This window comes from Bubalus kerabau, chromosome 1 (assembly GCF_029407905.1).
Source record: "Bubalus kerabau isolate K-KA32 ecotype Philippines breed swamp buffalo chromosome 1, PCC_UOA_SB_1v2, whole genome shotgun sequence".
Classification (NCBI taxonomy): domain Eukaryota; kingdom Metazoa; phylum Chordata; class Mammalia; order Artiodactyla; family Bovidae; genus Bubalus; species Bubalus kerabau.
Window position 1 is genome coordinate 7860306 of NC_073624.1, and position 501671 is coordinate 8361976.

At 43.8% G+C, this 501671-nt stretch overlaps 9 protein-coding genes, 2 long non-coding RNA genes, 2 other non-coding genes and 1 pseudogene across 32 annotated transcripts; 7 read left to right on the forward strand and 7 right to left on the reverse strand.

The window, feature by feature from the left end:
* Positions 1 to 7440: 7440 nt before the first annotated feature.
* On the reverse strand, positions 7441 to 19666 carry RBX1 (ring-box 1). 2 transcript variants are annotated; one of them, XM_055566496.1, is made up of 5 exons: positions 19483 to 19640; positions 17547 to 17625; positions 12663 to 12733; positions 9615 to 9700; positions 7441 to 7634 (listed from the first exon to the last, which is right to left on the reverse strand). In XM_055566496.1, exons 1-5 carry the CDS (start codon positions 19558 to 19560, stop codon positions 7622 to 7624), a joined length of 327 nt encoding a protein of 108 aa, XP_055422471.1. In that variant the 5' UTR covers positions 19561 to 19640; the 3' UTR covers positions 7441 to 7621. The 2 variants fall into 2 exon arrangements, with proteins under 2 accessions (XP_055422471.1, XP_055422463.1); XM_055566488.1 differs by lacking the exon at positions 12663 to 12733 and having other exon boundaries at positions 19483 to 19666.
* A 4370-nt stretch (positions 19667 to 24036) lies between these two features.
* Positions 24037 to 68362, reverse strand: XPNPEP3 (X-prolyl aminopeptidase 3). Of its 2 annotated transcripts, XM_055566507.1 has the most exons (10): positions 68032 to 68361; positions 59015 to 59131; positions 49901 to 50308; positions 47833 to 48035; positions 40361 to 40423; positions 39108 to 39221; positions 32763 to 32848; positions 31439 to 31619; positions 30246 to 30366; positions 24037 to 26650 (listed from the first exon to the last, which is right to left on the reverse strand). In XM_055566507.1, the coding sequence occupies exons 1-10, from the start codon at positions 68300 to 68302 to the stop codon at positions 26484 to 26486; spliced, it is 1731 nt and encodes a 576-aa protein (XP_055422482.1). In that variant the 5' UTR covers positions 68303 to 68361; the 3' UTR covers positions 24037 to 26483. The 2 variants fall into 2 exon arrangements, with proteins under 2 accessions (XP_055422482.1, XP_055422489.1); XM_055566514.1 differs by lacking the exon at positions 40361 to 40423 and having other exon boundaries at positions 68032 to 68362.
* On the forward strand, positions 39079 to 65320 carry DNAJB7 (DnaJ heat shock protein family (Hsp40) member B7). Of its 5 annotated transcripts, XR_008709510.1 has the most exons (7): positions 39079 to 39323; positions 44309 to 44361; positions 54869 to 54946; positions 58127 to 58224; positions 60992 to 61182; positions 64304 to 64515; positions 64711 to 65320. XR_008709510.1 is itself a non-coding variant. In XM_055566545.1 (6 exons), exon 6 carries the CDS (start codon positions 62111 to 62113, stop codon positions 62825 to 62827), a length of 717 nt encoding a protein of 238 aa, XP_055422520.1. In that variant the 5' UTR covers positions 39079 to 39323; positions 44309 to 44361; positions 54869 to 54946; positions 58127 to 58224; positions 60992 to 61182; positions 62014 to 62110; the 3' UTR covers positions 62828 to 62883. The 5 variants fall into 5 exon arrangements, 1 of the variants encoding a protein (XP_055422520.1); XR_008709513.1 differs by lacking the exon at positions 64304 to 64515 and having other exon boundaries at positions 64711 to 65317; XR_008709509.1 differs by having other exon boundaries at positions 64304 to 65314.
* Positions 68363 to 68365: 3 nt separating the features above from the next.
* Positions 68366 to 90946, forward strand: ST13 (ST13 Hsp70 interacting protein). Its single transcript, XM_055566523.1, has 12 exons — positions 68366 to 68834; positions 72795 to 72852; positions 74161 to 74236; positions 76244 to 76314; positions 79464 to 79530; positions 81924 to 82008; positions 82132 to 82242; positions 84663 to 84765; positions 86340 to 86456; positions 87317 to 87365; positions 89448 to 89581; positions 90066 to 90946. The coding sequence occupies exons 1-12, from the start codon at positions 68725 to 68727 to the stop codon at positions 90192 to 90194; spliced, it is 1110 nt and encodes a 369-aa protein (XP_055422498.1). The 5' UTR covers positions 68366 to 68724; the 3' UTR covers positions 90195 to 90946.
* Positions 90947 to 97287: 6341 nt separating this feature from the next.
* On the forward strand, positions 97288 to 139429 carry SLC25A17 (solute carrier family 25 member 17). Of its 2 annotated transcripts, XM_055566531.1 has the most exons (10): positions 97288 to 97489; positions 97916 to 98017; positions 115908 to 115968; positions 117759 to 117825; positions 119218 to 119369; positions 130831 to 130947; positions 131920 to 132065; positions 132154 to 132249; positions 134424 to 134506; positions 138366 to 139429. In XM_055566531.1, the coding sequence occupies exons 1-10, from the start codon at positions 97436 to 97438 to the stop codon at positions 138511 to 138513; spliced, it is 1026 nt and encodes a 341-aa protein (XP_055422506.1). In that variant the 5' UTR covers positions 97288 to 97435; the 3' UTR covers positions 138514 to 139429. The 2 variants fall into 2 exon arrangements, with proteins under 2 accessions (XP_055422506.1, XP_055422512.1); XM_055566537.1 differs by lacking the exon at positions 97916 to 98017 and having other exon boundaries at positions 97290 to 97489.
* LOC129642504 (U6 spliceosomal RNA) lies at positions 113162 to 113265 on the reverse strand. The gene has a single exon (XR_008709773.1). It is a non-coding gene; the product is annotated as a U6 spliceosomal RNA (small nuclear RNA).
* Positions 139430 to 188851: 49422 nt separating the features above from the next.
* Positions 188852 to 192389, reverse strand: MCHR1 (melanin concentrating hormone receptor 1). Its single transcript, XM_055566561.1, has 2 exons — positions 191679 to 192389; positions 188852 to 190464 (listed from the first exon to the last, which is right to left on the reverse strand). The coding sequence occupies exons 1-2, from the start codon at positions 191758 to 191760 to the stop codon at positions 189485 to 189487; spliced, it is 1062 nt and encodes a 353-aa protein (XP_055422536.1). The 5' UTR covers positions 191761 to 192389; the 3' UTR covers positions 188852 to 189484.
* LOC129642003 (uncharacterized) lies at positions 192075 to 203226 on the forward strand. The gene is made up of 3 exons (XR_008709518.1): positions 192075 to 192468; positions 195945 to 196070; positions 203033 to 203226. It is a non-coding gene; the product is annotated as an uncharacterized LOC129642003 (long non-coding RNA).
* Positions 202128 to 202258, forward strand: LOC129642617 (small nucleolar RNA SNORA33). Its single transcript, XR_008709870.1, has one exon. It is a non-coding gene; the product is annotated as a small nucleolar RNA SNORA33 (small nucleolar RNA).
* A 22493-nt stretch (positions 203227 to 225719) lies between the features above and the next one.
* On the reverse strand, positions 225720 to 227772 carry LOC129642110 (uncharacterized). The gene is made up of 2 exons (XR_008709541.1): positions 226443 to 227772; positions 225720 to 225909 (listed from the first exon to the last, which is right to left on the reverse strand). It is a non-coding gene; the product is annotated as an uncharacterized LOC129642110 (long non-coding RNA).
* Positions 227773 to 227863: 91 nt separating this feature from the next.
* On the forward strand, positions 227864 to 435311 carry MRTFA (myocardin related transcription factor A). 12 transcript variants are annotated; one of them, XM_055566605.1, is made up of 18 exons: positions 229802 to 229943; positions 265098 to 265160; positions 276780 to 276907; positions 306604 to 306678; positions 306839 to 307100; positions 395865 to 395930; positions 416837 to 416892; positions 419318 to 419393; positions 420064 to 420225; positions 423672 to 423847; positions 424311 to 424442; positions 426392 to 426657; positions 427167 to 427338; positions 428412 to 429626; positions 430008 to 430103; positions 430431 to 430583; positions 430848 to 430908; positions 433949 to 435311. In XM_055566605.1, the coding sequence occupies exons 4-18, from the start codon at positions 306661 to 306663 to the stop codon at positions 434449 to 434451; spliced, it is 3414 nt and encodes a 1137-aa protein (XP_055422580.1). In that variant the 5' UTR covers positions 229802 to 229943; positions 265098 to 265160; positions 276780 to 276907; positions 306604 to 306660; the 3' UTR covers positions 434452 to 435311. The 12 variants fall into 12 exon arrangements, 11 of the variants coding, with proteins under 11 accessions (XP_055422595.1, XP_055422566.1, XP_055422586.1 ...); XM_055566620.1 differs by lacking the exons at positions 229802 to 229943; positions 276780 to 276907 and adding an exon at positions 227864 to 227880; XM_055566591.1 differs by lacking the exons at positions 229802 to 229943; positions 306604 to 306678 and adding an exon at positions 228034 to 228175.
* LOC129642100 (60S ribosomal protein L23a-like) lies at positions 307038 to 413004 on the forward strand (annotated as a pseudogene).
* A 126-nt stretch (positions 435312 to 435437) lies between the features above and the next one.
* SGSM3 (small G protein signaling modulator 3) lies at positions 435438 to 468220 on the reverse strand. 2 transcript variants are annotated; one of them, XM_055566662.1, is made up of 22 exons: positions 468094 to 468220; positions 443650 to 443761; positions 443070 to 443155; positions 442634 to 442700; positions 441199 to 441395; positions 441019 to 441126; positions 440342 to 440485; positions 439930 to 440125; positions 439538 to 439683; positions 439082 to 439306; positions 438681 to 438735; positions 438401 to 438528; positions 438157 to 438312; positions 437976 to 438030; positions 437747 to 437796; positions 437433 to 437585; positions 437252 to 437322; positions 437059 to 437107; positions 436898 to 436983; positions 436271 to 436393; positions 436095 to 436155; positions 435438 to 435876 (listed from the first exon to the last, which is right to left on the reverse strand). In XM_055566662.1, exons 2-22 carry the CDS (start codon positions 443654 to 443656, stop codon positions 435796 to 435798), a joined length of 2244 nt encoding a protein of 747 aa, XP_055422637.1. In that variant the 5' UTR covers positions 443657 to 443761; positions 468094 to 468220; the 3' UTR covers positions 435438 to 435795. The 2 variants fall into 2 exon arrangements, with proteins under 2 accessions (XP_055422637.1, XP_055422643.1); XM_055566668.1 differs by having other exon boundaries at positions 443650 to 443842; positions 468094 to 468155.
* Positions 468221 to 480840: 12620 nt separating this feature from the next.
* ADSL (adenylosuccinate lyase) lies at positions 480841 to 496423 on the reverse strand. Its single transcript, XM_055566684.1, has 13 exons — positions 496203 to 496423; positions 493016 to 493219; positions 491331 to 491375; positions 490743 to 490822; positions 487821 to 487992; positions 487559 to 487605; positions 486659 to 486749; positions 486234 to 486303; positions 485942 to 486089; positions 484526 to 484616; positions 483843 to 483932; positions 483262 to 483438; positions 480841 to 481182 (listed from the first exon to the last, which is right to left on the reverse strand). The coding sequence occupies exons 1-13, from the start codon at positions 496371 to 496373 to the stop codon at positions 481096 to 481098; spliced, it is 1473 nt and encodes a 490-aa protein (XP_055422659.1). The 5' UTR covers positions 496374 to 496423; the 3' UTR covers positions 480841 to 481095.
* Between the last annotated feature and the right edge of the window lie 5248 nt (positions 496424 to 501671).

Here is a 501671-nt window from a genome sequence, read left to right on the forward strand (position 1 = left end):
AAGGAAGAGCTTTTTAAAGTTAACTAGATGATGCAGATATTTAAAGCAGGACTTCCCTGGTGGTCCAGTGGTGGATGGTCTGGCTGCCAACGTGAGGGACGTGGGTTTGACCCCTGGTCTGGGAGGATGTCACATGCCGCAGGGCAACTGAGCTGGTACCACAACTAGAGCTTGTGTTCTGGAATCCTAACTCTAGAGCCTGAGTTCTGAAATGAGAAGCCAGAGCACTGCAACTCGAGAGTAATCCTCGCTCGCCGCAACTAGAGAAAGCATGCCATAAATACATATATAAATAATAAAATCCAACAAAACAGACATATAAAGCACACAAAGATTTCCAAAGGGAGGTTGGCTTTGTCAATGGCTGTTACTAGTCAAAGTCTATTAGCCAAGGCTGCTTATTCTGCAGGGAGTAGGGATGGGCCCTGCTTACTTTTGACTCAGTGAGGCTCAGGTTTTAGGTTGCTGAGGTTAAGCCCCTTTAGAAGTCAACATATTATTTATTTGGATGTATTAATGCCATCAATCCCTTCCCAGTCCTTTCTTGCTTGCCTGGATCCACTTTTCCTCTGTCTGCCCATCTGTAATCCCAGCTCTGCTCTCTTCGATGTTGATCTCAGCAGGTGATCTAATTTTCTTTATTTCTCACTTTTCATGGTATCCCTTATACCTATTTTTAAAGATAAGGCTCCTAAGCTCAGAACCTTGTTCAGAGTCACCTCGTGTTGGTAGCAGAGTCAGGCTTTTAGCTTAAACTCATTTGACCCCTCACTATGGGAAGGCAGTGGAGATCAAGAAGGCCTTAGGGAGAAATTTGAGTAGGAGTGTGAAAATACAGATAATGCTGTATACTCAGGAGGATGGGATATAACAAAGGAAGATATAATGACAGCAGAGAGGAGCTTGGCAACTCAGATAAAGCAAGGAGAGAGACAGGCTCCTGAGCTTTACAGCATCTGCCATCTTTATAGGAACACCCAGTGGGTAAGCAATGAAGAGTGGGGTTGTCAGTATGACACAAGGGAGCTGAACACAGTCTCAGGTGTCTCCAAGATGCGTTGGGTTGGGAGTGGAGACAAGGAACCCAGCCACTGACTTTGTTCAGAAGCAAAGATCTGAGAGAGGCAGCGGTTAGGAAGATCAGATGAGGTTGTATACATGAGAACATGATGGAAATCGTGAATTTTGAGGATCATGCTTCAGCAGTTTGAGTCACTGATCTTGGTAAGTGGAGCCTTCCGGAGTCTGAAGACAACTTAGCATCTTGGTGGGGTTAGGGGGAGGGGGAATTCTTCTTTTTCTTATTTTATTTTTTAAAAAATTATTTTAAATTTCTTTTACTTTTGGTTGTGCGGGGTCTTTGTTGCTGCTCAGGCTTTCTCTCTACTTGTGGTGAGCAGGGGCTACTGTCCAGGTGTGGTGCTCGGGCTTCTCATTGTGTGGCTTCTCTTGTTTCAGAGTTCTAGGCACGTGGGCTTCAGAGTTCTAGGCATGTGGGTTTCAGAGTTATAGGCACATGGGTTTCAGGGTTCTAGGCATGTGGACCTCAGAGTTCTAGGCACGTGGGTTTCAGGGTTCTAGGCACGTGGGCTTCAGTAGTTGTAGCTCCCAGATGCTAGAGCATAGTTGTGGCTCTTGGACTTAGTTGCTCTGTGGCACGTGGGATATTCCTGGACTGGGGATCAAACCTGAGTCTCTTGAAATGTCAGGCCGATTTTTTTTTTTTCAGCACTGAGCCACAAGGGAAGCCCCCCTTTTACTTATTATTTCCCCTTTAAATGCAAGAGGAAACATAGCAAAAAACAAACAAAACATGGTGATATATGATCCACAATTTAATATGCCTAACAGCAATCTTATTTTGCATATTATCTACATTTTTTACTGGAGTATATTGTCGAATATACTACATGGGCAATCACGATGCCCATAATAATTCTGTTTCCTTTTGGCATCACATAATAAATGCTTTTATGTATTTCTTATCAGTTTTCACAATTAAAGAACATATTCTACCCTATTAAAGTTCCATCTTACAATTATTATTCCATTTGATTGTGTTAGAGCATGTCTACATGTTTATTTCTAGGCAGTTGTACTTTTGTGAAGTTTTGAAATTCGGTGAGATTTAAATATTAGTGGTGTAAAGAAAGAAATTGTTGGCAAATGTATGCTCCTTCATCTTTGCCTTGTTCCCCAACAGTTTTGAATGAATGAAGATGCCTTCTGCAGACTCTTGAGAATACAGCTCAGAAGAGTCAGAGAACATGAGTTTGTTGAAGGGGCAAAATCTTTAGACGACATAAAACTGGACCTTCTGGATTATTCTTTTCTTTTTTTTTTAATGTGAGTTATTTTATTTTATTTTTTATTTTTTTTAAATTTTATTTTATTTTTAAACTTTACAATATTGTATTGGTTTTGTCAAATATTGAAATGAATCCGCCACAGGTATACATGTGTTCCCCATCCTGAACCCTCCTCCCTCCTCCCTCCCCATACCATCCCTCTGGGTTGTCCCAGTTGCACCAGCCCCAAGCATCCAGTATCGTGCATTGAACCTGGACTGGCAACTCGTTTCATACATGATATTATACATGTTTCAATGTCATTCTCCCAAATCTTCCCACCCTCTCCCTCTCCCACAGAGTCCATAAGACTGTTCTATACATCAGTGTCTCTTTTGCTGTCTTGTATACAGGGTTATTGTTACCATCTTTCTAAATTCCATATATATGCGTTAGTATACTGTATTGGTGTTTTTCTTTCTGGCTTACTTCACTCAGTATAATAGGCTCCAGTTTCATCCACCTCATTAGAACTGATTCAAATGTATTCTTTTTAATGGCTGAGTAATACTTCATTGTGTATATGTACCATAGCTTTCTTATCCATTCATCTGCTGATGGACATCTAGGTTGCTTCCATGTCCCGGCTATTATAAACAGTGCTGCGATGAACATTGGGGTACACGTGTCTCTTTCCCTTCTGGTTTCCTCATTGTGTATGCCCAGCAGTGGAATTGCTGGATCATAAGGCAGTTCTATTTCCAGTTTTTTAAGGAATCTCCACACTGTTCTCCATAGTGGCTGTACTAGTTTGCATTCCCACCAACAGTGTAAGAGGGTTCCCAGTTCTCCACACCCTCTCCAGCATTTATTGCTTGTAGACTTTTGGATCACAGCCATTCTGACTGGCAATGTGGGTTATTTTAAAAGTCTAATTGAATTTGTTGCATTACTCTTTTTGTTTTATGTTTTGATTTTTTGGCCTCGAGGGGTCGAACCTGTACGTCCCACACTGTAAGGTGAAGACTTAACCACTGGACTAATAAACCAAGGGAAGTCCTTGGGTTATTCTTTCATGATACTTTCTATTATGTGCATGAAGTGAAGTGAAGCGGAAGTCGCTCAGTCGTGTCCAACTCTTTGTGACCCCATGGACTGCATAGTCAATGGAATTCTCCAGGCCAGAATACTGGAGTGGGTAGCCTTTCCCTTTTCCAGGGGATCTTCTCAACCCAGGATCAAACCTGGGTCTCCTGCATTGCAGGAGGATTCTTTACCAGCTGAGCCACAAGGGAAACCCAAGAATACTGGAGTGGGTAGCCTATCCCTTCTCCAGGGGATCTTCCTGACCCAGGAATTGAACCAGGGTCTCCTGCATCACAGGTGGATTCTTTACCAACTGAGCTATGAGGGAAGCCCCATGCATTCATGCTAAGTTGCTTCAGTCCTGTCTGACTCTTTGTGACCCCATGGACTGTGGCCCGTCAGGCTCCTCTGTCCACGGGATTCTCCAGGCAAGAATACTGGGATGGGTTGCTATTTTCTTCTGCAGGGGGTCTTCCCGACCCAGGGACCGAACCTGCATCTTTTAAGTCTCCTGCATTGACGGGAGGGTTATTTATCTCTAACATCCCCTGGGAAGCCACTTTCTATTATAAGGGCTCCTAAATCTCGTAGGTGAAGGGAATAATGGACACATTTCAAGAATCCAGATGATGATCAAGGCCTGAATAGTGGAGACAGAGTGGACAAAAGTGGATTTGAGAGATGCAAAATTGAAGTATAATAGATAGGACACAGTATCCACATGGATATTTGGGATGAGGGTTGAGGTGACATTAAAGATGAGTTTAATGTTTCTAGACTGTTTGTCTGGATATCAGTGTCTCTGAGCAAGATGGAGGCTATCACTTCCAGAAGGAGTTTGTTTGGCAGAACATAGAATAATTATCAAGGCATCTGAAAATAGTTCCATTCTCTGCTAAGTATAGGATGATAGGCTCTACTTTTGTGTAATGGTTAGTTTCATGTCTCAGAATGCAAAATGTAGAAACAATTAGTTTGAAAAATTGCTACTCTGAGGTTGCTCTGAAGACAGTAGAAGAAAGGGGACACTTTGGTGAAAGACACCACGCTGTTTCAGACTTCATCATAGCCTGGGTTTAGCTAGAAATATGGCCTCACTTTGGGGGAGATTTCAAAAAGTTCAGAGAAAAGAGGACACTATGATGGTGGAGGCCCTAAAGGGAGGCAGGGGCCCTGACCCTGTTTAGAGGAGTCTGGGGGAGGGCTAGCCTCTCAGGTAACCCAGCACTGAGACAAGGGAGTAGGGAGGTGGACTGGATTGGGCAGGAGGTATTCTTGGAAGGACGGAGGTTCAAGCAAATCCAGCTGAAGCTTCCACATGGCACTGGGATGAGGTCAGAGGAGCTCATGCCAGGCTGGAAAGAGAGGAACAGAAATGGGGATGTGCTTTGCGGTTACAGGTCGTGTGAGGCTCTGTATGCCATGGGGTGAAGACCCAAGTAAGAGGGCAGGGCAGTGGGCTCAGTGGGGATAAGAGGCCCTCAAAAGGTGTTTCAACAGTAGGCTGAAAAATTGGTCCGAGCAGGAAGAAAATAAAAGGCATTGAAGGAAAAAATATCACAAGAGGGACTTCCCTGGTGGTCTAATGGTTAATGACTTCTTGCTTCAGGGGAAGGGGTTCAATCCCTGGTCAGGGAACTAAGATCCCACATGCCAAGCAGTGCAGCAAAAAAAGAAACTGATCAAATAGGGGACAAAAACCAAGAAGAGAAAAGACAGGCGGCAAAGGACTCTCAGAAGAGTGTTCTGTTGGCTGAAGAAGTGAATAAAAAATGTCAGATGACATTTTCATAAAATGATGGGCTTTTTAGGACTGTTTTGAGAATGAATAAGGAAACAGTATAGATGTACCTGGCAGGGGCAGGAGGGGATTAATGATGACAGTTGAGAACCAAAGGCCTGGGCGATCGTTGCAGCAGACTGGATAGGGTAAGAAATGTTGGAGAGCTCACCGCAGCACAGGGCATGTTGGAGAATCAGGCTCGGAAAATGGGCAGCCACTGGGACCACAGCCAAAATGATGCCACAAAACTGGTCTGGGAAGGTGCTGGCTATTGAGGCTATTAAACACCGGCTGTCACAACCCATTTGGCTGTCTGCACTGGGCCTTGGGTGCTGCCAGTGCTGCTGCCCATAGCCACAAAGGATGGCAGCCCGAGTGTCTCTGATGGAGGTGGGGTACCCTACCTCTCCAGCTGCTTGGAAGCCGGAGGAGCCGCGATGAGGCACGCTCGTCTACAATGCGAAGTGAACTCTGTCCATCAAGGTAGAGATTTCCCAGCTAGTGGAAGGGGCATCAGTCAAGTTAAAGATTTGTTTCAGGTTGTAGCAAGGAGACTAACGATAACAGTTGGAGAACTGCAATTGTTTTAGAGGAAAATGAAGACAGCCTGTGCTGTCAGTGGCGATGGGAATGGAGAAGAGGGTGCAGGTTGCAGTGAGTGCAGCAGGTGAATGGAGTTTAATGACTACTTAGATGCAGAGACGAAGGGAGAGCTCAGATGCCTCTGAATGCCTGTGGCTTCAGGAATTGGAAGAGTTGCACCTCCATTAATCAGGCGAAGGTTTGATCCCTGGTCAGGGACTCCAGATCCCACAAGCTATAAGCGTAGCCAAAAAAAGAGAAGCTGGTCTTTGTGAAAGAGCGACAGAGAGAATCCCAGCAGGGATGCCCTGGTTCTAGTTATTCATTCTTAGGTCCAGCCCCTCTGTGTCCCTTTCTCCTTTCAGAGGACACAGCCCCCTGGCCCTCACAAACATTCCATGACCTAAGCAGAAGCTGGAGTTGGCTGCTCTGCAACCAAGGGTCCTTATGAATACCCAGGCAGAACTCTGCAAATATGTGACGCCAGCTGTGTGAAAACCGTTCTTCTGCATCGCTGAAGTGTCCCTGCAGTGTGAATGACCACCTGAAAGGGGTTTAAAGGAGGTGATTTCTGCCGAGGGTGGAAGGAACATCGACGGCAGCAGCCACCTGGCCCTGAGCACCTGCACTGTTGGTGGCCAAGTGGGAAAGCTGGCTTCCACCCAGGCTGGACCTCTAAGTTCTTAATTACTAAGCTAGAGGTTCTCAAACTTTTGAGTCTCAGGATCCCCTTATGATCTTAAACACTGAAGAAACCAAAGAGTTTTTATGGGGGTTGCATCTACAGATATTTACCACTATGGAAATCAAACTGAGAAATTTAAAAGATTTTAAAAGAACAAAAATCCATCACGTTAACATAAATATTTTTATTCAAAGTTTTTCAAAACAAAAGTTAGAAGAGTGGCACCGTTTTACATTTTTGCAAATCTTTTTTATATCTGACTTAGCAGAAGACAGCTGGATTCGCTGGTCTGCTTTTTCATTCAATACGTTGCTTTGGTTGAAGGAAAAAAAGAAAAATTGGCCTTGTACAGACATGCAGCCGGAAAAGGAACTTCGTGAACCTCCTGAAAGTGTTTCCATTACTCCCGCAAGTCCTCAGCACACACTTTGAGAATCACTGCAGTAAATTAACCCGCCTCTTAAAGACTAAGAGATTGAAGTAGTGTTAGAACTGGCAGTTCCGTCCACGGCCAAGGCATTTTAAACAAATTACAAAGGGTGGTGGTGAAGGGAAACCTGAATTTTCCTGTTAACTCTAAATGACACTGATTTCCAATTTGAGTTCACACATTACTCCACTGCCAGCCAAGATAACGTATTAATTTTTTTTCAAGTTAACTTTTCTAAACTAAACTGAGAAAGCGACACGTCATACACAAAGTTAACACCTGTACAGCGTTCTCACAGTTTATAAGGCCTCTTTCTGTGCCCAGATGATCCTGTTTAGTCCTTAGCAGCCACTTCACGGAGGAGGAAGAGCTCAGAGCAGAGAGACCACTCGCCCAAGATCACCATCAGCAGCCAGGCTGTGGACCAGGCTTCCTCGAGACCAAGCGACGTGCTCGCAGGACGATCCAGCTTTGGCTCTGATGAACAAACATCTCACTTTCAAAACCTGGCCTTCCACCCTAGAAAGGGGCGGGAGGGCTCTTTACTTGCATTCACTTTTTGCACATACACAAGAGACAGCGTCTGTTCTAGAATCCAACTGGATTTTATTTGACACAGAATACAGTATGGCTGCCGGAATAGCAAACTGAAAAGACAAAGCAGAAGAGACACGGTTCTATCTAATTTATAATTAAGTAACAGGAGGGCAAGTCATTCAGTGGATAACAAAAAAAACAGTTGAGCTTGATCGAAGAATTCTCTTTTTCTAGTGCCCATACCTGGAAGACAAAGTAAATTATTAATTCATTCCTTATGGTGATTCCCTGTTTGAGACTGTAACACCTGCTAAAAATATATCCGCCAATCTGGTTCAAACTTTGAAGACTGGGTTACAACCCTGGTCTCTGCCCCTTTCAGCCTACCAGCCTCCTGTAACATTGTCCCTACCACCCTCTTCATAGGGATGGTCCCCCACTCAACTGTACTCGCCTGACTCTTTCCAGGTGCCAGGCAGATGCTGGGCAGTAACAGGGAGGAGTCATAGCTGATGCTTGTGAAAGGGAGCTGCACCTGATGGCCAGTAAGTGGCTAAGACAGCTTGAATCTTCTGCCCCCCTCCCTGTGGGCCGCCTCTTCCCCTCAACTCCCGTACTCAGGCTAGTTTAGGGTAAGGCTCGTACAGAGAACAGTAACTGAACAGCCTTCAGTGTCAAAATCTATCACCAGTTCCAATTACAGCCCTGAGTCCACTGAGCACCGCAGAAAGAGAACTGTCGAGAAACTAGGTATGGATCTCAGGTCCTTTCTGATTTCCCCAGACGCCAAAATTTGGCTCCAGAAAGATTTTAACCAATGGCAGGACATTTTTTCCACATATAAGATTTCTTGAACACAGAATCCATTATTATCTTCATCTTTTGTCCTGGCTCTTAGCGGGTAGTTCGCCTCTGATGAAAATGCTTTGTCACACAGATGGAGACCAGGGCGCCAGAGCGCTGCATCACTGTTGCCATCGTCCTGAAAGGCTGCCCGATTCTTTAAGCACTCCCTATAAGAAATTCGCTTAAATATTCTCTAAAAAAGTCCTCACAGGGTACAGCTCCAGCTTGTTAGTGAGAATAACCTGGAAGTTATCCATCAGATTAAAGCATGCTGAAATGAAATTTGCTTCTTATGAATTTGCTTTCCCAGGGCACTCATAACCACAGCCAGGCAGTCACCAGCTGGATAAAGCGACAGTGTCAAGCCCAGCAGGGGGATTCTTCACACCCCCCACTCCTTAGGCCCAGCCCTGGGCACGTGTATGGGCTACGTGAGACAGTTTTGGTCCAAAACGGCACCCTGAGCCTGCTCCACGGCACAGTCAATTACAAAGGCCTCTTGAGAACTTCGAAAATCCCCCTTTCCATTAAAAATTTGATAAATTAACTGAAAATTCAACAGATAAAAAAGTGTTTCACAGAAAAATACAACAGGCATAAAACCATATGGAAAGCGGCCCAACTTTACTCAAAGTTTTAAAATATACAATTGAAAACTGATTTTCACCTGTCAGTAGCTAAGATGAAAACGTCTGATAACGGGGCACGGGCAAGAAATGGAGAATGCAGTCTTCTGCTTCACTGTTTGTAGGGGCTGTGAATTAGTACATATTCTTGGGAAAGGAAAAAATCTGACACTATCAAAAAATGGAAACATACATACTCTTAAACCAGAAATTCCTCTTTTAGGAATTACTAGTCCAGACCGACCATTTGAATTTTTGAAAATTTGCACGCCACGTATTACTTACATGCTACTACAATTAACGGCAGCAACAATAATGACTTAGTTGAGATAACCACAAACGCTGTACCAGAATTAATCCCTGTGAGATAAACCAATGAAACAGGATATAATTCTAGCCCAAAGCAAAGACAGGTGACATTAGTTAGCCCCTGGAGCCTTATTATTGATGTGATTGTGGAAATATTTAATAGCTTGCGAAATGAGAATTTGCAAGCTTCTACTACTACGTCCAAAGACCCTACCTAGATGGCTGGGAAACTCTAGGCTGCAAGTTTCTAATGTTGGTTCACCTTATGCATTTTAAACAGAGACGAGTCCTTGTCTAACCGAAAGCTAGTTTACGAACCAAGCATGTTTTATGTCTTCATCTTCTAAAACTGTGCACCCTCCAGCTTGACGTGAGTCCAAGAATGGCACTGACCACAAAGCCCAACCTTACATACAATGTTGAAACAGCCAGGGACACCTACTTTTGGAATTCCCACTCTCTGTTGTCCAACGGACACACCTGCCGTGTTTTGAGCCAGCGAGAGATGCAGTGGAAGTGAAAAGCATGCTGGAAGAAAAGATACATTTTATTAAAAATAATTCTGTGCAGGCTCAGCCATCTACGGACAATACATCTCAAGGGGAGCAGGGTGGTGATACACAGTGGCTGGAGAAGAACCATGGAAGGCAACACACAATGGGAGACAAGGGTCTACAAGGGCTTACACCCAGTTAGGTACCAGGCCACAGCCCATGAAACGTTTGCGAGGCTTCGTTCCTACCAAATGAAGCACACGTTTAGGAAGCGTGGTGGGTGTTCATGCAATGAGGTCTCTTCCCCTTTCCTAAGGTAAGATGGAGTGGGGCTCCCTGGGTCTCGTCGGCCTGGAGGGGAGGCTTGCTTTCCTCACACACAGGCAAGAGGAGGCCCTCAATCATCCGCGCATTTCAAATTGCCCACTCTTGGTCTCCAGCTCCCTCCCCATCCTGGAGAAGGGAACCCCAGGAGGAGAGGGTTCTCCTTAGCACAGGGAGGTGCATCACCCACGCAAACCACCCAGAACTGCGATGGGCACGTCCCCGACCTTCCACACCCAGCTCAACACTGCCCACAGGACTCTATTCACAGATTTGTTCATAGAGGCATTGATATTATGAAAGCTTGGTCCTTAACAAGCCTCTAGTAGTGGGTGAGACTTTGTCTTAAAAAAGGAATCAGATAAAAAAAATCAGGGTAAGAGGAAGCAGTGTGATGGACATGCTGCATGCAAGCAGCTGGAAGAGCATCAAAAGGCTAGTTCCATGATCAAGATGGGAAGTAAAAGGGCAAAAGTACCAAGAATGCTGGGTGCTAACAGGGAATGAGGAGATGGCCTTCGGATCTGGGGAAAAGGAAAGTCTGTGTGTGTTAGTGACGTGCAGATGCTGATCACAGCACTTCTGCAATGATGCTTATCCTCCAGCCCTGCTCGTGTGAGCAGCATCAGGATGGAGCAACAAGGGTCCCCGCATCTGAGCCACGACGGGTCGGCTGAGGTGGGGACTGGGGAGAAGTGCTGACACCCCAACACACAATCAAAGTTTGGGCAGGCCTGGCTTACAGCCCTGAAACCTGGTCAGTGTGTCTACCCAAACATGCATGGAACTTAAAGAACCATAATGTGGATTATCATCTGTGAAAACTGACTTTCCACACAGACAGAAACAGAATGCAGTGATGAAGACTAGAGTCCATACTAGGGCACTGGGGCTACTCAGAGGGACAAAGACTCCCAGAGTGACGGCCCTTTGCAAGATCCTTTTGTCCTGATGCTCACCCGACTTACGGTCAAAAAGAGGAAAAACAAAATTTCCCAAGGGCAGAAAGTGGAGGCATTTTTTCAATCCCCAGGCAGTGGGGACAGGCTCACCTAAGGGCATTCAGGACCCCCTTCTCCCTCCCAGCTGCCCTACTAGGCTCGGTGTTCAGGGTCCTTGTACTTGCGCCCCACCCTGAAGACGGAGGGAAAGAGGGGCTGCAAATGAGGCTGCTGGGCCAGGACAGCACCCCTGAACATCCTCGATCCCAGCTTTCCTCCTGCCAACAATCTAAGACCTATCAATGGACGTACCCAGTAGCCTCAAAACGCACTGCCTCGTGCTTTACACTTAACAGGAGGGCTATGAACACCTATCACCTCACTGGAGCCTGCAGCAACCCCGCCAAGCGTGACGGGTATTACCATCTTCATTTTACAGATGGAAAACTGAAGCCCAGATGAGTTAAGTGACGTGCCTAATTCACAGAGCCGGTCAATATCATAGAAGACCCAACCTGGGAACCCAGGACTAGTCAAAGGCTTCAGGCAAACCTGCCGCTCTTCCTGGTGGCAGGTTCTCTGAGTGGGACTCTCCTGAGTCACATTTAAGGAGCAGCGCACCGCTTTTCCTTCCACCACAAAGTGACATGGTTCTCACTCTACACCTGGATGCCACGGAGAGCAAGAGCCCGATATGCTTTATGCTTTATCCTTGAAGGTGGCACACGCAGTCCCTTGACCAACAGGGCCTACTGTGAGACTGCCAAAGGGACCTGCAGGAGGTATTCTAGGCACTTTTTTTTTTTTGAGCAGAGAAAAAGGTTTATTGCAGGGCCATGCAAGGAGATGGGTGGCTCATGCCCCACCCAAACCCTGAACTCCTTTAAGCATCTTTTTTTAAACATAAAATCATTTCATCCTGATCATGATGCTAAGCAGTCTAACAGCCCCACTTCATATGAGGCTTACAGGGGCCAATACCTTGCCCGCAGCTGCCTAGCAAGTCAGTCACAGAGACAGGGAGTGGGGGTCTGACTCGAGTGTGGTTTCTTAGGCCTGTGTCATGCTGGGAGCTCTCTGTCCCCTGGGCACAGGACACCCGGAGAGGACATTTTGAGCTCATATGACTGGGACTACATGGCTGTAAGGATGAATGTTTAACGTGCTGGAAATAACATATTTGATGCCTATTATCCTTCACAGCTGTCGCTCCCTGGAAGGCTGTACATTCAGTCCAACGATGCTGCACAAAACATTTCTGTCACGAAGCACATTTTAAAAAAACCCCAAATGCTAACTTGGTACATCTGCCCCCACCTCCACCCCGACCCCCCAGCAACACACACAGGAATGCTCAATTTATTCACCTAACTTAGTTCCACAAGACACTCAGCCTTTAAAAAAATCTGATAAGAAAGTACAGATTTCCACTAACAGAATGTTCCAACGATTGTGCCGTAGGCTTTGAAGTCAATTCTCAAAGATGAAGCCCAACAATGTTGCTGCGGATGCTGGTATACTTCATAGTTGAGACAAACTACTGCCTCTATAACTAATAATTTCTACAGGTGAATAGTACAACGGTTTTAAATGCCTTTTTTTTTTTTTTTTGCTATCTGTGTACCTTTGTGGAGAAAGGTGGGCTAGTCTTTTTTTCCCTAGTTAGTTACAAGATGGGCAAAGCAGGAGAAGCAGTACAAGCCACGCTGGGAGGAAAAGATATTGCCTTACGTTACAGACGCCCCATGCCACGGTGCACTCTTCAGAAGTAGCGGACGCCTGGTTGGCTTGACATTCTATGCCTGCGGGAACAAGAGCGACAGGATCACTGGCCCCCACGAGCAACCACCTTTGACCTCCAGTGGCTCTACCCACGCGCGAGGACATGACAGGACAGGGGGTGGTGGTGAGGGCCTCAACTGAACAGAATCTCAAGCAGTTAATTAGCATAATTGTTTTTTAATGAATGTGGAAAGGGGTGATGAACAGAGAAGGCAGAACTGACTTAATAGTACGCTTTGCAAATAATTCCTCCCCTGATTCAAAAACAGAGCAACGCAGCAAAGGGCACTTTCTAATTCTCAACGTGACCTGACTTGTCCAAATGACAGTGATTCCTCCTAATGTGGTAAATTTAGTAAATTCTTAAAGCCACCTCCTAACTCTTGGTGTTCTGAGAACTGGCGTCTTCTCTATGCGGGGTGAATGTTTGCTCTTGGGCCCTTACACCACCCAGGTTTGCCACATGAAAGCCTCATTGACAAGCTCCAGTCCCTGAAGGAGTCAGGCAGACACATGGAGCTGGTACAGAGCAAATAAAAGGGGGTGTAGAGGGCTGTGGATGCTCTGCGCGAGGACATCAGAACTCAGGTCCTCAAAGCACCGTCAGCACAGCAAGTTTGCGAGGCCGACATGTTGGAGAATTGGGGGTCATCAGCTGTGATGCTTACTGCCCCGAGATGTTTCTGACCAGTGAGTGGAACAAATTACTGCAAACTACCCGGATATCCATTTTAGAGGGGGAAGGGAGGGAACTTAAATGGAATGAAAATTTGACAGTGATCAAGAAAGGATGAGTAAAGCTCTATTGGGGATAAATATTCCAAGAACAAGAATTACTAACGTGTAATTTGCTTTCTCTGAAGGTGGTAACTAAATGGAGTCTTCTTTCTGATGAATAAAAAGCTTCGGGAAAGACTATTTAATAGGAGGCAATTATTTCAAACTTTCATAGGTGGAAGATAGTAAAACTGTAAGAAAATAATGCTGAGATGTTAACTTGGTCTTGGGAAGTGATATATAACATCATAATGCTTTTCCCCATCCTTCAAAAATATGAATGGCAAAGGATCTGAAATCACAGAACTTCTTTGCTACCCAGATTCAGTTTAAAGAGAGTAACTGGTTTTCCTTCTGAAAAAAGTGGAGAACCTAGGGTCTATGTCATATATTCAAAAATATATAGGGGGAACTTCCCTGGTGGTCCAGGGGCTACGACTTTGTGTTCCCAATGCAGGGGGCCTGGTTTGATTCCTGGTCAGGGGACTAGATCCCACATGTTGCAACTAAGACCTGGTATAGCCCAATAAATAAATGAAGATTTAAAAATATTAAAAAAAAAAGAAAAAAAAGAATGCATGGGGGCTGTGAATGTACCCTGTTCAAAGAGATGGCAGAGAAAAGAAAATCTGATGTTCTTCAAGTGGAATCCTCTCACTTAGATGTGGACTATGTATTAAGAAATTAGCTAAGTAAGAGGCACAATTATTATTATTTAATAATGAAACTGTTTCAAGGTATATTACCATGTTTAAATTTTTCTAGGTCTACATATGTTTAGGGGGCTGTCTTTCTATGCCAAGTCCAAACTAGGCTCTCAGTACTTGAATAAGGAAACAAAAATGGCTTCTATAAATAGAGAGAATGGGGGCCAAATTTGTATCTATTCTTTATCAGAAAATTCTTAACAAAGAACAAAAATAAAGTGTACAGCACAGGGAATATAGCAAACATTTTATAATCACTCCAAAGGGAGTATACGTTATACTTTCAATCACTATGTTGTGCACCTGAAACTAATAAAATATTGTAAGTCAGCTACACTTTAACAATAATTTCAAAAATCAGAGATAGGACTGCAATCTAGAATGCCAGATAAAAGGGGATAAGGCATGAAAAATTACTAAAGTGTTCTCAAAGATAAAATGTTTTCAAGCTTTTGGTTCAGAGAGTGAGCATAGGGGTTTAGTCGTTTGCTTAAACGGGGAAGAAATTGCTCACTGTCAGCCTAAAGCAGACAAAAAAGCAGCACGCAACAGGTTCTTATCAGACCCCTGCAAAGGCAGAAGTGTATTTCATGTGACTTACAAAGCTTGAGGACTTTAATACAAGGGCCATCACCACCAGAGGACTGCTAAAGAAGCAACAGCTTCTTCCCGAAGTGAAGAGATTTCACCCTTTGAAAACACTGATGGATCTTTTTTGCGGTTTTAGGTTTTTGTGGTTTTAGGAAAAGACTAACTTATGGGCAAAGGCTGGGTCTAAGCACTTCTGGACAACCCTTCATCTAGGACAAGATTACCAGAGGTAATGGAGAAAATGACACCTAGCAGATTGCATTTTTCAGCAACTCTTAAAAGCACCAAGAAGCAGGGTAATGCAAAGTGAAGTCCGAGGCCATAGTAGGACATACAGCATCAATCTGGAGGCCAAAAGGGAAGTCTTCAGACCAAGAATGCTTTACAGGTGGGTTCAACTGGAGCTCAGCCATAATTACTCATTTACTTACAACTATGTATATAATTATTCATTTAACGCCAAGCCGGAATTTGTTAGAAAATGGCCACTGCTAAATCAAGATTCTTATTTTCATCTTTAAAGAAAAGTCTTTTTTACAAGAACCATAATTCATTTTTGAAAGGAAGACAAGACCAGTTGCGGTGACCAGATTTCTCTTTAGTGTCTGTAATAAGCAGAAGGGTATGTTTCATAAGGGTAGAGACCTGAGCCCAGTCGCTGTTTTATCCTGGAGCCTTGCAAAATGCCCAGGGTGTGAATATTCATCAAGTGAATAAAACACACGATGTGAAATTACTCTGCTACAGGAATTCAATGCTCTCCTTCTGCACCCGACATTTAAAATATATGATAAAGCAGGCGTCTACCTAAAAGCCCACATCGACCCCTCAAGTGTTCAACACTAAGAGAAGACCACCAATGCCTTTGTCTGTCACTGTCTTCTCAAGAAGTGCATTCTTTTGCAACCAGAGACACACATGACTTAATCACAAGAAGTTAAAAAAAAAAGTCAGGATTATATAAAATCATTAAGGATTTATAGAAGAGAGCCTCAAGAAAGTAAAATTTTCTCTGGGAACAACTCCTTGTGAAAATGCGCAGCCAAAAAAAACCAAAAAACAAAAACCAAGGGCAAGCATGTAATCAAAAACCCCACCCAAGCACATGTAAAACCGTGCATGTGTTTTTCTGTGATGGGTCTTGTCTATCTCCATTAAACATCATGGTAGCTGCTGATCTGCTTTGACTGTTGTGTGAAAAAGTGTTAAAACAGGGTCAAAACTCAAAAGAAACCAAGGGCAGTAAATGACCAACACAGACCAAGACTACTTTCCAACACAAAATGTTTGCTTTGTACTTTCCAAGTTGCAGTGATCACAGACTGGTCCCCTATTTTGTTTCTATTCTTCACAGAGCAAGCACCTAGGGAGAAACTATTATATACTAGAACCCTACGCCCGATGCTAGAACACAGCTGTAAATAACATGGAATTATAAAGAGCCAACTAAGTTAAATGACTGCCAGAGAATCTCAAAGGAAACTACAGGACCTCTTGGAAACATTGAACAGAACTGTTGTAGCTTGTGTTTGTGTGTATGTATGGTCAGGGAGAACATCTTTGGGCAAGTTTAAGGTGAGATCTGAAGACCAGCTAGGGGTTAGTTCTGCATGATCTAGTAAGTAGCCCTGGCCACGTATGGCTACTGAGCACCTGAAATGTGGCTAGTCTGAAATGAGACGCACTGGAAGTGTAAAATGCACTTTGAAAACTTAGTATGAAAAAGAAAAAAAGTAAAATATTTCGCTTTAAAATATTGATTACATGTTGAAATTTAAAATATCCTGGATACAGGATAAAATACAAATCATCTGTTTATTAATATGAGTATCAGAAAACGTTAAATTATGTATGTGCCTGCATTTTTGACTTACACTTAGACAGTGCTGAGTCAGATAAAGATAGGGGGAGAGTGGTAGAGAAGAGATGGAGAAGATTCAAACAGGATATATAAGGGTTCTAAACAAGAGCATGGGCACTTCAAGAATGGAGAGAAAGTCAGAGGATACCAGAGTAAAGCAGGACAGCGGCTCAAGAGAAAGCCGAAGAGACAGGTAAGTCATTTAAAACTAAGTTACAACTTAAGTTCTAGAAAGCTGCACATTCTTTGTGCTATTTCTGATTTCAATCAAACCATTTTAGTATCTGGATGAAAAAATGACTGTTTCTGGTGTGATCAATGTTCTGGCCCCTATTACTCTAAGGATACTAACTTCCATCAACAATTAAAACCAAACCTGCTATGTGTTGCCCACTATGTGTAATGAAATATGTGGAAATTGAAATGAAATTTCTTTAGAGCAATGAACTGACTACCGAAGTGTCGGCAGTGATGTCCTCTCACTACATTTGGGGCTAACACTGAAAACCCACTCTTGGGCCTCTTTTCTTCATAAATTTCCCCCAGCAAAAACTAGTGCTGGACAGAACGTTTTTAGCTCAAAGTTAATTTTCTTTCCTTTACTGTTTTTGCCTTTGAGTGTGGTTACATGATGGGAAATAGGATATAGTCAATAGGACCTGGGTGTCCACAATTCATTCTAAATGTGGCCCTGCCATCTTTAGGTTGAGCAGATTTATTCTGAGAGATGGGTATGCCTGCAGGATATCATAAAAAGCTACTTTATTTGAAACTAGATGTAGAAGGCCCCAAATGCTCTGACTATATTTCTTTGTGAAGAAGAAAATTGGTCACATCAGGATAGCCGCAGTCTCTGTAACCTTCTCAACTTCCCCCCATCCTCCTTCAATTACTTACAAAGATCCATAATGTGGTTCCTGCAGATGGCACAGTTATCAACCACAATATCCCAGGCCCAGAGGGCTACTGCATTCCACTGCAAAGAGAAAACGGGGAACAATGCACTCCACTCCTCGTAACATAGACACACACACAACACAAACCACACACACACTCTAGGATTTCATGCTGCACTTACCATCTTTTTGGCCACAAGGACCACTAAACAAAAGAGCTGCTGGATATCACCTTACTCTCATTTATTATTTCAGAGAGCAAGGGCTACACTATGCACACCCATTCTCCCAACAGTTGAGTATATGAACACAGAAATGAATGTCATCTTTTAATTTTTACCTACAGTTTAGGTGGCCATGTCAATGTAAACAAATCAGGAATAATGTGTAAGTGCCTGTTTTAAGTCTAATAATCACAAACCTGAATTATTGCGCAGGCTCTCCTGGCAGTTGCAGGAGAGCTCAATTTCTGTATAAATGAATATCTGCTCTTCAAGGCAACTCTGGAACCAGGAATAGGGGAAAGCAAGGAACAGAATGAACTAAGATGATGATTGGATCATAAAATGGGTAATCATGGGATAAGCCGATAACCAATCACCCAGTGTCAGTACACACCAAGGTCATCACTTAAATCTTACAAGATAATTGCACAACAAACTTTAGAATTTTGTTTCCTATCTGCTTAGACTGTTATATTTAATTTCTGCAAGAGTTTATCTAAAAGTAGCATTTAAGTAACTCAACCTTCTGACTTCTGCAATTATAAATATTCCCAAATTCCTTTTCATCCACGAATCTGGTGCCACTTCCTAAACCTTCATCTCTTTCTAGCCTAATTCTCAGTGTCTGGTAACTTCTTCAGTACTTTTCACACGGCAGCTTCAACTTGGAGGAAAAAAAAAATCCTACTTCTATTCTTCAATATGGCTGCTGGCTGTACCTGAGCATGCAGTGCCCACAATGAAACGACAAAAAGCACCAGGAGGGGGAATATTGTCAGGGTCTAGCCAGATGTTGCAGGAACATCTTCCCCATTTCAGAGTCTTCATTTTGTACATATTTGTTTTACCTTGGTTGGGAATCGGCACTTTTCTCCCAAACTGTATAGTTGCAAACAACCGTAAGGCATTTCATGCAAAAAGACACGTTCCACACATTTCTGCTTTTCCATTTCTACCAGGTCGTTCGCAACTAGTACTCAACTCTCGCTAAATGACACAAGGTTTGAGCTCACATTTTCTTTTTAACAAATTCCACCATGCTTTTTTTTTTTTTTTTTGGACAGGGGGTTTCTGGATGTGACCGCAGGACTGGGGCAGCTTTGTGACAAACCTACAGACCTCTCAGAAGAGCCAAGAGTTACATTCGAGACACTTTTAACTTGGCAGGGGCGAGGGCCGGATAGGACTAATGGAGGCCTCGGTTAGGCGAACACCAGGTCGTGGTCCGTCAGAGGGACTCCAAGTTTCGGACAGGGGCAGGGCACGGAGATGTCCAGCCCGAGTCCTCAGAGGTCTCCAATGCGGTAGGACCTCAGGCTCCCGGCTTTCGCCGCACTGCCCCCATCCTCCACCCGCCGCAAGGCTCCGACTCCCCCCTTCCACCCACCCCACCCGCTCTTTCCCCACCCCTCCGCCACTCCAGTGACAGCTCAAGCGCTTGGCTCCTGCAGCCAAGTCGCAACCGCGCTATCTCAATAAGCACTTCCGTGATTGGCCCCTCAGCCTCTGAACGAAACCAACACCGCCACGGACAGTGGGCCGCAGCCACGCCGATCAATCCTAAGGCCCGCCCCCTGGCTTCCTTTCCTGGTACCCTGTCCCAGGAACGCCCTGAGATGAAGCCCTTTCCTCCGCTCTTCGGTCATCCTCGGGCCTGCCAGCCAGATCCGCGCCTCTCTAGCTTCCCCGAGGAAGGCGCTGGCGAGACCCAACCTTTTTCACTTCAAAGCGCTTCTTGCCCGCGCCGCTGTTGGTGCCGCTCGGGGTATCCACATCCATCGCTGCCGCCATTTTGGAAACACACGGTCTGTCGGCCGGATACTGCGCCTGCGCGCTAGGCACGCCTCGCTTCCCCTCCCACCCTGGTACCTCCTCCCTCACCCCACCCCTCACTGGCGCGCTAGGGGCAGGTAGGGGCGGAGCGTGTAGCCACGCCTCTTAAAGGCGCTGGCGCTGGTTTCCCCCCCAACCCTACCCCCTCACACACCTATCCCGCATTGGCCGAGAGGAGGCGGAGGCCGGAGTGGCTGGGGCGGGGCGGGGCGGGGCCGGGCCGACGCGAGCGAGCCGGGTGGAGACGTTCGAAAGGACTCGCTCTTGTTGCCCTCCCCCGGGAAGCCCCCAGCCACACTCTCAGCTGGGGCGGCGGCTCCTTCCTCCGCCTGCACAGCGACCTGCAGCACCGGCTCCGCCTCTCGTTTCCCGACGCCGCGCAGCACCCCCTGCCCGCTGGTCCTCGTCGCGTTTTTCCGGGGAAGGAGCAAGGGTGGGCGTCCCGCCTCCTGCTGCCGCCGAATCCTAGACCTCACACTGGGCTTTCCAAATAATGATCGGCTTTTGAACCCGGCGGAGGTGCTTACCCTCCCTGAAAGGCCGTTCGATTTCCTGATTCCAATCCGGGAAACCCTCAAGATTCAGTGGGAAGATGGTCTCCCCTCCTGCCCAGTGCCCTCCCCAGGACTGAACTGAACAGGCATTCTCCAGTCCTGCCTTCACCTGCCCATGAAGGAAGTGGACGGAGGAGGCTTAGGAGCCTGGGGAGGTGCCGGCTCCAGCCTACCCCAAATATACCAGTCCGCCCTGGAAGGGTCAGTGGTTAAAGTGCACGATTTCATCTTCACTCGCTTGAGCACACTCTTCCCATTCCTCAACGAGTGCTCATCTTTCTCCTTAATTTCAGCCCTCTTTCCTCTAGTTGCGCTATCATCGCATTTGAAGTCGCTGCACTTTTTGAAGTATTTGTGTGAGGTATTTGCCACTTATTCTTACTGATCATTCCTTAACCGCAAAAGCACCTGTACTGTCACCCTCCCATCTCTAGACCAGGCTCCACTTTTTCATCTCTAATCCTGCAGAGGTATGTCTCTGCTCGATCACTCTTAAAATCTTGTTTGAAATCTCATATTTTCTCTTACAAGAAAATTGAAGAGTAATGGATTGTGTTGACTCCACTGTTAAACCAGAATAAATAGGATTTGCTTCCTTGTCTTAATCGTAAAGAACAACAAATCTGTGGAAACACCACCACAGCTTTAACCAGACAAGAATATACAAAATTTGTGTGAGAGGAAACCGTACAAAGCAAGTTTTATTAAATTAATGATTACATTTTAGGAATTCAGTTATTTGTTTTCCTGCCGGAGTATTGGAAAACCAGAGTAAATTAAAGTATTGAGGGCATATGTATCTTCATTCAACAAATTCATTGAGTATGTACTGAGTCCTGTTGTAAATGGGAGAGATAGAGTGATGAGGAGTCAAACACCCTGTAGGGAAATAATATACGAGTCAACAAACATATCAGAAAATCGCAGGTATCAATAAGTAAAAAAAAAGTCATGAGTCTGAGGGGAGATGGAGGCAATATTAAAATAGGTGATTATATAGGGCCCCTGTGAGGAGTTAACATTTCGGCTGAATTCCTTGCAAGGGCCTAAAAGACCCTGTATGATATGCTTCCCATTCATTTTACTGAACTTTTCCCTTTAATGGTACATGTACCTTCCAACTTTTTGTTTACTCATTTATTAGATTTATTGCTTCTGTGTGTCTGGCCAAGGGAAGGAATATTTTATTATTCTCTTTATTTTTGACTGCCCTGTGCAGGTTGCAGGATCTTTGTTTCCCGACCAGGGTTTGAACCTGGGCCCTCAGCAGTGAAAGCTTGGTATCCTAGCCTGGGAATTCTCTATTGTTTTCTTTATTGATAACAAATACTCCTAGAACAGTGCTTGTGCTTGGTCTGTTGTATGTGCCCACTATGTGTTGAATGAATAAATTTGAAGCTTATGGAGCAAGGGTGGTTAAGAGATGAGACAGGCAGGTAGGGGTCAGATAAGGTGGGGATATTATTGTAGATGTTATTGGAAGGCATTGGAGGGGTACAGTGTAAGGGAGGGGACTAACGGTGACATGTGTGTGTGCACACGTGCTCAGTCATGTCTGAGTCTTTGCAACCCCCTGGACTGTAGCCCACCAGGCTCCTCTGTCCATGGTATTTTCTAGGCAAGATACTGGAGTAGGTTGCCATTTTCAGGGGATCCTCCCAATCTAGGGATTTAATACGAGTCTCTTGTGTCTCCTGCATCGACAGATGGATTCTTTACCACTGCGCCACCTGGGAAGCCCAAAAGTGACTTAATCTGATTTGAATTTTGACAATTTTTAAACTTTGTTGGAAGAAGGTATTGTAGAGATACAGGAGAGGAAGCAGCAAGAGTTTGCAAGTTGTTTGCTCTGTGAAGAGCTACAGTGGGGCTGTTCCATTAAGCTATGAAAGCCTCATGTACTGATCTCTCCTTTGGATGTTTTCCTGGCTGTGATGATTGGCCATGCCTTTCTGTATACTAGCTCCTGCTGCATAAACTTTTTGTAGACCCCATATAGATTCTTACCCTTCATAATTTTAGTTTACAATGCAATAGGCTGTTCAGTTTAGCTCTGTTCAGTTGATCCACCCATTCATTCATTCAATAGATATTCCAAAAATATTCACAGAACCTGCTGTGTGTCAACTACACCATATTGCTTTAGATATTCTAAGAACTTGGAAAAGTCCCTTTTCATCATTGAATTCACCATATGTAGCGAGAGAGGCAATAGTCAGTTAATGATAATTCCAGTGAATTTTAGGAAAGGAGAAGTAAAGGGTGCCTTGAAGCAGAAAGACTGCCTGGAAGGTAGAGGAAGTCCTCTTAGAGGAAATGGTATGAGATTGAAGGAGAGCCAGACAAAGAAGCCTGGATGCAGTGGTATGCTGGTAAATAAAACAAAAGAGCTGTTGGGACTCCCTTGGTGGTCCAGTGACTAAGATGGTAAGCACCCAATGCTGGGGGCCCAGGTTCAATCGCTGGTCAGGGCATTGGATCCCATGTGCCACAACTAACAGTCTGCACGCCACACGAAAGATCCTGTGTACAACAACTGGCACAGCCAAATGATAAATACTAAAAACAAACAAACAAACAAAACCAGTTCTTAAAAAAGAAGTCAAGTTCTGATTTGTAGCTTTAGCAGTCAGACTGCAAAATTCCCAAAAGGTTAACAGTTGCTCCTGCAAACAGATGCAGTTTGGCTCCAGCACTCACACACACTGAGGGATGTGGAAGAAGGTGCCATTCCAGGTAGAGCCAACAGCATACAGGAGGGGCTGCAAGCATAGAATGCACAGCACACTCGTAAAGAAGCCTGGAATGGCTCAAACATGAAGAGAACCAGTGAGATAAGAGTCTGCAAAGATGTGCAAGAATCAATTGTTAGCCTCTTCTCCCAGTTCCGTAAGTTGGTATCTTGAAATTGGCCATAATCGTCCTATTTATGCCATGGAAATTGGCAACTGCTACAACCAGGGATTCCCTTATCCTCCTAGAGTCAGTTGATAAACATTTACCACTGGTATGAACCAGGTCATGCAAGAATGTTTGGTAGAGCCATGCAAAGAGTTTTGCTCTTTATCTGCAGTGATGAGAAACCACTGAAGGATTTTAACCAGTCACATGGTCAGATGGGGCTCCCCAGGTGGCACTAGTGGTAAAGAACCCAGCTGCTAACGCAGGAGATATCGGATGCAGGTTCGATCCCTGGTTCAGGAAGATCCCCTAGAGGATGGCACGGCAACCCGTATTCTTGTCTGGAGACTCCTGTGTCCATAGGGTCACAAAGAGTCGAACACGCCTGAAGTGACTCAGCACAGGCTCAATAGTTGTGGTGCAGGGGCTTTGTTTCTCTGAGGCATGTGAGGTCTTCCTGGATTGGGGATTGAGTGTCTTCTGATTGGCAGGCAGATTCTTAACCACTGAGCCATCTGGGAAGGACCCCCCACCCCCGACCCCTGCCCGCCCGCCCAGTTTCCTTAAGCTGTAATCGACAGTACTGTAAGATGTTTAAAGTGTACATCCTGATGATTTGATACACGTATATATTGTGAAAAGATGTCTCCCATTAAGTTAATTAACACACCCATCACCTCACAAATTTCTTTCTTCTTTTGTGTGTGAGAACATTTAGGTTCTACTTTCTCAGCAGATTTCAATTTTACAATACAATGTTATCAAGTATAGTCACCATGTTATATGTTACATCCTTGAGTAAATCTAATCCATTGGTTCCCCCCTTCTATGACTGATAAGATTATTCCAAGTTTGCCAACATGATTTTGTGACAGTTGTCAATGAATGCTTTGTAAAACAAAATACTTTGTAAAACAAAAGTCGCATTTAAAGCTATGAACTTTAGATTTGAAAATAACACACAAACACCAACCACACATTCTTATATTGTTTTATAGTTTATTTTCAAAATGACAGTAACAAATGCTCTTCCCTTGTTGGGGAATGATGTATTTATTTTCAGTCAATAGCTCCTTAAAAAGTAACAGCATTTTGTCCAAATTGAACTTATATAATTGCACAAAAGTCAAACAAAGCATTAAGAAATGCTGGCAAAGATTGCAGTTCTCTCAGCTCCTCATGAAGCAAACCCCCAAAGGCCTGGGTTTCAGTGGAGACCCCTGACCCGAATAATACTGATGCTCACCCCGAGTTCCTCAGGCACACACAGGCGGAGGTGAGAGCAGCCAGGAAGACCCGCATGCTTTGTGATAGTGGAATTCTGCTCTACCCCTAGGGCTTAGAGATACAGTCATTAGAATTAATAAGCACTTCAGCTTGAAGTATATTTTGTTCAGGCTTAAAACACACCCTTATCAGCTTACATTCTGGGATACAGATCCCACTTCAGGAAACTAAAAAAAAAAAAAAAAAATAGGACCACACCATAAAAACCTCTTCCAAGCGAGGTCCTGTATGCTGCCACCCCGGCCCTCATGTACTTTCTAACATACATACAAAAATAAGTTACATGATCGTTGATCATATGCCAGCTGAGGGATGGTAGACAGAGTCTAACTCAAAGCCCAGCTCCTGTTTTATTGACAGCAGTTACTGGAAGGACTCTGAAGTCACGGCTGGGCTGGCGGAAAGCCGCTGTGCTGTGCTTGTGATCTGACATGGACACAGGACAGGGAGAGGCAGCATCACGCATCATGTCTGCAGTCTTTCTATTATTAAGAAAGTTTAGGAGGATGTTGGTTATGTATGTCTTAAAATATGTAACAAAGCCCATTTTTAAAATTTTAATGAGATATAGTGTCTATCTGGGGATTTAACTTATTTTATGGCTTTTAAACCCAATTAACATATAATATCTATAGTTGTTTTCCTTTTCTGACCATACGAAAGTTAATGAAAAGATAATATTTTGAAAGAAGATACACGAAGACAGCTTTAAGTCACTGTGAGAGGTACCTTCCTAACTTGGGTACAACTATGGAAGAGGAGAGTTATTATTCTACTTCTTAACTGCTGTGTTTCAAGTTAAAAAAACATAGTTATAGTTTCTTTATCACAGAGAAAAATAACAACTCCTGAATACTTTCACAGCCATAAAAGTATGTGGCAGAGGCAACAATGCTCCTCTCCTAGCCTGTTCTTCCCTAAAGCAATTATTTTCTTAAATTTATGTTCTAACAGCATGTTTTATACATTTTGGGCTCATATTCAGGTTTAAAGGAGGTGAATACACTATTTCCTAAAGCAGCCCCCTATGACTGAAGCTCCCAAATAAACCATCTGCAGGGGTCTAGCCCCGTTCACTCTGCAAACTGAGTTTAACATAACTGCATTCAATGCTGTATGGAGGGGAATGCTGGCCTTTCCCATTGCCCGTCCAGTGCTAACATCCAACAAAGGAAAGGATCAGAGGGTGTTTACAGCTACTGGCTGGGTTCCATGTTTTGCTTTTATCAGCACTAGAGGAAATCACAGAATGATAACTGGGTGCTATTCCCCTGACTCTTAACAGGGTGAGCAGAGGATCTGCCCTTGGCCAGAGAAGCAGCTTCAAGGCTGTGCTCTGAGGATCGGTGTGGTAAGAGTCTATAAAGACAGCAAGGATATCTGGGAAAGGAGTGCTCTTTAGATTGAAAACAGACAGATGGTGGTCTGGATCTAGAGCAGATACATACATACTTTTCTTTCTCTTCCATTTCCTTCCTTATCAAGAATCTAAACACCTTCCAGGTCCCAGGCAACCAAATAGTAAAAAAAAGCTCAAAAATGTTCTGTTCGATAGCTAGTGTTGCTGGAATCTGGACTGTGGCTCAGTGATGGGGCTAGAGAACACCAGTGCCCTGAGGGCTCACGTGGGCTCCTGAACAGGTAAGGCAGTATTATGGAAGGTACACACTGGCCACCCACAATCAGACAGGTGGCTTTCAATGTAGGCAGACTCTGGTGATTAGCTCTAAGTGTAAGCATTACACAAAAATTTTATGATATTAGGTAGATCTCAGGAAAAATGCAGAAGGGGAAGGACCTGGAGAGAATTTTCCACAAGTGCCAACTGGAATGCACGGACATATGTAACCAACATCTTTCCTTATATCTTAACATTAACCTTGTCTCGGTCATTAATTCTACAGAATTAATGTTAATAAAGTTGCAGTAACATATAGTCCAAAAATGCAATTTTTCCAAGTTTCTAGCCACAGAAAACAAAAAGACAACACACAGACTCACACAGACTCGCACAGCTGCAGCACTCCCCAAGGGAATGCATGAACAAGTGTCCACACAGAGACCCCGGGAAAGCACACACACACAGATGCCTGCGTCCACCCCTCCTGCACCCGAGACCCACGCGGGCTGCCGTGAGGGTCAAGAGGCCCTACTGCATATCTGTTCGATGTCCTTCATCTCTTTGGGACAATCTGCAGAAAGGACGAGCGGGGATGCCTCAGTCACCACCACATCATCCTCAATTCGTACACCAAGACCACGGAACCTCTCAGGGGCATCTTGGTCGTCCTCCGGAATATAAATTCCTGAGAAGTAGAAAAAAAGAAGTCGAATGTTTGATTCAAAAATGGCAGTGACTGGATGATTTGGGGCAAGTAAGTTAACCTCTTTGAGTTACAATTCATCTGTAAAGCCAGGATCCTAATAGTACCTACCGATAAAAATGTGGAGTGAAAGTGAGATAATAGATATAAAAATGTCTGGTATATAAACCGTCAAGACTTAAATTGAAGAAAGTAGGGAAAACCACTAGACCATTCAGGTATGACCTAAATCAAATCCCTTATGATTACACAGTGGAAGTGAGAAATAGATTTAAGGGCCTAGATCTGATAGATAGAGAGCCTGATGAACTATGGAATGAGGTTCTTGACATTGTACAGGAGACAAGGATCAAGACCATCCCCATGGAAAAGAAATGCAAAAAAGCAAAATGGCTGTCTGGGGAGGCCTTACAAATAGCTGTGAAAAGAAGAGAAGCAAAAAGCAAAGGAGAAAAGGAAAGATATAAACATTTGAATGCAGAGTTCCAAAGAATAGCAAGAAGAGATAAGAAAGCCTTCCTCAGTGATCAATGCAAAGAAATAGAGGAAAACAAGAGAATGGGAAAGACTAGAGATCTCTTCAAGAAAATTAGAGATACCAAGGGGACATTTCATGCAAAGATGGGCTCGATAAAGGACAGAAATGGTATGGACCTAGCAGAAGCAGAAGATATTAAGAAGAGGTGGCAAGAATACACAGAAGAACTGTACAAAAAAGATCTTCATGACCCAGATAATCACGATGGTGTGATCACTGACCTAGAGCCAGACATCCTGGAATGTGAAGTCAAGTGGGCCTTAGAAAGCATCACTACGAACAAAGCCAGTGGAGGTGATGGAATTCCAGTGGAGCTATTCCAAATCCTGAAAGATGATGCTGTGAAAGTGCTGCACTCAATATGCCAACAAATTTGGAAAACTCAGCAGTGGCCACAGGACTGGAAAAGGTCAGTTTTCCTTCCAATCCCAAAGAAAGGCAATGCCAAAGAATGCTCAAACTACCGCACAATTGCACTCATCTCACACGCCAGTAAAGTAATGCTCAAAATTCTCCAAGCCAGGCTTCAGCAATATGTGAACCGTGAACTTCCTGATGTTCAAGCTGGTTTTAGAAAAGGCAGAGGAACCAGAGATCAAATTGCCAATATCCACTGGATCATGGAAAAAAACAAGAGAGTTCCAGAAAAACATCTATTTCTGCTTTGTTGACTATGCCAAAGCCTTTGACTGTGTGGATCACAATAAACTGTGGAAAATTCTGAAAGAGATGGGAATACCAAACCACCTGACCTGCCTCTTGAGAAATCTGTATGCAGGTCAGGAAGCAACAGTTAGAACTGGACATGGAACAACAGACTGGTTCCAAATAGGAAAAGGAGTACGTCAAGGCTGTATATTGTCACCCTGCTTATTTAACTTATATGCAGAGTACATCATGAGAAACACTGGACTGGAAGAAACACAAGCTGGAATCAAGATTGCCGGGAGAAATATCAATAATCTCAGATATGCAGATGACACCACCCTTATGGCAGAAAGTGAAGAGGAACTAAAAAGCCTCTTGATGAAAGTGAAAGTGGAGAGTGAAAAAGTTGGCTTAAAGCTCAATATTCAGAAAACGAAGATCATGGCATCCGGTCCCATCACTTCATGGGAAATAGATGGGGAAACAGTGGAAATAGTGTCAGACTTTATTTTTTTGGGCTCCAAAATCACTGCAGATGGTGACTGCAGCCATGAAATTCAAAGACGCTTGCTCCTTGGAAGGAAAGTTATGACCAACCTAGATAGCATATTGAAAAGCAGAGACATTACTTTGCCAACAAAGGTCCGTCTAGTCAAGGCTATGGTTTTTCCTGTGGTCATGTATCGATGTGAGAGTTGGACTGTGAAGAAGGCTGAGCGCCAAAGAATTGATGCTTTTGAACTGTGGTGTTGGAGAAGACTCTTGAGAGTCCCTTGGACTGCAAGGAGATCCAACCAGTCCATTCTGAAGGAGATCAGCCCTGGGATTTCTTTGGAAGGAATGATGCTGAAGCTGAAACTCCAGTACTTTGGCCACCTCACGCGAAGAGTTGACTCATTGGAAAAGACTCTGATGCCGGGAGGGATTGGGGGCAGGAGGAGAAGGGGACGACAGAGGATGAGATGGCTGGATGGCATCACTGACTCGATGGATGTGAGTCTGAGTGAACTCCGGGAGTTTGTGATGGACAGAGAGGCCTGGCGTGCTGCGATTCATGGGGTTGCAAAGTGTCGGACACGACTGAGCGACTGAACTGAACTGAACATTACTAGAACTATTATTGTAGTTATTTTTTGTTATTAGTCTACAAGATCTCTTCAATTACAATAATGTTGATCATGATTCTGTCATGTGCTAATGGCTCAAACAGGCCACTAAAGTTACTTTATGAGTATGTCAATATATGCTGGGAACTAGTGGATTACATAAATGCATTCTTTCTTTGCTTAACAGTCCCTTGGAAGAAGGGCACTTTGCAAAAATAAGGACATAAAGAATTTTATCATGTATTTAAAAAACACTTATTAGAGATTATTAGTCTCAACAACCAGAAGCTACAGAAATACTGAAATAAGTCATAAATGTAACCGATACACATGATATAAAGAGGGAAAAAGGAAGAGTTTAATGAACATCTGAAAAATTCTAAGGCCAAGTTTCCCTTTCTAATCATAAAATCAGACAGATACCAGGTCTTTTCATTTTAAGAAACTGTAAATTTCCTGTTCTATACTCACAGATGCTGTTCTGTGATAAGAAAAGGATCAGCAAAGCAAAGTGTAGTCAAAGTCTAAGGAAGTGCCAACTTGATTGGACTAAATGGTAAACAAGGCCACAGGTAGCAACATACGCCTGGGCTCAAAGGGGAGCTTAAGAGACGTGCCCCAGCTATTAACTCACATAATTTAGATGTGAAAACGCTTGAAATTTAAGACTGAGATCTGCTTTCATGATAGAAACAGCATCTGTGTTTAAAACGAACTTGTAGTCTCCATCTTCACACTCCACCATGGCCACTACTTCTCTCCTGCCCCACGCCTACCATCATTCAAGCTGGGGAACTATCAGACTGCCCACTCTCTCTGAAGCCCAGGAGAAAGGGTCTGGATACTGAAGAGTGGAACAATGCAGGCAGTTCCATGCAGTTTGCAGAGGAGCTGCAACTATGAACGTGGGGAATCTGAGAATCTCTGGAGGAAAGTGCCAGGGGTCCACAAGCGTCAGCAGCCCACCACAAAAGGAAGACTGGTACAAACTGGTCCTGGCAAAGGTAGGGTTAAAATAAAGATTTATTTCTTAATATCTACTGATAGGAAGTATTCCCCATCTGTTGTTTATTGGAGAAGTCAAATTAAACAAATTGTGTGATGTTAAATAAAAAAGCTCAAGGAGGATCTAAAATAAAGTTCCCTTCTATACTGGAGAGATTCATTTTCCTGTTTCTTCTAATTTAATTACATTGGTTCACATAAGAAGAAAGTGTTTACCCTTCTATCTAACACTAGGATTATGTGTCCCAGGGGATGGGAGGCTGTTGGCACCTCCCCTTACCTGGCTCCACGGTGATTACCATCCCGGGCTGGAGAGGGAGGGAGCGGGGCATGTCTGGAGTGTCGTGGACGTCCATCCCCAGGTAATGGCCAACATGATGTGGGCAGTATTTTCGAGCAGCCTGGAAATGATATGACCACAGCGTTATCAGAGCAATGACCCTTAAGGGAAAAGTTGGGCCTATGTAAATCCATGAGATACGTGTCAATACTGCCCCCTGCCCTTAGCTCTGCCGCCTGTGTCATCTATCCCTGGGCTAATGCTTAAGAGACTGAAAACTGTTACCTCTTGTGTGTAATTCTGCCAATGGCATTCTATTAATAACTAATCCACATTTCCGTTCCTACCATTTCATACTACACACATACTAACTGGGGTCGCCCCAGCAATGACAACGGCAAGTGAAAATTTCTCTTCTGGGGGGGAGGGGAGATAATTATGTTAGAATAGTTCTTTTTCCAGCATGCACACATCCCTCTCAGGGAGCCTTCTCTGGAGACCCTAAGTATCTCACAGCAGCTTGTGGGGTAGGTAGGAAATGTCATACAACATAGTAATTATGAGGCATTTACCAACCTGGGTACTTCCGTCCATTATTTAAAGATTTGTTTGGCATGAACAGGAGGAATTACAGCTTCTTCCTTACTGATAAAAGAAGCCCTGGCAGTCTAACTTGGAGATAAGAGATACCTTACTGGTCTGTCTGGCTTGACCACCTGGCATCTTAATTTAAAACTGAGTCTTTAAAGTTTTCTTCAACACCATCATACTTTGGATGCAGATGAAGTTCACTAAAGACATGGCAAGTGAGGATACTGTTAAAAGTCTCAACAATGTTACTGAAGCCACACACACCTTCACCCTTTGACCCCCACTTTTTCAAAATCATTAAAAAAGAATTAAAGAGTTAACCTCTCCTCCCTTTTATGTCCTTTCCCACCTTGTCTACACCGTACTTCATTTTATGTTTTCTGAAGATTGAGCTAGTGACACAGTATGCAATGAACTGCATGTGCTGCCATCTTCTGGGAGAAAGAAGTACTGCACCTTTTGTTTTAATCTATGTTCAAAAAAGTCCCTCTTACAGCAGAATCACAAACTCCCATTTCTAAATCGAATTAGCTTTACATAGGATAAAGCCCAAGCAGCATGTCAGGTGTTCTTAAGAACTGGGATTGAAGGAAGTGAAATACCTTGAAGGGATTCTTCTCCTTAATGTTCTTTGTGATCCCCAGCTCCTTTAGCTTCTGGCTTATCAATGTCAGCATCATGCTGTAGATGTTCTCCAAGCTGGTTCCAGGGCAACAGAGGGTCAGACAATCTCTCTGGACTTCGAGAACGGCTTCATAAAGCTCTGCCTGAGGTGCCGTAAACCTGGCGACAGGGAAATCCAAGAACGAGAATTTGGAACTGCCTGATATTGCAGGAAGTTTTCTTCTAAGTTTGATTAGAAAAACTCAATGGTCAGCAGATAGACATGGTGAAGTGAGAAGATGCACCCAGCCATGAATGCAGTTAGAGGGCCAGATCAGGCTTAACCTTGATCCTTCCCATTTTTTTTAACCATTAAAAAAAACACAAATACAAACAATACCAACCAGTCAGCCAACCAACCAACCAAAGAAAAAAACAGTCTAAAGATCTACTTCTTACAGGCAAAGCAGATGTCATGGGATAAAATAGTCGATACTTTGGCTACTAGTAACTTACTAGTTTCTGCGTGTCCTTAGAAGAATCATTTTTTTAGCAGTAATGGAGGAAAACTCGAACCACTTACATCTTACCCATTACAGCTCTTCTTTCAAGGACAGACTTATAGCTGCAGTTTCTGCCAGCTTTTAGAAAGCTCTCTGGTGTCTTCAAATACTTGTTTTTATTTTTATTTTTTGCTTTTGGTTGCACCGGGTCTTTGTTGCTGCAGGCTGGCTTTCTCTAGTTGTAGAGTGGCGGCTGCCTTGTTGTGGTGTGCAGGCTTCTCATTGCGGTGGCTTCTCTTGTGGAGTGCAGGCGCCAGGCGCACAGGCTTCAGTAATTGTAGCACGCAGGCTCACTAGCTGTGGCGCACAGCTTTAGCTGCTCCATAGCATGTGGAATCTTCCCGGACCAGAGCTCAAACCTGTGTGCCCTGCACTGGCAGGAGGATTCTTATCCACTGTACCACCAGAGAAGTTCTAAATGCTGTTTTTAATATTTTGTCCAGATTCTATAATTATTATCTGTGGAGGGTTAACCTGGCCAAACTATTCTACCAAAACCTAAATATTATTTTTGCAATCAGAAAGTACAAACTTTAAATTTATTTTTTTTTAAAGTGTGTGCACATGTTAACTAGGTGTCTTTACATGCCTCGTCCTATGATATGATGAATAAAGCAGTCTCAGAAAAGAATCAGGGGCTTTGTAAAGGCAGTTAACCTGAGCTGGAGGGACCCTGTATATTTCTTTAGTCCTTTATTCCAAACATACCCATTTTCTAACTCATATTCCTAAGAAGCGGTGGGATCTGTAGCAGCCCTACCTGCCATTGACGGGCCAGGTACGAGTGATGTCACTCACGTAGCAGGAAGACTCACAGCCTCCATCCAGCAGCACCATCTCCCCATCCTGGAACAAGAATAAGACAGGTAAACAAAGGTGACTTTATGACTGTCAGTTGTATCTTCTAACTTAAACTCTTTATGCCTTTCATTAAGAAAAAAAAAGTTCCAATTTAAAGGAGACTAATCTCTGGTTCCTTCTCACAAGAAACAGCATCTAAGTGTTTCATATGAATTCACGTTGGCTCAAGAGAGACAGCACTACTGAGTGGTTAAGTGTGTTGGCTCTGGAACCATAGTGCTTGGGTTTGAATTACTAAATGTGAACATTAGCACATCATAAATATTACCTCTGTCACTATTAATTAAAAAAAAAAAACCTATGTAAGTTGGTATCCAAGGCCTTTATTCACATATAACTTACCCATTTAACTTCAGAATGTCACTCCCTCTTTTGCTCTCCATCAAAACATATGGTGGGAGCAAAAAAAGAAAAAAACAAACAAACCCCTTTGCGTAAATCTCTGTTTTACCACTTGTCACGTTATACTGAAATTTTCTGTTTATGCCTTTGAAGACAGGCCGTATCTCATTCATATCTAAATAAGCACAGAACTTGGCACACAGTAGAATAATGGTCAGATAAATACATATATAATAATGATAAGAAGAATGAATGTGGTTTTTATTTCTGGCAAAATATAGAATAAATTTTAGAAAACAACTCAGTTCTGGATAAAAATATATTCTATGAAATGTTGACATTACATCATGTAAGATGTCTTAAAGGCTTTTTTCCTTGAATAAAGACAGCCCAGAACTGAAACTAGCGCTGGGAGTGATAAGGTAAGTATTACAGTATATAGGAAAGAAAGTGTCTGCAGAGTGGGCAAGATGAGCAGGAGATTCCTTCAGTAACCCAGGACATTCACAGGGGATAACAGGCCCTGGGGCATCAGGACCCACTTCACTTCTGACAAAGGCATATGCAAATAATATTTAGAGAAAATGGCCCCCAAATTTGGGACCGCACAATTTCCCCAAAATAACAACAAGCAAACATGAGCTCACAACCAGAGGCTGTCACCGTCAAGCACGTGAGGCAGCAGGTCACAGTCAGTGAGACTCAGCAGGAACCACAAATACCAAATTCAGATCTTCCAGAATTCCAGGTAATGGAATTATCTGGAATTCATGACAGGATTGCTGTCATGAAATGTTTAAAGAAATACAGAATGGAATCACAAAGGTTAAGAAGCAACAAGCGACAACTAAAAAATAACCATGTGGATTTGAAGGGAATGGAGATAAAAATTACTGCTGAAATAAAATACTATGTGGATGGCTGAAGGTGTAGGTTAGACAAATGAAAAAATGTAGTTCCCTAGAAGACAGACCTACCAAAATCCCCTAGAATATGACAGAGACAGACAAAGCCAATGTAAACATGAAAGAAAAGTTAGCTTACTGAAAACAGAAAAGAGGTTTAACCTATCAACACGTCTAACTGAAGTCCTTGAAGGAGTGAGCAGAGAGACATAGAAGAGATGATATCTCAAGAAATGTCTGAGCATTTCCTAGAACTAATAAAGACACAAATCTACAGATTCAGGAACCAGAAAGTATCATAATGAGACATGTAAAAATAAATTTGTAATTAGAAATACAATAAAACTGAGAAATACCAAAGAAAAAGAAATCTTAATGTAGCAAAAAGAAATTTCCCAAAGTAAAATAATAATTATTTTCTTTTCTAAGATCAGCAACACTGGAAGTCAGAAAAGAGAGTAAAAATATATTAAAACTGATGACTAAAAATAACTGTCAATCTAGGATGGTTTTCTCAGCATGGCCATTTTTCAAGAATGAGAATGAAATAAAGCTGCTTTGGCTAAACGAAAGTGGAACAAGTTTATCGGCTATATAAAGGATGCTGAGGTGGAAGGAAGGTGATCCCAGGAAGGCCAGCTAAGAGGTAAGAAGGGAAGATGAACACGCAGGTAAGTTTGATTCAAGCCTCTGCCGTGACCTATTCCTGACAGCTGCACGCCACTGTGGTAAGCCCTGAGGCAGAACCACGTGCAGCCTGTGGTCTCTCTGACCACAACTGTGCCAGGCTCCTACTAGCCAGTCAACAGCAGAGACCTTCCAATACCCTGCGTTTCTCAGGGCTTGTTGGTAACCTTGCCCACTAACTTGAATTGAAAACTTTTAGATAACCAAAGCTAGACTATGACCTATAGGTTTTTGACCATTCCCCTTATTTCTTACTTGCTCTAATAACGGCAATATGTCTTCTCGCCTTATAAAGCTAGATTTGTGCTTATTCTCTAGTTTTTCAAGAATGAATACTATATTGTTTAGGAACAGGTACCCTGGTGGTAAAACTATGAAGAAAACCCAAAAAATGGTTAATAAGAGTCAGGATGATAGGAGACAGAAAGGGAGATGTGCATGTGATTGCCTAGAAGCTTCTAAGGTTCAAGCAGTGTTCTTCTTATCCTTGATGGTGGATACATGGTTGTTCATTTTATTATTATTTTAAACAGAACATTATATTTATTGTTTATAACATATGATAAATATGACAACTTTAAGAAAATACATGGAATGTAATGAAAGTGAAATATTAATTCTTAAATAATCATAATTAGAAAAGAAAAAAGGATGAAAATGAACAAATCTAGGGAATTCCCTGGTGGTCCTGTGGTTAGGACCAGGTGCTTTCAATGCCCAGGTTTGATTCCTGGTCAGGGGATTAAGATCCTATAAGTCACATGTCACAGTAAAAAAAAAAAGAGTTTAGCACCTAATTTAAGAAGCTAGAAAAAGAACAAGAGAATGAACATAAAGAGCAGAAGAGTAAAATTAACAAACGCCAGGACACAGTGTGGTAAGATAATATAAGCAAAGACAAAATAGCATTAATGATATGTGAAGTTGACTTTAACAGACTAATAAAAACCCACAAGCCTCTGCTGAGATTTCTTTGCACAGATCTTAAGTGTATAGAACTAAGTTTTGTCAAATGTATATATACCCAGGTAACCATATGCTCTTACCCAGGCAACGCCCCATCAGAAGCAACCACTGATCTGATTTCTAGCACCATAGATGAGTTTTGCTTATTCCAGAACTTCATATGAACATATGAATAGAATCATATAGTTTGCAATTTTTTTCTTTTGAGGTCATTTGCACTCTTGGTAGTGCTGTGTTTGCTCCTTTTTCTTAAGGATATACCACATGGCAACGTCCTCATCTAACATCCTAGTTACAAACCGGCTATCAACATTCTTGTACAGAGCATTTTGGGGATATATGTTTTAATTTTTCTTGGAAAAGTACCTACAAAACAAATTGCTGGTTCATAGAGATATGTACATTTACTTTTAAAGAAACTGTCTATTAAGATTAGAAAAAAAGAGAAGGCAAAAATAGTTCAAGACTGTAAAAAGGTACATAAAGGAAAACAAAAAACAAAAGGAAAGAAAAAGAACGTAAAAGTGCAAATAATTCCAAACACAAAAGATTAAAACGTAAGATAATTCTATGAATAATTTTAAAAACTTGGACAAAATGCTAGAAAAATATAATCTACAAAACTGTTTCAGGAAGAATGGAAATATAAATTGATAAAATCACTCCGGGAACATCTGGCAGTTTCTTTTTTTTGGGCCTCACTGCGTGGCATGCAGAACTTTCTCAATCAGGGATCAAACCTGAGCCCCTTGTAATGGAAACGCAGAGTTTAAACCACTGGACCACCAGGGATGTCCTAGGCATTTTCTACCAAAGTTGCACATATGCATACCCTGCTGCTGCTGCTGCTACGTCGCTTCAGTGTCTGACTCTGTGCGACCCCACAGACAGCAGACCACCAGGCTCCCCCATCCCTGGGATGCACACCCTGTGACTCAGCACCTCCACTGTTAGGTGTTCCCCAGGCAACCTTGATAACTTACATACTGTTCACAGAATATTCTTCATAATGGTAAAAACCCAGAAAACATATAAATGTCCATCTATGGAGATTTATCACATAAAGAAATTAAAACAGAAAAGTTTATAATATTTATTCATTAAAAAAATAATAAACCCATTCATTACATGCTAAAATAACATTTTTAATGAAAATAACTTTTTCTAAAAAATATTGTTAGACAAGTGGCACTGCTTTACATTTTTGCAAATCTCTATTTAGCATAGAAAAACAGAAGACAGCTAGAGTCTCATATTTGCTTCGGCATTCAATTTGGAGTGATGTTTCATGTCATAAAACCTCTGGGATACTTAACTGTACAGTTGAGAGACAGTAAGAGTGAAAAAGAGCACGTAACATCTTAGCATTCTTATGAAAACAGATTTAGCTTCATAAACCACACTTTACCTGCTATTCCACACTTCAGCAATTACAATGAACAAACTGTAGTGGCATGCAACAATATACTGTTGTATGAAAGAAGACAACATAGTATTTCAAACACATAAAGTTCAAACATAACTAAAACCAAAGCAAAGAATGTAAAACTACATTATTTATTAATTGTAAAATAAAAAGAAAAGCAAAGACATGATCACTATCAACCCTGGCAGAGTGGTTACCCTATCACGGAGAGGGGGAGCTGTCACAGGGAGGGCAAAGACCACGTGGAGGAAAGGCCGCTTGGGGGCGGGGGACACAGTAAGGCCCTATTTCAGCGGCTGACAAGTTTCTTCTGTAAAGGGCTAGATGATATTTACTTTGTGAACCATACTGTCTCTGATGCAACTACCAACTCTGCCCATGGGGTGGGGGTAGGGGAGCAGAAATCACTGTGTTCCAATCAAACTGTATTTAAAAAACAAAGTGGAAGGCTGGATTTGGCCCAGAGGGCCAGCAAGCTACAGCTTGCTGATATATTTTATTTCTTGATCTGGGTAATGGTTACATGAGTCTTTAAAATTACCCATTAAGCTCGTCCTTTATGGTCTAAGTACTTTCCCAGTAGTTGCATTTTACAATTAAGATATGTAAAAATAAATAGAAAGTCTCAGTATATTAAAGAAATTGAACCATAGTTAAAAGGCCCACAAGAGATAATATCAGGTCCAAATAATTCCACAGGACGTTCTAACCAATTTTCAAGGAACATTAATTCAAATCATTTTATAATATTAAAAAATAAACTGTTTGACACCTTGATGTGAAAACCAGAAAAAGACAGCAAGAGAAAAATTATAAGACAATCTTACTCATGTACACTAATCAGAATATACTGAACAACACACGAGCAAGTTGAAACCAGTTGTGCCACAAGATAAGATGCTTAACTTCATTGGTAATAGAGGCAATGGAAATTAAGACCACAATGAGACCACACTGTCTTATTCCAACGAAAATGATAGAAATTAAGAAGTTTGATAATAGCAAGGGATAGAGAGAATATGGTCAACAGAATTAATTATACATATATGCTGGTAGGAGTGTGAACAGATACAAATACATGGGGGAAAAAATTATTTTATCCTGCTTGAGTAAAAAGACAAGTTAAGCTCCCAAAACTACATATAGCAGTATGTAATTTTTATATAGTTCATAAAGAGGCAGAACTAATTGTTTGGGGAATCATGTCTATATGACAAAACTATTTTTTAAAAAAACCCAAGAGAATGACAAACAGGAATTTAGGATACTGCTTAGTGACCTTTGGGAAGGAGGCTGTGGGATGGCAGAGCATGAGGGTATGTAAGCAGACTGAACATACTGGCAATGTTCTTGAGTTGAGTCATTGGTTCACGGGTATTCATTAGAAAAAAAATGTATAATTTACATGTTTGCTATATTCATTTTTTTGAATTTACTGTAAATTTAAGTAGATAATTAAAAGTAGCCTTAATAAAGGAATACAAGATTCTTTACTTATAAATCACTTGGGAAGAAAAACCGTAGAATATAAGTTCCCTCACAGCTAATAAGCTATTGGTAAAATCTGCCTGCTCCCAAAATAGGCTTGGCCTGTTGCTGGCACAAGACTTCAGTGAAGAAGTTTAACCACGTGAAATGAGCAAAGGATTTAGACTAGAATAGTTGGCTCGGCACTAATGAGTTACCTAAAGTTTCTTTTCCTCTTCTGTTAAACAGGCATGTTAATAGCTGCTCCTATCTCACAGTGCTAATGTGAGGATCAAAGGATAGCATGTCTGTAAAAGCATTTTATAAACAAAGGGTTTTATAAACGGCAGTTAGCTTGTGAAAGCTGAAGGTCAGGGGGCTGTGAGGCTACAGCTGTTTCCTACTAAGGCATCTGAACCCAGGGGTAGTAGCCTGAAGGGGATCTACGTACCTTGATGAGCTGATTGTTCTTCACATAGTGCAAAGTGTTTGACCGGTTACCTCCAGCAACCACAGGTGGGTAAGCTAAGATGTCCGCACCACGGGCCCGGCATTCAAACTCAAACTGAAAAACAGCAGCAAAGTATGACAATACAGGACGGAAAAAAGGATTTCCTTAAGGCTGCCCTAGCCTAGTCTCTCTTCAACAGCCCACACCTCCATCCAAGTACGTAAGTCAATACCAGAAAACGATTCATCACATCTTTTTAACCAAAGTTTTATGCTATAATTTCAGTCCATTTCTTTTATTCTCACCCCAATACTGTCATTCAACTCTATTACTACATCTGTTCTTTTCTTCCAAGTGCTCTAACTTTCCTATGATTTTCAAAGAGTTAAGTCCTGAAGAGAGCACAGAAAACTTATGACCAGGCTGAGTACAGAGATATAGTCTAGACCCTTTACATGTTACTTTTTTTTCTTATTTAGGTAAACATTGGAATACAGCTTGCATTTTTAACAAGAGCTCTAAATTACCAATTTCAACCTTCCAAATAGCTACCAACCTACATGCTCTGGAAATGTGAAAAAGGATGCTAGGCAAATGGTAAATTCTAATTTCGCTATATCCTAGGATGAAGCTGGAGGCTGGTTTGTATCTGCTATTATCCACAGAACTGCCTCAGATTCTCTGCCTTTACATTTACTTAAACACTATGATTCTTCTTAACATCCACTTGTGAAAGTCCTTCTTTATCTGTTCTTTTCTATTTTCTCCATTTAATTGTGAAAGAAAGTAAAAGTAGCTCAGTTGTGTTCGACTCTTTGTGACCCTATGGAATAGTTCATGGAATTCTCCAGGCCAGAATACTGGAGTGGGTAGCTGTTCCCTTCTCCAGGGGATCTTCCCAACCCAGGGATCAAATCCAGGTCTCCCGCATTGCGGGCAGATTCTTTACCAGCTGAGCCACCAGGGAAACCCAAGAATACTGGAGTGGGTAGTCTACCTCTTCTCCAGCAGATCTTCCTGACCCAGGAATTGAACCGGGGTCTCCTGCATTGCAGGTGGATTCTTTACCATCTGGGCTACCAGGGTAGCTCTACATATTTTAGACTCATCTAATAAATTACCAGTGAGATTTAGGAACCAAATCCTCTTCATAGATACCCTAGTCATGTCCATGAAAGCCAACTGGATGCCATATGCAAATCAAGAAAGCACATTTGCCTCCGACAAAACTTCGCCAGGCATTTAAAGCTCACCTTAGCATAAAGAAAGCCTTCTTCCACAGGGGCTTTACTGGCAAACATGGTCTCTATAAAAGCCTGCAAAGAGAATGAAGGAAGAAAAGAACATAGACCCATTTTAACTATGTTGCTTGTCCAAACATTCAAAATACTGGAGCTCAAATGAAAAACACAGTTCTCCCCAACTTTGTTGACCTGAAGTTATGGCTTTGTGAGCACGATCATACGCTTTCCAAAGGGGAAAATATTGCTTTCTGGAATAGATGACTGATGACAGACTTAGTGGAAGGGCATTCAACCTTCCCACTTAGAATACACTGTATACTAGAATAAGCGGCACGGAAACACATTTGTCATTTATCTTTCAAATGCTTCCACAGCCTTAGAATATATGCAATTATGGATTGACTGGTCCAGCCGACAGCAGGGTTCCCCAGCCTTGGCACTATCAACATTCTGGGCCAGGTTATTCTTTGTTTGGGGGCTATGCTGTTCCATGTAGGATGACAGTAGCATTCCCTAACTGTGATAATTATATGTTGTCAAATGTCCCCTAGGGAACACAAAACTGCCCCCGGTTGAGAACCACCGGCCTACAATATCGGAGAAGGCAGTGGCACCCCACTCCAGTACTCTTGCCTGGAAAATCCCATGGACAGAGGAGCCTGGTGGGCTGCAGTCCATGGGGTCGCTAGGAATCAGACATGACTGAGCGACTTCACTTTCACGCACTGGAGAAGGAAATGGCAACCCACTCCAGTGCTCTTGCCTGGAGAATCCCAGGGACAGGGAAGCCTGGTGGGCTGCCGTCTATGGGGTCGCACAGAGTCGGACACGACTGAAGCGACTTAGCAGCAGCAGCAGGCCTACAATATAAGTAATCTAATTATTGGATTGGCTAATAAGTTCATTTGGGTTTTTCTGTACCATCTTACACAATGTGCCTTTGGTTTTATTTTGTTTTAGCTCCATTCCCCTCAAATCTTGCTTTTCTTCAACTCTACCATGAATTTATGCTCTCTTGTATTTTATGTATCCATGTAAGCTAATCAAAATCCTTTTTGAAACGAGGTCCAGTGAGGAATTACAGACATGGATGTTTACAAAGACAGAAAACATGCACACGTATAGTGCAGCTATCACAGAGAATTCCTGGGTTGGCCAAAAAGTTTGTTCAGGTTTTTCTGTAAGATTCTTTTTTTTTTTTTTTTAAATCCTTTTCTTAGTGTAACTATTCTTAGGGAAACTATTTTGCCCAAATATCAAAAGTCTTATAGAAAAACATTCTAGATTAGAATGTTGGGAACCCTGAAGGAATATAATCACTGATAGCTAGAAGTTGTTTATTAAGAAAAATAAGGGCAAATTCTCTGTTGTCATTACCAAATTGGTAGATTATAAAGGAATTACCAGACTTAATACTTCTAAGACAGCTTCCCTGTGGCTCAGATGGTAAAGAACCCACCTGTGATGTGGGAGACCCAGGTTTGATCCCTGGGTTGGGAAGAGCCCCTGGAGAAGGGAAAGGCAATCTACTCCAGTATTCTTGCCTGGAGAATCCCATGGACGCAGGAGCTTGATGGGCTACAGTCCATGGGGTCGCAGAGCTGGACATAACTGAGTGACTGATACTTCCCCTTTCCTTCAATACTTCTAAATTTTAGGACAACATTGCCTAGCACTGACCCTGGTCAAGGTCTGAAACATGCTGGTTAATAGTGCTGAGAAGAGTTTCCAAGCAGTCTGTTATCAGCTTATCAGTATTGATAACAGTGAAATTAACGGTTTGTTCTTGGATTCCCTGGGACCTCTGAAGGGCTTTGCTGCTTCATAGCAGGAATATACCAACACGATCAAAACCCTAGGATCCCTAGCTGAGATTCCTGGGGCTGCCTGGTTCCGAGGTGTTCTATGTGTGTATCTGTGGTTCCAGAGCCTCCGAGAAAATGCATCTTCCCCATCCTGACTGAGGAGGACAACAGGAGCTTGTACTCTAGACCTGGCTGATGGGTTGTTGTTGTTGTTCAGTGGTTAAGTCGTATCTGACTCTTTGCGACCCCATGGACTGCAGTGTGCCAGGCTCTCTTGTCCTTCACTAATCTCCCTGAGTTTGCTTAAATTCATGTCTGTTGAGTTGGTGATGCTATCTAACCATCTCATCCTCTGCTGCCCCCTTCTTCTGCCTTCAACCCTTCCCAGCATCAGAGTCTTTTCCAATGAATTGGCTCTTCACATCAGGTCGCCAAAGTACTGGAACTTCAGCTTTAGCATCAATCCTTCCAATGAACATTCAGGGTTGATTTCCTGAATCAACTGAAAACTTTGACTGGTTTGATCTCCTTGCAGTCTAAGGGACTCAAGAGTCTTCTCAGCACCACAATCCAAAAGCATCAATTCTTCGGTGCTCAGCCTTCTTCATGGTCCAACTCTCATATCTGTATGTGTTAGCAAAGTAATGTCTCTGCTTTTTAATACTCTGTCTAGGTTTGTCATAGCTTTCCTTCCAAGGAGCAAACGTCTTTTATATTTCATGGCTGCAGTCACCATCTTCAGTGATTTTGGAGCCCAGGAAAATAAAATCTGTCACTGCTTCCACTTCCCCCCACTTCTGTTTGCCATGAAGTAATGGGACCAGATACTATGGTCTTAGTTTTTGAATGTTGGGTTTCAAGCCAGCTTTTTCACTCTTTTTTCACCCTCATCAAGAGGCTCTTTAGTTCCTCTGCACTTCCTGCCATTAGAGTGGTATCATTTGCATATCTGAGGTTATTTTCCCTCGCAATCGTGATTTTAGCTCAAGCTTCATCCAGTCCAGTATTTTGCATGATGTACCCTGCATATAAGTTAAATAAGCTGGGTGACAATATATAGCCTTGATGTACTTCTTTCCCAACTTTGAACAGTCCATTGTTGCAGGTCTAGTTCTGTTGCTTCTTGACCACTGTACCCTTATAGTGTTATACTGTACCCTTCTCCTTTAGTAACTTAAGACTTGTAAGCACTACCACTGTCTTGAACAACTGATCCGTTTAACTGCCATTTGTTAGTACATCTGGCATCTAAATTCATTCATTTTTTTTTTTTAACCCAATATGAAATCCACATTACATAAAATTAACCAATGAACAATTCGGGGAATTCTCTGTGCTTCCACCACAGGGGGCATAGGTTTGGTTCCTGGTTGGTGGACTAACAGCCCACAAGCTGTGCCTCGTGGCCAAAAAAAAAAAAAGTGAACACTTCAGTGGCATTTAGTCTATTGACAATGCTAGGCAGCCTCCACCTCTGTCTAGTTTAAAAACATTTTCACCGCCACAAAAGAAACGCCCTACCCAATAAGCAGTTACTTTCCCCATATCCCTGTCACCCCAGCCCCTGGCAAGCATCAGTCTGCTTTTGGTTTCTATGGATTTACATATTCTGGCTATTTCACATAAACGGAACTACATAATGTGTGGCCTTTTGTGTCTGGTCTGCTTCACTTAGGATAATGGCTTCAAGGTTCATCAATGTTGTGGAATGTATCAGTATGTTATTCCTTTTTATGGCTGACCAGTATTCCACTCTATGTATAGATATAGATACTACATTTTGCTTATCCATTCATCAATGGATGGTCATAAGAGTTGTTCGCACCTTTTGGCTATTGTCAATAGTGACTCAACTTCGCTCATAGCTCAGTCGGTAAAGATTCTGCCTGAAATGCAAGAGATCTGGGTTCAATCCCTGGGTCAGGAAGACCCTCTGGAGAAGGAGATGACAACCCACTCCAGTATTCTTGCCTGGAGAATCCCACAGACAGAGGAGTCTGGCAGGCTACAGTCCACAGGGTCACAAGAATTGGACACTACTTAGTGACTAAACCACCACCACCATTGTTTAAGCACCTGTTCTTAATTCTTTTGGGTATATACCTAAGAGAAGAACTGTCAGGTCATATAATAATTGCTTAATTTTTTTCAGGAATTCCCAAGTATTTTCTACAGTGACTGAACACTTCTCCTGGTAATGTACAAGTAAGTAAATGTCGCTCAGTCGTGCCCAACTCTTTGCGACCCCATGGACTGTAGCCTACCAGGTTCCTCCGTCCATGGGATTTTCCAGGCAAGAATACCGGAGTGGGTTGCCATTTCCTTCTCCAGGAGATTTTCCCAACCCATGGATTGAACCCAGGTCTCCCGCATTGTAGGCAGACACTTTACCGTCTGAGCCACCAGGGTAACGTACAAAGGTCCCAATTTTTCCACATCCTTGCCAACAATTGTTAATTTTTTTTTTTTAATTTTTATTTAGTTATGGCTTCATTATTGCATGCAGGCTTCCTCTAGTCACGGTCAGTGGGAGCTACTCTCTCATTGTGGTGCACGGGCTTCTCATGGTGCTGGTTTCTCTTACTGCCCAAGCTCTAGAGCACAGGCCCAGCAGTGTGGTGCTCAGGCTTAGCTGCCCTGAGGCTTGTAGGATCTTCCCTGACCAGGGACTGAACCCATGTCCCCTGCACTGGCTGGTAGATTCTTTACCACTGAGCCACCAGGGAAGCCCGACATTTGTTATTTATTTTTAAATAAGGTATATTATTAAGTATGAAGCAGTATCTGATGTTGATTTGCATTTCCCAAGTGGCTAATGGTATTTAAAGCATTTTTTCATGAGCTTAGGTCATTTGTTTATCTTTGGAGAGATGTCTATTCAAGCTTCACTCACTTTATAATTGGGCTGTCCTTTTTGTTCTGGTGGCCGTGCCAAGAGGCTTGCAGGATCTTAGTTCCCCAACCAGGGATTGCACCATCACCCTCAGCAGTGACAGTGTGGAGTCCTAACCTCTAGACTATCATGGAATTTCCTTTTTTGTTTTTGAGTTGCAAGAATTCTTTACATATTCTGAATACTCGACCTTTATCAGATATATGACTTGCAAACATTTTCTCCCATTCTGGAGGTCACCTTTTTACTCTTAAAAAATGCCCTTTGAAACACAACTATTTTCAACTTTGATCAAATCCAATTTATTTATTTTTCTTTTGTTGCTTATTTTGGTGTCATATCTAATAAATTCAAATTCATAAAGATTCAGCCCTGCATTTTCTTCTAGGAGCTTTATATACTTGTAGCTCTTGAGGTTAGGTATTTGATCTATTTTGAGTTAATTTTTGTATATGGTGTGAGGTATGGGTCCAACATCTTTATTGCGCATGTGGACACCCAATTGTTCCAGCATACCTGAATTATTCTTAAAATACATAGTTAAGGAATTATTTTGAAAGAAAAAGGATGATTCTGATAAGAGGGGTGAAAATAAAACTCTTGAGCTTGGGTGACTGCCAAACCGCTGCTGGTTTGAAGTAGTACTGGCTTTTAAATCAGTGGAATCTGAAAAAGATAGAATCTGAACCTTAGCAGCTAGCATAATGGATTGGAAAGGAATCGCAAACTGACGGCAGGTATGGCTTTGGTTTGAGAAAGCTCACTCTTCTTCAGACGAGTCTCACTCACTTTGGGCAGCAGGTGGAGCTCTAACCAAAGCAACTTGCGCCACTGTTAATGAACCAGTGAGGCTTGAGACATGCTACAACTAAGATAATTCAAGTACGGCAAACTGTCTGATGGAGGACAAAAAAAAAAAAAAAAATCAGAGACCCTTATCTAGTAAGGTTTAGTACACAGAATACTATGTAAAGAACTCTGCAACTAAAAAGCAAAAAGATAAATAGTTCTATTAGAAAACAGGCAAAAGAGCTGAATGGACGTCTCCAAAGATGTTATATAAAGGTCCAATAAGCACATAGAAAGATGCTCAATGAGTGATTAGGAAAATGCTAGTCAAAACCAAAATGAGATACCATTTCTTTTGTGTGTGTGTGTGTGAAAGTTATTTATTTATTTTCGGCTGCTCTAGTCTTTGCTGCGTGTGGACTTCCTCTAGTTACAGCGAGTGGGGCTACTATCTTGTTGAGGTGTGAAGGCTACTCATCGCAGTGGCTTCTCTTGTTGCCGAGCACTGGCTCTAGGGTGCCCAGGTTTCTGCAGTTGCGGTGCATGGGCTCAGTAGTTATGGTTCATTGGCTTAGTTGCCCCGGAGCATGTGGGATCTTCCTGGACCAGGGACTGATTGAACTGACGTCCCCTGCATTGCAAGGCAGATTCTTTTTTTTTTCTGCAAGGACGATTCTTAACCACTGGACCAACAAGGAAGCCCAAGACACCATTTCACATCCATTAGGGTGGCTATCATCAAAGCAAACGAACAGAACAAAATGCCCAAACCAAAAAACAAGTGTTGGTGAGGATGCAGAGAAATTGGAACCCTTGTATACTGCTAGCAGAAATGTCAAATGGTGAAGCCACTACAGAAAACAGTTTCAAGGGAGCAATCAACGGGTGACATAAAAGGGAAAATTTAACATAATTTTGTGCCTCAAGAGATGCTTAAAGCAAGACAATACTATTTCTCTTAGTCTTGACTCAGAAGCTCCTTGGGGTGGAGGGCTCTGATGAAATCTTTCTCTTTTGATGAGCCTAAAACAGAGCTACACAATAGCCAACGTAACAAACACACTTCCCAGAGCGACATACGTTCTCAAAATGGACAAGAGATGAGAGCTCTGTGTTTGACTATATGAAGCTAGTTTTTTGGGTTTGTTTCTGATTCTCACGCCATAGGATAGATCTATTATAGAGGAGCTATGTTGGGAAGCAACCTGTGGGAATATTTAACAGGTTGAACTTGAAAAACACTGATTAATAATAATCTAAATGAACATTATGCAGTCATCAATTGTGATGATGGTTTAAAAGAGGTACCACAATATGATGGTAGAATGTCATCTACTCCATGTTGATGAGATCAAAGGTTTATACTTGGTCTCTGTGAGAGCTGTTACAGAGCAGGAATATGCCAATGAGACCAAAATCCAAAAATCCCTAGCTGAGATTCCTGGGGCTTCCTGGTTCCGAGGTGTTCTATGCATGCATTTGTGGTTCCTGAGCCCCAGAGAAAATGCACCCTGCCCGGTCCTTACTGGGGAAGGACAGCAGGAGCCTGCACTCAGCTTCTCTGGACACGGCTGTGAGACAGCCATTGGCTGTGTTAGCTATTCTCACATTAATGCTGTTGGTAAACTGTGCCCTTCTCCTGTAATAAACTGATAATTCGTAAGCATGGTCATTTTAGGTCCCATGAATCTACTTTAATAAGCTCTGCCACTATTACTGTAATTATGATAAGGAAAGGAAATAAAATGAATTAACTTATGTCGTTCCAAAGAGAAACAACTAAGATCGTGGATAAAAAGATACAAGAAGGATATCTGATTTGCCTTCCTAAGTACTGCACAAGTCTCTAGACGCACTCGGTAAACATCAAAGCAGAAGCTATATGTCCGTGTGCCGTTAAGACTACTGCCCTGGGTACACAACCTCAGGTGCCCACTGAACCCTAAAAGCTGGACTTTTTAATTTGGGAAGAAATTCTTCCGTAGGAACCATACCTGTGATGTCAGCTTCCCAGCAACCTGCATCCGTTCAATTTCTGCAGGAGATTTGATCAGCCTGAGGCGCTGTACCAGCTGCTGCACAGCCCGAACCTTATTCTTGCTCCTGGCTTTGACCTCCGCCAGCTGCTGCATGTAGTCACAGTGGAGTTGTTTGTGAGCAGGCCTCATCCAGTCATACCACAGTGTATGTGTCTCAGCTTAAAAGAGATTTAAAATAAGACAGCAACAAGAAATACCACCTGTCATAGACCTGAAGAGTCAAAACTATTTTTAAATGTGTAGTATAAACTCTCAAGGGTTGAACACTCTCTCTCAGGATCTAAAGGAATGGGTCATAAGTTATTGGGAAGGCCCTTCCTGAAAATGGCAAGATATTCTGAGACTGGATATATGGCTTTTTCTGCCCTCAAACCTCAGTGTTTTTTTGTAAAGACAATAGATGAAACTAGAGCTTTACTCAAGCTTTGATTATTTACTAACTGTTGAAGAACAACTGTGACAATTGTTCTCCACACCACACACAAGTCAGCTAGAGGTACTGTTAAATAACTGGACACAGGAGGACAGAAAAAGTACTCAGCTCACAAGCTCATGGTTAAAAGTGCTCCATCCCTGAGTTTCAGTCTCAGTACTGGTGGGAGGGGGTTTCACTGCTGATAATCCACATTCATCCAGAATACCTGTCCTCTTTCATCTGCCATGTGTTCTCATTACAGACCACCACAGTTCACCTTTCCACTTTGTAGACCCAAGGAAATGGCTGAGTTTTGCTCGAGACGTAAGATAAAGCTCACCATGAAAATTTTTTCCACTTACACCATGTCTCTATGTTTCCCCCCCTTTTTTATTTTCTGACAGAAACCTATGAGTAGTATTCCCAACAATTTAAATCTGAAGATTTCTATGTTTCATACAATGGACTTGGGACAGAAGAGGGGGGAAAAGCCCTAAAAATTTTGATTGGGTATGCATTAGTGATACAATCTCCAAAATACTTTTACCTTTTAAAATAAAAACGATTTTAAATATAGACTACATGTCAAACTCTAATCTTACTTTCAACAAAAATTTAGTTGTTGTAGTTTTTAAAAAGTAAAACAACCATGATTATTTGCTGTCATTTTATAAAATCATAGGCCAACCTTTTTAGGCTTTTAAAACCTTTTTAGATTTTAAACTTTCAATCCAGGATTGTTGGAAGCAATTTTGAAATCCTCTTTTAATTAGAAAATGACTTCAGAAATGTTTATATATCTTACAAGAATATCAGACTGAAATTTTACAATCAAATACCTTATTTTGTCTAAAATCAGTATTTTATAACTTGACCATCTATCTTATTTACCAAATTTGGCTCTAAGTGACTTTTGGACACTTTAAAAAGTTAAATACTTCCTAGAGCTGTAGATGTATAAGAATCACTAAGGATAGTTTATAATGTAGTATACATTCTGAAAAGTTCTAGAAAAGGAATCTCAAAACATTGAGTGATCACAATTCTACCAGAATAAACATAGAGAAAGTGATATTTTTTCAAGGGGCATGAACTCAACTGTGTACATGAACCACTGGAGAATCTTGTTAAAATGCAGATTCTGATAGGAGGTATGAAGTGGGGGCCACAGATTTTACACTTCCAGTGTCTAGTCTGCATTTGTTATTTCTATAATGCATCACCAGGTGTTTCTGCTGCTGGTGAAGGATAAATAATTCTTTGAGAATATTGCCCATTTTTGAAGAGTTGCAAAAGTGGTAAGATAAGTAGGCAAGCGTCAACAGACTGGTCAGTTATCTTGAAGAGTGGCCCATGTCCATCCTCCACATTAAAATCCTCTTTCTGGGATTTCACACTAGAACAGACAGTCTGTGAATAAATAATCTAATGAAGATTCAGCAAACGAATAAATGAAATCCTTAAAGTCTTATGGAAAAGCTTTATATTCTTTCACAGTGCCAAGGGAAATGTTGCCATGCTAATAGTTTTAGCAAATGAAGAACAAATGGCCAAGAAGGTCTTAGTCCCAACCTGGCCTGTGATTTGAGTTCTGCTCCTATCTGTTACCTTTCAGCTTTGGTACAAGATGTTGAAATTCCTCCAGTGTATAGGCTTCATCCACTCCAGTTAGAGCTATTGCTCCGTCGGTGCCAGATCGAGGGCCATCCCAAAGTTCTCGACTGGGGTCTCTCCGAGGCACAAAAAGCATGGCCTTGTGTGCTGGTAACTGCTTGCCAGGGAGGCTCTGAAGCACCAGAATGCTATCGGGCTCCTGGAATCCACACAGGTACAGGAAATTGTTGTCTTGGTGGAAAGTATAGGGGATATCATTGCTCATGTAGTATGTAGGGCTGGACAGCAGTACCACTGTGTGGTCTGTACCACTCTGCTCTTGTGCTTCCTTGTGGATCAGAGACATTAGTTTGTGTCTGCGAAGGGCATATTCCACCTGGGACAGTCCTGGCGTCACCTCCCCTAGAAATGACAGATAACAGTGAAGCTTTGCATTTCTATAGTGGCAGAGTATTGATATTTAAGATAGTTTAATATTAGATGGAGACACTCAAGTTCATTTCTGCAATTTATGCCCAATCTCCTCACAGCACATGGCAAAATTAAGGAGATAACCCAGGTTTCAAATTTCTATTCCATTGCAAAAATTTGGAAGAAATGATAGTTAAATGTGGTCCTGCTGAAAACTGGGATCACGACCCCTTAAGATCTTTTCCAGCTCTCTGGTTCATTCTTTTACTCATTCGCTCAAATATTTATTAATTATTATGCGGAAGGCACTCTCAGGGACACAATCCAAGTTGCCCTTAAGTTTCAATATACTAGGTGAGGAGAAGGATCACATTTTCTGTGTAAGACTTCCCCAAAAGAATATAAGTTCTTTGAAGACATCGAATTTTGTCTGTTTGCCCAATGCTATATTCTCAGGGCCCAGAATAACAACTGGAATATAGCAGGGCTTTGAATTCTAGTAATATTATCTACCTCTTGGGGTTGTCATGAGAATCAAATCTGATAAAGTAAGTGGTTCTTAAAGACTTGAAGATGTCCTAGAGAATCTTTTGAAAGCTACGGATTTATTCTGTTTACTAAACTCCGTGTAGGCACATACAAACTTTTGACATATAATTTCAAGAGTCTCAGATTCCTTTAAGCTCACCCAAACAACCCATTCTAAGAACCTTTGAAGGGTTATGTCTTAGTTCTTAATACCAGTACCTAGAAGACTGCCTGGCTACTAGCCCAGTGATGCCTGCGTGAATGCTTCACTTGTGAATGGAAATTATGCCTGCTTTCACTTCAGGTTCTCAAACAAAAGAACTACTAAAACAGTTCTTTCCTAAGCCTGCACTTAACAATATTAAGAGTAAAACAACATCTAATGCTTACTGAATGCTTACTATGTGTCTGTACTATTCTAATTATTTACATGTATCAACTTTTTGGGCTTCCCTGATGGCTCAGTGGTAAAGAATCCACCTGATAATGCAGGAGATGCAGGTTCAATCCCTGGGTTGGGAAGATCCCTTGGAAAAGGAAATGGCAACCCGTTTCAGTATTCTTGCCTGCAAAATCCCATGGACAGAGGAACCTGGTGGGCTACAGTTCAATGGGGTCACAAAGAGTTGGACATGACTTAGTAACTGAACAACAACAATCAACTTATTTAATCTTCACAATGACTTTGTGATGTGGGAAACTAATTATTATTCCCTGTGGTAGCCAGTCTCCATATGCAAGTATGAGAAAATGGCCATGAAACACTGCTGTATATAAGAAGTGAAATATCAAGATGGACAATATGTTCCCATTATTTAAAAAAAAAATTAAAGGAGAGAGGAAAAAAAGGATTTAGAAAAATTTGGAAAAGAATCACAATTTTTATAGTGGTAACCTATGGGGAATGAGATAAACTGAAATTCTCTAACATGATTTTTATATTATTTGAATTTTGCTTCAGTGAGTATATACTATTACAATTAAAATCTCAAATAAAAAGATAAAGAGGCTAAAAAAGGGACACCATGGACGGTCCACTCCATACTCATAACCTATAAGGGTTTTCTATTGTCCATTAGATCAAATTCAAACAATTAAGCTATTTTGACACTTACATTTAATATTAACATATTAATGTTCTCTACCAGGTAACTTCAACTTATCTGGCCAACACTTTTGGTAACAGCTTTACTGAGATATTTTCATACCATACAATTCACCCACGTACAAGTATAGAATTCAATGCTTTTTGGTATATTCACAGATTTGTGCAACCATTACCCAAAACAATTTGAGAAAACTTCATCACTCCAAAAAGAAGCCCCACACCAATTAGCAATCATTCTGTTTCCTCTGAATCCACCCCAGCCTTTGACAACCGCTATTTTTCGTCTCTATGGATTTGTCTATTATAGAGATTTCATATAAATAAAATTACACAATATGTGGTCTTTGGAGACTTAAACTTTTTTCTTAGTATTCCTTCAATTATTGTGAAATTAATTACTTCTAAGTCTCAAGTCCAACTTGTTCTTTCCCTATTACCTTGCTTACAATGTGCCCCTTTTCTAAAATTTCTTCTCCTTCCAAAGCAATTCCACTCCAAGACTTGAAGCTCAAGATGTTTGCTTTTAGACCCTTCTCATTCAAAACACTTTCTTAATTAACCCTGTTCATGCTCATTTGTTCCTTTGATCTACTTTTTAAAAAATTAGCTATTTCTTTTCCATACATACATCTTATAGTTGTGTATAAATGTAGTCACACCATACTGCCCCCCACCATTTCTTCATTATTTGAGCCCTCATTCCCCTTCCCTCCTTCTACTCACATTAGAGCCCCCATGGTTTGTATTCTAGTAAGTAAACTTCCCCTTTATGGATCACAGCCTTGTCATGGGGGAAGGAGCTTGCATAACTCAATGAAGCTATGAGCCATGCTGTGCAGGGCTACCCAAGATAGATGGTCATAATGAAGAGCTCTGACAAAACGTGGTTTATTGGAGAAGGGAATGGCAAGTTGCTCCAGTATTCTTGCTGTGAGAACCCCATGAACAGTATGAAAAGGCTTTTTAAAAAGATACGACACTGGAAGATGAGCGCCCCCCCCCAGGTTGGAAGGTGTCAAAAATGCTATTGGAGAAGAGCGGAGGCAGTTATGGACATGAATCTGAGCAAACTCCGGGAGATAGTGGAGGACAGAGGAGCCTGGCCTGCTACAGTCCAGGGGATCACAAAGAGTCGGACACGACTTAGTAACTAAACAACAACAACAGGACTTAGTGACTGAACAACAACATCATATCCTTTCCTGTTTTTCTCAATATTCATATAAATGCATACAAATTACCTGCATTCAGGGTTTTATGAGTCCCTAGTGTTTTACAAAAATGGGACACCACACAGTCTTTTCTTCACATTGCTTTTCTAACACAATAATACCTCATAGAAATCCCTCCCACCAACTCATCTGGCATAACTTCAACTCATTCTGCTTGATGTCTCCATATTATTTCTTGGGGCACTGTATCATAATTTCCTGATTAATTTCCCTACTGCTGGGCATTCATATAACTTTCTGCTATCATAATAAATATCTTTATACTTATCCATAGGGTGCCTTCATGCGCTATGCACACTGGTGCTTTGATTTCTGTGGGATAGCCCCAGGAGAGAAACTGGTGGATCAAAGTTCTTCGAGTTTTCCTAGTACTCATGTCCAGTACGTGCAGCTCAGTTGTTTCTGCTTACTTGGGAAGTGTCTAGTTGTTCTACCTGTAGCTGTATCCCATTAATAATTTTTAACTTTTATTTACCTACAATAGAAACACTGACATTTTTATTAACGAAACTGGGGAGAAACAAGATAGATAAATGAGGGGTCTTGTAACAATTTGAATTGGCAAAGCAACAGAGCTGGTCCTAGAAGAGCTCATAGCACATTTCTTTCTCTCAGGATTAAGTTGGCTAAGAGTACCCTAGGGCTCCACCGCAGAATACTGAACTTTGTACCAGAGCCTAAGAATAGCTTAACTATTTATCTCCCTGATAATTATTCATGTTAATTCTGTTGCTGTTACTCAATATTGGAAATTTCCCAGTTTACCACAAACAGCACATACTCTTTCCTAAAAGCAGAGGCTGCTTATAACAAGTGAATTATCTAACTTTTCCCTTTTTTGTTTTACTTTTGTCCCTTTCCTGTGCTTTACTTTTGGTTATTTCACAGCCTTAGTCCATTTAATAAAACTAAACTTAAAAAATCAATTCATTTTGTTTTTAAAAAATTTTTTGAAAGAAAACTCACAGTATTAATGATTTTAATTAATGAATGTGTTATCTCATTTTCATTATTCTGAAAAAAGATAAAAATTATTTAAAAATCAAAGCAGGATTGCAAAACCATCTTTCACATCCTTCAAGCATTCATCATTTGAATGTAATTTCATACAAATGACTATGTGAGAAATATTTAAAACACTGGCTACATTTCCCCAAGCTTACTAATTATAAACACTATAGAGTAACTATTAACTAAATGCTTCTAAACTTCTGAAATTTCAAGGAACTCTTGGTCACAACAGAAAAATTATCCAAGGAAAAACATACCTTTTCTTATCAATTGAAGGAGGGGGTAAAAGTGTGATAAAGCAATGAACTTTAACTCTACAGGTAAACCTGACAGTTATTATGACCTTTGGTCATAGAACTAACCATTATAGTCAATGAATTTCTTCAGATAAAATGGTATCTGAATAGACTTTATGGGTAATTTCATCAAACTGTAAAGTATTAAAAGGCACAACAGTCAGTATTTTGTCACTTGAAGTAAATTAAGGAGAGAGGGGCTACCCGAACAAGCTTATTTAGCCAATCAAGTGCCTAGATGTCACAATCTGGACTCTAAATAGCAAAGTCTCATAATCAATCTTGAGAGTCGGCTGCCAAGAAGAAAAGCTCTTTCAGGATATCGAGAACTGGGCCTCTGAAGACAATAAGAAAAATGTTCTTCATATTTTATCAGCCAGGCAGAAAACCCAGAGAGGAGTTTTATGAAGACTGAATATGGATGGGAAAGATGCAAGTCTTTGCTACAATCTAGGTATGTATTTTAATTACTTCCTGAAATGAACTAGGTTAGGAGTTTTTTCTTTTCTGGCTGTGCCTTGTGGCATGTGGGTTCTTAGTTCCCCTACCTGTGCCCCCTGCAGTGGAAGAGAGGAGTCTTAACCACTGAACTGCCAGGGAAGTCCCTAGGTTAAGATTTTAATATGGTCTGATTTGAAGAAGTGTCCCTGAATTCTGTTTAATATTAGGTAGCTTTTATTGTGTAATAAGAAAGAAGTGCATAGAATGATCTATTACTATATAGTTGGAAAACGGGGATAATGAAAAAGTTAACAAACATTTCCTTTACAACGTAAAACATAGATGTCTCTGAAAAAATGAAATGACCAAATAATTGAAAACATCTCTAAATGGATTTTATTTGCATATACTGAGCAAAACAAGCCAGAGAAAAAGGGTTCATACTGTATGATTTCACTTACACAAAACTCAAGAACAGGCAGAACGATCATGCTGATAGAAACGAGGCCAGTGGTTAAGGATGGAGGTGGGATTGACTAGAAGGGTTTGCGAGGACCTTCTAGGGTGATGGCAATGTTCTATATCTTGAATGGGGTATGAGTTATATTGTTGTATGTAGGTATAGGGACAATCATTATCCTTATAAAAGTAATTGTTTTTACATGAAAGCCCCAAATTATCTGGCTTTCTTGCACAATGACAAGAATGAGTTTTGAGTGATTCAGGAGACTTTTATTATTCAGTTCTTTAGAAGATTTCCAATCCTTTCCTGGGGTAGATTCATGCTAATCTTTACCCCAGAGAATTTCTTGATATGGACAAGAAATATGCACAAAGGTGTTTCTGTACTATCCATAATAGTATAAAAATCTCACCCCACTGAAATAAATCTTGATCTTTTAGATACTATTAAAGTCAACCATGTTTAACAAAACTTAAAAAAAAAAAAAATACACCCCTTGGTTAAGGCAGAACTACAACTAAACTATCACTAAACTAAAGATGATAACTAACTGGTTTTGAAACTTTCAAGCAAGAAGATTTGGGAATGATTATGTATAATCCACTCTAGAACCTTTCATCATTTTAAATATTACACTTAACAATAACCGTACAGTCTTAGCCATTATTTGATGATAAGGGACAAAAAAGTTCATGGTAAAGGCATTCCCTCAAGTTCTGGGCCACACAGTTGTGTTCTGATTATGTCCCAGTGAATCTAATCATTGCTGTAGTTGAAAGAAAACCAAGAAGTGGTTCTGCATAGGTCAGACAAGTCATTCTGATAAGCCCAACTCTTTGAATAACCCCTTTTTAAGCTCTAAACTATATCACATATTCCAAAATTAATTTTGCTTAGGAACATAAAAATGTTAGAAATATAGGTTTTTGGAAACAATACTTAATTAGGCACTAATTTTTCCTATCCTCTAGAAGGGAACTGTTGATGAAGCTACACACCTTGCAATGTCAAGGAACTATCTAAGTGTCTTTCCTGTACAGATACTGTAAAAGTAGACTCATGGTTCATAATGGTATTTAGCTCAGAATGCCACTTGCCTTCCTTCGTGGAATCCCTTTTCTTCCTGGTGATAGATACTAAGTAGAAGGCATGTTAATGATCAAGGAGGATGAACTGACATTTCTGTCTCTACATACATGGTTCTTAACACAGAGATGGCAGTGTCATAAAAAGAAGAAATAGCCTATAATGCTGACTTCTTTAAGCAAAGGACAAGTTTTAAAAATCACTGGGGGGGGTGAATCTGACTCTTTATTTCCATCTAAAGCAGTAGTACGGAGAAGGCAATGGCACCCCACTCCAGTACTCTTTCCAGTACTCAGCCTGGAAAATCCCATGGACGGAGGAGCCTGGTCAGCTGCAGTCCGTGGGGTCGCTAAGAGTCGGACACGACTGAGCGACTTAGCAGCAGCAGCAGCAGCAAAGCAGTAGTAAGCACAGCCAACACAGAACTCCTTTATCTCCCACGTCTTTCTGCTGATATCTTCCAAGTTACTGTTGCTTCAGGAAATGCACAGGTGTGGCCAAAAGAAATCCAGGGAAATTCAAAATTCAGGTGTTGATCCAGTAATTTCACTTCTAAGAATTTGGGGTTTTTCTTTTTTTGCCAAATGGCTTGTGGGATCTTAATTCCCCGACCAGGGACTGAACCTGGGCCGCCGCAGTCAAAGTACTGAGTCCTAATCACTGGACTGCCTGGGGAGTTCCACTAAGAATTTATTTTAAGGAAATAATTGATCAGTATATAGAGTGTGTATATATGCACACACGATTCTATGTAAGAAACAAGTCTAGAAAAAGAACGCTAAAATCGCAACAGTTGCTTTCTCTAAATGGTGGAGTTATGAGTAATTTTTTTAAAGAATTATGCTTATCTGCATTCTTTAATTTGCCTATAATATATGTAGAACTTGTATAATAATTAGGAAAATGACTGAGATGTTTTCCAAAAGTTTAAAGTACTGGCAAGTATTGGGAAAACATGCCGAACACGAAACCTTTGGGAGCAAAACATATCATAGAAACATAATTTTATATTTCAAACTAACAAACTGACTTTAGGTCTATAAAAGAGATTTTAAAAAAAGGATTTCATGTCTTTTAATTTTTCTTAATAACTGACTTTTCCTACACCCCACAATTATTTGAACACTTTGATAAGTTCTGCATCTCTACATGGTGGAAGATAAGTGATGAATACTTTGGAAACTGTATGTGATGGCTTCTTTCACACTGATAATTCTCTTTTCAAATTTCATCTACTTCTATCCCTTCTCACTTACACCGATCCTTACTGTCCAGGAGGATAAAGATTATGATGTGTATTCCTTTCTCCCCATAGTTATATGAACATATGAACTTGTATGTGTATACTTATTCATACTTACTTTTTACATAGTTACCATGCACGTAACAGAATTAACAGTCTAGACACAGAGGCCATCACCCTGAGGATATGATTACTAGTTTCAAGACCTGGAAAATGCAGCTTACCATGTAAAAGTATCTCACCACGAGAAATCAGTAATTTTCAAAGCTGGTAAAACTTAATGTCAAACTGAAGCTACAGGCAGGTTGACTGGATAGAGAAATATTTAAATCAGCACCAACTGTACTGCTACAAAGCTTACCTTACAGCTTTGAAAAACTCTGATTTCTTGTGTGTTTCAGTGGTGAGCTGCATTTCCTGAGTCTCAGCCGACTTCCCAGCAGGAACTCTAGTCTGATGAAGAATCAGCAACAGGAAGCCCTCACTGAGAGACACACTGGTATCATTCACTGAGTGGAGATAGTGAAAGAGCAACATATTTCCAAAGGCAATTCAGATTGTGTTAATAATCTAGGCTTACACAGTAAATACAGATTTAACTTCCCATGGCAGAAGCCTGGGAAAACCTGACTGCATTTTCTACAAAGCATTTGGTTTCATCCTATCTACTTCTTTGGGATGATATTCATTCATCATAGTTCATCACTTAACTGTCTCTTTGAAAAAACAAAACAAAGAAACCTTAGGTATGAATTTGAACAATAGTAATGACATATCTTCTAGCAGCAATATTGGAATCTTAAAGTAGAAAAAAAAAATCAGTGAGGTAAACCTTTACCAATTTATAAAAATTAGTGAAGTAAACTTTTATCAACTTTTTGCATGATCTTTATCATCTCTCAAAGCTGGGACAATCACATCTGGAAATCTTGTGTAGTCTCTATAGAAATATTTTTGTTAATACTGAAATGAGCATTTCATGTTTTCAAGAAAAATGTTTCCTAACATGTCTTTAATACAGTTCACAATGAATCGATAGTCAGAACACAGTTCTAGAAATCATGTTTTAGGAAACGTTTCTTTAAAAACATCTTGAAATACGTATTTTTTTCACTATACTTTTGAATTTTAGCCTAATCCTATTTATTCCCCTAGATGGTGCTGTCTAAACAGTACTATTAGCCCTACAGCTATTTAAATTTACATTAATTAAAAAATCCTACTGGATGGCATGGTTCTAGACAAAGCATCTGAAGAGAGAGACGGTCATTACAGTTCAAAGGCCTTACCTGGTCTGAGGAGGTGTGGGTGTGTAAAGGGGCTGGGCTGGCCTAAGTATCGGTTTGGAATCCTCCTCTCTGGGATGGGCTGCAGGGAGTATCTTCGCCGTGAACATGACAAGCATCCTGAAGGAGAAATAAGGACGATGAAATGGAACAGTGCATCTAGCTAGTCCTCACAGTACATTCACATTTATCTGTCTCCAGCAGTAGGTTGCTTTAGAAAAATGCAAATCAGTATCTCCTTCAATATTTGCATGGCCCTTCCTCTGAGCCAGCCAGAGCCTGTGTTGGGCCTCAGGGATATAGAAATAAGATTATTTTTACCTTGAGTGACTTTAGTCTACTATTACATAATAGAGGCATATACACACACAGTATGATTAGCATATGAATAAGGAGCTAAGGGAACAGAAGGAAACAAACAAAAGCAGGGAAGGGGAAGGAAGCATTTCATTGAAGTAGTGTTACGCTGTGCCCTAAAATTCAGAAAAAGTGAATGTTTTTACTGAGAATATGTGAAGTCTGGGGAAATATGCACATACTATTTCATTTAATATTGGAATGTTAGAGCTAGAAGAAATAATGTATGAAAAATGCTTAATCACAGTTAGTACACAAGAAGCTAGTAAGCTTCAATACCAGTACTGAATACTAGAGTTCAATACTCTAGTATTCAATGAGATCTATTCAGTGTGTGACTGGCACATGCTGGAAAAAACACAAGAATAACGTTAAGACTATCTGCCCTGGTCTTAAAAGAATATATAGTCTAGCGGATGTGAGACAGAGCAATGCCACATGGTGAGCACAGTGGTGGATTCATACACAAGGTTTCTGAGAGCACAAGACTAAAACAATGCTGTCTCGGTGACAGACAGGACACAGAGCTCTGGGGAACAGAGAAGCGCACAAACGGTGCTCCTGTGGGGCTGCAGAAGCAGGTGCCCCTACCCGAGCAGGAACTGGTCAAGTGAAAGCGACAAGGGGAGGGGAAGGTATCGTGAATGAGACACGAAAGGGAAGGCATGGAAGACACCGTGCTTACATGTGCGTGTGTGCTTACTAAGGGAAGAGGGACGGAAAGAGAGTTTCAGGTCAGTGCTGCTGCTGGAGGGAAAGTAAAATATCGGCAAGATAAGGATCAGACACCTAAAGGCTTTGTACACCAAACTAAGGAATTAGATTTTTAACTGTCACGAGGTTGGCATTATCGCTTTAAAAAAAATAAAAAACAAATAAGGAATTAGATTCTGAAGTAATTTGGGCAATGTTGGCTCATATGGTAAATAGTCTACCTGCAATGCAGGAGACCTGGGTTCGATCCCCAGGTTGGGAAGATCCCCTGGAGAAGGGAATGGTAACCCATTCCAGTATTCTTGCCTGGAGAATTCCATGGACAGAGGAGCCTTGCAGGCTATAGTCCACAGAGTCACAAAGAGTCAGACATGACTGAGCAACTAACACTTCCACTTTCTCATGCAGTACTTAGAAGGCTAGGATTTAAACTCAGTTTTAACTTCAAAATCTTTGCTCTTTCCCCTCCACCCTGCCACTCAGTAAGTCCTCTCTGCCAAATTCCCAATGACACAGTTAGTGCCATACAATCTCCCTGTGCACATACAATCACTCCAGCAGCAAAATGTGAAAGTCTACACAAAGTTAAAGGTTCTAGTAAGGATTATAAAGGAATGACAGTGTATGTATTTAAATTTCACTGAATACTATTCTTCCTGTGATTGTTATTTTTAATCCCTGTTCCATTAAAAAAGTTTGTCTCAGTGCCCTAAAATGGTTTTATCACTGCAATATTTTGCATGGTAGCTCCCAAAAGATATGTCTATGCTGTAATCCCCAGACCCTGTGACTGTTAATTTGGAAGAAAGGTTTCTGCAGATGTAAAACTAGATTAAAGAACTTGAGATAAAAAGATCATCCTGCATTATCTGGGTCAGTCCTAAATCCAATGACCTGTGTCCTTACAAGAGGGAGAAGAGAGACAGAAGAGAAGGAAGCAATGTAACCATGGAGGCAGAAATAGGAGTGATGTGGCCACAAGCCAAGGAATACCTAGAGCCACCAGAAGCTGAGACGTAAAGGATGGAGTCTCTCCTAGAGCCTTTGGAAGGAATGGAGCCCTGCTGACACACGATGTCAAGCTTCTGGTCTCCAGAACTGTGAGACAATGCATTTCTATGTTTTTTTTTTAATGTATTTATTTTTAAAAAATTTTGGTTGTGCTGGATCTTTGTTGCTGTGTGCGGGTTTTCTCCAGTTGTGGAGCGGGGGCTACTCTGTTGTGGTGCATGAGCTTCGCACTGGGTGGCTTTTCTCGTTGCGGAGCACGGGCTCGAGGTGCACAGGCTTCAGTGGTTGTAGCACTTGGGCTCAGCAGTTGTGGCACATGGGCTTAGTTGCTCCGTTGCGTGTGGAATCTTCCTGGACCAGGGATCGAACCTATGTTCCTTGCACTGGGGATTCTTATCCACTGGACCACCAGGGAAGTCCTCTACTGTTTTAAGCAGACATGTTTGTGTTAATTTGTTATGGTAGTCTCAGGAAACCAATATAATGACTTTCTAAGGTTGAAATAAGTATGTCAACTGCTTGAGTACTTTTTCAGAGTTCACAAATTCTTTATTTTTCCAAACCAAAACATGGAAGAACTGAGAAGTAGGTTATTAAAGCTCAGTAACCAGAGGTCATATTATGCAAGGGGCATGCTGCAGCCATACTACAACAGGTTCCACTGGTTTATGGGGCACTGTTTGAGGCTTCTAGGAAAACATGGGAGAAAACAGTCCAGAGGGTTAAGGATGGTCTGGTTTGACTCTGGACTAGCTCCATTTAGAAGGTCTGGTCCCTACACCAAGCCGGGAGTGACACCACAATGCAGCCCTCTGACATAAGCTTGTAAGTCTGCCTGCCACATAATCAGTATCCTAATGTCTCCTAGCAGTGGTCCAAGGTAATAACATGGTCCTCAATGTAAAAATGCCTATTTACAGTCACTGCCTCTACCACCAGCACCAGCAGAGCCTGAGCTGAGAGGAAACTACGGTTCTCACTCCCTAGAGCAGCCCTTTCCAACCATCTGTTAAAAACATGGTGGATTACTACGAAGTTCTAGGATTGGAGAGACATGCTTCACCTGAGGACATTAAAAAGGCTTATCGAAAAGTAGCACTTAAATGGCACCCAGACAAAAATCCAGAAAACAAAGAAGAAGCCGAGAGAAAATTCAAAGAAGTAGCTGAGGCATATGAGGTATTATCACATGATGAAAAACGGGACATTTACGATAAATATGGCAAAGAAGGATTAAATGGTGGAGGTGGAAGTGATTTCGACGATTCTTCTGAATATGGCTTCACATTCCGTAAGCCAGATGATGTCTTCAAAGAAATTTTTGGTGAAAGGGACCCATTTTCATTTCATTTCTTTGAAGACTCACTTGAAGACCTTTTAAATAATTCAAGGAGCTCCTATGGAAGCAGAAACAGAGGTGCAAGATCCTTTTTCTATACATCCAGTGAATACCCAGTTTTTGAGAGATTTTCTTCATATGATATAAGATATACACCATTTGGTTCACTGGGCCATAAGGGACTTTATTCATTTTCTTCCCTGGCATTTGATGATAGTGGGATGGACAACTACGTTACTGTTACAACTTCAGGTAAGATTGTTAATGGCAGAAATACCAATACAAAAAGAATTATTGAGGATGACCTAGAAAGAGATGAAGATGACGGTGAGTTGAAGTCCTTTCTTTTAAATGGTGTGGCAGATGAAGAGGGCTTTGCTGAAGAATGTTGTTAGAGAAGACAGTCATTTAACAATTATTCACCAAAGTCCTGCAGCCACAAACATGCAAACAATGATGAGCAGGGTATAACTTGGGTCACCAGCAACTGGAATCCCTCTATTTTCTCAGCAGGATTCAAAGAAGGTGGTAAGAGGAAAAAAAAGAAGCATAAAGAAGTACAGAAGAAGAAGTCAACTAAAAGGAATCGTTAAATTGATTCTTCAGACACATTATGTTCATATAACATTTGAACACAACTCTGTGTGTGTTTCTGTTAGTTTTGTAGATAATATTTAATACTACACTAAGATTATGTTTTTAACGTGCTTAGCAGGATTGCAGACATCTGATGAGTGGTCGTTTGGATTAGATTTGTTAGAAAAAGATGAATTGTGGTAACAGTGATATTAAGAGTTCAGAAAACAGCAACATTTTACTTTTAGTTTTTGAGATAAATGCTTATATGGGCTTCCCTCATAGCTGATCCACCTGCAATGCAGGAGACCCCGGTTGAGTGAGAGAGTGAGTGAAGTCGCTCAGTCGTGTCCGACTCTGCGACCCCATGGACTGTAGCCCAACAGGCTCCTCTGTCCATGGGATTCTCCAGGCAAGAATACTGGAGTGGGTTGCCATTTCCTTCTCCAGGGGATCTTCCCGACCCAGGGATCGAACCCAGGTCTCCCGCATTGCAGGCAGACGCTTTAATCTCTGAGCCACCAGGGAAGCCCAAGGGATAGGCTACCCACTCCAGTATTCTTGGGTTTCCCTTATGGCTCATATGGTAAAGAATCTGCCTGCAATGCTTATATATTATATATATCATATACATGCTTATATATTATGAAGCTTTTCTTTAGTCAAGTCTATAATCTATAATCATTCCTTTGATCTAATTAAAGCTACTTTACAGACTTCTGACATACATAAAGCATTAGCAGCTAAAAATGTATTAAAACACATGGGTTCAGTCTACATAGTTATTAACGAGATGACTTTTTTCAGTGATCACAGAGCACTTCAGACACAACTTAAGACACTATAAATTAAAAATGAACGTATAAAAGCATTTTAAGTTAAAAATAGCTACACTTATATCTGGACGCCTATGTTCATAGCACACTTATTCACAAAAGCCAAGAGGTGGAGCCAGTCCAAATGTCAATTGACAGATGGATGGATAAATATTTATACATATAGGCATACACAGATTCTGAATTCAGCCTCAAAAAGTAAGGAAACCTTGTCACATGTGACAACATGGATGAACTTTGAGACATTATGATTCTACTTATACGAGGTATCTACAGTCAAATTTATGGCAATAGAAAGTGGAAATACGGTTACTGGGGCTGCAGGGAGGAGGAGACAGCACTGTTAGTGGATACAGATTTAGATTTGCAAGATGAAAAAGTTCCGGAGATCTTTTCACAACTGTTTATTTAAAAATTATTAACATGGTAAATTTGATGTTACATGTATTTTACATGCAGAAGGCAATGGCAACCCACTCCAGTACTCCTGCCTGGAAAATCCCATGGATGGAAGAGCCTGGAAACCCAGTCCATGGGCTCGCGAAGAGTCGGACACGACTGAAGTGACTTAGCAGCAGCAGCAGACAGACTTTTAACTGGCTACCGGGCTTCCCAGGTGGTGCTAGTGGTCAAGAACTCAGCTGTCAATGCAGGAGACCTAAGAGATGCAGGTTTGATCCCTGGGTGGGGAAGATCCCCTGGAAAAGGGAACGGCAACCCACTCCGGTATTCTTGCCTGGAGAATCCTATGGACAGAGGGGCCTGGTGGGCTACAGTCTGTAGGGTCGCAGAGTCAGACACAACTGAAGAGACAGCATGCATGCACGTATTTTAACACATTTTTTTTTTTTTTTTTTCTTTTAAAGCCAGACTTATCCTGGGTTCTTCACAGAGCAATGTGGCTGTATCATGCATGGGTGGCCATCAGTGACTTATACTAGATGGGAAACTTTCTAATTTTTTGAGTATGTACACAGGATATAAAAATACATTACTCTAAGATACCAGCTTTAGCCATCGCAACCTAGGCTTATGATGGAAGAAAAACAGATGAGTTTCAGAGTTACAGATATATCAGATATTCAGCAACTGGTTTGAGCTCAATGTTTTTATGTATTTGCTTCCTTTAAATGAATTTAATTTCAACACAATTACTTCTTAGCTTCCTGTAATTATTTCATTTTCAAAATACACTGCTTCCATCCTATTATTTTTATTCTTTCACTCATTCAATGGTATTTTTTGAGTACCCACTATTTGTGAGGTAGTATCCTAGGTATCTGGGATACAATAATGAACAAACAAAAAACTTTTAGCTGTCACAGAGCTTAGACTGGAGAGAGACAATAAACAAATACTAAGTAAAATATGTTAGTCATAGGTGTAAGTAAAAAAAATCAGGGGAAGGACATAGAAGTTTCGGAGCAAGAGCGTTGACATTTCAGCCAAGGTAGCCAGGGTGAAATGATGGTTACACGTGAGAAAAGATCTCAATGAAATGAAGGAGTCAGCCATGTGGATATTTGGTCAAAGAGGGTTCCAGGTAGCAGGACTAGCAAGTCCAATGTCCCTAAAGCATGTTGTATAAGGTGCATGAGGAACGTGGAGGAGATCCACGTCGCCCTTTCTGAGAGCAATCAGGTGAAGTATGAAAGGTGACAGAAGTCCATAGTATGCAATGACTTCCAGATCACAGTATAAACTACGGTATAACATTTGGGACAGGAAGCCACTGGAGGCCCTGAGGAGAAGAGTGACATACTCCGACACACTTAAACAGGCCCACTATGGCAGCTGTAAGTAGGACGTGCCTGGCCGTCCAGTGGTTAAGACTTCACACTTCCACTGCAGGGAGCAGCTGGGGAACTAAGATCCGGTTGCCAAGAGTCAGATACAACTTGGCCACTTGACAATACTGCCTTTCTTGAGCTCCCATGTCACTTGAGTCAAGACTCTAATCACCATCCTTTGCTATATTCTCATTTGTTGCTTCTCTATCATCTGACTAGACTGTAACTCTAGGCAAGTGGAGATTCGTCCAGAATGACTCCCTAACTCAAAAGTTATTGACTCAAGTTATTCTGGCTCAAAAAAAGTTCCCAAAGAACTCTACTAAGCTAGAGTAAGACCTAGCACAAGTATAACAGGAAAAGGACTATATGGCAAATCACAAAACACTCCTGATTTGCTACTTGTGATACTGTGTTAGTTTCAGTTCTCTATCAGTAAACTATTTGCTCTAACTTACTGGACTTGTGAAGATCCGATGAGATCATTCATTCAGAAAGCCTCTATATGTATGGTGGTGGTTTAGTTGCTAAGTCAACTGAGACCCCATGGTCTTAAGACCCCATGGACTGCAGCCCGGCAGGCTCCTCTGGCCATCGGATTTTCCAGGCCAAGAATACTGGAGTGGGTTGCCATTTCCTTCTCCGGGGGATCTTCCCGACCCGGGGATTGAACCCAGCTCTCCTGAACTGCAGGCAGATTCTTCACTGAGCTACCAGGGAATTCCCCTATATATGTATATTATGATATTAATAGAAGAGGTAGTTAAATTTACTTATTCTACTGAGGCAAAATGAAGAATGATAAACACATTTTTCAAAGATCTTAGTGTGTATAATCCAGTAAACTAAAAACTTAAACTACAGTCACTCAGTAGTGTTCAACTCTTTGCGACCCCATGTACTATACAGTCCATGGAATTCTCCAGGACAGAATACTGAAGTGGGTGGCCAGCCTTTCCCTTTTCCAGGGGATCTTCCCAACCTAGGGATTGAACCCAGGTCTCCTGCATTGCAGGTGGATTCTTTACCAGCTGAGCCACCATGGAAGCCCTGGTGTAATTCAGTACCTTGTCCTAAACCTTGATTAATCAGGTTTCACACAAAGCCTCAACAAATACAAAAAAAGAAAAGTCACAAGTAAATCAGTGGTTCCAGCTCTAAATCATAAGCTATGGCCTTTGTGTTCAAGACTGACTAACAGCGTATCTATTCACCTACTCTCGATGATCTCGGGACAGATTTCTGCAGCCTAGCTATTAGAAGCAAAGAGCAAGTTCTGTGCACTGAACAATTATTACTTTTTATTTTCATATTTTAGAGTTAGGAGTAAGTCTTGCTATAATCACCATCCCACTGTCAATAAATTCAAGTATGAAAGTGAAGTCGCTCAGTCGTGTCCGACTCTTTGTGGCCCCATGGACTGTAGCCTACCAGGCTCCTCTGTCCATGGGATTTTCCAGGCAATAGTACCGGAGTAGATTGCCATTTCCTTCTCCAGGGGATCTTCCCGACCCAGGGATCGAACCCGGGTCTCCCGCATTGTAGACAGACGCTTTACCGTCTGAGCCACCAGGGAAGTCCAAATTCAAGTATAGCAACACAATAAATAAATGCCAAGACACGGTTTTGGTGTCACAGACCACATGCTCTGATGCACACATTATTCATCTATCGCCCCCAAAAACTAAAATATGATTCAATGGCAGATCTGCTTGAAAGGCAGATGATTCAACCTTCACTGAACAAGTTTTCATGTTCATTGCATAAATTCCTCACGATATAATACACCGTAAAAATACCCCCCCCCCCCCACATATTCCCAGAATACTCTACCTTGCCTTTACAAGCAAAACTTTCCGACATAAAAAGCTTCAGGAGTATTTCCAAACATTACCTCTTCCAAGAGGAACAACTCAAAGGATTTGTATTATTAAACGTAACGTTTCACGTCCATTTCGTGAGAGCCAGCTCTCACGTCAACTCTTTGAAAACACGAAAATACGATTTTAAGTTATCCTAAACTTACTAGGTTATCCTAACAAGAGCTACCTGATGCGAGACACCTTGTCACCAGAACAAGTGTGATAACAGACACAAGTTTCTTGAGTCCGCATGACTTAGCCCCTCGGGGAAGACAGCACATCCTTTTCTCTCTGCATGCATTTCAACTCCCAGAATGCCTCAACGGGAGAGAGAACACCGGGCCCACCCTTTGTCAGGGGCAGTAGGAGGAAGAGAAGAAATTCGAGGAGTGCACAAAGGGTTTGGGCGTGGAAGTCCCGGTAGAACGGTCCGCCGAAGCAGGGGTCGCCTGAGACCAACTTAGATCCCGCTTGGCGCGCCTCAGGCTTCGCAGAGCAAGCTCCGGAGGGGACACTGTGGGAGGTTAAGTCTAACCTGAGAGGTTGCGGGCGCTTGCTACCGCGGGAACAAGCCTAGTTGCAGAGAATAGCCAACGCATAACTGCCACGCCAGGAGGGAAACGAGGAAACCTGCCGGAGAAGCGGTCGCCAGCAGGGCTGCGTCGCCAGGAAACCTGGCCAGGCGCCCCTCCCCTTCCGGCCGGCGCCGCTCGCCGGGCTTTCCTCCCACAGCGGCGCAGTATGTTTACGTCACGCCCGGATCTGTGAGGGACGCTCCGGCCGGAGGGCCATCTTGGTGGCGTCATGGCATCATGTTCTATTTAACGGTCACACTCAAGAGACTATTCTATTCTAAATGACTCCCCACAGAGGCTAACAGCTTCCGCCTCCTTGAAAGCACCAGATAGGAGGATGATCCCTCTAGAGCACCGGTTCTTGAGTTAATATAAGAATGAGTGTATGGAGAGGCAGGCAACAGCACGAACAGCCACGCTTCTAGAAGGTTCTGAGCAGTGCGCAGGGCAGCGGCAGAGGGAGTAGGAATGAACATGCGAAGGACCCGGGGTCACGAGACCGTTGGGTGGGCGGAGCCAGCGGCCGGGGAGGTTCTAGTCTGTTCTGCCTCGCGGCAGCCGCCCCCTTTACGCGGTCACGCTGAAGTAGCGCCCGGGCCTGGAATCGGGCCGCCGCCCTCGCCGCGCCCGCCGCCTCCCGCCACTGCTAAACTATGGACCCCCGCAAAGTGAGCGAGCTTCGAGCCTTCGTGAAAATGTGTAAGCAGGACCCGAGCGTTCTGCACACCGAGGAAATGCGCTTCCTGAGGGAGTGGGTGGAGAGGTGAGACCCGGGCCTGAGGACCGTTGGGGGGAGGGAAGAGGGACGGCCGGAGCGGGTGCTGGGCCCCGAGCTGGCGCGGAGTGGAGGAGCGGGGAGCTCGGCGGCGGGGCTCGCTCCCTGGAGGCCACCTCGAGGGGCTAATGGAGGATCGGGACGCTTAGATGGTTCAGAGGCACGGAAAGAAATGGCAGAGCTGGGTTCCCTGCACCCTGAGGTGGCCAGGGGTGTGTCTTCGTCGACATACGGAGATGCGGAGTGTTGCGGGGACCTGGACACTGTAGACGTGAGGCGGGGAGGGGGGAGGGCCGCAAGACGGCTCTTTAGCGTGGAGTTGTTTTTCTTGCCGTCTCTGGTGTCCTGTTGAGGTCGCAGTAACACAAAGCAACTCTTACACGCACTATGCTCTTAAAAATTAGTGTGGTTAATAAGTTACGGTTCAAGTGATAACTATGCGATTAAGATTCTAAGTGCGTAGAGTTATTTTGTGAATCACTTCTTGTCCTTTGGTAGTGGCAGTTCCATCACTTCAAACACTGTAAAAAAAATGATTTTTTAAGAACCCGCTTGTTAACACCGTCTGTTCTTGTTATCTGTAACTCCAGAGTACGTCGCTACGAGCGTGAAATTAATTGAACAGGCATTGTGCCAGATGCTAGCTATGAAACAGTATGAGAACAGTCTATTGAGTAATACAAATGAATAAACACAGAAACTCGTTTTGATATTTAGAGGTTAGTATTCTGCGTTTTGGAGGGGAACTTAAGGAAGAAAGGGAACCCTTCCCCGAGATCATTTTTTAAAATCAATACCTCTGGTGAGGAATTTGAAAGAGATGACATACAAAATTGCATCTCACGGTGATACGTAGCGACAGTACAAAGAAACGAGACCCTTAAAAGGTACTACCCTAAACACTGATCTGTTTGCTTCAGTAAGATTTTTATAGGGAAAGATGCACCAACGATTAGCCAACATTTGAAAGACTAATTCTTCCAATGAGCTTGTTGTAATGAAGAGATTTAAGTTCAAATCCATCAACGTTGTTTGTGGTGGGATAGTCTTTTTTTTTTTCTGTTTCAGTTTCTCAGTACTTGTTTACCCATACCAGTTTTCTCGCTACTGTAAGATTTCTGCTCCTGATATTTATGTAAAATTCTGAGCACACTTAAAGTTAGTTACTGTAGTAGTTTAGTAACAATTGTTAACAGGTAAGAATACTATTTTGCAAATTCTCCTTTTTGACAGAAAAAAGCCCATAAGAGTTGCAGTTAGATTTTCAGGACTAGAAACTGAGATCTAGATTTTAGTTGTTTATTGCATAACTTGATCCAAAAGTGTCACTTAAGGTATTTGTGTCCTTTCCTCTTATTATCCATTCTTTAGAGGAAGGAGCCTACAATTAGTCCAAGTTCTTAAAATTGCAGGAAAGGGGGACCTATACTGAAGAAAGCAAGCACTGGCATCAAAAGTGAACCGTATACCCAGTGGATACATGGTTTGTGCCACCACTAGAGGGGTAGAGAGGACCCTGGAGAAAAGTTAAAACATATCTGAGAACATTGTTGTAACTTATCCCGGAGAGCTGGTCGCTGTGTAAGAGAATTCTGATTTAAGGTCTGAAAAATACTCTTAAGGTGTCGTTTAAAAAAAAAATAACCTTGTGTCTTACTTGAATGTTTCCCATAGGTAATTCCAGTTTTTCTTTCTTGTTCTTTTTACATTTTTCTTTTGGTAGACTAAATTGTTGGCTTAAGTGTGGAACGAAGGGTCTTTTTTCTGATTCTGAACACACCTGATTCTGAACGTTTAAGTTGAGGTACTAACCTACAAGCTTTTGTTATTTGTTTCCATCTAAATTTAAACTTAAATGGTTGTGGTCTCTGAAGTGTTTTAATTCCTCTCTTTTCTGCTTTCATATCAGCCTTCTTAAAGCAGTCCAAGGTTATAGTAGATTGGGCTGAATGTGGAGACTTGGAAGGTCTAAGAATATTCCTAAACCTAATGCTACTTTAGGTTTCCATTTCAGGTTTTCCTCCACTCCAGTACTAAATTAGTCATGGATACCGGGACTTAGACAGTCTCTTTGCTTATTTGCCATAATTTCTACCATTATTTATACCTTTAAACTTCATTTAGTTTTAAGAATTTATAAGTTTAATATACTGGACAAAGAAATACGAAGAAAAAAATTTTGGCTCGGTAGCTAGTGGGAATTGGGGAGGCTACATTCTTTGCCAGAAATATGTTTTGGAATATTTTTGTTTCTCTAGAGGCAGAAGTGTTTTCTGATGCTCTTTTCTCCTATTTGACAACTCGGTCTACATTCTATCTTGTAGGTGCTTTTTATCCTTTAATTTTATGGTAATTTAAGATAAAAGGGAGTATCTTTGTATTCTGGTCTCCAGCACAATACATGGACTGTTGCTCTTCAGCAAATACTCTTTTTTTGTCTTTTTAAAAAATATATATATTTTATTGAAATACAGTTTCAGGTGCGCAGCAAGGTGATTCAGTTATACATATATTTTAAAATTATTTTCCATTATGTGTTAGTTGCTTGGTCGTGTCTGACTCTTCATGACCTCATGGACTGTGGCCCTTCAGGCTCCTCTGTCCATGGGATTCTCCAGGCAAGAATACTGGAGTGGGTTGCCATTTCCTTTTCCAATAGTTCTCTGTGCTATATAGTAAACTTTTGTTTCAGCAAATATTTTAAATGAAGTGAACCGAATGCATTTGTACTGTCAGTGAATTTAGAATATAGCACCCAGTTTTTTGTACATGTGTGTCAGTAACTATAGCAGAGTAGACTGAATGTTACCAAAGAGAATTATGACTGAAGTCTTCTGTGATCCCACATGAGAAGGTCTCTGCACTAGTCCTACGTAAACGCCTGTATTGACAAAGTCCAGTTTGCAATTTTGACAGGGAACTAGCTTGTTTTCAATCTTGGAAGCATAAAATAAAACTTGTGTACCTATAAATGGGTGTTACCTTCCAGTAGTTAACTAGAATTTGGAGTGTGAGAAATTCTAAATCTAGTTTATGAATAAACCCTCTTGGGTTTTCCTCCCAAGTGTTAAATTTTTTGGAAACTGTTTCTAGCTTGCAAACAGAATGCAAGTGTAGTATGAAGAACTTTTTTCCTGAACTATTTCCAACACTGTCCCCAGTGCCATTTGTGTGTTTTCTACAAACAAGGACTGTCCTTTGCAGTGCAGTCGTCAGCTCAGGAAGCTGATGCATTAATATTATCTAGTCTGCAGAATGACATGTTGCGCTTTGTCGTCATGTCTCTTTGTTCTGAAATAGTACTTCAGTCCTACTGATTTTCATGACCTTGGCAATTTTTAATATTATGAGCCAGTTGTTTTATAGAACTTATCTCAATTTGGGTTTGTCTGATCTTTCCTTAGGGTTAGATTTTGTTTACTACATTACTTGGCAGGACTGTTACCTTCCAAGGTTTTTTTTTTTTTTTTTTTAATTGGAGGCCAGTTACTTTACAATATTGCAGTGGTTTTTGCCATACTCTCCCAAGGTTTTAACATGAATTAAACTGTTAGGACTGTGTTTGGATGTCACCCTAAATACATTCTGGAATGCTGCATTTTGAAACTTACTTAGTTTAAGAATCCTAGTGTCTTCATTAAAATTTAACTGAAAAGAACTCATATTTGATTATTATGTTCTTTTGAAAAGTTATTTTTAAAGAATTTTGTCCTGTTTGTATGCTTGTTCCTTATCATTAAATCCCTTCACTCTGCTGAATTGCATGCTTAGTGTTTTGGATTGTGTAATGATTTAGTGATTGGTACACAGGAGCCATTTTTCATTATCAGTGTCAAAGATACTGAGTAATTGAAGATTCTTTTTGATACCTATCACATTAAATAGAATGGGAAAGGTGCACATTTAATTTTAGTTTTCTAAATATATTTTTTTCTCATCTTCCTCAAGCATGGGGGGTAAAATACCACCTGCTGCTCATAAAACTAAATTGGAAGAAAATACCAAGGTAAGTTATGAATTTCATTTGTATGTTTAGTGATAAAGTACTATAAGGTTTCTTAGGAATGTTTTTCACCTGCTGCCCTCAAATTACCACCCCTGATTTCTCCAAGAAATCACTTGGAAATATCTTGGTAAAATTTCTATTTTGCGGTCAAATCTCTGTAATCTGATTTGACACTTAGAATGTGGGGTTGAATATTCACTGTGTTGTAAAATAAGTGAGAATAAATGCTGGATGCATGTTATATGCATGAACTGGAAGTGGTAAGCTCTGTAATTGTAGGCATTTGCAGTCTTCATCATTTGGGGTGGGGGAGGGCAATGCCGCATGTCTTGCTGGATCTTACTTCCCCACTGAGGATGAAACCTGGCACTGCAGTGAATCCTAACCTTTGGGCCTCTGGGGTATTCCCGTTCATAATTATCATTTTTTAGCACGTAGTATAGTATTTTTGTAGGTACTTTATTAATATTTGGAAAGTAAATGGAAAAACAGCCCAAATTTGTTGCGCTCTATTTTTTCTGCCTACTACCTGAGGGATATTTCTGAGTGTGATTCAGGGTGTTGCTTTAGCATATTTGCCAAAAAGGTGTGTACAGTAGGGAGGTTGCTGGGGGAGGTTACTAGTAGCTAAAGTTTAGAGATGAGGGTGGGGGAAGAGTGCTCTCTAAAGAATTCTTTTTTCTCTTATTTTGTGCCTCTATGTCTAGAAGGTTTTCCCCCCTCAGAATTTTCTCGTTAGCTGTCTTAAATTGATAAGAAAATTTGCCGTTTTATTATTTAACGTTATCTTTGAAGGGTGAAATGAGAGAAGTAAAGGCTCCAGAAATAGTTAATTCTTTTTTTAGATGAGTCATTTGTCAGGTTTGGTAGATTCTGAGCCCTAGATAGGCTATTTTGCCATATGATAAATATGTATGAAGATAAAATTGTGTTTAATATGTATCTTTGCTAAAAACTTTATTTTGCAAAAGTAATGTGTTTGATTATGGAGAGTTGTGGACTGTAGTGCCTGGTAAGGGATAATATGTGGTATATCCACTTTATTAGCTTCCTAAAATCTTAACATTTTTAAAATTCTAAAACTCATTGTCTAAATGGTTTGGATAAGGGAGTGGACCTAAACTTAACTTAAAAAGAGCAATAAAAATAGAAAACTAAAAGTAGTTTACCAAACACAACAAGAAAGAACATTAACAACTGAAATGTAATGCATGTGAATAGTATATATATAAATCTGTATAAATTAATAGAATATATATTGGGTGTGTTATTAAATGCTGATAGCATTGTTTGCCTTCCCTTTGCTAGGAAGAAAAAACAGATAGTAAGAAGGCGGAGGAAAACATAAAGACAGACGAACCATCAAGTGAGGAAAGTGACCTGGGTGAGGAGACGGTAGTTAGTGTGTATTTGATAATATAATATGATCACTATAATATGATCCTGTGTTGATTTTTTGTACTAGATGACTAATCAGTGCTAATAGTAGTATAGCATGAACTACATATGAAACTTGAAGTTTTCTTCTAGTAGCCACATTTTAAAAATTAAAAACAGTTGAAATTAATTCAAATAATGGATTTAGACTAATATGTAAAATGTTATTAGCATTTCGACATGTGATCAGTGTGGAAAAATTATTAATGAGCTGTTTTTCCATTTTTCATACTGGGTCTTCACATTCAGAGTATTTAAGTATTTATAGTATATCTCAATGCAGATGTTATATTTTTGTTGGAAATACTTGATCAGTATTCAGACTTCATGAAATTTGTAAAAAAAAAAATTTGTAGAAAAAGTTGAGTCACATACCCAGGTTTTTCTAGATGTGTGTAAAAGTTTTCAAATAACTGAATCAAGTACCAAAAAATTGTTTTCCTTTAGTATCTGCATCTATGTTAGTAATATTGGTTCAGTTTAGAAGAATTGATGTGTCATGGGCCTGGGGTTTTATTTGGTTTTGTTTTTTCAGACTGCAGACTGATAAATTTCTTCATAAATTTGGAGGTCCTTTGAGACTATAAATATATACCCTAGTTATTAATTGGATAGTCTCTTAATTCATAGAACCTATGTAAAAGCTAAAAAAAATACTTAAAATTTTTAAAATTTCGAATTGGTTCTTGATCTTTGGTATGTTGGAAAGGGCTTGTTTGTGGGTTTAATCAGATCTTTTACTTATTGTAAAATATTTTTTAGTCTTAGAGTTTTATGAAAATTACCATGACTATAATAATTCCTACAAAATTAAGCATTTTGTGCTTGAATTAAGCTGGTGGCTCAGCAGGTAAAGAATCTGCCTGCAGTGAAGAAGATGAGAGTTCAGTTCAGTCCCTGGGTCGGAAAGATCCCCTGGAGGAGGAAATGGCAACCCACTCCAGTATTCTTGACTGGAGAATTCCATGGACAGAGGAGCCTGGTGGGCTATAGTCCATGGTGTTGCAGAGAGTCAGACACAACTGAGTGCACACACACACAAGCTCAGTTCCTGTTAAAAATTAATTAAAGTTTTTTTTGTTGGATGTGAATTCTGATTTCAGGTAGCTAACTTTAATTTCATTCTTTTTTGACTGTTTAGAGGAAACTGCTTTTATCAAATTCACTTTGCTAAATATGTTTCCTAATACTGTATCAGTAGTATGTGCTGTGCTAAGTCACTTCAGTTGTATCTGACCCTTTATGACCGTAGCCCTCCAGGCTCCTCTGTCCATGGGATTCTCCAGGCAAGGATACTGGAGTGGGTTGCCATGCCCTTCTCTAGGGGGTCTTTCTTACCCAGAGATTGAACCCAAATCTCTTTTGTCCTGCATTGGCAGGCGGGCTCTTTACCACAAGTGCCACCTGGGAAGCCCTGTCAGTAGTATACCTTTAGTTTAAAATTTATCCGTTCTGTTTTCAAAGACAGAAAATGGTAAAAAAATATTTTACCATGATTTACAAGAGTTTCACAGTAACTTGTGCTATCTGCGTAAAATTAAAAAAAAAACAAAAAGCATAGTGTGTTGGTATGTAGAACAGGGTATTTGCATTGATTCGGTTTGTTGACATTGACTAAAGCAGTCGTGTGTCTGTGTGTAATACGTACTAGGAATAGTGACTCTGCTCTTGGCAGGGTACCTACTACAATGTTATAACATACCTTACATTATGTGCCTGTTAAAATGAAATGTAATCTTACCAAAACAATAGGATTGTGTTTTGCAAGAAAATATTTTAGTATATCGGTTTAAATAAAACTAACAAAGTAAAATATTTAAGTTAACCTAGAGTAAAATGTTTCAGTTTATCAGTTACACAAGCCAAGGTTAATTAGTTTTTAATAGCCTCCTGTGGCCAGTGGCTACTATATTGGATAGCACAGCTCTTACTGGCATTTTCTTAACTTTGACAGAAATTGACAATGAAGGTGTGATTGAACCAGACACTGATGCACCTCAAGAAATGGGAGATGAAAATGTAGAGGTAAAGTCAATGGCTTGTTTTCTATTTGCTCTCAGGACTGTGAAAGCTTACCTGTTGCAGTTATCTTATGATGTGTTTCTCCTAGGAAAAGGGCATGTTAAATCTTACTCTGACTTAAGGCATCTAGGAAAGCATTTGTTACTTAAAATATTTGGGAAAACTCCCTGTATTTTTTATCATACTCTAACAAAATGCTTGTTTTCTGTTAACCTGTTTCAGTTTCACATCTGGTTGAACTGCTCTTGAAACCATAGAGTTCACCTCACATTTATTTCTACAAGTGAAATTGCCTGTTAATGGGATATCTAGTACCAGTTGTTTTCTAAAATGATTTTGTCACAGCACACTGTATTAATCTCAAGGTGGTGAAAATTGATTCTTGGGAGGCGGATCTTGAAAAAAACCTTTAGGTGTTACAGTGGTTAGTAGTATTCCAAAGATCGTAACACATTAACATGTATGGAGTATGTTTGCACAATTAAAATGGAGGAGGTAAGAAGTAAGGGGAAAATGCCTAGTAAGCTTTTTTGGGGGTTGATAATGAAATGGAGCTTGAGAAACAGTGTAATATACTAATCATAGCTTAAAAAATTGGTTCAGGCCCTCATCACTACTTAATATTGTCATATTTCAACATTGCCGTACTTACTTTGTAAAATGGTGGTGTTCATCTCAGTGTGTCTAGGTTTATAATACTTTGTATTTATCCTACTTGGGATTTACTAGGCATCTTAAATCCTAGGGTGGTTAACTTTTTTTTTTTAAGCTCTGGAGTATTTACAGCTAGTATCTCTTTCAAAAATGGCTTCTTTCCCATTCTCTCTACTATCACTCAGGAGCCGTAGTTAGACACGTTAGACCTTTTCATCATTAAGTTCCATCTCTTTAACACTGATGAATTATGTATGCTTTCTTTGTCTAATCAGCTGTTCTATCAAAGTTGGAATTTGAATGCTTGTTTTTCATTTTGATATTTTTGCTTTGATTTTTATTTTAAAGATGACTTGGTTATTTATAAGTGTCTTGCTCCTTACTCATTTTCAGATCTTGCCTTAATAGTCTCAAAACACATTAAATTTTTTTTATCACATTGTTTTGCTGGTCTTATTCTCCTGTAATTTTTCCTGATTCTTGCTCATTGAGGTACTTTGTTTATTGTGGTTCACGTGCGAGAGAGAGACTGTGTGTGTGGATGTTTTATGGAAAGTTTTTGAGGCCTAAATAGAAGGTGTGTTTCTCTGGAGAGGGATATGTTTGCTTCCATCAACACTCTGATTTGGTGCTACTGACTCAAGGGCCACTTTAAAATTTTCATGGTTTTTTCCTTGCATGTTTAACTACACAAGTAATGTGACTGTGGTTATGAATTTTCAGTGGAGATTTCTTTTTCTCCTCACTGCACAGCCCTCCTTCTTTGCACAGGTTTATGTTTGGAATAGGCGTTTGGGGTTCCCGACAGGTTCTGGAGGCTCTCTGAGCAGGCAGCATTCATTGTGTCACCTGAATCTAGACTTTGGTTCATGTGTCCTGCACTATCTTCAAAAACAGAATTGCAAGGTCACCAGGTTTGGTACCTTCTATAGTGTTAAAAGCAGATGGAGTGCCTGGCACCTGGCTGAATTTCATGTCTTCATTTAATCTTGTTCTTTGAGGGTTTCTACATTCTTAGGTCATAGATGGCTTTTGAAAGGTGTGCTTTAGACTTGTTCAGAGTATCGTGTGTACCATTTTGCTATAAACTGAAGGTATCTTTTTGCAAATTATCCTGGCTGTGCAGGATATTTTACTATCTGACAAGCATGTTTTCCTTTGTTCTTTTTAAAAGGGTTTTTTAGTTTGTCCAAAACTTGTATGAATTTTTGTTGGAATTGCTTTTAATTTATTGAGTAGCTTAGGGTTAGATTGATGCAGTCAATAGATTTTTCATGAGCATAGTGTTTATCTGTGTCCTTTAACAGAATTTTATCTCTCACCCCTTCCCCTCCCTTGAAAGTCTTGTGTGCTCTTAGAATGGTATCCTCTTCTGTTGTATTTTAGAATTGACTTTTACAGATGTGGAAGAACTCTGGGTTTATATTTTATGTAGCTTTTGTTTCTGAGAACTTCATTGAATTGTCATAGCAATAGGTATAAAGACAGCTTGGTATTTTCCTTCCAGTTTTTAAATCTGTCAAATCATTTTCTTAATGAATTAGCCAGCATATTTTATAGTGATGGTGATAGAGTGGATTTTTGTTTGTTAAATTGCTTCTTGTAGGACATTTGCTAATCTTTGTAGTGTCAACATCTTGTACAGTGTCTTGTTCTGTCTAGTATAGGTGCTCATGGATGGTTATTGGACCAAAAGAATGAGACATTTTTCTTGTGAAGATTCAACCCTCTTAGGAACTAACTTTTTCACTTGTGAGGAGACTGGGTTTTATAGTACAGGCATGCCTCCAAGATATTGTGAGTTAGGTTTCAGACCCTTAGGATAAAGTGAGTCACACAAATTTTTTTGTGCATATAAGAAGTTTTCTTGACACTATACTGTAGTCTGTTAAGTGTGCCATAGCATTATGTCTTTAAAAATGTGCATACCTTAATTTAAAAGTACTTTATTGCTAAAAAAAATTGGCCATCTGAGGCTTCAGCAAGTCATAGTAGTAACATCACAGATCACCATAGCAAATACAACACAAAGTGAGCAAGTGCTGTTGGAAAAACACCTCCTGTAGACTCCGAGGGTTGCCAGAAACCCTCAGTTTGTAAAAGGTGTAATGTTTTTTTGCAAAGTACAATTTTAAAAAAGCTATGCCTGTACTTGTGAATAACTAGAAAAGATTTGAAAAAAAACTAGGGTGGGAAAAACCTGCTCTGATCGGGATGGAGGGAAGCAAAAATCATGTCTAGGGCAGAGTATAGGGAGTGAAATGTATTGTTTAGTATGAAAGATTAAAATGTATCCTGTAAAAAATAAAAAATAAAAATAAAATGTATCCTGTATAATTTCTTACTAATTATTTATCATAATTATCCTCTCTATTCCCTGAAGACCAGAGTCGAATGAATGAAAATGGGAGTTGTGATTACTACACCCCTAAGAAAATCCAAATTGTTTCCTCTTTCTCTTTGCTTTTCTACTGAGTTGATCTTCAATTTCCCCCTAGATAACTGAGGAGATGATGGATCAGGCAAATGATAAAAAAGTGGCTGCCATTGATGCCCTAAATGATGGTGAGTGTTGTTGTTTTTTTTTCTCTTTGCTATATTTCTGTAGTAGTCTGAATATTCTCTTCTGCTGCAGTAACTGTTAATAATGGGAAAGTGAAAGGGAATTTAAATTTTTTGAGTATTTTGTGCTGGAGAAGAAAGTGTCCTGTTCTCCATTCAGCTCTTGCCCATTGATAGAGAAGCTGAAATGAGCACTCAAGTATCATTATCTTGCCTCAGAGTGTAGACAGATCCTGATTGTCACTCCAAGACTGGGCTTTCCTGACTATAGTTTAGTGTTTTTCCCCTGACAAGAGGCTTTTAAAAGGTGGATGACTTCACCCCGAAGGGTATTAGATCAGTGAGCCTCAACTTTTTACATAGTAAAACCCTTGACAAATACTGTCCATTGACATAACAGTCTTGTTCTAGTCTCTGCATGTTAGAACCTCTTCAGAAAATCCTATCAGAATGGGAGAGTGCTGATAGTATTAAGTATATTGTTTAATTACTTAAAATGTATAACAACAAATTATTAACTGGGTGCTGAGCAGACCCCTTGAGAACTGTGGTGTAGTGCCACAGTGCCATTGCTGAATAGATGCTGTTGGATAATGCTGTTGTGATTTGGACTTCATCGACTCAGATGACTAAAGTTTTATTTTAAATGGTTTCCACGCCATCAGGGAAGGCCCTAGAATGAGTTCAGTACTGACTGTTATTCAGGTTCCTTTTTACTATTGCAGTTACCTTAATCGGTTGTCTACCTGAAACGTCTCTGTTGCTTTTTGTTCACTGTTCCTAGGTTATTCGTACTTAGAACTTGTTTTTATTGTTACACACTCCTTTGCTTGTAACCTGCAATTAACTTTTGCATACATTTTGAAGATAATTATAGCATTAGACCTGCTAGAGTCAGATCCCATATTTGCCGTCCCAGCCTTGTTCTCTTTTTGACTATTAATCTTCCATTTTCACTTTCCTTCACTGTTCCTTTACTTGTGCTTTACTGCTTCTGTATAAAGGTCTTCTTCACCTATTTCAACTTTTAATTTGTACCCAGCAATTTGTCCCAGCTACTTCTCTTCCTGACCATTCCTTTTCCACAATAATCTTTTCTTAATTGCCCTGCCCCCTAGGATTTCTGTTTGCCTAGCAGAATGAGGAGTGGTTAGATTCTAGATATATTTTAAAAGTAGAGACAGAGGGGTTTTGGTTTCAGATTGTGCAGTCAAGAATAACTGCAAGAACTGGGGCTTGAGGGTAGATCAGCAGTTTCCACACTGCAACCTCATGTTTTTATAGAGTTGGTGGAACAGAGCCACACCCATTTATGTTTTGTTGGAGGCTGCTTTCCCACTAAAACTGCAGAGCTGAATAGTTAGATTGTTAGTCTGCAAAGCCTGAAAATTATTAAATGGCCCTTTCTAGAAAATGTTGCTGACCTCTAAACTAGACTGAACGAAGGAGCCATTTAGTTTATAAAGTCAAAATCTTTGTCTCTAATATATTTACTTGTGTTATCCTATTATATATATAAAAAGTGTTTAGTTGAGAATGTAGGGTAGGGGAATAGATTTGGAGATGGGGTAGGAATTAAGAGTTTCATTTTGAACGTGGTAGATGTGAATTGCTTGTTAGACATCCAAATCTAATTTCTAATAGACATTTGTAGGAGTAACTGATAAGACAGAACATTTTTCTGCATTGTTTCATGAGTTCTGTTAAGGTCCTTAACACTTGAGTTAACTGGGTAAAGATTTTTCATAGTGAATTGTGGCCTTTACTTTAAAACTGTTTGTTTTGTCTCACTGGTTTCCTGTGTATTATGTTTATTTATTAACTGACTTGACTGAAGGTACTAATAAACAAAAGAAGCAACTATGAGAATGGGATACTGAAAATGAATTTAAAATACGGATATGGTCTCTCGTCAGTTCTAGTCCACCCCCCCGCCCTTTTTTTTGGCTTGTGAACCATCTCTGCTATGTATAGTTTATTGGTCTCTGATATGTTTAGTTTTTTTTTTTTTAATTTCTATATCAGCCTCATGAATGTAGTATGGGTACTTTTTTGTAAGTTTAATTTTATCCTTTTAATGGATAGAAGAAAATTAATTAATGGAATAAAATTGCCTTAGCCTTTGATTTTATCTTAATTTAAAAAGTCAGTAAGTCCTACCAAGAGCGTGGTATTCTGATATTTTTAAGGGGGGTTGTGTTCCCCAAAATTATCTCTTGTCTTGGGTGACTTACAGTATAGGTCTAGTAAAGATTTGCTTTGAAGAGCTACTTTTGTGTATTAATTTAGAAACTAGTCTTCTATTGGACTAAAAGGGGAATGTGAAAGGCTAATAAAAGAGATAAACAGTTAATATTTTTTATCCACTATTTCTCAATAAACTTGTTTCACTTTAGGTGAACTACAGAAAGCCATTGACTTGTTCACAGATGCCATTAAGCTAAATCCTCGTTTGGCTATTCTGTATGCCAAGAGAGCCAGGTGAGAAATCTAAATAAAAGAGCTAATTTCTGCTTATTTGTTTAGATAGAATTGCTTCTGTGGCAATCCTAAAGATGTTATTGTTTGAAATGAATACTTTTTAATACCAAACTTGTTTTTTAGTGTCTTCATCAAATTACAGAAGCCAAATGCTGCCATCCGAGACTGTGACAGAGCTATTGAAATAAATCCTGATTCAGCTCAGCCATACAAGTGGCGAGGGAAAGCGCACAGGTAAATAACAGAACCTAGTTATTTTCAGAGCTCTTTAAATTTAAAATCTGGTATTTTAATATACCTTCTTTTTATTTAAAAAAAAGAAACCTAATGTGGTACATGCCTAATATGTAAAACTGAGAGACTCTATGTCATAAGGAACAAGTAAGAAAATAAGAATTCTTTTCACTTCTTCCATTCAGTGAATATCAGTGTTAACATCTTTGGCCACATGTAGCCAAGGATTTTTCTCAAAGTTATCTCTAAGAAAAGAGAGTAACTTTATATCAGTGTCTTACAAACTTTCTCTTATTTTAAGACTTTGTCATTGTAACTTAACATTAAACAACCAGTATATTATGGAAGAAGGAATACAGCAACTTGCAACTACTTCAATCACTGCTCGGTAACATGAACTATCAGATAAAGGGGAAAATAAATGAATTTCACCCAGATTAGTAATCAGACCTGAAAGCAAAGTTTAATATGTGGATAAGTCTTTGTGGTTTGGGACCTATTGTATTAAGTGACTCAGTAAAGTAGCTCTAATGATTATGAAGACAATGTTAAAGATACAGGTAAAAGATTGGAAAATTGTTATTAATGCTCTCTGGGTATACGAAAGGTCATGCATTGCTGTAGATTGTCTTGAAGACCCCATTTGTCTTTGAGCACTTCTTTGTCTTCTGGTACAAGAACTCATTCTGTACTTTGACTTGGAATAGACCATTTCTTTAAGAAATCATGGTTTGTTTTAGTGGGACTATTTTGTGGAAAACTGAAGTTTGGCCACTAGGTATGTTTATTGTTTCCAGGATATCATCACTGTCATTTCAGTTAACTTAAATAATGTTCTTGGGGTGAAAAGTTTAAAAATTTTGAGTATATACTGACATTTTCAATTAAAATTCAGCATTAAATGTTTTCCCTTTTGTATTTTTTGACAGTATTCTCCTAGAATCATGCCTTAAAAAATAATACACCCTCTAAGTGGGGTTTTGTTTATTTTTTTTGGTAGTTTTTTCTTATCCTTAGAATACATCTCACTTAAGATATAGTCAAAATACTATTTTAAAAATTACTTGCGTAAATTTTTCCTGCATGGTTAATGTTGTCAATGTGATAAACAAGTAGCCTCTTTTTATTTCTGTTTGTGTTCAGGGTTAGGGCTTGCTTTATTTCTGTCGTTTCTTATTTGAGTATGTGAAACACTTGCATGTTTAAAGAGTCAAAACTGAGTTAATAGGTATACCCAGAGAAGTCTCATTTCCATTGCTATCCTCTACTCCATTTGGAGAATCCCATGGACGGAGGAGCCTGGTGGGCTACAGTCCATGGGGTTGCAAAGAGTCGGACACAACTGAGCGACTTCATTCACTCACTCACCAAACTTTAGTTTCTTATTCATCTTCTATTTTAAATAAAATGTGTACGCATGTATTGTTTCTTATCGCATATAGAAAGTAGCATGTTAAATACACATCATGTTAACTGTTTTTTGTTTCTTTGTTTTTGAGAGGCAAGGGCTCATGTTCACCACATATGGGAGGCCTGTTGGGGAGAAGGTGGCAGGTGGCACAGCCACCTTATACAGCATGCCATACTGGTCCACTGTCAGACCAGTGATGGCCTCGGCTCCATTGCCCCCCAGGCTGTCTCTGGCTCCTGCCTGGCTCTGCCCGGCCACCACAACCCTTGGGGACCATTCAGAGGCATCACTGGAGGGTGTGTGGTTAGTTGAGCAGCTGGTGGTTCTCCCCATATCCTTGTTGGTCACGGGGAGGTCTCTTTTTTTGGTGGAAGGCATTCCTGACTCCTCTCATGAACAGATTTCATACTGCTTTGTGGTGTTCCTGGATCCTGGAAAGGGTCGGCTTACTCCTTGGGGCGTCAGAAGGGGCGGCTTTGTGACTGCCTTGCACCCCTCTGTGCTGTTGGCTGGAGCACCCACATCTGAGCTTCCAGTGGGGCTTCTGAGCAGCTGTAATAAGAAGCAGTGCCCTCCCCACTGGCTTGGGAGCCAGCCCATCTTAACGGCGCTCCCTGGGCTCCTCCTGCTGGTTCCGGAGCCGCTACATCAGCTACCGCCGCCATCCCTAGCCCCAGAGCCACCCCACACCCCTTAACTCTGTTTTTGATGAGTTGAAAGTTGTGGCTCTACATAATTTTTTAAAATATATTCTGAATTAAAAAGAAATTTTTTTAAAGTTTTTAAACATTTTTTAGTAAAACAGCTTCCCAGTTACCATAGAGGAAATAAACTCATACTAAATTTTTATAGAGTGGAAATGTAATAATTAAATTAGTTCATGAAAATTTGTAGTTCATTATCTAACTTAAACCTCTTCTGTTACAGTCCTTTTTTTATAAGAAAGACACTGTGCTACATAAATGAATATGGATAAAGGCCTCCAGAAATGACTTTAAATCTGTTTCAGACTTCTGGGCCATTGGGAAGAAGCTGCCCATGATCTTGCCCTTGCCTGTAAGCTGGATTATGATGAAGATGCTAGTGCAGTGCTGAAGGAAGTTCAACCAAGGGTATGTTAAAGTAAAGGAAGGGAAAGTCATTACGGTGATACTCCTTGGCTCTGTTACTTAACCCTTGGCAGTAAATTTACTGCAGATGCAAAGAAACGACCATTAGAAGTTATAATCTGTAATCACTTAAATTTGTGTTGAATTCAGGAACTCTCATTGAGTTTTCATGCTTTAATTTCTCATGCAGTTATTTACAGCAAGCTCTGCAGGCCTGCAAAGTTAGAACCAGAAAGTTAGAAATGGTAAAGGGGGCATCAACTTTATAGCAAAGGAGAAAACAGAAAATCTAAAAAATGTGACCCAAGATTGAGTCTGGTCTATCTGTATTTCTGTCTAAAATTGTTAGTTAAAATAACTTAGTGTATCTATATGGCAAATCTTTCCTTTTGTGTGAAATTCCACTCTGAAGAATTTACTCTCAAAGACTTGAAGATAGTGGAAGTTTTATTAAATTTAATCTGTCAGATGATTTGATTTTCTTTCTTTTTGTAACAGGGCTAAATTAACAGGGTTACTGAGTGAAATATTCTAGAACACAAAGTTTTTAAATAATCATGAAGAAGCTAAAGTAACAGTTGAATATGAATCTTACATTTCTATTCTATGAATAAATGCTAGATTCCAAGTATTTGACAAGTACTGTGTACTAGTGCCTGGCTGATTCTTATAGTTAAAACTAACATACTTCTCTTCCTTGCCCCTTCATTTGATTGATGAGGAAAACTTAAGTATAATTAAACTATGGGAAATAACTGCTATATGTGTTCCCAGTCTCTGCCTTCCCATGGCAGGTATCGGGCAAGAATTGTCATGCAATCTGACATCTGTTTATCATCTTTGCACTAGTTAATTGTTTGAAATTTTTAACACTCCTCTAACTTCAAATCCCAGCCTCTTTTCTCTGGGTCACAGTTGATAAGCCTCTGCTGTGCTTAGTCACTCAGTCGTGTCCTACTCAAAATTTTTAGACCCTGTGGACTGTAGCCCGCCAGGCTCCTCCCTCCATGGGAATTCTCCAGGCAAGCATACTGGAGTGGGTTGCCATGTCCTCCTCCAGGGAATCTTCCCAGCCCAGGATTCGAACCCAGTTCTCCTGCATTGCATTCTTTACCATCTGAGCCACCAGGGAAGCCCAAAAATACTGGAGTTGGTATCCTGTCCCTTCTCCAGGGGATCTTCCCGATCCAGGAATCGAGCTGGGGTCTCCTACGTTGCGGGCAGATTCTTTACCAGCTGAGCTGCCAGGGAAGCCCACACCTCATCACTGAGGTTCTAAGTCTCCCTGCTTGGTCATGGTAGCTCTAAGAAGATCTGCCTGCACGTGAACTGTAGCTGCCCAAACATGGTTGCCTCTTCACACCCTTTAATGGTGGCCTCATTAACCCAAAATTTATCCACCGTCTCCTTGTGCCTGAGTTAGGTCTTTTTCTGTAAGATAAACCTAATTTTTCAGAACTGTGTGTTAAGTTTACTCTTTCCCCAAAGAAAAATAATTCTTTAACAAAACCATTGATTTGTGTTGACCTTATTCCATTTTCAGAGAAGACGTTTTTCTGTGACTGTTTCTTTCCTAGGCCCAGAAAATTGCTGAACATCGGAGAAAGTATGAGCGAAAACGTGAAGAGCGTGAGATCAAAGAAAGAATAGAAAGGGTTAAGAAGGCTCGGGAAGAACATGAGAGAGCCCAGAGGGTAAGATTTCTGTACCTAAACCATTAAAGAGAAATATAGTAGATTAGACTTTTTTGGATATCATTCTAATGCCTGGCCTTTTTAAAATAAAAAGAGCTGGCTGCAGTTCTATAGGATAGTGATACTACTTAAAAGGAGGTTTTCCTTCCCTTCATTGCTTAGTCTTCAAGTTTTTAAGTGAGTTTTTATAGCACCAATTTATATCCTTGCTTGTGTTCTCCTAAAATCAAGACTTCTTCCTGGCCAGGTAATTAATTTAAAACTTGGCAGTGTTATTTGCTTTGTTTAGAATGCATGCCCTGATATTTTAAGTTTTATAAACCTTCTGTTTTGGTAGTGAATTCATAGCTATTTAAAATTGACTCATTACTTCTTAGTTTTAGTTCCAAGTCACAGATACTACTTAAAATCATTACCAAAAGTTACGCTAGGTTGCTTCAGTCATGTCCCGACTCGCTGAGACCCTGTGGACTACTGTAGCCTGCCAGGCTCCTCTGTCCATGGGATTCTCCAGGCAAGAATACTGGAGTGGGTTGCCGTGCCCTCCTCCAGGGGATCTTCCCGACCCAGAGTTTGAACCTGCTCTTACGTCTACTGCATTGGCAGGCGGGTTCTTTACCACTAGCTTCCACCTGGGAAGCCCACCAAAAGTAATAACTTCCTCATTGAGAATCCAACTAAAAATTGGTTTTTTGAGGAATGGGTTGTTGTCTTTAGCCCAATATTGCCTTTTGAAACTTGTCATTCTTGTACGTCTTCTAGCGAGTTTATTTTACAGTTTTTTCATGGTTTGTATGGATAAGGTAGGCATGGACAGCAGACTTCTTAACTATGTAATTTATTTCCTTTTCATATTAAAGGAGGAAGAAGCCAGAAGACAATCAGGATCTCAGTATGGCTCTTTTCCAGGTATTTTGAAAGAAAAATTAAAATTCCTAATATTGTAGATAATTGGGGATTATTCTCATTTTGGGGCTCAGGTGTGTATATTGTATTTAGTACCATTAGTCCCTGGGAAAGTTTCATTCTTGGTAAAATTTTGTTATTGGAAATACAGTATATTATTTTCCTACAAGCCTTGAATAGTAGCAGTGAAAGTGTTAGTCACTCAGTGGTGTCCAACTCTTTGCAACCCCATGGACTGAAGCCCTCCAGGCTCCTTCTGTTCATAGGATTCTCCAGGCAAGAGTACTGGAGTGGGTTGCCATTCCCTTCTCAAGGGGATCTTCCTGACCCAGGGATCAAACCTGGGTCTCCTACATTGCAGGCAGGTTCTTTAGCTTCTTTACTGTCTGAGCCACCAGCAGAGGCCTCTGCAATACAGGTAGAAGAGCTGTTAAAAGGTACTCAGTATATTTTTGGATACTTTCTGAATTGAGGCAGTGTGACGTTTATGTAAAGATGAAGAGTTTTTTTTTAGTTTGTCATTGTAATGGGGAATCGGCAGCTTCCAAGTAACTAGCTTTCTTCTGAAGGGTTATAGAGGCAGCTACACACCACCTCTCTACTTAGAATTTACATGATCAGAGGCTAGAAAAGGTAGCTGCTGTTGTGAAAGGTCATGTGCCGGCAACTGAAAAGGGGTGGGGATGACTTGAAGCAAAAGCAAGAAAATAAATTTTAGCTCATGGCTTACTTTTTGTTTATAATACCTCATATCAGGTTCCTTATTTTAGAAAATGACCACTAATGTGGGCTAGCACTTGAGATAATTTTTTGTTTGCTGGGCTTTATTACATAGATTTGACAAGCAGACTGGCTCACTGTTGTTGCCTTGGGTCAGTAATTTTTGTGGAGACTAGTTAAGTCACAGCAGCATAGGAAGCTAGAAGTTGTTCTCAGGTCTCCTTATCTGATTAGGTCTCCTTACCTGTGATTGTTAGTTATTTATGGGCATGTTTGAATTGTTGAGACAGATGGAAATCACTTTGTTGTATATATTTCTTCTTTAGAGTAGCTTTACTTAAAATGACTTGATCCATAGAATATGTTAATGTTACCTGTATTTCTCTCTAGGATGTCCCTATATTATTATAGTGTGTTAATTGTGATTTTAGAATATCTCCAGTGAATGTAAAGATTTATGGTAGTGAAAAATGGAGTAGAAAAATTTGAGTTTATAATCTAAAAATATACTAGAATTAGATTGTTTTTTGTTAGAACTTTTTTTTCACTTTCAGAAATTTTGATGCAATTTGGGTGAAGATTTAAAAATCCATAGGCTTTTTTTTTTCCCCCTTAAATTTTGGCCACGTTGTGTGGCTTAAAGGATCTCAGTTCCCTGACCAGGGATTGAACCCAGGCCACGGCAATGAAGACATCAAATTCTAACCACTAGATCACCAGGGAACTTCCAAAAATCCACAACTTTTTATAACATGTATTTAGGGTAGTTCTTGAAGGAATAACTGCTTAGAAGAATATTGCTTTTAAGAAGAAAAAAACACGAATTAACTTTAAATTGAAACAGATGAATAATATTAAAGACTGAGAAGATGACTTATTAACACTTTTTAATTTTATTTCTTCTCTTTTAAAAAATACTTATTTTTAATTGGAGGATGATTGCTTTACAATATTGTATCAGTTTCTGCCATATGTCAACATTGGTGTGTGTTCTGTCACTTTGCTACTTCATGGATTACAGCCCACCAGGCTCCTCTGTCCATCAGATTTCCCATGCGAATACCGGAGTGGGTTGCCATTTCCTTCTCCAATATCAACATTAGACTTTTTAATTTTATAATATTAGCTTTCTCTATAGTTTTGTTACTAGGGAAAAAGTATTTACAGCCTTATTTTTAAAGAGAAAATGTGATGATAAAAATTACGTCTTGTATCATCCAGTTTGAATGTTCAGACTATTTAGTGTTCAGCAGCATCCTTGTTCTTTGTGCATGCATATGTGTTTTATCAGAAGGAAATAATATACTCTCAGACTACTTGGGAATATGGTTGGTGTCTATACAGATCTCTCATTTATTCTTGCAGGCGGCTTTCCTGGGGGAATGCCTGGTAATTTTCCTGGAGGAATGCCTGGAATGGCAGGGGGAATGCCTGGAATGCCGGGAATGCCTGGCCTCAATGAAATTCTTAGTGATCCAGAGGTCCTTGCAGCCATGCAGGTAAGACTTGGAAGAACAAAGTTGAACTTTATATCATTAAAGCATTTCTTTCAAATATTAAGGTTACTCTGATAGCCATATTTTACTGAGCTGAATTATGTAGTCGTGACATTCATTTTCTGTTTTTCAGAATGAGTAGTTTAAGTTTTTAAAAAGCAGTCTATAGGGAATACTCTGCAATAGTTGGTAATTATATCCAGTTGTCCTTTTCTTTCTATCAAAATTGTATACCTTTTTTTTCAGTTGTCTTGAGTGACATAGTTGAGTTTGACTTTGAAGTGCGCATTAATAATATTTATGCTTCAGGGGCTTGTCCAAATCTGAGTTGATTTAGCCATGAGGAAGGTTGGAGGAGGATTGCTTTCAGTGTTGTGTCGGTTTCTGCCTTTTATCAGAACTATAGGTCTAAGAGATAGGATTTAGGATAATAAAATTGATGACCCATAGAATATTTTTTTAATACTACATATACCTTTCTTTGCAGGATCCAGAAGTTATGGTGGCCTTCCAGGATGTGGCCCAGAACCCGGCAAATATGTCAAAATATCAGAGCAACCCAAAGGTTATGAATCTCATCAGTAAATTGTCGGCCAAATTTGGAGGTCAAGCATAATGCCCTTCTGACATAAAGCCCTGCTGGAGGAAAAGCAACTTAAATCACCTAATGGATGTTGCAATAATACAAACCAGTGTACCTCTGACCTTCTCATGAAGAAAGCTGGGGTGCTTTGAAGATAATCCCTACCCCTTTGCCCCAAATGCAGCTGAAAACATTTTACAGCAGTTTGCCATTAGGGTATTCATTCAGATAATGTTTTCCTACTAGAAATTTAAAACTTTAAGCAATTTTTAAACCTTAAAAATATTTAAAATTAAAAAGGTGTATTAACCCCTACATTTTTCTTTACTAATGATTTTGATTTTTTCCTTTGAATTAATTAGGCAAGTAAGATACATCAGTGTGGAAGATTTATTGTTACAAGTTTGAGTGAAATAAAGATTTGTTAGTGGGAGGCAAATAACAGCATTTAAATAGATAAAGTTTGAATTGGACATATGGTTACTGAGGCATTTTGATTTGTCTTTTTAATTGCTTTGTTGTTACCATCTTAAATGATCTGCTTCTGGAACTCTTGGGACCACCAGTATTGCAGTAGGACCTGGGGAGGGACTGGAAGTACTTGGCAGGGCAGCAGCTGTCTTACTACATTTTATATCACATGTCCCCTTGTGCACATGCAGTTAAATCTTACACTGTGGTGAAGGGATGGTTTTTATAATGCTGCAGTAAAATTGGATTACTTAGCTCTGTTCTTGTCTGATACCTAAAATAAATTGTTTCGTATTTCCACATAGGGGAAATAAGGGAATGTTTTCCTTTCTGTATTTCTGTGTTTAAAAATGTCCTTTTCACATCAGAAAATGCCCAGTTCTTTGTCCGCTTTTTCTGCTCGTTTTCACAGTTTTTTCCTCCTACTCTTCTTGGGCTAAAGATGGTCCTTTTTCACGAATATCACTGCTGTCATCATTCATAGCATAATTATACAGGCATATTTAACGCTGGGTTTAATATTTAATACAGTGACAATGTAGGGTAATACCCATAATAGCTTCAGTTTCTTACCTGGCGAAGAGATTTCATATTTAAGTGTTAGATTTTCTCTTTGATGAAATCGTAACATATCAAAGGGCCTTGGAAGAAGGGATTCCCTTTGATGTTTGGTCTCCTACTTAGGTCATACCTATTGCAGTTTGAGTTTATCTTGTAGTATTAATCTTTGGAGAAGTTTGAATTAATTGATACACAGAGAGGGAAACTTGACTTCCTAATCACTGAAGAATTAATGAGATTCATGATGATTCTTCATTGTGAAGTTGTCAGCATTGTGAAAGATTCATTGTTCTATTCAGTTTTTAAATACTGCAACTCTCTTTACTCCCCTTCCCTCTCTTCCAAGGATAAAGAAAATGATTTTCTGTTGTACATCCAATTCTTACATTAAATGAGACTTAAGTCCAAGCACTGTAACAGGAATTGCTAGGTTTCTACTTACTATCTTTCAAAGTAAAGTGCCAGTGTTTAACAGAAATTTCAAGGGATGAGACCCCCTATACTTTGCTTATTTGAGGAATCGGAGCAGTGAAGTAAACTCCATGGAACACATTTCTGAAATCATAAGTTAATTCAGGTTCTCACCCTTTGCTGTATACAAGCAAATAGAAATGCATCAATGAAGTGAGAAAAAACTGCTGATTGAGCATGCGTTTGAAACCCTTTAGAAATACTCAGCGTATAAACCTGAATTTGAGCTTGCTGATGCTCTTTTTGTTAACGTGTGTTCTCCATTCTCAAAATCTCCAGTGTTTGTGCTGTGAGTACCTCAGGACCAGCTACTGCTGGATTTTTTATTTGATTTATACATTACCTAAGTATGTTCTAACATAAGTGGGTAAAAGTAAAATTGTTTTCCTGAAAATGTATCCTGTGCTTTTAGATTTCTAAGTTAATATAAAGTACGTACTCCTTTCATTAGGAACTCAACATCATAACATCATTTCTACACCAGAAATGTCCTTTTCTTGTGCCAATGATGCTATAAAAAGGAGAAGTAAAGGAATTTTTTTCTGCTTAAAAATACATAGTTACTGGATATTTCTAGCTACATTAAAAATAAAGTATGGCTTCAAACTGAATATTGACTGTTCCCACCACCGTCACTCCCCTTTTTTTTCAGCACATGTCCTATATTTTTTATGTGTCTTATCACTCATCCTAAGGTATTTTGTAAGCACAGTATACTTTAGATTATACAGTGTTGTTAAGAGCTTTTCATATCCTCAGGTAGCAGTTCAGAGGTAAGCAGCTCTGCCATATTTAGAAACAGGAGAGGGCATCAAGGAAGCCTATGCTGAGATACTTTAAAAAATGGGAAACTAAATGTTCATTTGAAGGGCACTGGTTAAGTGAGGAATGTCACATCATTGGTTGTGATGAAGTGCTTATTAGTCCACTTGTAACGGGCCCTATAGTTGAGTTGTTCATACTTTAAAAAATGGGAAACTAAATGTTCATTTGAAGGGCACTGGTTAAGTGAGGAATGTCACATCATTGGTTGTGATGAAGTGCTTATTAGTCCACTTGTAACGGGCCCTATAGTTGAGTTGTTCAGTTGTATCTGACTCTGTGAGCCCATGGACTGCAGCACGCCAGGCTTCCCTGTCCATCACCACCTCCCGGAGCCTGCTCAGACTCATGTCCATCGAGTCGGCGATGTCATCCAACCAATAAGGGACTGAAAAAATTCGTTTTAAAAACTGGTGCAGTGATTTTAAAATTAAATGTGTAGCAATATTTATAACCAATAAAGCACACTTTAAGTGAAGTGCATGCGTTAAGTAGGCAAACATAGTTAATGATAGCCGATAAAGCGAAACTGAAGAAGGTGTGTTGATTTGGCGAAAGCTTTAAAACCATGGCTTGTAAGTAAATAGGTGGAACCAGAGTAGTGAAGAGGTAAATAGCATAAATGTGTATAAATACTATGAAAATCTATGTTCTTTAGTACACTCATCTCACTGGGACATTTTCAGGTTGTGTAACCTGACCACATGCAAGTGTAGAAATGAACAAGAAGGTGATCAGTTCTAAGTTCCTGTTTTATTTTGTACTGATAATACAGATGTGAACAGAAGGAGGCTAAAGATTTAATATACTGTTTCTATAGTGTGAGACTTAATGCTTGTATAGTTCAGGGAGCTCTCTTTTAAGAAAAGTAGTACATAATTAGGAATACTGAGATGTGAAATTATTTTTTGACAGCTGGTATGCAAAAGATTTCACAGATGGACATGCTGTCTGCATATCATACTGTACAAACGGGAAATAAGAAAAATTGTGTTCAATTACTGCTATAAAAGGATTCATAAAGTGTGTTTATAAGTCCATATGCTACATAATGCAGTGTGTTCTTGAGAGAGCTTCCAAATTAAGTAGAAGTCCACAAGGGCTGAGTCCTCCGATTAACGGCGGACAAGGTTCTGTGTTCCAGTGCAGAATCCTACCTTCGTTTGACTTTTGGACCTGCACCTTCATGTCATGACTCTAGGGAGTGGTGGGAGTATTCCTGGGAGAGATTCCTAAAACAAGAGGTCTAGCAATAACATGTTAATACATATGAATAGGTATTCCTAAATCCAGCAATCTCCCCAACTTGCTTGTAACTTAGCTGTGGTCACTGTAGCAACACTAAATGTGCATGCTTAGTCGCTCAGTCATGTCTGACTCTGCGACCCTGTGGGCTGTAGCCCGTCTGTCTCTCTGTCCGTGGGGATTCTCCAGGCAAGAGAACAGGAGTGGGTTGCCATGCCCTTCTCCAGGGGATCTTCCCAACCCAGGGATGGAACCCAGGTCTCGCATTGCAGAAGGATTCTTTACTGTCTGCGTCTTAACCAGTAGCAATTGAAATATTTTCAAATTTTGTGAAAACAGGACCAGGTAAACACTGTTAGCGCCCTCTCCTGGGAGTAAATGTGATAAAAGGCGTAAAACATTGGGCCTCTGGCTGTAATAAGCAGTCAGTTCAGTTCAGTCGCTCTTGTCGCTCTGTTGTGTCTCTCTGCGACCCCGTGGACTGCAGCACGCCAGGCTTCTCTGTCCATCACCAACTCTCAGAGCCTACTCAAACTCATGTCCATCGCGTCAGTGATGCCATCCAACCATCTCATCCTCTCGTTCCCTTCTCCTCCCGCGTTCAATTCTTTCCCAGCATCAGGGTCTTTTCAAAGGAGTCAGCTCTTGGCATCAGGTGGCCTAAGTATTGGAGTTTCAGCTTCAACATCAGTCCTTCCAATGAATATTCAGGACTGATTTCCTTTAGGATTGACTGGCTGGGTCTCCTTGCAGTCCAAGGGACTCTCAAGAGTCTTCTTCAACATAAGGCACTCAGCTTTTTTTATAGTTCAACTCTCACATCCATACATGACTACTGGAAAAACCATAGCTTTGACTACACAGACCTTTGTTGGTAAAGTAATGTCTCTGCTTTTTAATATGCTGTCTAGGTTGGTCATAGCTTTTCTTCCAAGGAGCAAGCATCTTTTAATTTCATGGCTGCAGTCACCATCTGCACTGATTTTGGAGCCCAAACAAAATCTCTGTTTCCATTGTTTTTCCATCTACTTGCCATGAAGTGATGGGACCAGATGCCATAATCTAAGTTTTCTGAATGTTGAGCTTTAAGCCAACTTTTTCATTTTCATCAACAGGCTCTTTAGTTCTTCACTTTCTGCCATAAGGGTGGTGTCATCTGCATATCTGAGGTTATTGATATTTCTCCCGGCAATCTTGATTCCAGCTTGTGCTTCTTCCAGCCCAGCATTTCTCATGATGCACTACTCTGCATATAAGTTAAATAAGCAGGGTGACAATATACAGCCTGGACATACTCCTTTCCCAATTTGGAACCAGTCTGTTGTTCATGTCCAGTTCTAACTGTTGCTTCCTGACCTGCATACAGATTTCTCAGGAGGCAGAAAAGGTGGTCTGGTATTTCCATCTCTTTAAGGATTTTCCACAGTTTGCTGTGATCCACACAGTCAAAGGCTTTGGCATAGTCAATAAAGCAGAAATTGATGTTTTTCTGGAACTCTCTTGCTTTTTTGATGATCCAGCGGATGTTGGCAATTTGATCTCTGGTTCCTCTGCCTTTTCTAAATTCAGCTTGAACATCTGGAAGCTCATGGTTCATGTACTATTGAAGCCTGGCTTGGAGAATTTTGAGCATTACTTCGCTACTGTATGAGATGAGTGCAATTGTGTGGTAGTTTGAACATTCTTTGGCATTGCCTTTCTTTGGGATTGGAATGAAATCTGACCTTTTCCAGTCCTGTGGCTACTGCTGAGTTTTCCAAATTGGCTGATATAGTGAGTGCAGCACTTTCACAGCATCATCTTTTAGGATTTGAAATAGCTCAACTGGAATTCCATCACCTCCACTGGCTTTGTTCGTAGTGATGCTTCCTAAGGCCCACTCGACTTTGCATTCCAGGATGTTTGGCTCTAGGTGAGTGATCACACCATCGTCGTTATCTGGGTCATGAAGATCTTTTTTGTACAGTTCTGTGTATTCTTGCCACCTCTTCTTAATATCTTCTGCTTCTGTTAGGTCCATACCATTTCTGTCCTTTATTGTGCCCATCTTTGCATGAAATGTTCCCTTGGTATCTCTAATATTCTTGTAGAGATGTCTAGTCTTTCCCATTTTATTGTTTTCCTCTATTTCTTTGCATTGATCACTGAGGAAGGCTTTCTTCTTTCTCCTTGCTATTCTTTGGAACTCTGCATTCAAATAGGAGTATCTTTGCGTTTCTTCTCTGCCTTTAGCTTCTCTTCTTTTCTTAGCTATTTGTAAGGCTTCGTGAGACAACCATTTTGCCTTTTTGCATTTCTTTTTCTTGGGGATGGTCTGGATCACTGCCTCCTGTACAGTGTTATGAACCTCCATCCATAGTTTTTCAGGCACTCTATCAGATCTAATCCCTTGAATCTATTTGTCACTTCCACTATATAATTGTAAGGGATTTTATTTAGGTCATACCTGAATGGTCTAGTGGTTTTCTCTGCTTTCTTCAATTTCAGTCTGAATTTGGCAATAAGGAGTTAACGATCTGAGCCACAGTCAGCTCCTGGTCTTGTTTTTGCTGACTGTGTAGAGCTGCTCCATCTTTGGCTGCAAAGAATATAATCAATCTGATTTCCGTATTGACAATCTGGTGATGTCCATATGTAGAGTCTTCTCTTGTGTTGTTGGAAGAGGGTGTTTGCTATCACTTGTGCATTCTCTTGGCAAAACTGTTAGCCTTTGACCTGCTTCATTTTGTACTCCAAGGCCAAATTTGCCTGTTACTCCAAGTAGCTCTTGACTTCCTACTTTTGCATTCCAGTCAAGGACTATCAATCAGCAAGGGTATTATGAAAGTAAACTCGATGGTTCTGAAACTGGCAGAGACCAATGACGATGGTACCTAAGTGACTGAAGTTGAAGTCCTGAACCCTGGTGTCACAGTATGTTGTGGGTGAGGGGTAGAATGTGGTTTTTCTAATTTTGTGTAGTTTATTTTCACTTAGCAATATGGAATTTCCGTCGGCATTTTTTTTCTTCAGTATTTTCTAAAGTAGTTTAAATTTACATAAATTAACTTTTGTAATCCTAGCAGTATTAACACTGTCATTTCACAAAGGAGGAAACCAATAGGTTAAAAAATTTTTACGAGGTGCCAACTAGTTTGTTCCCACCTCCATCTGATCATTTTGATTTCCTGAAGCTCAAGTTCTCTTCCCACGAGGGTTTTTCAGAGGGGAGAACATTGCCCAATCAACATGTATGTCTTCTTGACGAAAACGTGACTAAAAATACTAGCTAGAGAAAATATGAGTAAAGTCTTAGAGAAACAGGAAGATGAGACCCCATCTTGCTTGTCTCCAGCTAGTCTTATGAAGAGATGTGGAGAGGAAAAAAGGTTTTCTGAAGTCCCCAGTGTTGGAGTAGGTGTAAAGCACCACCGGGCAGATCGCGACAACGCGAGGAAACAACAGTTGACCTCCCGGGTGCAGAGTTTCCGCGAGACCCAACGCTCCACGTGAACGCCGCAGCACCACTCTGCCCCGCCCTGCGCCAGCGCCGGGCCAGGAGACGCGGGCGCCCCGCGACCCGGAAATGGTTGTTCTGGAGGAGGCGGGCCTGAGGGGGTGGAGCTTGTGACGCTCCTGCCCGGTACTCTGGCGCTAGTTTCGCCAGTCGATTTGGCTTCAGCTTCTGCTGGGAAACTGCAGCCGGGTTTGCAGGAACCGCACTTATGTCTTCCGTGCTGTCCTACGAAAGCCTGGTCCACGCCGTGGCGGGAGCCGTGGTGAGGCGGGGTCTTCATGCCCGGGCCACTGCGGGGTGTGGGGCTTCTCTGAGGCCAGACCAGGCTTTGGCTGGGGTATGGGGATGACAAGGCGATCGTGTCGTGACTGGGGCGTAGAGGAATGGGGCATAAGCTAAATGTTGCTGGGAGAATTTGGTGTAAAGGCCGACACCCTCTCCGCTCCTGGCTACAGTATCTGGGATGTGTGTATGTGTGGCGGGGGAGGGGGGAAGTGTGTGTCCCACACACCCACAAGGAGGAAGATATTGTTGTTCTCTTTGCCATCTGAAATTTAAAGGGCAGTCGTCCCCCTGTCCCACCCCACCGGGCGCACAAACTTTGACTGGACCAGAGGAAAACCTAGGTGTGAAGCTGTGTTGCTTAATCACATTCTTAACCAGTCTCTTTTCACACACTAAACTGCAGGTGAGAGGCAGAACCCAGGAGGGATACATACCTCTGGCCAATATTGTTGGCAGAAGATACCATTTTTTTTTAAGTCAAGAGCAAAGTTGCTTTCTACCGCAGGTGTGGTTTACTATGAGTAATGCTCTTGGTTCTTGAGCTTCTGGATGTCTCACTTCCATTTGACACCACTCTTTTGGTTCGGTACCTTCCTCTCTGGTTCTCATCCTGGTTCTCATTCTGGCTCTCTGCTTTCCTACATCCTTCTCTAGCTGTCAGTATGCACCTGACATCACTGGGACTTCAGAGGCATATAACTGGCAGAATCTTGTCCTCTTCAGTTCAGTTCAGTCGCTCAGTCGTGTCCGACTCTTGGCGACCCCATGAATCGCAGCAGGCCAGGCCTCCCTGTCCATCACCAACTCCCAGAATTTACTCAAACTCACGTCCATCGAGTCAGTGATGCCATCCAGCCATCTCATCCTCTGTCGTCCCCTTCTCCTCCTGCCCCCAACTCCTCCCAGCATCAGGGTCTTTTCCAATGAGTCAACTCTTCCCATGAGGTGGCCAAAGTACTGGAGTTTCAGCTTTAGCATCCGTCCTTCCAATGAACACCCAGGACTGATCTCCTTTAGAATGGACTGGTTGGATCTCCTTACAGTCCAAGGGACTCTCAAGCGTCTTCTCCAACACCACAGTTCAAAAGCATTGGAGCTCATGTTCTGTGCAGACTAATGGAGGCTGAGCCCCAACTCCATCCTTGTTAGATAAGTGGCCTAAAAACTTTACTTTTGTAATCTTTAAATGGAGGCACTGACACCTACCTCACAGAGTTGTTATGTGAATTAGATGACACAGTAGTTGATGGAAGTGCCTGATTTAGGAGTCCTAGTTCGCTCAGACCAGAAGAGCCTTTCAGCTAGGGTAAAGGTGCTGAAATGGAAGCTTGCTTGATATACCCTAGGATAGGCCTGGAGACCTTTGGAGTGGAGAAGCAAAGGGGGGCAAACAGGTTTCAGGAGACCAAATTGTGTGAGAATTTTAACCCTGAGTGTGAAAGGCAGCTGGCTAGCTGTTAGAGCAAGTTATTTTGAGCATGCAGCAACTTGCTGACTTACATTTTAAACATGATCACCATGGCTGCTCTGTTGACAGTAGACTGTAAGGGAACAAGGGTGAAGGCACGGAAACCATCAGCCCGCCAGGATGGTAGCAGTGGAGATGGTGAGAAGAGCTCATTCACCTGGAATATATTTCTAAGATAGAGCTACCAGGGCTTTGATGGTAGATTGGATGTGGGATGTAATAGAATAAGCGCTGGTTGACTCCCAAGTGTTTTGGCCTTGAGCAACTGGAAGGATTATATTTCCATTTACTGAGATGGTGAAGACTATAAAGGAGCAGCTTCTGGGGGAAAGATGAGAATGGTTTTGGGTTTTATTTTTATTTATTTTTACTTCTTGGCCATGCCACTCAGCATGCAGGACCTTAGTTCCTGGGCTCGGGATTGAGCCTGTATGCCCTGCGTTGGAAACTCAGAGTCTTAACCGCTGGACCACCAGGGAAATCCCTGGGTTTGGTTTTTGATAGTTAAGTTTGAAATGCCAAAGAGTAGTCATGAGACTAGATGAGCTCACCAAAGAAATGAGTTTTGTGAATGGAGGAGAAAAGTCTCAAAGGATTAGCCTGGAAGCAATGAGAGGACTAGCAAAGGAGACTTGGAGAAGGCAATGGCACCCCACTCCAGTACTCTTGCCTGGAAAATCCCATGGACGGAGGAGCCTGGTAGGCTGCAGTCCATGGGGTCGCTAAGAGTCGGGCACGACTGAGCAACTTCACTTTCACTTTTCACTTTCATGCATTGGAGAAGGAAATGGCAACCCACTCCAGTGTTCTTGCCTGGAGAATCCCAGGGGCGGTGGAGCCTGGTGGGCTGCCGTCTATGGGATTGCATAGAGTCAGGCACGACTGAAGCGACTTAGCAGCAGCAGCAGCAGCAGCAGCAAAGGAGACTAAGGAAAGGCTGCATTGGGTAGGAGGTGAACTATTAATAAGAGAATGTGGTGTTCTGAGAGTTGCACGCAGGAGGGTATAGACCAACTGGGTCAGATGCTGCTGATGAGTCAAATAAGATGAGGACTGAGGATCAACCGTTGGATTTATCAATCTGTTTATCAACATGATAAATCCAGTGGTTAACTGAGAAGACTTGTTTTGGTGGATTTGTAGGGTGAATAGTTGCAGTGCATCAAAGAGAATGAGATTGGGAAGATGGGAAATGTTTCTTCTCCTTTCTTTTTCTTAATAAATAGCCATTCATTCAACATCTTTATTGAGAGCTTTTTATGTGCCATGCACTGATTTAGGTGCTAGAAATAGAGTGGAGAACAAAAGGCTTTTTCTTTACAAAGTTTGCTTTCTAGTGGGGAAGTCAAGACAATAATTGACTAAGTCAAAAAACAGATTTTATGTAGTGTTAAGTTTTATGAGAGAAATAAAATAAGGGTTAACAAACTTTTTCTTTAAGGAGGCAGCTGGTAAATAATTTAGGCGTATGGTCTCTGGCAAAGCTACTCATCCCTGCCAAGATAGTCTGAAAGCAGTCATTGACAATAATGGACGGAGCAGTGTTCTGATGAAATCTTAGTTTACAAAACCAGTCATTGCATAGACTTGACTCTTGTGGCTAGTTTTCTGAGTTCTGCTGTAGGCAGTAATTGGGGGTAGAGATGATATATCTTATTTTAACCTGCAAAGGCATTTCTATTTTTTTCTGTCTTGTTTCCTATTTTTCTCGTGTTAACAATTCTGCTTGAAATTAAGCACCTGGAATTTTCAATGGTTTTTCTTTCTCCCATAAGCTATGTTAGATTATCTACTAGATATACTTTTGTAAGAATAATTTCTTTTCCTCTTGCTTTCTGGAACCTGTTAGAATGAGAAATTGCATTGTGTTTTGTTGCTTTATTGAATATCAGGCTGAGAGTGGTTCTCTTAACTCTTTGCAAATTTCTATTTTAAGGATAAACTTCACAACATGGACCTGCTTTCTTCTAATTGCTACCAAAGGAAAACAGTTTCACCACAAAATGTCACTACATTTGATGAGAAAAATGGCATTACTTTTAATGTATAGTACTGTGGTTTAATTGACTCATGTTTAGTTAAATGCCTTGGCCATATACAAAGTTTTGAGATGATCCAGGAGAGCATAGGGGTTAGGAGCACTTGAGTGCCTGAGTGCCTGACTTGAGCAAGGCAGCCTGTATCAGAAATGCTGGCAGTTTCCCTCACCAGCTTTTTGTCTTTGATATAAACTGGTGTAATTACTTGTTGCTTCTCCCTGAAAGATTGTTAGGTCATTGTTTAAGATGTTGATTTACAGCCTTTTTGAGTGGACATGTTTCATGTTTGCTTAGTCACTTTTTTCCAGGTTCTATGCTTTCTCACCTCAAGTGTGGTGTATGCGCATACACATAACACTTTGAAAGTTAAACAGATTAGTGATTTGGAGTGCTTTATGGTACATTTTGGTATAATTGCAGATAATCTCAAGTATTTGAGAACCAGAATTGTCCTGTTTCAGGAGAATGCTTTATGGCTAGTCGATGACTGTTGCCTGATACAATTAATGGCCTCATATGTAAATAATTCTCAAAATTTTGAGTATAACTGGATTTATAGTTGTATATTTTTGGTTCTCATATTAGCTTCCAAAGGTAGACTTTATTTGAAGAAATGTACATTTGTAATTAAAAGGAGATTTTATTAGTCTAGAATTTGAAAAGTGAGATTGGTTGGAATTGTCTAGGGGGTTTAGATGCTGAAACAGACATTGGGATTATAATGATAATAATTAATCGGTAGCTTTCAAGAGACTTCTTTTTCCCTATTGTTTATTTAAAATAAAAAAATTAATTGCATAATTTGTTTTAAAAGAATTACATTTCATTGAATAAATGCTGATGGTTAAAGAATTCAAGTCTTATAGAAATATGAAAGTTTTCCTTTCTCCTTGCCTTTTACCTTTTATTGTTCTGTGACTCAAAGCTCAGACAGAGCCATCCTTAGAACTGTGTAAGAAAGCTTATTCAGAGCACTTTTCACCAGTTGGTGTCAAAAGAGACAATTAAGCACAACTCTCTGACTCCTGGGCTTGTGAGGTAGCACCAGTGGTAGAGAACCTGTCTGCCCATGCAGGAGGCGTAAGAGAAGCAGGTTCAATCCCTGGGTCTGGAAGATCTCCTGGAGGAGGGATGGCAACCCTCTCCAGTGTTACTGCCTGGAGAATCCAGTGGACAGAGGAGCCTGGTGGGCTACAGTCCATATGGTTGCAAAGAGTCGGACTTGACTGAAGCAACAGGCACACAGGCACATCTGACTCTTACATACTTAAGTGGACTTTTTACCTTGTAGGCTCACTACCTGCCTTTTAGAAATAGAAACCAAGCAGAACTTGTTGATTTTCTGTCCAAGGCCTCTGGATATGAAGGTCATGGGAAAGTCCCTGTCTTCGGGAAGCTCTTCTTAGGTGTGTAGTGGTGGTGTATAGTCAACGCTATGGTTTTTCCAGTGGTCATGTATGGATGTGAGAGTTGAACCTTAAAGAAGGCTGAGGGCCGAAGAATTGATGCTTTTGAACTGTGGTGTTGGAGAAGACTGTTAAGAGTCCCTTGGACTGCAAGGAGATCCAACCTGTCCATCCTAAAGGAAATCAGTCCTGAATATTCGTTGAAAGGACTGATACTGAAGCTGAAGTGCCAATACTTTGGCCACCTGATGCGAAGAAATGACTCATTAGAGACAACCCTGATGCTGGGAAAGATTGAAGGCAGGAGGAGAAGGGGGCGACAGAGGATGAGATGGCTGGATGGCATCACCGACTCTATGGACATGAGTTTGAGCAAGCTCCGTGAGTTGGTGATAGACAGGGAAGCCTGGTGTGCTGCAGTTCGTGGGGTCGCAAAGAGTCAGACACGACTGAACGACTCAACTGAACTAAATTGTAGGTTTGGGGAAGGTTGTACAGTTCAATCGCTCAAGGTATCTTATCTACCACCTCAAGGTATCTTATCTACCACCAAGATAAGACCTTGGTGGTACCTAGGAAGAGGTGGTGGGTTGCCCCTGTGAAGGTGATGGGAAGCCCCCAAGGCTGACATATTACCAAGATTGTGCACAGTGGAAAGAGGTAAAGAAAATCAGCCCACACACAGGAAAAGAGAATGTTGCTGTGTGGCCCAAAACATGAGATATCCACTGTATCATGTTGTTAAAAAGACTTCAGAAATGATTGATTTTTTAATAAAAAATATTCTTGTCATATGAGTATTCCATGCTGCTGCTGCTAAGTTGCTTCAGTCGTGTCCGACTCTGCAACCCCATAGACGGCAGCCCACCAGGGTCCCCCATCTCTGGGATTCTGCAGTCAAGAACACTGGAGTGGGTTGCCATTTCCTTCTCCAATGCATGAAAGTGAAAAGTGAAAGTGAAGTTGCTCAGTCGTGTCCGACTCTGTGCGACCCCATAGACGGCAGCCCACCAGGCTCCTCCGTCCATGGGATTTTCCAGGCAAGAGTACTGGAGTGGGTGAGTATTCCATAATTGATGAATATTTTGCATTGTTTCTGACTTTTCACTGTGGTAAATATTCAGTACAAATGTTAATGTGACCTCACGCCACCGCATTATGAAGGAACTGTGGGATTATTTGGTTACGATTTGGAGGAAGACACGACTATCTGTGTCATCTTGGGTTGTTCATGTTTTCTCTTTGAACTTGAGTTTTCTGAGCTATAAAATGGAAACTTTGCTTACTGGGTCCTCCCGAGAAGTCAGTGTGGTAACACTTGTGGAGTACCTATCTCAATACCTGTGATAATGTGGTAAAGCCATACTCATTCGTTTCTTTATCAGATGTATTCTTGAAAATGCAGCATTTGGCCGATTTTAGAAATTCAGTGGAATTGAAATTTTCTCTCATCTTATGTGGTCAGCTCTGTCCATTCACTTGTGACAGATGACCTCGCCTTTTGCTCTAGATAAAATAGCGGCTACTTGGGATGAGCTTTCTAACGTTTCCATTTTTTCTAATTACAGAATCAGCTACAGTTGCCCTCAGTATTTCCTTCATTGTGCTGATCTCAGGAAAGACGGATGTGGCTGGATTCTGCTACCTTTGATCTTGATCCTCCCCTCTTACATTACCCACAGTTATCTTCTGGGACTTTGCTCCGTTCATTTTTCCTTCTTTCCTGTAACTTTAACCTTTTCCCAGTGTTTTTCCCTTCAGCTCTGTCCTGTAATGTAACCACACTGGTCTGGTTGAGAAACTGCCCTCTTAGGTGCTGCTCATTCTCCTTCCTTTGATGCTAAGTTTATTTAATGACTAGTCTGTACTCACTGCCTTCCCTCCTCATCCTATTCTGATCACTGGACCTGCTGTCCCACAGACCAACACTGACTTCCAAATGGCTTAGTCTCCTGACTGTTTTTCATTTTTATTTAACTCAGCTTTGTAGTATTTCATACTGTTGACCCTCCTACCTTCTTAAAGCTCCTTCTGAAAGAGCCGTATTTTTTTAATGAATTTACTGAATAACAATTGCTCTTTTGGAAGGAATGTAAGTCAGATCAGATCAGTCGCTCAGTCGTGTCCGACTCTTTGCAACCCCATGAATCGCAGCAGGCCAGGCCTCCCTGTCCATCACCGACTCCCGGAGTTCACTGAGACTCAGTCCATCGAGTCAACGATGCCATCCAGCCATCTCATCCTCTGTCGTCCCCTTCTCCTCCTGTCCCCAATCCCTCCCAGCATGAGAGTCTTTTCCAGTGAGTCAACTCTTCCCATGAGGTGGCCAAAGTACTGGAGTTTCAGCTTTAGCATCATTCCTTCCAAAGAAATCCCATTGCTAATTTTAGGGCCCTGATTAATATTGAGCCCTACTGCTAAAAAATGCTATAAAAAGTACATACAGAGAGCAGCATTTCTTGAGTGCCAGCTGTGTGCCTAGTATGATATTGGGTCTTTCCATAAGTTAATTCTTACCTCTTACAGCAGTCCCCACAGTTTTTATTGGTCCCCGGTTTACAAATGAGGAAATCAAGGCATGGAGATTTGAAGTAATTTATGTGTGTACTCTAGCTGGCACTTGAACCTCAGTTTATTTTGTTCCAAAGCCCATGCTTCTTCTGACACTCAGGTATGTTTAAGCCTTCTGTTTACCTTGTATATTTGTGTTATCAGTATGAGGGTTAGCTTGATTGTTGTATCAGGGGAAAGACTTATATTAACTCTGGTTAGGTGAAGAACATTTTTTAATATGAAAGCCACAAGTGGCTTTCATTTTTGAAATTTCGTTAGCTCGAGATCTACCACTGACAGTGTATTTTAGTTGTTTTTCTTTTTAAAATAATCCTTCTGTCCAGTAATGCTGTGTACTGTATTAGAAAATGCTGTACACTGGTTTCAGGGGTGCTCCTCTGACTCAACCACCATTTCTGGAGTCCTCTGGAAATTCGCTTTGGAACTAGCATTGCATTTGGTTGGGTTGGGGGATTGTTTTTCATCCTTCAGGAGAGAATTAGCATTTTGGAAATGGTTGAATTTGGTTGGTCGGCCAACCCAAACATCATTGTTCATGCTGAAAGGGCACGATACTCTGCTTCTGTGTTTATATGTCCCCCTGTCTTGGTATTTCCAGAAAATTGTACATGCTTACGAAGCCAAGCCTTGACCAGGCTCACCCCACTGTTTCCTTCTGACTTTGTGGTGTTAAGTACCTCACTTCAACTCCATGTGTGTTTGTGTCATTCAAATTAAAAGGTAGACTGGATATTTATTGACCTTTTACAGGAGAGACATAGCCCAGAAAATGAATAAACTATCTGTTTTGGACATATAACCTGAAACGTAGATATTGATACATTATTAAGGAATCCAGGTGCTGACGATGGGATTGTTCACAATAGAGAGAACCAGAAATGCCCAAGAACTTAGGCAAAAAGTAATCTGTATGACTCTGCTTGCCATTTTTATCTCTGGCTGTGATTTGTCTCCTATCTGCAGTATGGTGTTGCCAACTGCCTGAAGGTTTTGTTTTCTGTTTAGTCATTAATTAATTAGTTAAAAGTTCCTGTCCATAGTCTTAATAAGGAAGATAAACTCATTAACAACTAGATACCGTACAGTGTTGCAGCTGCTGCCGCTGCTGCCAAGTCGCTTCAGTCGTGTCCGACTCTGTGCGACTCCATAGATGGCAGCCCACCAGGCTCCCAGTGACTGGGATATATAGTACGTCCCCTTCATATGAATCTTCAACTTGAGAGCTTTCAGAGATGCAGATACGTGTTCCATCACTGTCAGGTGTGAGTGAAATGGCAGCTTGCCCTCCGTTGCTGACGATCCTTCAGCTCTGCATCTCCTACCCCTCCCTCCCCTAGCCAGTAACTCCTTGCTTGTTCACTCAGTGCCAGACCCTGCATGCCAGCCGTCCTACTGTCCTGCTGTCCTTTTCAAGGTCCTGTACTATAAGGTTAAAAGTGTTTTCTTTATTTTTTGTGTTTTTATGTATATTTGCGTGACCAGTATTATAAACCTATTACAGAACAGTACTATAGAGCCGATGGTGTTAGTTGGGTGCCTAGGCTAACTTTGTTGAACTAATGAACAAATTGGACTTAAGAACTCACCCTTGGAACAGAGCTCGTTTGTATGTAGTGGATTTACTGTAGTAGAATTTTGTACCTGGGATATATAATACTGCTCAAACTCAAGTGAGAGCGTACTTAATTTTTCATCATCTGAAATTCACTGTGCCCAAGACTGAACTAGTAATTTCTTAAAACTATATCATTTACATTTTCTATTTTTCTGTCTATGTCCTGTCAGTTTTCTGTCTATTTTCTATTTCTGTTTTCCTCTTTTCATTTACCTATTTCTGTCAATGGTATCTTCATTTCTCTGCCTCTCCCATCTCTCTTTCGATCCACATCCAATAAATGAGCAGATACTATTGATTCTTCTATAGTTCTCCTGGCAGACATTCCTTCTCTATTTTCCTAGCCACCTCTCAAAGTGATTCAAAGCCTTATTATTTTAAATCAGATGTATTGATACTTTGCTAAAGCAGTGTTTGTATTTGTGCTCTGGTCTTTCTGGTTGAAACTCTTGAGGCTGTGTGGATGGCCCCTTATAATGCCTCTGGTGTGTCTTTTAATCAGATACTTGTGTACCAAGAGCCTAACTTCAGATTCTGGGTTTTTTCCTCCCTGATTTTGTCATTGTCCTCATTTTCATATTTGGGATAAAGTGGTAGTTATTTTATGTTTGCTCTGATTTACTTTTGCTTGGTATTTGTTACTGTACAAAATTTTGTAAATTTTTTGGAGCAGGGGGATTAAGTTAAGAATGAATTTCTAGTTCACTTGTTAAATATCCAAGGAACATAGAAGAGAGGTGGTGGATGCTTAGGGGTAATTGATTCAAAATGTGAATATATATGTTTGGGAATTAAACACATTATTGAATGATCTGTGGGTTAAAGAAGAAATCAAATGGAAATAAAAAAGCATTTAAAACTGAGTGATAGGGAATTTCTGGTGGTCCAGTGGTTAGGGCTCTGTGCTTTCACTGTGGAGGGAATAGGCTCAATCCCTGGTTGAGGAACTGAGATCCCACAAGCTGTGAGGTGCAACCATACACACACACACAAAAGACCGACTAGAATTACTTAGTGCAGACTTCACATTTAAAAAAAAACAACTGATAGCTCAGATGGCGCATACTAAAACTTGTAGCTACACTAAAAACAAGTCATTGAAAAAAGTCCCTAAGTAAGTGGGAAGACGTCCTCTGAATAAGTGGGTTGGAAAACATTACTGTTAAGGTGGCAGTGCTTCCTAAGAGGATCTACCAGATTTGACATACTCCGTATCAAAATTCCAATTTGCTTTTTTGCAGAAATTGACAAGATGATCCTAAAGTTTATATGAAAACTCAAGGCATCCAGAGTAGCCAAAATAATCTTGGGGAAGAAAAATTTGGAGGACTCTTAGAATCCCGATTTCAAACTTAGTACAGAGCTACAGTAATCAAGAGACTGGTATTGGCATAAGGATAGACAGGCAGATCAACAGAGCAGCACTGAGAATCCAAAAAAATAAACCTCCAAACTTGTGTTTAGTTGACTTTTGGCAAGGACACCAAGGAACGTCAATGGGGAAAGAACAGTCTCTCCAATAAGTTGTGCAGGGACAGTGGGACATCCACATGCAACAGAATGAAGCTGGACCCCAGCTTCACGCCACACAAAAATTAACACAAAATGATCCTCAGACATAAATGTAAGAACTCAAACTACAAAACTGTTAGATGAAGACATTGACATAAATCTTCATGACCTTGGATTAGGCAGTGGTTTCTTAGATACAACACCAAAAGCACAAGTAATAAATATATACATTGGACTTGATCTGAATTAAGACTGTGCTTCAAATACTATTAAGAAAGGAAAAACAACAGAATGAAGAACATATTCGCAAGTCTGATTTGCAATATCTGATAAAGTGTCTAGCCTCCAGAATATGTAAAGAATGTTTGCAGCTCATTAATAGAAAGGCAAATAGCCTAATTTAAAAATGCACAAATGGGACTTCCCTGGTGGTCCAGTGGTTAAGAATATGCCTTGTAATGAAGGGGATATGGGTTCGACCCCTGGCCCGGGAAGATCCCACAAACTGAGGAGCAACTAAGCCCGTGTGCCTAGAGTCCTTGCTTTGCAACAAGAGAAGCCACCACAATGAGAAGCCCAGACTCATCACTAGAGAAAGCCCGTATGCAGCAACAAAGACCCACCATAGTCAAAAAGTAAAAATTAATAACTTCAAAAAAAATGCACAAAGGATTTGAATAGACATTTCTCTTGTGAAGATATATTAGTAGCCAATAAATACATGAAATGCAAGTTATCAGAGAGATGCAAATCAAAACCACAATGAGATACTATTTCACATCCAGTAGGATGGCTATACAACCCACTCCAGTACTCTTGCCTGGAAAATCCCATGGATGGACGAGCCTGGTGGGCTGCAGTCCATGGGGTCGCTAAGAGTCAGACACAACTGAGCAACTTCAGTTTCACTTTTCACTTTCATGCATTGGAGAAGGAAAGGGCAACCCACTCCAGTGTTCTTGCCTGGAGAATCCCAGGGACGGGGAAGCCTGGTGGGCTGCTGTCTATGGGGTCGCACAGAGTTGGACACGGCTAAGCGATTTAGCAGCAGCAGCAGCAGCAGCAGGATGGCTATAATTAAAAGCACAGATAATGACAAGTGTTGCAAGGGTATGGAGAAACTTGAAACCTCATGTTTTGTTGTTGGGAATATAAAATTGTGTTGTCACTGTGGAAAACTGTTAGGTCCTCAAAATGTCAAACATAATTACCATATGACCCAGCAATTCCACTGCTAGAGAATTGAAGACATAATGTAAAACTTTGTATACAAATGTTCATAGCAGCATTATTCATAAAGCCAAAAAGTGGAAATAACCCAAATTACCAACTGATGAAAAGATAAGCAGAAGGTGATTTATCCATATAATAGAATATTTTTCAACCACAATAGAGAATGAAGTTCTGATTCTATAACATGGAGGAACCTCGAAAGAAGCCAGTCAGAAAATCATGTGTTATTTGGTTCCATTTACATGAAATGTATAGAACAGGCAAAAGAGAGACAGAAAATAGGTTAGTGGTAGCCAGCGTGTGAGAGGAAGAGAAAATGAAGAGTGACAGCTAAAAAAAAAAAAAAAAGAGTGACTGCTAATGGGAATGGGTTTTCTTTTAAAGTGATAAAAATGTTCTGGAGTTAGCTAGTGGTGAATGTTGTACAACTTTGTGAATATCTGAAAAAACCAGAGTTGAAAAGGAAAGCGGTCAGGTACAGCGAAAATACCTAGATGGAAAGGAGTAACTTTTAAAATCAAGTTTGGAAAAGAAGAAAGACCTAAAACCAATGAGCTGAGCATCCATCTCAAGATGTTAGATAAGGATATAAGTTCACAAAGGAAAAGGGAGGTAATAAAGAGAAGAATCAGTAAAATAGAAAATAGAAACACAAAATGTTCTGCCATGTGGTATGTTTTCAGTTATTTGTTGAGAATGGAAATTTGGTTACGAAAATAAAACAGTATATGATTGCATGTTGGTAAAATAATGATTTCACCCACCCCTAACAAAAATCTGTTAAGCCATGGTATAATCATTATTGTCTTAAAGGTGAAGAAAGATGCTCTATTCCAGTAAGTTCCAAATCTACATTTCTGTCCCAGAGTCTCAGAAACTCCAGATGGATCTGGCTGCCTGCTGGATATCTTCATATAGAAGTCTTTGAGGCATTTAAAAGTCAGGCTTCCATGGTAGCTCATCTGGTAAAGGCGCCTGCAATGCAGGAGACCCTGGTTCGATTCCTGGGTCTGAAAGATTGGGCTTCCTTGGTGGCTGAGATGGTAAAGAGTCTACCTGTAGGGCATGAAACTTGTCATCGATTCCTGTGTTGGGAAGGAAATGGCAACCCACTGCAGTATTCTTGCCAGGAAAATTCCATGGATGGATAAGCCTGGCAGGCTACAGTCCATGGGGTCACAAAGAGTCAGATACGACTGAGTGACTTCATTCACTTTTAATGCAAAAGCCAAGCTCAATATGCTTTTCCCGAAGTTGTTCCTCCTGCAGTATTTACCATCTTAGTTCATGACTACACGCTCACTGTTTTTTTTTTTAAGCCAGAGGCCCGGGGGTTGTCCTTGAAACTCCACTTCCTCTCCCCACATCTGTCCAGTCGGTCACTAGAATAGTCCTTAATATACTCAGCAGAAGCCTTTGACTTGACCTCTACTTACCCCCAGACTTTTGTTCCCTTCTTAGTCATGCTCTCTGTATTCTGACGATAATAGCCTTTGAATTTCCAGGATGTTCAGGTCACTTCCAGACTTGACTTGGTTTTCCTTTCAGAATTCTATTAAATGTTTTTCTCATCTAGTATCTCTGTTACTTAAAAAAAAAAAAAACAACACCAACCAAACCCAAGCCTCTAATAAATGATTCCCCTAAGGTATTAATTATAGGCTATATTTATTTTTTCTAGAATTATTTGCCTTTTGTAGAGTTTCGTGGAAAGTTTCGTGGAAAGGTTGTGTCCAACCCAAAAGTTTGGGATGTTTTCAATTTCTTACATAACACGGGTATACCATCAGCTGAAAAGGATATTAGAAGTGATATGTTCAATAATTAAGTTTATTAATAATGTACTATTTTTCATATTTAATGGCATGTTTATAACAGAAGTTCTCAAGACTATCTGGTCTCATAATTTCTTTATACTCTTAGGAATTATTGCAGACTCTGAAGAGGTTTTACTTATTTGGTAATAATTTTCAATATTTATTGTTCTAGAAATTAAAGCTGGGAAATCATAAAGATACTTATCTGCTAAAAATATTAAGCCTGTTACATGTTAACATACATAGCATTTTTAAAACCATATTTTCCCCTCCATTAGTAAGAGTGGCATTGTTTTGTATTTTTGCAAATCTCTCTAATACTTAATAGAAGATAACTGGATCCTTTTATCTGCTTCTGCATTCAGTCTGTTACAATATTATACATCACAGAGCCTCTGGAAAGCTTCACTACACACTGTGAAAAAATGAGAATTAAAAAAAGGCAAAAAAAAATGGAATTATGCAGTTGTAGTTTATGAAAACAGCTTTGATCCTGCAGACCCCTGGAAAGGGTTAGGGGACTTTCAAGGATCCCCCAGCCCATTGCTTTGAGAATCTCTACACTGTCTTATTCTCTTGTATTCTGATGTCTTTTTTTTTTTTTTTAATTTCCTTCTCATTTCAAAACTAAAGCCAACACATGCTTATTGTTTAAAAATAATAATTATACAGAGATACATCCCAAGGGAGTTGTTAATCCCTCTCCCTATATAATCCCTATTAAGAATTTCCCAATTGTGTGTGTGGGTTAGTATTGTGTATATATGTACACTTTTACAAGTAGAAGAGAAAAATGCAAAGTTGCTTATGTCTTGATTGAAAAAAAGATTGAGAACTGAGGTAGAACAGTGAACAGTAGAACCTGGAGTTCAAGAGACCTGGGTTCTGGCTGCCTCTGCCCCACTGGCTTTCAGCAGACTTCTTAGTGATGCTGTGATCCCCGTTGTGGCTCAGTGGTAAAGAATCTGCCCGCAGTGCAGGAGACTTGGGTTCAATCCCTGTGTCAGGAAGATCCCCTGGAGAAGGAAATGGCAACCTGCTCCAGTATTTTTGCCTGGAGAATCCCATGGACAGAGGAGCCTGGCCGTCTACAGTTTATAGAGGCGCAAAAGAGTCGGACATGACTTAGCAACTAAACAACAACAACTCAACCCTGGCCAGGCTCCTTGGTGTGCAGGGAAAGGGTCTGCAGTGCCAGGTGACCTGTAAGGACTTTTCCACCTCCAAGTGCCAATGTGGTGTAGAAATTGTTTTCCCAGCACCAAATGGTTAAATGGCAGAAGAGGATGGTAGAATGTTTTGACTCAGAATGTTTGGTTTTGGTGAGTTAGAAGAAGGTTGTTTCTGGGAAAGAGAGTCTTTTAAATTGTAATTGTTGTCAACAACAGAACTCCCACTCAGAAGGTTAGAATTCCGTGGGACTCAGATAATAGATTGATTTATATGCCTCTCTGGCACCTTGTGTAGTTATCTTCCCAGTATTTTGTGGTGTCTAATTTTATGTAAGTGAGAAGACAGTCTTAGAGAAAAAAACAACACTGAGTATTTATGAAGAGCGGAATTTAATTCAAATTTCTGAAAAAGTCGTAAGACTGTAGCTTAACATAAGACTTTCATGTATAGAATTATGAAAACAGTCATCTGTGTGTTTACTTGGTGAGGAGACAAATAGAGCAAGTCCCCAAAGTACCGAATAGCTATGTTCTCAATTTACCTTTATCATTTGCAATATACTTTCTCATAGATATTAAGTTTATTTGTAGCTGGATACAGCTGTACTTTTGTTATTAATCACAGGCTACCAGGTCGAATGGTGTAAAACAAGCAGGTCAGAAGTCAGATACACAGCCCACGAGCTTAAATTAAAATGTCAATGTGTTCCTTTCTGGAAGCCCGAGGAGAAAATCCATTTCTTTGGTTTTTTTGGCTTCTAGACGCTGCCCACATTTCTTGGCTAGTGGCCCCTTTGTCCATCTTTAAAAAAAAAAAATATGGAATGCTTCACAAATTTGTGTGCCATCCCTGCGCAGGGGCCATGCTAATCTCTGTATAATTCCAAATTTAGTATATGTGCTGCCAAAGCAAGCACCCTTTGTGCATCTTAAAGCCAGCAATAATGGGCTGAGTCCTCTTGCCTCACTCCCACCTACTCTTCTACTTTTAAAGACCTTTATTGGGCCCACTCAGATAATCCAGAATAATCTCTCTGTTTTAAGATCAGCTGATTGGCAAAGTGACCTGCCATGTAATGTAACATGTTCACAGGTAACTGGGGGTTAGAATCTTTGAGGGGGCTATGATTCTGCCTACTCTATCTACCTTCTGTGCATTTTGGTTTGTGGTTTCTTATTTCAAAACAGCCTTACTCTGTTATCCTTTTAATTTCTAATCCACCAATTAGATTCCTTTTTGTTTTTCTACAAAGCACTTTTATATTAATGTTATAAATCTTCTCTCAGTATTAGTGATTGGAATGCAGAGGAGGCAGTGATGGGTTTTCAGTTTACCATCTGGATCCAGTCTTTCCAGTACTATTATATTTTTTAAGTGTTTTTTAATTTTATAGATCTGAGTTTTTTATGCTAGTCCTAGAGGAGGTAGTAGACCTTTGAGCTCTTTGGACTGACTGTTCTCTTTATCTTGGTACAAGATATACTTTAAGATTTCAAGATTGGAGGAGGCCATGGCAACCCACTTCAGTATTCTTGCCTGGAGAAGCCCATGGACAGAGGAGCCTGGTGGGGTACAGTCCATAGGGTCGCAAAGAGTTGGACAGGACTGAAGCGACTTAGCACACACACAGGGCAGGGTCTTCTAAGTTAGAAAACCTCAGGTGTCTAGTTAAAGCTGACAGGGAAGAAGGATGGAGGTGATCCAATTGTTTGAGGAAGTAGTTTCCAGGCAGGACTTTTCTGTCTGGAGCCGCCGTGTCTACGCAATAGCCTGCATAGATGAACTACTGCAGCATGATAGGCAGTAAACTAACCTTGATACGTGTTCACCAGCTTTCCAGCCCCCGTTTTTCTTAGAAATTGCTTGTAAGGTGAGCAGAGATGCCAGGAGAATAGATTTGTAGACTGTACACCTTTACAGATCCAGAGTTACTTAAAACATTAAATATTATCTAGTTCTTATTAGGAAAGATCATTTGATGTGGGAGCCATCAGCATAGCATAAATAGCTGAGTTCAGTTCAGTCACTCAGTCGTGTCCGACTCTTTGCGACCCCATGAACCGCAGCACGCCAGGCCTCCCTGTCCATCACCAACTCCCGGAGTTCACCCAGACTCATGTCCATCGAGTCGGTGATGCCATCCAGCCATCTAATCCTGTGTCGTCCCCTTCTCCTTCTGCCCCCAATCCTTCCCAGCATCAGAGATAGCTGAAAGTAGATTGAATTTAATAAACATTTAAGAATCGATGATATTCAGAGATAAATAGATGTTCTCACAATCGGGTGGAAGAGTGAGATTTCACCGCAGCCTGAATGCTCTGAGGCATAAACAAGTGCTGTGGGAACACAGAGGACCTGATGGCTGGCGGTAATAACATTTAATCTGAGTTTCTAAGAGTAACTAATAGGACAATACAGTATTCTCCCTTGTCAGACAGGCTCATCTACAAACAGATAAGAGACTTAGCACATTTTTGTTCTTATCTTTAAAGTTGACTTAGTTTCGCATTGTTGTCATGATAAAAATTTTCTGTGTTACCGTTATTAGATCAATAGCCTAAAACTTGATCTTATGCCCAAGAATGTACACCAGAGGGGTCTGCATCTAGGTTGATAACCATAAACCCACCTGGGGATTTCATGCATATGATTTTATCCCTAACTGTATGCTTCTGGTTTTTGTCTGTCTTAGGGCTTTATGAATGAAAAGACTGGTTGTTGGCTTCTTATTTTCCCCCACTGATAATTTTTGTCATTGGATTCTCTTGGATGAATTATTTATAGAAGTTTTAGCAAAGATATTTCCCCTCTTTTATTTAAAACCAAGCTGCTGGTGCTGCTAAGTCGCTTCAGTCGTGTCCAACTCTGTGTGACCCCATAGATGGCAGCCCACCAGGCTCCCCCGTCCCTGGGATTCTCCAGGCAAGAACACTGGAGTGGGTTGCCATTTCCTTCTCCAATGCATGAAAGGGAAAAGTGAAAGGGAAGTCGCTCAGTCGTGTCTGACTCTTATTGACCCCATGGACTGCAGCCCACCAGACTTCTCCATCCATGGGATTTTCCAGGCAAGAGTACTGGAGTGGAGTGCCATTGCCTTGTCAGTTAAAACCAAGCAGACAGAGCTATTTTAAAGAACAATATGATCCTTAACCCTCTTTTACTTTGTGGTGAATGTATTATTAAGGAGAGAGTATAAAAATACGTATCTGATTACTAGATTTTTTGGTTTCTTGGGTTATCAGAGGAGAGCATAGGAGCAGTAACTGACCATAAATGGTTAAAAATCCATTTACCTGCTGTCTTTGACATGTGTCCAAGGTTGTAAATCCCTAAATTTGTCATCTCCAGGGACCCACTACATTTTCTTTTTCAATATCAGAAAGAGATTTCTTCTATCTGTTCAAGTATGTAACTAACAGAAGTTTGAACAATAATGATCCCAGTAGATTAAAATAATCTGTATATTTGTTCTCTGAAAATTTGATTTGACCCATTGATAGCAACGAACTTATGTTCATGTAAAAGTTGTGGCTCATTATTTTCGTGATAACTTTTCAGGGAAGCATGACAGCAATGACAGTATTTTTTCCCTTGGATACAGCTCGACTTCGACTTCAGGGTGAGTATCTTATTGTCATCACATTCCTGTTGATTTGATATCAGGAAGCAAACTTATTTCTCTACTAAATTCTAAATTAACATAAGGATATTCTGTTTCATTAGTATCTGCTGTTGTCCATTTTCACTGACTTTAAAGACTGGTCATCACTGCTATTTCCTAATTAACAGAGAGGTGTTTGTGAATGAGTCATAGCCTCAGCCATTTTCTAATCTGAGAGACCTGAGTGGGTTTGCATTAGTCATTTTGAATCATTACAGTTTGTTCTGATAAACAGTATGACTTTTGAAAGGCAGAATGTAGAGGATTTTTTTTTTTTTTTCACTAGGAGTAGATTTTCTGGAAAGAGAACAGAGAATAGGAAACATGGACCCACACATCATTATCATTGCTCTTCTAGGCATGGAGTTCTAGGCGCCCCCCCCCCCCATTTCACTTTATATTTGTAAATTCTACTTGTTTTTTCCTCAGTATTTTTCAACTTGAAATTATAAACCTATTACCAAACTTACATTAAGAGATAAGAGTAAGATTAGCTTTGAATAAACTAATTGCTATGTTAAAACCCTTCATGACTACTGTTTAATTAATTTTAGAGATTTTGGGCAGGTAGTACTTTTACATGACTTGAAACCTAAAATACATAAAAAGATAGATAGTACAGTGGAAAAAATCTCACTCTAGTCTGCCTCCTTTTCTCTCCGCTATAGATTATATCTTTTCTTAGTCTCTCAAATAGCCCTGAGAGTCTTTATGGACTAACAAGCAAATGATATATATTCTCAATTTTCTCTTTCTTACTCAAAAAGCATACTTTTCACACTATTCCATATCTTGCATTTTTTGGATGCCTTCCAAATCAGGTTCCTAGGGGCTTCTTGATCCTTCCGGTTGTAGAGTGGTCCATGGCACGGCTGCAGCATAACCTGTGTACCTCTGCACTGTTAGAGATTCTTTGATTATTTCTCCTCTTTTGTCCAATAGACTTGTTCATATGTCGTTCTGTTTCTGTAAATTCTGTGGGATAAATCCCTGGAAGTGGGGTTGTCGGATCAAAGTGTGAGTATTTGTAATCTTGATGGTTATCGTCAGGTGCCTTATACAGTGTTTCCTAGTTTGTCATCTCACAAGCTATGCAGGTACCAATTTTCTTAAGTAATTCGTTCATTTTCCCATTTTTAGATTTTCAAAATGTTCAGATATGGGTAGGAAATTTGAAATTAAAGTAGGTTTTGTTTTCGTTGAGAATGCCAAGAAAAGTAGAGTTCTCCTTTTAAGACCTTTTTTTTTTTTAGATTAGGAAACAGAGCCCAAGGCTAACATTTTGAAAGCTTGAATTTTAATCCTGGCTCTGCTGCCAACCACATGTGTCTTTCACAGTGTTGTGTCTATAACCTCTTCTCTAAAAGGGAAATGGTAATTTATTTTCTCTCTACTTGATAAGATATTAAGATAAAAATGAGAATATATAACTTTGAAAAAAAAAAACCAACAGAAGAGCCCTAAGAAATACAAAAAAATAAATTTCTCCTTTTACATCTTTTACTTTGGAAATCAGGTATTGAATTAAAATGTTTTATGGTTCATGGATAACAGTTAAAACCCAGGGAATCAGCAGTTGAGAATTTAGCCCACGGGAACACAGGAGAATCATTGAATTCTGAGGCAAACCAGGGAGCCCAGAGATTGAAAGATTGCTCAGGCGAGGTCAATGGCCTCTCAGTGAAATTTGTCAGTGCTGAAGATAACAATTCTCAAAGGATTTATCTTTAAACTCTTTGATCTTGTAGTTGATGAGAAAAGAAAGTCCAAAACGACACACATGGTGCTCCTGGAGATCATTAAAGAAGAAGGCCTGTGAGTACTACCGTCTCGTTCATCTTTGTCAGATGGAGCAGCTCACTGGGAGATTCCTGGGCGTCTGTCGTGTCTCTGCTCACTCTCTATCCATTTCTCATAGCCTCGTTGTGTTGTGAATTTGTAATTGCCTGACTTTTAACTACATAGTTATTTTCACTTCCTTGAAGGTCTGTGGTTGGCCATTATAATTCTTGATCACAGAGACGTCACATGAAACCTATGCTTTGTTTTATGTACAGTAAGTTGAAGGAGGTGATAGCTGTTTGATTCATTCCTATCAGATACATTCAGACCTGTGTACCTTTTAAAAAGCTTTTAATTTGGAAATAATTTCAAATTTACAAAAAGCTGCAAAGCTAAAATAGTGTTAATACAAAGAATACCAGTATGTACTTTACCCAGGTTGACCCGTTGTTGACACTTTCTTTCCTATTTGTTTTTTCCATTTCTGCTCATGCTTTCTCCTTCCCCCTCCGCCCGCCCCATCCTTCTTCCTTTACTACACAGACACACAACACACACAAGTTTTTTCAGAATTATTTGTAAGTAAGTTATATACCGTACATCAAGCCCCTTACCCCTATGACTGACATTTTCAAAAAGTGTGGACCTTCTCCTGTTATTTTTCCTTAAATAAAATGTTTCTCATTTTAAGTTTGCCTCAAGTTTCTTCATGATTAGCCTGAATCTATGCATTCTTGGGCAGAATAACATGTAGGTGAAATTGTGTCCTTCTTGGGATGTCCCATCTAGAGTCACATGTTGTCCACTTGCCCTTTACTAGTTAATTACGATTTCTTAGATTTCAGTTAACCACTGAATAATTTTATTTTTCCTCTCTTGCACCTGTAAGCAGTCTATGAGGAAATACTTAATTTAGTATTATAGAGACTCAGAAGTGCCGTGGTTTCCAGTCGATTCCTTAGTTATTTTGGTGGTCACATTGTCCCAGCTGTGGCCAGTGTGAGCCCCTGCAGTCTGATTCCCATGCCTTTATGTCCCAATCACTTTTTTTGGATGCCCCCGTCACTTCTGTTCTGAATTTACTTAATTTTAAATGTTCTTGCCCTGGAATAAAGTGAATGATGCTATATTAACTAACAGTCATGAGAAAATTGTCTCTAATTTTATATAGTAATTTCTAAAGGAAATCAAGGGGGGGAATCAGTAAATCAGTCATTGAATGTATGTTGTTTCCTGGTATCTTTAATGCTAGAAAAGATTTCTTGGGCATCCTCAGAAGGTAGGATATGTGTACAGTTTGAAGTATATTTTGATATAGGAATGAACTTTGAGAATATGTGAATGATGATCAGCCTTTTCTAGGACTTTCTTTTCTAGAGGCTTCTGTCCCACATCTTTACTTTGCTTATTGTGTTCTTCTCCTAGCCTGGCACCATATCGAGGGTGGTTTCCAGTTATCTCCAGTCTCTGCTGCTCCAATTTTGTATATTTCTACACTTTTAATAGCCTCAAAGCAGTCTGGGTCAAAGGTCAACATTCTACTACTGGAAAAGATCTGGTAGTTGGATTTGTTGCAGGTAACTTTAAGTTTTCTGAATATAAGGTGTTTTTATATTTTATTGTTTATATTGTATTCATATACCCTCTATGAGGTTATTTTAACACACAGTAATACTACAAAGAATGTAATTAGTTTTCTAACTTGAGTCTGTGTGTGTGTATAGTAAAAATGCATAACATAAGATTTACCATCTTAACATTTTTTAAGTGTACATTTCAGTAGTAGGTTTATTCACATTATTGTGAAAACAGATCTCTATAACATTTTCATCTTACAAATAAGAAGCTGCTGCTGCTTAAGTCACTTCAGTCGTGTCCGACTCTGTGCGAGCCCATAGATGGCAGCCCACCAGGCTCCCCCATCCCTGGGATTCTCCAGGCAAGAACACTGGAGTGGGTTGCCATTTCCTTCTCCAATGCATGAAAGTGAAAAGTGAAAGTGAAGTCACTCAGTCGTGTCCAACCCTCAGTGACCCCATGGACTGCAGCCTTCCAGGCTCCTCCGTCCATGGGATTTTCCAGGCAAGAGTACTGGAGTGCGGTGACATTGCCTTCTCCAAAATAAGAAGCTCTATACCCATTAAACAGCAATTCCCCTTTCCACCCTCCCCCCAGCCCCTGGTAACTCCAGTTCTGCTTTCTGTTTGTATGAATTTGACTACTTTCAATGCCTCATGTAAGTGGAATCGTACAGTATTTGTCTCTTTTTTTGACTAATTTATTTCACTCGGAATAATGTGTACTCAAGGTTCATTGATGCTTAGGATGTGACAGGATTTCCTTGTTTTATAAGGGTGAATGGTATTCTGTTATATGTATATACCGAATTCTGTTTATCCATTCACCCACTGATGGACACTGGGGTTGTTCCCACCTCCTGATTACTGTGAATAGTTGCTGCTGTGAGCGTGGGTTGTATGAATCTCTCTGAGTCCCTGCTTTCAGTTCTTCTGGATATGTTCCAAGCAGTGAGATTCCCGGATTATATGGCAATTCATTTTTTAATTTTGAGAGGAACTACTGTGCTGTTTCCCACAGTGGTTGCACCTTTTCATAATCCTGCCAGCAGTTGGTTCCAGTTTCTCCACATCTTCATCAACACTTGTTATTTTCTGGTTTTTTTTTTTCATCATAATGAGAGCGAAATAATAGTTCACTGTGGTTTTGATATGCAGTTTTCTGATGATAGTAATGTTGAGCATCTTTTCATCTGAAGCTGAGCATCTTTGGAGAAATGTCTATTCAAATCTTTTGCTCCTTTTTTTGAGTTATTTGATTTTTTGCTGTTGAGCTATAAGTATTCTTTATATATTCTGAATACTAGCCCCTTATTGGATATATGATTTACACATATTTTCTCCCATTCTGTGGGTTGCCTTTCACTCTGTTGGTTATGTCGTTTAATGCTCAAAAGTTTTTGAGTTTGATATTATGCCATTTGCTTGTTTTTCCTTTTTGCCTGTGCTTTAGGTGTCATGTCCAAGAAATCATTGCTAAGTTTAATGCCATGAAAGCTTTTCTCCTAATTTTTGTCTAGGAGTTATATAGTTTTAAGTCTTTAATCCGTTTAGAGTTACTTTCTGTGTGTGGTGTCAGATAAGGATTCAACTTCATGCTTTTGTGTGTGAATGTCCAGTTTTCTTAACACCATTTGTTGATGTGACTACACTGTCCATTACCCCACTGGCACCCTTGTAAAGATCAGTTGACCATATATGGAAAATTTTATTTCTGAGCTAACTTGGCTTGTTTTTATCTTCTCAATCGGAGAAGAGGGTCAATTATCCCTGTTTAGTAGCTTGTGCCCGGAATTTATGGACATTAAGATCTCTTTTTTTAAAAAATGAAAATTACAGTACCTTTCCTGCTTATTTTCTGGGGGGTTTTGTTTGTTTTGTTTTTTGGACTGAGATGTTTAACATGAACAGGACTGGCTACATAATTTCCAGGGTCCAGTGTAAACTGAAAATGCAGGACTCCTGTTCACAATTGATTAAGGATTCCAAGATGGTTGACAGTGAAGCCTTACACCAAGCACGAGACAGGGTTGCACACGCGTGAAGCCCACTCTGAGTGTGAAAGCGTTTAGTCAGGTGTGACAAAGAGATCTTAATGCACAGCTCAGTGTAGTCAGTATCATCATAGTCGTTAATCCTTTTGGGGTTCATAGGAGAAAGAGGGTCCTTTTTGGCTGGGAGATATCTGCATATAGAAAGCCGTGGCTCTTGAACTGAGCCTTGGCAGAATTAGTAGCACTTGGAGATAAGTGGTGGTGGTTTTCCGATGGAGGGAATTGAGAGAATACAGGACCTTGTTTAGAACAGTGAGCTCTGCAATTTAGTGAGTGAGTAAAGTGAGTATAGGAACATGAGCAGTAAGTTGGAGAGTTAAGGAGCCTGATTTTAGAAGTCTTTGGATCCTTGTCACCTGAGGTTTCAGAAGAGCTGGGAAGCCATTAACCTGATATTGTGAATATTTAGTTACTGTCCATTTCTTCTTAGTGGAATATGAGCACTATAAGATATAGAGCAGTATCTTATGTATACTTCATATGTATAAGGTATATATTACATATGTAAGATAATATATATTGCAGTTATATATCTGTGTTTAGTTATTATATGGAGAAGGCAATGGCACCCCACTCCAGTACTCTTGCCTGGAAAATCCCATGGATGGAGAAGTCTGGTGGGCTGCAGCCCATGGGGTCGCTAAGAGTTGGACACCACTGAGCGACTTCCCTTCCCTTTAGTTATTATATGGGCTTCCCTTGTGGCTCAGCTGGTAAAGAATCCACCCGCAACGCCAGAGACCTGGGTTCAATCCCTGGGTTCGGAAGATCCCCTGGAGAAGGGAAAGGCTACCCACTCCAGTGTTCTGGCCTGGAAAATTCCATGGACTGTATAGTCCATGGAGTTGCGAAGGGTTGGATACGACTGAGCTACTTTCAGTTTCACTTTAGTTATTATATATACATATATATTCATATACATATATATTGTTATATATATATTCCCCCTTCCTTGCTAAATTTTCAGTAAGAACAATTTCTAACTTGTAGTAGGAGCTCAATAAATATTTGCTGAATAAATAATTTGTTGAATTAATCAGAGTTTTATTAAAGAAATGGGAAAAAAGTAAATCTATTTCCTTTTGTGTGTGTGCTTATCCATTTAGTTTGTATCTCAATTAATTTATTTAAATGTTGTCCATTTAGTGTTGGTATTTTGTGGACTTACTTTTTGATATATTCTTTGAAAAATTACAGATTTGGAAGCTGCACAACTGAATAATGTAAATGTCCAATTGAAATGAAAATGATTTGACTGAAAAACAGTAACCAGGCCAAGAGTATTCATGGCCCCCAGTTCTTCTCTTCACCTGTATGAGACCACTGCTATTTTTTATTTGGTCTCTGAGCCTTTCTTATGCTTAATAGTCTTATTTTAGTCTCTAGTTGATTTTTATATAATAAACTTTCCCTTGAGCCAACTTTATTTTTTTAAATTGAGATATAATTGACATGTAATATTATATTAATTTCAGGTATACAACATAATGATTCAGTATTTGTGTATATTGTGAAATTAACACCACAACAAATCTGGTTAACATCCATCATCACACATATTTACAAATTTATTTCTTTTCTTGTGGTAAGAACTTTTAAGGTTTGTTCTCAGTAACTTTTAAGTATACAATACAATTTTATTAAGTATTGTCACCTTGTACATTATATCCCCATGACTTATTTATTTTATAACTGGAAGTTTTCTACCTTTTGACTACCCTCACCCCCAACCCTGGGCTTCCCAGGTGGCTCAGTGGCTAAAGAATGCACCTGCCAATTCTGGCCTTGAGTTCGATCCCTGGGTGAGGAAGATCCCCTGGAGGAGGGCATGGCAGCCCTCTCCAGTATTCTTGCCTTGAGAATCCCACGGACAGGGGAGCCTGAAGAGCTACAGTCTATAGGGTTGCAAAGAACTGGACACGACTGAAAGCGACTGAGCACGCATACACAGACTTCCAACCTCAGCCAGACCAGCTTTCAAATAAAGAGTGTAATGCACTTTCTCTGAGGAAATGAATGAATAAGTAGGTAGCTCCGGACAGAAATCTGGAGGTCTTCATAGAGAGTGCTCTCTTTCCCTCCGTGTCTGCTCAGGCTTCATGAACCACTGGTCTGTCTCTTAAAGATCTCTTGAATGCATGCCCTCTTCTCCATGTCCATAACTGTTTCCCCAAATCAAGTATTACTATCCCTCATCTGGACCATTGCTCTGCTATGATCTCCTTGCTTCTCAAGTCTTTCTCACTAACACACTTTGCACAGTTCTGCTCAGGTGGCCTTTCTAGAAGAATAGTTTTCAGACACTTATAATTTGAAGAACTCAGGTTTGAAATTTGTTCACTGAAAAAAAAAATCAGAATAGATCCAGCCTATAGAGAGGGAATCTTCTTTTTTACATAACTGCAACAAATGGCAGTCTGGTATGATCTTTTACTCTTGAGACCAAATGTTTGTAATACCTTGATTATATTAGTTTCCATATATATTTACATTGAAAAGGTTATGTCTCACTGTCAGGGACTAACCTAGGTACCTTTCCATGAAACTACTATTTTATGAAATATAGGATGAAATCTTCTCCCTTGTGGTTGTCCAGAGCTGTTTGTTTGCTGTGTCTGGCACACCACCCCTTGTTACATTCTCTCACTGTGAAGTGAGAGTCGCTCAGGCGTGTCCGACTCTTTGTAACCCCAGGGACCATGCAGTCCATGGAATTCTCCAGGCCAGAATACTGGAGTGGGTAGCTGTTCCCTTCTCCAGGGGATCCCAGTCCAGGGATCGAACCCAGGTCTCTCACACTGCAGGCGGATTCTTTACCATCTGAGCCAACCAGGGAAGCCCTACATGCTCTCACTATACTCTGCTGATTTCCTTTCTGACTCTTACACAATTTACAGTTATAGTAGATTCTCCCACACCTAAAACAGCTAGCCCCGTATGGTAGGGTGGTTAGCTTTTAAGTCAGTAGGAGTCAGTAGGAGTATGGAATGTCATAAATGGCCCATGTGCCTTAAATATTTTATTTTAACCTAAGATATATGAATATATACTTCTCTAATTTTCTGTATGGCCAAGGCATATCCACTCACTGATGGGAGTTTTGTGCTTTTTTTTCTGGTATGAAAGTGAAAGTCACTCAGTCGCGTCCGACTCTTTGTGACCCCATGGACTGTACAGTCCATGGAATTCTCCAGGCCAGAATACTGGAGTGGGTAGCCTTTTCCTTCTCCAGGGGATCTTCCCAACCCAGGGATCGAACCCAGGTCTCCTGCATTGCAGGCAGATTGCTTACCAGCTGAGCCACAATAACCTGTGCCTATAAATGCTTTGTCTACTGTAACAGATATGACCAACATAAACAGGTTTGAGAAAAGGCATAATTCACTCTTGGTAAGCCTCGGCCCCCGTGGGATGGAAGTAAAAGAGCATGGGCACACTAGAGCGTAGCCTCCAGGCCGCAGGAGTCAATGCGCCTTGGCCTCTGTCAGAATGTCCGTAAAGGGAAAGAGGAACACAGGTTTATCTGGTGAGTCCAGTATGTGGAACTGGTTAAAAGAGAGCCCACTGTATTGGTATCATTCTCATTCATTTATTAATACATTCTGAACTGTTTTCTTGAGAGTGTAAGAAAAGAATGGAATTGACGTACAGTTAGAACCCACGGATCTGCGTGGATTGTGAACATCATCTATTACACGTCTTGTCAGAGAAGCGGTTGAGAACTGCTGTTCTGAGGTCTGAATCGGATTGTTAGGCCCAGCCTCAAACCCTTCAGTCCCTGCCGCCTGCTGATAGGATGACGTCACAGCACCCTCAGCTGAGAAGACAATACCCGCCTCCTACACGTGCAGGATAAGGGTCTCCCGTACCACATCTGCTGTGGTACTGCTTCCCTCCCTAGCTTGGCTTTCCTGTGCCTGTCCTCCCAGGCCGTGATTCCTTCCTCGCCAGCTGCTATTGTCAGCCTGAAGCAGCCTTACTGCTCTTTTTTGTCCTGTTAACTCCTATTCATCCTTTTATTCTCCGCTCACGCCACCTCCTCTTCAGGAAGCCTTCCCTGTTTCTCATACCCACCACCCCCAGGTTTCATTCTGGGTTAGGTGCCCACCCTCTGTGCTTCAACTCAGTGTATACCTCTAAGTGCTTACGCTACTGGATAACAGTAGTCTGCATATTTGTCTTTTATCTTTTACTGCTGCTGCTGCTGCTGCTAAGTTGCTTAGACCCTCCTTAAAGGCAGAAATTACTTTAAAAAAAAAACTCTGACTCTGCATATCTAGTACCTTAATGCAGTGGCTGATACACAGAAAGTGCTGATTAAATGTTGAATGAATTAAATTTTTAATGTTGTTTAAGTCAATTCAAAAGACTGCAGTCTTCCCCATTTTCTTAAGTGGCAACTCTCATCTTCTAGTTGCCCTACCAAGAGTCTTGAATTCATCCTCTTTCTCTCTGACCCCACCCCCAGTCCATGAATGAATCCTATTTCCTGTTTCTTCATATGGTATCTAGCAGTTAGGCCCTTTCCCCTGCTTGTACTACCTGAGCCCAAACCACAATTGAATCCTGCCAGGATTATCCTCAGAGTCTCCTAACTGATGGCCTGCTTCCTTCTTTGTCCCCTTCAATACGTGTTCAACACAGCTGCCAGTGTGATCACACTAAAGCATAGATGGATTGTATTATTCCTCTGTTCAGAGGCCTCCAGTTGCTTCCCTTCTGACTCAGAATAAAAGCCAGAGTCCCCAGAGCCCAGTTTGTCCTGCCCACCTGTCCGTGCCCCTCACACCACTACGGCCACGCCAGCCTCTTCTCCCTGAACTGTCCCAGAATACTTCTCCCTCGGGGCCCGTGAACTTGAAGCTTTTTCCTCTTCCTGGTTCCTGCGTGGTTCGCTCCCTCACCTCCTGTAAAGTTTTTCTCCGAATGGCTACACTGTCTAAAATGGAGTCCCTTTCTATCACCAAAACTCTATCTCCCTCCTCTACTTAAATTTTCTCCTTAACTTTATCCTCTGACATACTACGTATTTTCCTTATTTATCCTGTCTTACACTATTAGAACATAAGCTTCACAAGGACAGAGATTTTCATTTTTTATGTACCTGTTGTATCATCAGCACCTACTTAGCACGTAACATTGTAGGGGAAAACCCGAACAAATTTTTTTTGCCAACCCAATAGTAGACACACAGTGCATATTTGATGAGCAAACCATAGGTGACTTACTTGCAGGTCATAAACATTTACTTCTCCTAAAATACACATAAAGTCACTTAAGAATTGCTAATTGGGCTTCCCTGGTGGGGATCAGTGCCAATGCAAGAGACTCAGGTTCTATCCCTGGGTCAGGAAGATCCCCTAGAGAAGAAAATGGCAACCTACTCCAGTATTCTTGCCTAGAGAATCCTATGGACAGAGTAGCCTGGCGGGCTACAGTCTGTGGGGTTGCAAAGAGTCAGACACAACTTAGTGACAGGCTAACTTTTTACTCTTCAATTCATATCTCAGGTAATTAAACACCTACTGGCTGGTTTTATATGTTTCCACTTGCTTTAAGAAGGTAGATTTAATACCAATAAGAATAAAACTTCTAACTGCTCTTGGAAAGAATAGACTTTTTGGGGTGATAATGAATTCCTGTCTTTTGAGGTTTTCAAAAATAAAGTGAAAGTGAAGTTGCTCAGTCGTGTCCAACCCTTTGCGACCCCATGGACTGCAGCCTGCCAGGCTCCTCTGTCCATGGGATTTTCCAGGCAACAATACTGGAGTGGGCTGCTATTTCCTTCTCCAGGGGATCTTCCCAACCCAGGGATCAAACCCAGGTCTCCCACATTGTAGGCAGATGCTTTTACCATCTGAGCCACATGGGAAGTCCCAAAAATAAAGTGAATAATCACCAATCCACTTGGTGATTGCATTAGGTCCATGGGGAACATGTGACTGTGTCTAGAGATATTTTTGGTTGTCACAACCAGAGGATGCTACTGGCATCTAGTGGCTAGAGGGCCAGAGACACTGCTCAACACCCTACACATCTGCACCCCTGCCCCGCCCCAGACGTGAGTAGTGGCACAGTTGAGAGACCCTTGATTAAATGATTTGTATAGTCCTTAATGATTCTGAGATTCTTTGATTATAGGTCCTCTCTTTTTCTGAAGGTAGGGAATTCCTTGGAAATTACTGTTAGGAGTTTTAAACTTCTCCTCGTAACATGTTTTTATATCTTAATGCCTACGAATTTTTGTTTGTTTGTTTGGCTGCACTGCGGGGCTTGTGGTATCTTAGTTCCCTGACCAGGATGAACCCCTGCCCCTCAGTGGAAGCGCCGAGTCCTAACCACTGGACCCAGGGAATTCCCCAGTGCCTGCGCATTTTTACGAGAACAGCTTTTTTCTCTTCCTTCTGTGAGCCCGGTCATTGTATTACCATCACTGTAGGAATGAGTTACATCATCTCCCAGGAGAACTAGGCACAGGTGCTATTGTTATTCCGGCTCTAATAGAAACTTAGATTTGTTACTATTTATTGTATTTTCACAGGAAAAAACCCATGTAGCTTAATACCCTGGAGAAGAATTTGAGCCCAGAACCTGACAGATAGCATAAATGAAGATACTTGCCATTTTTATGAAATTGGAATTTTTGTCCATAACTCTTTTTGAGTGCCAATGGTATTATCATTGTTGCGACAGTTGAGATTAATTTCCTGCCTTTATGCCTTAAATCTGGTAAGGCAGGCTTGTTCCTGCAGTGTATCAAGTCGCATTCCTTTGTAGGGAGCCAAACTCTTAGATTGGTGACCTTGATCTGCCATTTTCTTGTCTCAGCGGTCATTGCACATGTTCCCCAGAAGAGCACCCAATTAATGTTCTCTGTTTTTGTTTTCTGTCCTTAACTCAGGAGACTCACTGCTAATAAAACTTCGTTTTCAAGATTTCAGAAGTAAATAGCTGTGTTCCAGTTATTCCCTGAATCAGTGAATGATTTTAGTATGTTCAGTAGCTATTCTTCATCTCTTATTTTTGATTGTGTTTTCCGGTAAATTATTTTTTACGAACAAAGAAAGAAAATAGAATCACTCGAATTGGAAAGAGAACAGTCTCCTATTCTTAAGTAGGTAAAGTATTGGTATATTCATCTTCGAGCTGAAATAACAGCCATGACTTGTAACTGGTGAAATTTCCTACACGTAAATAAGCAGACCACTTTCTTTATTCTGCAGCCATACCCATCGTGCCTTACTAAGAGTTCAAACCGCTCATCATATTCTTTTTTGCAGCTGGTTTTTCCTCCACAGAGAAATGTCCTTTGCTTGCTTATATAGGGTGCAAGTTTTTGTCTTGGATCCTCAAGTGTTTTCTCAGAATTCATAAAATGAAAGTGGTTAAAAAGTAACCTCTCCATCTATTTGGCTTACAGTATGAACAAAGATCTTCTCAGATAAAAAGCTTTGAAGTACAGAATGTTCTTACAAGGACTTTATATTCTCTTCTTTAAATGAGATGATGCATTTTTGTACTTGACATTGTCCTTAGAATCCTCTCAGTCTTTCAGTTCATGTGGGTAACGGGATAATGTAAGCAGAGTCCTGAATAATGGCTAAATCTTCATCTTGGCTGCATTTCCTCTGACCTGTTCTGTGTGTGCCTACCTCTCGAATAGAACATGAAGGGAATTTTGATTTCCAAAGAATTTCTTTAATGGGCAACCTATTGCGTTTGTTTAGAAAGGTGTTTGCACTGCAGTACCCACAGAAGCTTGTGATCTCTGGTTCTGAGCTTGCCTGTCTTCGTCTAAAACAAAAGCAGCAGACTGCTCAGTAGTACTTTCCACTCTGATTTTTCTGACTGTTGGTTTTTTTGTTAAGTGATGTGTACATTATATTGAATAGGAATACATTATAAAGTCTGGGCAGATTAGTGTGTATTGATACTCTTTTATCTTGGCCTCTTGGGCACTGGTGTGTTTTTAAAATGAGACTTGCAAGAATCTTAGTTATGACTTTTTCAGATTGTGACCAGTATCTTGACAATGTATGAAGATTTTGAGTCATAACTAAAGATGACTCCTTGGTGTTATACGAAAAATTCTAACAAATACAACTCATAAAATGATAATGCCTTTTGAGAAATATGTTCTCATAATGTTCCTGAGAGAGAGGTGCCAAAATGTCTTGCATTCCACTAATGAAAATTCAGGATTTGGATTTCCTGGCATTTTCACCGAGTTTATTAACTTTGGTGTTATCTGTATAGTATGTTTGAAATTCCTTAAATCAAAACATCCTTAATCTTGCTTTGTTGCTGTGGTTGTTGTTTCTTTTTTGATTGCACCATGCGGCTTGCGTGATCTTAGTTCCCAGACTAGGGACTGAACCCGTGCTGCTTGCAGTGGAAGCGCCGAGTCCTAACCCTGGACCCCAGGGGATTCCCAATCCTGTTTCTAAAAGATTTCTCTTCTTTATGATTGTGCCTCTCACTTCTTCTGAGCGTGGCCCGATAGCTTGGTATATGGTTGTTTGCTGAGTTTGTTCATTAGTTTACTTGTTAAATGTTTATTTAACACACATTTATAAAGTATATACTGTGCGTCAGGCACTTTTATTACAAGTCTGTCTGGTATTTTTCTCTAATCATTTCAGGACTGATGAGGAATGTCTTAATATCTCAAGATGGTGCTAAAATTGGGATCGTGTGTTTTCAAAACAGAAGCACCTGGCTCGTTGTATTGTTCCACTCTGAGGCCACCTTGGGTGGCCAAGATCCCCATCCTTAAGCTTGTAAGAATCACGATGCTTGTGAAGCTGTTGCAGGTGTTTTTGTGATGGTTCATAACGACTGCTTGCTGCCTGCCTGTCCTAATTCCCCAAGTGATGAGGAACTCTTCTGTGAGCCTCTAGTCCCTGTTGAAGTCCTTTCAAATGTCACACTTTCTCCCACCTGTCTTTTATGGTACTGGATCCATACTCACTTAAAACCATGTGAGCTACTTACACGAGAGTTGGAAGGTGTGTATTTTATGTGATATTGTCATGGACTTATTTAGCATGTGATCAAGAAATCAGTTCCCCCTTCTGAAAGCTGTTTTTAAAAACTGTGTTTAAAACTGTATCAAAATTGCTACTTTGGATGCTGCATAAGTTGACAGATTGCCTCCTGGTGTACAAAGGAGGAAACTCCGCACTCTCTCACGTGGAGAGGCGCTGCTGCCGGCCAGCCCGCTCTCAGCAAGGCTTCTGAATTGCTTCTAACAGTGGTGGCTTGTGTTGTACCCTGGCACAAAGGGACACCTTACCTCAGGTCTCCTAGTAGGTCAGCAGAAAAATAACTGGAACATGAATGTGTTTAGCTTTAACATAAAGGTTACATTTTGCTTTCCCTTTGTCTCGCCCGGTTTCTCTTCACAGGGGTGGTGAATGTGCTGCTCACAACTCCACTCTGGGTGGTAAACACCAGACTGAAGCTGCAAGGGGCAAAATTTAGGAATGAAGACATTGTACCGACCAACTACAGTGGTATCATTGGTGAGTGTCTTTTGGATGTGTTCCTTTTTAAAAGTTCTCTTTTCTCTTTGTATCTAGAATTTATCACCATGATAAAGCTACATTAACGGACAGCCTCAAATCTCAATGTCCAACAGTAAGCATTTGTTTAGCTCCTGTGTCTGTGGATTGGCAAGGATTTGATTCATCTAATATGACTCCAGCCTAGGATTCTCAGCTCCATGTGTCTCTCTTCCATTTCCTGGGACCAGCCTCAGGATATTCTTCTCTTGGTGATAGCAAAAGCACAGGAAGACACGCCTGATCATACAAGCATATTTCAAGCCCCCGTTTGCATCTTGTCTATTACCATCGTCTTGGCCAACACACTCCCAATGGCCAAGCCTCAAGACAAGGGGTAGAGAAATATACCCGTGGAGTATAGCCCATAGAGCGAAGGTGGGAGAGGATGAATATTTCTGAAGAATAATTTGCTACTTTTTCTCCCCCAGTGTTATCTTTGGATAAAGATACAAAATTAGTGTCTGATATTTTTGAGCTTCTACTTTTTAATAGTATCACACTGCCAGGTTCTTCTTTCCCATCTTTCCCTCTTTATAATGAGGACAGTGATTTTCTTAAAAGGCAGTCCTATAAAATGAACTCCGGAGAACTGTCTTGTCTTTTTCTGTACTGGCCTTCACTGTGAAACCCACAGGCTGTCGTTCCCCATTCTGTCTGTGTAATACAGAGAGCTCAGTGGTGGAGATGGTCAGTACCGAGGAAAACTTGACCTGCTAACCCCAGATTTTTCAGGAAGGGTTGCCAAAAATTGAAGTTAGTCTCTCAATAACTCAGTGACTGTCAGTATCTGATGATTCTCCAGAAGCAGTTAACAGATTAACTTGTCATTGCCAGAAGGAAATCTTGATAGAATCAATCTGGCCTGTGTTCTGGGCACGTTGTCTTTCTAGTTAGGAGATTGTCCTCAAAGGTCCTTGATTTCTCGCTTAGATGCTTTTCACCAGATCATCCGGGATGAAGGGATCCTGGCTTTATGGAACGGCACCTTTCCCTCCCTGCTGCTGGTCTTTAATCCCGCCATCCAGTTCATGTTCTACGAAGGCTTAAAACGGCAGCTTTTAAAGAAGCGAACGAAGGTAAGCCCTGATCTTGAAAGCCGCAAACAACCCCTGACCCCTTCTCACTGTGTAGACTGATGCAGTTCGTTCTTTCTTTGCCTTGCAGCTTTCTTCCCTGGATGTGTTCCTCATTGGCGCAATTGCCAAAGCAGTCGCCACCACGGTCACCTATCCTTTGCAGACAGTACAATCAATTCTGAGGGTGAGTGCTGGGCTTCTCCTGCATTTAGACGGACAACATTCTAAAATAATGTGGTTTCTTTGTTCGAAGCAGTGTTAATAAAGCCGTGAAGTGCTCCAGAGCATTTCTCAGCCAATTTCCCGTTGTTTGATATTTTGCTGACTAGTCAGGCTGTCAGTTGGTTTTCTCTTTGGTTTGGAACAAAGTTTACACTTTGAATTTCTTCGGTCACCTGCTGTCTCAGAAAATCCAAGTATGGAGGAAGTTCTTTAAAGACCTCAGGAACATAATAAGTTTGCTTCCTTCACATTCAAGTTGATTGGCCTGGTGCATAGGGTGGATTTCCCTTTACAGAATCAGAGATTCATTCAGAAGGAATGAATGATTTAGCTTTTCTGAAGTATTTTCAAATTTCTAGTTTTTCATTCATTCAATTATTTATTCTTTGACATATTTTTTAAGTACCCATTCTACAAGCAACTGGGGTGCATGTGGTGAATAAAAGCCATAGTCCCTGCCCTTAGGAGTTAACCGAAGAGAGCGCGAACAGGTAAATCAGCATAAATAAGTAACTGCAAATTGAGGAAGGAGCTATCAAGGAAGTAAGCCACATTCTGTAATTTAGTGGAGAGGGCCACAGTGGGGATCTCAGATGGCATGATTGGGGTGGGTCCTCTGAGGAGCCCTGTGTAAATCAAGACTTAAAGGAAAGTAAGGACCCAGCCATGCAAAGAGCAGAAGAAAGAGCTTTCCAGGTAGAGGGAATATGGTGTACTAAGAGCTTGATGAATCCTAGCAACTGAAAGGGAGGCCACTGTGGCTGGAGGTGGCTCAAAAGGAGATCAGAAAAGAAGCAGGATGGCTATGAGTGATGACTGGATTTTATTCTCACTGCAGTAGGAAACTGTTGCAAGGCTTTAGACAAGAATAATGTGATCTCATTTATAATTTGAGAAGACTACTATGACTATTCAGGATAAGAGAAAAGGGAGTTTCAGGTTAGGAGGCTATTTCGGTCACATGTGAGATGCAGTGGTGGCCTGGACTAAGATGGTAGTGGAAAGGGAGGGATTCAAGTTGTGTTTGGGAGAAAAAATTCAAAGGACTTAAACTGATGAGTAAAATGGAGGCGTTAATGAAAGTATTTTAGTTTGAAAAGATTATTCCCTTCTGTTAAAAGTATTTTTACCAGTGGACTATTTTTCAATTGGTACTTAATATAAAGAATTTCAGTTGCAGTCAAATAAGTGTATTTTGATATTTTTATAATAGAAACATAACATGAAGAGCTTGGACTACAGAGGTTCTAACTGATTAATGTTTGTCATAACTTCTTAAAAGACTGGAAGCCATTCCATCAGTATCTAAATCTTCATCCTGGGCATGATTTTTTCTTTTGAGGTAGAATTTTCCCCATGATTCTCTGTAAAAATGAAAATTCTCATGCTTGCTTCATTGAAAAAAAATTCTTATTTTCACTTATTTCATTGAAATATTTCATTTGTTTCATTGAAAAAAAGAGGATTAATGAAATCTAAATACTAAAAGAGCCACCAGGGGCTTCCTTAGTGGTTCAGATGGTAAAGAATCTGCCTGCAGTACAGGAGATCCAGGTTCAATCCCTGGGTCAGGAAGATCCCTCTGGAGAAGGGAATGGCAACACGCTCCAGTATTCTTGCCTGGAGAATTCCATGGACAGAGGAGCCTGGTGGGCTACAGTCCACTGGGTTGCAAAAGAGTCGGACACGACTGAGCAGCTAACACTTTCACTTTCACGTATTAAAAGGGTATTTTTATTACCATGTGCTGTAAGATGTTACTCCAACATAAGTGGAAATTAAGATTAAAAAAAAGTGATAACAGGGCTTCCCTGGTAGCACAGTGGTAAAGAGCCCACCTGCCAAACGCGGGAGACGCGGGTTTGATTCCCCTGGGAAGGTCCTGCATGCCGTGGAGCAGTTAAGCCTGCGCGCCACAACTGTTGAGCCTGTGCTCGGCAACAAGAGGAGCCGCCGCAGTGAGAAGCCCAGCCACTGCAACCAGAGGGTAGCCCCGCTCAGTGCAGCCAGAGAGCAGCCCGCACCCAGCGACGGAGACACAGCACAGCAAAAAAAGAAACAAGTAAATAAGTAAAATTTTTTAAAAAAGAAAGCGGTAACAGATGGTAATTATTTATCTTGTTCCTTCTTCCTTAGTTTGGACGTCACAGACTCAACCCAGAAAACAGAACACTGGGGAGTCTTCGGAACATTCTCTATCTCCTTCACCAGCGAGTAAGGTGAGCTTTGTAGATGTTTCACATTCTGTCCTCTCTTTTAACAGTTGTCTCTGCCAAGAAGTGGTTGGATTTGCTTATCTTGTATTTTTGCCTTGGCAGCGGCATCCTGAAAACTTCTCCCTTGCCTGCTGTGCTCAGACATTTCTCATTTAGGAGCTTAGTGACACATGAGAGCATTTAGGGAAATTGTGGAAAAGTTCATGTCCTTGGTTCTTCATTAGTTACAAATATTCAGGACTTTTTTAGAAAGGGAATCCTCCAGTGAAATCCTGCCATTTGCAACAACATGGATGAACCTTGAGTGTTTTGTTAAGTGAAATAAGTCAGGCTGAGAAAGACAGATACTGTGTGCTTTCACTCGATATGGAATCTGCAGACAAACAAACTCATCAGTGCTGAGAACAGATTGGTAGCTACCAAAGAGGAAGAGGGTTTGAGGGTGGGCAAAGTGGGTGAAAGGAGTCAGCTGTATGGTAACGGCTGATTATGGGACCTGTGGTGGCGATCAGTGTGCAGTGTATAGAGATGTCAAGTTATAACGCTGTACACCTGAACCGTGGGATTTCCCTGATAGCCCAGTTGGTAAAGAATCCGCCTGCAATGCAGGAGACCCCGGTTCAATTCCTGGATCGGGAAGATCTGCTGGAGAAGGGATAGACTACCTACTCTAGTATTCTTGGGCTTTCCTTATGGCTCAGCTGGTAAAGAATCTGCCTGCAATGCAGGAGACCTGGGTTCGATCCCTGGGTTGGGAAGATCCACTGGAGAAGGGAAGGGATAGCCACTCCACTGTTGTGGCCTGGAGAATTGCATGGACTGTCTAGTGCATGGGGTCGCACAGAGTCGTGCATGACCGAGCGACTTTCACACCTGAAACAAAGGAGAGCCCTCCTCTAATCTAATACAGAGACGGCTCTGCTGAGTAGTGCTCCATCGATCACGTATCCCAAAACCCCTTGTTAGAAATAAGCAGGTGTCAGAGAGCCGCAGTCACATGGGGAGGGGAGGAGGGCAGGCGGAGGAGCAACAGCTGTCGCCAGAGCCACGACCACAGTGGTGATGATGGCCGGGCATTAGCGCTCTTGAGCTATTATGTGGCAGACACTAAGCCAGATGCTCTACTTGCGTCATCTCACTTAATCCTCACAACAGCCCTTTGAGGCAGGTACTGCCGTCATCTCCCCATTGCATTTAAAGGGGAAATCAAATAGGTCAGCACCTTTGAGGCAGAAGCTATTATAACTTTATTACTGTTCCTAGAGGTAAGATATTTTAAACTAAGTTTATTATAAAAATAGAATATGCTTGGGATAAAAAAATCAAAGATAAAGAATTGGTGTAAAGCTAAAAAAGCAAAAATGCCGATCATACCAAGTGTTGGCAAGAATGAGGCAACTAGAACTTTCCTATGCTGGTGGGAATTAAGAATGGCACAAGCATTTTGGAATGCAGTGTGGCATTTTCTTATAAAGTTAAACATACTCCGCCTATAGACCCAGCCATTCCCTTTCAAGGTGTTTACCGAAGACAAATGAAACATGTCTACACAAAGACCTGTGCATAAATGTGAGTAACAGCTTTATTTGTTAGAGTCAAAAACTGGAAACATACCAAATGTCCATCATTGAATGAGTAGGTACAAGTTGTGATACACCTGTACAGTGGGATACTGTTCAGAAAGGAAAAAGAAATAATTATTGATACGTGCAAAAATGTAGGTGGATCTCAGAATAGTTCTGCTGAGTAAAAGAGATCAGACAGAAAAGAATTCATATTGTATGATTCCACTTTTATGAAACCACTTGCCAGTGCAGGAGATGGAAGAGATGTGGGTTCAATCCCTGGGTTAGGAAGATCCCTTGGGGAAGGAAATGGCAACCCACTCCAGTATTCTTGCCTGGGAGCTTCCATGGACAGAGGAGCCTGGTGAGCTGCAGTCCTTAGGGTCGCAAAAGAGTTGGACACGACTGTGCACACACACGCTCATCACTCAGACTTAGAAAATGATCTACAGGGACGGCAAAGGAGCGTGAGGACAGCGTCCTCCTGGGGATGACGGATGGTGGGCACGTTCATGACCCTGAACGTGGTGATGGCTCACGGATGTACCCATCAGTCAAAGCTCGTCAAATGGGGGTCATTTAAACGTCAGTAAAGCTATAAATACATGCATATCTACACTGTTTTCTGTCTCTTTTCCAGGAGATAGTCACCATTAACAAAAAGTATGTGTATTTCCAAAATACTGTATAAAAAACATATATTTTCCGCTCCCTTTCCAGCCCCCTCTCCTCTCTGGAGAATAGTAGGTGGTGCTGGAAATGCCCAGCTTCTGATCTTTGCTTGGTCTTTCTGGTGACCAGCCCCACCCAGGAGTCCAGCAGGAACCACCTCATTAGAACAGAAGACACTGCTCTCACCCAGGACTTAAGGGATTTAGGAGCTCTGTGTCTAGGAGCAAAGACCAATGGTTAGAATAAAGAAATGTTCCTAGTGTTCTTTTCACTTAGGAAATTATAAGCAAGAGCTTCTAGAACTCTGTGCCAGGAACAGAGGACAGGGACTAATAGATTTTTTTTTTCTCTGTTATCTCCTAGCAGACCTCACCTTGAGAAATACCAAGGTGGAGTTTCTTGGGTTTCTTGGGGGAACATAAGTTAGCCAATGAACTAGAAATTCATGAGTCAAAGCTTTTCATTTCTATTTATCACACGATTCACTCCAAATAATGGGTTTTCACACATAGCAAGTATGTAAAATGTAGAATAGCTCCTGAATGGAGCACTTGACTTTTAATATCTCAGTCCGCATGCGTGCTACATAGAGCCCTGGAGTTGCTGATGAACTAGCAGATGAGATTAATTCACTCTCAATAATTAGCTCTGGAGACATCATTTACTCAGCTTCTGTTTCTAGCTGAAGCATTCTTCTCTGTGGTTGGAGCAGTCGTTCTAAAGGGCTGGTGTCCAGGCGGGCCTTGTCATCCTCATCACCTGGGATCTTATTAGCAATACAGATTCATGAGTCCCATCCCAGGCTTAATGCTTCGGAAACTCCGTGGATAGGACCCAGCAATCTGTGGATCACCGAGCCTTCCCAGTGATTGTGACATACACTAAATTTGAGAACCACTGAGTTAAAAGGTCAAATGTACAGAAAGACTCGGTATTGGAGAGATTTTCATTCCTGTCACTTTCTCTAGTTCTGTTCAGGCTGCAATGATCTAAACCAATTGGCAGCTCTCCTACCATTTAGGGACTGTTGCTGCTGCTGCTGCTAAGTCACTTCAGTCGTGTCCAACTCTGTGAGACCCCGTAGACGGAAGCCCACCAGGCTCCCCCATCTCTGGGGTTCTCCAGGCAAGAACACTGGAGTGGGTTGCCATTTCCTTCTCCAGTGCATGAAAGTGAAAAGTGAAAGTGAAGTCGCTCAGTCATGTCCGACTCTTAGCGACCCCATGGACTGCAGCCTACCAGGCTCCTCCGTCCATGGGATTTTCCAGGCAAGAGTACTGGAGTGGGACTGTTAGGTTGAAATAACTTTGTTGAGAGAGCCTTAAAAAGTCAAGATCTAAAAGTTCTTTGTTAATCTTAGATGTTGGCATTAAAATGGTTTTAGGATTTTAGGATCTGGACCCTCTCTGTGAGAACCTATCATCATTCTGTTGATTAATCATGGCTTTGAAGAAATAATCAACTTTTATCAATTCCCAAGCACCTTCAAAGATAAAGTACTTAAGTAACAGAAGTCCGTTAATATCTAAAACTTTGATTGCTTCTTTTGATCCTAAGAAGAAGCCTTTGCAAAGTAGTATGTTTCTTTGAAAACCTTTTGTTTTTTCCTCACCCCTTCCTTTCAGGCGTTTTGGAATTGTGGGACTCTACAAAGGCCTTGAAGCCAAGCTGCTGCAGACAGTCCTGACTGCTGCTCTCATGTTCCTCGTTTACGAGAAACTGACGGCTGCCACCTTCATGGTCATGGGGCTGAAGAGCACGCGCAAGCACTGAGGCACCTCTCAGCCCCCGGCGCTCGGAAGTGCTCCAGACGGGGGCGTGATTCCACTGTACTTGCCCCTTCCTCTGAGAAGTCTACCCTCATTGGCTTGAGATGCATCCAAGGGTACATACACATGCAGGGTTGTAGCCAGCTTGACTCATTACCAACTTAACTTTTTTGATGGTTGGTTGAGTTTTGGGGAGGAGGTTGGACCAATGGCCATATGAAAAGAACACATGATAGAAAACCTAAAAATGAAACTCGATGGGGATTTATTGATTTTCCTGAAGGGAATGGACTATTGCTCTCATGTATAATCTTCTCTAGTTAAAGTCTTTTTTAAATTTACCAGCTATTCTCTTTCCCTGAACCACCCCCCGGCTCCAGGTTCTACAACCAATTTGCTACCATGTAATTCTCTTGGTATTCTCCTCCTATATACTTTTGCACGTCTCCATCTTGGTATTTTCCTCACTAAAAGTGTTGTGACTATGCCACAGGCATGCCTATTATTCTTGAGCTTTTTTTCTCCTGATTCAGGAAAGATATCTTCTTTAGTGTGTGAGCTATTTATTTTGTGGGGGAAATGAAAATAATTAATTCCAAATGATTCTCTTATAAACTGTTTGTAAGCATCACTTATTCTTTCGTATCTGACATAATTAAAAAATATTTATTTTGAATCAACCTTTTCATTACAGAATTTGAGGTTTTGTGTTCATCCATATGGGCCCCAGTAAATTGTAAGCACAAAAGTGATTCTTCGAATTTGCCCTTTAGAGTATTACATTGGGTTTACAACCAGCTGGTAAAAATCACAGAAAAGGGAAAGGGAGCAGATACCTTGTTTAGGCTCTGGAATACTGTCTTCTTTTATAAACTCATGGTAGAGGCTGTATATTTTGAGAATAAACTTCTGGTTAAGGTTATTTCCGTTTGAAAATGTTGCTTAGAGTCCTGCTACTCAAAGTGTGGGTCCCAAACAGTAGCATCTACATCACCTTGGGAGCTTGTTGGACATGCCATCCCAGACCTTCTGAATCATCTTTTGTGTTTTAACAAGATACTCATGTGATCTGTACTCATCAAAGTTCAAGAGAACTTAGAGCTCCTGACTCCACCGAAGATGCAGTTGGTTTCAATTATGGAAACCAAACATCGATATCGAAGGAAGGGTAGACTAATGTACTGTATTAGAGCATCCTGTGAAAAGACCAGAAGTTCTGTCATCATTTACGTCCACCTCACAGCGCATGTTCAGGTTGGTAGGACTTTCATTATGTGGTCAGCAATGAATTTTGACGTCTCAAGGCACTCAAGAAGCAAACCCTCTTGACATGAGTAGAACAGCAGCTTTTTTAGACTTTATTTTAGCCCCTATATCAAAATGACAGGTTTTTCATTTATAAGTCTTATTCAGTCAATTAGAGTAATAATGAAGGGTCTATGTCTATTCTATACTAGTATTTAAGTTCAATTTTGAGAGTGGAAATTTATTTTCTCTCATCCTGATGGTAATTTCAAAATACATGATTATTAGACTAGTAATAATCAAAAGATCATTGTGTTGTTCTAGAAAACAAAACCTATGAGGAACTCGTAATCAGAGAACTAGACTGAACACTTCTCTAAAAGCTAGAGAATTGGCCCCACTAACTGCTTTTTATTTTATTTATATATTTTATTTTTTGAAGTGTGTGTGTGTGAATGTGTCAAGGCTTGAGTGGGGAGCTTGGGGGAAGAATGACCATAAAGATGCCATGTGTACTTTTGTTATTATTTTAATTTTTAATTTTGATGTTCACTTTGGAACTTGAATTTTGAGCTCAGGGTATTATGAATTGTTGGTATGTTAAAATAATTCCCAAGTCAGGATATATAGTTATATTGGATGTTTATGATGTGGGAATGTATCTGATGCTTCTTTTTTATCTGATTTTATGAGGAAACAATTTCACTTTGAGGTTTATGTTCCCTGTGGAAGCTAAGCTCACTATGAGTTAATAACTCACCCAGTTTTATAACCTTTGATTGTTAATAAGTTGCTTGAGAAAACTAAGGAGCTGAATTCTATACTAGGGGAAGGGAAGACTTTCTTTCTGATTCTTTATGCAGTTTCTCTAGAAAATGAGGATTAAGAATCTTAGAGATTATGTTAGAAAATTTCATCTGTAAGCATTTAATCTGTGCTTTAAAGTGGACATTAAATGTCCATTCTTGTCTATTTTACTGTTAAGTTTGAAACACAGAAATAGAATTTACCATCAGAACATAAGCAGTTGGAGTTAGAATCTTGGGTTTTATTCTCAGCTCTGCCACTAACAAGTTATGTCATCTTATGTTTCAGCTTTTTTATAAGTGGAGGCAATAATACAATCGATCCATCTCAGAGGGTATTTGAGAGCTCATAATGTCAGCTAAATCCCTTTATGATCGTGGGAGAAGGAAGATCTGAGTGAAACTTGTAACAAGCCCAGATTTATATGGCAATTTCCCTTCTTAAAGCTTATACACTTTCTCATTTTATAATCCCAATACCTCTGTGAAATAGGGGGCAAGTAACCATATTCCCATTTAATTAATAAGGAAATTGAGACAGCTATCAAATGACTTGCCTGGTTGGAGCCAGGACTAGAGTTGGGTTTCCTGCAGTCTAGTGTAATGATTACGAGAATGGGTTCTGGAGTTAGACCTAAGTTCAACTCTGGTCTTGCTCTACCAGCTGTGGGAACAAGGCAATTGCCAAACTGGTGTAAAACTCAGTTTTCTCAACTATGAAATGGAGATGATGATAAACCTACCTCATAGGGTGATTGCGAAGATTGAATGAGATCATATATATAAATTTCCTAGCACAAGGCTTGCCATATAGGAAGAGCTAGATAAATATTAGTGACGACTATTACTACAATATTATTATTGATGAAGGATGTGACTGAATAGATGCAACTGTAGTTCAGCGGAAAGCACTCTGGGTTTTGAGTCAGATCTAGGTGCAGAGTTTCATTCTGTCACTTAAAAGCATTGTGGCGTGGAGTCACAGATGTAGAGGATGGACTTGCCATGGGGAACAAGGGTAGGGATGGATTGGGAGATTGGGGCTGATATGTGCATACACTATATATAAAATAGATGGCTAATTGGGGCCTACTGTATAGCACAGGAAACTACTCAATACTCTGTAACTACCTATATAGGAATAGAAACTAAAAAAGTGTGGATATGTGTATGTGTGTAGCTGATTTACTTTGCTATATAGCAGAAACTGGCATGGAACTGTGAATCAGCTATACTCCAATGAAGATTAATTTTTTAAAAAAAGCACTGTAGCCACAGACAAGTCATTTCCTCTCCTTTCTTAGTCTTTATGTGTTTATCTTTCCAATAGAAATGATTACCAGGCAAGGCTATTTTATATGTGTGTGTGTGTGTGTATAATTGTGTGTGTGTATAATTTTTTAATTTTTAGAACCAGCCTTGCAAGGTAATCACTTCTGTTGGCTGGATGAGGATGTACATGTATATGTGTGTGTGTGCTTAGTCGCCCAGTCATGTCCAACTCTGTGACCCCATGGGCTGTAGCCCTCCAGACTCTTCTGTCTATGGGCATTCTCCAGGCAAGAATACTGGAATAGGTTTCCATGCCTTCCTTCAGGGCATGCCCTCCTTCCCAACCCAGGTCTCCTTCACTGTAGGCAGATTTACCAACTGAGCCACCAGGGAAGCCCATATATATGTATATATGCATCTGGCAGAGTATATGACATATAAATGTGCTTAATAAATGCCAAGGTTTTCCACTCAGATGTAATTGACATATAACATTTTATTAGTTTCAGATGTACAACGGAGTGATTTCATATAGGTATATATTGCAAAATGATCACCACAGTAAGTCTAGAAAACATCTACCACCAAAACATGCACCAGATAAATGCTGTTTAAACCAAGAAAGCCAACTATATTTTACTTTGAGGCAGTGTTTCATCTTCCCATTTGTTTTGTTAGTGAACATTTCTTTTCTGGAAGGCTTTTGTGTACCTCATCAAAAGTGAAGCCAAAAAAAAAAAAAAAAAGTGAAGCCAAACCCAGTAATTTTATGTTTTAACCACTACAAGAGTCCCTTGGACAGCAAGGAGATCAACCAGTCAACTCTAAAGGAAATCAACCCTGAATAGTCATTGGAAGGACTGATGCCGAAGCTCCAGTACTTCGGCCACCTGATGCGAATAGTCAGCTCATTGAAAAGAGCCAACTCATCTTTTCCTAATACTGGGAAAGATTGAGGGCAGGAGGAGAAGGGGGTGACAGAGGATGAGATGGTTAGATGGTATCACCAACTCAATGGACATGAGTTTGAGCAAACTCCGGGAGATAGTGAAGGACAGGGAAGCCTAACATGCTGCAGTCCATGGGGTTGCAAAGTGTCGGACACGACTGAGTGAATAAACTGACTGACTGACTAGACGGTAAAGAATATGCCTTCAATGCAGGGGATCCAGGTTCAATCCCAGGGTCGCAAAGATCCCCTGGAGAAGGAAATGGCAACCCACTCCAGTATTCTTGCCTGGAGAATTCCATGGACAGAGGAGACTGGTGGGCTACAGTCCAGGAGGTTGCAAAGAGTTGGACACAACTGAGTGACTAACACTTTTCTTTAGTGACTGAACAATAATCCAACATTCAGATGAAGGCACCCAAATGTTTATCAGTTCATCAGTAAAATATGAACTGGTTCAGTAGCACAGAGTCACTGGCTGAGTTTCTGTCTCATCTTGGCTCTCTAGAAAAGCTAAAGAATTGTGACTTCATGGCACCAAATGCCACATGTCTCTGGAGAGCCCTGCTTCTGGGCTGATGAATTACTTACCTAGCAGTGTTGACTGTCACCAGAATACCAAAGATATACAAAGGCTCACTTGTAGAATATTTTTATATGCAGGAAATGCAACTGATGTGACCACACAGGATTTTTACTATAGAAATGATTGGACCTTGGGTTAGTGCTTTCTTTATGGGGCATACTGGTAGCCCCTGAAAATTATGTTCCTTGAGACACAAGAGACAAGAAAATAACTTACCGTGGACTGCATGAGAAAAGAGAAGATAGAAAATAACTATAAAGACAGAGTGGAGAGGAAATTAGGAGACGGATATGAGGGTCAGGGGGAGGTGGGGACAAGGCACCAGTGCCTAGCATAGCACTCAAGGAAGCCTGCTCAAAAAATGCTCATAGACTAGGCAGTGAACTGTGGAACCCACCAAATGAGATCCAGTCTGGGGAAAGGGAAGGAAAACTTGGTTTGGACCTAACCGTGAGAATGGGTAATGGAATTTCTGTGTGTAGAGTGCCTGGTAAATGCCAGGCACAATGAACTTACATATATCTTGATACCTTTGTAATAACTCTAAACACATGGGATTGATTCCCATTAACAGATAAGATAGGTAAGGTTTCAAGGGTAATTTATCTGTGGTCACTCAATGACTGAGGGTCAGGATTTAAAATTTAGGCTGACCAGAACTTTCTACATTGCCACACCACATTCTTCGGATGTCCCTAAAAGTAAGCCTTCTGAGCCAGTGTGTGCATTCCCTTTTCAAACCTAGAGGAATGTGATTGAAGATGTGTAACTCTTTCTGTAATGAACTGTAGCACCTCTATATGGTGCTACAAGGTTCAAGGGAAGCCTCTGGCCTCTGAATCCAAGGGTGGCTCCATAAATCCAAGTCTTTCTCCTATTCTTGGTGGAGATTAGGAATCAGCTCTTCCTGGAAGCCTTTCTGGAATTTTGTGTTCTCCTACCTACCTACCTCCAAAGACTTCTGTGCACCTGTACTGTTTTGTATGGGCTTCCCTGGTGGCTCAGCGGTAAAGAATCTGCCTGCCAATGCAGGGGTCACAGGTTCAAACCCTGGTTCGGGAAGACCCCACATGTCGTGGAGCCACTAAGCCTGTGCGCCACAACTATTGAGCCTGTGCTCTAGAGCCCGGGAGCCACAACTAGTGAATGCCACGTGCCTAGAGCCCGTGCTCCACAAGAGAAACCACTGCAATGAGAAGCCCACGCATCACAGCTGGGCAGTAGCTCCCACTATGCAACTGGAGAAGACCCGCGCACAGCAGCGAAGACCCAGCACAGCCATAAATAAATCTTTTTTAAAAAATTGAGAAAGTCCTTTCTATTTCTCTTTTAATTTACAGCTAGTTTATAGGTATGACATTTACAGATTTTTTTTCTAATGCATTCATTCTCACTTTATTCTCTCTATTGAAATGATTAATTACTTTTGTACTGTACAGATGGAGAAGTGAGACACAGGTCTGGCTCAGGTCGCATAGCAAAGGATTGGGAGTCAAAAACAGGAGTTCCGGCCCCCTGGTAGTCTATCCAGTAAGCTTTCACTGGCTTGTACTGCTTGGAGGTTTAAAGTTTTTATTTTAGTTTTGGAGATATTTTTGGTTATAAAAAATAACACACAGTCATTAAAATTTTTCAGAAAATACAGAAAAGAAGAATGAAGTGAGTAAAGATATATTCCTGTATGCCTGTGTTTATATATATCTTCGTATATTCTTACTGCCCAGAAATCACTGCTAATATTTCACTATATCTATTTTCGGACTTGTTTAAATACATAAATTCACAGATATATTTAGGTAGGATTTTTAAAATGAGATCAGACTGTGCCTAACTTTGTAACTTTTTGATCTCATATATAACTTGCTGTCAATAAATATGTCATAGTTTGTTATGTAAAATTGCATTGTATGAATGTACCATTATCTAGTTAGACTCCTATTGATGGGCTTCTGGGTTGTTTCCAATTTTTTGCTATTATGAATAATGTGATAAAATCCTTTATATATGATTCCCTTTATATTTTCTGATTACTTCTTTAAGAAAAAATTTCCAGGAGTCCAGTTCCTGGGTTAGAAAGGTATGCCTCTTGCAAATTATATTATTAAATTAAAACTTCATCCTGTCTATTCTTTTTATTTTCATTATCAAGCATTTTCTGGGACTTCCCTAGTGGTCCAGTGGCTAGGATTCCATGCTCCCAGCACAGGGGTCCCGGGTTCGAGCCCTGATCAGGGAACTAGATCCCACATACCACAATTAAGTTCGCAAGCCACAGCTAAAGCTCTCACATGCCACAGCTAAAATCACACACGCTGCAACCAAGACCCAGCACAGCCAAATAAATAAATATTTTTTAAAAATAAAATTCTCCCTTCCTTAAAAAGAAAAAGAAACTTCTTTTCTTCACCTCTACTTTGACAAACAGCAGGAGAAATTCCATTCTGGGTGTGACAGGGAAGAAAAGTTGTATGCCAGGGGCTAAGCTTTATATGCTTTTTCATTTAATTCTTGTAACAATCCTATGAAATTCAGAGTTAGGTGTATCAAAAGTAATTGTTACAGGAGTTTCAATTTGCTGAAAATTACATTTCTTCCGACAGATGACTGGGATCATTGAACAGCACATGCTGATGCGTAATAATTTATTGAGCACCTACTATGCTCCAGTTGCCATACTAGGTGCTTTACATAAACTGTCTTATTTAAGCCTGCTACCGAGGTGCCAAAGCTGGCATACTTTCCACAGTTTTTTCCCTTCGAGCTTTGGTTCTGAGTCTGCATCCCAGCTCCCGAGTCTTTGTTAGGTGGCGAATTCTAGAGGGCAGGGACTTACTCTGAATCATTCCCTAGATCACCCGTGAACATGGGGTCACTCTGGGCATGTGCAACTGTAGAAATGCTTTAAGATGATGATCGTTACGAAAGTCCAAGGAGACTTTTACTATTTATCTTTTATTGACTTTTTACTTAATTAGTAAGCTGTTTGATAGAAGATGGCTGTGTTTTGGTTTTGTTTTAAACAACTGCAGCTATGGAAAACCTTTATGCCACCAGAGGGCATTGCAGTCAGCCTCCTTTATCATCATCATAAATCCCTGCAGTCACTGTGGCTGATCCATATTGATGTATGCCAGAAACCAATGCAATATTGTAATTATCTTTCAATTAAAAATAAATAAATAAATGAATCACTGCTGTCAGAGATGCTGAGAGAAACTTGTTCCCAAATAAACTAAAAAAGGCAGAATTCTTAGGCATGATGAGCAATCAGCATAGGGCCCGTGGCTTGCACTTGGTGGAGCGCTACTTTGAAGAGCCTTTTTAATCTATAAAAGTGAAGAATGGAGTAGGTAGTATTTGCTGAAATTATATTATTTTACTTTTTCCTTTCCCCAGGCCTATGCCTAAACTTTTAATTCATTATGCACAATTTATAATCTTCTCTTGGCCAGATATTAAAGCCGGCTGCTCTGTCTCAATAGGAATTGAAGGCAGAGAACCAATGGACACAGTTTTTGTCCAGGAGCGTCCACCGCTTTACTGGTCTCTATTGACACTAATAAAAACTTGCAAAATGGGCTGAGCCACAGCTGAGTAATTCGCTTGTTTGTGTTCACCATCTGATAGAATTGCTGATAGGCAGGGAAATGATTAAAAGGCAGAGCCGGAGGGAAAAGAGATCAAAGGCATTCTGATAATCCATGAATTTAAAAATTAGTTTAAATCTTTACTATTATTTTTTTTTCTATAAACAGGTACATCTTACCATATAATTTGAAATACATTTTCAAAGTATTGAGGCTTCTAAGATGTAGCCAACTAGAGCTCTGTCCCCTAGGAACATTTGAGATATTTATTTCACAAATACTTTTCAGTATATTTGATAAAGACTGGGGCATACAGATATGAATAATAATCTTTATATATTGCTTTGCAGTGTATAGAACAATCTGGCATCTTAGAGAAGGAAATGGTAACCCACTCCAGTGTTCTTGCCTGGAGAATCCCATGGACAGAGGAGTCTGGTGGGCTACAGTCCATGGGGTTCACAGAGTCAGACACAACTGAACGGCTAACACTTTCACTAAGGCTTTCAAGTCTTATGAATCCTAGCATCTTTCCCTAAGGTATGATTTATGCAGTAATACCTGTGTTAAAAAAGAACAGGCTCATCATTTGAGTGTCAAGCTTTGTCTCTAACACAAAGGTCTCTGTGCTTTTTTTTTTCTTTGGTATTTGTGGAACATAGAACCCGGGCTAGAGCTCTATCAAGTAACTTCTGCATTAAGTTCTATTTCTCTGTTTACTTACCTACCTCCATGGATAGATTAAGGGCTCAAAACCCCACCACCATTACTGTGTCCCAAGTGTGATTTGTCCACTGAGTATATGTATTGAGGGGGAGGTGGGGTATAGTGTAGAATTTAGAGAGTGCCTAAAGTTGCAATCCCTGGGATAATGCGTGTTTTGACAGAAGTAACACATGGCTAGAGTAGGCAATGGCACCCCACTCCAGTACTCTTGCCTGGAGAATCCCAGGGATGGGGGAGCCTGGTGGGCTGCCGTCTATGGGGTCGCACAGAGTCGGACACGACTGAAGTGACGCAGCAGCAGCAGCAGCAACACATGGCTGCTCCAAAGTTCTGTGTCTTGGTAGTTTCCGCACACTAAATGCAACATGGTACATGTACTCCTTAGTCTGAACTGAATGAGGTGCGAGATGTGTCCAGAGAGAAGGGAGCTGTGGAGTAAATGCATAAGCTCGGGAGTGTGTAAGCAGAGAGAATACTGTGGAATTAAAACAAGAATGCTGGCGTCACCCTTACCACGTGTTATTTTTCCTCTGTTGCTCCGAGTCCTGGAGCACAGTTTTCATCTTTGTGTCTCGAGTACCTAAGCGAAGACTTAATAATAAAGGTGCTTAATAAGTATTGTTGTCTTGTGCCAAAGGTATGCTGTTAATCAAGAAGTCAACAAAGAATGTTTGAGCCGTGCCACCTGCCAGCTCTCTGCTAAGTAACGGGGATACACTGTGAGGAGAATAGACAAGGCCCCTGTCCTTGTGGGACTTGTGTTGGGATGGAGGGAGGCATGACTGTACAAGCCAGTAGGGGATTTTAGACACAGATAAGTGCTGGAAACAACATAACACAGAAGCATATCCATCTGACATAGTCTAATGAATTTTTTTGGACTGCTGGGTCTTCGTTGCTTCCCGTGGGCTACGCGCACACGAGTAGGGACTGCTCTCTAGTTCTGGTGCCTGGGCTTCTCCTTGCAATGGCTTCTCTTGTTGCAGAGCACGGGCTCTAAGGCTCATGAGCTTCAGTAATTGTGGCACATGGGATTTGTTGCCCTGAGACATGTGGGATCTTCCTGGATCAGGGATTGAACCCATGTTCTCTACACTGGCAGGGAGATTCTTTTTTTTTAATTAATTAATTAATTTAAATTGGAGGCTAATTACTTTACAGTATTGCAGTGGTTTTTTTTGCCATACACTGACATGAATCAGCCACGGGTGTACATGTGACCCCCCATCCCAAACTCCCCTCCACCTCCCTTCCCATCCCAACCCTCTGGGTTGTCCCAGTACACCGGCTTTAAGTGCCCTGTTTCATGCATCGAACTTGGATTGGTCATCTGTTTCACATATGGTGATATACATGTTTCAATGCTATTCTCTAATCATCTCACCCTCGCCTTCTCCCACAGAGTCCAAAAGTGTGTTCTATGCATCTGTGTCTCTTTTGCTGTCTCGCGTATAGGGCCATCATTGCCATTTTCCTAAATTCCATATATATGCATTAATATACTGTATTGTTCAAGCTGGTTTTAGAAAAGGCAGAGGAACCAGAGATCAAATTGCCAACATCCCCTGGATCATGGAAAAAGGAAGAGAGTTCCAGAAAAACATCTATTTCTGCTTTATGGACTATGCCAAAGCCTTTGACTGTGTGGATCATGATAAACTGTGGAAAATTCTGAAAGAGATGGGAATACCAGACCACCTGACCTGCCTCTTGAGAATCCTATATGCAGGTCAGGAAGCAACAGTTAGAACTGGACATGGAACAACAGACTGGTTCCAAATAGGAAAAGGAGTATGTCAAGGCTGTATACTGTCACCCTGCTTATTTAACTTCTATGCAGAGTACATCATGAGAAACACTGGGCTGGAAGAAGCACAAGCTGGAATCAAGATTGCCAGGAGAAATATCAATAATCTCAGATATGCAGATGACACCACCCTTATGGCAGAAAGTGAAGAGGAACTAAAAAGCCTCTTGATGAAAGTGAAAGAGGAGAGTGAAAAAGTTGGCTTAAAGCTCAACATTCAGAAAACTAAGATCATGGCATCTGGTCCCCTCACTTCATGGGAAATAGATGGGGAAACAGTGGAAACAGTGTTGGACTTTATTTTCTGGGGCTCCAAAATCACTGCAGATGGTGACTGCAGCCATGAAATTCAAAGACGCTTACTCCTTAGAAGGAAAGTTATGACCAACCTAGATAGCATATTGAAAAGCAGAGATATTACTTTGCCAACAAAGGTCCATCTAGTCAAGGTTATGGTTTTTCCAGTAGTCATGTGTGGATGTGAAAGTTGGACTGTGAAGAAAGCTGAGCGCCAAAGAATTGATGCTTTTGAACTGTGGTGTTGGAGAAGACTCCTGAGAGTCCCTTGGAGTGCAAGGAAATCCAACCAGTCCATTCTAAAGGAGATCAGTCCTGGGTGTTCTTTGGAAGGACTGATGCTAAAGCTGAAACTCCAATACTTTGGCCATCTCATGCGAAGAATAGACTCATTGGAAAAGACTCTGATGCTGGGAGGGGCTGGGGGCAGGAGGAGAAGGGGACGACAGAGGATGAGATGGCTGGATGGCATCACCGACTAGATAGACATGAGTTTGAGTGAACTCTGGGAGTTGGTGATGGACAGGGAGGCCTGGTGTGCTGCAATTCATGGAGTCACAAAGAGTTGGACACGACTGAGCAACTGAACTGAACTGAACTGATACTGTATTGGTGTTTTTCTTTCTGACTTACTTCACTCTGTATAATAGGCTCCAGTTTCATCTATCTCATTAGAACTGATTCAAATGCTCTTGTTTTAATAGCTGAGTAATATTCCATTATGTATATGTACCACAACTTCCTTATCTATTCGTCTGGCAGGCAGATTCTTAACCACTGGACCACCAAGGAAGTCCTCTAATGATATGTTAGTTACCAGCATCTTTGTGAGAGAGATTATTCAAACAATGTGTGCGAATGCTGATATGAGCAAGGTAGGAGAGTATCAGAGCAGGAGAACCTGAAGCCATGCAGAGATAGAAAAGGGGTAGAATACAATACCATGTCACCAGCTAAGGGACTTTATATATTAAATGTGTATGTATGTATTGTTATCATAATTGAGACTTTTCCCTCAGCTTTGCGTCTTTGTATTTGTCTATGTGGCAGATTCTAGGTCCAGCAGGTAGTGTCTACAGATTGCCATGATTCCACTCCTGCTCACGAACTTCATGCCCTTTCCCCACCTATATCAGTTCAGTTCAGTTTAAAGGTGGTGCTAACGGTACTGAACCTACCTGCCAATGCAGGAGAATAAGAGACCCAAGTTCGACCCTTGAGTTGGAAGGACCCACTGGAGGAGGGCATAGCAACCCACTCCAGTATTCTTCCCTGGAGACTTTCCTGGACAGAGGAGCCTGGCAGGCTCCAGTCCATAGGGTCTCACAGAGTGGGACACGACTGAAGCGACTTAGCAGGCACACAAGCTTAGGTCTAAAGTGGCTGGTCAACAGGTACAAGGGACTTAGTATACTGGGTGAGAAACCCAAAGCCCTTTCACATCTAGTCTTAGATGTGAAGACTAGACTTAACATCTCCCTGCCTTTCTAAATACTATTTCTTGGGACCTCCCTGGCAGTCCAATGTGTTTAAGACTCCACCTTCCACTGCACAGTGTCGATCCCTCGTCCAGGAACTAAAAGTACAGCTAAATATCACCTGTGTCATCTAGCCTTCCAGCTACACCATGCTGTTTATGACTCCTTTTCTTTGCATGTGTTTTTTTCTTCCCTGAAGCAGACTGCTCAAGTGCTTATTAGTACCACTTTCTCTTTCTTCACTAGTGACAAAAACCCGTTTTATTGAGTCGTGACTATGTTCATAGTTAAATAACACATTTCCCAACCTTTTGTACAGATGACAATGCCCTCCTCCCCTCCTCTCCTTTTCCTTCTTAATTGGCAAAAGTTATACATGAATACATTCTGGTCATACAGGCTTCAGACAATACAAATGTACACCTTTGACCTGCTTGCCACCAAGAAGTAATTGCCTCTAACAGTTTGATATACAACCTAACAATACCCTTCTATGAATTTAAATCATTTTGTTTTCTACATAGTCATCCAACATTTTTGATTCCTATTTCCTCAGTCATGTTCATCTAGCCTTTTTTAATTGTGGAATTTCAAGGCATATTTTTAAAAATATGTTTTTTTCTAAGGAAAAGAAATTCTGAAAATTTAGATTAGAAGAGCCTTTGGGGATGCACTGCCCTTTCACCTTCAATCATGTCTCTCCTGATTTTGAGTTCTTGTTTTTCAAAGAATGGTGAAAATCTGTTTTCTCCCTTGGTCTTCTAGCAGCCAGATGAAAGTGAGGTCATCATGACTGTATCATCAGTCATGATAATACAGAGAGGAAGCACTTCACCTTCCTTAGGATAGAGGCACCTGGCTAAGGAGACAATGGGCCTAAAGATCTCAGGTTGACCTGTAATTTCTAGTCCCAAACATCTACCAAATATAGAGCATTATTGCAGTAAAGGCACTGGAGAGGGAATGCTCCGGTTGTCCAGAGGTTAGAGTTCTGTGCTTTCGTTGACAAGAGCCCCAAGTTCAACCCCTGGTCAGAGAACTAAGATCCCACATGCCCTGCAGTGTGGCCAAAAAAAGCAGGAATTGCAGAAACACTATGGGGTGTATGAAGAAATATGAGGCAATCCTAGCCCCCAAGAAGCTTGCAATTTATTTTGGAAGATCACCAAAAATACAAAATTGTTTGATCTTATATAAAAATTAGTATCTATAGGGACTTCCCTGGTGGTCCAGGGGCTAAGACTCCATGCTCACAATGCAGGGGCCCCGGGTTCAGTCCCTGGTCAGGGAACTAGATCCCACATACCACAACTAAGACCCAGTTCAGTTCAGTTCAGTCACTCAGTCGTGTCCGACTCTTTGAGACCCCATGGACTGCAGCATGCCAGACTTCCCTGTCCATCACCAACTCCCAGAGCTTGCTCAGACTCATGTCCATCGAGTTAGTGATGCCATCCAACCATCTCATCCTCTGTCATCCCCTTCTCCTCCTGCCTTCAATCTTTCCCAGCATCAGAGTCTTTTCCAAGGAGTCAGTTCTTCGCATCAGGTGGCCAAACTATTGGAGTTTCAGCTTCAGCATCAGTCCTTCCAATGAATATTTAGGACTGATTTCCTTTAGTATGGACTGGTTTGATCTCCTTGCAGTCCAAGGGACTCTCCAGAGTCTTCTCTAACACCTTTTTTTCAAAAGCATCAATTCTTTGGCGCTCAGCTTTCTTTATAGTCCATGTATAGTCCATATACGTGACTACTGGAAAAACCATAGCTTTGACTAGACTTTTGTTGGACTTTTGTTGGCAAAGTAGTATCTCTGCTTTTTAATGTGCTGTCTAGGTTTATCATAGCTTTTCTTCCAAGGAGTAAGCGTCTTTTAATTCCATGGCTGCAGTCACCATCTGCAGTGATTTTGGAGCCCCCAAAAATTGAGTCTGTCACTGTTTCCATTGTTTCCCCATCTATTTGCCATGAAGTGATGGGACCAGATGTCGTGATCTTCGTTTTTTTGAATGTTAAGTTTTAAGCCAACTTTTCCCTCTCCTCTTTCACTTTCATCAAGAGGCTCTTTAGTTTTTCTTCACTTTCGGCCATAAGGGTGGTGTCATCTGTATATCTGAGGTTATTGATATTTCTCCTGGCAATCTTAATTCCAGCTTGTGCTTCATCCAGCCTTGCATTTTGAATGATGTATTCTGTATATAAGTTAAATAAGCAGGGTGACAATATACAGCCTTGACGTACTCCTTTCTCAATTTGGAACCAGCCTGTTGTTCTATGTCCGGTTCTAACTGTTGCTTCGTGACCTGCATACAGATTTCTCAGGAGGCAGGTCAGGTGGTCTGGTATTCCCATCTCTTTCAGAATTTTCCACAGTTTGTTGTGATCCACACAGCCAAAGGCTTTGGCATAGTCAATAAAGCAGAAGTAGATATTTTTCTGGAACTCTCTTGCTTTTTTTATGATCCAACAGATGTTGGCAATTTCATCTCTGGTTCCTCTTCCTTTTCTAAATCCAGCTTGAATATCTGGAAGTTCACAGTTCATGTACTACTGAAGCCTGGCATGGAGAATTTTGAGCATTACTTTGCTAGTGTGTGAGATGAGTGCAATTGTGCAGTAGTCTGAACATTCTTTGACTTTGCCTTTCTTTGGGATTGGAATGAAAACTGACCTTTTGCAATCCTGTGGCCACTGTTGAGTTTTCCAAATTTGCTGACATGTTGAGTGCAGCACTTTAAAAGCATCATCTGTTAGGATTTGAAATAGCTCAACTGGAATTCCATCACCTCCACTAGCTTTGTTCATAGTGATGCTTCCTAAGTCCCACTTGACTTTGTATTCCAGGATTTCTGGCTCTAGGTGAGTGATCACACCATCATGGTTATCTGAGTCATGAAGATTTTTTTTTTGGTACAGTTCTTCTGTGTATTCTTGCCACCTCTTCTTAATATCTTCTGCTTCCATTAGATCCATACCATACATACCATATGAAGACCCAGTGCAGCCAAATAAATAAATAACCTTTTTTTTTTTTTTTTAAGTAGTATCTGTAGGCAGTTCTCTAATGGTCAAGTGGTTAGGACTTGAGGCTGTCACTGCTGAGGGCCTGGGTTCAATCTCTGGTCAGGAACTAAGATCCTACAAGCTGCATGGCACTGTCTGAAGAAAAGGGTAGTATCTATGATCTTCCTATATTGTAATTTCTTCATATGTAAATATCTCATTGGTGCAGCTAGATTGTGAACTGCACAAAAACAGAGATTGCATCCTGTGTTCCACTGCATATTCCAACATGGAAGCTCCTGGTTTGGATTAAAGGAGATACTGAGTTATACAGATGATAATGTTCTCGAGTTTAAGCCTGTCTCTTCGATCAACAATGGGCTTATCTGGAAAGGAGATAGTATCAGTCGCCAGAGGTTTACTGTAGGGCGTCTGTGCGCCGTCAGGAGGCATGAAGTCCAGGCGTGGATCGGCTGTAGAGCAAGCACACACCGTGTCTTATGTTCCTCCTCCTCTTTCCCTCTGGCTCCAGCCAAGTGGGCAGAAAGGTGAAAAGGAAAACATGGATTCAGCTGTGAGAGTCACAGGTGTGCTCTGTCAGTGACTTGTGTGAACCACTCTCTCCTGGCACATTTAATTCTGAGCAGAAAAGAAGACTGGGGTTCCCCAGCTCACGTGGGATTGTGACGTGACACCAGGCAACACCACCCACTGAATGACAGTCAGAGTTGTGTGCAACCATCATATCCCCTGATTATGCTTTCTTCCCAAGCTAACCCACCCCTTTAGTGCCTAGTTCTAGACCCAATCCTGTTGCAGCAATGTGAACTTTGACATGTTTTCTAGTCCATACTCCTTACACCTCGGCAAATTTTACCAATTTAAATTACTCCCAGTTGTGACGTAATGTAAAATTCCCTACCTTATTTATACAGATTTCCTCACTGAAGAAAACTTGGGCCAGTTAGATACATGGATGAAGAAAAAAAGTCACCTAGAGTTCTACCACTCCAGAACAACCATTGTTAATATTCAGTGTTGTTGTTGTTCGGTCACTCATTCATGTCTGACTGTTGGCGAACCTATGGACTGTAGCCCGCCAGGCTCCTCTGTCCCTGGGATTCTCCAGGCAAGAATACTGGAGCAGGTTGCCATGTCCTTCTCCAGGGGATCTTTCTAACCTAGGCATCAAATCCGCATCTTCTGCTGGGTGGCAAATTCTTTACGACTGAGCCACCTGGAATGCCCAACATTTAGAGTATTTCTCATTTATGTTCCCGTGTGTATAGTCATAAAACTAGGATTAGATGACATAATTACAGTTTTTTTAGTTTTTAAAAAAATGTTATTGACATATAGTTGGAAAAGACCCTGATACTGGGAAAGATTGAAGGCAAAAGAAGAAAAGGGTGGCAGAGGATGAGATGGTTAGATAGCACTACCAACTCAATGCACATGAATCTGAGTGAGCTCTGGGAGATAGTGAAGGACAGGGAAGCCTGATGTGCTGCAGTCCATGGGGTCGCAAAGAGTCAGACACGACTTAGTGCCTGAACCACAAAGTTGATGTACAAGGTTGTGTTCATTTCTGCTGTACAGCAAAGTAGCTCAGTTATATGTATACTCTTTTCTATTCTGGTTTATCACAGGATACTGAATACAGTTCCCCATAGCTACAGTTTTAAATCATAGTGTAAAAGGCAAGTTATACATACTATTTTTGTCACGCTACATCAGATTATACCTATAGTTCCGTTGTTATGACATGGTTTGATAAACATAATTTTTAACAGTCCACCCCATTTTTCATGCAAACCAATGGATGCTAAGGATATTCACATCTCACAAATTAGGAACCAGTGAGGGAGTGGGGAGAAAACTCAGTAGTCTTCTGTCCAAACTGCTTCCCTCAGGAAGAAGAGTCAGAGACATCTCAGACTCCACCTCATGACTGAGACTCAGACTGGCCCCAAGCCTGCTCAATCTTCAATCTCAGCTCTGCAGAGACCTGGCTGGGTGACCCCAAGCAAGATGCTTTGCCTTAGTTTTCCCATCTGCAAAATCAAGATGCTGCCGCTCCTTCCTCCTAGGGTTTTCAGGAGGATTAAATGAGCTAATATATGCAAACTGCATAGAACAGTGCCTGGCAAATCCTAAGTGTTATGTAAGTGTTGGCTGTTTTTCTTAGTCGTGGCTGGAGGTCCTAGAGTGAGATTGGGGGCCTGGCAATATTTTTATTTTCTATGCCTCTGTGATTTAATGGAGCTTCCCTGATGGCTCAGACAGTAAAAAATCTGCCGGCAATTCAGAGACCCCACCCAATTTGATCCCTGGGTCAGGAACATCCCCTGGAGAAGGGAATGGCAACCCACTCCAGTATTTTTGCCTAGAGAATTCCACGGACAGAGTAGCCTGGCGAGCTACAGGGCATAGGGTCGCAAAGAGTGGGACACGACTGAGTGACTAACACACCCTGTGAGTTAATAGCTTTTATGCCCTTAGATGAGGTCTTCTATTTCACTTAGGGACAAATATGTTGTTGCTTCAGTATGAATATTAGAATGTAATTTAATTAAGAAGAAAAAGAAACAGATTCCGGGGGAAAAAAATCTTTCATAAACTTAGCATATCATTAATGATTTTTTTCTCTCAAAAATGCCAAAAGCCTGATTCCTCTCTGTAAGTATGCCACAGAGTTCTCCTAGAACTCTGCTATACCAGCTGGTAAAAACCTCTCACATGGCCTTCTACGTGAGCTCTGTGATCACTCTCACAACATTTGCTTCTAGAAGGTCATCTCATCTAAGTTGCTTTTCCAAGAACTCAGGCAGGAAATTGAGTTGTTTTCTAAATCATCCCTGAGTATGATAGCAAGCTCACTGGATGAACTAGGGTCAGGAGACTTGGATTCGAATCCTAGCTGCTTTCTTTCTTTTAAATTTTTATTTGTTCCTTTTTGGCTGCGCTGAGTCTTCGTTGATGCGCTCAGGCTTTCTCTAGTTGGCAGTGATTGGGGGCTACTCCTCGTTGCCGTGTGTGGGCTCCTCATTGTTGTGGCTTCTCTTGTTGCAGAACAAAGGCTTTAGGCCGCTTGGATTCAGTAGTTGTGGTACACAGGCTGTTGACCTGAGGCATCTGGGATCTTCCCGGACCAGGAATTGAACCCCTGTCCCCTGCATTGGCAGACAGACTCTTAACCACTGGACCACCAAGGAAGTCTCCTAGTAGCTTTCTTAGTTCTTTCGCTGATTGTCTGAGTGGCTTTTGGCAAATCACAAGACACCATTGAAGCTTGGTTTTCTTTTCTATAAATGAGAATGGGTATTGTCCATAACAGCCTTGGAAGGATGCTAGAAGACTAGATTAAATACAATAATATGCAAGAGAGTGTGGTAGAAATTAAAAAGCATCATGTGGCTGTGTCATTCTTATTATTAGGTGGAATAACATAAACTTCCTAATCTGATCCCCATCTGAAAGGGGTTTTGTTTTTTTCATTCTCCACCATGTCTCCTTTGTGTGCCTTCTGGAAGCATGCCATGTCCAATAGCTGAAGATGCATCACAATGAACAGATAATTGCAGTGTCCAGCTTTGTGTTTTTTCCTGGCTCCCATAATGAACCAGCCTGTTAATTTCCATCCAAGGGAAGCAGGCTGATTATTTTTTATCAGATCTTGTTCTGTCACATTCATTAATTGTAAGTTCCAAAGGAAAACTTTTCTATTTAAGCCAAGATCTACATCTCATGTGATTAGCATGAGCCTCTTCAGGCACCTACTGTGTGGTGTGCTCCCCAAGAGGTAGGCTTGTAGCTATGGTAACTGAAGCCTCCTCCAGACCCACGGATAGTCTGTGGATAAGGCAGGGGCAGTGCTGACTGTTGATTTCTCTCTTCTTCACTGTAGTTCTGAATCCCCTGGGGATGTTGGTGGGATTACTGAGAGCTGACTCCCTTGACTCTCAACTATGTCTTTTGTTCTTTTGATAGCCTGCATGCGTGCTAGGTTGCTTCAGTCGTGTCTGACTCTTTGTGACCCTATGGACTGTAGCCCGCCAGGCTCCTCTGTCCTTGGGATTCTCCAGGCAAGAATACTGAAGTGGGTTGCCATTTCCTCCTTCAGGGGATCTTCCGGACCCAGAGTTCCAACCTGGGTCTCCTGGGTCTCCTGTGTCTCCTACACTGACAGGTGGGTTCTTTACCACTAATGCCACTTAGGAAGCCCCCTTTTAATAGCACTAGATGTCAAATGAGAGAAGAGAGTACACCGAGAATTGCATGTTTTACTATCCTTGTGCCCAAATGATCTACAGCACTGAGCACAATACCCACACCCAGCAAGAATCAGGATTCGGTTATTTATGGGTCAAAAAACATTGATTGAGGGGACTTCCCTGGTGGGCCAGTGGCTAAGACTCTGCACTCCCAGTGCAGGGGGCCCATGTTCAATCCCTGCTCAGAGAACTGGATCCCACATTCTGCAGCATTCACCTCTACCAAACCTGTTTCCAGGTTCAGTTCTGTACTGGTACTGCTTCCACACCAGTAGTAGAAATACAGTTCAGTTTCTCAGTAAGAGTGGTCGTGGTGATCTGTCTCCCTCTCCCTTGCCCAGTCCTTCTCGAGAACTGCGAGGATTTGCCAAAAGGCTGGCAGGGGTCAGGGCTGAACCCACACTGTGGCCAGATTTGAACTTGAATTCGGTGTTATTTGATCAGCCTTTTTTAGGTATTCTAACCACATGCCAAGCGTATGCTGAGTGCCGGAAAAACAGAAATAAATGGGACCTGGCCTCTGTCTGTGGTTCATGATTCAGTGGGGAACACAGATGTGGAGTGACGACTATGAGGAGCTCGGTCAGGGCTACAGAGTGCTGTGGGAATGTGCCTGCCGGGCCCGTCTCCACACCCCTTCCTTTGCGCTTGCTGGTACCATGCAGAAGATGCTATTCCTCACCTTTTTCACTTGGATGATTCCCCGGCTGACCTTCCAAATTCAATTCCAAGGTCATCTTCTCTTGAAAGCTTTCCTGATAGTCTACCCTCAAACCTGTTTTCCCAGAGCCCTACGTTAAATTGTTGGCTTGCTTGTCCAGTTCACCATTTTTGACTCTAGGCTATGTTTAGCACCATGCTTAGCACAAAATTAATTGGGCCCTTGAGGACTGACTCATCTGATTCACACAAAGCAAACTCACAGGGATCTAACCTATTAAACAGGGAGTCATTTTCCTCATCTCCTGGGGGTGGGGAGGACAGGAAACAGGGAGCAGAGGAGAAGGCCAAAACTTTGCAAGCCCCCTCGTGGGGCTCCCCGACTGTCTGAAGCACACCTCTGTTCCATGGCAGAAGCATGGGAGCCTTCTTCCAGCCGGACTCTGAGAACCCCGAGGGCAAGGGCAGGGGCTTGATGACGATGGAAAAAAGGGAACAGGGATCCTCCCTGGCGGCTTATTGGTGTGGGAGTTAATTTTATGTCAACATGGCTAGGCTACAGTACCAGTTGTACGGTCAAACAACAGTCTATATGTTGCTGTGAAGACATTTTTCAGATATGATGAACATTTATATCTGTAGACTTTGAGTAAAGCAGATTACCCTCCATAATGTGGGTGGGCCTCATTCAGCCAGTAGAAGCCCTTAAGAAAATAGACTGGGGACTTCCCTGGTGGTCCAGTGGCTAAGACTCCCAAGGCAAGGGGCCTGGGTTCATCCCTGGTCAGGGAACTAGATCCCACATACCGCAACTAAACTATGGTGTTGGAGAAGACTCTTGAGAGTCCCTAGAACTGCAAGGAGATCCAACCAGTCCATCCTAAAGGAAATCAATCCTGAATATTCACTGGAAGGACTGATGGCGAAGCTGAAACTCCAATACTTTGGCCACCTGATGTGAAGAACTAACTCCTTGGAAAAGACCCTGGGAAATGCTGGGAAAGATTGAAGGCAGGAGGAGAAGGGGACAACAGAGGATGAGATGGTTGGATGGCACCACTGACTCAAAGAACATGAGTTTGAGTAAACTCCGGGAATTGGTGATGGACAGGGAGGCCTGGTGTGCTGCAGTCCACGGGGTCGCAAAGAGTTGGACACGACTGAGCAACTGAACTGAACTGATCCGCAACTAAGAGTTCACACACTAAAACTAAAGATCCCTCATGCCACAGTGAAGATTGATGATCCTGTGTGCCAAAACTAAGACCTGGGGCAGCCAAATAAATATATATTTTTAAATTTTATTTATTTATTTGGCTGCTCCGGGTCTTAGTTGTAGCATGTGGGATCTAGGTCCCTGACCAGGGATCGAACCTGGGCCCCCTGCACTGAGAGCTCAGAGTCTTAGCCACTGGACTACCAGGGAAGTCCCCAAATAAATATTTTTTAAAAAAGAGAGAGAGAAAAGACTGAGCTCCCAGAGAAGGAAGGAATTCTGCCTCCAGCTGTCTTAGGACTCAAGACTGCAACACTGATTCCTGCCAGAATTCCCAGCCTGCCGACCTTCACTGCAGACTTCCAACTTGTCAGCCCCCATCACTACAGAAGCCAATTTTTAAAAATAAATCTCTCTCTATAAATAGATCTTTCAGTTCTGTTTCTCTGGAAACCTCGACTAAAACCTTCAGTCTCACATGGGAACTTATGATAGATCCACAAGAATTAGTACTCTGAAAGCTGTGGACTTTTAGTTAAAGTCATCAAATCTTAAGCTTTTAGACTTGAAAGCACTCTAAAAAGTTATCAAAATTACAGTTTTATTTTGTTATTGAGAAAACTAAGGCTCAGAGAGGCCAAGTTTCCTATCCAAAGTCACCCAGCAGAGAAGTAATTATAATAGATGGAGCTGGCAACTGGTCCTCTGACATCTCACTTTTTCTCAAAAGAACATCAGTGAAAAATGAAATATATAATGTCATCATACTGTGCCTTGATTTTATGATGGCACAAGTGATAAGTATCCTTTCAGGATCTGATTTACATGTAAAAGAGTCATTCTGTTTCCACTATAGAGAATAAAAATGGGAAGGGGCACTGTAGAGTAACTGCTAAGGGGTGTCTTCCTGCTGTCTTTCAAAATTCATAGGCTGTCACTAACCACATCTAAGGGTACAGCTTGGGACTTCCCTGGCGGTCCAGGGGCTAAGGCTCCTTTCTCCCAATACAGGGGGTCTGGGTTTGATCCCTGGTTGGGGAACTAGATCCCACATGCTGCAATTAAGAGTTTGCATGCCACAACTAATACCCGGTGAAGCCAATAAACAAATAAATAAAAATTAAAATAAAATTTAAAAGTGTGCTGCCTGCCCTGTGGGAAAGTGTTGAATAACAGAGGGGTAGCTGAAATCAGGAGGCTCCAAGATCTTTCCTAGTTTTAGTAGTAGGAGTAGGAATAAGTGCTTCTCTTAGAATTAGTTGGGGCAAAAAAAAACCTCATCATCCATGAGAGTTTGAGGATTTCCTTAAGCAGGTGTCACTAAATGGAGTTTGCAATCTAGTTTACTTTATAAACTTGTTAATCCATCTCCTTGCTTCTGCAATTCCCCCAGCCCACATTTTGAAACACACCAGGAAGACATTCTTTTTTAAAATTCATATTTATTGGGATATGTTGCTGTGCTTAGTCACTCAGTCGTGTCCAACGCTTTGTGACCCCGTGGACTGCAGCCCTCCAGGCTCCTCTGTTCATGGGGATTCTCCAGGCAAGAATAGTGGAATGGGTTGCCATTCCCTCCTCCAGGGGATCTTCCTGATCCAGGGATCGAACCCAGGTCTCTCAAATTGCAGGCGGAGTCTTTACTGTCTGAGCCACCGGGGTATAGTTGATTTAAAATGTTGTGACAGTTTCTGCTGTCCAGCAAAGTGAATTGTTTATACATATATCCACTCTTTTTTATTTATTTATTTTGGGTCTTCACTGCGGTGTGCAGGCTTCTCATTGCGTCGGCTTCTCGTGCTCAGAGCAGAAGCTCTAGGCGTGCCGGCTTCAGTAGGTTCTGCTCACAGGCTCTAGATCGTGGGCTCAGTAGTTGTAGCACACAGAGCCCCCGCATGTGGAATCTTCCCAGACTAGAGCGAACCCACATCCCCTGCACTGGCGGGCAGATTCTGATCCACTGCGCCACCAGGGAAGTCCCCACTCTTTTTCAGATTGTTTTCCCATACATGTCATTACACAGTGTTGAGTAGAATTCCTTGTACTGTAAGTAGGTCCTTATTAGTTATCTGTTTTATATATAGTTGTGTGTATATATCACAGTTATTCTTTTTAATGTTTGGAATTCACTCATCAGAAGCTGAATCATCTTTGTTAAGTATTGTCCTGGACACGTGATGAAATTTGCCAGTTTTGGGGAAGAGGCTGGCAAAATTGTTGTAACATCCTGGTTTATAAAATTCTTGTGGGAGGATTTGATTGAGATGGTGGAGTAGGAGGCACTAGGAATGTCTCCCCACCTGGACAACAACTGCACGGGCACATCTGTCTCATGTAACTGATATTTTAAAACTCTTGAGCTTGCTGAAGCCTTGCAACTTTCAGGCTTTAGCCCAAAAAGAGTATTAAAAAAAAAAAAGTTTTTCCCATTTAAAAAACTTGTAAAATACAACAAAATTTACCGTTTAGACCATTTTAAGTGCACAGTTTAGTGATATTAAATACACTCGTAATGTTCTGCCGCCATCAGCACCATTCATAGGCATAGCCCTCGTCGTTATGTAAAACTGAAAATCTGTACCCATTAAACACCAGCTCCTTATCCCTCCCTCTCCCCAGCCCCTGGCAACTACCATTCTACTTTCTGTCTCTGGATTTGACTCCTCTAGAGTCCTCCTACGAGAGGGATCATACAATATTATCTTTCTGTGACTGGCTAATTTCTCTAGGGGTAATGTCCTCGGGGCTCATCCATGTTGTAGCAAATGTGAGAACTTCCTTGCCTCATGCAAAGGAAAACAGACTTTCTGCATTCTGCTTTATATAGAAATTCCTTATGATTTTAGGTGTGAGTTTGATCAGTGTGAAGCAGATGACTCAGTCCCTAAAAACCTGATCCATTTTGTATGCACTAGGAAAGGTCTGTTTCTTCACTTGTTCAATTTTTGATAGACGTTGATTGAGCACCTGCATTAGGACCAGACGCTAAGAGGTGCTCAGAGTACAAAGAGGAATAATATAGCCTGTGTCCTGAAGTAACAGTGTGTGTACATGCCCAGGCTCCTCTGCCCTTGGGATTTTTTCAGGCAAGAATACTAGAGTGTGTTGTTGCCATGTTCTCCTCCAGGAGATTTTCCCGACCCAGGGATGGAACCCATGTCTCCTGCATTGCAGGGGAATTCTTTACCCCCTGAGCATCAAGGAAGCCCAAAAGCCCTGAAGTAAGGGGGTCCCTATAGTAAGTAAGGAGATAAACTGAAAAACCTTTAAAGCTCCTTTTATAAAAATAGGCATTTTTACAAAAAATTTATTTGGTTGTGCTGGGTCTTAGTTGCAGCATGCAGGATCTTTAGTTGCGATGAGCAAACTCTGAATTGCAACACGTGGGGTCCCGTTCCCTGACCAGGAATCCAACCCGGGCCCCTGGTGGCCGCTGGACCACCAGGGAAGTCCCAAATCACAGCTTCTGGATGCTGGCAGACTCCACCCTCCCCATCACTGAATCCTCTGTCTCCCAGCAGTACCAAAATTTTTCACTTGCCTTTGTCAGGGCAAGTGACAAGGGAGCCAGGGTCCAGAAGGCCTAAAGAGAATTAATTTTTTACTGATTTTTACAGCGGGGAAAGCAGAAATCGATATAATGAATATTACTTTTCAACCAAGTTTGCCAGCACTTTGGGAGACTCTTAGTATAGGAATGAAAGTATCAGTGGCCATTAAAGTGATATAAAGTGAGGTAGCATTTCGTTTTTGTGGTGTGATTATCTTTATCTCCAACTCTTTCATTAGTTCTCTGGAGAAATTGGGTTGTAATTTACTCAAACATCTTTTATTTCATTTTCAGTGGATGCACACTTATCTGTGATGGCGTAACTCCAAGGAGAGTATTGCAGCTCACTTAACAGGACAGAAAGAAGACAGGGTCCTGGGCCTGCTCACGAGCCCAAGAAAGGCCATGGAGTCCACAGCCCTGGCTCTGCTCTGTTAGGAGTGAGGAATTTTGGCCAAGTTAGTCCATATTTCTGACCCTCCATTTCAACACCTGTAAGATGCCCCCTGGGAAGTTTAAAGAAAGGACTAAGAGCAAGAGCACCAAAGAATTGATGCTTTCAAATTATGGTGCTGGAGAAGATGCCTGAGAGTTCCTTGGACTGCAAGGAGATCAAACCAGTTAATCTAAAAGGAAATCAACCCTGAATATTCACTGGATGGACTGATGCCGAAGTTGAATCTCCAATACTTTGGCCACCTGATGCAAGGAGCTGACTCATTGGAAAAGACACTGATGCTGGGAAAGATTGAAGGCAAAAGGACAGGAGGGCAGCAGAGGATAAGATGTTTGGATAGCATCAATGGACATGAATTTGAGCAAACTCCGGGAAACAGAGGAGGACACAGGAGGCTGGTGTGCTGCAGTCCATGAGGTCTCAAAGAGTCAGACACAACTTAGTAACTGAACAAGAGCCCATGGTGGGTCTCCCAACAATATCTTGATTTTGTTTTCTTTGTGTGTGTGTGTTAGTTGCTAAGTCGTGTCCGACTCTTTGTGATTCCATGGACAGTAGCCCATCAGGCTCCTCTGTCCATGGGATTTCCCAGGCAAGAATACTGGAGTGGGTTGCCTCTAGCCTGCAACTATTTATGTTTATAAGATGTTTGATCAAGGTTGAGGTTGTACTTTTTGCAAATTTTTAATTCTTTACACAGTTTCTAAAAGTTATATTCCATTGACAGTTATTATAAAATACTAGTTATATTCCTTATGTTGTACAGTACATCCTGGCAGTACCTTGATTTTGAAGTGGGGACTCTCCCACTCTTAGCCCCGTACTCTAAAGGAGGAAACACTCTGTCGACCTCCAGTCGTGGCTCCTGGTTGGTTTAGGATCAACGTGTGTGTGTGTGCTTAATCGCTCAGTCATGTCCGACTCTTTGTGACCCCATGGACTGTAGCCCACCAGGCTGCTCTGTCCATGGGCGTCTCTAAGCAAGAATACTGGGTGGGTTGCTGTGCCCTGCTCCAAGGATCTTCCCAACCCAGAGATTGAACCCGAGTCCCCTTTGTCTTCTGCATTGGCAGGTGGGTTCTTTACCACTGAAGCCACCTCAAAGCCCTAGGAACCAACATACCACCACTCCAGTCAGCAATCACAGCATAGCGCTACTGCTGGGCGCATACCTTAGTCAGAGCTGAGGGGAGACAAAGGAACGTGGGCTGGGGGTTTCTGGAAGGAAAACCTTCTTCCATCCATGTGGACTTGAACAAGGAAACCTGTGACCCCAGGGGCGGCTGACAGCCCTTCAGACCATAAGGGAAGAGCTTGCCTGGAAGTGGAGCCCTTCCCAGACTCCTCTCACCTGAAGCCTTCGCTGTCCTAGACCATTCGTCTACTTTGTTATTTCAGCCAGTGTGAGATGAGTTTTGTTTCCTACAGCATCTGGTCCTAATTGATGGTCGTGGGTTGAATGGTGGTCCCCCAAATGATACGTTTACATCTAAACTCCTGGACCTATGAATGTCCCTTATTTGAAAAAATAAAAAAGGTCTTTGCAGATGTAATTGAGTTAAGGATCTTGAACCAAGCATCCTGGATTGACCTGTAGGAGAATAAATGTCTGTTTTTGTTTTATTATTTAAAATTTTTTTAAGATTTTTTTTTTTTGAGATGGGCCATTTTTAAAGTCTGGGGCTTCGCAGGCGGCTCTAGTGGTAAAGAACCTGCCTGCCACTTCAGGAGCTGTAAGAGACGGGAGTTTGATCCCTGGGTCGGGAAGATCCTCTGAAAGAGGAAATGGCAACCCACTCCAGTATTCTTGCCTGGAGAATCCCATGAACAGAGGAACCTGGCGGGCTACATACAGTCCATAGGGTTGCAAAGAGTTGGACACACGCACACATTTTTAAAATCTATTGAGTTTGTTACAATATTGCTTCAATTCTATGTTTTGGTTTTTTTGCAGCAGGTCATATGAGATCTTAGCTCCCTCACCCGGGATTAAACCCACACTCTCTGCATTGGAAGGTAAAGTCTTAACCACTGGACCACCAGGGACGTCCCACGTCTGTTGTTCTAAACCACCAAGTATGGTTTCCCTGGTGGCTTAGATGGTAAAGAATCTGCCTGCAATGCTGGAGACCTGGGTTCAGTCCCTGGGTCAGGAAGATCCCATGGAGAAGGGAATGGCAACCCACTCCAGTATTCTTGCCTGGAGAATCCCATGGACAGAGAAGCCCGGTGGGCTACAGTCCATGGGGTCGCAAAGAGTTGGACACGACTGAGGGACTTTCACTTCACTTCACTCACCCCAAGAAACAAATACACTGATCAATGTGCATTTAGAAATATTACTGTCCTTTTCTTTACGTACATTTAACTTCTTTTTATGCCTTTCCCATTCCCTTTCCTTAAAAGGGCTGAAATAGTCACGCTTGAGCCAGGCTGCCTTGGTTACATAACAGCTTGGTCACGTCCTAGCTGTGTCACTTTCAGCAAACTACCTCACCTCTCTGTGCCTCAGTTTCCTCTTCTGTAAAATGTCTTTACTAGAACTAAAGGGGTAGGTGCTTAGAATCGTGCCTGGCATGCAGTGACCAGTACACGAAAGTGGTGGTCATTATGTATTCTCCCCTGTCCTAAGACTTATTTCCTCCCCTCATCAGAATGCTGCTTCTTCATGGTAATGAGTCCAGTTTTGTTTGTGCTTAGATTTTTAAAATTATTATTACTTGTGATTCATTCACCTCATTATGCTTTTAGGCCAGCAACATGGGGGAATTGTCGCTCAGAAAACTATGAACAAACCAAGCCCAGGGGGATCTTACTAAGCAGGCATACTTAATGATTGGAAAGGTCAACAATCCACACCATTAGCAAAACAGAGAGACAAAGAACCTGATTTAACTAAAAAGCTGTTCAATACAGTGGCTCTAATTGGCGCTCTCTCTTTCTCTGCACTTCCCTTTGAAATACGCATTTCAAAGGACATAAATAATTTAATTGATTTTCAGAATAACTGACTTGTTTTTGGCAGGTGTTTCTATGTTTGTTTGGTTTGTGGAGGGGGTAGATGCTGGGAGAAGGAAGGTTTAAGGCAACTTCTGACTATCCTATTTTCCAAATTTAAAGTCAGCATTTGTTTCTAAAGCAATTGTTGCCTCCCTTGCTTCAAAGGAATGTAAAAGTAGGCCTTATCTTAAAAATCACTTAGCTTAGAATGGCACAGCAGCTTTTATGATGGTTCCTCATCCAGAACCTGGCAATGTCATAAAGTGTTTAATTTACTAGTTCAGCTGGACTTTCAGAGCTCTCCTCCCACGTTGCATTAGCAGCTGTTGCTGTTAAGTCACTTCAGTCTTGTCCTACTCTGTGCGACCCCACAACTGCAGCCCACCCGGCTCCCCCGTCCCTGGGATTCTCCAGGCAAGAACACTGGAGTGGGTGGCCATTTCCTTCTCCAATGCATGAAAGTGAAAAGTGAAAGTGAAGTCGCTCAGTCATGTCCGACTCTTAGCGACCCCATGGACTGCAGCCCACCAGGCTCCTCCGCTCATGGGATTTTCCAGGCAAGAGTACTGGAGTGGGGTGCCATCGCCTTCTCCTGCATTAGCAGCTGGGTGTTCCCAATTCTCTGCCCATCTACAGGGCCTGCTCATCTTAAGACTGGGCTGTGTTCTTTTCCGTTCACTCTCTGCTTCAGAGAAATGGAAAAGGAGAGAAGGACAGATATGTCTGTTTCTCAAAGCAATTTCTTTACCATATTTGCAAACTGAAGAGTCTTTCAGCATACACCTTGGCATTGCTGAAAGCCCTGGTTTAGGTAACAACGGATTTCCTAAAACAGGGAGATTTTAAAAAAAGAAAATAAGTACTTCACTTAGTTTTGGCCACTCTGGGTCTTTGTCGCTGCACTCAAGCTTTCTCTAGTTGCGGTGAGCAGGGGTGACTCTTCGTCGAGGTGCGCGGGCTTCTCATCACGGGGCCTTTTCTTGTGGAGCACCAGCTCCAGGGCACTCGGGCTTTAGTAGTCGCAGCACATGGGCTCTGTAGTTGCAGTTCCCGGGCTGTAGAGCACGACTCAATAGGTGTGGCTCAGGGGCTCAGTTGCTTCATGGCATATGGGATCTTCCCAGACCAGGGATCCAACCCATGTCACCTGCATTGGCAGGTGAATTCTTAACCACTGGACCACCAAGGGAGTCCTCAATTTGCATCTTTCATGATCACTGCAAACTTCGAGACAGATCAGGGAAAGAACAGATTATTCAGGAAGCAGCTGACAGTTTCAGATTGATACGGGACTACTCTGAATAAAGAAGACAGATCTGTCAGCAAAAGGACCTGTCAGGATGAACAGAACTGCCCCTTTGTTGGGGCCCCGAAGGAAGGCTGTGGAGCAGCAGGAGGCTGAGGAGACAGGAGACAGCTCAGTTCTGGCAGCAGGAAATTGCCTGGGGAAGATGGATTTGCTTAGTGCCATTATTAGACCAGAAAAGGCTTTGTGCGGAGGCTTTTGTGTGTGTTCGACTCACCCAGGTCATCCCACCTAATGTATTCTTAGCTCCCCTCTTGTTCATCAAGCAGTCACAGGCAGGGACACTTAAACAATGGCCCACGAAGCCTGACTTCCTGAAAGACTCCGATAATCTTTTATTGATACAAAATACACCTCCAGGGCAGATCTAAGCTCTCCTAGGCAGGGGCTGCTAGGGGGTGGGGATGGGGCTAGGACAGGGCTGTAACAACACCCCATGGGTACCCAAGAGAGACATACACAACCCCCAGGGTCCCTCTCTCCAGCCTCAGCTCCCTGGTGTTCCCATTCCTACAGTGGAATAAGCCAGATCAGAGAAGTTACCTGACTTGTGGCACCCCACAGCTAATGGATGGCAGAGATGGTATTATGGATTGGAGTGTGATCCCATCCGGCCCCCAGAAAAAGATGTGTTGAAGTTCTACCCACAGTAGCTCAGAATGTGATCTTACTTGGAAACTGGTTTGTGGCAGAGGTCATTAGTTAAGACGAGGTCATACTGGATTAAGGTGAGCCCTTAATCGAACGTAACTGTGTGCTTATGAGGAGAGATGCACAGGAGAAGACGGCTGTGTGACAAGGAGGCAGGTTGGACTGGTGCATCTACTGGCCAAGGAACGTTGGCAAACACCAGGGGCCAGATGAACAAGGAAGGATGCTTTCCTGCTGCTCTCAGAGGGAGCATGCCACTGTCAACACCTCGACTTTGGACTTCTAGCCTCCGGAACTTATGAGGTGATACATTTCTGTTGTTTTAAGTGACTCACTTTGTGGTCCTTTGTTACGCCAGCCCTGGAAACCAACGTAGATGGCAGCGTGGTTTTCCCATTGACGCCACCAGGACACAGAGGGAACCACGTGGGATGCTGAGATCAGTAACATCCACACCTGCACGCCCACCTCAGACCCGTCTCGTGAGGTCGTGGTAGAAGGTCAACACTGTTGGCTTAAAAAAACTGTACAAAGTGAGAGTTGTGAGTTAAGTTTTATTTGGGGCAAAATGAGAACTGCAGTCCAGCAGACAACACCTCAGATAGCTCTGAGAAACTGCTCCAAAGAGACGGGGCCGGGAGGGGAGGATGTATGGATTTTGATGAAGGGACAGTACGTACAATCAGGTACATATTTCCCCAGGTTTCTTCTAGTCATGAGAAACAGATCACCATGAAAGACTTTAGTGCTCTTCTAGATATGAGGAGATACAAGAGTTGGGCTCATACACTCAGCTCCTGAGGGTGTCTAACTCTCTGAAGACCTATCCTGCCAGCTTTTCCCCCAAGCACGGGTGCCTCACTTCTCTTCTCTACCCTGAACTTTCAGGGGTGTTGAAAATCAGCAGCTACAGCAGCACAAGGTTGAATCCTTATAGAGGTAGATGGCAAGCGCTCGTGGCAAGTGCCAATTTGTAGTTGACCCTCTTCAGTTGAAAAGCAGGAAGGCCAAACTCCTTCCTAGAGGGACCCTTGTGAAACTGCAGAAATGCTTCTCGGGGGTGCTCTGAGCCACTCTGGTTCTTTATGTTTTACTGCAGAAAGAATTCAGCGAGACACACAGTGATAGATAAGAAATAATTTATTAAAATAGGATGTTTGTGAGGCTTACAAGCCCATGGGCAAAAGGATGCCACCCTGAGAACTTAGTGGGCTGTAGTTTTGGGGTTTTTTTTTTCTGCAAGGGCAGGTGAGTGGGTGGGTTACAGTTTTATAATCAAAAGACAAGTGGGGAGGAGGAGGAGACCACCTTTTTCCTCATCAGCTTATCCTCCACGTCAGGTGGGTGAGTTTTCTTGTCCCTGCATGGTCAAAGTGGGGTTGTCATGGCATAAAGGAAATAAGCAAAAAGGTGGTAACATACACAAAAATACGGCAAATATGTATAATGTCACCCTTTCCTTATAGTTTTGTTTTTGGTGCTCACAGAAGAGCATGTCCTAGGAATCATTAACTTTCCGACCTCACTGGGCTGGATGTGGGTTTCATGCCAGCACTGTTTTCTTGTTTGGGGGCATGTCTCTTGCTTCTGTTGCACGGTTTTGTCACTAAGCCAGCCTGTTTGGTTTTGTGGTTAAGCAAACCTGTTTTCTTAAGTGATCATTGACTTACAGAGGTCTTCCGTACTTTCTTCGTTACTTACGATCCCTTCGTAGGATTAACTATTTAATCACCTACTTTGCCCCTATCATTGTAAACACCATGCTTTTATAAAGACAGGAAGGAGAGGAAAGCGTCACAGTTAAGCCTCAGAGAAGCAAGACCTGAGACGGTGGTGCTCATACAAGGGATTTATTAAGGAAAGAGTCTCAAGAGAAACCCTTAAGGGCAAGGTGCTGGGCAAAGATGTGGTTTACAGAAGTCCAGCCTCGGACTTCCCTAGTGGTCCAGTGGTAAAAATGTCTGCCGGCCAATGCAGGAAACAAGCATTTGATTCCTGTTCCGGGAAGATTCCACGTGCTGCAGGGCAACTCAGCCCACGTGCCACAAATACTGAAGCCTGTGCACCTGCAGCCTGTGCTCCACAAGAGAAGCCACTGCAGAGAGAGGCCCTCGCACCGCAGCTAGAGAGCAGCCTCCACTCGCTGCAACTAGAGAAAAGCCCACGTAGCAACGAAGACCCAGCACAGTCAAAAACAAATGAATGAATAAATAAAAATTAAAAAAAAAGAAGTCCAGCCTCAGCCTGACCCCATGGGGAGCTCTGGAGCATAAATTGTCACACAGAGGTGGTTGCCTGAAAAGGCAAGGGGTTTCATCGTGGCTGTAACCTCCCAGCATCGCCTCGGCCAAAAGCGAGCTTTTAGAGGAGCGCGAAGGTGTGAGCCGTGAGCAGCCAACACCTGCAGCGCTGGGGATGGGGGCGCCCAGGACGACGGCAGCATCGGCTCGGCGCTGGGATGTGGGCATCAGGCGAGTCCCGGCTCTGCCGGCCACTGGCCGTGCTCAGGCTGTCCCTGTCTGCGCACTGCTCACTTAGACATGGGAAGAGATGGGACAATGAGGGGATGGGGTATGGGCAGAGAAGGAATAATAGCAAGAGGTTTATCAAAGCCTTTTCTTTCTGGTGTGACTCTGAAGGAGTACGGAGTGTAGGAGTAAAAAAAATAAAAAAGCGGGTGCTGGTCAACTTCGTCACGATTTAATGGTCAGTGTTCCAAAAACAACAACACAGCCTTTGACTTCTTCTTCCTCCGAAACTCATTACTTAAACTGAAGTTTGACTAAAAGTCAAAATACCTTAAGGAAAAAAGATTTGGATCAGTTAATGAGTGCAGGGTTGTTTATAAGTCGGGAGGATCCCGGGATGCTTAGAACACACTGGGTGTGTGTGTGACATAATGCCCTCCTTCCCCATCCGTACACCTCAGCGAAACGGGACAAAACAAAATGAAACAAGGCCTTCCTTGCTTCTACATTCCAGGATAAAGGAAAGGGCTGAAGCCCTTGCTTGATTGGTGGGGTTGGGAGGCAGGGGGCGGTGCATGGGGAAACTGCAGAGGAGACTCGCTTCTGTTCACAGGCAGGACGTTCCCTTGGTGAGCTTGATTCTGGGGACTGTGCAACTTCGGAGCTTCTTCAGGGCTGGCCTGGGGCCCTTGGTCCCTGCTTATTCACCTTCTCTCACCCAGTTTATTTGCTGCCTCCATGATCTGGGAGGCCAGCCAGTTTCCATCTTCATGTCACTGGCAATGGAAGTAAGGACAGGGCTGGACATGCTGGCACAGTCTGCCCCCTGCCCCCTCATGGTGCCACCTGCTCACATACACCTCCCGAGGAGGCCCTTCTTGTCTCTCCCTCTCTGCTCAGCCCGCAGGGCTTCCTGCATTCTCCCCACTTCCCTACCCCCTGCCCCGGTGACCTGGTTGGGGACCAGCCCCCACTAGAAGCCACGCCTCTCCGTGCTCCCCAGCCTCCCTCACACTTTCATTCATGTTACGGTGCATGTGGCCAATAGTAGTCTGCTTGGTGGGGGCAGGGAGGTTGTCGTTTTTGGTTTTTTTAACATCCTTCAAAGTGCTAAGCTGAAAATCTTACTCCTAGTTTCATTGTTTTCCCTCCCTTTCTTTTCTTTTCTTCTTCTTTTTTTTTTATATTTATTTGTCTGGCTGCACGGGGTCTTCCTTGTGGAGTGTGAACTTGTAGTTGCAGCATATGGAATCTAGTTCCCTGACCAGGGATCAAACCTGGGCCCCCTGCACTGGGAGCGCAGAGTCTTAGCCACTCAACCACCAAGGAAGTCCATCTTTCCTTTTATTTGTTTACTCTCCCTTCAATTCCCAAAGCTATCTTTTTTATTCCATGACATCGCACACATTTTTCTAAGCCATCTCAAGTTCTTTGGGTAATGAAGAAGTACCAGTAAACATATATGTACATAAACACATAAACATACATAAACATAAACACAAGTAAAATACAAATTTGAGTTGAGCACCCAGAATCAGGGGCCTGCAGTGGCTCAGCTGTAAAGATTCCACCTGGAATGCAGAAGACACAGGAGATCCTGGTTCGATCTCTGGGTCGCGAAGATCCCCTGAAGGAGGGCATGGTAATCCACTCCAGTATTCTTATTGGAGAATCCCATGGACAGAGGAGTCTGCCAGGCTATACTGTCCATAGGGTTGCAAAGAGTCAGACACAACTGAAGTGACTTAGCACGCACACACCCAGAGTCAGACTTCACCTCTCTTAAACCCACTCGACTCAGGGTGGGTCAACATAGGCTCCCTGTCCCTGAGCCTCTTGTGAGATCCGCTCCCAGAAGCTGACCCTCTGTGGCCTAGGAGCCAGCTTTGCATTTGCTCCAGGAGATATTCTAGTCCATCAAAATGCTTCCAGGTGTTCCTGCCCCAGACAAAGGCTGAGGAAAAATCTGACTCTACTCCCACATTCTGCAAAGTCCTCACAGGGAGAGGGGAAGGCGAGGTGAGGAGTCAGGGAGGAGGAAGAGGAAAGGGCTCTTGGTGGCTGCCCTCTGCCCTACATGAGGCCCCAGGGTCCTCTTAGGGCAGCTGCCCACCCTCCTGCCATCTTTCAGCTGCGAGCCCCAGTCCCTGCATCCCACCCACCAGCATTCTTTTGCATCAGTGTGAGAAAGCAATTTGCATCCAACCAGCAGAATTAAGTAAGATAGATGGAGGCGGCCTGCCTTCTCATCTCAGAAACCCTTTTCATCTTTCAGAGGCTGCTGTGCAGAAGGTGGATAGAGTGGTCTTGTTTTAATGTGGCCCCTGCAGGCTGAGTTTCGTTTTATGATCTGTCTGCCTTAGAGATGCCGAGTAAGTGAACAGCTGGGAATGCTGCAGGCTGAGCACCCACCTGCCTTGAACCTTTACCCCGTGGCCTCTAGTTCCTGCACAGGGTGGCTGTTTTAGGTCAGAGGGAGGACCAGGTCTTCGTGTGATACCTGGGATGGCATGGGGTCCCTGGGGTGCTACGGAAAATGGGATTCCGGTGGCATCAGCTGCATCTGGATGGCTACTCTCTCCCAGGGTCCCTCCTCTGGGATGGAGAGCTATCCGAAGAGCAGAGAAGCCACGAGCTGTCCCTGTCGCAGAGCCAAGGGCCATCTTTGCCAACTTCAGTGTCTTTACCTGCAAAATGGGTATTTAATATTCCTGGGCTCATAGAGTTGTTGGGAGGATCAAATAATAATAGCTGGTGCTTTAATAGTCTCATTACATGCTGGTCATTCTAAATGAGACTATTAAAGCACCAGCTATTATTATTTAATCTTCCCAACTCTGTGAGCCCAGAAATATTAAATACCCACTTTGCAGGTAAAGACACTCTGAGCCCAAGAACTCATTTAATCTTTACAACACTCTTAGCTATTATTATCTCCATTTTTCAGAGGAGGAAACTGAGGATTGGGGAGCTTAAGCAATGTGTCCAAGTTTACAAAGCTAGAGAGTGACAGAGCTGAGATTTTTAACCCAAGTAATCTTGCCCCAGGGGCTTCTGAGGTGGTAAAGAACCCACCTGCCAACTCAGGAGATGCAACAGACTCAGTTTCGATCCCTGGGCACGGAAGATCCCCTGGAGAAGGAAATGGCAACCCACTCCAGTATTCCTGCCTGGAAAATTCCATGGACAGAGGAGCCTGGTGGGGTACAGTCCGTGGGGTCGTAAGAGTCGGACACGACTGAGCAGGGACATACACACAATGTTTACTTAAATGTTGCTTCTTCTTTGTTTCGCACTGGAGCCAAGAGTTTCATCAGGGAGGAGGTGAGCTGATGGCTGGGTGGCCTTGCCCTCCTCCTGGTGGCCTAGCCAGAGACTGCCCTTTCTAATCTGTTCTTCTGCTTTGTCGGTAACTGTCTCAAGCGGGTGGTTTTGAGAGCCTTTTGACTGTTATTAAGAGCCTTGATTGAGAGCCTTGATAACTGTTATTATTTTCCAGCACAACGCAAAGCATGCTTTTAAAAAAGGAATTTGAACATTACAGTAACTTTGAAAATGAAATTCCTTCATAAACTGCTCTTCCAAGTGTGGTACCTGATTTGGCATCTCCTGGGAACTGGCCAGAAATGCAGAGTCTCAGGCCCCTTCCAGCATGACCTGCTGAATGAGAACCTGCCTTTGACTGGATCCCACTGACTCACAGGCTCCTGAGAGTGAGACGAGCCAGCTGCAACCCTCCTGTCCACAAGCCTGGCGAAGACAATAATGTCATCGGTTGTGTGTGCACTTAAGAGCCATTTAAAATGTGCACTCTTCTAACCTCTTCCAGTCATTACCTGCAATTTTCAGGCCTTGTCTAAAACCAAAATCCTCATCAATGTCATTCAGCAGGAAGCTAATAAAGACATCATTATCTTGTCTGTCAGCTGCCCCTCTTGCCCCGTCTCCAACCCCAGCAGTCACGGTGATGGTTCTAAAACATAAACCGATCACATCACTCTCCCGCTTAGACTCCTGCCATGCCTTTCCCTGGGAGCGCAGTCCTCGCCCTCTGCTGCCTATTTCTGACATGCTGACCTTCTCTTTTGGGCCATCTGGATCTTTGCACTCTAGCTTCTGTGCATGGATGCCCTTTCCTCCTTCCTCCCAGCTGGTCCCTTTTCATCCTTCATGTCTCAGCTTAAATGTCACCTCCTCAGAGGTGTGAGATGAAATGACCATATGGGGAAAGCACGCCCTTGCTCTTTATCACAGCTCATGTCAGTCACCAGCCATGGTCAGGACTGTCTCTCTGGAGGAGTGTAAATCCCACAAGGGCAGAGACCATCCTGTGTGCCTGCTCTCCCTTGGACCCTTGTACTTGGCACAGCATCTCAATAAACATCTATTGAATTAATGCCTGCTTTCTAGAGACCAGGTATCTGAATATCATCACCTTGTTTGTACGGACTTGTTGAAATTATTAAAATAATAGATCCTAATTTTATATATAGTTAAACTCTGCAGAAACTCTGCAGAAAGGAATAAATGAAAAGTAACATCTTTTTCCCCCTCAATTCCTTCCAACTGCAAAAGTAACCAATGAGGGACTTCCCTGGCAGTTCAGTGGTTGAGAATCAGCCTTCCATTGCACAGGATGTGGGTTTGATCCCTAGTCCAGGAACTAAGATCCCACATGCTGCAGGGCAACCAAGCCCACATGTGGCGACTACTAAGCCCTTGAGCTCTAGAGCCCGTGCACCATGACAAAGACCCGGTGCAGCCAAAAGAAAGTAACCACTGATAGCTTATTTTGTCGCCTTCCATAACTTCAGAACCCTTTAGAAAGGCACACTAACAAGATCACGCTGTAACTATTAATTCTATTCTGCAACTTGCATTTCTTTAAAATTGTGGTAAAATCCACATACCATAAAATTTGCCACCTTAACCATTTCTAAGTGGACAGTTCAGTCGGGTTAAGTACATTCAGGCTGATGTGCAGCCAGTATCCAGAACTGAAACTCTATCTCCCCATTTACCCCTCCCCCAGCCCCTGCAATCACCATTCTACTCTCTGTGTTTATGAGTTTGAACAACTGGCCTTTTGAACTTAACTATGAGAAGGAAACGGAGAAGGCAATAGCAACCCACTCCAGTACTCTTGCCTGGAAAATCCCATGGATGGAGGAGCCTGGTAGGCTGCAGTCCATGGGGTCGCTAAGAGTCGGACACGACTGAAGTGACTTAGCTTGAGAAGGAAATGGCAACCCACTCCAGTATTCTTGCCTGGGAAATCCCCTGGACAGAGGAGTCTGGCGGGCTACAGTCCATGGGGTTGCAGAGAGTTGGACGTGACTTAGAAACTAAACAACTACAGTGCATCTTGCCATGGGGGCCCATGGAATCTGGCTTGCTCTTCCTACACCCACATAGCACTGTCAAGCCACAGCTGATATTTAACCAGTGAAACAAAGGTGGCTCCCGGTTTGGAGTGACTACAGACAATGCTGCAATGCCAGGGTTAAACCCCCCAAGCTATAAAGTCAAAGGGTATGTACTTCTTGTCTGCCAAACTGCTGCCCAAGGAAGTTGACCAGTTGGCCGCAGAGGAAGAGGGGGCTCTTCCCAGTGTGCTAGGGGAACACTGACTGAAACCATCCACTCTGGCTAGACACCACAGTAACCATTTGCAAGAGTTATTTTATAACAGGAGGTCCTGGTAAGAAACAGAACTAGCAAGCCACCACCAACCGGAAGAATTTGGGAAAGGTCAAAAGGAGACACCACGTGTCCTACCAACTTCCCAGAATCCTCCTCGATGGACTCCATCTTGACTGAGTGGTGTGTGTGCCGCCAGGAAGGACATCGAGTCAGAATGATTGACCAGATACAACCTGGAAACTAATCCCATTACCATAAAACCCCAAGACTGTGAGCCACACGTGGCAGAGCAGACCTCCTGGGTTCCCTTACCCTCCTGCTCTCCGCCCCGGTGCCCCTTCCCAGTAAAGTCTCTTGGTTGGGCAGCATGTGTCTCCTCAGACCATTTATTTCTAAGTGTTAGACAAGAGCCCGCTCTTCAGCCCTGGAAGGTGACCCCCTTCCTGCAGCAGAGGAGAACTAAGTAAATACCGTCCCATCCCAGAGCCAGGTCTTGAAGGGAGGGGAGAAGCCCAAGGGGGTGAGTTGGTGGCAAGACGGGGAATGGAGCTGCTAGATGTATACACAGGAGGAAGTCAAATTCAAAAACCATATAATGAGTGGACTTGGGAAGCAGCTCGTTGCTGTGGCAACCCCATTCCCCTGCTGCCAGGAGCGGGTTTCTTTCCTCTGAACCTGGCGGGAGCTCCTCTCCCTCAATATCACTTAAGAAAGACAGAGTTGGGTGTCCTTTTACTGAGATCAGTGTGCAGTTTCTGACAGTGACTCCCCATCACTGACCCGCTGTGATTCTCAGCGGTCCTCTACAGGCAAGGCACTCGGGCCCCATTCCCACAGTGGACAGATGCCCTGCGTATGTCGCCCAAGACCCTGATGTAATGGGGCCCACAGAGATGCCAGGGGGGCTGAGCCCCCAAGGACTGTTCTTTTCCCTTCACAAGAAAAGGTTTTCTAAATTTTTGTTTCTTTAAGATTGCCAAAGGTCAAGGTCAGCGGAAGCTTGCTTGAGCTGGCCCCTTCAACCAATTTCCGGTTCTGAGTCACTTTGCTCTGCTTCCTGCAGGGTATTTAACCCTGAACGTGCTGATTGGGTTAGAGCTGGGAGAGGGGGCGGCAGAAGGATGGATGGCAGAATTAAGTTAAACCACTTTTACCTGTTCCTGCATCAACGCTAGACACACGGTGTACACGCCCTCCTCTGAACCTTTTAACTGCTCAGTAAGGTGGGAATTATTGTCCCCATAACCCTCCAAAGTTTAAATGCTTTGCCCAAGATCTCCATGCAGGAGTATGAACGGGCTTCTGTCTGGGTCTCAGGCTCACATTCTCACCCCCAATCCCAGGAGACAATTTAGGGACGCAAACCAGGCAACAGAGGGCTGGCTCCTCTAGGATGAGATGGCAGCCAACTTTAAATCTCCCCCTAAGCAAAGGGATCGGGGCTTCCCTGGTGGCTCAGATGGTGAAGAAGCCACCTGTCAATGCAGGAGATGCAGGTTCGACCCCTGGGTCAGGAGGATCCCCTGGAGAAGGATATGGCAACCCACTCCAGTATTCTTGCCTGGGAAAATCTCATGGACAGAGGAGGCTGGCAGGCTACAATCCATGGAGTCGCAAAGGAGTCAGACACAATTTAGCAACTAAACAACAGCAAAGCAAAGGGGTCTATGGGGATGTGACTTACCAGGATCACTGGTCCCTTCTTCCTTTAATCAGGCAGCGGGTTAAGTGGGGACATGCGGGATGTGGAGGTTCTGATCCAAACCAGCTGTGGCTCCTGACCTGGTGTGAACCCCAGCCTCAGAACACAAACATGGGGAAATGGTGCCTCTGGATTTTGTTTGTGTTTTGTACAAACACCTAGCGCTTTGGGGAGGTTTAAGTGAACCGAGGGGCAGGCTTTCTGACTGTCACTTTTAAAATCCAACAGCCCAGGTCTCTCTCTCACCTGGTGCTTCTTCTTAGCCTCCAGGGTATGTGACAGTACTGATTTGTACTCTTGAATTTGATTTTCCTACATCCTCCCCCCGAGGCAGCCATCCCCGGAGAGTCCCTGGGGAATTGTGCTCCACTCACACTAACGTTTCATCTCCAAATTCCAGACCCCCAAGAACCCTCTGCCGCAAGCCCTGCCCCCACCCCCTCCAGCAGCCGTAGAATCGTAGAATTGTTGCTTCCAGCCTCTGGAGCCCTGCCAGGGTGACCGTGGCCTGGGAAGCAGGAGCACAGATTAATACTCAAGAAAAAAAATGCCCTGACAAACGTAGCTTCTCAGTTGCCTGTGACTGAGTTGATGAGCCCCTGCTCGCCTGCGGGGAAGTAGGAAGGAGCCCTAATTTGCCGATTCATGGTGCCACAGCGTCTTCCAGCTTAATTTGTCTCCAGTGGATGACTCAGTTCTCTTAGGGTACATGCTCAGTCCTTTTAAGTTTCTCCTCTTTTTCTGCTGTCATTGTCTGTGATGGTGGTGGCTGCGTCCACAGAGTATCACCCGAGGGCCTTCTGGAGTGCCCTGACACCCACTGCTGGAAACTTGCCCCGTGCATGAGGGCCCCCACAAGAGTAATAGCTCTCTTTTTCACACACGTGTAAATTTTAAAAATTGGCCACATCATCTGGTATGTGGGGTCCCAGTTCCCCAACCAGAGATCGAACCCCAACCCCCTGCATTGGAAGTGCAGAGTCTTCACCACTGGACCAGCAGGGAGATCCCAGGAGGGATCCTGCCCTGAGACCTTAAGGGCCCCTAGGCCCTTCAGCCCCTCCAATCTCCTTGCCAGACCCGAGTTATCTCAGGACGCCTGCAGCCGTGGGGAGTGGGTCATTCATCTGGCCATTTTTCTTCCTCCATGTAGCTCTTCTCCCCTCTGACCTGCTGCACCCAGCTCTCACCCAATATGGATCTCCTCCAAGGGATTCAAATAGAAAAAGAGTCAAGAAACAAGTACTTTCATCTGTCCCCTCAACCCCTGGCTTTGGCCAGAAGGAGGACCTAGACCACGTGTTGGACCTCCTACGTCCCTGGCCCCTGCCTTTCTGCATGGTTGTCCTGGGGCCATGCCCACTGCATCATACCCTGACTTGCTTCTGTCCAGGCTCAGGACACAACTCTGGGTGACCTAGGCCACCCACCAGGCCTGTCTGAGTATCTTAATGCCTGCTTCCATTATTTAGAACACCCTTTTCTTTCTTGGTAAAGATTGGCTTTCAAGGTTATTCCCTTGTTTTATACTCAGGAATATATTTTTGGATGTTCAAAGCTTAGCACTTCCTCGTCCTCTTTGCATTCCTAAGCCTCTTCAGGCAGAAGAGGAGGGACATTACCCGAGAAAGCACCTGGATGTCTTTCAACTGGCATCTCCCCAGTCCACCTGCTTATACAATGAGGCCTATATGAGTTTCTCCCGCCTGAAGTTCTGAGTTCTGTCCTTTCAACCGTTGATTTTGGAGCAACTTTTTCATTAGCAGTTTTGTTTTTTTCAAAGACCTTTTCTTTAAATGACATTGCTTTTGCTCTGCCATAGCTGTCCTCCCCACCATGGTCAAAATATCCTGGGAGAGTTGTTCCTAATGCTTCAGAACCCACCAAGGTCAACCAACAACCTCTCTACTTCTAAATCCAAGCCCTGAATTCGTTTCCTAGGCCTGCTGGGACAAGGTACCAAACTGGATAGCTGAAAACAACAAAAAAGAGAGAGAAATTTATTCTTTTACAGTTCTGAAGGCCCCAAAACTCAAAATCAAGTTGTTGGGCAGGATACGTTCCTTCCAGGACCTTCCAAGGGAGAAGACATCCCACGCCTGTCTCCCACTCTTTCTGTCTCTTGGCTCATGACGCATCACTCTAGTCTCTGCCTCAGGCTTCACGTGCTTGCCCTCCGTGTATCTCTGTGTCTAAAATCTCCTTCTCTTTTAATAAAAACCCAAGGTCATGGAGAAGGAAATGGCAACCTGCTCCAGTAGTCTCACCTGGGAAATCCCATGGACAGAGGAGCCTGGCGGGCTATATAGTCCAGGGAATCACAAAAGAGTCAGGCGCAACTGAGTGACTAAAACAACAATTTAATAGGGATTGCACTGAATCTGTAGATATTTTTATAAAACATAATTTAGGACTTCCCTGGTGGTCCAGTGGATAAGAATCCACCTGCCAATGCAGGGGACATGGGTTCAGTCTCTGGTGTGGGAAGATTCCACATGCCTCAGGGCCACCAAGTCCATGTGCCATAATTACTGAGCCCTCGTTCTCGAGCCCAAGAGCCCAACTACTAAAGCCTGCCCACTCCTGTGCTAAAGCCTTTGCTCCAGAACAAGAGAAGCCGCCCCAATGAGCAGGCCATGCACCGCAAGTAGAGAGTATCCCCCACTCACGGCAACAAGCAGTAGTGAAGACCCAGTACAGCATAAAGACTAAAGCAAAAACCCAAGGACATCGCTCACAGGGTTTAGGACCCACCCTGAGTTCAGGATCATCTCATCCTGAGATCCTTAAGTTAATTATATCTGCATATCTGCAAAGACCCAGAACAGGTTAAAGTCTCAGGTGTTGAGGCTTAAGACTTGGACATACCTTTCTGGAAGACAACATTCAACCCATGACACATCCTTTTCAGCCCTCAACTTGACCTCTCTGCAGCATCTGGCGCTCTGATTCACTTTGTCTTGGAAACTGTCCTTTCCATTGACTTCCAGGCTGTCAAGCTCTCCAGGTTGTCCTCTTATCGCTCCAGCTGATCCCCAGGTTCCTCTCCTGGTTTCTCTTCTTCTGCCCAGCCCTGAAAGGTGAAGATCCCTAAGATTCTGTCCTGTCCTTAGCAGGCCCTGCCTGTTTTCACTCTGACAGTGGGCACTGTGCCTCCTCACAGCCGTCTGGGGTCTTCTGTCTGACTTGGCTGTCAGATACCCAGATTCCTGCATTACCAGGGTTCCTCTTCAGGCACTGGGGAGGAGATTATAAACCTTCCAGATTTATGTGCTGTGTTTTATGTGCGTGTGCCAATGGGCACTAAGGGGGAAGGATCCAGAGTTTTCATCAGGTTCAAGGTTAAAGATTCTTTCCTGTGCAGAATTCTCCACAGTAATCACCTGGCTTCCTGGCTGGCCTCTCAATCTTCTTTGATTCTCCTACCTGTCCTTTGCCCATTCTCTTTTCCACACCACCCTCTCTAATTATTGAGACCCTTCCTGGCGGGATGTCTATTGTCTTTTTGCCCATCACACTTCTTTCTACTTAAGGTGATATAGATTCTCTTTTTCTTTTCAGAACTACAAAACACACATATACACAGAATGGGCCTGCCGGTGACGTAACCCCACTCGGGTGAACATGTGACCTACTTCAGCCAATAAGAGTGTTCCATGTTCCTAGATCTTATGCATGGTTGGGTGGAAGGGGAAGGTGGGTAACTCACGGGGGACCATTCAGAAGCTTTTTCGGGTTTTGAAACAGATGTTGGAGGGAAAGATGGCAAGAACATGTCAGGTGGCAGGACTGAAGTCCTGGCTAATATCCTGTAGTTGCTGCCTGTGAGGACAATACAAGTTCACACAACTGCTGGAGGTCATCTTTGCTACTACACTGGGGACCCCGTCACTTGAGAAGGAGGCAACAGAGAGGAAAACTGAGCCAAGCAATGGAGAGAGAGAGGGTATGGGGAAGACAGAAAGGGAGAGTCTGTCCTGAGGACAGAGCTTGAGCTGTTGGATCCAGTCATGACTGAAAGCTTAGCAAGCTCTGAACTTTTCCACTATCTAGGCCAGAATTTTTTGCTCAAATCAATTGAGTTGGATATTTGTCATTTAGATCTAAAAAGGCTCTTACCAATTGTCTTAGCTTGGGCTGCTGAAATAAAACACCATAGACGCGGTGGCTTAAACAACAGACAATTTATTTCTCACAGCTCTGGAGGCTGGAAGTCCAAGATCAAAGTGCTGGCTGATTTATTTCCTGGTGAGAGCTCTTTTCCTGGTTTGTAAATGGCTGCCTTCCCACTGCGTCCTCACGTGGCCTCTCCTTGGTGTGTGTGAGTGGAGAGAGAGAGTCTTATCAGGGCACTAATCGTCTCATGAAAACCCTACCCTCATGACCTCATCTAAACATAATCACGAGGACTTCTCTGGTGGTGGAGTGGTTAAGAATCGACCTTGGAATGTAGGGGACTCAGGTTCCATCCCTGGTCAGGGAACTAAAATCCCACACGCCTTGGAGCAACTAAGCCAATGTGCCACAACTACTGAGTCTGAGAGCCACAGCCAGAGAGTTAGTGCACTGCAGTGAAAGATCCTGCACGGCATAAGACCCAGCCCAAAAGAATAATAATAATTACCTCCTAAGGGCCCATGTACAAATACCATCACATGGGTTAGGCTCTCCACATATGAATTTTGGGCAAAGACAAGTCAGTCCACAATACCAACCTAATCTTTAAAATGTTCATATCTTTCTTTTATTAAAAAAATTTTTACTTGGCTGTGCTGGATCTTAGTTGCAGCAGGAGGGATCAGATCCCACATGCTGAAACTAAGAGTTCGAATGCTGCAACTAAAATGTTCATATCTTTCTTATCAGGACTTCCTAACTGCAAATAATAGAAAGCCCAACTGAAATAGCTGTTAAAATAAAGGGAACTTATTGACTCCTATAATAATACAGTTCAAGAGCATCCTAGCTTCAGGTAAGGCTGATCAAGGCCCAAACAATGTCAACTGATTCTCACCCTCTCTCTTTCAGCTCTGATACTTCTGAACTGGCTTCATTCTCAGGAAGGTTTTACCCTAGCTTTACTCCAAGGTGGCTGCTGGCAGTTCATGGAGCCGTGTGCTTCCTGGGTCAGGTCTAGAGTAGGGGGTTGGGAGGTACCCTGTTCAGTAGCTCTAAACAGAGAAGAATCAACACTTTCCTTCCCAGAAATCCTGGCTGACTTCTTACTTCCCATTGGTTGTTCTCACCTCCCCTGAATGAACCACTGTGAACACGGAGATGGGATAGCGACTGGTTAAAGCCAGTTGGGCCCCATCTGTGGAGCTAGGGTGGGGTTTGTACTTCCTAAACCAGGAAGATTTAGGTTGGAAGCTTAGGACATTATCAGGAGGGTTAACAGAACAGTTGCTTAAACAAATAGGGATTTATTTTCTTGCACACCTAGAAGCCTGGAGGTTGATGTTGGTTCAGCAAGTCATTGATGCCCTTGGGGACCCATGTTCTCTTGGTCTTCCTGACCCATCAGCCCTGGAGCATTGGTTTGCATTCTTGTACTTGTCACTTCATGATCTCAAGAGAGTGGCTGCAGCTCTGGTTGATGCATCTGCATTCAAGGCAGGGAGAAAGGAGGAAGAGCCCAGATGCTACCAACCTGATCTGTTTCCTTTAGGCAGGGAAGCAAAATGTTTTCTAGAATTCCCCACAGCAGACTTCTGCTTAGGTCCTGTTTTTGTTTTGATTTTTAAAAAACCTGTTTCTTAAGGAAACACATAGAACGGAAACACAATTTTGCATTTTCCATATTCAAAGTGGACCTTATTGGTTTTCTCCTTAAGCTCCTTTCCATTGATTGATTAGGATTTGCTGTTAATTGATTAGGATTGATTGATTAGGATCAGTTTTAGGATTCGCACGAGAAGAGACAATTCACACAGCTAGCATCCTTGCCTTCTGTCCTCATAGAGGTATATTCAGCTCTTTTGTGAGACATTCTGGAAGATGGAGGAATTTTATCTTAAAACTGACCAAGCCTTCACTGTGTAAGACACTTGCATCATTGAGGATTCAAGCTGTGATTTGAATTCTGTGACATTTTTATAAAGGTAAAATGTTACCACTACTTTAATTGCTGCTATAAATAGCTTTCTAATGTGGAAGACTCATTGCTTAACTCTAAGACTTTGGAATTTTCATTTTTTAAAAGGATATATAAGGCTACCCTTTTATAATAAATTTTAATTCAATACGTCAGTTACAAATTGGCACTTGCCATGGGCGCTTGCCATCCACCTCTACAAGGATTAAATCATGTGCTGCTGCAGCGGCTGATTTTCAACCACCCCTGAAAGGAGTTCAAAGTGGGGAGCAGAAATGAGGCACTCTCTGTTGGGCTGATGGGGGGTCTTCAGGGAGTTGGATATGTTCAGAAGCCGATTTTATGAGCCTAAATCTTGTACCTCCTCATATCTAGAAAAGCGTTAAAATCCTTCATGATGATGACTGGTCCTCATGACCAGCAGAAAGCTTCTACAAAATATACGTGCTTTGATTGCATTGTGCATGTACTCCCCCTTTACCAAAATCACATATACACTAACGCTCCCCCCTGCCTCTCTGGAGCAGTTCCTCAGAGCTAACGCAAGTGCTGTCTTCAGGCTGCAGTCCTCATTTTGCCCCCCAATAAAATGTGACTCGCAACGCTCACATTGTGCAATATTTCAAGTCGACATAGAGCAAGATTAATCACCTAATAAGTGGCATAACTTGGAAGTTTTATAGGCGCCCAGAGAATGACTGACTCATTGCAGGCTGGAGAGGACTGGGAAGGCTTTGTGCGCAAGTAGGAACTGAGCTGGAGTAGAAGGTGGGTAGGATTCAGGCAGGCACTGGGGTGTGTGCATGCTCAGTTGCTTAGTTGTGTCTGACTCTTTGCAACCTTTTAGACTGTAGCCTGCGTGGTTCCTCTGTCCATGGGATTTCCTGGCAAGAATACTGGAGTGGGTAGCTACTGTCCTTTGCCAGGGGATCTTCCTGACCTAGGGACCTAACTCTCATCTTCTGCACTGGCAGGTGGATTCTTAACTGCTGAGCCATCACCTTGGGGCAGAGAGGTCAAATCCCAGGGCAGAGGCAGGGCTTGTAAGTCAGTTGCAATCAATCAGAGAAGGGAAAGAACATGGAGCCACCCATGGAGCTTCATGGAGGACAGGATAGGAAAAGTAATATAATTAACAATGAACATGGTTAAATTGTATGCTTTCTGTGTCTAGCAGAAATTTAAAAATCACCTTTTTAGAATTATGTTGCAGGGAATTCCCTGGCGGTCCAGTGGTTTGGATGCGGTGTTTTCACCGCCAATGTCACACGTTCCATCACTGGTGGGGGAACTAAGATCCTACAAGCTGTGCGGTGCCACCAACCAAATAAAAATAAATAAACAAATAAGTATGCTGCAATATAGTACTTATTGCTCCCGAACAAGTGTTGCAAGTATAAATACTTTCAGGAACCAGGGGAAACAAAAGTGACTCAGACCGAGCTTTAGACAGTAGGGAGTGGTGGCAGGGATTGCAGCAAACTTGGGAGGATTTGCTTTCTCTAAAAGAGGGGGTCACTGCTCAGCCCCAGCCAGCTGTGGTCCCCAGTGACAACCATGATCTTACATCCAATGGGCCCTTCCATGCCTCATCCATCTGACGTCCTGGACAGCTTTGGTCTGGCTAACCACTGCTCCTTAAATGACTCTTCTCTTGTTTCTATGATGCCACAATGTCTGATTTCCTTCTACTTCTCTGGCCATTTCTTACTTACATCTTACAGATGTCTCTACTGGCTTGACTGTTCCTTCTCTGTTCAACCTCTGCATGGAAATGTCAAGCCTCTTTCCCTCTGACTCTTCACTCACTCTTTCCTTAGACCATCCCATCTCCCTAGAGGCCAGTGACTTCCAAGTTTCTATTTCTCCTTCATCCTCCACAGCCAGCTCATCCCAGGCCCTGTGGCTTCTGCTTTACAAATGTATCTCACATATGTGCTTCTTTCTCCATCTCCACTGCCGCCGCTCTAATCCAGGATGTTTCCATTGCCTGGACCACTGCTGTAGACGCCAGTCTGTTTAGCTGACTGCTGGATTGGGCTGGGGAAAGACATGTTGGTGAGAGTTGCCCCCACCCCCATGATAACTTCTCTGTCCCCTTTTCCCTCTCCAGCCATGAGTTCACCTCTCCCCAGTCCTCTCCCCTCGGTTCTGTCTACATCACCACCCCCTCACGTTCCTGTCTCAACCCACTTTGCTTCAACTTCAGTTTTCAATATGGCGTTGAGAGTCTCTGGGGCCTTCAGCAGGTCCTTCACCTGCCCACTCACCCGCCTGTAGCCTTGGTCCCCTGCATTTCCTGGGAGAGGCCATCTCACCTATTTCCTCTCCTAGATTCCTCCTTGAAGGGGGAGGGGGTGGGGAAGACAGACCCAGGGAAGCCTTCCACAGGCAAACCAGATACAGGAAAAGCTCCTTTTGCAGAACTAGTGGGTAGGGGTTGCCTTAAGGCTCCCATAAGAGTTGCTTTTCTTTTGTACATCTCAAGTAGATTTGGAGCTTACCTGTGACAGCTAAAGACCCCACTATTAGAGGGTAAGGAAAACTAACTATCCCCACCCCTTACCTCCCCAATTCCCCATGCGCTGGGTGGAATGGAATGCAAGAGGGAAATACTAATACTAATGATTAGTAAAAGCTCCCCAGGACCCAAAGAAGCTGCCCAGAAGTTTGCTAAACAGGCTACCTGCTGCAACTCCGCAGTGAAAATTGAGGACCAAGAAGAGGCTCTGCTGATGCACCTGCTTTGAGGATGTGTCTGGATGAATCAGGACTCACAGTTTGCTCCCACTGTCTCATCCACGTCTTCATGCAGGACTCCTGGCTCCGGGCTTTTCTCTTGAAGAAGCTGAGACGCAGCATCCTTGGCTGCCGCCCAGCGGCCCCATCTGTAATCTTCCTGCTCAACGTGGCTCACGATCTTCGCAGCCGCAGCAAGAGGCAGGCTCAGGTTCAGGCTGCCCCAAGAAGCCAGCCCTGCAACTTGTGACTCAGCGGAGGAGGTGGTGGGTGGGACTCGTTACAGCTGGCAATGGTAACAACCAAGCGCTTTTGAGCAGAAGATGGGAAGCTGAGTCCGAGAACAAGCCTGGCAGCGAATTTTTCGTTTAATGAATTCACAGTAATTCCATTTTTGTCATCTTCCCTGTGGGTTTAGACATGCAGATCCCCTGCTTCTTGCTTCCTACAATGCAGCCTGAACCAAGGTCTGGATTCCACAGCCAAGAGACCCCTCCTTCCCTATTTGGCCACCCACCCTCATTGCTTCCCCCCAACCCTCAGGCCCAAGCAATTATACAGGAGCATCCAGAGAGATGTGGGTGGAGATTTTCCTTTATTCGTTTTTTTTTTTTTTTAACTTCAGAGAGAAAGGACTGGAGCAAAAAGCTGATGTCCAAAGCTCCAGGCCTTAGAATGAACCCTGAACGTGCAGGACCCTGATGGGTGTCACTCTGGATCTGGTGACTGACAAATGCACCCCATGGAGACAATGTCCTCACAGCTGCAAAGCCCCCTCACCCCTCCCCATTTTTCTTAATTTCAAAGCCCCCACCCGCACCCACCCGATAGCCTTGTCATTCCCGGGTAGTAGATCTCCCAGCAAATTGGGCTTTTACCTCTGTGGGCTCAGAGCCCCATCCCCACCCCCCAGAGAAACATGCATCGCTTAGAGATAAAGGGAAAGTGACACAGGATGCTTGAATCTGGAGAGCCCGCATGCTTTATTCTTCATCATCCTCCAGCTTGGGAGAAAGGATGCCTTCCATCCTACCCATAAGAGACAAGAAAGGGCACTGAGGCTCTGGCACCTTTCCCATCTCCCCAGGGCCCTGTGCTGTACCGCTGTGCACACCCCAGCCCTGCCTGATTTTAACAAATTTGGCCAGAAGCCTTCTACTTCTCCTCTTGGGAAAAAGACATGTGAGAGCTAGCAGGTGTAGGGCTCAGTGAACATTTAAACCAGTCTTCCTGCTCAGTGTCTGTTCAACCTGAAGGTCCATCCAGCTCTCGGAAGGAGATTTCTAATGCTTGGAGCCCCCAAACCCGGCGCTAAGCCTCCCCAGTGGTCTGTGACCACCTCTCACCACCCCGTCTCCCCACAACCTCCCAGAGCGGTCTTGGGTTGCTCTCAGCGTCTCTCCCCACGGTCTGCTGTGGAGTCCTGACGTGGAGGTGCCCAGGGTGGCAGGGGGAAGCGTCAGGCGCCCTTGCTTTCTGTCCTCTCCTCATCAGCTGTCTGGGCATTGCTGACGGTGCGGAGCTGCCCCTGGGCCGCTGGCTTCACCGACAGGACCAGGCGTTTCCGGAACGTCTCACAGAGCACGATGTACACAAAGGGATTGAGGCAGCTGTTGGCATAGCCCAAGCTGATGGCCGCGTTGTACAGGTAGACAAAGGTGAGCGTCGGGCGGCTGAGAGACAGCTGGGTCAGCTGAAGCACGTAGTAGGGCGCCCAGCACACGAAGAAGACCAGGCAGATGGCGATGGCCGTGCGGGTCACCCTCTTTGTTCGCAGCCGGATGCTGCGTTGAGAGACGGGGGCCACGGAGGACGTCATGCGCTGCAGGATCCTCACGTAGGCAGCCGTGATGACCACGAAGGGCAGGGCAAAGGCCAGGAAAAACTGGTACAGGGTGAACCAGTAGAGGTCAGTGTCTGGGTTGGGCAGGCGGATGCCGCAGCCCACGGTGCCCCCTGGGAAGGGGATCAGCCTGGCATAGAGCCACACGGGGGTGATACTGATGAAGGACAGGGCCCACAGGAGGCAGATCACCAGGGTGGCCACAGAGGGCTTCCGGAACTTGGTGGAGGAGATGGGGTGGACGGTGGCCAGGTAGCGGTCAATGGCCATGGCGGTCAGGATGTAGGTGCTGGTGAACTGGCTGTTGGCGTCCATGGCCGTGATGAGGGTACACATGGTCTCGCCAAAGTGCCAGACTCCATTGCCCATGAGCTGGTGGATCATGAAGGGCATGCCCAGGAGGAAGAGGAGGTCCACCACTGAGAGGTTGATGATGAAGATGTCTGGGACATTGCTGAACCAGTGCAGCTTGGACTTCTTCACCACCGCGAAGATGACCGTGGAGTTCCCGACAATGCCCAGGAGGCAGATGGTACCAAACACCGAAGGCATGATGATGTTGATGTAGGAGATGCTCCCTGTGCGAGGAGGCAGCCCTGGGGACAGAAGGAGCAAGGGTCGGCCATTCGACATGGACTCTGCTCTCCGAGGGCTGAACTCCTACTGGCATGCTCAGCCTCCAGCCATGCGCCTGCCCACCTCTCTATCTACCTGCCATTTCAGCTCAGGGCCCATCTTTCATCTGGAATCTTCCCTGCCATCCTCCCTGCCCACACGGCTGCTAAACCTAACCCCGTGCCCTCCTGCACCGGCTCCCTGCTCAATCCCACCAGAGTCTCCCACGCCAACTGTTCATTAAAGGACCAGTCCCTTTGCCTCCTGCGTTTTCTCAGAAGGCACAGCGTCACGAACCACAGCTGTCTGCAGAGAACGGTTCTGTGGACCTCGGGGCTTCACCAGGAAACATTATCGAAATAGCCAGCAGGACACGAACGTGTGTGCATGTGTGGGTGCGAGCATGTGTTTCCTCGTTTCCTATTTGCAGCCCTGCTCATTTCATTTTAGGAGTCGCTGGTTGGAAGCCCTGCGCTGATTCCTGGGGATCTCTGTGGGTAACTGTCTCATGGAGGCTTTTGGCCATTAGGCCCACAGCCCCCCCCTCTCCTGGGTCCCTATCTTCTGAGCCTGGGCTTTCCGAGTGACTAGACTGAACCTGTGTGCCGCAGCCCAGCAACCCAAGAATTTTCTCCATGCAAACCTTTCCTCTGTTTTCTTCTCTTCCCCTTCAAAGCTAGAATTCCAGGGCATCTCAGCGCTGGAAATGTCAGGAAACGTCTTTCACCAGCAAAGTTAATCCCCTCGCATCTCTGGGAGTTATTCCTTCCCACGCCTCTTTCGGGGAGGAGGCAGTAAGGATGTTTCAGACCCCACCAGATCACGTAGTTCAAGTGAAAAAACCAAGGGGATGGGTGAATGAGTGAGCTTCCAGCCATCTCCCTACATACAGCCCTCCAGTTTCTCTTGCTTTTGTAGCCTGGAATTTTTCTGGCAAAGCATCTTTGGAACTCCTCAGCAGCCCTCCCCTGCCTCCGTCGCGGCTGGCCAACATCCGAGGCTAGCATGCCTCTGCCCCTGCCCCTTCCTCCCCGTAGTCCCCTTCTCCCCTGGCCCTCCGGGAGGGCAGACTGCCCATCTCATTCCCAAGAACTGGCATAAAGTTTCGCAAGCAGTTTAGCTCAGAGGTGAAACCTTCCTGTTTCCCACCCTCAGCGGCGCAGAGGAGGGAGGCCCGCCCTCCAGCGCATCTCACCGGCCGAAGTGAGGTTATCAGGGCTCTCCGAGGTGTTGCTGGCATTGGGGCCGGTGGGCAGCAGCGAGGCTTCCAGGTCCATCCCGCCAGCGCCGGGGGTGCCCGCTCGCCCGTCCACCCACGCAGGCTGCCGCAGCCTCCCGCGCCGGTCCCGAGTCCGGGCCCCAGGAGCCCCGCAGTCCGGAAGGGGGGTCTTCCTCGGGCTGCCCGGCAGTCTCCGCCGCCTGCGATCCCCACTGCTCTCCCCTCCCTCCTTCCCCGGCTCCCACTGACATCACCTAGACACATTAACATTCGGAGGCAGATGCGCGTTAACCTCTTCAGTCCTGCGCCGCAGCTCTGGCTTCCGACTGCCTGCAGAGCCCAGCCGGCCGGTCAACCCCATCGGGGACCGGGCTTCCTTCCCTCCTGCACGTGGGGCCGTGTCTCCTGTGCCACCGGGGGTGCTGCTGGCTGCCCGCGAGGCTCCAGTCTCTCCAGAGGCAATGGGCTGCCTCCCTGTGGAGGAGGAAGGGAGCCTGGCCCAGCCCCTCACCCCCGGTAGCCTGGGCCTGGGCCGCTGGGCAGGGGCTGGGGTCGCTGTGCTGGGAGCTTGGGAAGGGAAGGCTTGGACCACTGGCATGCCCGCCTCCAGGACACCCAAGGCCCCTTCCCAGCGCCCCATGGATTCCAAACTGTGGAGTTGCTGGCTGTTGAGCCGTTTGGCTGGTGCTCAGAGGTGACTCAGAGAAGGCGATGGCACCCCACTCCAGTACTCTTGCCTGGAAAATCCCATGGACAGAGGAACCTGGTAGGCTGCAGTCCATGAGGTCGCGAAGAGTTGGACACAACTGAGCGACTTCACTTTCACTTTTCACTTTCATGCATTGGAGAGGGAAATGGCAACCCACTCCAGTGTTCTTGCCTGGAGAATCCCAGGGACGGGGGAGCCTGGTGGGCTGCCATCTATGGGGTCACACAGAGTTGGACACGACTGAAGTGACTTAGCAGCAGCAGCAGCAGAGGTGATTCAGGTCACCCCAAGCTGGTGATGCCCAGGGACTTGGGACCAGAAGAGGACAAACTCCTTTCTTCCCTGGGATCAGCAGGGACCAGGCTTATAGAGGTTTTAGTTTTCTAAATGTTCTGAGGTCCTTGAGGGTTTACCTGGAACTCCTTGAGACAAATTTCAGAGCAAAGACCCCGAAAGAGATCCTTGCTCAGTCACTTCAGTCATGTCCAACTCTTTGCGACCCCATGGACTTAGCCCACCAGGCTCTTCTATCCATGGCATGCTCCAGGCAAGAATACTGGAGTGGGTTGCCATGCCCTCCTCCAGGGGATCTGCCCAACCCAGGGATCGAACCCGAGTCTCCTGCAGCTCCTGCATTGCAGGCAGATTCTTTACTGCTGAGCCACCCAGGAATCCCAAAAGAGATCCTGAGGACCAGCCTAAGAGGGCAAAGCATTGAGTGAATTCTCTGCAGAGGCTGCTGCCAGGTTCTGATTTGGCAGGTCAGGCGGGGAGGGGCCTGAGACTCTGCATTTCAGACAGGTTCCCAGGAGATGCCAAACCAGGTACAACACTTGGAAGAGCAGTTTATGAAGGGCTTTCATTTCCAAAGTTGCTGTAATGTTCAAATTCCTTTTTTTAAAAGCATGGTTTGCTATGTACTGGAAAATAATAACAGTTATTAAGATATTTTTAAAAGGCTCTCAAAACCACCTGCTTGAGATGGTTACTGACAAAGTAGAAGTACAGAGTAGAAAGGGCAGTCTCTGGCTAGGCCACCAGGAGGAGGGCAAGGCCACCCAGCCATCAGCTCACCTCCTCCTGATGAAACTCTTGGCTCCAGTGCGAAACAAAGAAGAAACAACGTTTAAGTAAACTCTGTGTGCATGTCGGCGCTCAATCAGGTCCGATTCTTTTGCGACCCCATGGACTGTAGCCCACCAGGCTCTTCCGTCCATGGGATTCTCCAGGCAAGAATGCTGGAGTGAGTTGCCATTTCCTTTTCCAGGGGATCTTCCTGACCCAGGGATGGAACCATGTCTCCTGCATTGGCAGGTGGATTCTTTGCTACTGAGCCACCAGGGAAGCCCAAAGGGGAGGGTAGCAGGTGGAAAGTGCAGAAGGGGAAATTCTATCAGGCCTCAGTCATCGTCCTGGGACAAGGACTTATGTGTACATAGCTTTTCCAAGTGATGACACAAGGAGCAGGCGTGAGGAAGCGAGGACAACGGGAAAGGGAAAAGGGACAAAGCTCAGAGAAGGTGCTTTATCACCATCGCTGCTGTGGACAAGGGGAGCTTGCATTTACCAGGATCCTTGAAAAGGGCATGGACTGTTTCCCAGAATCGTCTGCTTTTTCCCAGTTGCCTCGACCCCCAGTGGTTGAGTGTTGCCGCTGGGGTGTTAACACTGCACTCCTGGGAGCATGGGAGGAGCAGACTCCTGCTGCATCAGATGCAGCAGAAAGCAAAAAGATGTGCAGCTCACGCTTGAGGCGAGAGGCTGTCAGTGCAAGGTGAATCTCGTGCGGGAGCCCAGAGGCTTCTGGGAGAAAAGCAGACAGACACAAGGTGCGTGCTGGAGGTGAGACACATCAGCTCCAGACCAGTTAAGCCCGCACACACCTGTCTGCTGCAGCTGGAGCTGGAGTCAGAGGTGACCGAGGGAGATGTGACACGGGGGGACAGAAGCACCCGATATAGAAGACTATTGCAGGGCTTCTCTGGGGCTTTTCCCTGGGATAAAGCATCCACCTGCCAATGCAAGAGACATGGGTTTGACTCCTGACCCAGGAAGATCCCAGATGCCGTGGAGCAGCTAAGCCCGTGCACCACAGCTACTGAAGCCCTCACACCCTAGATCCGCAACAAGAGAAGCCTCTACAATGAGAAGCCCGCACAGCGCAACGAAAGAGTAGTCCCCACTCGCTGCAACCAGAGAAAAGCCTGAGCAGCAACGAAGACCCAGCACAGCTAAAAATAAATAAACAAATGGAATTATTATTATTTTTTAAAGAAGACTACGGCAATAATCCAATTGAAATAGGATGGTATCTTAGATTGGGGAGATGGGAGTTAGGAGAAATGGTGGGTGTTTGTACATTATGTAGAGCCCTGAGGGTTTGCTGAAGTTTGAACCAGAAACATACAGGAGAAAGAAGTATCAGGGATGACTCCAAATGCCTGGCAGAGGGGAGATCGGGAAGACTGTAAGAGGAGATGATTTGGAGGAGAAATGCAGTATTCTGTTTGGATATGTTACATTTGAGATGGCTGTTAACATCTGTGTGAAAAGGTTGGGTAGTTTTGGATGTGAGTCAGAAGTTCCAGGGAGAGGTCACGCTTGGAGCTATGAAGTTAAATTGATGACACCGAAGGAGCTTACCTAAAGTGAGGGTGACTGGAAAAGAGATTCCAGGACTCAGCCCTGGAGCATTTCAGAGTTTACAGGTTGCAGAAACGAGCCTTATAGCCTGCTGTTTCCTCCTGTTTCACCTGCCGTAGTCTTCCCACCTCCATCTATCCATCTGTCCACCCTTTCATCCAGCAGATCTGGATGAAATCTGGTTGAGCCTCTGTTATACCAAGTACTGTGTTAGGCTCTGTGGATGCAGTGGAGAAAAACAAACAAAAAAAAAACACACAAAAAAAACGAGTGACTTTTATCCAGGAGCTTCAATGACAGAGTTGGGAGAGACAGATAATAATAAGTCAGACAACAAGAGGAGGCCATGGCAACCCACTCCAGTATTCTTGCCTGGAAATCCCATGGACAGAAGAACCTGGCGGGCTACAGTTCATAGGCTCGCACAGAGTCAGACATGATTGAAGCGACTTAGCATGCACGCACAAGCCAATAAGTAAACAAGATATCCTGCTCAAGGCTTCAATCCAGATGAGTCCTGGTAACTTAATCATGAAGGGATTTAAGTGTTTATGAGAGAACAGCTATGGAATCATGCCAGGGAAAATGTCTCTGCCTGACTGGAGAAATTTAAACCATGACCGAGCAGCCAGGGGACCTGGAACAGAAGGCTTTAGCTTCCTGGCCTGTCATGCTGGGGGTGGGGTGGAGTGGAGGGGGTGAATGCTGAGTCAGTCAGTCCACAATGGCAGATGATTCGTGTGGTAGGGAACGAATGGGATGATGGGAGTGACTGGGGTCCTTTAGAGAGGAGAGTCAAGGATGTCCTCTTTAAGGAAGCATTCAGGTAGAAACTTCAGCATCCATTCCATTACAAATGATCAATTTAAACCATATCTCCTTTCTGCTAGTGACTGAGAGCTGAGCATCCCTCCTGGATACCGACGTGTACCTCTTCAAATCCTCTCGGCCACATCTAATTTTTATTCCATCCATTGCTACAATGACCCTGCTCTGCAGTCTCCAACCAGTTTCAGGTACAGGTGTGGGTAAGACCTGACCGTGCTGTGTCCCAGGCCCGCACCACGTGCTATCTACCCTCAACCCCAATCCTCTCTGTGGCTGTCACAACTTAGACTAGGGGATCCCAGGGAATGCCCATGCTGGAGTGACCTGGAAGTACAGGAAGAGTTCACTCCTTAGGGCAAACCCTTGGCCAATGTAGTGTGGAAGCCATGGAAAGATGCTTTTCCTGTTTCCCCCTTTTCCTGAGACACATTTCACATGGTTTCTCAGGGATCCCATGGAATGTAGCATCTGGTCACTTGTAACAGTGGATGAGCCCATGTGTGCCTGTGTGCGTTCTGAGATGCTTCAGTTGTGTCCAACTGTTTGTAACCCTGTGGACTGTAACCCACCAGGCTCCTCTGTTCTGGGCATTCTCCAGGCAAGAGTACTGGAGTGGGTTGCCATGCCCTCCTCCAGGGGATCTTCCTGACCCAGGGATCGAACCTGCGTCTCTTATGTCTCCTGCATTGGCAGGCGGGTTCTTCACCACTAGCGCCACCTGGGAAGCCCAGATGAACCCATACTGCTCATCACCTCCTCCTGAGAATGGAAATTTTGACCTACTTTGCTCCAAGCCATCTGACTCTTGACCTGCCCCTCCTAGCGCAGTCATGAGGTAGATTCAGCCTAAGTATAGCAATGAACCCTTCCCCTCCCATCCCTGTGCCCCCACTCACCATGCCTTACTCAGGGGACCCCATATCTCCCAGACCCCCCCATGGTGACACCCACCCGCCCTGTACTTTCCAGGACTTGACCACTGTCTGCATGTGTTGAAGTCTTACTAGGGTTGCGGCATCGATTCTCACTTGCTCCCCTCTCTCCTGCCTCACCCCTTCCACTCTACTCCCACCGAACAGCAGGAGTAATCTCGTTAAGATAGACATTTCCAGGGGACTTCCCTGGTATTCTAGTGGTTAGAACTTGGTGCTTTTGCTGCCTGGGCCCGGGTTTGATCCCTAGTCAGGGAACTAAGATCCCACAAGCCATGCAGCGCAGTCAAAAAAAAAAAAAGAGAGAGAGAGAGAGAAAGAAAGAAAGAAAGAAATTGCATCATCCTATACTGCTGAAAACACTTCAGTGGCTCCCAGCTGCTTTCAAAATAAAGTCACCCTTCCTAATGGAATGTAATGGACACGACACTCTTTGGTACCCAGAAGTTGATCTCGCAGAAAACCACAGCCTTGAGAAAAGCTCTGGGAGTGGCAGCACCACTAAGCAGCCCTTGGTGGGAGCTGCTGGTGGGAAAAAGGCTTCCTTATTTCTGTGGGGATGTGAGACCCTGGGGTGGGAGAAAGCAAGTGGCAGCACTTATTTCCATAGAAAAGTGAGCATGGTTATCGTAATAGAATGGTTATCGTAATAGATGGGACCAGTGGAGTTATCCAGATGATTGCCCTGCAGAGGCTGATGTAACTGATTGATCATAAATAGATGAGTGGCCCACCCACTAAGTTCCTACTTGATTTGTATATCTGAAAAAAACCCTTCAAGTCTGGTCAGCAGATCTCTCACTTTAGTCCACTTGGCTCTACTAATCAGGGTGTGAGTTAAAGTGGATCAAGTAGTAAATGGACGTGTTGTTTTTTTTTCCCTCCAGTATGGCCAATGTTTCTTTTATTTTGTTTTTACTAAAAAAAAAAAAAAAAAAAGGTCATACTATAAAATTTTGCACATGGCTTTTTTCTGTTGAAGCTCCTTCCACATCAGCATATACCATATATCCATTAAAAAAAAAAAAAAAAAAAAACTACATTCATTGTTTTAAATGGATCCTAGAGGGTAGAGCCAGACATCTTGGAATGTGAAGTCAAGTGGGCCTTGGGAAGCATCACTACGAACAAAGCTAGTGGAGGTGATGGAATTCCAGTTGAGCTATTTCGAATCCTAAAAGACGATGCTGTGAAAGTGCTGTACTCAATATGTCAGCAAATTTGGAAAACTCAGCAGTGGCCACAGGACTGGAAAAGGTCAGTTTTCCTTCCAATCCCAAAGAAAGGCAATGCCAAAGAATGCTCAAACTACTGCTCAATTGTATTCATCTCACATGCTAGTAAAGTAATGCTCAAAATTCTCCAAGCCAGACTTCAGCAATACGTGAACCGTGAACTTCCAGATGTTCAAGCTGGTTTTAGAAAAGGCAGAGGAACCAGAGACCAAATTGCCAACATTGGATGGATCATCGAAAAACCAAGAGAGTTCCAGAAAAACTTCTATTTCTGCTTCATTGACTATGACAAAGCCTTTGACTGTGTGGATCACAATAAACTGTGGAAAATTCTTAAAGAGATGGGAATACCAGACTACCTGACCTGCCTCTTGAGAAACCTGTATGCAGGTCAGGAAGCAACAGTTAGAACTGGACATGGAACAACAGACTGGTTCCAAATCAGAAAAGGAGTATGTCAAGGCTGTATATTGTCACCCTGCTTATTTAACTTATATGCAGAGTACATCATGAGAAATGCTGGGCTGGATGAAGCACAAGCTGGAATCAAGATTGCCAGGAGAAATATCAATAACCTCAGATATGCAGATGACACCACCCTTATGGCAGAAAGTCAAGAAGAACTAAAGAACCTCTTGATGAAAGTGAAAGAGAAGAGTAAAAAAGTTGTCTGAAAGCTCAACATTCAGAAAACTAAGATCATGGCATCCAGTCCCATCACTTCATGGCAAATAGATGGGGGAAACAGTGGAAACAGTGGCTGACTTTATTTTGGGGGACTCCAAAATCACTGCAGATGGTGATTGCAGCCATGAAATTAAAAGACACTTACCTCCTTGGAAGGAAAGTTATGACCAACCTAGACAGCATATTAAAAAGCAGAGATGTTATTTTGTCAACAAAGGTCCGTCTAGTCAAGGCTATGGTTTTTCTTGTGGTCATGTATGGATGTGAGAGTTGGACTGTGAAGAAAGCTGAGCGCTGAAGAATTGATGCTTTTGAACTGTGGTGTTGGAGAAGACTCTTGAGAGTCCCTTGGACTTCAAGGAGATCCAACCAGTCCATCCTAAAGGAGATCAGTCCTGGGTGTTCATTGGAAGGACTGATGTTGAAGCTGAAACTGCAATACTTTGGCCACCTCATGCAAAGAGCTGACTCATTTGAAAGGACCCTGATGCTGGGAAAGATTGAGGGCAGGAGGAGAAGGGGATGACAGAGCATGAGATGGCTGGATGGCATCATCGACTCAATGGACATGGGTTTGAGTGGACTCCGGGAGTTGGTGATGGACAGGGGGGCCTGGTGTGCTGCAATTCATGGGGTTGCCAAGAGTCGGACATGACTGAGCGACTGGACTGAAGGGGGTGGATCCACTTCCCTGGTGGTCCAGTGGCTAAGACTATGTTCTCCCAGTGCAGGGGCCCAGGGGTTCAACCCCTAGTCAGGGACCTAGATTCCACATGTCACAACTAAGAGTTCACATGACACAATCAAAAAAAAAAAAAAAAGATTCCACAAGCTACAACTAAAAAGGCCCCACATGCCACAATGAGATCGAAGATCCTTTGTGCCCCGACTGAGACCCAGTGCAGCCAAATAAATAAATAAATATTTTTAAGTGGATCCTATTAATATTACATGTATATATCAGAGTTTAGTTAGCCACCTCCCTAGTGACGGGCATGTCAATGACTCAGTTCTATTATTTTGGCATAGGATGCTGCATATGGACTTCCTTCTCCAGGTAATAAATTGAGTTTGACTAGACTGACTTCCAAACAGTCCCCATGGATCTCCAAAGCTTTCTGTTTCCCTGCCCCTGCATCTGTAGCTGGAATAGGTATCCCCAGCCATTGACAGAACTACTGTATTGGCTCCTGGATTGGCAGAGTAAGGGATTCGATGAGGACAGAAGTCAAATGGAGATCCCTCCTCACTAAAGTGATAAGCTAAAAGCAATACTGCACCCCCGGGGGACTGGAGAGAGTAATGGTGTCATCAAGGCCTTTAAACAGGCTGGGTGGTGATTTTATCACATCCTGCTCTCAGTGTGGCCAGTGGAGAAGGCAGATGGGTGTCAGAGAATGCCAGTGGGTTACTGTAAACGCAATTATGTGGCGACTCCAATTGCAGCTGTTATTTCAGATGTGGAATCGTTGCCGGGGAAAATAAATACAGTCCCTGACACCTGGGATGGAGTTATTGATCTAGCAAATGCCATCTTCTGTATTGCAAGAAGCAGAAAAAAATCAGAAACTGCTTTAATTTGTCAGAGACATTGGCACACCTTTGCCATCTCGCCTCGGGATTTCGTTATCTCTTTTGATGGTTCTTCAATTCTCAGATTTTGAACACTTCATCGTCACACGAGACAGTATGCTATGTTGATGACATCATGAGCTAGGGCCTGGAGAGTGGAAAGGAGCAGATGCCAGAGGTGTGAGACAAATGCCGTGAAAATATGAAGGCCTGACATCTCAGGAAAGGTTTGGGGTCCGGCGTTCTGAATGTGTCACGGTTTTCCCTCCAAAAGTAAAGCACCGTTTACCTGACATCTCCTACCACAAAGGAGGGGCCCCCAGAGACCCTGGAAACAGGAGCAACAATTCCTAAAAGGAGCAGAGAGCAGAGGGGGTGCTGGACATGCAAAACCCAGGGGAGCCTAATCCACCCAGTCATCTCTGTTAGCCTGGCATGCCTTGCATGCAGGGACTGTGACCCTTATTCTGGTGTTAGGTCACGGCTGCCATGTCAGTCAGTGGATTCTTAGCATAGCCCTGGTCCCCTCTGCAGCCTGGCACCCCATTTTAGACATTTGCACTGTACCCTACACTTTTTCTTCATGGGGATTCCCAAGTGGTGCAGTAGTAAAGAATCTGCCTGCCAAAGCAAGAGACAAAAGAGATGCAGGGTTCAATCCCTGGGTCAGGAAGATCACCTGGAAGAGGACATGGCAACCCACTCCGGTATTCTTACCTGGGAAATCCCATGGATGGAGGTACCTGGTGGGCTACAGCCTAAGGGGTCGCGGTGTCGGACACAACTGACACAGTTGTGACAGTGCACACCTGCACTTTTACTTCATAGCAGTCACCAGAATCGTAAGCAGACATTTATTTATTGAGTGGTTGATGGTTTAATGCCTTTCCCTCACTAGGTTATAACTTCCAGGGAGGCAAAGCCCACGTCTGCCCTATCTCACTGTACCTCCTGCACCTCACACAGCGCCGGGCACCCAACAGGCTTTCAGTCAACGTGGGGAGGATGAATGGCTAGTAGAGGAATCTCCGTGAAAGCCCCGGGTGCAGAGGTGGGCAGAAGGGAGCAGAATGCAAGCAATACTGGCCGTGCTCCCTGACCCGAGGCTCGCCTCCACCCCAGCGCTTCCCACCAGCCTGGCAGCAGTGGTTGTCATGCCCCTGGGCAGGCCGTGGGTGCCGGTCAGCTGTGAGGCAACCCAGAGACCACAGGCCCTCTCTGATTGTGAGGAAAACAAACGAGATCACCTTCAGGGGTAGAGATTCATCCTGAGATTCACAGAAATCCCAAGGAAGCGTGGGAAAGCAGCTACATGAAATTCTGACACGTGTGACCACAGGGTTGAACTTGGAAGGCATGACACCAAGTGAAAGAAGCCAGATCAATGAAACAAACAAAGCCATGAATGATTCCGCTCATGTGAGGCACCTGGAGCTGTCAAATTTATAGCGACAAGGAGTAGAGCGGTGGTTTCCCGGGGCTGAGGGAAGGAGGCACGAGGAGTTAGGATGTAAGTGGTACAAAGCTTCAGTGTGGGAGGATGAAAAAGTTCTGGAGATGGATGGTGGAGATGGCTGAACAACAGTGTGAGTGGACGTGATGCCACTGAACCGTACGCTGAAAAATTGTTAAAGTCAATTTTTGTATGTTGTTTTGGCCACACCTTGTGGCCTGTGGGACCTTAGTTTCCCAACCAGGGATTGAACCCATGTTTCCTGCAGTTGGAAGTGCAGAGTCTTAACCACGGGGCCACCAGGGAAGTCCCAGAGTGAATTTCCTGTTATGTATATTTTATCACAATTTAAAAATATGTTAAACAAACCCAGTCAATGAATCTGCTTACCTGAATGTGTTTCTGCAGAAATTTGGAAAATGCTGGTAAAAGGAAAGCCATGTTATAAGCCTTAAAAACACTGAAAGTCATTAAGGTCCCTGAAAATGGCTATAAGACTTTTTTTTTTCTTTTTTAAAATATATTTATTTATTTATTTTTAATAAATTTATTTCTTTTAATTGGAGGCTAATTACTTTACAATATTGTATTGGTTTTGCCATACATTGACATGAATCAGCCGTTGGTGTACATGTTTCCCCCATCCTGAACCCCACTCCCCCATCCCGCCCCATCCCATCCTTCAGGGTTGTCGCAATGCACCAGCCCTGAGCATCCTGTCTCATGCATCGACCCTGGACTGGCAATCTATTTCACATATGGTAATATACATGTTTCAGTGCTTTTCTCACAAATCATCCCACCCTCGCCTTCTCCCACTGAGTCCAAAAGTCTGTTCTTTACATCTGTGTCTCTTTTGCTGTCTCATGTATAGGGTCATCGTGACCATCTTTCTAAATTCCATATACATGCGTTAATATACTGTACTGATGTTTTTCTTTCTGACTTACTTCACTCTGTATAGTAGGCTCCAGTTTCATTCACCTCATTAGAACTGATTCAAATGCATTATTTTTAATAGCTGAGTAATTGTTAACTCTGGGAGTTGGTGATGGACAGGGAGGCCTGCCGTGTTGCAGTTCATGGGGTAGCAAAGAGTCGGACACAACTGAGCAACTGAACTGAACTGAATATTCGCTATGACATTTTAATGATGGAAAGCATTGTCAAAAGACATGTGCTAATTTTTGTTAAAGCTTTGCTTTAACTCGTGCTAACTACTTAGCCAAATTTCTGAATGTTAGTAAAATTGTTTTTTCTTTTTTTTTTAGGGTTTTGGTGAAGAGTTTCAAGCCAAGGATGTCATCAAGGAGTACTTCAAATGCAAGAAATGATCAAATTTAAAAAATGGAGCTCTTGTTCCTCAAAAAATAAAAGTATGTTAAACAGTTTAAGAATGGTATCACATACAGTAATTCAGTCAAGAGCTTTTTATAAGATTTCAAAAAGCTTTCAAAAGTTTTCAAATATGTCATATTCTTATAAATTGCAGCTCCATTTCATGTTCAGTTAAATATCTTTTCTTGATAAACAAGGAAAAACGGAAACACCACCACCACTCTGGGCCCCAGAGATTGCAACACATAAAGCCACTTGGAGACTGGGGGCACCCAGTCTATGTTATTCAATCTGAGGTTTTTTTTTTTTTTTTTTTTTGCCTCTCTTCCCTGGTAGCTCAGACGATAAAGAATCCGGCTGCCAATTCAGGGGACCTGGGTTCAATTCCCTAGGTTGGGAAGATTCCCTGGAGAAGGGAATGGCTACCCACTCCCACTCCTGGAAGAAAAGTTATGACCAACCTAGATAGCATATTGAAAAGTGGAGACATTACTTTGCCAACAAAGGTCCATCTAGTCAAGGCTATGGTTTTTCCAGTGGTCATGTATGGATGTGAGAGTTGGACTGTGAAGAAGGCTGAGCGCCGAAGAATTGATGCTTTTGAACTGTGGTGTTGGAGAAGACTCCTGAGAGTCCCTTGGACTGCAAGGAGACCCAACTAGTCCATTCTAAAGGAGATCAGTCCTGGGTGTTTGCTGGAAGGACTGATGCTAAAGCTGAAACTCCAGTACTTTGGCCACCTCATGTGAAGAGTTGACTCATTGGAAAAGACTCTGATGCTGGAAGTGATTGGGGGCAGGAGGATAAGGGGATGACAGAGGATGAGATGGCTGGATGGCATCTTCTATGGGGAGATGAAAATATTCCACAATTTGTTGTGGTGATATTTGTGTCACTCTGTGAATAAAAACAAAACAAAATACAACAACATTGAATTGTACACTTCAAGAGGATTCTTTTATGGTCTGTGAACTATATCTCAATACATCTGTTTTGAGGGCTTCCCTAATGGCTCAGCAGAGAAGGCAATGGCACCCCACTCTTGCCTGGAAAATCCCATGGACAGAGGAGCCTGGTAGGCTGCAGTCATAGGGTCGCTAAGAGTCAGACACGACTGAGTGACTTCACTTTCCCTTTTCACTTTCATGCATTGGAGAGGGAAATGGCAACCCACTCCAGTGTTCTTGCCTGGAGAATCCCAGGGACGGCGGAGCCTGGTGGGCTGTTGTCTGTGGGGTTACACAGAGTTGGACATGACTGAAGCGACTTAGCAGCAGCAGTAGCAGCTAATGGATTAGATGGTAAGGAATCTGCCTGCAATGCACGAGACCTGGGTTTAATCCCTGGGTCTGGAAGATCCCCTGGAGAAGGGAATGGAAACCTACTCCAGTATTTTGAAAGCACTGGTGGGAGTTGGAGGGCTGTGGCCACAGGAAGGGTGGAGAAACACAGTCTCTTCTATTCTCAGGACAAATGTCTGTTCTTTGTCTCCCTCTCTGCCCTGCCTCTTGGGAACCTCATCCAGCTATTGCTACATCTCGCCAACCTTTCGGGGGATATTGGGGCTGCCCACGGGAACCACTGTGAACACTCTGTGCTGAAAGGGACTTCCTGGGAATGCCTTGGCCATCCAAATTGCAGAGTGAAGCTGGATCTCAGCTGATTCTGCTGACGATGTTGGAGTCGGTCCTCGGGTGAGTTGACACCTTAGCTCTGCTGCTGACTTGCTATGTCATCCAGTAAGTCCCGACCGACCTAATCAGTGCCAAGCGGGAACTGGGGTCAAAAGAGCCTGAGGAATTCTTGCTGTGGGCTTCTTTTTTTTTTTTTTTTTTTTTTGCAAAACGACTGTAACTTAGTATTTGCACAGCCTTTTTTGCACACGGATGTTATCTTAGTTGACCCCGTGGAATAGAAATGATCCCAGTGCAGATGTGGAAATAGGGCCTCGGTGGGCTGAGTGACCTTCCCAGAGTTGTCCAGCTGGCACAGTGGTGCTGGGCCGTAGGCCCAGGCCTTTGGCTTTGCTGACTCCAAATCCTGCGTTCATTCCTCTCCATGGGACTCCCTTGTGACGACATTTCTTTCTATTTCTAAAATGCCTACGTCAAGAAAACAACTTTCAAATTGCTCCCGACTCCTGCGTTTCCCTCAGCGCCTGGAGACAGCCCTTCTCTGGCCATCACTCTCTGGCCATTTGCCTGCTGGTGGCCTCTTGCTCACTTCAGTGCTGCAGAGCATCGGGGCCCTTGGTTGCACCCATCCAAACAGGGCCGGGCCGCCTCACCCCATGACGGTGCTGAATGTCTGCAGAAAGGGCTGAAGTGGGGTGGAAGGAAAGTCCAGTTCCTTTTTACTTTTTTTTTTTGGAGTATAATTGGTTTATAGTGTTGTTAGCTTCTGGTGAACAATGAAGTGAATCAGCTATATATATACATATATCCAGGCTTCCCTGATAGCTCTGTGGTAAAGAACCCACCTGCAATGCAGGAGAGCCCAGTTTGATTCCTGTGTTGGGAAGATCCACTGGAGAAGGGATAGGCTGCCCACTAGAGTATTTTTGGGCTTCCCTGGTGGCTCAGCTGGCAATGTGGGAGACCTGGGTTCAATCCCTAGGTTGGGAAGATCCCCTGGAGAAGGGAAAGGCTACCCACTCCAGTATTCTGGCCTGGAGAATTCCATGAACTGTATATACTCATGGGGTCGCAAAGAGTCGGACACTACCGAGTGACTTTCACACATATATATACATATACACACACACACACACACACACATATATGCATGCGTATGTGCTAAGTCACTTCAGTCATGTTCAACTCTTGTGATCCTATGGACTGCAGCCTGCCAGGCCCCTATGTCCATGGCATTCTCCAGGCAAGAACACTGGAGTGGATTACCATTTCTTACTCCAGGGGATCTTCCTGACCCAGGGATCAAACCCACACCTTACTTCTACATGCATTGGCAGGTGGGTTCTTTACCACTAGCACCACCTGGGAAGCCTGGGAGGCCTACACACACACACACACACACACACACACACAGGGCTTCCCTGGTGGCTCCGATGGTAAAGAAGCTGCCTGCAATGCAGGAGACTTGGGTTTAATCCCTGGGTCAGGAAGATCCCTTGGAGAAGGGAATGGCAACTCATTCTAGTATTCTTGCCTGGAGAATCCCATGGACAGAGGAGCCTAGCAGGCTACAGTCCATGGGATTGCAAAGAGTCGGACATGACTGAGTGACTAACACACACACATACACATGCACACACGCACACATATGCTTGGGCTTCCTTGGTGGGTTAGTGATAAAGAATCCACCTTCCAATGCAGAAGACATGGGTTTGATCCCTGGGTAGAGAAGATTCCCTGGAGAAGGAAATGGCTACCCACTCCTGTGGGTATATCTTGCCTGGAGAACCCCATAGACAGAGGAGCCTGGCTGGCTACAGTCCATGGGGTCGCAAAAGAGTTGGACACGACTTAGCGACTGAACAACAACAGCAACGGTATATATACAAACATACATACCCTCTCCCTCCTGGCTTCCCTCCCATCTTTCCCCTTCCCACCCCACCCTCCTGGATCATCGCAGAGCACAGAGCCGAGCTCCCTGTGCTACGCAGCAGGTATATTCGCTTTCTGTTTTACCCATGGCAGTGTATTTATATTAAGCCTAATCTCCCAGTTCATCCCCCCTCCCATCCCCAGGCCCCACCATGTCTACACGTCCGTTCTCTACACTTGCGTGAGATTCCAGTTCTTTTCAAAAGAACTTGAATCCCCGGTCTTTTAGTATGGCACACAGGACCTTCATGACCTGGCCCCGCCCACCCCTGTGACAGCCCAGTGTCCTACCTAAACAGCTTAGCCTTCCTGGAAAGTGCCACGTTCTCCTATAACTGTTGCACACATTGACGCCTTAGGTCGTTCTTTGCTTGTCCACCTCCTGAGCTGTTCTACAAGATGCCCCAGAAGGACCTTCTCCTCCAGGAAGTCCCCTGCCCCCTAGCTCCCTTCTGCTCCCTAGCCCATCCTCCACCAGACATCCAGCGTGAGGAACATCAGAGCAGAGGCCGTTGGCATCACCTCCCCTCCACCCCTTCCAGGTGGCTCCACCAGGCTGGTGCTCCCATCCTCCAGCTGCTGAGAGTGAGGGCTCCGAGGCCTCGTGGCCACCCCAGCTGTCCCCTCATGTGGAGGATTGTCCTTGGCTGGCAGGAGCCTCCTTGCCAGGCAGGTTGCCACTCCCAAAAGCCAGTAGCCAAAGCCTGAAAGAGACGTCAGAAAGGTTCCCCTTGATTCGAAGAGAACTGTTCCACAGCTGTGTCCAGAGCCCACATTCCTGCAGACACACACGCACACACACACACACCCTCTAGTCTCAGTCAAGGCTAGCCTGACCTGAGGCCTCCTGCTTGGCAATGACCTCCTTCACTTCTCCCCCGGGTTCCTTCCTTTAATAAACCCCAGGTCCCTGTACCATCACATTCCGTTACGATGAACAATTTTCTTATTGTGTCCAGACCAGACTCTGTGCTCCCTGAAGGCAGAGACAAAAGCCTATTTACTGGGAGGGCCTCACACCCTAGTTGGGGACCTGGCAGAGAGCAGGTGCTCCGTGTTTGTGCTCCATCCAGTTTCTGAGCGGTTGTGGCAAGCACTCCCCATCTTCCCTTTCTGTCTCCCCTATTTTCTGTCCTCCAGGACCCCCTCCTAACTGAGCCTCCCTCTTCTCTTCCTCTCCTCCCCTCCAAGGGATAGATAGATCCCCTAGTCCTGCTCCTTGACCCTTAGATTTGAAGGAAAGAGATGGGCAGAGCTGGAGGGTGGATGGGGCCAGGGTGAAGACAGCTCCCACCCCCCAACCAGGGACCAGCGCTGGTGTGAGGGGGTCACCAGCTCCCACTGCTGCCACGGATTTCCCCTCCCTTGCTTTCCGAGCTTCTTGACTTCATAAACACTTTAGGAGCCATGGTGCTCCCACTCTTTTTCATTCATTCCACCCACTCGCGGCACCAACCCCGTCACAGGAGGAATGTCTTGGCTCCCAGGCTTGTTAACTTTCCAGGCAGCAACCAGCTCACGTAGCCGCTGAGTCAGTGCGGTGTCAGCGGCCCGGGAGGGAGGCCTTGCGAGGCTGACTCAGATGGAGCGGGTGGGTCTCAGCAGAGGCCTCCTCCTGCTGCACAGAGCGGAGGAGCAGGGACCAAATTCACCCTGAGAGGCTTGCCCCGGGGAGGCTTCTCTCACCTAATTCCCCACAGTCAATCGTGCACTGTTTTTGTGACCCCACGTCCATCCTCGTCATTTCCCTCTGCAGCCCCAGCAGCCCTTGGGCTTCCAGCAGGTAACTCAGCAGCTCCCGCATAACCGTGATGACTGGTCCAGGGCCAGACAGGTGACCTGTCAGAGCCAGTGAGCGATACTGAGACTCAGGTTCAAAATTCTGGGACAAAGGTGCTTGCTCCTTTTAGCTGGACTTGAAACCAGAGAGGATAGTAGGATTAGAGCCGCTGACTCCAGCTTGCTACCAAGTGAAATCTGAGACGGAAGCCACCCCTATGGAAGAGAGAGAGAGAAGTGAAGAGAAACTGAGTCTTGATTTTATCCTAGAGTCCTGAGTTTAGCCATACCTGAAGCTGCGTTAATACAAGGACTTTGGGACTTGGTAAAAGAAGATGCCTGCCAATGCAGGAAACATAGGCGACGCGGGCTGGATTCCTGGGTCGGGGAGATCCCCTGGAGGAGGAAACAGCAACCTGCTTCAGTATTCTTGCCTGGAAAATTCCATGGACAGAAGAGCTTGGTGGGCTGCAGTATGTGGGTCGCAAAGAGTCAGACAAGACAGCACAGCAGCACAACTCAGTATACTCCTTTCACTTAAGTCAATCTGGGTTGAGTTTTCTGTCACTTTCTTGTCAAAAGAATTCTAATCAATACAGGTATTTGCTACCCTATCTACCCAATTCTAAGACATGAGTGAAAGTCGCTTAGTCGTGTCCGACACTTTGCAACTGCATGGACTACAGAGTCTATGGAATTCTCCAGGCTAGAATACTGGAGTGGGTAGCCTTTCCCTTCTCCAGGGGATCTTCCCAACCCAGGGATCGAATCCAGGTCTCCCGCATTGCAGGCGGATTCTTTACCAGCTGAGCCACAAGGGAAGCCTAAGACATGCATAACTTCCTATATTTTAACATCTCTGACATTGGGATTGTGTCTTAGAATCAAATGTCAAAGTCCTGATGGGAACATCATTGTTTGCAAATGTGAGAAATTGAACACAGCAGCCCATATTGTCTTTCCTTCATCTGAGTTGGATGCACTGTTGGTACGGCACGTACTGAATTTGGTACTATTTAAAATGTCTGAAAATATCATGGTGTGATTCAGCATTCAGATAAAAGTGATGACGGGGAAAGGCACGGATATGGAGCAACAGGGAGGGAAACTGATACCAAATGAAACAGAGTTTTCTCTTTAGAGAGAGGACTACTCTTCTCTTATGAAACAACAGCAAGTGCTTGGCAGAACCTGAGATAGGAAGAAGCTGAGGGACAGGCAGGAGATGGTGAAGCACGGGGAAGCCTGCTGTGCTGTAGCCCATGGGGGTGCAAAGAGTAGGAGATGACTGAGTGACTGAACTACAAAGGCAAGAAGACAAACTAGAAACAGGAGTTGTGTTACATTTTGCTCCTAAGATGTGGGCAAAAAGTCTACATGGGAGCCAGTGCTCAGTCGCTTCAGTCGTGTCCGACTCTTCACGACCCTATGGACTGTAGCCCGCCAGGCTCCTCTGTCTATGGGATTCTCCAGGCAAGAATATTAGAGTGGGTTGCCATTTTTTCTTCTCCAGGGGATCTTTCCAACCCAGGGATTGAACCCGCATCTCCTGCATTGCAGGTAGATTCTTTACCACTGAGCCACCAGGGAAGCTCACACACCAAGCAATGGAACCTAATTGGGAGAAATTGCCAATCTTGCAGAAGAAATGAGAGAAATCTCCAAGCCAGGAGAATTGCCATGACTGGTTTATGACTTGTCCAGCACTATTGTTAAGACATGTTGTCACCATGCAGTTGGTGTTTTTTTGTTTGTTTCTTAGTGGTACATCTTATAACCATTGGAATATGTTCAGTTCAGTTCAGTTGCTCAGTCATGACCGACTCAGCGACCCCATGAACCGCAGCATGCCAGGCATCCCTGTCCATTACCAACTCCCGGAGTTTACCCAAACTCATGTCCATTGAGTTGGTGATGCCATCCAACCATCTCATCCTCTGTCGTCCCCTTCTCCTTCCGCCCTCAATCTTTCCCAGCGTCAGGGTCTTTTCAAATCAGTCAGTTCTTCACATAAGGTGGTCCAAGTATTGGAGTTTCAGCTTCAACATCAGTCCTTCCAATGAACACCCAGGACTGGTTGGATCTCCTTGCAGTCCAAGGGACTCTCAAGAGTCTTCTCCAACATCACAGTTCAAAAGCATCAGTTCTTCTGTGCTCAGCTTTCTTTATAGTCCAACTCTCACATCCATACATGACTACTGGAAAAACCATAGTCTTGACTAGACGGACCTTTGTTGACAAAGTAATATCTCTGCTTTTTAATATGCTGTCTAGGTTGGTTGTAACTTTCCTTCCAAGGAGTAAGTGTCTTTTAATTTCATGGCTGCAATCACCATCTGCAGTGATTTTGGAGCCCCCCAAAAAAGTCAGCCACTGTTTCCATTGTTTCCCCATCAATTTGCCGTGAGGTGATGGGACCAGATGCCATGATCTTAGTTATATGTTATCACTCCCATTTTGCAAAAGTGCTGTTAAAGTCACTTGCCCAATGGATGGACCTAGAGATTGTCATACTGAAAGAAGTAGGTCAGACAGAGAAAGACACATATCATATGATATCACTTATGAAAGTGAAAGTCACTCAGTTGTGTCTGACTCTTTGCAACCCTGTGGACTATACAGTCTGTGGAATTCTCTCAGCCAGAATACTGGAGTGGGTTGCCATACCCTCCTCTAGGGGATCTTCCCCACCCAGGGATTAAACCCAGGTCTCCCGCATTGCAGACAGATTCTTTACCATCTGAGCCACAAGGGAAGCCGAGAATACTGGAGTGGGTAGCCTATCTCTTATCCTGTGGATCTTCTGGACCCAGGAATAAAACCAGGGTCTCCTGCATTGCAGGTGGATTCTTTACCAACTGAGCTATCAGAGAAGCCTGTTATCACTTATATGTGGAATCTAAAAAAAAATAAAAAATGATACAAATAACCCTATTGACAAAAGTTGAAAGCAGACTCACGCTTACCAAGGGGGAAGGAGGTGGGGATAAACTGGGAGATTAGGATGGATGTGTACACACTACTGTTTATAAAAGATAACTTATAAGAACCTGCTGTAGAGCACGGGGAACTGTGTTCAGTGTTCTGTAATGACCTATATGCGAACAGAGTCAAAGAGAGTGGATACATGTATGTGTATGGCCGATTCACTTTGCTGTACAGCAGAGACTAACAGAACATTGTAAATCCACTAGACTCCAATAAAAAGTTAATTTAATAAATTGAAAATAAAATGCAAAATAAGTAAATCACGTCACTTGCTCAGTGTCACAGGCTAGATCTGACACCATGAACCTGAGCGTTACATCACACACACACCCGACCCCAGGAGGGCCCAGGTTCTCAGCAGTCAAGGAGGGTATAGAACTGAGGCCACGCCTACCATCCCTCACCTGTCGTGTGTCCTGACCTAGGTTGGCTGAGAGGACATGGAATCAGGTGGCTTCCCTATCCTGGCCTCCAGGACTATTTGTTCTCAGTTTGAGTTCACTAGCTCAGCCTTAAGAATTTTCTCCTGCTCCCTGATGAATTTCTGTGTCTACAGTTTTGAGTAACACCAGTAGGCTGTGCTTGGATTGTAGTTTTTCCTTGTCTAAGCACTTTTTAACATCTTTGCATAAAACAAGACTTCCATAAAGATAATATACTCACTTCTTCATAAATAAGGTAATAGTAACATTCCTACTAGAGTTATCTTTCTGTTAAAGCTAATAGAAAAACAATAGATGATACTTACCAAGAGGTGGCAAGGACTGTGTTTCAATTTACAGACTCTGGACGCAGGCTTGAGCTCAAAGCCTGTTCTGCCACTGACTAGCTATGTGACCCTGGGCAGGTCACTTGAACACTCTGTTTTCTCATTTGTAAAATTAGGAAAATAACAGTAAGCAATAGCTTCCATCTCACAGAGATGCTGTGAGGCTCAAATGGGACCATGTATATAAGGCCCCAGAGCCTAGCACGCACACTAATTTATTTCACAACCCTGAGGCAACCCTGACCATGTACCGGCACTACTGATTTCCCAGGATAATTCAGGGGACGGCTGTAAGGATTCAGTTCAGTTCAGTCGCTCAGTCATGTCCGACTCTTTGCGACCCCATGAATCGCAGCACACCAGGCCTCCCTATCCATCACCAACTCCCAGAGTTCACTCAAACTCACATCCATTGAGTCAGTGATGCCATCCAGCCATCTCATCCCCTGTCATCCCCTTCTCCTTCTGCCTTCAATCTTTCCCAGCATCAGAGTCTTTTCCAATGAGTCATCTCTTCGCATGAGGTGGCCAAAGTACTGGAGTTTCAGCTTTAGCATCATTCCTTCCAAAGAAATCCCAGGGCTGATCTCCTTCAGAATGGACTGGTTGGATCTCCTTGCTGTCCAAGGGACTCTCAAGAGTCTTCTCCAACACCACAGTTCAAAAACATCCATTCTTTGGTGTTCAGCTTTCTTCATAGTCCAACTCTCACATCCATACACGACCACTGGAAAAAACATAGCCTTGACTAGATGGACCTTTGTTGGCAAAGTAATGTCTCTGCTTTTCAGTATGCTATCTAGGTTGGTCATTACTTTCCTTCCAAGGAGTAAGCATCTTTTAATTTCATGGCTGCAATCACCAACTGCAGTGATTTTAGAGCCCCCCAAAATAAAGTCTGACACTGTTTCCACTGTTTCCCCATCTATTTCCCATGAAGTGATGGGACCAGATGCCATGATCTTTGTTTTCTGAATGTTGAGCTTTAAGCCAACTGTTTCACTCTCCTCTTTAACTTTCATCAAGAGGCTTTTTAGTTCCTCTTCACTTTCTGCTATAAGGGTGATGTCATCTGCACATCTGAGGTTATTGATATTTCTCCCAGCAATCTTGATTCCAGCTTGTGCTTCCTCCAGCCCAGCGTTTCTCATGATGTACTCTGCATATAAGTTAAATAAGCAGGGTGACAATATACAGCCTTGACGTAGATTAGATAAGTCCATGTCTGTCAGGTATGAACCTCATCTCCTAGACTCAGCATGGCCCAGTAATTCCTCACTTCCTTCTTAGCTCTTTTACACTTTTAAGAAGATATTTTGTCCTGTGTTTTAAGTTATTCGTAGTGGGCATGTTGGTGTGATTTTCCACCATGACCAGAATGATAACATTCATTATTTATTGTCTTTCCCCATCCTCCACTTTGCCTCAAATAAAATGTGAGTTCCAGGAGGCAGAGGCTTTTACCTTTGTTCACTGATGAAACCCAAGTACCTAGACCAGCGCTTGGCTTATAATAGGCATTTAAATTTTTTTAATTCATTTTATTTTGTCTGTGCTGGGTACTCGTGTTCATTGCTGTGTGTGGGCTTTCTCTAGTTGCAGCAAGCAGGGGCTGCTCTCACGTTGTGCTGCACCTCTCACGGCGATGGCTCCTCTTGTTGCAGAGCACGGACTCTAGAGTTCGGGCTTCCGTAGTTTGCGAGCGACGGCTTATTTTCCCCATGGCAGGCGAAGTCTTCCCAGACCAGGGGTTGAACCCAAGTCCCTCGCATTGGCAGGTGGATTCTTAACCATTGGACCACCAGGGAAGTCTTCTCGTCATTTTTTATTCAGCCAGTGGATAGGTATTTACTGAGCACCTACTATGGACCAACTCAGACTTGGAGAAGTGCACTCCTGGCGAGAAGGGGCACGGGCCTCCCAAGAGCTTCCTAAAAGATGGGTAGGGACTTGCTGCAGGGCAGTTGGGAAAAGCAGGCCTTTTGAGAGGTGACAGAATCTGGGTGATGAAATAAAATTCTTATTTTAAGGCAAGACAAGAAAACTTTAAACAAAAATTTTCTCTGCTCATTTGGACATCCTCCCCTCCAGTGTGCACTAGGCATCTGCATTATGTGCTAATCAGACCTCCCCCAAGGCAGCGGCTGGTGCTCAGTCGTGTTCAACTCTTAGTGACCCCGTGGACTGTAGCCCTCCAGGCCCCTTGTCCATGGGTTCTCCAGGCAAGAATACTGGAGTGGGCTGCCATGCCCTCCTCCAGGGGACCTTCCCCACCCAGGGATCGAACCCGCATCTACTGCATTGCAGGTGATTCTTCACCGCTGATCCGTTGGGGAAGCCCAGCAAACACCTGTTAAACCATAAAGATCTATTTTTCTTCTTCTGGCACCAGCCATATAACTCCTTAGAAGATGACATCATTTAAAAAAATATTTTATTTATTTATTTACTTATGTGGCTGCGTCCGGTCTTAGTTGGGGCATGTGGGAGATTCAAGGGGGGGTGACACCCCAGGACCCCCACCTTTCCTACTCCCCACCGTGTTGCAGTGTAACCTGAAGATTCTTTACACCCAGGCACTTGGGAGAATCCTAGCTGTCCTCAGGTCTTCTGGGGCAGGGCGGGGGGGTGGGGGGTGGTGCTCACTTCTCTCCCATGTGAGTTTATCAAGGAATTTTCTTCCTGAACAAATAAACAGTGCTTCTCCTGAAAGGAATGCCAGTGAGTATGATTTTCTGCCTTTAATCACCATCAGGTTTACATCACAGCTTTTAAAAAATATATATTTATTTAAAAAAATTTTAGGGTACACCCTACGACATGTGGGATCCAAGTTTCATGACCAGGGATTAAACACGTGCCCCCTGCTTTAGGAATGCAGAGTCAACCACTGGACCACCAGAGAAGTCTCTAGACCACAGCTTTAAGTTCTTTAATTCTCATTAATCATCCCAACCCTTCAGAAAAGGCAGAACACACTGTGTTGTGGAGAGATAGACACAGGTGAGAGGCAGAAGCAATAAGCTCTGGCCTGGGGACTTTGGGAAGAAGGTGACACGGCCCAGGTAGTCCAGACTCTGACTCACACGGAGGGGCAGGGTGGTCCCCAGCTGTGCTGGGAGTGAGGGACCCACACATGCAGTGAAGACTGGGCAGACCTGAGCAGACGTCCACACTCCCACTGTGAGTCAGAGGAAGCAAAGGCTGAAGGCTGTTACCCTAGGCATATTTAGCCCTCATTTTACAAGGGACAAGACTGATCCCCAGGGACACTCGGTAAATGACCTGAGGTTGCCTGGCCAGCAAGGCGGAGCCAGGTTGGGAACCACACCTGCCTCTCTCTCTGCCTCTCTGCTCTTGAGTTTCTGACAAAGTGTCTGTTTCCTACCGCTCTCACCAGGCGCATTTGGTTCACCTGTGGGGAGCTGGAGCCTTTGAGTGTCTATGATTGATTAGCATGACTCTAATCAGCATTTTTGCTGCTGGTGGTTTTTAATGCACTCCAGTTTTCTGAGACTTGGGAAGCAGCCAGACCTTGAGTACCCCTGTCCATTCAAGCAAGGCAAGATAACCACTTGAGCATGAATTTATAGAATAGCAGCCCCTACAGGCACAGAGTACATTAAGGTTGTATACTGTCACCCTGCTTACTTAACTTATATGCAGAGTACATCAGGCGAAATGCTGGGCTGGATGAAGCACAAGCTGGAATCAAGATCACCGGGAGAAGTATCAGTAACCTCAGATATACAGATGACACCACCCTTATGGCAGAAAGTGAAGAGGAACTAAAGAGCCTCTTGATGAAATTGAAAGAGGAGAGTGAAATATCTGGCCTAAAACCCAACATTCAAAAAACTAAGATCATGACATCCGGTCCCATAACTTCATGGCAGATAGATAGGGAAACAATGCCAGACTTTATTTTCTTGGGCTCAAAAAACACTGCAGATGGTGACTGTAACCATGAAATTAAAAGACACTTGCTCCTTGGAAGAAAACCTATGACCAACCTAGACAGCATATTAAAAAGCAGAAACATTACTTTGCCAACAAAGGTCCATATAGTCAAAGCTATGGTTTTTCCAGTAGTCATGTATGGATGTGAGAGTTGGACCATAAAGAAAGCTGAGTGCCGAAGAATGGATGCTTTTGAACTGTGGTGTTGGAGAAGACTCTTGAGAGTCCCTTGGACAGCAAGGAGATCCAACCAGTCAATTCTAATGGAGGTTGGTCCTAAATATTCATTGGAAGGACTGATGCTGAAACTGAGGCTCCAATACTTTGGCCACTTGATGTGAAGAACTGACTCATTGGAAAAGACCCTGATGTTGGGAAAGATTGAAGGCAGGAGGAGGAGGGGGCGACAGAGGATGAGATGTTCGGATGGCAACGATGGACATGAGCTTGAGTAAGCTCTGGGAGTTGGTGATGGACAGGGAAGCCTGGCGTGCTGCAGTCCATGGGGTCACAAAGAGTTGGACATGACTGAGTGACTGAACTGAACTGAACAGGCAGGGAAAACATAGGACACTGGCCGAGTCAGGTGGGACTTCTTAGGGAGAGAAACCAGTACAACTGGGTCTCCAATTCAGAGCACAAACAGAGCTCCTAACTAGTTGCTGGAGTCCTTACCTCCCCACCAATCCCAGTTTGCAATTTGCCCCCTGAAGCAGAGGGCTTCAGGCATGGCTCACCCAGAGGCGTGCATGATATCCTGAGAACCTTGCCTCTCTCCTCACCTTTTGGTTCTGCTTGTCATTGCTGGGCTTTATTCCTAAGTCGCTTAGTTGCTCAGTCGTGTCCAACTCTTTGTGACCGTTTGGACTATCCCCCGCCAGGCTGCTGTCTTCATGGGATTCTCCAGCCAAGAATACTGGAGTGGATTGCCATTTTCTCCTCCAGGGGATCTTTCTGACTCAGGGATCGAACCAGTGTCTACTGTATCTCCTGCATTGCAGGCAGATTCTTTACCTACTGAGCCATCAGGGAATACCTTTAATCCTAAGTTTTCTCTTGCCACCTGACCAAAAGGTGGCCACTGGCAGCTCTAAGCCTACCTTGTCCTCATGGCTTATGAAGTTAGAGAAGACAGCATCTCTTCTTAATGTCTCTGGCTGGAGTCCCAGCCAAGGAGCATTCAGACTGGTCTGGTTTGGTTGCTTCCCTCTCCCGGGGTATTCAGTAGGTTGGCCAGAATTTTGATTGTATGGGCTCTTTGGGAGTAAGAAGCAATGCTCAAATCCACTGAAAGAGTACAGACTGAGAAAGATTTCAAGGAACTAGGCGTGGGTTATTCCATAGAAGGTCTACAGAGCTGGCATCCACTTGACCTTCTGGGTGCCACCTTCTGGCACCCAGAGGTGGCACCCAGAAGGTTTCAGCCAGATGGCTTCTGGCTTCAAAGGATAATGCAAAACTCAAATGAGTGTAAACAGCGAGGAAATGTATTTATTAGGTCACACAACTCAAAGTCCAGCGGTGGATCAGCCTCCAGGGGTGGTAAAATCAGCTGCTCAATAAAGCTGATTGAGGGGCAAACGATGGTCATTTCAACAAATGGTGCTGGGACAACTGAATGTACACACACGGATGAATGTGAGCCGTCACCTCATGCCACGCGCAGAAACAGACTCAAAATGGACCACGGACGTGAATGTAAAAACTAAAACTATAAAGCTTCTAGACGAAAATATGTGAGAAAACCTTCATGATCTTGATTTTAGGCAAAGATCTCTTCTATATGACATCAAAAGCACAACCTAAGGGACTTCTGTGGTAGTCTAGTGGCTAAGAACCCACCTTGCAATACAGGGGACGCAGGTTCAACCTCTGGTCAGGGAACTAAGATCCCACATGCTGCAGGGCAACTAACTAAGCCCGCACACCACAAGGAAAGATCCTGCACAATGTACCTAAGACCCAGCACAGCCAAATAAACAAATACACATTTTTAAGGAGCACCATCCTAAAGAGCATAAGAAAAAACTTATAAATTGGGACTTTATCAACAAACTATTTTTTCAAAAGGTACCATTAAAAAAGTAAAAGACAAGCCACAGAACTGAATATTTACAAATAAAAAATTTAGCCAAAAGGGAAATTCCCTGGTAGTTCAGTGGTTAGGACTTTCCACTCCAGAAGTAATGGACTCGATCCCTGGTCAGGGGACTAAGGTCCCACATGCTATGGGGTGTGGCCAAAATTTTTTAAAATATAAATAAATAGATGTGTGTGCTTGCAAAGTCACTTCAGTCATGTGTGACTCTTTGTGACCCTGTGGACCACAGTCCGCCAGGTTCCTCTGTCCATGGGGTTCTCCAGGCAAGAACACTGGAGTGGGTTGCCATTGCCTTCTCCAGGGGATCTTCCCCACCCAGGGATTGAACCCACATCTCTTAAGTCTCCTGTGTTGGCAAGCAGGTTCTGTACCACTGGTGCCACCTGGGAAGCCCCCACATAAAGAGATAATTAAATAAATAAACATATACAACACTTACCATATGACCCAAGCAATACTACTCCTAGGTATCTATCCAAGAGAAGTGAAGATGTTCACAGCAGCTTTGTTCACAACAGCCCCAAACTAGCGGCAGTGTAAATGTCCATCAGCTTGTGAATAGATCAACATGTTATACGGGTACCTTAACAGACAATTATCCTCCAAATGAAATTTTTCTGTGCGAGGTAGTTTAGAACACTGGTTAAAGGACTCTGGACTTACTTGCTCTGTACCCTCAACACACTTTAATTCCCTGAGCCTCACTCTTTTCATCTATAAAACTGCAATATGAATACTTACCTCATACAAGTACAGAGAGAATTAAATGAGGAAGTGCAGATAATGTACCTCAACTAGTGCTCAAAACAGCTGTTTCTGTATCAATTTTACTCGAACAATTAGGGAAAAGTCATGACATTTAAAAGGGAATTTAATTATTCACTTTTATATGTAAACAAAAATAGATACACATGTATATGGTCATCCCATATATGGAAAAATACATATTTATTACTCCTACCTCACACCATACCAAAAATAATTTCTAGAAGGATTGCAGTTCTGAAGCTAAAATAAATAAGTAAAGTTTTTAAAAGAAAACATATAAAAATATCTCTGACTTTGCAATAGGCACATCTTTTGCAAACAGGAAACAAAAACTGTCAATCATGAGTGAAAAAAACCTTTAATGAATTCTATGAAAACTAAGAAACTGTGTTCACCAAAAGACACCATTATGGGAGCAAAAAGACAACTCACAAGTATTCTCTCTATATATATCTGATAAAGGTCTCAAAGTCAGAATTTTAAAAGAACTACAAATCAATAAGGAAAAGATAGAAAACCCAAGAGAAAAATGGGCAAAGATTTGAACAGCCAATTCAGAAAAGAAGCTATACAAAAGCCAAATACGGAAAGGGTCTTGACTTCATTACTCTCTAGGGAAATGCAAATAAACTAGAGTGTAATACCACTCCACTTGACCGGAGAAAGTAAAAAGGATAAAAAATATAAAGTCTAGACAAAGATGGGAAGGAACAAGAACTCTCTGAGTGGCAGTTGCTCCAATCACTTTAGAAACTAACGAGGAGGAGACACTGAAGCTGAAACTGCCTCCCCTATGAGCCAGCAAATGCACTCTCAGCAGAAATACAGGCATGTGTGTGCTTTTCTTCTGTTTCAATACAGGTGAGTCATCTTTGCATTTTAATGTCTGTTTTGCTAATAATTAATTTTTATGACTTTAAAAGGGTATACTATGAGTTAGTTACTGCTACAATAATTCTACAAACCAAGCCACTCTACAATTCACTGGCTCACAGGTCTATGCTGCTGCTTATTGCTTCAGTCGTGTCCGACTCTTTGCAACCCCATGGACTGTAGCCCACCAGACTCCTCTGTCCATGGCGATTCTCCAGGCAAGAATACTGGAGTGGGTTGCCATGCCCTCCTCCAGGGAATCTTCCCAACCCAGGGATGGAATCCAGGTCTCCTGCACTGCAGGTGGATCCTTTACCATCCGAGCCACCAGGGAAGCCCAAGAATACTGGAGTGGGTAGCCTATCCCTTCTCCAGGGGAACTTCCTGACCCAGGAATCCAACCAGGGTCTCCTGCATTATAGGCAGATTCTTTACCAGCTGAGCTACCAGGGAAGCCTTTGCAGGTCTATAGGTCGGGTAGAAAGTTCTGCTGAACCTGGCCGTTGTAGACATGTCCATGTTAAACAAAAGACACGGATATGAATATTCATAGCAGCACAGTGTGCTGAAACAACACACTGAAACAACCCATGTCAGCTGAATGGATAAATTTATTTTAATAGATTCATACCATGTAATAAGAATGAACAAACTATAATCACACACAAAGATTATGGCCTAACCTCACTAACATAGCTCACAGTAAAGTAAACCAGACTTAAAATACCTTGGAGTGTATTCATTTCATTTATATACAGAACAAAAATAGAACTAATCTATGCTGTTGGACATCAAGACAGAGGTACCTCGCGGTGGCAGTGAACAGAGGGGGCATGGTGGGAACTCTGGTCTTGTTCTCTCTCTTGATCTGGGTGCCGGTTAAACGTGTGTTGGCTTGTGAAAATCCTTTGAGCTATAAGGTCAAATATCCCTTCTCTGTACACTTCTGAAGTGTCTATATGTCGATAAAAGGAAACAGAACAAAATCAAATATGGATATATTATGACATCGAATTCGAAATATGCCCAAACAAGAGCCTTACGGAAACCATGCTTGCTGCAGGGCTTCTGGCTTCTCCTAGCAGCCGTTGTAATCCTTTCTATGAAGTTTCTTTGGTGGGAACCTCTGAAGGTGCCATTTCCATTTCCCATGGTGAGGTTTTGAGGGCCATTGTCAGGAGCCCTCCACCCAGAGCTTCTCGAAGGGGCTGGGGTTCCAGGCTCCTGGGCCAGTGCTCACGGGACTGGGGCGAGGCCAGTGAGACGTGGCAGGGCAAGGGCATGGTCAGAGCCTGTCTGTTCTGTACTTGAAATTTTGCTCATCATTTTTTGCCATTAATTTCGTTTTCTTTTTTTTTTTTGTTAAATTATTGTCTTGATTATTGAGGGTTTTCTTTTGGCGTCCACTTAAAGTTTGTGTCTGAGTCTCCTTGCCTTAGACTATGACAGCCTGGTTGGTCAGCTTTAATTTAAGAAAAAAGAAAGAAAAATCTCTGCTAGTTTTTATTTTTGAAGCAAAATCTTCATGTTCCCCAAGCTGTAAGAAGTTTCAGTTGGGTTTCACTCTCACCCTTTACCCACAGTACGAGTTCTTTCATCTGAGTAAGGAAGGGGCTACTAACAACTTTTCACCACCAGGATGCGCCAAAGAACCGTTGATAAAGCCCAACTCGCAAGGTGTCAGCCGGGAGACGTTCCCCAGGCTGGATTCCTTTTCTCTGACAAAAACCCATCCATTTTGTGATTCGCTGTCTCTCTATAAGGGACTGTTTCCAGGAGGCTCCAAATACATGAGCCAAATTCAATATAAGAGTATGCTTGGATTCTGTCCCCAGAATATCCAAGTAAGAATATTTATATTGGCTGCAGTGATCAGAAAGCCAGAATAAAGTCCCATGGGGGTTTGAGCTGGTCAGACTTGAGTTTAAATCCTGGCTTGTGTAATGTGGAGCAAGGTATCTTGATAGGGTGACGAACCCTCTGAATTTGCCTGGAGTTGTCCTGGTTTTGGGCTACCCAGGTGGCTCAGTGGGTAAAGAATCCACCTGCAGTGCAGGAGACCCGGGTTCAGTCCCTGGGTTGGAAAGATTCCCTGGAGGAGGGCATGGCAATCCACTCCAGTATTCTTGCCTGGAGAATCCCCATGGACATAGGAGCCTGGAGGGCTGCAGTCCATGAGATTGCAAAAAGCCAGATACAACTGAAGCAACTACGCACGTACGCACGTCATGGTTTTAGCACCGAGAGTCCTGCAGCCCAGTCTCAGTTCCTGCAAACTACTCGCTTGACCCTCAGTTTTTCTGATCTGTAAGATGGACATGGGCTTCCCTAGTGGCTCAGTGGTAAAGAACCCGCTTGCCAATGCAGGAGACCTGGGTTTGATCCCTGGGTCCAGAAGATCCCCTGGGGTAGCAAATGGCAACCTACTCCAGTATTCTTGCCTAGGAAATCCCACGGACAGAGAAAGCCTGTAGTCCATAGGGTCACAAAGAGTTGGACACGACTTAGCGACTAAAAAACAAGAGGGACATGATGTCAGGACCTCATTGGGTGAACTGAATGAGTGAATGATGTACCTAGTAGGTGCTGAATAAAAGAATCTGCCTGCAATGCCGGAGACGCAGGAGACATAGGTTCAGTTCCTGAGTCAGGAAGATCCCCTGGAGGAAGGCATGGCAACACACTCCAGTGTTCTTGCCTGGAGAATCTCACAGACTGAGGAGCCTGGCGGGCGACAGTCCATGGGGTTGCAAAGAGGTAGACACAACTGAGCAGCTAAGCACATACACAGTACTGCAGAGGGCTGCAGGCATGGCCTGAGTTCCTTTGAAACCATTTAAACAGAGCCCCAGAGTTTTTATCGCCCTGCTCATGCATTCAATTCAATTACAACAATATTTGCTGAGTGCTTATTAAGTATCAAGAAATTGTTAGCGGTTTAGCAATTATGGGCACATTTTTTCAAATGCTTGACACTTTTCAAGGATGTTATGATCTCTGGGGACAAGCAAAGACAAAGTGGTTATAGAGCAGAGGGGAAAAAATAATCCAAGGCCATTGCCAGCGCCCTCATGGATCCTAACTTAACTCTTGATTGGAAAACAGTTGTGGTCTCCTAACTTATCCCCTCAATCCCATTTCAGTCTCCTTCCAATCCAATCAACTATCAGGTTGCTCTTAAGACACAGTTTGGATCCTGTTTTCAAATGTCCAATGCCCATCTGGTCTTGGCATTCTTTCCTTTTTACAACAGGGCTTCTGCCAAGGCTTGAAAGCCTTATCTCTCAAACAAGCCAGACAACTCCCTTGCTCAGATATGCCCCATATTGTCCTTCCTCCATGCTGTTACTCACAGTGCTCCCTAAGCTGGAGGGCCACGCCTCACTCCCTCCTTTCAAACCTAAACTCCTTCACGTGCTCTTACTGGGTTCTACCAGACACGAGCTCTCCCTTCTCTGATTTCATTTCTACCATCCTTACAGCATTGTTCAGATTGGTGCCATTTATAGTGCCAGGAGAAATATCAATAACCTCAGATATGCAGATGACACCACCCTTATGGCAGAAAGCGAAGAGGAACTAAAGAGCCTCTTGATGAGACTGAAAGAGGAGAGTAAAAAGTTGGCTTAAAACTCAACATTCAGAACACTAAGAACATGGCGTCCGGTCCATCACTTCATGGCAAATAGATGGGGAAACAATGGAAATGGTGAAAACCTTTATTTTTTTGGGCTCCAAAATCACTGCAGATGGTGACTGCAGCCATGAAATTAAAAGATGCTTACTCCTTGGAAGAAAAGTTATGACCAACCTGCTGCTAAGTCACTTCAGTCGTGTGCGACTCTGTGCAACCCCATAGACTGCAGCCCACCAGGCTCCCCCGTCCCTGGGATTCTCCAGGCAAGAACACTGGAGTGGGTTGCCATTTCCTTCTCCAGTGCATGAAAGTGAAAAGTGAAAGTGAAGTCGCTCAGTCGTGTCTGACTCTGTGCGACCCCATGGACTGCAGCCTACCAGGCTCCTCCATCCATGGGATTTTCCAGGCAAGAGTACTGGAGTGGGGTGCCATTGCCTTCTCCATGACCAACCTAGACAGCATATTAAAAAGCAGAGACATTACTTTGCCAACAAAGGTCTGTCTTGTCAAAGCTATGGTTTCTCCAGTAATCATGTATGGATGTGAGAGTTGGACTATAAAGAAAGCTGAGTACTGAAGTACTGATGCTTTTGAACTGTGGTGCTGGAGAAGACTCTTGAGAGTCCCTTGGACTGCAAGGATATCCAACCAGTCCATCCTAAGGGAAATCAGTCCTGAATATTCATTGGAAGGACTGATGCTGAAGCTGAAACTCCAATACTTTGGCCACCTGATGTGAAGAACTGACTCCTTTGAAAAGACCCTGATGCTGGGAAAGATTGAAGGCTGGAGGAGAAGGGGATGACAGAGGATGAGATGGTTGGATGGCATCATTGACTCAATGGACATGAGTTTGATCAAGCTCTGGGAGTTGGTGATGAACAGGGAAGCCTGGTGTGCTGCAGTCCATGGGGTTGCAAAGAGTTAGACACAACTGAATGACTGAACTGAACTGATTGTCCCTATTCTTGATTGCAGACCAGGATTGTCTATTTCACTTTTTAATACCTCCTCTAGTTCCTTCTGTGTAGCCAATGGATGTTTATTGAATTTCAGCCAGAGTTTTCATTTTAGTATCTGTACCCTGGCTTTGGTAGTTTTTGGTTGTGTGATAGCAAATCAAGTTCCTTAATTAACCTGTCTCAGTTTCCTCATCGAACAACGAGGATCATAATAGCATTCACCTCAGGTGAATTTCACAAGAATGAAAGAAGATAATGCATTCAGAATGCTTAGCAGTGTGCTTGGCACTTTAGAGCCATGGATTATCAGAGAAGGGAAGGATTCATTTAGACCGGAGGAAGAGTGGAGGGCTTCCTGGAGGAAGTGAAATGTGAGCTAGGATATAAATACGTAAAGATAAAAGAGAAGATATTTAGGGAGAGGGACCAATCTGAACAAAAACTTAAGAAGAAACAGGGAAAAGCAAGAAGAGCTCAGGATAGGGCTGATCAAGACCTGGGAAATGGAAGTGTCCTGGTGGTCCAGTGGTTAGGACTCCCTGCTTTCAGTGCTGTGGCCCAGGTTCAATCCCTGGTCAGAAACAAATATCCTGCAAACCATGAAAGTGTTAGTTGCTCAGTTGTGTCCGGCTCTCTGTGACTTCATGACTGTGGCCTGCCAGGCTCCTCTGTCCATGGAATTCTCCAGGCAAGAATACTGGAATGGGTAGCCATTCCCTTCTCCAGAGCATCTTCCTGACCCAGGGATCAAACCCAGGTCTCCTGTATTGCAGGCAGATTCTTTACCAACTGAGCCACCAGGTAAGCCCACAAACCATGTGGCGTGGCTAAAAAACAAAACAAAACAAGACCTGGGAAATACCTTTGAAGAGATTCCCCAGGAAGAGAGACAGCAAGGAAAAGGACAGGTGGGGTAAATCTTTTAGGGTGATGGATTAGCAGATTGGAAGGAGGGGGAAATGGGTCTCTAGCAGTTTGTTGAAGGTTTCTGTCATTGGATTTGCCCATTTCAGCAACAGCAGCAAAATTAGAAGTGGCAAGTTACATGGGTGACAGAATCGAATCGGCCTGTGTTTACAGCAATTTGCAGCAAAGGATGGAAATGCACGAAATGACAACTACTGCTAATTACTAGGAGGGTGAAGCTAAAAATCCCATATTTGTGTTAATTAATTAAAGGTGTACAAAAAAGAGTGAATTTGGCTTAGTAGGAGATTGGGGGGTGGGTGGGTGGGAAGGAGTAAAGGAAAGAGGGTGGAAAAGGTTGGTGACAAAGTCAGTTTGAGCCACAGGTTCAGGCAGCCACTAAGCCTGGTGATGGAACCTTGCAGTGTGCTCATGGATGGAGGGGTCAGATCAAGGAAGGCCAAGGTTTCACTGTGCTCTGTGCTGGTCTCATCACACCTGGGTGTTTAAAGTAGTCACATTTTGGCTTCAGTGAACGAAAACCCAAGTGGAAAGGGAATGAATTGGCACCCAGGGTTAGACCCACACGGTGCCCCTTCCAAGTTTCTTTAACAGGCCAGTTCACCCATCCCCCAGCGGCTGTACTGGCAGCAAAGGGTTCCCAGATGCCCCAAATTCTGGAGAATTGCCCTCAGCTGAAGGGACTAGCGTTGGGGAACTTAACCCCTTCAGAGCCCATGGCTAGTGACTGAGCAAGATTGGGCAACACAAAGCGGCCTCGTGGTGGGGATAACCACGTGGCATGGTTTATGCGCCAGAGCTCTCTGGGGTGGATCAGGCCAAGAGATTATTTGAGCCTTACTTGGCTCTTTTCCTTTCCCTGCTCAACTTCCTCCCTTATAGGTTTTTCCTCCCTCAATAATTCCATTTACAGAATCTCCCTTATAGGCAAGGCTCTAAGGACCCTGACTTCAGACATCTGTGAAGTCAGCCAGAAAATGGCTGGACCCAGGCTCTCCAACAGTCATCACCTGCTGGGGCCTTTACGGTGTCTCAGCTCTGATAGTTCGCAGGTTCTCACGTGGACTTTATTCTCAAGCACATTATTTCCTGTGGTCTCCGGGTCAGTCCCAGGTGCAGAGCTGGACAGTTCGGCAGCCTCACTGCAAGAACTTCTCCTTCCTAATAGTTTCAACAAAGGATCCAGGAATTCCAATTGTACCGCCTTGGGTTACCTGCCTTTCTCTAAATCAGTCTCTGCAGATGGTGGAGGTGGGGAGGGGTGAGCAGTGCTTTGATCAGGACTGGGTTGGAGTCAGCTCCTTGGCCGAGTGTGGGGAGGAGTGGTTCCCCAGGGGAAAATTAGGGTCCTCTTTCCAGAAGAGAAGATGTCTGATGGAAGGACAAAAATAGCACATGTCCCTGACGTGCTCGTGTGCGGTCATGTCCAACTGGACTGTCGCCTGCCAGGCTGCTCTGTGCATGGGATTCCCCAGGCAAGAATACTGGAGTGGGTGCTATTTCCTATTCCAGGGGATCCTTCTGACCCAGGGATCGAACCCGTGTCTCTTGAGTTTCCTGCATTGGCAGGCAGGGTTCTTTATCACTAGCGCCACCTGAGAAGCCCCACAGTATAATCCAGGGAAAAAAACAAGAGTCAAATTGAAAGCAGAGATCATTAAGTGCTCTAGATACAAGTTTCATTAATTATTTTACTTTTGTGAAAACCTTCCTGCATTGCATTACCAATAAAAAATAAATAAAACCCACCACCAGCCATTTCTATCTTCATGTCTGTATCCCTAATAGAGCCTGACAAACTGAAGATGTCCCCACAAAGTCCCTAGGAGAGTGTGGTGCATGGAAGCCATCGTCTGAGGAATGGTGACAAGAAGACTTAATCTCTGTTGTTTTGGGGACTGGTAAGAGGGTGTGGGAAAGGCAGCTTGCTGGTCATCTTCAAATATTTGGAATGTTGTCATGACAAACTGGGATTAGACGTGCCCTGTGTTATCTTCAGGGGATGACATTAGGATTTACGGTCAGAAACTAGAGGGAGGCGGATCATCCATAAGAAATATATATGCACACCATATATATGATATTCACACACACACTCACACACACACACACACTATATACACACACACACACACACACACACAATTTGTCTTAAGAAAAGGAGAGGCCTGTTTGAGAGGTGGTGAGTTTGCCATGTCTGGGAAGCTGAGTGGGATGTTACCCTGTTCATGGCTAATAACATATGCTGTGGGACTTCCCCAGCCATCCAGTGGTTAAGACTCTGCTCCCCAATGCTGGTGGCCTGGGTTCGATTCCTGGTTGGGAAACCAAGATCCCACATGCCATGGGGTGTGGCCAAAAAGTGGGAAAAAAAAAAAAAAAAAAAAACAACAAAACACACAGCTGTGTTTCCCTCTCCCCGCCCCGGCTATTTCCTGAAGGCTGAGGGTAGGTAGACGCCATTGGGAATGCGCCAGCCCGGTCTTGTCTTAGGGAAACCTGCCCCACGCCAGTAATTTCCACCGGCAGGACTTTTGCCTCATACCTCTGGGCCCTCTAGTTAGTCATGCTGCTGGGGATTGGCTGCATGGTCACCCCAGCATGTGCCTTCATGTCCCCCAGTTCGGTGAGAGAGCACCCCCAGGGCAGTGATGACTTCGTTTGTCTTACCCCCTCAAGAAATATTTGCTGAATAAATAATTTTATCAAGACTTTCATGGAGGAATTCTTGCCTTGGAGGAAGGTATGTGACTAAAGGGCCACAGGGCTCCTGCCTGAACTACAAGATTCTATGACCAGCGGTGATACTGAACTTGAAATTTACAAGATAGATGAATAACTGGGAAGACCCGGGCGCCCCTTAGGCTTTTGCAGCAGTTGGAGGGGGATAGGCACCCTCTCCTGCCTTACCTCTGAGAGTGACACCAATGGGCAGCCTCGGGAAGCTTTTGGGGGAGAATAGGGGGTGTAGTAAGAATTACTCTGGGATGTAAAACGATCTGCCTCTTTTCAGTCTGTATGCCATCACGCCGCTCCTTCCTAAACCTGCAAGAATGCTCTAGCCCCTTCTTCCTGTAGCTGCCCGTTACTCCCCCCTCCTTACTCTGTCTGGTGACACCATCCCCAGGAAGCTTTCGGGAAAGCACTTCCCCCTCTTTCCACCCCGCCAAGTTGCAGTTATTTAGCCTTTTCTGGGCTCCCGCCCATTGCTGGGGGGAGGGGAAGCAAATGGCTCGCTTCCCTCGAGGCACTCACCGCAGGGAACCTGGTTTTCCTTGTTTCTCTCTCCCTTTTAGCCCGCTTTCTTTCTCCTTGTTGAAGTCATGGACCAAGTCCCTGTGTGGCCTTTGCGCCTAACGCAGCACGCGCACACACACACCCCGCACCCCCACCCCGACCCCACACCCCTTCGCTACGAGAGTGGATGCCGGAGAGAGGAGGACATCAATCAGCATCTTATAATTATAGAATTACAAGAGTCGTCTAGTGCAGTCCTTCCTTTTACAGATGCTCTTCCTGAAGTCTCCTGATACAGGGTTTTGGGTTCATTCAGTCTTTTTTTCTTGAAGCCCAAAGCACTTTTGCTGTTAATGATCTCAACATTCTGGGCAGGTAAAGTTGGGGTAGGTGGGTGCCGGTATCCTCCCGTTTACTGTAGTGGAAACTGACTCAAAGAAACGAGACGACGGGCTTCGGTGGGGCGGGGGCTGTAACGGGAACTCAGGGCTCCGGGCCAGTGCGGAATTTATTGTGTCTCCTTTTGGGAAGCGTGAAATTAAGTAATCGATTTATGAGCCCCAGGCGGGGATCCTTCAGCCCCCTAAAAGGATTGTGATGGGGTCTGGAGGATTAATGCATTAAGCTCTGGCAGCATTGACCCCTTGGCAACTTGGCCAAGTCTGGCAGGGTCCGCCGCCCTTGCCTTGACTGGATGACCATTGGGTTGCGGCCTCTTTAAGGCCCCAGCGCCCCGCCTCCGGCTCGTCTCCGACCTCCTCCCACCTCCTCACCGCCACTCCACCAGTTCCAGACTTTCCTCGACAATGAGGTCATCTCCCCGCTGCCCATTGGCTACGCTGGGCCGTCAGTCACAGGAAGTCCCGCCGCCACGCTCGCCACCCTTGTATTCCTCCCTTGCCCTCCCTCCTTTTAGTCCGTGGTTCCCGGCCTCCACGAGGCCTCAGATTGGTCAGCACTGCTGTCACTCCTTCAGCGGGCGTGGCGTGGTGGGGGGTGCGGGAGGCGGGTGTGGTAGGAGGACCCGCAGCTTCCGTGCCTGAGAGGAGCCGGCCAAGGCCGTGTCTGTGGTGTCCCCGCGGCGGCAGCGGTGAGCGCGACCGTCCCATCCTTCCCACCCTCTCAGCTCCGCTCGCTGCACGCCCTCCGCTCGCGCCGACTTATCCACAGCTCCGCGCGTCCCTGCTGGACGCTGAGCCTCGGGAGGAGACACGCGCGGTTGAGAGCCGGAGCGGGGACCGCCGCGGAGCCCGGCCCGGGAGGAGAGCCAGGCGGTGAGTGAGAGTCCGGGCAGGGACCCCTCCCCCACCGCTGCCCCGCCCCGAGCATCCTTTCTCCGGGCGACCCCGCCGCGCGCGCCCTCCGGGGGTCTGGCTGTGGGCCGGCCTCGCCCCTCGGCCCCTTCCCCACCGTCGCCCCGCTTCCCCAGGCTGGGGTCGTAGAGCCGGGACGGGCGGCGTGGGGGCGCGGGCGGTCGGTGCACCTGTGCGCGGCGGGGCCGTGCCGCGGGGGTGTGGAGGCACGGAGGTTCCCGCCCCCGCGGCGTCCCGGGCGTTTCGTGACTGCAGGGACCAGGTGTCTGTCGGGTGCTTTCTCCTGGATCTTGTGTAGACCCTTAGGATCCATGTGCAGTTCCCAGGATTCCCAAGCAAGGAAGTCTGACCTGGACTTGTTGATGCCTGTTTGGCTACCTGAATGCTGCCAGGTGTAAGAGATCTGGCACATCTGAAACTTTCCCCTCCAACAAAATGTTTGTCAGGACACTTCTAGTATATTCCCTAGCCTGGCGAGATGCAGGAGCATTGATCCTCTGTAGTTGCTAGGGCTGAAGTTTTCCAGTCAGATTCTCAAACCTGCCATTTGCCAGCTGTGTAATCTTGGGCCTCAGTTTTCTCATCTGAAAATTGGGGGTAATAATAGTATCCATCATGGAGTCGTTGTAGGAGTTAAAATGTTTGACACTGCGCTTGCCCACCTTAGTAAAGGCCCAAGCAGTGTTTGTTTTTGTGACACTGAGAACCACGATAGACCAGCATGTGTGTGTAAGCACCAGGCCAACTTGGCTTTGTCAGGGTTTCTCTGTTTTCTCTCTGTTATGCAGCATAACTAACGGGCAGTTTGGTGGACAGTTAACTGCTTACCAGCCTATACTTGGCATGAAGTGTGCGTGGACAGGAATGTGAAATATGTCACTTAACTCTAGGAGTGAAATCACACCTCGTGTCCTGCATGTTTACATACTTTAAAATCCATAAGATGTCTGAAATGCGCCGCCTGCCCCCCCACCGCCGAGTTGCCAGTTTTTGAGCTCTTTTCAGGGTCTTCCACCTGAAGCCAAGGTCTGAAGCAGAATCTCTATTTAAAATAAGAAGTTAAATTTGCGTGTCTTACTTTGGAAGATCCCCCCAGATTCCACATTTCACTTATGCAGTTTTACTGTTGAAAAGCAGCCACCTCCCAGGGATGAGGTGACAGCCAGCTGGCCCACAGCCCTATGACTGTAGGGTGGGGAACCTTTGGCTGAAAGTTACTAAGCTAAATTTTGCCTGGTGGTGGTCACATTTTTCACAGCGAATCAAAGGGCTTTATGATCCTCAGTTTCTTAATGAAGTGTTTTAGAAAGAAGCAAACCATTACTGCTTTTTTCAAAAACACATGCATAGGAAAACCGGCTGTAGTATAGTTCCAGCATTTGCTTCAGTTCTTTGCCAGTAACTCTTAAGAAGAGCTCCTGTTTAAAAAGGCTTCCAAAAGCCACATCCATTAGGATACCATTTTTTATTTAGAATGAAATCATGTGAGAGTATTCTGTATTGCATAAGCCAAAAGTATTTAATGCAGACTTTCTGAGTCCTTAGTGCTATGTCGAGTGTTATGAGGAAGGGATCAGAAGCACAGAGGAGCATCTCGGCCCATAAAGGGCAAAAACAAAGTTTGGTCACCCAGGAGTGATCCGGGTACTGCTTGAGTAGTGACTTCACTCATTCATTCAGTTTTTGTTTCATGCCTGTAACGTGCCAGGTGTTTTTCTAAAAGCTGAGGCTATGAAATGAGTGAGGCGTATGTTCCCTCCTCATGAGGAACTCACAGTCTAGTGGGAGAGACGGATGTGACAGGTAACTGTAACACACTGAGATAAACGCCAGGTACAAACCCAGAATCGTGTGGGAGAGTCGAGGGAACGCTTCCTGTGGACTTCAAGGAGAGGATGGCCTTTGAGCTGAATCTTTTATTCATTAGATAAAAGAGAGGAAGATCATTCCAGAGAGGAATAACTAAACTTAAAAACTGACAACTGTTTGGACCATAAGTACAAGCCCTAGGTAAGGGGTAAGAAAACTGACATTCTGCCACGCTCACTCCGTAACAGGCATCAAGCTAGGCTTTTAATGCATTGCTTAATCCTCACAGTGATTCTGTGAGGTAGATTTTACTTCCACTTCAGGATATGGAAACTGAGGCTCAGGGTGTTAAAGAATTTATCTAAGGTTACACAGTGAGGGACAGAGCCAGGACTGGAATTCCTAATTTAAAAGTGTAGTGAGCTTTTTTTTTCTTTTAACACTCTGTTTTGTTGTAGAAGTACTAAATAATACAATATACTTCAGTTAAAAATTGCTTTCTGTGAAACAAATTCATATTTGATTGAGTTGCTTGGACTTGTATAATGAATATAGGCTATTTTTTAAAAAATCAAATGGTATTTATTTTACACTCATAAATGTGATATTTGCTAAAAATCATGGCCCATGAAAACCTTCAGTAAAAACAGAGAATACAGAGACAGATTTAAGTGGGGGCACTTTAGGAAGTAAACAGGTATGGACTTTTCTTGAGGCTGCAGCTTCAATATTTATTTAAATATAAAAGAAAAACATATGCAGACATACAGCCAATTAAATAGACATGATGAAAGGGGTGAAATAATTTTTGAATATTTAAATTTTAAAAGGGGGAAACTAGAATTTTGCAGTCCTGTTAACAAAGATTGTTTTATTATATTTAGAGAGACCACTGTGGCAAGGGCATACAGTGGACTGTAAGCTCCATAAGGGCAAGGATGTTTCTTTGTTTTGTTGTCAGCTTCAAGGGCGGTTCTGGGACACAGCAGATGCTCAGAAGTCTATTTCAGAAGGCCTTTGAGACAGAAAAGGGAGGACATTGATAGAGTACAGATGAAGTACTTTAGGCATAGGGAATAGTTTGTTAATGGATATGTTTTGGAAGAAAAGGAACAGTGGACAAAGGGGAATAGTCTGCTGGCACAGTTCAACAAATATGGGCACTGTTTATTTCTAAGGCTTCAGGGAGCTTTGAGAATTAAGAAAACAGTCTATGCTCTTAAGGAGCTTCCAGTGTTAGAGAGTAAGTGTCTGGTATTAGCTGTCTACTGCTGTCAATTGCCGTGTAACAGTTATCCCCAAAGATAGGGCTTAAGATGGCAATAAACATTTATTACCTCTCACAGGTTCTGTGAGTTAGGAGTTCAGGAGCAGATGGGCTGAGTGGTTTCAGGCTCAGGGGATCTCCAGAGATTGCAGTAATATGTCAGCTGGGTTGCAGTCCTCCAAAGGCTTGACTGAGGCTGGCAGATCCTCTGTCAGGGAGGCTAATCTGTATGGCTGGCAAGTTGATGCCAGCTATGGGGGGAGGTCTCTGTTTCTCTCCACGTTGGCCCCTCCACAGAGCTACTTCTGCCTGCCCCCCAGCACGGCCACTGGCTTCCCCCTGAGCGAGTAATCCAGTAGACCACACCGCATCATCTTTTATGACTTAGCTTCAGAAGTCACATAGCATCCTTCCTCCAGCATTCTGTAGGCCACTCGTTGCAGGAAGTGACTACACAGGGATGTAAATACCAGGAGGTGAGGGGTCAGCTTGGAGGCGGCCTGCCATAGTGGGAAGCATAGAAAAAGCTAAGTGTTGGAAGAAAGCACAGGGTGCTGGGGTAGGGGAGGGAAAGAGGGAGAGGGGAGGGAGGACTCAGAGGAGGGAGAGATTACCTTTGGGATGATGAGGGAATTGGGAAAGTTTTCATTGTTTGAATAGATAGTTGCAAATATTTATTGTGCGCTTACTGTGTGCCTTCCACATGGTAGGCTCAGTTATGGAGGTGGACACTGAATTGGGGCCACCTGAATGTTTTTAAGTAGCCTAGACCAGCATTGACACTAAGGACAAATATTTGATCTTTATGTATAAGGTGAAGGTGGAGTCATTTTTCTGATGTTGAAGAAAACAGTCACTTATCAGAGAGATAGACAAGCAGTTACAGAGTGTGAGTAGTTAAGAGGATAAATACTAGAGCCAGACCTTCTGGGTTCGAGTCCTGGATCCACCGCTTGCCAGCTCTGTGTGTGGTACTGTGATACTTCTGCTACTTTATCTTCTCAGTGACTCACTAACTGTAAAATGGTGGTGATAATGATGTCTGCTTTATATTTTGCTCTGAGGATCGAAAAACTTAAATATGCCAAGTCCTTGGAACACCTTTACATGCATCATCATCATCATGATTATTTTTCGGCAGTAACACAGATCTGACATGACTGAATGAGGTTGGAGGCAGAGATGAATGAATATAAAATGATGTATTCAGAAGGAGGCATTTAGATGTCAATCATTGCTGCTTCAGCATCACTTTTTCCAGTTCAGATACCTACATCTTGATAGATTTTATTTCGCCAGTTAGAGTGAAAGCAGTGATTTTATTAGTTGAACTCCACAGTTAAACAGGACCTCAGGAGGTACACAATTTGCCCACCAACACATTGTTGACCGGGATATTTTTGCAGAAACTAACGCCTGTGGCATTAATGTGTCTCTGGTCAATAATGTGTTAAGGGTATCTCATACCCTCTTGTTGTCCCTCTAAATTCCTAGGACCTTTGTCTGCAGAATGGGTTTAGTCAGAAGCACTTCTTACAGTTTCACAGGCTTCAAGAGAGCTTAGAGGTGGATCTAGGCCCCAAAGTAAAAATACCTAGAATGAGAACTTTTGTGAGTCACACAAAACTGAGTCACAGAAGAATCTGCAAAATTCTTAAAGTTATTAACTTACGACTTTTGTGAAGAGGAAAGATAAGTGAACTCCATGTTGCTAAAGGTGTTGAAGCAGGAATTGGTTGACCTGCCAGGGTGCCTTAGTTAGTTGCTAGCATTCATCGCTCAGTTGTGTATGACTCTTTGCAAGTCCATGGACTAGAGCCTGTCAGGCTCCTCTGTCCATGGAATTCTCCAGGCAAGAATACTGGAGTGGGTTGTCATGCTCTCTCGCCAGGAACCTTCCCTGACCCAGGGATCCAACCTGGGTCTCCTGCATTGCAGGCAGATTCTTTACTATCTGAGCCACCAGGGTGCCTTGGGTGGAGCTAATTGCTTAAGTTGCCTTCAGTTCTGCGGTTCAGTGACTCAAGTCCAACTCGCATTGTTTAGTTGAAGTGAGGCTCTGAGAAATTAAATGATTTGAAGTTCCACCACTGTCCAGTGGCTGCGCTGGAGCAGTTCCTCACCCTTTGTTTAAGACAGGCTCACACAGCAGTAACAAAAGGCCTACAGAATCCTAGGAAGACAGAGTTGTGAAAAAAAATGTTTTTTCTTTTCTTCAGATACTGTATTTTTCCTTTTGTGTATATTTGATTCATTTGCTTCTTCACTTACTCTTGTTAATAAGCATTAAGAAATCATTCTCTGTATAAATGAGTACAAGTAATCAGTAATTTGGGTAGCTCATTTTAAAATCTGGAGTGTATCCTCTGTTTGTTACTGAATTTGAAAACAGGTGGGCTATTTTCAGGTTTTTGACCTCTGAAATTGTGAGAATTAAAGGTCAGTTTGGTTTTCTGAAAAATCTTTGTTTTGGTATCAAAATTAAAAGTGAAAGTGAAGTCACTCAGTCATGTCCAACCCTTTGTGATCCCATGGACTGTAGCCTACCAGGCTCCTCTGTCCATGGGATTTTCCAGGTAATAGTACTGGAGTGGATTGCCATTTCCTTCTCCGGGGGATCTTCCCAACCCAGGGATCTCCCGCATCGAACCCGGGTCTCCCGCATTGTAGACAGACGCTTTACCGTCTGAGCCACCAAGGAAGTCAAATTAAAAGTGTCCCGGGTATAATTTGAAAAAAAAAAAAAAATTCTAAACTTCCTATCCAGAGAGAGTAAAATAATTAGGTAACATGTCAAGTGTAAGGGCAGGAGCAGAGCTAGATACGAACAGTTATCAGTTGTGTAACCCTAGACTCACCATCTAACCGTCTGTGACTCGCTTTCCTCATCTGTAACATGGAGTTAATAATTCTTAAAACATGAGGTGGTTATGAGTATGGAGAAATGTAAAGGCGAGTAACAGTGATGTGTGCTTTATTAGTCATCGTGTTGCCTTATTAATCCTCCCACCAGCTCTGTGAAGTAAGTAACAGCACCATTTTGCAGATGACAGTACAGAAGCTTGGAGAGATGAACTAAGTTACCGCAGTCGAGACTGGAACTCAGGTCTGGCTGTGAGTTAAAGACGGCGACTCCCCACCGTTGTATGTTGTTGTTCAGTCCCAAGTCCTGTGCCTCCAGTAAATGTTTGTTCCTTTTCACTTTCTTTTGCATGGTTAGTGAAAATGTCTATACAGTGAGAATTTTTTATGGTAGTAATCACAGTGTTATAGCTCTCAAAATATTCTTTGGGATATTCCTTATATGCATTCAGTATCTTACTGCCATTCCTGAAATGGAAAGCTATAACAGTGACTTCACTTCAGTTGCACAGTAGATACTTACTAAATAAGGGCATACCAGAGTATCCAAATTAAAACTTTTTGGTCAGTGTTTCACTATCTTTGTGACTGTAAATGGTGTAAGTTATGCCAGAGTCTCTTAATCGTGGTTAATTTGTACATATTTTCACTACCACAGAATTGACAGGAATGTGGAAATTTGCCCTCTCATAGTTTAGGACCCGCCATATTGCATGTTGGTATTAGAATGGTGTTATCGTAGTTGAAACTGGCTTTATCGTTGATTTTATATTTTATTAAATGATGGATATCTTTAAAGTCTTTTAAAATTTGCCACATATATGTTGTCTTGTTTTTTTTATTTTTTTTTTTTAGGTAGAGATGGGGAAAGAATTGAGAAATGGAGAATGGAGAGTTTGGGCTATTTTCTTTCTTATTCTTTATACATGTTATAATCACTTTCAATGAACAATCACTTGAACTGAAGCTTCCATTCAGGGACCATTACATTCTTTATTTCTTACATACCAGCTTAATGCCCTGAGGTCATGCAGTGAAGGCAAAGATGTTGTTTTTTTGGGTTTTCTTTGGGTGATGTAAAACATCACCCAAAGGTGGTGTTTTAAATTATATTTTATGGATTCAGTGAATCATTTCACATCATCTTGTTGATATTTTCTTTCTCTTCAGATTTTTTTTTTCCTGGGTTGGGGGTGTGTGGGGTGTGTGGTACTGGAATAGGAATAATAGGGAGCCAAGAATATAATGAGATCATAGGCTAGTAATTTGAAATTAAATAAATTTAAAAATATTTCCTTTACTTAGTAGAAGTTCGTAGGATGATGTGGTTCATACGTGTGATATCTGTCATGAATCTTTGTATGCACTGAATCAGTTATTTGTTTAATCATGTTCATGACTCAGTCACTCTGGAGCGTAATTGACCTCCCCCTCGCCCCTCTTTTGGCTTCACCTGAAAGCTGATTCTGAAGGTGAACCTAGCAGAAACAGTATGTGTGAAAACTGGGTATGACTTGTAGAATTTGGACAAGCTATTCATGACGTTTTATTTTCAACGAGTTTAATAACCTGTTGGGTGCCTAAATAAAACTGAGTTAATTATAGTGTAACCTTTTGTTCTATTTGGAGAGTGTTAAGGGATTTTTGAATACCCTCCAAAATTCACCTTCATCAAGTGAGCTTAGAAAGCTCTTTCTAGAGCAGGAATTCTCAAAACTTTATTTGCATGACAGTTCCTCCTCCTCCTCGCCACTCTTTTTTTTTTTTTTTTTTAAAGCCTAGTAGATTTTCCCTGCTGTTTGGAGATAGTAGTGATGAGTTTTAGACTTGAATGCACCTGTTTTCAGCTGTGGCTCTACTGCTCATTGGCTTTGTGATCTTGGGCAAGGGAATTAATCTTTGTCAATCTCTTGTTTCCTCGTAGGATAGATGTAAGGGGTAAATAAAGTTACGTGTAAAGCATTTAGCACATAATAGGCATTTAATTTGGAGAAGAAAATGGCAGCCCACTCCAGTGTTCTTGCCTGGAGGATCCCCGGGACGGCGGAGCCTGGTGGGCTGCCATCTCTGGGGTCACACAGAGTCAGACATGACTGAAGCGACTTAGCAGCAGCAGCAGCAGCAGGCATTTAATTCTTGTTAAGTTTCATAGCACCCAGAATTTTTCTTTTGTAGCACAAGTCCCAATTGCAGCTAAATTGTTATGTAGTTATTTTATGTTTTTCTTCTAGTAAACTTCAGGAGGCTGTCTCTTCATGACTCTCTTCCTGGCATGCAGCATAGTGATTGGCAGGGCATATGATAAATGCTCAGTAAATGCTTGTTGAATGAATGAAAGTAAAGTGGTAATGTTTCTTCTGGTTAATCAGGTCAGAGCTTTGGAGTCATTTTCTCTTTCTTTCCCACTTCACATTCACTCCATTGGCAAATCCTCTTAGCTTCTTCCATATGCATGATCTGATCACTTCTTACCACCTCCCTTGTCTAAGCCATCTGTATTACTTTCCTGTGGCTGCTATAACGAATTACCAGAAACTTGGTGTCTTAAAAAGACAGTGCATATTTATTCTCTCACAGCTCTGAAGGTCAGATGTCTAAAACCAGTTTCACTGGGCTGAAATCAAGGTGTCAGCTGCAGTGCTGCAGTCCTTCTAGAAGTCTTAGGGGAGTCTGTTCCTCACCTCTTCCAGCTTCTGGTGACTGCTGGCATTCCTTGGCTTGAGGTGGTGTCTCTTCAGTCTTCAGGGCCAGCATTTTCAAATGTCTCTCTGCACGTCTTCTCCTCTGTTTGTCCCGTCTCTCCCTGCCTGTTTTATAAAGAAATTGCATTTAAGGCTCACCCAGATAATCCAGAATAATTGCTCCATCTCAAGATCCTTAGCTTAATCACGGCTGCAAAGATCACCCTCCTTTTCTGACATATGAGTTCCAGTGTTAGGATACGAAGGATGTGGATATCTCTTATGGTACCATTTTCAGTCTGCCGCATTCTGCCCTTTGAACCTCAAAGATTCATATTTGTCCCACAAGCGAAATACATTCATCCCATTCCGACATTCCAGAGTCTCAACCCATTGCAGCATCAAGTCCAGAATCTCATCTAAATATCATCAGCTCAAAAGTCCAAAAATCTCATCATCTAAATCAGGTAGAGGTGAGACTCTGGGTGTGATCCATCTTGGGGAAAAATTTCTATCTGTGCGCCTGGGAAACTTGAAAACGAGTTATGTGTTCCCAAACTACAGTGGTGGACATGCAAAATATGACCGTCATGGACGTTCCCAAATCCAAAAAGGAGGAGATACAAGGAATAAGTGTGTCACTGGTCCCAGGCAGTTTCGAATTCAGCAGGGAAAATTTCTCAGGTTGCAATGCCTGGAAGTAATCTTTTGTGGCCAGGGACCCTGCCCTCTGGGCCTTTGGCTCTGGCTTCTGGGCCCAAGTCTCAGTTCTTAGAGTTATCCTTACTTTTTCTTGAAGGGTAAGTAGTGCATATTTTCAACTGAGTAGTTTTATTAGTAGTTAAATTGCCTGTAGAATTTTGGTAGTCTGACCGTCTTTCTTTTACTTTATTCTCTTTCTGCCCCTTTCAGGCCAAGCTGGCAGTGTTTCTGCTGATAAAACATTCTCAGAAACCTTTGAGTCTCCTGTGTGTATCTCAGGGACTCTTGTCATGAGACAAGAGGTCCTCCAGTCTCGCATTGCTTCCTAGCTCCTGCTTAGGCGGTTGGGTGAGGGTCCCTGCGTCACGTGTGCAATCCTTCAGCACTGATGAAAGGTTGTCCACACACTCTTGGCTTTTTCTCCATAGCAGTGCTTTCTTAATAGGGTATCTCCTAATTTTAGTGTTTTTGTGATCTAGACAAGCTGAGAATTTCCCAAATCATCATGTCCTGGTTTCTTTTAACATTTCGCCCATCTGTTTATCTTTCCTCTTGCATTTTGCCATAAGCAACAAGAAAAAACCAGGTCACATCTTCAACTTGTTGCTTGAAAATCTCTTTAGCTAAATACTGAAGTTCATTGCTTATCCTTGCTAAATATCCAACTTTTCCTTTTCATACAACTTCTGGACAGAGTTCACATAAGTTTTTGTTTTTTTTGCCACTATCTAAAAAGGATTATTTTTCCTTCAGTTCTTAATAATGTTCCTCATTTTCTAATGAGCTCTCACCAGAAGCACCTTTAATGTTTGTTTTTTACCAGCTTTCTGTTTATGATGACATATGTATTCTATTAAATGAGATAGACTTTATTTGTTGTGCTTCTCACTTCCTCCTGAGCTCTTACCAGGAATGTTTTCAATATCCATATTTCTACGAACAGTCTGTTTAAGGCAATCTAGGCTCTAACGGAGAAGGCAGTGGCAACCCACTCCAGTACTCTTGCTTGGAAACTCCCATGGATGGAGGAGCCTGGTAGGCTGCAGTTCATGGGGTCTCGAAGAGTCGGACATGACTGAGCGACTTCACTTTCACTTTTCACTTTCATGCTTTGGAGAAGGAAATAGCAACCCACTCCAGTGTTCTTGCCTGGAGAATCCCAGGGATGGAGGAGCTTGCTGGCCTGCCGTCTATGGGGTCGCACAGAGTTGGACATGACTGAAGCGACTTAGCAGCAGCAGCAGCGGGCTCTTTAAATTAGCTTCTCAAAATCTTTCCAGCTTCCATGCAGTATTCAGTTTCAAAGTCCCATTCCATATTTTAAAGAATTTGTTATAGCAGCACCCTACTTCAAGATACCAAAATCTGTATCAGTCAGTGTTCAACCAGAGAAACAGAACCAGTAGGAGATTAGGTGGTTTATTGTAAGGATTTATTGAGAAACCTGCATTAGAACTGGACATGGAACAACAGACTGGTTCCAAATAGGAAAAGGAGTACGTCAAGGCTGTATACTGTCACCCTGCTTATTTAACTTATATGCAGAGTACATCATGAGAAACGCTGGGCTGGAAGAAGCACAAGCTGGAATCAAGATTGCCAGGAGAAATATCAATAACCTCAGACATGCAGATGACACCACCCTTATGGCAGAAAGTGAAGAGGAACTAAAAAGCTTCTTGATGAAAGTGAAAGAGGAGGGTGAGAAAGTTGGCTTAAAGCTCAACATTCAGGACACGAAGATCATGGCATCTGGTCCCATCACTTCATGGGAAGTAGATGGGGAAACAGTGTCAGACTTTATTTTTTTGGGCTCCAAAATCACTGCAGATGGTGATTGCAGCCATGAAATTAAAAGACGCTTACTCCTTGGAAGGCAAGTTATGACCAACCTAGATAGCATATTGAAAAGCAGAGACATTACTTTTGTCAATAAAGGTCTGTCTAGTCAAGGCTATGGTTTTTTCAGTAGTCATGTATGGATGTGAAAGTTGGACTGTGAAGAAAGCTGAGCACTGAAGAATTGATGCTTTTGAATTGTGGTGTTGTAGAAGACTCTTGAGAGTCCCTTGGACTGCAAGGAGATCCAACCAGTCCATCCTAAAGGAGATCAGCCCTGGGTGTTCATTGGAAGGACTGATGCTAAAGCTGAAGCTCCAGTACTTTGGCCACCTCATGCGAAGAGTTGACTCATTGGAAAAGACTCTGATGCTGGGAGGGATTTGGGGCAGGAGGAGAAGGGGATGACAGAGGATGAGATGGCTGGATGGCATCACCAACTCGATGGACATGAGTTTGAGTGAACTCCGGGAGTTGGTGATGGACAGGGAGGCCCGGCGTGCTGCAGTTCATGGGGTCGCAGAGTCGGACACGACAGAGCGACTGAACTGAACTGATTCCTTACGTGGTTGTGGTGGCTGGCTAGGCAACTGGAACATTCATAGGCTAGGCTGTCAAGAAGGACAGATTGGAACTCTCAGCAGAAACTAAAGTTGGTATTGAAGGTGAAATTTCTCCTTCTGAGAAACCTGCTCTTAAGGCCTTTTATCTGATGGATTCAGGCCCACCTGGATCATCTAGAATAATCTCCTTTCCTTGAAGCCACCTGATTATGAATGTTAATCACATTTGCAAAATACCTTCAAAAGCAACACTTAGGTTGGTGTTTGAATAACTGGGGACCTTAGCCTAACCATGTAGACAGAACTCTGTGTGTATGTACGCTTAGTCGTGTCCAACTCTTTGCGACCCTATGGATTGTAGCCTGGTAGGCTCCTCTGTCCATGGGATTTTCCAGGCAGTAATACTGGAGTGGATTGCCATTTCCTTCTCCAGGGGATCTTCCCTGCCCAAGGATTGAAACTGCATCTCCTTCGTGTCCTGTATTGGCAGGCGGATTCTTTACCACTGAGTCACCTGGGACGTTCAGACACAACTGACCATCACTGTCGTATTGTTATCTCTTGCTTAGATTATTGCAGTAGCTTCCTTTGAACTTGACTCCCTGCTTCTGCCCTTGACTTCTTACGCCGTGCTGTCCACATACGTCCTAAGTTTTATCATTTGCTCTCCAGAGACAGTTTCACGATCGCCCCCGCCCTTAGCTCACTGTACAGCAGCCCCCCTGGATTCCTCGCTATTCCTGGGTTGTGTCGGGTCTTTATGTTGGCTGTTTTCCTCTGCCTGAAATCCCGATCCCTGGATCTTCACATGTTTTACTTCCTTACTCTTTTCAGATCTTTGCTCAGATGTCACATTTTTAGACCATCATGTATAAAAAAGCCACTTTACTCCCAAATCCCAGGCTTTCCTGATTTCCCTTACCCTGCTTCACTTTCTCCACAGAACTATTCAGCCCGTGGCGTCTGTCTGTCTGTTGTCTGTCTCCTGCCACTAGACGATAGTCTCTTCAAGGGGCAGCTACCTTGTTTTGTTTATTGTTTCCTAAGTACCATCAGTACTTGGCGTGTAGTAGGTGCTTCATTGGAGAAGGCAATGGCACCCCACTCCAGTACTCTTGCCTGGGGAATCCCATGGATGGAGGAGCCTGGTAGGCTGCAGTCCATGGGGTCGCTAAGAGTCGGACACAAGTGAGCGACTTCCCTTTCACTTTTCCCTTTCATGCATTGGAGAAGGAAATGGCAACCCACTCCAGTACTCTTGCCTGGAGAATCCCAGGGACGGGGGAGCCTGGTGGGCTGCCATCTATGGGGTCACACAGAGTCCGACACGACTGAAGCGACTTAGCAGCAGCAGCAGGTGCTTCATAAATATTTTTTGAATGAAAAAGTGAAGGAATGGATATTTTCATTTATATTTTCCCTCTCATGTGGTATTGAACATAGTTGATCACTTTCTTTCTTGAACCATTTTCTGTTCTTGCTATGACATTATTCAGGCTTCGCTGGGGCTCAGCAGTGAAGAACCCGTCTGCCAGTGCCGGAGACCCTGGTTCCATCCCTCGGTGGTTAAGATCCCCTGGAGAAGGAAATGGCAACGCACTCCAGTACTCTTGCCTGGGAAAGCCCTTGGACAGAGGAGTCTGGGGGGCCACTAGTTCTTCACCTAGTACCTTATCCCTTCTTTCTACCTCTCCTGCAGTAGTTTCTCAGCCTCTTGCTAGCTCTTCTTCACCCTGACCCAAGTGTGGGATTTTCTCAGGACTCTGGCTCAAACCCTCAAACCTCTTACTCTCTCTATAAGAGATCTTATCTAGTTCCATAGCTTTAAACACCAACTATATGCTGATGATTCCCAAATGTGTCTATCTTTTTTAATACAAATCACTTTGCCACTTCTACTTGGATGTCTCACGGACATCTCAAATTTACATTTCAAACTAAACTTTTAACCTTCCTTGCCTCTTGTCAGAGTTGTTCCTAGTCCAGTGTTCTCCTCCATTTCTGTGAATGGTGCCTCTGTCTGCATAAGTTACATAAGCCAGAATTCAGAGGGTCATCTCTGACATATTCTTGAATCCTTTCATCCATTCCATCATCAATTTCTATTAATAATCACTCTATAAATATTATCTCATTTGTCAACTTCTCATTTCTTCTACTAAAGCCACTCTAGTCCAAGCCATGCCCTTTCCAGGACCACTTCAATAAATTCTTGGCTAATTTTCCTGCTTACATCCTTCCCTGTAACCATAATCATTTCTCCACACCGAAGCCCAAGTTTCAAATGCAGGTCTAATCACATCACCAGTCCTTGTTCCCTAGCCTTTCTCTGTAGGTTCCAAGCAGATAACTTATATGAATGGAATTGGATAGGTCAGAGGTTTTATACGGAATGGTAGGAACTACTGCAGTTGGAGAGAAGAACGTGCCCTGTCTAGAGAGGGCAGCCAGTACTCAGTGTTGATTTATTGTTGGCATTTGGGAAATATAGATCCAGAGTTGCTGATCTTCTAATTTTTTTCCCAGGGGAGCCAGAAGTCTGGATTTTTTTTAATTGTGAATGACAACCAGTTTGAATTGAAAAATTTTCTATACTTAGGAATACATTTAATGAAAAATATAAAAAAACTTTTACATTGAAAATCACAAAACATGGCTGAGAAAAAGAAGACCCAAATAAGTGGAGATGTACCATGTTAATGGTTTGAAAGACCCAGTGTTGTTAAATAGTCCAGTAGTCCCAAAATAATCTATTAAGATGCAGTGTGTTTACAGACTAAATTCCTGAAGGCTTCCTTTTTGAGGGGGGGGGGGGCAGGGGCGGGGTGTGTGGAAATTGACATGCTGAATCTAAAATATGTGAAACTGTGAAGAATTTACGATAGCCAAACTATTTAGAAGTGAGGGAATAAACTTAGATGACTTAAATTACCTGATTTTAGGACTTACTGTATAACTAGAGTAATAAAGACACTGTGGTATTGGTATTAAAAAAAATGTTGATCATTGACCACTATAGAGTCTTGAAAGGGACATATATGATCAGTTGATTTTTCAGCAAAGGCCAAAACATAATTCAGGGGGGAAAGGATAGTCTTGTCAAAAAATGTTGCTAGAACAGTTGGATGGATATTTGTATGTAAAGAAATGCCTTAATCCTTATCTGACACTATGCAGAAGAATTAATTTGAAGTGACTCATAAACCTAAATATACAAACTGAAGCCATAAAATGTATAGGCAAAATTATAAGAGAAAATCTTTGTGGCCTTGAAATAGGCAAAGATTGTTTTAGGACCCAGAAAGCTCTAACCAACCATAGAAGAAAAAAATTGGTAAGTCAGACCTTTATCAAAAGTAAAACTTTCTGTTCTGTAAAATACATTGTAAGAAAATGAAAAGGTAAATCACAGACTGGAAGGAAATATTACAAACACACATATGCTGCATATGTACACACACACATACCTATGACTTGAATCCAGAATATATAAAACATTTTAAAATTCAGTAATGTAACAAATGGCCCTGTTAAAAATGAGCAGAAGTTTGAAGAGACCCTTTACAGAAGAAAATATATATGAATGTCTGAAAGCATATGAATAGGTGCCCAACATCATTAGTTACCAGGGAAGTAAAAATTAAAAACACAGTGAGATAGCACTTCATACCCACAAGGGTAGCTAAAATTAAAAAAAAAAAAAAAAATCCAAGTATTGGTGAGGATTTGAAAAGCTAGAATTAATCTGTGTTGCTGGTGGGAGCGTGAAATGGTACAACCACTTTGGAAAACAACTGGTCAGTTTCTCCTAAAGTTAAACTCGTACTTACCATGCAACCCAGCCATCCTGCACTTTAGTGTTTATTAAAGAGAAATGAAACCATATTCACAGAAAGACACATTAATTTTCATAGTACCTAATAGCCGAAAAACCGGAAACAGTCCAAATACCATCGTCAGAAGGTCAATAGATAAACCAATAGATAAAACAGTGGATTATCAGTTTATGCAACAATGTGAATGAATCTCAAAAACATGTTGAGTGAAAGTAAGAAATGAAAGAGAACTTACTGTATGGTTTCATTTATATTGAAGTTTTAGAATAAGTGAAATTAGTAACGAAAATTAGGTCAGTGGTTGGCCTGGTGATGAGTGTGGAGACTGACTGCAAAATGACAATGACATGAGGGACGATGGGAATGTTTTTTCTTGCTTAGGCGTGGTGACAGCACAATAGTGTACATTTGTCAAAACTCATTGAACTTCTTGGAAATGTACACTTCAAATGTGTGCATTTTATTGTGAGTAAATTATGCCTCAGAGTTTATTTAAAAAATACTGTACAGGTCAACACTCTGGACTAGACAAAGGTTGTTTGCCTGCCAAATTTGGTTGAGGTCAGCCAGTTTCTAACAGCTGATCTCTACCCCCACCCACACATGCACTGCAGGAGTGCCTGGCCTGTAATAGGCCTTCAAATTTCTGTTTAAGGAGTTGCAGCTCCATTGTAAGAAAATATCCCATCCTTCAGCTTCCTGCAATTTTCTGACTCCAGTCATTATGAAGTTAAGTGGCCTCTCTTGGCCAAAGTACCTTGAGGACAGATCATATATATATGTATATGTGTGTATATATATATACACACACATATGAAAATTATGTTTGGCACAAAAGCAGAGACTGCATAAGCTCTTCTTGCTTAGAATCTGTTTCAGCTTCTATTTCTTTGTCTTGAGCATTTACACTCTGCCTTCAGTGCAGAAGATGCAGGTTTGATCCCTGGGTCGGGAAGATCCCCTGGAGAAGGAAATGGCAACCCACTCCAGTGTTCTTGCCTGGGAAATCCCATGGACAGAGGGCCTGGCAAGCTACAGTCCATGGGGTTGCAAAAAAGTCGGACATGACTTAGTGACGAAACAACAAAGCAGAATTATTACGTTTTTTCAACCAGAACTTTAAAAAGCACTAGTTATCATTCTGTTCTGATACTTGGTACCTTCCTTTGATAGTGCTGCTCTGAATTCTCCAAGTAACCTTCCTGCCCTTCCCTAAACTATGTCCTTGGCCATTTTAAAAGTTAGCCTGAGGCTTAACTGTACAGAAAAACTTTCCTTGATCAATACAGCCTCAAACTTGTTTTCACACTCTCCTCTCCCTGTAGTACTCTTATTATTTCTCTTTCTTTTTTTTTGGCCAAGTCACGAGGTGTGCAGGATATTAGTTCCCCGACCAGGGATCGAACCCATGCCCCCTGTGCCGAGTCCTACCTCTGGACTTCCAGGGAATTTCTCATTTCTCTGTCTTTTAACTTAACATTTCTTTTTTTCACCAAGACCTTTTCTTCCTGTTGACATTGTAGTTCACTGAGAGTGGGGAGGGGTAGCTGTACTATTTTCTCTGTGTATCTAAGATCTGTACCAGGTGGGTTTAATAACTAAAAGAATATTGACGGTACATTCTTCTGTGAAGGTAAATAACGAGCAACTCAAAGCCCATAATGGTTAGAAGTATAGTACTTTAGATACTGGACCTAGGTCTTTTCTCCACCTTTTCTTGGCATAAGCCCCTGGAAAGGAAGCCAGGGAGATTAAGAGTTGCCTCTATCTGATAATAGCCCAGAAACTTAAGAGGAGGCAGTTCCCACAGCAGCAATCTGAGTCCAGTAAGAGAGCTTAATGAACTGCCTGTACCTGTACAATTATAAGAGTTTGTCTCTGTGCTGAGGTATCAGAGGAACTGATGAAAAGAAAGTTAATAGGATTATGAGAATGAGGAAAAAAGAAGTGGGGATTGGAATTGCATAGTGTGTAATCTTGATAGTTCCAGTTCTAGTTCAGTCGCTCAGTCGTGTCCAACTCTTTGTGACCCCATGAACCGCAGCACGCCAGGCCTCCCTGTCCATCACCAACTCCCAGAGTCCACTCAAACACATGTCCTTTGAGTCAGTGATGCCATCCAACCATCTCATCCTCTGTCATCCCCTTCTCCTCCTGCCCTCAATCTTTCCCAGCATCAGGGTCTTTTCAAACAAGTCAGCTCTTCGCATCAGGTGGCCAAAGTATTGGAGTTTCAGCTTCAACGTCAGTCCTTCCAATGAATATTCAGGACCGATTTCCTTTAGGATGGACTGGTTGGATCTCCTTGCAGTCCAAGGCACTCTCAAGAGTCTTTTCCAACACCATAGTTGAAAAGCATCAATTCTTCGGCACTCAGCTTTCTTTATAGTCCAACTCTCACATCCATACATGACCACTGGAAAAACCATAGCCTTGATTAGACGGACATTTGTTGACAAAGTAATGTCTCTGCTTTTCAGTATGCTGTCTAGGTTTCATAACTTTCCTTCCAAGGAGTAAGCATCTTTTAATTTCATGGCTTGCAGTCACCATCTACAATGATTTTGGAGCCCAGAAAAATAAAGTCAGCCATTGTTTCCACTGTTTCCCCATCCATTTGCCATGAAGTGATGGGACCAGATGCCATGATCTTTGTTTTCTAAATGTTGAGCTTTAAGCCAACTTTTCCACTCTCCTCATCAAGAGGCTCTTTAGTTCTTCACTTTCTTCCTTAAGGGTGGTGTCACCTGCATATCTGAGGTTATTAATATTTCTCCCAGCAATCTTGATTCCAGCTTGTGCTTCCTCCAGCCCAGCGTTTCTCATGATGTCCTCTGCATATGAGTTAAATAAGCAGGGTGACAATATGCAGCCTTGATGTACTCCTTTTCCTATTTGGAACCAGTCTGTTGTTCCATGTCCAGTTCTGCTTCCTGACCTGCATACAGGTTTCTCAAGAGGCAGGTCAGGTGGTCTGGTATGCCCATCTCTTTCAGAATTTGCCACAGTTTCTTGTGATCCACACAGTCAAAGGCTTTGGCATAGTCAATAAAGCAGAAATAGATGTTTTTCTGGAACCCTCTTGCTTTTTCGATGATCCATCAGATGTTGGCAATTTGATCTCTGGTTCCTCTGCCTTTTCTAAAACCAGCTTGAACATCTGGAAGTTCAGGGTTCACGAATTGCTAAAGCCTGGCTTGGAGAATTTTAAGCATTACTTTACTAGCATGTGAGATGAGTGCAATTGTGCGGTGGTTTGAGCATTCTTTAGCACTGCCTTTCTTTGGGATTAGAGTGAAAACTGACCTTTTCCAGTCCTGTGGCCACTGCTGAGTTTTCCAAATTTGCTGGCATATTGAGTGCAGCACTTTCACAGCATATCTTTCAGGATTTGAAATAGCTCAACTGGAATTCCATCACCTCCACTAGCTTTGTTCGTAGTGATGCTTCCTAAGGCCCACTTGACTTCACATTCCAGGATGTCTGGCTCTAGGTGAGTGATCACACCATCGTGATTATCTGGGTTGTGAAGATCTTTTTTGTACAGTTCTTCTGTGTATTCTTGCCACCTCTTCTTAATATCTTCTGCTTCTGTTAGGTCCCTACCATTTCTGTCGTTTATTGAGCCCATCCTTGCATGAAATGTTCCCTTGATATCTAATTTTCTTGAAGAGATCTCTAGTCTTTCCCATTCTATTGTTTTCCTCTATTTCTTTACATTGATCGCTGAGCAAGGTTTTCTTACCTCTCCTTGCTATTTTTTGGAACTCTGCATTCAAATGGGTATATCTTTCCTTTTCTCCTTTGCTTTTCACTTCTCTTCTTTTCACAGCTATTTGTAAGGCCTCCTCAGACAGCCATTTTGCTTTTTTGCATTTCTTGGGGATGGTCTTGATTCCTGTCTCCTGTACAATGTCACGAACCTCATTCCATAGTTCATCAGGCACTCTATCAGATCTAGTCCCTTAAATCAATTTTTCACTTCCACTGTATAATCATAAGGGATTTGATTTAGGTCATACCTGAATGGTCTAGTGGTTTTCTCCACTTTCTTCAATTTAAGTCTGAATTTGGCAATAAGGAGTTCACGATCTGAGCCACAGTCAGCTCACGGTCTTATTTTTGCTGACTGTATAGAGCTTCTCCATCTTTGACTGCAAAGAATATAATCAATCTCATTTCAGTGTCGACCATCCAGTGATGTCCATGTGTAGAGTCTTCTCTCGTGTTGTTGGAAGATGGTGTTTGCTATGACTAGTGCGTTCTCTTGGCAAAACTCTATTAGCCTTTGCCCTGCTTCATTCTGTACTCCAAGGCCAAGTTTGCCTGTTACTCCAGGTGTTTCTTGACTTCCTACTTTTGCATTCCAGTCCCCTATAATGAAAAGGACATCTTTTTTGGGTGTTAGTTCTAGAAGGTCTTGTAGGTCTTCATAGAACCGTTCAACTTCAGCTTCTTCAGCATTACTGGTTGGGGCATAGGCTTGGATTACTGTGATATTGAATGGTTTGCCTTGGAAATGAACAGAGATCATTCTGTCGTTTTTGAGATTGCATCCAGGTACTGCATTTCGGACTCTTTTGTTGACTGTGTTGACTACTCCATTTCTTCTAAGGGATTCCTGGCTGCAGTAGTAGATATAATGGTCATCTGCGTTAAATTCCCTCATTCCAGTCCATCTTAGTTCACTGATTCCTAGAATGTCGATGTTCACTTTTGCCATCTCCTGTTTGACCACTTCCAATTTGCCTTGATTCATGGAGTTAACATTCCAAGTTCCTATGCAATATTGCTCTTTCCAGCATCGAACCTTGCTTCTATCACCAGTCCCATCCACAACTGGGTGTTGTTTTTGCTTTGCCTCCATCCCTTCATTCCTTCTCGAGTTATTTCTCCACTATCTCCAGTAGCATATTGGGCACCTACTGACCTGGGGAGGTCATCTTTCAGTGCCCTATCTTTTTGCCTTTTCATACTGTTTCTGGGGTTCTCAAGGCAAGAATACTGAAGTGGTTTGCCATTCCCTTCTCCAGTGGACCACATTCTGTCAGACCTCTCCACCATTTTATTTTATTTTATTTTGTTTTATTTTTTTTTTTTTTTGAGTTTGTCCCAAATTTTTTTTTTTTAATTTTATTTTTAAACTTTACATAACTGTATTAGATTAGAAAGATCTGTTATACTTGTTTTCTGCTTATGCCTGTGCTAGAATTAGTATCATACTGAATAAAGAGGACAGTGGTTTCTGCTTTTCAGAATATATTGTTTCAAATCCCTATTATATTTGAAGGACTCAGAATCTTGTTTAGTTACTTCACTATCTAAGATTAAATTTACTTTCTTTGTAGATTCCCACTGACACTTCACAAGCATTGCAGTTTCTCTACATCCTTACCAATGCTTGTTATTTTCTGTTTTGTTTTTTTTTTTCTTAGTAGATATCCTAATGGTATCTCTGAGATGGTAGTCTTTTTACATATTTAGTGTTTTCATATATGATTGGTGGCATAATGTTGCCTCTGTAGTTATTATCACATTACTGTTCTTTCACAGCACTTATCAGTCATACCTGCAGTGCTTTTTTTGTTTTTTAGTTGTTACCATAAGAGCAGGGACCTTGTCTGCCTGCATCACTAGTATCTCTAGGGCTGAGACAGAACTTGATCACTTATAGTTGCTCAGCGAGTATTTGATGAATGAATGAATGGAAAGTAGAGAGGCATCGTATAGTGGTTGAAACCAAAGACTTTGGCATCAGACAGACTTGGGTTTGAATCCTGGTTTCCTTATTTATAAAATGGTTTGATAGTGCCTTCCTCATAGGATTGTGGTGAGATTAAATGAGATTACATATGTAAAACGCTTGGTGCTGCACCTGGCACGTTGTGATTATCTGAGAAGTGGCGGCTTTTATTAGTAGAGAGAGGTCAGCTGGCCAACGGGGCATCAGTAGGCTTGGGACTTAAAAAAAAAAAACACCTCATTTTGTCACTAATAAGCTGTGTAATATTGAACAAGTTTTCTAACATCTAATTTTTTCCCTCTGTAAGAGCATTAAGTTAGATGACCCCTAAAAAGCCCTTCTGTGATTTCATTTGATCCTTAAATTTATCACGATGTTCATTCCAGCAGTCATTACCATTTCACACTGTCTCAACTTTAATTAGGGTAGGAGGTTGTTAATCTTGGTCTGAATCTCAGAAGCATCTAAATGATAGAATTAATTTCAAAGAATGTTTTATAGAGAAGATCATCCCATTTCAAAAGTTAAACCATTAAAATAGTTGAAGACTCATTTGGCCCTCCATGAGGTGTTTAGCAATGATCTAAATAATACGCCAGGTTGTGTGTGGCCACTCCGGGATCATAGAAATGGAGGAACGCAGATCGTAATGTCGATTGCAGCAGCAGTTCGGTGGTTTTGCTGGGTTGTGTTGCACTCAACTCTTAGACTTGCGTTAAAGATAACTTTTTGTCCATTGTTCTGCTGCTGACTGCTGGAATAAATAAAATCATTTTTAAAAGAAGACTTTTGACTTCTGAAATGTTGCTGGCTGTGTCCCTGTTTTTCTTAGCAAATATGGGCCCAGATATTTAAACTCAGTCTGGTTGGATTTGAGAGGAAGAGAATTTCATTAGTTTTCCCAACTAAGTAAAATGGTATGACTCCATCCAGCATTTTTTTTTTTTTTTTTGGTGCAAATGATTCAGAGCAGATAATGGAAGAAGCTTGTTTTTTATTGAGAATTTTATGCTAGCCACTGTTGGGTGCTTTCGTGTCTGCTGTCTCATTTGGTTTTGTTTGTTGATGGAATAGTGTTGCTCAGTGTCACCAGCCTAAATCACTCATGGACAGTCCTGCAGTGGTTTTATGTGAGCCCCTATAAGCTTTTCTTAGGGAGTCACTGCTGCTAACCCCAAGAAAGGACCAGTATACACTGCCTTCAAGCAGAAGCTCTTTTGGTTTCATTAAAGGCAAATAACTTGGGTAACTTTTGCCATCAAACTCCCTGGTCTCTTCAGAGGTGCTTTCTGGTGGTCTGCAAGTAGGAATCCTAAACGCTTTCCTCGCTGAAGAAATAGTACAGTTGGTGATTAGACCCCCAGATGAAACACACACACGTATGTGTAAACTTCCTCATCTGTTAGTCCATTAGTCATGTGGAAGACTTTCTGTGATTTAGATCTGTGTTTAAACATTTGTTTAGTGTAAGGGCCATGGAAGCCACTTGATAGTTGTGTGACCCTGAGCTAGTACCGCCTTCTCTGGGCCTGTGTCCTCATCCGTTAGAGGGGGATATAATTCTCTCATAGGAGTGACGTCAAGATGAGTGACGTAACATAGGGAAAGCCCCACAGATGTGGTACTGTCCGTTGCTCCTCTTTCCATTCTGTTTTTGAAATGACAGTAAAATCTCTTTGAGCATAACTTGGTTTGTTAATGCCTTTGTCAGAGTTGCTTATTCACATGTCACAGGGATTGACAGTGAAATTTATTTTTCTTTCCTTATCAATTACAAATGCTATTAGAAATTTATTCTTGTTCAGACTTTGGAATGACGAAAGTTTCTTAAAAGCAGAATTAAGTGAGCTTGCTTTAGACATCCTTCTGAGATCTAGCCAACTTGGACAGAATTAGAATTGCGTTCATAGTGGAGTTCTCACCTGGAACATAGTTGGCGGTAAGAAAGGTTGTGCAATCACATGCCTTATCAGATGCTCAGTAAGTTTATTGTTGCCTGAAAAACTGGAGGAAGTTCCCTCCTCCTTTCTTTTCCGTCAAGAAGCTGATTGTGGATTAGGAGATGAGTAAATGAAAATGAATCTGACTTTGGCAATTGGAGAATGAGAAAAATGCTAACCCCGGGCATCTAGGCTTGTTTCAGCTTCCCAGGGAGCTCCTCAGAGGTCTCGACCTATGGGTAGTAAGTGCTCAAAACAAAACAAAAACTGTACCGTGGAGCCTGGACTTGGTAGGGTCATTTAAAAGATTTCAGGTTGATAATGGGGATGCAGAGGTGATTTTCACTGGCCAGATCAATTCTGGTGTTTTGGTTTTACTCATCTGAAATTCTTCTGGGTAAACATTATTGTTCTTTTTGAATGCATTCTTTCCAGAGTAGCAGGAATGATCTTAAAAACACAAATTGAATCCTGTCATTTCTCTCTGTGAAACCCTCACCTCCAGCTGTCTCCCATCACACTTAGAGTGGAATGCACATTTCTTCTGTGACCCGCATCCCACACACGCCTTGTCTGCACTCACCTCACAGCATGGGCCGTTTCCCTCAGTCAGCCACGCAGTCATCCCTTGGTCTCTCTTCAGTGGTCCAGCTTTCCTTACCACCGTATTTAAAAAGTAGGCGCTTTCTGCCGCAGATTTCCTTCTTTGTTCTCTTCTATAACCTGGTAACGATTTGTACTTAGTTTTCTTCTTGATGGCTTGCTTACTTGCTTGTTTTTGTCTTTCTGTGCTCTGAAATTATGAACTCTATGAGGGCAGAGACCATGATTTTTGTCTAGCACGTGTTGGCTTGTGGTAGGCTTTAAATAAATATTCATTGAATGGCAGTGTGATAATTTCTGCTTTACAGGGAAACAGGTACTTTAGTTTATAGATGAGTGGACATCTTCCTACTGACCTTAATCTACAAGATGATAAAGGTCACCATGCGGCCTTTTTTAGGTGCATTGTTTCCCTGGTTGCATTTTGTTTAAATTAATTTAGATGGTTCTTGGTAACTTTTTCCTGGCCAGAGTTGGATTAGCTCTTCTTCTTGTTTGGTCTGTGGCACTGTGTGCTCACCCCTTTCATAAAACAGGTCACCACTGGATTTTATCATTGTGTCCTCAGAACTCAGCTTAGTGCCTGGCACCTGCTAGCTGTGCTTGGTAAGTATTTGTTCAGTGAAAACTAAGTGTTAGAATTGAGATATATATATTAAGAACAGTTTTTACTCTGGTAGATTATGGGGCTCACTGTTTCCAAGAATCACTTTGTTCTTTGTTACTCAGGTTCTCCAGATCATGACATAAGTTAAAAAAAAATCAAATCTTTTTAATGGACTACATTTCAAACACACGTGTAAGTAAAGAGACTAATAAAATCAACCGCCACCGTGGATCTACCACCCAGCTTCAACAGTTATCAACACATGACCAATCTTGTTTAACCTTACTCCCCTCTTCCGCCTCAGTATTTAAAAACAAATCCCAGAATTATATCATTTCATCTGTAAATACTTCAGAAGGGTATAATCAATTTAAGAACCAGCTAACTTTTGGAAAAACCTGACAGAAAAATTCCATTTGCCTCCTTGAATCTAATTGTAGATGCCAGCTGGTGAATTTCCATGTGCTAAACCACTCCCAAGGCCTGACTCATTATTGAAAGCGTATACTGCATTGTAATTGCTGAGATAGCGGCAGTTTGCTGAGATATGTTATCCTGATGAAGTATGTTTCTGTTGGATGTAGAGAGATTACAAATAAGTGAAAACAAGTGAAATAAGTGAAAATAAGTCAGAGATAAGTTTTTTCCTTTAGTTGTTGTTCAGCGTTCAGTTGCTGCCCTATGAACTGCAGTATGCCAGACTCCCTTGTCCTTCACTATCTCCTGGAGTTTACTCAAACTCATGTCCGTTGAGTCGGTGAGACTGTCTAACCATCCATCCCTTTGCTTCCCTCTTCTCCTTTTGCCTTCTATTTTCCCCAGCATTGGGGTCTTTTCCAGTGAGTCAGCTTTTCACATCAGGTGGCCAAAGTAATGGAGCTTCTTAGCATCCAGCTTTAGCATCAGTGTTTCCAATGAATATTCAGGGTTGATTTCCTTTAAGATTGACTGGTTTGATCTTGCAGTCCAAGGGACTCTCATGAGTATTTTCCAGCTCCAGAGTTAGAAAGCATCAATACTTTGGTGCTCAGCTTTCCTTATGGTCCAACTCTCGTGTCCGTACATGACTACTGGAAAAACCATGGTGATGGTGGTTTAGTTGGTTAAGTCATGTCCAGCTCTATAGAAACCCCATGGACTGTAGCCTGCTAGGCTCCTCTGTCCATGGAATTCTCCAGGCAAGAATACTGGAGTGGGTTGCCATTTCCTTCTCCAGGGGATCTTCCCAACCCAGGAATTGAACCCTGCTCTCCTGCCTTGCAGGCAGATTCTTTACCGACTGAGCTGCGAGGGAAGCCCATAGCTTTGACTATACGGACCTTTGTTGGCAAAGTGATGTTTCTGTTTTTTCCTTTGGAGAGGTATAAAGACAGATACTTTTGACACGGTGCTTTACAGGCCTTTGAGATTCTGTCTGGAAGATGAAGATGAAATATGGTGTGTGGATTAACAATTTCCCACAGTACTTTGTGGCTGGATTCCTGAGAGTCACAGTTAGCCATAAAATGGAAAATAAGAGTGCTGGCAGACTTAGACCTGGAAAGACTCCTAAGCCTTGGTAGGCGGAAGGGTTAGAACCTGGGCCAGCAGAAAAGACACACAGCTTGGAAGTGGTTATGGTTAGTTTTATTCTAGAAGTTAAAGTTGTAGATCTCTTAGATCTCTGTAAATAGCCTAGGTGAAATAAAATTTCCTTTAGGACAGGAATATAAGACACTGTTTTCTTTCAGCAAATATTTTAAAGGATTAAGTACTATTTTTAAAAAATTTGGAGATTGGCATTGAGTGAATGGTTGGACTGGAACAGTGTTCTCCTGTGATTCTAATGTTTTGTGGAAAAGAAATGGAAGGGGGGATGTAAATGATCGTAACAGCCTTTAACTAGTTTGGTGTTTAGGTGCTGTTTTAGTTGCTGAGTGAAGTCTAACTTTCTGCGACCCCATGCACTGTAGCCCACCAGGCTTCTCTGTCCATGAGATTTCCCAGGCCACAATACTGGAGTGGGTTGCCATTTCCTTCTCCAAGGGATTTTCCTGACCCTGAGATCTAACCCAAGGTCTCCTGCAGGTGGATTCATCACCACCGAGCCCCCTGGGAAGCCCAAGTGCTTGCTGTAACAAACCACATGAGAGAACAAGACCCTGATTCTAAGAGGCTTCAAGGCCTGTCCCTGCAAGGGTCACAGCCTTGCTTTCTCCTTGCCCGGAAGCACCAGATGAGTCTTCTTTTTATAGCATTGGTAGGAGATGGTGAGTGTGGTGATCCTGGGATGATTCTTGACAATTTATTTTGAATGTTTTGGCAATTTGTTTTGCTTTTTTATTCCTGCCTTTGAACTCCCATAACCAGTAGTTAATGCCTGTAATAAAAAGTACGTAGCACACAATGCCTTGAATAGGGATTTTGTCATAATCATCTGTGTATCCTTAGCATCTAGCACATGGTCACTTGGAAAATATTTGTTGACACATGATGGTCTGTTTCCAGCCCTGAGATGAAGTGATTTTTCAATTTCTCCTGTGGCCTTGACTCAGAATGTGGGTCACGCTAGCCCTGTGTCGGCCCCTCTCTCCGTTGTTCAGTCTGGGTGCGTTTGTTCCCAGGCTCCGGTCTGTTCTCTTCTTTGGGGACCTTCTAGGGAAATCTTGTGTTTGGAACAAGGGGAGCCTGTGAGACTGGAGGTGATCGATCATGTTAGGGCTCTTCCAGCTGCCATCTGGATGAAGAACTCAGTGTTGAATGAAGAATTCAGATGCCAGGAGCTCCTTGTGTTTGTCGTTCTACCTCATTTACTGTGATTTGACCCCATATCTGTAACTGTGGTGTGGAATAGATTTCAGTCTTGATTTGCCCCCACCACTTCTGAGTCCCTTTATCCTCATCTACCTTTTCTTTTTCTTCCCTAAAGCACTCGTTACATTTTAAGATCTATGCAGTTTACTTATTATATTTATTATTATTTTTTATGTCTCTGTCAGAATATAAGCTCTGAGAGAGCAAGGATCTGTGTCTTTCGCAATCACTGATGTGTCTTTGCAGCTACAGTGCCTGCATGTAGTAGGCCTTCACTAAATGGTTGTTGAATAAATAAATGAACTGTGAGCTATTGAACTGTTTCTTTTGCTTAAATCCATGTTTTTGAAGTACCTAGAGCCTATACCAACAAAGCGGTTTATATATTTGAATATATCAGCAGTAACATCTCCTCATGGTCATTCTGGAAGGTAGGTGGTATTATCTTTTTTTTTTTTTTTTTTTAGCATCTCTGAGCCTCAGAGAAGCTGAGCAATTTATTCCAAGATCATATGACTAATGAAGGTTGGAACTGACATACAAATCCGGATCTGACTCCAAAGCCTACGTTCTCTGCTGCCATATTATATCTTCTTAAACCATTCATTCAATAAATATTTATCTAGTGCCTACCAGGTTCTAGGCACCTTAGGCAGTCAAATAGCAGTTTATTGTGGGATACTAACCAAAGTCTTTTAAATTCTGTCATCTTCGTTGTATTCTTTATGAGCGATGAGAGGTTTAATGTGTTTATTTCATTTATCTGCAAGCTCTTCTTAAATGCAGGTAAAAATAGGCATGAAAATGCCTCTGATAAAACTTTGGTTATCCAGAGATCAATTTGCTGTCATTTTCAAGCATCCAGAAGAGTTCTGAACCCAAAATTAAGAAAAAGAAAAGCAAGTGCCTTAGATAGTCAAGAAAGAAAGAACTTTTGAGCATGTTGACAATTCCTGCGAAGACTTGCATGCCAAAAGTGCTGTGAGTAGTCACTTCTTCCAGAAATTGAGGGAGCTTGTTGATTAAACTGGCAATGTCTAGTTATAAATAGGTCAGCATTTCTTGAGAAGAAAGCCAAAAAACCTAGGTGAAAGGATATTAAGACATGCAGAGAAGGCAGAGTGGAGAATGGTGGTAGTCAGCGTAGGCGAGGTTTGAAGTGACTGGGACGCAGAATGAGTGGTGGACTCTTGAGAACCTCGATAAAGAGCCAGATCAGACACTTCTTTGTGGGTCAGAGTGGACCAGTGCCATAGGAACACCTTCAAATGCAAAGTGTTTTGAAGCCATAGATATAAGAATCCTCTCCTTTGAATGCAAATGAAAACCACAGTGAGTTACCACTTCACATCCTTTAGGATGACTATTACCAAAAAACTGTGAGGAGGAAAAACTGGAACCTAGGTATCCCAGTTGTAACACGGTGTAGCCACTGCGGAAAACAGTTTTGTGTTTCTTCAAAAAGTTAAGCACAGAACTGCCATAGGTACAGCAATTCTACTTCTAAGCAAATACCCAAAAGAATTGAAAGAAGGGACTTAACACTTGTACACCAGTGTTCACAGCAGCATTATTCATAGTAGTTACAAGATAGAAACAACCCAGATGTCCCTCCGCTGGTGAATGGATAAATAAAATGTGCTATGTACACACAATGGAACATTGTTCTGCCTTCAGAAAGAAGGAAATTCTGAAACAACGTACAACATGGAAAGCTTGAAGATAACTACACTGTGTGAAAGAAGCCAGGCACAAAAGGACAAATATTGTATGATTTCTCTCACACGAAGTACCTGGAATAGGTAAATTCATAAAGACAGAAAGTAAACTAGTGTTAGTGGGGGCTCAAGGGAGGGGAAATGGGGAATTACTGTGTAATGAGTACAGAGTTACTGTTTGGGATGATGAAACAGTTTTGGAGGTGAATAGTGGTGATGGTCCCACAACATTGTAAATCGAATGCCCCTGAATTTTACAGTTAAACGTGGTTAAAATGGTAAATTTTATGTCTTGTTTGTTTTACCGTGGGCTTCCCAGGCGGCTCAGTGGTAAAGAATCCACCTGCCAGTGCAGGAGACGTGGGTTTGATCCCTGGTTTGGGAAGATCCCGTGAAGGAGGAAATGGCAACCCACTCTAGTATTCTTGCCTGGGAAATCTTACGGACAGAGGAGCCTGGCGGGTTACAGTCCATGGGGGTCACAGTCGGACACAACTTAGTGACTAAACAACAGCAACAGTATTTTACCATGCATATGTACAAGAAACCTCTCCTCTCGTGTGTGCACTTGAGTGGAAGTGTGTGTGGGGAGGGTACAAACGTGCGGTGCCACAGTGAGGCCCGGTCTCCACATTCAGTGATGGTGGAGATGTGCTGTCTCTGGTGGGGTGATAACCATTAAGTCGTTCTACTGCAGCTGTATTTGTAAGCACAGGAGAGTGATCCAGTTGTTAAGTGAGTGTTAACTGACAAGAACCTTGATATCCTTTCTTGAAAGAAGTACTGGGGGACTGGGTGGGAAAGAGACCTACTTTTCACGATGCATTCATTGTACTGCGAGGTTTTTCAAAACCATAATTGTATATTACCTATTTTGAAAAATTAAAATAATTTATTATGGAGAAAAAGCAAGGAATAGTAATATTAATTTTATTCTGTTTAAGAAAATAGGAACGTATGCATTTATTAAAACTTGCTGCAGATGTGTTAGAGTCAGGTTTGAGATCTAAAAAATGATTAGAACTCAGAGACAAATGGACTCCTCCTCTGCAAATCCACTTGTAATAGGGCTTTGTTGCGATTCACGCTCCACCCATCATCTCTGCCAGTACCACCTTACAGTGTTAGGAGAATCACATAAGACAGTAGATGTCCAGACACCTGGAAAACTATAAAGTGAGTTTTGCTTTGCAGTTTCAAAAAGTGATCACTGTATCTGCCCATCTGGAGCTACGACTTCAGTCTTCATACACAGTGAGGTGGGCGATGCTTCCATGATTTGTTATGGAGTGCTGGCAGGGGAAGGTGAAACTGGGAACTTTAATAGAGTTGGAAACTCTCCATCTGCATGGAGGGTTTGAGATTTTAGTTTTTTATTTGTAAGTTATGTCTGTGTTCTAGTGCCTTAGCAAGGGATTCCTGGGTAGCACAGTGTAAAGAATCCACCTGCCAATGCAGGAGACTCAAGAGATGTGGGTTTTATCTCTGGCTTGGAAAGATCCCCTGGAGTAGGAAATGGCAGCCCACAGTAGTATCCTTGCCTGGAGAATCCCATGGATAGAGGAGCCTGGTGGGCTACAGTCCGGGGGCCGCAGAGTCGGACAGGACTGAGTGGTGGAGCATGTACACACGGGCATGTGCTAGGTGACTGCTGCGGCCGTGCTGATCATCGGACTGCGTAGGCCTCACCCAGCCCTTCCTCCATCGCATGTGTGTATATATAGTGCATATGGTTTTGCTTCTTTTTTCCTCTTGTCATCTTAATTAAATGTTATCTTAACTGTTTTTAAAATTTTCTGTCCAAGTTAAATTGGTAATAGGAAAGGAAGGGCTTTTGCTGCTTGTAAAAGGCTGCAGAGTATATGGCTGCTCATGTTTCCAGTCTCTTGTAGAGGAGGTTATAGGCTTGTCTGGGAACAGTGGTCTTTCTTGACTCTCACTTTGAGGCTCTCTAGTATTAATAGTTTCAGCCAGTACCAGCACTTTGAGGGGGCTTGCATGGACTGACATTTCTCACTTCCTTTCTTGTTCCAGGAGGCCCAATCCACTTAATGCTCTTATCTTTGGAAGTGGAAGAAAGAACAGATAGAGGAATCAGGCAAAAATCAGGTTTAGATTTTTCTTCTAGGTGTTCAGTTTGAGGAGCTATGTAACCATACCTTGTAGATGAGCTTGTGTAAAAACTGTCGTTCATTTATTAAATTTAAAATTGTTTTTCTCCTCCTTCTTTGATATCAGACAAACATTTATACTGATTTTTCTTCCTTTTTTCGTTTTCCTTCCATTTTATTTTTGTTACTTTTCTTCTGTTTTTTGCATCTCTTTCCCCCCAAATTAAAGTGAGACAATAGCATTCTTTGAAAAGAAATGTTTGTTTGAAAGATGACCCTGGATTCTGTGAAATTACTTTTTTTTTTGGCAGGAAGTTTATGTTTTAAAAGATAAGGATAATGTCATCTTAGATTGTAAAAATTATTCCCATACCCTTTGGAATGTGAGAAAAACTTTTTAAAGCTAAACTCCTAGCAAAGATTCTATGTAAGCAGGTGTTGAGCCAAAAGCATTGAAAATAACTGCTGTAATTTTTCTGTTGCTCAAGTTTTTAAGGGACAGCATTTTCACATCTTTAGGGTGCAGATTTAGTTTTTAAATTCTTTTCAGTTAGTGAATTAGTGTAGGTATTTAAACTTTTTTTCATTGTAATTTCCAAAACATGTTCTGTCTTGATAAAACAGTGTGTTAGGTAGTTTGGAGTAGAATAAATTAATTGGATTAGTAATCAGATTCTGGTCCCCGTCTCCCTGTTATCAGGTCATTGAACCCTTTCTGCTCTGGTTCCCCAACTGAGATGGAAGGGATCGGATGTGTGAGCTTGTGAGGTTTATTTATAAAAATTCAGTCATTTCAGTTTTATTGGCATTTTTCTAAAGCTGATAAAAGAGTAAAAAAGTTCTGCTTATAATACTGTTCATATAAAGCACTTAATTTGTTTCAATATAAAGTAAGTTAGACTGGATTCTGAAGGGGTTTAGTCAGTGGATGACTAAAACAACTTTTTTATGAGATGGTCTCATGTAGAAATCAGTTTCAAAATACTTTCTCTGACAACTTGGAACTTAGAAACCAGGATCTCATTTTAAGTGAGATTAATCATTGTAGGCAATCTGTCATTAGCACATATCTTATTTCTATTATGATATTTTAAAATAGTAACTCAGAACTATTTGGTTGACTTGTTCTGCTATGGCTTTCACCGAAAGACTATTGCTATAGTCATTCTCCCTGACTGAGTTCCTTTTCCTGAGAATAAAGGATTGAGCTCATACCTTTGCACAACTATCGAGAGAGTATTTTAAGCTTGGCATGTTCAAACCTGGCTGACTCAATTAGTATGTGGACAAACCAGCACATTAGAACATTTTTTAAGTTCCAAGCCACAAATTGTGCTTTCAATGAACACAGACCTCTATAAAGTGAATACTTAAGCCTTGAATAGCACAGACATTCAAAATGCCCCTTGCCGTGGGTGATTCATTGCCAGTGAGGCTCCTGCTTGGCCGGCACTTTTCTTCCTCTGCTGGAAGCAGTGTCAGGAGCAGAGTCAAGAGAGGGTCTGGTCCTTTGGCACTCTGCTACCCTCTGCTTTGGGCAGAGAAAAAGGCTGCTGTCTTACTTCTTAAACTCTTACCATATGGAAAGTTTCTATAAATAAACCTTGAATTTATGATTGGTCTTCTAAATTTGTAACCTCTACCATCTGTGACTAAAGCCAGTATAAATACCTATTTAAACATACATACGTCTTCCCAGGTGGCTCAGCAGTAAAGAATCCTCCTGCTGAGCAAGAGACATGAGTTCCATCCCTGGATCGGGAAGATTTCCTGGAGAAGGAAATGGCAGCTCGCTCCAGTATTCCTGCCTGGAAAATCCCATGGACAGAGTAGTCTGGCAGACTGCAGTCCATGGGGTCACAAAGAGTTGGACCTGACTTAGAAACTAAACAACTGCATTCAAGTTGGATCATTTCAGTGAGAAAGATCACCATCCACAATATCTAAATAGTCAATTCACTTAATTTTACCTTTGTCCATTGCATGGATGAGGACCTTATTTTTTTATCAAGCAAAAACTAGTCAGCTGGTTGTGTTTGGTGAATCCACTTTGACTTTTTTGTGCATGAATTGTTGGTATAATTATGTAGCATACATATTCATGAAGATGTTAAAGTACATTAAATTTCTGACAAACTGAATTGTTTAAATGTACTAAATAACTGACTTTTTAGTCTTTTTAATATTTTAATTTTTTAGCTGCTCCATGGGGCATGTGGAATCTTAGTTCCCCTGACCAGGAATTGAACCTATGCCCCCTGCAGTGGAAGTGCAGAGTCTTAACCACTGGACCACCACCGAAGTCCTGATTTTTTAGAGGAATCCTATCGTTATTCATTTTGTAAATTTGAGTCTGTCGGACCTTCAGTCAACAAGTGCATAATTGGCACCTATTACGTGCCAGACACTAGGTCTTGGGGGATATAGGGTCATATAAAAGATGTTACCTGTTCAAGTAAGAGATGAGCGAAAAAGAAACCTGAGGACAGGAGAATGTTTTATCGTCCTGGTGGAGAAATGGACAAATGCCGTTCCATGCAGGTATGGCAGAGAGGCCAGTAGATTAACTCTGGAGAATTGGAAAAGGTTATAGAAAAATGTTTCAGTGGAATCTTGAATAACAGTATTTATAACAGAGGTTATATTTTATTGAGTACCTACTCTGTATTAGGATTAGTTAATGTTACCTACCAGGGAAAAAGTCTGGGGTTGGGGAGTGGGGGAACTTTCAAGGCAATAGGAGAAACAACAGAGCTATCAAAGATTGTGTATTCTAGAAGGAAGAATTTGGACATGATTAATGAGGAGGGGGAGAGAGGCCAGTGGACAAGGGCAAAGGCTGGTGAGACTGGATGGGATCAGATGATGAAGGACCCGGATCGACTGTCTCTGCCTCATGGTTTTGTTCTCGTTTCCATGCCCGTAGGGCGTTTCTCCTGTCTGCCTTTTTTTTTTTTTTTTAAATGTCCAACTTTAGAGCACTTCTTCTGTGAAGCTTTCCTTTGCTTTTCCCAAAGGTTACTGATTTTTTTTTTTAACTGAATGATTGCACAGAGAGAGTGTACATTATAATAGGACATTCCATTTCTTGGACTGTTTCTTGGATTTAGTATGATCTCCCCAACTAGTTTCTCAACTCCTGTAGGACAGAGACTGAATCCTGTTTAACACCTAGTGTAGTGCTCAGCTCACCATGGGGACTTAATAAATATAAAATGAATGGATGAATTTGGAACATTTTATAAACATCAACCATTGAGACAGCCCAGCAACAGTGGTTGAGATTGCCTACATTTTAAAAATTTTTTGAGATTGCCTGCATTTTTAAGAGGCATTTCTTAACACTAATAAGAACAATTTTCCCATTCTTTTGTTTTCCTCTATTTCTTTGCATTGATTGCTGAGGAAGGCTTGCTTATCTCCTCTTGCTATTCTTTAGAACTCTGCATTCAGATGCTTATATCTTTCCTTTTCTCCTTTGCTTTTGGCTTCTCGTCTCAAAGAGTCGGACACGACTGAGCGACGGAACTGAACTGAAAGAGCAATTTTCAGAGGTACAGGTTAGTTGTCATTTGTATGTAAAATGAATTGATCAATATCTCATAGGGTTGTGAGAATTAAATTAATTAGTACATTTAAGCACTTAGAATAGTGCCTAGCATATAGTTAGTGTTCAATCAGTATTACCTGTATCTAACTCCACGTTCAGTTCAGTTCAGTCGCTCAGTCGTGTCCGACTCTTTGCGACCCAATGAATCGCAGCACGCCAGGCCTCCCTGTCCATCACCAACTCCCGGAGTTCACTGAGACTCACGTCCATCGACTCTATGATGCCATCCAGCCGTCTCATCCTCTGTCGTCCCCTTCTCCTCCTGCCCCCAATATCTGGGCCTTTTTGCCAGTGACACTCAGCTGCTGTTGTGGGTGTGGAGAGAATAGGAAGCAGATAAAAAGCTGGTCACCTCTGAAACCAAGCTCCTTGTAGGAACTGGAAGAACTGCTTATATGGCATGAACTTTTATTTTTCTGTTTGTGTTTTAGTGATCGAAGGGGTATGATTGGCATGGAATTGAATTTCATCTGTCTGTGGGAGTTGTAAACAAGGTAGGTCCCAGGTTTATTTACACTTTCCTGCCTTCTTCTCTAAGGTGTTTGTTAGTGTTTTCAGTTCTACTGAACTTGGATTGATTGAATTTGGTTATTTTTTAGGGAAATACTCATCGTGGCCCCGTAATGGCCCTGTGATAGTTTGTCTAGTGTTGTGGACTACGTCTAGGGTCTTGTCAGAGGGTATTGAATGCCAGTAAGCAGCACAACCAAGTTAAAATTCTGGTAGTCATAGAACTGAACCATGAAATCACACACAAACGCACACCCACACACACCCCACTGGCCCACTCCCCATGACCTACTCCTGAGGAGTCACAAGGTCTTGTATTGGAGTCATTGTAGAAACTAGCTCGAGGTAGTGGGAGATGACAGGCCAGCTAATTGTTCTGGTCACTAAAACTCAGTAGCCTGTCTGGTGACTAGATGCAATCAAAGGGCGTATCGTGACAGTGGCCAGGCCATGCTGACAACTCTAACTCCAGCCAGTTATTGCTGACAGCTATACATTTTGTTCCTGAGGACAGAATCGTCTGTCCGTCTGCAACCACTAGAGTTTGATTTGACACACACAGCATGCTTGTGTTCCTATCTTAAGCTCCGGAGCCTGAACAAAAGTACACCAGTTGTGACTTTGACTTATTTATCTGTCTTGTATCAGATGCCCACAAAGAATTATAGACGGCAGCTTTGTGCAGCTCTGCAAGCCTATTTCTGGCAGAACATTTCCTGTCAAAGCAGAGATGAGTGCCGTTGCACGTAGTTTTAGTTTTCCATATTCTTAGGTGTGTGGAGACCCCTTTCCTCGGGGCAGGAAACTTGGATCATTTGGAGGGTGAAATTGGTCACCAAAAAAACAATGGCAGTACTCCCCGTGATCTTCCAACCAGGAACCCTGGGAGCTTGACCGTGGGGTTCTGTGGGCTGACGACAGTAATCTGGGCTCTTGCTGCACCTGCACTTAGAATAGGTTCTCGAGACCGGTTTCCAGTCCCAAAGAACGGGACAGCTGGTACCTTGCTGCGGGGGAAAAACAGGCGAGCCACTTCCTGTAGCAGAAGGGAGGGAGGCAGAGAGAGTAAAATTTAACTTTTGCAAAACAGCCTTCATCATCATCTGGTGGCCTGAATTTTCAGAGTCTGATCCAGGTGTGCAGTCAGGAAACTATCTTTTTTTATTCGCCTGCTTTTTATTGGGGTATAACGAACAGGAACTATTTTATGGAAATACTCTAAGAATTAATGGAAAGGAAAGAAACATTTATTGACTGCCTACTGAAGGTTAGGCATGGTACTGTAAACTTTAAAGTTCATCAGTATCACAATTTTTCAAGTCTAGATGGATTAACACCATGAATATCACTGTCTTGAACTGTTTTGACTCTTATTATACACAGAGGAGATAGAATTATACATTAATAGGTTATTTCATTTGTATCTGCTGGAACATTCTTTTATGGAGGAAGAGAGAAAATACCTACATGCCATGGCTTTTTGTTTTTATTTTCTGGGCTTGCTACTGATTTAGCCAAAGTCAGAGAGGAGACACACAGGTCTGAAATTAGAGACACCTGCGCTGTTTTGGAAGCTGAGACTTGACCCAGGATTTGCTGGAGTTGGTGCCAGGGGAGGTCAGAGTAGGTTAATATTTTCATACCTCAAAGCAAATGTGAATTATGGTTGTTTGTAGGTGCATTTTTGCTTGATCTTTGTAGTTACAAATAGGGTAAATATTTTAAAATACAGTATTGCTGTTTTGGGAAACTTCCGCAAAAGTCCCTGAACCAATGCAAATTAATATTCTCCAAAAATACCAAAAAATACCCCATGTAGATGTTTTGACTGACTGAGGGAATTGACTGATTGTCATCAGACATGTAAAGAAATTACCATAGGTTCTTTTAAAACAATTTGATTTCCTGCTTTCAAATTTTTAAAAATTCTTCTCAGAGGGGCTACCATCTCTGTATCTCAGCACATGCAGTAATGTGAGATTAGAATAAATTGTTATTCTCTTCTGGGGAAAGGAAAGTGAGGAGGATAGGAAAGTAAGCTGAAGTGTTCCTTCTCCTTAATGCCACGTTTAAGATTTCCAAATCTATTGTCTTTATACTCTTAAGATAGGAAGATTTTGTGGTCTTTGCCAGGTCTATAGTTACCCAGAGATGCAATACTATTCTTCATTGGGCTGAAGTGAAAACATTAGTATTTCTTAATCTATGAAAAATTTCCTTTTTATTTTCCTGTCAAATGAATTACTGTACTTTTCCTCTTGGCTACTTCCTTTCTTTAGTCAGAGAAACTCTAATAGTGTAATTTTCCCTCCATACTTCAGCAAACAGATACCACTTAAAAAAAAACACAACAGCCTTATTGAGGCCTAATTTATATACTGCAAAATTTGTCTTTTTGAAGTGTACAGTTCAATGATTTTTAGCAGATTTGTAGAGTTGTGTAATCATTGCATGACAGTGGTACTTTTCCAGCACCCCAAAAAGATCTCTTGTAAACACCACTTTTTAACTTCCTTTAAAGTCATCCATAAATTTTGTTAAGTTCTGCACCAAATTTAATCTTCCTATAAAGTTTCCTAGCATTCTTTCGCATGTGTTCTTTCCCCCTTTTATTTTTATATTAGTTTCTTATTGTACATCAAATTTAACCATCTTTTTGTCATTTTAAGTGCATTCTCTCACCACTTTTAAAATTGGAGAAATTTCCCCATACAGAGGCCTGTGCGTTTCCTTCTCGGACAGGGAATGAAGGAGTAGCCTCTGTACTTGCTGCTGTCACTTCATATCTCTGCTCACTCTTTAACCAGCTGCAGTTGTTCACCGCGCATTGTGCCAGCCCTGAGGGTGTTGTGTGTGTTAGTGGGGAGGGCTGCTGAAGTCCAGCCTGAGCCCTGCTTATCAATCTACGTGCCCACCCAAAGAATACGTCTTTTTTGAATTTGCATTTAGGTACCCTGTGGTCTCACTGAAGTCACCAGTCACTATTTTTTCCATATTGCCAAATCAGTGAATCCTTTATTTTTTTAATTAAAAAATATTTGGAAAAAAAAAAAAATATTTGGCTGCGATGGGTCTTCGTTGCGGCAGGCAGGATCTTTAATTGCAGTGTACAAACTCTTAGTTATGGCTTGTGGGATCTAGTTTCCTGACCAGGGATCAAACCCTTGCCTTGGAAGTGCAGAGTCTCAGCCACTGGGCCACCAGGGAAGTCCCAAATCAGTGAATATTTCTTTCTTTATATTAATTGGTTCATCAGGTATTTGTTGAGCCCCTTCTGTGTGCGCCAGGCACTGTGTTGGGGAAGGACCCCTCTGAGGCATTTGACACTTTTATACACACACACACGCACATAAATCTTTTATATATATATCTTCTTTGACTTTGTATCTCCAGTGCCTAATAATAACAAAAAAAAGCAGCTAGCTATTCTCTACTGGGTTGTTTAGTATATGCCAGGCAGCATTCTAGCATTTTACATGTATTGTGTCATTTAATCTTCACAGCAGCTCTTTAAAGTAAGTACTGTTATTATCTTCCCTTTAAAAATGAGGATATCAAAGCACTAAGACATTTAGTAATTGGCCGAAAGTTACTCCAATAGCACGTAGTGGAGTTGCGATTTCGTAAAGCTAGGATTCAAACCTGGGCACTGATTCCAGAGTCTTATTTTTATTGTGTATTGCGGCCATGGAGTCTGACACACACATATATTTAATAAATACTGGTGAATGAGTGAACACTCACCTTTTGTGCACACTGGGCTTTTACTTTAGAGATGCGGTGTTGAAGTTCTGTCAGCAGCACGCTTGTGCTTGAGGTTATACGAAAAGGAAGACGGGTTTAAGTTGCAGTGGCCTGAATTCCTATCTTACTCTCTGACTTCTGCTTCTTGATTTATTGCTCCTTCCTTTTTCCATGAAGAATGGTTCTGTTATTCTATCTTAATCCTTTAGGTAATGTTCACATTAAGTAAACAGTATTGACGTATTATCACCATCTAACTTATAGTCCACATTGTGTATTTCCCCAGTTGTTCTAATACTGTTCTTTATAGGTTACTTTAAACATTTTGAAATCTAGAATTCAGTCAAGAAATATATTGCATTTAGGTGTCATATTTGTTGTTGAGTCACTGTCGTGTCTGACTCTTTGTGACCCCATGGACTGCAGCACACTCCTCTGTCCTCCACTGTTTCCCAGTTTGCTTAGATTCATGTCCATTGTGTCGGTTATGCTATCTAACCATGTCATCGTCTGCCACCCTCTTCTCTTTCTCCATTGCCTTCAATCTTTCCCAGCATCAGGGGCTTTTCCAAAGAGTTGGCGTCATATATCGTACTCCATACTAGTCCCTTAGCTCTCTTTTAGGAAGGGGGAGGTGTCTTCCATGACAACAGCATTTTGGGAACCCAGTTATTTTGCATAATATCCCTTATTTGAATTTATCTGTTCCTTCTTGAATAACTTCAGGGTAGATATTGTAGGCAGGATGTTTTGTCCTTCTCAGTGCTTAACATCAGGAGGCCCACGATGTTAGTTTCATTATCAGTGATGTTATATCTCACTCTTGGTTAAGTTTTCGTGTGCCAGATTTATCCATTATAAATTTGCCTTTTCCCCTTTGCAGTGTATAATCTATTAGGGTAATAATAGTAATTTCCTTTTATATATCTTGAAGTAATGAAGTATCACGTGGTTGTTAAAATAGAAATGCCTCTTGGGCCTTCCCTGGTTGTCCAGTGGCTAAGACTCTGAGCTCCCAATGCAGGCATCCCTGGTTCGATCCCTGGTCAGGGAACTAGATCCCACATGCTGCAACTGAAAGATCCCATGAGCTGCAACTGGGACTTGGTCTAGCCAAATAAGTAAAGATTTTTTTTTTTGGAACAAAATGCCTCTAAGCCACACCAAACAGGCTAACAATGTTTAAAAACAGTATTATGTGCAAGGCAGCATGTGCAAAATGGAGTTCAGAGTTCATTTAATTTGAGCTTCTTTGTAATGTGAACTTTTAAGTGCAGAGTTTAAATATGATTGCTTAAGAGCCTTGGGATGAAAATCTAATTTTTCTTGGGTCATAGGCATTTTTGTTGATAACCTTTTCATAGTTAACTTTAGTGTATTCAACATTTTTCATAGTTTTCAGATAAATTCTTCCCTGCTCTTAAAAATCCTTTCCTCCAGTGTTATTAGTGCCTTGAAATGATACAGCTCTCAGTGAGGGCCCTGGAGTTGATCTGGATCTGAATCCTATCTCAGCCACTTAATCACTAGATGGTCTTGAACAAGTTATTTAACCTTCCTGTACCTCAGTTTCCCCTCCTATAAGCTTTCTGCAGGTGTTAAATGAGCATTTGGCATGGTTTCTGGACACAGGTGTTTAGGAAGTGTTATATATTCTTCTCAATCTGATAAGACTTGTCACATATTACTCAGTGACTTTTCTCTTAAGTCCGTGCACCACACACACACACACACACACAAATGTACCTGTAGACTTGGTCCAAGCAAATAATCTTAGGCGTTTTTTTTGTAATTCTGTCTCATCCTTCTGTATTGAATAGAAACTTTTAAGTTAAAATACTTATAGAATCCATGTTAACCTTCTTCCCTCCCCTCCCTTAAATGTCTACATTTGCTGTATCCCACTTTGAAAATAACAGCCAGGAACTGCCTAGCACTAGAAGAAAAGTGGTAGATATTCTTTCTACTTCAGACCACATGATCTTAATACTTCCATGGAAATGTTTAAATTCAAGGCACTGATAGCTGCCCAGCGTTTCTGCCCTGAGTTGGAGGCTGCAGTTCATTGTGTGGTCGTCACACTTAACTAAGGAGAATCCTTGGTATTTTTTGGTGGTTCTCCGTTGGAAAGGCATCATGTCTGCAGAGGGCATGTGGAAGGGTATGGGCGCGCGTTTGGTTGTCACAGTGCCTGTTGGGGGGAGCAGGAGATGCGGCACTGGGATTTGGTCAGGGTTCAGGATAACAGTCCAAAACAGGGAATTCCCATCCACAGCGGCAGTGGTGGTGCTGTTGAGAAAGGGAGCTAATTGAACCTAGAAGACTGTCGACTTGGCAGATAATGTTTTACTTTTACCCTCAGTTATTTACAAACGGTTATTGCTTAAGGCAGGAAGTTTTCTGAAAAGAACTTTTCAGAGCTGTAGTATATCATCTCTGAATTCTTCAACGAGAAGTAGGCGTATTATTTGGGAGAGTAAGGTATTTTCCTGAAAAATCTGAAAGCATTGCCATTGTGAATGTGCATTGGTGGTGTTTAATCCCTAAAGTTAGGAGCAGTTAAATGGTTAGAATGGTTTAGTGGCTAAAGAAAATTAGCATTATGTTCCTTTAGTAATCTGTGTATCTCCATGGTTAGTAGAAACAACATAATTTGTGCCTAACATTCCAGTAATGCTTGAATATTGCTTGTGCTATTCTTTTTTAAAAAAAGACCAAATGATGTATTTTTTTGGCAGATGAATATGTTTATAGTAGGTATCTACTTGAACTTGTTGTAGCTTGTTTCACTTGAGCCTAATGTAGAACTTTGACAAAGATTTTAGGGAAGATAAGTATTCTCAATTTCCTAAGGAATGTTACACAAAATTTTTTGGACTGTGACTCATAGTTGGAGACATATTTTATATTAGAATCCAGTTATACAATTAGTATACGGATATCTGAAACCAAAGTTTCATGGAATAATACTCTTACTACATGTGGTACAGTCTGATAGTATCTATCTTATTTAGTTTAAAATGCTGACCTTGGTCTATTAAGTTGATTTTGTGACCTTCGTATTACAAATTGCAATATGAAAAATACTGCTGTAGGATATAAAGTCATGAGATTGTAACCCGAGGTAGAGGGATGGTATGGGGAGGGAGGAGGGAGGAGGGTTCAGGATGGGGAACACATGTATACCTGTGGCGGATTCATTTTGATATTTGGCAAAACTAATACAATTATGTAAAGTTTAAAAATAAAATAAAATTAAAAAAAATATATATGTATATTTTCACATAGTTGAGATTATATTAAGATTATATTAATATGCTCCTTAGTAAAATTCAGAAATTATAACAATCTATTTTTAAGATAAAAAATATAAAGCTTGCAGGATATTTTATCATACGCATACATTTAATTAATCAATTTTTTATTGTTGGCCATTTAGACGGTTACTAAATTCACACTGATAAAAAAATACCATAAAATCTGGGACTTTCCTGGTGGTGCAGTGGTCTTGCCTTGCAATGCAGGGGACTTGGTATTGGATCCCTGGTTGGGGAACTAAGATTCCGCACGTCGAGAGGCCACTGAGACTGCATACCACAACTAGAGAGAAGCCTGTATGCCCCAATGAAAGATCCTACGTGTGGAAACTAAGACCTAACACAGCCAAAAATAATAAATAAAATTTTTTTAAAATACCATGAAATCTAACATCTGTTAAGTAAAAAAGGGTGTATATTTGCTGAGTTTGAAATATATTAGAATAAAATTATTTTTAAAAGAAAAAAAAATAAAATATTTCCCAATTATGTCTGTGTCTTAAAATGTTTTTTTTAATTATTATGTAAGAACACTTAAAATGAGATATATCCTGTAACAGATTTTTAAAGTGTACAGGACAGTGGTATCTATACGCACAGCGTTGTATGCAGATCTTTAGAACTTATTCATCTTGCACACAGAACTAAATTTTGATGGGTACCTTTCGCTTTAAGGTTCTCCCTAGCCTCTAGTAAGCACCTTTCTGTTCTATGAGGTTGACAGTCTTCATACCACATATGAGTGGGATCATGTGTTCTTTGTGCTTCTGTGGCTGGCTTATTACACTTAGTAAAGTGTCTTCAGGGTTCATCTGTGTTGCTGCGTATTACAGGGAGTTTCTTTCTTTTTTAAGCTTGAATCATATCCCATTGTATGTATATATCACCTTTTAATTGATATTAAAAACTGGCTATTTGTTGTTTTTTGTGGTTCAGTATGAATTTTAGAATTGTTTTTTCTCTTTCTATAAAAAATGCCATTGAGACTTTAATAGGGATTGCATTGAATATGTGATCTCTTTGGGTAGTATTGACATTTAAACAATATTAAGTCTTCCAATCCATGAACATGAGATGTCTTTCCATTTGTTTGTGTCTTTAATTTCTGTTGTCAATGTTTTATAGTCTTTCACGTCCTCAGTTTTGTTTCTTAGTGTTTTATTCTTTCTGATGCTGTTGTAAATGGGATTCTTAATTTCCTTTTTAGGTATTTTGTTTATTAATGTACATTAATTTTGTACCCTGCAGCTTTACTATATTTATTAGTTCTAATAGTTTGGGGTTTTGGTGGAGTCCATAGGTTGTCTGTATATAAAAACATGTTATCTGCAAACAGGTCCAGTTTTGCTTCTTACTTTCTGACTTGGATGCCTTTTATTTTTTTTCTTGCCCAGTTGCTTTGCCTGGGACTTCTGGTACTCTGTCAAGTAGAAATGGTGAGAGTGGGCATCCCTGCCTTGTGCCTGATCTTAGTATCCAGTTTCAGGTTTTCACTGTTGAGTATGATGTTAGCTGTGGGCTTTTTCTGTATGGCTTTCCTTATGTTAAAGTAATTTCCATTTATTCCTAGTTTGTTGAACATTTTTTTTTAATCATGAAAGAGGGTTGAATTTTATCAGATGCTTTTTCTGCATCTGTTGAGGGGATCATGTGGTTTTTATTAATTTTTTAAAAATGCTATGTGTCATATTAATTGATTTGTGTATGTGGAACTATCCTTCAGATCAGCTCAGTCGCTCAGTCGTGTCCGACTCTTTGTGACCCCATGGACTGCAGCACATCAGGCCTCCCTGTCCATCGCCAACTCCCAGAGTTTACTCAAACTCATGTCCGTTGAGTCGGTGATGCCATCCAACCATCTCATCCTCTGTCATCCTCTTCTCCTCCTGCCCTCAACCTTTCCCAGCATCAGGGTCTTTTCAGATGAGTCAGTTCTTCACATCAGGTGGCCAGAGGATTGGAGTTTCAGCTTCAGCATCAGTCCTTCCAATGAATATTCAGGACTTATTTCCTTTAGGAAGGACTGGTTGGATCTCCTTGCAGACCAAGGGACTCTGAAGAGTCTTCTCCAGCACCACAATTCAAAAGCATCAATTCTTCGGTGCTCAGCTTTCTTTATAGTCCAACTCTCACATCCATACACGAGCACTGGAAAAACCATAGCCTTGGCTAGATGGACCTTTGTTGGCAAAGGAATGTCTCTGCTTTTGAATATGCTGTCTAGGTTGGTCGTAACTTTCCTTCCAAGGAGTAAGTGTCTTTTAATTTCATGGCTGCAGTCACCATCTGCAGTGATTTTGGAGCCTCCCAAAAATAAAGTCTGTCACTGTGTCCACTGTTTCCCCATCTATTTGCCATGAAGTGATGGGACCAGTTGCCATGATCTTAGTTTTCTGAATGTTGGGTTTTAAGCCAATTTTTTAACTCTCTTTCACTTTCATCAAGAGGCTTTTTAGTTCCTCTTCACTTTCTGCCATAAGGGTTGTGTCATCTGCATATCTAAGGTTATTGATATTTCTCCCAGCAATCTTGATTCCAGCTTGTGCTTCATCCAGCCTGGCATTTCTTATGATGTACTCGGCGTATAAGTTAAATAAGTTATCCTTGCATCCCAGAAATATCTATTTACTCCACTACTGACCTTGGCTAAGCCACCTTCATTTCTCTTAGACTTCTCCAGTAGCCTCCTAATTGCACTCCCTGTTTCCTCTCATGTTCTACCCCCATTCAACTCTGTTCTCCTTTCCACTGTGTGAAGGATGGTTTAATTTTTTTTTTTTGCCATGCAGCACAGCCTCTGGGATTTTAGTTCACTGACCAGTGTAGAGTCCTAACCCCTGGACCACCAGGGAATTCCCTGAAGATGATTTAAAAATATTATTCTGGTCACACTATCCCACTGACTATTGCTTTTTTTTTTATACTTCTAGTCTATGCGTTTTAATAAAACTTTAAAAATTAAAAGTTAAGGTAATCACCATTTTCAGATATCTAGAACAAGTTACGTCATGGAGCCCTCTTGTTCAGTAATGTTGAGGCCTAAACAGAGTCTTCCCATCCTTGTTTGTTCATTTGCTATTCCCACAACCCTGCTATGCTCACCTCATTTGCAGTGTACCACTTGACCCCTTTTTTTGATCTACTCTTTCTTTCAGATTGGCAGAAATGGTAGCTGCTCTGCATTTTGCTGTAACTTTTTTTGGAAGTGGGTGGTAAGCTAATGTGAGAGGAGATTTGGCATTTTAGAAGGCAAGATAGTGTGCTGAATCAAATAGCCCAGAATCTTCCATACCTATTTCATCATTTGTTTGCAGGAAAGGAACATGGATGTATGGAAATGCAGAGTTGGGAGTCAGGAGGTTTGGGTTCTCCTCCTGGCTTTGCCATTAATTCATCTGGTGACATTGAGCAAATTGCTAATAACTCTTCTGAGCTTTAGTTTCTTCATCATCTGAAATCATTGAATCCTGAAGCTTTCTTCATACCCTAAAATTCAGCAATTCTACCACCTTTTGACAAGGTTTTGAGACAGTCTCTTTATCTACTCAGCCATCCTGAATCTGAATGCCTCAAAGAAGGAAAGTAAGTTTTAGTCTATCACACTCTATTATTATGATGGAATATTTCCAAAATTGTGGTTATAAAATAGTATGAACTTGTAAAATACAACAGATAACCAATAATTATATACTGTATTTTTTACCACTGTGGGGGTGAAAAATGTGGATAAGCAGTTGCTTCCTGTGCACTTTCTGTGAAATGCTCTGTGGTCATCATTGTATGATCCACTTTAAAGAGCCTGTTGGGTTCTGCTTTACTGTGTTTTACTTGAGTCGCAAGGCTTATTTCTTACGCCATTCTCTTTGTATTATGTTTGTGCCTGGAGTGTATGTAATTAAGCCAGAGGTAAAGCTGGAGAATTCATTGCTTTGAGAGTTGGAAACACTCCACTTACATCCTGAGGCAGTTTTGCAGGAGAATTTGGCACCAGAAAAGCTAAGGATACCAAAGTTATGACAGCCCTGTTGTAAGCTGGGCCCCTGGTGTCACATACGGAGCTCAGGTTTCCTTATTACACCTTTTGTTTTCCATTAAACAATGTAGCTTTCTCTGAGGTACTAGTGAGCTGTCCAGTGTCTGTATTTGCTTTCAGGTTATCTGGAAGATTGGTGGACATCCATTAACATCCTGTGGAAATAGTTGCAAAACAAAATTCTGGTGTTTTAACCAGTAGATTGCTGGCACTCAGGCTCTTTAGGCTCTTTCACAGCCCTATTTGTTAAAGGCTGTTTACCTCATTTGGTAAAAGAGATAGAACATGTGCCCTAAAATCTGTCATCTGTTTCATTCCAGTGAGGCACTTACCATTGCAGTGCCTAGTGAAGGCTACCATATCCAGCTCACCCCTAAGTACTCGTGGCCAGATTACCATCGGCATTTTTTAAAGAGAAAGAACAGTGAACTGCATACTGTGTGTCTGTATGACAGTATCTCAAAGAAACTTGTATCTCAAAGAAACTTATGGTATTCATATGTTGTTAGGTAGGACTGCTCTGATTTGTGCGCAAACCGTGACTTTTCAAGGGCACTGAAGTTGGACTAGACTGCCTCCGTCATCAGAGAAGGGTGTGCGTGTGTGACTACTGATGGCTACGGAGTTCCTTTTTAAGGTGATGAAGTGTTCTGCAATTAGATAGTGGTGATGGACACACAGTTTTGTGAATGTACGAAAGACCAATTAATTGTCCATTTTAAAAGGGCAAATTTTATGGTATGGTATGTGAGTTATAGCCCAGTAAAAGTGTTATTTTTTTTTTTAAGAGAAGGACCAAATTATCTGTCTATGGGTAAGATGTCTACCTTTTTTGCTGGATAAAGCTGTATGAAATTTTAGCACATTGGATGCTTTTATTAAAGATACTGTATATCATAATTTTTCTAAAGGCTTATGCCAACTTGAAAATCATAATTATAAAGGAGATTTTGTTTTATTGAAAGACTGAATGTGAAATTCAAAATTCTGTAGTGCATGGCTCCATGGGTGAGCATGGGAAAGGAGCAGATTTATATAGTGACCTAGAAATAGGAACATGACAGAAGAGAAGGCATGCTCGTCTAACAAAACAGTAAAAATTGGCTCATTCTCAGATAATGAGATGCTGTTTCACACGCTTGAATAGTGCAAGTATATCTAAAGTTTGACACGGCTGTGGGGAAGAGAAACCCTAATACGCTGTAGAGGGATGTGTAGTTTTTGGCAAGATTTTGTGAAGTTGGAAATGAACAAATCCTAGGAACAGCAATTAAAGGGATATATAACTCTGCAAAGTGAACCTTGCACTTAGCAAAAGGATACATGTACAATCATTTTTATTTCAGTTAAATTTGTAATAGGAAAAATTTAGAAACAAATGATCAGACTACAGAGGAATGGATAATAAATATTGCAATGGTATTTCAGTGCAATTTATTACTGTTATACAGGCAAAATGGACAAACCAGGTCTACCTGTGTCCACATAGGCAACTCTTGGAAACATTTTGTTCAGAAAAAAGAAAGCAAGTCACAAAAAGTTAAATGTGATACTACTTACAAATGTTAAAATAAAATAATCTGTGTTGTCTGTGGATCAACATATATTCTGAAAATTTATGTTTTTAAAAACATGGTTTAGAAGAAGATACATGAATTTTAGCAGGACTTTTACTTCTGAATAGACAGAGTGCCTGAAGAACTATGATTAGAAGGCAAAATAGTTGTCTGAGGAGGCCTTACAGATACCTGACAGAAGAAAAGTGAAAAGCAGAGGAAAAAAGGAAAGATGTACTCATCTGAATGCCGAGTTCCAAAGAATAGCAAGGAGAGATAAGAAAGCCTTCCTAAGTGAACAATGCGAAGAAATAGAAAAAACAATAGAATGGAAATAACTGGAGATCACGTCAAGAAAATCAGAGATATCAAGGGAACACTTCATGCAAAGATGAGCACAATAAAGGACAGAAATGGTGTGGACCTAACAGAAGCAGAAGATATTAAGAAGAGGTGGCAAGAATACACAGAAGAACTGTACCAAAAAGGTCTTAATGACCTGGATAACTTGAGATGGTGTGATCATTCACCTAGAGCCAGACATCCTGGAGTGTGAAGTCAAGTGGGCCTTAGGAAGCATCACTACGAACAAAGCTAGTGGAGGTGATGAAATTCCAGTTGAGCTATTTCATATCCTAAAAGATGATGCTGTGAAAGTGCTGCACTCAGTATGCCAGCAAATTTGGAAAATTCAGCAGTGGCCACAGGACTGGAAAAGGTCAGTTTTCATTCCAATCCCAAAGAAGGGCAATGCCAAAGAATATACAAACTACCTCACAGTTGCACTCATTTCACATACTGGCAAGGTAGAACTCCAGACCCTCCAAGCTAGGCTTCCACAGTACATGACCCAAGAAATTCCATATGTTCAAGGTGGATTTAGAAAAGGCAGAAGAACCAGAGATCAAATTGCCAACATCTGTTGGATCATAGAAAAAGCAAGGGAATTCCAGAAAAACATCTGCTTCATTGACTACAGCCTTTGACTGTGTGGATCACAACAAACTGTGGAAAATTCTTCAAGAGATGGGAATACCAGACCACCTTACCTGCCTCCTGGGAAATCTATATGCAGGTAAAGAAGCAACAGTTAGAACCAGACATGGAACAACAGACTGGTTCTAAATTGGGAAAGGAATACGTCAAGGCTGTATATTGTCACCCTGCTTATTTAACTTACATACAGACTACATCATGCGAAATGCCAGGCTGGATGAATCGCATGCTGGAATCAAGATTGCCAGGAAAAATATCAGTAACCTCAGATATACGAATGACACCACCCTTATGGCAGAAAGTGAAGAAGAACTAAAGAGGCTCTTGATGAAGGTGAAGAATGAGAGTGAAAAGGCGGCTTAAAACTCAACATTCAAAACACTAAGATCATGGCATTTGGTCCCATGACTTCATGGAAGACAGATGGGGAAAAAATGGAAACAGTGACAGACTTTATTTTCTTGGGCTCCAGAATCTCTGCAGATGATGACTGCAGCCATGAAATTAAAAGCTGTGACCAACCTAGACAACATATTAAAAAGCAGAGACATCACTTTGCCAACAAAGGTCCCTGTAGTCAAAGCTATGGTTTTTCCAGTAGTCATGTATGGATGTGAGAGTTGGACCATAAAGAAAAGCTGGGCATCAAAGAATTGATGCTTTTGAACTATGGTGCTGGTGAAGACTCTTGAGAATCCCTTGAACAGCAAGGAGATCCAGCCAGTCCATCCTAAAGGAAATCAGTCCTGAATATTCGTTGGAAGGACTGATGCTGAAGCCGAAGGTCCAGTACTTTGGCCACCTGATGTGAAGAGCTGACTCATTGGAAAAGACCCTGATGCTGGAAGGATTGAGGGCGGGAGAAGGGGATGGCAGAGGATGAGATGGTTGGATGGCATTGACTCAATGGACAGGAGTTTGAGCAAGCTCCTGGAGATAGTCAAGGGTGGAGAAACCTGGCTTGCTGCAGTCCATGGGGTTGTAAAGACTCGGACTTGACTGAGCAACTCAACAACGATAACAGCAAGGCAGAGAGTATGGTAGAATGAGCAGGAAAACCAAGTTACCTGAGTTTTCTGTTTCAATAAAAAAAAAGTCAGAAGCAAATATGGCCATGTGTTATAATTGTTGTATTTGAGTTTGCTATATTACACTTTACTGTATTTTAAATTCTCTCATAACTAAAAATAAAAATCAAATAAGTGAAAGAAAATTGTATAGCATCAGTTTAAAAAAATCAGTTGGCCTACACATTTTTCCTCAATGTGTTCATAATTACAGTCAAAGAAATGATCCATTGCTAATGGTCATAAATTTTAGAGAAGTGCAAAAAGTGTATGTGCTGTGAGTTATGTCATATTTTAATTTAAAAATACTCATGTCCATATTTGAATATTTTTTCTTGATTGAGAAATGCTTTATCAACATTAGTGTTACACAGATAGCACATTAGTTACTAGTCTGAGTTCTTAAGAAAGGTGCATGAGTTTTTATGTTTTATGGTTAGAACTTGGCTTTTCCTCTGTGAGAGCACTTGTGTTTTCTGGTCTTTGTGTGGGAATGCTGCCTGGGAAGGGGCATGGAGCTCCCTTCACGTGCTCTTTCACATACTTTGAGGAAGACTGTCAACTACTGTGATACTGGCAGGCACCTATGTCATTGTTTGACTTAAAAGTTGATTTATTGATAATATTATTTTTAGTAAACCCTTACTGTATATAATGAGAAAGTGTAAATCACCAGATGGAAGTGTACTTTTGAAGAGCTCCTAGGGATAGAACTTCTTGCATCTGAACAATGGAGTGAGGAATAGATGATGATTAATTATTTTAGCTACTCAGCTTAAACAAACCTTAGAGAAATAGCACAAGATGCTGCTGCTGCTAAGTCGCTTCAGTCGTGTCTTACTCTGTGCGACCCCATAGACGGCAGCCCACCAGGCTCCCCCGTCCCTGGGATTCTCCAGGCAAGAACACTGGAGTGGGTTGCCATTGCCTTCTCCAATGCGTGAAAGTGAAGTCGCTCAGTCGTGCCCAACCTTCAGCGACCCCATGGACTGCAGCCCACCAGGCTCCTCCGTCCATGGGATTTTCCAGGCAAGAGTACTGGAGTGGGTTGCCATTGCCTTCTCCGATAGCACAAGATATGTGTGCCTTTATAAGACTCAGGAATTCTTCAGTATTTATCTTTTAATTTGGCCATGCCTCATGGCATGTGGGATCTTAGTTCCCCTGCCCGGGGAATGAACCCATATCCCCTACATTGGAAGCACAGACTCTTAACCATTGGACTGACAGGGAAGTCCCAGTATTTATCTTTTAAGTAACAGGCTTGGCTCTGGATATTCTCCCTAATAATCCCAGTTTCCTTTCTGTCACTGTTAGAGGTAAGGATGTGACTAGGATCTCTTCTGTTTAGTGTAGAGAATATCCTCTTCCTAGTTTCCCTTTTTTCCAAGAAATGATTTGAGTTTTTATATTTTAGATTGAGTTTTCAAGTTAGACTTTCCCCTAGAGAAGTATCATTATTTTTTTAAAATTGCAGTATAATTGACATGTAACATTATATGAGTTTCAGGTATACAGCATAATGATTTGGTATCTGTATCTATTGTGAAATGAATACCTCAGTAAGTGTAGTTAACATCTGCCACCATACATAGTTACAGTTTTTTTGTCTTGTGATGTGAACTTTTTTTTTACAGTCTTAGTACCTTTCAAATAGGCAGTACAGTATTATTAACTGCAGTCACCATGCTGTACGTTATATCCCATGACTTACTTCTCTTATAACGGGAAGTTTGTACTTTTTCTGACCTCCTTTACTCATTTTGCCCACCCTTTCACCCAGCTCTGGCACTCACCAATATGGTCTCTGTATCTATGAGCTGTTTGTTTCTTTGTTTGAATCTTTAATTCCAGATATGAATGAGATCATCTGATATCTTTCTCTGTCTGACTTATTTCACTTAGCATAATGCCCTTAGGGTTCATCCATGTTGTCACAAATGTCAAGATTTCATTCTTTTTCATGGCTGAGTAATATTCCATTGTTTATTTTTAAAACTGTGTTTTCTTTATCCATTCATCCCTCAATGGACATGTAGGTGTTTCCGCGTCTTGGCTGTTGCAAATCATGCTGCATTGAACATGAAGGTGCATATATCTTTTCAAGTTTTTCTGTTTTCTTGCGAGAAATACCCAGAAGTGGAATTGTGTGATCATGTTATTCGTTCTGTTTTTAATTTTTAGGAGAACCTTCCATACTGTTTTCCACAGTGGCTGCACCAGTTTTCATTGTCACCAGCAGAGCACGAGGGTTCCCTTTTCTCCACATTTTCCCCAGTACTTGTTATTTCTTAATTTTTTGATGATAGCTATTTTAATAGATGTGAGATAGTATCACATTGTGGTTTTGATTTGCATTTCCCTGATAATTAGTGATAACTGAGCATCTTTTCATGTACCTGTTCTCCATCTGTATGTCTTCTTTGAAATAATGTCTGTTCCTGTAATGCTCCCCTCCTTTTTTTATCAAGGTTTTTTTAACTGTTGAGTTGAATGAGTTCTTCATATATTTTTAATATTAACTCCTTATCAGATATTTGATTTGCAGTGATTTTCTCCGTTCAGTTGGTTGTCTTTTTAATTTGCTGGTGGTTTCCTTTTTGGATGCTTTTTAGATTTAGTGTAGTCCCATGGATCAATTTTTGCTTTTGCTATCTTTTCTTTTGGTGGAAAAAAGTAATTGCCAAGGCCAATGTCAAGAAATTTACCACCTGTGTCATCCTCTAGGAGTTCTACGGTTTCGGGTCTTCCATTCAAGTCTTCAGTCCGTTTTGAGTTGGTTTTGTGTGTGGTGTAAGGTAGTGGCTCAGTTTTATTCTTTTTCATGTGCTGTTCAGTTTTCCCAACAGCATTTCCTTAAGAGACTGTCCTTTCCCCATTGCACATTCTTGGCTCCTTTAGGGCAGTGTGCTTTGAGCTGGGATATGTGCTTGGGGGAGAGCAGTGCTGTTGAAAAGATCATGAACTCTTGAGGCATTTTTCAGGACAATAATTTAAAGAGATCAGATTTAAATTCAGTAAGGATGGTTTTCTCTGTCTCTGCTCTTTGCTTTTCTGCCTAGCTTTTGAAGGCATGTCAGTACTCTAGAGACATTTAGAAGTGTTTACATAAATATGCCATGTTGGGGGCCAACGGTGGTGTTTGTTTATTTTGCTGCATTTGGTCATTATCAACTTAAAATGGTTAATGTCTTCTATATATACAACATTCTTTAAGGATGTCCTCTCCCCCACTGCAAAATGAGGTCCTTCAAGTTAGAAGCACACTCATGTCAGGAATGTTTGGGCTTCTCAGCTGTAATCTTGTTTCATTAATTATCTTAATAGTGACAGGAAACAAACTACTTCAGTTAAATGTTATATTGGATTTTTTTCCCGGTAGACATTTTTGTGTTTTTTAAAGATGCATTTAACTCATTGATGGTAGGGATCTGGCACTGTGCAAAGAAAATTTGTGTAATCTCCCCAAACTCCATTTGTGGGAAAAGTGGAAGTTTAAGCCAAAACCTGACTTGGAAACATAGTTTCTCTAGGGGATTTCAGATTTCTATCATGATTTAGAATCTCTTGGATTATCCCATAAAAAGGTGGGAAAAGTAAGGTTTATGGTAGAAGTGGAAAACTTTTATGCTATTAAAAATTTATCAGCATTCATTTACAAGTTACTGAGATCAGTAAAAAGCACCTTTTTTAAAAAGAAAAATTGCATCTGTATTTGTTGTCAGAATGCTGCATAAGAATGCTACCAAAGAATGGAATATAATATATTTAAATGAGAGAAATGCATAAAAATAGTGTTTGTTGAATTCTTACTCTGTCAGCACTGCTTTAGGTGCTTTTCATGTATTATCTCATTTAGTCCTCGGGGTAACTGAACATCCTTAGTTCCTCCATAAGGGTTAGTGCTCAGCCTAAGGTCGCACAGCCTAGTAAGTGGTAGTGTAGGCGTGTGAAGTCAGGCTCTTTGACTAAAATACTCATGTTCTTCATCACCATATTGGCTTGATAAAGTCACTATAGATTATTTATATCAACTGAATTTCAAGTAGGTGAGCTATAGAGATTGTTGTTGTTCAGTTGAAAATTTGTGACTGACTTTGCAGCCCTGTGGACTGCAGCACTCGAGGCTTCCCTGTCCTTCACTGTCTCCTGAAGTTTGCTCAAGTTTATGTCCATTGCGTCTGTGATGCTGTCTAACTGTCTCATCCTCTGTCGGCCTGTTTTCCTTTTACCTTTTATTTTTCTCAGCATCAGGGTCTTTTCCAGTGAGTTGATTCTTCGCATCAGGTGGCCAAAGTAGTGGAGCTTCAATTTCAGCATCTGTCCTTTCAATTAATACCAGGGTTGATTTCCTTTACGATTAACTGGTTTGGTCTCCTTGCATATGCAGGCCACAAACACGTTTTGAATCAGAGGTGTGAAACTGTGTCTAGTATTTAACAAATCATTTTACTTCTTACTACTACTTATCTGGAGAGCAAATTCTTAAAAAAAAAAAAAAGAAAGAAAGGAAAAAAAAGGACTATTTTTAAATAGTACTATTTTTCAGTTTAAAATTTACCCTAAAGTGAGTATTTTTTTGTGAAAAGTATCTGAACACATCTCAATATTTTATATCTAAATCTAGAACTTTGACTTATATGAGTCTGTATGAGGTAGTTAATTAAACCATTCCACCAATATTTATTGAGCAGTTGAGCATCTTCTTTACAAGGCCCTGTACTAGCTGGTTGGGAACAAACTGGGGAGGGAGTTAACATTTATTGTACACTTGTATTCCAGTTGGTCTTAAGGTCTTCATCTCACTAATCCTTATAATAACCCTGTTATGTAGGTCTTATCCTCATTTTATAGTACAGGAGACTTGAGGCATAGAGAATTTAAGCTTTTGTAACCTAAATAACAGCTCTGAAATTGGAATCGAAGTCTGCCTGACAGAACAATCCATGCTCCTTTTCTGACTCACTGAGCTGTCTTGTGTGTGAATGTGTTCCCTTTTTCTAAAAGCTGCTTATAATCTAGTCCAGGAGTTTGCAAAGTGGAGCCTTGAGATGGACTGCTGGGGGTTCCTGATTTACTTTCAGAACTGTTTGTGCTGATACTAAGATGTTCTCTCTCATTTCACTGTGTTGCTAGTTACATTGATGATGCAGAAGCAGTGATGGGTAAGACTGCTGGCACCTTAGCATGAATTGAGGGAGTGGCCCCAACTGTGCTCAGAGTTGTGTTGTTTTTTTTTTTAACCACTGTGCACTTACAGGGAAAGGAAAAAGTGGTTTCACTTACAAATGTCCTTGATACAGCAGTGCGAGTTTTTACTTATTTGGACCCGGTAGTGTAGTGTATATACCTTTTTTTAATAAAAAATTGAGATATAGATCACACATAAAATTCACTTTTAAAAGTGTACAATTCCTTATTTTTTAGTATGTTAACAAGGTTGTATAATTATTACCCACTGTCCAATTCCAGAACATCTTCATTACCCCCGAAGAAACCCAATACCTGTTGGCAGTTACCATTCTTCCCTGACCCCCAGCACCAAGCAACTGCTAATCTACTTTCTGTTTGTATGGATTTTCCTATGCTATATTACTCCATTTGTATGGAATATATGTTGTCTTTTATGTCTGGCTTCTTTCACTGAACAGTGTTTTCAAAGTTCATCTGTGTACTAGCTACTGCCTCATTCTTTCTCTAAACAGCTTTGATGAGATACAATTCAAATCCTACACAATTCACCCATTTAAAGGGTACAGTCCAGTGTTTTTCAGTATATTCACAGATCTCTGGAACCATTACCACAGTTGATTTTAGAATCTTTTTATCACCTCAAAAGAAACCTGTACCACTTGGTTATCACTGTCTCGCAGTCTCCCTGCTCCTTTCCAAATAAAGAACCACTGGTTTACTGTCTCCATAGATTTCCTTGTTCTAGACTTTCATATGAACAGAATCATGTAGTATGATTTCAGAATCTTTCCATTTTCTCCACATCCTCACCAAGATTTGTTTTAATCTGATTTTTTGGTTCCAGCAATCCTAATGGGTGTGATGTGGTATCTCATCGTGGTTTTGGTTTTATTTCATACTCCCTAATGACTAATGATGCCCAGCATCTTTTTATGTGTTTATTGGCTGTTTATATGCTTTATTTGGAGAAGTGTATATTCAAAACCTTTGCCCATTTAAAGATTGATTTATTTGCTCTTTTATTATCAAATTAAGAGTTCTTTATATATTCTGGATATTAATGCCTTATCAGATATATAATTTGTATTTTCTCCCATTCTTGTAGGGGAAATCACTTCTTGATTGTATCACTTGATGCACAGAATTTAAACATTTTGATCATCCAGTTAATTTTTTTCTTTGGTTGTGGTTTAGGTATCATAGCTAAGAAATCATTTAATTGAAAGTATGAAGATTTACACCTATGTTTTTTTGTTAGAAGTGTATATTTTTAAACTTACATTCAGATCTTTGATTCATTTTGAGTTAATGTTTATATATGGTGTGAAGTAGCAGTTCAGCTTCATTCTCATGTGAATATCCACTTGTCCCAGCACCATTTGTTGAAAGGATTGTTCTTCTCCTCATTGAGCTGACGTGGCATTAATTGTTCATTGGTCTGACCCAGTAAATTCGGGGCTGGGGTGATTTTTTAGGTCCAGTCTTTGTGGCTTGTCCTAGTCCAGAAGAGGCTCTTCTTAGCTGTCTCTTTCTCTGGTCCGTTACTAGTGAGTTACCTGACCTATGGTTTAATTTGTTGCTCCTGATTAAGAGGAGCTATTTTTCAAGAAGTTCCTTAGGCCTGAATTTCCTACAGTCTGTTTCAAATAAAGCCAGTTTCTTTGGGAGAGCTTTGGAGCTTTCATATCTTATGGACTGCTTCTCCCCCTGGACAGAATCTCTGAGTCATTACTCTGGATGTTGGCCAGGATTGTATTGGGTTAGGGTTAGGGTTTTTTCATAAAAACCCAAATGAACTTCTTGGCAAACCTGATAGCTTTTTGCCTAATTGGCTTGTCTGTCCTGGCATGGAGCTGTTGCCCTATGAGCTGGGGAGAATACAGCCCAGGCCACAGGATTCTTGGACTGCTGCATCTTGGAGAGAGCCTCTCTCCTATGGATAGGGCTGGGTGGAGGAAGAGACCCCATTATCTCCTGGTCCCAATCATCAGGAATTTAGCCTCTTCAGGTTGGAGTTGTAAAAGATGAGAAATCCTGTGGTCTTCTCCTTCTAGTGAGTGGCTGGGAGCTAAGGAGAAGAGGAGTACCTTCTGCTTAGTCACACCCAACTGGAGTGAAGCTCCATTACACTGACTCTGGAGTAGTGTATAAAAGCTCAAATGCCACAGATGTACTCTGTTAGCAAACGGTAGTCGATTCTCTTGAATAACTACTTCTTTATTTGCTGTTTGCCTCTAGGACCATTTCCAGAGACTTAATTTTTCTTTTTAGTAATTTTCACTAGCTTTGCTTATTTTCCAGGGGTGTTTGCTCTTGGGCCCCCTCATACTAAGATCCCAGAAGTTGAAATCTGTAATTTACACTCTGGTTGGGATTAATATCAACTTGATTTCAGTAGTATCATTTTGCTCCTGTATAGCTCTGCTCCCCTTTCCCTTCTGCTGTTAATGTCACAAATTACAACCCAGATTTATAATTCTTACTTTATACAGTTGTCTTTTCAGAGACAAGAGAAGCAAAATGCATTTATATTCTCTTTAATGTTTACCTATATAGTTGTCTTTATAGATATTTTTTATTTCTTCGTGTGGATTTGAATTATTCTCTAGTGTCTTTTCATTTCACACTGAAGGACTCCTTTTAGTATTGTGAGGCAAGTCTGCTGGCAACAAATTTCCTCAATTTTTTTCCCCCTCAGAATGTCTTTAATTTTTCCTTCATTTTTGAAGGGTAGTGTTGCTTAATATAGAATCCTTTACAGGCTTTTTTTCTTTCAGAACTTTGAATATACCATCCCACTGCCTTCTGTCTTCTTGGGTTTCTGTTGAGAAGTCATCTGTTATTTGTATTGAGTATCTTGTACATGAAGACTCACTTTTTCTTTCTGCTCTCAAGATTTTTTGTCTTTTTATAATTTGAATATGATGTGTCTGGGTGTGGATCTTTTTCAGTTTACCCTACTTAGAGTTCATTGACCTTCTTGAATGTGTGGGTTAACATTTTTCATCATATGTGAGAAATTTTCATCCATTACTTCTTCATATTCTTTCCATCCCTTTTTCTCTCTTCTTCTGGGATTCCCATTATACATATGTTGGACTTGGTGTTTCATAGGTCTCAGGGGACATTATCATTTTTCTTCATTCCTCAGATTGTATTACTTCAGTTAATTGATTTTCAAGTTCATTGATTTTTTTTTTCCTTTTGCCTTGCTCAGCTGTTTCCTCCAATGAATATTTCACCTCAGTTATTCTATTTTTTTTTTTCAAAATTTCAGTTTGGTTCTTTTTTATAATTTCTAATAGTGAGACGTTATTCTCCTGCTTTAGGTTTTTTGTTGTTGTTGTTAAGGCATAGTTTCCTTTTTAGCTCTTTGAACATATCTGAAACAGCTGGTTTAAGACCTTTTTCTTGTTTATTAACCAAGTCGTGTCTGACTCTTCCCAACCCCATGGACTGCAGCACGCCAGGCTTCCCCGCCCTTCACCATCTCCCGGAGCTTGCTCAAACTCACATCCATTGAGTCGGTGATGCCATCCAACCATCTCGTCATCTGTCATTCCCTTCTCCTCCTGCCTTCAATCTTTCCCAGCATCAGAGTCTTTTCTAATGAGTCTGCTCTTCACATCAGGTGGCCAAAATATTGAAGCTTCATGTCAGTCCTCCCAAAGGTAGTCAAATTGATGGGTTTGATCTCCTTGCTCTCCAGGGGACTCTCAAGATCTTCTTTATCATCACAGTTTGAAAGCACCAATTCTTCAGCACTCTGCCTTCTTTACTGTCCAGCTCTCACATCCATACATGACTACTGGAAAGACCATAGCCTTGACTGTATGGACCTCAGCATCTTCAGAATGTCGGCAAAATGATGTCTTTGCTTTTTAACAATGGTTTGTCATAGCTTTCTTGCCAAGAAGCAATTGTCTTTTTATTTCATGGCTGCAGTCACCATCCAAAGTGATTTTAGAGCCCAAGAAGAGGAACTCTGTTACTGCTTTCACCTTTTCCTCTTCTGTTTGCCATGAAGTGATGGGACTGGATGCCATGATCTTAGTTTTTTAATATTGAGTTTTAAGCTGTCTTTTTCACTCGCCTCCTTCACCCTCATTAAGAGGCTCTTTAGTTCCTCTTCGCTTTCTGCTTTTAGAGTGGTATCATCCACGTATCTGAGGCTGTTGGTATTTCTCCCGGCAGTCTTGATTCCAGCTTGCAACTCATCCAGCCTGGCATTTCACATGATATGCTCTGCGTATAAGTTAAATAAACAGGGTGACAATAAACAGCCTTGTCATACTCCTTTCTAAGACTTGAACCAGTCAGTTGTTTCATACAATGTTCTAAGTATTGCTTCTTGACCCACAAATAGGTTTCTCAGGAGACAGATAAGATGGTCTGGTATTCCTATCTCTTTGAGAGTTTTCCATGGTCTGTTACGATCCACACAGTCAAAGGCTTTAGCATAGTCAGTGAAACAGGTAGATGTTTTTCTGGAATTCCCTTACTTTCTCTATGATCCAGTGAATGTTGACAATTTGATCTCTGTAATAGGTATAAATTCAAGCTTTGGGCTTCCTCAGGGATAGTTTCTTTTGCTATCCTCAGCATCTTCAGCATGCATTTTCTGCTTTATAATCTGAAGTGCTCGGGCTCCAGCCATACAATCTGTATTCTAGCTGTCAGGAAGGGGGAAGGGCTGAAGACTTGCTTGAAAAGTGAAAGTGAAAATGTTAGTCACTCAGTCATGTCCAGCTCTTTGTGACCCCATGGACTGTAGCCCGCCAGGCTCCTCCGTCCATGTGATTCTCCAGGCAAGAATACTGGAGTGGTTTGCCCTTTCCTTCTCCAGGGGATCTTCCCAACCCAGGGACTGAACCTGGGTCTCCCACATTGCAGGCAGATTCTTTACCCCTGAGCCACCAGTGAAGCCCCGAACATGTGCTTATTCCCTTTATACTTCCTAGAAGTTCTACATGGTACTTTCACTTAGAAACCATTGGCCAGAATGTTATACCTGATTTCAAGGGAGGCTGGGAATTGTAGTCACTAATCTGCATTGCCATTTGCCTCAGTCTTTTATTACTAAGAAGAGGAGAATTGATTTGGGGGTGTAATTAGGATTTTTTGTTTTTTAAATCATAGTCTGCCCCTTTGGTTTTTCTAATATATATGCCTACCCTTCTTTTCATATGTGCAACACATTCACCTCATCCTAAGAGAAACTCCCCCAATGTTTTATTCAGTTACGGCATTCAGTTCAAAGCCCAGGATGTCTGAGTAATGTATGGTCTTCTTTGGTGGGTATGGTTCAGGGCTTATAAACTAAAAGACAAGGTAACTGTGCCCCAAGTAAGTAGTGTACAATAGGTGTAATAGAATTGTAATAACAGTAAAAAAACCACCATTTGGAAAATTTCTATCTTTTTATTGATATTCTTTATTTGGTTAGACATGGTTCTCATGCTTCCTTTAGTTTTTTAGACATGGTTTCAGAAAAGGGGAGGATTGGTAACATAAAATTCTCTGGTTTATAGCAATTATTAAGTGCTACTGTGTAGTAGTATATTTGAAGACTTTCTGTCCTGACAGAGGAACAAATTTCTGGATGAAACGTGGTTTTTAAGTTTGATAACTCTGGTCTTTTCCTTACTCACCTTTGTGCTTTGCCTGTCTCCACCCTATCTTAGCTTAATGGCAGTCACGGTGAGGCTGTCTGAACCAGTTGGCTCCCCACTGGTCCCCCCACCCCCATTTTGTTTTGGCAGTTGGGTTCATAGCCTTTATATGGCAGAGGTCCAGTCTTATCTCCATTTGGCAGTCACCTCTTTTAACTGTACCATTTTGGAGTGTGGAATGGTTTCCTCTTTCTACCCTATAAGGCTCCAAAGTGAGAGGCTTTTAGTCAATTGAGATTGCAGGCCACAGGGAAGAGAACACCTTCCTTAGCAATGATATGTTCCCTTATATCTCTTCTTATTAACTAACTTGCTCTAGTTGTTTACCTCTCATTTTTTCTTTTCTTTTTTTTTAAACTTTTTGTTTTGTATTGGGGTCTAGCCAGCTAAGAATGTTGTGGTAGTTTCAGGTGAACAGCAGAAGGGATTCAGCCACACATGCCCATGTATCCATTCTCCCCCAGGCTCTCCTCCCACCCGGGTTGCCATGTGTATTAATAACATTCACCGGAGTTCATGTGCTATACAGTAGGTCCTTGTTGTCTTTTACCCCTCCTCGCTTATATAAATTGTTGAAAGTGGCAAGAAGCAGCCAACACATAAAACATCCTGAATCTTTCCTGTTTCCCTTGAAGCATTCCAGTATAATCAGGTAGTGCTTTAATGAGGTGTTTTCTCACTGCGTAACAGTCATCACTAGCTTTTCAGTCTTCAGTATCTGAAGGCTCACAGCAAATGTTATGCTCTTTTGCGTGAAGCATTCTCTTCCTGACACCAGATTATGTATTAGCATTATGTTCAAGCATTTGCAACCCCCTGGCTCAGTGGTGAAGAATCTGCCTGCAGTGCAGGAGATGTGGGTTTGATCCCCAGTCGGGAAGATCCCCTGGAGAAGAGAATGGCTACCCACTCCAGTATTCTTGCCTGGAGAATCATATGGACAGAGGAGGCTGGTGTGTTTCAGTCCATGGGGTCGCAAAGAGTTGGACACGACTGAGCAACTACCACTTTCACTTTTTTTCAAAAGTAAAATAATAGTGACTTTAAATATGATATAAGTTTATTGTCATTTTATGTAAAAGATGGAGAAGGCAATGGCACCCCACTCCAGTATTCTTGCCTGGAAAATCCCATGGATGGAGGAGCCTGGTAGGCTGCAGTCCATGGGGTCGCTAAGAGTCGGGCACTACTTAGTGACTTCACTTTCACTTTTCACTTTCATGCACTGGAGAAGGCAATGGCAACCCACTCCAGTGTTCTTGCCTGGAGAATCCCAGGGACGGGGGAGCCTGGTGGGCTGCCGTCTATGGGGTCGCACAGAGTCGGACACGACTGAAGTGACTTAGCAGTAGCAGTAGCATGTAAAAGAAGTCCAGATATGGGTAACCCAGGACTGGTGTGGTGCTAAGAAGACAACAGAAGCTTTCTGTGCTGCTGTACACTTACCTTTTCTTCTTCTATATCCACATCGTGTTGCCTGCACAGACACCTTCAAAATGCACTGTGTTAACTGCTGGCTGCTGCTGTGTGTCTTAGCGTTTTACGAATTCTACAGCATCTGCTCTTAGATATAGTTGTAAAGTGGAGAGTCCCACAGTGCTTTGGAGAACACTTTCATTGTGTTTTTTGTTTGGGAAATGGATTTCTTTGCCTGTAGTCTTTTTTCCCTCTTTATTTCAGGGCTTTAAATATAATTGTACCGAAGTTAACATATTTCCTGACGTCTGTTACATTTTATCCCAACAGAACTTCTCAGCACCTTTTTCAAAATATTAATTGGCTGAGAGTAATACTATTTGAAGCAAGAGGCTGTCAGAAGGGAAGAATAATGGACCATGACTTAGCTGTTTTTGTTTGAGATTTATTATATTTCCAGAGATTCTGCCTTGATTGAAGCCATTGATGACCATGAGCAACTGAGAATATATTTTTAAACACAAATTCTGCACTGTTTACTGTGAAGGTAATGTGAAGAGCCAGTGCTCTGATATGGTATACCATACCATACCAAAGATGGTAACTGATCTTGTCAGAATAGATTCATTTAATTAATAGGGTAGCTTTTATAATTAAAGTGTAATCAGAAGAGTAAAGGATAAGTATGATGGTGACATAGGCTTCTCAGGTGGCACAGTGATAAAGAATCCGCCTGCAATGCAGGAGATGTGGGTTCGACCCCTGGGTCGAAAGATTCCCTGGAGAAGGAAATGGCAACCCATTCCAGTATTCTTGCCTGGGAAATCCCGTGGACAGAGGAGTCTGGCGGGCTGCAGTCCATGGGGTTGTAAAGAGTCGGACGTGACTTAGCGACTAAGCATGCATGCCTGCCCGCGTGCTGGCGACATCCTTGGTGTTTCATTGCAAATGCGGCAAGTGCTGTCGTAGATGTACGTTGTCCTGAGGGTCCCTCGTTGCAGCACCAGTGGGTGCCTAGAAGCTGTAGTCTGGCCTCTTCTCCTTGACCCACAGACACTCGAGTCTTCAGTGTACTTCTTCTCTGCGAGCGTGTTCCTGTATTTGGATTTGAGTTTGCTGGAGTCCTATAAAATTGTGACAGTTTCTGGATTTTTTTTCTTCTTTTTATGGCCGGATATTTCATTCTCAGTGTTTTGAAATGTTTGATCAAGGATTTAGGAAATATCCATGGCTCATTTTATAAGGAAGGGAGCATACTCTTAAGATATGGGGAGAGAGCTCTTTGGGGAACCTAAGGACGTGAGCCTCTGGCCCTGGAAACAGTGCTTCTCCTCAAACACTCCATTGTAGTGTGGAGACAAAGCGTGGTTCTGTACACGCCTCCCTCTCCCTCCAACTGCTGCTTGTCTTCACCCTCGATGAGGTTTGTCTCAACAAGTTTCTCATTCCAAAGTCAGTATGTTCAAAAATAACTAATTTTTTTCATATTGTTCATACCTGAACAGCATCGCTAGGGCAGATTTTCTATACTGTGGCCTGGCAGCATTTCAGGTTGTCTTGACTTATTGGAGTGTAAGGTTTTAGTGTCAAAGAGGAGGTGACAGAAGAACTCCTGCCTTAAAGTGTCTCATGACGGATTATGCAGTTTCGTAGGTGAAATTACATGTATGTTCAGATCATATTTAAGTTTATTCAGATATTTTATACATAGCGTGTGGACTTCTAGACATCCGTCATTCTTTCTCTTAGAGAAGAAACTTCTAAAAGACAAATAGAATTCCACAGTTAAAAATCAGAATGCACTTGAGTACCGCAGAAGAGGGATTAGGAATCATAAGGAAAGCATATCTGTAGTGTTTGTGGGCATGAGTATAGTTCAAGGAATGTAATGAAGTCATCTTGCCAGAATAGTGCTTTAAATCTCAGGCAGCCTTTTCTTGGGGGTGGGGGGAGATGGAATTGGAGATGGGTTAAGGCAAATTGTCAAATTTCTATTAAATATTCGCATGCAAAAAAAAAAAGGCTACCTGGTAGTTAAACTCTGTACTTCTCAAGGATAACTTCTCATAATATCTTTTAAGAGAACAGGACAGAGAGTAAGAATTTTTATTCAGAGTGACTTGCCCAAGGTCATATCACCAAACTCAGTGATACAAGTTATTAAGATGCAGGTCACATATTATAACTTTTCTCTGAAACAGTGTTATTGCAGTTGTCTCTAGGGGGCCAGGCAGAACATACCAAACTCGAAAATCAGGCAGCAGACTAAGGTGAACAGTTTCCCCTACAATCTGTTCTCTGTGCAGCTGTCAAAATGATCTTTCAAAAACATACATCAGATCATATCACTCCATTGCTTAAAACCTCATGGGGCATACGGTGTTTCATAGAATGTACTTCTCTACCCTCTTCCTCTGCTCCCTGCCCAGGCTGGTCTTTAATTCCTTTGAGATGTCAAGCTCGTTCCCGCCTCATGGCCTTTGAACTTGTACATGCTGTTTCCTCTGCATGGTAGACTGCTGCTTGTCAAATTCAGGTAGTGTCAGATTGTGTAGTGGTTGGAAGCATGGGTTCTGAAACCTCATTGCCTGCGTTCAAGTTACTGTTTAACCTCTCGGTGCCTTCATTTCCTGAACTGTGAAAAATTGGATAATATAAGTAAATACCTCTTAATGTTGTAAAGGTTGAATACACACATATGAAGTGTCTCACACAGATAGGTGCTCATTAAGTGTTGGCTGTTATTCAAGTCTCAGGTCAGATCTTATCTCCTCAGTGAGACCTTTCTTGAGCATTTAATTTAAATCAGCCATCCCACACCCCCCATAAAGTTATGGTTACCTGAAATTATTTTACTGTGTATTTATTTTTGTGTCTGTGTCTCTTTCATTGTAATGTAGAGCTCCATGAAAGAAGGAATATTTTCTCTTGCACTCCCAGTGCCTAGAACAATGCCTGATATTCAATATATATTTGTTGGGAGAATTAATGGAAGTCAGATCCATCCCAGAAGGCCCTCTTAGTGACATTGGGACTGAAGGCAGTTAGTGTTGCTCAGTGAAGGGTGTTCCCATGTGTACCCACCACCTCTAGGTTGTGGTCTCGGCCGTGGATATCTGGCAGGGGCTTGTAGAGAATGGTGTGGAGAGGTGATACAAAGAAAAAGATGAACCTGCAGATAAAACATATATTTTACTTTTCTTGATTCTAAATGTTTTTATTTATTTCTCCTGCTTCCAGCTGGTAAGTTCATGTCCTTTTTATAAGCCCTTGCGCTTACTTGTGTCTTTAAGTTTGGGGACAGCTGGTTGCCCCTCAGCATTATAAAGTTACAGCTTTATTGAGCTTCTTCTAAAATAGTGTGAGTAGAAAGTACCGATATGTAATTAGATACTCAGCTGTATATGATAATTTTAGGAATCAGAGGGATGGTCTAAACCTCAAAGTAGGCAATGTGAGACTGGGCCTTCCTGAGTATCCACCAGAGTCAGGTATGATAACAATTTACCGTTCCCTTGTATCTGTGCCTCTGCCTTTTCCTCTTACTGTCTTTTTTTTTTTTTTCTGTTTTCTTCCTATTCTTATATTCCTTTTTGTTTCTGTCCTTCTACTCATGTCCATGTTTTCCATATGTATATGAGTGAAAATGTTAGTCACTCAGTCGTGTCCAATGCTTTGTGACCCTGTGGACTATGTAGCTCTCCAGGCTCTTCTGTCCATGGAATTCTCTTGGCAAGAATACTGGAGTAATAGCAAATGAAACAACTGACAAAGGATTAATTTCCAAAATATACAAGCAGCTCCTACAACTCAATACCAGAAAAACAAACAACCCAGTTAAAAAGTGGGAAAAAGACCTAAACAGACATTTCTCCAAAGAAGACATACAGATGGCTAACTAACACATGAAGAAATGCTCAACGTTGCTCATTATTAGAGAAGTTAAAATCAAACTACGATGAGGTATCTCCTGACACCAACCAGAATGGCCATCGTCAAAAAGTCTACAAATGATTAATGCTGGAGAGGGTGTGGGGAAAAGGGAATGCTCTTGCACTGTTGGTGGGAATGTAAATTGATACAGCCACTATGGAAGACATGGAGATTCCTTAAAAAAGTAGGAATAAACCACCATTGACCCAGCAATCCCACTCCTAGGCATACACCCTGAGGAAACCAAAATTGAAAAAGACACATGGACTCCAGCATTCATTGCAGCACTATTTACAGTAGCTAGAACATGGAAGCAACCTAGATGTCCATCAACAGATGCATGGATAAGGAAGTTGTGGTACATAGACACAATGGACTATTACTCAGCCATAACAAGGAACACATTTGAGTCAGTTCTAATGAAGTGGATGAACCGAGAACCTATTTATGCAGAGTGAAGTAAGTCAGAAAGAGAAAGATAAACATCGTATTCTAACACATATATACGGAATCTAGAAAAATGGTATTGAAGAGTTTATTTACAGGGCAGCAGTGGAGAAACAGACATAGAGAATAGACTTATGGACATGGGGAGAGGGGAGGAGAGGGTGAGATGCATGGAAAGAGTAGCATGGAAACCTACGTTGCCATATATAAAATAGATAGCCAACAGGCATTTGCTGTATGGCTCAGGAAACTCAAACAGGGGCTCTGTATCAACCTAGATGGGTGGGAAGGGAAGGAAAATGGGAGGGAGGATCAAAAGGGAGGGAATATATGTATACCTATGTCTGATTCATGTTGAGACTTGACAGAAAACAACAAAATTCTGAAAAGCAATTATCCTTCAATTAAAAAATAAATTTAAAAAAAGTAAAAAAAAAAAAAAAAAATACTGACATGGATTGCTATGCCCTTCTCCAGGGGATCTTCCTGACACTGAATTGAACTTGGGTCTCCCTCATTGCAGGCAGATTCTTTACTGTCTGAACCACCAGGGAACTGAAATGATGTTTCTATTGTCTCACTTTGGCTCTTGCATCCAGTACCCAAGATCACATTCATTATCCCCTCAGGTAGAGGTCGTCCTCCTCTCTTCCCTGTTTCTATTAGCAGAATTAGTGTTCTGCAGTCATTCTGGCTTAAAACCACGGTATCATCTTTGATACCTCCTTTTCTTCACTGCCCCCATAACCAAATACAAACCAATTGTATCACTTATAAATTCTTTATCATTAACTCAGCAGAGATTTGACTTTCTGCTCTGTGCCAGGTATGGCTCCGTGTTGTGTGTGACAGTTCCTTTCTGCATTTACTACTGCAATTCAGGATTTCAGTAAGTTATTCTTTGCCTAATGAAAGTAGCTTTGTAACTTTTTTCCCAACCTCATAGTCCTTTTTGCCAATCCAGTATTTATTCCACTGCCAGATTAATCCTCCAAAACATGGTTTGATCATGGTGTTCCCTACTTTAAATTTTTATTTCATTTTATATTGAACTGTAGTTGATGTATTCCTGTTTCCTAGAGTGAAGCTCAGCTTGCTATTCTAGGCATATCTCATGTAGCTTGTATGTGATTGCTCTTTTAGAACATCTTCCACACCTTTTCACACCCATGTTTTTGTTTAGGCTATTCTTTTTCCTGGAAGAATATAAGCTCCCTGAGGGCAGGAATTTGTTTTATTCATTGTAGCATCCCTCAGCACCCAGAAGAATACCTGGCATGGAGTAGGTACTCAGTAGATATTTATTGAGAGAATGAATAAAAAAACAAGTGAATCTTGTCAGTAGTACCCGTTTAAAAGTATTTATTGATGTATAGTTGATTTATAATCTCTTAATTTCTGCTGTACAGCAAAGTGACTCAGTTAATATATATATACTTTTCCAAATATTTTTCCATTCTGGTTTATCACAGGATACCAAATAAAGTTCCCTGTGGTATACAGCAGGACCTTGTTGTTTATCAAGTCTCTGTATAATCCCAAATGCCTAGTACTTCCCTCCCCTGTGCTTCCCTCCCTATTGACAACCATGAGTCTATTCTGCATGTGTGTGAGCCTATTTCTGTTTTGTGCGTGCACGTGTGCTAAGTTGCTTCAGTCGTGTCTGACTCATGGCAACCCCATGGACTGTAGCCTGCCAGGCTCCTCTGTCCATGGGATTCTCCAGGTAAGAATACTGGCGTGCGTTGCCATGCCCTCCTCCAGGGGATCTTCCCCACCCAGGGATTGAACCCATGTCTCTTACATCTCCTGCCTTGGCAGATGGATTCTTTACCACCTGGGAAGCCCCATTCTGTTCTGTAATACTGTCCATTTTTTATGACTGTTCTCCAACTTTAGTGTCTTAGGAACCTTTTCTGATCTTGTGTGTATTTTTATTTAAACATAAATACCTACCTGTGACAGAACCGTTTTCTCTTTTTTTTTGTATCAGTGCTGACTGTGTATATGTCATGTGGTTTCCATGAGGTTAATATAGTCAGTAGATGAGCAAATGTTCATTGAGTTCTATTCCATGTCAAGTATAATATCCAGGTACTTGAGTCAAAAAGACGGTAGGACAGAATCTCTTTCCTCAGTGCACTTGACTGCCTAGTGGAGGGTCAGTCTGTTTTAATAGTAGTAAAAGCAAGCAGTGAGAAGCAAGCCCAGGATATTATGGAAACATAGCCTGTTGGCAAGTGATAATAGGGAGGAGAAGGTGGGTTGCAGAAGAGGCGATTCTAGGCGGTCACAAGTAGAAAGCAGCGGTAGCTGCTTAGAGGGGAGAAATGAGAAGTGAAGCAGGTGCTCTGAAGGGCCCTGCTCTGCTGTTACTGAAGAGGCAGTTCTCCATTGTTAGCTTTTACATGTTTTGTTGGAATAAGAGGAAAGACTTTGATGGCTGATTCCCTGTAGAATGATTGGGAGGAGCTGAAAACCTGAAGTGAGCAAAAGCTGAAGATCCAGGGAAGTTTTCTGAAAAAAAAAAAAAAAAAAAAAAATTACTTGGGTGGTAAAGTTTGTTACTTGAAATGCCTTCCTACTTGAGTGATAGGCTATATAAGCAATTCCAGTTTGAAAATAATTTTTTCTGAGAATTTGAAAGTATATTCTATCTCGGTTTCCAGTGCTGGTGTTAAGAAATCCGATGTCATTTACTGTGTCTCCCAGTGTAGGTAAGGCATTTGGGCGGGGCTTAGCTCGGGGGATTCTTCTGTTCCACGTGGTGTTAACTTGGTCCACATGGTGTCATTCAGCAGGTGACTGGGCCTGCCTAGTGGGTATAAGAGAGTACCTGCCTGCCACTTTGGTGGGGGTATCTGGAAGGCTAGTCTTAGCTAGGTCCCTGTCTTTTCAGTGTAGTCTTGAGACCTCTCTTTATGGCCTGTCCATCAGAATAGTTGAACTTCTGGGAGTGCAAGGCTTACACAGTAAGAGTTTTAAAGATTTGGTTTATCTGTTAAAGTAAATCGAGGGGAATAAAAGTAAAAATCTGTACAGCTAAAAAAAAGTTCATTAATTGATTTTAAAAACCACTTTTTATACAGAGAAACTTTTTTTGAAAAGAACCATATCATTTGGTTGTGTGAAACTCTCTTATCACAGGTCATAATACAAAATCATGATAGTGTATACTTTTTCAGATTTATCAGCTGTCTGCCTGAGCTCTTCCATTTCTCTGACACATTTTGTGCCGTTGCTTCTGGTTACATATGCCGCTCGGCACCAGCAGAAGGCAGGCGGCCCACAAAGGGGGTGGGGAGGAGAAAAGATGAGGCGGAACCGGGCCAGCAGGAGAGGGAAACAGATGGGTTGTGGGAGATGACCCTGCCCCCACGCTGTTTTGGTTCTGGCTGCTACTGATCGAATGTGAATCAGCAGCCAAGAAATGGAAGTTGGTGATTCCATGATGAAAAAGAAAGTTTGGCTTTGGACTCAGTAGAAGTGTAAATTCACACCACTAAAACGTGATGCAGATTTTTTTCTCTTGGTTATTTTAATTACCTTTCCTTTGAGATATTTCGGAAGGTATTTTGAGACATAACTTTAAAATTTTTCTAAATAGCATTATACATATAATCTGAGATAAATATTACTCTTTCAGCTTTTCTTTTTCATGCAAATTGTACAGTAAATAAAATTTTAGGAGTATTCAAGAACTGGTAGACTTAATCTATGATGGCAATGCCTCAGCATTTTTGGTTCTTGTCTCTGGATTCCCAGTTGACTAGGACTTTCTCCTGTGGGCTGTTTAAAAGTGAGTAGAAAGTAGGTATGTTTGCTGGAGAAATAAATCTTCCCAGTGTATATATTTCATGCTAAATATTCTCTCTCTTCGTTTGTCAGTGCTTGCAATTGACTTTTGTTTGGCTTATTTTCTAAGGTGAAGATTAAGGAAACCTTGCTTTATGTCTTATCAGGTCTTTACTTTGTTCTATGGAAGACTCTTGTTTAAAAAAAATTTTTTTTAAATTATAAGAATGTTAGCAAACACACACCAGTATAGAGAGAACAATAGTATAATCAATCTCCATATGCCCAATATAAAGCTTCAGCAGTTACCAGTGTTGGGCCACCCTTGTTTCATCTGTTCCGCCTGCCCCTAATGATTTTTTATGGAAGAATTTTATTGTAATACCATCTAATGTTAGCATTTTAAAAGAAATCTTTCAATTAAATTGAAATCAATTAACTTGAAATCTTTCAATTAAATACTACTATAGCATGTAACTTGCTGGTAAAATGTGTGGTAAACTATATAGGTATGTAAGATTTTCATGTGACTTCTTCAAGCCCTTAATAATATTATAAATACGGAACTTAATCCCTTTACCAGTTCAGCTGGTAAAGAATCTGCATGCAATGTGGGAGACCTGGGTTCAATCCCTGGGTTGGGACGATCCCCTGGAGAAGGGAAAGGCTACCCACTCCAGTATGAATTCCATGGACTGTATAGTTCATGGGGTTGCAAAGAGCAGGACATGACTGAGCAACTTTCACAATCAGGTGCTAAACTATTAAAATAAATTCTGAATGGAACACTGAATAAAAGTTTTTCAAACTGCATTTTCTTTCAAGATAGTGGCAGGCAGTCATGGTCCAGGTCATTACAGAATTTGATATTCCTTTCTGTAATCTACTAAAAATGCATGAGTAAAAACCATCACTTTTTAACCTCATTTTTCTTCATGCCTGGACTTGGTTTGACTTTCTTTGAGGGGCCATATTCTGGTTTCTTTTAAAGAGAAATCTTTTTTTTTTTAAAAAAAAAGAAGTATCAGCTATGTGTATTAAGTACATACCAGAATTACAGACTTATGCAGTTTAACTTCATTTGCTTCATTAAAAAAATCATGATATCATGTGATGGGTGGATCTTTATTGTCTTTTGGGAGCAGTAACACATGTGAATGTCAGATCTCTGCATCTTAGCAATAATAATTTTCTAATTCAAAGTAATAGGAATAAGGTTGTTCTGAATTACTGAAAAATAAATTTAAGGGTACTTTAAAGAATAGACAATTTATTCTTTCAAACTCAGTGACTAATATGGGTTAGTTTAGTAAATTATTTCTTAAGCAGAGATCTTGCCAAGCTATTTCAAAATTATTGTGGTAAAAAACACATGCTACTAAAGTTACCATCTTAATCATTTTTAAGTGGATAGCTCAGTTCAGTTCAGTCGCTCAGTCGTGTCCAACTCTTTGCGACCCCATGAATCTCAGCACGCCAGGCCTCCCTGTCCATCACCAACTCCCCGAGTTCACTCAGACTCACGTCCATCGAGTCGGTGATGCCATCCAGCCATCTCATCCTCTGTTGTCCCCTTCTCCTCCTGCCCCCAATCCCTCCAGCATCAGAGTCTTTTCCAATGAGTCAGCTCTTCGCACGAGGTGGCCAAAGTACTGGAGTTTCAGCTTTAGCATCATTCCTTCCAAAGAACACCCAGCGCTGATCTCCTTTAAAATGGACTGGTTGGATCTCCTTGCAGTCCAAGGGACTCTCAACAGTCTTCTCCAACACCACAGTTCAAAATAAGTATATTCACATTATTGTCCAACAGATCTCTAGAATTTTTGCATCTTACAAAGCTGAAACTCCACATTGAGAAACACTATTGCCAGGCCATTTTAAATGCAAAAATAGCTCATTTGAAATGAGAAATACATTTGAAATGAGAAATGTTAACATTGACGTATTAACATTGATTGTGTTATGTGTTAGTCTCTTTTGTAATTGTGTTAACAATTATATATTATAAGGCAGTATTTTAGTTTTTCTCTTAATCTGGTAAACACTATAAAATTATTGACATTCTTTTATCCTACCCCTCCTTCAAGTAGCATAAAATTTTTCTTAATCTCATACTTGGTTGGAGACTCACTGATATCAGTGAAGTCTGAAATAAGGAGATTTTGCTGTTTTGTTAAGAACTTTTTATATGAAAGTATGATTCTGCCCCAGCAGCTTACCTGGAGTACTTGAATGAGGTTTGCTGATTCCTGTCCAATCTTATATCATTCAGATTTTCCTCGAGACCTGCCTGTCTTGGTCCCCAGATTATCTTTTAAGTGTCTTTCATTTGCTTTTGTCTTACGGACAAGTGTTTATCAAGTGGATGTTAAATGTGCAGATACTATTTGCAGGGTCTGTCTGCTGTGTACACACACAGCTGTTAGCATCTCAGTTAAACTTCTCCTTTTCTAATGAGAGGTATGAACTCATATAGTCTATAATGACTTAGCAAATGTCTTTTCCCAGTTTTATTGAGATATAATGGATAACATAGCACTGTATAAGTTTAAGGTGTAAGGTGTACGTAATGACTTGACTTACATATACTGTGAAATGTTTACCACAATCAGTTTTGTTAACATTCATCGTCGCATATAAATGAAAAATTTTTTCTTCTTTGTGATGAGAGCTCTTAGGATATATGGCATATTTGAAAGTTTTTAAAGAAGTATAACAGTGTTAGCTCTACTTATGATTAGAAGTTTGTATTTTTGACAACCTTCATCCAATTCCTCCACCTCCCACCCCCACTTATGGTAACTACAAGTGTGATCTTTTTTGTGTGTGAGTTTTTATTTTTGTTTTGTTTTTTAGATTTCATATATTTGTCTTTTTCTGACTTATTTAACTTAGCTTGATATGCTCAAGGTCTCTCTGTATTTTTGCAAATAGCAGTATTTCCTTCTTTTTTGTGGCTGAGTAATATTCCAGTGTATCTTCACAACTCTAAAGTTGAAGTTTTGGTACTATCCTGCTCCTCCTTTCCTTAGGACTCATTTAGGTGGATTGGGAGAAGAGAGAGAGAGAGAGTGAGTGTGTGTGTGTGTTTAAACTCACTTCTCGGTGCCATCATCTATGTGCGTTTGTGTGTCTGTGTGAGCATGCTCATATGTTTCAGGGTAATTGAGGATTCTATCCTAAGGAGTTTGAGTCTCAAAGGATTACCCCCCCCACCCTGTTTTTTTTTTTAATCTAAAATTTCACTGATTTATACTTCAGTGAAATTGAATCCAACTTTACAGAGAAGTTTCAGTCCAGCTCCCTAGCCTGTCAGACTCAAAACCTCCTCTTCTGTCCTCTGTGGATATTAAAACCTAAGCTGTATGGCCACCAAGACCAGCAGCTTCCCCAGAGCCAACCCTGTGCCGCACAGCATCTTGACTACTTTCGTGTCATCGCTGTGATTCCTAGTTCCTGCCTCATTCCTGGAGCCAGGGGTTTCTCTACTTTCTTGTTAGTTCAGCTATGCATTTAAAACACTTGTTCAGTTTTATCCAGCATTTCTAGGTGTTTTATAGCTAAGAAACATTCAGACTACCTGGTCCCTGCCTCATTGCTAGGAATCGAAATTGGCCTCTTCACTTGACAAAATAGACTGGAACCCAAAGATGGGACCTGAGGCCACACAGCATGTCTGAGAAACACTTAGGCTCTGGGCCTCCTGATTGGTTTCTCTCTCCTGCAGGGGACAAGGAAAGATGTGGCTCAGTCATGAACTCAAGTGACTTTTGACAGACCCTAAGCCCACGCCCCACTGCCCGGAGCCTGTCTGGGGATGGAGAGCACAGGGTCTGTCCCACAGAGTTTGGGGAAGGGCTGCAGATGCAGGGGTGGCGGAGGGCAGGGGCAGACGTGGCTCAGGGAGAGGCTGGGCACTCAGGCTTCCTGGAGCCAGGCTGCAGCTCCTCCATGTGGTACACGGAGAGCCGGCCCACACCCCCCCACACAGAGCTCTTCTCCCCTCAAAGGATTTTTGAATAACATAAAATTGAATTTTTTAGTCTGAAAAGGCTCCTGTTAAGGAAAGCAAACATGCTATTAGCAAACAAGCCAGATGGATTAATCATGTATAACAATTGTTTTCTCCCGGTACACATAGAGACATGGCTTAAATGATGGTAATCATAGACAAGATGGGCAAAATTCTTTGAAGGTCAGATTCTGGATTTTCTTGGTAGGCATTTGTTATTATATAATTCCTAAAATTTTTCAAACCGTTTAACAGTTGTTTTCCAGTGTTTGCCCGTACTGTCTCTTAGACTGTTGAGTTCCTAATATATATTTTTTCTTTTGAACACCCCTCACTCACTCTCTTTCATCCTTTTTGGAGTAGAGAGTCCTTCTTAATATCCCTGTTCTTCTTAATGTCAAACCCCTCCCCCTTTAATTGCTCTTACCTGGATCATTTCCTTTCCTTTGTATTTTATGAGGATCAACCAGAACTACAGTTAGCTTTGGGCACAGTGAAAGCTTTACATGAAGGTGGATGTGATGATCCTTTTCGTTTTCAATGTCTTTCTTCATTTCATGGCTTTCCAATATTTTGGTGATTTCTTCATCTGAAGCACATTAGATGCAAGTCCTCACTAAAGTCTTCAGGGAGCCCCTAGGTCCTCTTTTTAGATTAAGAATTATAGCCTTTTCATGATAAAAAGCAATATATGTTTTAGAGAAAATTTGGAAACTAAAAATTTTCATAGTCCAACGAATAAAACCCATTTTGTGTTTTGGTAAACTTCCTCATGGCTTCAGTTGGTAAAGAATCTGCCTGCGGTGCAGGAGACCCTGGTTTGATCCCTGAGTTGGGAAGATCCCCTGGAGAAGGAAATGGCAACCCACTCCAGTATTCTTGCCTGGAAATCCCATGGACAGAGGAGCCTGGTGGGCTATAGTCCATGAAGTCACAAAGAGTTGGACATGACTGAGTGACTCTTTATGGTCTTTTTCCCCCTGTGTAATATTTTTATATGAGTATGTATTTTTATATCTTACTTTTTAAAACTTTAAATAAATATTTTCTGCATTTTAAATGATTTGAAAAAAATCTTATTCATAATTCCACAGGATTTGGTGGGTGAATATAGTCTTAATTCCCTTAACCATTAATTCTCATGTGTTTGAAAAGACTTTCATGTTATTTGTATTCTTTTTCATTTTTAAAGATCTTTTTCTTATGTTGCTGTGTGTTTTGCATTTTAGTATCCCATTCCTGGGTACTATGATTAAATATTCAGGTAGGTTAAAATATTTGAGCTAAAAACCAAAACCACTGCTTTGAAAAGATAATATGCACCTCAGTGTTCATAACATCATTATTTACACTTGGCAAGATATGGAAACAACCTAAGTGCCTATCAACAGATGAGTGGATAAGGAAGACATGATACACACGCATATATATATATACATACACGTACATATACATATGTGTGTGTGTACACACACGCATATAAACACACAGTGGAACACTATTCAGCCACGAAAAAGAACAGATTTTTTTTGCCGTTTGCAGCAACATGGATGGACTTGGAGGGCATTTTGTTAAGTAAAATAAGTCATAGAAAGACAAGTATTGTATGATATCACTTACATGTGGAATCTAAAAATGTGCAATCAACTAGTGAATATAACAAAAAAGAAGCAGACGCACAGATATAGGGAATAAGCTAGTGGTTTCCAGTGGGGGCTGGTGGGGGTGGAGAGGCAATATGGATGGAAGAGGAATGGGAGGTACAGACTGTTGGGTGTTTGATACGATCAAGGATGTAGTGTACAAAACGGGGAATATAGCCAGTATTTAGATGGAAAGTAACCTCTAAAAGTTGTATAAAAATTTTAAAAAATTTGAGCAATTATCCATTATCAAACAAACATCTCCATATTTCTATGTGGAATCTAGTGGTTAAGGATTCTTTTCTTAAAGAAATTTTCTCCCTCAGATTAAGTTGGTACAATATACTTTAATATCTTCTACTCATGAAGTGTTATTTCTCAAGATATTTTTCCTTAGTAGTTGGAAAGTAACCATGACCTCATAGCTCTTTCTCCTTGCTACTGTTTCTTTTTATCCTATGAGGCATGTGTGTGCGTTGGTTTTTCTTATTTCTGTAGTATTTTATTTATTTAAAAATTTATTTTAATTGGAGGATAATACTTTAGAATATTGTGATGTTTTTTGCCATGTATTGACATGTTTGTGCATTGGTTTTATTTCAGTTGTACACTGTCCTCCTGAGTGATACAGTTGAGGACAGTTGCCAGACTTGAAATCTCATGCACTCTGTGAGCATGGTAAATATTAATTTAATAATAATGCTAGCTTACGTTACAAAAAGCTTTTTAAGAATAGTGGTAGCGCACCAGTGATATAATATTAGTATTCAGCATTCTGTACTCAGTGGAATTGTCTCTTTTCCACATCTGAACTTTTCGTTTCCTTGTCCGTTTCCAGGTTGCCATCACGAAAGCCAAGGTGGATTTCTCCAGTGTAGTGTGCCTGCCCCCTTCCGTCATTGCTGTGAATGGGCTGGACGGAGGAGGGGCCGGCGAGAATGACGATGAACCCGTTCTGGTGTCCCTGTCGGCGGCTCCCAGCCCCCAGAGCGAGGCTGTTGCCAATGAACTGCAGGAGCTCTCCTTGCAGCCCGAGCTGACCCTCGGCCTCCACCCTGGCAGGAATCCCAATTTGCCTCCACTTAGTGAGCGGAAGAATGGTGAGTAGATATGGAATTATTGAATTGCATGATTTGAACGAAGGTCTTCATGTTTATAATGTCATAGATCCTTACTTTATGTCTCTTGGAAGTTTCTTATAATTTTACTATTTCTTATAAAATGGAGAAATAATAAGTTTAGATGATCACTGTAAGCCCGGCATTTCCTGCCTGGATTACCATAATTAGGTTCTATTTTTTTTTTCCTACTTCTTTGCTTCTCCTTATGTAGTAATATTTCTCACTTTGTAAACCCATATACACATTTATGTAATACTTATATTAATTGGGGAGCCAAATTGTTTTGGCTAATCTTGCCCTTTTAATTTTCCATAATTTTAGAATCAGCTTGTGAAGTTCTACAAGAAAACTCATTGAGATTTTTTTCCTCCAAATGAAAAATTTCAAACATAGAATGAAGTAGAGAGTTTTGCAACGCACACCTTTATATCCATCACTCAGATTCTACCATTAACATTTTATAATATTTTCTTTATAATAGATCTATCTATCCCTCAGTGCATCAGTCCACCTTATTTTTTGGATGCATTTCAAAGTAAATTGCAGACATTAGTACATTTCCATTTTATCAAAGTATAACATTGATACAGAATAACACAAATTGTAAAGCATTGTGGTTGTTGAGTTATCATAAAGTGAATATACATGCATAATTACTACTTAAGGAAGAAATAAAACATTTCCAGCACCCCAGAACCACCCCTTGTGCTTCTTCCCAATCAGTATTCTCTCCCCTGCCCAGGGAAAACTGCCATCCTGACTTTTAACATAATAGGTTAGCTAATAGGTTAGCATTGTTTGTCTCTAAACTTGGGGCTTCCTTGGTGGCTCAGACGCTAAGGAATCCGCCTGCAGTGTAGGAGACCTGGGTTCAATCCCTGGGTCAGGACGATCCCCTGGAGAAGGGAATGGATATCCGCCCCAGTATTCTTGTTGGAGAACCCCGTGAACAGAGAAGCCTGCCGGCTGCAGTCCATGGGGTCACAAAGAGCTGGACACAACTGAGCGACAGCACGCACGCAAACTTGATGTGGACGGAATTGGCATTCCTTTGGTGGCTTCTTTTATGTTTTTGAAATTTTTTTGTTGAATTGTGTGTGGCTGTAGTTTATTTTCATTGCTGTATAAACCATTTCATGATTGTAATTTGTTCATTTTTACTTTTGATGGATATTTGGTTTGTTTTAGTTTGAGGCTATTACGAATCATGCTGCTGTGGAGTTCTTGTACATGTCTTTGGGTGTACTTGTTGGGATTTTGATTTTAAGGGGGGAAATATACATTGTAAATATTGGGTCTTCCTGTCCATTTAGTTAGCTTTGTATCTCTGGTTAAATAGGCCTTCTTTAATATTTATGCACTGGTTTTATAATTTTTTTCCACAGAAGTCATGCAAATATTTTATTAGTTTGTTCCCTGATGTCTTTTTCTTGGGCAGACATTATAAGTGGTATATTTTTATAAAATATGTTTTGACTGTTTGATCAGATCAGATCAGTCGCTCAGTCATGTCCGACTTTGCGACCCCATGAATCGCAGCACGCCAGGCCTCCCTGTCCATCACCAACTCCCGGAGTTCACTCAGACTCACGTCCATCGAGTCAGTGATGCCATCCAGCCATCTCATCCTCTGTCGTCCCCTTCTCCTCTTGCCCCCAATCCCTCCCAGCATCAGAGTCTTTTCCAATGAGTCAACTCTTCGCATGAGGTGGCCAAAGGACTGGAGTTTCAGCTTTAGCATCATTCCTTCCAAAGAAATCCCAGGGCTGATCTCCTTCAGAATGGACTGGTTGGATCTCCTTGCAGTCCAAGGGACTCTCAAGAGTCTTCTCCAACACCACAGTTCAAAAGCATCAATTCTTTGGTGCTCAGCCTTCTTCACAGTCCAACTCTCACATCCATACATGACCACAGGAAAAACCATAGCCTTGACTAGATGAACCTTTGTTGGCAAAGTAATGTCTCTGCTTTTGAATATGCTATCTAGGTTGGTCATAACTTTCCTTCCAAGGAGTAAGTGTCTTTTAATTTCATGGTGTACCGAACACCAAACCTTTTCAGATCTCCTCTGACTTTTCTACATCCATGGCCTCCATTTCCACCCCCTCTACCCTCTGCTGCTTTCTTACTAACTCTTACTTGTCCTTCAGTATTCTCTTCGGACATCACTCCCTCTGAGAAGCTGCCGCCACTCGTATCCAGTGGTAGGTGTAGCGCTTTGTGTTTGCCCATTGCCCTTTGTCGTCGTACTTCTTCATCTCCCTGTGTGGTAATTGGCGTTCTCCACTCAGCTGAGTCTGAAGTCAGTCATTGTCACACTCCTCTCAGAACCCTTCAGTGACTTGCCATGAGACTTAGGATGAAATCATAGTTCTAATGAGGTGGTCCTGGAATCACCTCTGACCTGATTGCTCACCTCTGTTCCCCAGCTCATTCTGTTCCAGCCACGGTTACTTCCCTGCTGTTTCTTGAACGGGTCAAGTATGGTTCCGCCCCAGGACCTCGATACTTGTCCCGTTACTGAAGTTCCTGCACAAATGTCATTTTTTTGGGAGGCCTTTCCCACCTATCTTATCTAAGATAGCACCTCCTGTGACTCTGTGTCCTGCTTTGCTTTTCTCTAAGCACTTACTATGACTTGTATGTGTGGATTTGTACGTGTGTGGATATATCTTTATTATCTGTATTCCCCATCTGTGATAGTATTTACATTTCATGAGGCTAGAAACTTTTTTGTTTACGGTATATATTCTACTCTTGGTTCATAGTGGGCACCCAGTAAATATTTGTTGAATAAATAGGTGAATGGTTTACATGTTTGTGGCAAGAACTCTGTTTTACATCCATAGTGGGAAATGTAGTGGAAACTCAAGCATTTTTTATTTTGGGAAATAGTGGACGCTCGAGCAATTGTTTGTGTTCTTTTCCCATTTCTAATTTCTACTTATTTCCCCAAGATGGCAGAAAGTTCAGCTTATTTATATTGTAAGGGGAAAGAGTTAGTCCAGAGGGAAAAGCTGGAGACAGAAAAAGAGAAAGGGTGACTGATGGAACAAAGTTCCTGGGAGATGTGAAAGGATGGGATCCAAAAGATACTGGCTCTGCCTTGAGTGTGAGTGGGGACCAGCATTCCTCTGGGATGGGAGGAACGGCAGTGCAGGGGGCGACGGGGGCAGACAGCAAAGCTCTCGTCTCTTGGGCAGGAAGGGGCGAAATTGGTGCAGACAGCTGCGATGGTCTCAGGGAGTAGGAGGCAGCGGTCGCTGTTGAGGCGGAGGCGTTGGTGTGTCTTCAGCCTTTCTCTCTCAGTTCTTTGTCATATAAATCAGCCAATCCCCACCCCCCCGCCATTTTGAATAACAGCAATTCCCTTCCCTTTATAGTCAAGCTCCTAAAAGAGGAATTTATGGTTACTGTCTCTACTTTCCCGCCTTCTGGCCTCTGTCCCTGCCTCTCTTCAGAAGCTGCCATTGCCAAAATCATTAGTGTTCGTTTTGTTGTGGATCAGATAGGGACTCTTTATTCTGTTTGACCTCAGTGCAGCATTTGGTTGGCCACCGCCCCCCACCCCGAAACTTTTTCTCCAGTGCTGTCTGTGACACTGCTCTTCACTGGTTTTACTTTTTTTTTTGTAGTACAAACTCCTTTTATTACACAGAAAGGTGCTAATACCACACAATGAAAACAACTGTCCTGAATCTCCTATGCAGTCCAATTTCCTTTTTAAAAAATTTGATTAAATAGACAATGGGAATTATTATCCCCACCTGACAGAAACTGTTGTTGTCATTCAGTTGCTCAGTCGTGTCTGACCCTTTGAGCCTCCATGGACTGCAGCACGCCAGGCTTCCCCGTCCCTCACTATCTCTCAGAGCTTGCTCACACTCATGTCCATTGAGTCAGTGATGCCATAAACTTGATCTTGCTAGTCACTCCTCTGCACAGATCTTTTTACTGTTTTCTCTGCTCACCTCTCCCTTTCATGGATCACAGCCTTGTCGTGGTGAAGTGGCTTGCGTAAGTCAGTGAAGCTATGAGCCATGCCATGCAAGGCCACACAAGATGTACAACTCAGAGTGGAGAGTCCTGACAAAACATGGTCCACTGGAGGAGGGAATGGCAAACCACTCCAGTATTCTTGCTGCAAGAACCCCATGGACAATATGAAAAGGCACAAAGTATATGACACTGGAAGATGAGCCCTGCAGGTGGAAAGTGTCCAGTATGCTACTGGGGGAGAGCAGAGGGCAGTTACTAATAGTTGCAGAAAGAATGACGTGGCTGGGCCGAAGTGGAAATGATGCTCACTTGTGGATGTGTCTGGTGGTGAAAGTAATAGTCCGATGCTGTAAAGAACAGTATTGCATAGGAACCTGGAGTGTTAGGTCCATGAATCGAGGTGAATTGGATGTGGTAGATGGGTCGATAGCATCACCGACTCAGTGGACATGAATTGAGCAAACCCTGGGAGATAGCGAAGGACAGAAGAGCCTAGAGTGCTGCAGTCCATGGGGTCACAAAGAGTCGGACGCGACTTATTGACTGAACAACAACATCGACAACTACTCACCTCTTAAATTTTATTACTCTCCAGTGTTCAGCTGTGGAGTTTCCTTGCTTCTTACTTGGTATCTGTACCCTCAGTGGTGTTCCCCAGAATTCTGGCTTTAACCACCATTATATTGCCATTGACTCCATATTCTCTTTCCAGGCCATGTCTCTGCCCTGAGTCCAGACTCTTACGCTTGGCTGCCTTGTGTCTTCACTGGATGTGCTACAGACTGAATATGCTCAGAGCAAAACTCGTCATCTTATTGCTGTTACTCCTGAATTCTTCATTGTAGGAACTGGGACCACCTTTTACCCAGATGTTCAGAACAAGGAGTTGTTTTGTTTTCTTTCTGAATGAAATCTTAAAGAGTTTCATTTGTTTCATAATCAGATAAAGTATAGGAAAAAAGAAAAGAAAAATTCCCTCGTAACTATGCAGTTCAGTGATAGCCAGTAGGAGCAGTTAGTATATTTTTTGTCATTTTTTGTTTGTTCATTTGTTTACTCTTACACATACATACTCTGCATAAATTAGTTTCGTGTAGTATTATTTTATGAGATTTTGCTATATCATTCAGCTGTCTTAGAAAACATTTTTCTCTGCTTGATATTTGAATTGTGTGCGTATACAGCATTCAGCCAGTCTCCTTTGAAACTCTTGCCTTGGTTTTATTTTATGTTATAAATAAAGCTGCAGTAAACATCTTGGTGTAAATCTTGGTGTAAGTAACTGCAGGACAGACTTGCAGGATGAAAAGATAAGGATGTAAAGGAGAGTGTCCTTCTGATGGCAAACACAGCATGTTTGGGTATGAAGTTTTTAATTTTAAAGTCATTATTTCCAAATTATCCTCCAGAAGTAATTTTTTATTCCATCTTCTTTCTCCTCTTTCCTCCCAGCTACCGATTCTTGTAAATTTCACAATGGTCATTTCTACTGAATTCATTCTTTTCTTGCAGTCCCTGTGGCTGACACTTAGTTTGACCTCTTAATAATGTCACATTTGGATTACTCCAAGAATGGCCTTCTAACTCATGTCTCCTTGTTTTAGATCTTGTCCCTGTGGCCCCTGGGATGATCTTTCTAAGACATAAATGAGGTTGATGCTCTCCATCATGAAATCCCTTCAGTTCAGTTCAGTCGTGTCCAACTCTTTGTGACCCCATGAATCGCAGCATGCCAGGCCTTCCTGTCCATCACCAACTCTCGGAGTTTACCCAAACTCATGTCCATCAAGTCCCTTAGCGGATCCCAATTCCTCCCCTTGTTCTCATCCTGGCAGACCTTCACAGCCAGCTTCTGCCCCGCCCCTCGTCTCTTCCTGCTCACAATAAAATATTTAGGTTTTCCTGTAAGAGACACTTCCACAGCTCAGTTCCACTTCATATCCTCTTTTTCCTTCCTGGAAGAACCTTCTTCCTCCTCCTCTTCTGACTCTTGTTTCTTTCAAGTCTGGAACCAGGGGAAGGTGCTGCTTCCTTCAGGACTTCTTCCTCAGACTCTCAGGTTACAGGCTTGCCCTTTGTGTTCTTCAGAAGAACCCTGTGCATAATTACCTACTTATTTGTTACCATATTTGACTAGATGAGAAACTTTGTGAAAGGAAGGGTTATGTTTTATTTATTGTGGTATCTTTCAGTTCAGTTGCTCAGTCTTGTCGGACTCTTTGCGACCCCATGGAATGCAGCACGCAAGGCCCCCTTGTCCATCACCAGCTCCCGGAGTTTACCCAAACTCATGTCCATTGAGTTGGTGATGCCTTCCAACCATCTCATCCTCTGTCATCCCCTTCTCCTCCCGCCTTCAATCTTTCCCAGCATCAGGGTCTTTTCAAATGAGTCAGTTCTTTGCATCAGGTGGTCAAAGTATTGGAGTTTCAGCTTCAGCATCAGTTCTTGCCATGAATATTCAGGACTGATTTCCTTTAGGGTGAACTGGTTGGATCTCTCTGCAGTCCAAGGGACTCTCAAGAGTCTTCTCCAACACCACAGTTCAAAAGCATCAATGCTTCAGTGCTCAGCTTTCTCTATAGTCCAATTCTCACATCCATACATGACTACTGGAAAAACCATAGCCTTGACTAGATGGACCTTTGTTGGCAAAGTAATGTCTCTGCTTTTGAATATGCTATCTAGGTTGCCATGAAATTAAAAGATGCTTACTCCTTGGAAGGAAAGTTATGACCAACCTAGATAGCATATTCAAAAGCAGAGACATTACTTTGCCAACAAAGGTTCATCTAGTCAAGGCTATGGTTTTTCCTGTGGTCATGTATGGATGTGAGAGTTGGACTGTGAAGAAGGCTGAGCGCCAAAGAATTGATGCTTTTGAACTGTGGTGTTGGAGAAGACTCTTGAGAGTCCCTTGGACGGCAAGGAGATCCAACCAGTCCATTCTAAAGGAGATCAGCCCTGGGATTTCTTTGGAAGGAATGATACTAAAGCTGAAACTCCAGTACTTTGGCCACCTCATGCGAAGAGTTGACTCATTGGAAAAGACTCTGATGCTGGGAGGGATTGGGGGCAGGAGGAGAAGGGGACGACAGAGGATGAGATGGCTGGATGGCATCAATGACTCAATGGACATGAGTCTGGGTGAACTCCAGGAGTTGGTGATGGACAGGGAGGCCTGGCATGCTGCGATTCATGGGGTCGCAAAGAGTCAGACACGACTGAGCGACTGATCTCATCTGATCTGATCTAGGTTGGTCATAACTTTCCTTCCAAGCAATAAGCGTCTTTTAATTTCATGGTTGCAGTTACCATCTGCAGGGATTTTGGAGCCCAAAAAAATAAAGTCTGACACTGTTTCCACTGTTTCCCCATCTGTTTCCCATGAAGTGATGGGACTGGATGCCATGATCTAAGTTTTCTAAATGTTGAGCTTTAAGCCAACTTTTTCACTCTTCTCTTTCACTTTCATCAAGAGGCTCTTTAGTTCTCCACTTTCTGCCATAAGGGTGGTGTCATCTGCATATCTGAGGTTATTGATATTTCTCCTGGCAGTCTTGATACCACCTTGTGCTTCATCCAGCCCAGCGTTTCTCATGATGTACTCTGCATATAAGTTAAATAAGCAGGGTGACAATATACAGCCTTGACATACTCCTTTTCCTATTTGGAACCAGTCTGTTGTTCCATGTCCAGTTCTAACTGTTGCTTCCTGACCTGCATACAGATTTCTCAGAGGCAGGTCAGGTGGTCTGGTATTCCCATCTCTTTGAGAATTTTCAACAGTTTATTGTGATCCACACAGTCAAAGGCTTTGGCATAGTCAATAAAACAGAAATAGATGTTTTTCTGGAACTCTCTTGCTTTTTCGATGATCCAGTGGATGTTGGCAACTTCATTTCTGGTCTCTTTGCCTTTTCTAAAACCAGCTTGAACATCTGAAAGTTCATGGTTCATGTACTGTTGAAGCCTGGCTTGGAGAATTTTGAGCATTACTTTACTAGCGTGTGAGATGAGTGCAGTTGCGAGTGAGATGAGTGGTATCTTTAGTGTCTAGCCAAAAACTCTAATGTACTTACGAATCAAGAAGTGAAAGTTGTTCAGTTGTGTCTGACTCTTTGTGACCCCATGTACTGTACAGTCCATGGAATTCTCCAGGCCAGAATTCTGGAGTGGGTTGTCTTTCCCTTCTCCAGGGGATCTTCCCAACCAAGGAATTGAACCCAGGTCTCCCTTATTGCCAGCTAAGCCACCAGGGAAGCCCAAGTAGCCTGTCCCTTCTCTAGCGGATCTTCCCAACCCAGGAATCAAATTGGGGTCTCCTGCATTGCAGGTAGATTCTTTACCAACTGAGCTGTCAGGGAGTCAAGAAGGGTGCTTGTTAAATGCAGATTCTGATTCTGTAATCTGGGTGAGGCCCAAGATTTTGCATTGAAAAAAATTTTTTTTATTGAAGTGTAGTCAATATACAATGTTGTGTTAATTTCTACTGTACAGCAAAGTAATTCAGATATAAATTTATGTACATATTCTTTTTCATCATGGTTTATCACAGCGTATTGAATATAGTTTCCTATCCTATAGTAGGACCTTGTTTATCCATAGAGATTCTGCATTTCTAACCAGTATCCACTGGCGATGCTAGTGCTGTTAATCTGAGTATCAAGGTGTTTGGTAAATGTTTGTGGAATGTGTGAGCAAATGAGTAAGTGGTGAAACAAACTATTAACTCACTGAAACACTGATTTATTAGATCTGAGCAATTAATAAAGTGATTATTGACTCTTGCTGGACAGAAAAAAATAACTTGTTTAATTTATGGTTTAGACTATTTGAAAGAAAGACTGAGTCCATTTCTTTACAGGTGAAGTATTTTGTGGAGTCATTGATAAAACATTTAGACCAGAAGTCTTAACTACTTTTTTTAAGTTGAAGATCTCTGTAAGTTTGAAATTACATATATAAGTCCAATGTGTACAACAGCTGCTTGGGTTGGCAGAAACCTGTATGAAGGAGCCAGAGCCCTGCTTGCTTGGCACCCTGCCCTTCAGGCTGCTCTTGAAAGGGCACAAGTTGAAAACTTCTGATCTAGGTCATCTGTCTCTGTTAGTTTGAGCTGTGTCTAAGCCAGCCTCTTCAGTTGCTAGAATGGTCTCCTAACTGCCAGGAGCGCCATATTCATTCATTGTGATCTTGCTTATAGGAGAATCTGGATACTTACAATTGACAAACACAATGGTTTGTACAGCATAATTGTCATTTTGGCAGGAGAAAATAAACCCCCCAAATTGAAATTGTATTCAACATTAGAAAGAAAACAGTGGTGAAATATTGGTATTAGAATAATGCTGAAGAAGAGGGGACAGGCTTAATAAAGAAATAATCTATAAGAAGTTTGACTACAGAAAAATACCTTAGGGAATGTACAGCAATGGCCAGGAATACTAAGTGCTTGGCAGAAATCGTTAAAATGACTATCAAAATCAGATTCTGTTATTATAGGGGGGAAATAGGAGTTATTAATCAAGTTAAGAAAACTAGAAAGTTGCAGAAGAGCTGTGTCCATGGTGAAAGATCTGACTAGTTTCTTTTTTATTCCATCCAGGAGCCAGCAGGTGAATATCTGGACCGGGGTGGTGGTGTTAGCATCTGGTTGTGTTGCTTTCCTGGCTATAATTGGGTCTTCTGTTTGTTCATCTTAGTGGTGCTTCTTTCTGTCAAAAGGGGAAAATTATTATATTTTGCAGTAGGTCTGTTTTGCACGGTTATTGGTAGGGAGGTAAAGGTAAGAGCAGAAATGGAAAATCCCTGAGGGGATTATGAAACTGGGAAGTGTGATTTTCTAGAGCAAAATAATTTCTGGGGTTTAGAGGAGGTACTTTTTCATGGATGATGTATTCTATGTTGAAAAGGTGGAGTGAAGTTTTGCTTCTTCTCAGATCTTTCTTTTAGAAGCTTATCTTATATGGAAACTCACTGGTTGAGCAAGGATTCTTATGGAGCAGGCAGGCAAAGTCCTGATACTTCAGTTTCCTTAACAGGGGAATTGGAATTCTGTTGCGAGGAGGTGCCTTTGGTTAACCCGACCTTTACTGACCTAATTGGAAAAAGTTGGGAGAGTGATTCAAGGTGTATTTTAGTCCTCAGTCGTCTTCTAAAAGATAAGTTTGACGTACCTGTAGATTCTCTCCAGCCTGGGCTTGGAGAAGCCTGGAAAAAACTCTCTAATGATCTAACACCGTCCCCTTTGGCTCCAGCTACAGGAGTTCTGGCACACATTGAATGAATGTGTCATGATGGAAAATTTAAGTTTTACTTTGCTTCTTCCTTTAATGGCGCAGTACTCTTTGGCTGTCTCTTCCTTACGAATCCACCCCTTATTTATACTGATAAGTCTTTCAAGTATGAATGAGTTTCAGAACTGGCTGAGACTGCATAAAGCCTGCTTTCAAGAGCCTCTAGGATGAGAGCTGAAATACTATTTGCCCCCTTTTCTCATTGCAAGTATATTACATTTTAGTTACCTTATAGGTTTTGTGGGGAACCCTGGGAATTTTGCCATATTTCATCTTTCATGGCCTTTGTGGGAAAGTACATTCCATATTCCAAATGATCAAATTACAAATGAAGTTTTGGAATATAATCCATTTATATGCTTGGGACTTGCTTATACCCTAAGAGGTGTGCCTCTTGAAGTTTGGGTGTTACGGATTTAAGACACAATAAATAGTAGTTACGGAATGGTTTACTGGGAAGGCATTACAGACAAATAGTTAGATAATTTAATGGATGACAAGTTCATAAATGCTTCTAAGAGAAAGCTGGTATTTTGGAGATTGTATCTTGACCTTTTATATTATCCTTGACTCTTTAAATTTTATTTCAGGACAGTCATTAGTACCTTCCTACAATCCTGCTCCTTTTCACTACTATGACCAGTATGGAAATGATTATTCAACAGATATTTATAAAGTGCCCAAGGAAGATGTTGTATACTGAAGAATAACTTGGACCTCAGCTACTAGTTTTTCCTTTATTGCTAAGTTTAATTTAAATTCATTCATTTGGCCGCATCAGGTGTTGGTTCCAACACGCGGGCTCGGTAGTTGCAGCACATGGAGTCTAGTGGCGGCTCAGCAGCTGTGGCTTGGGCTTACTTGCTCCGCAGCACTTGGGATCTTAGTTTTCCAACCTAGGGTTGAACTCCTGTCCCCTGCATTGCAAGGCAGATTCTTGACCACTGGACCACCAGGGAAGCCCCCTCTCCTGTACTTTAATGAGCAAACCATTAGCTGTTTTATCAGAGCTAACCAATACCAAATTTCTGTTTTTCTTTCCCATGTTAGGTGCTACAGACTAAATCACCACCACCACCATCCTCTATATTTTGGACTTTCCTCAAAGCTCAGTTGATAAAGAATCTGCCTGCAATGCAGGAGGCCCGGGCTCGATCCCTGGGTTGGGAAGATCCCCTGGAGAAGGAAATGGCAACCCACTCCAGTATTCATGCTTGGAGAATCCCATGGACAGAGGAGCCTGGCAGGCTACAGTCCACGGGGTCACAAGAGTTGAAAACGACTTAGCGACTAAACCACCAGCCGCCACCACCACATACTAAATAATAGGCTAGTCTGTTGATGGGGAATAATTTTGGGGGTCACAGACAGAGGTTGAATACCAGGCACCATTTTGCCAATGGTAAGATTAACCTTTCCCTGTTCCTGCTTGGTCCCCCTAGCATCCCCTTGGTTGCTTTCCTGAACTTCTTATGTGCTAGGTAACAGATCCATGTTTGGTTATTAAAGCTGTAGAGAACGTCATATGACTTGAATTTTTATATTTTACATTCTCATTATTGAGAAAATACTTTTCTCCAACCCACCAAGGATTGAGTAAATAAAAACTTGAACTATCACCCACAATAAATTTTTATCTGTACCTGTAGGAACCTTTATTTCTGAATCACAGATTGTTCATGATCCAGCAGTTTATGAATATACTTAGAGAACAACAGGACAGAACATCTGAAGTTAGATCTGCATAGCTGAAAAGTCTTCTTACACTAATCACTCCCCTTAGAATTAGATTGGTGGTATGTATTTTACCAGGTGGCGCTAGTGGTAAAAACCAGCCTGCCAATGCTGGAGACACAGAGAGACACAGGTTCGATCCCTGGATCAGAAAGATCCGCTGGAGGAGGACATGGCAATCCACTCTAGTATTCTTGCCTGGAGAAACCCATGAACAGAGGAGCCTGGCTGGCTGCAGTTCATAGGGTCACACAGAGTTGGACACAACCGAAGCGACTTTGCATGTATTTTACCATTCACGTCTTTTTCTCTTTTTTTTTTGGACAAGGCGATAACATATACACAGAAAAGTACATAAATCACTGTAGTTTACAGAATAACCATAAAACAAAGAGCTGTGTAACCACTACTTAGTTCAATAATAGCTCATTGTGAGTCCCGCAGAAGCCTCCCATATGCTCTTCTCTGATTACAACACCATCTCTTCTTCCTAGGAGGAACCACTATTCTGACTCCTTGAAAATAATTTGTTCTACCCACTATAAACATATTTCTAAGCAATGTAGTTTAGTTGAAGTTTATGTGAATGGCATGATTATATCTTCTTTCGCTCAGTGTTGTTGTTCAGTTGCTGCTGCTAAGTCGCTTCAGTCGTGTCCAACTCTGTGCAACCCCATAGACGGTGGCCCACCAGGCTCCCCCGTCCCTGGGATTCTTCAGGCAAGAACACTGGAGTGGGTTGCCATTTTCTTCTCCAATGCATGAAAGGGAAAATTGAAAGTGAAGTCGCTCAGTCGTGTCCAACTCGTTGCGACCCCATGGTCTGCAGCCTACCAGGCTCTTCTGTCCATTGGATTTTCCAGGCAAGAGTACTGGAGTGGGGTGCCATTGCCTTCTCCTGTTCAGTTGCTAAGTTGGCCCAACTCTTTGCAACCCCAGGGACTGCAGTGCACCAGGCTTCCCTGTCCTTCACTGTCTCCTGGAGTTTGCTCAAACTCATGTCTGTTGTGTCAGTGATGCTATCCAACCATCTCATCCTCTGTCTCCCTCTTCTCCTCCCCTCAATCTTTCCCAGCATCAGGGTCTTTTCCAATGAGTTGGCTCTTCACATCAGGTGGCCAAAGTATTGGAGCTTCAGCTTCAGCATCAGTCCTTCCAATGAATATTCAGGGTTGATTTCCTTTAGGATGGACTGGTTTGATCTCTTTGCTGTCAAAGGGACTCTCCAGAGTCTTCCCCAGCACCAGAGTTTGAAAGCATCAGTTCTTCGGCGCTCAGCTTTCTTTATGGTCCAATTCTCACATCCATACATGACTATTGGAAAAACTTAGCTTTGACTATATGGACCTTAGTCAGTAAAGTGATATCTCTGCTTTTGAATATGCTGTCTAGGTTGGTCACAGCTTTTCTTCCAAGGAGCAAGCATCTTTTAATTTCATGGCTGCAGTCACTGCAGTGGTTTTGGAGCTCAAGAAAGTAAAATCTGTCACTGTTTCCACTTTTCCCCTTCTATTTGCCATGAAGTGATGGGACTGGATTCCATGATCTTAGTTTCTTGAATGTTGAATTTTAAGCCAGCTTTTTCACTCTCATTTTTCACCCTCATCAAAAGGCTCTTGTGTTCCTCTTCACTTTCTGCCAACAGAATGGTATCATCTGCATATCTGAGGTTGTTGGTATTTCTCCCAGCAATCTTGATTCCAGCTTGTGATTTATCCAGTCTGGCATTTCGCATGATATACTCTGCATACAAATAAGCAGGGTGACAATATGCAGCCTTAATGTACTCCTTTCCCAGTTCGGAACCAGTCCGTTGATCCATGTTCGGTTATAACTGTTACTTCTTGACTTGCATACAGGTTTTTCAGGAGACAGGTAAAGTGATCTGGTATTCCCATCTCTTTAAGAATTTTCCACAGTTTGTTGTGATCCACACAGTCAGAGGTTTTTAGTGTAGTCAATGAAGCAGAAATAGATGTTTTTCTAGAATTACCTTGCTTTTTCTATGATCCAGTGGATGTTGGCAATTTTACCTCTGATTCCTCTGCCTTTTCTAAATCCAGCTTGTGCATCTGAAAGTTCTTGAATCACGAACTGATGAAACCTAGCTTGAAGGGTTTTGAGAGTATTACCTTGCTAGTGTATGAAATGAATGCAATTGTGCGATAGTTTGAACATTCTTTGGCATTGCCTTTCTTTGAGATTGGAATGAAAGCTTACCTTTTCCAATCCTGTGGCCACACAGTCTTAACCACTGTACCTCCAGGGAATTCCCTCTCCATTTATTTAGATTTTCCGAATCTCCTAATGAGGTTTTTATAATTTTCTGTGTGGTGGTTTTACACATCTTTTGTTAGATTTATTTTTTAAAGTTTCGTATGTTTTAATACTGTTGCAGTATCATTTAATTTTTTCTTTAACTTTCTAAGTTCTGTTGCTGATCCCAAGTATTTTTCTGGAAGAAATAACAGGTGTAAGTTTGTATGTGTCTTTATAGGCTCTGCTGGGTGGAATGAGAAGAGTTATATAAAGAGAAATGAACAGAATAGAATGGGAGTGAAAAGGACACGTTCGTAAAGGACACATTTGTTCCCCTTTCATAGATTTTTCTCCTTTGTGTAAAACTTAGGAAATACTCATTTGTTTTCCATAGGTGTAGCCTGTGGAAGAAAGGGCAGATAATGTTGTTTTTTTCCTTCGAGGGTACACTGTGCCCTTTCATGCTTTAGTGTTGTACAGGAGGTACTAATTAACTGCTGGGAAAAGTAAAAAGTTTTGAGTGGGCAGTTTCTGATCCAAATTATATTATTTTCTTGGAGAAAGGAGTTTTGTTACTTAGGTTCCTCAGGAAGCCTGGTTGTTAAGGGTTTTTTAGATTAGCCAATGTGAAAAATACCCAGATCTTAAGCATGTTAGTTCATTAAGCAGTTCTCTTTGTAATGTGATTTCGAGAATTTCATAACCTATTTCATCTCAGTACTAAGAGAGAATCAATTTCCCGTTCCTGAGTATTCATCACATGTTGTGCTACTGCTGCTGATAAGTCGCTTCAGTTGTGTCCGACTCTGTGCGACCCCATAGACGGCAGCCCACCAGGCTCCCCCGTCCCTGGGATTCTCCAGGCAAGAACACTGGAGTGGGTTGCCATTTCCTTCTCCAATGCAGGAAAGTGAAAAGTGAAAGGGAAGTGGCTCAGTCGTGTCCGACTCTTCGTGACCCCATGAACTGCAGCCTACCAGGCTCCTCCGTCCATGGGATTTTCCAGGCAAGAGTACTGGAGTGGGGTGCCATTGCGTCTCCAGAGCATGTTGCGCTAGGCGCCTGGAAAACATACTAGGTAGAGTCTCCCTCAAAACAAACAAGCACACATAAGATTAACTCCTGTCTCCCAGAGAAAATTCCTCTTGCTGCTGCTGCTAAGTCGCTTCAGTCGTGTCCGACTCTGTGCGACCCCATAGACAGCAGCCTACCAGGCTCCCTCATCCCTGGGATTCTCCAGGCAAGAACACTGGAGTGGGTTGCCATTTCCTCCTCCAATGCATGAAAGTGAAAAGTGAAAGTGAAGTCACTCAGTCATATCCGACCCTTAGCGACCCCATGGACTGCAGCCCACCAGACTCCCCCGTCCATGGGATTTTCTAGGCAAGAGTACTAGAGTGGGGTGCCACATGGTTTATTTCCCTGTAGTCTTCTTCTAAATGTATGTTTGAAAAAAATAACTGAGCTAGTACTATAGACCAGAGAAGGCAATGGCACCCCACTCCAGTACTCTTGCCTGGAAAATCCCATGGACGGGGGAGTCTGGTGGGCTGCAGTCCATGGGGTCGCAAAGAGTTGGACACGACTGAGCAACTTCACTTTCACTTTTCCCTTTCATGAATTGGAGGAGGAAATGGCAACCCACTCCAGCGTTCTTGCCTGGAGAATCCCAGGGACGGGGGAGCCTGGTGGGCTGCCGTCTGTAGGGTCGCACAGAGTCGGACACGACTGAAGCGACTTAGCAGCAGCAGCAGCAGCAGCAGTACTATAGACTCAACTGTCATTTTTTTTTATTTAGCATTGTAACTCAAGATTTTTCAGTCACTGAAATATTTTTTTATTAACAGCCTTTCATTATGTGTAAAACTTATGTTCTGTATCATCATTGAGTTAATTTCCCCACTGATTGGACCTTTGAATCATTCTCTTTTTTTGCACTTACACTGATACTTGGTTGAACATTTTTAAAGTCTTTCTGCATTTTGAGTTATTTCCTTAGAAGTGAAATACTGGCTTAAAGAATTTGACCATTTTAACACTGAAAAAATTTATTTTTTAGTGAGTAGTGAGCATCACCTGTATGCTCAGTATTGGACAGCAAATAAGGAAGAAGACAGATAAGGTTTTCATTGTCATGGAATTTAGTGAAAGAGAAAGATTAAACAATTATACAAGCTGATTCATAGTTAGAAATTTTGGGAAGTGCTTGGGGGGAGAAAAGCACAAGATGTCGTATGGAAGAGCAAATCAGTGGTGATGGTTCTAATTTGGGGGGTGGTGGGAGTGGTCAGGAAAGGCCTCTTTGCGGAAGCGACATTTAGACTGATAACCAAAGCACAAGTAGTGTGTGATTGGCCCATCTAAGGAAAGAGGGCATAGCCTGTGTTAAGACTGGGGGAGAGGAGGAGGTGGGGAAAGGGGTCTGGGACAAGGGTTCTGGGGAAAACTCGGAACAGAAGAACTGAACAAATATCCTTCTGTCAGTGGAGAGAGAGAAAGAGAGAGATGTGAAATAAGTAGGTAGTAAGGGGCCTTTCTAGGTCGTATTAACAATTGAAGTTCTTGAGAAACACGTTGTCTTGTTCCATTCCAAAACGACCCACCAATGAACACGTCTGTCAACCCTGTTTGAGTACCTGGCTCATTTAATAGCATTCATAGTCTTATTTGTGAAGGACTTTGCTGATGAGATTGTTGAAATGTTTTCATTTCAGTTTGTATTTCTTTGATAATTATTGAAGAGTAATCTTTCCCCAAATGTTTGTCATCATTTTTGACCATTCCATCTGTTACTAAATGGACCATTCCTTTCTCACTAAAATGTCATTTTTAAGGTTCTCCCACAAGTACTCAAGTGACAGACTGGGAACCACTTGTCAGGAATTGAAAGAAGAGTTTCTGACATGTCTCTCACTCTTAGTTCTCTGAATAAGGGGCTGGATTTGGTCAAAACTGGGTTTCTTATGGCTGTATTATTTTATGATTCATGGGTATACAAGTGTGTTGAGTTGGGAACTGGAAAAGAAACTGATAAAACTCTGGTGACTTTTAAGAGCCAGCTCACATCATCTTTCTTTAAGGAGCAATCCAGGTCTCTGGTAACCAGAACCAGTTGCTGCTGCTTTTATGTTTGTTTAGCTTTTTGTTTGTACTCTTATTTAATTCGACTCTTTGTTTCTTCTGTTTGTTCGTTAGAGATTTTCTACCTTCATGATGAGTTCCTCAAAGGCAGAGGCGGTGGCGTGCGGTTCATCCTTGTGTTTCTGCCTTCACTGGTGTTGACACCATACACAATGACGATATTTCCAACCTGCCATGTAAATAAGCTAGCTGGCTGTTTATATTTATGGCTATCATACTCCTTAACGTTGACTGTCCTTTGAAAAATTAGCTGGAGGAATAGCCTTTGTCTGCTCTGAGACTGAGGAATAGCATACCTATGGTAATGTGTGAGCCTCCCAGGTTGACGGGTCTTGGCTGGGTTTTTCATCAGTGGTCCGTTGTGTTCACAGGAAGTGGAAGCTGCCCAGGACCTGTAACAACTTGTCTGGGTGTTGGGTTTTGTTATCTTTTGGGTGTTTTCACTTTGCCCAACACCAGGTGTCTGGGGGAGAGACCTAACTGGTTGGAGCCTGTAAAAATTCAGTGTGATGACGATCTTTGTAGAGTTGAACCTCAGTAAACTCCTGCAAATACTTGTGAGAACCCGAATCAGTGGGATCTCGTCTGATCTTCAAAGCTGAGCAGGGTTGGGCCTGGTTGGTACTCGGGAGAAATGGACATGGGAACAAGATTACATTTCTGTGTTCTGAAATCCCACAGATATCACAGAAAGGCATTCTTAATTTTGTGTATACCTGTGTATATTCCATTCTCTCATAGAAACTGCTGTCAGTTGTTAGAGAATCTGCCCGCTCTCAGTGCTTAAAGGACTGCTTGGTTTGTTAGGTGAGCCAGGCTCTGGGCTTCTCCGGTTTCTCCTACTCATGGCCTCCAGTTTGAGCATTTTCCTTGCTATTAGCAGTTAACATTACTGAGGTTTTTATTGTGAATGTCCTTTTTTATGTTAACCCTGTGCCTCAGTACTGTGGATAATTTCAGTCTTCCTCATCTAAGGTTTCTAGTTAATGGCACTTCAGCATGTGTTCTAATGAAAACTGGAGCAGAACACCTGCCTTTTCTGGGTAGGTAGGGATTCTTTTGTTATGAACTTCTCCCATGCTATTACAATTTGCTGAGATAAATAGGGCTTGTCATTCCATTTGGCGTACATTTATGAATGCTGTCACATGTTAGGCACTGTGTGAGCTCTGTTCACACAGAGACATTAAACCACATGGTAAGGAGCAGTAATAGAGTTGGGCACAGGTTCTTAGGGAGCATCAGTGAGAGGTATTCAGCACATCTGTGGAGGGTGTGATCCCAGAGGCTTTCTGGCGAAGGCAGCAGTTAAACTGAGTTTTGAAGGATGAATAAGAGTCAGTTGGTAGCAAGGATGTGTTTTAATTGAGGCAAGGCTGGGGAGAAGGAGTGCAGTTAAGAAGCTGTTGCTGAAGTACACACTGCCACCTGTGAGATATTCTGGTGAGAAACTTGAACCTGAATTGGATCATGACTCTATCTAACTCCTAACTTACTGGCTATAAAGGGATTGAGCAGCATGTTAAATGACATCTTAGGGATACAGTTAGCAAAGCCCAAACTTGGGGAAGCTATCTGGTTATTTTCAACGAATTAAGTACAGAAAAAGAGGAAGTAGTAATCTGTAGATTAAAAGAGCTTTAAGAGGAAATTCCCTGGCAGTCTAGTGGTTAGGACTTGGAATGCCTGGGGCCCAAGTTTGATCTCGTGTCAAGGAACTAAAATCCCACAGGCTGGGTGGTGTGGCAAAAAAAAAAGAGATTTAAGAGACATATTAATGAAATGCCGTATGTTGCCCTGTTGGACTCTGATTTGAATAAATCGTCTCTAAAGAATTTATGAGACAGGAGGGAACATTTGAACATCTACTGAATAGTTGGATAATATTGAACAATTTTTAAAATTTAGGTGTTGTAATGGTAGTATAATTATTTAAGGAAATAGTTCTTCTCTTCAAGGTATAAAATAAAGATGACTTGTCTGACTCTTTGTATCTCCATGGACTATATAGCCCGTCAGGCTCCTCTGTCCATGGGATTCTCCAGGCAAGAACACTGGAGTGGGTTGCCATTTCCTTCTCCAGGGGGTCTTCCTGACCCAGGGATCAAACCCGGGTCTCCTGCATTGGCAGGCGGGTTCTTTACCACTCGTGCCACCTGGGAAGCCCGCATGGTCCAGAGTGATCCAGAATTGGCTGGGTGCCAGGGGGAGCAAGCATGTATTGATACATTTTGAAGCTGAGTGATGAGCTACATAAGCTGCTTATTTTGCCTTTCTTTCTTGCTTTGTGTTTGTTCGCACTATTCTGTAATGTTTTTAAAAAGCTGTTACTGTGCTCCAGGCAAGAACTATTAGGGACCTAAAATAAAGCACTGGTTGTAGAGGTGGAACAAAAGGAATAAGTTATAAGATAAAAAGATGGATTTGAGGAATAAGTTATAAGGTAATTAGTTAAAGTTGAATGTTTGGGGCTGGAGGGAAGGAGGGGGTTTAAGTTGATGGTTTAGAGCCTGAGCACTGTTCCCTAAGTTATGGCACATGGAAGCCACGTATCCTGAGGACTTGGTGCGGAGCAGTGGTATTGCAAGTTTGCTTTTGTACATACTGAGTTTAGGACAGCCAAGCCAGGGAGCAGTGCATGGTTGGTAGTTTACAAGTAAAGACAAAGCAAGATACAGATGAGTATGTAGGTGGTGGTAAACCTTAAGAAAGGCTGAGGTTGCCCTGGGAGAATGTGTGCAAGAGGAAAGGAAGGGGTGCAGAGGGGTAGAGAGAGAGGAGCCAGTTAGAATTCTGAGAGGAGAAGTCTGAGAGAGGATTTTTAAAGGAAGTCAAGGAAATAGGAAGTTTTAGGAAGAGTATGGAAATCGTGACAGATCCAGGAGGAAAGTCAAGTAGGATAAGAGCTTGTCCAGTTCCTCTTACTTATGAACATTAAAGGCCTTTGGGGAGCTGGTGGTAGGTGGGACAGCTTTATGAGTAAACTATATTTACTACCCTGCAGTTGTTAGTCCTTTTAGAGTAGATTAATAGAGATTGTAGACCATATGAAATTTGTGCTAATTAGCTTAGAGTGTTATGATTAAAAGCGGAAGAGCTTTTATTTTGTTGGGAATTAAGATCATTACCCTTCATTCCCTTGGTGTCATCCACTTGAAAATCATGTTCACTTGTGCAGAGACCTTTTCCAAGTTTACTCTAGCTCCCTTTCTGTGAAATTTTGCTAAATTGCCCCAGAATTAGTGGATCAGAAGCTGAGTTCAGAGTTTAGCAATTGTGACGCCTGTTTTAAATGCAGTTTTCCCAGTGAGTCCCATGCTGTGCTGTTACTCTTCAGGGTGAATGCAAAATCCTAGCGGTAGGCAAAGATGGTGTTGCTTACTGGTTTCTTTTCTTTTTTTTTTAAGATTAATTTTTTGGATTTCCGTTTTAAAAACTTTTTGTTTAGCTCTTTTTATCCCAAAGTGCAGATGAAATAAATGACTGTGGAGTTGCTGTGAAGAGTTAGCAGATCGGTTGAACTGTGATTGTTTATGTTACTAGCAGCACATGACCATCAGCACTGTATCTCTGTGGGGCTGGAATATGGACAGTTGTTGCATTCTGAGAAAAGTTTTGGCAGGAGGGAAATAGCCCTGTGCCCCTCCTACCATCTTCTCTGCTGGAATCTTAAAGTTTGTATTTATTTTCCTGTAAGTACAGAATTGTGAGAACCTGTCTTGTTTGAAAAACCCTCACGTAGCAAATTGTCCAGCCCACATAGGGACACAGGGATGACTCAAGCTGTTCGGGATTCTTTTCCTTTTGTTGGTAACCTCTGACCAGAGAATTTACCCATTTTTCATAAGACAGTTTGAGAGCTTGGTGGAGAGAAGGGGCCAGTGAGAATGCTTCTCTTCCCAGAGCGTGGCTGCCGCTCCGTTGCCTGTTGAGTCATTCCCACAGCTCTATATAGAGCTTTTCTGGCTTTTCTTTTAAACATGATGTTCTTGGAGTGGGAAAGAAAGGAAGTTTTTTTTTCTCCTCCACAGACTCCCCCACCCCAAATCTGCGCTGCTCACTCTCTTCTAGTAACAGTATTGCCCTCAGTCGTTCTGAGACTGTTTTCTCTTTTCAGGCCTCTCAGCACTTTCATTTATCATTGTGTGACTATGTGAGCATTAAGGCATTTGCTGGGCTTGGTTCCCCCAGTAGGCTTTCAAGATGTCACTTAACCAGAAAAACGGAGGCCTTCTGGTTAACCATACCAAAAATGGATTTCTAGTTTTCAGCTATTTTAAAGTTAATCAGATAAGCTAAAAGACATCTTACTATCCTTATTAAGACTATCAGTAAAATGTGCTGTGAAGAGAATGAATGTTTTTAATTTTGTATAAATGAAAATTGCTATCATTTGACAGGATTTTAGTTTCTTTTCGTTTCTGTGATGAAAGGTTAAAATGTCCACATACGTTTTTATTCAGATCTTGCTCTCTGCTAGTGGAAAATGACTTGACATTTCTTTATGAGGAAAGGGAAATTCTTATTTCTGTAACTGTCTTCGTGTGTGTTTCAAACATCCAGTCAGATCATACAGCATTTTAGAAGAGTCAAATAACATCAGTAAGTTGTCTGTTCACACAGCCCTTGTCTTACACAGGCACAAGTAAGGAGCTCTTTTAAGGGGTTGGCAGATCGAAAAGACAGATTATAGCTCTGGAATGTATTCAGATGACTTTTTGAAACAGATATTTTAATTGGAGAGGGGGTGGAGAAATATTTGTGCTTCTGTAGTTAAATATTCAACTTCCTTAGCCTGTTATCTATAAATACCACAGTTGAGAAAGCCGTTGGAACGCTTTTTCAGAAAATAACTCACAGTACATATTTATTTGTGTGTATGTGTTTATATGTGCCTTATCCCCATCCATTCTCCCATTCACGGGTCAGTAATCAGGCTGTGTCTTTCATAAGATTGAGTTGTTCGGATTATGTTTAATCTGTTCTAAACTGCATTAGCAGCAGAGTCCCTTACACTAAGGTTTTCAACAAAACCTCATCTTCTGTTGTTGAAAAGAGAGGAAGATGAAAAAGCAGTTGATGTGTTTTCTGAAGGTCTCTTTCTGTACCTCTCTTCCCACCACCCCCAGAGCCGCACAGCAAGGGGAGGAGCTTCTTACTGCTCTAGCCACACTTCATATGTCTTAACTTGAGTGCTGTTTGGTTTCCTGTCGGCAGTAAATCAGCTCTGTGCCATCTTGACTTGCGTGAAGAGTGGATGAATTGGTAACTGCACTCAGAAGAGGAGTGAGTTCTCACAGTCTGATTTGAACATAAGGTGTGAGACTGAATTTATGAAAGCTTCGGTATCCTCTGAAGACAACATCTTCTGTGACTTTGTTTTTTTTCTTCATGATGTCTGTGGGCTGTTGTTTCTGAGAAGAATCTGTCATGACGCTACTGGACCCTGAGATGTTAATGATGGCTGTACAGTCCGGTAATTCCCATATTTCCTGCAAATCCTTTTTGCCTTAGCTTTCTTAAAAGCACTGGGCACATTGGCACTAGGACTGGATGGAGATGAGGAGGAAGGCAAAGGGAGGGCAAATATAAATTGTCCAGTAAATGTACTGCATTTTCAGATTTTTATTGTAAAACATAATTTTCTCTTGATTGCAAATTCTGGATCTTCAGACATAGCTTTGGATTAGATGCTTATCAATCTTAAGACTGCTCAGTGAGGAGACATGTAAGGGAAGCTACTTGTCTTCTTTAATTAGGTATTCTGTGATTGTGGTGGTGCTGCTTTTAATATAATTAAATTGTTTTTGCTGTTTTGAACAGTCCTGTATTTAGTCACTAATCTATACTTTTTTTTAATGACTCTGTGAAAGCTTGTCTTAACATTTTTCCTTAGCTGTAATTTCTCTTTTGTGGCAAACCTTCTATCTGTATCATCTTTGGGTTCTTTGTGGGATGCTCTTGTTAACATGTAGGGTTGGGAATCTTTTAAGTTTTGAAGATGAAGGAAGTTGGAGCAAGGAGGCAGTCAACAGAAGGAATGCGGGATTTCTGAGGTTCTTTCTCTTGAACAGTTTTCCCAACTCAAAAGTGTCTTTTAAAACATTAAAAAAAAATTCCAGTTTGTTTTTAATAATTTCTTTTACTTTCAGTGCCCTTAAATTTGTAAGTTAGATATCTAAAAATAGAGAATGTTCTTTGGTTATTTTTAGACGTCTACTAAAATGTAGCCTGTAGTGTTTTCCTGTTTCAGAGACTATCTCGAAAGATTCATACAAGTGGCATTTGGGGACCTCTTCCCATCCACTGGCCTTTACTCAAAGGAAGATGAGCCTCCTTGGTGCTGGCAGACGCTGTCTCTGGCAGAACTGGTCTCACTGCTCTCCTCGGGGAGCACTTAGGTGTTATGCTGCCAGACACAGATCTCCATCTGAAGACCGAGTCAGGTGCTGTCGGGTTACGCTTTAGGACAGAGTGTGGACAAAAGGAAAGACCGCCACTGTCCTGTTCTTTCTGGTTTTATGGATGACCTTGACTGAGTCATGTATTAGTTGAGTCTTTCTGTTCATATATGCTGTGTATTCCAAGTCCCTTTCCTTTTCCTCCCACAGATCTGTTGAGCTTTGTGTTCTAAACAAGATTGTGTGCTTATCTGAACGTTTCCCATCTGTCTTTGATGAAATAGTTCCCAGTTAAAGTGACTCAGATTTTCTTACCACTGCTCTGTATCTTCGTTCTCTGCTGTATGTGGGCAAGGGCATATTTTATTTTAGGGAGTACAAGTTAGCCTTTGGACTCTCTCTCCCTTCTTTATTCATCTTGTTACCTACAGATCATCTCAGTCCAGTAACTTCTTAGTAAATATAAATAAATGTTTGCTTTCCTCTGAGCTGGGGTCTCACTGTTCTTGCCGAGTAAGGGAAAGGGGCTTACTTAGTATTTTCTTGTCTTGCCCAAGAGCCATTTTTCTAATGACATATGTTGGGTAGGGCTAGCCACCCATCTGTTGGACCAGCTACTTCATAAAACTTTCAAAGGATAGTAGTATGTTAGACAAGGGTGGGTGAAATTGACAAGGGTGTTGGATACAGGTAGAATGAAAGGTCTGCAGAGACTAGCATGTATACGAACCTCTTTCTTTTGTGTATGTTCTTAAAAGTAGAGAAACTGGGTATAGAAAGAAGTAATAGCAAACTGATATCTCTAGTACTTGTGGTTCCTAAATGTTCAAAAAGCTTAGCACTGTGTTGTTTTGTGAAATTGTTACTGTTTTCTTCTTATGCTCTAGCCATTATATTGGATTGTAATAGTAAATGACAGACATATCTATGATAGGAAATGAAAAAGCATCTCTTATGAAGTTTTAATTAAAAAAAAAAAAAAAGGCCTGTCATTTTTTTTTTTTTCCTAAAAAACTAAAGACAAAATTTAGGCTATCTGTGTGAGCCATGAGTGAGTTTCGCAGGCATAAAGTATTTGGATCTCCATGAATATAGGCTTTATAGGTGAAACTACTGTTTAATGAAATGCTCAAGGTAATGAAAGCAATTTAGACAAGATGCACGATATAAGATTTTTACCCTAAGTTAAACTTTAAGATACTGAATGTTAGAGCCAAGTTCCAGGGTACACTGTGTGTTTATATCAACTTTCGTTTGGTATTTGGAGCTTAGAGATTTGGGTGAGGCATACTTACATATAGACTTTGATCCTCCTCACTGCTGGTGGTCTCCTTCTAACCCTTTGAGATCCAGTTTAGCTGCAGCGTTTTTGTGACGCCTCTCTCAATAGAATCAGCCCTTCCTTCTCTGTTTCTGCAGCACTGCCTTTACAGTGTAGACTGTAGACTGTAGATTATCATTTTCCTGTCTGCCTAATTAGATTATTAGCTTCTCAAAAGCAATACAGTATATTCATCTCTGTGTTGGCTCCTGACATGTATTTTTTTAATTTTAAGTGAAGAAATCTGGTTTGACATACCTCCCCTAATAAATAGGTGTAAGCCTTTTAAATCAAGATTTTGCCGAAGTATTTTAAGATCTGTTGTCATATTAAGACATGAAGCCTCTAACCGCCATCTGTATCTTAGCCAGCCCTTGCCTACAGCACGTGAAAGCATAGCTCTCAAAACCGAAGTTCTTCTCGCGTCTCAGGATGTGCAGTGTGCCGGTCTGTCAGCCTGTGATGTGTGCTGGTGAACCCAGGTGTTCTCATCAAGACACAGTGAGAGGATTAAAGCACCTGTCACCGCTGTGGCACCCTATCTGCATCAGTGTGATTAGAAAGCTAATGATCTGAGAGGGACATTTGGGATTTCTGGAGCTAAGACTAAGGGGATATTGGGGTACAGCGTTGACTCTGGTATGTTTTAGAACCAAGGAGTGCTGGGGCTTGGTTGTTGATAGCTACTGTGTGAGGCTTTGATCCGGCACGCCCTGTGCCTGCATACAGCTGATGCGGTCTCCTTATTAGTTTGTAACTCTGCAGCAGGGGGTGGGTTTCTGTGTGGAGAAGAGGACTGAAGCGGTTTCTTAGGTATGTGTGATCACATGACATATACCTGATTGTGCTGTGGCCCAGTTAGGGAGCCAGTCTATTGTTTCCATATCTCTTGTGGGCATATCTGCGCATCCCCACCCACTCACGCACACACAGACAACACACTCCATCCACACCCTACACCCGCCTCCCCTCTCTTGTCTCTGTACAGGATGTCTCTGGAAGGATCTATCTGTCTGCACATGAGCTGTCTCTGGAAGGACTGTAAGGAGCTGGTAACAGTTACTGCCTCAGGGAAAAGGGATGGAAGCTGGGAGGTTGGGACGGCAGAGACTTCTTGCTCCACAAAACAGTGGAGTCCTCATTTAAGTTCATTATGATTATGTTGTTCAGTTGCTAAGTCGTGTCTGACTCTTTGCAACCCCATGGACTGTAGCACGTCAGGTTTCTCTGCCCTCCGCTATCTCCTGGAGTTTGCTCAGGTTCATATCCATTGAGTCAGCGATGCTATCTAACTGTCTCATCCTCTGCCGCCCCCTTCTCCTTTTGGGATACCCTGTAATTGTGAAGGAATACACAGAGTGCATATTACAAGGGTATATAGAACACATAGGCCCATGGACACAGTATCCAGCCTGAGAAATGCAGCACAATATACACTGAAGTCCCCTAAGTACCCTCTTCAATTTGTCCCTTAGGAAACTTTTGTTAGTTTGCTTTTAACTTAACGTACCTTTAAAAATTTTTGTGTGTGTATCGTGTACGTGTGCTTTAGTTGCTCGCTTGTGTCTGACTCTTCTCTCTGACTCTTTGCAACCCCATGGACTGAAGCCCGCCAGGCTCCTCTGTCCATGGGGATTCTCCAGGCAAGAATCCTGGAGTGGGTTGCCATGCCCTTCTCCAGGGGATTCTCCCAACCCAGGGATCGAACCCAGGTTTCCCTCAGTGCAGGCGGATTCTTTACTGTCTGAGTCACCAGGGAAGCATACATGCTACCGTACAGAAGTGTTTCCTAGGTCTGTTTACTCTCTCTTTCCTTGATGTCTGTACACTTAATTCCTGTATATTCATTTAACTTCTAGTTCCCTGATCATTACAGTTTGTCTCTGACCTGTATATTATAATAGTATGGGTTAGAGCGAGAGGAGTAGTAATTCATAAAAATAAAGTTAAAGGAAAACGGTGGGCAGACAACTTGTGCCCTTTTTGATGATACGTTAGTGTTTAAATGAACCATCTGTTTGGGTTCACATCACTCTGGAGTAAAAAACTCCAGAACCTCCAGCAATAATTACCTTTTGATTCTACTGATACTCTAAATATTAGTGCAGGCTTTTAAATATACATATATATATATATATATATTTGTTTATATTTAAGAAATTTTAGAGCTTGAAGGAAACATTAGGCATTTTTTTGTCCTCTCCTTAAGATGAGAAATACTCCAATACTTTGGCCACTTGATGCAAAGAAGTGACTCATTTGAAAAGACCCTCATGCTGGGAAAGATTGAAGGCAGGAGGAGAAGGGGAAGACAGAGGATGAGATGGTTGGCTGGCATCACTGACTCAACGGACATGAGTTTGAGTAAACTCTGGAAGTTGGTGATGCACGGGGAGGCCTGGTGTGCTGCAATCCATGAGGTTGCAAAGAGTCAGACATGACTGAGAGACTGAACTGAACTAAGATGAGGAAATTGGCTGGTTGAGATTATTTCCTGTAGTCACATGATTAACTAGTGGCCAACACAGAAGGAGAATTCATTTACCTACTCCCATGTCGGTGCTCTTTCTAAAACATACTCACAGAGAAACCCTCAGAGACCTTTAATGTATGAGATTGTTTATAATTTTCCCCAGAGATCTTGGTTTTCTTTGGGTTTTTCCATCGTGGGTTTCCATCACTTCTCAGATTAACTCACATCTTAAGAGGTGGAGATAAAATCCAGTGCCTGGGGTCCACCTCTTGCCCCTGGGAAGTGGAGGCAGATGCTGCAGGCTCTGTGATCCCTGGTGGACCTCCCTCTTGCCTTGCCGTCTCTGGCCTGGCTGATGATCTCATACCTTGATGGTGATATCAGAAGACAGGTAGGCAGACAGACCGACGCTGTCATCAGCATTCTGGACTACATCTTACTGCCCTTTCTCCGGCTGTTAATGTATCCGAGGTCCCCTTAGAGTTAGGGCCTAGATCAAAGGAATTGGAATTCATCTGTCTGTCTCTATCTTTTCTTCTTCCCTTTTGTTTCCTTTTGGATGAGGCAGGCTGTCAAGACCATGAACCACAGTTTTAGCTTTATTACAGCCGTGCCAAATTAAATAAAGATGAGTCTCGTACACTCTTGTTTTTTTTGGAACTTCACTTTTATGATTACCACATGCATTATTTTTGAAAGGATTTTCTTTATACTAACAAGGGGGAAAAAATTAAAAACCTCCCGCTCTGCCATCAACAACAAAAAACAACATTCTCTGCCTTGCTCTCACCAAGCCAAAGGGCAGTGTCAGGCTGAGCTCATGATGTTAGGGGGCTGGGGCACACTTAATCTCAGGGCAGGCACATAAGTGGGGTGGCGGCAGCAGTCTGGTGAGTACAGAGGGCCTTGAAAAGAGGTGTCTGTGGCAGTTACATAGTGAAAATAAACTCAGCAGTGAAATTTTTATAGTGTGTCATAATTTTAAAGTGTTTTATATATAATATCTTATTTGATTGTCTCAACACCTTTGAGGTATCTGTATCTTCTCGTTTATAGGGTAGAGCACTGAGGTTCAGAGAGGCTTCGGGGCACATAGTAAGAGATGGAAAATATGTTTAAATTTAGGTGTTTTACTTGAAACACTGCTCGCTTATGTGTTCCATGTAAAATGAAAGTCAGATTGTGTCCCTGCTCACTGAGAACCTGCCCCGGGTTCTCAGTCACAGATGCGGCCCCTGTCCTTACTGTGCCTTCAGGGTCCCAGCCCTGTCCTCTCAGACTGCACTCCGCCTCCTCTTCCCTTGCCGCTGCTGGCCCAGCCGTGCCAGCCTCACTTGTCCTGCAGACCTTGGGCAGTGCTCCTGTTTCAGGGCTTGCCTGCTGGCTGGCTGTTCTTTCTGCTTGGAACACTCTCTGCTGGGTAGCCTCATGGTCTGCTGCCTCACCTCCTTCATAACTTTTTTCCACGTCACTTTCTTAGTTAGGTCTTCCCTGACCACCCTGTTTTTAAAAATTCTACTTTTATTTGTCTTCATACTGCTTGCCATCTGATAGAATACAGTCATCCCTTGATGGGGATTGGTTCCAGCCCACCCCCACCCCAGTACTAAAATTCATGGATGCGCAAGTCCCTTCTATAAAACGGTAGGGTATTTGCATGTAACCTATACACATTTCGAATCATGTCTAGATTACTTACAATACCTAATGCAAAGTTAACGTTATAGAAAGAGTTGCCTGCGCCGCAAATTAAAGTTTTGGTTTTGGGGACTTTCTGAATTTTTTTTCCCCCGAATATTTTTGTTCTGTGTGCAGTTCAATCTGTGGATGCGGAGCCTGTGGATATGGAGGCCTGACTAATGTGATTTGTTTATTCGTTTATTGGATACTGCTGTCTTTCCCTACTAGAAAATAAATACCTCAAAGTAGGAGATTTTTCTGTCTTGTTTTCTACTGTGTTTTCAGTACCTATAAAGGTACCCATTGCATAGTATGCACTTCATAATTCTTGAAAAAATGATTTACCAAAAAACTTGGAATATGTTTTAGGCAAGTATGTTCCTGGAAACATGTCTTTCAAGCATCCTGTGTAGCATGCACTGCAGTAGCTAGTGCGGAGGTTTTCAGAATGTGGTCTCGGGCCCTCTGGGCACCCCTGAGACCTTTTCAGTGGACGTGAGCTGGAAGCTCTTTACATACTTCCATGTGAGTGCCCAGTCGCTTCAGTCACGTCCAGCTCTTTGTGACCCCATTGACTGTAGTCCGCCAAGCTCCTCTGTCCATGAAATTTCCCAGGCAAGAGTCCTGGAGTGGGTTGCCATGCCCTCCTCCAGGGAGTCTTCCTGACCCAGGGATCGAACCTGAGTCTCCTGAACTTCCTGCACTTCAGATAGATTCTTTACCACTGAGCCACTGGGGGAACCCTTATATGTTTATCAGATCAGATCAGTCGTCAGTCGTGTCCGACTCTTTGTGACCCCATGAATCGCAGCTTGCCAGGCCTCCCTGTCCATCACCAACTCCCGGAGTTCACCCAGACTCACGTCCATCGAGTCAGTGATGCCATCCAGCCATCTCATCCTCTGTCGTCCCCTTCTCCTCCTGCCCCCAATCCCTCCCAGCATCAGAGTCTTTTCCAAAGGGTCAACTCTTCGCATGAGGTGGCCAAAGTACTGCAGTTTCAGCTTTAGCATCAGTCCTTCCAAAGAAATCCCAGGGCTGGTCTCCTTCAGAATGGACTGGTTGGATCTCCTTGCCGTCCAAGGGACTCTCAAGAGTCTTCTCCAACACCACAGTTCAAAAGCATCAATTCTTCGGCACTCAGCCTTCTTCACAGTCCAGCTCTCACATCCATACATGACCACAGGAAAAACCATAGCCTTGACTAGACGAACCTTTGTTGGCAAAGTAATGTCTCTGCTTTTGAATATGCTCTCTAGGTTGGTCATAACTTTCCTTCCAAGGAGTAAGCATCTTTTAATTTCATGGCTGCAGCCACCATCTGTAGTGATTTTGGAGCCCAGAAAAATAAAGTCTGACACCGTTTCCACTGTTTCCCCATCTATTTCCCATGAAGTGGTGGGACCGGATGCCATGATCTTTGTTTTCTGAATGTTGAGCTTTAAGCCAACTTTTTCACTCTCGACTTTCACTCTCATCAAGAGGCTTTTGAGTTCCTCTTCACTTTCTGCCATAAGGGTGGTGTCATCTGCATATCTGAAGTTATTGATATTTCTCCCGGCAATCTTGATTCCAGCTTGTGTTTCTTCCAGTCCAGCGTTTCTCATGATGTACTCTGCATATAAGTTAAATAAACAGGGTGACAATGTACAGCCTTGACGTACTCCTTTTCCTATTTGGAACCAGTCTGTTGTTCCATGTCCAGTTCTAACTGTTGCTTCCTGATCTGCATACAAATTTCTCAAGAGGCAGATCAGGTGGTCTGGTATTCCCATCTCTTTCAGAATTTTCCACAGTTTATTGTGATCCACACAGTCAAAGGCTTTGGCATAGTCAATAAAGCAGAAATAGATGTTTTTCTGGAACTCTCTTGCTTTTTCTATGATCCAGCGGATGTTGGCAATTTGATCTCTGGTTCCTCTGCCTTTTCTCAAACCAGCTTGAACATCAGGAAGTTCACGGTTCACATATTGCTGAAGCCTGGCTTGGAGAATTTTGAGCATTACTTTACTAGCGTGTGAGATGAGTGCAATTGTGCGGTAGTTTGAGCATTCTTTGGCATTGCCTTTCTTTGGGATTGGAAGGAAAACTGACCTTTTCCAGTCCTGTGGCCACTGCTGAGTTTTCCAAATTTGCTGGCATGTTGAGTGCAGCACTTTCACAGCATCATCTTTCAGGATTTGGAATAGCTTATATGTTTATACTTACGTGTTATTTGCCTTTTTCACTATTGGTGTCTCGTGAGTGTGCTGTGTGGTTTTCTAGATGTACGTGGTGGTATGATGATATCCCAGCAGCTTGAATGCAGTATCAGGGATGAGCATTCAGCTGTCTTAGTTGTATGTTAAAGAGATTTGCAAAAATAAATGATAAAATGATATTTTTACTATTATTTTTTATTTTGGAAAGTATTTTTTCATAAAAATATGTTAACATGTAGTGGGTTTATTGCTTTTTTAAAGAATAAATATTTTAAATGTTTTCAGTTTTAACTTATTGTATGATAAGTAGTAATAGATGTAACTCATATACACAAAAGCTCTTCAAAATTGTCAGTAACTGTAAGAGAGTAAAAGAGTCCTGATGTCAAAAAGGTTGAGAAGAATAGTATAGTTTTTAAGAGCATAGACTTTGGAATCCAAGTTGTCTCTTTTTTTAAGCTCTGCTAGCTGTGTGACCTTGGGCAATTGCTTAACCTCTCTGTGCCTGTTGCTGCATCTGGGTTTTTTGTGTTTTTTTTTTTAATGCTAATAGTATTAGTACCAATCCCAGGAAGTTGTTGTAAGTATTAAATGATTGAATGTGTGTAAAATACTTCTAACGATTCTTGGTGTATAATAAATGCTATATGTTTTTTGATGTTATTGTGGTTGTTTTTCTGTTGTTGGGATTTTGAATACTATAGATGCAGGTAGTTTTTTATTTCTTCCTGGATATTCTGACAACTTGTCACAACTCACTTGATACTTGACAACTCATAAATTAAAAAAAAATAATAAAAAACCTTCTTTAACCTTGAAGTACTTCAGGAAATTTGTTCTAAACATATTTTAAAAGATATGTAAGATTTATATATAAGGATGCTCAGAGCAGTATTCTTTATAATAGAAAAAAACAAAAACGGAAACAACCTATACTTTAGCAGTAGAGTATTGGTTAAATAACTTACCATATAGTCACATAATTGGTACTAATACACATAGGTTTTTTTAAAGATGTGAGAAAATGTTTGCCATTTATCCATATAACCCTAAAGAAATGGCTATAGAGATGATATACCTCAGAATATTAATATATGTCCCTGGTTAACTGGGATTTCTTTCTTCTTTGTTTTCCTATATCTTAAGCATATGTTTCTGTTGTGTATTAAAATAAAACTCATATTAAATAGCATGAGCACGTAGGTAGTTGAGGGAGGCAGAAAATGGCTGGGTGTATAGTGTCTTGGATCAGGAGCTTGAATTGTTGATTCGGGACCTCTGTCTTCAAAGCAGTCCACCTTCCAAAGAGTGTTAAAGAGGCACTCCATCCCACTAGGCTGTTCCTTCTGACCGGTCTAGTTTGTATAAATTTCTTTTATATCTTTTGCCTTTGTTTCTGCTTTGTAAGATTTATTGAAATTTATCTTCAGTGTTTGTATTAGGTCATATTCTTGCCAGAGCTGTAGATTCTCTGCATACGAACTTAGTCACAATTCGCTGAGCCTTTCCGAAGTTTTGATGACCTACAAAAAACACTAATTTTTTTCTGTTTGTTTTTGATGGGTAAGAAAACTGAGTTCTGTTAGCCATAAAATAATGGTGGTGATATAAAACGTTTTAACCATTTGAAAGTACATTTCTGTAATATATTTTCTTTGACTTTAGGGTAGGTGTGGGGATCTTTTTAACAATCCTTCTACTCCTTGTCAGAAAGCCCAAACTCATATTGCCTTATCTTTGCTTTGTAGATAGGAACTGAAGTACTTATGCTGAAGAATTGAGTGTTAATTAAATTGACCTTGATTTTCTTAGGAGAAACATTTAGATTATATTCCTCAAATCAGTGCCATAAGACTAATTGATAAAATATTTGGCTGTGTAGAGTATTGAAAATTTATGGTGTGAACATTAATTAGGCTATCCAAACAGATGCTGTAACCTTGCTAGCACTTCTAACACCCTGCTACTCAAAGTGTGTTCCAAGGACCAGCATCATCTGTATCATCTGGGAACTTGTTAGGAATACAGTCTCAGGCTCCACCTCAGATGGGTATTCAGAGTTTTTATTTTCACAAGATCCTCAGGTGCATATTAAAGTTGAGGAGTGTTGTTCCAACAGATACTTTATTTTTATTGACTTTGTTTTGGAGGTGAACAGGTGAAAGAGAAAAACAATCTGTTGGTGTTTGTTTTTTTGTTTTTTAAGAAATAAACCATTGATACATAAAACAGCTCTCCAGAGAATCATGGAAAGTGGAAAACCTAATCCCAAAAGGTTACATATGTGATTCCATCTGTATAACACTCTTGAAATGGCAGAATTATAGAGAACAGATTGATGGCTGTCAGGAGCTAAGATGGGGTGATGCTGGTGTGGTTTAGTCGCTAAGTTTTGTCCATTTCTTGTGACCCCATGGACTGTATAGCCTGCCAGACTCCTCTGTCCCTGGAATTTTTCAGGCATGGATACTGGAGTAGGTTGCCATTTCCTTCTCCAGGGAATCTTCCCCACCCAGAGATTGAACCTGTGTCTCCTGCATTGAAGGTAGATTCTTTACAGACTGAGCCCCCAGGGAAGCAGGGGTGATGCTGGGAGGAAAGTAATTGTGGCTATCAAAAGTCACCATGGAGGATCCTTATAGTGATGGAATTTTCTGTATCCTGACTGTATCAGTGTCAGTATCCTGGTTGTAATGTTGCAGTATAGTTTTACAAGCTGTTAACATTGAGGGGAACTGGGTGAAGGATAAGCTGATCTCTAAATTATTTCTTACAGATGGGTAGGAATGTATAATCATCTTAAAATAAAAATTTAAGAAAACTCAGTTTGGCATCTTTTTAAAACATTGATCAGAGTTACCATATAACCTAGAAATTCTCCTCATAGGTATATACCTGAGAAAATTGAAAACACTGCTCCACACAAAAACTCATCCATAAGCATTCATAGCAACCTTAGGCCAAAGTGAGTCTGGAGGAGAGTGGATGCATGTGTATGTATGATTGAGTCCCTCCACTGTTCCTCTGAAACTATCACAGCATTGTTAATCAGCTGTACCCAAAACAAAATAAAAAGTGTAAATTAAAAAAAAAAAAGTAGCCCCAAGTGGAAACAACTCAAATGTCTGTCACTTAATGAATGGATGAACAAAATGTAGTATATCCTTACAATGAAAAGGAATGAAATACTAATTGATGAACCTTGAAAACATTCCAAGTGAAAGAAGACAAGCACAGAAGGCCACGTATTATATAATTCCATTTATGTGAAATGTCCAGAATAGGCAAATCCATAGGGATAGTATAGCCGTTGCCAGGGCTTGGTGGTGGGGGATGGGACAGTGATGAGGAATGACTGGTAAGAGATGTGGGTTTCTTGGGGGTGGTGATGGTTGTACAACTATAGGAATATATGAAAAACTGCTGAACTTTACTCTCTGAGTGAATTGAATAGTATGTGAATTATATCACAATTAAAAAATAAGTCTGAGAACAAATTGCAGATTTCTCTAGAGTGATGTAATTGTTAAACACATTTCTGACCTTTTCCTATTTTAGAATATCTGAATTAAATGCTCTTGTCCTAAATTTCCTTTCTATATTGGGATGTCATAGTCAAAGCTATGGTTTTTCCAGTAGTCATGTGTGGATATGAGAGTTGGACTAGAAAGAAAGCTAAAGTTTGAAGAATTGATGTTTTGAACTGTGTGCTGGAGAAGACTCTTGAGAGTCCCTTGGACTGCAAGAAGATCAAACCAGTCAGTCCTAAAGGAAATCAGTCCTAAATATTCATTGGAAGGACTGTTGCTGAAGCTTAAACTTCAATACTTTGGCCACCTGATGTGAAGAATTGACTCATTGGAAAAGACCCCGATGCTGAGAAAGATTGGAGGCAGGAGAAGGGGACGACAGAGGATGAGATGGTTGGATGGCATCACCGACTGGATGGACATGAGTTTGAGCAAGCTCTGGGAGTTAGTGATGGACAGGGAAGCCTGGCGTGCTGCAGTCCATGGGGTCACAAAGAGTTGGACACGACTGAGCAAGTGAACTAAACTGTTAGGATGACCTTTCCTCCACATTTAATCCTTCATACAAGCCCTAACTTTTGCCTAGAAGCTTCCCTCTTTTTAATAGTGATTCTTGTATTTGTTCACAAGGATTAGAAAGGATGCTATTTTGAATTGCAGTGTAGCAAGATTTCAGATTCTACACCATGGCCGAAACCAGTGTCCCGTGTTTGAAACTAAGGAAAAAAGAGTTGGACAGGACTTGGTGACTGAACAGCAACTAGAGTGACAGATAGCCTATCAGTTGTTGCCTGGGACCGAGAAGAGAAGATAACTAACTACAAAAGGACATAGGAGCACTTTGGGGCGCGGCAAGGGGAGATGTCAAATTTCTTGATTGTCATAGTGGTTATGCAAGTGGATACGTTTGTCAAAAGGCATTGAACTTCGGTGCTTAAAATTCAGGAGCCTATTGTATCTAGATTAAACTTCAATAAAATTGATTTCAGAAACTTGTAACATTATCTCTGATTGTTTTAAGCTTAAAGTCATATTTATGTTAAAACTCTTTTTAATACAGGCTAACAGATGTTAAAAAAAAATTAACTTGGGGACTCTGACTTCTGTTGCTAAGGTCTGTCTCCCTTTTCCATCTAGTCAGTTTACACCGTGAAATTAGATTGATCATTTTCATTCAGACTGTGCTCTTGTGCTTTTGAACTTACATGATTCTGTTGCTCTGCTTTTCAAAACCAATGAGTGGGTGTGATTATTCTAAAAAAATTTAAGTTTACGGAACATTGTATTGGCTACTGTTGCCTTTTTCCTTTTATGTGCAACAGAAAAACGTTCCATTGGATATAACAAGTCAGGTTGATTGCCTTTCACCTTCATACACTCTGGACTACCCCGGGCTAATTCGGGCACCAGGAGGTTGGAGTTAAAACTACTCTTAAAGGAAGTAAGCCGAAAGGAGAAAAGGAGGTAGCCCTGCTAGGTAGTGGTTAAAACAAATGAAATGCAGCAAAACCCCAAGTGTGTGAACTTCTTTCACAGCCCCATCACCTCTGTCTCACTGGTCTCTTGTCAGCAAGTGTGCCTTATCACACAAAAACCTCCAAGGTGTGAGAACGGCTGTGGAAGACAGTCTCTAAGTTAGCAAAAGCATCTCTGTACGTGGTTCCTGAGCTTTCTCCCTGAGGTTTTCTTCCCTCACCCTCCCTCTTTTCTTGGGCCTGACCGTGCCTAAACCCAGTGCTAGAGTATTTCCCCATTTAAAAGTCTCCACAGGTGAAGGGATTTTTAAATTACTTGTTCCCTTAAGCATAGGCCAGACAGCCTTATATTTTAAAAACAAATCATTAAAAACTAGTAGAGATCAGAAATTATATTCAGTATCTTTTAATAACCTGTAATGGAAAATAATCTGAAAATGTATATGTAAAACTGAATCTCTTTGCTGTAGACCTGAAACTAACACCATATTGTAAATCAACTATACTTCAGTAAGAAACCCATTAATATGTTAACATAAATAACATGTTTTAAGAAAAATAGCTCTATTTTCTAAAATAAAAATTAGTAAGATAAGGTCATTGTTTTACATTTTTGCAAACATCCTTAATATGTAGCTTGATAGAAGAAAGGTAAAAAAAAAAACAAAACAAAATACTAGAGACCACATAGGAAAATACAACAAACCACAGAATATAAGAAACACATTTATAGAGTATGGAATTCTAAATATATTTTGTAAAAAAAAAACTCCAGCAAAAATATAGACATCTATTTAAAATAAAATAATAGTACCTAACACATGGGATTTACCACGTGCCAGACGGTATTCCAAGCTCCTTGCGTGTATTAAATAACTCTTGCAACAACTGTGTGAGATGGGATCTCTTATTATCCCACTTTACAGATGATGAAATTACGGGTTAAAGTAGAAAAGGAATCTGTCCACACACCTGGTAAGTGGCCTGGTTTCAGAATCCATGCTCTTTACCACTATATTATATTGTTTCCATGTGAACTTTTATGCCCCAGTTCTATGGTACCTCTTGACAGGCTGTCCGGCTTGTCTTGTTGCCTTGTGTTGTTCTTCCATTACACAGACAGTCTTTTTTACCGTCTTCCCTCCCTCTTTATCCTCCACTCCCCCCACCCTAAGCACAGTGTGACCTAATTGTTAAACACGTTTCTGACCTTTTCCTCTTTTTGAATATCTGAATTAAATGCTCTTGTCCTAAATCTCCTCTCTACATCGGGATGACCTTTTCCCCCTACATTTAACCCTTAATACAAGCCCTAGCCTTTGCCTTGAAGCTTCCCTCTTTTTAACAGTGATTCTTGTACCTGTTCACGAGGATTAGAAAGGATGCTATTTTGAATTGCAGTGTAGCAAGATTTCAGACTCTGCACCCATGGCCAAAACCAGCGTCATATGTTTGAAACTAAGCAAAACCTCTTGAATGTCTTGCCATAAACGTGCATTAGAAATTTTTTCCGATGTAGCAAATGGTTTCTGTGAGTAGGAAATAAATTTAAACCTGTATATCTTTAGAGTAGAAACATTTTCCATGTGAAGGTCCTTGCTAACCCTGGTAAGAAAAAAGGTCCCTTGCCTCTTTCCCCCTTTTCTTCTGAACTCTATAGTACAGAGCTTTCAGAACGTCTTGACAGCTGGGTTTTGTATCTGCTAAGTCAGTCCATGAGGTGTCTGCAAATAATCTTCCATTAGTTTTATGCTAAAGATCCCCTTGCAGCTTGGCTTTTAGTCAACTGACTCAGTGTTACTAAATGTATTATATTGAATCTCAGCTAAGGTGGTAGTATGAATGTTTTTAGAAAAGTCTTGATAAATTTGAAGGAAAAAGTGTATTTTTTGATGTACTCTTAGAATTTCCTAGGCGGTACGTGAAAAGTGTCTGAGAATCTAGAAAACCATGTGGTCCCCTGCATAGGGTCATAAGCTAGCTCAGATAGTTTAGAAGAAGAGCTTAGATACCTAGTTCTGAATTCCATATTTGTATTCATGAAATAGTAGGCGAGTTTCTCAGTGTGCGTGGTTCATTTTATCTGTCCCTGTCTACTTCTCCAGTGGCACCTTCTGCTCGTTTTCCTTTTTTTGCTTTCTAGGTTCCATCCACACCTCTCCTTCCTTAGTGTTTCAGAGACTGCCCCTCTACCGTACCCCCCCCCCTGGTTATTTTCATTCTTTCTCATTCTCTCTTCTTGATTTATACTTGGAGATTATATCTTTACTTATGTGACTATTTGATTAATGTGTGGTTCCCTCAGTACTTCATCAACTCTATGAAGGCCTCACCTGATTCTTTCAATTTTATCTTAATTTTAATTTTATTTTACCTGTTATTGTTAATTTTGTTTTATTTTATATCTAGCATCTACTTAGTTTGCTGGGTAGTAGCTGCTGCATAAATGTACATTAATGAGTGAATGAAGTTAACATGAAATATTGGAGACATTGGGAAGATAAAAGCCACTCTTGGAACATTTGGTATTAGGTTCTCCAACCCAAGTATTTCTCGAAGAGCAAGCACATCCCTAGTAACCCGCTAAGGATGACTCTCCAGTTCCTTTATAAGATGTAGAGGGTCAAGGATTTTGGTACCATCTTTCCCTCTCCATCATTCACTTTGAGAAAAGTCATTCTCGGCTTTTGTGAAATTGTCAAGATATATAAACTACGGAGTATTTGTATCTCTATCACTAAATACACTTCGGCCCCAGATTGGACCGAAGTTATCTCTTGCTTCAAGTGAGGAGCTAGTACATATTTGGGAGCATTATGTTTTGGCTAATTGATTAGAGGATTTAATTTTTTTATTTTTAATATACTTAGTTTTATCTCAGGCCTTGTGAGATCATTATGGTATATTTAAGTCAAAGGACTTAACTATTTTTAGTAAGTGGCAAGGATTCATTTTGAAATTTAAAAGCTCAGGCTCAAACCAAGAGTTGAGTGTTTGACTACTTCTGCTGCTTGCCCGTTGATTTCTTACCTCCTGTTTCTCAGAGTGCTTTTGGAGGTGAAGATTGACAAGTTTTGTGAGATACAAGGTGCTGCTGAAAGCTCTTGTCTCAGTGGACTCAGTTTCAAAAATTCATAAGGACATTAGACAGCTTTAAACTTGGTGTGTTTGTAGTGGGACTAAAGTACCACAAAAGACTTCTTTCCTTGAAAAACTTTCCTTTCTTCTAATTTCTTTCTTTTGTTACTTTAGGGTTTCTAAATCTTCTGTTTTCTTTGGAGATGTTTGGAAATTTCTTTTCCTAGTAAAGGGGTTACATAAAATAAGATTTAGAAAATTTATTGTTTAACAAATGCTCTTGTAAACTATTCTTAATAAAGACAGATTAGTTAAAGTTTACAAATTACTTTTAAGATGCAGATTGCTAAGTGGTGGTGTTATGCGTTCTTTGCTTTCCAGAGTGTCATCCCTTTTAGCCCTGTAGCTACATATCAAGAGGCTACATGTTCAATCATAAAGCATTAGCTTCTGCCAACATTACATCAGCTCTGCAAAACCTCATTGGCTAATTATCCCCTGGGACTAGAACATGGATTTGGCAGCTTGTGAAAGCTGCTATTTCCAATTTCTCCCTTCCTGGCTGTGACATATCCCAAAGGAATGAAGTTGAGAAATAACCATCTTCTTCTGAAAGCTCTCAGCCTCTCATTCCCACAGTAGTTCTCATGGTCAGGGATAGAAGGTCCCTTCTTCCACTTGAGGAGTCCTCGTAGCTGATGATATAGACTTCACGTAGTGGCCAAAGCACCCTGAATGAGCCATGGAAGAGTGATGACAAGGAGCCTTGCATCTCTTGAGAAATGTTTCTGGGTGGCTGTCTACAATGATCCTAGTGCTTTGGTTGGGATCTTCTTTATATTACCGAAGTCAAAGAAGCTAGAAGTCCTGGATTGGGAACCGTGTGTGATTATCATCTGTGTCAGCTGACATTCTGTGTAAGAATTAGTGTAGACATTTAACACCTCCTTTAATGAGCATCTATAAAGTAACTTTCTTGAGAGCAGCTGTGGATAGTTGAAAGAACTGTATGATCTTAAGCAATACTCTTAATCTCTTTTAGTCTCAATATTTTCACCAAAAATAAAGATGCTGTACTTGCATCATTTTCTCCAGAAGGTATCATAAGGGTGGGATGAGATTGTACACATGAAACATGTCACCAAGATCGCCACTGACCTACTCCGCACCCTGTGCAGGGGGCCCATTTAGGTTTCCCCTTACTTGACCTTTCTTCACCATTTGACCCTATTCAGTGCTCTCTTCTTATTCTGTACTGCTCAGGGTTCTTTTCTGTAGTCTTGGTTAACCTAAGCATAAAACCGGGTTTTTGGAGGAGTCTTGGATAGTTACATCCATTGGATCATCAAAAAAAGCAAGAGAGTTCCAGAAAAATATCTACTCCTGCTTTATTGACTATGCCAAAGCCTTTGACTGTGTGGATCAAAACAGACTGTGGAAAGATGGAATACCAGACCACCTTACCTGCCTCTTGAGAAATCTGTATGCAGGTCAAGAAGCAACAGTTAAAACTGGACATGGAGCAAAAGACTGGTTCCAAATTGGGAAAGGAGTACGTCAAGGCTATATATTGTTACCCTGCTTATTTAACTTGTATGCAGAGTACATCATGAGAAATGCTGGTCTGGATGAAGCACAAGCTGGAATCAAGAGTGCCAGAAGAAATATCAATAACCTCAGATATGCAGATGACACCACCCTTATGGCAGAAAGTGAAGAGGAACTGAAGAGCCTCTTGATGAAGAAAGAGGAGAGTGAAAAAGTTGGCTTAAAATGCAACATTCAGAAAACTAAGATCATGGCATCCAGTCCCCTCACTTCATGGCAAATAGATGGGGAAACAATGGAAACAGTGAGAGACTTTATTTTTTTGGGCTCCAGAATCACTGCAGATGGTGACTGCAGCCAAGAAATTAAAAGACACTTGCTCCTTGGAAGAAAAGCTATAACAAACCTAGACAGCATATTAAAAAGCAGAGAAGGTCCATCTAGTCAAAGCTATGGTTCTTCCAGTAGTCATGTATGGATGTGGGAGTTGGACTATAGAGCAAGCTGAGCGCTGAAGTATTGATGCTTTGGAACTGTGGTGTTGGAGAAGACTCTTGAGAGTCCCTTGGACTGCAAGGAGATCCAACCAGTCCCCCTAAAGGAAATCAGTCCTGAATATTCATTGGAAGGTGAAGCTGAAACTCCAATACTTTGGCCACCTGATGTGAAGAACTGACTCATTTGAAAAGACCCTGATGCTGGGAAAGATTGAAGGCGGGAGGAGAAGGGGACGACAGAGGATGAGATGGTTAGATGGCATCACCGACTTGATGGACATGATTTTGAGCAAGCTCCGGGAGTTAGCGATGGACAGGGAAGCCTGGCGTGCTGCAGTCCATGGGGTCGCAAAGAGTCGGACATGACTGAGTGACTGAACTGAATTGAACTGGATAGTTATTATTATTGGATAGTGCACAGCCTTAATAAGACGTGAAAGTGAAAGTGTTAGTCTCTCAGTCGTGTCTGAATCTTTGTGACCACACAGATTGGACTGTAGTCCACCGAATCTTCTGTTCATGGGATTTCTCGGGCATGAATACTGGAGTGGGTTGCCATTCCTTTCTCCAAAGGATTTTCCTGACCCAGGCATCAAACTTGGGTCTCCCACATTGCAGGCAGATTCTTCACCATCTGAGCCACCAGGGAAGGACTTAATAAGGAGGCTGGTTATCAAAGGTCAGAAAGTGAGCGAGGTGAGACGTAGCAAAGACCAAGTCCCAAAACTTGTCTGCTGAGAACTCTGGCTGGCACTGCTGCTGGCGTGGTCTCCAGGGAGCGCCTGCAGCCTTTGGCAGTGTCACCAGGAGATACTTGCCACAGTGCTGTGGGTAATTTCTGAGTGTATTTTCCATCTTTGTGTCATTTTCCCCAATTTTTCAGTACTCTAAATGGGAGGATCTGATTGGCTGGATGTGGGCTGTATCTGTGAGCCAGATGCCAGGGGGCTGAGACGGGGACTCTGTGTTCCTCTGCAGCTTCTGTAGTAGGAAGAGAGGCCTGCCTTCCCCTATCTAGGAATTTACCCCAAATAGGAAAGGTATTCAGATCTGGGCAACTCAACTATAGACACCATTCTCTCTTTAACTTGCCTTCTACTTCTCTGTCCACTATTCAGTCTCTTCTTCAGTCTTCTCTTCTTCCTGTCCCTTAAATGTCAGGTTTTCCCAGGGATAATCCTTGACCCATTTTCTTCTCAGTTTTCATGTTCTCTCTAGCAACGTCATCCCAACTCATGGCTTCAGCTCCTGCTTCTTCAGGATGTCCACACCTGTATCTCTAGCCCCACCGTATTTCCTGAGCTTCGTTTAATCTACTGCGTCTTCCCACTGGACATCTAGGTGGCCACATGCACTTCAGGCTGGTACACATTTAAAGTTGCTGTTACCTGTCCCTGTGACGACCCTTTATTCCCTACCGTGGGAGCATTGGTCTCACCAGGAAATCGGGAGTCATTCTCAGTTCCTGTTTGCTGGGATTCCTCACATCTGTTTGGACTCTGAGCTCTGTAGGCTCTACCTTTACTTTGACTTCTCATATCTTGTCCCACTGCCCTAGATCCGACTGTCATGGTTTCTCACTATAGTTCAGGGAACCTTCTTTTTGGTCTCTCTGCCTGAAATCTGGCTCTTCTCTAATTTGGTCTTCATATAGCTGCCAATATACTTTTTCTGACAATCAATTCTAGTCATTTTATTCTCCTCAGAATGCTTCAGTTTCTAATAGTTTACCCTATTCAGACTTTGATACTCAAGCTATTATATTGTTTATTTGGCCTCTGATTTGGTTGTCTCCTGTCACTTCTAACTTCACAGTCTCCAGCAATGATGAACTGCTTTTAGTTTCCAGAACATTCTGTGCTCTTCTAATTTTCTGTTCCTTTGCATACAATCTTCCCTCTGCCTTGACCATTCCTGTCTCCATTTGTCAGCCTACTGACTTCTGCTTTTAAGTCCCAACTCCAGGGCTCCCTCTTCCGAGATGCATGCTGTCTTTGACTCCAGATGGGGTTAGTGCTCCTCCTCTTGTGCTCTCCCTCTGCTTGGGACAGACCACCTGCAATGCAGGAGACCTGGTTTCAACCCCTGAGTTGGGAAGATACCTTGGAGAAGGGAAGGGCAACCCACCCCAGTACTCTTGCTTGGAAAATCCCATGGACAGAGGAGTCTGGTGGGCTGCAGTCCATGGGGTCACAAAGAGTCAGACACGACTGAGTGACTAACACACCAGAAGGTTAATTTTCTTATGTCATTGTTCCTAGCAGATCTCAGCAGTAAGCTCCTTGAGTGTAGGGGTGGCGTCTTATTTCTCTGTCCTCAGTTCCTGTTACACAGCATACCTGTCATAGTCATTTTTATTTAAGGACTAAATGAATGAAAGCATTTTGAAAGTGAAGTGCTGTACAAATGTAACCGTATTTTTAACAGTTGCATTTTCCTGTATGCATTAGGCCTTTCCTGACTCTGAATTTCTGTGATCTGTAGATCAGGTCTGAGGGTACTGTTCTGGTTTTGTTTCATTCTTCTCTCTGTCTGCAGATGACCAGAGGTCCAGGAGCCCTCCCAACCCCTCAGATGAGTTTGCCTTCTCTGTGATCAGCCTGATGCTCTTTCCCTGAGAAGTTGATTAAACATCCTTCACTTTGGTTTTCCCAGCCTTCCACCTTGATACATATTTTGATCCTAAATAATGATTTGCTTCACGTGTGACTCCATTTCTTTACCCCACCGCCACAAGTTTGACTACTTGGCTTTAGTTGCTCTAGTTACCATAAGTTATATAGTGGCTGGAAATGTACACAGTATTAGTATTCTGGAGCTTCTCTCAAGGACCTCAAGAACGTCTGTCCATTTGGCTGGACTGCTGCTCCTGCAGCTGCCTTCTCTCCCACCCTGCAGTTCTCATCCCAGTTCTGTGCTCCTACTTGTGGCCTTGGCAGACCAGAGAGTCTATAGTTGAATTTCACGCACCCTTTATTTTTTAGAGCTTGGCTGTTGTCTCTTGATTTATTGCACTGGGAAGAATAAGTTTTTATTTATTTATTTTTTCTTGTTCCTCCCTCTGAGGGAGCCTGCGTCATTGAGAAATGTTTAACCTCGTGGCCTTGCATTGGGGCTGGAAATCTGCCTGAGGGAACTTGAACTGGTAGTGTTTTTACTCAGATTCCTCCTTATGAGGGGGGTGGGGGGATTTCAGCAGGGCCTGCCAAGACAGAAAGATGTTGGGAAATTTTTTTTAATAGCAAAGTATTTGAGGAGTTTTTCGGAGAGATGCTTAGGCATTTTGAAATCCCTCTGGGAGCAAGCTGTAGTTTCTACCAGGTAAAAACAAAAATTCAGGATGAAAAACAGCTTTTCAGGTATTTGGTGTGTTGTGATAAGAAAACTTTGACTAGTTGGATGAGAACGAGAACCTAAGCAGAGAGTCTGAGGAGTTAGAAACTTTGACCTAGGGAGAGTAGTGGTAGGCCGAGGCAGATCTCTGTGGACTGTGGGAAGAATTTGGCTCTTTATCAATTCTGGATTAGCCCAAGAGTCGATCATCCCAGGGATTTTCTTTGGCAAGCCTCTCTTTGAAATTCTTACTGATGTTGTCACTCTGTTCTATTTACAAAAGCACTTTGTTGATACAAACAAGGTATTTGCCCAGTGAGAGAGTTCAAATAGATGATCTTTTGTGCCCAAACAATGATCTCCCTATTAGGAGAAGGTGTGAACCAGCAAAGGTTTAGAATATGACTCCCTCTGCTTATTTTTATCTTTGTGTCACTGATGAGGAAAAGTTATACAGTTGTTTGTCAGTATGGAATGATAAGCTGGGAAAGCCTTAGACCCTGACAAGCGAAGACTTGTGCAGCTAGACCATTTGTGGCAACCTTGTGACTACCTGTGCAACTGGCAACAACCACAGTATTTAATATGAGTATAGGTGTGGCCGGACCAACAGGTTGTCTCTCTGTGCGCTGGCTTTTCTGTTATTCTGGGTGATCGAGGGTTGATAATGTGCATGGGCTAATGAGATCTCTTAATCAGCAAGTATTTATTTATTACTGATTTTATATACACACACATACATATACATATATATATATATATATATATATGCATGTAACACTCTGCTAGGATTCCTCAGAAGTGTAAAGGAATGATTCTGAGACTCAACAGATTTCTTGTTGGAGATACTGTGGTTATTGAGGATTATAAAATCCTAAGAAAAAAGAAGGAAATGAGGTTAGGAAAACTTCACAGTGGAGATAAGATTAGCGCTGGACCTTAGAGGAAAAGTACTGTTAGAGTAGATGAGGAGTCGAAGGCGGGAAGGTTTGAATCCCATGCTGTTCAGGCAGATGGAGTATCCTAAGGCAAGCTTTGGAAACTAGACGAGGCTGCTATGTAAGAAAGAATAAGGCTTTCACCTTGATCAGAATAGGAGGTACAGGAAAGCTGGAAGAGAAGACTGGGTTGAAAAGGTAATAAGGAGCTGGATAATTGAAGATCCCGAATGTTAAATTGGACAGTTTGGCCTTAAACGGATAGTGGGGAGTCATTTTAAACTCTTGAGTAATTATTTATCAGTCCATTTCTTTCAGTAATTATCTTTTGAAGTTTTTGTTAATCATAGATTCATAGGCAGTTGTAAGATATAATACAGAGAGGTCCCTTGTACACAATAATTACTTTTTTTTTTAAGAGCAAAATTTGTAAGCGTCACTTGAAAGCTCACATAAACCTGTAAAGATATGGCTGCTTTTCACCAGCATACAGGAAAAGGACACATATATACATCATTTTTAATAGATACTGTATAGCAAAATATGAAGCGTGTAATGTGTGTCCTGGGGGCAGGGCTCTTAGAGAAGCAATGAATTGCTTTGGGCTGGGATTTGGGGAAGGCTGCATGGTGCCAGTGCCATGTGAAATGGTTCTCTCAGCCCCTGGCATATCCCAGGGCCATGCCAGGGTACAGTGGTGAACAACACAGACATGGCTCTTGTCCTCGTGCAGCCTGAAGTTTATTGGTGAAGGCAGACCAGTAATTACAGTAACAGAGAATGGGAGTCATAATGGGAAATTCAGAGTGCCATGGGAGAGCAGGGCAGAGGGATCCCAACAAAGCCAGGGTATGTTGCAGGAAGGCCTCTTAGAGGGATGTTTAAGCAGTGATCTGAGGGATGGTCCAGCAGAAAGAACAATGTGAAGATCTGACGGTGGGAAGTAAAACAGCACCTTCAAGGAGCTCATGGGCTTCTGTTACAGCTGTGTGTAGAGATGGTGGAATATCATAGATTTGAGGGTGGGCTCTAGAACCTGTCTTCTCGGATTTACATTCCTGGCCCTACTGCTTACTGATTGCCCTTGGACAGTTATTTAGTTGTGCCTCAGTTTCCCCATCTGAAAACAAGCATAGCAGTAATTCCTACCCCACAGATTACAGACATGTAACGCCCCTAGATTAGTGCATGGCGCATAGCCAGTGCTCAGCGCATACTAGCTAGTCCTGCTGTCGCTGTGACTACAGCTATAAAACATAAAATGGTAAATGGTAAGAGTAGCTCACAGATACGAGGGCGTTTTAAAAGTCATGTTAGGAGTTTAGACGGTATCCTAAGAGCAGTGTAATGTGTGTCCTGGGGGCAGGGCTTTCAGTAGAGACATGACATCAGACTTGCACTTTAGAAAAATTCTTCTGGTTTCAGTGGAGAAGATGAATTGAAGGGGCCTAAGAAAGAACCCACCTGCCAGTGGAGGAGACACAGGTTTGATCCCTGGGTGGGGAAGATCCCCTGGAGTAGGAAATGGTAACCCACTCCAGTATTCTTGCCTGGAGAATCCCATGGACAGAGGAGCCTGGCAGGTGCCAGTCCTTAGAGTTGTATGGAGTTGGACATGACAGAAGCCGCTGTGCACGCACCGAAGAAAGATGGCAGGGAGACCAAGTAAGGAGCAGTCTTAGGATCCAGGTGAGGGGCCATAGTCTTGAAGAAACGGTTTGGTTGAAGAGGCCACGTAGACTTCCCAGTTCTGGAGGTAGATCTCTCATGGAGTTTAGGTTCTGTTGGTAAGAGGGAGGCCTAAAAGGGAGGTAGTGACAATGAGATATTAGGAATGATAAGTGCTGTTTCAAAAAGTAGAGAAAGGGGATGGATGATAAGAGCTTGTAACTAATTTAGAAATGGTGGTCATGGGAATTCCCTGGCAGTCCAGTGGTTAAGACTCCGCGCTTTTACTCCCCAGGGTGTGGGTTCAGGCCCTAATTGAGGAACTAAGATCCTACAAACTGTGGGGTGAGGCCTAAGAAAAAAAAGAAAAAAAAAAATGGTGGTCAAGGAGGGCCTTTCTGAGGAAGTGACATTTAAGCAGAGATGTGAAGGAAGTGAGGGTTTTTCCTGGGGAAACACTTTCCAGGCACAAGTGTGATCATGCTTAGCATGTTCGCTAGCAAGGACTGTAGGGGAATATTAGTGAGGAACGCATGTGCCACAAGAACAGAGATCCTGTTCACCTAGAATTGCCTTGAGCAGACCTGGCATGTACCCTCAACAAATACTTGCTGAATGAATGGATGGGCAGATAGATTGGATTTCAAATGAATGAACAAATAAATGATACATTCTCCCAAATAAGTCTGGAAGCCAGGAAGAGGGGGAGAAAGTTGTAGGTAAGCCTCCCAACTAGTGCTTTTTTCTTAGGACAGATTAAGAGAAAGGGCTCTGGAGCTAGACCTCAGATCCTGGCTTTGCCATATGCTAGATGTATGACCTTAGGCAAATTACTTATCTTCTTGGTGCCTCAGTTGCTTCATCTGAAAAATGGGAACAACAGTGGTGCCTTCCTCATAGCATCATTGCAGAGTTTCTCAGCCTCAGCACCGTCGACGTTGGGGGCTGGGTCATCCATGTGGGGGAGTCGTGGAGGCAGTCCTGTGCTTTGTAGAGTGTTCAGCAGTTCACCTGGCCGCTGTACCTACTAGATGCCAGTAGCACCCTCCAGTGTAACAAGCAAGCATGTCCCCAGATATTTCCATTTGTCTCCTTCTGGGCAAAGTCACCCTGAGTGAGAACCCTGGGTTTGTGTGAGGATTAAAGGAGTTGATATGTGTAGAGCATCGAGAACAGTACCTGGCAAGTGAGCTGTTACTAAAATTAGCATAGTGGTTTCTAGGGAAGAATAAGTGTTTCTCCTAGACAGTTTAGTTTCCCATTTGATTAAGTAAATGACAAAAACTTTAAAGCACAGATGCTGATGGAGTATTTGAAAATGGATTTGTCTGTCTCCAATTAAATTTATTTATACATACTATCACTTTCTGTGGGTTGAACTTGTTGCTTCATTCAGGAACCCCTGGCCCTACCTTTAGATACAAAAAGTATCTCAATTGGAAGTTTCTTTAATGTGGAGGAATGTTAACAATAGGTTCTTGCCATAGAAACTGTAATTTGGGGCCACTTTTTTATAATGTAAGAATTTGGTTTCTAATATTAACATGCACTTCTGTTTGGGTACACAGTGGTTTTCAACAGCTGTTAATGGAAACCACCATCTATCCTAGTCAACTCACTAGCCATAATCAGCGTGATCAGTATTTATTGTATTTGGCTGTTGAAGAATTGAAATAATAGTGTGTACAAGAACGTTTTGTGGTTTTAAATTTTTTTCCAGTTTCATTGGGAAACAATTGACATATACCACTGTGTAAATTTAAAGCAAACAGCATGATGGTTTGGTTTACATATATTCTGAGATGATTACCAAAATAGCTTGAGCAAACATCCGGATATCTTCTCATATGGTACAATAAAAAGTAAGATGAAAAGAAAAAAGGAAAAAAAATTCTTGTTGTGATGAGAACTCTTAGGATTTACTCTCTTAACAACTCTCCTGTATTTCATATAGCACTGTTAACTATAGTTATCCTGTTGCAGTCATGGTTATATTTTATAGAGTCAGTTTTTGTGTGTTTCATCTGTGCTTGCTGGTAGCTGGTGCATTGGGTTAACTTTTTGTAAGTAGTGTTTACCTTCTGTATATCTTAACTCTGCTTATGCTGTGAAAGTGGTGATAAATTGGGGAGGATGTTGTTGTTTTAGAAACATGGTATAGAAAAACATCAACTGATGAATGTGGCAGTCAGAGTGAGATAATTGAATAAATCTTTTGAAGTCATAAAATCAGGAACAGGACAGGGATGCTCCCACTTGGCACTTTATTCAACACAGTATTTGTAATCTTAGCTACAGTAATCAGACAAGAAAAATAAATAAAAGGAATCTGAATTGGAAAGGAAGAAGTAAAACTGTCACTGTTTGCAAATGACATGATACTATACATAGAAAATCCTAAAGATGCCATCAGAAAACTATTGAAGCTCATCAGTGAATTTGGTAAAGGTTTTGGATATAAAATTAATATACAGAAATCTTATATTTATATACAAGATATACACTAACAGTGAACTATCAGAAGTGAAGGAAACAATTATTTTTACCATCACATCAAAAAGAATGAAATACCAAAGAATGAACCTGCCTAAGGTGGTAAAAGACCTGTCCTCAGAAAACTATAAGATACTGTTGGAAGAAATTGAAGACGACACAAACACATGGAAAGATATACTGTGTTCTTGGATTGGAAGAATTACTATTGTTAAAATGACCATACCAGCAACGCATAGTTTCAGTGCAATCCCTATCAAATTATCAGTGGCATTTTTCACTGAACTAGAACGCATAGTTTAAAAATTTGTATGGAAGCACAAAAGACCCCAAATAGCAAAACAGTCCTGGGAAAAAAAGAACAGAGCTGGAGGAATCACAATCATAGTCCTTGGCTTCAGACTATATACAAAGCTACAGTACACAAAACAGACACATGGATCAGTGGGACAGAATATAAAGCCCAGAAATACACACATGCGCTTCTGGTCAATTAGTCTATGACAGAGGAGGCAAGAATGTATGTGGTGCTGAGAGAACTGGATAGTTTCATGTAAAAGAGTGAAATTAGAACGTTCCCTAACATCATAAACAAAAATAAAATCAGTAGATTAAAGACATAAAGGTAAGACTGAAAGCCTTAGAACTCCTAGAAGAAAACATAGGTAGACCACTCTGACATAAATCATAGCAATATATTTTTGAATCTGTCTCCTCAAACAAAGGAAATAAAAGCAAAAATAAACAGATAGGACCTAATTAAACTTAAAAAGCTTTTGCACAGCAAAGGGAACCATTCGCAAAATGAAAAGACAGCTGGCTGAATAGGAGAGAATATTTGCAAATGATGTGACTGATAAGAGGTTAGTATCCAAATTCTATAAAAAGTTAATACAACTCAACATAAAAAAAAAAAGTAAACAGCCCAACTTTAAAATGGGCAGGAGACCTGAATAGACATTTTCCCAAAGATGCAGATGGCCAACAGGTTCATGAAAAGATGCTCAACATTGCTAATCATCAGGGAAGTGCAAATCAAAACCACAGTGAGATGTTACCTCACACCGGTCAGAATGGCTGTCATCAAAAAGAACACAAATGACATATTGATGGGGATGTGGAAAAAAGGGAATCCTCGGATACTGTTTCTGGGAACTTATCAAAATTGATGAGTTTTTGTGTAGCCATTTCAGTATTGAAGATGTAAGAAAAAAAGCAACACTTTTGGCATACTATGCTTTATTATTTCAAGAAAGGTAAAAACACAACTGAAACACAAAAAAGAATTTGGAATAAAAGGTAAGGTTAAAAATGAAACTGAAAAGGTAAAAATGCAACTGAAACCAAAAAAAAAAAAGTGTATGGAGAAGGTACTGTGACTGACTGAACATGTCAAAGTGGCTTGCGAAGTTTAATGCTAGAGATACCTTGCTGGACAATGCTTCACCATCAATCATGTAGGCCAGTTGAAGTTGATAGCGATCAAATCAAGACATTAATTAAGAACAATCAGCATTTCAACATGACCTACTCCAAATACCCAAATCAGGTTTTGAAAATCATTTGCACCCGCTTGGTTATGGTAATCATTTTGATGTTTGGGTTCCATGTAAGTTAAGCGAGAAAGACCTTGACTATATTTTTGCATGCAATTTTCTACTGAAGCGTAATGAAAATGTTCTGGTTTTAAAACATATTTTGATGGGCAATGAAAAGTAGATACTGTATAATAGTGTGGAACGGAAGAGATCATGGAGCAAATGAAATGAACCACACCCAAAGTCGGTCTTCATCTAGAGAAAGTGCTGTCATGTATATGGTGGGACTGGAAGGGAGTCCTCTATTATGAGCTCCTTTTGGAAAAGGGGACAATTAATTCTAACAAGTACTGCTCCCAGTTAGACCAAGTGAAGGCAGTATTTGATGAAAAGCATCCAGAATTAGTCAACAGAAAACCTCTGATCTTCATCGGATAATACAAGACTGCGTGTTTCTTTGATGACCAGGCAGAAACTGTTGCAGCTTGGCTGAGGGGTTATGATTCATCTGTCTTATTCACCAGACATTGCACCTTCAGATTTCCATTTGTTTCCATCTTTACAAAATTCTTGTATGGAAAAGCTTTCAGTTCCCTGAAAGACGGTAAAAGGCACCAGGAACAGTTCTTTGCTCAAACAGATGAAAAGTTTTGGGGATATGGAATTATGAAGTTGCCTGAAAAATGGCAGAAGGTAATGGAACAAAGTGGTGAATATCTTGTCCAGTAAAGTTCTTCGTGAAAATGACAAATGTATCTTTTGTTTTTACTTAAAAACTGAAGGAACCTTTTGGCCAATCCAGTACTTTAACATAGTCAGACATTTCCCATATCAGAGGATATTGTATTCGTTTTGTTTCTTTCTCTTTTGCTATTACAAGCTTGTTGCAGTAAACGTCCTTTTTACATATGTTTTGTTTTTATTTCTGTGGTGCCTATTTTTTGGAGTGGGACTGATGAGTTAAAGAGAATATGTATTTTTAAGTTCCATAAATGCAGTATTCAAATTGTTTTTTAGACTATAATGCTTCCCATTCCACTGGTCCTGTATGACAGTACCATTTTCCCCACCTCTCTGTTCGACGTAGGTATTATAAACCCTTAAACGTTTTTGACTCGTCTAATGGTTATGATGTGATAGTTTGTTGTTCATTTGTGTGTGCATGCTAAGTCACTTCACTTGTGTCCGACTCGTTGCAACCCCATGGACTGTAGCCCGCCAGGCTTCTCTGTCTTTGGAATTCTCCAGGCAAGAATACTGAAGTGGGTTGCCATGCCCTCCTCCAGGGGATCTTCTTGACCCAGGAATCAAACCCACATCTCTTATGGCTTCTTTACCACTGCACCATCTTGGAAACCACTGGTGTTAATTTAATCTCTCTCCAATCAGGACTTTGGTTAGGATTCTTAACAGGTTTGCTGAGTAAGCCATGTGAAAGCCCACCTTCTTTGGACACTGCAGCCACATCTTGAGATGCAAGTGACGTGGATTGTGAGGGACCAGGGGATGAATACAGTAGTTTGTTAACAGTAGAAAGTTGGGCTTTTGGATTCTAAGATGTGTTAATGTGAAAATGTTGCATAACACTGGGTTTTGCTGGGACATATGTCTTTATGTGAGTACAAAATCTTCTTCCCGAGATCCCTGACAAACTACCTCGCAGCAGAGATCATTTTTCTAGGGAAGTTTAGCATAGTGGTAAGCAGGTCACATTTGAGAAGGGACTGTATTTTATGTACCATATTTTATCAGGGAATTAATGTCATAGTGTAGTAAAATTTATATTGTGAATAATTTTTTTAGCTTTATAATTAACTGTGTTGACAGTAATGGTAAGTACCAAGTATTGACTGCCTCCCTTGTAGTAGGCACTTTAAATAGTCATCTCATTTAGCTCCAACAGCAGTCCTTCAAGTTAAGTAAAATTTTGCCTTGAGTTAAACTGGAACCTAGCTAGAAACCTAGCTAGAAACCTAGCTAGAAACTAAACTTGAACCTAGCTGATAAGTGCTAGAGCTCAGGGCTGTACCTTCAACTTAAGAGCTCCTAAACTATGAAAACCATGCAGTCTCTTGATTAGATACAGTGTGAAAGAGCTTGGATAAGACTCATGAATAATTTTTTAAACTCTATTTTAACATAAACACAGACCACCACAGTCTAGACCTTATCACTACTAGGGGCTAATTTGAGTTTGACCTTTTACCACTTGCCTTTGTCTGGGATCTGGCAGCGATGACAACATTGCTAAGGGTTCAGTAATTAGTGAGCATCTGGTTGAAAGATAGTGGGTTAGATTCTGTGGGTATTTGATAATGTTTACTGAGTATGGAGAAGCTCTGTAGTTAGCAAAAACAAGATTGGGAGCTGACTGTGGCTCAGATCATGAATTCCTTATTGCCAAATTCAGACTTAAATTGAAGAAAGTAGGGAAAACCACTAGACCATTCAGGTATGACCTAAATCAAATCCCTTATGACTCTACAGTGGAAGTGAGAAATAGATTTAAGGGACTAGATTTGATAGACAGAGTGCCTGATGAACTGTGGATGGAGGTTTGTGACATTGTACAGAAGACAGATATCAAGACCATCCCCAGGAAAAAGAAATGCAAAAAAGCAAAATGGCTGTCTGAGGAGGCCTTACAAATAGCTGTGAAAATAAGAGAAGCAAAAAGCAAAGAAGAAAAGGAAAGATATTCCCATCTGAATGCAGAGTTCCAAAAAATAGCAAGTAGAGATAAGAAAGCCTTCCTCAGCGATCAATGCAAAGAAATAGAGGAAGACAGTAGAATGGGAAAGACTAGAGATCTCTTCAAGAAAATTAGAGATACCAAGGGAACATTTCATGCAAAGATGGGCTCAATAAAGGACAGAAATGGTATGGACCTAACAGAAGCAGAAGATATTAAGAAGAGGTGGTAAGAATACACAGAAGAACTGTACAAAAAAGATCTTCACAACCCAGATAATCACGATGGTGTGATCACTCACACTCACCTAGAGCCAGACATCCTGAAAAGTGAAGTCAAGTGGGCCTTAGAAAGCATTACTACGAACAAAGCTAGTGGTGGTAATGGAATTCCAGTTGAGCTATTTCAGATCCTAAAAGATGATGCTGTCAAAGTGCTACACTCAATATGCCAGCAAATTTGGAAAACTCAGCAGTGGCCACAGGACTGGAAAAGGTCAGTTTTCCTTCCAATCCCAAAGAAAGGCAATGCCAAAGAATGCTCAAACTACCACACAATTGCAGTCATCTCACACGCTAGTAAACTAATGCTCAAAATTCTCCAAGCCAGGCTTCAGCAATATGTGAACTGTGAACTTCCAGATGTTCAAGCTGGTTTTAGGAAAGGCAGAGGAACCAGAGATCAAATTGCCAACGTCTGCTGGATCGTGGTAAAAGCAAGAGAGTTTCAGAAAAACATCTATTTCTGCTTTATTGACTATGCCAAAGCCTTTGACTGTGTGGATCACAATAAACTGTGGAAAATTCTGAAGGAGATGGGAATACCAGACCACCCACCTGACCTGCCTCTTGAGAAACCTGTATGCAGATCAGGAAGCAACAGTTAGAACTGGACATGGAACAACAGACTGGTTCCAAATAGGAAAAGGAGTACGTCAAGGCTGTATATTGTCACCCTGCTTATTTAACTTCTATGCAGAGTACATCATGAGAAACGCTGGACTGGAAGAAACACAAGCTGGAATCAAGATTGCTGGGAGAAATATCAATAACCTCACATGTGCAGATGACAACACTGTCATGGCAGAAAGTGAAGAGGAACTAAAAAGCCTCTTGATGAAAGTGAAAGAGAAGAGTGAAAACGTTGGCTTAAAGTGCAACATTCAGAAAACTAAGATCATGGCATCCAATCCCATCACTTCATGGCAAATAGATGGGGAAACAGTGTCAGACTTTATTTTTGGGGGCTCCAAAATCACTACAGATAGTGATTGCAGCCATGAAATTAGAAGATGCTTACTCCTTAGAAGGAAGGTTATGACCAACCTAGATAGCATATTGAAAAGCAGAGACATTACTTTGTCAACAAAGGTCCGTCTAGTCAAGGCTTATGGTTTTTCCAGTGGTCATGTATGGATGTGAGAGTTGGTACTCTAAGGAAAGCTGAGTGCCGAAGAATTGATGCTTTTGAACTGTGGTGTTGGAGAAGACTCTCGAGAATCCCTTGGACTGCAAGGAGATCCAACCAGTCCATCCTAAAGGAGATCAGTCCTGGGTGGTCTTTGGAAGGACTGACGGGGAACACGTGTATACCTGTGGTGGATTCATGTTAATATATTCCAAAACCAATACAATATTGTAAAGTTAAAAAAAAAAAAAAAGAACTGACAGTATTTCAAGTAAAAAAAAAAAACAACAAGAAAACCTCCAATACTTTGGCCACCTGATGAGAAGAACTGACTCATTTGAAAAGACCCTGATGCTGGGAAAGATTGAGGGCAGGAGGAGAAGGGGATGACAGATGATGAGATGGTTGGATGGCATCACTGACTCAATGGACATGGGTTTGGGTAGACTCCAGCAGTTGGTGATGGATAGGGAGGCCTGGTGTGCTGCGGTTCATGGGGTCGCAGAGTCGGACAAGACTGAGCAACTGAACTGAACTGAGTATCTGTTGGATAGAGCCCTGTTTTATTTTATGGCAAAATAAAATAATCAAGATGTTAATCCTTTTCAACAAATAGTTTAACATTCAGCTCAAGATAGACTTGGTCATTATACTACAAAATAAGAGAAAATGTTATGCTTATCCTTATAAGAATGTACAGCAGGTGGAGTGACCAGAGCTTTCAGAGGATAATTGAGGAAGGTTTCTTGCAATAGGTAAGTTTTGAGCCAGGGTTTTTTTTTTTTTTTTTTTTTTTTTGAGCCAGGGTTTTAAGACAATGCACGTGAATAGTTGGCATATCTGAGTTTCCTAGAAGATTGTATACTCAAGAGTCAACTTCAACTTGGAATATTTCATAATTTTAAAGTGTCCCTTATCACATATCTTGAGATTCTAAATTGAGGATTCTGTTTGATCAAACCCTTTGCTAGGTTCTCACTTAGTTAAGTGACTATTTTGCTATGCCTCTCTTTGTCATTTTGATTGCTTGAATTTGTGGGAATGAAGTTTATTATAAGACTTGGATTCAGAAAATAATTTTTTAGTTCTCTGTTGCTTTTCATTAAAATGTAAGGTTTAGAGGTAATTTTAACTTTTCTTTACCATTCACCTAGTTTTACTACTCAGAAAAGTTACTATTTCCTTTTTTAAGTCTAATTTTAAAAGACCTATTTCTTAATTAGTCACGCATATGAATAATGTTATATGTTCCTTTGTTGTCATTTAGTTGCTAAGTTGCGTCTGACTCTTTGGGATCCTGTGGACTGTAGCTCACCAGGCTCCTATGTCCGTGGGATTTCTCAGGCAAGAATACAGAAGTGGGTTGCTGTTTCCTTCTCCAGGGAGTCTTTCCAACCCAGGGGTCAACCTGAATCTGCTTTGTTGGCAGGTGGATTCTTCACCACCGAGCCACCTGGGAAGCACATAGTCCCTATGTATGCAAACCAAAAAAGTGAAGCCCTCCTAAAAGTATTTAAGAGCACTCTTTAGCAAACACATTCTTTTAACAACAACAACAGGAGAAAGTTACTGTTTTCTAAAAGGCTGATGTATTGATACATTGGCCTGACTTCTGACCAGATGCAGCATTTATCCTGAAATTTTCTGAGAATTTGAGACCTAAGAAATTTGAGGAATCTAGGTTAATTTTTTTTTTAATTACAAAGCAAGTGGTGGTCAATTTTTAATTTTTAAAATTAATTTTCAATTATAGAACAATATAATATTTGTTTCCTTAAAATAACAAAGTTGTACAGAGAAGCCCCAATCCAGCTTTGAACTTTCTTAACCATTTATCTTTAAAGCTCTGAAATGAATTGCATGCATCTACGTGCTGAATCACTTCAGTCGGGTCTGACTCTGCAACCCCACGGACTGCAACCCCAAAGCCCTCGAGGCTCCTTTGTCCATGGGATTCTCTAGGCAAGAATACTGGAGTGGGTTGCCGTTTCCTTCTCTAGGGAATCTTCCAGATTCTTGCATCTCTTTTGTCTCTGCATTGGCAGGCGGGTTCTTTATTAATTAGTTAGTTCAGTTGCTCAATTGTTTCCAACTCTTTGTGACCCCATGGACTGCAGCACTCCAGGCTTCCCTGTCCATCACCAGCTCCTGGAGCTTGCTCAAACTCATGTCCATCGAGTTTGTGATGCCATCCAACTATCTCATCCTCTGTTGTCCCCTTCTCCTCCCGCCTTCAATCTTTCCCAGCATCAGGGTCTTTTCCAAGGAGTCAGTTCTTCGCATCAGGTAGCCAATGTATTGGAGTTTCAGCTTCAGCATCAGTCCTTCCAATGAATATTCAGGACTTATTTCCTTTAGGATGGCCTGGTTGGATCTCCTTGCAGTCTAAGGGACTCTCAAGAGTCTTGTCCAACACCACAGTTCAAAAGCATCAATTCCTCTGTGCTCAGCTTTCTTTATAGTCCAACTCTCACATCCATACATGACTACTGGAAAAACCATAGCCTTGACTAGATGGACCTTTGTTGGCAAAGTAATGTCTCTGCTTTTGAATATGCTGTCTAGTTTGGTCATAGCTTTTCTTCCAAGGAGCAAGTGTCTTTGGCTGCAGCCACCACCTGCAGTGATTTTGGAGCTCAAGAAAATAATGTCTGTCACTATTTCCATTGTTTCCCCATCTATTTGCCATTGATCTTCATTTTTTGAAGGTTGAGTTTTAAGCCAGCTTTTCATTCTCCTCTCACTTTCATCAAGAGGCTCTTCAGTTCCTCTTCACTTTCTGCCATAAGGGTGGTGTCATCTGCATATCTGAGGTTATTGATATTTCTCCTGGCAATCTTGATTCCAGTGTGCTTCATCCAGCCCGGCATTTCGCATGATGTACTCTGCATATAAGTTAAATAAGCAGGATGACAATATACAACCTTGACGTACTCCTTTCCCGATTTGGAACCAGTCTGTTGTTCCATGTCCAGTTCTAACTGTTGCTTCTTGACCTGCATACAGATTTCTCAGGAGGCAAGTAAGGTGGTCTGGTTTTCCCATCTCTCTAAGAATTTTCCACAGTTTGTTGTGATCCACAGAGTCAAAGGCTTTGGTGTAATCAATAAAGCAGAAGTAGATGTTTTTCTGGAATTTGCTTGCTTTTTCTGTGATCCAACAAGATATTGGCAATTTGATCTCTGGTTCCTCTGCCTTTTCTAAATCCAACCTGAACATCTGGAAGTTCTTGGCTCAGGTACTGTTGAAGCCTGGCTTGGAGAATTTTGAACATTACTTTGCTAGCCTGTGAGATGAGTGCAATTGTGTGGTAGTTTGAGCATTCTTTGACATCGCCCTTCTTTGGCATTGGAATGAAAACTGACCTTTTCCAGTCCTGTGGCCATGCCTGAGTTTTCCAAATTTGCTGGCATGTTGAGTGCAGCACTTTAACAGCATCATCATTTAGGATCTGAAATAGCTCAACTGGAATTCCATCACATTATTAATTGTTCTTATTGAAATTTAACTGAATCTTTTCAGTGGGTCTCTGCAACCTTAGTTTATTTCTTTTTAAATATCCTAGGAAGTGTTGATACTTTCTTTGCAGTACAGTCTTGATAAAATTTTTTTTGGTTATTGAATAATATCAATCTCAGGTTAAGATGTTTGATGGACTCTAGTCTTTTTAAAATTATGAAGCATTGCAAATTGGAATTGACTGTCTGAGTATAAGAAGTTCAATGAACTCACTATCCTAGGGTTCTTCCTGGTGATCGACTGGTTTAGACTCTGAGCTCACAGTGCAGAGGGCATGAGTTTGATCCCTAGTCAGGGGACTAAGATCCTGCATGTTACAGGGAATGGCAAAAAATAAATAAATAAATAAACTCAGTATCTTAAAGGGCTAAAGCTTCTTCCAGCCAGCACGTTACAGACACCATGTAGTTCAGTGGCTGCCCTGTGTGTACTGTCTGCAGACTGGGTCTCGTGTGTGTCTGTATGGGCTAGAGAATTGATGTCTGTGACAGAAAACATGTAACCCTGGTGAGTGAGTCTCCACTGAGCACCCTGAATTCCAGGAAAAATGTCTGGATTTGCAGAAGAATTAACATGCAGTATACTCTTGCTTCAGTGGAGAAAAGTGAAGGGAGATAACTTTGTGCTGGAGGAGTTCTAGCAGCTTTTGACTTTGAAAAATATGAAGAATCAAAGACATATGATAAGAATCAAAGACAATGAAGTAATGAGAAAGAGCCAGCAGAAATGTAGTTTGACATTGGCTAATAGATTTTTCCCTGGAACTGTGCACTGATAACTTGGTTGCTAGTTTATAATATGGGCAGCTTGTTTGGCTGGTGGCATCTGGGCTGCTGAGGAAGAGCAGATGGTGGTATGCGAGAGGCTAGCACAGACTCTTGGATTCCTTGCCTCATTGGCTCAGCACCCCACTACCTAAAGGGAAGAACCTGCCTTTGTGGTTTCTTTAGGCTCGTCTTGCTGATACACAGCGCAGCCTGGAGACCTTGAAGAAAAACGGAGCACGGCGGGGATGTCTGTCGTTCAGAAGCTTCTCTAGCTGCTGCCTTCCCTGTGCACTAATGACAGGAGGAGACTGGAGGAAACTAGCTCCAAAAGGGGGCCCTCTGTAGCATGAGGTGGGCAGAAAGACCCTGGGGTTCCCTGGAAGGATGACAGTTACCTCCAGGGCACTGTCTGTATAAAGAAGACTGTAAACCACTAAAGAGAGAAAGAGCCATAAAAGTGCGGTACTCTTTCTGTTTATAAATGTAGACTTTTACTTCAGTTTAAAAAAAAAAATGTAAACTATACTTGAAATTCTTCTGTTTGGGCTGAAGTATCACTGCCTGGTTTCACTGTAGAGGGAAATTTAAGGAGGAAGGTTTAAATAAAATCCTTTTGGCCTTTACAGTCTGGGGTCCCAAGGAAGACAGTTTCTTTTTGTGTTGTACAAAGTCATTTGTAAAAACTAAACATTTTAAAAAGATGGTTAAAACATTTTTGAGTATGTGATTTTAGGAAGGTTGCAGCCTCTTATTTTTTTCCTTGAAAAGCATGTTAATCGGTGTGCCTCTTTCTCCTCAAGGCATCATTGCTCAAGAAAGGCACATCCAGTTAGAAAACTCTTCTGTCTCGGCCTTTCTGTTTCAGAAAGTGGTGCTTGCGGGACCCGGTCAGCCTGCTCCCCGATGGTGTGCCGACTGCTTATCCATGCTCTGTTGTCTCTGGTCTTTGCATGACTCAGTGTTAGTCAGAGTCCAAACGAAGGAATCCCAGGGGAGATTGTGACTGGCTCCCTTTTTTGGGTGATAGCTTTTATTTAATTTACTCGGTCATGTAATGTAGGCAGATATTAACAGTTTGAGAAATCCTAAAGGAATGTCAGTTCCAAGCACAACATCTTTATAAGAAAACAGTTGTGAATTCACTAAAATGTGAATTTAGTTAAACAGATTTTTTTACCTTGTTCTCCCTATTTTGTGCTCAGGGTAATTTTGTCTGTTTAATGGGAAATCGTGGGCTGCCCTAAAAGTGGAAGACTGAAGTTGAACAACAGTGGAAAGAACCACTTGCTGAACATTTTCTGTACCTGTGGCATACTGACTGTTGATTGATTGTCTCACTAAATTCACCCTAAAACCACATGAATTTGGTGATGTTACCCCCATTTTTAGGAGGGACGAAAGCTCAGAGACGTTAAGTGACTTACTCAAAGCCAGACTGGTGGTAGGCGGTAAAAGCCAGAGTTTGAACAAAGATCTGTCTGGTTCCAAGTGCAAAGCGCTCAGCCTCCTGTCACATTGCCGCTATCATGCTTCAGAGGGTAGAGAATCTCAGTAGATCTTGGACAGACGAAAAAGCAGTCTGGTTCTCTGGTGGTTCATTTGCTTACTCTCTGTGTCTCCCCTTCTTCCCCAGCACCTAGCATGTGCATAACGCACACTCAATAAATATTTACTGAAAGAACAATAACCATGGAAAATGGAAGTGAAAGGACATTTTTGTAAAATTTTTGCAACTATATGCTGTATTTGTAAGTATAGTAAAGTACATCTTAGACTAATATTTATCACGTTTATTCATGGCACATATAGATATTTGAAGAAGAATAAAACATTTACAGTTCTATATGATTTCTGGAGATTATCAACAGCCTGACCTCTCATTTCCCTCCTCCTAACCAGCCTCCCCACTGAGAGAGTCTTGATTCTCTTTATTTCACACTGCTCTTAGATTGTCCTTTCCTTCTCTCTCTCCTCCATTGCCCAAGAAATTATTGTCACATCTTTGCTTTTGTACCTTCCTCTCCCTTTGATTGCAATTCCTTTCCCCATCTTTTTGGTTTGACTTTTAAAACAAAACAAAACATTCAGGTCTTGGCTTGCGTGTCTTCTCTGACTCCTTCCAACCTAATTAGTTCCCCTCTTTATGTTCCTCTCAGAGTACTTGTCATGCTGATGATTGTATAATTGGGTACACGTCTGTCTGTTTCTTTGAACAGCCTGTATTGTAAGCTCCATGAGGGGAGTGAATAGAATGTTTTTATGTCTGTGTCGTGGTGCCTGGTTCCTGGTAGGCAGACAGTAAATATGGAATGAAAAATAAATAAACGGTGTAGCTTGCACAGTTCCACCATACATCTTATAGAACCATTCCATTTTAGAAATGGAGCCTCTTAGCTCTAGCGCCTCCCATTTAGAGATGAGGATGATGCTCTGCAGTCCTACAACTAAGTAGTTAATAATTAGGTGCACAGCTGAAAAACAGAGCTCCCGAGTTCTAGCCCAGTGTCCTTTCTTTCATTGTTTTTTTTTTTTTAAAAGGATTTTTTTGCTTATTATAAAGGCAGTAGTTGTTTAATGTAGAAAATTTAGAAGATACAGATAAACAAAAGGGAAAAGTAGAAAATAAAAACATCCTATTCCCACCACCATCCAGACATGTTTATCTGTGTGTTCTGTGACTGTGTGATGACCGCAGCGTGCATTTACTGAATCCCATGTTTAGGACAGGCACTGTCATAAGTGCTTTGTAGGTATTTCATCATTTATGATAGCACCCCTGTGGGATGAATACTGTTATCCGCATTTTCCAGATGAGGAAATGAAGGCATACAGATGTTATCTGAAGGTCATGCAGCTGGAAAGTGGTAGAGAGAGACAAGATTTAAACCCAGGCAGTCTAGCTCTAGAGCTTATATTCTTAACTCTTATATTCTTAACTGTGATTCCATTCTGTCTCTATGCATATTATTTCATAATCTTTTTTTTTTAATTGAGATCAGTGTATATACAGTAATGGGCACCCTTTCTAGGAGTACAGTTTAGTACATCTTGGTAAAAGGCAAGCAACAACCACAACCAAGAGATAGACTATTTCCATCAAAAATACTCCCAGCTTCTGGCAACCACTGATCTTATTTCTGCCCTTACAGTTTTGCCTCTTCTTGAATTTCATATAAATGTGTGGCCTTTCGTGTTTGTCTTGTTTCACTTAGCACAGTGCTTCTCAGGTCATATGTACTGATGTCTATACCTGCAGTTCAGGGATTTTTTAAAAATCACTGAATAATATTTCATTGTATGGATACACCACAATTTTTATTCTGTTCACAAGTTAAAGGACATTTGGATTTCCCCCCTCCCTAGTTTTTGGCAATAAAACTGCTCTGAGTATTCATGTCCAGCTCTTTATGTGGTCATTTGTTTTCATTTCCCTTTGTTTGAATACTCAGGAATGAGATTACTGGGTTGTATAAGTTTAACTTTCCAAAGTGGCATTATCATTTTGCATTCTACCCAGTGTCTGAAAGTCCCAGTTGCTCCCCATCCTCGCCAGCAAATTATTTCATCAGTAGTATTTGTATTCTGATGCGGGCTACATCCATGGGGTTGCAAAGAGTCAGACATGATTGAGCAACTTAACACTTTCATTTTTTCATTAGCCAAATAAATCTCTTTGCACAGTCTTGTTGGGAAAAGTTGTTGCTTAAATTAAGGATTTCTGATATTTTTTCTTTTTCATTTCCCATTTTCTTTCCTTTCCATTTTACAAATGTTTATTGATCATCCTGCCATGCAGGGGGGTGGATGAGGATGAGTGAGTCTACTCGGAGCCCTCCATTTGGTCCCTGGAGTGGAGGCTATGCACGTGATGGTGATGCCGTAGATTATTAAATGACACTTAGACTTCACCTGTTTTCCTGTTGGAACAAATTGCTCTGCATGGAGGTTTTTGCTTCTGTGTCTCTGCCCTGTATGCCTTGCACAGCTTTCAAGTGCGTATGAACCTTGTGAGGAGAGGAAGAGGTGCCACATCGGGCACCAGCTGTGCCGCCAGCCTTTCACCACCACCTGCTTCAGGTGGAAATGCCAGGGAGTATCATGGTGGCAGCTGTTGCTGTAATGAGCTGGGTAGGGTTTTCAGCTCACTGTTCGTATACTCGCCCCAGTTGCCTCCTCAGTGACTTGCATGATGGGACTGTGACGTCTAAGGAGCAGAATCAGATGGTGAGAGAAACTGAGGCCGACGAGGCAGGCGTGTGGCTCTTACCTGTGGATCTCGGGCTCGGGGCTGCCATTGTTGTTGCAGGGCACTGTCTCTGACGTCAGTCAGCTTAAGAGCCTTTCTTTTCTTTCTAAAGGAGCAAGTCAAGTATGTCTCGAGCTGTATTTTTATCAGCAAAATACTTTGCTAAGAAATGTGTCTCTTCACTCATTTCGTTCATTCATTGGGCACCTTTACTAGCTAACCACTGTTTGTGGTTCCCTTCTTAGTGTTGTGATATGGCTTGTTTCAAAGTAAATTCTTTGAGTTTTTCTCTTAGTATCTTCCCCTCCTCCCAGTTTGATATCTTTGATCTATAAACATTTTAAAAGCAAATGTCAAGTGAAATAAAATAGTATTATAGCTCCTTGTTCCACTTTGGTGCGACTTTGCACAAGAAAGGAGGGAGGAGGAGGAGAGAAGAGAGCTGGGTCATGTGATGCTGCTTGTCTGGCAGAAGCCTTTTGGTTCTGAGCAGAGAAACCAACTGTTTACTATTTTGGGTGAATGAGGTTGGTTGGTTGCTACGAGCATTTTCTCTCAGGGAACCCTCCTGTCTTCCAGCTCTACACGTCAAAATCATCCCAGTGCTGCTTTTTGGCATTTGGGCAGGGGAGGGAGGTGTCTGTGTCGAGGCCCAGTGCTGACAGGAAGAAATGTTTTCCAGGAGACTTACTGATTCTGACCTCCTGCTGCCACTGCCTTTAATGCCACACTCCCTAAGTAAACTTGGGGTCTGGCTGTTCTTGCAGCCCCAAGGGCTGCAGAAATGAAGTACGCACTTTAACTAAAAGAGCCATGCTAATCAGATTTACTGCACATAATAAATGGACTCTTTAAAGAGCGAGGGCAGGAGGATGAGTTTGTTGCAACACTGGCCTTTGGAGTCTCACCTCTCCCCCAGCGTGCTGGAGGAGAGGGCCAGGATTTATCAGCCCACCTGCAGGATCCTGCCGCTCCCATGGATTGTCCTGAAGCCGGGGAAGGACAGCCGCTCAGCCATGTGCCTGGCCCCTTATCACAGTTTACGGGAAGGTTGGCGTATTTGTCCCTTGGGGATTTGCATGTATTTTTTGTCTTCGCCTCTGTTTACTGCTGTCTTTTTTATCCCCTCCCTGTTTCTCTATAGCCATGCACGCTTTGACTTTGGATGGTTTATTCTTTGGATGGTTTTTATTGAAGCTTATTGAACACTAAGCAGATAGATAACTGAGCAGGGACCTATAGGGTGTATTTCATGACCTGATGGGACAGTGTCTAGGATGTTTCACTTTATTACTCCTTTCCTTTCACCCGTGCAGAGCTCGTGTATCAAATTGAGATTATGGAAGAAGAAAGAAAAGTCTTTTCTTTAGTAAGGTGGGATTCTTCCCATGTATGTAGATCAAACACAGTGTTTTTATTAGTAAAACATACACTGGCCATGAGTACTATACTAATCAGTAGGAGCTGTTGATGATGACTTCAGTTTCTTCTATTAAGTACTGAAAGCAGATAGATAACCTCTAAGAGCTTGTAACACTAAGACACCATAATTTAAAATAAAATAACACTTGAAAGGTTCTTATTTATATTGCATGTTAGTTTTGGTTAGGGTGGACAGTTTGAACTAGCCTTGCAGTCTTTTGTGTAATTGCAGAATTAGAATCATATCCAAGTCTATGGAAGATAGCAGGAAACTATTTATAAGGGAACACCCATAAGGAGTTTTCCTTGAGACCATCTCTTGGAGTTCTGGCGGGGGGGAATATTGAAACTGCTGGAAAAAAAAGTCTTTCAGAGGGTTTCTGGGTTATGAAAAATAGGAGGATACAGACTTGATCCAAATTCTATCAAATGTGGATGGAAAAGAATTATTAACATTTACCTTCTCCTAGCTTGGAAATCTTCTATTATCCATTATCAGAATTTAAATACAGTCTCTACTATTGGTCACATAAATTCTGCTTCTCTAAAAACTTGGATATAACTTTTGAATTTTTGAGATTTCTTTGGGACTTTACTAACATTTGACAGGATGAGTTGAGCATGTGGCATCACAATGAATGAGTTCATTGAAGAGGACATGAATGTTTATTGGTGCCCGGTTTGCAAAGAGAATACTTTAAAAAACTGGTTGAGAGGCAGTTGATTTTTCTTTGACTATCTAGATGTGTTCTGGACTAATGTCAAGGGAACACCATGGCAACATTAGTGGGAAGACTGAGAGGCAGAGAAAATATGACTCAGGACTTAAGACTTTGTGCTGCTCTGTTGACTTTTTATATTCCAGGGGACTGTGGTGTTTTAGATTCCCAGTCTGATCATTACGAGCATCTTTAAATGCAGGAGTATATAGGAAATAGAAATGCAGAGTTCTTTTCATAAGTAGGGTCAGAATGGTAGTTTAGACAACTGTCCTAAGCAATTGACTGTATGTTTTTCTGGCTTTAAACCACGTTTAGAACCCTGTATTTAGAATTCTGTATGTCTTCCTGATCTCAAGTAGACTTATATTTTACTTTCTACAAATATATATAAACATTGTTTTTTTTTTTAATATTATCATTTTGTAAACTGCAGAAAAGAAATAGGCTGTGCATTAGATAGAAAAGATGCTTGATGTTACTTCTTTCGAGGTGAAGCAGGTGTCTGAAGAGTAAAGATAGTTCTTCCTTTAAATACTCAAAAGAAACTCAGTGGAAATAACTTCCTACTCTTGTGCTTTATTATTATCAATAAATCTTGAATAATATTTTTTCTTCTTTCATAGTTTCTTAATTGTCTTTTCTTTTTCTTAATAAAAAAGTAGATTCTAAAAGCTGGCACATGTTTTTAGAGATAATTGTTTATAGGAGGCCATGTGTAACACTTTTCTCATTGCTTTAGCTGACAGTTGGAAATGGCTAGAAGGATAGAGACCAACCTTTTTTATTACCTTTTATGGCATTAGGACCTGTGGTTTTCTTTATTGACAGACTTTGGCAAGGATCAGATCTGCATTTTGGGGGAGGAGTGAGCTTGCAGGATTGATCAGCCTCGAAAGATTGACGTTTTGTAGTTTAATACAACCTTCTGTTGCAGTGTTGCCCAGTACCACTGCTGTTCTGTCCACTATGGTAACCACTAGACACACATAGCTTTGGAGACTTGAAATGTGGTTGGAGTGACTCAGAAAATGTATTTTTAATTTTATTTAATTTTAAATAGCGTATGTGGCAAGTAGCTACCACATTGAATAGCACAGTTCTAGACCCTTCACATTCTGACCTTAGCCTGCTTTCTAGCTACCTTCTACCACTCCTTTCAACGGACTTAATGCTCCAGCTAAGCTGCAGTGTGTTGATCACATGTTTACCCTTCCAGTGTTTCGTAGGCCAGGTCTTGGCTCATGCTGTGTATCTTTAGTTTTTTGTGGTCCTTCAATGATTGTGTGCATGCTACTGCTCCAGGGAAGCTTACCTAATTCTTTTTGTACTCAAGTGATTTATTATCTGCAGTCTCTTAAAGCACTTATAATACTGTGTTTGATTACAGTGATTTTGTTTTACATTTCCTGTCTTCTCCATTATATTTATATATTCCTTGGGAGGCCTTATATGGTTGCTGTGATTGTACATATGTGACAAACTTAGCCTATTCTCCTTTTCCCCCTCCAGAATGCTTAGCAAAGTGCATTTATACACATGTGTATTTGTGTTCAGTTGTGTCTAATTCATTGCGACCCCAAGAACTGTGGCACACCAGGCTTCTCTGTCCATGGAATTTTCCAGGCAAGAATACTGGAGTGGGTTGCCATTTCCTACTCCAGGGATCTTCATCGGCCCTGTGTCTCCTGCATCTGCAGGCAGACTGTACACCACTGAGCCACCTGGGAAGCCCAGTGTCTATTCATAAAAGGCGGTTGCTGTGCATTAGCTGAGTCTGTTAAGGTTATTGTGCGCTAGGGGGCAGTATCATGCCCATAAGCAAAATGCGCTGTGTGTCCCAAAGTGATAGGTTTGGAGCACTCTGTCCTAATTCACTTTTATTCAATCTCATATTAATAATTATAGCCTTCAGAAGGAACTCACATCTTTTAGTTGTCAGTGATATTAATAACCTTTTCACATAATTGTCTTGAATTAGATTCAAAATATGATGTCAGGAGGATCCCCTGGAGAAGGAAATGGCAACCCACTCCAGTATTCTTGCCTGGGAAATCCCATGAACTGAGGAGCCTGGTGGGCTACAGTCCATGGGGTCACAAAAGAGTCGGATGTGACTTAGTGACTAAACAACAGCAACAATGATGTTGGAACAGGAGACTGGTGAGATTCTTTGTAGTGCATCTAGGAAACACTGGCCAAGGCATTAGGTGTCAGAGATAACTTCCTTGAGGGCAGAAGCCTTTTTATGTTAGACAGCTAGAGCTCGACACTGAGCCAGTAGTCAAGAACCTGAAGTTCTTGGTTTGATCTTGCCAGTGAGGAGCTTGGCTAAATGACTCTAAGCTGGGCAGACCAGTTTCTTTCATTGTGTAGTGAGTATAATATCTGCTCTCCCAACTGATAAGATTGTATGTGTGAAAGTAGCTTTGTAAAGTATTATATAAACATATTGGGTTATTTTCCTTCTTAATTCCTACCTTTTACCAAGACATGTACATAGTGATTGATTATATTTATGACGTTAATTTTTTACATTTTATGTAAACCATTTACTCTGTTAAAGGTGGCTGAGAGAGAGATTGATGCAGTTACTCCCACTAGAATGCACACACTGAGAAGTGATTATTGTCACAATAGTTTGGTTAAAATATATCCTGTCTTTTGATGTTATGCAGCTTTAAAATTGGGCTTCGCGGTGGCTCAGCTGTAAAGAATCCGCCTGCCAATGCAGGAGACATGAGTTCAATCCCTGGCTGAGGAAGATCCCCTGGAGAAAAAAAATAGCAACCCATTCTGGTATTCTTATCTGGGAAATCCCATGAATAGAGGAGCCCGGCAGGCTCCAATCCATGGGGTCAGAAGAGTCAGACAGGACTTAGCAACTAAACAATAGCAACCACAAGCCTTAAAATTAACTATATGTGATGTATGTAAATTGCAACCCACTCCAGTGTTCTTGCCTGGAGAATCCCAGGGACGGGGGAGCCTGGTGGGCTGCCATCTATGGGGTCACACAGAGTCAGACACGACTGAAGTGACTTAGCAGCCGCAGATGTATGTGTGTGTAAACTATGTATATATAGTTTAGATTCTTTCTCAGTGTCCTCTGTAATGGATTTATCTTTGTGTATCTTCTACCCTTCTTAATACTTAAAATATTCAGAATGAGTCAACTATTCTGAGGTGTTTTTTTTTTTTAACTCATTATAGAAAACCATGTTTTGGAAATATGTATTAGGATATGTTCTTACAAGGTTTATGGGTTAGAAAAGGAGCAGTCCGTTCTTGAAGGAGGATAGGGTACTGGTTGCTTTTTGCTGAGAACAGCCATCAGCCTGGAGCCTTCTCTAGTAAATCATTAGCTGCATCAAATAAAATGTTCAGCCGAAGTTCACGCAATCTCACAGTTACTAAATGCTCTTGCCAAAGAGAGTTGCAGTCCTAATATCTGCAATCGAATCACTTCCTGTTCAGGCTTGCAGGTGGGGGAAACTGTCTGAAGCTGCAGTCCTGTAAGATTAGTTATAAAGAGCATGCCTTGGTGAGAGCGGCCTTAGTGATAAAAGTGACAGGCTAGCAAGTGGGGGGCTGCAGAGGCTACCCCGCGGATCCCGGGACTAACCAGACTTTGAGGTATGGATCAGGATATGCAAGCGCACTCCAGTGGGGCCACCTACTGAAAGCTCTTCTAGGGCATTCAGATATGTGCTGAGCACACTCGGGCACGGGGCCAGGCAGATGGCACATTCCTGCACCGGCCTTCGGAGGCCCGCCAGGCTCCAGAGCTAGCGTTGGAGGCGTGGCTCTGCTCTGGAGCGGACAGCCTGCGGGCCTGCGTTTCATCCAGCGTCTGGTCCTCCCCGCTTGAGAGGACACCCTGGGACTTGGTTTGGTCTCCGAGTCTACCTAGGGGTTGGCACATACACTCATCCCCTTGCCCCTGCTCCATCGTGGAACGTTGATTTTCATTGTCTGCACAGCCCCAGAACTGTCTCACATCCTCTAGTGATTCCTCCAGACTGGGGGTGACCCAGGTTAGCCTTTGTGATGCTGCAGCTCCCCCTAGCCCTCCCCCAGCCTGTCGTCATTGACCCACATTTTTAGGTTTGACTAAACCTTCCATCCGAGAATAGGTGGGGCTCAAGTGAGGCTGCAGTCCCCCGTCCCTTTATTTTGCTTTGGTGCATCCTTTGGACTGTGTAAAGGAAATTCGGGTGTGATACACAACTTGGGCTTCACCTTACCCCCTCTCCCCGCCCTTTTCCTGTTGCCCTTTTGATTTGTTTTAATCTGATACTGAGCCTCTCCTCCCCCCAGTCACTCACCAGTGGAGTCTCCGAAGCTATTTCTGTCGGTTTAATGATCCCCAGCTGTTGCTGTAGTTCTGGTTGCTTTCATGCCCCAGAGAGGCAGAAGAGCCAGAGACAGAGGGGTCTTGCTTGTGTATCACACAGTGTGTCAAACACGTCGAATGCACTTTTCTGAAACAACTACAAGGAGACTTCTTAGGGAGGGATGTTATTAATACTGGGATGATTTGAAAGTGCAGGAGGAAGGAAGCTATAAGCTGGTATCCGGGATAATTTAAAAATAAGCATTCTGCTAAAAGGCGTGGCACCCTCTGCCGTCACTCAGAATCATGCTAGAAGGTGCGGTGTGTGGTCACTGGGTAATCGGTTGGTCCCTTTGCATTCTACTTCCATTTTAGCTTTGGAGCTGCACTGTCCCCTCTGACCCATTGTATATGTTGAAGAGCCAAACATCTAAATTAAAAGGAGGTTTCTGTGATGGGAAAACAGAGAGAAATCATTCCTGAAGTGGCGAGAAGGCATGGATTTCAGTTCTGCTTTAACTTAATGCAGGTTTGTTTCGTAAAATTCTGTGTAAAACCTGCAGTAATGAAATGCTCCACTTGCAAACCTGACCACAGAAACTTCAGGAAATACAGAGTTGCAGTTCTCCTAACAACCTGACCGCCCTTAGAGTTACTCACATGTTTACTTTTGTGATGTCTTTACTAAGTAAGCCTGGGGGGATGGGGCATGGGAAAATCCTACAGTAGTTAGATGGGCTACTGTATTTTAATAGACTGACTTTTCTGATCTTGAGAATTTTAACTCTTCCAACAATTTTAGCTGATAGAGTTGTAGCTTTCACACCTCATATACTACATGAAATTTAATTTTATGGATCTCGTTCTTCTGCAGAAAAGAATTTTGCTGCTGTTGTTCAGTTGCCCAGTCGTGTCCTACTCTTTGTGACCCCAGGGACTGCAGCACGCCATGTGGGGCCTACCTGTGCCTCACCATCTCCCAAAGTTTGCCCAGCTCCATGTCCATTGCATCAGTGACGCCATCCAGCCATCTCATCCTCTAACACCCTTTTCTCCTTCTGCCCTCAATCTTTCCCACATCAGGGACTTTTCCAATGAGTTGGGTATTTGCATCAGGTGACCAGAATACTTGAGCTTCAGCTTCAGCGTCAGTCCTTCCAGTGAATATCCAGGGTTGATTTCCCTTAAGATTGATGGCCTCCTTTATCAGTCATGATTATCCCACCATGTTGTGTTTTCAAATCCATATTATAAAGATACAGAAGGAATAAATGCTGTCATATAGTTTTAAGAGAAAACTTTTTGGGCTCACTTCTGGCTTGCTGTGGAAGAACTACCCTGTTCCAAGTTTTGAATCTGTTCGCCTGTCACCTGCCCACAGCAAAGTTGGGTGCACATGCACAGGGCATGCATGCTCCATCACTTCAGTCACATCCAACTCTTTGTGACCCTATGGACTGTAGCCCGCCAGGCTCCTCTGTCCATGGGATTCTCCAGGCAAGGATACTGGAGTAGGTTGCCAAGCCCTCCTCCTCCAGGGGAATCTTCCCGACCCAGGGATCGAACCCATGTCTCCTGCATCTCCTGCATTATGGGCAGGTTCCTTACCACTGAGCCACCTATGAAGCCCCCACCAGTTATACGGCAGGGAAATAGCAAGTGAGATTTGAAGCGGCCCATGTTTTCTGGGTGAACGTGCAGAACTAACGTGACAGGAAAAGTGCTGTTCTGGCGCCTTTAAAGCTGGAAGGGCTTGTTCAGACGGCCCTGCCAGTCTAAAGGAAGCACATTCTCAGTTTATCTCCATCTTTCAGACGTGTGGTGCAAGTACACGTTATTCTCAGGTCTTCTGTGATGGGTTGTTTGAGCGCTTCCTTGTTGATCCTCCGGCAAGAGACTGAAGACATTGAAGTGGCTGGCAGTTTGCAATCTGTCTGCTGCAGTTAGAAAAGATCATTTCAGGGGTGTGATGAGCAGCTACCCAAAATGAAATGGTGAGCCTCAGGTTTTTGAGGACGTGGGAGTTTAATTTATTTGCTTACTTATGTGTAATTATTAGTATTTTTGCCATGACTCTGGCATTAAATATGATGTAATAGAAAAAGCACAGACTTTGGGATCAGACCAACTTGTGTTTGAACTCTGGCTCTACCTCTTACTAGCTGTGCAAACAGTAATTAACCTCTTTGAACCTCTTCTTCTTCGTCTATAGAATAGAGGCAGTACGTACCTTAAGTAGCTGCCGAGATTGAATGAGTCCCTGTAGTAGGGTACCCAACTCAGTGACTGCATAGTAAAGTTCAGTGTGTTCAATTCATTTCTTAAGTCTCAGTTTCTTTCTCAAGACAAGTCTTTTCTAACTTTGGTGCCTTTGCATTTGCTATTTTTGTTGCCTGGAATATTCTTTTCTCCAGATCTTTTCATGGTTTCTCATATTATCTAGATTTCTGCATCTGTCTCCTGAGAAGGGCCTTGCCTGTGAACTCAGTATAACATGACCACCCAACCTCTCTCTCTTTCCTCTTATTCTGCTGTATTTTTCTTCATATAATGTCCACTGTAAGTTATATAACTTATTTACTATGTTTTCCACAGTAGAACATACACTGTGTGAGGGCAGGGATGCCATCTGTCCATGTTACTGCTATATCACCTGACACAGTGCCTAGCGCATAGTAGGTGCCTGATAAATATTAGTTTGATTAATGAATGAATGAGTCAACCCAGAACCTCCCTAGTACCAGGAAAGAGCCCCTGGCAGGTTGCAGAGAGGTAATTGTACCAGGAAGCAGGTGCTCTCCGCCTGTTCAGCATGGATGTTCCCGCATTTGAGCTCCAAGTGGAAAGTGGGCCTGTGGAGTTCTCTGGGATCCTACCAGACTGCCTCCCACCTCTGGGAGGAGCCCCTTGAATGACCTTTACAAGTGACCACTGTTATCTATAGTCTCTGTTTCTGTTGGAATTTGAATAGAGGGAGCCTTTTCAATTCTGGAGTTCTGAAATGCCATATGCTATTAGCTGAAATCACCTGGACTTTCCCCTGGTTCATAAGAATATAGATCATTTTTTTCCAGTCACTCATGCAGATAACACTACTAATACAGTGTCATTTTTAAAAGTGTGGAACTGGTGTGTATTGTGGAAGAAGAGAAGCACAATATGTAATAGTGGTCATGAGCTCAGCTTGTCAGTTGAGATAGAGCTGGGCTCCAGTTTCTGCTCTCTACCCTTTACCTACCCTATGACCTTGGGTAATTGCTTAATTTCCCTAAGGTTCAATTTCCTCATCTACAAATAGTATAATCATAACATCTTCCACATAGCTTTGTTTCAAGAATTAAATAAGATGATGCATGCATGTTTCCACCATTTTATAAGTATTATTACACAATACAGAGAGAGCCCTTTTATTTTTCATACTTCAGTAGTTCAAGTTAAATTTTCACAAGCTTATCTTTTGTAAATTACCAGATTTACCAACCCAGGAGAATACCTCATCACTGCCTGTCTCTCTGCTGGTATTCAGATTAAATAGAAGATATTTATCTTTTTTTGATAATATTATTTCTCATTTCTAAAGCAGATTATTTGAGAGATCATATTTGCATATTTCATCAACATTACATATTAAGTCATATTTACACACTGTTTAGAGAGATGAGACATTTGTGGGATTTTGAAAGGGTTGAATGAGCATATCACTAAAATAGTGATTTTGGTATGTGTAGTTTTTAAAGAATTAGGTATTCCTGTCTTCAAGTCTTCAACGTTATATTGTTTATTGTATTTGTTTATGCCACAAATCATTTTATAATTTGAATTTATTAGACTGTTATTTGTTACAACTAATCATTTATAGGAATTAGTAATTTCTTTCTGTCCAACACATGGTAGCACTTCAGTTTGAAAAACCTGACTCTGAATATGTTTTCATAATTGATTCATACATCTCTCTGAAAGGAGAGTCGAAGTCATGGGTTTCTAAAATAAGCTTTTTGTTTCGGAATAATTTTGCACTTACAAAAAGGTTGCACAGATGGAACAGGGAGCTCTCGTATACCGTTCACTGGCTGCCCCAAATGTTAGCATCTTGCATACCTGTGGTGCATTTGTCAAAACTAAGATTAACTTTGGTTACACTGCTAAGTAAACTCCACGCTTTATTTAGATCTCATTTGTTTTCCCACTCATCTCCTTTTTCTGTTCCAAGATCCAGTCTGGGATACCGCAGTGCATTTGGCCATATGATTTTTAGATGGTGGATCAGTAGGATCTCAGAGAAAATCAACTTTTCCTTCTCTCACCTCTACTTCCTCCTTTTTGTCTTTACTCCGTATCTGACTTTTAGCAGGTCCTTCTTTCTCTGGCAACAAATAAAGGGACCCTTCTGGGTCCGTTAACCACTGTTTTGGTATTGACAGCTCAGAATTTCAGGCGTGTGCTTTGAACACTTACTGTACATTTAATTTTATTAATGAATGAGTGCTGATTCTTCTGCCTTTCTCTGTCTCTCACTCCTTATGCATACCAGGTCGTCTGGAGTCTGGGAACAGAGTGTGCTGCTTCACTCACTGCGTGTCCCAGAACTGCCTTCCAGAAGCCTTCCAGAAGGAAGCAGTTCTCCCCTCCTCTTCCCTCTCCCCCTCCCCTCTGCCCCACACAACTTGGGGTGTGATTTTAAACAAGGAGCTTTTTATATAAGGCCCTTTTACTCTGCAAAATAGAGTTTCTCTTTGGGGGTATGGTACCAGGTTACACTCCTAGCAATTCTTGCTCCTCTCCAAGAGAAAAGCTATCTGATGTAAAGACCTCTAGTGAGACATTTATAGTCTGTGATACGGTTTTACAAAGCACTTTTCACATACATGAGGTTTTTTGGAGCTTCAAAGGGCAGGAGTTATTTTACCAAATTGTATTACAGTGAGAAAAATTGAGGCTAAAAGAAATCCAGTGACTTGATTAGGTAGCAGCAGAGCCGGGACTGGAACCCCTGCCTTCCCATTCTTCCATGTTTTGGGTCTACCCTTAAAGGTTAGTACTGTTTAAAATACTGTTGTTTACATTAAAAGCACAGGCCAGAAATACATTTTTAGTGCCATGTACACTATGCTAGGCTTCCCCGGTGGCTCAGATGGTAAAGCATCTGCCTGCCATGTGGGAGACCCAGGTTCGATCCCTGGGTTGGGAAGATCCTCTGGAGAAGGAAATGGCAACCCACTCCAGTACCCTTGCCTGGAAAATCCCATGGATGGAAGAGCCTTGTATGCTACAGTCCATGGGGTCGCAAAGAGTCAGACACAACTGAGCGACTTCACTCACACTGTGCTAATTGTTCAGGCTGATATTCCAAGTTGAAGGAAGAAAATCATGAAACGGTCTAGAAGGCTTGAAAAACTCTGTATAAGGAGCAGGAGAAGAAAACATTACAGGGATGCTGTAGGACGGGGCAGAAGTTGAGAGCCAGGACGCGGAGAGGCAGGGGAGAGCAGTGGGGCGCAGAGGCCTCCCCCTGTCTGTCACATCTCTGTAGCGTCTGCAGGAAGGACTTACAAGAGGCTGCAGTAAATAGGGGCCCACAGGAATGGTACTTTCGGGAATGATATCAGAAAATTACTTGAAACATCAGTCCAGGCTAATCATGAGGATGAAATATTCTTAAGGCCCAAATAGTTCACTTGTCCTACCCCATGTAGAAAGGCTCTTGTTTCTCTTTCTCTGTGACTTCCAGCGTCGGGTAGCATCACCTTTGTACTCGCTTAGCACCTACAAATACATAACTATTTGAGTTTTTAAGAAACCAGCACTTCCTTTTTTATTATTTATGCACACGTGTATCACACGTGAGACCAAATGACTTGGAAATTGTCAGGGGCCCCAGTAGTAGGGCATGTGTGCTACTAAAGTTGCATTTTCCTGTGACTTAAGTAAAAATCTGTATTACATCAGTATCTTTCTCATTGCATCCTAATTATTCACTTTTGAGACCATTTTTCCCCCATTAGACTTAAGATTCCTCGAGCATGAGAACCATGTCTGTATTTCTAGCACCCAGCCCTAGCTTTGAGAGTACAGAATAATGTTTGAATGCATGAATTGAATTGTGGGCCCCATCAAACCACTTGGTTGGGATGTGGTATCTGAGTAATGTTTTCTTTGAAAATACTCTTCACTCTTATGCACACCTATTTGATGGTTATTGCCCTCCAACAGCCACTGAAGGCAGAGACTCTGTCTAGTGGCTGCTTTATCCCCCCAGCAAGCTCAGTGTCTGGCACAGGCAGTAGATCCTCAGGTTTCTTGAGTGAACGCCAAGGAAAGTTTTGACAAGGAGCTGAGGAATAACTGAATAAGGCATGAATATGAAGTACATAGGCATGCTCACCAACAAATGTGTGCGCCCTCAAGCAGCTAAGCAAATATATGTAAAATGAATAAATGAAACTATGTCTTAACTTATTTTAAGACAGCTTACCCTGAGGTCTCTGTTTCTCACTGAGTGTTAGTATCTTAGATAATTGACTGTCACAGTGAAGACGAGAGGTGGAACGTTAGTTATCGCAGAATATTAAAGAAGTAACTGTGGATTCCAGAGTCTGAATCCTTCATTCTTTATTCTTTCTTATAAAACGTTAATCACAACTTGTACTTACGTATGTGCAGTTTGATGTCTTGTTTCCCACTGGACTGAAAGCTTTATGTGAGCAGAGACCATAGTTGTCTCCAGCCTACTAGCACAGACCCTAACATATTTATTTAGTGAATATGTTAGGTAAGTGGATGGGAGAATGCATGGAGGAGAACTCCTTGCTCATCTTGACCCCCAATCACTATTTTGGAGGTGATGCTGTAAAATAACCCAGGCAGCAGAAATGAAGAATAAATACCCTCCTCTGGGGGCACCTTCACTTACTTTTAAAAATAATTTAAAAATTGAGATATAATTGACATAAACACCTTCACCTACCTTTATTCATATATTCTAATAATGAAACGAGTGAGCATACAGAGAATAGTCTGGTTTTCAGTGATGGGTGATTTTGCAGTTTATAGAATAAACGGAAGTATAAAAATACACCAGTGGGGGACACATGTACACCCATGGCTGATTCATGTGAATGTATGGTAAAAACCACTACAATATTGTAAAGTAATTAGCCTCCAATTAAAAAAAATAATTTACAAAAACAGACAAACAAAATACACCAATAGCATCAGTGTAATTCACTGCTGCAGAGATGAATTTTCTAATTACGAGCATGCTAAGCTTGCTCATAAAACCTACATTGTTCCTTCTCTCATCTTCCTGGTAAAACACATTCTCCAGTTTGAAGCTAGGGGTGGTGGTATCTATTGCTGAACTGAATTGTATTTGTTTATTTCTTCTGGGATTGATATCTGAACGTTAATGAGGAGAAAAAAATGTACCAGTTATTATGAAATCAGACTTTGGGGATTTATAGAAGGAACAGAATTTGGAGTAAGAATATATACTATCTAAAATTAGTTTTAACAGTATTCTAAATGCGCTAGGCTGTGTTCAGAATAGAACTTAGGAGATATTACATCATATCAAGTGCATTAGATTTAGATCAAAGACTCACAGAAACGAGTCGAGAGAGACCAGATTTTCTCTTTATGAGGTGGTTCTTTCACCATTCTTTTCCCCTTGACAAACCTTCAATAGTAGAGAACACATGTACCCCAGTGTTTGTTGCAGCGCTGTTTACAGTAGCTAGGACATGGAAGCAACCTAGATATCCATCGACAGGTGAATGGATAAAGAAGCTGTAGTACATACGTACAATGGAATACTACTCAGCCATAAAAGGAACGCATTTGAGTCAGTTCCGATGAGGTGGATGAACCTAGAGCCAGTTATACAGAGTGAAATAAGTCAGAGAAAAACAAATATTGTATATTAAAGCATAAATATGGAATCTAGAAAAATGGTACTGATGAACTTAACAGGGAAGCCGTGGTGACGCAGACATAGAGAACAGACTTGTGGAGAAGGGCAGGGACGAGGAAAGAGAAGGTGAAATGAATGGAGAGAGCAGCATGAAAGCATAATCACTACATGTGTAAAACAGATGGCCAATGGAAGTTTGCCGAATGACTCAGGGAACTTAAAGTGGGGCTGTGTAACAACCTGGAGGAGTGGGAAAGGGTGGGGAGGTGGAAGGGAGATTCAGGGAGGAGGAGACATATGTACACCTATGGTTAATTCATGTTGATGTATGACAGAAAACAAACCAATATCACAAATAATAATGAAATGTAATTTTTAAAAATGACAAATAATTTTTCCAGAAGAAATGTGTTAGAAAATGGGAGTCCTCTCCTGTTACAAACTTTTGAACAAATTTGAAACAAAATTTTTAACTTAAAAACACTGAACATTGTTCAGTGCACAACAAAAGATGATGTGCTCTGTTGTCATTCAGTCGCTAAGTCATTGTATTGACTTTGGCAACCCCATGAACTGCATTGGTGAGCATGCTCTTTACTACTAAGCTACCTAGGAAGCCCGCGATGTGCTTTAAAAGCACTTAATTGGGACTGTCAAAAGAAAGGTGAATTAAATCTGCTTAATACTAGTTACTTGGGTTTTCCAGGTGTCGTAGTGGTAAAGAATCCACCTGCCAGTGCAGGAGACATAAAAGACTCGGGTTTGATCCCTAGGCTATAGTCCATGGGGTCACAGAGTCAGACACGACTGAACACACACGTCAGCTCACCCAGCTCAAGTACTAGATACTCAACCTGATTTATGATTTGCATCATGAACATGGATGCAACATGTTTAATTTTCCAGAGTAAAGTGAATTTAAGTTAGACCAAACTATCATTAAATGGGGCAGCAGTTCTTAACCTGACACTGCATTAGAATCACGTGGCAAGTTTTTGAAAAACCCTGATTCCCAAGCCTCACTCCAGACCAATTAAAAACATTATCCATGAACTTATGGTTGAGGGGTGCGGAAGGGTGGGGAGGAGGGATAGGTTGGGAGTTTGGGATTGACAGATACACACTGCTGTATTTAAAATAGATAACACAAGGACCTACTGTAAAAAATAAGTAAATTTTAAGAATTCTCAGATAATTTTATTTGTGAAGTAAGTGTTGAGAATCACTGGAGTGGGGAAATAATGCAAGGATAAAAATTCAGCAGATTTGGTTCTAGTCCTGGCTTCTGCTTTCTAATATTTTGTTGAGAATTTTTGTGTCAGTATTTATAAGCTGTGTTGTTCTGTTGTTTTGTTGTGGTCTCTTTCTGGCTTTGGTATCAGAGTAACTAATAGAGTTAGTTGGGAAGTGTTCCTTTCTCTGTTTTCTGAAACAGTTCTTAAAGGATTATTACTAATTCTTCTGTTAAATTTTTGGTAAAATTTACCAGTGAAGCCATCTGAGCCTGAATTTTCTTTTGAGGAAGATTTTAAATTAACAAGTCAATCTCTGCTTTTTATACGTCTGTCTGGATATTCTGTTTTTTGGGTGTGTTTTTTTTTTTTGGCATCAATTTCAATAGTCTGTGCCTGTCTAGGAACTGGTTCACTTTATCTGAGTTATCTAATTTGTTGACATGTGGTTCTTCATGGTATCTCTGTTAACTTGGTTAATTTCTATAGTTGGTGATAATGTCTCCTCTTACATTCCTGATTTTATCTCTCTTTTCTTGATTGTTCTAACTAAACATTTATCAATTTTGTTAATCTTTGTAGACAGCAAATTTGTGGTTCTATTGGTTTTCTCTATTTTCTACATAATTGCTTTATAATTTAAAGCAGTGGCATCACCGACTCAATGGCGATGAGTTTGGGTAAACTCTGGGAGTTGGTGATGGACAGGGAGGGCTGGCGTGCTGCAGTCCATGGCATTGCAAAGAGTCAGACACGACTTTTGCGTGTCTGACTTTCATTTAACTTTCATTCTTCTACGTACTTGGGTTTAGTTGCACTTCTTTTCTAACTTCTGATAGTCAAGTTTTTCTTTATAGCATGTGTTTGAAGTCTTCCTTCTATTCTCATACAAACATTTAAATCTATGAATTTCCCTCTAAGCATTAGTTTAGATATAGCCCATAAATTTTTTTATGTTCAGTTCAAAATACTTTCTAATGTCTCTATTATTTTTCCTTTGACCCATTGGCTATTTCATGATTTCAGTCGCTCAGTCGTGTCCGACTCTTTGCGATGCCATGGACTGCAGCACGCCAGCCCTCCCTGTCCATCACCAACTCCCAGAGTTTACCCAAACTCATCTCCATTGAGTTGGTGATGCCATCCAACAATCTCATCCTCTCTCCTCCCCTTCTCCTGCTGCCTTCAATCATTCCCAGCATCAGGGTCTTTTTCAAGGAGTCAGTTCTTCACATCAGGTGGCCAAAATATTGGAGTTTCAGCTTCAGTGTCAGTCCTTCCAATGAACACCCAGGACTGATCTCCTTTAGGATGGACTGGTTGGATCTCCTTGCAGTCCAAGGGACTCACAAAAGTCTTCTCCAACATCACAATTTGAAAGCATCAATTCTTCGGCACTCAGCTTTCTTTATAGTCCAATTCTCACATCCATACATGACTACTGGAAGAACCATAGCCTTGACTAGACGGACCTTTGTTGGCAAAGTAATGTCTCTGCTTTTTAATATGTTGATTAGGTTGGTCATAGCTTTTCTTCCAAGGAGCAAGTATGTTTTAATTCCATGGCTGCAGTCACCATCTGCAGTAATTTTGGAGCCCCCCAAAATAAAATCTCTGTTTCCCCATCTATTTGCCATGAAATGATGGAACCAAACACCATGATCTTAGTTTTCTGAATGTTGAGCTTTAAGCCAAGTTTTTCACTCTCCTCTTTCACTTTCATCAAGAGGCTCTTTAGTTCTTTGCTTTCTGCCATAGGGTGGTGTCATCTGCATATCTGAGGTTATTGATATTTCTCCCTGCAATCTTGATTCCAGCTTGTGCTTCCTCCAGCCCAGCATTTCTCATGATGTACTCTGCATATAAGTTAAATAAGCAGGGCGACAGTATACAGCCTCGACGTACTCCTTTTCCTATTTGGAACCAATCTGTTGTTCCATGTCCAGTTCTAACTTTGCTTCCTGACCTGCATACAGAGTTTTCAAGAGGCAGGTCAGGTGGTCTGGTATTCCCATCTCTTTCAGAATTTTCCACAGTTTATTGTGATCCACACAGTCAGAGGCTTTGGCATAGTCAATAAATCAGAAATAGATGTTTTTCTGAAACTCTCATGCTTTTTCGATGATCCAGCAGATGTTAGCAATTTGATCTCTGGTTCCTCTGCCTTTTCTAAAACCAGCTTGAACATCTGGAGGTTCACAGCTCACGTATTGTTTAAGCCTGGCTTGGAGAATTTTGAGTATTACTTTACTAGTGTGTGAGATGAGTGCAATTGTGCAGTAGTTTGAGCGTTCTTTGGCATTGCCTTTCTTTGGGATTGGAATGAACACTGACCTTTTCCAGTCCTGTGGCTGCTGCTGAGTTTTCCAAATTTGCTGGCATATTGAATGCAGCATTTTCACAGCATCATCTTTCAGGATTTGAAATAGCTCAACTGGAATTCTATCACCCCCACTAGCTTTGTTCATAGTGATGCTTCCTAAGGCCCACTTGACTTCACTTTCCAGGATGTCTGGCTCTAGGTGAGTGTGAGTGATCACACCATTGTGATTATCTGGGTTGTGAAGATCTTTTTTGTACAGTTCTTCTGTGTATTCTTGCCACCTCTTCTTAATATCTTCTGCTTCTGTTAGGTCCATACCATTTCTGTCCTTTATTGAGCCCATCTTTGCATGAAATGTTCTCTTGATATCTCTAATTTTCTTGAAGAGATAGATCTCTAGTCTTTCCCATTCTACTGTTTTCCTCTATTTCTTTGCATTGATCGCTGAGGAAGGCTTTCTTATCTCTCCTTGCTATTCTTTGGAACTGCATTCAGATGGGTATATCTTTCCTTTTCTTCTTTGCTTTTCACTTCTCTTCTTTTCACAGCTATTTGTAAGGCCTCCTCAGACAGCCATTTTGCTTTTTTGCATTTCTTTTTCTTGGGGGTGGTCTTGATCCCTGTCTCCTGTACAGTGTCACCAACCTCCATCCATAGTTCATCAGGCACTCTATCAGATCTAGTCCCTTAAATCTGTTTCCCACTTCTACTGTATAATCATAAGGGATTTGATGTAGGTCATACCTGAATGGTCTAGTGGTTTTCCCTACTTTCTTCAATTTAAGTCTGAATTTGGCAATAAGGAGTTCATGGTCTGAGCCACAGTCAGCTCCCGATCTTGTTTTTGCTGACTGTATAGAGCTTTTCTATCTTTGGCTGCAAAGAATATAATCAATCTGATTTTAGAGTGTGTTATTTAATTTCTCCATATTTTTGAATTTCTCAGATTTTCTTCTGTTGTTAGTTTCTAATTTAATTTCATTGTAGTCAAAGAATGTACTTTGTATCATTTAAATTCATTTAACCTTATTGAAAGTCGTTTTATGGCCTAGTATATGATCTGTCCTAGAGCCCGTTCCATGTATGCTTGAGAAGAATCTGTGTTCTTTGGTTGTTGGGTGGAGTGTATTCAAGTCTTGACGTTCTTGTAGATTTTCTGCATATTTGTTCATTATCAAGAACGAGGTTGATTGTAATTCATGAGTAGATAAATCAAACATTCCTTATTCTAAATCATGTAAGTATCATGAAGTTGAATTAAAATGGAGAAATCTTCTAGTATTAGTTGTATCTTAGGAATACCAGGAATGACATCTAATTTATTTTCTAGTGTATTCATCCTTTATTTTAGTATCTTACTATAGCGATCACTTTTAATCCTCATGAAAACTCATAATTTCAGACTCAACTCCAACCAGGCCAGTCTTTCAGTTGATCATTTCTGGGTTTCTGTATCCTCCTTGGAACTATGAGAACCTCCATGGCTTAGAGTCAGATATCTTGGTGGGGGTTTGGGGTGGGGAGAAAAGATTTTTGAGAAGGCTTGTTTGCCTTTTGCCCTCTTCAAGCATATAAACCTCACTGAGTTTCTAATACAGCACTGCCTTTTTGGGCTAACTTGTAGTATCTAGTCAAGGAGCATCTCCTTTATTCCCAAAATCAGCAAGTTTATTTTGGAGCCTTTTCATAACATAAATATTCTGAAAAGTTGCAATCAAATTCATGGTCTTTTGATTAGGTTTAAAGTTTCATATCCAGATTTAAAGAATGGAGAAAAAGATTTATCAGTGTTTCTGACAGAGCTGAGGTAATGGGACGTTCCTGCAGTCAGAATCTTCATTGAAGAGGTCTTTGTCCTGAGCAAGGATGGTACACGGGGAGGGGTTTTGCTCTTTCCCAGTTATTCCTGTACTAACTCTTTGCTCTTCTCTTCTATTTCCCTCATAACTCACACTTCCCCTCCCTATTCTAGAAGTCTTGGGGAAACCAGTAATGGGTGAGAATACAAATGAGGTAGGAGCAACCTGCTGAGCTGCACACCTCCCTTCCCAGTAAAATACAGAACTTCTGACCAGTGGGAGCCACAGAGCCAGACTTGGGAATACACCACCTGATTGATTCAATTGTTTGATACATTCAGTCCTTGGGCATCAGCCCTTGAATACCATTGGCATACCTCTGTGGTCTTACCGGGCAGAAGAATGTCAGGTTCCTCCCCTTGCTCTAATTTCCTGAGTGGCCAGTTGTTCAAATAGCAGTTGATCACCTTTATTTGAAATAGATTGAAAACTTGGTTCTTTTCATGGGGAACAGAGAACCTCAGGTTCCCCACTTTATGGTTTGTTTCTTTTCTTTCAACCCTTTACTGGCAGGCAGCTCAATTGATTCACCAGGCATCAGCTTCAAAGACATCTGTTCATCTATATATAATAGGCTGCTTGCACAGACGCATTTAAAACCAGATGCTATATTAAATTTGTGGAATTCAGTAACAGTGAAGGTATAAAGACTTGTGCTTGTACATAAATAGGTATTTTTGTTTAGTTTTTTATTAGGGACTGGAGAGGAAATCTAAATGGTTATATACACTAACATAGAATTTATTGCATTCCTACTTTTAAAAATTGCCTTGATCTAGCACTGTTTGAAAATAATCACTTGAACTAGTGTTAGCTTTACTTGGTGAGGGTGGTTTGTATTAAATTATGTTCTCTTAAATATGCTCCTGATTTGACTACCTTTTGCAGTGAATACATAATATATGACTCTTATGGTATTTAAATTATTGAATGATTTCTTCTAAAATGAATAATCCCAAGGCCTAGAAACATAAAGGCATTTTATTTAGACTGCTTAGAATTAAGAGGAATTAAGATAGACTAAGGAAAGGGGAACGGAGAAGGCAATGGCACCCCACTCCAGTACTCTTGCCTGGAGATCCCATGGACAGAGGAGCCTGGTAGGCTGCAGTCCATGGGGTCACTAGGAGTCGGACACGACTGAGCGACTTCACTTTCACTTTTCACTTTCCTGCATTGGAGAAGGAAATGGCAACCCACTCCAGTGTTCTTGCCTGGAGAATCCCAGGGACGAGGGAGCCTGGTGGGCTGCTGTCTATGGGGTCGCACAGAGTTGGACACGACTGAAGTGACTTAGCAGCAGCAGCAGCAAGGAAAGGGGAAATTCATGTAAATACTGTTTCTTTGTGGTCAGACATCTCAGAAGAAGGATTTTGTATATATACACAGCCAAACAGATACCGTACACCATAATTCTGAATTTGCTGCTTATTTTCCTCCTTATAAACATTGTTAGGGTGAGCAGGGATTATGCAATGTATGAAATAATACATACCTACTATCAGGTTGTAGCAGTACCCAGGGCATACTGACACAGGGTTAATTCTATTACGTGAATGGGAAACTTGGTCAGATTTCAGATTAGACTAGAGTTTGGTATTAACTGCTGAGAGGCACAAATGGAATTTTCAGATAACTGAACTTTAATTTCATTTAGTTTGAGATGGAAAAGGTTTATTAGATGAATCTTCCCCTTTGAACTAGAGCCATTAAAAAAAAAAGCAACTAAACTCCATGAATCATAGACTTACCCTTTTGCTTTCATGAAGCAAGAAGTTTTTCAGTCAAGAAGTTTGCATAATGGATTCCTTATGGCCCTATCTGTATATGGGTTTTTGGAAAGGCGCGAATTGCTATTTCAGAACTATTCTTGGATAATAGACGTATTTTTCATTCATTATTGTTTTTTTGAAGTGTTCAGACTTACTGCATTAGGTTTCCCTGTTCTCTGAAATGAAATAAGTTTGATATATTTAATCATTTTCCAGTAACTCATCTTATACTGGGCCTTAGAAACACTGTAAAAGCTAAGAGATTCCCCTTTCCCCTCTTACTTTATTCTGCCTGGCCCTCCTCTTTCTTCCAAGGAAACATGGCACAGTATTAAGTATTTCCCTTCACTTTAGAATCACAGAGACCTGATGTGAATCGTAGTTCCTGCACTTTTGAGCCATTTGACCCAAGGCAAAAGTTTAAAGGTTTGATCCTTAGTTTTTTCATCTGTAAAATGGAGATAATAATTGTAATATCCCCACAGGGCTTTCTTTTTTTTTTTTAAGTATGTCAGTCATTTAATATAGGACTGACACGTAGCAACACTCAATGATTCCTCTTATAATTTTATTATTACTGTTGCTGCTGATCTATAATTTATTCTGAAATCAAGTTCTTAATTTAAATTTATTTTACTGAAGCTGATCTCCTAGACTTCTTTGTCCCTGGCCTGAATCATCTATGTCCCTCAGCCCCTTTGTCTGTCTTGGCACAGAATGAACCCAGGCAATCACACTCCGGGCCTGTTATCTTAGCAGCACAGGCTTTCAGGAGATCCTGGAGAAACAGAGAAGTGGGGAGCCCAGGTTCTGGAATCAGAATGCTTGAGTTCAGAACCTGTTGTACCTCTATTAGTGGATAACCTTAGGGAAATTACTTAATCTCTCTGGGCCTCATTTTCCTTGCCTGTAAAGTAGGATAATAATACCTGTTCTGTCCATTGGTTCTATCAGTGTTAGCTATTAGTGTGGCTGTTGCCACTTTTATCTTTTATTCTGCAAGGCTTTCTTAATTTTAACAGTGTTAATTTGTAAATGATAATAATACCCACCTATTTAGATTTCTCTGACTGTATGTATCATCATTTAGAGATGCAGTTCAATTTAAGAAACAGTTGTCAAATACCTACTGTGTACTGAGTGCTATTGGTTGGGAGAGCATCATAGATTAATAAGATACATTCCCTATCCTCGAGGAGTTTACATTTATTTGGAGGTGAGTATTACACAGGGCAAAATATCTCTATACTTTTTATAACAGATACAAGGTAGTTCATCAGAGGCCTGGAGTAATTCTCAGTTGGGAAAGTCAGGTGAAGAAGTGATGAGGTAGGCATTTCCAGGTGAAGTGAACTGTGAGTAATTGGACAATCCGGACTGTGACGACTTAGAATGGGTGAGGGCTTCCCCGGTGGCCCAGATGGTAAAGAATCTGTCTATAACGCGGGAGACTGGGGTTCAATCCCTGGGTTGGGAAGACCAGTGCTATCACTGCAGCATGAGAAGATGCAGTAAACTTGATAAAATAGGAGTGTAAGGAGCTAGCAGAGTTGAAGTTGGCTTGAAAATTTTAGTGGTAGTACTGGGGAGGAGGATGGTGATACCCTTAAAGAGAAAAAGGATGGACTGTTGATTAGATTTGAGGAGTGGGGTGGGGAAGAGATGGCTCAGCAGGTAAAGAATCTACCTGCTATGCAGAAGACACTGGAGATGCAGGTTCCATCCCGGGGTCTGGGAAGATCCCCTGGAGAAAGAAACGGCAACCCACTCCAGTATTCTTGCCTGAAAAATCCCGTGGACAGAGGAGCCTGGCGGGCTGCAATCCAGTGAGTCACAAAGAGTCGGACAGGACTGAGCGACTAGGCACAAGCAGTAGGTTTTGGACCTGCTGGATTTGAGGGTAGTCAGGAGACTGGTTACAGGTCTGCCATCTGGGGAGGCTGTCTTAAAACTGCTTTGTGGATGGGAAAGACAGACGTTAGGGTAATGTGATTCCACATAGATACAGGTCGCCCTCAGATGGGACTTGCAGGACCTTAGAATGAAGACTTATCACAGAAAGGAACTTCCCTTGGCCCGTGAGAGCCTCTCAACCTTCCTTTTCCGAACATGTTCTCACTTCGCCTCTGATTGGAGGCCTTGATCATTCCGCATGTTGTGCAGTGGTAATAATACCCTTTAGGTTTCACTCACATTTGAAATAAAGATAATTGGCTTTTAACTTAAAAAAATTCCTATTAACTTGTTACATCAAGTGGTGTTGCCAGAGTAGAAATAGGAGAAAACCCCCTCATCACCCTCCCCTAGCCCGGATGTGCTTTGACTCACCTAGCTTTGTGTTTCACGTCAACAGAAGAAGGATCGAAATGCAGAGGAAGAGGCAGAGAAGAGTTGTCTTAATGGGAAAATAGTTTCTGGCCCAGGGAAGTGCATTGCTTGGTGAAAACAGGTATAATTTTTAGATCCAAAAGAGAAGATTTTACAAATAACCAATACTCCCTGATCTGTAACTCACTACACTTAACTGTGATAAACATTTGCCACCAGGAGGAAGGCGTAGAGCAGCTAGAAAAAGCCTTTTCTGCTGGGCGGTGGTCCTCATTATGTTTTCTTAGAGTTAAGAATTTGTGTTTTTTCAGTCCTGGAGGAGGACACAGTGTTGTAGGAGGTTTTGAGCAATAGGCAAGACTCTGGTACTTTGTGGATTGTTATCGCCCTGCAAGACCCTTCGCAACTTCCTCTCGCCGCCCACAGCAGAATACGGAAGCCCTGCTGTATCAGGCCACTTCTGCAATTACAGCCACAGTTACCGGGGATCCTTCTTTCACACTACACCCTTGTGTGTCGAGGCTTTCTTTGCATTTGAAAATGTGTCTTTTGTGGTGGAACGGCTGCCTGAGCCTTCATCTCCCCTTTCTCTTTGCTGTCCTGCAGTGCTGCAGTTGAAGCTCCAGCAGCGCCGGACTCGGGAGGAGCTGGTGAGCCAAGGGATCATGCCGCGTAAGTACCCCCTGCCTCTCAGCCCCTGATGGAGGTGCTTTGGGGACGCAGTGTGTGTACCCAGCGTGCCACGGGAAGCACCTAACAGAAAACAGGGCCACCGGGCTCGTTTCTCGCTCCTTTCTTTGTCACGCTTTCCCAAGTTCAGGGCCTCTCACTTGGCCATAGTTAAGAGACCTGTGCTCATTGATCAAGTTCAGAGAAACAGCGTTCGGCTTACGGGTGCCATTGAATCACCCTTAGCTTGTGAGCTGCACCTTTAAAAGGGTTTCTCCGCCCTGTGCCACTTCCCTTTCTAGGAGGAACACATCGTGAGCTGGGGTTCTGTGAGGGAGCGCTCTCCCCTCGTGTGTTTAGCCTGAATGTTGGGGTGCTTGGGGAGGGATGGCCCTTTCTCACCTAGTATTCCAAGTCAGCCCCAGTTTTGTTTAGAGTGAGAGCCTCACATACCCTAGCCTGGTGTAACTGGAGTCATTGATGGGGTATCGCAGGGTGGGGCTCGGTGCACAACCGCATCACTGGGGAGAAATAAACCCATCTTGGAATCTATTCAAAGTAAGAAAATTTGCCTTTAATACCAGCAGCCTTATAAAACAAGCGGAAGCTGACACCAGCAGGGTTTTGCTCTTTTTGACATTTCTTTTTGAGTCATCTGTGGAGAGCTTAGGCTCTCCCTCTTCGTTTTTTTTATCTTTGTGTGTTCCTGCTACTTGGGCACAGCTGAATGAAATAAAAATTTATATATCGTTTACCACTTCCAGCTTCATAGTGGAAGGACTGATGTTTTAATTTTTTAAACCTTAACTCAGTGCCTACTAACCTGCTGCCGCTGTATCTTGCTAGTTCTCACTCATTCATTCACAGTATTTGGCTAACTGGTATGTGCCTACTGATGCAGCAAGATAAACCCAGCTCCTGCTCTCAGGAGTTTTGCACTTACTAAGTAGACTGATAACATAACAAACAGGGAGACAAATAAACTAACACTGTTGCTTCAGAACATGGTAAGTGCTCTGAAGTGAATGTAACCGGTTGGCATATTAACAGATAACAGGGATGAGAGGGGATCACTTTGAAGAAGTTGGTCAAGAAAGGCCTCCTCGAGAAGGAAGTATCTGAGCTGAGATCTGAAGGGTTAGTTGGGGTCAGTCATTCAGAAGCAGAAAGAGGGCCCAGGAAGAAGGGAAAGCAAGTCTGAGGGCCCAGCGCGGTTAAGAGCCTGGCATGTTTGAACACATCAAGGAAGCCATGGTTGCTGGGCCTGGTGAGTGAGGGCAGAGTGAGGGCCAGCTAAGATAGGCAGGCTGGGCAGGGCCTGAACTAGAGCCCTGTCAACCGCACGGAGGAGGTAGATTCTACTCTAAGTGCAATGGGAGGCCATCGAAGACATTCAAGCAAGTGAAGACAGGATCTGATTGACCTCGTGGTGATGTCAGATCCATTTCTAAGAGCTGGAACTTCATAGCAAGTATAAAGATCCTGAGGTCTGTTTCTGTCCTAAGCATCAGCCAGGAGATTCAAGTCTCAAGTTTATTTTTTTTTAAATTGCAGTTAACTACCAAACCATTTGCCCACATGCTGTTTCCTCTGACCTTGCAGTGAAGGACTCTTCTCCTTAAAGTGTGGGTCTGTTAATGTGCTCAGGTAGAGTGGTGGTGTGCTTTTATAAAACACCCCAAATCTGCCAGTCTCCAAACCTTGTAGAGGAACAAGTCACCCCGTATCAGTCTCATTGTCCCTTTTGCCAAGGACATCCTGTGTTTCGGATCTGTTTTTTGCCTGTGATAATTCTAGGTGCTCTAGAGATTAAAGAAATGTTCAGCATGGGACCTGCCCTTAAGACACTTCACAGTTTATCTGGCTGGTAGGATTCGCCGGTACACAACACAAGAGCGGCTCAGTGCTGAGCTGTGGGCAGTGCTAGTTCTGGGCACATAGTGCTGCTTCTCGGAATCGGTAGTATGTTCAGGGTCTAAAAACCACTCGGAGGGTGAGGGCCTTACATTTTTTTGCAGCCTTTCATTTGATACCAGGGACTACTGGAGATAACTGCTTAGTAGGATTTATTGTGTCGCATTTCTTACAGGATTCTGTGCTGTTAAGACAAACGATGCTTGAGTATTGCAGTTATTTGCTTAGATGTTTGTCTCTCCAGTTAGACTGTGAGCTCCTTGAGGAGGTATCTTATTTATATTTCTGCCCCCAGTACCTGGCACTGAATGAATGAATGAATGAAGACAGCCAATTGTAAAATGGTGTGTGTATGAGAGAGAAAGAGAGAATGAAAGACAGACAGAAACAGATACTACTTAACTGCAAACTTGTTGGAATTCTGGGCATGGAATTTGAAACAACACTCCTGTTCTCCCAGGAGCTCAGATTCTAAAATATTCTGAGTGTCTAATTGTGTACTTTGGGTGGTTCTCTGCATCTGTGAAGTGAGAGTAACTGCCCTTCCTGTAGGAATAGAAACGCCCTGCTTCTGTGAGAATATCGCATTTTCCCTTATAACACATGCCACCTTCAACGATGGGCACAGCTTGTTTTTCAGCTTTTCCAGTGAAGAAAGTAGGTAGCAAACTCTCAGATTGTGAGAGAGGGAGTGTTGAGGCCTAGGAAGAGCTCCAGGTGTGAAGTGCCCTGCTAGACGGGGCCCAGAGTTCCCAAAGATGAGCTTCCCAGCCCCTCACCCTCTGAGTAACCCCACTTCCTCACCACAGCCCCTCGCCACCACCGTAACTCCTGTTATAATCTGGGACATTCTCTGCCTCCCTGACACCCCCACCAATTCCATGGTCATCCTTTGCTCACGTCTTTTAAAAGAAAATGTGAGTAGTGCTGGGGGCAAATCGTAACTGATGAGCAATTTGTTGGTTATTGAAGACTGGGCGATCTGGAAAGATAGCATCTGGTTTGAAGTGCCTGTTTCACTTCCATCTTGCTGGCCTGAGGAGTTTCTGAAAAGTGCCTTTATGTTTAAGTTACCTGTACAACTTATGAAAGTCGTTAAAGACCCTTAAACCAGGGGAAAGGAGCAGTGTAGTCATGGCCGTATTCTGCCTCATCAGTTTCTGTTTATGTCTTTTGTCCAATTCATCGCGTCCCGATCTTTGTGTAGCTCTGGGAAGAAAAACTCACCCACCTTGTTTCACAGAGCATTCCCACAGCTCCCACAGGGGTCTCTGGCTTCCAGTCTGGACATCATGTCTGCAGGGCATGATGTTTTCAGTGGCTGCCCTGCCTTCAGGGTTGTTGGTAGTTTTGCATATTGTTCAGAGTTGGGCAGTGGCCTTCCCATAGATTTCAGGGGATTTAAGGACCTCCCTGGTGGCTCAGATGGTAAAGCGTCTGTCTACAATGCGGGAGACCCAGATTCGAGCCCTGGGTTGGGAAGATCCCCTGGAGAAGGAAATGGCAACCCACTCCAGTACTGTTGCCTGGAAAATCCCATGGACAGAGGAGCCTGGTAGGCTACAGTCTATGGGGTCGCAGAGAGTCAGACACGACTGAGCAACTTCACTAAGAGCCTCTCAATTCCCATACACCTCTTTCTACTGCTTGATACGCTCTGCTCATGGCATCTGAACTACGGGGTCTAGAAGTTGGTGGTTTCTAATGTGTTTTTAAATAGGGTCATTTCTCAGAATCCCTCATTCTCATCATATAAACCTGTGTCTCAAATGTAACACTACTTAAACCGTACCAAGTGCAGAGTGCCAGATAGCAAAGAATTACATATTCTAGGTCCTATGCTTTCTTTCCTGATGTCTGAAGCTCTGCATATCTTGAGGGAACAGGAGCGATGGCACAGATAGGAAGCTGGTGTTCAAGTCCAGAAATTAAGGAATGCCTCTGTATTTCAGATGAAAAGTCATAGAAGAGGCGGGTCCTGTGTGGTTCACTTTGTTTCCAAACAGAGTTTCCCCACAGCCTCTCTCTCTGACATTTAAAGTTGTACAAGCCAGAAAGTTAAGGTGAAAACTAAGAAAAATATTCTGGCAGTCAGGGCTGCTGCAGAGGAATAACCTTTTAAAGGAAAACATGGACATTCTCCTGACCCAAACAAATGACAGATAAATTTCCTGTAATCTTCCTAGATATGAGAGAAGAGCCTAATTTGTCTCTTCCCTCTCAGCCTCTTGTTATTCTCCTGTGAGCCCTTGAAGAAAAGCAGAGATCACATTTTCTAATGCCTCAGTTACCCCTTACCAGTTCATTATTGCCCCATATGCATATAGTAGGAAAACCTTGGTACCTTGGCAAGCCCATGAGGAAATCATCTGTTTATCCAATAGGTTAGGGACTTCCCTCTGTATTTCTTGGGTGAGTTTTTTTTGTTTGTTTGTTTTGTCTTGTTTTCATTTTAAATGGTGTTTCTGCGCACCTAGCCACTGCCCCTGGTGACACTTTCTTCTGAATTGTTGGGAGAATACATACACAGTGTGAAGGCATCACAACTCAGGGCAGCCAGGGTCGATCCAGAGGCCTCTCAATCGGGCTGGGCCCTGAGAGGCACTCAGACTTGCTGCTGGGTGAGAAAGTGAACCAGTGGTCAGCGCGTTTGATTGGTTTGTGGCTCTGCTAGTAGGCCCCATGTTCTCACATTGAAACTGGAAAAAAATGGTCTCGTGTGATGGAGTTCCTGCAGCTCTGTTTCTAATAAGCTTTACCACATCTTGACTCCTGACCCTTCAGTTCTGCAGTCCGACCCCTTTGTCAGCTTCAGCTGTCGGTGTTGGCCAAGTGCTGCACAGAGACCCAGTTGCTTAAACTGGCATTTTACTGGGTCCCACGTCAGCTGAAAATCTCCTGTTCATCTGAGTATAGCAGTCTCTGTACCAGGAAGAAATTTCTTCTAAACTCTGACAAAAGATTATTTAATGGCTGAAAGTGTCAGGGTTAATTATTATGATCTCTTTTCCTCTGTAGCTGAATTTCTTAATAATAATATTTTTGTTATTTGTAACTTGGGAATTATTTCTTATATTATTCTTCATCAAAGGTATATAAACCTTGTTTCAAGATTCTCTTTCCTGAGTACATATGGATAAAATCCATTTTGGTGAAGCTCTTTTAAAAATAACTCTTGGTGTTCATAACCCCTGAGAAGATAAACCAACCCCAGGCCTCAAAATTTCTTGTAATAAAAGAAAGGAGCTGTGATTTAACTTTGTAATTCTCAGTCCATCTTTATTAAATAATGAGATCCATGGCATCTTTTCCCCAAGTTTCCATGAATTCTAAAGAACTAGCCCCCCTCCACACCAGCCCTGTCCAGTAGCACTTTCAGTGTTGATACAAGTGTTCTGTGTCACCAGCCGTACCCACAGGTACTCCCGAGCACTTAGATGTGGCTAGCTTGAGTGAAGAGCTGGATTTTTAAATTTATTTTATTTAATTTAAATGGTCACATGTGGGTGGTGGCTGTAGTATTAGACAATAGGATTTTAGGCTTTATTCGGCCACTTAGAAACAAGGTGACTTCGGACAGCTCATTTCACTTTTCTGAATTCAAATTCTACTTTTATAAAATTCTTATCTGAACATGGAAAAAACCTTAAATGTCCATCAACAGATATATGGATAAAGAAGATATTCTGCACACACACTGGAATACTACTCAGCCACAAAAAAGAGCGAAGTGATGCCATCTGTAGCAACATTAATGAGCCTAGAGATTATCATACTAAGTAAAATAAGGCAGAAAGAAAGGCAAATACCGTATGATGTCACTTTCTGTGGAATCTGAAGTATGACACAAATGAAACAAACAGACGCACAGATGTAGACAGCGGCCTTGTGGTTGCCAAGGAGCGGGGAGGCGAGGGACAGATGGACTGGGAGTTTGGGATTGGCAGATGTCAGCTATAATATATATATGTATAACTGATTCACTTTGCTCCACACCAGACAACACAACATTGTCAATCAACTATACTTCAATAAAATAAGTGAAAAAAATAAAATGCTTCTCTACCCCACAGTTAATTTTGGAGATAAATGAGAGGATACGTGGTTCCTGCTTTTGAGATACGGGCAGAATTATTTGCAGTGAGTGGAGCTTTCGCTTGGATCTGCCATTCGGGTATCTGAAAGTAGCTTTTAATATATATAGCTCATTAACTTCTGTGAAAACCAGTGTTTGGACACAGGAACTGTCCTTCAGTAAATAAAATTCTCCTTAATTTCACTTTCCTCTCTACTCTTGGATTAAAAAACAGTTGCTGAGGGACTTCCCTAGAGGAAGACTGTGCACTTCCACTGTAGGGGCGCAGATTTGATCCCTGTTTGGGGAAGTAAGATCCCACGTGCCTTGAGGCACAGCCAGTAAAATAAGAGCAATTTGCTGAAAATCGTTGAGAGTCAGAGAACCACTAGCCACACACAGTACTCTGTTAAGGTTCTCTTTCGGTTGAATATTGGCAGGACTACTCTTTTATTAGCTTGCCCTCTTCATGGTAATTTTTTTTTTTTTTAATCTCTTTTAAAACAAGTAAGTGGATAGGTTGGAAATAATGTATATATTTTTAATTTCTGGGCAGCTTGCCAAGAGACTGAAGTGTTCACCAGCGGGGACCCAGTGGTGATTCCAGCACAGATGAGGGTCTAGTTTGCGGACAAATTGCTCACTTTTTAAAAAGCTTATAAAGATGGAAGATGACAGAATTGTAGGCTGAAAGGAAATGTTGTTTGTTTTGATTTGAAGTGAAGTGTTAGTGTGTGTGAGGCATTCTTTCTGAGAGGATCTTGCGTAGCTGATGCGTTTGGGTGAGAGTGGGCTCTCCCCTGGGCCTCGGCCCTTGCCTGTGTGCTCCAGTCCACTTGGGAGTCACAGAAGCTCTGTGTGGTCGTCTCTGAATAGCTGTCCCTGTGAGCCAGAAAAGTCTGGACAGGATTGACCTGTACCCCTTTCCAGCAAGAGCTCAGAAAAAGACCTCCTCCAAAGCCTGCAGTTTGCACCCGGCTCCAGCCCAGGCGGGGACCCCGGGCCTGTGCTTCTCAGGGGCTCACTCTCACAGCTGTTAGTGTGGTCCCCTTGGCGCTTTCAGATACATAGATATCTTTGAGTGAAAGAGCTAGTTTATTTCTGCTTTTTCTTTTTAATTGAGATATGGCTGGTATACATGATATTTGTTTCAGATGTACAACATTACTTTTTTTTTTAAAAGCAGAGAAGTCTGGCTATCTGAGATGCTGTATCCTCAGCTCAGGAGTGAGACCATTTCACTCTAGTTGGATCCCAGGTTTACAGGACATTTGAGAAACGCCACGGTCAAGCGTGTGTTCCAGGATCGGGGCTAACCTGATCCTGGATTTGAAGCTGAAGGAAGACTGTGTTACCATATGGCCTCAGGAATCTTCTCTTTCATCTCAGGAGAAGACCAGCTGGGCATGTCACTCCCTGGCATTTCATGTTGCCTTTCTGAGAGGTCCTGGAGAAGGAAATGGGAGCCCACTCCAGTATTCTTGCCTGGAAAATCCCATGGACGGCGGAGCCTCGTAGGCTACCGTCCATGGGGTCGCAAAAAGTCGGACACGACTGAGCGACTTCACTTTCTGAGAGGCAGCAGCCTTCTTGTCTCTCTTCCTGCTGCTGTAGGTCACCAGCAGTGTGTGTTCCGACGTCAGGGGTCAGTGACTAGCGCGGAACTGCCTCCTTGTCCAGTTGCTATCAAATCCTAAAATAACTCTAGAATGAGTTGTATGTTCCATGCATTTTCCTTGTTGAATCTGAGGAGGAATCCAACAGGGAGCTGTCTTGGACAGACCATCAGAAGTAGTCTTCCTGATACAGGTTCTTGATACAGTTTAATACCTAAAATGTATAATAGGTATTCAGTTTCATTTAATAGTTTTGGAAGTATCTGTTGCTGCTAAGTCGCTTCAGTCGTGTCCGACTCTGTGCGACCCCATAGACGGAAGCACCAGGCTCCCCCGTCCCTGGGATTCTCCAGGCAAGAACACTGGAGTGGATTGTCATTTCCTTCTCCAATGCAGGAAAGTGAAAAGTGAAAGTGAAGTCGCTCAGTCGTGTCCGACTCCTAGTGACCCCGTGGACTACAGCCTACCAGGCTCCTCCATCCATGGGGTTTTCCAGGCAAGAGTACTGGAGTGGGGTGCCATTGCCTTCTCCCGAAGTATCTGAGATGGTTTTAAAGATAGTATCTGAGATACTTTGCCATATCTTTTCAAGATAGTGAAGGAGTTTAAGTTACTTGTTGAAGCTATGTACTAACTTTTCTTAAACAATGAAATCCTAAAGAATTACGCATTCGGGGGAGCCCTGATGGATATCTGATGATGGTGGTGATTTAAAATCCTTCAGCCTAATGGGAGGTTATTTGCAGAGGAGCGGAGGTGATTCAGAGCTTGTATCTAACAGGTAACCTAGACATTTTGGTTATGGGGCTTCAAAAAGGAATGTCTGTGTGTGCTGCAGCATGAACTGTGTATTGGAATGACGGACTGATCTGGAGCGCTAGGCTGGGCTGTGGTGTGAAAGCTGGATACAAACAGGCCTGGCATGTAGGCCAAAGACAGACTTGGAAGGCCAAGTTCAGAATATTTGACCCCTCACATTTTAAGCTTTTGAAATTCACTGTACCTGTTGGTATTCATGCCATGCAGAATTGTGTGATGACTTTTACCTCCCAGTCTCAAGTCTTTTGCCCTGTCAGTGGGGTCAAGGTTGAAGACCCGGGAGCAGCTTGCACTTCTGAAAAGGAAAAGCTGCGCATCCTTAAGCCTCCGTTTTTGACCTTCGTGCTTGGTAGTTGGCTCCCCTGCTGGTTTGGGTGGGGTGACAGCCCAAGTGCCGAAACAGGGGTGGTTGGCCAGCCTGCTACCAAAACAGGATGTGTGTGGAGCACGTTTTCTGCCTGTTAGTGGGGATCCTTGCTTGCCCTGGAGTGCGTGATCTTTCCCCATAGCCCATCACCAAAGCTTTTTCTTTGACTCTCCTGGACTTAGTTCTGGTTTTCATTGTCATGGCCAGTCCCTGGACTGTCGACCCAGCTCTTTGGTTAATATCATTATTGCTGGTTATTTTTGTAGACACTTTGGCATGACAGATAAAAACAGAAAGACAAAAAATGGAAGTCAGCCCCAGTTAGCTCTCAGCATTTGACTCCACACCCACACGTTCTCTTCAGAAGTAGAATGGCACAGAAAAAAAAAATAAGTTTAAAACAGTAACAATGCCAGAAGCTTATTAAGCAGAGCTTCCAGCAGATGGTGGAGCATTTTCACTGTAATGCTGAGAACCACTGCCGCAGGGGCCTGTATAGTTGCCGTTTTGTGGATGAGGATACCGAAGAGTGGAGGATCAGAGGCCTTGCCTGAGGTCACAGCACCAGTGGAAGACAGAGGTAGATCCAATCCGGGTCTTCTGGCTCCAAACCCCAGGCTGATTCCTGAAGGTCACAGTCTAATGATTCTTACTGATAGTGGAATTTCATGATGATGACCTGATGTAAGCTCACCAAAATGTCAACTTTGTAAATATTAAAAATTGAGAACAGTGTCAGATCAAGAACCAGGGTTGGCGGGGAAAGTGAAAGTTAGTAGGGAGGGTGTATGTGAAAGTTACTCCATCATTTTAAAGCCATCTGTTAAAATTGCTTCCAAGTTGCTGCTCCTGTATGCTGGCTTGAAGGCCGTGGGCATCTCTTCTCTGTCTTAACTCTTAGTTAAATCAGAGGTTCTGAATTTTTTTTTTTTTTTTTGGTGCCACTGATGCTCCTTGGGAAATCTTGCATGTCCTCTCACTAGGCGGTTTCCCAGGCAAGTAACCCAGAACTCAGCACACAATTTCCAGGGATTCACAGATGATCTAAAGTAGTACAGCGTGCCCCAGGTTAAGAGCCCCTGCTCTGCCTGGATATGGAGTCCCAGGGAAAACGGTTGCCCTAATGGTGTTGTGAACCCAGTGACACAGCAGCCTCCGAGCTCCCCACCCGCTCGCCCTAGAGCAAGGGCCGCGTTTCTGGAGCTGCCTTCCATGGAGTGGGATTGCCAGGCCAGTCCCAGCAGCAGCATATGGAGTCCATCCTGGCTGAAGCAGGTCCTCGTCAGAGTGTGAGGAAAACGGCAAACGGGCAAACAGCCGCCGATGCGTTGACTCTCAGAAATACGTACTTTGCAGGTTGAAACACTGGCCCTGAAAGGGCTCAGGAGATTCAACTCCACCAGTCTGTGGGTGCCTGCGCCGCCAGCAGAGATGCAGTCCTGAGTTAACTGTTCAGAAAAGTTATCCAGACCTGACTCGGCATACTGTGCAGTCACGTAGCCCCCGGTGGTGGGGAGTGAGCAAGTAAAATCCTTTTTTCTCATCTGCAGTGTCACCTCTCCCCTGCCTTCTGGACTAGGGAGACAGGGGCTTTCACATTTTACTGGCACCAGCCTCCTCGAAGAGCTTTTATTAAAGATTAAAATTCCTGAAGCTCAGAAATCTGCGTTAGATTCTTACTCTCCAAGACTTCCTAAGCAAGTACCCTCCAAGACTTCTGGAACCCCACTTGGGGAAACACTGGACTAGGGTCGCAGGCCTCGCTCCCCTTGATGGCATAGAATGCTGCTGTTCACCTCGCCGCAGGAGTCCTGGAGTGGAGGGTAGCCCCGTCCACCTGAGTCAGGAGTCAGTGATGGATCTCCCAAGACAGTTGAGGTTGTTGCAGTGTGCCTGAGCGCAGGCAGCTGGTGCCCCTCGTCTCCAGTGCTGGGAAAAGCCCACCTCGCTGCCGCCCGAGTGGCCTTGCCCTGCGGCTGGGGTGAGTTGGGCAGAGTTCCTGCGCTGCCCAGACCCATGTGACAGACTTCTGTGCCGGGGCCATGGGACATGGCAGAATTCACTTTGGAGGGAATCTGATTATATAGCGACTCCCTCTGCTCTGTTGAGCCCTCTGAGAGAGGGCTGATGGAGAGAGGGGTGGGGAGCTGTGTGCCCCTTGACATGGCCCGAGGTCGCGTCTCAAGTCCTCCTTTCTGTCCCGTTGCCAGTATTTGAGCGAATGATGAGGCGGCGTTTGTCTCCAGAGGAAGAGCCAGGACAGGAAAGCAAAATATAGAAGACCAGATTAAAATCTCTGGTGGTGGTTACTTTTTGGTAACTTAAAAAAACAAAACAACTCAATCAGAGAAGTATGTTTCCTCTGAACCACTCCCACCCTCCTCCTACCTGGCTTATGTGGAAATAGACACACACGAAAAGCTCTGGATTTGGACATCAGGAGAACTAGAGCCTGGTCTTCGTTCTGCAGCCGATTAGGATGTGACCCCACGCAAGTCAGTTCCTTTATAAAGTGTGGAAACAGCAGGTACTCAGGAGCTCACATCAGGCCATTTCCATCTTGAAAACCTTAGGGAAAACACACAGAAACTGTTCACAGCAGATCCCGGGAGCCACTTTATCCATGGCAAGGTTGACGGGCACAATCCCGCTTTATTTCTTCTCTCCATTTCATTTTCTCTAGTACCCCTGGAGAAGAGAGCAAAGTCCTGAGCCCTCCAAGGCCCTGTGCAGCTCCCCTCTTCCTGCGTCTCCTCCCACTCTTCCCACGTCACTCTGCTCTGCCAGCCTGGCCACTTGGCGGGTTCTGCCCCAGGCCACTCTGCTTGCTGCTCTCCTGCCTGCAGGGCTCATTCCCCCTCCTCTGGGTCTCAGCCCTGGCATCACAGCAGCATCACACCAGGAAGTCTTTCCCTGACCACAGTGTATAAATCCTGTCCCATCACTCTCTGTCACCCATACCCAGCTCTGTATTCCTCAGAGCCTGTATTGCTTCCTCCTGTGGTAGGTGTTTATATGTCTGACACCTCATTCTTCAGTGGAGTGTAAGCTCCATGAGAACATGGACATCCCAGCGCCAGCTGACACATGGGCTCTCAGTTAACATGCATGGGGAGTGTTAGCACTTCGTGACGTCTGGGGGGACAACACCTCTTGAATCCACGTCTCCTCTCCTCCTCCTCCATGTGTTAAAATGGCTTTCTGCCCCTTATACCTCACTGGCATCACTCTGAGACTGCTGGCCTTGTCCTAAGTATCATGATCCTCTGGAAACTTGGCTAGCCTTGTTTTGTCTGACCTGCCCACTGTCGGCATCTCTTTTTCTTGAAGCTTAGTTTCTGTATCTGCTTTGCATTGCTTTCTCCCACCCCTGTGAGCCTTCTCAGGTTCTTTTGCTGGGCTCTCTTTATCACCTCTGCTTAAATGCCAAGATTTTCTTAAGATTCATCCTGGGAAGTGTTTTCTTCCATCTCTCCATGACATATATCACATCCCTAGATGATGCCGTATGCATGCACACACACACATGTACACACATGTGTGCATGCACGCACACACACACACCGCTTGCACATCTCTTGAGAGGATGTCTCACAATCAGCTCACATCCAGCATGGCCCCCAGTAAGCATAGTCTCTTATGTAATGCCCCAGGCTTATTCCTCCTGTATCCTTTCTCTGGGAATATTGATGGCATGACCATGTACTTGGTCACCCCATATTTTTCTTCTGAAAAATGGCCTCTTGATCTCTACTAGAGTGATCGTGTAAAAATGCAGTTCTCAATATTTTGCGATTCTCAACGTAATAACTGATTCCAGGAAGGTATTGTCAATAGATGCTAAAAGCATGAAGTGCTTAGGGAACAGGATTTTCACAAGGCCTCCAAGTGTTACCCCACAGATTATGTATTAATTACAGAGGGGGAGTGCTTCCTTCAGAATGAGGAGAGCTGGGGTCACCTTTCACACTCAGCACTGCAGTCCGTTGGGCAGCACGGCATTGCGTGTGCCGCTGATGCTGAAAAGTGCACTCAGCTCTGTGCTCTTCCTGCCAAAAACATTTAACCTAAATCTAATCATGGGGAAGCAGCCAAATTCAGATTATATGACATTCTTTCCACAGGACAAGCTGGTTTAGACACACTTAAGGCAGCATCAGGAAAAGTGAAAAAGGCAAGAGTTCCGTTTCAGATTGAGACTGAGTAGTAAACAATTAAATGTTGTGCATGATTCTTGATTACATCTTGGATTAAGGGGGAAAATCCAAACAGCTGTAGAAGACATGTGAGGGGCGGTTGAAATTCAAACACAGACTGTACTTTAGACTATATGATTGAATAATGTTCATTTTCTGAGGTGTGCTAAAGATATTTTAGTTACAAAGGAGAATGTCTTTATTCTTAAGAAATGCATATGTAGAATTTAGGGATAAAATATTATGATTGGCAGTCATCACTCTGTATCTACAGGTGGTGGATTCAACCAACCACAGATTGAAAATATTTGGGGGAAAAAATCCCAGAAAGTTCCCAAAACCAAAACTTGAATTGTCCACACACTGGAAACTATTTGCATAGCAGTCGCTTTTAGGGGTCATAAGTGGAGATGATTTAAAGTACATGGGGGCTTTTCATGAAGATGGCGCTGAAGGCGAAGGAGGAAGCCCCTGCCCCTCCTAAAGCTGAAGCCAAAGCAAAGGCTTTGAAGGCCAAGAAAGCAGTGTTGAAAGATGTCCACAGCCGCAAAAAAAAAAAATAAGATCCGGACGTCACCCACCTTCCGGCGGCCCAAAACACTGCGGTTCAGGAGGCAGCCCAAATATCCTCGGAAGAGCGCCCCAGGAGAAACAAACTTGACCACCATGCTATCATCAAATTCCCCCTCACCACCGGGTCAGCCACGAAGAAATTAAAAGACAACAACACCCTGGTATCCATTGTCGATGTCAAGGCCAACAAGCGCCAGATTAAACAGGCTGTGAAGAAGCTCTATGACATGGACGTGGCTAAGGTCAATACTCTGATCAGGCCTGATGGAGAGAAGAAGGCATATGTTCGACTGGCTCCTGACTATGATGCTTTGGATGTTGCCAACAAAATTGGGATCATCTAAACTGAGTCCAGCTGGCTAATTCCAAATATAAAAGTTTTAACTATGTAAAAAAATAATAATTTTTAAAAAGTAATAAAAAAAGTACATGGGGGAATGTGCGTAGATATGTGCATTTTGTGTAAGGAGCTTGAGCGTCTGTGGGCTTTGGTGTCCATGGGGGATCCTGGAGCCAGTCACCTGCAGATGCCAAGGGACGACTGACTGCAGCTCACTTTCAAGTGATTTCATCAACAAACCAGCAAAACCGTGTGTGTGTGTGCACGTGTGCACAGGAGAGGAACACAAATATGGCTGAAAGGTGCCCGGCGAGTCTAGGTCACAGTTGTAAGGTTGGTTATTACTTGCCCTTTCAGTGATCTGTAAGTTTGAAAAGTTGAGAATTAAAAGCGGCTAGTGCAGGGAAGAGTGAGGAGCCTGTGAGTGCAGACGTGCACAGTGAAATGAATACACAACCAGTTACTAGGTGTGTTTCTCCTCACTTAGTTTTTTTTGTCCACTTAATTTTTGACACAAAACATCAAGTTGGAAATAACTCCACACCCCTCGTGTACTTGGTCACGCCCCTCGCCTGGGTGGTGGGATGTTTGATGGGATGGCCTCCATGGCCTCTGATGAGGCAGAGAACTGCTCTCACTCAGATTGTCTCTCCTCTGTCTGCTTTCACGGTTTTGCCTGTGTTTTAGCTTTCAGAAGTTTAGTTGTGATGTATCAGATCAGATCAGATCAGTCGCTCAGTCGTGTCCGACTCTTTGTGACCCCATGAATCGCAGCACGCCAGGGCTCCCTGTCCATCACCAACTCCCGGAGTTCACTCAGACTCACGTCCATCGAGTCAGTGATGCCATCCAGCCATCTCATCCTCTGTCGTCCCCTTCTCCTCTTGCCCCCAATCCCTCCCAGCATCAGAGTCTTTTCCAATGAGTCAACTCTTCCCATGAGGTGGCCAAAGTACTGGAGTTTCAGCTTTAGCGTCATTCCTTCCAAAGAAATCCCTGGGCTGATCTCCTTCAGAATGGACTGGTTGGATCTCCTTGCAGTCCAAGGGACTCTCAAGAGTCTTCTCCAACACCACAGTTCAAAAGCATCAATTCTTCAGCACTCAGCGTTCTTCACAGTCCAACTTTCACATCCATACATGACCACAGGAAAAACCATAGCCTTGACTAGACGAACCTTTGTTGGCAAAGTAATGTCTCTGCTTTTGAATATGCTATCTAGGTTGGTCATAACTTTCCTTCCAAGGAGTAAGCGTCTTTTAATTTCATGGCTGCAGTCACCATCTGTAGTGATTTTGGAGCCCAGAAAAATAAAGTCTGGCACTGTTTCCACTGCCTGGCATGTATTTCTTTGACTTTAACTCGTTTGGGATTTACTCAGCTTCTTGAATGTGTAGGCTTACGTCTCTTGCCAAATTTGGGAAGTTTTCAGCCATTTATTTAAGTACCTTTCCTATCCATCTTTTTCCTCCCCTTCCAAAGCTTGGATGACATGATGTTAGACGTTTTTGTGGGTTGGAGGTGAGCTTGTAATGGTGGAAGTCCTGACTCCTCACCAGTGCTCCCCTGACAGTCCCCTCAGAGGGGACGGGGTCTCCTTACTGCTAGCGGGGACGTGGCTCCCCACATGGTCTGCACTTACTTCTTGGGTTGGGGCAGCTTCCTCCTCGGCCTCCTTCGACGCCCCGTGGCAGGAGGACTGGGACGCTTCATCACAGCCGTGGAGGGCTGGAAGTCTAGACTCCCCCTTGGCCTTTCCTGGCAGGGGTGGGGCTTTCACAGTGGTGTCTGGCCGGAGTAGATTGATTATTGTCTAAGCGCTCTCTTGCTGGGATGCCCTTTTCCTGGTCCTGTGCCTAGCGAGGGTAGGTTTTGTTGGGGCTTTTTTGTCCACTTCCATCAGCATCTCCAGGTTGCTGGCTTCTTCAGCTCCAAGTCTGGGATGTATGAGGCAAAAAGGAAACTCGAGGGACCCACCACTGTGTCCTTCTTCGGATTCCAAAGTCCCTGGCCAGTCTGTCACCTTCTCTCCACCTTTGAGAACCTATATTATAAGGTCTGGGGTGTTCATTTGTAGTCAGTGGGAGGAGTACAGGAAAGTATGTCTTCTCGGCTCCCCTGATGCAGCCCTGTGACGGCTCATTAGAGTTCTTCAAGGGCTGGGCCCTCCCCGGCCCCCCAAGCCTTGTGGTCGCCACATGAATGCCCCCGACCCGCCACGTCAGACCACTTGTAGTCCCGTGAAGCTGCTGTGCTCTCGGGTGACCGGCCCACTCCCTTCCTTGTCTGCCTGTGGTATTTCTATTCCCTTCATTTGGGTTTTCTCTGTAAATCTACCCGGACAGTTGAAACACTTCTTTCCTCAGGCAGAATTTTGCCTCTTCTGTCTCATGTAGTCATTTCAGTTACCTCTGCACCTATACTTGTCTCTTATGGTGTCATTATTTGTCTTTTTCTGACCAGACCGTGAGCTGCCGTAGAGGGCTGGGGCTCCATCCTGTGCATCCTTGTCCTCAGTAACTAGCGCAGTAGCTGCTTAAGAATGCTTTATTAGATAGATGGATGGATCTGGCTCTCGTTTCCCACCTGAGTTGTTAAATACGTTTGTTCCCCATTCCCTCACCCCTCTGCCACACACACCAGCCCCCACTGATGCCCTGTGCGCAGGGCTGCTGCTTCTGCCGTGGACAGAGAGCCCCCAGGCTTGCCTGGCCCATCACACTCTGTTGACCTCGCTGAGGTGTCCTGTGATCGCAGCCTTTGATTCCTCTGCACACAGCATCGGTGGTGAGCTTTAGTTCTAGCATGGTATCTTCTTGAGAATGGGAACGATCATTTTTGTGTTTATTATGTCAGCACCTAATAAAGTGCCATTCAGACCCAGGCACCTAATAAATATTCCTAAATGACAGTGGTGAGAAAATGAGTCTTGGTCATTCGTTGCTGTCGTTCTTGCTGAAAAGCATTCCCCGAAGTGCCCTGTGGCTTGCAGGAGGCGTTGCGTTGTCTGCGTCTGGGGCTGGTGGTGGGAGAGCGCTGCGCCCCCCTGCTGGGGAGGTCCTGAAGGCTGCTTGCACTCACGCTTCTGTGCACTCGGTCCATGTCCTGAGAACTGCACCCAGCACAGCACTCAGCTGCCCCTGGGAAGCAAAAATCTCCTTTCCTTTGAGAAAGGAAATTGAAGCAGTTTCTTCTCTTTTTAGGTCACAAATGACCTCAGTTAAGGCAGCAGATCTGTTCAGGGAGAAGGAAGATGGGCGCTGAAGAGAAGGAACACAGTATATGGCTGGTGCTTAGAGCCAGCCGGGGCCGAAACTGGGATCAGGAGCACCGCACCGCTTAGCCACTTGGCGTGTTTGATTTCCTCGCTGCTGTTTCCTTTCAGTGCGTGTTTGCACTCCTCCCTGTGTCCACACAAAGCCGTGCAAGCATCTCAGGAAACCAGTTTCGAGAAGATGGAAATGAAGAGTCCCGTTTCACTGCCCAGTGACACCACACATGTGTGTTCTTGTGGACAGCCGTGCGCAGTTCTTGGGCTTGCATTGGTTTGGGGAGGGGTACGTCTCTTTCAGAGACAGCCTTCTTGGAGTTTCTGGGAAAATAAAAGTTCCAAGTGAGCAGTGCCTGGGCTCCTCGGGCAAAGCCATTAAGGCAGTCTTGCGCAGGAAGACGCGAGTCTAAGGTGAACACCACCCTCGGACTCAGACACACACTTAAGATTAACTTTTGAGTCTTTGGGGATTTTCCACAACTCGTAGAGGCCTGAACTTTGTAATGTATTTTCTGTGTTGCTCTGCTTCCTTGTAGTCTCGTTCCTTAGTGGACAAGCGTGTGGTGATCATGGCTTGACACTGCCACCTGCTTCCGTATCAAGAAAGGCCAGGGCTTTGCGTTATCACCCCTACCCCTCACTAGGCGACCCTCCATAGCCACGGCTTCTAGCAAAGCTGACCGGACATGTTCAGGGGTGGCCTCTCCACCACATACCCCAGTCTTCCAAGAGCACTGGCTACCCAGCTCCAGGCGTCCCCAAACGGGCCTCAGAAGCGCCTTCTAGGAGTCCCGACAAGAGGGGCCATCGCCCCCTCCTTTGCCTTCCTGGAAGTGGCTCTCGAATTCGCTGAACTTGCTCTCAGAGAGCAGAATTAGACATGGGGAGCGCAGAGTGGTCTCTTCAGGGGCTGACAGTCCTCGCCTGTCACCGGGTTGGGGTCCAGTACCTGGTGAACGGCCTCACGGGTCACCGCAGTGTTGGTTTCCTCACGTGTAGAACTGGAAGAGTGGCACCTGCCTTGTGGTGGTTAAGATTCAGTGAGATTATAATGTCATAAAATGAAGCCATCTTTGGGGATCAGTGATCATTGTGTTGAATTTTTTGCGGGGGTCTTCACTTCTGGTTCTTTTGCTCAAGCTCTGAGCAACTGCCGAGCTCCTCTGGTCTTCTCGTTCCCCTCCTGGCTCATCTCCTGGAATTGGTGCTGGAGGCTGCGCCTTCAGCCTCATGTGGGCTCATCTTTCTGACTGTGGCTCTGGGACCTGCAGTCACTGCACCCCTCCTCTGAGCCTCCCTCCCAGCGTTTGTGCTCAGCATGGTGGTCAAGCCGGCCTCGCCACACCGCCTGCCCTCTGCCCTGCTTCTCAGCCTTCCTGCCTCCACATCCAGTGGAGTCATCCTTCTCCACCTTCTGAAGAAGTTAAGAAGCCCCCCAGAGGAGAGAGAGAACGCCGACTGAGGGTGAGAGAGGATGGGGTTGAGAACCTTACTCTGCCACTCACTGCCTTTCCTCCCGTTTCTGAGCCTGCCCACGGCCGTAAGACAACACTGCACACCACGTGGAGTCACTAGGAACATTCGACTGGACAGCACTTCAAAGTGTCCAGAATGGTGCTCGCCACAGCACCTCGCCAGCACGAAGATGGAGCCATGCAGGAAGTCAGCTGCACCTGACGCGCATCCCCACTCCTGACCACACGTGCTGGTGGGCCGGAGGGTGACACAGGCCTTTGCCGTCGGGAACGTCTGTGCAGCGTGAGCTGGCGCCCAGAGACTGGGTGTGTGCCTGCCCCCGTGGACTGCAGAGTAGGCTCTTGCGCGACCGGCACCAAGACTGCTGCAGAAACGCACTAGCCCCTGTGGGGATCTAACGCAGGGCTCAGCCAGATCACCATGCAGGGTGCCAGCAGCACCCTACCCACGGCGGTGAGGGCGCCCCCGGCCCCAGAGCGCTGTCACTCTCAGAAGTGGGCGGAGTCCACTCTGCAGAAGAAGACGAGACCCAGAGAGCAGGCGATCCCCCCCGTCAAACCAGCAGCGACAGGAACACAGACGTTCTGTCGGGGACCCCTGAGGTTTCAAACCCAGATGAGAGCTTAATCCTGGCTGCTCAAGGGAAAGTTCAGAGCTCACAGAGTCCTCCGGTTTTCTGTCACCAGGGTACAACTGTATGTCCATTCCACGTGGAATAGCCAGTAGATCACCAAATGAGCCACACGCTGGGTGCCTTTGGCGGCTCTGGGGTTACCTTCAGGGAGGAAAGCAGGACACGGGCCCCTGCCGTGCCCGAGGGAGCTGGCTGGCAGTAAATTAGAAAGATACTGGTGCAATCCTCCGGAGTGTCAGACAGCGATGAGCTGTGGAGGAGAAGAAGGCAGAAGGACAGCTGGGGGCGGGGCGGCAGACGCTGAGTTTCCCTCTGCTTCTCGGTCCTTACTGTCCTCCGCAAGGGCTGTGTGTGTGCCCTGCTGTCCGTCACCCCGCGCCCAGCAGGGCTCTTGGAGGCTGATGCTGGACTTGCACCAGCTGTACTCAGCAGAAGCAGATGCAGGCTGGCCTGCTGGCCCGCAGAGATGCCCAGACCTTCAGACCGGAGCTGGGCGGGCTCTGGGAGCTTGGTGAGGGAGCCTGTGTGCTGGTTTTCCTTAGACATCATTTGCTAAGTCTAGAGCTCCCCCTGCTGTTTAGGAGGTGGGGTGCTCTCAGGTGACCTTTCAAAAATGATGCTTTTAAAAAAATTACTGCGGGGACGTTTGGCACTTCCTTCTGGTTCGGCTGCTATTGAGGCCCAGCCCGGGGTGGGGTGGGGCGGCGGGGGGCAGGGGCCCCAGCAGGATGGGGTCAAGTCTGTGCTCTGGCTACTTTTAGCGTCTCCTCACCCTGCTCTCCCACCACAGCCGGCAGCCCCTTCCACACCGTCTCACAGCTGCTCTGAAACCGTAGGGCGGCAGAACTGAAACTGACCCCCGTCTGGTGAATTTCTTGAAGTGAGCCAGGCCATCCGTTCCCTGTTCAAGCTCAGGGTATCCCCACTCATCATTTGCTGAACTGGCTTCACAGTGCTGCTTTGTAGAGGGTCTGATTCTGGTCTCCCTGCCCCCAGCATGCTTTGCCGAGTGGCGAGCTGTGGCCCGTGGGGTGGTTGCCCCAGAATAGTGCCAGGTCCCTGACGGGGCTCCAGGGGGGCCTTCTGGTCAGCCGCTGGTTGTGTGTACCGCAGTCAGCCATACGAGCCCCCTGAAGGTTTTAGTCCTTCAGGATGAAATGCAAGTTAATTTTAGCAGCACTATTACCACCAGCTGAACCGAAGAAGGAAAGGGCACCAAGAGGACATGCGTCCTTTTGGTTGAGCTGCCTCAGTCACACCATTTGGTCATGTGGTTCCTGATGAGGTTAAAGGAGGACAGTGGGGGCGCCTGGCTTGCAGGGGTACTCTGTGTCCCCATCTTCCAGGGTCGGTGGCTCCGTAAGGGTTGTGTTAGGGTTACGTTCCATGGGTGCACCTTAGCAGTAACCATTCCCCATGAGAATGAAATCGCCAGGATTGTAGTGATGGGGCAGCTGAGCCGTAAAGATGCCTGCTTCCTCAGGCGCCCCCTTGTCCTTCCCATCAGCCGATGTGAATAGCGCTGCTGAAGTGAACTTGAATTAAAGATGCCTTCTCCACTGTAAACTGCAGCAGTAGACGCGACGCTTCACTCTGATGTAATTATTGTACGGTTCTTCTCCCAACAGCTTTGAAAAGTCCAGCTGCATTTCACGAGCAGAGAAGGAGCTTGGAGCGGGCCAGGGTAAGGCATCCTTCTTCCCAGGCCCCACAGCCCCGCCAGAACCCACTGTGCTGCTGCCATCCCCCCGGTCTGGCGTGGTCCCCGGTCAGCCCCAGCCTCACGGTTCTAAACAGAAAGCTCTGCCTTTCCGCTTCATCCCGCCCCAGTGCCTGCCAGCATGAAGGTTCGGACTGTGATCAGAATGACCGTCCTCCTCTGGTACATCTAAGGGTGTGTCATGGGCGCCAGCCTCCTCTGGGTTTGGAGACCACTGGTATTTTCCAAACTTGAATTCTACTTGGCCTCTGGCAGCTGTTAGGACATGAACACCGGCCACGGGAAAGCTTGCTGAGTGGTGGGCCTGGAGACCTCCCTGTTGCCTGAGCAGCCAGGGTCCACTGGAGGCCGTGGAAGCAGAAGCTGGGCCCTGGGCGCCGGCTCACGCTGCCGCACCTGCTTGCTGCTCTGTCCCCCTCGGTTTCAGTTCCCCCAGGGGCCTAGAGGGGTAGTCTGCTGCCTGGCGTGGGTGGAGATGGGGAAGTGGCCAGAGCGTGCTTCCCCGTCTCGGCCCGGCACTTTTTCTTTTATGTAAAAGACAAGGGAGGAGAACCTCCCCTGATGGAGGCTCACAGGCTGCCCGGGACCCACAGCTCTGTCAGAGACTGAATCATTTACCTCCAGGGCTCACCTTACGGTCTTCTGTTTTTATCTTATTTTTAACCAATTTCTAAGGAAAATGATGATGAATTCTTAGAGTGAGCAGGAAGAATGAGGGCCTGGGTGCTGGGAACGAAAGGAGTGACTGGGTGCACTGTTAGCTGGCCGGAGGAAGAGGGAATTCAAGGAATGGCCTTGCCCGCACCTTCCACCCAGTCTTAAGACTTGGTGCCACTTCTTGGCCTGCTTCTCCAAGGCAAGGAGTAAATGTGACCTGATTAGAAAAGGTGCTAGTTGACAGGTGCAATTCTGTCCTTTTCGTGTTTAGGTTCACTGCAGCTCTTATGCAGAGAAGGCGATGGCACCCCACTCCAGTACTCTTGCCTGGAAAATCCCATGGACAGAGGAGCTTGATGGGCTACAGTCCATGGGGTCGCTAAGAGTCGGACACGACTGAGCGACTTCACTTTCACTTTTCACTTTCATGCATTGGAGAAGGAAATGGCAACCCACTCCAGTGTTCTTGCCTGGAGAATCCCAGGGATGGCGGAGCCTGGTGGGCTGCCGTCTGTGGGGTCGCACAGAGTCGGACACGACTGAAGCGACTTAGCGGCGGCAGCAGCTCTTATGAATTAGGCGTCTATCTTCACCTTAACAGATGCAGCTAAGAGAGGTTAGCTAACTTGTCCAGCTAGTCGGTGGCAGCCAGGGTGAAACCTTGGTCTGTGGACTCCAGCTGTTTCTTCCTCAGTACCTGGGCCTCCTCCCGCTGCTGTCCGTGAAGACCGGCTCCGGCCAGAGTCTGCTGTGCTTTCTTCTCCAGCAGCCAGGGCAGCACTTCTGCCCACCACAGATGGGTGACAGGCCCTGAGCCCACGGCCGCCATAAGCCGTCTCCTGGGAGCTCGGCACCACAGGGCTAGGGCCATAGCCAGGCCAGGGAGCAAGTCTTGACCTTGCTGCAGGCGTGACGTCTGCTCTGCCACTTTATTCTCCATCCTGTTCTACTCTACCTGCCTCTGCTCTGTCTCGTCCTGCCCTGTCCTCTCCTAACATGTGCTGGGTAGGAGAGGTGATGATCTTGGCTGATGGTTTGGAAAATTCTGGTGCAAAGCTTAAGAACACAGGCTCTAGAGTGAGACGGATCCAGGGTCACATACACATTATACCAGGAGCGCTGGGTAGTGGGCTGGCTCCAGGACTGTCGGGGAAATGGTTTAATTTGCCTGGAGTCTCATAAGTGCAGAAATGAGGACATTAGACTTTAAGGAACTAGAACCATGACACCACGTATCAAAATTAGTTCAGAGTGAACAGAAAATGCTGTGGTGTCGGGCAGTGCCAAAGATTTTGAAATAAGATGCAAAGTTATATTCAGTATGATTAGAGCTCTGCAAAATTAAACCTATCTTCTGCATGGAAGAATGACTAGAAACAAATATCCCTAAGTACTAACAGTGGATAATTACATGTTTTTTTTATTGTTGTCTAATTTTTAAGTTTTCTTTAATGAACTCATATTACTTTTGTGATAATAAAAGTGAAAGATTAGAACATATGTTAGTAGTTCAGCCTCAGAGAGACAGACGGTCCTCACAGGTGGGCGAAGCCCTCAGCAGGTGCACTGAGAGTGGGTGCACCCTCCCCAGGCCTCGGGGCCCAGCAGTGTCCAGGCTGGGCTCCTGGGGCGGCCGAGGTCACCCACTGAAGCCACGGCTGCCTTTTGGTCTTGTCCAGGCCTTAAGCTTGTGACCTGCGTCTGAGAGCTGCTTGGTGTGTTTTTTCTGCAGACAGAGGACTACCTGAAACGGAAGATCCGTTCCCGGCCGGAGAGATCGGAGCTGGTCAGAATGCACATTTTGGAAGGTGTGTTAGGCTGGGAAGTGCCTCTTCATGCAGGCCCTCTTGCCCACTGTTTCCACCCTGCGCCACCCACGCTGCTTCTTCACTCTTTCTCGTTGCCCCCATTCCTCACAAAAACGGGGTGTGCAGTCCTCTCCCCCAGATCTGTCTCTAGCGTGATTTACTTCCACTCATTCGTGCATTTACTCGGTATTACTCCAGCAGCTGTGCAGTACAAGCGAGGTCATCCCAGACAAACTCTGCTTGCCCCCGCCCACACACGTCTTTCCTCGTTCTAGGGAAGGAAAGGTTTGGGCTTGAGTCTATCCATTTTTTGTTTGGTTTAGAACCCACTTTGGAGTTGGAAGAAGACTTTCCTAGTCTGAACCCTGCACGTGGCAGGAAGCCACTGAGGGGGAAGACACCGAGGCCCAGAGCAGGGAGGCAGATTGTCCCCTGCAGCAAGCCCCGTCGTCTGGGCCTGCTGTGCCTAGTGACCACGGCTGGGTGTGACCACACACTGTCCTCAGTGGGGCCCCCTCCCTCTGTCCTCGTGAAACTTCACACCGGGTCCCCCACTCTGCCTGGTTCTGCTGTTCTCTGCTCCTTCCCTGGCAGGAAGGGGAGGTGCCCTGGGGTTTCAGGGCAGAGCCCGCTCACCCCTGTATCCTCCTCCACCCTCTCCCACATGCAGAGACCTCGGCTGAGCCCTCCCTCCAGGCCAAGCAGCTGAAGCTGAAGAGAGCCAGGCTGGCAGATGACCTCAATGAGAAGATCGCGCAGAGGCCTGGCCCCATGGAGCTGGTGGAGAAGAATATCCTGCCCGTGGAGTCCAGCCTGAAGGAGGCCATCATTGGTGAGGAGCCAGGCCTCCCTGCATGGACCCGCGAGCCGGCGCAGGGGGAGGGCCGCCGGGCTGCTTGCTCCCTAACTTCCTGCTTAGCGTGGGGCGGGGGAGCCGAGGCGTGGAGAACCAGAACCTGACAAACGGGTCATGCGAGCCTGGGTCAGTGCCCATGGCCCCATGGATCGGCGCCGTGCCGGAACAGCTAAGCCAGTAACCGAGGCCTCCGTCCGCTCCCCATCTCTGAACCCAGGGGTCGCCCCTCTTTCTCAGAGAAGGTGGGTAGGTGTGAGGGTTGGTGTGCACGAGCACGTGGAGATGCCGAGAACTAGAAACCGTGCCTGCTGCTGCTTTTCACTCGTGAAGCCCCCTCTGGGAGCCTGACCCTTTGCCCAGATAGTTCGCTTACAAAGGCCGACAGACCTGGGCGGCGGGCTAGGTGCGTGGACACGGCCCTGCGAGGTGGACCACGCCCCTGGTCCTTACAGAGCTCAAGCCCAAGTGCAGACCCAAGCAGGGAAGTAGGCCCCAGTGGACCGAGGGCCACTCGGCCCGGCCCCGATGGTGGGGGTTGGCGTCAGAGGAGGTGAGGCCAAGGTGGGGGTGCAGGCCAAGCAGGAATTGAAGTGTCTGCGGGGGAGGAGGAACACCTGCACGTTGACCTCGAAGGGGGGTGTCAGGAAGGGGCAGGGGGCGCTGCAGAGCCCTGTGGCCACGGTCAGGCGTGCGCCCCTGATCCCCTCACCGCCGCGGTGAGGGGACAGACGTGCTTCTGTAGCTGCTATGGGCCTGAGATCTGGCCTGGGAGGCAGCTGGAGTGCTCCCACCATAAGTGTGAGCTGGGTCTCTGGGCAGGGTTGGCTCAAGGCAGGCCGGGTGGGGCCCGGGTCAGCAGAGGCAGGTCTGGGCCTCACCTGCACCAGTGCAGAGGTGGGCTGAGCTGGGGGTCTCAGTACCCTCTTCCCTGCATTCCCCACCTCGCCCAGGTGTTCATCTCGCCTGTGTCAGTGTTCAGTCGCTCAGTCGTGTCCGACTCTGCGACCCCATGGACAGCAGCACGCCAGGCCTCCCTCACTAACTCCCGGAGTCCACCCAAACGCAGGTCTGTTGAGTCAGTGGCGCCATCCAGCCTCTCATGTCAGTGTGCTCCCCCCAGATCTCCAGCACATTCTGCCGCAGCCCCTAGTTACGGCCAGTGTTTGGGCCGAGGTCAGTCTGGACTCTCCCGCCATCCCAGATCTGATAAATGTTTGCCAGGAGTTGGCCGGGCTCCAGGCCTGCGTGAGCCTGGCCATCACAGACACAGAACACACGGCTGCTGCCCTGCACGGGCTCGGCCTGCCGGGAGAAGGCTGTGGTGTGCACCAGTGACGTCTGCCTCTTGCTCCCGGGCACAGGTGGTGCTGCCTGCTGAGAAAGGCCCGGGCCCTGTGACTTGGGATCCGAGTCACCTGCCTTCCGGGAGCTCACAGGCTCCGCCTGGCGCAGTCCTAGCTGCCTGGGGAGGCTCGGGAAAGGGCTGTGCCGTTGGCAGTGATGTTCATGATAGAGCAGCTGGCCCTGCTGTTGTGGACAGCGCAGGACGGTGGGCACGTGGCCAGGCAGCCGGGGCTCGTCCAAGCCGGACGGGGAGGGCGGCGGGGCGGGGAGGTTGCACGGCTGATGCGCATGATTGGGGTCAGCCTGGAGGTTGAGTCCATGCACCGAGTAGAGCAGGTACTGAGGGCCATTCCAGGCGGAGGGGCAGTGTGAGCAGTGGCCTGGAGGCCTGGGAAGCTGGTGTGTTTGGCAGCGAGATCGTCACTGGTGGCTGGAGAGAAAGGGCCGTTCTCCAGCAGTGGTCATGAGGTGGAGGGGTGGGCAGGGGGCAGATGTCATCCGTTGTTCAAGAGGAGTGGGTAGGGTGGTCAGGAAGGATATTTAGGCTGAGATGCGGGCAGGTTTAGGGCTGAGAGGATGCGTCACGGGCAGGTTGTGGAGGTGGGAGGATGGGAGGAGGAGGCAGAGGTTGGGGAGCCTGCTGAGGGTGGGGGCCCGGGAGGGGCCTTGCAGATGGTCCCTGTCACCGCAGATTCCCCCACACACTCAGGCGCTTAACACTCACACACCTACTTCCAGTTGACCTGGAAGAGTTGTGTAAAAGCCCCAGAAGTCTTCCCTGAGCCTGGCCCCCTCAGCATCCAGGCTTCCGTCTAGCAAAGCATTGGCTGTGCCCCACAGCCTGGACTGTGAACTCCCTCAGGGCAGGACCCTGCAGTGACCCCTGGACTGAATTGGGGTGGACCCGAGGCTCCTCTGTCCACTCCCTGGTCCTGGTGGTCGCCTCTCTGGGAGTGGGAGGCCAGGGGAGGAACCTGGGCCTCGAGCGGCTGGCAGGAGGCACACGGTGGTCAGGAGGCTGTGCCCCCTCGGAGCTCCAGTCAAGGGCAGGTGAGGGGGGCCAGGAGGGCCACCCTGGCAGGTTGCGGCGGAGGGGGGGGGGTGTAAGCTCAGGGGCCTCCTGTCCAGGTTCCCGTGTCCTCGGGTCACGGCCCTGGAGGGGGAGCGCTCCAGGTTGTTCCTCTTCCTCGTCTGTGGTGTGGCCCCCACTCACCCCTGCGCCTGGTTCCTCTGTGTGGACGGTGGCTCGTGCCACGCTTCTCTTCTGACCGTGCTGGCCGCGGGGTTGTGACAGGAGTCCTGAAACACCGTGCTTGTCCGTCCCCTTTTTCCCCTCCCTCTGCGCCTGGGATTCCCACGCCAGGCCCCCCAACCCGGGCGCACAGGCCTCCAGGCCCTGTGCCCTCACAGGGGGGAGGGCGGGTGGTGGCCTCGCTGCCCCGGGCCCTGGGGCTTTGAGAGCCACTGGCCCTGCTTCACCTGGGCGAGCAGGCGGCCCTCCTCCCCTCCTCTGCCCTGCCCTGCCCTCTACCTGCACAACTGCCAGAGGCTGAAGAGTGGTCTGTTCCTGGTCTTCAGGGAGTCAGGCAGCCCAGGGGAGGAGCTGCACCCCCATAGCTGTTCGCGACTCCTTCAGCCCTCCTCGCAGGGTCCCCGGGGTGGAAATATAGTGCCTGCAACAGCCAGGAAACAGGAGGTGGAGGCGGCGACAGGCTTGGGAGGGAGGGCAGACATTCACCGTGAAGACCAAACACGGGTGCGTCTTGTCTTAGAGGGCAGAGGACGGGCGAAGATGGGAGGGCTGAGAGGAGCAGCCTCCAGGGTGGCGGTGCGAGGGGGCCTAGCGGGCAAGCAGTCAGGCCTCTCCTGCCGAGGCAGCACCGTGAGGGCCGGTAGGACTGGCTCTCCTGGCCTTCACTTTGGGGCTGTGAGGACGAGCTTTCCTCCAGTTCGTTTGGGTACAAGAGGCAGGGCAGCTGCCAGTTGCCTCCTCCTGCTGCCCGCAGGGCGAGAGGACAGCCTCTGGCTGGGGAACAGGGCCCTCAGCCGAGGAGTCTCACCCGGGCCTTGGCTTTCAGTGGGCCAGGTGAACTACCCGAAGGTAGCAGACAGCTCGTCCTTCGACGAGGACAGCAGCGATGCCTTATCCCCCGAGCAGCCCGCCAGCCACGAGTCCCAGGGCTCGGTGCCGTCGCCCCTGGAAGCCCGAGTCAGCGAGCCGCCGCCCAGTGCCACCTCTGTGTCCCCCGCTCAGGTGAGCTTCCTCCTCCACTCCCCCGGGGCCCAGACCTGCTGGAGCAGCCCCTGCGAGGTCTCTCCCTGGGGCCAGGTGGGGCAGGGAAGCCGGGAGGTGCTGGCCTGCTAGCTCGGGTGGAGGGTGTTGGCAGTGGGCCTTTGGAGTTACATTTGGAGGCCTCCCTGCCGCCCTGTGTCCCCTCGTGCAGAACAGCTGCCTTTCCTGAGTGTGTGCAGGTCCGTGACACATTCTCCACCTTCTGCTCCCCCTTTTCTAGTCCCCCCTCCCGCTGCCACCCTGGAGGCTGCTCTTCTCAGCCTTCCTTCCTCTGCCCTCAACATCGACCATCAGAGGGGGTACGACCGTCAGAGGGGGTGACAGTCGCCCACCTCCGGGCGGACCAGGAAGGGTTGCAGCACCAGCTGGAGCCTGGAGGTGGTGCAGGTTCTGGGGTGTCCTCACGTCCCCATCTCTCTCCCAGGTTGTGTCTCAGCTCCCCGTGGGCCCAGAGTCCGGAGAAACACTGTTCCTGGCAGAGCAGCCTCCTCTGCCTCCCAGCCTCACCAACGGAACCACGGTCCCCGCCGCCAAGCCCCTCCCCACCCTCATCAAGGTACAGACAGACCCCCAGCCCACTGCCCCCCGCCCCTGATGCCTCGCTGACTCCAGTGTGGGGACAGTGTCGGAGTGGGGGTGCTCACCCTCTCCTCCTGGTCAGGGACCAGCAAAGGTCACTACGGGGCTACAGGCGGCCTGCTCACTCCCTCCGTGGACAGGGGCCGCAGTCACGGCCCCAGTGTACTGAGCGCAGGGCAGGCTGTCACTCCTGCCCGCCCCATGCACGGCCTCGTGAGACCTTAAGGGGATCGAGTAGCGAGATGGTGGCCCATGGTCACTGGCCAGCTGTGCTGGGAGTTCGTCTTCATTTTCTTTCTCCGAGTCCTGATGTGAAATACCTGAGGGGCCCCAGTTAGCCTCAGCCCATGAGACACCCACGGGCACCTTTGCACGGGGACTCGGTGCTGGATCCTGAGGTTGAGTTCAGCAGCACCATGAGCCAGCGTCTGGGCCTCCCCGCCCAGCCGAGTCTCCTGCCTCAGCCTCTGGGGCCTTGGCCCTGCCTGCCCCCTCCAGCCTGTGCTTCGCTCCTGCTGGGCAGGGGCCCTTCCTTCCAGCCCCACTTGCTTCTGCGCTTGACTGATTTCTGAAGTCCCTCCGCGTAGGCCCTGGCCTGGAGTCTCAGGCCACCCACGTTCCTCTCCCGCTGCTCACAGCCTTGGCCGAGCCCTCTCTGTGTCTCCAGGTGCTCCTAGTCCCTTTGGGCTGGCGCCCCACCCTGGTCCTGCTCCTCCCGGCCTGCGGAGCTCGCGTGCCCCATGGCTCCTGGCCGCTCCCTAGGCAGCCAGCCGCACCTTCCTTGTCTCTGTGGTCCGTTCCCGACTGGCCCAGACATCTGAGGTTTTCCCCCAGATTTCCTCCCCCAGACATGCCCCTTGTCACAGGTCTCATGCCTGCCTCTGCCCACCTCTCCTCTGTGAGAACCGTGTGTGTGTCTTTATCTAACTTCCTCTTTTCTGGAAGCGCCTCGGCCTCTGGCTCCACAGCCCCGCTGTGAACCCTCCTGCAGAGGAGCCCCAGCTGCCTTTGACCGCTTGGGTCGCTCTCTTCTCTGGGTGGCTTCCCTGGGCTCCCTGTCTGCCTCCCTTTCAGTGAGGTGCTCCTGGGCCATTCTCGGCCTCTTTCTCACACCCTTGGCCTTGCTGGGCCCTCTCCTCGGGCCCCTGTCCGTCCTCTGGGGTGCGCTCTGGCCCCAGCGGCCCCTCGCTTTCTCCCCCTCTCTCCACACCCAGGCCACCCAACCCTCTTCCCCACCACCATGGAGGGGCTGCCGTCAGAGCTCAGAACCCTGAACCGTGTAGCTGCTCGGCTGCCGCAGCTCTGCTGCCCCTTCTTCCCCTAGTTGGTCACCTCTTTCCTCATCCTGTCAGTCCCTACGGCCCCCTAACCAGACTCCCACTGACCCCGCACGGAGTCTCTGCTCTTCCCCTCTGCTGGTCTCTGTGCAGATGCTGCGAGGCCCTCTTGGTCCTGCCCGGCCCGTTCCCTGCTCACATGCCCCACTCAGCTCCACCCGCCCTCACCCCAGAGGACCCTCAAGGCCCAGCAGGAGGCCGCCCTGTGTGCCGGCTGTGGGTGCACGAACAGGAGCTTTTGGAGTCTTGGGCTTGGATCTCGGCTCCTTTGTGGGCAAGATCACAGCCACTGTGTGACCTCAAGCCACTGACTGCGCTGAGCCGCTTCTTCATCTTCCAGTAGACACGCCGGCTCCTGGCAAGGCAGGGTTCTCGCCAGTCTCTTTCACCCCGTGTCCTGTTCCTGCTGGAAGCTCTGTGAAGAGCAGGGCACGTCACAGCACCGCGCCCCCATCAGCCCTCGCCCCCTCCTGGGCACCAAGGAGGCCTCTTCTTTGGGAAGGGTGTTATCTGGCAGGGCAGGGTGGACGCACAGCCCTCACAGGAGACGCCCAGGCCCCTGACGGTGCCCTCTGTCTCACGCCCCCAGCAAAGCCAACCCAAGTCTGCCAGTGAGAAGTCACAGCGCAGCAAGAAGGCCAAGGAGCTGAAGCCAAAGGTGAAGAAGCTCAAGTACCACCAGTATATCCCCCCGGACCAAAAGCAGGACAAGGGGGCTCCTCCCATGGACTCCTCCTACGCCAAGATCCTGCAGCAGCAGCAGCTCTTCCTGCAGCTGCAGATCCTCAACCAGCAGCAGCAGCAGCAGCAGCAGCAGCACTACAACTACCAGACCATCCTGCCCGCACCGCCCAAGTAGGTGCCGCCCTGCCGCTCACGGGCCGCCTGCCCACAGGCCCCGCCCGCCCACAGGCCCCGCCCGCCCACAGGCCCCGCCCAAGTAGGTGTCGCCCCACCCACTCATAGGCCCCGCCCACCCAAGTAGGTGCCGCCCTGCCCACTCACAGGCCATGCCCATGGGCCTCCCCCACCGCCCATAGGCTCTGCCCAAGTAGGTGCCACCCTGCTGCTCACAGGCCCTGCCCGCCCACGGGCTCTGCCTGCCCACAGGTCCTGCCCAAGTAGGTGCCATCCCGCCCACTCAAGGCCCCACCCAAATAGGTGCCACCCTGCCCGCCCACAGGCCTGGTGATCGGTGATTCGGTGATGTGTGGGTGACCCTGGACTGTCAGGGACCCTTGGGTCCCTGTCCCATCGGAGTGGTCTGGGAGCAGGGCCCTTCCCTGTGCCCCTCTCCAGCTGGCCCAGCAGAGGCCGAGGGTGACGCCTGGCATGGGCTCATTCCTGTGCTTTCTTCCTCTCAGGCCGGCAGGGGAGGCTCTGGGCAGCGCTGGGGGCGCCCCGACGCGCAGCCTTTCCACTACCAGCAGCAGCTCCGGCTCGGGCACCCCTGGACCCAGTGGGCTGGTCCGACAGAACAGCACCTCGCTGACAGGCAAGCCGGGGGCCCTGCCCGCCAACCTGGATGACATGAAGGTAGGTGGTTACGCCCTGGTGGCCTTGGCTGCTGCCAGCCTGGCCTCTCGTGGGGCCGTCAGGTGCTTGGCATTAGGCAGGGAAGGTGGCCGGCTGGGGACTATAGCCACGGAAGGCAGAGCGGGGCTCTGGACTCTGGTCTCCTGCAGCGGAGGCACCTGGAGCCTGCCTGGAGGCTCGCCTGGCTCTGCTCATCATGGTTGTTGTCATTAAAGACGCCAGCTGGTGTTCATCCCGGGCGTGGGCTCACCGAGCACTTGTGTGCCTCTGATTTCCCAGCCTCCCATGCAGTGTAAGGAACGGGGATGTCACCCTGGCTTCAGGGTGAGCAGGCCAAGGCCTGGGGCAGGGGGTGGACAGGCTTGCCCGAGGTCACAGGCCCAGGTGGTGGTCGAGCCAGGGCTCAGGTCAGGGCTCCTCTGCAGCACTGCCCTTTCCTCATGGCTCCTGACATCTCGCTGAACCTGCTCTGTGAGCGCTGCGTCCACCTAGGAGAGAGCGGCCGCACTTGGGGCACCGACCCCACTGTGTCCTGGGCCTTGGGAGTGGGAGATGCCCAGGCCTGGCCCGCGCTCTCTGCCCTGGTCAGAAGGGGGATGGATCACATTCTCCCTCGAGAGTTTGTGCCCTGGACTAGCCTGCTCCCTCCTAGTCATGACCCGGGTCCCAGCAAGACACAGCCCTTGGGCGAGGAGCTGAACACGGGCCTCGGTGTCCTCGAGACCCGGCCCTCACTCCTAGCTCTGCCCACCATGACATCACCAGTATGACCCCCAAGGGGTCATTTCACTGTCCTGAGCTCAATTTTCTCATCTGTAAGATGCAGTGAGTTCACTCAAGTGTTGGTTGAGCACAGGCTGGGGCTGGAGACAACTGAGGACATGTCCTGCCCAGCTGAGGGGCGAGGACAGGGAGGAGGGGCAGCAGAAGCAGGCCTCTTTCTCCAGGGTGTGGGAGGGCTGGGGCTTGGTGTGTCTGAAGTGGCCGGTGGGGCCCAGACAGACGAGGCCCAGTGCTTGGAAGCTGGTCTTGCTCCCCGCCCCCTGGCAGCCCTGACTCCCGTGCCCTTGCAGGTGGCAGAGCTGAAGCAGGAGCTGAAGTTGCGGTCACTGCCCGTCTCAGGCACCAAGACAGACCTGATTGAACGCCTGCGTGCCTACCAGGAGCAGGTCACCCCTGCCAGCCCCGGAGCGCCCAAGGCCCCTGCCACCTCCCTCCTGCCCAAGGCGGGCGAGGTGGTGGTCGCCTTCCCCACCGCCCGGCTCAGCACGGGGCCCGCCCTGGTGGCAGCGGGCCTGGCCCCGGCTGAGGTGGTGGTGGCCACGGTGACCAGCAACGGTGTGGTGAAGTTCGGCAGCACAGGCTCCACGCCCCCTGTGTCTCCCACCCCCTCAGAGCGGTCGCTGCTCAGCACAGGCGATGAGAACTCCACGCCGGGGGACAGCTTTGGCGAGATGGTGACGTCCCCAGTGACCCAGCTCACGCTGCAGGCCTCGCCGCTGCAGGTCCTTGTGAAGGAGGAGGGCCCCCGCCCCGGGGCCTGCTGCCGGAGCCCGGGGGTGCGGGCCGAGCTGGAGGGCCGGGATAAGGACCAGATGCTGCAGGAAAAGGACAAGCAGATAGAGGAGCTGACGCGCATGCTCCGGCAGAAGCAGCAGCTGGTGGAGTGGCTCAGGCTGCAGCTGGAGCAGGAGAAGCGGGCCCAGCAGCCGACCCCGGCCCCCGCCCCGCTCACCCTGGGCCCCGCGGTGAAGCAGGAGAGCAACCTGGCTAGCTGCCAGCTCAGCCGGCGGCCCCCGGGCCCTGAGCTCCCCTTCAGCCCCAGCCTCGCGGCCCCTGCCGCCCCCCACGCAGACGCCCGCACCCTGGTGTCCCCAGCTGTGGTGGTGAAGCAGGAGGCTGTGGGGTCCGAGCCTGAGCCGGCCCCGGCCCTGGTCACTCTGGGCCCCGCAGTGAAGCAGGAGAACAGCTTCACCAGCTGCCAGCTGAGCCGGCAGCCCCCAGGCCCCGAGCTCCCCTTCAGCCCCAGCCTCGCGGCCCCCGCCGCCCCCCACGCAGACGCGTGTGCCCTTGCGCCCCCGGTCGTGGTGGTGAAGCAGGAAGCTGTGCCGCCAGAGCCTGAACCAGCCCCGGCCTCGCAGCTGCTGCTGGGCCCACAGGGCCCCAGCCTCGTCAAGGGGGTCACACCGCCCCCGCTCCTCACTGACTCCGCAGGGACCCATCTTGTCCTCACCGTGACCAAGAAGAACACAGACAGCCCTGGCCTGGCCAGCGGGAGCCCCCAGCAGGTACCTGGGGCAGGGGGTACAGAATCCGCAGGAGGGCGAGAGGGCGTTCAGTGACAGTGGCCGGTTCACAGGTGCCCCCAGGGGGGCAGATTGTGCTCATGTCCTTGGATCGTCCCTTTCAGCCCTCCTAAACGAGGGCTGCCCACCCGAGGTCACCCACGCGGGGCTGAGACTGCGTGGGAGTTGGGGAGGTTGGGGCCCCTGTGTGAGACCCCCAGCCTTGCAGGTGGAGCTGTGAGGGCCTGCTCCCGGCTGCGGCCCTTAGTGTCAGAGCTTGTTTGTGGCCCCACCAGGCGGGCCACTCCTGCCCCTGCTGCAGGGTGGCGTGTGCCCAGGAGGGGGGACGGGGCCTGATGGGAGCCCGGCCCCTCTTCCCCTCAGAGAGGCCAGCTGTCTCCCAGCAAGGTGACGCTGGCAGCTGGCTCCCTGCTGCCGCCGCCCTCACAGCCCAGACCGTCCACTCAGCCTGGTCCAAAGGTAAGCCTGCTTTAGGCTTTGTGTAGCCTTGCCCTGCAGGGCTTGGGGGGTGGGGCCGGTGACAGGTCCTGGGGACTCGGGAAGGGACCTGGGCCCTGAGCAGAAGCTCTGGGGAGGGGAAGGGCGGTCAGCTTGGCGCCCCTGCCTGTGCCCTGGGACCCCAGAGAGCCACTCGTCCTCGCAGGGGTGTCCACGAAACTCCCCGAGAGCACATGCATCCGCACCGCCCGCTGGCCTAGGCGGAGGTGGACGCTCCCCGCCTTGCCTGCCTGGCATGGGCCCCGGGCTGCCGCCCTCAGCCGGCCATGGTTCTCTGTCCTCCTTCAGCCCCTGTCCCAGCCTGAGTCTCCAGCTCCCGGCCCCCCAGGCCACATGGACCTGGAGCCCCCACCCCAGCCCCTGTTTGGGACCCCTGCTTCTCAGCCGAAGAAGGAGCCGCCTGGCTACGAGGAAGCCGTGAGCCAGCAGCCCAGGCGGCAGGTAAAGAGGGTGGCCGGGGGCCCGCGGAGTGGGTGGTCACAGTCCCCCGGGTCTTGTGGGAGTGGGGTTGGCTGGAGCCAGCCTTCTGGGTCCAAGAGGCCTTGGAGATGGGGTGTCGGGGCAGGAGAGAGGGTGGGCTGCAGGAGCCTGGGCGCAGCCCACCGGGGCCTAACTGCTGGCTCAGAGCCGGGAGGGTCTGTGCTCTGAGTCCGGCTGGGGCTCCCTGTTGTAGGTCTTCATCTTTTTCTGGTCTTTGGCCCACAGGAAAATGGTTCCTCGAGCCAGCAGATGGATGACCTGTTTGACATTCTGATTCAGAGTGGAGGTAAAGTTGAGGCCCCACGCTGCCTGTCCCTGCCCTCCTGCCTGCCCCGTGTCTCTAGCCTGGGCTTGGGTGATTGGGTTTGGTTTGGTTCTTGACACAGTGCCTGGGGGGCTTGGTGAGTACTTAGGAGGCAGCAGCGTGTGAGACGCGTCCCAGAAGCTGGCAGGGCCCCCTGTGGGGGTGCATCTTCAGCACACGTTTGTTGTATCCTGAGCCCTGGGCGCTGTGCCCGCAGCCCAGGGTGAGGCAGTGAGAGAGAGATGCCCACCTCAGCAGGGCTTGCAGCCTATTGTGGGGAGGTGATGGAGAAATAAGACAAACTGTCCTTCGTCGGAGCGTCAAAAAAAGCAGGGGAGGCAAGGGTCCCAGGTGCGAGGTGTGGTCGGGGTCAGGGTTGCTGGGCAGGTGCTGTTCAGCGCTGCAGGGCAGACTGGAGCGGGTGTGGGTGGTCCAGACGCCTGGGGGCGCCAGGCTGAGACACGGGGACCCTAGGTGACGCTGGGAGCCATAGCACAGCTTCGCGTGAAGGGTGGCTCCTCTGGAAGGGCAGACTGGGAGGCTGATGATCCAGGAGAGCAGGGTGTGAGGGGGGCCACAAGAGAGCTGAGTCCAGGAGTGTCCGCAGAGCGCCAGTTCAGTTTCCTGTGGCTTAGTTAGGTGTGTGGCCAGGGGACACGGCAGCCAGGGGCCTGGTGTTAGCAGCAGCGTGAGTGCCCCGGGGCGTGGGCGCCTCAGTCCCTAGACTGAATGGAGGGGCCACAAGGCCAGGCCAGGGGAGTCTGGGCTGAAGGCAGGAGTCAGGGGGTTGCTGGTGTCCTGACGGCACTCAGAGCGGTGAGGCTGGGTGTGCAGAGAGGAGGAAGTGGCGGTGGGGAGGGGTGGTGGTTCAAGCTGCTGAGGCTGATCAGGGGGCAGAAGGGGAGCTGCACCCTCAAGAGGATCAAGGCCCAGGGCCGCTGAGTGCTGCTCAGGAAAGCTGGGGACCGAGACCTGGCCCCGGGCCGTGGTGGCGGCCGCCAGTGACCTCAGCCCGGATAGTGGGTCGGCGGCCAGAGCCTGCCTGAAGCTGGTTGGAGAGGCTGGGCTGTGGGAGACAGCAGGTCTAGACCGCTCTCTGCAGGAGGTCCCCTGCAAAGGGGTGGGTGTGGAAAGGAGGCATGTTTGCCTGCTGGTGGGACGAGCTGGTGGTCTGGAGGCGAAGGAGACCCCAGGGGCGTGTCTGCGTGGGCAGAGAAATAGGCAGCTTCTCTCCTGAGGGATTTAATTGTGTCAGTAGGAAGAGCAACGGCTCATCAGCTTGGACAGTTTAATGTGGTGGATTTTACCTCAATTACAAAAAAATCGAGGTCACTGGTTTTGATCTCGGGGAGACTCCCTGGATTGCAGGATCTGCAGTAGGGGCCTGGGGTGCATTTCTAATAAAGGCGGGTGGCGCTGAGGTTCCGGGAGGGCAGGGCTGCCAGAAGAGGGGCTGTGGGAAGCCGAGAAGAAGAGACGGCAGAGGAGGAAGCTGGGGCTGTTTGCCCCCAGAGGGCCACAGGGCCGTGGAGGAGGGCGTCAGCAGCAGGGGCGCGCAGGCGAGCTGAGGGAGAAGGAGGCGGGGAGCGGGGCTGGGCGTCTGGCGCTCAGTTGGGACAGGACCTAGAGGGCCAAGGAGCAAGCCTGGTTTCTGCATTAATTTTTTTTTTATTGGGATAAGACATATGGAACCTGGTTTTCCATCATAATCATCTTTGAAAGGTGCAAACTCAGCAGCATGAAGTTCATTTTCATCATTGTGCAGCAGTCGCTGCTCCGTTTCTAGGGCTCTTGCGTCGTCCCGTGCTGACAGTCACCTTCACACACTAACTCCGTTTCCCCCCGGTTTTCTGCTTCCTGTCTCTGTGAATGACTGTTCTAAATCTGTGTGAGTGCAGTCATACGCTATTTCTCCTTTTGTTTCTGGCTGGCTTCACTTAGCATAATATCCTCAAGGTTTTCTTCCGTGTCGCAGCTTTTACCAGAATTTCTTTTGTGCTGAATAGTGTTCCATGGTGTCAGTACCAATGTGTTTATCCCTTCATCCACTTTTGGCTGTTTCTGCCTTTTGGCTGTTGTGAACAACGCTGTCAAGAGCGCTGGTATCTGAGTCCGCGTTTCCGTTCTTTGGGGCGCGCACCTAGAGGTGGGGCTGCCGGATCAGTCATTCTGTGCTTTTCACGTTTTGAGGGACTGCAGGACTGCTTTCCACACAGCTGCACTATTTTCATTCACACCAGCCACTCACAAGGGTTCCCGTTGGTCCACATCCTTGCCAACACTTACTTTCAAATTTTTGTCTTTCCCTGATGATTACTAGTGTTGAGCATCTTGGCTTCCCTGGTGGCTCAGCGGTTAAAGCGCCTGCCTGGAATGCGGGAGACCGGGGTTCGATCCCTGGGAAAATTCCCTGGAGAAGGAATTGGCAGCCCACTCCAGTATTCTTGCCTGGAGAATCCCATGGACAGCGGAGCCTGGTGGGCTACAGTCCATGGGGTCATAAAGAGTCAGACACAACTGAGTGACTTCACTTTTCACTTTTTCATGTGCTTACAGCCGCCTGTGTATATTCTGGAGAAATGTCTTGATTTCTTGGTCCATTTTCCAGTTGGGTTTTGTTGTGTTCTAGGAGTTATTCTGGATATCAGTCACCTACCCAGATACACGGTTTGCAAATATTTTCTCCCATTCCATGGCTTGTCTTTTCACTTAACTTTTTTGAAGTATAGTTGCTGTATGGTCTTTTCATTTTCAATAGTGATCTTTGATGTACAGAGTTTTAAGTTTTTATGTAGGCCAGTTTATTTTTTCTTTGCCTATGCCTTTGGTGTTACAACCAAGAAATCACTACTGACTTCAGTGTCACAAAGATGTTCCCTTTTCTTCTTTTATAGTTTTGGCTCCTAAATCTAGATCTTTGACCCATTTTGAATTAATATTTGTACGTGCTATAAGGGGAAGCTCCAATTGCAGGTCACACTCAGGCTGGCTTCTGACGCCCCTTTGCTTTCTTGATTGGCAGAGATCTCAGCGGATTTCAAGGAGCCAGGGAAAGAGAAGGCGCCCCCAACAGCAGCCTGCGGCTCGCCCCTGGCCGCCCAGCCCTCGCCCGTGGCCGAGCTCCCTCAGGCTGCCCCGCTGCCGTCGGGCTCGCCGGCCCTGCCTGGGCGCCTGGAGGACTTCCTGGAGAGCAGCACAGGGCTGCCGCTGCTGACTGGCGGGCACGAGGGACCGGAGCCCCTCTCCCTCATCGACGACCTCCACAGCCAGATGCTGAGCAGCTCCGCCATCCTGGACCACCCCCCATCCCCCATGGACACCTCGGAATTGCACTTTGCGCCTGAGCCCAGCGGTGTGGGCCTGGACTTGGCTGACGGGCACCTGGACAGCATGGACTGGCTGGAGCTGTCCTCGGGCGGGCCGGTGCTCAGCCTGGCCCCGCTCAGCACCACGGCCCCCAGCCTCTTCTCCACGGACTTCCTCGACGGCCACGACTTACAGCTGCACTGGGACTCCTGCTTGTAGCTCCGGGGGGTGGGAGGGCTAGAGGCCCCGAGAACTCTGGGGCGCCCGGCACTTTCCAGCCCCATCCCGCCCCTCCGTGAGGCCGGAAGTCCTGACAATCACAGGCCCTGCCTGCTCCAGGGAGGCGGTGCCGGGACCCACCCCGGGCTCCGGGAGGCCTGCACGGGCCGGGCTTTTCTATTTGACCTCCTTCTGTGAGGTCGGGGTGCACTTGCTGGCTGCGGTCTGCTCAGGAGGCGAGGCCCGGGGCTGAGGCAGAGGCAGAGCCAGAGCCCGCGTGTCTTCTTCCTCCGAGGGGGCACGGGCTGGGCCTCTACCTCACCATCCTCGCGGCGCCAACACCAGCGTCCCAGGCTTCCCGGGAGGGGCTCCCTGCATCTTAGTGTCTTGGTGTAGTGCAGCCATGTGTGGTTGGTGGCAGTTTCTGTACAGGTGTACATACCTCTGTTATATATATTGCCATACGTATACACATATCTCGGCGGGGGTGGATGAGGCCGCCCCCGCCTTCTGCACACGCAAGGGCCTGGAGACCACCGCTCCCAGGGCCGGGCGGGGCTCACCGCGGCCCCGCCCATCACTTGTGTTTGACGTGTAGCCACCTCGCCACAGCCTGAGCCCCACCCTCCTGCTTCCTGCTCCTTATCAGTGCCACGAGGGCGGGGCGCTTCCTGCCCACATTCCGTCTGCTGCCTCACTGCAGCCACCACGGCCCGGGCGGGGGAGCCCGAGACGGCCCTCAGGCTCTGGCCGCCGCCGCCGCCTGCCCCTCACGGTCATCCACGGGACTAGGGGTGGCGTCACCAAAACCGGAGGTGGGACAGCTGTGTGAACTTTTTAAAATAAAAACAAAAACACCTCTTGCTGGTCCATGTCGTTCAATCCACGTTAGACGAGACGTGGGTGGTAGGGCTGGGTCCCAGGTGTCCACGCTGTGACCCTGACACCACTTCCCAGCCCTGGCTGGATGGGAGACGGGGAGGTGCTTTCTCAAAGACAAGAGTTTATTTATAAATCACGGAGGCCCAGGAGCCTTCAGCCACCCCACCCTCTTCCTGAGCAAAACCTGACAGCCCAGAGCTGGCGCGCCACCCCCTCACGAGGTTTTTGGTCGGCACCATGGAGCTGGGCACCCCCGCCTGTTCCTGCCACCCTCTGCCCTCCTCTGCCACTCTGACCACCGCCTCCCCCCCCCCGACCACGGTGCCCAGTCAGAACGCTGGAGCCTGTCTTCCCCTCGACCCTGCAGCTTGGGGCTGGCCAGGGCCGGCCGTTCTCTCCTCGCTTTGTGGGGGGCGGGGGGGGGTCGGCGCCTGGGTGAGACAGGGCCCCTGGAGGAGCATGTCACCCGTCGATGTCCCAGCTGAAGAGGTGGTGCTTCACCAGCATGTCCTGGACGCCCTCCTTCAAGGGCTTCTTCTCCTCCTGCACGAGACAGCCCTCCTGTCATGGCTGCTGGGCACACGGCGAGGAAGCCAGGTGGCAGGGCCAGGGTGGTCGCTGCAGGTGGCGCCAGTACTCGGACCCCGCCCCCTCCCCCAGGCCTCGGCCACCCGGAAACGCTTGGGGGAGGCGGCCCCCGGCACCGATGCCAGCCTGCCCCACCCGCCACAGTCCCCTGGGAGGCAGGCCCCACCACCCACCTCTCTCTTTGCAGGAAGCTCCCAGTCCTGGGAGAGGCTGAAAGCGAAGCAGCAGAGGACCCTGGAGGGCGAAGGGGGGGGCTGTCAGACGCTGGCAAGGCTCAGCCCACACCCCCACCCCCCCATACCTCCCCCACACCCCGGGCTGGGCCTGCAGGAGCCCAGGGTCTCCTCACCGCAGCTCACACTTGATCTGGACCCAGCCGGGGCTGCGCAGGAAGGACCAGGGCTGGTACCACTTCTCCACCGTGGGCAGGCTGGAGCAGAGCACCTCCAGCCACAGGTGCAGCACCTGCTCGCTAGGGGCAGGGAGGGCACCTGCTCAGAGGCCCGTGCCCCCGACCTCTCACCGCCCCTCCTGCGTCTGAGGCTCCGTCACCACCTCCCTCAGCCCTGCTGGTCGCTCAGCCTGTGACGCGCCTGCTCGCTGGCCAGCAGCCCCACGGCATGCTCTGAGCTCATCGCGGGGGGGCCCCCGCCCCCAGGTCAGCGCGGCCTGGACGCCGCCCCTCTGCCTAGTGGCAAGTCCAGAAACCCCACGCTCAGCCTGGCCCGCTGGAGGCCGGCATCCCTCAGCCTGCAGCCAGGTCCCCGGTGAGCCCTGACCGCTCACCTCACTGGAACCAGTGCTTCACCAGCCCCAGTGCCCCTCCCTGCCAAGCGGTGGCTGGTCTCACACTGGAGGACAATCTTCCGGAGCCACCCTGGCCGCCGCCCACCTCCGTCGCCCAGCTCAGCCCCGCCCCCGGTGGGGGCACGCGCACACACACACAGCCCCCGCTCACGGGGGCGCACACACTCACTTGAGCCCCACGCAGATGAGGGAGCGGAGCTTCACGTCCATTTGTGCGTGTGCGGCGTCGTGGGTCACGTTAACAGACTGCACAGCCTGGGGGGCACAGTGGTCACTCAGGTGTCCCCAGCTGCCCACCCTAGAGGCCAGTCCGCCCGCGGCCCCCCTTACCCGGTAGAGCAGCTCCTCTGGGGTCAGGACTTTGCCATCTTCATCCAACCTGAGGGGGGACCAGAGCTGCCCACACCGCCCTGGTGGGCTTGGGCCACGCCCTCCCTCCATCCCTGGCCCCAGGCTGCCAGGAGGGCTTGGGCCCCAGGCTGCCGAGAGGGTGACCTGCAGGAGGACGCAGGCACCAGGTTACCTGTACGTCTTGCACAGCACCAGGCGCGAGTACACGGAGTCGAAGTCTCTCTCGACCTCCCGGCCCGCTGCCTGGGGGCACGGTGAGTGTCAGCGACCCGAGGGTAGATACCAGGTCAGAGCCACAGAGTCCGGCTGAGCAGGTCACCTCCCCACCAGCTCCACGGGGTCCGGACACTCACCTCCTCGATGAACAGCCAGGGGTGGCAGGCGCCCCCGAGCAGTGAAGGCTTCTTCAGTCCGTGTTCAAATAGGGCCTTGAGGGCCGGGCAGAGGGTCCCTCGCACTAGGTCTGTGACCCCCTCCGTCACAGCATCGTCCCCCGCGATGGAGTACTGAGGGGGGAGGATGGGGTCTGAGGGCCCCAGCCAGCCCCTCCCCATCCTCACAAGCGCTCCACACGCCCAGGGGGACAGCCTGGGGCCAGGAGGGCGCCAGCCTTGGGGTAGAAGGGGCATGGCCCCCGGGGACAGGCCCACCTCGTGTGCGCGCTCACCTCCTTGCTCCGCTCATCCAGGACTTCCACGAACTTGGCTGGAAACCAGCCTGGGGGAGAAGCAGAGCCCGTGAGGCGCGCGGCTCTGCGTCCTGAGGTCTCCCACCCTCCACGGGGCTGAGGACACAGGGCGACAGAGACACTGAGCAAACCCAGCGCCGCCGCAGCTTCACGGCCTGGCCCACCCTCCCGCCGGCCCGGCACGACACGGACCAGACGGAGGCCTCACCTCTCAGGCCGTTCAGCTCGCCCACCCAGCAGTGCTCGTCCTTCTGAGAGACGATCTGCCAAGGAAAAGCGTGGGAAGCTCGGCTCCAGCTGCCCAGCTTTGTCCTGGGTCAGAGCTCTGGCCAGGCGAGGGCTTGGCCACCCCACCCGCTGCCAAGGGAAGGCGCCCACTCCCCACTCACCGTGATGATGTCGTTCTTGCGGAAGCCCAGCTCGTCGTCGTCATGGCGCTCGAAGTCCAGCAGGGCCTTGGCTCGGCGCGGGTGGCCGCGCGAGCAGGCCACGTAGTTCTCGTGGTCCCGCTGGTGGCTCTCCATGCTGTAGTCCGGGGTCAGCTCCTGCCAGGGCGGCAGAAAGGCCACTGCTCAGGCCAGGGCAGCGGGGCCCGGTCAAGCCCTGCACCCAGGGCTGGGCCCCGAGACTCACCACATTGCAGTTCTTGGGGTCCGCGCACTGGAAGTGGCGGGCCACACGCAGGATGGCTTCCCGAAGGTCAGCCACCAGCTCCGTCTGCTTGATGTTCTTGGCCTTCATCGCCTCCAGGTCATCCTCCCCTACGAGGCCCAGAGACCAATGGCAGCCGTGGCCGTGCCCCATCCCGACTCCAAGGAAGGGCAGAGTCCACATGGGGTGTGAGTCTGATCACCCCCATCACCCCACTTTCAGAGCCCAGCCCAGCGCCCGGCCACAAGCACGGAGCTCTCACCAAAGAGCAGCGATGTGATGCCAGACTTCCTCCGCTGAGTCCTGCGGCGGACCACCTGTGGGCACGAAGTCAGGTCAGCAGGGCCAGGCACCCAGCACCCAGACCACCTGTGGGCATGAAGTCAGGTCAGCGGGGCTGGGCACCCAGCAGCCAGATGGCACCCCAGCACAGGAGGAGGCCCGGCCAGCATCTCACTCATGCTGCCTTCTCTGACGTGGCCTCTGACGCCAGCTCTGAGGGTCAGATCAAGCCTGGGTCTATCCTACGCCCAAACAGGGTAGCTCTTGGCAGAGACGTGCCAAGGCCAAAGCGGTGGTCCCTCCACAGCGGTGGTCCAGCCAGGCCGGGCCCTGGGAGCTGAGGGGCGGAGGTGAGCGGGGCCTCCTCCCTCCCACGCCCACCTGAGAGAGGCCAGTGGTGGCGGGGGCGCCCAGGAGCTGGCCCTGGTCGGCCAGGAGGTAGGCCAGGTGCTTGCGGCGCTGGGTCTCCACGGCCACGGCGGTGAGCGAGCCCGCCAGCCGCATAGCCTCCGCCAGCAGCAGGTCCGCGTCCTCCAGCTGTGACGGGATGTCTGACAGCGTGTTGAAGATGGAGGCCGAGTTCTCCGACTGGATCAGCTCGTCCTCCTGGGCCAGGCGAAGGGCGGGTGTCACCGCCTGGAGGACCCAAGCCACCAGGGAGACTTCCCTGCATGGTCAAGCTGAGCACAAGGAGGCCCTGCCCCTGAGAGACACCCCCGCTCCCTGGATGGGCCGGTGCTCAGGCCGCAGGAGGCTGCGACCCGGACCAGGGAGGCGGAGGGCCGGCCCTGCGGGGCTGCCAAGGAGCCACCTCTGACGCCGGGGCTGGGCCGTCACCTTGAGGCGCAGCATGCCCAACGTGGCCTGGAACAGCACCAGGGAGCCCTCGTAGAAAAACAGGTCCCAGAGGCGGAGCAGCAGGCGGATGTGCACCACGCTGGCGAAGGCCGTGAGGAACCAGTGCAGCGTGATGAGCGACAGCTCTGTGGACACACGGCGGGGCAGGGGCGGTGGGCACGGGGCCGCCAGAACGGGCGTCCCCCAGGCCCGCGAGCTGTGGAGGAGGCGGGGTGGCAGAGAGCAAGAGAGCTGCGCAGGGGGGCACGCCCCCTTCTCCCTCCCGAGCTGCCAGGTGCCATCCTTGGCCACGTCCTGAGGCCTCAGACCCGCGGCACCTAAGCCCAAGCTGGGACCCCAGGATCCAGAGCAGAGGCGGGTCGGGCCCTCACCAATGTCGTGCTCCTGGAGCAGCCTGTCCAGGCGAGGCAAGTACTGGACGATGAGGTGCCGCAGGACGCGCTGGTCCGTCTGCACGCCCAGCAGGGTGGTGCTGAAGTAGGAGGCAGGGAGCAGGTCCTCGATGATGGCGCACATCATCCAGAAGGCGTCATCCTCCTCCAGGAAGAGCAGGAGGCAGGCAGCCACCTGGCAGGGCAGGGGGACAAGGGGCATCTACCCAGGTCTCCACACACTGTCGGGGGGACCCATCAGAGTAAGGTGGCCTCTGTGGGCGTCATGCCACAGACCATGTGCCCGCCTCAGGCACCTGGCGGCCCTCTCCCTCCTCCCAACGCCCCCGCCACTCTCTCCTCCCCGCCTCCCACCCCAATGGTGAGGTGGGTCACCCCAGGCTGTGCTCACCATGCCCGTGCCCTGGCAGTAGCCGATCTCCGGGTAGAGCCAGGCCAGCGCTCGGAGCACCCTGCGCAGGCGGGGCACCCCGACGCCGCTCACGTGGGCGAAGCAGGCGTTGCTGGGCATGGTGCGGAGCAGGTCCTTCTCGATCTGCCGGCAGCCCGCCCACAACAAGAGCCCGTGAGGCGCAGCTGCCGCGGCACAGCCTCCGCACCCCCGACACCGAGACCCCCGGGGAGGAGGCCAGGGACCCCTGTGTGGGGCAAACCTCAGGTTGGCTTCTCTCCCAGGAAGAGGGGGTCCTCAGGCCCTGGGTCAAAGTTAACCCTCCTCCCTTGGGGATGAGAGCCCAGCTGGTGTGCAGCTGAGGCCACGTGGTTCACGGGGATCTTCTCAACTAAACTACAGAAGCCTGGGGCTTGAGCCAGAGCTATGGAATGAGAATCTCTGGAAAGAAGCCTGGAAACCTGCATTTAAAGTCTCCAGGGGACCCTAATATGCACCGGGTATGGTGACCTTTCTGACTATTCCCCCAACCCCTAGAGCAACCACGGGAGAAGCTGGCTCCAGGCACGGGTGTCGGGGTGAAAGGACTACCCAGGGCTGCCTCCGGCCGCAGAGCTCTCCTGGGCCACCCCTGAGGGGCCTCCCCCCACTCTTTGCCCCCCACCCCAGGGCCTCACCTGCTTGGCAGCAATGGTCTCATCGTTGGAGCTGTTCTTCACGATCTCTCGGTAGGACAGTTCGGAGTTCCTCTTCTTCTGCAGGGCCCCAGACAGCCGCATCCACAGCTGAGGAGGGGGCACGGCACTCAGTCCCCGTGGGGCCCCGATCCCCATGGCCTCCGTGGGCCCCCGCCTCACCTGTGGCCTCATGCTATGGGGGACCCCGGCCAGCACCAGGGAGCGGAGCTTCTCCGAGCGTGGCAGGGAGACGGCGATCTTGTCCCAGGTGAGGTCCCCCACGTCGTGGTTGTGGGTGAACTCCAGGTGGGCCTGCCAGCGCAGCCTCTGGGGCGGGTCCTCCAGCAGCTGGCCGGAATAGGGGGTGCCATCTGCGTCTGTGGGGAGGGGGACAGCAACCCCGCTGTCTGTGCTCCGAGAGCAGAGGGCCAGGCTCGGGGTCCACTGCCCAGAGCTCACTGCTGAAACCCAGGGTACCCTTTCCAGTCACTTCCCTGGCACTTCCCTGGCACCCTGAACAGCAAATCTGCGCTCTTCACTGTCTCCCCCAAACCAGACCCATGAGCCCACCGTCCCTGCTCCCTAGGTGTTCACCCTTCTGCCCTGAAAATCCTGTTGGCCTCGTCTTTGTCGAGGATCAATAAACATCTAAACACTGTCCCCGTCAGGATACAGAATACTCCCATCATACTAGAAAGTTCCATGCTCCTCTCAGGTGCAGCTTTTAACTCACAAATGCCTGCCTGTGAACCCGACTACAACGAAGACTCGTCAGAACCGCAAACGCGCGGCCTGCAGACGGCCGGTCTCGGTCAGTTATCTGGCTGGGGGCAGGCCGCCCTGGGTTCTGGCAGACGGCCTCCCAAGCGCCCATGTGGCGACCGACAGCAGCAAGCAGTGGGGATAGCCTGGGGTTCGCTTACAGAAGACCGGTCACAGATACACAATGACCAGCCCATTGCAATGGGTCAGTACACAGTCACAGAAAATATTCTTTAAAGAATATCTTAACTGACAGACAAAATGCTCATAGAATAAGGTGAAGAGATATAAGAACAATATAAAAACATGTATATGATACCATCTTAGTTATGAAAGGTACAGACGAATACTCACAAAGCCAGGAAAAAAACACACTGAAATGTCAGCAGTTATCTGCAGGTTGTAGGATTACGGATTGTTTTAATCTTTACATATTGATGTATTTTTAAAATTCTTTATAATGAACATTATTGCTTTTATTATCATATTACGATCAATAAAATTAATCTTAAAAACAAAAACTGGGAATTCCTGGTGGTCCAGTGGCTAGGACTGAGCACTTTCATTGCCAAGGGCCTGAGTTCAATCCCTGGTTGGGGAACTAAGAATCCACAAGCTGTGCAGAGTAGCAAAGAAAAGAAAAAAGGGAACCTCGCCCCTCTCCAAAACCAAAAATATCCTGGAGGACTCCGTATACTTGTAATAGCATCAGCATCAGATGTGGCTTTGTCCATGATTCTAGAACATCGGGGTGAAACATCCAGAGCCCGAGGCCACCACAGTGTCATCGGTCACAGAGCTGGTGCTCCCCAACAAGGACGGGGCAGGTTACCCCCGAGGGGCTCAGTCTCACCTTCCTTGTCCACGCGGAACCCGAACTCATCATAGCAGAACTCTGGCTGCTCCACGGCGGCCTCCTCCTAGAGCCGGGGGCGGGAAGGTCAGCCCTGCTGCACTCCTCCCAGCCTCCCCTGAAGCCTCCTGTGGGAGGCTCTCAGCTACGGGGCCAATGACCCTCTCGAATTCTCCCAGCATTTTCCTCGAGGTCAAAGATAATAAGGTCAAGGCAAGAAACACATTTTATGTGTTTTCTGTCCCCATAATACCGAGAGCAGAGGTCATACTTTTTCTCCAACCTAATGGTTGATTCACAGAGGATGTGGAGCTAAGAAGCTGTCTCTGGGGCCCCATGTGAATACAGGGGAGCGGCTCCCCTCCCAGGACACCTGCAGCAGGTGGTGGCCCCCCGGGTGCCCCAGCGTGGGGCAGAGCTGCTGAGCCTGCTGTACCTGCGCGTACTTGGCCAGGATCTCCTGGGGCCACATACTCGGAGTCAGGGCTGAGAAGGGGCCATTGGCAGAAGGTACGTGACTTCCTAAAAGCAGGGAAGACCAGGAATAGGAGATAAACATAATGCAGAGTATTCAGGGGGGAAATTCAAGTTGAGACACCCCCTTCTCTACCCCCACCCCCCACCATTAAAGGACTGGACCATCCAGAGTGGGATGGATGGGGGAGGGGAGAAAGCTAGCAATGTGCAACTTTTGGAGGCAGTTACAGGAGACCAGCGGTGTGCTCCAGACGGAACCGGACCCCCTCCCCAGCTCTCCTTCACCTGCGTATGAGGACTGCAGGGAGAGGGGAACAGGGACTCGGGGAAACTGACGAGACAGTGGCAGTAACCCTCCCAGAGACCTGTCAGAAGACTTCCTCCTCCCTCCACTTCTGACCTGGACAGTTCATGTGACCCTCAAAGGTCCATGGGAAACAAGCCTAGTTCCCTCCCACCAGGAAGATCCTCTTGGGTAAGACTCCCTTCCCCCTGGAGGGCCTGTCACCCCATTTCCAAGCCAGGCCCCTGCCTCCCACCTGACATTGTGCGGAGAGGACAGGAGAATCTTCTGCAGATCCAGACTGGGGTTTCCTAGCCTAGTGTCTCAGAGCTGGGAGGCTCCTCAAGTGTCATCTGGTCCAGAAACATCTGCTTGGGCAGGAGTGCAAAGGGGAAAGTCATCCACCGCAGCCCCTCTGCAGGGGTCCTTTCTGTACATAGACTGATATGCTGGTCCAGGGCGGTGGCAAGGTAAATGTTTGACAGGGAAAGAAAAGTCTCGGTTGAAAGAAAAAGTCTACTGTTCTCAACATTTCGTCCAAGAGGAAAACACTGTGAAGAAGCTATGAAACTGTTGTTCTCAACAGCTCTGTGGGCCAAGAGGAGAGCCTGCTCAGTCCCTGCACTCCTAAGGCTGGAGAGGACCACACAGACAGACTTCCTGATGCTCTACGCTCAAGCAAACATTCCTAAAACAGAAGACAAAAACCAGACACCGCCGAAACTTCCGTGAATAGGTTCCTCCGAGCCAGAATTTTTGAGGAATCACTTAGAACACGTCTGAGTCAGTACCTCCACTCACCTGACTCTGGCGTTTCCACTTCATCCACCACACTTTCCAGCACCTCATGGCTGGAAAACCATGAAGTTGTAATCTAACTAAATCTCCTGTTATTGTTTAAACCCTTGCCTTTCTCTTTTTGTCCTCGTAAAAAAGTGACTCAACATTAAAAAGACAAATAGCCCAATTTTTAAAAACAGGCTTAAGATCTGAACAGACATTTCTCCAAAGAACAGATGTTAAGTAGCCAGTGAGCATGTACAAAGATGTTCAACATCATTAGTCACCAGGAAAATGCACATCAGAACCACAGTGAGAGACCACGTCACAGCCACGAGGACGGCTGTAATCAGAAAGGCAATGATTAGTGCTGGTGACGATGTGGCGAAACTGGAAGCCTCATCTGCTGCTGGTGGGAACGTCAGAGGGCGGAGCTGCTGTGGAAAGCACTCTGACGCTCCTCAAAAGGTGAGATGTAGGGTTACCATATGACCCCAGAATTCCACTCCTAGTTATTTACCCACAGAAGTTAAAACAAGTATCCACACAGACAACTGTACACGGAGGTTTACAGCAGAATGACGCATTCGAGCCAAAATGCAGAAACAACCCGTGTGTCCAAGAACTGGTGCAGGGGTATATGGAATGCACAGAATATCCATACAACGGAATGTCATTCAGCTGTAAAAAGGAATGAAGTGCTGATGATACTATACCATTGGGGAATCTTCAAAACAGTAGGCTCAGTTAAAGAAGCCCGTCACAAGAGGATGAATATTGGTATGATTCTATTTAAAAGAAATATCCAGCAGAAGCAAATCCCCAGTTACAGAAAGTAGATTAGTGACTGCCAGGGGCTGGAGGAGAGGGGAAGGCAGAAGGCAGGGGAAGGATGCGTGCGGGGTATCTATCTGTGGAGGTGAAAACTGGTCTGGAATTGGAGAGTGGTGATTAGCCACACAACAGCAAGAAATATTCAAACCACTAAATTATCCACTTTAAAAGTAGTGAACTTTGTAGCATGTGATTTGTATCTCAATTTTAAAACAATAAATAATCAACCGAGGCATCAGCACTCAGGGCTTCCTCTCACTTTCTAACCTGCTCCCTTTAGAACTAGAAAGAACCTATCATCACCTACTTGAGCCTCAACAGAAATGCAGTTTCTCAGTCTTTTTCTGAATGAAGCCTTTCACTTCTAACCGTGAAACGAAAGGAAAATAACATAAACGGAAGATAACCATGAGGCCGTGGCTGAAATCTTTTAGGACAAGTGCCCTCTGGGTTTTGGAACTACACCCGCCCAGCCCTGAACACCCTTCCGCCATTCTCAGGTGACAGGAGCGTGCAGGTGACAGCTGCTGGCTTCATCTCCCCCCTGCTGTCTGCACAGGGTTCTGGGTAAGCGCGAAGGGTCAGCTGAGTGAGAGAGAAACAAAAAGGAAAGTCAAAGAACCATCGAGGGCACCCTGAGAAAACATCAGCCTATGGACCCTTTACTCCAGCATACATTGAAAATTAGGCACATGAAAAACATCTTAGCTCTCTTTAAAGACACACTTGCAAATCTGGGGCCAAAACTAATCAGCTTGTCCCAAGGGCAGTTCAGCTGGGTCACCAGCCCCTCCTCCTGCCCAGACACAACCTAACTGGGCCATGTATGAGCTAAATGCTCATCATGACGGCCCACCTGGGAGGCAGCCCTCCTGCTTCCAGATAAGTCCTGCTGAGAAACAGATGGCAGAACCCACTTCCCTAATGGGCCAGCCGCCCTAGACCTGTCTGTCTGCTTTGCAAGAGGAAGACGTAATGTCTTCCTTCAGTGTGACAGGTATGCAGGGCCTGGTTTGAATCAGAATTCTGTGATGGATGGAGCAAGTATTTTTACATTAAAGCAAGAAGTTCTTAAAATCATGTCAGCATGCATCCTCACAGCATATTTTGACGCAGATTATCTCCAGTCCTCACACATGAGAAACAAGCCGAGAGGAGACCCACGTGCAGTCTCCCAAACGGACCCTGATAACCGTCTCCAGCATGGCACCTGCTGAGAGGCTGTCGGTCAGCCACCAGCTCAGCAGTGCTGGGGAAGAACCCCCGAGCTCGGCCATGCCGCTGCGGCCCGGAGCCCTGGGCGAGCACGCTGCTGTGGCATCAGCCTTAGGAGAGCGCGGCTTTCCAGCTCATCCTCTGCCACCTTCGTGCAGGGCCAGACAGTGCTGCGGATCAAGTGAAGACCTCTCTGGTCAGACAGATGTGCATTCACACCCCAGCTCTGCGGCTCCCCGCTTATAAGCTTGGGCACATTCACATCACTTGTTCGAATATCAATTTTCTTCTCCACAGACTGGATAGAATAACAGTACCTACCTACGTCCTAAAGTGGTTATGAGGATGGCGTGAAAACACCATCTGCCCTGACACACAGCAAATGCTCAGGAAGCATCGGGCGATAAGCAGTCCTCCTCCTAACCTCTGGAAGGTTACTGTTAATTACTGGACCCTCGACACTGAGGTTACTAAAGGCCGTATGGCAACTGCTGAAAACCATCCATTACAAGCTCAAAAAACAACAACTTCCTATGGTTCAGTGCAACACATGCCAGTTGAGATCATCAGAAGCACTCCTCACCAGCACCTCAGAGGCAGTGACCTGGCTGTTTCCTCCAGAAGGGCCGAGGACGTGCGGAGGAAGCGGGTGCTGCTGTGGAGGACGGAGCGGGCTGGGAAGGCAGTTCTCAGCATGCAGCTCCCTTTCCCCACCTTGGCTTGCCCCTTGTTGGTTCAGTCACTCAGCAGTTACTGAGCGCCGCCAAGAGACAAGCATGGCTATCAGGGCCAAGATGCAAAAATGAAAAACGCAAGTCCCCACAATTACATCCCAACAGAGACTCAGCGAACACAGAAGCAGCTGTCAGACGGTGCTACCTACAGTCCTGAGGGGAAGGTGCAGAAGTGTCAGGAGAAAGGGGCCATGTAGCTAACGTGATCAGGAAAAGTTCTCTGAGGATTAGGTGACATCCAAGCAAAGACCCAAACAGAAGGCAGTGGGAGACCAAGTCCTGTGGCTCCGGAGGCAGGAGGGTCCAGGCGGCAGGCGCAGCAGGGAGGGGCGTGGCAGGTGGCGGCAGCTGCAGGGGCGGCCGGCTCAGGGGGCCTTCAGCGCGCAGACAGCCGGGTCTCATTCTTCTACCGGCTCTAAGCAGCGGTGAGCCCCAATCTGACTCAGGATTTAAAAGTTCTCTCTGGCTGCTGTGCAGAGAAGACTGCAGGGCATGGGGTGGTGACGTGGTAGGAATGATGTTGGCTTTGCTATTGTGGGAACAGTGAGAACAGGCCAGACTCTGGATATATTTTAAAGACTCTCTGAAAATTATATATATAGGCCATTTCTCTCACTAACTGCCCCCGAATCCCTGAGTTCCCAGCAGGAGCTGGAAGTGCTCTCACTAATCCGGGCAGGCAGGTTTTCCAGCTTCCGGCTGCTGTGGGAACCTTCCTGAAAGCAGCCATCTGGGAGCTGGCGGGAGCACCAGCACCGGTGGCCCTGCTGCTGCCACAGGGGCACTAAGAGGCAGAAGCTTGAATAGCAACGAATATAATGGAAGCAGATTAAAACACGTAAATGCAATTCTTAAAATTACCTTTTGATCCAGTAATATTCTCCTGGAAACTTAAGGAAATAATTCAATAGAAGCGAAAAAGTATGTGCATGAAAAGGTCTACTTCAGCATCATCTATATAACAAAAACATGACAACAATTTATATGTCAAATATTATAGGAATTAATAAGATCTGGGTATATTGACACTGTAAAATGTGATATAATCATTTCATATTCCGGTTACGGACTTCTGCTTCTGGCCGAGATGGAGCTATAAGGAATTGGATTTACTTTCCCAACCCGAACAGCTAAAAAGCCAAAAAGATACATGAAACTATGGCTTCTAAACACTGGACGACAGGCCGCACAGGACAGTGAAGCCAGGGAGAGAGAGAACAATTGAGCTGAGCCCTGTGATCACCTGGAGCGAGTCTGCAGTCAGGACTGAGCGCCCAGGAGGGCCGAGGAGCTGCTGAGAGCTAAAAGCCACCAAAGCAGCCTGAATATGTAGACCCGAGACCTGCAGAGAGAACTCCAGAAATCTGCGGACAGCACCCTCAAATCTTCAGTGAAAAGTGTGTGTGTGTGTGTAAGCTACCCAAGGTTGGGAAGACAGCCACCTGCAAGGAATGTGAGGAATAATACCTGAAGCTCACCCTACTGAGTCATCGTGATTGTATTTTCCTTTTCAGAAATTCACTTAAATTTTAAGAACTTTTCATCTATGTTCATAAAGAAGGCTTGATTGTAGTTTTCTTTCCTAGTAACACCTTTCTTGGGTTTGCTATCAGGATGGTATCTGCTTTACAGAATGATACGGAATTAGTCTTTCCTCCTCCATTTTAAGGAAAAGATTGTGTAGAAACTGGCACTATTTCTTCCTCAAATGTTGAAATAAAATCACCAATCAAGTCTCTGGTGCCTGGAGTTTCTTTCATGGAAAAATTTTCAACTACAATTTTTTAATAGAGATAAGGCTATTCCGATTATCTATTTCTCTTGAGTGAGCTTTAATGGTTTGTGTACTTTCAAGGAATTTGACTATTATCCAAGTTGTTGAATTTATTGGTAAATTGAGCCCAAAGTATGCAGAAGAAAAAGACAAACAATAAAGATAGCCACAAAAATCAGTACAATAGAAAGCCAAAAAGAGAGAGAAAAATCAATGAAACCAAAATCTGTTCCTCTGACATCAATAAAATCAAACTGATCAGACTGAACAGGAAAACAAGACACAGATTGCCAGTATTATCAGGAATGGAAGAAGATACACTACTATAGGCCCTGTAGGCATTAACAGGGTAATAAGAGAATATCCTGAACAACTTCTGCCAGTAAGTTCTACAATGCATAAAATTAATACCATCATGACCAAGTAGACTTTATCTTGGGAATGCAAGATAAGTTGTTTAATATTTAAAAATCAATGTAATTCAGTATATCAACAGACTGAAGAAGAAAAACTGTATGATTATCTCAATAGATGCAGAAGAAACATTTCACAGAAGTCAACATCCATTCATGATAAAAACTCTTGGCGATCTAGAAATAGAGGAAACTTTCTTATCCTAATAAAAGGCATCTACAAAAATCCTACAGTTAGTATCATACTTAAAGATAAATGCCTGAATGCTGTCCCCCTAAGATTGCGAACAACGATAAGATTCAACATAATGCCAATCAAAGTCCCAGTGGGATATTTTGCTAAAACGGACAAACTGATTTTAAAAGCTAAATGGATAGGTAAAAGAATAAAAATACTCAAAATATCAATAATTTGGAAAAGCAGAAAGTTGGAGAATTCACACTACCTGATTTCAATACTTACCATAAAACTATTGGGTTGATCAGAAAGTTCATTCAAATTTGTCCATAATACATTATGGAAAAACCTGAATGAACTTTTTGGCCAACCCAACACATGACACTGGCAACAGGAAAGACACACAGATCAATGGAACAGAAGAGGTGATCAGCAGCAGACCCATACACGTGCTCAAGTAAAGCTTTGAATTGATTTGTGTCCCCCATAAAAAGGTATGTTGAAGTTCCATTCCTCGGTACCTCAGAATATGACCTTATTTGGAGAATGGGTCTTTGCTGATTTAACCAACTTAAGACGACCTCATTAAGGTGAGCCCTAATCCATTATATCTGATGTCTTTTAAAAAGGGGGAATTTGGGCACAGATATGAGAGAGAGATGATATGAAGAGATGGAAGAACACCATGTGGAGCACAGACTGGAATTATGGTACAATAAGCCAAAGGACGCCTGGGGTTACTAGAAGCTGGAAGAAACAAGGAAGGATCCTCCCCTACAGGTTTCAGAGTGAGCATGGCCTTGCTGACACCTTGATTTCAGATTCCTGGCCTCCAAAACTGAGACAATATTACTGTTGTTCTAAGTCACTCGGTTTGTGATACTTTATTATGGCAGCCCTAGGAAAGTAATTAATTTTCAACAAAAATACAAATGCAATTCAATGGGGAAAGGGCAGTCTTGTCAACAAATGGGCCTAGAAAAATCACTACAAAACTTCTAAAAGAATGGACTTCCCTAAGTAGTCCAGCAGTTGAGAATCCGCCTGCCAATGCAAGAGACACGGGCTCAACCCCTGGTCGGAGATGATCCCACATGTCAGGGAGCAATTAATCCTGTGCGCCACAGCTGTTGAAGCCTGTGCACCCAGAGGCCACGGTCCGCAACAAGAGACGCCCGTGTGCCGCAACTACAGAAAGTCCACACACAGCTACGAAGACCCAGTGCAGCCAAAAAATTTCTAGAACAGGAGAAAATGTTTGTGATCTTGGTTATGCAAAGATTTCTTAGCTATTACACTATAAAGCATGATATATAAAAGAAAACATTTGATTAGATTATCAGAAGCCACACATGGTAGAAACTATGTCCACATCACACATTTGATAAAGAACATGTAACCGGAATATAAGGAATTCTGAAAACTCAGTAAGCTAGAAACAAACAATCCAATTTAAAAGAGAAAATGGGCAAAAGATTTGAACAGGAGCATTACCAAAGATACAAAGATGACAAACATCCAGAAAGATACACAACACCCATGAGTCATTAAGGAAGGCAAATTAAAACCACAATGAGATTATACCACACACACATTACACAGCTAGATTAAAAAGCAAACCACCAGCACCACCTGACCATCAAGCGCTGATGAGGATGCACAGCGACTAGTGTTCTCACTCACTGCTGGCGGGAATGCAAAATTTTGGAAGAGCGTTTGGCAGATTCTTATAAAGTTAGACATATACTTAACCATATAACCCAACAAACCCATTCCTAGGTATGTTTATCTAAGGGAAATGAAACTTTTGTTTACACAAAAACCTGCGTGAAAAGGTTTTTGGCAGCTGCGACTGCCAGAATCTGAAAACGCAAATATCCTTTAACTGGTGAATGGATGGATAAACAATTGTGGTACATCTATGTAAATAAAAAACTACTGAACACTCAACACAGATGAATTTTCTTTCTTTTTTTTCTTTTAATTTTTACAGTAGGCCCTTGTTGATTACCTGGTTTAAATACAGCAGTGTGTACCCATTAACCCCAAACTCCCAATCTATCCCTATCCTCCAGTCTCCCTCATTCTCTAAATCTACAAGTCTGTTTGTTTTGTAAATAAGTTCATTTTATCTTTTTTTTTTTTAAGATTCTGCACATAAGCAATAATCATGTATTTGTCTTTCTCCATCTGACCTACTTTACTTAGTATTATTATCTCCAGGTCCACCCAGGTTGCTGCAAATGGCATTATATCATTCTTTTTTACGGCTGAGGAGTATTCCATTGTGTATATAAACCATGGCTCTATCCATTCGTCTTTCAATGGACATTTAGGTTGCTTCTATGTCTTGGCTACTGTAAATAGTGCTGCTATGAACACTGGGGTGCTCGCATCTTTTCAAATTAAGGTTTTCCCCAGGTATATGCTTCAGGAGTGGGATTGCTAGATCATGAAGTAACTATATTTAGTTTTTTAAGGAACCTCAATACTGTTTTTCCATAGAGGCTGCATCAATTTACATTCCCACCAACAGTGCAGGAGGTTTCCCTTTTCACCACACCCTCTCCAGCATTTATCACTCGCAGCCTTTTTAAAGACGGCCATATGACTGGTCATATCTTTTTTCCTTCTCATTGTATTCATGGGATTCTAAAGGCAAGAATACTGAAGTGGTGTGCTATTCCCTTCTCCAGTGGACCATGTTTTGTCAGGCTCTGACTGGAAGGGACATATCCTTCAGCCACTCCAGGCAGCCAGACGACATGCCGGTGCCCCGGTTGCCCCACTGCTGGTTCTCGTTGAGGATGCAACCTTCACCAGGTGTTGGCCAACATGCCGCCTGGGTTTCCAGTGGTCATGCACAGAGGTGAGAGTTGGACTATAAAGAAGGCTGAGCACTGAAGAATCAATGCTTTTGAACTGTGGTGCTGGAGAAGACTCTTGAGAGTCCCTTAGACTGCAAGGAGATCCAACCAGTCCATCCTAAAGGAGATCAGTCCTAAATATTCATTGGAAGGACTGATGCTGAAACTGAAGCTGCAATACTTTGGCCACCAGATGCAAAGAGCTGACTCTTTGGAAAAGACCCTGATGCTGGGAAGATTGAGGGCAGGAGGAGAAGGGGACGACAGAGGATGAGATGGTTGGATGGCACCACTGAGTCGATGGACAGGAGTTTGAGCAAACTCTGGGAGTTGGTGAAGGACAGGGAAGCCTGGCGTGCTGTAGTCCATAGGGTCGCAAAGAATCGGACACGACTGAGCGACTGAACTGAACAGGTTCATTGGAAGCAGAAGCCTGGGGCAGGGGCTGGTAAAGGACCAGCTCCAGTTCAGCGGCATCACTGACTCAATGGATGTGAACTTGAGCAAACTCCAGGAAAGAGTGAAGGACAGGCAAGCCTGGTGTGCTGCAGTTCATGGGGCTGCAGAGAGACACAACTTAGTGACTGAACAATTCTGACTGGTGTGAAGTGATACCTCATTGTAGTTTTGATTTGCATTTCTCTAATAATTAGTGATGTTGAGCATCTTTTCAGGTGCCTACTGACCATCTGTCTGTCTTCTTTGGAGAACTATCTATTTAGGTATTTTGCACATTTTTGATTGGGTTTTTGTTGTTGTTGTTGTTGTTATGGAGTTGTATGAGCTGTTTGCATATTTTGGAAAAAATTACACTCTTTTCAGTCACACCATTCGCAAATACTTGCTCCCATTCCGTAGGCTGCCTTCTCATCTTATTGAGGATGTCCTTTACTGTGCAAAAGCTTGTAAGTTTCATTAGGTCCCATTTGTTCATTTTTACTTTTATTTCTTTTGCCTCGGGAGCTAATAAAACATTGGTACAATTTATTAGAGAGCTTTAATTTTTAACGGTGAGGGTGGAAGTCTAACCGGGAACAGAAGAAAAATGGAGTAGATCATGAAGATGTGATTTCAGCCATTTAAAATGTATTTAATACACACACATTGAAGGTAATATAAAAAGAATATGCCTGGGTTAAGTGGTAGGAGTATGGGACTTCCTCATTTTGATTTTAAATGTTCTTTTTGAAAAAGTACAGAAGTATTGTGTTTAAAAATAATTACACCACATCAAAACATTTGTACACAATGTTTGTACACAAACATTTGTACATTTGAACATTTGTACACAAATGTTCACAACAGCATTATTTATAATAGCCCAGAAGTGGAAACAATTCAAACGCCCATCAAGTGATGAATGGATGAACAAAACGTGGTATACCAATACACTGGAATCAAGCTCTGACACGTGCCGATGTGGAGGAGCGCGCCTGGCTCTGTCCCTGGGATTTCCCAGAGAAAAACACTTGAGTGGGTGGCCATGTCCTCCTCCAGGCGCTCTTTCTGATTCAGGGATTGAATCTGGGTCTCCTGTGAGCCACCTGGGAAGCCCTGGTATATCTATACATTGGAATACATTATTCTTCCTAAAAACGAATCACGTATTGACACATGTGCCAACATGGCTGAACCTTGAAAACATGCTCAGTGAAAGCAGTCAGTCACAAAAGACCACACAACATGTAATTCTATTTATATAAATTGCTCAGAATAGGCAAATCCAGAGAGACAGAAGGTAGATTAGTGGCTGCAGGGGCTGGAGGGAGGGGGAAACAGAAAATTACTGCTAGCGGATATGCAGTTTCTTTTGGGGTGATAAAGTATTCTGGAATTAGTAATGGTTACACAAAAGTGAATACACTGAAAACCTCTGAATTGTATACTTTAAAAGGGTAACTTTCATGGTACATGAATTATATCTCAATTTTAAAAGACTACAGCTTAAGTACAGAACACTGAGGAATAAGAATGTGTTCTCCTTGTGTTTTCTGAGGTCCGCAAATGAAGCCTGAACTTACACCAGCTATGCAGTTTCTTATCTTGCCTTCCTCCTCCTCCTTCCCTCTAGATATTACTTATCACCTTAAGTATCCATCTTCAATGTTCATTCAAAACCAAAAAAAGCAAATGCGAAAAAAAGGTGCAAACTATTAGACATAGTTTATGTGTAACCGTGAAAAGAACCCCTTTCTTTCTCATTTATAATTAGAGTGAAAGTGAAGTCGCTCAGTCGTGTCCGACTCTTTGTGACCCCATGGACTGTAGCCCACCGGGCTCCTCCATCCATGGAATTTTCTAGGCAAGAATACTGGAGTGGGTTGCCATTTCCTTCTCCAGGGGATCTTCCCAACGCAGGGATAGAACCCGGGTCTCCTGCATAGTGGGCAGAAGATTTACTGTCTGAGCCACCAGAGAATCCCAATTATAACTAACACTTCACTAAAACTGCTCAGCATGAATCTCGCTTCTTAGCAGCAGGTGTGAAGTCAGGAACTCCCTGAGCTGCTAAAAGGTAAAGTCCGTCATTTTTCAAGTTACTGTAACAAGACTTCCCTCAAAGGTCAAAGTAATCACTGGAAAAAGAACTGACAACACTTAGAAACCAGATTTTCAAGGTTATTTTTGTTTTTTAAGCTAAACAGAATCCCCAGGTATCTGCCTTCACATGGGGCTGTAGCAGCTTTCCACCACAGTGATGTGAAACACCTTCCCTAAAGCAAAAGCTACTAAAAGCAGTTTAAAGGAAAAGAGAAGCTTATAAACCAGGAGACCAGAAAAGTACATCAATTTGCAAGACAGGCTCTAAGGGGGAAGAACGCTATTTCTGAATCTAGTTGTACAGAAATGCCCCCTGTCCCCTGAGTTTTCTCCGCAGCCTGGACGTTTACTTGGTCTCCTGCCACATTTGAGCTAAGGTCAGGGAGGACAGGGGCTCTCAGGGCCAGCAGCTCAGGTGCGCTTCTTCCTAACACTCTGGGCACTTTGCTCTTTTCCACTGAGAACATGAAGGACAGACTTAAGTGGCAGCGGGACAAATGTAGCCACAGGTCAGAAGACAATCTCGGAGCATAAACACAGTCACTGGTTTATATTCTGGGAAGGGAAGTTTGGGACTCTCCTCTGAGCTTTGTAATTATACTAACACAATGACATTAACAGAAATCAAATTTTAAAAAATTCTGCCACAAGTTTGCCAGTTCAATAAGTCACATTTTCTTCCTTCCTCTCCTCACTTTAGTTTTTTTTCTATACATAGTCCTCTTATATTTTAGATTTTGAAATATTTTTATCTACTGAACATTAAATTATCATTTCCCCAGTAATTATGCAGTCTTTGTTCTGTAATTTACTAATGTAGTCATCTTTTGATACAATGTTTAGGCACCCAACAGCAATTTTTGTACTAAGAACAGTGTTGTGAGGAACTTGACCTTCAAAGATTTTTTTAAATGAAGTTAATGCATCTGTTATTCTCCAATTAAAAATAAAAATAAAATAATAAAATGTATGTGTTGTGCTTAGTCGCTCAGTCCTGTCTGACTCTCTGTGATCCCATGGACTGTAGCCCCCCAAGCTTCTCTGTCCATGGGGATTCTCAAGACAAGAAAACTGGAGTGGGTTGCCATGCCCTAAAAAATGTGTCTTTTCTACTGTATAGTGTCAGTTTTGTAAAACAGAAATAAGGACTAGATTAAGAATTGTTGGCTAGAGTTTAATATGATGCCACTTGAAGCATGGTAATTAACCTAATGACCCCTAAAGGAACCTAAAATTGTATATTATAATAACAGCACAATGGAAAATTACTATTTTAATAGTTGGCTCCAGAATGCTTCCCAGAGACAAGGTTTACCTCTGTTTGGGAAAATATTCTGATAAGCTCCTTAAAGGTGGAAGGTAAACCCTGAAGACGCAGATTAGAAAAGGAGAGATCTATCAATTGCCTAGCAAAGAAAATTAATGGAAATTTGGAGGTAGGGGAGAAGAGAAAACAGGGGTTACAGAGGGGAAGGGACGGAGCCCAGGAACGGGGAGGAGCCGCCTCCTCCAGGACAGAGCGACCCATAAGGCAGCAGCACGCGACACGTGTGGAGGCAGCGCAGCCTTGGGGGTGGGCCAAACGCCTCTTAAGGAAAGGGCGATCCAAAATCCAATTTCACTTATGGTCTTAATTGCAAGGTATTGGCCCTTTGTCTTCCATACCTTCAGTAAAGCCTGCTCTACTCATAAGATCCTTAACTGTGCGGGAAATCAAAGAAAGGTCTGGAAGTAGGGACAATAATGAAAACCTGGTGAAGGGTGCTGGCCTTCTCACGTAACAAGGGATACAGGACTTACGTCCATTTTATTGACACGTCAAGATAAGTGATTTAGACTGATAATGTACGTAATGCAAGTTTTATTAGCTTATTTCTTTGGCATATAAAGTAACTACTTTTATATAACTTTTATTTCTGTAAAAACACAAGTGAAACTTCAGCAATACTACAGAGTTTAGTTCCCTGACTCTACAGTATTGTTCCCTCACCTTAAATGAGCGCCATCAGTGGTTCTTAAACTGCAGAGCATACTGGGATCACCTAGAGGGCTTCTTGCAGTGTGGGAGACCCAGGTTCAATCCCAGGGTTAGGAAGATCCCCTGGAGGAGGGCATGGCAACCCATTCCAGTGTTCTTGCCTGGAGAATTCCATGGACAGAGGAGCCTGGTGGGCTACAGTCCATGGGGTCACAGAGAGTTGGACACGACTATCACTTCAGAAGGCTTCTTACGACCCAGGTCGCTGAGGCCAACTCCCAGAACTTTGATTCTGCAGATCTGGGTAGGGCTTGAGAAGTTGCTGGGTGACACTGATGCTGCTGGTCCAGGAAATACACTGGGAGAATCGCTGAAGTCCACCTGTTACAGTTTTTTTGAATTTTAGTTCAGATGTGCCTCCTCTAACGTGTTCCCTTCCACCTTCCATGCCCCCTTCCTTCCTTCTCCGACAGAATTAATCACTGTATATACTACTATTGTTGTTGTTTCAGTCACTAAGTCGAATTGGACTCTTTTGGGGATCCCATGGACTGTGTAGCCCAGCAGGCTCCTCTGTCCATGGGATTTCCCAGGCAAGAATACTGGAGTGGGTTCCCATTTCCTTCTCCAGGGGATCTTCCCCACACAGGGATGGAACCTGAGTCCCCTACAGTGGCAGGCGGATTCTTCACCACTGAGCCACCTGGGAGGCCCCCAGCCTCCTGCTTCTTATTTCATACTGCAGGTGCATTGTGATTTCTGGATGCACTACCCATCTGATGTAGGCCAGAGCCCAGCGCCTGACCTGTGGCAGGGAGTGGACTGTTTGATGAATGGAGGCGACACTAAACTCCTGGAAGATTCCCCACAAACAACAAGCTCCTTTTTAAGTTCTTGGGCTTGGCCCTTTCTGCTCCTGCTGCTTGTAACGCCTCCACTTCATCTGACTTTTCATTACTCAAGGCTCTGCTCAGGCATTTCCTCCTCCAGGAAGCTTCCACCACCCACCTTGCTTCTGGTCTGTGTCAGATGCCCCTATTTTTCTCTAATATAACCTATCTATATCATATTTATCTTAATAATAGCCACCATTCACTGCAAGCTTTCTAATCCAATAAGCAAGGTTGGATTAAAACCTTTAGAGGCTCTTAGGTCCAGCAATTCCCACTTCTGGGAATTTATCCTATACTTAAGAAATGTGACTTATACAAGGTAACTCCCTACAGCACGGTTTGGGGCAACAAAACTTTAGGTGGTAAAATATTAGAAAACCTAAATTTCCATCAGCAGGGGATCAATTAAATAGTTAAATGAACTAATACATCTATATAATGAAATAGTGTGCAGCTATGAAAAAGGATGGGTTAGCTATCTGTGCAATGATAGGGAATGATCTCTGAGATACATTGCAAAATGAATAAATCAAGCAGAAAAACAGTGAGAGGAATGGTAAATAGTTGTGCAGAAAAGGGAGGAAGTTTTCACATAAATACAAGGCTGTATGTGAGAAGAACTAAGTAGCAGATTTTTTTTACTTGGTAACCTTTTGTACTTTTGAATTCTGACCCATTTTAATGTGTTACCTATTTAAACAAATAGGGCTAAACATAAAAAAAAAAAAAAGACCTTCAGATAGCCATAGAATAAAAAAGATTGGGGTGCTCCCTATTTAATTCAACATAAAAAATGAGTATGAGGAAGTTCAACAATACTCACCATCTTTTCCAAGATGACTTTTGCTATATTAAATGAAATGCCCAGTGTCAAGTTCTTTCCATTTTCTCTGTTTTGTCTCTGCTTTATTAGTGCTCAGCTCAGGCCTGGTGTACTAAAGGGTCACCCCACACTGCTGCTGGGCATTAGATCCACAAAGACATTTCAGTTCTTACCACACGTGCTCTCTCAGTAGCAGGAGCGCGCCTTGCAGTAACCCCTTCCTTCTTCCTGAAGCTCCCTTTCCAGGGCCAGTGTCATAACCTCAGGGCTTCCTCTGGTCCTTCCCGCTCTCCTTCTTAAGTCTCCTTCCCCAGTTTCACCTCCTCTGCTACTTCTTAAGGTGCCTTAATGGTTGGTCCTAAACCCTCCCTGGTTCCCTGCACCCTGGTTTACTCTTGGCTTCATTTAACATCTACAGACAGATGACGCCAATTTCTATCCCCAGGACACCTTCTCTCTGAACTTCAGGCTGGCATGTCCAGCTGCCCACTGGGTCAGTCCTCCACATCCTTCAAATTTACTGCAGTCCAGAACTAAGTTGTCAGCTCCCTTGGAAACCCGGGAAACTCAGGAAGCTGGCATCACTGCATAGCCACCACTCCTTTCTCCAGCTGGACCTGAGCATCGAGGTCCATGGAGTCCTGGTCTCCCCACCTCCACCTCTGAGGCCCTTCCTGATGTTTTCTGAAGCTTCCTTTTTCTCTTCAACTTGCTGCTGCTTTTCAGCTGGGGCTGTGGTCATTCTCCCTCACAGTTACTGTAAGACTCCCACAGGATCTCTCTCTCTAGTCTTGCCCCCTGCCCTCCACACCCCATCTACTCTCTACCTTGCACAGAAATCCCTTTAAATGCAACAATTTCCTTCTCTCCTTTAAAACTCTTTCTTCCCTCGAATTTTTGGGGAAAATCCCACATTTGTTAACTTGGCTTATGAGACTGCATGACCTAGTGGTCCCCGCTGACCATTCCAGCCTCAGCTCTCAGCCCTTGACACTCGTGTGATGCTCTGGCCACAGCACCCTTCTTTTAGACCTCAGAACCCACCACTTTCTCCTAGGGCAGGCTGCTAAATGAAGCAAGTACCAAAATACGGAAAGAAAGCCACAAGACTTGAGCCCCATCGAACATCATGGTAAAGTGGCTTGTGGCGCTAATCTAGAATTGGCTCCCCCCTTCTAAGTCACCCCAATCATGCTTGTTGAAAACACGTTTATTATTCACACTATTCTTCACCTGCCTAGTGAATAAAGACACCCAAACTTCTCAGCTGCCTCCTCCCAAACTGGCATTAGCAAAAGAGCAAAATGACCTAGGAACCAACCCCATTCTGCGCTCCACTCCCACAGGCTTACAGCTGGGCTGCTTCCTCATCCCTGAGTCAATATTTTCTTTGTGACCATAGTTAGTGTTCCTTTAGGCAAGATTTAGGCCTGACTGCACAAGGTAGAGATCAGACTGAAACAGAAGAGGGAAGCAGGATCCTCCCTCCAGAACTCCACAAGCCTAGGCACACCGTCCCTTTCCTGCACAGCAGCACCAGGTACCTGAGGCTCTCCTGTGCTGACGCCACAGCAGGCCCCCTCTCTCCAGGTCCTCCTGTAAACTAACCACCCAGGGTCATCTGGGCACTTCCCTGGGTACCTCCCAGGATCATTCCCCTAAGACTTACGGCCTGGAAGCACCTGGACTGTGGCAAGGAAAAGAGAAGCAAGGTAGTGCCTGGATCTTGTCAGTCCCACCACCAGGGCTGGGGAGCAACACCTGCCTTAGAAGTAAAATGAAGTAAATTAACGGGTAGCTAACCTCAACTCAACATTCTGGTAGCTCTAGAAATATGTAGACAAGAGTTTTTGAGAAAAATAAAGCTCCTTGAGCGCTGACTGGCAAAAAAAAAAAAAAAGAGGGGGACACAAAAAAATTTTAAGCTTTATATTAACATAGAAGCTTAGGGCACTTAAAAGGAACAAATCATAAATATAGTTAACGAAATCTCTATTCCTCATATAATCAAACCACAGAATTCAAATAACTAAGTCACTTATTTAGCCATACCACCTATATCATTACTGGGAATTTTTTATTTGCAGAGATGAAAACACCTCCCTACTAACTTTAAAGTATGGTAATCCAGTCCTATGTACTTTGTGGCAGTCAGCAGATGGAGGTCATTAGAGGGGAGAGAGAATGAAAGAAAGAAAACTAACATTTGTTAGCATTTACCCAAACTTGCTAAGCACTCTTCATTTTAAACTTGAGGAAAGCGGGGCTCTGAGAGGTTAAGCATCTTGCATCAATCACCGGTGAGTCAGAAGTGACTCCTAAGTGGTCCCTCTCTACCACACCGACTAGCACAGCCGAGTCGTCAGTTCTTGTTCTGGGAAGACCCTGAAGCCACTTGTGTGCGTGTAAGAACGTGCACCTTGACTTGGGCATAGAGCCCAGGGGAGCCAGGCAGGGTCAAAACATGACATTTGCTGAACTGTACTAAGAAACATAAAGTTCTTTTTTCAAAGCTTTTTTTGTTTTGGTTGCACCATGTGGCCTGTGGGATCTAGTTCCCCAACCAGGAATCGAATCCATTACCCCTACAGGAGAAGCATGGAGTCTTAATCAGTGAACCACAGGGGAGCCCTGAGAAACAGAAATTTTTGTGACAATTCCAAATTCAATACAAATTAGGAGAGAATCCCCATACTACAATCTGCACCTACATTTAGAGATCATTAGCTTCTTTAGTACCGGGTGTGGGACAAACACTCTTAAAACAGGGTCACGGATGATGCAGTTAGAAGAATCCTTTGCGTTCATCTCCCTCTTTTTTCAAAAGAAAGAAACTGCGGCCAAAGAGGCCAAAAGACTAATTTAAAGCTATACAGTAGAGACACAGCTGGACCAGAAGCTAAATCTTCTATTTCTGCTACCCCACCTCAAACTGAATAAAAAACTTGGGAACAACTTAGGAACAGGCAAAATGGATTACACTCAGATCAGCAGCAGCACCATTGGAAATTCCAGGAAAGATGTCAGAGGAAGCTGTCATCCTGCTGTTGTAAAACATCAGCGTTAGGCAGACCATACCTGTCCTGCCTTTAATGGCCTGCCTTCCATTAAATAATCTGCAATGTTTTGGGCAGCTCTTTATATCTCATACTTAACACTGCCGATTTCATCCACCAGGTCCACATACTAACTCCCACATCATAGGAAGTGACACGACCATGTTGAGCCGACACTGAAACTGAAACTGACACCGACACCGGCCTTGTCCAGCTCCAGGCAAGTCCTCCTCAGGCTCTGCCCACGCTCCTCTTGTCATGACCAGGAAACGAGCTACTCGAGTTACTTATCTTCCCTGTTGCTCAGCAGCTTCATTCCTCTCCAGCTGACCTGGCGGATGCTTCCTCAGAGCTTTCAAGCCTTTCCCATGTTTCTCCAGGCCCACCACAGCTCCCTGCTGCCAGCGTTCCCAGCTCATGGCCTGGTTGCCAGCTTCACAGAGCTGTGGTCACTAGGCTTAGCTTCCTCAGCGTCCTCCTTCACCCAGTCAACACTGCTCTGTCTTTTCACCTTTTCCTCTTTCACTCGTCCTCTCCTCTTGGGGGAAGAAGTAGCCTCCCTCTCTTCCCGGGTTGACTCCTCCACCCACAAGACCTTTCAGTCCACCTCCTTGACAGCATCTTCAATCTCTTCCTCCTCTCCACTGGCTTCACGTCTGGTGCACACAGTACTCAGATCTCCTGTATCCTTAAGTAGAATAAACCACAACAAAGCCGCTCTCCCTGGACCCACTCAAGTCTCCTACTTCTCTCTTTTTCCCTGCCTCACTGCCATAGTTTCAAAAGCAGACTAGAATTCTGCTCCCTCACCAGTCAGCCCATATTTGAAGCTTCTCCTCATACCGCCTAGACTTTCTAAGGTTTCCAGTGGTTTCCTTGTCACCATATGGAATCCTCTTCCTTTGGCCTCATTTCCTTAAACTCCCTGCAGGATTTGAATCTGCTGACTTGCATGGGTTCCTTGAAGCTGCTTTCCTAGGACACTGACTACACGGGTTCTTCTTCTCTACTTGCTCCTAGGCAGGCTCCTCTTCTTCCTCGACTCCCCCAAAACATTCCCCAAATTGGTCTTCTCTTTTTTAATCCATTCCTAATGGATTACTACTGGGGAATCCATTTCTGTCCCTTTTGGGGATTCAGCTCTCACTGCCATACAGATAAGCTATAAATCTCTATCTGTAGTCATGACGACAGTCCTGCTATCTCCAACTCCCTGCTGTTGGATGACTTCAGTTGACTTATCCCATAACACATCAAATCTGTATTTCTCACACAAATCTATTTTTATTCCATCCCAGATGATTCTTTCGATTTTCTCCATTTCTTCTTCAGGACACTCATATTCTAACTTTAGGGTAATTTCTGGCTCCTATGTTTCTTTTGTTCCCAACACTGACTGAGTTGCAAAGTCTATTGATTTTATCTTTAAAATATTTCTAGGCATCTCTTTCCACTGCCATGACCAAGACCTGGCCACTTTTCGGAGCCACTGTAAAAGTCTCCTAACAGGTTTCTGCGCCTCCAGACTCTGCCTCCATCCATTCATGTTAAACAAACACTACACTAATATTTCCTGAAGCACAGCCCCAATTATCTGGTTCTCTCATCTTCTTCAGTGCTCCCCAATCTACCTGTTGGCTCGGCTCTTGTTTTCCCTTCACATACCCTCCTTGCTGGTATCCATAGTGCTTCCTCTGCTTAGAAAGCCACCTCCCATTTCCAAATGTCCACAGTCTACCAGTCTTACAGTGCTCAGCTTAAATGACACTCCTGTGAAACTTTCCCTAGTCCTTTCTCTCAACATTTATGTTTTGTGTTGAGGAACTATTCATTCATTCAACATACATTTACTGAGTGCCGACTATGTGCCAGGCAGTGTTCTAAGTGATGGGCAATGATCAAAACCGACGAAAGTCTCTTTTTTTCAGGGTCTGGCATTCTAGAGGGGAAACAGGTGATTAAAAAAATAAGAAACCACTGGACTTCCCTGGTGGTACAGTGGTTGAGAATTCGCCTGCCAATGCAAGGGACACGGGTTCAATCCCTGGACCAAGAAGATTCTACAAGCCTCAGAGCAATTAAGCCCATGCGGCACATCTATTGAAGCCCCCGCACCCTAGAGCCTGTGTTCCCCAACAAGAGAAGCCACAGCCACGAGAAGCCTGCATACCACAACGAAGACAGTTCCCACTCGCTTTAACTAGAGAAAGCCTGCACAGCAACCAAGACCCAGTGCAACCAAAAATAAATAATTAAAAAAAAGAAACCACACTGAATGCCAGGTGATGAGCATCACTACAGAGGAAAATGAATCAGGAACGGGACCAGGCAATTTCAAGAAGTTGCTACTTTGAAGCAGGTGTTCAGGGAAGGCTCAATGAGAAGGTGATGTGAAGAACATAAGGCGCTGGGTGAAGCAGGGGTGTGGGGCGGAGACAACAGGAAACCAGGCTGGCACCGTGGGGAAAGGCAAGACCAGTCTGTTCTAGAACAATCTCTAGGGCCCAGAGTCTGGAGACTTAGATTTCAATCACAGAATCATTATCTCAGAGTTGAGGAGAACTTTACAGATCATTTAGTACAACTACCCATTAGATTATTAAACACCTTTATTACATCTCTCAGGTATCCATCTTGTCACCACCTCCTCACCTTAAGTGGGCATAATACTAATATACAGGATGGTTGTGAAGACTGAGTTAATATATATAAAATTCTTAGAACTATGCCAAGTCTATGGTAAACACCCAATAAACACTAGCTATTATTGAGTGGTGACAGTAGGAGTAACCACCCTAGTTTTAGAGATGAGCAAAATGAGGCATTGGGAAGTTATATTACTTGTGTTAAGTTTTCAAAGTTTAAAGTGGTAGAGCCAGAATTTGAACTTTATTGTAGGTGCTAATTAATTACTACATCCTACTGACTTCAAAAGTGGAACAAAAGGTGGTATTTGGACTTTAATCCTATAACCTCAAGTCACACAAATTAAGGATATTTACAAATGAAACTCAAACACAAGAAGAGGGAAATCATCTGTTGCTGCATGTCTTTAGAATATTAGCTGGGAGGCTAACTAGATATCGAGAAGGCCAGAACAGTTGTATGATTTTGTTAAGGAAAAAAAAAATCTATTAGTCCTAATTGGAAATCAAGCCTTGCCCAAGAATAAGCCTGCTGATAACTGGGTTGGTGCTTTCAATCTCATTTTTCATGTTACTCTTACTGGTAAAGGTACGTAATGATTCCAAAGAAATTAACTTCCAAAAACAATTTACAACATTAGCAGAAAAAAAAACCAAACACATCACAAACAATTAGAAAAAGCAGAGATGTGTTTATAACTGGAAAAGAAGCATAATATTAGAAGTGAAAACACCGTTATCACCTAACTGTACCTACGGAAAAGAGGTGAATGTCTCTCTTCTAAATTGTGAGCATAAATTACAAGCCTAAATGTTCAAAAAGGGGAGGTGAGTATGCGTGTACTATTTCAAACAACGGTGTCTTCAAAAATCAGTTCTTAAACCACACTGATGGCCACTCACTACTTCAGTCTCACTGTGCTGCTGGGAGTATGAACAACTCCCACGTGCTGAACAACACCCTATGAGGTAGTCACACCACAGACATTTAATGACCACTGTTCCAGAAGAGAGGAGGTGGTGAAAAACACAAAGCCCTGCTTTCACAGCGCTGACACTGTACGCAGGTATAAGGAAGAAATTAAGGCTCAGTTGCCAGACCTGTCAGACTCTAAAGCCTACACCGCATGCTTCAACTGTATCATCTCACACTGGCGAGATGCACCTTCTCCTAAAAAGCCACACCTGGCCATGCAGTCCTGACACCGCTGTCTGCAGCGTAGGCGCTCTCTCTGTCAGCAGTCCAGTGTCGCCTTCTCAGTGGGCTGTTCCTCCCCCACTCCCAAAGCAAAGACTGCTTGGTCAAGGGCTAGCATACATTGACATGTATGAAATTCTTTTTCTCCCTCATTAGCTCCTAAACTCTCTCAGGACAAGGATTATATCTCAGCCTCTTTTTAAGTCTAGAAGATGGTACATACAATAAGTATTCAATCAAGGGCAGAGTGGAGTTCATGAGAACAATTTTAATAGAATCAACAGTGGAGGCCAGCCTGCAAGGAACTAAGGACTAAAGGGAAGAGAAGGACATAGAGTTTTTTTTTTGTTTTTTTTTTTTAAGAACAAATGTAGAAAGGAAACAGATGGAGAAAAACAGCACTGTGAAGAAGTAACGTGGCCACAGTACAGTGGCTTATTTTGTTTTTAAGAATGAGAAAGATTTGAATGAATGTGTTGGGAGGGTAGTACAACGCAGTACAAAGAGCAGAGGTGTCAGCATTAGAGACCTGAATTTGCATTCTGGCCCTGTCACGACATCTGCAGACTACTTAAGCTCTGTATTTACACACATACAAAATGACAGTGGTAACACCCGCACCTCACTGTGACGGTCACAGCACTAAGTGAACAGGAGACATTCAATAAGTGGTGCTAATCACTATGACCCTATGTGGAAGCCTGGACTCTGGTGTTCTAAACCTCCCACGTCGTCTGTGCTTTCGCCCAGATTTCCTGTCTCACTCCACGTGTAATATGTGAAGGCAAAGAAACAGGGTCCTCATTTCTCCTGTGCGCCACCCTCCATGCTATTCCACTTCCTCGTGACAGACTACATGAGCTCCTGAATGGCTGCTGCGGGAAATCAGTGATGTCACCAGCTAAGGAAGAGAGACAAACTGCAGAATAAGCAGATCACACTGGCTTTAAATTATCAAATGTACCAGATTTTGAGCTCCTGCCAAAACATTCATTGAGAACTGAGAAAAGAGAAATCAAAAACACAAGCACACAGAACACTGTTTAAGTTTCAAAGCCATCAAGGTGTCCCCAGCATCCACTCTGGGCACAGAGAGAAGGCAGTATGATAAAACATCATCCCTGAGGTCCTTTCTCAGCATTTTACTCTGATGTCAGATTCATTATAAGTTTCCCAAATGACAAGATTAGTATTTAAATAATTTTTGTTCACAGTCATTTATTTATTTTGTCGTGCCACGCAGTTTGGGGGATTTTAGTTCCTTCACCAGGGACTGAACTCCGGCCCTCAGCAACGAGAGAGTGGAGTCCTAACCACTGGACGGCCAGAGAAGTCCCTAAAGCCGTTTAAAGTTAATGCTCATGGATTGTGTTCACCTGTTACCTATATCTGGCCAAGAGCAACACCCTACCTCAGCCCTCTCTCCCAGATCTCACATCCCCGTGCTTAACAAGGTATATGGAAGTGGGCAAAAGCCCAGGTTAATGTAATAAGTAATGATGAAAAGGCTACTGGCACCTGGGATTATCAAAATATAGGAAAGATGTCTTTTATTACAATCAATTACCAGCTAATCAAGGACTACAGAAATAAACATGTAAAACAAGAAAATATAACTATCATTTAGCGTTCCAAGACAACTGGAAGATGGAAAAGAGATGAGGAGGAAAAACAGCAGGAAATACATGTGTTATCTACAAACTTGATCACAAACAATCACAAAAGCTTCAAGTAACCAAGCGGAGGCTGAAAATTCAGTTTTTGTGAAACAGGGTCTGATTAGGAACTTGAATTTACCACGGATGAATAAGAAAGAAGGGTAAAGAATATTCCAGACAGCTCTAAACATCTCACCAGAAAGCAAAAAAAAAAAAAAAAAAAAAAAAGCCATGAAACCCACCACAAATCACATAGGCAGCACAAGACTGGAAAACAAGGTAACAGTCATTCGTTACGGAAAAGAAACTTCAAATCATCCTTTCCCCCCATATAAAAAGCATCCTGAATCATTATTCCATGAGAATCATTTTCAAAACTCCAATCCTAACCACACAGGCTGATCCTGGATAATAAGCGCCTCACTTTCTCCAGTGTTCAGATCAGATCAGATCAGATCAGTTGCTCAGTCGTGTCCGACTCTTTCCGATCCCATGAATCGCAGCACGCCAGGCCTCCCTGTCCATCACCAACTCACAACACACAATAAGTACAGTGAGTTCTGAGTCTGACCAGAATCTAAGCCTGTGTTCTGACCCCAGACCTGAATATTCAACGTCAAGTTCCAAGTCACACCTGAGGAAGACTTTGCTGCGGTAAATGTATCCGAGGCTGCCGTTCCTTCAAAGAAAAGGGCCCCGGCGTGAGGTGCGGTTTCTGTAAACTGCTCCCAGCGGCGGGAGGGGATGTATTCGGCCTCGAGCCCCCAGGGCGCTTCAGCTCGGACGCCGGGGACCCCCACCTCTCGCTGAGCCGGCTGAGGTCGGGGGTTCCCGACCCCGGGAGGCCACCCCCGCCCCGAGCACCGCCCTCGCCTCGCAGGCCCCGCACCCGACCTCACCAAGCCCGCGACTGGAGACCGCCGGCCTAGACCCCCATCCCGTGCGCCTGACAAGCGAGGGCCCGGCCGGCCCGCGGCAGCGCCTCCCGGCTTCTCTGCCCGTCAGTCCGCCAGTCCGTGCGTCAGTCGGTCTCTCCATAGCCCCCGCGTCTCCACCGGGGGTGCATGTGTGGGCTCCGGGCCCCGCAGACCCAGAGGGTCGCCACCCACTCACCTGCCCGGCGGGGGATGTCCAGCTGCCTCACCGCCGCGCGCCGCCGCCTCCACGGTGCCAACCCTGCACTGGCTAGCGCGGCTCGGCCCCTGTCAGCGCTTGGCTGCGCCACCACGCACGCGCGCGGGGCCGAGCGGACGGTCGCGGGGCATTCTGGGGGCTGTAGTCTTTTGGGTCCGCCGGGCGGGAGCGGCGGCGGGGTCTGCGAGCCTCTGGACCCGGCACACCAAGCTCTTTTCGAAGCCGACGCTGCGTCTTCCAGCGGGCGGCAGGGGTGGGAGGTGTGACCTTCGAAGCCCAGTTTTGGCTTGGCGAGGCCCACTTGGCCTCCCGTCTGCACTGCAGCCCGAGGAGTTAGGGGAATATTGGGGTGGGTCTGTGGTCAGGCTGTGGGACAGACGCTCCAGGGCTGTGGGAAGGAGCGGCTTACTTGATATTCATTTTCTAAATATTTAAGCGCCTTCTTTATGAGTGTACAAACACCCTGCTTATGTAACTTATATGCAGAGTAGTACATCATGATAAATGCTAGGCTGGAGGAAGCACAAGCTGAAATCAAGATTGCTGGGAGAAATATCAATAACCTCAGATATGCAGATGACACCACCCTTATGGCAGAAAGTGAAGAAGAACTAAATAGCCTCTTGAGGAAAGTGAAAGAGGAGAGTGAAAAAGTTGGCTTAAAGCTCAACATTCAGAAAACTAAGATCATGGGATCTGGTCCCATCAGATCAGATCAGATCAGTGGTTCAGTCGTGTCCGACTCTTTGTGACCCCATGAATCGCAGCATGCCAGGCCTCCCTGTCCATCACCAACTCCCGGAGTTCACTCAGACTCACGTCCATCGAGTCAGTGATGCCATCCAGCCATCTCATCCTCTGTCGTCCCCTTCTCCTCCTGCCCCCAATCCCTCCCAGCATCAGAGTCTTTTCCAATGAGTCAACTCTTCGCATGAGGTGGTCAAAGTACTGGAGTTTCAGCTTTAGCATCATTCCTTCCAAAGAAATCCCAGGGCTGATCTCCTTCAGAATGGACTGGTTGGATCTCCTTGCCGTCCAAGGGACTCTCAAGAGTCTTCTCCAACACCACAGTTCAAAAGCATCAATTGTTCGTTGCTCAGCTTTCTTCACAGTCCAGCTCTCACATCCATACATGACCACAGGAAAAACCATAGCCTTGACTAGACGAACCTTTGTTGACAAAGTAATGTCTCTGCTTTTGAATATGCTATCTAGGTTGGCCATAACTTTCCTTCCAAGGAGTAAGCGTCTTTTAATTTCATGGCTGCAGTCACCATCTGTAGTGATTTTGGAGCCCAGAAAAATAAAGTCTGACACTGTTTCCACTGTTTCCCCATCTATTTCCCATGAAGTGGTGGGACCGGATGCCATGATCTTCGTTTTCTGAATGTTGAGCTTTAAGCCAACTTTTTCACTCTCGACTTTCACTCTCATCAAGAGGCTTTTTAGTTCCTCTTCACTTTCTGCCATAAGGGTGGTGTCATCTGCCTATCTGAGGTTATTGATATTTCTCCCGGCAATCTTGATTCCAGCTTGTGTTTCTTCCAGTCCAGCATTTCTCATGATATACTCTGCATAGAAGTTAAATAAACAGGGTGACAATATACAGCCTTGACGAACTCCTTTTCCTATTTGGAACCAGTCTGTTGTTCCATGTCCAGTTCTAACTGTTGCTTCCTGACCTGCATACAAATTTCTCAAGAGGCAGATCAGGTGGTCTGGTATGCCCATCTCTTGAAGAATTTTCCACAGTTGATTGTGATCCACACAGTCAAAGGCTTTGGCATAGTCAATAAAGCAGAAATAGATGTTTTTCTGGAACTCTCTTGCTTTTTCCATGATCCAGTGGATGTTGGCAATTTGATCTCTGGTTCCTCTGCCTTTTCTAAAACCAGCTTGAACATCAGGAAGTTCACGGTTCACATATTGCTGAAGCCTGGCTTGGAGAATTTTGAGCATTACTTTACTAGTGTGTGAGATGAGTGCAATTGTGCGGTAGTTTGAGCATTCTTTGGCATTGCCTTTCTTTGGGATTGGAATGAAAACTGACCTTTTCCAGTCCCGTGGCCACTGCTGAGTTTTCCAAATGTGCTGGCATATTGAGTGCAGAACTTTCACAGCATCATCTTTCAGGATTTGGAATAGCTCAACTGGAATTCCATCACCTCTACTAGCTTTGTTCGTAGTGATGCTTTCTAAGGCCCACTTGACTTCACATTCCAGGATGTCTGGCTCTAGGTCAGTGATCACACCATCGTGATTATCTGGGTCGTGAAGATATTTTTTGTACAGTTCTTCTGTGTATTCTTGCCATCTCTTCTTTTTTTTTTTTTTTTCAACCTAAAGTTTATTTTTACTTTTTTTACTTTTTTTTTTTGGAACTAAACAATTTTTTTTTAATTTTATTTTATTTTTAAACTTTACATAACTGTATTAGTTTTGCCAAATATCAAAATGAATCCGCCACAGGTATACATGTGTTCCCCATCCTGAACCCTCCTCCCTCCTCCCTCCCCATTCCATCCCTCTGGGTCGTCCCAGTGCACCAGCCCCAAGCATCCAGTATCATGCATCGAACCTGGATTGGCAACTCGTTTCATACATGATATTTTACATGTTTCAATGCCATTCTCCCAAATCTTCCCACCCTCTCCCTCTCTTACAGAGTCCATAAGACTGTTCTATACATCAGTGTCTCTTTTGCTGTCTCGTACACAGGGTTATTGTTACCATCTTTCTAAATTCCATATATATGCGTTAGTATACTGTATTGGTGTTTTTCTTTCTGGCTTACTTCACTCTGTATAATAGGCTCCAGTTTCATCCACCTCATTAGAACTGATTCAAATGTATTCTTTTTAATGGCTGAATAATACTCCATTGTGTATATGTACCACAGCTTTCTTATCCATTCATCTGCTGATGGACATCTAGGTTGCTTCCATGTCCTGGCTATTATAAACAGTGCTGCGATGAACATTGGGGTACACGTGTCTCTTTCCCTTCTGGTTTCCTCAGTGTGTATGCCCAGCAGTGGGATTGCTGGATCATAAGGCAGGTCTATTTCCAGTTTTTTAAGGAATCTCCACACTGTTCTCCATAGTGGCTGTACTAGTTTGCATTCCCACCAACAGTGTAAGAGGGTTCCCTTTTCTTCTGCTTCTGTTAGGTCCATACCATTTCTGTCCTTTATTGAGCCCATCTTTGCATGAAATGTTCCTTTGGTATCTCTGATTTTCTTGAAGAGATCCCTAGTCTTTCCCATTCTGTTGTTTTCCTCTATTTCTTTGCATTGATCGCTGAAGAAGGCTTTCTTATCTCTTCTTGCTATTCTTTGGAACTCTGCATTCAGATGTTTATATCTTTCCTTTTCTTCTTTGCTTTTCGCTTCTCTTCTTTTCACAGCTATTTGTAAGGCCTCCCCAGACAGCCATTTTGCTTTTTTGCATTTCTTTTCCATGGGAATGGTCTTGATCCCTGTCTCCTGTACAATGTCACGAACCTCATTCCATAGCTCATCAGGCACTCTATCTATCAGATCTAGGCCCTTAAATCTATTTCTCACTTCCACTGTATAATCATAAGGGATTTGATTTAGGTCATACCTGAATGGTCTAGTGGTTTTCCCCACTTTCTTCAATTTAAGTCTGAATTTGGCAATAAGGAGTTCATGGTCTGAGCCACAGTCAGCTCCTGGTCTTGTTTTTGCTGACTGTATAGAGCTTCTCCATCTTTGGCTGCAATGAATATAATCAATCTGATTTTGGTGTTGACCATCTAGTGATGTCCATGTATTGAGTCTTCTCTTGTGTTGTTGGAAGAGGGTGTTTGTTATGACCAGTGCATTTTCTTGGCAAAACTCTATTAGTCTTTGCCCTGCCCACGGGCGTGCCAAAGCGCAGGTGGCTGCGACGGCCGGGTGCGCCAAGCACGGCCGAGAGGAGCCACCCCATGGCCAAAGTCAGGGGCAGAAGCTGGGAGGACCCCATGCCCGAAGGGCGGCGGCCAAGAGGAGTTACCCCATGTCCGATGTCAGGGGCAGCGGCCCAGAGTACCAGACTGCGATGGCGTAGGAACGGCCGAGAGGAGCTACCCCGCGTCCGAGGTCAAGGGCGGCAACGAGAGGAGTTACCCCGCGTCCGAGGTCAGGGGTGGCGGCCGGGAGGAGCTACCCCACGCCCCAAGCCCGAGGCCAGGGGCGGTGGCCGGGAGGACCAACCCCAAGTCCAAGGAGCCGTGGCTGCGCGGGCACAGGAGGGCCTAGAGGAGCTATCCTGCGTTGAAGGTCAGGAAGGGCGGTGGTGAGGAGATACCCCTTGTCCAAGGTAAGGAGCAATGGCTGCGCTTTGCTGGAGCAGCCCTGAAGAGATACCCCACGCCCAAGGTAAGAGAAACCCAAATAAGACGGTAGGTGTTGCAAGAGGGCATCAGAGGGCAAACACACTGAAACCATACTCACAGAAAACTAGTCAATCTAATCACACTAGGACCACAGCCTTGTCTAACTCAATGAAACTAAGCCATGCCCGTGGGGCAACTCAAGACGGGCGGGTCATGGTGGAGAGATTTGACAGAATATGGTCCACTGGAGAAGGGAATGGCAAACCACTTCAGTATTCTTGCCTTGAGAACCCCATGAACAGTATGAAAAGGCAAAATGATAGGATACTGAAAGAGGAACTTCCCAGGTCAGTAGGTGCCCAATATGCTACTGGAGATCAGGGGAGAAATAACTCCAGAAAGAATGAAGGGATGGAGCCAAAGCAAAAACAATACCCAGCTGTGGATGTGACTGGTGATAGAAGCAAGGTCCATTGCTGTAAAGAGCAATATTGCATAGGAACCTGGAATATCAGGTCCATGAATCAAGGCAAATTGGAAGCGGTCAAACAAGAGATGGCAAGAGTGAATGTCGACATTCTAGGAATCAGCGAACTGAAATGGACTGGAATGGGTGAATTTAACTCAGATGACCATTATATCTACTACTGCGGGCAGGAATCCCTCAGAAGAAATGGAGTGGCCATCATGGTCAACAAAAGAGTCCGAAATGCAGTACTTGGATGCAATCTCAAAAATGACAGAATGATCTCTGTTTGTTTCCAAGGCAAACCATTCAATATTACAGTAATCCAAGTCTATGCCCCAACCAGTAACGCTGAAGAAGCTGAAGTTGAACGGTTCTATGAAGACCTACAAGACCTTTTAGAACTGACACCCAAAGAAGATGTCCTTTTCATTATAGGGGACTGGAATGCAAAAGTAGGAAGTCAAGAAACACCTGGCGTAACAGGCAAATTTGGCCTTGGAATACAGAATGAAGCAGGGCAAAGGCTAATAGAGTTTTGCCAAGAAAATGCACTGGTCCCATCACTTCATGGCAAATAGATGGAAAAACAGTGGAAACAGTGGCTGACTTTATTTTTCTGGGCTCCAAAATTACTGCAGATGGTGATTGCAGCCATGAAATTAAAAGACACTCACTCCTTGGAAGGAAAGTTATGACCAACCTAGATTGCATATTAAAAAGCAGAGACATTACTTTGTCAACAAAGGTCCGTCTAAAGGCTATGGTTTTTCCAGTAGTCATGTATGGATGTGAGAGTTGGACTATAAAGAAAGCTGAGCACCGAAGAATTGATGCTTTTGAACTGTGGTGTTGGAGAAGACTCTTGAGAGTCCCTTGGACTGCAAGGAGATCCAGCCAGTCCATCCTAAAGGAGATCAGTCCTGGGTGTTCATTGGAGGGACTGATGTTGAAGCTGAAACTCCAATACTTTGGCCACCTGATGCAAAGAGCTGACTCCTTTGAAAAGACCCTGATGCTGGGAAAGAGTGAGGGCAGGAGGAGAAGGGGATGACAGAGGAAGAGACAGCTAGATGGCATCACCGACTCAATGGACATGGGTTTGGGTGGACTCCGGGAGTTGGTGATGGACAGGGAGGTCTGGCATGCTGCAGTTCATGGGGTCACAGAGCTGGACACAACTGAGCAACTGAACTGAAACCAGTCCTAGACCAGTCTGACCCACTCTTACATAATTCACAAGTTGGTTGAGGTCTTTTGGGCAAATACAGTGAGGGTGTAGTCAGAGGTCTGCATTTCAGTCTATCAACCACGGTAACTTTTGGCTCAGCCATAAAATGAGAACATGAACCTATGGTTATTGTGAGAACTACTTGCTATTTGAGAAAATGTTAAAGTACAGTATGACTGAACAGTCCATGAAGGTAGCTGGGCCCATCTCCATTTGATATCTAGGTCCCAGTTGACATCAGGCTTTAGTTTAAAAAAAAAATAAAACACTTCCCATGTTTTAGAAAGGTCACCAAAAGCTACAACAGAATTACAGGAATATTTTTCTAGAAACTTCACCCTTACTCGGAAGAGAAAGACTACAATTTAGCTTGAGAGCTGCTTATTAACCTAAGCTCAAATTCCTAAGGGTATTCCAAGGTGGGAATGATGCAGTGAATTAATGGGAACCACAGATGAAATCTACAAAACACAAGGCATTCTCAGTCATGACCTCATAGTATTATGCTCACTTTACAAAGCACTTTCATGTTATTCACAACACTCCTGTGGTAAAAGTGGGGCAAATTTTATGCTTACAGTTTTACAGAGAACTTGGCCAAATTCATGAGAACTGATAAGTGGCTGAAGAACTGCAGAAACAGAGGGTCAACTTTAAAGTTACATGTGGATTTTCAACCACACAGAGGTCAGTGCCCCATGTGGTTCAAGGGTCAACTGTCCTTGGCCCTGGCACTATCCTCGTTACAGCTTTATGAAGCCCTGTCTGAGGGGTAACACTTTCCCGTAGTTTTAAACCTCTCAGTGCCCTAGAGCCATATCAATGAAAGGCTACATCATGTGTGGATGGAAACTTTACTTTTGAAGCATTCGTGGTTCCAGGCTCCCTCTCAACCTCATCTGGGTCTCCTTTGATAGGAACTTATTATTTCCTAGGAAACTCCCATGGGGAAAGTCCTGTCCTTACAAGAGGGGTCTGCAGTAGCTTCCAAGTACTCCTTTGAGCCCCTCCTGCCACACCAGCTTGCTCTGGGAGTCATTCACCTGGCCACAACTTCTGGCCCACTATGGAGGAGGAAGGCCGACTACCACCATGATATAAGAGAACTTTCAGTACAAAATAGGGCATTAGAATCTGAAAGGGCAGCTCTAACTGACTTTTCTAAAGCCAGAGGACCTTGTTACACAAGAAGATATAGAGGGCCTCCTGTTTCGCGCCACCCAAAGGTCTCATTTGGCCTTTTGTCCAATAGTCACCAACACATCATCTCATCCTCTGAAGTGCGCACGTTGAAATTGGAGCCAGAAATCCAACTCAATTCCTTCTTGAGTTTGTACATTTCATGATTGTACTTTTTACCAGGGCAAATCACCACCCATACTTACCACTTAAACCATCCCCCCTGCAACCCTCTCCAAAAATTTGGCCTCTAAGAATCTTTCTGTACAGTACACAGCACTTAATGAGGTAAGCATAGGGTCACACCAGATCCAGAACTGAAAATCCAAATTTTGCTTTTACTTCTAGTTTATGGTGGTGCTAGTGGTTAAGAACCCACCTGCCAATGCAGGAGACGTAAGAGATTAGGGTTCGATCCCTGGGTTGGGAAGATCCCCTGGAGGAGGAAATGGCAACCCACTCCAGTATTCATGCCTGAAGAGTTTTATGGACAGAGGAGCCTGGTGGGCTATAGTCCATGGTGTCACAAAGAGTCGGACACAACTGAAGTGACTTAGCACATACACACATTCAGAAATAGCTAAATTTTGTGTCTTTATCTCTAATAAAGAACATACCTTGTAAGTAATGTATATGAATTCCAGTATTTTTCATCTTTTTTCTTTTGGTTACGCCATGTGACATGTGGGATCGTAGTTCCCCAACCAGGGATTAAACCTGGACCCTTAGCAGTGAGAGCACAGAGTCCTAACCTGTGGACCACTAGGGAATTATGAATTTCAGTATTTTTAAAATGTATCATGACTAAATATAATTTCTGCTCCAGATAGAGTCCTGGAACAGAAAAAGGTTATTAGCTAAAAATTAAGGACTTTAACATATCAAAATTGGTTAATAACTGTGAAATGGTATATATGATATTAATAATAAGGGAAACCAATCAGTATATATGGAAACTCTATTTTATATGCAGTTTTCCTGTAAATCTAAAACTTTTCTAAAATTTAAATAAAAATTGCATCAAAACTTGAAAAAAAATGCACAGAAGCAAAAAGACAATATAAAACACCTAGGAATAAGTCTGATTAAGGAGGTAAAAGACCTGTTCTTGCAAAACTATGACGCTGCTGAAAGAAACGGAAGATGAAACAAACAGATGGAAAGATATACCATGTTCATGGATTGGAAGAATATTGTTAAAATGACCATACTTACCCAAGGGAATTTACAGATTAAATGCAATCCCTATCAAAATATCAGTGACATTTTTCACAGAACTAGAACAATTTTCATGGAAAAATAAAACAAAACATCCCAAATAGCCAAAACAATCCTAGGAAAGAACTAAACTGGAGGTATCATACTGCCTAATTTCAAACTATACTGCACAGCTAGTCATCAAGACAGTCTAGTACTGACCCAAAACCAGAGCCGTAGGCCAATGGGCAGAACAGAGAGCCCAGAAACTGTCCACTCATGCGGACAATTAATCTACAACAAAGGAGGCAAGAATACAAATGGGGAAAAGACAGCCTCTCCAATAGTGTTGGGAAAACTGGATAGCTACATGCAAAAGAATTTGCACTGTTATGGGGAACGTAAATTGGGGCAGTCACTATCGAAAACAGTATGGAGTTTCCTCAAAAAATTAAAAATAGAACTACCATATGATCTAGCAATTCCACCCCTAATTAGAAAAGATATATGCACCCCTATGCTCATCGCAGTATTATGTATAATAGCCAAAATATGGAAGCAACCCAAGTGCCCATCAATAGGTGGGTAATGATGATTTGGTAAAGACACAATGGGATATTACTCAGAATGAAATCTTGCCATTTGCAACAACATGGATGGATTTGGAGATTACTATACTAAGTGAAGTAAGTCAGCAGACAAGTATTGTAGGGTTTCACTTATATTTGGAATCTAAAAACAAAAGAACGTAATAAAAGAGTCACAGAGAACAATCAGGTGGTTGCCAGGAGGGAGGGGGTAAGGAGAGAGAAGTTAAGAAGTACAAACTTCCAGTTGCAAAATAAATGAGTCATGGGTATGAAATGTACAGTGTGAGGAATATAGTTAATAAATGTGTAATATCTTTTATGGTGATAAATCGTAACCAGACATTGTGGCGATCACTTTGAAACGCATAAAAATATTAAATCAATGTTGATTAACAGGAACTAACATAGTGTTGTAGGACAATTATATTTCAAAAACAAACTCATAGGGAAAACATCAGACTTTCGGTTACCAGATGTAAGGAGTGGGAGCAAGGAGACCTGGTTGAAGGCAGTCAAAAGGTACAAACGTCTTTGGACTTCCCTGGTGGTCCAGTGGTGAAGGCTGCACTTCCACTGCGTGGGGCGCAAGTTCAACCCCTGGTCTGGGAAGTTCTACATGCCGACCAGCTCACCCCTGCCCCTGCCCCCCAAAAATGTATAAACTTCCACTTATAAAGAAGATCTAGGGGTATATTGGAGAAAGAAATGGCAACCCACTCCAGTATTCTTGTCTGGAGAATCCCAGGGACTGGGGAGCCTGGTGGGCTGCCATCTACGGGGTCACAGAGTCGGACATGACTGAAGGGACTTAGCAGCAGCAGGGGTACATTGTACAACACGATAAATACAATTAACACTGTTTATGTGTGCACTTAGTCATGTCTGACTCTTTATAAACCTACAGACGGTGGCCCAACAGGCTCTTTTGTCCATGGGATTTCCCGGGCAAGCATACTGGAGTGGGTTGCCATTTTCTTCTCCAGGGAATCTTTCTGACCCAGGAATCAAATATGAGTTTACTTCGTCTCCTGCACTAGGTGAATTCTTTACCACTGCACCACCCGGGAGGCCATAATTAACACTGCTGTATGTTACATATGAAAGTTGTTAGGAGAGGAAATCCCAAGCGTTCTCATTAGAAAAATATTTTTAATTAAAACAATTTATGTTTACCAAGCTTATTGTGAGGTCATTATGCTGTTTGTACACCTTAAAATTATACAGAGCTGTATGTCAATTATACCTCAATGAAACTGGAAGAAAATCCCCTTAAACTCATTATCCAAGAAACCACAGTTTCATTAATGTAGCTTTCTAGTCTTTTTTTAACAACTTTTTACTATTCATTTTTGATGTTGACACGTCCTCCATTCTCTGGTTGGTTCAAGTTTAGGATGCACACACCCCTGGTAGGCGGACGAAACCAACAGCAGCATCAGGTCTCAGCCTGTTCCCCAACTAACCATCAAGAAGGTTGGCAAGCTCTCCTGGGCTTGGAAAGGAAAATGACCTTCTCTGAGTACTTTCTTCACGTCAGACCCTGGGTTTACCTCACTCTTCTGGAGGTAGGAAGCACCTAACCTCTGTGCTTCCACTGCAGGACACCAGGCTCTCCTGGCTATCATATGGCACCCCACTCCAGTACTCTTGCCTGGAAAATCCCATGGATGGAGGAGCCTGGTGGGCTGCATGCAGTCCATGGGGTCGCTAAGAGTCAGACACGACTGAGCGACTTCACTTTACTTTTCACTTTCATGCATTGGAGCAGGAAATGGCAACCCACTCCAGTGTTCTTGCCTGGAGAATCTCAGGGATGGGGGAGCCTGGTGGGCTGCCGTCTATGGGGTCGCAGAGTTGGACACGACTGAAGCGACAGCAGAGGCAGGGAAAGAGGGCAGTGACTGCCCAGGTATCTGACTGCAGCTGGCCCCACAGCCTGCCCAGACCCTGATTTCTGGATGGTTCAGATTCTAATATCTGGTGGTTCAGATCCTGGGGTTTCTTGCATCACTGGTTAACTGAATTCAATCTAATTTTCGAGACGCCATGTTCTCTCCTCAGCCAACCTGCCACCCACCCAAATGTCTTTAATAAAAATGTTAAAATAACAAACTGCACTTAAGAATATATCACAAGTATATAAAAATAAAACCAAAAGAGAATGAAAAAAAGGAAATCCGCCCACTCCAATAGCCCAGAAAGGAAAACCAGCCAAACCACAGATCACTAGCAATCAGAATTGTCAGAACAAGACTGGCATTCTATTTCCTTATTTGCTATGAGGAAATTAATTAACTAAAATCCATGGTGTCCAGTATCCTGCCCACCCCCCCACCTCCCGCCCCGTGTGTGTACTAGCAGCTCTCAGATTGCAGATGCTCTGGTAGCACCTGCTTCCTCTCTGGCAGCCCGTACTGGAGAAGGAAGTAGATGTGTGTCTGAACAGCACTCTGTGATTAATCACTTGGGTCACAGATCTAGTAGTTTCAAACATCCCTCCCAGACTCTCATGAGAGGACTAACAGAGAAATCAAATTGTTTCTGGAAGAACCGAAATGCCACATGGTGGTCCATGCCTGCCGGTCACCCTGAACTGTACTTTAGATTTGACTTTAAGGATCACGTCCTGCTCTTCTTCCCAATAGGTTGAGCTCTTCACCTTGGGCTGCCTTTGATTTGATACACCTGGGGAGGATTCAGCCACTCCACCCTCACAACACCCCCACTCCTGATTACTAGGTGATCTGAGGGGGAAGAGCGGGGAGAAGCACTAACTCAGAGCAGTTCCGATGTCTGGGCCCAAACCTGCTTTAGACTCTCAACCACAGGTATGGATGGGTCTCAACTGCGTCTCTCTTCCTCATGACAATATTTGAAGCAATGCCAAGTTTTCTCTTACAAGGTCTGAGCCTTAACACTGCTTCACCACTCGTATGTTCTTGGAGGCTGGATCTTGTGTTTATCTCCGTTCCTCAGATGGGGTGTCTGAAACTGAGACACCCCATGAGTGTCTCATCACAACGCCATGAGCCTGGAATACGGAGACTACTGGCTTCGCCCGATACCACTACCATCAACATACCCTAAAACTCTGATCTCACTGGCAACCACTTCTGGTTAATCTATTTTCTTTGGATGACATCTTAATTATCTTACCAAATAAACGCCTTGGTTAACTGTCCTAGTTTTGTGTCATCTGCAAACCTGAGAAATAAGCTTTCTTCCTTTTCATCTCTGCTGGAAAAATATGCAGAATGAGGCAGGGCCCAGGAGAGAAGCCTATGGCGTAACAATAGTGCTTTCCTTCCAGGGGGGTGATCGTCCACTCCCTCTCACCTCTGACAGCAGCTGGTTCAGTCAGCTGTCAGGATCAGAGACCGTCAAATGCCTCGATGAGATCAATACATCCAGTTAGCATTTCCTTGACAGACAGCCCTATCCAAAGAGCAAATGAAGCTGGGCACAACTTCAGCTGAGTCAGCCTGAAGATCACATCAGTTTCTTTGACAATTTATTGCAGCTCTAAATTGCATTACTTATTCTCATCAAATACAACTGAAATGTAGGTATGTGACCATAATGAATCACTGAATCCAGATTATTTTGCAAGGCCCAGATAAAACTCACTTTCAGAAGAGAGGACCAAGAATTTGTTCACTATGTTGCAATCAAGTGAACATGTAAAAAGGATTAGACTAGTTGGAAAATGTGCCTTCAAAGAGTAGAGTGCAAACTATGAGCTACATTTATTATGCAAACTTGTGTTGCTGTGAAAAACAGAGTCCAACTACAATGCAATTTATTTCTGCATTGCAAATGTAAGAAATGTGAAAGCACCATGGAAAGAAAAAAAGTGCCGTATTAATTTATGGTAACAGTTCCTGAAATAAAACATGGCACTAGAGTAATAGTTTTTATGACTCGGCAATAAAAGTTAACAGAGCCAACAATGGTTTTAGTTTAATTCTCTTCCAACTCTACAGACGTAATTCTGCCTTCACCTTCATCACACTTTCATATGGTTTTAACAGGGGACACACCTCCTCTTCTAAGAATCTCTGTACCTGTCAAAGAGGAAAGCAAATGCAAGACAGAAGAAAATGTTAAAATTTGAGAAATCTGAGAATCCTTTTTTCAATGTCACTTCATAACACAGAGACTTACTTGGACAAACTTTTATGCTACTTTTATGTTTGAGGGAAGCACACCTTTTTTAGGATCACTAAAGAGACAACCCTAGGGTAGTAGAAGTTGGAAAAGACTTCTCAGAAGACATGATATCTGAGCTGAATCTTAGGGACAAGTAGGAGTTACCTGTAGGGAACACCAGCATGTGAAGGGACGACAGATGCATGGGTGTCATGGATAACAAGCCACTGAGCTTCTATTTTTCTCAACTCCCTGCAGAAATCTCTCCCTAAACACAGGCAGCTTGCCCCACCAGGCTGCTGCCCACCCAAACCAGCCAGCTGTACCCTTTCTGTTGGTCTCACCACTCCCCACCCATCACCAAAGCTAAAATCGTCATGCTTCTTCCTTCCTCCCCTTCACCCAGCTTCCAAGTGACTAACCTGCCGTAACAGCCCTTGGACCTGCGCCCTGCGTGCGTCTGTCTACCCCAGCCTTGGCTCGGAGCCCTCGTCACCAACTGCTCACCCATTGCAGCAGCCTCCTTATTGGTCTTCTCACCTCCAGTTTAAGTCCTTCAAATCCAGTCCATCAGAGTGTCTCAGATATAAATGACAGGTTCCCATCTGTCTTCTACATTAATCCTAGCTACTTTGGGGGCACCTGACAATCTGGCAACTCTCTCCCATGTTGGACACCCACGCATCTGTCGTCCCTTCACATCCTGGTGTTCCCTACAAGTAACTCCTACTTGTCCCTAAGATTCAGCTCAGATATCATGTCTTCTGAGAAGTCTTTTCCAACTTCTACTACCCTAGGGTTGTCTCTTTAGTGATCCTAAAAAAGGTGTGCTTCCCTCAATTCTTGCATGTACTAGATATCACACTGACCTATTTACAAGCCTTTATCGTTAAGTTTTGAGTTCCCTGAAGATAAGGATTATCTAGTCATCTTTAAAGCACCAGAATTAAACACAGCACCCAAACACAATCTGAGCACCTAGTCTGCACTCAATGAATATTTTTGAATTAGCCCTTGTAATCTTCAAAAGGCCATGAGGAAAAGTGACAAATGTTTACTGAGTACTTACTATGCACCAAGCGAGGCCTTTCAGTCCACACTCTGAGATATGTACCTCTATCCCATCGGCCAGTAAAAGCAGGAAGTCAAGACTGAGCCCGGAGCTGCTACTGTGCTGTGCTTAGTTGCTCAGTCATGTCCAACTCTTTGTGACCCCATGGACTGTAGCCCGCCAGGCTCCTCTGTCCATGGGGATTTTCCAGGCAAGAATACTGGAGTGGGTTTGTATGCCTTCCTCCAGGGGATCTTCCCAACCCAGGGATGGAACCCAGGTCTCCCGCATTGCAAGTGGATTTTTTACTATCTGAGCCACCAGGGAAGCCCAAGAATACTGGAGTGGGTAGCCTATCCCTTCTCCAGGGGAACTTCCTGACCCAGGAATCCAACCAGGGTCTCCTTCATTGCAGGCGAATTCTTTACCAGCTGAGCTACCCAGGAAGCCCAAACCCGGAGCTACCTGACAGTAAAACCCAATCTTTTCCATCACACCCCAGGCTCCAGACCAAAGCAGAATTCAGAGAAATCCTCAGGGAGGAATGAACTTAAGGCATTCTCAAAATAACCAATTTTTTAAGTTTTAGATTGCCCTGTGGCTTAGCTGGTAAAGAATCCGCCTGCTATGCAGGAGACCTGGGTTCCATCCCTGGGTTGGGAAGATCCCCTGGAGAAGGGAAAAGATACCCGCCTCCAGTATTTTGGCCCGGAGAACTCCATGGACTGTTTCGTCCATTGGGTTGTAAAGAATCGGACATAAATGAGTGACTTTCACTTTAAGTTTTAGGCAGCAACCTGCCCTGAATTCTAACTAGCCCCATTCTCATCATACCTCCTATGAAGCAGAAACATAGATTGTACTGTAGGCTCTGCAGCCCAGCGGTGTAAACAGAGCGTGTCTGGGGAGGACTGCAGCCCCACAGAAACGTTCTGATGCCTACCTGCTGAGATGCACGGCCAATGAAAGAAGAAGGGTCCAGCAAATGGTCCAACTGGGAGTGGATTGGACTGAAGTAGGCGTCAGCCTGGATGCGCTCGATGAGGTCATTGTCACCCCCTTCCTGCTTGACCACGGCAGCTGCCTGCTGCGAGAGCACTCTGATTTTCTCATGGCAATCCTGGGAAGACAGGAGGCACTGGGGTCTCACTAACAGTCGGCATTTGAACGTTGACGCTGTTTATGGCTGGTGCTACAAAGGCCTCTTCTAAAGCTTCATGAACCATCTGCTCTTATGTCCTGCCCAGTTCCTGGCATTTCCCATGGAATCTAAAACCTAATTTCTTCACTGAAAGCAGACTCTTTCTACAAGTGATTAAGCAAGTCACTTTTTAATTAACTGATTTCACCACCATCACCCTCCAAAGATAAGCCTGTGCTGTGACAGCCTGTTGTCACTGTTCTGCACCAATGCCACGACTGAAGCGAAGGACAGAAACACCTTCGTCCACCCTTCTTCAGGGAGGAGAGCAGGACCAAAGGTGCAGTGCTTTCAATTTATGCAGGAGCACAAGGGCCACACACCTGGCGGTCACCCCCGGCTTTCACCATGGCCATGATGATGTTCTCTGTGGCCATGAAAGGCAGCTCCTGCTGAATGCGCCGCTCAATGACCTGGAAGAGTGAAGTGCCAAGAAGGATGCCTCAGGTTACAAAGTCGTACACACAGTAATACGTAAACTACAACCAAAATCATGCACGGTGGAGACGTGTTCTCCCATGTCCACGAAGAAAGAGGGTAGAGGAATTTGTCTTATTCTATACTGTATTTTTTAAGTCTTCTCATACTCCAGAGTATTATTCTGATTTTAAAAAGGGATACTGACTTCATCAGAAAAATTCCTCAAACCTCAAGTTTGCTCCAGTTCGGGGCCTGACTTCAGGAGCTGAGTACAGAATGGAAACAAAGCCATCCGCCGCAGGCACCTACGAATGGGCCAGTGGAACCGCCTACCGCGCCAGCAACAGCAGAGCTGATGACTCAGGGTGGCAGAGTTTCAGCCAATTCAAAGTGCTGCCTCTTCCCTGCTCTATGAACCGGTCTGCGAATTCCACAGACTTGTTCCTGAGAGCTCATGTCACAACGTGGAGAGTGAGCTCTGGTTGGGAAGCGCTGCTCCAACACGCTCACTCCAGAGCACAAGGCCCCACTCCCTGCCACACTCCAACCCCTCCTGAATACTGTGCTTTTCAGCGAGGCCTCTTACTTTGGGGTATACCACCAATCCTTCAGAAATGTTCTGCAACGTATTCAGTACAGTATCTGCAGTGAGAAATGCTTCCGCCAAAGAGATACGTCTAGAAAAACAAACAGCCAATTCAGTTATCGCTTAAAACAAATAACAATTTCCGTGAAACGCAGGGTGTGTCTCAAGGAGCTGCCCTACTGACGTTTCATGCCAGATGTGCCACTTGGACAATTCCCTTCAACAGCCTCAATATCCTGATGACCCTTGAATCTACCACCTCTTGCCCAGACCACCTGCCCAGGCACCAGGCCATACACCTATTTGGAGAGTTCCACCTGGCTCATCGGTAGGTTCCGCAAGCCCAGGACTGAATGCAGATGCTTCTCCACTGCCTCCTGCTCAGCTCCTCACCCTACTCTTCCTCTCCTGTAGCTCCTGCCTCAGGAAATGGCACCAGCACACCATCACCATCTAAACCCCCACTCCAGCCACCTGCCCAGGCCAGTCCCTGTGACATCAATTTATATCCACATCCTCTCCAGTCACACTGCCGCCATGCCAGCGTGGGCGTGGGTTTTTAAAGCAGCCTCCTAACTTGTTCTGACCAGCATCCTGTCTTATAACTGATTCTCCAAAATGTTGCAGGGTGTTTTAGTTGGGCACAGATGACTGGGTCACAGTTTGCTAAAATACAGTCAATGTCTGACTTCTGAATGAGTTCACATGTTTTATTTCCATAAATCCTGGATTATGAACACAATCCAGAGAGTTGGCTTTAACTACTGATCATTTCCTCTCAAGAAATTCCAGCAGAGTACAAGCAAATGAGAGTGAATCTGCTTTCAAATAAGTATATACATAAAGTAGAAAGTCATGTGCATGCTGGTACCTTATTAGTAACTACTAATTACTCCTGACCCATCTTGGACCTAATCAAGAGGTCACTGTGCCAAGACACCACAGCTGACACCACCCGCCATCAGAACAACATCTACCCTTGTTTTCAGGGCCCAGAAGGCCCTTCATAAAGGGCTACTTTCCACAAGCATTCCCACCTCATTTCTTGCCACGGACTTCATTCTCCAGGGCTACCTGACTACCAGTAACTACCTCTGCAAACCATTCTTTGTCCTGCCTCTGTGCTTCATCATGCTTCTGATTTGTCTCACAGGTTAAACGCCTGGACTTCTTCCGCCCACAGCACTGCCTCCTTGTGAAGCTTCCCTCGACCCCTCCCAATCCCGTCTTTACCCCCGCAAGGACACCCTGTACATATTCTAACACGCATCACAGTGTACCGCGTTCCTGCCTCCCTGTTAAGACTCCAGGCTCCTATGGACGAGGAGGGAATACAGGGATGCTCTGTAGTCCTGTTGCTCCAGGCCCCTCTGTGCCCTCCTACAACATGCCGTGTGTGATGCCCCTTTCACTGACCGGTTGGCACTGTCATCGAGTGTGCGTTCAAACCACTGCACAGATGCCGTCTGCAGGGGGTCCATGACAAGGGCCATCAGGTGCCGGGCCAGGCTGCAGCACCGCTCTGAGCGCATAGGGTTCCGCTTGTATGGCATTGCACTTGAGCCTGCCCGTGTAAAGGACAAGAAGCAAAGGCAGGAAGACCTCAGGGAACAGTGGGAGGCCGAGCAGGCTGCTGGCTGAACTGCTCACACACGCCCACAAACCCGCCGTATCTCCCGGTGTTCGTAGGTCTCCACACGACACTCACCGATCTGCTGTTTTTCAAAGGGCTCCTCCATCTCCTTGAGGTTTGCCAGGAGTCGTATGTCGGTACAAACCTGAGGGAAGCAGGGGCCAGGCGTCACCCACATTCTCAGTGCTCGGGGGCCCAGGCAGGGGCTAGACTGATGGAGGAGGTGAGTGCTTTGGGTGCTGCCACCGAGCTGACCGTCAGCACGGGAATGTTCTGGTGAAACACCACTTAAGACATCACGGGCAGACCGTGGCAAGATGAACTTAAGGGGAATGCAGGAACCAATCCTTCTTTTTCACACACCTTCACTTAAGAGGCTCCCCTGACAGACCCAAATTACTAACAGCACTATCTGACATCTCTTGAGAGCACAATGAAGTCAGGGCCTGAGGCTGGGGGTCAGTCTGTGGTGCTGACTACCCACCGCTGCCTCCACTTACCTTGTGCACCGATGCCCCCAAGCTAGCCAGCACAGAGAGCACCTCAATATCTACTTTTCGTGTATAGGTCTGCCCTGTGATGATAAAAGCCCTAGAAATAAATAGAAAGAGCTTTAAGTGAAAATATTTCAAAATGTAACTGTCAGACAAGTGAGCCAACGCAGAGCCCAAGCAAAGGCTGGTCTCACTGAGGTGTTAAGTTGCACGGAGTCCAGGACTGCGCTGATTAGTGGCTCCAGGAAGAAACTGCACTTCCCCACCACAGTTTTTACTAAACCCAGGCGGCCGCCCCGACCCAAGGAGGACACAGTCCAGCAAGCCTCTGTTCTGCTGCAGCCCAGTGAAGTGCCTGAAACAAGGAGCCAACGTGGGGGGTGGGGGGTGACGGGTGAGGGGTGAGGGACAACTTCCCTCGTGGTCCACTGGCTAAGACTCTGTGCTCCCAATCCAGGGGGCCCGGGTTCGATCCCTGGTCAGGGAACCAGATCCCACATATCACAATTAAGAGTTCACATGACTCAAGTAAGACCCATTGCAGCCAAATAAAGAAAGAAAGAAATATTTTACATAAAAACAACAACAAAAACAAGGAACCACAGGGGAGCCTGGGGGCCCTTGAAGCAAATAGACAGACTGAGACCAACCTGTCAGAGGCCTTTAGTAAAAACAAAACCAAAACAACACAGGTAAGGCTATTCTCCTGAACTCACAGCTAAACAGCTCCCTTTTTTCTTAAAAATTATAAGGAATATAATAGAATCCAGGAAACAAAACCACACCAGAAATAGAAGGAAATGGGTGGAAAGACACAGAAAAGAAACAAATAGCTAAGGCCAAATCTGGAGGGATATTGCCTTTTATTACCTAACAGGGAGGCCGACACTTTCCCCACTCACCTACCTCTTGAATCCTGCCTTTTCTGTCACCATCTTGTCAAGCTGTTCTACCTTGGGAAAAAAAAGACATCCCCATAGAAATCCAGGCATGTCTAGTAGGAAAACATCATGACACGTCATCCTGCCCAGGTTTATGCTTTCAGTACCCTTCCAGTCAAGACTGTACCCACCCCAAGATCCATCGCTCCCACCATCCTGGGGGTCAGCTTTGTTTCTGGCGCTCCCACGGTTGGGTCTGCCTCACCCAGGTCACTCTCAAAGCACACCTTTTGGTCATCTCCCTCGAAGAGCTGCAGGAAGCTGGCCTGGGTGCCAGTGGTACCCTTCACGCCTCGGAAGCGCAGCTCATCCCGGACACGTTTCAGGTTCTGGAGATCCATGCACAGATCCTGAATCCAGAGACAGCAACGTTTCCCAACTGTGGTCAGCTGAGCAGGCCTGAACACAACCCAAAGAGAACACACAGAAGTCTCAAACCAATGACTTGTTTCATAAAACCTTCGTTGCTTCTTCTAATAATCACTGTTACCCCTGGGAAGGGAAAGAATTAAAGTGAAGACAAAACAAGAGCTAAAAAGCTTAAGCAAATACTAGTTAAGCAGATTCAACGTCATTTGTAAGTATTCAAAGGTTATAAAACTAAAGGGCCACTAGCATAACTCTCGCTTCATCAAGAGGCACTATAAGGGCAGAGACAATGTCTGCTTTGTTTGTCCCTAGATCTTGGCAAGAAATACACACATAACAAACACTTGCCAAGCATCTAATGTGTTGCTGGTATTGGAAATACAACAAAGAACAGAACAGACCAAGTCCCTGTCCAGTGGAGCTCAGACTGTAGAGTAAAAAAGTAAACAAGCAAGATAACTGCTCATTTTTAAAATGCTATCAAAAAGTAAAACGAGGACACTGGAGACCGTAACTCTAGACCGGCAGGAAAGAAAGGACTTTGGAAAGAGTCGAGACCCGATGAAGACTGAGCTGAGCCGCAGAGAACCACCTGGAAACACGCACAATCAGAGGACTCTAACTGAACAGCTAATGGCTTTGTCTTCAGTCTAAATCAAAGCCAGCCAACAGCAGGTCTGTTTATAACATAAAACGTGATTATGAATAAACTATAATAAAGCCAGAGTTCTAACAGATTACCTAACCTTCTCTATTAGGCGAATGATACTGACAGCTGGCGACAGGAAGGCCCCCCACTAAGAATGTCCAAAGCAGACACATAATCCCCAATTAATCTTTAGGTAGTTTTCCTTAAATAGATTATTGGTATAATAAAGAAAAGAAATTTGCATGCACCTATTCATAGCAGCCTTACCCCAACAGCAACAGAGCAGGAACAATCCAAATGTCCAGCAACTGGTGAACAGATAAAAGGTAGCGTATCCACATAATGGTATGTTATTTGGCGGTAAAACACAGTAAGTAATGACGCATGCTACAACATGGATGAACACTGAAAATGCCATGTTAAGTGAAATGAAGCCAGTCACAAGGAGATGAGTACTGCACGATTCTACTTGATTGAAGTGTTCAAGAGACAAATCCACAAACAGAAAACAGATTTGTGGTTGCCAGGAGATAGGGAATGGGGAGATGGGAGGGACTCCTAAAGGGTGATGAAAATATTCTGAAATTACACACTGGTAATGACTGCATAAACTCTGTAAAAATACAAAAAATGGGTGAATTTTATGGTACATCAGTTGTATCTCAATAAAGCTGTTTCTTTTTAATTGCAGGGACTGATCCATTCTGCGGTGAGATCTCTGCATCAGTACCATCTTCTGAGTTCCTAACACCTGCCAACTGTGGCAGCAGACACCTCTCGTTCCACCGTCCCCAAAGGAATGCTGGCCCGGCTGTACTCCCGGAATACTCCCTAGCGGACGCCGAGGAAGGCCTGCAACACAGGGGGTGCCAGGTGTGGAGGGAGCCAGCACGGAGGGCAACCTTTGCCACGGCTCAGCCACAAACATGGAGCAACAACCCCCTCACGTGAACAAAGCCTTCTGGTTTCTGCAACCAATAATGTAGGCCCTAATTTTAAGGAAGGTTACATTCAACTCAACAGGCTTTCCTAAGCTACAGGAGATGATATCCTTGTTGCCATAGCAATACCTACCCCATCAAAACATAAGGCAGATGCCAATACACCACGACTCAAATATCATCACTTGAAACCTGCCACTAGCAATCCAAAAATGACATCATCGGCTTTAAAAAAGGGTTTTACTTTGTAATTATAAAAATGCTTGCACATTTAAAAAAAAAGGCCAGAGTAACCAGCATTTACACTTGGTGCACCTTCCAATCTCTGTGCAACGCACATGCCGCCTTTTCCCCACACTGACGTACGCGCACTCCCATGCCTTATTAATCTAACAAGCATCATTTTCCTGGCTGTGTATTATTCTAACCTATGTATATACTACAGTCTTATTTAAGTATTCTCTTATTCTTAGACATTTATAGATTGTTTCCAAGGCTACCATCATAAATAATATTATAACAATGATCTTTGTACATACAGCTTTTTCCATAATTTGGATTACTTGCACTAAATACTCAAGAATGGAATCACTGAATCAAGAACACCTTCTTGAGAGGCAGAGTGGAAACAGATCTAAGAAGGGAGCAATCAAGAGTGTCCCCTTCCTGGGGCACAAGGCTGGGAGAGCCCCTCTCCTTCCCACTCACACCACAGGAAGGTACCCACCTAAACTCTGGTCCTTCATAGTTACCCCAACTAGCTATCTGGAGAACCACCTGGGCTGATTCTACCAACCAGCACTGATTCCTGGAGTGGGAAAGGAAGGATCAGGCCCTGTGACCTAAATAGATCTGCTTTCCAACCTCCTCCCTACCACTAAAAGATCTCCCTGTAGGCAAAGGGGATATCAGAAGTGTTAGAGTAGTAACAGCAACAACAAAAAGAGAATACTTTCTGAATACATAACTGTATACATAGTTTTCAGTGAAACAAACCATTAGATTTACTCTCTCAGCAGTACAGCTTTTAAGGCAGGTATAAGGTTCATTCCTCATAGGCATCCCAAGTGCTTATATTTTGAGTTTTCTTAACCTCAAGGTTACCATGAAGAAGGGAGAACTGAAGGAATAAATGGAAGCTGAATGCCCATAAATAAGCCCAACCCCCAAGAGGTAACCCTCTCACTTACTGGAAATGTGTGAAACCTAAGGTGGGGAGATCGGCTTGTTCCTTGGCAAAGTCGGCAAGCCGAGAGATCACCCTGGCAAGCTGCAAGGAGACGGTGTGGGAGAAAGGTGAATTCAGGCTGAGCACTGCATAAACAGGAACTAAACCTGGAGACAAATTCATCTACAATTACACTTCTAGCTCACAGAAGGCAGAGGCCACCTTTTTCCATCTTTGTATCTTAAAGTACCAAACAACATTCAAAAACTGAGTTGACTACCTAAAATGCCACAAATTATTTCTGCATAGTTTTAACACCACTGGCATGCTCATGAAGAAAAACAGACAAACTCATTATCTGACCCACACATTCCAGCAACATGCTGCTGGTTACACTTGCCTCACTTAAAAGGCTATGCTTTAAAAGCACAAACTCATATAGTGTTTTAATTCAAGAAGAGACAATTAGTTCTAGAGATCAGATCTAGGATCATTCATCTAAGTACACAGTAACTTATTTAGATCTATACTGTGCTGATTTATTCAAGGTGGTGCCCATCTCTTGTCACAGGGAATCTTAGGACTGGCAGGAAATTCGTCAACTTCTTACCTTTGGCAAAAGCAGGTCAAATGCATTTCTGAGAATAATCAGGTCCTGCAAGGGAAAATGCAGTGGTCTTACATTAATCAGCTTTGCCCAAACGTTATGACCTAACACTTTATGGTCATCACATCTGGGCCTCTTAGCTAGTTGCCTATCTTACTTTCAGCAATACACTGTGCAAGTCAGAAGCTGCTAACAGAACTCTTCTGATTACTGCCTTAAAAGCCTACCAACTGAGAGCGCAGTACTGCTAGGATCTATAAGCACAAAGCCTTTATACTTATAAAGCTCTATTTATGGGGTATCTAACTTAACTGGAAAATGGTAAGGGGCAGCCCTGTCATGAATATGACAAAGATGTCCAGGTCAACAGGGTTTATATCTTCCCAGACAATAGCATTTAAGTTTCTGAGAAGACTCCACAGGGCACATTCCATTAGTCTCTGCTCCCTTCTCTTTCCATGTCTGTCATTGCTAACAACAAAAAAGGCATGAACTAAAGGATCTAGGTTCAGGAAATTTAACGCTGTTCTTGGGGGAGTGAGATGATGTACGTGTTGCAAGCAACTCCAACACATGCTTGAGACAGTAACTGTTGAGCCCAACTACACGCTGGATACTTTTAAAAAGGCTACTCCAAGTTAGAGGACTGCTCTTCTCCCATTATCTGACTCACTAATTATACACAGATGCCTTTAATTATGTACCACTTTAGACAAAAAAAAGTTATGTGGGGGCAACTTAAAAACTACTGGCTTCTTTCTGAACTGGAAGTGTATCTGGATTCTAACTTCTAGTCCCACGGGTACACTGTGACTAGGGCAGAGGTTTGGAGTCATTCTACCCAGGTCTGTATACTTTCCAGGTTGGGCAAGTTCTTCAACCTCTTTAAGTTTCCTCATCTGTGGAGGTGGGGATTATAAAGCCAGAGCCAAAGACTATATATTCTGAATCCATTTACATGAAATTTTGAGAAGACACAACTATAGACACGAAAAGTAGGTCTCAGTTGTTTGGGTCTGGAAGCAGGAGTGGGGACTGATGGCAAACAAGCAAGACAGACCGTCTTGGGATGAGGGGTCTGTTCTAAAACTAGCATGTGGATCACTGAATGTTGCATAAATTACTAAAGCTCACTGAACTATCCATCTAAAATGGGTGAATTTATGGTATTAAATTATACCTTAATAAAGTTATTTAAAAATGGAGACAACAGCATCTATTATGCCTGTTGTGATGAAAAAATGAATACATATGAAGTGCTCACCTAGTAAACTCTTAGGAAAATGCCTGCTTGTTACTTTTTCATGTTTGACTATGAGACACTTCTGCTAATTAAAGGATTTAAGAATCATAATGCAATTACCTTTTCTTTTCAGAAGTCACAGTGAAGAGTTATAAAGGACTTTGGAAAGAAAATCCCTTTGGAAAAGTACTTTGGCCACTAAAATGCTAAGCTTTCAGCTATGTCCAGCATACTGATGTATATAGGCAGTATCTGTACATCATTTTATGGAGGTCATTAGGGGCTTACAGTTTAGACTGGAAGGATACCAAAAGCAGAAAATTCCTGAGCGCTGAGATCCTAAGACCTATGGAGTCACTTCCTAAAATGGACAAAATCAATTAAAATGTAGAAAGGTATTATAAAGCCTGAGTCCTAGTGGACACAGAACAGCATGGGCTCCTACTGTATTGTCTCCCACATAGCAGGAGGTGGCGCCAAGATGGATAATGCCGGCAGCTTTGGGGCAGCAGTGGGCAAACGTGTGCACGTGGGCCATCACATCATGTCGTAACTGCTTCTCCTCTTCAGCTGCCATCTTGAAGTCAATGTTGTCCAGGTTTGATTTCATCTCCTGGATTTGTTCATCTGTGATAGGCAAACCCAGTGTCTGCAGAACAGGCAAAATAAAATGAAATAACTTCTTATGTCACATCATTTGAACGGAAATGACAGTAAAAAAGAAAACTGATTCATGTTAGTGTTTATGCCCTACCTTCCAATTCTTAAACTAAAATTTGGGGCAATTAAACTAAAAGGACATGGGGAGGAAGAGACAACTATCTTTTTAAAAATTCTGGCTGCGCTGGGCTTTTGTTGTGGCATGGGGGCTCTTTTTGAGGGCACGGGCTCAGTAGTTGCAGTGCTCAAGCTTAGTTGCCCTGCTGCGTGTGGGATCTTACCTCCCTGACCATGGATCGAACCTGCATCTCCTGCAATGGAAGGTGGATTCTTATCCACTGGACCACCAGGGAAGTCCCCAGGAAACTTTCTAAATGAATCATGGCAAGTTATATTCTAAGTAAACTCCAATATACACAACGTAGTCCTGATTTCTGTTCCTTCTGCACCGACATCTCTGCTCACTCCCTCACAGGTTCTGGTCTCTGGGCTCAAATGCCATCTCCTCAGAGAGGCTTTCCTGACATCAATGTGAAACACCCTTCTTCGGTGTCACTTGCTATCCCTTTAACCTGGTTTTATTTAGAGCACTTACTGCCATATGACATTTTTACACATCTTTTAGCCTGTCTCACCTCTCTAGAATGTATAGACTCCCTGAAAGGAGGGCTTTGTGGTATTTATTGCTTAGGCTCTTTAGTGCTCGGTTCTTAAGTGCCCAGAGTGTGGGATCCCGGCCACAGCTTTATATCTGATCTAGATGGATTTAGTCAGAGAAACTGAAATTAGCAACACTGTTAGTAGCTCTGCCAACAAATTATGTGCTGCAAATTCAGTGCAACTGAAAGCAATTCCAGGAGATATTAATGAGAAAATAAACACATCAACATCTTACATTCATCCATCACTGAATAAAATCAGGCTGACAAAAAATAGCTGGCAGCCCACAGGCAGCTCAGAACCCTGGAGCCAAGTGCTGAATATGTACATTGGTGAATTTTACCCAAACCTTACTTCAAAGTCCCAAGACCTGGTCCTGAGAAGGAGCTCACATCTTAAGACTTATCTAGTCAGATGTGGCTATTTACATTTAAACTAGTAAAAATTCAATTCCTCTTTCACATTACATCTGGCCAGGCTGCCTTGGGTCTTTGAGTGGAGACATCGTAGGGATCCTCCCAAAACAGAACAGCAGGGGGCAGTGTGGTCAAACTGCTTCCTCCCCAAGCAACGCATCTTCTCAAAATCCAAGGCGGACGAATTTTCTGCGCTTGCCCTAGTCTCTCATTCCTCAAGTTTTTTTTTTTCAAACTATTAAATTATTATGTACTTCATGCTGTTCATTTTGACACCCTAGCTAATAGATAATACAGACTCAGGAGATATCAAAATTGCATGCATTTCAGGCAATGTGTAGACTGGGCAGAGGAAAGGATACATACCAACTCTACATTTAAATTCCAGCTTGAAGTTCTTACAAGCTATGGTGACTGGCACCAGACTCATCTACACGGAGTACCAAGTAAAACAGAAAACAGAGTAGATGCTGCTGCTGCTAAGTCGCTTCAGTCGTGTCTGACTCTGTGCGACCCCATAGGTAACAAACCACAACACACTTCATGTCCTGATCTATTATTGTTATCCGAGCTCTGTGTTTATGAAATCAGTGCCTTCATTTTATCCTCTGTAAAACAGGAATCACATACTTATAAAGAATTGTTTTGAGAATTAGTAAATTATTTTTTAAGGTCTTCAAACTGCTTAGCACACATAGCAGGCACTGTAGAAATGTCTGCTAGCATTAAAAATTTTTTTTATTGGAGTATGGTTGATTTAAAAGAATGTGTTAGTTTCAGGTGAAAAGCAAAATCAATCAGTTATCATATATCCATCCACTTTTTTAGATTCTTTTCCTAGATAAGCCATTACAGAGTATTGTGTCTGCTAGTGTCATGTACTACTTTATTTCTTGAGCAAGGTGATAGGAAGGGGGTAAAATTTAGGAAGAAAGTTTCCTGTTCGGGGGCCCTAAGCCTTGGTCCTAGGTAGGTACTCAGATTGTTTCTGAGGTTACTAAATGTCATTTCGGAGAGGACTGCCATCTTGCTTGTTGTGGCATTTTCCTCGGAAACTTTATAGCTCTCTGGATCGCTCTCAGCTTCCTTCAGCGCTTCTGTGAAGATACTTCTGGGGCTATTTCTGAAACCGCTCGGCAGAATACCTCTACATGAAGCTCTCAGAACCCATAACTGGCATCTAATAACCCCCTACCCTGATTCTCTCTCCCCAGAGACAAAAAAAGGCAGTCTAGTGAAGAGGAAACAATGGCCCAGGAAATGTGTATTTTGCAGTGACAGCTCTCTGACTACACAGAGGCATGTGGAGGGCGAGGTGGCTGGGCGTTCAGTCAGGCTTTGCATGGTCACGGGTTCACACCCGGGTTCCTTTATTCATACGAGAGTGCTAACTCGCTTCAGTCATTTCCGACTCTTGGCGACTCCATGGACTGTATAGCCCGCTCTCTCCATCGGATTCTCTAGGCAAGAATACTGGAGTGGGCTGTCATAATGGTTAGAAGCAAATATCTCAATGGCACATAATCGGGGCTTGGTCTTCTCTTCTATAACGTGGGAAACCTCCCCCTAGTTTGCAAAGTCTTTCTGGGTTAACCGGGTAAAGACGTGTACAGAAGCCAGCACAACGGCACGGAAGGAGTACTCAGCGGTGCACTCCTACAGGAACCGCCAAGACTTACTCCCGGAAACGGTAAATGGACTTCTCGCCGCCCCCCGTCCACCTCCAATCCTCCACCATTAAAACATGTGAGATAACAGGGAGCGACTGCTGGGCCTCCTGCCCTGGCCTTCCTGGGGCCGTTCCTCCGGAAAGGGAACACCTGGCCGAAAATAGCGGGGCAGCTGCCGGGGGAGGCTCAGCCCGCGCTGTAAGTCCCAGACTGGCACGTGCGTTACCTGCTCGGCCTCCGCCAGCCACAGCCAGAGCTGCCGCCAGGTCCGGAATTTGTACTTGTCGCTAAACAGGAAGCACATCTCCGGGCTGGCATAACGGGAAGCAAGCGGCGAACGGTAGCTGTCATGCCCGCAGGCCGCCTCCCGCCCGCCACGGTCACCAACCGCGGCCATCCCGGGCTCTAGACCCCGCCGAAGCTGACAGGGTCAGCGAGGGCGGAAGGGGAAGTTTGAGGGCGGGACTTCCTCCACTTGGTTCCACCCCTGGGGTTTCCGGGAGACCCGAGCCTTCAAGGCTGCTGGGTTTAGGCTCTTCGCTGCTGCTGCTGCTGCTGCTAAGTCGCCTCAGTCATTTCTGACTCTGTGCAACCCCATAGACGGCAACCCACGAGGCTCCCCCGTCCCTGGGATTCTCCAGGCAAGAACACTGGAGTGGGTTGCCATTTCCTTCTCCGATGCATGAAAGTGAAAAGTGAAAGTGAAGTCGCTCAGTCGTGTCCGACTCTTAGCGACCCCATGGACTACAGCCCACCAGGCTCCTCCATCCATGGGATTCTCCAGGCAGGAGTACTGGAGTGGGGTGCCATTGCCTTCTCCACGTAATCTCATTAAATCCATGTGAGGGTCCTGAATTGTTCAGGTATTGTTAAATAATACACTACTCTCCAGTGCGGAGTAAGTGCTCAATAAATGCCCGCCATTATTCTAATCCCCATTTTTCAGGCATGGGGAGGTTGACCGTCTTGAGATAGCTCATGTGTGGATAGAAGGGCACGAGCTAGGAGTTAGGGCAAGAGCTAGGAGTTAAGTGTAGGGGACAGGCTCCAGGCTCCCAGTTCTTATCAGATTCAAATGTATTCTTTCCTTTGTGCTACAGATAGAGGAGCCTGGTAGACTGCAGTCCATGGGGTCGCAAAGAGTCGGACACGACTGAATGACTTCGCTTTCACTTTTCTCTTTCATGCGTTGGAGAAGGAAATGGCAACCCACTCCAGTGTTCTTGCCTGGAGAATCCCAGGGAGGGGAAGCCTGGTGGGCTGCTGTCTCTGGGGTCGCACAGAGTCAGACACGACTGAAGCGACTTAGCAGCAGCAGCTACTATATTGCTTTGAAATTACTTTTTGAGTGTCTCACTATAAGGGGACATCCATTTTGAATTCTCAGCTTGTTGGTTGAGGTGGCCACTTTCATAGTAACCGTAAGACTTAAGGGATATTAAAAGTTCTGATTAAATCTCAAGATTTGCAAGATCTCATCTTTGACAATAACTTCTGTCACCTTTCCATTTCTGCTGTTTTTTTCATGATTTACTAAAAAACGGACGGCCCACCCCTGTAGTGTTCTCCCTTCCCACCTCAGATTTCATATAGGCTTCTTGTAACTCTCACCAGAGTTCAGTGCTGTTGGCCTTTTCCATCCATGGCAAACTTGGTGCGGGCGGGGATCATGCCTGCCTTGGTCCCTGGTGTCTCTGGCAGGTGGATCCAGCACAGGACCTTACATAGCATAGGTGCTCAGTGTTCGCTGGGTGAATGAATGCTGTCCAGAGGTGCCTAGCCCAAAAGGGAAACAAGGCCTACAGTTACCAAGATACAAGTTAGATCCTGACATTGCCCTTCCTCTTCCCCCAGACTCTCACGTTCCTTCAGGGTCTTCATGCCATAGATCCTTCATGTCTCCACCTGGGCTTCAGAATTGTCAGAGTGGACCGCAACACCAATCCTGGAATGCCTTGGCCAGCAGAGAAGCCCATCAGTTACCTGGGCTTATCACCCACATCTTCTTCACCTACCTCCCCTCTGGAGCTGCAGAAGATTGGTTTTTGGGGGTGAGGACAGTTCTATAAAGATGAGGACCACTCCCTGCAACTCCCCACTCTGCGGAGTGCTTCAGGGCTGTCGCTGCTGGGCTGTGCTGTTTACTGCCCTCCATGGTGCCTCCTGCCAACCTTAGTCTCCTCAGTTGTCCAGCCTCACTCTGCTGTTGCCTCCTCCTATAAGAGTTTCTGTTTCCCGCCTCTGTCTTCATTCAGGAAAGAACTTGCTCTTTTGTTATTTTATCTTGAATCTCGCCAGTTCTGCCTTTTGTGTATGTGTGTGAAATGCACAGATCTCTTCCACTACAGAATCATCTTCATGTGCTCTTTTATGAAAATCTCTCTTACTGGCTGCCTCTTCACCCACCGTTCCAGAACTGCCCAGTTACTAGCTCTGTGACTTGGATGATCATCTTTTGGCACTTGGGTCTTCTTACCTGTAAAATATGCTCATGATCCCCAGGTGTACAGTGAGGAGCAAAGGCAGGTGACACAGATGCTGACTTCCTACCTGGCTCAGTGTCTGGGGCTCCTGTATTCAACACATTTGTTGTCCTCCCTGCTTGACTCCTTAGTGCTGATGCAGCTTCTGCTCTCTCATATTCTCTCAACTACCTTCAGACTGATGATCAATCAGTCTCTTCTCTAATAAAGAAATCAAAAGGCCTTTTGCCATAATGTTTGCCTATTTGCATAGAAAATCACTAATGAAGTCGATGTGGCGGTGGGGGTGGGGGTGGACATGCATGGAACAGGGTAGACCACGTAAGAACTGGGAACAAGCTTCCCAATGTACATCTTTAAATCATTATGATTTCCGAGTTGAATAGTTTTCCATTTTCCTGTATTAAGTCATCCCCTGTGGCTGACTGAAATATTTAACCTTTTAGACAACCCCTCCCTTCTGTTTTGAAAACTAAACTGTACTGATTCTCCTCTTTCTGACTGCTCTTTCTCTGACGATCCAGCCTTCTCTCACTTCTGAAAAAGTAAGCGGTGGGAATTTCAAGATTTCACCTACCTTTCCTCCCCTTGGAAGCTGTTCACACGTCTGCAAGTCTTACCTTCTGAGCCCACAGGTTTCTTCAGAGTTTTGGTTCTTAAACTTCAAAGGCCACCTAGACACTTGCAGCTGGTTGTCACTGTATCTAAAGCAGCATCTCTACAATCGGGAATTTTACATCTATCCTTTTGTTTTTATTTCAGGCTTTTAAAATACCTAGTTTCTTAAATTCTGTTACTCATGAGGATCATTCATTTCAGTGGTGCCTAGTGTGCACCAAGCATTGTACTAGGCACTGGGATTCAGTGGTCGGCTGAGGAGGCTTGAGTGGAGAGGATAAGAGTGGAAAGAGAGAGGGAGATACCTTTAGAGGAGTAGATGGAAGGCAAACATGGGAACCTTGTAGGAAAGAAGGGTATCTGGGATTTTCTTCTCAGCAATGGAAAACCACTAAAAGGTTTTAGGCTGGAGAATGACTTCATTAGACTCATGTGTTGAAAAACATCATCTCAGCTGTTATGTGTAGACTGGACTGGGGGCAGGGACCTGGAGTGAATGCCATGTGAGAAACAGGCTGAGCTAATGCAGTGGACTAGGTAAGACCTAGGTGTAGGTGGTCTAGCTTGGGCATAGGAAGTAATCAGCAGAGGAAATGAAGGAAAGGAACAGATGGGTTAGTTATGGGGAGTAAGGAAGGGAGTGGACTCAGTGATGCGCCTAGGTTTCTAGGTTTTATAGCTGAAAGGATAGCAGTGCCATTTATCCTGGGGTGGGAGAAGGGCCAAGCAGGCAGGCTGGACTTCTCTTTTGGGTTTACCAAGTTTGCAAAGTCATTAATATACCCAGGTGTCTCAAAATGATAAGTAAACAATTATATATACACAAGTCTGGACCCCAATGGTAAGGGTTGGAAATATAAATTTAGCAGTCCTTAGCACATAGATGGTAACTAAAGCCATCGGGGTTTTAGATGCTCAAGCTGGAGAACAACACAGCAAAGAACTCTGCCCTTTTTTTTTTGGTGCTTACATTCCAGTGAAGGAGATGCGTAATAAAGTCTAACCAAGATCATTTAGAAAGTGCTTAAATTTTGTGAAGAAAACAGCATCGAGTAGCTTAGGGTAGGGATGGGGGTGACAGCTGATCATGTGAATAGAGAATGGAGAATACAGAGTTAAAAGTAGCCAAGGAGGCAGCTTGGATGGGAAGGGGAGAATGGGTCCATGTGTATGTATGGCGAAGTCCCTTCGCTGTTCATCTGGAACCGTCACAACATTGTTAATCAGCGATCAGTTCAGTTCAGTTGCTCAGTCGTGTCTGACTCTTTGCGACCCCGTGAATTGCAGCACGCCAGGCTTCCCTGTCTATCACCAACTCCCAGAGTTCACTCAGACTCATGTCCATCGAGTCAGTGATGCCATCCAGCCATCTCATCCTCTGTCGTCCCCTTCTCAAGTTTAAAAAAAAATGGTTAAAAAAAAAGAAAAAGCCAAGGTAGGGATGAGGAAGGGAAAGGATCTCAAGCACTGGTGGAACAAACACTTGACGGGAGCACCTCTGATTAGTTTGGAAGCAGGAATTTGTGAGAAATTCTTCCAATACCTCTGATCTTCTCCACGCTGGCAGTATCAGGGTCTCATTGCTGGTTGGCTACAGTAGGTTGACAGGAGTCCTTGTTTGCTCTGCAGTGATTTCCCCCCCGCCCCCGCCCCCAGAGATGCTGCTTTTGGTTGCTGGTAGAAAACAGAAAATAGAATAGGGTTTTTCCAAAGTAGGAATTTTAGCACCCTTATTATTAAAAATATAGGCTATTATATTTAAACTGGTTTAGGAAAGATGTGGGAAAAGGAAAGGGCTGATGGACTTGAAGGAAGTAAATAGGCCAGCATCCTGGAATAGCTGATGAGGCCAAACAAAGCCAAAGAGCAGCAGGGACCAGTTCAGGAGACAGGAGGTCAAGGTCAAAGATGCTGAAATTAGTGACTCAGGAGGGGAGCAACTTGGGGGTGAGTAGGGGGCTTCCCAGGTGGCTCAGTGGTAAAGAATCCACCTGCCAATGCAGGAGACCTGGGTTCAGTCCCTGAGTCAGAAAGACCCCTTGAAAGGAATGGCAACCCACTCCAGTGTTCTTGCCCGGGGAAATGCCAAGGACAGAGAAGCCTGGGGGGGCTACAGTCCATGGGTTCATCAAAAGTTGGACACAACTCACAGAGTAAACAACAAGGGGAGCATGTGGCCAGAGTGACTGGGGGAGTGCAGAAACCCGGCCATTAGGATGGATTTCCCAAGGGGATGCTAAAGTCACCTTAGGTGACAGCAGAGCCCAGAGCAGTGAGGAGGGCTGAGTCAGAGGCTAAAGTCTTGACAGCCATCTTCAATTCTACAACCCGCCCCCCACACTTAGCAATTTATGCATTTAAAAATAACCAGAATTTAAAGTAAAGTCGTTAGTGATAAAGGTCTTCATAGGTTTTGCAATGACCCTCTCAATTCCACAAAAAACAATACTTACTTGGCATAGGCAGGCCCGCAAGGTGTTTCTGACATCTAGTTCACCTCTCCTCCCCTCACATTTCCAGGTGTTCACATATTTTATGGTAAGAATTGAGCGCTATATGACCTACCCCTTTGTACAGCAGACTTGCTTAAGACT

Coding starts and splice junctions, on each gene's coding strand:
- ST13 (XM_055566523.1), top strand. CDS start 68,725: ATGGACCCCCGCAAAGTGAGCGAGCTTCGAGCCTTCGTGAAAATGTGT. Junction 72,853..74,160: donor AATTGGAAGAAAATACCAAG/GTAAGTTATGAA, acceptor TCCCTTTGCTAG/GAAGAAAAAACAGATAGTAA. Junction 82,243..84,662: donor TGGCGAGGGAAAGCGCACAG/GTAAATAACAGA, acceptor AATCTGTTTCAG/ACTTCTGGGCCATTGGGAAG.
- RBX1 (XM_055566488.1), bottom strand. CDS start 19,560: ATGGCGGCAGCGATGGATGTGGATACCCCGAGCGGCACCAACAGCGGC. Junction 17,626..19,482: donor AGCGCTTTGAAGTGAAAAAG/GTTGGGTCTCGC, acceptor TTCTCTTTGCAG/TGGAATGCAGTAGCCCTCTG. Junction 7,635..9,614: donor AGAGAGTGGGAATTCCAAAA/GTAGGTGTCCCT, acceptor TTTGTCTTCCAG/GTATGGGCACTAGAAAAAGA.
- SLC25A17 (XM_055566531.1), top strand. CDS start 97,436: ATGTCTTCCGTGCTGTCCTACGAAAGCCTGGTCCACGCCGTGGCGGGA. Junction 117,826..119,217: donor ATCATTAAAGAAGAAGGCCT/GTGAGTACTACC, acceptor TTCTTCTCCTAG/CCTGGCACCATATCGAGGGT. Junction 119,370..130,830: donor GGTAGTTGGATTTGTTGCAG/GTAACTTTAAGT, acceptor TTCTCTTCACAG/GGGTGGTGAATGTGCTGCTC.
- MRTFA (XM_055566579.1), top strand. CDS start 228,149: ATGGAGGAATTCTTGCCTTGGAGGAAG. Junction 423,848..424,310: donor CCTCTGTGTCCCCCGCTCAG/GTGAGCTTCCTC, acceptor TCTCTCTCCCAG/GTTGTGTCTCAGCTCCCCGT. Junction 424,443..426,391: donor CCCTCCCCACCCTCATCAAG/GTACAGACAGAC, acceptor TCACGCCCCCAG/CAAAGCCAACCCAAGTCTGC.
- XPNPEP3 (XM_055566507.1), bottom strand. CDS start 68,302: ATGACGCCACCAAGATGGCCCTCCGGCCGGAGCGTCCCTCACAGATCC. Junction 40,424..47,832: donor CTGGGAAGCTGACATCACAG/GTATGGTTCCTA, acceptor TTCTCTTTGCAG/GCTTTTATAGAGACCATGTT. Junction 26,651..30,245: donor GGTAATCACCGTGGAGCCAG/GTAAGGGGAGGT, acceptor TCTACTTCTCAG/GAATTTATATTCCGGAGGAC.
- SGSM3 (XM_055566662.1), bottom strand. Junction 440,486..441,018: donor AGACCATTGCTGCCAAGCAG/GTGAGGCCCTGG, acceptor GGCTGCCGGCAG/ATCGAGAAGGACCTGCTCCG. Junction 438,529..438,680: donor CATCACATCGCTGCTCTTTG/GTGAGAGCTCCG, acceptor TGGGCCTCGTAG/GGGAGGATGACCTGGAGGCG.
- ADSL (XM_055566684.1), bottom strand. CDS start 496,373: ATGGCCGCGGTTGGTGACCGTGGCGGGCGGGAGGCGGCCTGCGGGCAT. Junction 486,304..486,658: donor TGGGGGCATCGGTGCACAAG/GTAAGTGGAGGC, acceptor TGCTTCCCTCAG/GTTTGTACCGACATACGACT. Junction 484,617..485,941: donor CTCGATGACAGTGCCAACCG/GTCAGTGAAAGG, acceptor TTGTTTTTCTAG/ACGTATCTCTTTGGCGGAAG.
- MCHR1 (XM_055566561.1), bottom strand. CDS start 191,760: ATGGACCTGGAAGCCTCGCTGCTGCCCACCGGCCCCAATGCCAGCAAC. Junction 190,465..191,678: donor TGATAACCTCACTTCGGCCG/GTGAGATGCGCT, acceptor TTCTGTCCCCAG/GGCTGCCTCCTCGCACAGGG.
- DNAJB7 (XM_055566545.1), top strand. CDS start 62,111: ATGGTGGATTACTACGAAGTTCTAGGATTGGAGAGACATGCTTCACCT.